This window comes from Fusarium phalaenopsidis (genome assembly GCF_050370095.1).
Source record: "Fusarium phalaenopsidis strain FUZ10S chromosome Unknown contig_32302, whole genome shotgun sequence".
In the NCBI taxonomy this organism is placed as follows: Eukaryota; Fungi; Ascomycota; class Sordariomycetes; order Hypocreales; family Nectriaceae; genus Fusarium; species Fusarium phalaenopsidis.
The window spans coordinates 5,391,200-5,923,759 of record NW_028145405.1 but is presented as its reverse complement, the minus strand read 5'-3'; the positions used below and the strand labels follow the sequence as shown (position 1 = coordinate 5,923,759).

The 532,560-nt window shown below is 52.7% G+C and overlaps 171 protein-coding genes and 6 non-coding genes across 177 annotated transcripts in view; 80 read left to right on the top strand and 97 right to left on the bottom strand.

Moving 5' to 3' along the window:
- Positions 1–2,341, bottom strand: part of LRP88_09198 (uncharacterized protein) — a gene marked incomplete at both ends in the record, with an annotated part of 5,765 nt that extends 3,424 nt beyond the window's left edge. Inside the window, 3 exons of the mRNA XM_083245688.1 lie at positions 1–1,204; positions 1,254–2,091; positions 2,148–2,341. The exon at positions 1–1,204 is cut by the window's left edge and continues 502 nt beyond it. Of these exons, the coding sequence (XP_083100182.1) occupies positions 1–1,204; positions 1,254–2,091; positions 2,148–2,341 (2,236 nt within the window). The remainder of the gene's footprint in view (positions 1,205–1,253; positions 2,092–2,147) is intronic.
- Positions 2,342–3,163: 822 nt separating this feature from the next.
- Positions 3,164–4,066, bottom strand: LRP88_09197 (uncharacterized protein; the record flags this gene model as incomplete). The annotated part of the gene is made up of 2 exons (XM_083245687.1): positions 3,164–3,399; positions 3,460–4,066. The coding sequence occupies 2 exons, from the start codon at positions 4,064–4,066 to the stop codon at positions 3,164–3,166; spliced, it is 843 nt and encodes a 280-aa protein (XP_083100181.1).
- Positions 4,067–4,622: 556 nt separating this feature from the next.
- Positions 4,623–6,349, bottom strand: LRP88_09196 (uncharacterized protein; the record flags this gene model as incomplete). Its single annotated transcript, XM_083245686.1, has 3 exons — positions 4,623–5,073; positions 5,127–5,343; positions 5,392–6,349. 3 exons carry the CDS (start codon positions 6,347–6,349, stop codon positions 4,623–4,625), a joined length of 1,626 nt encoding a protein of 541 aa, XP_083100180.1.
- A 3,418-nt stretch (positions 6,350–9,767) lies between these two features.
- LRP88_09195 (and other transporter-domain-containing protein) lies at positions 9,768–11,923 on the top strand (the record flags this gene model as incomplete). Its single annotated transcript, XM_083245685.1, has 5 exons — positions 9,768–10,208; positions 10,259–10,455; positions 10,506–10,548; positions 10,688–11,062; positions 11,120–11,923. The coding sequence occupies 5 exons, from the start codon at positions 9,768–9,770 to the stop codon at positions 11,921–11,923; spliced, it is 1,860 nt and encodes a 619-aa protein (XP_083100179.1).
- Positions 11,924–15,635: 3,712 nt separating this feature from the next.
- On the top strand, positions 15,636–16,977 carry LRP88_09194 (NADH:flavin oxidoreductase/NADH oxidase family protein; the record flags this gene model as incomplete). The annotated part of the gene is made up of 3 exons (XM_083245684.1): positions 15,636–16,484; positions 16,543–16,887; positions 16,936–16,977. 3 exons carry the CDS (start codon positions 15,636–15,638, stop codon positions 16,975–16,977), a joined length of 1,236 nt encoding a protein of 411 aa, XP_083100178.1.
- Positions 16,978–17,216: 239 nt separating this feature from the next.
- LRP88_09193 (major facilitator superfamily domain-containing protein) lies at positions 17,217–18,814 on the bottom strand (the record flags this gene model as incomplete). The annotated part of the gene is made up of 4 exons (XM_083245683.1): positions 17,217–17,387; positions 17,473–17,687; positions 17,739–18,428; positions 18,478–18,814. 4 exons carry the CDS (start codon positions 18,812–18,814, stop codon positions 17,217–17,219), a joined length of 1,413 nt encoding a protein of 470 aa, XP_083100177.1.
- An 842-nt stretch (positions 18,815–19,656) lies between these two features.
- LRP88_09192 (uncharacterized protein) lies at positions 19,657–20,187 on the bottom strand (the record flags this gene model as incomplete). Its single annotated transcript, XM_083245682.1, has 1 exon — positions 19,657–20,187. One exon carries the CDS (start codon positions 20,185–20,187, stop codon positions 19,657–19,659), a length of 531 nt encoding a protein of 176 aa, XP_083100176.1.
- A 239-nt stretch (positions 20,188–20,426) lies between these two features.
- LRP88_09191 (Zn(II)2Cys6 transcription factor domain-containing protein) lies at positions 20,427–22,029 on the bottom strand (the record flags this gene model as incomplete). Its single annotated transcript, XM_083245681.1, has 3 exons — positions 20,427–21,341; positions 21,407–21,465; positions 21,540–22,029. The coding sequence occupies 3 exons, from the start codon at positions 22,027–22,029 to the stop codon at positions 20,427–20,429; spliced, it is 1,464 nt and encodes a 487-aa protein (XP_083100175.1).
- A 417-nt stretch (positions 22,030–22,446) lies between these two features.
- Positions 22,447–23,595, top strand: LRP88_09190 (Pyruvate/Phosphoenolpyruvate kinase-like domain-containing protein; the record flags this gene model as incomplete). The annotated part of the gene is made up of 3 exons (XM_083245680.1): positions 22,447–22,880; positions 22,938–22,993; positions 23,045–23,595. The coding sequence occupies 3 exons, from the start codon at positions 22,447–22,449 to the stop codon at positions 23,593–23,595; spliced, it is 1,041 nt and encodes a 346-aa protein (XP_083100174.1).
- A 610-nt stretch (positions 23,596–24,205) lies between these two features.
- Positions 24,206–26,827, bottom strand: LRP88_09189 (amidophosphoribosyltransferase; the record flags this gene model as incomplete). The annotated part of the gene is made up of 16 exons (XM_083245679.1): positions 24,206–24,233; positions 24,285–24,583; positions 24,631–24,689; positions 24,743–24,770; positions 24,857–24,934; positions 25,038–25,163; positions 25,221–25,245; positions 25,298–25,371; positions 25,434–25,450; positions 25,511–25,872; positions 25,922–26,074; positions 26,134–26,254; positions 26,378–26,400; positions 26,455–26,627; positions 26,682–26,747; positions 26,804–26,827. The coding sequence occupies 16 exons, from the start codon at positions 26,825–26,827 to the stop codon at positions 24,206–24,208; spliced, it is 1,656 nt and encodes a 551-aa protein (XP_083100173.1).
- A 2,123-nt stretch (positions 26,828–28,950) lies between these two features.
- Positions 28,951–30,016, top strand: LRP88_09188 (uncharacterized protein; the record flags this gene model as incomplete). Its single annotated transcript, XM_083245678.1, has 3 exons — positions 28,951–28,966; positions 29,020–29,132; positions 29,189–30,016. 3 exons carry the CDS (start codon positions 28,951–28,953, stop codon positions 30,014–30,016), a joined length of 957 nt encoding a protein of 318 aa, XP_083100172.1.
- A 2,046-nt stretch (positions 30,017–32,062) lies between these two features.
- LRP88_09187 (uncharacterized protein) lies at positions 32,063–34,673 on the bottom strand (the record flags this gene model as incomplete). The annotated part of the gene is made up of 2 exons (XM_083245677.1): positions 32,063–32,077; positions 32,244–34,673. The coding sequence occupies 2 exons, from the start codon at positions 34,671–34,673 to the stop codon at positions 32,063–32,065; spliced, it is 2,445 nt and encodes an 814-aa protein (XP_083100171.1).
- Positions 34,674–35,567: 894 nt separating this feature from the next.
- On the top strand, positions 35,568–37,775 carry LRP88_09186 (aspartate--tRNA ligase MSD1; the record flags this gene model as incomplete). Its single annotated transcript, XM_083245676.1, has 3 exons — positions 35,568–35,763; positions 35,811–36,754; positions 36,804–37,775. The coding sequence occupies 3 exons, from the start codon at positions 35,568–35,570 to the stop codon at positions 37,773–37,775; spliced, it is 2,112 nt and encodes a 703-aa protein (XP_083100170.1).
- Positions 37,776–38,201: 426 nt separating this feature from the next.
- Positions 38,202–38,684, bottom strand: LRP88_09185 (uncharacterized protein; the record flags this gene model as incomplete). The annotated part of the gene is made up of 1 exon (XM_083245675.1): positions 38,202–38,684. One exon carries the CDS (start codon positions 38,682–38,684, stop codon positions 38,202–38,204), a length of 483 nt encoding a protein of 160 aa, XP_083100169.1.
- A 1,099-nt stretch (positions 38,685–39,783) lies between these two features.
- On the bottom strand, positions 39,784–42,519 carry LRP88_09184 (ATP-binding protein; the record flags this gene model as incomplete). Its single annotated transcript, XM_083245674.1, has 7 exons — positions 39,784–39,993; positions 40,059–40,294; positions 40,368–40,571; positions 40,624–40,655; positions 40,706–41,325; positions 41,395–42,339; positions 42,406–42,519. 7 exons carry the CDS (start codon positions 42,517–42,519, stop codon positions 39,784–39,786), a joined length of 2,361 nt encoding a protein of 786 aa, XP_083100168.1.
- Positions 42,520–43,158: 639 nt separating this feature from the next.
- Positions 43,159–45,654, top strand: LRP88_09183 (uncharacterized protein; the record flags this gene model as incomplete). The annotated part of the gene is made up of 1 exon (XM_083245673.1): positions 43,159–45,654. The coding sequence occupies one exon, from the start codon at positions 43,159–43,161 to the stop codon at positions 45,652–45,654; it is 2,496 nt and encodes an 831-aa protein (XP_083100167.1).
- A 756-nt stretch (positions 45,655–46,410) lies between these two features.
- LRP88_09182 (uncharacterized protein) lies at positions 46,411–48,174 on the bottom strand (the record flags this gene model as incomplete). The annotated part of the gene is made up of 2 exons (XM_083245672.1): positions 46,411–46,470; positions 46,528–48,174. 2 exons carry the CDS (start codon positions 48,172–48,174, stop codon positions 46,411–46,413), a joined length of 1,707 nt encoding a protein of 568 aa, XP_083100166.1.
- Positions 48,175–49,617: 1,443 nt separating this feature from the next.
- On the bottom strand, positions 49,618–50,826 carry LRP88_09181 (uncharacterized protein; the record flags this gene model as incomplete). The annotated part of the gene is made up of 1 exon (XM_083245671.1): positions 49,618–50,826. The coding sequence occupies one exon, from the start codon at positions 50,824–50,826 to the stop codon at positions 49,618–49,620; it is 1,209 nt and encodes a 402-aa protein (XP_083100165.1).
- A 906-nt stretch (positions 50,827–51,732) lies between these two features.
- On the bottom strand, positions 51,733–53,436 carry LRP88_09180 (glycoside hydrolase; the record flags this gene model as incomplete). Its single annotated transcript, XM_083245670.1, has 1 exon — positions 51,733–53,436. The coding sequence occupies one exon, from the start codon at positions 53,434–53,436 to the stop codon at positions 51,733–51,735; it is 1,704 nt and encodes a 567-aa protein (XP_083100164.1).
- A 930-nt stretch (positions 53,437–54,366) lies between these two features.
- Positions 54,367–55,231, top strand: LRP88_09179 (rRNA-processing protein UTP11; the record flags this gene model as incomplete). The annotated part of the gene is made up of 2 exons (XM_083245669.1): positions 54,367–54,462; positions 54,512–55,231. The coding sequence occupies 2 exons, from the start codon at positions 54,367–54,369 to the stop codon at positions 55,229–55,231; spliced, it is 816 nt and encodes a 271-aa protein (XP_083100163.1).
- Positions 55,232–55,466: 235 nt separating this feature from the next.
- On the bottom strand, positions 55,467–57,275 carry LRP88_09178 (uncharacterized protein; the record flags this gene model as incomplete). The annotated part of the gene is made up of 1 exon (XM_083245668.1): positions 55,467–57,275. The coding sequence occupies one exon, from the start codon at positions 57,273–57,275 to the stop codon at positions 55,467–55,469; it is 1,809 nt and encodes a 602-aa protein (XP_083100162.1).
- Positions 57,276–58,583: 1,308 nt separating this feature from the next.
- LRP88_09177 (cytochrome c oxidase biogenesis protein Cmc1 like-domain-containing protein) lies at positions 58,584–59,104 on the bottom strand (the record flags this gene model as incomplete). Its single annotated transcript, XM_083245667.1, has 2 exons — positions 58,584–58,900; positions 58,960–59,104. 2 exons carry the CDS (start codon positions 59,102–59,104, stop codon positions 58,584–58,586), a joined length of 462 nt encoding a protein of 153 aa, XP_083100161.1.
- Positions 59,105–60,637: 1,533 nt separating this feature from the next.
- LRP88_09176 (fatty acid desaturase) lies at positions 60,638–62,089 on the bottom strand (the record flags this gene model as incomplete). Its single annotated transcript, XM_083245666.1, has 3 exons — positions 60,638–60,973; positions 61,034–61,863; positions 61,924–62,089. 3 exons carry the CDS (start codon positions 62,087–62,089, stop codon positions 60,638–60,640), a joined length of 1,332 nt encoding a protein of 443 aa, XP_083100160.1.
- A 557-nt stretch (positions 62,090–62,646) lies between these two features.
- Positions 62,647–64,329, top strand: LRP88_09175 (uncharacterized protein; the record flags this gene model as incomplete). The annotated part of the gene is made up of 2 exons (XM_083245665.1): positions 62,647–63,444; positions 63,499–64,329. 2 exons carry the CDS (start codon positions 62,647–62,649, stop codon positions 64,327–64,329), a joined length of 1,629 nt encoding a protein of 542 aa, XP_083100159.1.
- A 579-nt stretch (positions 64,330–64,908) lies between these two features.
- On the top strand, positions 64,909–66,054 carry LRP88_09174 (uncharacterized protein; the record flags this gene model as incomplete). Its single annotated transcript, XM_083245664.1, has 5 exons — positions 64,909–65,070; positions 65,121–65,179; positions 65,232–65,667; positions 65,729–65,929; positions 66,049–66,054. 5 exons carry the CDS (start codon positions 64,909–64,911, stop codon positions 66,052–66,054), a joined length of 864 nt encoding a protein of 287 aa, XP_083100158.1.
- A 4,106-nt stretch (positions 66,055–70,160) lies between these two features.
- LRP88_09173 (uncharacterized protein) lies at positions 70,161–70,789 on the top strand (the record flags this gene model as incomplete). Its single annotated transcript, XM_083245663.1, has 3 exons — positions 70,161–70,175; positions 70,227–70,447; positions 70,507–70,789. 3 exons carry the CDS (start codon positions 70,161–70,163, stop codon positions 70,787–70,789), a joined length of 519 nt encoding a protein of 172 aa, XP_083100157.1.
- A 406-nt stretch (positions 70,790–71,195) lies between these two features.
- Positions 71,196–73,648, top strand: LRP88_09172 (uncharacterized protein; the record flags this gene model as incomplete). Its single annotated transcript, XM_083245662.1, has 6 exons — positions 71,196–71,217; positions 71,269–71,511; positions 71,570–72,090; positions 72,141–72,373; positions 72,482–73,265; positions 73,634–73,648. 6 exons carry the CDS (start codon positions 71,196–71,198, stop codon positions 73,646–73,648), a joined length of 1,818 nt encoding a protein of 605 aa, XP_083100156.1.
- A 160-nt stretch (positions 73,649–73,808) lies between these two features.
- Positions 73,809–74,168, top strand: LRP88_09171 (uncharacterized protein; the record flags this gene model as incomplete). Its single annotated transcript, XM_083245661.1, has 1 exon — positions 73,809–74,168. The coding sequence occupies one exon, from the start codon at positions 73,809–73,811 to the stop codon at positions 74,166–74,168; it is 360 nt and encodes a 119-aa protein (XP_083100155.1).
- A 463-nt stretch (positions 74,169–74,631) lies between these two features.
- On the top strand, positions 74,632–75,118 carry LRP88_09170 (uncharacterized protein; the record flags this gene model as incomplete). The annotated part of the gene is made up of 2 exons (XM_083245660.1): positions 74,632–74,985; positions 75,038–75,118. The coding sequence occupies 2 exons, from the start codon at positions 74,632–74,634 to the stop codon at positions 75,116–75,118; spliced, it is 435 nt and encodes a 144-aa protein (XP_083100154.1).
- A 355-nt stretch (positions 75,119–75,473) lies between these two features.
- Positions 75,474–76,636, bottom strand: LRP88_09169 (MARVEL domain-containing protein; the record flags this gene model as incomplete). The annotated part of the gene is made up of 3 exons (XM_083245659.1): positions 75,474–76,041; positions 76,091–76,419; positions 76,469–76,636. 3 exons carry the CDS (start codon positions 76,634–76,636, stop codon positions 75,474–75,476), a joined length of 1,065 nt encoding a protein of 354 aa, XP_083100153.1.
- A 1,911-nt stretch (positions 76,637–78,547) lies between these two features.
- On the bottom strand, positions 78,548–79,658 carry LRP88_09168 (chaperonin 10-like protein; the record flags this gene model as incomplete). Its single annotated transcript, XM_083245658.1, has 2 exons — positions 78,548–79,600; positions 79,650–79,658. The coding sequence occupies 2 exons, from the start codon at positions 79,656–79,658 to the stop codon at positions 78,548–78,550; spliced, it is 1,062 nt and encodes a 353-aa protein (XP_083100152.1).
- Positions 79,659–81,656: 1,998 nt separating this feature from the next.
- On the bottom strand, positions 81,657–82,145 carry LRP88_09167 (uncharacterized protein; the record flags this gene model as incomplete). The annotated part of the gene is made up of 2 exons (XM_083245657.1): positions 81,657–81,843; positions 81,895–82,145. The coding sequence occupies 2 exons, from the start codon at positions 82,143–82,145 to the stop codon at positions 81,657–81,659; spliced, it is 438 nt and encodes a 145-aa protein (XP_083100151.1).
- Positions 82,146–83,307: 1,162 nt separating this feature from the next.
- On the bottom strand, positions 83,308–85,173 carry LRP88_09166 (uncharacterized protein; the record flags this gene model as incomplete). The annotated part of the gene is made up of 4 exons (XM_083245656.1): positions 83,308–84,172; positions 84,467–84,632; positions 85,004–85,072; positions 85,125–85,173. 4 exons carry the CDS (start codon positions 85,171–85,173, stop codon positions 83,308–83,310), a joined length of 1,149 nt encoding a protein of 382 aa, XP_083100150.1.
- A 1,208-nt stretch (positions 85,174–86,381) lies between these two features.
- LRP88_09165 (cation-translocating P-type ATPase) lies at positions 86,382–89,961 on the bottom strand (the record flags this gene model as incomplete). The annotated part of the gene is made up of 4 exons (XM_083245655.1): positions 86,382–87,449; positions 87,502–89,185; positions 89,243–89,508; positions 89,710–89,961. The coding sequence occupies 4 exons, from the start codon at positions 89,959–89,961 to the stop codon at positions 86,382–86,384; spliced, it is 3,270 nt and encodes a 1,089-aa protein (XP_083100149.1).
- A 6,813-nt stretch (positions 89,962–96,774) lies between these two features.
- On the bottom strand, positions 96,775–97,188 carry LRP88_09164 (nuclear transport factor 2 family protein; the record flags this gene model as incomplete). Its single annotated transcript, XM_083245654.1, has 1 exon — positions 96,775–97,188. One exon carries the CDS (start codon positions 97,186–97,188, stop codon positions 96,775–96,777), a length of 414 nt encoding a protein of 137 aa, XP_083100148.1.
- A 1,203-nt stretch (positions 97,189–98,391) lies between these two features.
- On the bottom strand, positions 98,392–101,339 carry LRP88_09163 (uncharacterized protein; the record flags this gene model as incomplete). The annotated part of the gene is made up of 2 exons (XM_083245653.1): positions 98,392–101,205; positions 101,259–101,339. The coding sequence occupies 2 exons, from the start codon at positions 101,337–101,339 to the stop codon at positions 98,392–98,394; spliced, it is 2,895 nt and encodes a 964-aa protein (XP_083100147.1).
- A 5,223-nt stretch (positions 101,340–106,562) lies between these two features.
- LRP88_09162 (RBM8 family RNA-binding protein) lies at positions 106,563–107,084 on the top strand (the record flags this gene model as incomplete). Its single annotated transcript, XM_083245652.1, has 2 exons — positions 106,563–106,805; positions 106,866–107,084. The coding sequence occupies 2 exons, from the start codon at positions 106,563–106,565 to the stop codon at positions 107,082–107,084; spliced, it is 462 nt and encodes a 153-aa protein (XP_083100146.1).
- Positions 107,085–107,825: 741 nt separating this feature from the next.
- LRP88_09161 (glycoside hydrolase superfamily) lies at positions 107,826–110,143 on the bottom strand (the record flags this gene model as incomplete). Its single annotated transcript, XM_083245651.1, has 4 exons — positions 107,826–108,305; positions 108,367–109,669; positions 109,723–109,942; positions 109,993–110,143. 4 exons carry the CDS (start codon positions 110,141–110,143, stop codon positions 107,826–107,828), a joined length of 2,154 nt encoding a protein of 717 aa, XP_083100145.1.
- Positions 110,144–114,474: 4,331 nt separating this feature from the next.
- LRP88_09160 (uncharacterized protein) lies at positions 114,475–115,411 on the bottom strand (the record flags this gene model as incomplete). Its single annotated transcript, XM_083245650.1, has 3 exons — positions 114,475–114,577; positions 114,634–115,242; positions 115,299–115,411. The coding sequence occupies 3 exons, from the start codon at positions 115,409–115,411 to the stop codon at positions 114,475–114,477; spliced, it is 825 nt and encodes a 274-aa protein (XP_083100144.1).
- A 2,338-nt stretch (positions 115,412–117,749) lies between these two features.
- Positions 117,750–119,660, bottom strand: LRP88_09159 (ER oxidoreductin; the record flags this gene model as incomplete). The annotated part of the gene is made up of 3 exons (XM_083245649.1): positions 117,750–117,864; positions 117,916–119,498; positions 119,571–119,660. 3 exons carry the CDS (start codon positions 119,658–119,660, stop codon positions 117,750–117,752), a joined length of 1,788 nt encoding a protein of 595 aa, XP_083100143.1.
- Positions 119,661–122,041: 2,381 nt separating this feature from the next.
- Positions 122,042–122,555, bottom strand: LRP88_09158 (cyclin-dependent protein kinase regulatory subunit CKS1; the record flags this gene model as incomplete). The annotated part of the gene is made up of 3 exons (XM_083245648.1): positions 122,042–122,072; positions 122,151–122,209; positions 122,301–122,555. The coding sequence occupies 3 exons, from the start codon at positions 122,553–122,555 to the stop codon at positions 122,042–122,044; spliced, it is 345 nt and encodes a 114-aa protein (XP_083100142.1).
- A 2,416-nt stretch (positions 122,556–124,971) lies between these two features.
- Positions 124,972–126,056, bottom strand: LRP88_09157 (phosphoric diester hydrolase; the record flags this gene model as incomplete). Its single annotated transcript, XM_083245647.1, has 2 exons — positions 124,972–125,663; positions 125,714–126,056. The coding sequence occupies 2 exons, from the start codon at positions 126,054–126,056 to the stop codon at positions 124,972–124,974; spliced, it is 1,035 nt and encodes a 344-aa protein (XP_083100141.1).
- A 2,295-nt stretch (positions 126,057–128,351) lies between these two features.
- On the top strand, positions 128,352–129,752 carry LRP88_09156 (uncharacterized protein; the record flags this gene model as incomplete). Its single annotated transcript, XM_083245646.1, has 3 exons — positions 128,352–128,423; positions 128,476–129,378; positions 129,435–129,752. The coding sequence occupies 3 exons, from the start codon at positions 128,352–128,354 to the stop codon at positions 129,750–129,752; spliced, it is 1,293 nt and encodes a 430-aa protein (XP_083100140.1).
- Positions 129,753–130,247: 495 nt separating this feature from the next.
- On the bottom strand, positions 130,248–134,739 carry LRP88_09155 (cleavage/polyadenylation factor CFT1; the record flags this gene model as incomplete). The annotated part of the gene is made up of 5 exons (XM_083245645.1): positions 130,248–130,726; positions 130,784–132,029; positions 132,078–132,251; positions 132,299–132,612; positions 132,660–134,739. 5 exons carry the CDS (start codon positions 134,737–134,739, stop codon positions 130,248–130,250), a joined length of 4,293 nt encoding a protein of 1,430 aa, XP_083100139.1.
- Positions 134,740–135,554: 815 nt separating this feature from the next.
- On the top strand, positions 135,555–137,348 carry LRP88_09154 (uncharacterized protein; the record flags this gene model as incomplete). Its single annotated transcript, XM_083245644.1, has 1 exon — positions 135,555–137,348. One exon carries the CDS (start codon positions 135,555–135,557, stop codon positions 137,346–137,348), a length of 1,794 nt encoding a protein of 597 aa, XP_083100138.1.
- Positions 137,349–137,555: 207 nt separating this feature from the next.
- On the bottom strand, positions 137,556–138,697 carry LRP88_09153 (B-box zinc finger protein; the record flags this gene model as incomplete). The annotated part of the gene is made up of 2 exons (XM_083245643.1): positions 137,556–138,558; positions 138,609–138,697. The coding sequence occupies 2 exons, from the start codon at positions 138,695–138,697 to the stop codon at positions 137,556–137,558; spliced, it is 1,092 nt and encodes a 363-aa protein (XP_083100137.1).
- Positions 138,698–139,840: 1,143 nt separating this feature from the next.
- Positions 139,841–141,397, top strand: LRP88_09152 (mannosyltransferase putative-domain-containing protein; the record flags this gene model as incomplete). Its single annotated transcript, XM_083245642.1, has 1 exon — positions 139,841–141,397. One exon carries the CDS (start codon positions 139,841–139,843, stop codon positions 141,395–141,397), a length of 1,557 nt encoding a protein of 518 aa, XP_083100136.1.
- A 716-nt stretch (positions 141,398–142,113) lies between these two features.
- LRP88_09151 (cytochrome b5 reductase family protein) lies at positions 142,114–143,110 on the top strand (the record flags this gene model as incomplete). Its single annotated transcript, XM_083245641.1, has 3 exons — positions 142,114–142,378; positions 142,429–142,506; positions 142,563–143,110. The coding sequence occupies 3 exons, from the start codon at positions 142,114–142,116 to the stop codon at positions 143,108–143,110; spliced, it is 891 nt and encodes a 296-aa protein (XP_083100135.1).
- Positions 143,111–143,295: 185 nt separating this feature from the next.
- LRP88_09150 (DUF3176 domain-containing protein) lies at positions 143,296–144,951 on the bottom strand (the record flags this gene model as incomplete). The annotated part of the gene is made up of 1 exon (XM_083245640.1): positions 143,296–144,951. One exon carries the CDS (start codon positions 144,949–144,951, stop codon positions 143,296–143,298), a length of 1,656 nt encoding a protein of 551 aa, XP_083100134.1.
- Positions 144,952–147,745: 2,794 nt separating this feature from the next.
- LRP88_09149 (uncharacterized protein) lies at positions 147,746–148,726 on the top strand (the record flags this gene model as incomplete). Its single annotated transcript, XM_083245639.1, has 1 exon — positions 147,746–148,726. One exon carries the CDS (start codon positions 147,746–147,748, stop codon positions 148,724–148,726), a length of 981 nt encoding a protein of 326 aa, XP_083100133.1.
- Positions 148,727–149,450: 724 nt separating this feature from the next.
- On the top strand, positions 149,451–151,011 carry LRP88_09148 (fungal specific transcription factor domain-containing protein; the record flags this gene model as incomplete). The annotated part of the gene is made up of 2 exons (XM_083245638.1): positions 149,451–150,791; positions 150,841–151,011. The coding sequence occupies 2 exons, from the start codon at positions 149,451–149,453 to the stop codon at positions 151,009–151,011; spliced, it is 1,512 nt and encodes a 503-aa protein (XP_083100132.1).
- A 235-nt stretch (positions 151,012–151,246) lies between these two features.
- Positions 151,247–152,899, top strand: LRP88_09147 (glycoside hydrolase family 43 protein; the record flags this gene model as incomplete). Its single annotated transcript, XM_083245637.1, has 2 exons — positions 151,247–151,409; positions 151,461–152,899. The coding sequence occupies 2 exons, from the start codon at positions 151,247–151,249 to the stop codon at positions 152,897–152,899; spliced, it is 1,602 nt and encodes a 533-aa protein (XP_083100131.1).
- Positions 152,900–153,432: 533 nt separating this feature from the next.
- On the top strand, positions 153,433–154,352 carry LRP88_09146 (Threonyl/alanyl tRNA synthetase; the record flags this gene model as incomplete). The annotated part of the gene is made up of 2 exons (XM_083245636.1): positions 153,433–153,522; positions 153,573–154,352. The coding sequence occupies 2 exons, from the start codon at positions 153,433–153,435 to the stop codon at positions 154,350–154,352; spliced, it is 870 nt and encodes a 289-aa protein (XP_083100130.1).
- A 135-nt stretch (positions 154,353–154,487) lies between these two features.
- Positions 154,488–155,513, bottom strand: LRP88_09145 (threonine aldolase family protein; the record flags this gene model as incomplete). The annotated part of the gene is made up of 1 exon (XM_083245635.1): positions 154,488–155,513. One exon carries the CDS (start codon positions 155,511–155,513, stop codon positions 154,488–154,490), a length of 1,026 nt encoding a protein of 341 aa, XP_083100129.1.
- Positions 155,514–157,169: 1,656 nt separating this feature from the next.
- LRP88_09144 (alpha/beta hydrolase) lies at positions 157,170–157,883 on the top strand (the record flags this gene model as incomplete). Its single annotated transcript, XM_083245634.1, has 1 exon — positions 157,170–157,883. The coding sequence occupies one exon, from the start codon at positions 157,170–157,172 to the stop codon at positions 157,881–157,883; it is 714 nt and encodes a 237-aa protein (XP_083100128.1).
- Positions 157,884–157,978: 95 nt separating this feature from the next.
- LRP88_09143 (uncharacterized protein) lies at positions 157,979–159,393 on the bottom strand (the record flags this gene model as incomplete). Its single annotated transcript, XM_083245633.1, has 3 exons — positions 157,979–158,615; positions 158,666–159,251; positions 159,306–159,393. 3 exons carry the CDS (start codon positions 159,391–159,393, stop codon positions 157,979–157,981), a joined length of 1,311 nt encoding a protein of 436 aa, XP_083100127.1.
- A 2,688-nt stretch (positions 159,394–162,081) lies between these two features.
- Positions 162,082–162,701, bottom strand: LRP88_09142 (fumarylacetoacetate hydrolase family protein; the record flags this gene model as incomplete). Its single annotated transcript, XM_083245632.1, has 2 exons — positions 162,082–162,432; positions 162,498–162,701. The coding sequence occupies 2 exons, from the start codon at positions 162,699–162,701 to the stop codon at positions 162,082–162,084; spliced, it is 555 nt and encodes a 184-aa protein (XP_083100126.1).
- Positions 162,702–163,297: 596 nt separating this feature from the next.
- Positions 163,298–163,823, bottom strand: LRP88_09141 (uncharacterized protein; the record flags this gene model as incomplete). The annotated part of the gene is made up of 3 exons (XM_083245631.1): positions 163,298–163,372; positions 163,426–163,575; positions 163,650–163,823. 3 exons carry the CDS (start codon positions 163,821–163,823, stop codon positions 163,298–163,300), a joined length of 399 nt encoding a protein of 132 aa, XP_083100125.1.
- A 526-nt stretch (positions 163,824–164,349) lies between these two features.
- On the top strand, positions 164,350–164,930 carry LRP88_09140 (uncharacterized protein; the record flags this gene model as incomplete). The annotated part of the gene is made up of 2 exons (XM_083245630.1): positions 164,350–164,736; positions 164,793–164,930. 2 exons carry the CDS (start codon positions 164,350–164,352, stop codon positions 164,928–164,930), a joined length of 525 nt encoding a protein of 174 aa, XP_083100124.1.
- Positions 164,931–165,487: 557 nt separating this feature from the next.
- Positions 165,488–166,723, top strand: LRP88_09139 (uncharacterized protein; the record flags this gene model as incomplete). Its single annotated transcript, XM_083245629.1, has 2 exons — positions 165,488–166,498; positions 166,553–166,723. 2 exons carry the CDS (start codon positions 165,488–165,490, stop codon positions 166,721–166,723), a joined length of 1,182 nt encoding a protein of 393 aa, XP_083100123.1.
- A 446-nt stretch (positions 166,724–167,169) lies between these two features.
- On the top strand, positions 167,170–167,262 carry LRP88_09138. Its single transcript has one exon. It is a non-coding gene; the product is annotated as a tRNA-Phe (tRNA).
- Positions 167,263–167,383: 121 nt separating this feature from the next.
- Positions 167,384–167,478, top strand: LRP88_09137. Its single transcript has one exon. It is a non-coding gene; the product is annotated as a tRNA-Phe (tRNA).
- A 124-nt stretch (positions 167,479–167,602) lies between these two features.
- On the top strand, positions 167,603–167,705 carry LRP88_09136. Its single transcript has one exon. It is a non-coding gene; the product is annotated as a tRNA-Phe (tRNA).
- Positions 167,706–172,963: 5,258 nt separating this feature from the next.
- On the bottom strand, positions 172,964–174,088 carry LRP88_09135 (uncharacterized protein; the record flags this gene model as incomplete). Its single annotated transcript, XM_083245628.1, has 2 exons — positions 172,964–173,864; positions 173,919–174,088. The coding sequence occupies 2 exons, from the start codon at positions 174,086–174,088 to the stop codon at positions 172,964–172,966; spliced, it is 1,071 nt and encodes a 356-aa protein (XP_083100122.1).
- Positions 174,089–175,424: 1,336 nt separating this feature from the next.
- On the top strand, positions 175,425–176,396 carry LRP88_09134 (uncharacterized protein; the record flags this gene model as incomplete). The annotated part of the gene is made up of 2 exons (XM_083245627.1): positions 175,425–176,078; positions 176,154–176,396. The coding sequence occupies 2 exons, from the start codon at positions 175,425–175,427 to the stop codon at positions 176,394–176,396; spliced, it is 897 nt and encodes a 298-aa protein (XP_083100121.1).
- A 654-nt stretch (positions 176,397–177,050) lies between these two features.
- Positions 177,051–178,442, top strand: LRP88_09133 (uncharacterized protein; the record flags this gene model as incomplete). Its single annotated transcript, XM_083245626.1, has 3 exons — positions 177,051–177,347; positions 177,424–177,642; positions 177,696–178,442. The coding sequence occupies 3 exons, from the start codon at positions 177,051–177,053 to the stop codon at positions 178,440–178,442; spliced, it is 1,263 nt and encodes a 420-aa protein (XP_083100120.1).
- Positions 178,443–178,860: 418 nt separating this feature from the next.
- On the bottom strand, positions 178,861–181,360 carry LRP88_09132 (Zn(II)2Cys6 transcription factor; the record flags this gene model as incomplete). The annotated part of the gene is made up of 8 exons (XM_083245625.1): positions 178,861–179,288; positions 179,366–179,525; positions 179,578–179,710; positions 179,789–180,075; positions 180,131–180,672; positions 180,729–181,054; positions 181,111–181,233; positions 181,308–181,360. 8 exons carry the CDS (start codon positions 181,358–181,360, stop codon positions 178,861–178,863), a joined length of 2,052 nt encoding a protein of 683 aa, XP_083100119.1.
- A 630-nt stretch (positions 181,361–181,990) lies between these two features.
- LRP88_09131 (flavin reductase family protein) lies at positions 181,991–182,893 on the top strand (the record flags this gene model as incomplete). Its single annotated transcript, XM_083245624.1, has 1 exon — positions 181,991–182,893. The coding sequence occupies one exon, from the start codon at positions 181,991–181,993 to the stop codon at positions 182,891–182,893; it is 903 nt and encodes a 300-aa protein (XP_083100118.1).
- A 360-nt stretch (positions 182,894–183,253) lies between these two features.
- On the bottom strand, positions 183,254–184,684 carry LRP88_09130 (FAD-linked oxidoreductase-like protein; the record flags this gene model as incomplete). The annotated part of the gene is made up of 2 exons (XM_083245623.1): positions 183,254–184,064; positions 184,113–184,684. 2 exons carry the CDS (start codon positions 184,682–184,684, stop codon positions 183,254–183,256), a joined length of 1,383 nt encoding a protein of 460 aa, XP_083100117.1.
- Positions 184,685–185,300: 616 nt separating this feature from the next.
- On the top strand, positions 185,301–187,129 carry LRP88_09129 (Aldehyde/histidinol dehydrogenase; the record flags this gene model as incomplete). The annotated part of the gene is made up of 3 exons (XM_083245622.1): positions 185,301–185,435; positions 185,490–185,597; positions 185,648–187,129. 3 exons carry the CDS (start codon positions 185,301–185,303, stop codon positions 187,127–187,129), a joined length of 1,725 nt encoding a protein of 574 aa, XP_083100116.1.
- Positions 187,130–187,563: 434 nt separating this feature from the next.
- Positions 187,564–190,803, top strand: LRP88_09128 (uncharacterized protein; the record flags this gene model as incomplete). The annotated part of the gene is made up of 3 exons (XM_083245621.1): positions 187,564–188,012; positions 188,065–190,600; positions 190,789–190,803. The coding sequence occupies 3 exons, from the start codon at positions 187,564–187,566 to the stop codon at positions 190,801–190,803; spliced, it is 3,000 nt and encodes a 999-aa protein (XP_083100115.1).
- Positions 190,804–195,454: 4,651 nt separating this feature from the next.
- Positions 195,455–196,428, top strand: LRP88_09127 (uncharacterized protein; the record flags this gene model as incomplete). The annotated part of the gene is made up of 2 exons (XM_083245620.1): positions 195,455–196,219; positions 196,279–196,428. 2 exons carry the CDS (start codon positions 195,455–195,457, stop codon positions 196,426–196,428), a joined length of 915 nt encoding a protein of 304 aa, XP_083100114.1.
- A 1,240-nt stretch (positions 196,429–197,668) lies between these two features.
- LRP88_09126 (uncharacterized protein) lies at positions 197,669–199,460 on the bottom strand (the record flags this gene model as incomplete). The annotated part of the gene is made up of 4 exons (XM_083245619.1): positions 197,669–198,465; positions 198,546–198,987; positions 199,036–199,077; positions 199,137–199,460. The coding sequence occupies 4 exons, from the start codon at positions 199,458–199,460 to the stop codon at positions 197,669–197,671; spliced, it is 1,605 nt and encodes a 534-aa protein (XP_083100113.1).
- Positions 199,461–203,914: 4,454 nt separating this feature from the next.
- On the top strand, positions 203,915–205,633 carry LRP88_09125 (tetratricopeptide repeat protein; the record flags this gene model as incomplete). Its single annotated transcript, XM_083245618.1, has 1 exon — positions 203,915–205,633. The coding sequence occupies one exon, from the start codon at positions 203,915–203,917 to the stop codon at positions 205,631–205,633; it is 1,719 nt and encodes a 572-aa protein (XP_083100112.1).
- Positions 205,634–206,114: 481 nt separating this feature from the next.
- On the bottom strand, positions 206,115–206,804 carry LRP88_09124 (glutathione S-transferase family protein; the record flags this gene model as incomplete). The annotated part of the gene is made up of 1 exon (XM_083245617.1): positions 206,115–206,804. The coding sequence occupies one exon, from the start codon at positions 206,802–206,804 to the stop codon at positions 206,115–206,117; it is 690 nt and encodes a 229-aa protein (XP_083100111.1).
- Positions 206,805–210,445: 3,641 nt separating this feature from the next.
- On the bottom strand, positions 210,446–211,659 carry LRP88_09123 (uncharacterized protein; the record flags this gene model as incomplete). Its single annotated transcript, XM_083245616.1, has 2 exons — positions 210,446–211,348; positions 211,471–211,659. The coding sequence occupies 2 exons, from the start codon at positions 211,657–211,659 to the stop codon at positions 210,446–210,448; spliced, it is 1,092 nt and encodes a 363-aa protein (XP_083100110.1).
- A 3,712-nt stretch (positions 211,660–215,371) lies between these two features.
- LRP88_09122 (uncharacterized protein) lies at positions 215,372–217,420 on the top strand (the record flags this gene model as incomplete). The annotated part of the gene is made up of 2 exons (XM_083245615.1): positions 215,372–215,639; positions 215,709–217,420. The coding sequence occupies 2 exons, from the start codon at positions 215,372–215,374 to the stop codon at positions 217,418–217,420; spliced, it is 1,980 nt and encodes a 659-aa protein (XP_083100109.1).
- A 2,185-nt stretch (positions 217,421–219,605) lies between these two features.
- LRP88_09121 (WD40 repeat domain-containing protein) lies at positions 219,606–221,288 on the bottom strand (the record flags this gene model as incomplete). The annotated part of the gene is made up of 1 exon (XM_083245614.1): positions 219,606–221,288. The coding sequence occupies one exon, from the start codon at positions 221,286–221,288 to the stop codon at positions 219,606–219,608; it is 1,683 nt and encodes a 560-aa protein (XP_083100108.1).
- Positions 221,289–221,977: 689 nt separating this feature from the next.
- On the bottom strand, positions 221,978–223,342 carry LRP88_09120 (major facilitator superfamily domain-containing protein; the record flags this gene model as incomplete). Its single annotated transcript, XM_083245613.1, has 1 exon — positions 221,978–223,342. The coding sequence occupies one exon, from the start codon at positions 223,340–223,342 to the stop codon at positions 221,978–221,980; it is 1,365 nt and encodes a 454-aa protein (XP_083100107.1).
- A 2,001-nt stretch (positions 223,343–225,343) lies between these two features.
- Positions 225,344–226,081, bottom strand: LRP88_09119 (ribosomal protein L24e-domain-containing protein; the record flags this gene model as incomplete). The annotated part of the gene is made up of 3 exons (XM_083245612.1): positions 225,344–225,891; positions 225,948–226,018; positions 226,077–226,081. 3 exons carry the CDS (start codon positions 226,079–226,081, stop codon positions 225,344–225,346), a joined length of 624 nt encoding a protein of 207 aa, XP_083100106.1.
- Positions 226,082–228,768: 2,687 nt separating this feature from the next.
- On the top strand, positions 228,769–230,102 carry LRP88_09118 (uncharacterized protein; the record flags this gene model as incomplete). Its single annotated transcript, XM_083245611.1, has 2 exons — positions 228,769–228,988; positions 229,039–230,102. The coding sequence occupies 2 exons, from the start codon at positions 228,769–228,771 to the stop codon at positions 230,100–230,102; spliced, it is 1,284 nt and encodes a 427-aa protein (XP_083100105.1).
- A 1,382-nt stretch (positions 230,103–231,484) lies between these two features.
- On the top strand, positions 231,485–233,752 carry LRP88_09117 (transcription factor domain-containing protein; the record flags this gene model as incomplete). The annotated part of the gene is made up of 2 exons (XM_083245610.1): positions 231,485–233,004; positions 233,056–233,752. 2 exons carry the CDS (start codon positions 231,485–231,487, stop codon positions 233,750–233,752), a joined length of 2,217 nt encoding a protein of 738 aa, XP_083100104.1.
- A 516-nt stretch (positions 233,753–234,268) lies between these two features.
- LRP88_09116 (major facilitator superfamily domain-containing protein) lies at positions 234,269–235,835 on the bottom strand (the record flags this gene model as incomplete). The annotated part of the gene is made up of 3 exons (XM_083245609.1): positions 234,269–235,418; positions 235,468–235,571; positions 235,623–235,835. The coding sequence occupies 3 exons, from the start codon at positions 235,833–235,835 to the stop codon at positions 234,269–234,271; spliced, it is 1,467 nt and encodes a 488-aa protein (XP_083100103.1).
- Positions 235,836–236,347: 512 nt separating this feature from the next.
- On the bottom strand, positions 236,348–237,262 carry LRP88_09115 (P-loop containing nucleoside triphosphate hydrolase protein; the record flags this gene model as incomplete). The annotated part of the gene is made up of 1 exon (XM_083245608.1): positions 236,348–237,262. The coding sequence occupies one exon, from the start codon at positions 237,260–237,262 to the stop codon at positions 236,348–236,350; it is 915 nt and encodes a 304-aa protein (XP_083100102.1).
- Positions 237,263–237,723: 461 nt separating this feature from the next.
- On the top strand, positions 237,724–238,932 carry LRP88_09114 (uncharacterized protein; the record flags this gene model as incomplete). The annotated part of the gene is made up of 3 exons (XM_083245607.1): positions 237,724–237,985; positions 238,033–238,523; positions 238,576–238,932. 3 exons carry the CDS (start codon positions 237,724–237,726, stop codon positions 238,930–238,932), a joined length of 1,110 nt encoding a protein of 369 aa, XP_083100101.1.
- Positions 238,933–239,431: 499 nt separating this feature from the next.
- Positions 239,432–239,674, top strand: LRP88_09113 (uncharacterized protein; the record flags this gene model as incomplete). Its single annotated transcript, XM_083245606.1, has 1 exon — positions 239,432–239,674. The coding sequence occupies one exon, from the start codon at positions 239,432–239,434 to the stop codon at positions 239,672–239,674; it is 243 nt and encodes an 80-aa protein (XP_083100100.1).
- Positions 239,675–241,037: 1,363 nt separating this feature from the next.
- LRP88_09112 (uncharacterized protein) lies at positions 241,038–242,069 on the bottom strand (the record flags this gene model as incomplete). The annotated part of the gene is made up of 2 exons (XM_083245605.1): positions 241,038–241,213; positions 241,718–242,069. The coding sequence occupies 2 exons, from the start codon at positions 242,067–242,069 to the stop codon at positions 241,038–241,040; spliced, it is 528 nt and encodes a 175-aa protein (XP_083100099.1).
- Positions 242,070–243,038: 969 nt separating this feature from the next.
- LRP88_09111 (and other transporter-domain-containing protein) lies at positions 243,039–245,268 on the bottom strand (the record flags this gene model as incomplete). Its single annotated transcript, XM_083245604.1, has 3 exons — positions 243,039–244,377; positions 244,426–244,704; positions 245,153–245,268. The coding sequence occupies 3 exons, from the start codon at positions 245,266–245,268 to the stop codon at positions 243,039–243,041; spliced, it is 1,734 nt and encodes a 577-aa protein (XP_083100098.1).
- A 4,035-nt stretch (positions 245,269–249,303) lies between these two features.
- On the bottom strand, positions 249,304–251,460 carry LRP88_09110 (FAD binding domain-containing protein; the record flags this gene model as incomplete). The annotated part of the gene is made up of 4 exons (XM_083245603.1): positions 249,304–250,855; positions 250,912–251,149; positions 251,287–251,355; positions 251,427–251,460. The coding sequence occupies 4 exons, from the start codon at positions 251,458–251,460 to the stop codon at positions 249,304–249,306; spliced, it is 1,893 nt and encodes a 630-aa protein (XP_083100097.1).
- Positions 251,461–255,185: 3,725 nt separating this feature from the next.
- On the top strand, positions 255,186–255,822 carry LRP88_09109 (uncharacterized protein; the record flags this gene model as incomplete). Its single annotated transcript, XM_083245602.1, has 2 exons — positions 255,186–255,740; positions 255,790–255,822. The coding sequence occupies 2 exons, from the start codon at positions 255,186–255,188 to the stop codon at positions 255,820–255,822; spliced, it is 588 nt and encodes a 195-aa protein (XP_083100096.1).
- A 658-nt stretch (positions 255,823–256,480) lies between these two features.
- On the bottom strand, positions 256,481–258,618 carry LRP88_09108 (MEF2 family transcription factor; the record flags this gene model as incomplete). Its single annotated transcript, XM_083245601.1, has 3 exons — positions 256,481–258,226; positions 258,320–258,476; positions 258,563–258,618. The coding sequence occupies 3 exons, from the start codon at positions 258,616–258,618 to the stop codon at positions 256,481–256,483; spliced, it is 1,959 nt and encodes a 652-aa protein (XP_083100095.1).
- A 3,224-nt stretch (positions 258,619–261,842) lies between these two features.
- Positions 261,843–265,942, bottom strand: LRP88_09107 (histone acetyltransferase; the record flags this gene model as incomplete). The annotated part of the gene is made up of 4 exons (XM_083245600.1): positions 261,843–261,951; positions 262,493–262,687; positions 262,738–262,794; positions 262,959–265,942. 4 exons carry the CDS (start codon positions 265,940–265,942, stop codon positions 261,843–261,845), a joined length of 3,345 nt encoding a protein of 1,114 aa, XP_083100094.1.
- A 2,389-nt stretch (positions 265,943–268,331) lies between these two features.
- LRP88_09106 (uncharacterized protein) lies at positions 268,332–269,342 on the bottom strand (the record flags this gene model as incomplete). Its single annotated transcript, XM_083245599.1, has 2 exons — positions 268,332–268,890; positions 268,945–269,342. 2 exons carry the CDS (start codon positions 269,340–269,342, stop codon positions 268,332–268,334), a joined length of 957 nt encoding a protein of 318 aa, XP_083100093.1.
- Positions 269,343–273,263: 3,921 nt separating this feature from the next.
- Positions 273,264–273,749, top strand: LRP88_09105 (uncharacterized protein; the record flags this gene model as incomplete). The annotated part of the gene is made up of 1 exon (XM_083245598.1): positions 273,264–273,749. One exon carries the CDS (start codon positions 273,264–273,266, stop codon positions 273,747–273,749), a length of 486 nt encoding a protein of 161 aa, XP_083100092.1.
- A 403-nt stretch (positions 273,750–274,152) lies between these two features.
- Positions 274,153–275,563, bottom strand: LRP88_09104 (uncharacterized protein; the record flags this gene model as incomplete). The annotated part of the gene is made up of 3 exons (XM_083245597.1): positions 274,153–274,281; positions 274,330–274,941; positions 274,991–275,563. 3 exons carry the CDS (start codon positions 275,561–275,563, stop codon positions 274,153–274,155), a joined length of 1,314 nt encoding a protein of 437 aa, XP_083100091.1.
- A 993-nt stretch (positions 275,564–276,556) lies between these two features.
- Positions 276,557–278,282, top strand: LRP88_09103 (uncharacterized protein; the record flags this gene model as incomplete). Its single annotated transcript, XM_083245596.1, has 4 exons — positions 276,557–276,582; positions 276,636–276,676; positions 276,734–276,832; positions 276,901–278,282. The coding sequence occupies 4 exons, from the start codon at positions 276,557–276,559 to the stop codon at positions 278,280–278,282; spliced, it is 1,548 nt and encodes a 515-aa protein (XP_083100090.1).
- A 1,535-nt stretch (positions 278,283–279,817) lies between these two features.
- Positions 279,818–280,731, bottom strand: LRP88_09102 (uncharacterized protein; the record flags this gene model as incomplete). The annotated part of the gene is made up of 2 exons (XM_083245595.1): positions 279,818–279,838; positions 280,075–280,731. 2 exons carry the CDS (start codon positions 280,729–280,731, stop codon positions 279,818–279,820), a joined length of 678 nt encoding a protein of 225 aa, XP_083100089.1.
- A 680-nt stretch (positions 280,732–281,411) lies between these two features.
- On the bottom strand, positions 281,412–282,787 carry LRP88_09101 (FAD-dependent oxidoreductase; the record flags this gene model as incomplete). The annotated part of the gene is made up of 3 exons (XM_083245594.1): positions 281,412–281,834; positions 281,885–282,091; positions 282,143–282,787. 3 exons carry the CDS (start codon positions 282,785–282,787, stop codon positions 281,412–281,414), a joined length of 1,275 nt encoding a protein of 424 aa, XP_083100088.1.
- A 1,130-nt stretch (positions 282,788–283,917) lies between these two features.
- Positions 283,918–284,438, bottom strand: LRP88_09100 (uncharacterized protein; the record flags this gene model as incomplete). Its single annotated transcript, XM_083245593.1, has 3 exons — positions 283,918–283,938; positions 283,986–284,215; positions 284,264–284,438. 3 exons carry the CDS (start codon positions 284,436–284,438, stop codon positions 283,918–283,920), a joined length of 426 nt encoding a protein of 141 aa, XP_083100087.1.
- Positions 284,439–285,192: 754 nt separating this feature from the next.
- On the top strand, positions 285,193–286,802 carry LRP88_09099 (uncharacterized protein; the record flags this gene model as incomplete). The annotated part of the gene is made up of 3 exons (XM_083245592.1): positions 285,193–285,287; positions 285,335–285,462; positions 285,511–286,802. The coding sequence occupies 3 exons, from the start codon at positions 285,193–285,195 to the stop codon at positions 286,800–286,802; spliced, it is 1,515 nt and encodes a 504-aa protein (XP_083100086.1).
- A 1,408-nt stretch (positions 286,803–288,210) lies between these two features.
- On the top strand, positions 288,211–292,086 carry LRP88_09098 (ankyrin repeat domain-containing protein; the record flags this gene model as incomplete). The annotated part of the gene is made up of 4 exons (XM_083245591.1): positions 288,211–290,632; positions 290,881–291,302; positions 291,356–291,716; positions 291,779–292,086. The coding sequence occupies 4 exons, from the start codon at positions 288,211–288,213 to the stop codon at positions 292,084–292,086; spliced, it is 3,513 nt and encodes a 1,170-aa protein (XP_083100085.1).
- A 6,336-nt stretch (positions 292,087–298,422) lies between these two features.
- On the top strand, positions 298,423–299,198 carry LRP88_09097 (NuoB/complex I 20 kDa subunit family protein; the record flags this gene model as incomplete). The annotated part of the gene is made up of 3 exons (XM_083245590.1): positions 298,423–298,447; positions 298,500–298,686; positions 298,745–299,198. The coding sequence occupies 3 exons, from the start codon at positions 298,423–298,425 to the stop codon at positions 299,196–299,198; spliced, it is 666 nt and encodes a 221-aa protein (XP_083100084.1).
- Positions 299,199–301,718: 2,520 nt separating this feature from the next.
- Positions 301,719–302,213, top strand: LRP88_09096 (uncharacterized protein; the record flags this gene model as incomplete). Its single annotated transcript, XM_083245589.1, has 1 exon — positions 301,719–302,213. The coding sequence occupies one exon, from the start codon at positions 301,719–301,721 to the stop codon at positions 302,211–302,213; it is 495 nt and encodes a 164-aa protein (XP_083100083.1).
- Positions 302,214–302,417: 204 nt separating this feature from the next.
- LRP88_09095 (uncharacterized protein) lies at positions 302,418–304,037 on the bottom strand (the record flags this gene model as incomplete). Its single annotated transcript, XM_083245588.1, has 1 exon — positions 302,418–304,037. The coding sequence occupies one exon, from the start codon at positions 304,035–304,037 to the stop codon at positions 302,418–302,420; it is 1,620 nt and encodes a 539-aa protein (XP_083100082.1).
- A 291-nt stretch (positions 304,038–304,328) lies between these two features.
- LRP88_09094 (major facilitator superfamily domain-containing protein) lies at positions 304,329–305,590 on the top strand (the record flags this gene model as incomplete). The annotated part of the gene is made up of 2 exons (XM_083245587.1): positions 304,329–304,353; positions 304,407–305,590. 2 exons carry the CDS (start codon positions 304,329–304,331, stop codon positions 305,588–305,590), a joined length of 1,209 nt encoding a protein of 402 aa, XP_083100081.1.
- Positions 305,591–308,204: 2,614 nt separating this feature from the next.
- On the bottom strand, positions 308,205–310,066 carry LRP88_09093 (amidase signature domain-containing protein; the record flags this gene model as incomplete). The annotated part of the gene is made up of 4 exons (XM_083245586.1): positions 308,205–308,927; positions 309,148–309,342; positions 309,392–309,656; positions 309,834–310,066. The coding sequence occupies 4 exons, from the start codon at positions 310,064–310,066 to the stop codon at positions 308,205–308,207; spliced, it is 1,416 nt and encodes a 471-aa protein (XP_083100080.1).
- Positions 310,067–310,923: 857 nt separating this feature from the next.
- Positions 310,924–311,039, top strand: LRP88_09092. Its single transcript, XR_014475186.1, has one exon. It is a non-coding gene; the product is annotated as a 5S ribosomal RNA (ribosomal RNA).
- A 652-nt stretch (positions 311,040–311,691) lies between these two features.
- Positions 311,692–312,918, top strand: LRP88_09091 (uncharacterized protein; the record flags this gene model as incomplete). Its single annotated transcript, XM_083245585.1, has 1 exon — positions 311,692–312,918. The coding sequence occupies one exon, from the start codon at positions 311,692–311,694 to the stop codon at positions 312,916–312,918; it is 1,227 nt and encodes a 408-aa protein (XP_083100079.1).
- Positions 312,919–313,367: 449 nt separating this feature from the next.
- LRP88_09090 (putative quinol monooxygenase) lies at positions 313,368–313,747 on the bottom strand (the record flags this gene model as incomplete). Its single annotated transcript, XM_083245584.1, has 2 exons — positions 313,368–313,502; positions 313,559–313,747. The coding sequence occupies 2 exons, from the start codon at positions 313,745–313,747 to the stop codon at positions 313,368–313,370; spliced, it is 324 nt and encodes a 107-aa protein (XP_083100078.1).
- Positions 313,748–314,875: 1,128 nt separating this feature from the next.
- Positions 314,876–314,949, bottom strand: LRP88_09089. Its single transcript has one exon. It is a non-coding gene; the product is annotated as a tRNA-Lys (tRNA).
- Positions 314,950–316,064: 1,115 nt separating this feature from the next.
- LRP88_09088 (uncharacterized protein) lies at positions 316,065–317,625 on the top strand (the record flags this gene model as incomplete). The annotated part of the gene is made up of 5 exons (XM_083245583.1): positions 316,065–316,604; positions 316,653–316,775; positions 316,865–316,901; positions 316,954–317,075; positions 317,125–317,625. 5 exons carry the CDS (start codon positions 316,065–316,067, stop codon positions 317,623–317,625), a joined length of 1,323 nt encoding a protein of 440 aa, XP_083100077.1.
- A 421-nt stretch (positions 317,626–318,046) lies between these two features.
- On the top strand, positions 318,047–319,660 carry LRP88_09087 (F-box protein; the record flags this gene model as incomplete). Its single annotated transcript, XM_083245582.1, has 1 exon — positions 318,047–319,660. The coding sequence occupies one exon, from the start codon at positions 318,047–318,049 to the stop codon at positions 319,658–319,660; it is 1,614 nt and encodes a 537-aa protein (XP_083100076.1).
- Positions 319,661–323,571: 3,911 nt separating this feature from the next.
- Positions 323,572–325,344, top strand: LRP88_09086 (amino acid permease/ SLC12A domain-containing protein; the record flags this gene model as incomplete). The annotated part of the gene is made up of 3 exons (XM_083245581.1): positions 323,572–324,059; positions 324,111–324,247; positions 324,299–325,344. 3 exons carry the CDS (start codon positions 323,572–323,574, stop codon positions 325,342–325,344), a joined length of 1,671 nt encoding a protein of 556 aa, XP_083100075.1.
- Positions 325,345–325,481: 137 nt separating this feature from the next.
- Positions 325,482–327,588, bottom strand: LRP88_09085 (uncharacterized protein; the record flags this gene model as incomplete). Its single annotated transcript, XM_083245580.1, has 9 exons — positions 325,482–325,814; positions 325,877–325,917; positions 325,983–326,402; positions 326,456–326,523; positions 326,592–326,685; positions 326,738–326,901; positions 327,005–327,093; positions 327,149–327,250; positions 327,325–327,588. 9 exons carry the CDS (start codon positions 327,586–327,588, stop codon positions 325,482–325,484), a joined length of 1,575 nt encoding a protein of 524 aa, XP_083100074.1.
- Positions 327,589–328,851: 1,263 nt separating this feature from the next.
- LRP88_09084 (FAD-dependent oxidoreductase) lies at positions 328,852–330,237 on the bottom strand (the record flags this gene model as incomplete). The annotated part of the gene is made up of 2 exons (XM_083245579.1): positions 328,852–329,887; positions 329,942–330,237. The coding sequence occupies 2 exons, from the start codon at positions 330,235–330,237 to the stop codon at positions 328,852–328,854; spliced, it is 1,332 nt and encodes a 443-aa protein (XP_083100073.1).
- Positions 330,238–331,190: 953 nt separating this feature from the next.
- Positions 331,191–331,630, bottom strand: LRP88_09083 (uncharacterized protein; the record flags this gene model as incomplete). The annotated part of the gene is made up of 4 exons (XM_083245578.1): positions 331,191–331,233; positions 331,334–331,401; positions 331,454–331,489; positions 331,541–331,630. The coding sequence occupies 4 exons, from the start codon at positions 331,628–331,630 to the stop codon at positions 331,191–331,193; spliced, it is 237 nt and encodes a 78-aa protein (XP_083100072.1).
- A 737-nt stretch (positions 331,631–332,367) lies between these two features.
- LRP88_09082 (uncharacterized protein) lies at positions 332,368–332,958 on the bottom strand (the record flags this gene model as incomplete). Its single annotated transcript, XM_083245577.1, has 1 exon — positions 332,368–332,958. One exon carries the CDS (start codon positions 332,956–332,958, stop codon positions 332,368–332,370), a length of 591 nt encoding a protein of 196 aa, XP_083100071.1.
- Positions 332,959–334,022: 1,064 nt separating this feature from the next.
- Positions 334,023–335,274, top strand: LRP88_09081 (uncharacterized protein; the record flags this gene model as incomplete). The annotated part of the gene is made up of 4 exons (XM_083245576.1): positions 334,023–334,631; positions 334,680–334,862; positions 334,923–334,997; positions 335,074–335,274. The coding sequence occupies 4 exons, from the start codon at positions 334,023–334,025 to the stop codon at positions 335,272–335,274; spliced, it is 1,068 nt and encodes a 355-aa protein (XP_083100070.1).
- Positions 335,275–335,829: 555 nt separating this feature from the next.
- LRP88_09080 (ABC-2 type transporter-domain-containing protein) lies at positions 335,830–340,516 on the bottom strand (the record flags this gene model as incomplete). The annotated part of the gene is made up of 6 exons (XM_083245575.1): positions 335,830–336,253; positions 336,303–336,532; positions 336,583–336,816; positions 336,871–337,812; positions 337,863–339,392; positions 339,443–340,516. 6 exons carry the CDS (start codon positions 340,514–340,516, stop codon positions 335,830–335,832), a joined length of 4,434 nt encoding a protein of 1,477 aa, XP_083100069.1.
- Positions 340,517–341,642: 1,126 nt separating this feature from the next.
- On the top strand, positions 341,643–343,264 carry LRP88_09079 (uncharacterized protein; the record flags this gene model as incomplete). The annotated part of the gene is made up of 4 exons (XM_083245574.1): positions 341,643–341,703; positions 341,962–342,251; positions 342,299–342,745; positions 342,797–343,264. 4 exons carry the CDS (start codon positions 341,643–341,645, stop codon positions 343,262–343,264), a joined length of 1,266 nt encoding a protein of 421 aa, XP_083100068.1.
- Positions 343,265–343,849: 585 nt separating this feature from the next.
- LRP88_09078 (uncharacterized protein) lies at positions 343,850–344,206 on the bottom strand (the record flags this gene model as incomplete). The annotated part of the gene is made up of 1 exon (XM_083245573.1): positions 343,850–344,206. The coding sequence occupies one exon, from the start codon at positions 344,204–344,206 to the stop codon at positions 343,850–343,852; it is 357 nt and encodes a 118-aa protein (XP_083100067.1).
- A 960-nt stretch (positions 344,207–345,166) lies between these two features.
- On the top strand, positions 345,167–347,193 carry LRP88_09077 (MBOAT, membrane-bound O-acyltransferase family-domain-containing protein; the record flags this gene model as incomplete). Its single annotated transcript, XM_083245572.1, has 4 exons — positions 345,167–345,422; positions 345,472–346,112; positions 346,174–347,035; positions 347,087–347,193. 4 exons carry the CDS (start codon positions 345,167–345,169, stop codon positions 347,191–347,193), a joined length of 1,866 nt encoding a protein of 621 aa, XP_083100066.1.
- Positions 347,194–347,586: 393 nt separating this feature from the next.
- LRP88_09076 (uncharacterized protein) lies at positions 347,587–348,456 on the bottom strand (the record flags this gene model as incomplete). Its single annotated transcript, XM_083245571.1, has 1 exon — positions 347,587–348,456. One exon carries the CDS (start codon positions 348,454–348,456, stop codon positions 347,587–347,589), a length of 870 nt encoding a protein of 289 aa, XP_083100065.1.
- Positions 348,457–352,053: 3,597 nt separating this feature from the next.
- Positions 352,054–354,351, top strand: LRP88_09075 (uncharacterized protein; the record flags this gene model as incomplete). Its single annotated transcript, XM_083245570.1, has 2 exons — positions 352,054–353,070; positions 353,119–354,351. 2 exons carry the CDS (start codon positions 352,054–352,056, stop codon positions 354,349–354,351), a joined length of 2,250 nt encoding a protein of 749 aa, XP_083100064.1.
- A 713-nt stretch (positions 354,352–355,064) lies between these two features.
- On the bottom strand, positions 355,065–356,709 carry LRP88_09074 (SCF ubiquitin ligase complex subunit HRT3; the record flags this gene model as incomplete). The annotated part of the gene is made up of 2 exons (XM_083245569.1): positions 355,065–356,147; positions 356,311–356,709. The coding sequence occupies 2 exons, from the start codon at positions 356,707–356,709 to the stop codon at positions 355,065–355,067; spliced, it is 1,482 nt and encodes a 493-aa protein (XP_083100063.1).
- Positions 356,710–359,195: 2,486 nt separating this feature from the next.
- LRP88_09073 (mitochondrial carrier domain-containing protein) lies at positions 359,196–360,665 on the top strand (the record flags this gene model as incomplete). The annotated part of the gene is made up of 2 exons (XM_083245568.1): positions 359,196–359,463; positions 359,515–360,665. The coding sequence occupies 2 exons, from the start codon at positions 359,196–359,198 to the stop codon at positions 360,663–360,665; spliced, it is 1,419 nt and encodes a 472-aa protein (XP_083100062.1).
- Positions 360,666–361,380: 715 nt separating this feature from the next.
- On the top strand, positions 361,381–362,530 carry LRP88_09072 (WD40-repeat-containing domain protein; the record flags this gene model as incomplete). The annotated part of the gene is made up of 5 exons (XM_083245567.1): positions 361,381–361,672; positions 361,725–361,824; positions 361,875–362,282; positions 362,336–362,350; positions 362,407–362,530. 5 exons carry the CDS (start codon positions 361,381–361,383, stop codon positions 362,528–362,530), a joined length of 939 nt encoding a protein of 312 aa, XP_083100061.1.
- A 571-nt stretch (positions 362,531–363,101) lies between these two features.
- Positions 363,102–363,984, bottom strand: LRP88_09071 (FRG1-like family-domain-containing protein; the record flags this gene model as incomplete). The annotated part of the gene is made up of 2 exons (XM_083245566.1): positions 363,102–363,549; positions 363,605–363,984. 2 exons carry the CDS (start codon positions 363,982–363,984, stop codon positions 363,102–363,104), a joined length of 828 nt encoding a protein of 275 aa, XP_083100060.1.
- Positions 363,985–364,540: 556 nt separating this feature from the next.
- LRP88_09070 (uncharacterized protein) lies at positions 364,541–365,488 on the top strand (the record flags this gene model as incomplete). Its single annotated transcript, XM_083245565.1, has 2 exons — positions 364,541–364,549; positions 364,601–365,488. The coding sequence occupies 2 exons, from the start codon at positions 364,541–364,543 to the stop codon at positions 365,486–365,488; spliced, it is 897 nt and encodes a 298-aa protein (XP_083100059.1).
- Positions 365,489–366,005: 517 nt separating this feature from the next.
- LRP88_09069 (ZIP zinc transporter-domain-containing protein) lies at positions 366,006–367,748 on the bottom strand (the record flags this gene model as incomplete). The annotated part of the gene is made up of 2 exons (XM_083245564.1): positions 366,006–367,390; positions 367,475–367,748. The coding sequence occupies 2 exons, from the start codon at positions 367,746–367,748 to the stop codon at positions 366,006–366,008; spliced, it is 1,659 nt and encodes a 552-aa protein (XP_083100058.1).
- A 1,497-nt stretch (positions 367,749–369,245) lies between these two features.
- On the top strand, positions 369,246–369,896 carry LRP88_09068 (thioredoxin-like protein; the record flags this gene model as incomplete). The annotated part of the gene is made up of 1 exon (XM_083245563.1): positions 369,246–369,896. The coding sequence occupies one exon, from the start codon at positions 369,246–369,248 to the stop codon at positions 369,894–369,896; it is 651 nt and encodes a 216-aa protein (XP_083100057.1).
- Positions 369,897–370,136: 240 nt separating this feature from the next.
- On the top strand, positions 370,137–371,086 carry LRP88_09067 (uncharacterized protein; the record flags this gene model as incomplete). The annotated part of the gene is made up of 3 exons (XM_083245562.1): positions 370,137–370,383; positions 370,436–370,594; positions 370,653–371,086. The coding sequence occupies 3 exons, from the start codon at positions 370,137–370,139 to the stop codon at positions 371,084–371,086; spliced, it is 840 nt and encodes a 279-aa protein (XP_083100056.1).
- An 80-nt stretch (positions 371,087–371,166) lies between these two features.
- Positions 371,167–372,839, bottom strand: LRP88_09066 (chromate transporter; the record flags this gene model as incomplete). The annotated part of the gene is made up of 4 exons (XM_083245561.1): positions 371,167–372,376; positions 372,447–372,568; positions 372,625–372,672; positions 372,726–372,839. 4 exons carry the CDS (start codon positions 372,837–372,839, stop codon positions 371,167–371,169), a joined length of 1,494 nt encoding a protein of 497 aa, XP_083100055.1.
- A 1,293-nt stretch (positions 372,840–374,132) lies between these two features.
- LRP88_09065 (uncharacterized protein) lies at positions 374,133–377,185 on the bottom strand (the record flags this gene model as incomplete). Its single annotated transcript, XM_083245560.1, has 8 exons — positions 374,133–374,436; positions 374,499–374,986; positions 375,038–375,539; positions 375,635–375,926; positions 375,985–376,332; positions 376,393–376,902; positions 376,972–377,016; positions 377,080–377,185. The coding sequence occupies 8 exons, from the start codon at positions 377,183–377,185 to the stop codon at positions 374,133–374,135; spliced, it is 2,595 nt and encodes an 864-aa protein (XP_083100054.1).
- A 6,311-nt stretch (positions 377,186–383,496) lies between these two features.
- LRP88_09064 (iron-sulfur cluster assembly protein CIA2) lies at positions 383,497–384,310 on the top strand (the record flags this gene model as incomplete). The annotated part of the gene is made up of 2 exons (XM_083245559.1): positions 383,497–383,647; positions 383,931–384,310. 2 exons carry the CDS (start codon positions 383,497–383,499, stop codon positions 384,308–384,310), a joined length of 531 nt encoding a protein of 176 aa, XP_083100053.1.
- A 2,791-nt stretch (positions 384,311–387,101) lies between these two features.
- LRP88_09063 (P-loop containing nucleoside triphosphate hydrolase protein) lies at positions 387,102–390,826 on the bottom strand (the record flags this gene model as incomplete). Its single annotated transcript, XM_083245558.1, has 5 exons — positions 387,102–387,667; positions 388,261–388,348; positions 388,408–390,548; positions 390,606–390,742; positions 390,807–390,826. The coding sequence occupies 5 exons, from the start codon at positions 390,824–390,826 to the stop codon at positions 387,102–387,104; spliced, it is 2,952 nt and encodes a 983-aa protein (XP_083100052.1).
- A 666-nt stretch (positions 390,827–391,492) lies between these two features.
- LRP88_09062 (acetyl-CoA C-acetyltransferase) lies at positions 391,493–392,898 on the top strand (the record flags this gene model as incomplete). Its single annotated transcript, XM_083245557.1, has 4 exons — positions 391,493–391,557; positions 391,630–391,679; positions 391,728–391,800; positions 391,896–392,898. 4 exons carry the CDS (start codon positions 391,493–391,495, stop codon positions 392,896–392,898), a joined length of 1,191 nt encoding a protein of 396 aa, XP_083100051.1.
- A 2,849-nt stretch (positions 392,899–395,747) lies between these two features.
- Positions 395,748–398,510, top strand: LRP88_09061 (homocitrate synthase; the record flags this gene model as incomplete). Its single annotated transcript, XM_083245556.1, has 14 exons — positions 395,748–395,938; positions 395,995–396,103; positions 396,164–396,179; positions 396,246–396,265; positions 396,323–396,465; positions 396,564–396,607; positions 397,104–397,232; positions 397,287–397,317; positions 397,395–397,456; positions 397,509–397,555; positions 397,608–397,724; positions 397,783–397,810; positions 398,210–398,357; positions 398,414–398,510. The coding sequence occupies 14 exons, from the start codon at positions 395,748–395,750 to the stop codon at positions 398,508–398,510; spliced, it is 1,182 nt and encodes a 393-aa protein (XP_083100050.1).
- Positions 398,511–399,390: 880 nt separating this feature from the next.
- Positions 399,391–404,379, bottom strand: LRP88_09060 (transcriptional regulator SIN3; the record flags this gene model as incomplete). The annotated part of the gene is made up of 5 exons (XM_083245555.1): positions 399,391–399,930; positions 399,988–402,537; positions 402,600–403,170; positions 403,224–403,324; positions 403,756–404,379. 5 exons carry the CDS (start codon positions 404,377–404,379, stop codon positions 399,391–399,393), a joined length of 4,386 nt encoding a protein of 1,461 aa, XP_083100049.1.
- Positions 404,380–405,664: 1,285 nt separating this feature from the next.
- Positions 405,665–410,179, bottom strand: LRP88_09059 (transcription initiation factor TFIID subunit TAF2; the record flags this gene model as incomplete). The annotated part of the gene is made up of 2 exons (XM_083245554.1): positions 405,665–406,498; positions 406,553–410,179. The coding sequence occupies 2 exons, from the start codon at positions 410,177–410,179 to the stop codon at positions 405,665–405,667; spliced, it is 4,461 nt and encodes a 1,486-aa protein (XP_083100048.1).
- Positions 410,180–411,150: 971 nt separating this feature from the next.
- LRP88_09058 (something about silencing, SAS, complex subunit 4-domain-containing protein) lies at positions 411,151–412,781 on the bottom strand (the record flags this gene model as incomplete). Its single annotated transcript, XM_083245553.1, has 2 exons — positions 411,151–412,121; positions 412,196–412,781. The coding sequence occupies 2 exons, from the start codon at positions 412,779–412,781 to the stop codon at positions 411,151–411,153; spliced, it is 1,557 nt and encodes a 518-aa protein (XP_083100047.1).
- Positions 412,782–413,589: 808 nt separating this feature from the next.
- Positions 413,590–414,567, bottom strand: LRP88_09057 (zinc finger MYND domain-containing protein; the record flags this gene model as incomplete). Its single annotated transcript, XM_083245552.1, has 2 exons — positions 413,590–414,068; positions 414,126–414,567. The coding sequence occupies 2 exons, from the start codon at positions 414,565–414,567 to the stop codon at positions 413,590–413,592; spliced, it is 921 nt and encodes a 306-aa protein (XP_083100046.1).
- A 577-nt stretch (positions 414,568–415,144) lies between these two features.
- Positions 415,145–416,670, bottom strand: LRP88_09056 (beclin 1; the record flags this gene model as incomplete). The annotated part of the gene is made up of 2 exons (XM_083245551.1): positions 415,145–416,523; positions 416,586–416,670. 2 exons carry the CDS (start codon positions 416,668–416,670, stop codon positions 415,145–415,147), a joined length of 1,464 nt encoding a protein of 487 aa, XP_083100045.1.
- A 683-nt stretch (positions 416,671–417,353) lies between these two features.
- Positions 417,354–419,887, top strand: LRP88_09055 (uncharacterized protein; the record flags this gene model as incomplete). The annotated part of the gene is made up of 3 exons (XM_083245550.1): positions 417,354–418,553; positions 418,929–419,794; positions 419,854–419,887. The coding sequence occupies 3 exons, from the start codon at positions 417,354–417,356 to the stop codon at positions 419,885–419,887; spliced, it is 2,100 nt and encodes a 699-aa protein (XP_083100044.1).
- Positions 419,888–421,304: 1,417 nt separating this feature from the next.
- Positions 421,305–422,618, bottom strand: LRP88_09054 (kinase-like domain-containing protein; the record flags this gene model as incomplete). The annotated part of the gene is made up of 6 exons (XM_083245549.1): positions 421,305–421,418; positions 421,469–421,888; positions 421,941–422,135; positions 422,195–422,373; positions 422,445–422,486; positions 422,546–422,618. 6 exons carry the CDS (start codon positions 422,616–422,618, stop codon positions 421,305–421,307), a joined length of 1,023 nt encoding a protein of 340 aa, XP_083100043.1.
- Positions 422,619–423,815: 1,197 nt separating this feature from the next.
- Positions 423,816–425,288, bottom strand: LRP88_09053 (uncharacterized protein; the record flags this gene model as incomplete). The annotated part of the gene is made up of 5 exons (XM_083245548.1): positions 423,816–424,295; positions 424,345–424,429; positions 424,708–424,759; positions 424,812–424,935; positions 424,986–425,288. 5 exons carry the CDS (start codon positions 425,286–425,288, stop codon positions 423,816–423,818), a joined length of 1,044 nt encoding a protein of 347 aa, XP_083100042.1.
- Positions 425,289–425,928: 640 nt separating this feature from the next.
- LRP88_09052 (Atg4 domain-containing protein) lies at positions 425,929–427,308 on the top strand (the record flags this gene model as incomplete). The annotated part of the gene is made up of 1 exon (XM_083245547.1): positions 425,929–427,308. One exon carries the CDS (start codon positions 425,929–425,931, stop codon positions 427,306–427,308), a length of 1,380 nt encoding a protein of 459 aa, XP_083100041.1.
- Positions 427,309–427,630: 322 nt separating this feature from the next.
- On the bottom strand, positions 427,631–431,221 carry LRP88_09051 (uncharacterized protein; the record flags this gene model as incomplete). The annotated part of the gene is made up of 1 exon (XM_083245546.1): positions 427,631–431,221. The coding sequence occupies one exon, from the start codon at positions 431,219–431,221 to the stop codon at positions 427,631–427,633; it is 3,591 nt and encodes a 1,196-aa protein (XP_083100040.1).
- Positions 431,222–431,995: 774 nt separating this feature from the next.
- LRP88_09050 (uncharacterized protein) lies at positions 431,996–436,479 on the bottom strand (the record flags this gene model as incomplete). Its single annotated transcript, XM_083245545.1, has 3 exons — positions 431,996–432,642; positions 432,700–436,216; positions 436,267–436,479. 3 exons carry the CDS (start codon positions 436,477–436,479, stop codon positions 431,996–431,998), a joined length of 4,377 nt encoding a protein of 1,458 aa, XP_083100039.1.
- A 533-nt stretch (positions 436,480–437,012) lies between these two features.
- Positions 437,013–437,708, top strand: LRP88_09049 (40S ribosomal protein uS17; the record flags this gene model as incomplete). Its single annotated transcript, XM_083245544.1, has 3 exons — positions 437,013–437,178; positions 437,342–437,580; positions 437,640–437,708. 3 exons carry the CDS (start codon positions 437,013–437,015, stop codon positions 437,706–437,708), a joined length of 474 nt encoding a protein of 157 aa, XP_083100038.1.
- Positions 437,709–438,366: 658 nt separating this feature from the next.
- Positions 438,367–439,341, top strand: LRP88_09048 (uncharacterized protein; the record flags this gene model as incomplete). The annotated part of the gene is made up of 2 exons (XM_083245543.1): positions 438,367–438,855; positions 438,910–439,341. The coding sequence occupies 2 exons, from the start codon at positions 438,367–438,369 to the stop codon at positions 439,339–439,341; spliced, it is 921 nt and encodes a 306-aa protein (XP_083100037.1).
- Positions 439,342–439,842: 501 nt separating this feature from the next.
- LRP88_09047 lies at positions 439,843–439,916 on the top strand. Its single transcript has one exon. It is a non-coding gene; the product is annotated as a tRNA-Val (tRNA).
- A 1,820-nt stretch (positions 439,917–441,736) lies between these two features.
- LRP88_09046 (Prefoldin subunit-domain-containing protein) lies at positions 441,737–443,518 on the bottom strand (the record flags this gene model as incomplete). The annotated part of the gene is made up of 1 exon (XM_083245542.1): positions 441,737–443,518. One exon carries the CDS (start codon positions 443,516–443,518, stop codon positions 441,737–441,739), a length of 1,782 nt encoding a protein of 593 aa, XP_083100036.1.
- A 393-nt stretch (positions 443,519–443,911) lies between these two features.
- On the top strand, positions 443,912–444,982 carry LRP88_09045 (Mss4-like protein; the record flags this gene model as incomplete). The annotated part of the gene is made up of 1 exon (XM_083245541.1): positions 443,912–444,982. One exon carries the CDS (start codon positions 443,912–443,914, stop codon positions 444,980–444,982), a length of 1,071 nt encoding a protein of 356 aa, XP_083100035.1.
- Positions 444,983–445,590: 608 nt separating this feature from the next.
- On the top strand, positions 445,591–447,214 carry LRP88_09044 (Mur ligase; the record flags this gene model as incomplete). The annotated part of the gene is made up of 4 exons (XM_083245540.1): positions 445,591–445,617; positions 445,668–445,799; positions 445,850–446,748; positions 446,800–447,214. The coding sequence occupies 4 exons, from the start codon at positions 445,591–445,593 to the stop codon at positions 447,212–447,214; spliced, it is 1,473 nt and encodes a 490-aa protein (XP_083100034.1).
- A 370-nt stretch (positions 447,215–447,584) lies between these two features.
- LRP88_09043 (Mur ligase) lies at positions 447,585–448,761 on the bottom strand (the record flags this gene model as incomplete). The annotated part of the gene is made up of 2 exons (XM_083245539.1): positions 447,585–447,609; positions 447,665–448,761. 2 exons carry the CDS (start codon positions 448,759–448,761, stop codon positions 447,585–447,587), a joined length of 1,122 nt encoding a protein of 373 aa, XP_083100033.1.
- A 479-nt stretch (positions 448,762–449,240) lies between these two features.
- LRP88_09042 (uncharacterized protein) lies at positions 449,241–449,954 on the bottom strand (the record flags this gene model as incomplete). The annotated part of the gene is made up of 2 exons (XM_083245538.1): positions 449,241–449,867; positions 449,922–449,954. 2 exons carry the CDS (start codon positions 449,952–449,954, stop codon positions 449,241–449,243), a joined length of 660 nt encoding a protein of 219 aa, XP_083100032.1.
- A 752-nt stretch (positions 449,955–450,706) lies between these two features.
- Positions 450,707–452,719, bottom strand: LRP88_09041 (mitochondrial inner membrane protein Mitofilin; the record flags this gene model as incomplete). The annotated part of the gene is made up of 3 exons (XM_083245537.1): positions 450,707–450,751; positions 450,802–452,544; positions 452,606–452,719. The coding sequence occupies 3 exons, from the start codon at positions 452,717–452,719 to the stop codon at positions 450,707–450,709; spliced, it is 1,902 nt and encodes a 633-aa protein (XP_083100031.1).
- A 985-nt stretch (positions 452,720–453,704) lies between these two features.
- LRP88_09040 (ras family-domain-containing protein) lies at positions 453,705–454,603 on the bottom strand (the record flags this gene model as incomplete). Its single annotated transcript, XM_083245536.1, has 5 exons — positions 453,705–454,052; positions 454,110–454,301; positions 454,360–454,386; positions 454,440–454,459; positions 454,528–454,603. 5 exons carry the CDS (start codon positions 454,601–454,603, stop codon positions 453,705–453,707), a joined length of 663 nt encoding a protein of 220 aa, XP_083100030.1.
- A 979-nt stretch (positions 454,604–455,582) lies between these two features.
- On the top strand, positions 455,583–457,841 carry LRP88_09039 (SacI homology domain-containing protein; the record flags this gene model as incomplete). Its single annotated transcript, XM_083245535.1, has 3 exons — positions 455,583–455,808; positions 455,885–457,617; positions 457,671–457,841. The coding sequence occupies 3 exons, from the start codon at positions 455,583–455,585 to the stop codon at positions 457,839–457,841; spliced, it is 2,130 nt and encodes a 709-aa protein (XP_083100029.1).
- A 791-nt stretch (positions 457,842–458,632) lies between these two features.
- LRP88_09038 (uncharacterized protein) lies at positions 458,633–462,307 on the bottom strand (the record flags this gene model as incomplete). The annotated part of the gene is made up of 1 exon (XM_083245534.1): positions 458,633–462,307. The coding sequence occupies one exon, from the start codon at positions 462,305–462,307 to the stop codon at positions 458,633–458,635; it is 3,675 nt and encodes a 1,224-aa protein (XP_083100028.1).
- Positions 462,308–463,405: 1,098 nt separating this feature from the next.
- LRP88_09037 (isoleucine--tRNA ligase ISM1) lies at positions 463,406–466,372 on the bottom strand (the record flags this gene model as incomplete). The annotated part of the gene is made up of 3 exons (XM_083245533.1): positions 463,406–463,880; positions 463,935–466,262; positions 466,323–466,372. 3 exons carry the CDS (start codon positions 466,370–466,372, stop codon positions 463,406–463,408), a joined length of 2,853 nt encoding a protein of 950 aa, XP_083100027.1.
- A 346-nt stretch (positions 466,373–466,718) lies between these two features.
- Positions 466,719–467,640, top strand: LRP88_09036 (uncharacterized protein; the record flags this gene model as incomplete). The annotated part of the gene is made up of 2 exons (XM_083245532.1): positions 466,719–466,956; positions 467,012–467,640. The coding sequence occupies 2 exons, from the start codon at positions 466,719–466,721 to the stop codon at positions 467,638–467,640; spliced, it is 867 nt and encodes a 288-aa protein (XP_083100026.1).
- Positions 467,641–483,722: 16,082 nt separating this feature from the next.
- Positions 483,723–485,083, top strand: LRP88_09035 (SAM complex subunit SAM37; the record flags this gene model as incomplete). The annotated part of the gene is made up of 2 exons (XM_083245531.1): positions 483,723–483,870; positions 483,948–485,083. 2 exons carry the CDS (start codon positions 483,723–483,725, stop codon positions 485,081–485,083), a joined length of 1,284 nt encoding a protein of 427 aa, XP_083100025.1.
- Positions 485,084–485,289: 206 nt separating this feature from the next.
- LRP88_09034 (GPI-anchor transamidase subunit GAB1) lies at positions 485,290–486,665 on the bottom strand (the record flags this gene model as incomplete). Its single annotated transcript, XM_083245530.1, has 3 exons — positions 485,290–486,148; positions 486,203–486,470; positions 486,527–486,665. The coding sequence occupies 3 exons, from the start codon at positions 486,663–486,665 to the stop codon at positions 485,290–485,292; spliced, it is 1,266 nt and encodes a 421-aa protein (XP_083100024.1).
- Positions 486,666–487,101: 436 nt separating this feature from the next.
- LRP88_09033 (mRNA-binding ribosome synthesis protein NOP7) lies at positions 487,102–489,081 on the top strand (the record flags this gene model as incomplete). Its single annotated transcript, XM_083245529.1, has 1 exon — positions 487,102–489,081. One exon carries the CDS (start codon positions 487,102–487,104, stop codon positions 489,079–489,081), a length of 1,980 nt encoding a protein of 659 aa, XP_083100023.1.
- A 352-nt stretch (positions 489,082–489,433) lies between these two features.
- On the top strand, positions 489,434–491,325 carry LRP88_09032 (uncharacterized protein; the record flags this gene model as incomplete). The annotated part of the gene is made up of 2 exons (XM_083245528.1): positions 489,434–489,694; positions 489,745–491,325. The coding sequence occupies 2 exons, from the start codon at positions 489,434–489,436 to the stop codon at positions 491,323–491,325; spliced, it is 1,842 nt and encodes a 613-aa protein (XP_083100022.1).
- A 316-nt stretch (positions 491,326–491,641) lies between these two features.
- On the bottom strand, positions 491,642–495,205 carry LRP88_09031 (P-loop containing nucleoside triphosphate hydrolase protein; the record flags this gene model as incomplete). Its single annotated transcript, XM_083245527.1, has 3 exons — positions 491,642–492,961; positions 493,009–494,715; positions 494,765–495,205. The coding sequence occupies 3 exons, from the start codon at positions 495,203–495,205 to the stop codon at positions 491,642–491,644; spliced, it is 3,468 nt and encodes a 1,155-aa protein (XP_083100021.1).
- A 730-nt stretch (positions 495,206–495,935) lies between these two features.
- On the bottom strand, positions 495,936–497,456 carry LRP88_09030 (uncharacterized protein; the record flags this gene model as incomplete). The annotated part of the gene is made up of 3 exons (XM_083245526.1): positions 495,936–497,228; positions 497,289–497,337; positions 497,395–497,456. The coding sequence occupies 3 exons, from the start codon at positions 497,454–497,456 to the stop codon at positions 495,936–495,938; spliced, it is 1,404 nt and encodes a 467-aa protein (XP_083100020.1).
- A 464-nt stretch (positions 497,457–497,920) lies between these two features.
- LRP88_09029 (SSH4 family protein) lies at positions 497,921–499,060 on the bottom strand (the record flags this gene model as incomplete). Its single annotated transcript, XM_083245525.1, has 1 exon — positions 497,921–499,060. One exon carries the CDS (start codon positions 499,058–499,060, stop codon positions 497,921–497,923), a length of 1,140 nt encoding a protein of 379 aa, XP_083100019.1.
- A 753-nt stretch (positions 499,061–499,813) lies between these two features.
- Positions 499,814–503,708, bottom strand: LRP88_09028 (uncharacterized protein; the record flags this gene model as incomplete). Its single annotated transcript, XM_083245524.1, has 8 exons — positions 499,814–501,202; positions 501,253–501,330; positions 501,388–501,459; positions 501,513–501,620; positions 501,674–501,689; positions 501,866–502,263; positions 502,327–502,563; positions 503,616–503,708. The coding sequence occupies 8 exons, from the start codon at positions 503,706–503,708 to the stop codon at positions 499,814–499,816; spliced, it is 2,391 nt and encodes a 796-aa protein (XP_083100018.1).
- A 66-nt stretch (positions 503,709–503,774) lies between these two features.
- Positions 503,775–505,446, top strand: LRP88_09027 (Zn(II)2Cys6 transcription factor; the record flags this gene model as incomplete). Its single annotated transcript, XM_083245523.1, has 3 exons — positions 503,775–503,806; positions 503,863–504,425; positions 504,485–505,446. The coding sequence occupies 3 exons, from the start codon at positions 503,775–503,777 to the stop codon at positions 505,444–505,446; spliced, it is 1,557 nt and encodes a 518-aa protein (XP_083100017.1).
- Positions 505,447–505,725: 279 nt separating this feature from the next.
- On the top strand, positions 505,726–506,439 carry LRP88_09026 (uncharacterized protein; the record flags this gene model as incomplete). Its single annotated transcript, XM_083245522.1, has 1 exon — positions 505,726–506,439. The coding sequence occupies one exon, from the start codon at positions 505,726–505,728 to the stop codon at positions 506,437–506,439; it is 714 nt and encodes a 237-aa protein (XP_083100016.1).
- Positions 506,440–507,486: 1,047 nt separating this feature from the next.
- Positions 507,487–510,921, bottom strand: LRP88_09025 (uncharacterized protein; the record flags this gene model as incomplete). Its single annotated transcript, XM_083245521.1, has 3 exons — positions 507,487–509,358; positions 509,412–510,005; positions 510,064–510,921. The coding sequence occupies 3 exons, from the start codon at positions 510,919–510,921 to the stop codon at positions 507,487–507,489; spliced, it is 3,324 nt and encodes a 1,107-aa protein (XP_083100015.1).
- A 5,363-nt stretch (positions 510,922–516,284) lies between these two features.
- On the bottom strand, positions 516,285–517,843 carry LRP88_09024 (glucosaminyl-phosphotidylinositol O-acyltransferase; the record flags this gene model as incomplete). Its single annotated transcript, XM_083245520.1, has 2 exons — positions 516,285–517,682; positions 517,742–517,843. The coding sequence occupies 2 exons, from the start codon at positions 517,841–517,843 to the stop codon at positions 516,285–516,287; spliced, it is 1,500 nt and encodes a 499-aa protein (XP_083100014.1).
- An 816-nt stretch (positions 517,844–518,659) lies between these two features.
- On the top strand, positions 518,660–519,913 carry LRP88_09023 (uncharacterized protein; the record flags this gene model as incomplete). Its single annotated transcript, XM_083245519.1, has 2 exons — positions 518,660–519,212; positions 519,714–519,913. The coding sequence occupies 2 exons, from the start codon at positions 518,660–518,662 to the stop codon at positions 519,911–519,913; spliced, it is 753 nt and encodes a 250-aa protein (XP_083100013.1).
- Positions 519,914–525,879: 5,966 nt separating this feature from the next.
- On the bottom strand, positions 525,880–527,725 carry LRP88_09022 (nucleotide-diphospho-sugar transferase; the record flags this gene model as incomplete). The annotated part of the gene is made up of 4 exons (XM_083245518.1): positions 525,880–526,194; positions 526,250–526,544; positions 526,599–527,453; positions 527,595–527,725. 4 exons carry the CDS (start codon positions 527,723–527,725, stop codon positions 525,880–525,882), a joined length of 1,596 nt encoding a protein of 531 aa, XP_083100012.1.
- Positions 527,726–532,560: the final 4,835 nt, after the last annotated feature.

Here is a 532,560-nt window from a genome sequence, read left to right as displayed (position 1 = left end):
ACTTCCGCCCGGCTCCCATCTGGGTGAGCCTAAGATGTCGACGTAGGAAGAGCCGGTTTTCCATCCACGCTACCCACGACCATCTAGAACCTGGAGGTGTCGCTGGTTCTTCGTCAAAGTATTTTTCGTGCAGGAAGGGTGCTGTGAAGCCTGTCGACTCTGCGCTTGGCTTGAGGAGCTTGCTTGGGCCATATTCGTCGTCGGTCGCGAGGTAGACGTCCTGTCTGGAAGGTGAGCACGCTTTCATGTCCTGATCATATAGGTAGTAGCCATCTAGCCTCATTTGAGACTCGTCTCCATCCAACAAGCCTTCTGAAAGGTACAGGAACTTCAAGTGGCTGATGGAAGCTGAGAGTGCCGCCTCATCTGCCACGGCAACGGCTGGCTTCTTTAGGATCAGACCCCGAACATCCTTCACCAGCGCCTCGATGACGCCGAACTTGTCGAATAGCGCTCGTCGGTCGGGATTGCCAGCGGCATTTGGGTCGACTAGACTCAAGTTGAGGTCGTCGGGGATGGCCAACTGCCCAGGGCAGTGTGAATAGTATAGCGGGCCACTGCCGGCAGAAACCCACTCGCCGTTCTCCAAGGGAATGAATTTGAGACCTTTGATCCGATCTTGTGACGTTTTCAGGGTCGCGGTGTCTTTGAGTAGAACGAGGGCTCTTGCTGCGAGTGAATGCCACTCATTATCCGTCTCTGGGTTCTTCATCCGTGATGCCTCCGGTTGCTTTTGGAGGTCCTTTTCCACACGGACGATCATATCCCAAGCAGAGACATTCTCCAGCCCGTACGGCTTCAGCAAAGCTAGGTCTTCCGTCGCATAGTCTTTGGAGAGGTAAATTTCCTCGTCCATATCCATAAACAAGGGGTCTCCCTGCTTATCGCGCAACCAAGGCTGCAGCCGGCACAGCTTGTGAATGTAGTCGAGCTTCCCTGTGCCCAGTGTGCGGAGTATCTTGACCTCTTGAATCCGCTCCTCGATCCTGTCCAGAAGGCCGGACCAGAAGCTATCCCAAGGATACGAATCGCGCTGGGGAAGCCATCGCATCCACTGGTATTGAAGCGTGGGGTGGTCGCAGAACTCTTGGATGGCTTTGATGAAACAGTCTGCGATTCCGGTCAAAAGCGCGCGGTTCCTGAGAGATGTAACGACTAGGCCTTGTCGACTTGCTTCGGTGACGAAATCGGTGTGAATGAGGAACTGTGACCATGTCAGCTTACGGGTGGCCCTCAAGTGCCTTACTGCTCACCTTGAAGCCCATTGGGCGCATCGGCAAAAAGGCAAAGACGTCCTGGCTTTCAACAATGGGCGTTGCAGACTCTGTCAACGGGAACGCTAGAACAACCTCTGCTGATGAATCGGCGCGATCTCTTTCTTCCGAGTAGGTCCTGTTTTCGCTCTTGGGAATGTTCTCGGCCATGTGCTTTGTAACGTGATACCGTCGCTCCTCCACACCTTCAGAGGTCATCTTTCGAACTGTTGCTGGGTTGCTGCCGTGGAGTGAGTAGGTCGTTGCTGAGGTGAAGCTTTCATCTTCATCGAAAAAGGAGACCTGTACTCTGCGTAGCTTTCGGAGGAAGAGAAGGATGGTGTGCTGAAGGTCTTGAAACTGAAGTTTGATCGTCTCCAGTTGCCGGGCATCTTCCTCAGGGTCGTCGCTCGTGTGAAGGAACAAAGTAATCCGCGTTAGAGTCTCTCCAAGAACTTCATCCGTCTCCTCCCACACAGGTGTGACCATGCCCAGCCCAGAGTCTCCCTTTCGATGCGTGAAGGAGAAGGAAAAGTCGTTTGACTGAATGTGAACCTTCCAGGCAGCCATAAATACAGACTTGAAACCGATGCCCTTCTCACCGATGTAGCCTGCGGCGCCGACTTTGGAGCTCTTGCCGATGGCGCAGATGGCTCTCAGGTTTTCATGCGTGAAGCCATTCTCGTTGCACTCAATCGACACCTTGTCGGGCCAAATCTTGAACGAAACATAAGGATCCTCGCCTTGCGATATAGCGGTACTGTAATTGTTGTCGTCGGCATTCTGCAACAGCTCAAAGACGAATCTTGCATTGCTTGTGTAGAGGTTTCTCGCTAATCTGGCTGGTATGTGAGCATTTACCTCCGAAAAGCGGCCTCGGCCTGTCATACGTACGTCAAAACAGCCGAACCGATCATCTCATCCTTCCGGAGGAGAGCTTCTTCAACCTCACGCCTGAGGTTGGGGTTGATGGCTCCGATGGCGGCGAGCTGGTCTTCGCCTAGATAGCCGCGATCTTTGGCAATCTCCCTCACCAGATCCCGAGCCGTGGTGCCCGGCCCGTCCGAGGCGCCCTCGGAGGTGGACATGGTGGAGAACCCTTGAGAAACGAACCCTGTAATATGTGTGAAGCGCGTACGTGGGGGAAAATCGAGATCTGGCTGCAGAGCGAGATAGCAAAGGATGAAGGGTTTCCAGGGAACAATCACCTTATGACCTGCGGGTTTATCAGGCCCTCCAAAGGAACAAGCTGCGACAATTTGCCGAACTGGCCTCGAGACACATTCCCTCCCTGTGTCGTGACTCGTACGAGGCGAAAAACAACACATCGGACGCGCCTAATCTCATGCAGGGGCCTTCAGCTTTGGGTCCAGCAGAGCCCATGATTGGCTCCGCCCATCGCCAAGGTGTCAGATTCCCGCGATGATCCCAGTTGCATGGCGATTCTCGACACTTTTCTTCTGCGACAAGACGCGTTTTGTTGTCGCCAGAAGGGCCCATTTCTTCCAATGACGAGCGTTAGATGCCATGGACTCACCTGTGATCAGCAAGCTGAGCAGCCAGTATGTTTCTTCAGCAGGAGGAGCAGCTCGGCAGTCGAACACTTGGTCTGCGGGAGGATGAAACAGTCTGGGGTAGATCCCGTTCAGCTGCCGTAGTGCCCGCAATCCCTGTTCACCTGGTTAGCGACGGTTAACTGCCAAGGATGATTGGTGGTCTGTTCTGCAGTTGTTCAGCTCGAGCAATGTCACGAATGTCACCTCTCATCCTCATGTTCTATCACAAGACTACGCAAGTTGTCGAAATCAGGTGTCTTGATTCACTACCTAACTCCTCCACTATACATCACATCACTTCCAAGATACTATCACACCTCTGTCGAAACCAGTCTCCAACCATGCTGCTGAAGATCAAAGCATGCGGGTACCACTCAGAAATGCCTTGACATTAGCCATCGTCTTGGTAGCATGGCGAACCTTGGAAGCATTGCCAGGGTCGGCGACGAAGACCGGAGCCGGAGCTGGGACAATTCGCTTCTGTGAGGGAGAAGGTTGCGTCTTGACGGAACGTTCGACTGACTCCTCGGGGGTCTTTGGAGCCCATCGGCTCGACTTCAGTCCGACGACTGAGTCTACACTGGCGATTCCTGGGCGAGGAATGTTAGTTAACCGGAACACTGTTAGTATGGCGTGTTGGGTGTCCTTACCAGTAGGGGACGCACTGGACTTGCGTGAGACCCTGTCCTTGGGGCTGTTGGTCGCAACCTGGGAGGTCCATCCGTTGTCGACAGTGTCGTGGCTCATGGAGTGAGACTTGCTGACAGACTCATCGTTGGTCTTGGGCGTGACGGGTCGCTCGTCGGTGTGCTTGGCCTGGACGTTGACAGCGGAGATGGAGGGTTGGCGAGGCATTTCTGGTTGAAGGTGGAAGGGACAGGTGCTCGCACCGCCCCAAAGGTCTTGCAGCATAGCCGAGTGTTTCTTGCTGACAAAATCATCCGTGGGATCGATGGGAATGCGCTGCAGGAGGGGTGACTCGATGATTTGTTTGGCACCTCGTCGGTCGCCAACGTTGTCTTCGCGAGTAGTACACTCGGCGCAGCGGATCTTTTCGACGGCAGAAAGGTCAACACCGCAGGTACTGATGTTCTTCTCGATGGTGCCACAAGTGCCAAAAAAGCACACACAAGCACCTCGAGCGCGGTCGCAAACATGGCGACGCTCCGCGACCATGTGTAGTTGCCCACAGGTAAAGGAGAGCGAGGGTGCCTTGGAGGGGGCGCAGAGAGCGATGGTGATGAATTCTTGACACATCTTGACGACGATGATGGGAGATGTCTGATGTGATCTGTTGGGGAAGGGAAGACAAGAGGGTAGAGGGATGGGAAGGGATAGGTGCTTGGGGCGCAAGATCTTTTGATGGTTGGTTGTGAGTGTGAAGATGAAAGGATATCGTGTTGGTGAAGGAAGAAGGAAGGAAAGAGGGAGAAGAGGCGGGAAGAGAGGTGAATATATAGCTGAGGGGGATCCTAAGGCTTAGGGGCAAGGAGTGGATGCAGAGGAGCAACTGGCAAACACCGGCACCCCCGCGGCGATGACGAAAATACCCTAATCGGGAAGACAGTAGGGAAGTCAATAGGCTTGATGAATAGATAGAGTGAATTCACCTATTTGGGCGTGCCCTGTCAACCGAAAAATCACCTAATCGGGGAGTGTCGCCGCAACTTGGGGAGATGCCGCCTGGAGTTGAGTCGCCTCACAACAACCTCAGAATGTAAATATCACTATTGTTTGTAGGCCCCGCTAAGCCATGTTGGGAGAATTTCCAACGACAATAGAAGTCCATGCCCATTCTTCTCTACCTAGGTACCTAACCAAGAAGTATCACCTTGCCCTCCGATCGGATGCACGATTTGGTGAGCACCGAATCCAACACTTGGCCAACACCTCGCCGTTCATAAATGCCATCCTTCTCCACTACATGCATGATCCAGAAGATATTCCAATCATCGTCGTCATCTACTGGCGCTTGTGGCTTGGGGAGAGCCGACCCTGCTATGGGTTCTTTGGAGTATGCGATGATGAGGCACTCCACCTCGACGCCGGCCGTGTGCAAGGCGATGTTATCTACATGTAGGGAGCCTACGAGCTCGCCATCCGAGGCGAAGAGAGATGACCCTTTCACCCACTGTAGCGGACGCTTATGACGAGGCAGCGCCTTCGATGAGGGATCCTGCCTCAGCTCCAAAGCAGGTGGAGGACCAGTGATGAGGCGAATGGATAAGGCCCTGAACAGGATGACAGGATATATGGGAAATGCTCTGTTTTCGGTCAGCACCTTTCGAGTAGCTCAAGTCAGTGGGGAGATTCTAACGGAAGTTTAGGGATTGGCACTTTATGCTCTTCTCGGATCGATTCCATCGCCCTCTTTACATCGCGAACTCGAGCGTCAAAAGGTTCGTCATCGCCATCGGCCACAATCTCTCGTACCTCAGAAGCAGGTGTATCCCTAAACTCGTAATCCAGTTCGTCTCCCTCGCGCCTCACAGTCGTAGGCCCAGACAGCTCTCGTGCCTTGCAGTTGCGCGATTCTGCAGTGACGGTTAGCAGGGTACAGCCACTGAGGAGTCTGCACTTACTGGATGCGCGATAGGTGACCCAAGAGATCAAGGCCAGCCAAACTAGATCATGCTTGACGTGGTAAGCCCACCAGTCGACCTCGGCTTGGCTGTTGATCACGTCGTCCGAGTAGATGCCTCCGCCTCCAATCTTTTGACCGTATCGCTTACCCTGGGTGAAGCACGGGAGGGGAAATAATAGAGACCAGGCTGAACGTCTGGCCAGAAGAAATGAATTCTGGAGATATCGCGACTGTTTGAGAAATCCCACGGTCTCGTCGGTGAGCGCGTGCGCGTATCGGTCGGTGAATCGCTCCATTCGGCTCGGCTCGTCATATTCATCAATGCTATCGACCTCGTTTACAGATCCCTTTCTCGTCCAAACATGCCACTGGATGAAAGTTCTTTTCTGAATCCAGTGGAAAAGCCTTTCGGCTGCCTGGCTGTTATGTTCTGGCCCTTGACGAGTTTCGGGCGCCCAGGCAATCGGGCCCGACCAGCCTGCCCAAGAGTAACTTGCAAATCCAGGTCGTCGTCGTAATGTGCCGTCCATGGATAGAAAGAGAAGCGCTGAATTGAGATAGTTTGCGGGAAGCCCGTCGGCATACCACGATGTCAATTCGCCTCCGAGCTGTCGTAGAATGCCAGAGAGCGCCCGAAGAGCGTCACCGTCATGTTCAGGTGTACGGTCCGAGTAATCTTCACACAACTTTTGATAGACATCCCACGCAGCCAGATTACCAGCTCCAGGGCTTGCGACCCGCAAGATACAGTCATCATCCGGGTCTAGCCATTTCTCTTGAAGATCGGCGGCAGTCTCCTCGCACCAGTTGGCTTGCGTACATCGGAAATACACCTGGTTGTTGACGAAGATGAGGGTTCGCCGAGGAAGAACGAGCTCTTGCAGTCTCCACCCCTGGTGACTGTATGCGCTATTTTGCAGATACCAGTACATGCTGTGGGTGACGGCGATCTTCATCTTCGAATTGAGCTGAGCAATGTGCTGGGAGGGTTGCCTTGAGCCAGGCCTGACTCCAGGAATGCCTGATTGCACATCTGTTCCTGATGCAACCACAATCGCAAAATGTGATCCTCGAAGAATCGAGTTCATTATTTCGATCCCACCTTTCATGTCCCGTGGGTGGTCCTGAATGAGGCAGAGTGCGTCCACCCACAGGTACCTTTCGCCCAGCGATCGCACAAGCTCCATGGCATCGGTTATTGCCCGCGGGAGCTCTGGGCCAATTTTATCCAAGGCACCGGGTGTCTGGAGAAAGTCGAGATTGCATTGGAGGAGCTCGAAGACGGGCGCTTGATCCCGGACGCAACTCAACGTCACGTATCGGGTACCAAGTGGCATGTACCTGACGCACTTGGTTTCAAGGTCCAGCAGTCGAAAGTTGGATGTTTTCTCCTCATTTATTGATAAAGTTTTGTACTCTATGTCCTTCTGATCTGCGCGTTAGACGAAGTGTGTCGAATCGGGGTGTATCTTGTTGCTTACTACTTCGGTGGGCACCACTTGGCTTGGGATCGGCGTGAACTCGATGTCTCTCTGAAAGAGATTTCTATGAGTCTAAATGATATGAAAGTGTTTGGAAATTGGAGTGCTTACCAGGAACAGAGGGAGGTGGAAGCAAGAGTCTCCGTGCTTCTCCTCACATTGCCGCAGCCATGAACGAACAAGCGATGTTGAAACCTGTTCTTCTTTAACCATTCTCGCGACATAAGGGCCCTGTTCCGGTCCGATTTCCCCAGTGCCATTTTCAGCGAACAATATTCTTGTTCCGTACAGCGAAGGATGTGAAACTCGAAGGCAGTGTTCTCTTGGGCGAATGGTGATCCGGACTTGCTCAACTTGGGGGGTCTCGAGTCCTAATTCCTCAGCAGCAGGGGTAACAACTACCTTGTTAAACACTTTCAGTATTATCTGACAGAAATAACAACCTTTCCTCTGCTGGATCTCATCAAGTGTGCCTAGCAGGTAGCCATTGGCATCAATACCAAGCGCACTTTTCAATTCATCATGAGTGGGCACCTTGCCATCGGAGGCACCAATTTCCCGAAGAGCCTGACAGAAATCCGTGCACTGAACCATGGAAATATCATTTTCACAGGCTCCCATCGTGTTGCGAATTCCCATGGTTTCGTTCTGGGTTGGTAGAGTGAGGATGTGAGGTCAGATTTGTCGTCTGACTTGCTGACAGCATTTGTGAGCGGGGAACCAAGCTTCAGAGAACGCTGGTCCACCTGTGCTGACAACAGACCGAAGCGATCCTACCTAGGCAGACCGAAAATGCTGTTCTGGTCCAGGTTACCGCGTTTTACGGCATTGGGCATTAAGATAATTAGATGTTGAACTATGTTCTTTGTCAGTGTGGCTGATACTCTCGTCAAGAGGCTGTTCTGTGCTGTAAAGCTCCGAACACGACAGGACCACCACATTGTAAAAGGAACGGAAACGGCAGAGGCCTTTGTCTCATGGTGAGAAGATCGACACCTCCACGCGTGTGGGAGCTGAGATGAATGCTAGTAGTTTAAGGGGCGGTTCATCTCGCTTGGACAAAGTCAATGTCTGTGAGAGCTAAGCTTAGGAAAATACACTGCAGCCTCCTGGATATTGGATCTTCTATGGAAACTATGGTATATCTGGGCACTGGGATGGGGATAGCTTAAGGGACGTCGACTCTTCAATCCAGAAGTCCAGGTTAGATACGACCACCCAAACCTCATCCTTGAGACGGCGTCTGCTTTTTCAACAGCGGCATAAGCCCCGAAAGAGTTCAAATTATAAACCTAGTTATTACACAGGCAAGAGTGCGAAGACTTACTTTGAAAATCTTTGCTTTAACGGAAAAGAGCAAGATGAGAGTCTCAGGGGGCTTACTCACGGAAGTAGTTAAACCAAATACCCAGTAATCCAAGACCCGTGTTCATCTTTCGGCACGTTTCATTCACGTGCAAGTGCTCTGAGACAATCGCGGCACATCCTTCCAGAAACGGGCGCATCCGCCGCCGCTCAAAGTGTCGTTAGTCCTCAACGTGTGGTGTGACAGTGGCAGTTCCAAGACGTCACAGTATGACTTACTATGGAGAATATTTTTTCGAAAGGGTCAAAGAACACACCGATCAACAACTCGCGCCTTGGCTACTTGGCAAAGTGGCTAAACAAACAGGCAGCAAAATTAAATCTGTAGACCAAGACACGCTCGCATGAGCCAAGTCGGGGTAAACTGGAGTTGATCCACTGTTGGTTCTGGGCATAAAATTTTTGCAGGTCAGGCGTGCTTCTCTGTGCTGGGCAATTATGGTGGTATATCTAGACTCTGCTGAATTGGCATTTGCAATGAGACCATCCGCTTTGTTCTGGTTGCCCAATTCAAGCGTAGGTGGTGTTCACACGCATCAATCTGATGCCAGCCCGGCAATGAAACAAGAAAGAAGAAAAGGTTCGGCATCTCCGCGATCATCCTTATTCCCTCCCAAGCCCGTTCACACCAGAAACCACCGTTTGACGTCAGGCTCATGAAGGCGGTTGTGAGATGGTGACGCACGCCCAGGCAACGCCAAGAGGGCAGTCCTCGCGTGAGTGCTAACCATTTAAGCTTAACTGGCTTGGCGGATAGGTTGCGGGCGCCACTCCCGGCTAACCGACGTGGTAGATCTTCTTGTCGATCATTTGCTGGTGGGCGATCTGACGTCGTTGGATCTACGGGTGAGGGTGAGGCTCTTTTTCTCAGCTGGGAGTCTGAATTGAGTTTTGAGAGTCGGAAATATTTAATTTGTGTCTATCATGGCGGGAAACACGTAAGAGGATGGCTATATTCGAAGGTAGGATATTTTGATTGACTTTACGACAACTAGACAGCCAAGATGTTCAATGTTTTACTTGCATGAGCCTGCCGCGTAATTATCACAGTCGGGCAACTCACCTCACACAACAAACCCACAAATCCAAGGCAACAGAATTAAACCAACAACTCCTGCAGTTCATCACATCTTGGAACAACGTCATACCTCGGATTGCCCAGACTGGGATTCACCGAAGTTTCAGCCGTCGACAGCCAAAGAGAGCGACGCTCGTACTCGACGATCAATCTTGGCGGGAATCCACCAACCCTTTTTTCTCCACACGAGCCAACATCCCTTCCAAACGCCCGATTTATGTGAAGGGGAGGCGGTTCTTTTTGTTGATGGGCGATGGGATTGCGTATAATAACTGGGTCGTGTCCATCATTTTTTGACTTGACAGAGATTCTGGAGTTGGCTGCTCATCATCTTGTTACGCCTGGGGCCCCAGATTTACCCCAGACTCCTTGTGTCATTGGTATAAAGGTCAAAGCCCTTACCAAGTCTTTACTTCAAGTCTTTATTGTCATCATTGTTCCGCCGGCACAATGCCGCCTCCACGAGTAGATGATGAAGCTCCCTTCCAGGAGTACGGGGACAACAGTCACCGAAACTCCAGCAGCAATGGCACCCACGACGAAAAGATGGCGACCGGCGAGCGCCGGGCGTCTACAGCTGCCCTCCTGCGCAATCCTTTGGTAGGGTTGAGCCGAGACCAGGTCCTAGCTGATGTTGATGCCTTTGTTGAGGAGAAGGGTCTCCAGGAGCACCGCGAGGATTTCCGCAAGGGAGCTCTCGTCGCGCAGGTTAACAACCAGGCTGGCGCCTTTGAGCAGATTGATATGCTCACCGAAGAAGAGAAGGCGGTCCTTCGAAAAGAAGAGACTCACCGTTGGCACCAGCCTTTTGCACTTTATTTTCTCTGTACTCTCTGTGCGGGATCAGCTATTGTGCAAGGTATGGATCAGACGACCGTAAACGGAGCCCAGGTATGTTCCTCCCACGCATCCATTCATCGTAATGGTCTAACAAAACAAAGGAATTCTACTTTATAGAGTTCGACATCAATAATGTTTGGATGAAGGGATTCACTAATGGAGCTCCCTACCTCTGCTCTGCCCTCATCGGATGCTGGACCAGTCCCATCCTCAACAAGTGGACTGGACGTCGGGGAACAATTTTCATCTCGTGCCTCATGTCTACTGTTACCGGCTTCTGGATGGCTGCTTCTACATCGTAAGTTGTCTTTGTCTTGGTCAGAGGGCTATTCTCTAACCGGTTACTAGACTTGGAAACTTTCTTGCTGCTCGCTTCATGCTCGGTTTTGCCGTTGGTGCCAAGTCTAGCACTACCCCCGTGTACTCGGCAGAGTCTACGCCCAAGAACATCCGCGGCGCACTCACAATGATGTGGCAGGCAAGTTTAATCCCGCCCAGTATCAATTACTCCCACTAACTCGTATCTACAGATGTGGACTGCTTTTGGTATTGCGCTCGGCTTCATCGTCTGCGTCGCATTCCAAAACGTCACAATCATCGGCGGTGAAACATCACCCTGGCGCTGGATGATGGCATCAACCTCAGTCCCCCCTCTCATCGTAATGCTTCAAGTCTACTTCTGCCCCGAGAGTCCCCGCTGGTACATGGAAAAGGGTCGCTTTGACAAGGCCTACCGGTCAGTGAGGCGACTGCGCTTCTCTGGTGTGCAGGCTGCACGAGACATGTACTATGCCTACAAGCTGCTTGAGATTGAGCGTGGTGAGCGAGAGGGACGAAATTTGCTCAAGGAGTTCTTTACTGTTCGTCGTAACCGACGCGCTGCTCAGAGTGCGTGGTTCACAATGGTAGGTTTACTGAACAAGCTTCCTTTGTTCGACATTTTCTAACATTACTCGCTCCAGTTTATGCAGCAGTTCTGTGGTGTGAACGTCATTGCATACTACTCAACTAGAATCTTCCAAAACGCCAGCTACACTCTGTCCGAGGCTCTCCTCGTGTCTATGGGCGGCGGTATCATCAACTTCCTCTTTGCTATTCCTGCAATCTACACGATTGATACCTTTGGCCGTCGCAACCTGCTACTGGTCACTTTCCCTCTCATGGCAGCCTGCCTCTTCTTCACCGCCGGGACATTCAAGATCGACGAGGGCAACGACTACAGTCAAGCCCGAATTGGTTGCATCACCACGGGACTGTATCTATTCATGGCTGTCTACTCGCCCGGTCTAGGCCCAGTACCCTTCACGTACAGTGCCGAAGCATTCCCTCTTCACGTACGAGACATTGGCATGGCCTCTAGCACCGCGATAACTTGGGGATTCAACTTCATCATCAGCCTCACATGGCCACCCCTGACGGAGAAAATCACAGACACGGGGGGTTTCTGTTGGTACGGAGCGTGGAACGTCTTTGGCTGGGTCTTCTGCTACTTCTTCCTCCCAGAGACAAAGAACCTGACTCTGGAAGAACTCGACAACGTGTTCAATGTCACCAACCGAGAACATGCCAGGTACTACACCAGGAAGCTTCCCTGGTATTTGAAAAAGTACCTCCTCCGCCAAGATGTCCCACCTTTCCCTCCCCTGTACGAGTTTGCGGCCAACGATGGGTATTATCCTAATGAGAAGCCGTCTACACGCCACACAGAGAACTACACCGCCAGGACAAACTCTGAGGATGATCAGGTCCTGGCTGGGCGCAAGTAGATGCCGTCCGGGGCTCAAAGGCTGGCCACCAGCAATGTGTTCTCGCATGAGTTCTGACATGTATTTGTATCAATGAGGGCCGGTGGGTTAAAATGCCCCGGCCAGGAGGATCGTCCTTTGGACTGACGCTTTCTCGAGGTTGGTTCATTGACTCACGGAGTTATTGCATGTACTCTGGGATAAATAATTATGATATTGAATGAGACAAGTCATTACGACTTCTACCGCTCCTTATTTCAGTTGATCAATCATCGTAAAATCAAAGCTGGCTTCGTAAAGATTGATTGCAATTCCGTTGGTCACGCCTGCGTCTGGAATTTTGTATAGCACTAAAATGAGAAGAGCGCACACACCTGAAAAGTCCAGCAGGGTTTGAATAATTCCATTTTCCACAGTTCTTTGTTACCTGTGCTTGTTGGACCACCGTTGAAGGCTGTGTTGGGAAGGATGAGGCTATGCAAGAGGGTACATGGCGGAGCAAGCGGTGGAACAACGTACAAGAGCTACGATTTTTGTAGAGGTAAATGATATGAATTAAATGACAGCCTTTTATCTAAACTGCCTAAACAAATAATTGGTCCATCGATTGTCAGTGTACGCTGATGCATCATAGAGCTAAGTGGGCTCACAGCGTCGGCTCATGAATCTCCCGAGATCGCTAAACCTGGGCGCTTACTACTCAAGGGACTGTATCGTGAAATGCCACTTGGGGGCGAATCAAGGTGATTGATCTGCTGTAGCGTGAAACCAGGCGGCTGCAGGTTGGCCGAGGGCAGCAGTAGCAGGGATCTTTCAGCTGCGTGAATCCTTCAACAGCACTGCCTGTCAGACATGTCGTACAACCTTGAGAACCGACTCAGAGAACTTCTGGTCTTAAAATACTCTATCTAGCTCCTGCAAATTGCACACGATTGTACAAGAATCTCTCAGCTCCCGTGTGTGAGATCCACCACCATCCACCACCTCATCTCAGCGTCTGAGACCTGCGTCGTCTCATGGCTCAACTAATCCGAAAACCCAGCTGATGAATAACCAACCTCCTCAAATTTCATCAATGGCACCTCTTAAAGTGTCGGTCGACATTGCCGAATCTGAGAGAGCTCCGGAGGTTTCAACTCCATTTCTACCTGATGGGGAGACCAAGCAAAACACAACATTAATACGAATTTGCGACTGGCCTCGAAATACCGTACACCTCGTCAAGCAGGCATTTCAGCAAGCATGGCGCGATCTTCGAGATGCGAAACCGGAAAATTGGTACGCTCTGCGGTGGCTAGCATTTCTCTCTGTCTTGTGGAGTTGCGCGTTGATTGTCCTCATCGTTTGCTTTGCTCTGCTCTCTGCTGGCAAGTTTGGCTTCGAGGACAGCTCATGCCATCTAGATGGCGAGTTTAGTCCTTTTCGCAATAGCTTCAACTGGTGGGCGCTTAAGGGGACGTTTCAGATCACGTTGAAGGTCGGGAATTTTGATTTTGCGACGGCAAAGATTATCGACGTAATATGGGATCTCGTGAGTCTTGGACTGAAATTTGGGCTTGAGAACGGCTGATAGCTGATATTCTGTAGGTGGTTGGTCGAGGAGGGCAGACAATGCTGGCTTTGATATCATGGCGGGCATTCTCCGACTACCTTGCCGTTTCCATCATAACCAAGCCTGCTACCTACACAACTGTGTGGCTTTTGAGATTTCAGACAGACCCATCCTTTGTCTCCATAATGAGCCTCCTACATCAATTTGTCTTCCGGCGGGGCTTGGCTTCGAGAACTGCCATGTCCTCCATGGTCGCAGCAGCTCTGCTGATTCTAGCTTTTCCCACCGTTGCCAGTTCGATGACCGGATACACGACCGTTAATAAAGCTTACATAGAGGTACCGGAGACAGGACTCATTGAGTTTTCAGCAACGTATCCAGCGGCATATGTCATCCACGACGGTTCAAGGATCGGCCTGCAGGACGAATACCTAGTGCGTCTGGGGGACTGTATGCGACCCCTGTGGATAGTCCAAAAGATATAAGCTGACCCTGAATAGATTCTTCTGGGGACCCGATGATAGATGACGATTCATACCTTCCAGAATCCTATTGTCGGGACTGGGAAACAAAAGAAAAAGCAGGACGGGGATGCTCACTGCAATACGACGTTGCAAACCGTAAGACTCGCCAGCAAGATCATTCCTCCCAATCTGACCCGAGAGAATAGATGTTCAAGAATATGGATGGTCTGCAACGAGGAATAAAGATGACCGCAGTAACGTCACCTTCAACAGCACATTGCAACTTCGAGGCGGGCCACTCAACATATCGCCTTATTTCATACCTTATTCGCTCATGTTTTACTACAACTGGTCTGACCCAGACTCGAAGGCATCAATTAGCCAGGCAAAGGACAAGAAGAGGCTTGTGTACGACGTTTCTGGGAAACCGTTTAATCTCACGGCATTAGAGAAAGCAGGCAACTGTTCACCAGTTCCAGATGTAAGTTCTCCAGCCAAACGATGACTGTCAAAGCTCATGTGCTGTGCCACAGAGATTTCAATGGGGCTTCTCGTTCCTTCAAGTTCTTGCTCTATCGATATTTCTCCTACTCTGGACCTTTGGCATCGCCATCATGTGGACGAAAGCCCACATGACGCTGAAGTTGAACGGGTGCTCTACACATTCAGCAGGATGGAAGTCGCTTCTCGAATATGCGAGCGCCATAGAAGCCGAACTCAAAGAAGCTGGTATCGACTACCGGAGTCTCGACGATGACCAACTTGACGAGAAGATTCAATCCGTCCTTCATGGTGGATCGATCTCGTCTTCGGATATCTTACCCAAAGGGATCTATAGCCTACGGCATGACGCGGGCCAGGACATACTTGCCTTCTTGCCTCATGTTACGCAATGGATAGGCAGAGAAAAGTGGTGGTTTCTCGCCCTCATCTTTTGGCTACCGGCCTGCCTCGTCAGGACCAAGTACAAGTCCTCTCTTGATGAGGCGGCGTCGATGGGCATCTACGGAGCGTTCATGGCTGCGTTTGGGGCAGTGGTTGCGTCCAGTGCAGGCGTTAACGCGAAGCAGAGATTAGTACTGTTCTTGTGTTTTGGACTTATTTCTGTCTTGTTTTATGTCGCTGTTTACTTGCTTTGCATGATACCTGGTATTCTGGTCGGGGTTCGAGCGGCGCAGTTTGGATCAAAGACGGGGAGCAAGATTGTCTTGTTCTCTTTGCCCTTCATTATCAACCTTATCGTAGTTCTAGTGTGTTTTCTTCGATAAGTTGAACAAAATTGTCAAGATGGTTGTCGATCGCACCATCCGAGCCTCGGTCTTGATTACACCATGTTTCGAGGACCTTCCCCCATCGGTCTTTTTTAACACCCATCAAAACCCCTGCTCGGACAGGTGAATAATCTAAAAACTCGGATTTTGCTGAGGCATGTTTAACTTGAATTCCGACTATCGATGTCGAAAACCGGTGCGGAGGAACTCATCTCCGGCGGACGAGGCGACGGACGAGGCAGCGGAGCAATAACCCGCCGACTCATGGTCGCTGCTTTGGGTAAATAGTACCTTCGGGGACGGGCCTCGGCACGATTTTAATGGTCGGAACGTGTCTTTTGATCCGTAATTCCATCTTAAATATCAATAAATATTGTCTCAGGTTTTCGGTTTCGAACAAGGCCTCGTCATTTGTGATCTAGCTTCTATACCAACGCACAATCGTCATGGCGCAATCACCACTCTCCCAGCCCCTAACGCTGCCCTGCGGCTTGACCTTGCCAAATCGACTAATTAAGGCAGCCCTCGCCGAGCAAATGGCCGACTCTCAAACGCTTCCCACAACGGCTCAATTCTCTCGAACGTACAACACATGGGCAGAAGGCGGTTGGGGCATGATCATGACGGGCAACGTCCACGTCGACGAAAAGTTCCTCGGAGACCCCAATGGCACGGCTATGAACGGAAGCATCGCAGAGGAAAAGGTAATTGCGGCGTATAAGGGGTTGGCTGATACTTGTCGTCGGGCAGGGACACCGGCCCTCTTGCAGATCAATCACCCTGGTCGACAGTCGCCGCTAGGAGCTGGAACAAAGTCATTTTGGACCAAGAATCTTGCTCCGAGTGCTGTGCCTTTGGACCTGGGTTCAGATTTGCTGTCGAGGTTGGCGAGCTGTGTCGTCTTTGGCACGCCCAAGGAGATGACCCTCGAAGACATCGAAACAGTCATCCAGCGATTCGCCAACGCTGCAAGGATTGCCGCTGCCGCTGGCTTCGACGGAGTGGAAATCCATGCTGCCCATGGATACCTGCTTGCACAGTTCCTATCAGCCAAGACTAACATCCGAACCGATGCTTATGGCGGATCAGCGATAGCCAGAGCAAAGATTGCCGTCGACATCATCAAGGCTGTTCGGGCCGTCGTCCCTGCAAACTTTTGCGTTGGCCTCAAGTTTAACTCTGCGGATCATCAGTCACCCGCTGAGCTGGAAGAATGTCTTGAGCAGACTGCTTTCATCGCCGAAGCTGGCCTGGACTTTTTGGAGGTCAGCGGAGGAAGTTACGAGAACCCAACAGTAAGATTCACTCTTCCGAGTCTAGAACAAACGAGTTTGAAGCTGACACATATCGCAGATGATTATGGGAACCGAGGAAGTTGCCAAGTCAGAAAAGACAGCGGCACGGGAGTCCTTCTTCCTAGAGTTTGCCCGCGAGATGAGAGCTAAGCTTCCAGACATGCCACTCATGGTAACAGGAGGCTTCCGCACTCGCTTGGGCATGGAAGCAGCTCTGAAAGAAGGGGTCTGCGACCTCATCGGCATCGGAAGACCATCGGTGCTAAACCCTTCCCTTCCAGTCAACACCATCTTGAATGCCGAGGTCAGCGACGAGGACGCCAAGGTGTACGCGCGCAGAGTACATGCCCCTAAGCTTCTGAAGAAATTTGCACCAAGATCAGTTGGTGCAGGCGTTGAAAGCGTAAGTTGATAAGTCCTTAAGTTGGGAGTAGTGCTGACTCTGGTTTAGGCTTGGTATAATAAGCAGATGCAACAGATGGGGAGAAAGTGAGGGAGAGGTTGAGCCCTATTAAGAAGTAACCATTTCATATGTCCTGCAATATTAGAACTATATAATTAGAAGCTGGAGCCTAAATTCGTTTACAAATGAGCACGAGGAATTCAAACGATTGCTGAGTTATGTTCGCAATGAAGTTGCACTCAATATGTACCTATTTAGTCATGTTTGGCCTTTGTCGCGAGATGTCTCCTGAGTGGCAACAGAAGTCGTACTCTTCCTGTTGACTAACTTCAGTAGGCGTAAAAGAGCCTCTCCTCATTGTTCTCCCGTCTGATCTTGCGATTCTCACGAATCAACATCCACCTCATAAGCCAAGCCAACAACGCCGAAGCAGCGGAAAACGCGGCACTACTCGACATGGCAATGGTATACCTAGGTTCATCCGACTTGGGCCACAGGTACTGCAAGAGTTAGCCTCGGCTCTGTAAATGCAACTTTGAAACTTACAGGCGTGTAAATGGGACTCAGCGAGGCGATGGTGTTAACTATAGCTAATGAGATGGCCTTCTTTTCCTTGGTTTGGCCGCATGTGCTAGAGACCCAACCGAGGATAACGCTGTTGCAGGCGTAGACGCCGCTTGCAAAGGCGCACATTGCAAAGTAGCGAGCGCCTACGTTCATGGTGGTGCAAGCAAGGATGAAGCCAAAGACAGCAATGACTTTGGCCACAGTGATGTGCCAAGTTCTCTCGTTCATTCGACCTATTCAACCGTTAGCGTGATGGCCTCTTGCGTCGGATCGTCAAAACCTACCAGAGTTGGCAGCCCACGCAATGCACACAATTCCCGAGATGATGTACGGCGGGCATGTCAAAGCAAGAGTAACATTCCGACCAAATCCCAACGTGCCCACAATAGTTGGAAAAAAGTTCTTGAAATTGCTGGCAGCCATATGAAAATGTTGCATGAAGATGAGAACCCAGAGCCGAGGATCTCGACAGGCGTCGATGAGGCCAGCCCAAGTTGTCGTGTTTGTCTTGATCTGCACCGTGTCGGCCGCGACTCGTGAGTGGGCTAGTTCTCTTTCCTCCTCGGAGAGCCAGCGTGTATTGATAGGTTCGTCTGGGAGGATCCACGCCGACATGACCGAGATGACAAAGGTGATTATGCCCTGAAGGATGAAGAGCCATCGCCAGCCAGAAAGGCCAGCTACGCCGCTCATCTCAAAGACTCCTATGGCAATGAGCCCGGCAAATGCCGTTCCGCAGATGTTGGCGGTGAAGAGGATCGAGATTCGGGTGGCAATTTCCTTGCGTGTATAGAAAATCGAGAGCATGTAGAGGGCGCCGGGGTAAAAGGGGGCTTCGGTGATGCCGAGGAAGAAACGCGTGAGGAGGAGACCCTTGAAGTCCTTTGCGATGGCGGTGAGGGTGCTGACGACAGCCCAGAGTGCCATGGCTCCGGACATGAAGAGGGAAGGTCGAAGACGGGTCATGAGCATGTCTGAGATAGGTCAACGAGGGTACGGTTATGGGAAGAACGGGTGACGAACTGGATGGAATCTGTCCGAGGATATATCCCACAAAGAGGATAGAAACACACGTCTGATACTCTGTGGAAGAGAGGTTGAGCTCTTCCTCAAGGTTATCCAGCCGAGCGACGGTGATGGCATTCCGGTCGAGGTAGTTGAACCAATACATGATCCAGAGCATGGGGAGGATGACCCAATCCAGCTTTCGAACAAGTCTAATCTCGGCAGGATTAGTCTTGCTGCGAGCGCCTGTGCCATCTCTCGCTGCAGAAGCATGACTCTCATGCTTCTCCAGATGATGACACTGGCCCTTCTCCTCGTCACGGGCCATTTTGTCAGCGCGTGGAGCCTCAGACATGTTGATGTGTGTTTGTGATGCAATAGAGGGTGTAGAAGAAGTGGTGAGCTTGATGAGAAACTCTCCATGATGGAGAGGCGAGTCGTCTTGATATAAGCCTCGAGAAGCAGCCAGTGGCCATATCCAGAGTCCAGATTACCCCGGACTACCCCGCGTTGCGCTAGCGATGCCGGCTGGGCCAAGATGGTCCCCGACTGGGAACAAGGTTTACGCACTTTGGCTTGCTAGTCACGCTCCATGTAGGTTGCCCAGAGCTTGGCTCGGTTTTGAGGCGTTGGGAGGGATTGCCTGAGCCAAAGCACCAGGCTATCTGCTCAATAAACCAAATAGAATGGCCTTGAAGGCTCCAAAGGACAGATTGAATATCTTGTGCGAACATGCCGAGGGAGCTTACTGTCTAAGCAGCATACGAAAGGGGTTTCAAGACATGGACAACGTCACGCAGATCAGTCCCATCTCCTCGCCCATGAATCTAGACTAGACTGTAGCCCCTGCAATATTACCCCCTTCCGACAAGAATCCAATTAAGCGCCATCGTATGAGCCGTGGTTGCCGTTGGAGCTGTTCCGGCTAAGGGCGGGCTCATCCGGACCGGGGTGGATATGGATGGCCCGAAGAGCATACCGGCTGAGAGAGGTGTGTTGACCAAGCCATTTCCCCGAACTTGCCATTGGATACTATCTGCTAGCTCAGTTATCTCATCGAGGGCCAGGCTTCGACTATAACAAAGAACACATCATTGGCATTGGATACGTAGTTCATGGGTCATGAGCATGAGGTGGATTGGATGAATTATCCCAAGACGGCTAAGAGAAGCTCTCTCCCTGCCGCCCAAAGTCAAACTACTCCGGGCCCAGACCAGGGAGGCTCCAGAGGAAGTTGAGAGAATCAATGTCCAACCCCAGGGACAGCTGATCACACCCTCCTCCAAATGGTGCGATGCTAGAATCAAACGGAAGCGAGACCCAAGTGTCCCCCGCGTCAAAGCCCACGAAGCCGAGGTCATCTTCAGATGTGCTCATGGTTGCCATGTACCCTTCTGCCCCCTCCGTTTCGTTCTCTCCAGCACCGTTGGAAAGCAGAGTCCGAGCATGTTGCTCACCAGCACCTTGTCCTCGGCTCGCAGTAAGATGAGCCCGGAACTGGGCGGTATGCTTCTCTATCAGGGCTGCATATCTCAATGCAAAATCCATGTCATCGGGAGGGGATGAATTCAGCGTAGAAGTGCACTGATCCAAGACATACAAAGCATCGTTCACATCAGTGTGTGTAGAGCCGACACTTAACGCCTTGAGGAGAAACACAGACGAGCTAATGACGCTGATCTTTACGCGGGCAGGCGCGTAGGGAAGCTGGGTCTTGAAATCACTCATGGTTGCGATACGGAGGACTTTTTTGCTGTCCGAGATGACTTCCTGCAGGAACCTGGCATCCCTGGGAGTTATAAACGCGGATAGAACCTCGTCTGGGTCTGTGTTGGCGGTTGCGAAGCCGGCGGATGAAGCTCGTGCGACTACTGCTTGAATCGAAATGGCGCCTGTGCAAGCCTTGAGGTGATGGTACTCGATCAGAAGGGAGTCTCTAAGGGGTTCCTTGATATCTACCCGCTTGATTAGCTAATGGAGCAGTGTCGACACGAACCACTCCTACCTTTGCACAGAGAATCATATTTCTGTTGCCACTTTGACAAGGATGCCGCAAAGTGCTCCAGTAGGTCTGCGTAATGGTCGCCAAGAACCTGGCTCTGGAGATGTGCTGCGGACTGAAAGAACATGGACGAAGCCGTACGCGACAGTTGAGTCAGCTCTACGCTCAAATCCATGTAGGCTGTCCAGGACCGATGAGCGGGCTCATCCGAGTTCTGCAATAGCAGCCGCGAAGCAGTAACGGCTATGCTCTCTGGGAACACTGAGGGATAGCCCAACCTCGTGGCCGTCTGTGTCAAGTAGACGTATAGAAGCTTTTGTGCCCTGAGACTGCGGATTACTTGCAGTTCTGTTGACCTCGAAGCTTCGGGTCTTTGACTTGAAATAACCCCGAGCTCGTACGCAAGGTTATTGGCCATGCCCAAGAGCATCCAAGACATTCTATTTGCCCGCTTGGCGGGCTCAAAGACGTCGTCCTTCCACCTAATAAGAGGAGCCTCATCGTTCATCCTCCTACGGTTCACAGGATCATAACCAGGTGATATGAGTAAAGCATCCCAGCCATCGGTTTCCGGAGGGAAATGCAGGGCTCGGGGGTGCCAGTCCGAGATCAGCATCAGGCTCTCAACGGTCCCGATCGCTCTCGTCTTGGCTGTTGAGGTCTTTTCCTGGCCGAGCAGAATCCGTTTGATGAGCATCTCGCAGTGACTCCAGAGGCGTTGGTGGATATTATGACTTCGTGAAGTGCCGCCGGCTCCGGGGAGCATGAAGAATCGTGAGGCTATGGTGAGGATGGTGCAGCATAGCATGGCCTCTTCATGAATCAGGTGTGTATGAGCTGAGTGGCTTCGAAACTGGTCGACGATGACGGGCGAAAGAGGCTGTAGTTTCTCAAAGAAGCTGTCACTGTCAATTGAAGCCAAGAGGAAGGGAAACTGGGACTTACAGATCCATGTACGTGACAGCCTCTTGAGCTGTGAACAAGCCCTGACGCACGAAGCGACACTTATCCCACAGGTCCAAGGTGGAATCTTCGGGCTCTGACAAGGCGGTGATCGTGAAGCCCACCCCATTGAAACCTCCAGGTGTAATTTTTGGGCCATTGGTCGGCTGGGATGGCGTTGACGCGGCGACACTGCGTTGTCGATCGACTGCATCCGACAGGATATCTAGGGCATCGTTGGTGCCCGTCACAATGCTAGATCTCACTCGGTCGTAGAGAGAATGTCCTGTGTTGTTAGGCGATTGCGAGAACCCTAAAGCATCTCCCTGGTAACCGCCTAGCGACACGTCCAGCTGCTTCGGCGACGCGCCGGGCAGCTGGACTTCAGGAAGGGGATGCTGACGAGACGTCGTCGCCGTCTCCTGCTGTGTCCATTTGGGAGGCTCACGGTGCTTAGGACCTCTCTGGCGATGATCAAAACGACACTCTCGATGCTCCCTCTCACACTTGTTGCACGGGGGCTTGTCCTTGACGATGCACCTCGACTTGCGAGTTCGGCACGAGACGCATGCGACATAGCTCCGCTTGAAGGAGCGCTGACTGTTAGAGGGACCAGGACTCTCCATTGTGCGGGAACAAGAAATTCTGCCAGAAAGATCGGACCTTGCCAATTCGTTGTCGGGGTCAAGATCGCAGGGGAAGAAGTTGAGGGGTCGTATCCGGGGCCGCGAGTATCCGCGTCGGTCCGGCCCCATCCGGTGGGGTCCGGTCGACATGGGAATCTCAGGAGAGGAGGAGACGCCACGACCAGTCAATCATGTCTTTGAGACATTCATGTACAATCATGACGTCTAAAAAGTAAGCACAGGAGATGCGGAGAAAGGACCAGGAGGCGCCGATCGTCGGAGGGTCTCTCGAGCATGACGACAGCATCTCTGGTATAAAGTTGGCGACATGTGAACCTCCTACAAAGCTTCAATCGGATATCATCCAACGAAACACCACACCTCTTACAAACTTTACTCAGAAACAACATCGCCAACATGTCCAAGTCCATCGTCAACACCAACCCCTACCCCTTCCACTTCGAGGCAAGCCAATACCCAGCCGTCCAACCCAGCGGCAAGGGCGTTAAGGTCGACTACTCCAACTGCCGCGGAGCCACACCTTCTATCCAGGCTTCGAGGCTTCGCGCAATGATGCGCGAGGCCCACGACGACCCCTCCAAGATTGTCGCGCACGTCTGCAGCTACGATGCCCTAAGCTCGCGACTTTGTGAGGAGGCAGGGTTCCCGGTTCTCTTCCTCGCTGGATATGCCATGGCTTCGGCATTTGCGCTGCCGGATACTGGGTACATTGCTTATGGGGAGGTTGTAAATAAGATTCAGGAGGTTGCCAGAGCGACGACTATTCCTATTATCGCAGACGGTGACACAGGCTATGGAGGCCCTATGAACGTCCGTCGAACTGTTCAGGGGTGAGTTGAGACTGCGAAGCCGCGTCTAGTATCAGTGATGTTGACGGTTTGTGATAGGTTCGCGCTGGCGGGAGCGGCAGGCATCATGATTGAGGACCAGACTTGGCCAAAGCGTAAGACATTCCATCAAACCCAGCCCTCCATCATCTAACCCCTTATTCCAGGCTGTGGCCACACCGCTGGCAAGAGTGTCGTCTCCAGAAGCGAAGCCTACGCAAGATGGCAAGCCGCCGTCGACGCCCGAAACGAAGGCCAAGACATCTGGATCCTAGCCAGAACCGACAGCCTCATCCACGGCTATGAAGAGGCCGTAACCAGAGCCCGAAAGGCCATCGAGATTGGCGTCGACGCCGTCTTCGTAGAGGCCCTCCCCGACCGAGAGTCTATGGCCCAACTTCGCAAGGATCTCAACTTTCCCGTCTTCGCCAACATTATCGAGGGAGGAAAGACGGAGAACTTGTCGGCCAAGGATCTTGCGGAACTTGGATACTGCGGAGTTGCTTACCCTTGGACTCTGGTGGCTGCCAAGTTGAAGAGCATTCGCGAGACACTTGAGGGTGTCAAGGGGTCACTGCTCGTCGGAAAGCCCCCGGTTGTCCTGTCTTACGGGGAAGTGTGCGAGGGAGTCGGGTTCAATAAGTATTATGAGCAGGAGGAGAAGTATCAGTATGAGGGACGAACGAATGGCGCCAACGGTCACCAGTGGAAGTATTAAATGAGGTATCAAAGGAACAAAGGCTTGGAAGGGGGAATTGTTGAAAGAAATTTTGCGGGTTAAAGGGAACATGTAGAAATATCAAAGAAACGTCATGGTCAGTCTCACAGATTGCAGTGTTCAGGCCAGAGGTTGTTCAGGTCAAAGTCGATGGAACAACCCAGGAAGCTTTAAGAGTAAACTTGATCTGAAGAATAAATTACGACCCTTTTCTGCTCGAATGAATACAAGTAGTTCACTCCGCGTCTGTGTGAAACAGATGTGTAGGTTTCAACCACAGGTACATCAGACAGCCAGGGTGCGCGGCCAGAGCAAGCAAAGAACTTGCGTTGCAGAAACAGTCTATCTTCTATTCTTGAGGCCGACATAACTTTTACGATAAAACTATCATTTGCTTCATAAAGCAAGTTTCACGAAGTGCCCGTATGGGCTACACTCATGACTTTGGTTGTTGCAGAGGGCCAGTGCCGACTTGTACAAGAACCTGACCAGAGGTCTATCTTCCATGCCGACCCTCGCATGTAGCTTTCCCGATCAGTTTCAAAACTTGGACACCTGAAATGGTGACATACCCAGCCTCGAAGCTTCTGCAAACTCGCATTTGCGCCGTCTACCGCTCAGTGGCAGAGTTGTGAAGGCTGCAGTAATGTTAGTAATAGAGCACGCCTGGGACTCTTGGGCACACATACCTGATATCATCTTGGTCGATGACAGGCTTGTCCTCTTCTTCTTCTTGAACCTTGCGCACATTCACTGGGCCACTGTTGGAAACCAGTGTGAGCTTCTTTGCGTCCGAGCCCTCCTCCTCTACGTTCTTTCTCTTCTTGCCCTTGGCGCGGATCTCGCTGAGGTGCTCAAAGTAGCTCTCCGGCACATCTGTCTGGTACTTTCCACAAAAGACTCCAACTTCAAAGTCCTTGATCTGAGTCTCGCCATCGATGGCGTCGAGACAGGCGGCCTTGAGGTCATCCAGTGACTGGTAGATCAACTAAAGACTTGTCAGAGATGCACACTAGTAGATGAGAGGCGGGTTACCTCATCGGCGCCAATCTCCTTGGCGATCTCCTTCACAGTCCTATTGTGAGCAACGAGCTCTGCGTTGTTCGGTTAATAACCTTCCAGAAGCACATCTACGCGGTATACTTACGTGCGGGGTCGGCAAGATCAATGCCATACTGCAAGGAATTGTGTTAGCCACAGTTCTTCAAGGGTTGCTACTCGCTAAATTGAGAAGAAACTGTGCGGGTGCAGTCTGACTTACCACGTGGGGATGTGTGATTTCGGGAGAGCATGAAGCCAGGATGACCTTCTTGGCACCAGCTTCTCTGCTCATCAACACCTAAAAGTCAAGTTAGCCACTTATCTTATCGGATAAGATGCTCCCGCCAGTCCCAGAAGAGCATATCTGGGTACTTCGTGACTACCAGAGACAAGGTACGTACAATTTCGCGCGATGTGTTGCCACGGACGATGGAATCGTCAACCAGGAGGACAACCTTGTCCTTGAATTCGGACGCGATGGGCGACAGCTTTCGTCGAATGCCCTGTTGTCGTGCCTTTTGGCCCGGCTGTACCATTGTTAGTATTACCGACATAACCCCGAGAAGGGTAAGAGATCAACAAACCATGATGAATGTTCGGAACGTGTATCTGAGCAATTGATCAGCTCCTGATTTAATATTCAAGTTTTGGAGCTTCTTACCTGTTCCTGACAAAAGCATTGGAGAGTGGCTTCTGCAGGCGGCTGGCCAGGGCAGCTGCGGATGTGTTGCTAGTCTTGTTGACGGAGATTCGTCAGTTTACCCGCTTGCGTATGGAAACCCAACACGAGTGCTTACCTCGGGAATTGGAATAACTGTTCAACGCCGGTCAGCCAATCTGCCAGGGTAGACTTGTCAAGAAAGGAATTACTAACCAACATCGATCTCTTGGACACCCTTCTCGCCCAGCACATCCTTGACCCTCTCTGCGAGTCTTTCTCCCATGTTCTGTCGACTGCGGTAGATGGAGATTCCATCTTGGGAGGAGTCAGGCCTAGAGAAGTAGACCATTTCGAAAATGTCGGGGGTGTACGACTTCATCTCGACAATTTGTCGGAATTGGGGGTGGCCTCCCTTCTGGATGAAAACGGCTTGTCCAGGCAGAATGTCGACAATGTTAGTAAAGCCGAGCTGGGTCAAAGCAACAGACTCGGAGGCCATGAAGTAATCCATGGTTCCATCAAGAGTGGCAGAAGGTCGGGATCCAAGGCACAGGGGGCGGATTCCGTTCTCATCTCTGAAGGACATTAGTGACAACTCCAGAACACGCACGCAGATGGAATTACCTGAAACCGAGGACACCAAAACCGGTGATCATGGCAACACAAGCAAAGCCACCCTTGCACCTCGAGTACACTTCACGGAGGCCGGCGAAAATGTCGTCCACATTGGCTCGAGCCTTACCGAGCTCGTGCAGAGCGTGTGCGTAGACATTGAGGCTATCAAATCAAGGTTATCAGATGTCCAATGCAAGTTTACCGGGAAATAATGAGCTTACAGAAGTTCTGAGTCGGAGTCGGTGTTGACATGACGGTGGGCCTCAAGATCCAAGAAGCTACGGAGTTCCGTGCTGTTGACCAGGTTGCCGTTGACAGCCAAACTCAAACCGAAGGGGCTGTCTGTTGGAAGGGAGTGTTGTCAGTACACTGAATATGCGTCTGAGGTTGTTCCTGAGGTGGTATAACTTACTGACTACAACATGTTAGCTTCCATTTTTCAGCGATAGGTTGTCGGTCACTCACCATAGAATGGCTGGGCTTCAGAACTACAGCAGGAGCCGTCAGCAGATACTCCTTGAACAGCAACAGGAGACGCTTACGCAGAGGAAGTACCAGCAGTAGGGTACCGGACGTGAGAGATACCGGCATATCCGGGCAGGGTCTCGGGGATACGGGCTGGTTCCTGGAAAACCTTGGAGGCGAGGCCGTTGCCCTTCATCTGATACAGTCTTCCTCCCTGACAGACCGTGATACCAGCAGCATCTTGTCCACGCTAGTACGACCATCAGCACCATGATGAGAGTGACGGAAAATTGTGGGTACTCACATGTTGAAGATAGTAGATGCTCTCGTGGAGCTCGATACCAGCCGTGGTGGCTTTGGGATCGCCGAGCTGGGTTGAGGTGAGCCAAGGGTCTCATCAGCACGAGGATGGGGGTGGGGACTAACAAGAATGGCACTGATACCACACATTGTCGCGCAGGTGTATCGACTGTAACTCGAAAGAGGGTATTACCCAAGTGGTTGCGCAAACAATGACGCCCTTGTTGATGTTGCTCAACGCAGTGACCTTTTGTTCTTGAGGCGAGATTGAGATTTTAGTGGGCACTGAAAAAAGCTGCAAGCACCGGACACCGGAGGAGGGTGGGGCGGATGGGATGCCTCAGGCCCGAACCTTTCCACTGGTTCGGCGGGTAGTCATGATTGCCTTCACCAAAACTCTTTCGACACCAAAAGTATTAAAATTGGGAGTTAAATGGTTGTCCACCCGTGGCCTATCAATATCTAGTTGATTGTTGAACAAAGACAATGGCCCGAGAATGCGAAACCGGCAATTGGGGAATTTGTGTAGGTACGCCGATGCAAGCACCCCAATTGGGTCCCTGCCGCAGGGCAAGGGCCTATCGCGCACGGTGAACAAGATGGGAACCAGGATCAGAGATAGATAGCCCGAGGTCATGGACCGAAGGCGGGGTTGTCTCGGGCCAAGTTGGTTGGGGCGCGTGATTAAAGATTAGAGAGTCATGACAGCAACCCTCCAGCTTCCAATGTGCGATATCCCATTAGCAATCACATACCTGCCTAATTTTCTCGGTATTATCAGTGACTTCAGTGAGCTCCGGCTCCGCTTCTTACTTACAATACCCGAATTATCCTTCCGGCACACCCGTGATGCTCAATGGATGAGGACCTGTTGGAGAGGCTAGAACTGACTCGCGATCTCAACGGCCTCCGTTCGGGGGCGATTGGCCAAGGCGGGCCGGAGAATGATCCGCAGCCACCCGAGAGTGGAACACCAAAACTTGGCTAAACTCTGTCACCGCTATGGGAAAGAGGATATGAGGGTGTTCTACCATTGAGATCCATGACAAAGACGCCAAGAACATGGCCCAACAGACCTCCCAGAGTTGAATCTTTTAACCCATTGCCAGGGACGTTTTCTACCTACTTTTACATCCCGAGGACACACCGCAATCGAACACACGTTGCGATCTTTGTTGTAATGCGAGACCTCGTTTCAGTCAATGTTTCAACCCTTAGACATGGCTGAATCCCTTCTATTCTTCCAAAGTAGACATGCTGCATCAAGGTGAGAAAAGGAGGAGTGGTAACTCCGTCACTCTTCTGCCTGCCAACACCAACGAACTTTACTGGATGTGAGTCGGCCGAATTTTGACCCTTGGAAAACGTTTACCCGAGATGTAACAAGGCTTATGGTCCCTGAAGAGTACATGTGAACTTCTGTGTATCTTCAGTCGAACATCGCACATGACACAGCCTCTGAAAGCCAGGACTTTTCCGAGCCCTCGATTCTAGTTCGAGGCGATGCTAATGAGCCCGTGCCATGGTCGGATGCCTCGCAAAGCCATAGATTTGATTCGACCGTCCAAATCGGCGTCGGGATGCTCAGCCTTCTGCGGTCCGCAAGCAATGATCATGTCGTAACGCCTTTACGTTGATTCTTGTTCCACCTGATTGCACTGTGGCACGTCTCTTGGTGGCTGTACTTTCGGGGACTTTTTGTCGCCATGTTCCATTGGTGAGTTGGTTTGCGTCTTGGAATCTTGGTGGGCCCTTTTCCCTCTGTCCTTTGATGCCATCTGAGGGTTTGTTTGTTGCTTTTGTTGAGAATGGTGGCCTCGTGCTGTAAGGAAAGACTATTGCGGACTTGATTGTGACCAGAGAGGCTCGTTGCAGTTGTTGTGGACGGATATATAAGCCCCCGTAGGCTTCTCATTGAAACTTGAAAGTGACCAAGACATGTACAGCTATTCAGTCTTCGAAATTCTATACCCTCTTGTCATTACCATCGTGAGCAAACCTCATCACAAAGATGTCCGATCACCCCCCATTACCCACGCCGGAGGCACCTATCGGCACGCCATTGAGGATTCCTATGCACCCTCCTCCAGAAACCAACACCCAGCCCCTCATAAACAGTGCCGCCCCTTAGGTGCCGCCTGACAAGCTCAACTGCAGCAAGCGAGGGAAAATCCCCAGCGCGAAATGGGAGGAACACAAGGACACCCTTTATAACCTTTACATTGTGGAAGGGTTGACATTGGAGAAAACCATGGCCTTCATGGATAAGCACCATGGCTTTCAAGCCTCGTGAGTTGTTCTCTATAGATATTTGACTTTGGGTACTAAGACTTGCCAGAAAGACAATGTACAGACACCGTTTCAAGTCCTGGGGGAGTTCAAGAAGTTGAGGAAGGGCGACGTTCATAAAGATGTCGCTCGGCACCCGGGAGAGCTGCAGAACAGCGACAGCGAGGTCTTAGTTTCTGCCAACAGGGTCTCTGGAACGCGAGTGCAACGCTATCTAACCAGCACGGAGTGTCCATTCCGGAGAACACCACCAGTGCCGTACCGGCTTCCGACGCCAATGATGTGGGCTCGCCCATGGCCATGGGAACTCCAGCGAAGGCCCCAGCAGAGAAGGCACCTTGCGCGCTCCTTCTCCCGGTTGGCTTCAAAAGTCCCCTTGATGCACACCATTTTCTTCCTGGTGGGAGAATAATCGTTACCGATGGGCTTCGCGCCCTGCAAGCCGAAGTCATCCAGAAGATTTCAGATGGGCAGCTCAACGACGCAATCTTGAGACTTCGCAGTGCATTAATCAAGCTGCAAGACGTCTACACACTAACCCATCCCAATGTAGTAGGAACAGCTTGGCATCTAGTTGATGTCTATGCCCTGAATCAAGATATCCAGGGTGCAGACAAAGTCATCGACTGGATCTCCAGTGGCTACAGCCAAGAGCTGAGCCTCTTACACCCTCGAACCTTGTACCACTACCAGCGTGTCGTCGGAAAGCTTGAGGCCTCTGAACGAAGCAATGACGCCAGGTCATTGGGATTCCGTCTCTTCACTGCGATCCGGGACAACGCCCCGCCCACCAAAATTATCTCGGTCCTCCAACCCGTGGTATCTGACGACGAGCTCTCTGGTATCACTGATAGCCCCGAATTTCGGCTCATCTTCAGTGAGCCCTCGGACGTGGACCAAATGGACCAGCAGCTGAGGCTTGCTACTATCTGGTCTCTGGCCAGGCTTCCTGGAATGCAGCTGGTGGCGCAGAAGCTGATTTCGGAGTTTAAATCTCTTCCTTTGGACCTGCGAGGCCGAGAAGTAGAGGCCAGGTGCATCTACATCTGAGCTTTGGTCGATGAAAAGGCTCTCGAGACTGCCAGGTCGGAATGCCTCATCGCACGGAACATACTGACTCATCTGGTCCTCCACGCTAGTCCCCTGCGTTTAACAGAGCTCATCCCGCTTGCCAAAGAACTGCAGTACATGCACCGTATTGCGGAAGACACTTCTGGGGCCAAGGCGATGGGAAAATGGATACTGGACATGGTTCGAAACCGGATCTTGAAGCGGTTCTGGGGGGTTTACAGCCAAAGTAGAAATGTCAAACTAATAGATCACTTCCCAGGCATTGGATTGAGCTGCCAATACCGATTTAAGCAAATGGAGGCACTGCTTTGGTTTACTTTCGCCTACAAGGCCTCAATCAAGGTATTGGGGAATGACCACCCTACCTCGCTACGGCTTGAAAGGGCGATCAAGGACCTATATTACGATGATGGCAGAGATTTTTAAAGGGTTTAAGCTGTCCCGATAGTTGTCAAGTGTTACTGCAAGACAAGAAGAGAGAAATTAACATCTACAACGTCGTTTCCACTGTGAACCAAGAGTTGACTGGGAAACCAAACCACTGACTCTAATAATCATCTCCGCCAGAACATAACATTCCACTTGCTTATATGAGCATCGGCCCGTTATAACTGACAGGGAAAGTCCCATGCCTTGGCTTAAAGATGATGCTCCGGGTCCCACAGTTCGCCTCGAGAATCGTTCGACAAACGGAGACACAACACCTGAGACTTGGCACGGTTGGAACTATATTAATATGCTACTTGTTGCGATGTGGAATCCGCAAAGTACCACCGACCTCCTGGTTAAAATTTGGCCTAATACTTAATCAAATCTGATTTCTGTAGCTTTTCCGCTGCATCCATTTGAATACTTTGGGGTCTAGCGCTTGGTACTTTGAAGAGTTCAAGCGTCACCAGTGTTTGAGTAGCTTCGCAACCCTGCGAGTACAAACGCCAGACCAGGTACTCTATGTAGACACACCTGGCTGTACGGGCTAGCTAGAGGGTTCAAACTTCTCATTTACTATGTCTAGGCCCGTGCCGTTACGAAGAAATCCTGACAAATACCCAGCCGGGCTTCTGTATTGGCCGCGCGTTCCGCGGACGGAAAATCAAGGGGCTGGCCGCTACCTATGTAGACCCAGGTACCTGTGGACTACTTACACTGAATTGAATTTGACTTGACGGTCTGCCGGTAATTTTGAGCGCCATTGCTGGACAATACCTGATGAAAATAGTATGGACAATGTCGGAGTGTCTTCAGTTCTTCTTTTCATCAATGACGTCTGCGGGAGAAGCCATCGCCACACCAGCAAAAGACATTGTTATCACTTCATGGACGTCGTCAAAACTCAATGCCATGACGTAACAGCAAAAACCATGACTAGGTTAGAAAATGAATTCTATTCAGTCCCGCCAGCCAATAACTTTGGAGCATGAGGGAGGTTCCCTATCTTCAAGAACTCTGGCACTTTAAGTTTATCGATTGGCTCACTCCGGCCACGCATCTCTAACGCCATGCTCTGGAGTTCCTTCATCGCTTCTTCCCGATCTCCACTTGAAGCTCTAACAGAGCTTCTCAAGAGGGAAACGATCTTATCGGCAATTTTGGGAGCATCCTCATCCGGTATTAGCCAACATCGATGGCAGCCCCCCGCTCCCTCTGCTTTGTACGCCGCCATTACTCCTTTGGCATATGGCGGTACTCTTTCATGTCCCATGCCAGCCACGCTGGCCTCTGGATCAAGTTGCTCGAGAATTCCGTTGATCAGCCATGCGTGATTGACAACGAGAACGACCGCCACCACATTGACAAAGACCTGTCGTGGACAAGGCCTGACGCACTCGTAGCTAAGCTGAGGACTGTCGAGCATGATGGCCACCGGAATGTTGTCTGAGAGGGAAGCGCCAGCTTCAAGAAACAGCCTCAAGGTCTGTGAAATTTCTTCAGAGATTGTCCGGCTGAAGTTTAAGTTCATATCCCGCTGCCTGTACCACGAGACTCTCTGGAAAATTGTCCTGAGGTAGTGAATCCACGGGCTGTTCAAGGCATGGCCGTCTAAATTGGGAGCAGCACCCTGCTGTAATAGGCACCGAATCAGCGGGCCTCGCTCTTCCATCTTCTTATACCTAGCGTCGCCACCCCCTTGGCAGAATTGGTGTAGGAGCATATTCAAGATCACATCGAGGTCTTCCCTCGGCTGCATCCGAGGTATTCGACTGACAGTGTAGCTCACGAATCCTGTCAAGCCTGCACAGAGGAGAAACATGGCCTCTATGTCATTTAGCTCCTCATAGGCAAGTCCGCACCACAGCTTTCCGCTCTCGTAGGTCCTCTCGACGGCTGAAAGGAGAGCTGTTGGAGGAGAGCCATCCTTGTCTACAGTATGGTTGGCTGGAAGTAGGAACGAGCCAAGCTCGGCGGATCCGGTGGAAGTCGGCCAAATGTGACACCGCAGGAGACAAGCCCTGACGAGTCTCGCCCGGGCCTCGGTTGTTGATATCTCGCTCGTCTGCCAGAGATTCCGCCCGTCCTCACTATCAAGGAGATAGTCACGAGCTGTCCGGTGGATGAATCTGACCGTCATGTCTGCGTGGTTCTCCAGGGTGACATCGTCCCCGGAGCTCGCCCTGGAAAATTGGTCTGAGATTTCAAGAAGCCCGGCTGATCTGGTCTCGACCATTTTGGAGATTTGAGAGCACTTCATATTTAGGTCGGTGACAGGAAAGTTACTGCCGGAGTCCAGCAATTGATCCAAGGCAGTCGGATTCATGGTGGCAGCCATTAGCTCAAAGATGGACACTGACAAGTGCCTTGTGCAAGGAAGGAACTCGGAGTGTTCAAGCCCTTCTGGCCCGTATTCTGCCGCAAAGATAATGTTAAAGAACCACGAAGTGGACTTCTGGTAAATCTCACGGTCATCATCTGACCTCAACCACATGTCCTTGTAGAGTGCTTCCAGATCTCTTGGCATCGATTCCAGTCTCTGCGTGAGCTCCAAATCAGAATCGCCATTCTCAATTCCTCTCACAAGGCTCTTGGAAACGAGAACAACCCAGAGGAACACCCCATCAGCTTTGTAGATGATCGAATATGCCAAAGCGTTGATGTGTAGTTCTTGGTCTGTCGGTGAGATAGCTCGGCCTAGACATCCCGCAGCATACTTTCTCATGTCACTTTCCGTCAAGTCCTGCATTCGCAAGTTTGCGTGAACCTGTAGGTGGTTCTGCAAGACCTGTTCTGGACGGCTCGAAAGACAGAGTTTGACCCGTGGTCCCGAGAGCCTATCCAGGAGGAAGAGAAGGTCGTGGTAATCCCGCTGAGGTGTGAATTCGTCCAGACCATCGATGAAAATGCAAATTCCGCCTGTGAACTCGGACATGTAGCTTTCAAGAAGACACTCCAGTTTCTTCGTGTCCCAGTCCGCGATTGATGACGGCTTCTGGCGGATTTCGCGTGTCTCATGAAGGTAGTCCATAGCCACTTGCCGGTTCTCACAATACATCTGGTACATCAAGGAGCATAGTAGGCCTTTTAGGTTTTGTTGCATCTCTGATCCAGCTTTCCAGAAGTAATGCGAGAATATCTGGACTTCGGGTTGCCACTTCCTCAAAAGTCTCTTCGTCTTGGGACTGGATGAGACGAACTTCATCAGAGTGCTCTTCCCTGAACCTGGTTTACCAGAGATCCAATAAATGGGCTCATTCGATTCCAACCAGCCCACAAAACTATCCCAGGGTTTTTTCCTCCATTCAGAGCGAGGGCTCGGCGAGAAGCCAGCTGCGGGATTGCCGCCATTATCCGTTTCATCTGGCGTCCACTTCGAAAGGAGAGATTCCTTATCAGGCTCCTCGAAAATCCAGCGGCACGTTTGAGGATAATTTCGATTGATCTGGTTCTTTCGTTCCTCCATGTTTTCGAACTTGAGGCTTTGCAGCAGGCACTGATAGGCAAATTCCTCATTTTGCTGGTCCATCCATTCCTGGAACTCATCAACTTGTCGTTGTGCGTTGCTTTCGACAGCAGCAATGTGTGTTTGTAACAGTTGGGCGTTCTTGGACGATTCAGATTTTATGCATTCTTCCACCCGGGTTTGCGCGTTGTTCATTGCCTGCAATAGTTGATCTCGTGTTTCCACATTTTCCTGGGCGATCATATTGAGCTTGCTTTCGTTTTTTGAAGAACACTGCTGGATTGTGTGTTCCAGGAGGCGGCGTGAATCAGCCAAAGCGCCTTCCTGCTGGATCGTAGAGGCATCGACTCCATCAAGCGTCCTCACAAGAAGCTGGGTGTTCATGGTGGATTGGACGTTTCTGAGGCTCGTATCCAATTGTTCCAGGCGCGACTTTCGAAAGAGTGTCTTGAATCCGAGCAGAATGCTAGCTCGGACTCCCTTCTGGCCATCTAGAGACGAAAGATTCTGCATCTCTCGGGCCAACTTGTTTGCGACCTCGAGGCACTTTTCTGCTGTGTCCCGGAGAGCTAGATCATCACTTGCAAGAACGCCACTGCCTCTGTTCAGATTATTTTTCAGCGTCTCGGAGATTTTTGACAGTTCCAGACTGTAGTCGCTAAGGGTAGGGTCTGGCTGTCCGTCTTTGTAGATCTTCCTGCAGAGCGAGAGGGTCTGTCCAGCGAACGTTGTCGTTTGCATGATGCTGCACGCAAGCCCAAGGGCTGCCAGAGGCTCGAGGCCAGACATTAAAGGGGCTCCGAGGAAGACAAAGGATGCTGCCGTTCAGATTGTTTTGACTGAAGTTGAAAGAAGGGTCGTGATGTGAGAGAAAAAGAGAGCGAATATGAAAATAAGGCTCTCAGCTGTACAGCTGTGAGCTGGCTCATCTTGCAGGAGCAGGGGTGTCTGTCGTTGACCAATGACAATGAACTCTTGGCTTTGGCTTTCTAAGAGGACATGCCGAGTCCCCAAGTACGGCTACCCAGAGCATCTTTCCGCGAATTCCATGCATCTTTGCAACAGTAACAGACAGTCCGGCTAGATCTGGAGGCAGAATATGTTGCTCGCAGTAGCAGTAGCGCGCCATAAATACCAGACCACGGATGATAAGACAGGCGTGAAGGTTATGAAAGTCCAGGTAAGATCGAAAGTTCGAAATTTCGAACGAGAGATCGAATAATGTGAGCGTGAAATTTTTTCGCGGGTCGGTCAGCCCATATGCCGTGGCACAGAGTGGTGTAGGTCAAGAGTCGGGTATAATTCCCTCAAAATCCATCAGAGTAGAAGAAGGTTCGACGTGCCCTATGAGCTTCCCTATGGCAAAGAGTAGAAGAAGAAGCACAACTATATTGCCGGCCTTTCTACCAAGAGCTCGCAATAAGAAAGTCGTGGTGAAGCTATCACGGCGGAAGCCGTTGAAGCACCACCAATCGCCGATCGGAGCGGAAAGTGGGGCCGCTCGCCGAGCCCGCCGGACGGATTTTCTCTTCTCCCTCTGAATTTTGGCGATAGCCATCGGCCCACCACGGACGACCCCTCGAACAATGACTCAATTCGCACGAGTATAGCTTCCCCGCCCTTTCTTTTGCGATCATGGTGCTCCCTCTTGGTCGCGGAAGCTTCGCTCTGCGCCGCGGGGCATGCGCAAGCTCCCTGACGCTACTGCGGGCACGCCAATGCCTGCCCCAGCGCTGCTATTCCCAGAGCTCCGACCCAGAGGCTAAAGCTACAGCTGATGGGGCGATCAACGAGACCTACAAGAAGGATATTCTGGGCCTCTGGGAGAAGTGTATGGCTCCCGCATACTCTCTGCGCTCAATGGCTAACACGCGTCAGACAGCAATGCCGATCTACCCCTCAAGAACGCCAGGCCTGGCAAATACTCCGGGTTGCTAGGCAAGAAGAGGGCCGTATCCAAGAGCCTCATCTTTGCCGACCTCACGACCTCATCGGGGGAAGTGATTCAGCTCTGCGCCGACGCCGCGAACGACCCTGAAGCCCACGCCCTCTTGCGTGACGTCCCCGCCTTTAGCCCCGTCCTCGTCGATGTGATAAACGAGACCCCGAAGAATGAAAGTGTCGGGGAGCCTTCGTCCGCTTCTTCCAAGCCTACCGTCTCCCTCACGAACCTCCGAACCCTCAACAGTGTCCCGAAGGACCTCATCGTTACGAAAGAAGTCAACTTCCCACCGCACAAGCGACACTACCAGATCAAATTCCACCCAGAGCTTCAGGCACGTCTCAAGTTCCGGTCATGGCTCAAGGCAGAGCTTACCAAGGGGCTGCTGAACAAGGGATTCATCGACGTTGAGACACCGACACTGTTCAAGTCAACACCCGAGGGCGCCAGGGAATTTCTCGTGCCGACTCGCCGGCGCGGCATGGCGTACGCCCTGAACCAGAGCCCCCAGCAGTACAAGCAGATCCTCATGGCGAGCGGCATCGGGCAGTATATGCAGTGGGCTCGCTGCTACCGTGATGAGGACTCACGAGCGGATCGCCAGCCAGAGTTTACACAGCTGGATATGGAGTGGTCCTTTGCTGGCGCGGCAAAAGTGAGGCAAGACGTCAACGACATTGTTCTAGATGCTCTGGAGGCTCTACGGCCAGCGCATAGCTATAAAGAGATTCGGAAGCAGCGAGTTCCCGTATTGACGGAGATTCCTGATGGCCCGCAGCCATCAGATGAGCCTCTCGCCCACGAGTTCACGACGATCAAGTTTCAGGACAGTATCGCTTCTTATGGAACCGACAAGCCTGATCTGCGCATCCCTAACAAGGTACAGTTTTTGCATGTGTCATGTCAATACCTGCCGCTGACAATTTCAGGTCCATGCTATTCCAGACCTCGAGCCTTATCGTCAGTTCGTCAGCATGATCACTGATCTAGAAGACCCGCTGGTCGAAGCCTTCACGTTTCCACTAGAAAATTGTTCTCCACAGGAGGCGCGTGAGTTCGTCATCAAGTTTATGGATGATCTGCCTACGGGACTGGCAAACAACCCCAATGGACAGCCTTCAGTGCTAGTCTACGACTCGAGTAAACCACTCATGGGCTTGAGCTCCGTCGGCTTCGAATTTGACGCCATCTTGGACCTTGTGTCTGAGGGCAAGGAACTCAACGACGGTGACCTTATCGTCTTCCAGGCCAGGGAGAAGCCCCAGGGTCAGTACTGCAAGGGCTCCACCAAGATTGGCGAGATGCGCAGTGCGCTCTGGAAGGCCCTGGTTGAAGCAGAGTACATGTCGACGCCGAAACTGGGCACCCCTGGCTCACTGCAGTTTGTGTGGGTGACCGAGTTCCCCATGTTTAAGCCCGTCGAGGAGGGTGAGCCAGGTCAGGAGGGCAGCGCCGGCATCGCAGCATCCCACCACCCCTTTACCGCGCCCCTTTCCCAGGCCGACCTCGAACTCCTCTTCACAAACCCCCTCGATGCCAAGAGCGCAGCCTACGATCTCGTGCTCAACGGTGTCGAGGTCGGCGGCGGCAGCGAGCGTATCCACGTAGCCGAAGTTCAAAAGTTCATCATGCAAGATATCCTAAAGGTGCCCAAGAAGCGCATCGCCGATTTTGCTCACCTATTTGAGGCCCTGCAGTCAGGGTGTCCTCCTCACGCCGGTTTCGCCCTTGGCTTTGACCGACTCGTCGCGCTCATGACGGATACGTCGACGGTGCGGGATGCCATGGCGTTCCCCAAGACGATGAAGGGAGAGGATCCGCTCGTCAAGTCGCCGAGCAAGCTGACAAAAGAGCAGCTTGAACCTTATGGGTTGTACCTCCGGGGTCAGAAGGATTCATGAGGAACCTTCCAAGACGGGAGGATTTGGATAGCGCCTTGGCCTCCAGTAGCTGAGGGTGTAACATCGCAACTCACTAGAAATGTTTCATGTTTAGGCTGGGAGGCGAAGTATATACTGTATTATAAGTGTAGACAAGTGTACCATAGAGGCGGTGTTATAGAACATGTCACTCAATAGTAGATGGTCAAAAGATGAAGTAAATATGTTAATGAATTGATGCTTGTCTAAAAAACAGTTCTGTGCTTCGCGCGTCGTTAAACCGTTGCATTATGCCCTATGCCCAGCCAGTTCCGGCAACGACCTTCTATCGTGTTGCTCGTACTCTAATGCCCTTGGGTCCCCAAACTCCGATAATCATGAAAAAAATGTGTACGCCTTTTCGCGCGAGGGGGTATCTCGAAGGTCGTGATGTTTGTTGTGTTAAGCTTAGGCCATGATGAAGCCGAAAGCAGTGGCGCCGAGGGCAACCAGGGCAGCGACGGCACCAGCCTGACCGCGCAGGCTCACGGCAGCGTTGTCGTCGTCATTGTCGGTGCTGGTAGCAGCCTCGTTCACAGCGCTGCTGACACGGGAAGCAACGCTGCCAGCCTTGGTGGAAACCCAGGTCTCAGCGGCGTCGATGGCGGTGCTGATGTGGGAAGCCTTATCCTTGGCCCAAGACTCGGCCTCGGAAGCGTGCTCCTGACCCCAGCTCTTGACATCAGAAGCCTTGTCCTTAGCCCAGGACTCGGCTTCAGAGGCGTGACCCTCGGCCCAGGTCTGGGCGTCGTTGGCCTTGTCCTTAGCCCAGGTCTCAATGTCGTCGCCAATGTCGCGGCGGACCTCGGGGGCCTGGGTGATGGCGGGAGCGGCGTTGTTGGCGGCGACGAGGCCGGCAGCGGCGAGAACAGCGATCTTGGTGAAGAGCATGTTGATGGTGTTGTGTGGTTGGTGGTGTAGAAGATGGAGGAGAGTGTTGGTTGTTGTTGAATAAGGTTAAAGTAGAAAACCTGGGGTATTTGACTGTTGTGTTGCAATGAACTGAGATGAAATCAAGATTAGAAGGGGCATAATCTCCCTTCATATATACCTGCGCGGCGGCGTGTTTCAATTTTGTTTGCTTTCCCTGGTCATCTCATTTCGCAATGTGGCGGGGACACAAGTTGCGTCAATGCCTCCACTAATTTTCAGCTACCGTTGTCACAGCCATTAGACACAGCCAATCACGGCTTCTCCCTTTTGCAGGGGATCTCCAGCTTTGTTCGTCCCTGCCGTCGATCGGCTGTGGCTCCGCCTAGACTGCGCCATGCCAGGCCATGTCATCACCGCCTGCAAGAGTCCGACTGTCAACTGCCGTCTTATTTTCCCTGCCAGACAAAAAGATCCACAGATTTACCTGATTTGTCTCGGTGAGTGCGCGGCGAGAGTGGCAAGGAACATGCCACGAAAGGGCAATAGACATTCCCGATCTGGAAGACTGCTGCACAGCCAGCCACGGTAATGCATCAACGGTTCGGTTAAACTGTTGAGTTAGAGTTTTTGGTCGTTGCTATTTTGGTTGCAACGCGTGGCTGGCAGCCACACTGGGGCGCAGGGAGACGTGGCGACGCCATTTATTGATTGGGCTGGTGATTCCCTGCCTTGGGACGGGACGCGTTGCCCCGTGCAGAGGGAGAGGCCTCCTAGACAGCCCGAGAGAAATGATTGCGTGGCGCCAAGAATTCAGTGGTTTCAATTGAATTGCTTCGCAAACTTAGTTTTTTTAGTTATGCATAATGTGAATAAGGTATGTAGGTGTCTCCATTTGCGCACCTATCGTGTGGTCGACAAGAATCTAATCTGCCATGACAAGGGCCATGGTTTTGCGCTAAGGCTCTTGCGATAGGGCAGTAACAATGTCGCACTAAGCTAGTTCGCATCTCAGATAGTGCTCTAGCAATTGGCCAGGGTGGGACCCATGGAGCAATGTATAATAACCTTGCCAAAGGATCTCAAGCATGAACTCTCATTCTCTTGGCTACGTAGGTTCCTAGCTCGATAACCGCTGCAAATCATCCAAAGCAGTTTTGACCTGAGCCTTCCGGGAGCTCTCCAGGCTGTCTGCGTTCGCTGACGGTTCCTCATCGACATCTTTCAGTTCAGTTTGCACAATAGCCAGAACATGGCGAAGGCCAAGTGCTTCCTCGTCAGCGTTAGCGTATGCAACAGCAGTCCGTAAGATGTTCTTAATTGTCCGACCCTACACAGACGTCGTCGGTCAGAAATGTTAAATTGTCTTAGAGAAAGACAGAGACCTTGACTCACGTTGAGCTTCAACTTTCCAAGAGCTTCAAAGGCAGCAGCCGTCCAGGAACCGTCCACCTGCACATCTTTATTTTTGACAATCAGTCGCTCCCAGATCTTGGCCTGGGCCTCGTCTGACAGCTCACCGTAGGAAATTGTGACATGGATTCGACTTTTGAATGCTTCATCAAAGTCTTGCTTGCGGTTAGTGGTGAGGAACAAAACACCCTGGAAGTATTCCATCTTTCTGAGAAACACTGACTCCCTCGCATATTAGCTTCAATCACGTAATTCAAAGGGACTTAAGGCAAGCTCGAGAGCCGTGCGTACCTGCGACGATGGCATTCCTGTCCATCTCAGCCGAGTTTCGTTTGCACAGGAGCACGTCAGCTTCGTCAAGCAGACAGACGGCATCCCATCTCTTCGTCAGACGGAAAATTTCATCCAGCCTCTTCTCCAACTTTGTGACCTCAGTGCTCAGTTCTCCACCTGATATGGAATACAGGGGACGCTCAAGGTAGTCGGCTACGCCTTCTAAAAGATCCTGTAAGCATTACTGGACCACATTCGACACACAACCACTCACCAGCTGTCAGGGTCTTTCCCAGTCCGGGATTTCTATGGCTTCGTTAGCCTATGTGCATCTGATCCATGAGCGAACAACGTACCCGTGCAGAAGGAAAACCAGCCCTTGGCCCTTGCCAGGGACCACATCGTCAAATGCAGTTGAGTTGGCCTTGTGACCCTTCACCAGAGCTTGGACGAGATGCTTCGTAGTTGCCTCCAGCTGCAAGGATTCAAAAGCGACCATGTTCCAAGCAACTTCCTGAAGTTGATCGCTGAGTACCCAAACCCATTCCTTTTTATTGAACCCAAAGGCAGGAACTAGGGCCGGGAACAAGAGATTGAAATCTGCCTTCGAGACGTTGAAGATTTCTCCTACCGCCTCGGACAATCCAGCTAAATCGTCGAGGCTGGGCTGAGGTGGGTCATGAGACTCCTGTGAATTCCCAGCACTCTTGAACTCCATGAGATCCACATTATCGTCAGAATCATCCTCGGGGGCATCAGAATCGGAACTGGGTTCCCTAGGGTCCCCGACCCTAGGTGGCCTGGTCCAGGGTCGAGGGGGAATTGGTGGTTTCTGTTCCGTTCTAGTAAGCACACCCCTTGCCTTTACCTTTGATTTGGATTGCTTGTGCCTGCTGTGGAAACCCACGAGTTCAGTGGGAACCACTTGGCGCTCACTCAGAAACGACTTGTAGTCAACGACCACGCGGTCATCAAGCTGTAATGCACATTAGCTACCGACCGGACCTGCTGCTAATACTCTCCCTCTCTGCCATATTTAGGAAACAATAGAACTTGCCTGGTTGGCATGCAACATAAGGTTCTGTTCTGTATCGTAGTCGCAGAACTCACTGTCCCATCCAAGGTTGGCATATGTCTGTGAGGCGAATAACGACAGGTCCTTTCCAAGAACCTTTTGCAGCCTCGTTGCCCTGGCGTGCAATGCCTTCTTCAACAAGGGTAGATCCTGGTAGTTCCTGATTGGGATCAAGAGCAGATCTGAGATCTTGCACACCTCCATTCCCATGACTGGGATACGGCAAGTCTGTCGAGTAAGTCCAGGGGAGGAGCCGTCATACCCGATTCTGAAGCCAGTCACCTCCCAAAAATATCCCTTCCAGTCCTGCTTACTCGACACGTTGCGGCAAATCCAACATTCACGAAGTTTCCCAGCACTGAGGACCACAAGACTGTTCGGGGGGTAAATCGTCCAGAGGATGCCGCCGACAACGTGGCCTTCCTTGGAGTACCTCTCGTGATCCGCGACTGTACTTGCCATGAGTCCATTCTTCAGTATGAAATCATGCAAAGCCCCAGCCGCTTGGCGGATATCCTCGCTTGTGTTCTTATCTTCCACTAGGGACCTTATCTCGTCGCGGTAGAAGAATAGCTCAGAGAAGGGGCTTGGAAGCTTGATCGGAAAGGCCTGAAGATTAGTGTCCTCGTAAGAGTCGACAGCGATCTTCCGGAATGCTTGACAGAGGACCTCGGACTGGATTTCCAGCTCAATTCGGACCAAAACGGAACTCTTTTTGTTCTGTTTCCATGTCCGGCGAAGAACGACCGCGTAGTCTCGATACGTTTGGTGCTTCTTGGTGCTTCTGCGCTTGTTGGGAAGAAATCGCTCGGTGGGAATGATTTCAACGTCACGGCCATTGAGATCTTCGGTGTGGTACTCCACGATATCCACAAAGCCCTTGGTTGGAGCAGATTTAGTTGGCTTGGGCTGGGTCTGTATTTCGGTCAACGGTTTCAGATTCGCATCTTTACTAAATGTTGGTACTTGTTTGGATCATACCATAGCCACTGTTTCTTCAATCACAGGCTGGGTGGTTTGAGGGGAAGCAGGCTGAGTGGTCTCTGGGTCGCTGAACAAACCAGGCAGAGCAGCCTGGTAGTCCCCGAGCGACATGGTTACAGAAGGTTCTCGGATAAACAAACCATTCAGTTTGTGCGTGTAAACAGGTCGTAAAGAGTATATGCTTAAAATTGAGACGATGGGCTAATTGTGAGGTTTCTTCAGCTTAGGTAGGTAGGCCCAGTTTGCGAACTTGACCAGGCGTGGATGCGATCTTGCGTCTTGAGGCCACACCCACACGAAAAGTGCAATGATGCGCATTTTTGAGGCCTCCCAATATTTTGATATATAATGGTTGACTAATAAGAAGGGGTTGCAGCTGTTCTGCGGTTGATTTGCACTTTCAACATGTCCACCCAATCTCCCGTCAAGGAATGACATGGATGGATGCCCAGACAGCACTCGGTTGCGCAGCCTGCAGTCCTGGGCAAAACCAGGTCCAATGGCAGTGCAAGGTTAGAGAGTATATCACTCACAGTGAAATTCGCCTTACGCCCGAGTTGTTGCGCCTGAGTTGTTGACTGCAGAAAGCGGCCCAGAGCCTCATTCAGCTCCAAGCGAGCCCCGCTCATCCCTTCGACGCCCCTTTCAACTCACGCGCAATACGTCTGCTCTCGATATTTTCAGAATTCCTTCTCTATTGTAGTACTCTCAAATTTGTCTAGCACCCAGTTTGTAGGACGACATCTCACCATGGATCCCGAGTCTAACACGCAAACCTTGACCCCCTCGAACAACAACGAGGCTCAGTCTGAGCAGGACCCTCTCGCAAGCATCACCAAAGATGAGGTGATGGAAGCTGTAAACAGGCACAAGAGCTTCTGCACGCCTTCAATTGCACTGGGGGTTGAGGTTACTGATCTGCCGAACTTTGACGACATCACGCAGTATGAAGTGAGCGAGGAGGCCCAGGAGCAACTCTGGGCCAATGAGGTCGCTCGGCTTCTCGATGTGATCACCAGCCCTGCGCCTTTGGCTTTCGAAGGAAGTTCGGCCTTCGCTACCGACTCGAAAAGATCGTATGAGGTGCTCACCGCCATGGCAGACCATGTCTGGCAAGCTGTGCACATTGCCATTTATGACGGCGAGAGCCTCTTCGCATTGCACTGCAAAGATCTTTGCAGGCTCGAAGACCTGAGAAGTAGCCGACTTATCCTTGACCACATTTGCGACAAGGAGGAAGAAGACGGTGCCTTCGGCGACTCCGGCCAGGCGACACTGCCCCATAGCCGTGAGGACTTCTTCAACTTCGTTAACTACTGTACAGCCGTATTGGCTCGAGTGCTGTGCGCCGCGGTTGACGGAAAGTCCTTTCACATCAATATTGTTGCTCACTTGGCCAAGATGTCCACTAAGGTCAAGGTTGTGTCAACAAGGTTGCAGGAATGCGCCCAGACCGCCATTGATTATGGTATTCCTGATCGAAAGATTCCTGTGCCGAACCAGTACGATATCCGTGGACGACAAGGCAACAATCCAATGATGGGAATGGGTCTCGGAGACATCAATCTTGACTTCGAGCCACTACTTGAAAGTGTAGGAGGCTTACGAGGTGAGATTGCGGCAGGGGAGTCTCCCAGCAAGAAGGATTCCATCAGGCACGTTTACTTCTTACAATGTAACAAGTATCGAACTGGCATTCTTGGCGCCCTCCGCTTCCTTCTCGTTTCTCTACGCGGAACAAACAACCTGATGAGCAAGTCGGTCACGTCGTACGAACTCTGCTCAATGGTCTATGGCACGGGTTTCGAGCGCTTTCGGACACTGGTCTACCAAGATCGCGAAAACAATTTCTCTGGAACCTCCGACGTGTCGATGATCAACTGCGCTAGAAATTCGTTTGACCTACTCGATAAGACCATTCGGCATGTTCAAGGCTCAGCATCTCCATGCGGCCTTCCGCGAGCAACCACACTAGGCGGCTTGAGTGGCATGGACACTCAGCTCAAGAGTTTCGACTCCAGGAACAGTTCGGTTGGCACTCGGATCTCCTGGAGTTACGGAACTGATGGGAATAGTAGCGGGAGTCTGCAGACGCGCTACCCCGTTATGCTCATGTCCATGAGCCAAGTCATCACTGTCATGATTCCATTGATCATGACAAGACCGTCGATGGTGTGCTTTGTGAGCGAGTTCATAACCATAGCCATTTTCGCCGAGTTTTTGGATGAGCGGGAGAAGAACCCAATCAAACCGCGCGTGGTCGGCATGTACACAGCCTTCTTTTGCCTGACGACGGCCGAATATGATGCTGCGCAGCGGAGTCGGGGACCGGAAGAGCCTGGGTCCCTTTCAAAAGCGTTGATGCGGCGCAACAACTTGCTCGCCGGAAGGCAACTTGCCGACATCGGGCGTGAGAAGAGCTTTGCTTTTGATCCAAACAGCGTGACGTGGCAAGCGCCGCCAGATGGTGACGACCAGACAACGCCAGAACGAATTCAACGTCACCAACGGGAGCTCGACAGCTTTAGCAACAAGATGAAAGCTTGGGTCTTCGAGGAAAAGGGCGTCATGGTACGCTGCAGGCTCTATGTCTGGACGCTCATGCTCCTCTGTGCCGTGCTCGTTGCCGGCGGAGTGTCCATTGGCGTGGCTGTCGGGGAGCGAATTACCGGCGTGGACCCCTTCAACATCACCACGTACTGCTGGGTACTGGCCGCCTTTGTACTACTCGTGGCAAAGAGCGTCCGCGTTCAAAACTGGCCGTGGAATGACTTCCTCCACGGGCGCGTCTTGTGCAAGAGCGTATCGGAGCTATCTTCGGTAACAGGTGTCAATGAGCAGCTCATCCTTGCCAAGCTACTACAGGATGAGTCCATCTCTGTCCTCCAGACGCGGGGCCCATTCAACATAGTGTTCACCCGCAAATCGGAAGACGGTTTCTCGATTGACAGGCCGCTGAGCACGTGGACAATGTTGCTAAGCGGGCTGATCATGATCGAGGTTGAAGTCGCACGTGGGAGAGGTCTCATCTGCCTCGACCTTCGCAGGGGAACTAAGTTTAGGATTATCCAAAATATGTGCATTTACGAACCCGAGGGCAATGAGTCTATTCACTGCCCTCGTCTGCCTGATGAGAAGGATCAAGAGACCCACGGAGACCCAAACAGGATCCGACTTGACAAAGGCAACATGGTTTGGCTGCGCGCTCTTGGGTTTTATGGGAACAAGCATGCCAAGTTCGTCTGATTGGTTGCGTCGATTGGGGAGTTGGAGCTTGATGTTGGTGAAAGTCGACAGGGATGGCGGAGGCCGTTTGCCTCTCGGGTCAGGCCCGGTCCGCGGTCCACAGGCTTGATAAGATGAACAGTGGTCAAGGTTTGTCGGCTCTAGACAGCTCTGAGAGAAGTGTTGACAATGGTCACCTAGGAACGCCAACAGTGATGCAATGCTAGCTAATGGAGCTACAACATACCTTCTCCTGACTAAAAGTACACACCAGAGCCAGCAGAGGGGGGTAGGACTGCGAGCGTGTGCAAAGTAGTATCTGAATGTCATTGCGATAATAAAGTGAGACCGCGTGACAGCCAAGTCTCAAGACCAATTTCACAGGTTCGAGTTCAATGAACTTGCGCTTAGGATGCATGGAAGTTAATTGCAAGGTCAAAGCTAACCTCCGTCCTTGTTTCTGCTGCTAGGTACAAGCAGAAGTCATCCTGGCTTTTCTCACCCACATCGTCAACCCACGGAAGACTCACCATCATACAACCCTCCTGTAAGGACTGTCCCTCGCGCACTTCGGTCCCTTCTCCCTCCTCTTCTGCTCCCCCTCCTTCTTTACCTTCTGGTCGTGAACGTTCTCGCAGTGCCGCTCCATGTTCCACTTCCGACTGAACACCTTAGGGCAGTTTGGGCATGAAACGCTCTCCTTTGAGACGCCCTCCTTGGTGCAGGGCTGGCTAGAAGACACATCAATGCCAGGCGGGGGATGCGGAGAGGGTTGGCTCACTTGGGGGAAATCCACGCAAGAAACTTGTCAAACGCTCCATCATCGCTGAACAGTGACTAGAGGTCGAGAGTGTCAGTTCGAGGTAGACAGCTAGGGCTGCCAAGTCGCCTTACCTTGCCAATCGCAGTCATGTAGTTCTTGACCTCCTCGACGCTTTGCAAATATCCCAAGCCCACAAATGTCTCAACCACAGAGACTATCCCACGAGACGGGGCGTCTTTGTTCTTTTTCTCGAACACTAGTTGCCCTAGATACTGCTCATGGATCCGTTCCTTCTCTCTTGTCCGCTCCAGGTTCCAGGAGAAAAGCGACCGTATGTCTTTGGATATGGCTCCACGGCCGGATAGGTCGTACCAGAAGTCCCCGTTATCCCGACAGTACTGGAGTACGGCGGCAAAGATTGGCGTGTCATCAAGTTCCGTGGGGCTTGTCAGATCAGTCGGGGCAGCCACAGGGGCGCTGCTCGCAGCTGGTAGCTCAAGGGCATCGGGCTGGGGGGCGGACAGTGTATCCAGGCTTGGGTCGGGGAAGCAATAGCTTGGGTCAGAGAACTGGCTATAACTGGTGTCGGGGAATGGCAAATAGCTTGGGTCGGGGAATTGGCGATAGTTGGAATCATTGGCTTGGCTATAGCTGGTGTCAAGGAATTTGGTGTGGCTGGCATCCGGGTATTGGCCTTGGCCGGTGTCGTGGTACGGTTGAGCGATGGCTGCCGAGGACGAATTGACTGGCGGAAATTGGCAACGGTGCAATTGCATGGTTTCATATGTGGCGTCTGTGACTTTGTGAGTGTTGTGTAGGTATCCCTCTCGAGCAAGACTGTCCCAGGTAAAAGAGTCTTGAGTCGCAGGTCCAACTGTTGGAAATCCGGGAACCTCGAGGCTGGAGTCATCGAGTGCGGAAAAGGACGACGGCGCGGGGCCACCTGGAATAGGAATTGAAGTTGGTGCGTAGTCGTTGCGCAGCAAGGTGGCCACGGCCTGCTGGGCCGCAGGGCTGAGGTCCAGCTCCAAGAAGTGAAGGTGATAGTGTGCCTCGGGCCAGAGCTTTTCGGCGAGGTTCTTGAATGCCTCCCGTTCCTCTGGAGTCTTAAGAGCGTTTAGCCAGAGGGTGATGCCGGCCAGGATTTCCGTCTTCTCGAATCTGCCTCTCGCGTGTAGGAGGCGAGAGACAACATACGAGAGGCTGCAAAAGGCAAAGACCTGTCTGAGGCTGTTGGGCGCAGGGCCCGTCAGGGTGTGTCGGAAGGCAAAGACGCCAGCTTCTCGAAGGCCTTTGGCGTCCTCGTACATCTCACGAAGCTCGTTGATAATGGGCATGTTCAGATCCTGCGACACCTGGACAAAATGCCGCCAATGACATTGCATGCCATCTCGAACATCTCGAACAGAGGACCAGGCTGTCTCATCGGCCGACTGGGGGTTTGGTGGCTGCGGCGACACATCCCTACAAAGAGCCTCTAGCTCAAGAGCAAGGTCATCGAGTTCACTGCCAGGCTGAGAGGTCGCGTCGAGGGGCTGTGTCTCGTCAACATACTTCATGCCGGCAAAGAGTCCATCAATCTCCCCTAGGGCTCGAGAAATATGTCCTCTGACTGGAGCACGTCCGGAAGTCTCTCGGTCCGGAAAAAGTTCATCAATCTCCCCTAGAGCTCGAGAAAGATGCTCCTGAGCTCTAGCGCCCCCAACATGTGCACGGGTGGCACCGCTGGCGAAGGAGAAGGCAGGTGAGTAAGTCGACAAATAAGGCGTCTGCTGCATCGTGGCGGATGTGGATGGTATGGATCGTATTGCCGGTCAGGTCTAGTCACACCAGAATAGTGGTTCGCAGGTTTACCCTGCGCCGCATCTGAGATTTTATTTATTAGCAGTGAGGCTCTGCTTCCATTATTCTCATTCGCTCCTCCAAGCGCATCGCAAATGCGAAAGGAAACAAGACCACCCTGGCAACTGACGAAATGCCCTACAGGGGTGACCCTGACCTCCCCGATGCCGGGAGCAGTCCGGGAGAGTACTCCATACTCGAGGAGTAACTCATCCTTGACTCGGGAGTAAATTAAGATTTGGCTACGTCCAATACTTATGGGGCTTTAAATAGACCTTCCTCGTCTGTCGTTCCACTACTGCCTCGGTAAGTTGGTGGCTGGCTGCTCATGAGCAAATCTGGAAACCCGGAGTAAGCTGCGAGTAAATGACACTCAACAACTTTACTCTCCGAGCATTCTCTCTACTCATGGGTCGGAGAAGGCCACGCATACGGTGTAGAACATGATCATCTATTTACAAGCCTTTGGGCTCCTCATCTATCGTGAATCTTGTTGACAATGCCAATGCGACAACTGGACACCTCTTTCGACTCGTTGACAAGGGCCAATGATGACATGCCGACATGAGCACTCCCAGTGATAAGATGAACAACAATGAGGGTTAGTCAATTCAATACAAAATCCACGACGCACTCACTAACCGTTGGAACTCAGAAGCATCAATCATGCTTCAACTGTGGCTGATGGAGCCAGAACACGCCGTCTTTGCGACTGACGTTTGGTCTTCAGAGCGAGCCATCTCCCGACCGACAGGCCACATCGCAGCTGACAGCGGGGAAATAAAAAGCAAGCCGATGATGAGCATGTCGCAGGGGCAATCCAAAGCTGAGCTGTAAGAGCTTGTCATTTACAAATATTGAACGTCATTTGCGATAAGATGAAGAGAGCCTCCCGGACACCACCATAGCCTGGCGTCGTGTGACGCTGTTGGATCGAGGCTTGGCCTATTGCCCCCCTCTAAGCGCAAGAAAGAAGAGAATAAAATAACAATTGCCACCTTTTACTTGTGCACCTTTGCCTGTGAACCCATGCCCTGCACCTGCCACCCATCCTGCAGCGTCACCCACCACTCCCACTCATCACGCAGCTGTCAACCCATCGCCCTGGCTGTCGGGGCGATGGTATTTTTTCTGGTGTCTTACCATGTTGGACTTTTTGCTGAATCTCTTTCTGCAGTCTGGACACCTGACAGTGCCTCTGTGTATAATCGTCAGCAAAATTGTCGCTTGTATCAGGCCTGTAGGAACTCACGGTTTAGCAGACGCCAGGCATCGACACTCTTGTACAGACAGTTCAGCTTCTGTCGGGGGAGTTTGGATGCTTTGGAGGAACAATTCCTGCGCTGCATCGTCGTAGAAAAGCTCCTGCAGTTGACGCTTTAGGGCGTTGCTGGGTATTGGGGGCCAAATCTGCTCACCTCTGCGACCGCCTTCATGTAGGACTGCACCTCTTCAACACTTTGTAAACAGCCGTAGGCGACAAACTTCTTGGAAATTGAGAGGATGGTCGAGTATGGGGCCTGCAAGAGCTCTTGCCTTTTGATCAAGGGCTCCACGTACGAGTATTGCAGCTGTTCCTTGTCCTTCAGCCGTTCCTGGCTGGAGGAGAGACATGCGGCCAGGTTCTTGGCGGTTATCCCATTCCCAGAAAGTTGGGACAAGAAATTGGAGGAGCCATCCAGAAACGCCCCAATGGCCTCGAATAGTCCTGTATCTTGGACGTGCTGCGGACCACTGGGCGAGGAAGACACTGCTGTTGGTTCGCTTGCAGCTTCTAATTGACCATAGGACCCAACCTGGAGCCCGACCTGGCCCGAGCCCGACCATGGTGTAGTAGGCATTGGAAGTAAGCTGAGGGCTAGATAATCAGCAGTGTCAACTGTCGCATCGAACTGCTCGAAAGGACGCTGAGTAGTTTGAGCCCAGTTGGCGGACACAGGCAGACCACCTGCTAGGCCACCAAACCCAGAGGTCGTTGAACTGTATGGCAGGCAAGAGGTGCCCTGGATCTGCCATGGCTCAGAAGACGTGGCACTAGGGTAAACCGATGCTTGACTGCTTGGATAGTAGGTCCAGCCTTGGTCCTGATGAGTAACCACCGAGTCGCTTCCCATATGAGAGGCCTGGCTAACTTGCACGGTCGGAGGCCAGAGCTTTGCCATGACACCCTCAATCATCTGACGGTCCTCTTGCCTTTCCAGAGGCTGCAGGCAGACCTGAACATCGTCTAGGAAATTCTCCGATGACGGCGTTCCTTCGCGCTCAAGAATGCGTGACACGGCGTATGACAGGCTGCAAAGCCCAGCAACCTTGGGAAGATCAGTCGGCACAAGACCAGCCAAGGCGTTCCGATACGCAAAAAGCGCAGTGTCACAGAAGCCTTCTAGATCATTCACAGCCAGGGGCACATCTCTGAGGCCTTCCCATTGGCGCTGCATCTCACCACGAAGCGCTTCCAGACGATCCCATTGTTGCTTTTGCCTGTCAATAGGGCAATCTGACGCAAGAACGTTGAAGCCGGCGAGCAACCCGTCGATATGTGACAGCCTTCTCGACGTCGGGCCTTCCGGATTCGGTCGAGCCTGCATTGGGGCCCGTTACTTTGTGTGTGGCACTCGACTCGGTCAGAGATGCAATGTTCCAGAGCGAGGATGCGAGATCATCCTTGCTTCGAGGCGTGGGTGTAGTGAGCGTCAATAGATTAAGTATAAGAGAAAAAGATCGCAAGAGCAGTGATGAAAAGGCATTGTAAAAAAGCCTGCTTCATCAAGGGAGGGAAGGACGCTTTTAATAAGCAGCGACGGCTACGTGCAGCTCGGTTTGCATCTCCCACCGCCGACCACGTCTCATCATTCTAGGGCGTTGCTCGATTCATGGCCGTAGCACACATTCTTTCCTCGTACAAGGGCCTGCAGAATGCACACTCCCGGGCGAGGAGACAAGGCATCCGCCTCAAGGGCTACAAATTCTTGCGGGTGTGGCCTGAAAATGGGAGCCCGGCACGCGTATGTACGCTCAGTTAAGTCAATAAAGAGTATTCACTTTATAGCCTAATTATGAGCTAAATAAGAGATAATAATAAGAATTAGTATCATAAATCTTTGAATAAATTATTTATTATATTCGAGGGCCTTTTTTTGCATTAGAAACTAGAGATCATTGACCCAGTGTCTCATGTTTTATTTTTACGACTACATCCTCGAGAGCTGGCGAACTACATTGAGGCGAACGAGGCGCATCGAGATGCCTCGCGCTACTGCAGCCCACGGCAGTGCGTAACAGATTCCTTGACGAATTAGAAGGACGAGATGCGTTCTGGGCAAGGGTTTTTAATTAATGCTGCCAGAGCTGCATAGTTGCACAACCTCGGAGCTCCTGGGAGCTATGGCGGTGTGATTCAGTCCAAGTTGTGTGTGTGGACTCTTTTACCTGGGGCGAGAATATTCCAATTTTCCCCCAACACCGCGGTATCCAAGCTATATCATATCATGGTCTTATCTTGACCTTCTAGAATTCCCAACAGCCGTCCTCATCAGCGGGTGAGCCTCCGTGTTAAAAACCCACTCATCCAAACTGATAACATCCTCGTCGGAAAAGATGAGGAAGAAGTACTTGAGCGTCTCGGCCAGCCAGAAGCTCTCCATGTAATCCTTGAGCTTCACATCCTCCCTCGTCACGTCCTCAACCGCCGCAAACGCCTCGCTCGTCTCTGCCGCCTGCCGGATCGCCGTCCACATGGTCCACGCGATGTCGCGGAACTCTTGGTTTCCAGTGATGCGGTAGAGGATAAAGATGCTCTCGATGGCTTCCGGGCGGAGGAGGTATGCCCTATCGCGGGCTTGGAAGCCTAGGGGCTCCTTTTTCGATCGGGGTGCGAATTCGCAGGGTTCCCAGCTTGGGCAGGCTTGGAGGTTGACGATTTCGGGCATGAGACCGGAGGGATATGCAGCATATGCGCGTGCGCACCCGCGAGCTAGCTTTTCACCGACGATGACGTGGTCATCACGTCCAAGGACCTTGCCTCCGAGGGCATACATACCTCCAGCGAAACAAGTGAGGTGCTCAACATCCGTCTTCAACCTCACCTTCTCCCTGAACAAGCTGGCCTCTCCCAGCATGAGAATGTCGTCCTTGTCTGGCAACATTGGTCGGAATATTAAATGCTTCATGCCTGCATCGGCAGCATCGAGGTACATGTCTTTGTACTTGGGCTCCAGTCCCTGCAACAAGACATATTCTTTGATGAGATACTCGTACAGAGAATCTCCATTCGCACCAAACCCAAACGTGTCGTCGTTCACCTTGAATCCATTCCACGCATCGATCCGAAGAGGCCAAAGGCCAGGGAGAGACGTCTCGTTCTGTGTCCGCTTAAAAGCCTGGGTAATCCGATCGATGGCATCATAGTACCGGGCATCGCCAGTCCGCTGCGCAAGACGAGTAAACTCCAAACTCATGCTGCCCAGACTTGCAGTGCTTTGCCTGGGCTCCGGGTGGCCTTCGCCTTTCTTGAGATGGCGAAATTTGATGGTGTGTGGTGGCATATGCTCGGAATTGTCGAATGTTGCGTACAACAGATCGCCCAGCTCAACTGCCTTTCTCAGCAAGACGCTCTCCCCGCTGAGCTCGTATGCTGACAGCAAACCACCGAGATGCCTAATCGTGGTCTCAAAGACGTTGAATCCGTCGCTGGTAGGTTGATCCCAGTCCATCTGTGCAACATAACCGACAGCCTTGTAAAACTCTCGCTTCATACCCATGATCCACAAGGTATCGAGGTTGTCGACGATGGTGGCAGCCCATCCACTAAAGGTATCGCGCCCGTCCAAAGTAAGCGGCGCCAACTCATCCCGACCCCATGCGTACTTTTCATACGCAGTCCAAGTCTTTCGGAAAGCTCGCTTGATCTCGTCTCGCCGTTGCTTGGCCGTGTCGAGATCTCGTTTCCTAAGGTCGCCGGCCGAGAAATCATGCTGAATCCGGGGTAGTTCGAGGGGGATGCCACGGGGTAGGCCCACTCGCCCAGAGGGGCTCACGGGCTGCTTGTGGACGTGCTGGCTCCAGTCATAGCTGCTGGGAACATATGGGATGTTACGGCGACCGTATGATGGGCTGCTCCAAAGGCAGTAAAAGACCAAAAAGGTAATAAGGAGCGAAAGAATGGCCCTAGATGGGGTAAACGGTAATCCCACGCCCATGATCTCACGAGGGCGGCCAGAACATTAAAAAGGAAAGAAGAAAAAAGGTTAAAGGAAAAAATAAGGAACGAAAGCCTTGTTCAGCTCAGGTAACCATTGGGATTCGGCACAATGAAACGCTGACGGGTGTCAATGTCAAAGCGGAGAGGTCTCAACGCCAGAGAAAGTAATCATGACGGCAGCGAGCGATCGGGGGCCGGGAGCAGCAGATCTTATACGGAGGCCAAAACAACCTTGCCTTGGACACCAGGGGCCCGGGATAAGGATGCCGCTCCTGTAAGGAGACGAGATGAATTCTCCTGATTCTCGTTCCCCCACAAGCTTGGCAGCTCGACACGCGTCTCGGTCGTCAGGGAGAATATTCTAATAATAACCGCGAGATCCGCCGTCATCCTGTACGAGCGAGCCAAGGAAGATAAGAGGGGAAGATGCACGGTGCTTGGCAGGGCAAACAAGGCGGCTCACAATGGATCGCCAGGGGTTTCAGTGACTGAGACTTGCACTGTGTCTGTGTCTCAAGGGATGCGCATGGCTGACTTTTGCACCTGGGATGCTTGCCGATCAGGCATCCTAAGCCAGCCACTCGGCAACTCGGCGCATGGTTTCAGTGTCAAGCTCCATAAAATGTCTTGAGTGTGTGAATCTCTGGTGAAACTTGAAGTGTTCAAGAGGACGCCAAGAAATGGTAAAAGCTAAACCATTCCTCCTTTGGGCAGCTCCGTACGGGAGGGAAATCTCGATCAACCACTTTAAACACACATCAAGTGTGGCGTTGGCCGAGGGGTCAAGCCACACACACTGTGCTGTGCCTCACCGCCAAAAATTCAAAAATTCTGCCGCTTTTCCAGCTCCAACGACCAGGCCAGACGGAAGCCATTGATTCTTCACTCTACCAGCCTTTTTCGACGTCTTAACCCCCACACGCTCAAAATGTCGTCTATGCGAAATGCCGTCGCGCGGCGACCTCATCGTGAGCGAGCGCAACCGCTAGAACGCCAGCGCCTTGGTCTTCTCGAGAAGCACAAGGTTTGTCCAGCCTCGCCCCGCGCAACATTCGGCAAACTGACAATAGCAGGATTACTCTCTTCGAGCCAAGGACTTCAATAAGAAGAAGGCGCAGCTCAAGGCCCTTCGCGACAAGGCGGCCGAACGAAACGAGGATGAATTCTACTTTGGCATGCTGTCCCGCAAGGGACCTGGAAACCGCGTCAAGGATGGCAAGAAATGGTCTGGAACTGTCCAGGGCGATCGAGGAAACAAGGTGCTGGATGTCGATACCGTGCGCCTACTCAAGACGCAGGACATTGGCTACATTCGGACGATGCGCCAGGTTGTGTCGAAGGAAGTAGCCAAGCTGGAGGAGCAGGTAGTTCTCACACGAGGCTTCGACAAGCTCGACGAGGATGAGGAGGAAGAGCAAGATGACGACGACAGCGAGTTCGACTTTGCCACAGCCCCCTCGAAACCGAAAGCGCCCCGCAAGATTGTGTTTATGGACGACGAAGAGCAGCGGGAGGAGGTAATACAGCAACAGATGGACGAGGACGACCAAGACGCCGCGGACAAGACGTTTGAAGGATTTGACGACGAAGAAAAGGATGATGCAAAGCTTGAGCGCGCCAAGTCTCTCCGCCGTCTACGGCTACAACTCGAAAACGCCCGCAAGAAGCTCCAGACCCTGAAAACCGCCGAGGAGGAACTCGAGATTCAGCGCGCAAAGATGGCAAAGACGGCGACGTCGGGAGGAACCACACGCAAGGGCAAGAAGATTATGGTTCGGACACGAAAGCGATAAACTGGACACATCTTCTTAAGGCAATTCTTCTTTTTTGGCATCATCATTCTTCGTGTTTGTTCGTTACTGGCTCGCTCTGCTGTGCATAGCTCCCCTAAAAAAAAGCTAATCGATACCCTTTAACGCCCGTGTTATGAATGGATATCTACATGGTACAAAGATGGATTTCCCCCAAATTCTTTCCCTCCGAGAGTCCCTCTCAATTATGCCCCCGCCTGTCCCTTTGGTATTGTCATTAATACTTTGACCCAACGCATTTATACATGCCCTTGAAAACACCACCAAAACATTTGAACCCAAGCGTCAGCACCCAGATGAAGCAGGCAAACAAGCCTTTTATGATCTTGACGACGACCCGGATCAGGAAAGGCAACTTGTCCTCGAATTCCTTGGACTTGCCCTTGCCTAGGCTTTCGTCTTGGCTTTCGACGTCAATCTCGAATGACTCCATCTTGCGACGCTTCTTCTCTTCGCGTTGCTTCCTTTCCTCACGCTTGCTCATCTTGCTAAGACGGCGCTCTTGCTTGGGTGTGAGGATCAGCGGAGGCGGAGGCTCAAAAGCCTCGACGGCGGGTGTGTTCTTTTCGTCGGCCGCGGCGACGAGCATCAGCGCTGCAACGGCAACATCGATGATGTAGTACGACTCAATCTTGGAGGCGATGCCAGTGTCGACCTCAAGCCAACCGCCGCCAGTGCCATCACGGGTCAGCTTGGCAAGATGCTGTGGTGACTCATGGTGCTCAAGAGTGTACTCGACTCGAGACCAGGCTGGTGACCGCTCAATCGTGACGCAGAAAGGAGCAGCAAGGGCAGGATGAACGAGGAAGTGGTTTGAGCTGTCATCATCCCACACAAGACGAGCACACTCTCGCTCAGCCATCATGACAGTGGTGGGGTCAGCAGACCGCTCAATGGCCACCTTTGTTGCCGGGGTAGGCATGAGAAGAGCGACGAGGCCATCGTTGGGGGGATGCTTTCGGGACTCCTCCTCGAGGGTGGTGTTCAAGGCTTCCTGCCAGTGCTTGCCATCGGTAATCTTGGGGCTGCTTGTGCTGCTACTGCTAGGACGAATGATGCTACTAGCCGGTGAGCTAGTGTCGGGCTTGGGGCCCTTGTAGGGCTTGTTGGGGTCGTGTCGTGTAAGAGTGACATAGGCGGAGGCTGATGTCGGGTCGAGGCGGAGGTTGTAAAAGGGTTGTGAGGCGGATGAGAGGTTATAGACGGGAGCGTCCTTTTCCTGGCTCAATTTCAAGCAGTACACTCTTCCCTCTGAAGCGGAGGCTTGCCATCCGTTGGCAACCTTCCACAGATTCTTGAGCTGCTCAGTCGAGCTGATTGTGGGCACGAGAGGAGGTTCCTGCTGAAGTCTCTGAGGTCGGGGCCATGCTGACTTTATGGACTGGATGCTGGAAGGGCTGACAATGGGACTCCGAACAGGGCCGTTTGGCGAGTTGAAATCAGACGGCGTCTCGTAGTATGTCTGTCTGCTGAGGACAGCCCGAGGCATCGGAGCGGGCCTGTTTTCTGTGGGGGCATAGACCTGCTGGCCGAGGGGTACATCGTGGTTGTAAGTCGGAAAGATGGAGCGCAGCGGCTGTTCGGGGGATAGCTCGCCCAACGGCGGCTTGGCTATTGAGCTTCTGAAACGGTCACTGCTAGGCCCAGCAATGACATCTGGATCGGTGTGTCTTGGGATCTCAGCCGCTGGTTGAGGTCTCTGAACATGAAACTGTGCCTCCTCATGCTGTTGTCGGTAGATGGCCTCAAACTCAATTGGCGTTTGCGAGAAATTCTGAGGTGACTGGCGTCCGTTTTGAGGAGGCGACGCCGGCTGCTGAGTTATCTCTGGAGACATGGCTTGTGGTGTAGCGGCCCTCCTATCATGAGGCGTGGGTGCTCTACGCTCGCGGGACTCTGAGCGACGAGATGACCGGGAGCGGCGGGACTCGGAACGGCGGTGTCGAGTCTTCGAGGTCGACGGCGGCTTGGAAGAGTTGGGACTCGGGAATAGAGAGAACCCTCCTGGGGTCGGGGTCGACGACATTCTGTCTCGGACAGACGAAGGCTTCTTCTCAGAAGAAGAGAGGTATTATTGAAAAGGTATCGAGGGAGGGGGGTATCAATAAAGAGTCGAGACTAGCAAGACGTAAAGAATAAACAATGTCGACAAAGATGTAAGTCTCTTTCTCTACCGGCTCATGGTTCAATGGTTCTCTCTGCAAAATGGATTCAGACCCAACAGATGCAAAAGACACGAGGCAGCAGCAGCTGTTCCCAAACAAGAGGAACAATAACAAGACAACAAGAAACGACCATCCATTTGTTATATCTTCTCCTGCACTGCACCCAAGTTTCACCCGCAGGGTCGCGTTTTTAAGCGCTCGCATACTCGAGCATTGCAGCAACTCCAACCTTTTCTCGCTTCCCCGCCAAAAATAGAAGACCAATCACGTCGCGCATCACACTGCAGCGAGTCTCTAAGCGCGCAGAGGTGAGGGGGACGCGGGGCGCCATTGGCCGGAGGGGCAAGATGAGGGTGCGCTTGCGATGGGTTTTTACTGGGAGGGCGGTGGGTGATTGATGTGACGGGCTGTAGGATGGACGGAGAAGAACGGGGAGGTTGGGGCCCAATTGGTGAGGTTACTGGGGGATTCATCTGCCGGGAGCAGACCATATTCCGCCATGGTTCAGAGAGTGCAGTCTAGAGAACAAATAGAGGGCCGTGAATTTAGACCTGTAATGCGGCCCCTAGAGCAGTTCACCGCCAGAAGCATGGCATAAGTACATTTGCAGCTGTCAAGTCATGTGCTTGAGTAAAGAGAACGGGCGCTACTGGATGGCGATCCCGAACCCTCGGACCCGGAGATCAGAGCCTGCCCCGGGCGCTACATGGGCAAGGCTCCGGAGACTGCCGGACTGGGTATTTTGAAGTTGGTTCAAGACAAGTCAGGCTATTTTCCATGTTGTTTATCCTTTCCATCGGGTATTGTCCTATTTATATCACCCAGATACCAGATTCCCGGGTTGACTGAACCAGGCTGGCGGATACAAGATGTTGGTTGTCCATCAGTTCGCAGCCAATTTTCGCTGTCCGTTGACAACCATTGTGACTACACCACCTACAAATACCATCCTTATCTTAATACTTTTGTATTCTTATGCTTGGTTCTTGTCTTGTATTCTTACATTCACCACCATAAACCCATCGTCCTCAACTGTACAGTTAAACCCCTCGTGTCAGAGCGGCGTAGATGTCAATATCCTCCCAAACGCCACAGATGCAACACTAGCTCTCCCAGCCAAACTCTTTACTTGTCCTCGTCTCTTTGCACGTCCTCCCAGCCCGAGTCTTTTATTTCTCTGGTCTGTCCTTGGCCGTGAGCCCGTGTATCCTCTCCCCCCTCTGTTCCATCTCCTTCTGCCTCGACAGCCGGACGTGCTCGGGCAATCCCCACCACTCGCGCATAAATTCCTCCTGCGCAGCCGCCATCTTGGCCTTGCGCTCTCGCTCCCTCTGTCTCTCGATCCGCAGCGCGAACCACTCCTCACGCGCGGCGTCGTGTTCGGCCTGCGTTGCGTGAAGCTTCATGCAGCTGTTCATGACGCGGTGCTCGGGGCGGCAGGCGAACGAGACGGTGAATGTACGGCCGAGGGCGCAGGCGGCAAAAGCTGGGAGATCAAAAGTCAGTTGTTGAACATGGCCTGATCATATGACCAGAGAGGCTCACCCTTAATCTCCTCTGCACACTCCTTCCGGACCCGCTGGTAAAAGATATCTCTAACCTGAGCCTCCTGCGATGCCGAAAGCGGTAGCGGATTCCTCGAAGGCACCCCCAGCCTCTCCTCCGGCGCCGACGGGTTCTGGGCGGCCATTGCGGCCATGAATCGAGCTCGCGGAGCTCGGACCTGGGCGGATCGTAGAGTGTTCACCCGGGAGATTCGGGTCCCGTACGTGAGAATCGGTGCGTAACGTCGTGGGTGTCGTCGTCGTCGTCGGGTCTGGTCGCTGAAGCTATATCGGACGAGGAGCTTGCGGGCCGCAGCAAGTGTGAGCCCATGGGTGGCAGAATTTGTTGACCGCCTTCTTGTTTGGTCAGTGGGGAGCGCTTTTGACGCCTACCCCGTACCAGAGCTGTTTCATAGAAACAATTGCGACAGAGGAATTGTCGTCAAGTGACTCTTTCCAGGCTGGAAAATGCGCCTGGAATGTTTTCTGACGAGTCCATTGAAAACCCTGGGGAATGTGTTAATTGGCGCAGCATCTTGTTCGTTTAGCAGGTTCTGCCTCTTACACCAGTGTTTCTCGCTTAACCCGCACGAGTTGTGTCTGGGCGTTGGCCATTTACTCAAATACCCGACACTTCGATCGAGGCACCTTACCAACAGCGGGCCAAATGGCTGGACAAGGATTCACTTCACTGTCAGCTCCAACGGCTTCATTCCGCGTGGAAAATCCAGTGATTTAATGCGGAGACGAGAGTGATTGAGAGGCTTGAGTTTCTACAACAATAACCCACTTTATTCCCCTTCAGCTCAGCACATTGGGGAGGGGGCCTTCTTGACCGAGTTTCGGCTGCTCCGACACATATGCAATTGTTTGATCAGTTATTGCATAACAAGGAAATAAGAGCCCCAAGATCAAAACAGGATCAGGAGGGAGATAAGCAAGAGAAGAGGGTGGCTTGGTAAAAAGCAGCCAAGGCTCCGAGACTGTGATGTGTAGAAGCAGGCTGTGAGCCTGAAGGCAGTAGACTTTAAAGATTGGACAGAGTAGCAGTGCGTAAGTGGTCAGACGATGCCGGGGTTTATTTGTCTGGCATTTTATCCAGAAGCCTCGTCTTCACCGGCGTCCCACTTGAAATGTCGGGCAGGGGTTGTTGGATGTGTTGTACCATGCGGCCGAGGGCCATCAAGTTGCAATTATCAATAACCCCCTTTCCGTTGGCTGCGTTGCAGTTGTGCAACCCCAAGGACACGGAGTTGGTTGATGACTGAGTGTTTATTGGTGTTTAACTACTCAGGATTCTTCAGCTGGGCGTTGAGCCGTCTTGGCTTACAGGCTTGGATTGGCCACGGCGAATTACCGACATGATATGAGTGGATAGGGTAAATGGGGTTGCTGACCTGGTTGCCGGGTGTGTCCCGTTGCCATGAAAAGTGTTGCGTCGGGATGGTTGGCAAGGCTGGTTGGGTTGATTCGCAAGTCAGAGTTGTGAACGAGTTACAAGGGATTGATTGTACTTTAGAGGAACACAATTGAGAGTAATGGTAACAACATGAATTTTCTGTTAGAGCGACAAAAATCAAAGAATGATACAGGCGACAGAGTATGAACACGAGCGTAAGATACCTAACCGACGGCGACAATGAAGGCAAGGGGGAGTATCTAGGTACCTTCAACAACTTCTACAGGCCAGTTGCCGAGGTTTCCTTTCCAAACTTTTCCCGTATCTCCTCCTCTGTAAACCGTTGCACATGAGATTCAAGCAGAGCCATCCGGTCCTCTAGAGTCATGGATATTTGATCACCAATCGGCACCATGCACTCGGCAAGGGCCCGGTAATCCTTCATCATCAGCCGCACCGTGATCATGATGTAGTCAATGTTGTGGAAAACTAGGGCGTGCTGAGAGGCATACTTCTCCTTGCCCCTGAGGAACGACACGGGATGCTCGCGCCAGTGTCTCAGGGGGTTGAGATGATGGGAGGTGTGGTAGCCATCGTTGAAACAGTGGCGGTTGCTCTTGATAAATGGGTCAGCTCGCGTACAAGAGAATCAATTGTCAGAGTTGTTGGGACTTACCGCGACGTCAATCAGAGTTATGCTTGACCGATAGTCAGAGTCAGGCTCTTCGTGATCCACAAACGCATGTTGACCCCAGTTTCCCACCATTAGCCCTGCCCGAAGCAGCAACAAGGGCAGAAGAAAGACGACAAAAGTAGCGCTCGGGTTGAATCGGTACAGAAGTATGAGTGCTGCATAGTAGCTCAACTCCCAGAAAGCAGCCTTGAAGGCAAGAGCGAGTTTTCCCGTCCGGATAAAGTAGGCGGGCAAGTCGAACCAAATGAAAAAGTAGAACCGTCCAACGTAGTGTAGAAAGTGCCATATGTTGTCACGCTGATATCGGATCGTGGATGAGAGGTCATTGGGTCCGTTTCCTTCGACGTGATGATGCTTGACGTGGTGGTAAAAGTAGGAATTCCAAGAGTGTCCCATGAGCGGATCAAGGACGTAGGGGAACAGCGTGTCGAAGATGACGAACTTCTTGCTGAGGATGCCTCGCATGTGAATATGCTGATGCATCATGAGGGTATACGTGCCCACATAACTGATTTGCACAAGGCAGTGAACGAGAGCGTGAATCCACCAGAACCGGCAAAAGAGGAGGGCAGCGCTTGGGACAGACGTGGTAAAGTACAGCAGAAGGTGCGTGACCATCACAACGTCCGTCTCAACCCGAACTATGGAGCGTGCAACGCGGATGTAGGGTTGCAGAACCCATTGATCGAGAATATGGGGCAGTTTGAGTTGACTGAGTTCTGTCCCGTTGAACACTGTGGGTTCAAAGTTTGGATCTTTTGGGTCGTTGAGGGCGGCGAGTTTGGCGATGGTGCCATCGTCACGGTGCCAAGCTGCTAAAACGATCAGCAATGGCACTGATGAAGCATTGGGAAATAAAGGTGAATACATACCGGAGCCATTTGCTGGGGATTCTCGGTTGGAGTGCCCATTTGCAACTCGTTTCGTCAGGCCTTGATGCTTCTCCTCAGTTGTTTCAGCGCGAATGTCAGCGGCAAGGCTCTCGAGAACCAAAGCATCAGGCTTGGTCAGCAACGGGTCAAACACAAGACGGTCCATGATTCCTGGTGGTAATTGGAGTCGTAACTCCTCGGCGCTTGTAGAGGTAAGCAGCGAGGCTGTATGCGTGTCTAATTCCGAGACTTTTTTAACCACCGTCAACTCTGGGGAGGTGAATCAAGAGCTGAAAAGAAAAAGGAGAAGAAAAAAAAACCTCGAGCAGAAAGAGGCGCCTTTTGTGCAACCCCAACATTACGCCCTGGTTTGATGAATTTACAGGGTTCTTTTTTTTTTCTTCGGCAGGCTCCCGTGCAACCATCCATCACCACGGCGCGTAGTCGCTATTCCTGGTTTGATGAATATGGGTGCCTGCACCCTTTTTCCTTTTGGTTTTTTACGCAGCCTGCTTCGCCTTTGGATGACTGTGTGGTTATCATACAGGTCAGCGAGATGTGAGGAGATGTACCGATTTGTAATGCTGGTGTTGTACTTGGGGTGCTGTCGTGTTTCTGCTTGCTCAGAGATAAAACCCCCTTGTTGGTCTCGCGATATCCATCTTGCTGTTCCTGCGTTTCCTGCATCTATCAGTCGACTCGCAGTCAACTGCCGAAGCCAGTATGAACTATCACAAACACATCGTCCAAGATGCCATCAGGCGTTTCACGTACCTAACATCCTTCTTCCCTCCCGCTCCGCTGTTCCTGGCCGGCCTACTGCCCCGTCCCGCTCACGCCGCCTATACAGTTCCCTTTACACCAGCCCATACCCTCAGCCCAGAGCAGTCAGAATCTGTCGACCAGGCGGGCGGCAGTCTCGACTTTAACAACTGGGTCCACCGCGGCATGGTGATTCGCAAGGGCTCTAACGTCTACGAGTGTCTCGCCAACCTCACCGCCGCCCTCGACCTCGTCGGCTCGCTCAGCGCCGGCGAGTACAATGGCGCCGCCGGAGCTCTGAGCCTGTTGCCTACTGCCGGTGCCCTCCTCGGCGCCCCGACTCGAGAGATGTGGATCGTGTACAAGCTTGTCCCGTTGGCGGGTTTGCTGAGCATGTTTCTGAGTCTCGGGGGTTCCATCACGCCGTCCAACGTCGGAGAGTATGATCCTGCTGAGCCCTTCTCCTACGGCGGCTTCATGCCCACGACTCGTGTCAGGGCGGCCAAGAGGAGGCCGACGACCCCGGCGAGCTCTGCCCCTGGCAACCACGATGCGGCAAATACCTTTGAAGCCGAGAACGAGCAAACCGAGGCGCAGGCCTTTGCCCAGGAGGTCCTCCAAAGAGCTGAGGATGACAGCGGAGGTGGGATCAAGTTTGGAATCTTCCTAGCCATGGCTCTACAGTTCATCCTCATCATCGCGACGCTTATACCCATGTGGTATGCACAAAGGGGCGCAGTGGTCTCATGGTGGTGTCGTGTATGTCCTTTCTTTGAGTGTCCTCGTCAACTCTTGGCTCACATTGTTCAACAGGTCTGGGGTTGGATGTACTTCTGGTACTTTCTGGTCACTGGAGTATCCATCTTTGACAACCTCGTCGCCGCCCCATTCACAACCAGCTGGACCATCCGCGTGTCCAGGAAGCCAACGGGAATCCTGCTGGACGACACCGTCTCCAAGATCACTGACCGGCGCAAGTACGACAATGCCCTCGAGGCCATCAAGGCTGGGCCAAACACGAACCAGCGGATCCGGATCGCCACCGACAAGGGCTCGGGCTATTCGCGGACGTGCTTCTACGTTGTCGTCTCAGTCCAGGGCATATCGCGCATGCACGCAATCGCCCAGATCATCTCCAAGGCGTCGAGCGTGGCAGTGTACGCCTTTGGAACTGCACTGTTTGCGTCGGCGAGTCTCATGTCAATCTCCATCGCGCTGATGGTACTCTGCCTCTTGTTGCCGGCCGGAGTGGCGGGACGGGTGATCGCCATGTGGATCGTGTCTCAGATCGGTCGCGAGAATAAGCCGATACTTCACAAGCTGGTCAAGTCGGAGAACGAGGCTGGCGAGTACATCCACGCCATCGCCGAGCTGGACCTGCAGCTCGAGATCCGCGGTCATGTCATCATGAGCGGGTGGTGCATCAGGTCGCGCAACAGGCTGTTCTCCCCGGCCACGTACATCGGGCTGCTGGCGAAGCCGTTTGACGCCATCGCGTTGGCGGAGAAGGCTATGCGGGGGACGCCACCTGCAAAGGGTTCACCGGTAATGCAGTCTAATGGCTTCATGCTGCAGGAAATGTCAAGCCCTGCGAGAACTGATGAGATGCCGCTGTATCGTGGCCCGAGATTGAGTGGGGAGTAGGGTTCCCGCCCGGGCTGAGAGAAGGTAATTGAAGTGGTTGGTTGGAGTCAAGGGTGGATGATTTCTTGCCTGTGGAATGTAACTTGTTTCGACTTTGATGAATTGCTTGAACTCGTTAATTCTTAGACTTGGAGTGGTCTCTTGTTCTAGGTAGTCAACCAGGGCCCTTGGACACCACATTTCCCAGGCTTCCATGAACCTTGGTCCAACTTCATGCTTCTGACTCGCGACAACTCAATTAGCCCATTTGTGACCTCCAATGAGCCGAGCCACTAGCCTAGTTTCCCCAGATTCTGGGGGAATTGACTTTCTCTCCCCAACCGTCGGGCGACGCTCCCCGCGTCCGGCCCCTGCCCCCATTGATCCTCGTCCATGCATGCCCACCATCTTCCTCAGGCAGTCGAATTCTCCACCTTCTGATTCGACCTCGAGGGCCAAGCTGCCAAGGATGACGTTCCATGGCCTGTCAGCCTTGACAGGTTGTACCTCGATCCATATAACCTGTCGCCTCCCTTTGTAAATCTGTCTTGCTTGTCATCTTTGTCAATCCCACTCTTTTGCTGTACAAAATGTCTAATCATGGCGCCGACGCAGCCAAGCCCGGAAAGTAGCACGCGCGAGCAGATCATTGTCGAGGCGTGGGCTCAAGGTCTCAATGTCGGTGCCATTGTGATCCTCATTCTGCTGGTTTTGTGCAATTATCGCCACAAGGCTCTGCTGCATAAACTGATTCTCAGCGAAGTTGGTCATTACGCCGTCATTTCCTTTGTCTTGCTAACTGTTGACTCTAGCTACTACTTGCTCTTGGACATGGGTTCTTTGCATTCTTTCAAGAACCCGAGTTTGGCTGGTAAGAAGGAGCCTGAGCTAACAATTTGACGCAACTAGCTGACCATTTAAAGGGTCCTCAGCAGCACAGCAGCTCTACTATACATTTCCTATTTTGTACACAATGTCATCGCCTGGCTCAAGATCAAACCATTCCTCCCAAAATGGGGCTCCCGAGTCTTTATAATCTCCCTCCTCGCCGTACAACCGTTCTGGGTTCTCGAAACATGGGCCAACTTTCAGTACCACAACAACCTCGGAAGCAGAATGTTGGACACGTCAAGGCTATTCGAGCCACTAGCAAGAGACCCCTGGTGGGTATTCACCACTATCAAGCTCGTCCTGGCCATCAACGACAACTACGAATTCACGATACCAAAGCTCGTTCGGATAAGTCCGCGGTTCGGCGTCATGCTTCTTTGTCTTTTTGTTTCCATCGTGTTTGTGGTTGTCGATGTTGTTTTTATGATTCTGGTTTCGAAAAGAGGCGGGTTAAACCCATTCTGGCGGGTGAGTAATGTCTCCCACTTCACACGCTTCTGGGGATGATTCTTTCTAAACAACCCATTAGCTCGCCCTTGTGTTCAAGTGCGCATCCGATGTCATATTCCTAGACGACTTCAAGAGCGTTCTGGATCGTATCTCGGAGTCCGCCATGAGGAAGATTGCCACTTTCAGCTATCGAGATGATGACAATTCACAACCTACGAATCCGAACCGCTCAACACCTGGCTTTTCTGGTATCGAGTTCCGTCGAAAGAGCTCAAGGCCAGTAGCATATGGAAATGGGAATGGTTGCTTACAGGGACGCTCGGGGTCCTGTGTGAGCGCCGAGGATGGCCATTACGAATATGCAACCAGCTACGACCATTTTCTCGCAGACGATAGTAGCCCTAGTAGCCATCGGGGGCAGAGGAAGGCTTCAGAACATGGAGATACACATTCAAGAGGTGAGTAAACGCTTGAAGAGTCCGTTTTCTCGAGCTCGGCTAATGTAATGTCAAGATATTGAACTCGGGGAACGAGAGGATGGCATTCTCATGGAGCCAGTGCGAGCGCAAACAAGGAATAGCCTATTTAGTTCCAGCTTCCCACAATCAAGATAGCGGTGTCCAGATCAGACCCCCGGGCATGGTTAAATACTGGCTGCTGCGAGTTTCATTACATCCCTCTAGTCCAACAATTGCGATGATCTGTACGTGTAGATCCATACTCGTTTACTGATTTTTCACGATATCCTCTGTTGGCTCCCCTATACTGCCATTGATTGATAGGGAAATCGTGCCGCTTGGATATCCACATTCAAACTCATCTTCAACCTTTTGGCCAACCTTGTCCGAATCCTTAAATACATTCTAGTCACATTGAAGTGGGTCTACTATTGTCCAATGCCATGATGATGGAGAGTCTTAAGCGCCGTGAACCCCCTCCTTCATCCCGGGCGCTTACATTCTGACCGCTCGACAGGTTTCACGAATGGGATCACTATGAGGTCTATATACTGAGCCAATCATTCTTAAGCGAAATCACAACGCGGTTACTGCGACGGCTTCTTATCATATCAACATCTTGTCTCGGTGTGGGATTCATGTGCCTAATACAACGTTAGGCACAGTGATGGCTCATCTTCCACAACTATAAAGCACATAATATCTCTGCACTGGAAACTATAGGAGTTCTTTTCATTTTTTATTTGTCTATGGGTTGAGGTCTTTCTACAATATAGATACCTCCTGTTTTCGTGGTAAGCATCTGTTACCCACCACCACCTTGTTGCTAACTGAGGCCTTCTCAAGCAACGGGCATGGCACGACTAGTGGCTCTGGCTTTGAACCATCGGGATAACCTTTCTCATGGAAGATCTCGGCAAGTCTTTGGCTGCGAGGCTTACCACTGGGCCATTATGATCATGCCCGAGCCTAGTCAAGGGCAGGACTGCTCTGCCTATGATGCCACCGACTCATCCGAGATCGACCCCGTCACTTTCCGAATGAATAATCCAAGTATGGACTGGTGGTTTCGGGTCCAGGAAAATATCGATCCTACTCTGAGTGAAAAGCTCATCGGGCGTATTGTTATTGGAAAGGTGCCAGACGAAGTGTCGAGCGCTGATCTTCGGAGCCTTTTTGAGAGAGTTGAACTACCTGTTAAGAACAGGCATCCCCAGCAGAGCTGTGTGACTTGGGTGTTGAATGCCTTTCGGGCTCTTCAGAAACAGGGCTGGGCCTGGGAATTCGAAGTTGATAAGTTTAAAGATATGGCGCTCTCTTATGCTGATGAAAGAATGAAAGGAAGGGACTCGAGCGAGCCGAGCTTAAAGTATTACAATGTATAGCATTCAATGGGGAGGTGTAGAAGAATTCGAGCCTTTGATGCATGTGGAATGATGTAAGTAGTGCTTGAATAGGTCAATATGGATATATTTCTTTACTTGTCGAGTTAAATAATTTAATCGACCTCGTGGGTGGTTTGATGACGAGCTTTTACCTTGAAGCTCATACCAGACTGCCCACGGGTATTATAACTATCCGCTTGCGTTTCCCTGACTTGAGGCTAACCACCCTGTAAGCCCGGGTGTTGACAACATGAGGGGACAAGTGGGCGCCGAGTATGGCGGAAAATAACGTATTGTTGAACCGTGCTACACTCAAATTATTAGCTAGGTCAATAAAAGTGGACTCTTGGAACTAACGTTAAGTCTTTGCAATCAACTCCAGCTTCATCAACTCAACCTTGCTTGTCAAGTCTCAGATCAGAGTCTCAATAGCATCTTATCAATACCACCCAGGGATACCCAAGGTAGCATTATTAATAAGAAGCCTGTCTTACGCGTCTGGAAAAGATGTGATACGCGTCAGAGATTATCTTCGTATTAGCGTTTGAAACAGTGTCTGTGTAATCAATGCGCCCGCTTCGGTCTCGCTTTCGGTCCCGGTCTCTTAGCGTGCTGCCATGGTATCTAAGCCCAACCCGCTCCCTCCGTAGTCTTTCCAGGTCTCCTGCATCTCTTGGATGTTTTTTCTTTTACTCAGCTGAGATCAAAAGAGGGAATCTGAGATCCGATACCGCCACTTGAAGTCTTCCAAGATGTCTGTCACATCGACTGCGGACCTCCCCCCTCCTCCATCAAGCGACAAAATCAACATTGCCATAGCTGACCTTGTCATTTACATACTTCTACTGTTTCCGGTTATCCGGATCACTTGGAGGCATGGCAAGTCCGGCATGGTCTGTTGGCCCATCTTTCTTTCATACTTCCCTCTTCGATTCGTCTCGGATGCCTATCAGATCGCCAACCGGGACGAGCCTGAAATTCCCAATGCGGTTGCCATTATGACTAATGCCGGGAGCATTGCTTGTTTATCTTTGACCATAATTGGATTGATCTATGAAGTGTAGGTTCTATTGTGATCCAATGGCAGAAGAAGTGTTGCTAACTCGTGGCTTTTATAGGAACGTGATCCTTCCGCTACCTCCGAAACGCTGGACCGAAAGAATAATGCTAGCTGTTACTCACCTTGCCATCACGGCAGGGATTGCACTAGCTACATACGGAGGAGCCCCTAAAGCCGGAGCCAAAGGGGGAGTTGTGGCCGAGAACTTGAACCAGACTGGCAACTGCTTGATGATGTTCACCATGATATTCGGCCTCGGCTGGTGGTTGTGGCAGACTAAGAAGCGTGTCATGTCCCTCAAGTCCCATCCCAACTTTGAACCTGGAAAGTACCTGCTGCTGGCAGCATGTGCAGCACTCCCCTTTCAGCTGATTCGGATTGGCTACAACCTCACCATGGCCTTTACTCCGTATGCCGTCATAGATCCATTCTCGGGATCTTTTGCTTCGAGGCTTTTATTGATGTTTGGGACGCAGCTTTGTGTAGCTATTGCTGTTACTGTGGGTGGGTGGATGAGTGTTGGGCTTGTGCCGGCACATGCTCTGGGGCAGGAGAACCAGGGGTTTTCACGATTTAGGACCCCACGACCTTGGGTCTGATACTATGAAGCTGTTTTCTGCACCAATGAGAAATAAAATGGCATTGGGATAACTAGGGTTGGGATGGTTAGAAACTTTTAGAATGTTATGGGATTGGTTGGCTTTCGGACTTGGCTCGGTATGGAAACGGGGTTACCGTTGATTTTTGAGTTGGAGTTAACTGAAACTACTTGAAATCGAATAGACATGGCTTCAAAAAAGAAGAAAGAAAAAAAAACTCGGTTTCGGTTTTAGGGCGTTGGGTATTGATGCCGTCATGTATTGATTGCTGTGTGTTCCATTATCGTGGCTGATGGACTCTTTGGAGACATCAATAATGACAAGAAAGACCGTGATTGAGCCGCAAATACGTGTATTTACAACCCTTGATGCTGAAACCCTGCCACACGAGTGAATGGTGGAACTGTCTCGACTGACGGATCTGCCCAGGGATCTCCCATCTTACGTCGGCCATGACGACGCCCCCTTATAAATCCCACGTTCCAGCCGCCCTTTAAGGCTGGTCTAGGCCCTATTTGGATCCGGAATCTCGGTCTCGGCTTGAGCCTCAGGGCTTAGATGGCCATGGCAGGCCAATGAGATTGAAATGCGAGACCGAGACCAAAATAGGACTGATACAACATGGGGTTGCTTTGATTTAGGCTTATTCTTAAGGTAAATTGTCAAAAACAGCGATGGAAGAGAGTTTGAGGAATTGTATATAAAGATTGGCAATGCCTTGGGATGTGTCTGTCTTGATCCATCAACACCATCCAGTCCCGCAATCTCCTAGTTTCTACAGTTTCCTAGCCTTTGCACACATTCACCTTTCTTTGCATCTTTATTTCTTATACAATCTCAATTTCAGCGTTCCTTATCTTTCTTTTTAAAAATGTCTGGCTTTTTCTCTAACCGGGTGAAACTCCCCATCCACCTTCTCCAACTCGTCCTCGTCGTTGGGGTCCTGGTCGTCTCAGTCGTACGAATGCTGAACCAGCCGAAAAACGCCCCTCGAGGCCGTTCGAACACCATGGCACTTGGAATGGTATGTATTCACTCTGATGAAAACTGGGGTCGGTCACTAACAATGTCTCAGGCTGCCAAGTCGCTTATCATTATCCTCTATCAAGTCTTGTCCGATCATGTGCGAGCATTCAAGAAATGGTCAAGCCTCAAGGCCTATGTTATTCTCAACGCATTGGAGATCGTCTTTTGGGGCGCAGTGGTGTTCATGATGATTCAAGCAAACCTAAAGTTTTGTGAGGGCATGAGTTGCACGCTCAGCTGGATTGTTGTGGTTCTTGGCATTGTCATGAGGTATGCTCCAAACATGAACAAACAGTAAGGAAACTCGACTAACAATGGTTTCTATGTAGCTCTCTCGCCTTTTACATGACTATTGTCACTTGGCTCGACTTCCGGCACTTCCGCACATACGGAACCCACCGTGGCCGCCATTACCATGGCAAGCACCTCGAAGTGCAGTCATCCGAGAGCATCAACATGGACACTGCTCCGATGACTGGACGACACCCAGGCGACGAAGGACAGGAGCGACTTGATATTCCTAAGCCAGTTCAGGCTGACTACGCGTATTATTCGCCAAACGCGAGACGCGAGATGATGAACCATTATCACCACAGTAATGGACGGTACTAAGCATGTTGCTTTTTCTGACAAAGCAAAACTGGATCATAGAACACGGGTATGGCGGTGATTTCTTTCATGGAGAAGACAAGAGAGATGGAAAATAGAGGGGGATACAGCGAGCATATCTCCACTTGGGCAATGCGATTGAGCGGCACATAGAATTTGATTGAAATAAGTATTCACCACTAAATAGCAAGACGATACCACCTCGTGGAGTACTGTAACATGTTAAGGTGAAAGTTAAATCAACAGCCACCAATTGATTGCAATACAACCTGGTTAGTGCCAGCCTCACCCTGGCCACCCCTTGTTATGGACAACGGAATCTTGATCCAGTTCTGGTGTTTTAAACCCCGAGCACCAGACCACGTAAACCGGACCCCCCCACGGCAATCCGCCGACATCGCTACCTACAATGCTTCCTTCATCCCTCAAGAGTATCTATCGCCAGTACAAGGCCGACACGGACTCTGTGGTCATATGATTAGCGACGACTGCAAAGGCTAATGGATACGTCGACGACACCGGCAATGCACTAGTTGCTGCTGGGTCGGCGGGTAAGAAGAAGAAGAAGAAGAAGAAGAAGAAGAAGGCCAACGCCAACTCGGCACCCAAGCCTAGATACGTCCTGAGGATCAGAGACTTTGAGCCCATGGCGAGATTCATCGCCAAGCTCGAGTCCATCAGCATTCCTGAACATTTCGCCATTGCCCTTGAGCAAGTCATTTGGGGTACGAACTTCAACTTCACATGGACCTCATCGCGTGAGACTGACCTTGATGCACACAGTTCGCAAGACCTTTGTCGACTTGCTTGTCGCTAATGGGATCCCTACAAGGGGTGATTCAGATGCAACTCATTCGTACTTTGCCGATGTGCTCGAAAAAGTTGGCAGGTGTCTGCAGCCGCTCATGGAAGGGCCAGCTTTCAAGGCTCCTGAACCAAAGACTACTGCCACGGCTGAGGATCCTCTCAGGAAAATTTTTGACGTTCTCGAGGTGTACACACCTTCAGAAGAGTTCTTGAACGCTCCAGCGACTGCTGTTCCCAAGACTACGCCTGAGGTCGAGTACACCGTCGAGGAGGACGACACCTTGGGAGATGCACTCTTTGCTTTCATCTCTCTCCTGAACGGCTTTACCCGTCTGCGCGAGGAGGTCAGGTCGCTGTGGAAGCGCCACCTGGAAGGATCTCTTGATCTCGCTGCTGCCGCCGTCGCGACAAACACGGCGTTTGAGCTCGCTCGCAGCATGGAGGATGAAGTGAAGCCACTACTTGACAAGCACGACGGCGTGGATCAGCTCATAACGGTGTACTTTACGAAAATCTGCGAAGCGTGTGGTGTTGACGCGGAGATGAGGGGTCAGGGGAGCCTTACAACTTGGTGGCGTACGATTTGGCCAAGGCCTGCTTCGCGAACGGCATGAGCATGCTCAGAAGTTATGCGGTGGGCAACGCTGGTGACCATATCATCAGCAAGTACAACGGCAAGTTTGGATGGTATGACGAGCCCCTAGCGGGCTCTTCCTCGACGAACCGCGGAAAATGGGATCAGGACTTTACGGCGTTCAACGGCGTCATCACAGAGCTACAGTTCCTCTCCTCTAACATGGGACAGGGGGCGAGGATCGAAGACGAATTGATCTGTAGTGTGGGAGCGCTGATGAACAGCACTGAACAAGGTGGCTAGCCTGGTATGAGTTTCTGGCTGTCGTTTGCCATGCAAACGTACATCGAGGTGTTGCAGTCTTTCGGGAAGAACTGCCGCGATGCCTATGAACAGATGCAGCAGGAATGGCGCAGGATCAAAAAGACCATGCTCCACGTCCCTCGCACGTCGAAAGATCGAGACAGCGTCCTCAACTCCGTCACCAAATGGGACAAGGACCCGATCTGGCATTGCCGCCACAAGATGATTAGGCTAGGCGCCATGCCCAAGCCCAACCCCCCTCAGTTCCAGTTCCTGCGTCGAAACCCGATCCACTGTGGTCTCCTCCACGAAATACGCACCAGTTTCCACCTCTCTGGCGTGCGGTATGCGGCGTACAGCGGAGGGTTAATGGTGACTACCCAGCTGTATCATGCTCTCCACAATGAGAAGCTGCTTCCGGAAGAGGTCGTGTGGGAAGACCTCGACGAGTTTTGGAAAAGACAGGGAAACTTGGCCTTCTTTGTCGGCGATCCCCCCACGGATCGTGAGGGCTACTTTAGGAACTACTGTCTCAGCATTGGCCTGTCGGCCAGCAACTGGGCGCCTACCAAGAGACAGGGCAAGGTCAATGTCAATACGGCAAACCGGCGCAACCTTAAGTTCAACAGATGGGTGCCTCTGACGATGAAGAACCAACTTGTCCCTACTAGAGAGCGTCCCCCTCTGTCGGCCGACATGATTGAAGGGATCCTGCTCGACGGTCGCCGACATGAGATCATGGACGGCAAGGGACATGTCCGACCAGAGCTCAAAGAAAAGATCGAGGAGGACAAGGTAAGCCTAACTTGTATCAGGGGTTCACTCACATGTTGGTATGGATCTAGCCGTGCCACACACAAGGGGACTTGGTCTGACTTTGCATGATAATTTAAGCCAGTGATTTTTACCACATGAGCGAGTGAGGCCCATACAAATGTTAATTCTGGATAAGTTTGAGATGAAACCTGGTGTCGCACAGAGAGTCCAAGTCAACGAGTGAAACTTGAAGCGCCGCCAAGCGCAAACAAATTCACATTCCGACAAACGGCATTCACGCTCCCCCTCGGGCTTTCGGGCAGCACCGAGCTCTGATTGGAAGTGCTTCAGGCTAAAACGAGACGGCTACAACCTTGATTTCCGACTAATAACTTGCTATCGCACAGTACCCGAAGCACTGACTCTATCCGTGCAAGTATCATCGTGAATGCAAACAAAGGATTCGACATGACGGCAATCAAACGGAAGCTGCGTTTGAATGCTTTGATACGTCGATAGGTACATAACTTCGACTTGCATCTCCTTCTAAAACACAATCTCTCTTCCTCGCACACAACCAAGATGAGTTCATCCGACGAAAACGATCGCGTCGTCAAGAACCTGCTCGACGCAGTGTGGACAACCCTCAACCGCCCAGATCTCGCCGTATTTGCCATCGGAGGCGACGTCCAAAAGCCAGATCCGGCTCCAGAGAAGACATCTTCGCTGGCGATTCGTTGGGACCGCGATGATCAAGGCCAATGTCGCAAGCTGCTCCTTCCCGTGGGCGATGACTCTGCTTCGAAAGAGTCGTTTGACATGATTCTCGGGGATTGCCAACCAGCGACGTTTGGGGTTGGAAGCAAAGAGGTTCTTGATGAGGAGTATCGGAAAGCTGGAAAGCTGGATGATACTGCTTTCAGTACCAGCTTTAACCCTTAAGAGCATGGTATCATGGATACCATCAATCAGGTTCTGGCTCAAGGAGCACATCGAGAAGGTCTCGGTGTGAAGGCAGAGATGTACAAGCTCAATGTAATGTCTTTGCTGTGCTGCATCGATCGCGTTCTCACATGGCATAGGTTTACTCTGGTCCTTCTGGAAAGTTCAAGGCACACGTCGACACTCCACGATCAGATCGTCAGATGGGCTCACTCGTCGTCTGTCTCCCAGTTGCGCACAAAGGTATGTTCCACCCCCGGAAACGCTTCACATCCGTTGACTGGCAATCAGGTGGCCAACTCGTTGTACGACACAGAGGCAATCAAGTCAAATTTGACTGGGGACCCAAGAGTCCCGACACCATTCAATGGGGGGCTTTCTTCTCTGACTGCGAGCATGAAGTCCTCCAGGCCTTGTGGGCTTCGCTTGCGCCCACGCCTACCCTCACACTTCCCATTCCTCAATGGACGATCTCCACCACATGCTCAAAGGCATCGACATGGTCGTCTACCAAGCCTTAAAACGTCTCCTAGGCTCAGCCTGCGTCACAGCCGTGCTAGACGACACGGAGTACAATCAGAACAGACGAGAACGGATGATGGACTACTCAGACGATGAGGAGGGCAACTACGACTGTGTCAGCGCTTCTCTGCAGCCAGTGCTCACCTGTGAAGACTACAACGAAGAGGAAGCGCCTGATCCGGGCACCATTGCAGACTTCGGTTCAGGGCCGGCTTTCCCTCGTCGGGGTGTTACGTGGTTGAACCATGGGCCGAATAGTCGGACAGCCAGCGAACTCGCTGTTGCGTTCATCACGGTGAGTTTGATCTATATGATGAATGGGAGTTTGGTCTAACATGACTCTGTAGTACGGTAATCGGCCTGGAATTGATGCTTATTATTCTACGGCCGTCATCCTAGCCAAGGCCAATGCGTTTGGGAAAACGTGAGCTAGGTTTGGAATCGGGAGGTATTTTGTTAGAGGACTGAACGAGCGGCATACGAACCGTTTCAGAAGAGGCGCGGTGTTCTATCTGTCGCTCGGTTCGTGACATCATGGAATAATAGGCCGCTAGAGGCTGTAATCGTGTGCAATACATCCAATTAGTTCGCTCTTCGCGGTCTTCCATGTGAGTATGAGATGTGTGTGTATTATGAATAGCAAAATATACAACGAATACACCATATCCAAAGCCATTCACTCCGACCATTTTACCACGGGATATCAAGCAAGCAAACAAACTCCACGCGCCGCCTTCAATTGCCGGTTTCTTTCTTCCAAGTTGTCATCTACCGTTGAGGACATCACTGAGGAGCGTAAGGCTGTTGCTGGTACTGCTGAGGAGGCGGCGACACGGCAGGAGGAGGAGCAGTATACTGGTTCTGGCCATCGAGCTCACTTCCATAGGTCTGAGGCGGCGCGGGCTGTTGGTAGGGAGCCTGCTGCTGGGGCTGTTGTTGAGGGAACTGTCCATATGTCGGCTGACCCTGGAACTGCTGTTGTTGTTGCTGATCTTGGGGAGAGTAAGGAGCTTGAGGAGGAGGATAAGCACCCTGCTGCTGGTAGGGGCTCTGGGGCGGTTGGAAGGGAGGCTGTTGGTAGGCCGGAGCGGGGGTAGGCTGGGGAGAGAACTGCGGCTGCTGGGGAGCAAACTGGCCGTTGGGAGCAGGCTGCTGGAACTGTTGAGGCTGAGGCTGGCCCTGGAACTGCTGGGGAGGAGCGTTCATGGGCTGGGCTTCGGAGATCTTGGCCTCCATCTGGTAGTTGTCGGAGGGAGTTCCGGTGCCGGAGCTACCCACGGCGAAGCGGCCTTCCTTGCGACCGCGAAGGAACATGAGAAGGGTCCAGACAAAGGTGGCGATGAAGAGAACCCTACCAAAGTTAGTCAACGTCTTCACAATATGCGCCAACAAAGACTTACCAGACGAGAGCGCCCAGACCAGCGATGGAAGACAACATAGCAAGACCAATCTTTGTAAGGATGACATCGCGCTTAGTGTGAACAGCCCGCTTAAAGATGACATCGCAGCTCTTGCTGTTGACGACACTTCCATCATCATAGCAGTCGCCCACAGTGACGGGCACGACATACTTGGACCGACGCGAAGCAGTAGCAGCCCAAGCAGCAAGCCAAAGAACAATAAGAAGCCCATCAACGATGAGAACAGCGAGGATGTGGTATGCGCCGCGAAGGCTAGGGATCTTTTCGGTGAAGACGACGTAGGCGACTGCAAGCCAAGTAAGGATAGACTAGATGTGTTAGTTCGAGATTGATAGGAAGGATGTGGAGAGAACGTACAACGGCGAGGGAGAAGCCTTCTTCGTCGAGGTAGGCGTCGTGAATCATGCGACCACAGAGACCGACGATGATGAGGGAGATGAGGAATTGGAAACCGCGGATGATCATGATCCAGAGGGGAGTGTGAAGGACGTGATCGCCCCGGGGCTTTTCCACGGGTTGCTCCATTGTAAGTGAGTGCTCGAGTGTAGGTAAAGTCGTGTAAGTGAAGCCGTATGAGTCGCAACAGCTCTCGAGATACTAAGGACAGTAGATCTTGAGCCAAAAGAAGGAGGCGCACCCATAACATCGAGGACGGCGCAAACCGCCTTATACGTCTGGCGCGTCTCCTACAGAAACACACAAATCTCTAATCTGCTGTGCATCTACCGCGCAGCCCAAGGCAGATTCAAGAAGGCCCTGTCGGATAGCTGCGTTAGCGTCCCTCAGCCGCACGCACGCCGGTCCCATGAATGGGCTCCGTCGGGCGCTTTTCACGGAGTGGAGCGTTATTTCGATGAGGCGTCAAAGGAAGGGCGTCTTGTTCCTTTTGGGACGAGAATCTTTTTAAGCCTCTTGTACAAGTATCTCTTCTTTCTCTTCTCCCTCTTTTCGTGTCGTATGTGATTAGTGTGACTCTTTTACGAGAGACAAGAACGTGGTACAAAGTGGTTGACGCTCTGATATCCAACTTTGATAGTCAAGACGAGAAGACATGGACCGGGATGCCCCCTTGCTAGGCTACGACAACTCCACACCCCTTGCTCTTCCGTGCCTTGAAACACTCCGGCAAGTCGGCATGGGGGAGAGACAAGTACCGTTGAGCGGAGCAGGGCAGGCAAATCGGTAGTGTTTTGATGACCGCTTCTAGCATGTTTCTTTCTACGAGATGATGACTTTACACCCAACAGAGTTTTTACACAGGTTATCAATAATAGAAGACATCGTATATCCATATCAATGTGTGCTTGTGAGGTGTCATTGTCCCCCATTGATCGACGCCAGGTCACTCCAAGAAGGAATGCCTGGCACCCAATGTCTCGCGAATTCGACGCATATGATTTGCCAGATGAAGCCAATATACAGGTGGGACTCGCACACGAAGGATCCGACCCCGGAGAGGGGGGCGATCCGGCTGGGGATGCGTGACCCATGTCCGTCTCTCTGTCAAAGCCTTGCTTACAATTCACTGCCTCTCCCTCATCATCAAAATCCGATGCTATTACCAAACAAGGACAAACCTCTTGTACGTTTTAAGAAATCTCAACGCCTCGTCTCGAACTAGCCTCATCGCCAAGATGACTGGAACGTGACAGAAGGGGGCTGAATCGGGAAGCAGGGGTTAGGCCAAGCCCATTTAAAAAAGAAAGCCTTGTGGGCGGGTCCTTGCAGGGCCGGCCGTTGAGTTGAGGTGTGCCTGGGGCGGAATATGCAGGGCAGAGCGCGGAATGAAGTCGAGATTAATCAACGAGAGTGTCGGACACGGCGTTGCTAAGTCCGATTGCTGCCCTTTTTGATGGATAGGCTATCTATGAATAGAATCCGGAGACTAGGAGCTGATATCACCGATATTCCTACTCGCTGTTTGTTAATCTCCCAGTTCAAGTCTGGAGGTTTACACCATTCCTTGCCTGCTCACCTCTCAGCCCTGCGTCTACTCTTCTGTTCACTCTCACCATGTCATCTCACATCACAAGGTCACAAACACCAACTTCTGAAACAGAACCATCTATTTAGGCGCCTGTCTCGCCGGAAACGACCAAGGCGACATCCGTGCCTTGTGCTAGACCAAGACTAGACCTTAACTAGAAACCAAAAACTAGGGCGCGGCCGTTGAGGCGTCAAGTCATGACTGTCATGTTCGGAAACCTTGACGCCTCGACTCTTTCTCCCGCCCTGCCGCCGCTGCCGCCTCGTTCTTTGGCTCATTCCCCTGAGCTTCCATAATGTGAGCCCTTTCTAACCAAGGGAAACGCTCTGTCTTTTGAGTGTTTTTTTCGTTTTACTGTGTTTTTTGTCCTTTCTTCTGCTGACTGCTCTGTCCGATCCGTCTTTTTACTATTCCACGTCTCATTCATCTCAGTCGCTTAGAGGTTGACTTTACTCCTCGTTGGGACCCTTGATCAGCACCTTGATCGCCTCACCCTCCTTAACCTTCTTGAAGGCCTCCTCAGCCTGCTGGAAGTCGACAATGCCCGTCACGAGCTTCTTGACGTCGACCTTGCCAGTGGCAACCAGCTCAATGGCCAGAGGGTAGTCACCGGGGCCGTAGCGGAACGAACCGCTGACGGTGGCCTCCTTGATGCACATGGCCATGATGGGGAAGGTAATGTCAGACTTGCCCATGCCGCCCTGCACGTAGCTGCCACCGACCTTGAGGACGTGGATACTGGCCTGGATCGAGGGCTCGGCACCGCTGGCATCAATGACAACGTCGGCGCCCTCAGGGAGGTCGGCGAGCTCGAGGATGTTCTTGGCGTTCTCCTCGGGGGAGATGCGCTGAGAGGCGTAGGTGTGGGTAGCAGCAAAGTCCTTGGCAAAGTCGAGCTTGGACTGGACAATGTCGACGCTGACAATCTTGGAGGCACCGTAGGCGCGGGCGACAGCGGCGCAGAGGAGACCGACGGGACCGGCACCCATGACGACGACAGAGTCACCAGGCTTGACATTGGCCTGCTTGACGATGTGGACACCGACGGCGAGGGGCTCAATCAGGGCACCCTCCTGCTGGGACACGTTCTCGGGCAGCTTGAAGCAGAAGTCGGCCGGGGCGCGCCAGTAGCCGGTGAGGGTACCGTGGTAGGGAGGGGTGGCGGCAAAGACCATGTCGGGGCAGAGGTTGTACTTGCCAGCGAGGCAGTTGGCGCAGCGGCGGCAAGGGTATCCGGGCTCGAGGGCGACGCGGTCGCCGACCTTGAGGGTCTTCACCTTCTCGCCGACCTCGACGATGGTACCGGCCGACTCGTGGCCCAGGACCATGGGGTCTGTGACGACAAACTTGCCAATGGAGCCATGGACCCAGTAGTGGACGTCGGAGCCACAGATACCAGTGTAGTTGATGGCGACGATGACATCGTGGGGATCCTCGAGGGTGGGCTTGGGGCGCTCCTCGAAGGTGACGTCGCCGGGCTTGTTAAGGACGAAAGACAGGTTCTAGAGGGTGTCAGCTAGAGTCTGGGGAGGGGACCAGTCAAAGACGTACGCTGGCCATTGTTGCTGTGGTCTGAGTCTGTGATGGATGAGGGGTTGAGAGAGAAGAGGAGGGACGAGGTTCGGTGTGGGATGTCGGTCTTCTTATACCGGATCGATATGGACGGTGGGTTGTTGAGTGTGGAGCGAGCTACCAGCTATTCTCGCGTCAATGCTGTTCAAGGAAGAATTGTTTCAAAAGACACGTCTTCTTTTTTTTTTCCATCCGGCCGGGAAAACGGGGGAGGCAGGAATCTGCTGATGAGGGCGACATGTGCAGGTCAAATAGACTGATGGGGGAGAATCAGTCCATGCCATGATTCCCGTCCTTTGCCCATGATGGATGCTGCAATCACCCCCCACGTCACCGTGTAGGTATACAAAGCAAAGACCCCGCGATCAAGAGCAAGGCCAAGCTCTTCCTCACCAATCAAGTACCCGTCATGCTCGCTGCAACCCTCGACCGAGCTGTCTGCTGGCACAGGGGTGCCGGGTGCGTGGTGGTGGGTAAAAAGAGGTGGCTTCCACAAGTGCCGCACAACGGAGGTCGGCGAGAGCCCCTCTCGGGGTGTTTCTCTTGTCATGACGGGAGCGCTTCGAAGCTTCGTTTCTCCTTTGCGAGACTTGGGTAAATTTTGCTTGGAGCTCATGATCGCATTGGAATCAATTTAGCCAGAAAGACTTTACCCGCCCCAATCGAAGTACAGAAGGGAGATGGTCTGGTGGATCCCGCGACACGCCGGCTGTCAATCCGTCGGTGAGGGAAGGAAGCTCCAGCGGAGCGGCCACCTTAGGCAGGCACCAAAGATAGGTACTGTACGATAACTGAGAGCTCGTGTTAGTGGTATTAGTCGAATTGTTATGGATGGCAACACATAATGCTCTCACTTACTCAATCGCTCGTTGTCACAAGTCAAACGTGGCCTGTGGAACCAACTGATTCGTCCTCACATGCGAGAGAGACTCCTGTGGCTGCTGATGCCGAGCGGTTATCTCTCAGATCATGATGCGCACTGCGCTCTCTGCTTCATCCCACGCATCCTTCACCTCTTTCCCCTGTGCCTGTGTCTCGCCTCGCCATTCTTACGTATGCACGAGATAGCAATGCCGTGACATTTCCACCTCCGTTGAGCCGCATGCCATGATCATCTTCCCGCTTGAACACTCTGCGTTCAATGCTTCCCTCTTCCCTTCGGAGCGAGCGGATCTCCAACGGCCTCGGAGCGGGCTCCGGCGCGGAGCTGCGACAATGGGTATAGCGCTCGGGGGTGTGCGGGGATGGGACGCGGCCTTCGGAGAGGAGGGGGGAAGCATTGGCATTAGCGGATCCGCTTCACCTACAGCTGCTGGGAATCGGATGATTCTGGGGGAAGTGGATCTCTCTCTCTAGAGATCCGACTCTGTTTGTGTAAAGCTGCGAACTTGAGAGTCATGTCCGAGGGGGGAATGGATAGTTTATATATTCATCCGTCGTATGATGCAACTCCATTCACCCTGATGGCCATGCCCGTTTCCGCTCTCTACAGACTCCAAGCAGACCTTGCTGGGCACCTAAACGCTCCGCTGGGGTGAGATACACACACGCACACGCCTCTTGCTTCATCCTACATGAGCCTCAACCGAAATGGCCTGAGATGAAGAGATGCCAATGCCCACCAACGGTTCCAAGATGCAGCATCCGCTCGCCAGAAAAACAGGGACAAGGTGGACAATCTGCCGCACGCCTCTTCAATCTCACGGTTCCTCGAGTTCGGATCAACGGGAATCAAAATCTCGCATATGGCCTGAGTATGTGCCGGGATCACATCGGCACTGAGCACATGTTTCGAATCGTACCTAGGTAGCTCAAACATCATGCGTACCACAGAACGTGGAATATCTCGATTCGTTGCTCTCGGGTTACATTCTCGTAAAGTAACAATAAAACGCCAGCTTTAACCCCCCGTCCTCCGCATCCCCGGATCCTCCCCCAGTCTGGGGCCCATGCATAACATAAACACTAGTGTGGATCTCCATTAAATCACCCCAGGTTGTAGTGCGCCTCCTGGTGGCTCACGGAAGAGTGCCGTCGCGTTGTGCTGTCCTCGGGGTAGTCGTGCTCGATACTCGGGTCGCCGACGTGCTGCCTCAGGGCCGAGGGGGGGGCCTGGGCCGCGTCACATGGGTCTCGAGGGGCCTGGTGGATTTCTTCTCGGCGAGTGTCAGTTCTTTTGTGGCATGTTAGTTCTGTCTTTGACAAAAGCACTCATCTTTCTTACTCTGGCTTTGCTTGGGTGGAAGGGACACCAGGCACATTCTCAACAAGCGACTGGATCTTGTCTCCTGTCCGAACACCTTCAGTTTGGTGCGTTTGTTCAACCCCCCTCGACTCGAGATTCTCAGTACGGGTGTTGCTTGGAACAGACTCTCGTTGTTCGGTCTGCTGGCTGGTTCCAAAGTGTACTCCGTGAGACTCCTCGCCTGTGGGCTGGAGCGTCTCCTTGAGCTTGTCCATGAGATCAGAAGCCATTGTAAGTTATTGATTTGTGATGATTGATGCTAATTGACAAGCAGAGTTGTGTAGATGTCTTGAAGGGTCTGGAGAGCTCATTCCTCAGCTCCATTGCATCCCTTTTATAAGCTCCTCCGAATTCAATCCACGGCCACTTCCATCATCCTTCTCTAATCGATCTCGCTCAGCCACGTCAATCCCCTCGAAAAACCAGGAATAGCTCGTCACCCAAGCATCCTCATTCGACGACCAGAGCCCCCAGATGCCGTCATCCTCTCCAAGCCAGAAGCTTCTGACAATGACGTCGATCAAGAGGCGTCATGATTGCTTGGCGTCGGCGGCGCAGGGGGCGGCAAGCTCGATAAGCATAATTCCAAACCTAATTTGCTGTTACCGATCTCTTGGGCGAACCATTCGTCTGTTCCTGTTTTTTGTGTGCAAGGGCCCTTGTTTACCGTCAGGAACCACAATGATATAATGCCAGGTCGAATCGGAGATCTACCGTGACATTGGCTAGCCTGGACGGTAAATAATCCCGGCTAAAGTCGACGTCGTCGGTGGGCCGATATGTTTAAATACCCGGATCTCGACGAGACTATGGGTCTTAGAGGCTCCAACAAGGTCTTGGGGTCAGTCCGTTGCATTACGTGGTTTCCTATCAAGAGCAGCCGTGGATGTTCTCGGGGCTTTGCTCGGGGACGGTGAAGAAAAGATACCAAACCGAAGTGATAGCGATTTCCGTCGAGGTACAGCTGATCCCGGAATAGCCTCTCTTGGCATTGACGCCACCACCTCTACCAAGGCAGCTCAGCCTCTTGACATCACTCATAGCTTAACATTTGCGGCTCTGTCAAAAAGAGAGGATATCACTCACCTATTACCTCAGAAAATACGACATTCCCCATGGGTAAAAACTAATCCGGGATGCAGCATCCTCGATGGGATCTTGGATTGCCCTCTCAACATGGGCTTTTGTAACTCAACATCGCGGTCAAGTCCCTTTCGGAAACGCATCAGGCTATAAATTCGGGGCACTATCTATTATAGTCTGGCTGTATCAATAACATCTAGTCAAAACGCCCTCCCTCAACATTTGCCCTTCACACTTCAATCTCGGTTGCGTGCCTAAAGGAGCGAAACCAGCCCATCCTCAAAATTCCACACCCTAATGGAATCGCCATTAAAGAACTCTGCGCTCTGCCGCAACACTATTCCTTGAATCCGCACTCTTGCGCTCCTCATCACTGTCCGTAGCGATCTCAGTCGAAGACCCCCTGGTAGAAGCAGCCTCGATCACCGGTAACCCCTCCTCTTCCATGACCGGTCTACTAAACCGATTGAACAAAAGAAAAGAGTCTCGTCCGAGTGGTGTCCCATTCACCGGTGTTGCGGACAGACGAGAGCACCTCCTAATCTCGACCGCATCATCGTGAATGGGCTTGACTCCGCAAAAGGTGTAAATGGCATCGAGAGCAGGGATAGACAGTCCGTGAACGACAATGGAGAAAAATACGAGCCAGTAGACGACAGGGCCAATTGCCAGCACGAGGTCGGTCTCTTCTGTGTTCCCCTCGCCAAATTCAGGCAGGACTTCTCGAGCGTATTCGATGTAGAAGACAGCGCCAGCTCCGATCGGTCCAAAATAGCCCATGAATAACGCTTCCTTGTAGTTCTTACAAACTTTTGGCATTAGCTTGTACGCCACGAGCATGGCTGGGATCCGACGTAGAAAGAGCACCATAAAGCCAAGGCAGAAGAGCCGGCCATAGGTGAGCCCCGTGCCACTAGGGTCTTGGAAGGCAGGCCAGGGTAACACCGTGCCGATATAGAAGAAGCCTCCAAAGTTGAGAAGCATCTGTATACTTGTGTTGACTTCGTCGTAACGCCGTTGAGATTCGGTGAGATAATGCCCGTCCCAGTTGAGGGCGCAGCCTGCCACGAAACAGGCTAACGAGTCATCTGTGCCAATGGCTCCGCATGTTCCGACGATGAACAGGCCTATGGCGGTAGGTAGGAGGAGAAAAGATTCGTTGTCGATCCATTTGCTGTGCTTTGTTAGCAGGGCTCTGGATAAATGACACAAGATGACTTGCCGTTTCAAACAGAAGCCAATACTCTTCCGAGAGAGATATCCAACCACGGCTCCATATACCACAGATAGAATCATCATGTATAGCCAGGTTTCGAGAAGCCAATCTTTGAGGGCCACTCCGATGCCCATATCCGATTCCTTTGTCCGAGAGAGCAACACCTCCGTGTGGTTAGCCCGTTCTTCTACTCTTCCCCCTCCTGTGCAGCGCATGATGTACACTGCTAGCATCAAGAACGGGAACCCGAACCCATCGTTCGCTCCGGCCTCTGCCGAGATGATCTCTCTCAGGGGGCGCGCCACAAACTTGTCCGCAAATGGACCCTTGGCAATGGCCTGCGAAAGAACCGGATCGGTACACGCAACGCAGGATGCAATAACCAATGCTGATAGGACCGTAACTTTAGGCACAGTTGCTATAACACAGAGTGTCGTGCAGATCCACATCATGGTCATTATCGGTAGCAGACAGAGTGCCATCTCCCGCCAGCGGGTGAGGCAGTATCGAGCGGGGAGTTGATAGCCTGCCATGACAAGTTGGAGACCGATCATGACTCTAGTAACGCCCTATGGCGGTCAGTTCGCTGTAGCCTTCCAGACACCAGAGTGGAAAACTTGCCAGTGTGATGCTCCGCGTTTGACCCTCATGACCGGCACCCCATTTATCGGCTTCGATGAACTTGGCAGCCACAGGCCCTAGTATGATCCCGACTATCACTGCTGGGACTGATATGAGTTGAACGTTAACGCGCTATTTCCTACTTCTAGTTAGAATAAATAGACTCACGGGCAATGCCCAGATACCATGACTGTCTGATCTTGACCGATATGATGCCATACAGAATGACGAAGGCGCCTCGGAGTAAGCGTCAGCTTCAGGATCACGATAATCTAGAGTAGTAACTCACCCAGCGCCGCAAGCACAATGTTGAGTTCACTGACATCGAGAGTCGGCATGTCGACGATGACCTTTGAGAAGCTCCAAGGACTAGTGCCAAGCCAAGAGAAGCTGAGGCAAAGACCTTCAGGATCTAGGCCCAATTCTAGAAGATAGACGTGCAGGAGATTAAGCAGCCCAGCATTCGTCACCCAATGACGGGAGCATTTCTCCCTCTCCCTTGATCTACATCCTTATAAGAAAAGATCCCCTTCCCTAACAAGCTTTTTGCCCGTGAGACAGAATCTCATAGATAAGAGCGTGCCGACAGCCGACCAGAAGGATACAGGGAGATCAAACTGAGGGATGCGAGGTTCAGTGTAATCATTCGCCCCCTGTTTCACCGCGGAGAGGCCGATGAAGCATTGCTGATGCTGGCGTTGTACAGAGGCGGCACGAGGATTCCAGACGGGTCGGCCCTGTTTCACTGCTATCGCGGCAGATGGAAGAGGAAAACGAGTAATACATGAAGAATAGTAGCAATGACGATGATTAGGCATGCGTTAACATCGACCTGTAATAGGCCAGTCGATTTTATACACTATCCTTTGGCGCATTGCGTAATTCACAGTCAAGACGAAAGGCCCGACGATCGCAATTGGTCTTGAAATAGCAATGTCTCACTCTCAACAGAAACACATAGTACGTAGCAGTCCAAAGATAAAGCAATCATATTTGTCAATCTCAAAGCCCTTTGAGTTGCCGCCTCCCATGTGTGATCCGCCTGCGTTGCCGCGGTAGGGCTTCATCACGACACCGTCTGTAGCCGCACACGAACAGATCTCATACAACCAACTTTAACCTCGACAATTCAAGTCACAACACGATGGAATCAACACATGTATATGATTTTACTTTATTCAAGGGAATATTTTGGGCTACTTGGGTAGGTACTCGGCAGGAACTGGAACTTCCATGATCCTCATTACAAGTCCTCCTCAATCCTTTCCTCCTCTTCCACACTCTCTCGGCCAGCCCATGTCCTCGGAGGGACCTTTTGTGGCATTTTTTGGGTCTTTCTGGTAGAGAGCATGTGTTTTGCTCTCCTCCTCCACCTTTTGGAACCCTTCCACTGTCTCTCCGTTTTGTCCAATTTGGCACCTCATTCTTTCTGAGCTGCTTTCCTTGTGGTTCTTGTGCTTTCCTTTTTATTTCCAGCCCAAGGGGGTCATGCATTCATATTGACCCCCAGAATTCCATTCGAGACTTTCTCATCTCGGTTGTTCGTTCACGCCTTCTTCTCCTCGTCGCGCTTCTTGGCCATGGGAGGGGGAACCTGCACCTTCTCAAGGCCGTGGCGAACGCTAGCCTCACTCGAGTCAGGAGTGAGGTACTCGCCAAAGGTTCGCTGCTCGAGGTCCATGTCCTTCCAGTCGATGCCATCTCGGCTGCGGGCAACGTGGCGGTAGTAGACGCGCTTACCAAACTTCCAGAGCTCAATACCACCAAAGAAGAGACCGGCGGCGATGAAGACGATGCCCCACTCCCAGGTGATACCCTTGTGCTTGAAGACAGTGTCGCTGATGACGGGGATGTACTGGAGAGGGAAGAGGGTGACGAATCCGAGCATGATAGCCCAGAAGAGGAACTGGTTGCGCCACACATCGTGCATCCACTGAGTGAAGTACTTCTTGGAGCCAGGCTGCATGCGGAAGAAGGATCGTCGCTTGTCAATCATCTCCCAGGCGAGGAACAGAGAGAACCAGGTCAGGCAGGCAAAGGTGGTGGCACGGGCCTTGAAGACGGTCTTGCAGCTCTCACTGTACTTGTCGTTGCAGTCAATACCGAGCTCACCGTCACCAAAGGCGTACAGGCGGAGCACGAAAGCGCTAAGGCACAGGCCGGCGATCCAGACACCATAGACGATCATGTCAACGATGAACTCGAGAGTGAAGACACCAGTCTTGAGGGGCTGAGGAGGTCGGCGGAGGATACCAGCGACGGCACGCTCGAAACCGAGACCCATGTCGGGAAGACCAGAGGTAGCCATGATGATCCACATGATCTGGACGGGGGCGATGGGAAAGACGGAGAGGCCGGTGCGGTCCTTGAAGACGAGACCGACGAGAAGGACGAGAGCCTGGGCGACGTTGGTGGCGAGCACGTGGAGGATGAACTTCTGGATGTTGTCAAAGATACGGCGACCCTCCTCGATGGCGGCGACGATGGAGGCAAAGTTGTCATCACTGAGAACGATATCCGAGGCATCCTTGGCGACATCAGAACCGGCTTGGCCCATGGCAATACCAACATCGGCACGGCGGAGCGAGGGAGAATCGTTGACACCATCACCAGTCTGTTGCAGTCAGTACATCGTGTTATCAGGTATACAAGGAACCGGTACATACCATAGCGCAGAACTTGTCGCGGCGGTGCAGGGCCTCAATCATTCGGACCTTAGTTTGAGGAGCACATCGGGCAATAACAAGAGGGAGGAAAGGCAGCTGGTCAACCTCATCATCGGTAAGACCATCGAACTGGGTAGCAGTCATAACCATAGTGGCAGCAGTCTCAACAGCAACGAGATCCATGCGGGTGGGCAGGATGCCGACCTCGATGGCGATTGCCTTGGCAGTCTCGGGGTGGTCACCAGTAAGCATGTGGACCGAGATACCGGCCTCGTGGCATTCTCGCACAGCGGGTGCAGACTCGGGACGGGGAGGGTCGTAGAGACCGACGAGACCACGGAAGACAAGGTCGCACTCAACGGAAGGACGGTCAATTTCGTCACCCTTCTTCATCGGGACGTTGTAGGGCTTGGAAGCGAGAGCCAGGACACGGAGACCCATACCGGCGAAAGCCTCCATGTTGCGGAGGATCTGTTCGGTGAACTCCTCAGTGATGGGGACCTGCTCCTCGTTGTCCTCAGGGCAGTAGGTAGTGCAGGCACCAATGACACGCTCGACGGCACCCTTGGTGAAGGCATAGAGCTGCTCGGTGCGATTATCCTTCATGATCACAGACATGCGCTTGACATCGGAATCGAAAGGCAGCTCGGCAATCTCGCTGAACTGGTTGGCGGCATCGTGGCTGGTGAGTCGGAGACGGTTCCAGTCGAAGCGGGAGGCAAACACCTGGATGGCAATCTCGGTAGGATCACCACGAGCGTGCCACTCACCGTTCTTCTCGTTGACAGTGGCAAGGTTGGCAAGGGAAGCGACCTCGAGGAAGGCAGTAAGAGCAGACTTGCTCTGGCCAAGGAGCTCGTTGATGGAAGCAACAACACCGCAGGCCTCGCCACCCTGCTTGAGGGGAAGCTCATGGGGCTGGCTTCGAGACCATCGGATATCGCCAGTGGTGGGGTTGAAAGGCTCGGTGGTGTTCTCAACGAGGTAGGTTCCCTTACCAGGAGTCCAGGCTCCACGAGCAACCATCTTACCCTGGGTAAGAGTTCCGGTCTTGTCGGAGCAAATATCGGTAACGGCACCAAGAGCCTCGAGGGACTTGAGGTTTCGGACAATGACGTTTCGCTCAACCATGCGCTTAGTACCGGCGGCCATGGTGATGGTCAAGACAACGACCAGACTGGCGGGAATCATGGACAGACCAGTGGCGACGGCATAGATGATGACCTGTTGGGAAGCATCGAAATCGTTGGCAGCAAGGACAATGATGGCGCAGATGATGGCAGTGCCGAACAGGAGAAGTGCCAGTCGAGACAGCTTCTTCTGGAGAGGAGTTCCGACGTTAACACCGAGGAAACGACCAATGGCATCAGTAAGAGTAAGAGTGTAAGCCTCGAGGTATCGGTGGGGCTTGGCAGAGCCATCAGCCTTTCGCTTGACGGGACGGACACGGCTGTCCTTCTTTCGGAGAGCAGCAGCAATGGCACCAATCTCAGTGCAGGTACCAGTAGCGAAAACGATACCCTTGGCGCGGCCCTTGGTGACGGTCGAAGAGCTGTAGGCGACGTTGATACGGTCACCGGGACCAGTGTTGTCTTCGAAAACCTCATCTTCGTTCTTTCGGACAGGGAGGGACTCGCCAGTCAACATGGCCTCATCGGTCTCAAAGTTGATGGCCTCGATCAGTCTGTGGGGATTCAGTCAGCGCCATGCCAAGAAGCATCTGCAGGTATACACAACTTACCGGACGTCAGCAGGGATCGTGTCGCCGACCTTGATTTCCACAAGATCACCGGGAACGACCTGCACAGAGGGGATAACCTTGGAGTCGCCATCTCGGACGACACTGGCGGTAGGAGACGACATGGATCGGAGCGAGTCCATGGTCTTCTCGGCAGAATACTCCTGGAAAAAACCAACTGTGACGTTGAGACCAATGATGAAGGCGACGACGCCGCCCTCAATCCAAGACTTGATACCGAAAGAAACGGCCATAGCCAGGATCAGCACCTTGGCAAACGTCAGTCAAGATTTCACGGCATCCGTCGGGTAAACAGGGGTGAGGAGGTTGGGGTAACTATCGACACGAGGCCGAATGCCAAACTAGGCAGTTCGCAAGCTGAAGGTCAGGTGGCAACAAGCATCGAGATATGCTTAACAGGACTTTGGAGAAGTGTGGGGGTTATCCAATAATGGTTGAAAGAAACTCACCATTGTCATGGCGTTGGCAACCTGGGCAATGATGATCTTGAGGGGTTGCACACCCTCAGCATCTCCGAGATCATTGTTACCAAAGGTCTCGAATCGTTGCTTGGCCTCGGCTTCAGTCAAGCCGCTGAGTGTGTCTGTCTTCAGCTCCTGGACAACCTGGTCGAAGGAGAGGGCATGAGCAGGCCGGGTCATGGGCTGGTTGCTCTGGCCAGAGACATGCTCAGTCTCGGACGCCTGGTCCTTTTTAGCCATGGTGTAAGTCGGGGCTGGTAAGAGGCTCCAGCGTGGTGGTTTCTCGGAGGTAGGTTTGGTTCGGTCGAGGGAGGAGGTTGTTATTATATCTCTTGTTGAAGAGACTTGAAGGGGTGTTTGTGCTGGGTGACCCTCAAGCCTATGTCTGGGGATTCCTGGGAGGAGGATTCAGGAAGCCTTTCGTCTGGCGTCGAAGGGGTCGAGCAAGCAAAAGAACCTTGGGGAGGGAGATATCCGAGGAACAGAACAGCATCATGGGGTGGGGATGAGGCAGTCTTATAGACAGAGCATCGAGGAGACTGGGGCATCTTCGACGAGGACGGACATCCATCTCCCACCCCGTCTTGCCATCTCTCTGACTCTAGTTCCCAGGTCGCTATCGTCTTGGACAGCCACTCGTCCAAGGAAAGGTGGGTTCCATCATCCTTCTCCAGCGAGCCCCCACAATGCCAAGATTGATCCAATTTTTCCTTCTCTACTGCTGCTTCTCTTCGAAAAGGCGGGGTTTGCGCTGGAGCGAGCGCCTTGGCGATAAGACGGAACCTTGGTTGTTGTTGTTCAACACCCGGCCCTTCCACCTCCGGGCTTGTCCGATGGGCGGCGCCGGTGGATTGCCCCGGGCCCCAGTCCTGCACCCTGGAGCCTGTGACGCTGATTGGCGTTGGGCCGTGCCGTTCTGGACGGTGTTGGGGTTTTTGGACCGTCCTCGACGGTCGGGCACCTCGCCGTCCGCACGTCATCCCACCGGTGGAAAGCACCTGTGACGCGGCGTGGCGGGCTCGGCATCAATTGGCCTCTGTGAGTGGACGGCGGAGGCCTTGGCCGGGTCTTGGTATTTCTTGGGCGACCGGGGTGAAGGCCTCACGAGAGCCTGCGTTTGCTTTTGGGCCACCGAGTCCGAGGCCGAGCCCTGAGAGACGCCCATGCGCGCCCACGAGCGTATCATCAGCCCTCCCCGGCGCCTTGCTTGACGCCTTGCTTGACGCCCTCACGAGGCTTCTGAGAGGCTACTCAGCACTTCCCATATCGTCACCGGTGGTGGGCCCCTTGCTACTGCATTGGCACCCCATCGTGAACCGACGTTAGACGGGAGAAGAGAATCTCTCGATGTTAGTGATGTGAGATAGTGCTGCAACGACACCCCCCTCCCTTCCCTTCCTCTCTCAGCACCACACACACCACAGATTTTTTCTTGTGCATTCTGGTGTTCTGACCTCTGGGGCGAGGGATTGGTATTGGCATTTCTGGGCATACGGTGCTCCGACAGGAAGGTGTCGAATCATTGGACACTTGGTCGTCATGACCGACTCTCTTGTTGCTTCGTCCTTCTTGCCATGGTCGCCGCCGTCGCACCACCTTGTCCTGCAGGAAGGACTTGCCTGCTCTCTCGCCTTTTAGGCGTCAATCAAGTAATTTCTGAAGCAACCCATGATGAGCCAATCTCCAAGAGGTTCTGGACCCAATATCTGCGACCAAGTCGTTAGGGCCAATTTCTCATTGTGATGTTGCAACGGGACCGGGAACAGAGCCGCTTCTTCGTCAAGGAGGGTCTCCCTCACCCCTCCCGATGTCGACCGGCCGGATAGGACGGAGCACCGAGTCGCAGGACGGCACGGAGCATCCACTTTGTCACTGAGACCGTCGTCGGCTGTCACTGGTCATCACAGGGGCGCCCGAGTTGGTCGGGCGTCAGGTCTCGTCTCGTGACCTCTGCCGTGGAGATCTCGGGATCCCGATGAGATCTCGAGGGTGGTTGGATGGCACATCGGTTCGCTCGTTTCCTGTGCCTCGTTCGCGCTGCAACGCACGACAGCGGCTTCCCATGCCATCGAGTACCTTGCCTTGCTGCGATCCTGTGCAATCCTTGCCAAGTATGAGGTGCAGGCACTGCCACACTGGACGAGACCTGAGGCTGTTAGCAAGCAAGTCTTATCTTTGCCCAGAGTCCTAGGACGCCTTAGCTAGGCAAAGTACCTCGTCGTTAGCGGCTGCAAGTGTGCAGGGGTGTGTTTCCGGTGAAAGAATATCGATATGCTACTGCACTAACTGCCAAGCCGCCGAGATCCAGAAGTTTGCAGCATTCTCCCACACAGTCTCGCCAAGCCTCGTGGTGTTCTGTCAGGACACTATCTCTCACGTGACCTTCGGGGACTCTTTCTAGAAGACGGCCCCTCATGCGAGATACTTGATACGTAAGCAGACCTCCACCAAGATTCCCCTGGATCTCATCCAACGTGACAATAAGCTTAAAATCGCCGACATCTTGTCGTGGGTGGCCCACCCTTGGTCACAATGGTACCCATCTCGCGCAGAGCTATCAACGCCGTCGCCCTTGGCCGCGTCCGAGGCTTGCTATTCAGGTCTCCAAGGCCCGTCGGGGCGTCTCAGGCGGCGATCACGCAAAGGCAAGGTTTCCTCATTACGGTTGCATTGCAATGGGATGCGTCTGGTCTGTCTTGTCTTGTCCGCGATCTGCGACTCGTGCGCATCCGCTAGCTTCCCACCGAGACGCGACGTTGTCTCGCCTGTTGGATCCAGAAGCAGAAACTGCAAACGTGCAACTGGAGACGAGGTGACGATCCCTGCCGCCCATTGAGAAAAGAGACGCCAGACGCTGACGCTGACGCCTAAACGGTCGAAAAAATGAGACGCGCTGTATGCCTATGCCGCTGCGCTGCCGCATGCAGGACGGAGGATTTGGTCTCCACTCACGACGGCACTTTCACCTCTCACTCACACACGAGGCGCTTACTGGTGCTTGCTTGTACATGATTAGCACGCCTATACCGTCCTCTCACAGGCTGTCGGATGGTCCTCTACTGCGCAATACATGCTTGGTACATAACGAGGCTCTCACAGGTCAGCGTTGGGTCACTCGTTGCCCGCAATTGGCCAGCTCGCCCGCTCCGCTCTCCGGGATGCGGCCTTCGGGGCGGACACAGCGGGCTCCTCCCCACGGAGGTCCCACGGCACAGAGGACGCAGAGTCCAGTCGAGGCTCTCCGTGGCGGAGATAGGACTCTTGCTGCGGGGGATAGCCCGGGTATGTCGGCGTCACGATAACACAATCACTTACCTACTCACGGCTGCCGTTGTGTACGGACACGGCGGAATGCAGCGGGTGGGGTGTGTGGCAGCAATGGCACTCACCACGATGGGGCATCGGCACACCCTGACTCCATTCGGAGGGGGGACAAAGAAGAAAATCTGCGCTGCAGGTCCCAAGGTGAGGTTTCAACTTGCTCAGCATCCCAGTCCAATCTATTCGGTGGCTTGCGATTGCCGTCGTTGCCGGGTGATGGTATCAAAGGCCGTTCCCATCCAGCACCGAGGCGTTCGAAAGGATCCTCTCGGGCAGCCACGGACGGCAGTTCGGCACCGACCACGAAGCTTCGAATGGTTTCCGCGCGGGAACGGCGGCCAACGTGAGGAAACTGGGGGAAGCTGGGGAAACCGGGGGCGGAGGGGCAGACGGAGGTCCTTGAGCTTGAATCGCGCAAACCCCTGGACTGAATACGGGCTGGCACCGGCGCGGGAGTTGGAATCGGATCGGGGAGGTGAGAGCGCCGCCGTTCTGATACCACTCGGGGCTCGGAGATGAGACGGCAAGGAGTATCTGCCCACCAATCTATTCCTGGACCCAGACCAGACCTCTTGGGCAATCTTAGACCAGCCACCGTTGTGACAGTTGCGGCTCTAGTTGTCAATTGTCGCATATTTGTCAACACAGCTAGGCAGCTGGCTAGATGCGAGCCATTCAGAGCAATCCGGGGGGCATATCTTGGGACAGGATCATGAGATTGACTCACATCCAACCGCAGCTCAGGTTCGGGCCTCAAAATATGCCGCCGACGATGTTCGGGTGGCATTGAAAGGTAACGACCAAGATGGAAGTTGACCGAATGCCGACATCTCTCTCTCGCTTCGAGTTTATTCGCACCAGCCTCGCCAGCTTTGCTGCTTGGCTTCCTTGAGACTCCTCGCGGACGGACGCCACAGCTCAGATTTCCCCAAGCTTTCGCCCCTTCTGCATTGAGCAGAATCCTGGGGTGAATCATCCTGTCCAGCATCAGGCCCTCATCTTTCGATGCAGCCAAGCCCTCAGGCTACGTGGTCTAGGCCTCGACAGCTGGAGAACCTCAGTCTTCAGCCGCACAGATGCATCTACCTCGATGGATGAATGAAATCATTGCGGGGTTGCAGATGCCGTTAGATAACGGCGACTGCACGGAAACTCGGCGTCTCTGCCATTGTGTCGGGTCTTCTCGGTTGGTCTCGATCAAGTCGTGTGTAGCATCTCATTTCCCTCGACAGTGCCACGGCAGGCAGACGGCGTGCATGCTTTTTGCGCGTATGAGTGTATCTGGAACGTAAGGCAGAATCCTCGATAAACTGCTGCTGCAAGGCAATCCTATCTGGTCGAGATACCTTGGATCAAGGCCCAACCAGGCCTCTCGAGGGTCCAGCCTCCCCCACGATCGTCCACCGAGACCATTTTGAGAAGCCAAGCACTTGCAAGGCCTTGGGGGTCTTCGACAAGCTTTTCAACACGTGTCATGATATGTCGGATTCAACCACCATCACCACCCATGGCCCTTGGGTGACAATCTCTGTCGAGAGGGACTCGATCAACGCAAGACGCCCACAACTCGACGCGGCGGAAATGTCCACCCCCGTCGGAGGCTGCGTCGAGAGCGGAACGCCCAGCGGCCCCACGTTCTCTCCGCCAAGCGGCGTGGGTGGGCTCGCGAAGACAGTGCTGCAGGGATGAAGGATAGGACCCCAGCAGCGGAGGGGCGGCGGAGCCACTCGCAACACTTCGTAACAAGGCCGAGAACGAGGCGGGGCACGTGCCCTCCGCTGACACCCTCGGAGCGGAGATGTCAGAGGCAGAGGAGAAGAGACCAGGATCTGTTGGGGAGGGGTCTGGGGGAGAGAAACTTGTTGGCTGTGGTCAGGGAAGAGGAAGAGACAGTCGAGGACGACAAAGAGAAGCAATCCCGGGAAAGGCGATGTCACCACGCAGGTGCACCCGCAGACCGGCAGTTCACATTATTTGCCTCGTTCCCGCCAAGAGCACATGGGCTTGTCTTGTCGGGGATGAAGAAGCATTTGACAAGGCCTTGGCTTGAGCTTGATGGAGGAACAGAGACATTGACAGCGGTGGTGGCACAATGACCGGCATGCTGGGGACAGACAGAGAACCGGTCAGTCGGCGCTCGCCGGGGACGGGCCATCAGCACTGATTCTATCACCGAGTGCAGACGAAAAGGGACGTTGCCAAGGACGCCTTTTTTGGTGGCCAGGCCAATTGGCACGTTTGTCATTGAGGCCGACGTTCTCTCCAGCAGCGCAGCATTTCCCGATAGTCGAGGCCGCAGCACTACCGTCTTTGACACTGGGTAGACGTGTCGACGCTTAGTTAGCCAATGTCCGTCCGAGTCTGAATCATGATAACCTCGGATCGTGAGAATGCCCAGAAAGTTGGCTGGGCCGGATGGAAGGGAAGGAGGCGAAAAAAAAACGCAGGGGGGAAGCCAAGCATCGAAGGCAGCAGCAGTAGCAGCAAAGCCAAGAGGAAGACAAGACACTCGAGGCACGCCCAGGAAACGCTCGTTCCCCCTCAAAAGGCTTGACGATGTTGTGCAGGCGAATGGCAAAAGCGCCCAGCTTGTGCCAAGAGAAAACAAGAAGGAGGGGAGATGGGAGGCAGATGCCCAGCCTTTTGTCGAAATGGCCCCCCCGCGCAGGAATCCTTGCCTGTCCAGAATGGTCAAGTTGCAGGACGAAGGCTGGTGAGTGGTCAATTGAGTTTCGGTCCAGGTCCGTCAAAAGCTGCTTGTTTCTTTTGGCGCTGTTCGTTAATAATGCCTCTTCCCACTGGATGAGACAGATTGTATAGCCGACGGGCTTGGTATTAAGCTAACATTAGCCTCAACTGTTTCTTCTCGCCAATAGTCATGCTTCGATAACTATACTGCGCAGATAACACGCACGAGACCATATCAAGAAACAGCCTCTTCTTTTTTGCCACTTTCACAACCCCTGCGCTGGCTTCCACGCGAAGAAAGGGCCCCTCCCCCTCGTTTTGGACGACGACCGAGCAGTGTAGTCTTGGCATTGACGAGCGGGGAAACGAGATGAACTGCATTCAATCGCATCAATTCGTTTTTCCTTTTCCTTTTCTCCTCTCTCTCTCTCCAACCGAGGGAGTTCGCATCACCGGGGGTCGTCCGGGGGCATGGAGTTTACGCGGAACAAGGGGGGGTCTTACATAACAGCGGACATGTAAGCCCGTGTTGGGCTGGGGTAAGGATGATACACATTGTGACAAGGGTGGTTACGTTGAAGAAGCAAAGTCACGAGGACAGCTGAAGGTGTTGATATTAACAATTGAAACTGCGTAGATATCCACAAAAAATAAGGTCGACATCTTGGCAATCCTCGCCCAGGAGATCGAGACTCCAGCATTGCAACCCATAGACGGGCGTCTGCTGACATGCTCAGGTGGGAAGATCCTACACAACGACAATATGTGCGAGGTTGAATACGGAAGCTGGTTGTTTCATTTAATAGGTGAGATAACATCATCGCACATGAATTCATTACAGTACAAGAAAAAATGCCCAATATTCGCCTCCTCAAGAACCCCCAACCCACTGCAACCCACAACCAACAAGACCCCATGTCGACTGGTGCCTCGAGGCCCTTGCGGCCAAGAGTGACCGTCTTTCACATCCTTTCCCTTGCAAGATTACACTTTCCACACTCGTTAAATCTTTCACCACATCTCATCCAACAACAAACGACTCGCTCAAATCTTGGCCATATGGTGACAGCAGCACCTCCAATCTCCCCCAGGACCTTGCCTAAACACACTCGAGCACCACCCCTCAGTAGCGACCATCTCGCCTCCCTTGAGCTTCCAAGCGGTGACGCGATAGGTGAGCGCCGAGGCCATCATGTCGATCTCGACAAACTCTGGCTCCCCGTGGATCTTGTACGCGGTCCAGGGCTCGTAGTCTTCCTCGATGTACTCGTCGAGCGTGGGCTCCGTCTTTGGCGAGTAGACCCTCCTGTCGGGCTCTGCGAGCACCGCATCCTTTGTGATGTACTTGCGCATCGTCTCTGGCTTGTCAGAGGTCAGGGCGCGCCAGAGGAGGGCTGAGGCTTCGAGGGTGCCCTCCTTGTTGCGGGCGAGGATTGTTCCCTTTTTCGGTTCACCCATTGTGAGGTTTGTTTTGTGATTTGATGGTAAGTTGAAAGACGAGTTTACTTGGGGTATCGTGGTGATGCTATTGCAAGATGCTCTAAACAACTTCGAAATCGTAAAGCAGGGGAAACGACGGCAAGAAATCTTATCTCCCCCAAAGCCTGACGTATGTCTTGATATCATTGTCTTCCAACCCTTTCCCACAGACGTTGCTTGCTCCCAAAAACCTGGCAATTGACCTGTCTCCAATCCCTGTTTTTGCCTGACGTCAGCGCTGCGCAACGTCAACCAAGACGTATTGTCACAAGGAAATCGCCCAATGGACAGTAATTGCAAGGCAACAGGATTCTTGTTCCAGGTCAATCATGACCTGATTATCCAAAATATTCTTTTCGTCTGCCAATTCTCCCCTCATCGGGGGACATTCCTATCATTGATCTCAACGAATCCCGGCCCACAAGTTGATCTTGTTCGCACACCACCACGTTTTCATTATCCCATCCTCATTCACCAACACAACCATTTTAGATTCGTAGATTCCCCATACCTCTAGATCTTGCTACACCGATAACGGAAGGTCCGTGAAACTGTTGGCTCCTTGACCCATCGACGGTGCCCATGACGATGAGAAATGCCAAGATGACTATCGAGTTCTAGGGTAAATGCTAAATTCTTCGATACGACCGTGAGGGGTTATGGAGTTAAACCTGAAGAGGAAAGTCGGAGGTGACGTCAACCTCCGCCTCTCAAACTCCCCGAGCCCATGGAGACCAAACCCCATCTTCATCATGGGACCCTTGAAGCAGGGTCCAGCAAGTCGATGGGTCCTTGAAAATACACGTAACAGTTACTTCACAAGATAAATACGGTGAAAACGGAGTTCTTGATCCTTTTTTGATTCAATTCATCATGTCGTTAGGTCATCATATTAGGTCATCAGGCTTAGATACATGAATCCCTTCAATCTCTTCCGCCAAACAAAAAAGTATACCTAGGTATTGTCAGATAGGCTGCGTTTAGCCAAGCAGTGTGCAATTATATCCCACTGATACAGAAAATGAAAAACCAGATAGTCAAGGGATTGTCGTTTCTCCCAGACATTCTTCCTGAGCGCCAATAGAGGGTTTCAAGGAAACGGTTGCGTCGTGCTGTCGTCTAGTTGTAAAAAAGGCAGAAATAAACAATTCAAAAAGGATTGAACTCGTCAAGTAGACGATATCAGTGGAATCTCTCCTTGATATACACCATGGCCGCGAATCCTGCGCAGCACTTGGTGCTCATCTCGTGCTTGCACCACGGGCACCGCACCGTCATGGAAACGCTGCCCGCGAAGCCGAGCTGGTCCGTCGACGAGAGCACAGCGTCCGGGTTGGACATGGCCTCGTAGAGCTTGCTCGGCATATCGTGGTAGTACTTGCACTCGCAGCACTCGACAAACATCTTGGCCACGGGTTCGCCTGGCTGCTGGTGCTCCAGGTTGGTCCTGTGACGGAGCGTCTTGATCGATGCCTCGGGGTCCGAGAGGGTCGGCCTATGACCTCGCAGCGGACTGCCCACGCGATCGAAACGCGGGGATTGAGGGTTAACGGGGGATCGGATTCGAGCCTTGCTCCTGTCCTTGTGCTTCAGAGGGGGGTGCAGCTGCGTCGGGGATGAAGCAAAGCTGGTCTCGGCTGAAGAGTTGAGGCCCGACCCCTTGCGTGGGAAGGTTGGGCTTCGGAGATTGGCATTCGAGAATGCTTCCATCACCCTGTTTGCGGCCTCCTGGATAGGGTCGGCTTCTGCCTCTGAACTGCTGAGATCAGAAGGCTCGAAGCGGTCGGTGGGGAGGAGTTGCGGCGAGTTGGTGTATGACCAGTATGGGCTGACCTGTTCGTACCCGTGGTTTGCTGGTGGTGGTAGCACGGGCTTGATAGTCGCCAGACTGGGGGAATGGCCCATCTCAGACTGAGGAGGAGTGGTGTGTGGTGTGCTGAGGGGGGATACAGATTGAATGGCGTCCGAGTAGGACGAATCTGAAGAGCTCGTCGTGGGTCGACAAGTTGGAGAAGACATTGCCGGAGAAAGATGCTTGTTCGCATGTCGAGTGCTGTGAGTAGTATCCAGAGGAACGCCGCCACTGATGTTCAGCCCCCTATACGGCTGGCTATTCGACATGATGGGTGTTGACGAGTCGGCTGGAGGTTCAGGCGAGACGTTCGCCGTCGAAGGACGGGAGACGGATCCATGCGACGAGTGGCCACGGCTGAAAGCACTCTTGGCGGCCTCTCTAAGGGTCCATTTCGTGCTCACAGCCGGCGAAGACTCCGCAGTGATGGGCTTGGGGCGCTCGCCGGCTGAAGTGTGCTCATACCGGATGCTAGGCGGGTTGTGCTTGGATGACTTGGACGACCTGCTCGACTCCATAGACTTCTTATCCTTGGGCGAGCCAAAGCTGCTCTTGGAGCTCGAGGGGTCATCTTGTGGCGAGTGCGATTGGAGTCGTGTCAGGAAGATCAGAGAATTCCTCTTGGAGCTCTTTCGCGGAGGCTCAGGTGCAGTTGACGTGGAAGCGGCGGATGCCCGTCGAGGATGGGGAATTGCCAGGGGCACAATCGGAGGCTTTGAGACGGTCGTCTTTTCCTCCGGAGCTGGTTTCTCGGGGACCTTGGGGGTCTTGATCCTTAGGGGTGGGATCTCCTTCATCTTCTGGCTCTGGCTGCTCTCGGCGCTCACTGGCCTAGCCTGACTGCTTTCACTCTGAGTACGAGCCTTGAGATCCTCATGGCTCTTTACTGACTTCTGGTCAGACACGGTGTGTGAGCCATTCTTGATGTGAACGCATCCCCTCCTTGTAAGGCCCTGAGCCTTGTTGTATAAGACTTCGCTGTCCGGCGTGTGCACCTGGTTCTGCTCCTCTTCATCTTCAGTATCATCAGCCACAGCACACTCGGATGCAGCAGAGTTTCGCTTAGCGCGCGCACTCCATAGGTAAATGTTGACGGAGCCTCTTCGCTGAGGCGACTTGGCGGGCTTCATCGAGTGACCTCTCGCGGCGGCCGTGTTGATCGAGATGGGCGGGTACGCCCTGCGCTGGGCGTCTGCCTCTTTGGTCTGCTGGGGGTTGGTCTTGAGAGGTGTGAATGAGCCGTGGCCAAGGAACGATTTTCGCAGAGCGGGATGCACCTTGCTGTTGCCCTTTGCCTGGTCCTCGAGGACCTTTTGATGAAAGTCCTCCTTCTTCTTCTCCAGCTTGACGCCTCCGAGGAAGCCGGTGGAGCTGGTCTCGTCGAATGAAGCTCGTCGGATCTCGAATGAGTTGCGGAAGAGGGATGTGAGCGAGTTGGAGCGGCGATGGCTCCGGGGCTCTTCAGGCTCGTCGTTGTTCCTCCCGATGGAGAAGCCCAACAAGCTGGAGGATCGAGATCGCCGCTTCTGAGTCGCGGGCCGGGTCGGTTCGGTCATGCTTCGACTTTGAGCCGCAAAGACGGCGGGAGAGGGCGGAGGAGCGTGCTTGGTCAGCTTTCTACCACGAGGCTTGGGAGCATTCTTCCAGGCCTCCTCAAGGGCCTCGTTCATGGCCTGCTCCTTTTCTTGTTCCTTTTTCTTATCATCTTCCTTCTTCTTCTTCTCACTCTCCTTCTTTTTCTCTTCCTTCTTCTCCTTCTTTCGTCGGTCATAGGCCTCCCATGTGGGGGACTGACAGACGGAGCGCTGCTCCTCAACGTCTGGGGGGAACATGAAAGCCACCGTCTTTTGTGTGTGCTTGTCTGCTGTGAGGTCGGTTGTGGAGGCTTCCCTCGACACGGAGCGAGAGGCACCTTGTCCGACTGGTTTTCGCTGTATCACATTGGGTGATTCAGCTCGCGCGGGAGCTGTGTGGGAGGAGAAGAGTGGCGGAGGCACGGCATTGTAGTTTCGGACTGGAGGAGGGACTTTCTTGTCCTTTGGCACCAATTCAAAGCGGCGAGGAGCGAAACCGGGGCTTGGAGGAACAGAGCTATCTGTAACGGTGGGAGATGGAGGCACGGAGCCTTGGTGGGTTCGTTGGAACTGCAATTGCGGTCAGTCTTACATGATGCTTCCACGGTGGTTCTGGGACCTACATTGAGCTTCTTCTCCAGGTCCAGCATGCGCTGTAAGCTGTTGGAGCGCCCTCGCGCCTGAGGTTGGATAATCTCTTGCATGATGAAGGTGTTGTAAGTCTAGGCGAGTCGACCCGAAGCTGGCGACACGCAAAAACGCCTCAGAACATGCGAGATCTGTGAGGAAAGATCGGGAGAAAATGTGAGCGCAAAGAAATGGGCAGGGAGCAGCTCTTGTCGGACAAGATGGCGTAAGGTGGGGGTTTGCTGCAGATAAGCGCAACAATTGAATGAGTAGTAGCTGGCGGGATTGAACTGCTGCGGGTGTTTGCAGGCAAAGAGCTAGCTGAAAGCACCAAAAGAGAATCGCTCGGGTGCCGGGTTCGGCGAGAGAATCAACTCTGGTGATGGCGGATGTGGGCGAAGGTGTTTGTTGTTGTTGCCGTTGCTATGAGCTTTCTAGACTCATGCCCCGCCTTCTTTTCCTGCTCTAGAAAACGAGGGAAACTGCTCAAGAATTGAGTTTCTGGGGGAAACGACGAAAGCGGCGACAAGCAAAAAAAGAATATATTGTCGAGAAGCGACGAAAGCGGTCGTGTCTCAAGATGTGGGCGGGTAAGTAGAAGCGGTGGGACAAGGCGTTGCTGTCTCGTGATTTGGAAGTTTGTATGCAAAGAGGTTGGTTTTGAGAGGTTGGATTCGACCAGACCAGAGGGGAGGAGGGGGGCAAAAAGGCAATGGGAAGAGGGAGGAGCGGGAACGGATTCAAGATGAAAATAGGAATTCCCGATGCAACGTAGGACTGGGATATTGAGGGTTTGTAAGAGATAGAGGAGGGAGAAGCAGGGGGGTCGTCTTAAGATGAAGGACGATGATGGGATGAGACAGTGGACATGGGGATGGGGAAACATGAGGAAGAGCATAAAATAGAAAAGTCCCGAAAATTCCTGACGCTCGCCCTGGTGAGACATTCTTTGTCCAGAAGCCAAATTGCAGGGCCAAGCCCAAGCAAGGCAAGCGAGCAAGCAAGCAAGATCCCGATATCCCGGATGGTCTCTTGTTCTGCAGCAGCGCAGCTTGTCTTCCATGTCTGCGGTACTGTTACTCTATGGCTGGACCAATCCGAATTGCCCATGACGCCCGTCGACCCAACGACACCAGCTGAGCAGCGGTCTTCCCGGATGCGATGCGATAGGATGGGTCCTCCGCATCATGGGTGCGTGATTGCGGGATGGCGGCATCGGGTTTGGCCTGGCCTGGCATGGCCCAGCCCTAGTTAGTGTAGGTAGTCGACCCAGAAAAGCCACTGACTGTAAGCTGCCCTGGTTATTGACGTGGATGACGGCCTATTACGGGGGTTTCTGAGCTAAACTGGAACCACCTAGAGCTGAGCTCAGGTATGAGAGCTGTCTCGGTAATGTTTGATAGCTCTTCGAGCTGCCCTGATAAGCTGATTCTCTCCTCATCTCCCTTGAATAATCGGATCGTCGTCCCCCTCATGTCTCTTTCTGCAATCACATTCGTTAGATCGAACTTTCAGCAGTAGAAAGCACCATCCAACACCCGCATCCTGCAGTTGCTCGTAAAGACCTAAAATCAAGGTCGTCGTCTATCCATTGTGGGTTTGGGTCGGCCGAGAATACGAACTGACGAGGTGGGCACCACAGAATCAGTGTGGCTGTCATCGGCGGACCGCATCACCCTATTGGCCGGCGACAAGCTCCCAACGCCATAATCGGCCGATCCACAGCTATGGCCTTGCAGTGGCCCTACAGCGCTCTACAGTGGGAGGGGCCGAAGCCCGGCACTGCTGAGGATGCACATGGATCCAAAAATAGCCCGCATTCCCAAGGGCCTGATCTGACTGACGTCTGCACACCAAAATGCGAGCGTACACGAATAGAACGGGACCACTTCCCCAAAAAGATCGATCAAGAGCCGTCTGCCTCTGGAAAACACACGAGTGGTGGCTGCTTGGAGCTTGGGGCTCTGGGGTTTAGCCTCATGATGGGGACAGCTCGTTTATGTCCCGTCGTTTACAGTGCTCGAGGTGAAGCCGGCGGCAGCGATGCGAGGGGACGCCATCCCAGGTTAAGCTTACAATGTTTATGGCTTGTACAATTGAGGTGGTTGGCTTCCAATGGCCTTCGAATAGGTGCGTTGAGCGACTCTATCTAATGTAGGATGGAGGTTGGATGAGGAGGTTGAGGTTATTATGGAGTACAAAGGATGAAGTGCAGCACAACGTGGCAGGCTCATCTCCTGCCATCCAAACTTCTTCCCGTCCGTCCATCCAACCTTTTTTCATGTCGATCACAGCGGAATAAGAACCGATAACAACAAGAGTCATGCCATGCCGTGCCGTGCCATGCCCCCAAACCTAAACATACACAAGAGAAGCAGGCGGCTGGGAGCGTTGCTCGGCTAACCACGAAGAAGGGCGCCTAGCGCCTGCAAGAGCCTGCAGGACAGCTGCGCGGTGATGTGATGCCTGACGCATGGGTGGTGTTGTACTGTTCGTGTTGTGGTACCGCCCAGACCTCGTGCTAATCTATCCGGGGCAGTCCGTGCATCACGTTTTTTCTCCCGGCGGCGGTGTGCTCATGGGTGAAAGCGGGAAACATCACCGGACACGAGAAAGAGGGCCAATATTGAAAATCCTCATAAGAGCGGCGTATGATCTTGTTTACCTCGGTAAGCTAACTGCCATGATACCACGAGAATCAACCGTTGTGCTATTACAAACAAGAAATTTGAGTCTTTTCGTCCTTGCTCTCCTCCCTAGAACCATGAGTTGGGCACCATCAATATATTAAACGGCATCCATCGCGAAATAACAAATCCATCAACTTACAGCATCCCCCTCTCTTGATCTGGATATGATCGACATCCAGCCCGCGGTGGATCACGCAGAATTCCTTGCTGCAAAATGCGCCCTTGTTCTTGGGCCTCAGTGGCCCTTTACCCTCGTATTGTTTGCAGCAGCAAGGACCCTGCTCCACGTAAATATAGTAAAAAAAACAACCCCGCTTGAGGCCGAGATTCTGCGAGGCAATGCAGATGACTGACCTCTTCTGGCCTGGATGGGCCTTGTAAGTGAATGCGATTGCTCGGCGTTTTTTTTTTATCTGTGTGAGGGGAGAGGATTCTGTGGGTTGAAGGATTGGATTATTGGTCTACCCTACACAGTGACGCAAAAAATTCACAACCATTGATCTTTATTGTTTCTATAAAAAGAAACCAGCTCAACTTGCCATCTATGTCTAGAGGCTTTTACTTTTGCTTCGATTGACATGGAGATAGAGTGCCGTTAGTAGTCGGCCGACCGGCCGCAAAGATGAGCTTGTCTCCAAATACGAAACCAATGTTGTAAGTGGATAGCAGGCTCACCCAACAGAAGAGTCCCGACGTCGATAAAACACCCGACATCGTATTCCCAAGATCCCTTGCTCCAAGCTTCACCCGCAACCCGTATAGCCCATGCTCCAGTTTCAAGTCCAGGAACGCCAAACACGACGTGATTCAATCTCTACAATACGAACTCACTAAACTCAGGAACATACAACCTGACGTTCCTGCAGAAAAAGCTCCCGAGATTGCTCAGAACTGTGTTCCTGCATGTGCCAAATTACTTGATCTGCTGCTTTTCAGGGTCTGGTTCCCGGGATGGCAGGGCAAGAGGCTAGAGTTGCACATCCATCTTGGCGACACTGCCCCGGGAGGCGATGTAACGCCTGCCAGGAACCATCTTCTGTGGCACGAGGAGTGAGATGGTACCTGAATGTATGAGAATAGGCTTACGGAAGCCCTTCGAGTTCGTCTTATGTCTTGACTGCTCAGCTTGCTTCAACATACAGTCAGACCTCTCCCAGCAACTTTGCTTGGTTGGGAATATCACCAATGACGTCATCTTAGAGGAGCTCAATCTCTCAACCCATGGATTGAGAGCAATTTATACTGAGGGGATCAAAAACAAAAGGTCAACTCTGTAAGAAATATCGAGAGTAAAAGCACATCAAATTTCTCATTGATTTCGGGGCCTCTAGACCATCGGCCGCCTGGTGAGGGAGGCACAGAGGCTCGCTGCTGCTGGGAGATGCATTACACAAGCCTCGAATTGAGCCACACCTACAGCCACACTCGGCTCAAGTTTATCCGACAGGGCATCTTTTCCCCGCTCACGTGAGGGTCGCCTCCCGCCCACAATCATTTGCCAAATTCCCAAAAAATCGATCTTACCGCGCCTCCAGTCGACGACACACCATCCACATCACCACCAAGCAAATCATTCACCATGGGTAAAGTTCACGGATCTCTTGCCCGTGCCGGTACGTTGCGCCCGCCGCATCTCTTCGCGATGATGCTTTGATGATTAGAACGTCGCTGACAATAACGCAGGCAAGGTCAAGTCTCAGACTCCTAAGGTACGACGGCGCCGCGAATAATTTCCATCGATCCCGACGACTCCGATCACTAACCATCCGGTCCTACAGGTTGAGAAGCAGGAGAAGACCAAGGTCCCCAAGGGCCGTGCTCTTAAGCGCCTCAAGTACACCCGACGATTCGTCAACGTTACCATGACTGGTGGCAAGCGGAAGGTGAGCAGACTCGACAGGACTACAAGACCACGGGCGCTGACGATGCCGACAGATGAACCCCAACCCCGGCGCTTAAACGACTGGTTACCTAGGACAGGATTTGCGGTATTGGGAGGTTGGCTTGCAGAAACCGTTCACCGATGGTTGCTTCACTCAGCAATGGGAAGATGGATTAGGTCGGGTCGCACGATATAGGCTGAGCCCCTTGCACAAAATCAAAAAGGAATGGCGAAGAAGCACTACGACTCTACTCGGCGTCCGGTGTCGGTTGTCAATACAACAAACATTTGTTCGCGCCCAGACGAATTATCTGCTATGGATTGTGAATGCTACGGCGCTCCATGATGAGGAACCTCGACAGGCGGAAATGGATGATGACAGCGAACTTCGTAGACCCTGTGAACCCCGCTGCCATTTCGGCGAGTGACTCACGCCGATAACATCCATGTCAGAATGAATGCCTGAGGATGCTCTTGATGAATAGCCCCTAGTTGCCTTTGTGAATGCGACAATGCGTGCCTCAACGATCGACTAATGATGCATTTTCGATTACTGTGCAGTTCGTGATGAATTGAACCATTACGGCGCCATGTCCAGAATCACGTGATATCAATTTCATTCTCCCGCCTGAACTCTACCCGAGCTCCTCCATCACAACAGCAATAACACACCTCAACGCGTGCTCAATTCCTCCTACAGACCGACAACCCAAAATCACACCCTCAAAATGGCCGACGTGGAAATGGATGTCGACGTCGACGCGGCGTCCCCCCCGCCCCCCGCGCGCAACGAGTCCGACATGCAGACCCATGCCAAAGCCACAGCCGTCCGCTCCATCGAGGGTTGGATCATTGTCGTCACCAACGTCCACGAGGAGGCCGATGAGGAATCTCTGCAGGATATTTTTGGAGAGTACGGCGAGATCAAGAACATGCACTTGAACCTGGACCGACGAAGCGGTTACGTCAAGGTGAGCCTGCGCCAGGACACGTTGCGATGAAATGGATTGCTGATGTTGAGATGCGTCTAGGGATACGCGCTGATCGAGTACACGACCCTTGAGGAGGCACGCGCGGCCATTGACGGCGCGCACGAGACAAAGCTCCTCGAGCAGACCATCCAGGTGGACTTTGCATTCGTCCGACCCCCGCCTGGTAAGCCAGGACGCGGACGGGGCGCGGGCGGCAGGAGGACAGGCCGGAGCAGGAGTCGAAGTCCCGAGGGCAAGGAGCGCGAGGAACGCGACTGAAAGATGCTTCGAGAGCCGGAGAGACAAAGAATGCGCGGTTACGACATGCAAGGGCGCATGAACAAACAAGGCTGGAGCATCGCCGATGTGTATGACCCGTGAAGGGTCGAGAGCACGTCGGCACGTGTAATGTCTATATATGAGGTATGTTTTTACGTGACTTTTTTTACTTTGAGAGCTTCATCTAACGTGGTTTAGATCAACAAAGGATTGGACTACGTTCGCATGGCTATTGCATTCAGAATGACGGACGAAAAAAGTGCTTGGATTGTATGAGCAAGAGATGCGTCAAGAGATGCACCTTGTGCTGGCTGGTTCGCATAGCTACAGTATGTCTCGCTGGCTTGACTGGAAAATCTGGTCATGGCTACACTGATGAGGTTCTTTGGAATAGGTATTCATACTATCCGAAATGCTATTGCGAGAGGCACATCAGCCCGTCAGTTTGTATCGCTGAAGCCTGGGTTACAGGTCGTGTTTCGTTGTGCACCTCGTGGGATTATGTCCCGACCTATCCAATCTCTGAAGAAAGCCAGGAAGCAACCGATGCTTGTTGCAAATGCGAAGAATGAGAAAGAAACAAGGCAGGTTAGGGGTATGCCTTGGAGTACGCCGTCTAATGGACGCTTGTGAAGGTTTACTTGGGCTCCTTAGAATACCCAGGTAAACGACTCCTTGACGGAAAAATTCGTTGATTGCCTGTTCAGATTAGCCCCTGTCTTCGATATTGACTGTACCAACTCACCTGATATCAGCGCTCGACGCACCGATGAGCACCTTGAAGGCACCCTCCTCGGCGATCCATCCAGGAACAGTCTCGTCATAGTACCCGACAGCGTACTTGTCCAGGCTGATGGTAATATGTCTCGTCTCATCCGCTTCGAGGAACACCTTTTCAAACGCCACGAGCTCCTTCTCCGGCCTTGGCAGTCGACTCTTCTCATCATGAATATATAGCTGCACCGTTTCTGCACCGGCGCGATTGCCAATGTTTGAGATAGCGAGTGTAATGTTTATAACGCCGTCGGGTGTCAGCGTGCGTGTCGAGATCTCGGGACGGCCGTACTCGAAGGTCGTGTAGGAGAGGCCGTGGCCAAAGGGGAAGAGCGGGGTTATCTTGGCGTGGTCGTAGTGTCTGTAGCCGATGTAGAGACCTTCGCCGTAGAGGACTTTGTGGTTCTCGCCGGGCCAGGTGTGCCAGGCTGGAGTGTGTTCGATGCGCTTGGGGAAGGTTGCCTGTGGTGGTGTTAGCATGGTGTTGGGTTCAAGAGAGTAGACTTACTGGGAGTTTGCCGCTGGGGTTTTGAATGCCAAAGAGGACATCAGCGAGTGCGTTTCCTGCTTCTTGTCCTTGGTACCATCCCTGGATGATGACGGGAACATGGTCTGCCCAGGGCATATGAACCGGGCTGCCAGATTGGTTGACGACAATGGTTCGTGGGTTCGCTTTCACCACAGCCTCAATGAGCCTATCCTGACTCCCATCAACTGGCAGATCCATCGTCTGGCGATCATAACCCTCTGATTCCCACTCGGCATCCACTCCAACAACCACCACAGCCACATCCGCCGCCCGAGCCGTCTCGACCGCTTCCTGGATGTAGTTGACTCGGTCTTGTTCCTTGAATCCGATGCGACAGCCGCCGTACTTGTGCGTGATGCCAAATTGCTTCTGCTTCGAGATGGGACGGAGTTCGTTGGTCATTTCCACGCGAAGTTCGACTGCCTTGTCTGCTTCCATGTCGACGTCGACGAGGTAGTCTACCGAGCCGTCAAACATTGCCTCTCCCTCCTCAGTCCACTCCCACAGATCTAGGACCAACTGCCCGTTGACGTATAGCTTCCCAGGACCTACACTCATGAAGCTGATGGTATGTTTGCCGGTAGTCTTTGGCGTGAGGTACGTCGTAGCAATGGCAGACCACTCGGGACCAACCTGCTGGAGGGGCGCCGAATCCCACAGGAAGAGATCCGTGTTCGTCCTTCGCTGTATCACCACAGGACTACCCTCGAACTTGTCGCCCGCGAACCAGTCAATGTTGACGCCAGGCTTACCAGACTTGTCGGTGCAATAGTCGGACGCAACGGGAAGCCACTTGTGGATATAACACCCCTGAGCAAAAGTGACCTTTTTCTGAGATACCTTGCGGATGCTGTCGAGAGGAATCGTGTTGTAGTACGGGTTCAGGCTGGCACTTCCACCACCGCCGGCGATGGCTCTGTTGGCGTTTGGTCCGATGACAGCAACATTGGTTGACTTGGGACACAGCGGAAGAACGCCATCATCGTTTTTGAGGAGTGTGAGTCCTTCATGTCCAGCAGCTCGAATGAGTTCGCGCGTCTCTTTTCGATCGTCTTCTCGCTCAGGTTCCTCTGGTGACATGTCGCTTCCCTTGAGTCGTTCTATCAAAGTGAGCATGTTCTCTGCAGCTTGATCGATATCCTCCATGCTGATAAGGCCTTCGTTAGCTGCGGTGATGAGCTTGTCTAATCGCCACTTTGCTGAATAGGGGAACTCGATATCGCATCCGGCCTGTACAGATTCAACAGACGAGTTGATACCACCCCAATCCGAAACCACAGTTCTGACAACAGTTAGTATGTTCGATGAATCAAGATAGGGGCAGTTGTCAGTAACCCATCATAACCCCACTCTCCTCGCAAAATATCCTTGAGTGTATGCTTATTCAAGTCCGCGTGGACGCCGTTGATGAGATTATACGAAGACATGACGGCCCAAGGATTCGCCTCCCGGATCGCAATCTCAAACGGACGGAGGTAGAGCTCTCGGAGAGGCCTCTCAGTAATGAGCGAGTCTATCGTCAGCCTATTCGTCTCCTGCTCATTCCCGACGAAATCTATTCACCCTTAGCATGCTGAAAATGTTGATTACCAGTGTACTATTTACGCTTGATGGTTGCCGCTACGCCTCTGTCTTGTAGACCCTTGATGTATTGGGCCGCGAGCTTTCCCGTGAGGAGGGGGTCTTCGGAGAAGGACTCAAAGTTGCGGCCGCCTAGGGGGTGACGGTGCATGCAGACTGTAGGAGCAAGGAGCATCTCAGCAGATCTTGCTTTTGCTTCGAGAGCTAGGTGTTGGCCGACTTGGTAGAGGAGGTCCTTGTTCCAGGTGGCTGCGAGTGAGATGCCACATGGGAATAGGGCAGCCTGACCTATTCAGTCATTGACCATGGTGTATACTTGGTAACTGACCTTTGTGCCGCCAACAAATATCCCTCCTCTCGCTCCATTTGGTCCATCAGTCGTCTTGATAGCCGGGATGCCCTTCTCGGGTATGGCTCTTGTCCGCCAAAAGTCGGCAGCGGTAAGAAGAGAGACCTATAAAGTTTAGAATGCATAATCTGATATAGTCAACGTCCCTCCAATCATGCCTTTTCCTTCAAGCTTAGTGTCGCCAGCTTCTCCTTTGCGGCGGACCGAGTGTCCCGGAGGTGCTGGTTCTTCTGTGGGGGACTGCAGGGCGGAGAGTACTCCGTGTCAGGAGTGGAAGGGGTATTTGACTCGTTCATGTCGACAAATGTAATGGGGCTTAAAATGACAGGGAGTTTGATGTATCCAGAGCTTGATCCCCTTGTTCAAACACCCAACTGGAACTTGAAGGATGCGAGTTGAGCCTGGATAAAACAGCAACCAGTCATGTGTATTTCTACAGAAATAAGAATGCAGCCGGAGAAATAAGAGGTGGGCAACCAACTTATACAGCCGGCAGACGAGTGAGGCGTCATGAGGGATTCACAAGGTCATCCGTTTATTGCACCGACATGAGGCGAGGCAATTGGCCGAGAATCCCTCAGTAGGAAGGTACAAGATAGGCGGAATCACCTCCAACCACAGAGAGACAGGGATATGGGTTGTTTGAGGTCTTCCACGACTGAGGCTGGACCAGGCTGGGGGAGTGGGGAAAAATGCAACCGCAGCTGAGAGGCGATGCTAGTTGCAGATCGATTGGGATAGCAAACGTCCCGGTATAGACGGACCGTGAGAGCGGCCGAGCGTCGGGACGATTACGGGAGGCTCGGGGGTAGTGGGTGGTGGTGGTGAGCACTTGTCCAAGGAGAGAGGTATAAGCCGAGATTGGAAAGGAGAAGGGGTTCTTTTCTCTTGTATGCATAGCAGAGGCAAAGACTCTGTGGGCTCATAATCATCAACAGTTGCGAAATGCTAAAAAAGCCCCATTTGACAAGTAAAACTCCCATGTTTTGGGGTGAGTGAGCGCATGCCACGTTGCACAAGGCAGCGCCTTATCGGCGGTCAGCTAAGAGCGAGACATCTTTGCACTAACGAATTGGGAAAGATGCTTGCTTGGCATCGGTGCCAGAAAATAAGATGATGTTTTATTTTGTTTTCGCTTGGATAATAAAACATTCAAGCGAAGTAACTCGGCACCGAGAGACTGGGTGAAGCGTGCGTCTTGGTGTGTGTTACGACAATTACCCTATCAAGATACGAAACCCACGTAACCAGGCACCCAGCGGTTGTCGGGATCCCAGTCTAAAAGAAGGTGTGCGGCCCTTCGGCCCGGGAATTCCACCTTTGAGGTGCCCGACGGAGCCGGGGCAAGCGAGAGCCGGGGATGGGGCTCCGGGGGTTTTCTTTTTTGCTGGGGGTGCGTGTGGGGTGGCCCGGGGGTTGAGTTGAGAAATGTCGGCATCGCCGGACGGGAATGTCGACATGGCATCAGACGCTTTTTTTTTTTTTTCATTGTTGATAAGTTGTTCTTGTTCTGTGAAGATGGGTTGAGTTGTGGTTCTGTGTATGGCGTCAGTGTCACCACTAACATGACCAGGTGGTGATATTCAAACAACAGCAACCCAAGTAAGAGACAATACCATGATCCTATTAGAAATCTCCCAGATAACCATAATCTCATAGACTCGGCAGTTGCCAGAGTCGTAGCACATCCGAGCGCAGGTAGCAGCAAGAGTGGTCCTACACCTTGCCGGCCTTTGTCTCAACGGAGCGAAAAGAGACAACGTCGGCAGCTCTCCCGAACATGTAACATCCTATACGTGCGGATATATGTATGTCGGAAGAGCCAGATTGATCGACCTGCACAAAAGAAATGACCCTCGGCATGGATACGACGTCTCTTGCCTTGTCCATGTACCGAGTTGACGTGGAACCTTCGCCGAGGCACCTTCAGGGGGTGATACACTCGCATGCCGAGGCTGCAACTGAAGCTTTTCAGCTAAGCAGTTACAGATCAAACATTCGGAAGCCAATTTCACAAGTTATTACCCCTTTAGGTGTCGTGATCCACTCATCACTATCAACCATCACCCGAGTTGCATCTCAACACTGCCAAACCACCGGCATAGCCTATACCCTTATCATCCGAGAAAACGCAGCCTGAAGTAAAGACGGGCACTGAGAGTGGCCGAACGGTCAGCGTCTTCGTTCCTGACGGGGGCCAACACGGGGAAGAGAGCCGCACGACGGATGGTGCGTTGTTGTGTTGGGGCTGCGATCGGGAGGTTGCTGTAGGTGCTTGTCCAGCGCGTACTTTTTTTGCATTTTCTGCAGCACCACTGAAGTGGAGAATTAAAATGAAAGTTGATATGTGAGAATCTTCTCGCTTTTCTCTTTTACGAGGAACTTTTGTTTTTCTTGCGTTATTGAAGTTGATGGAGATGGTTGGGTTGACAAGAGACCATGTTGGACAAGAGGTTGAGTGCACCGCATCGCGATAAACACAAGATTTCTTCGACTATTGCTTATCTCTGAGATACCAATGATGGCACTAACGCAGCAAGGTATAATGCTATTGAGCGATGGAAGTTGAGAGTCAATCGCTGACACTCCCATTGCACAGCCAACTCCAACGACGCTAGAACGCCGTAAAGAATGTGGCTAAAAACGTTTCACAAACATCGGATATACACCAAAAAACGACTCATTAAAAATAGAAACATCCCGGTTGTCGGATATTACTAAAACGCCGTGTTAAAACATCAACACCAAAAGAACAAGTTCCCCTGTCAATATCTCGATCGGCGGGTCGGCGGCGTTGCTCCCCTTCCCGCTTTCGTCACCTTCCCGAGATCCGCATTTAGTTCCCGAAGCCTTGGATCGACCCGGGCCCAAAAGTTCATCGAGAAACGGGCGGGAAAGCACCTTTTCTTTCTCTTTTGCATCATCGTGCAGATGTTTGACATGAACTTGTGCCTCTTAGCTAACGGTTTTGGTGATACCTGCGTTTCCTAATCGAACCTAATACTGTTAGTTGTCACTCGCCACTTCAACACCACACGATGCCTCCGTCAGCCAGAAGCCGCTCACCCTCGGTATACTCTCTCCACGACCTCTCCCCGCGCATCACACAATCTTTATCAACATCATCATCATCCCCGCAGTCGCAGCCGGACCAAGAACCGGAGCCGCGTGGGGAAGGGTCCGCCGTCCCGCCGGCCGAATCGGCCAAGACGCCGCTCGCCAGGTTCTGGTCTTCGCAGGTGAGCTGCGAGGTTGACTTTTCAGCCGCGCGTGACCACCTCGGTATGTCTTGTCTCTGTGTAACTGGAGGAATAATATATGTCCTTCCTTGTAACAAGCACGTCAACCGTGCGGTTGATGCTCTTCGTTTCATGTGGAAGCATCCCCATTCTAGAAAACCCCCCGTCACAAGACCTTGCTCGGCTATACAACCTGGGCTATATAGAACCCTTATATAGAACGCCATCTGCTAACATGATATTCCCCCATTTAGCCAACGAGCGTACCTTTCTCGGATACCTGCGTACATCCATGATGATGTCCATGGTGGGGACCCTGGTAGCCCAGCTCTTCACAATCAACCACGAGACCAACCACGGCTCCGGTTTTGGCTACTTTGCTGCCGGGAAACCCCTGGCCATAACCTGCTACGCCTTCTCGATAGGCACTATCCTACTTGGGGCCGTTCGGAGCTGGAGACATCAGCATGCCATGTTGAGCGGCAAGGCCTTGTCAGGTGGCTTTGAGATTCACTGCCTCGGTATTTGTTCTGTTCTTGTGGGTTGAGCTTGTGATTGTTAGAGAGTAGGACTGACATGTGGTAGCTGCTGTTTGTCTTTTTTGGGTTTCTTCTGGCTATTGATGTCGTCAAGGCGGTTTCTCCCCTTCCCAAGCCAACATGAATCCAGGTTACACTGTCATGCGAGAAACGAATAGTTATGCGAGGAACGAAATACGAACCGCAGTCACTTTAGACTGATTCGTGTCTCTGGGTTTGGTTCAATATGGCCTGATGCTCAGGTAACTCGAGTATTCATCGCGCACAGTAAGTAGAGACGACAGCCTATATTATCGAAACCCAAACACGAAGACATGTGAACACAAAGACATGTAAACACAAAGACATGTAACAACTTGCATCCAGACTAACCCTCACATCAGGGCTTCTTCTCCCGCTTCTCCTTTAAGTCCTTCTTCAACTTCCTCTGTCTGGTCCTTCCACGGACCCGCGCCAGCACCGGATCATGTCGCCTGCCACTCCTGCGTGGCTGTCAGCCTGGGTGTTGTCGTCATGGGTTAGCAGAGAGTCATCATACCTATACTGGCGTTGAGTGCCACTGCCATCTATGCCGTTGGATGCTTCCAGGTGTTTAAGAGTCTTGGATGGAGGCATGGTCGGGATGTTGACATCGTACATTGATGGATCATCTTCTGGTTCAATGAGCTCGCATGGGATCAGGTCCACCATGACATAGGACGAATCAGTCATTGCTCGGCCAGCCACGGGCTGTAGTACCGGAGTACGAGGCATCGTGTCATGGTTACGGAGCCTGGCCTCATCACTTTGGGATGGATCGACATCTTCATCGTCACTGGGATGTTGCCAACTGAAAGCCCCAAGAGATGAGGTAGCAGGCTCCGAACTCAGCTGCTTAACCTGAGCAGCCGCCTTGACCGGAGTAACACCACCAGCTCGCATCTTCTCATGGCTATCCTCATACCCAAGAAACACATCCATCGGCGCCGTCACCGTAGGCGAGGATGGAAGGCTTGGCTCTGAAGGAAGCAGCGGACAGCCATCCTCCGGGCTCACCTCACGGATCGTGGTGGGAGTTTGGAGTTCATGAGGACGAATGAGGAGAAGAGGTGGCTTGGCAGAATCGAAGACGCCCTTGTCTCCCGAGTGATGAGTCTGAGGAGTGTGTCTGACAACATCAAGAGTTAGCATTCAGCTTGAAGACACTGGGTTAGGGAACGGTACCTCTCTACAGGGACAGGGCCTTCTTCAAGGCTGATGCTGCTATCCCGTCTAGCCATCTTCCTAGACCGAGGAGGCGACGGACGAGAGCCATCAATACCACAAAGAGGGTCCATGCTTGGTGGCAAAAGCTGGGGGAGAATATTGCTTGTTCTCGAAAAGAAGAAAGTGACAGGACACGGGGGCTAGTTATAGGGCCCTCTCATCATACAAGCCATGTCCCCGGACATAGACGACGCCAGGTTACCGACAGAAAGGAACCGGGGCCCTCCCTAAAAGAATCCTCCCGTCCGCGACAAGCCCACGACAGGCCCGAGCATCTGGGTCGCGCTGCGAACCATCTTCCCGTCCTGCCCCTGTCCCGTCATCTCTTTCCTCGACAAGGCAACCAAACCAATGCACCCAGGACCCAGTATACCGGGTGACCCCCCGTGTCTGTCGTGTCGGATGCATCCCCGGGCCTGTCTGCTGTGGGGGAAGCCGTCAAGCGGATGGCTTCGCCTGGTGGTTCGCCAACCCAGTCCGCCGGGTCGTGCCTACGACGGGTGATCTGCAGGAAGCGAGACACAAGAAAAAAAGCCATGCTGGCGTGGATTAGAGACAAAGAGGCTTTTTGGATTGATGACAGGCAAACTGCAAGGAGAAGAAGAAGAAAGTCCTAGCTGAGAAAGCAGAATTCAGTTATTCCCACCCTCGAGAAACTCAAATCCCATGAGCCATGTCAAATCTCCCTTGACAGACCCAGACACACACTCGTCAGACCCAGGCCAGTGGGCGGGGACACACTCGGCCAACCGTCCTGCCGGTAAAAGGGGTGGTGTGGTGTGTGCTGCAATACCCGATGGCCTGGTAAGGCACATCTCATCTTACCCACGTCGGCGGTAAAAGAGGCTGGCGATCGTCTCTCTCGCTGGCCACCGCTTTGTTTTTGTTGTGCAGGACAAAAGAACCCTGTTGGAATCAGCTGTTTTGCAGCCGAGGTTTCCTTGCTTTTTCCTCGTTATCTGTCTGGGTGTGTGTCTCGGCTTCGCGCTGCAATTTTCCTCGTGAGGATAATGGTTCCCGGCAGTTGGGTAGTCTCGGTTAAGGCTGTGCAAGCAGGGCGCTAGAGTTGCAAGGCAAACATGAATTGGCATTACGTCTATTTGGACAGAAGCAGTTAAGAATATGAAGCTGGACGAAGATCACTTCCAATTGAGCTCCAACAATGGACCGACATTCCAACAAGTATCCTGCAAAAGTCTGACAACCTGTGACAGGGCGAAACACCACCGTAAAAACCAACAATTGTCCAACAATTGACAGGGTATAATACTACGAGAAATCCGCTGAATCCAACAATCGACCAACAAGTATCCAACAAATGGCCTACAAAAGACCAGCAATCAACCTACAAATGCAACAAAAACCCTGTAATCTCCCTCAATTGACCTCTCATCACTCCTTTTCCATACATACAACTCTCCCAACCCCTCCCCCTCCTGATGCCCCCCTGTCAAAAGTGGCAGGCCTCAAAAAAATCTCATGGACCCCCTGTTCATGCTCTACCTCTACCTCAAGCCACCCGTCCCTCGTTGTCGGGCCCGTGGGAAGTCCTGAGTCAGGTTACGTTTGTGCACGACCGGGGTTTGACTCTATGCATGAGTACTTGTAAGCATATTTTGTTGTGCATGTTTCTTTTGCATAGCACTAACAGCCCGATGTCTATCGGGCAAGGCATATATAGCATAAGCATGGAACATGCATTGGAAGGTACACACACGAGCTGACGAGATGTTAGGAAGCGTGGGGGTAGGGATGTGGTCTCGATGCTATCGAGAGAGGACAACAGCTGAAACTGAGCACAATCAACAGACGAATAACTAGTAATACTTCAATCGATAGTTTATAGATCGCCATTGTCTTATTAATGCCAAGCATATTGTGCTCTTGTTCTTGATTCTCCTTGGTTATAGAGCTTTGCACTTACATCCTGTCATCTGGCTACCCGAGCTACACGCCACTCTGGCGAGACTGATCACATTTCCGCAATATAATAGTTCAGTAATCCATAATACTCTCCTTACATCACTTAGAGTAGCCCGTTCAAGTAAACCGATGTACTTACCCAGCCCTTCAGCACAAAGCAATAAGGTACTGCACAGCAAATAGCCCAAACCGACCTTCCGGACAAGGCACACCACTCTGAAAGAGAACAAAGTTCGCCCAATTTCTCGTCTATAGCATATTCGCTACCACACAAATCCTGCGGTATAAAAAAAAAAAAAAAAAAAAAAAAAAGCCCGAAACCCAACCGCTCAATGCAAACGCCCAGTAAAATGCCCTAGTATCCATACTTCTGTTGAGAGCAAAAACAAGATATATCCCTTGTTGTCGAAGCTTGAAAGAAGAAAACGCCCAGTGATGCCATAGTCACACTCTGTTTTATATGCCTGACCCAGCCAGTCCATTCATCTACAGCTCGTCTCGGTCAATGTTGGGGAGCTGAAACTTCCACCATCGAGGTCCGACGGGAAGACCGACCCAGACGCGGTAAAGGCGGTGGAATTCATAAGTAACGACGTTCCAGCTGCGAAATGTCAGTATCTGTCTCATGATAATCTCAAAGATCAAAACTTACAGTGCCCTGGGAGTGCGCATCCAGCCCGAAATGACCACCTTCATGGCAGCACGGACGTGAGCGAGCTCATAAGCGATATGACCGCCAAGCGAGTCGTCCGTAGGTCCCCTTTGTCGCAGCTCAATAAACTCCCGCATAGCGTCATCCATCTGCGCGTTCGTCTCAGCCTCTGCCTCTACCTTGGCCTTGACGGCATCCTCCTCGATCATCCTGTCAAGCTCATCCTCGCCTGAATTCCTCGCCTCCAAAAGGTGGCGGAACTCGTTAACGGCGTTGACGGAGCTGCTGATACGGGCGTATGTGTTGAACAGGGCCACAAGCTCGGTGCGCTTGAGGACAGGGATGTCTTCGCTGTTGTTGTCGAACTCGAATAGAACCTTGAGGGCAGTGCCATAGCCGGCAGCCTGGAGCTTGCCCCAGAGACGGCACTTGTCACAGCCAACACAGTCCATCAGACGACTAACGTTGCGGAAGCGGTTACGGAAGTCCTCCTTCAGGGAAGGTCCCTCGCCGTTGACAAACATGAGGGTCTCGTCAAAGATCTGGGGCACACTGGCAGCTCGCTGGGTGACCTCGAGAACCTTGGCACGGGTGGCAGCGTCTCCTGAGGGGTCGCCAGTGCAGAAGGTGTAGTCGTCGGTCTGAAGGTAGGGGCCGATCTTGGCAATAGCGCGGGTCATGAGCGCATAGTTAAAGTAGATGTTGCCAATACGATCGGGGAACTTGTGAAGACGGTGTTCGTAGCAGGCAACGTTGGGGTGCCAGTCGCCTGTGGTCTGGTTCAGGAAGTTGTAGCACAGGTGAGCGCTGATACTGGCGTGCATTCCCGACATGACACGGTAAAAGACACGCTTCTCAAGACACTCATCGTCGACCTCGAAGCCAGTGTTGGCGACGAATGGAGTGTTGGGGTTCTGCTGGCGCCTCTCCTCGAGCTGGGCCTGACGTCCAGCTGCATCGAGAATCTGCTTGAAGTCCTGGGCGGCAGGGCCCGGCTTCCACTGGGAGGTGCCGAGATTGGCAGACTTGGGGAACGAGCTCTTCTGGAAGCAGTTCTCACGGTAGACGGCATTCCAGACCTGCGCGGCGCCGGCGCCAGCATATCCAGTGAATCGTTCGGGGTTTCGGACCAGGCTCACGTAGTCGCCCTTGGAGCTTGCGCTCTCATCCTCGGGGACGCAAAAGTCTCGCTCGTCGCATTCGTCATCGTATTCGAAAACGCAGCTCTCACCAACGTCCTCGCCAAGTTTTCCCTGAAGAGGTCGCTCAGGGTGCTGGTGATGGGCCTTCTTGCCAGGGTGCTTGGCGCGAGGACCCTCAAGCTTGCCCAGCGCGTGGGCGCGCCAGACCTCAGGGATATCCTCCTCGTTGTCCAGGGTCTCGACGGCGCATCCAATGTTTCCGCACATTCCATTTTCGTCGTTCCAAAAGGGACACTTCTTGTGGAAGAGGTTTACTCGGTAGTGGGAGAAGAAGTCGGTGTTGTGGGTGAGGTCGTCGATGGCGGGCTTGACCCCGGCATTGAGCTTGTCGAGAGTCGCAAACGAGGCGCAGGCATCGCTAACGATGGACTTGGGCGAGATCTTTCAGAGAACAAAGTTAGCAAGCCCAGGACAAAAGGGTGGGCTTTGCGCGGGTGGCAAGCAATGACTTACATGGCAGTCGTCCGAGGAACTCTCGCAAGAGCCTGGAGCGCCCCAAAGGGCAAACACAGAAAGATAGAATAACCTGCTTGCAGACTTCATGACTGCTCAGCGACGGGCGAATTCAGAGTTTCGAGTCGATGCAGGCTGCAGAAGCGACAGCGCGGGAACGAAGCGACGGGCCGACGTGCAGCAGGCAGTTGACCGCAAACGTCAAAGAAAAGACGGTATATGTTTCTCCCCAGGATAGACTTGGAATCGCCAGCGAGTGAAAGGCGACGTAAAAAAGAAAGACACAGTCGTTTTTGTCTATAAAGTGCTTTGTTGTAAGAGAGAGGAAGAAGAAGCGACGTATGAAGTAAGGCAAGTGGGTTGACAGGACCCTCAGCGGTCGGCGGGCAGCGATGGACACCTTTCCTATTCTGTACAAGCGCCGTTGAGTCTCGAACGGTCAAATGTACCTTTAATTCTAGCACGAGTCTCGAACAAACAAGAGATGAAGAATAAGAGATAATGGTATGTAAGAAGGAACAGGAAGAAGTTATAGGGCGAGTTACAAAAAGGCATCAAGCCACGTACGAAATATCCTAAAAAAGATGCCACGCTGGCTGTTGTTGATCAATAGGTACGCCATGCTTCCCTCCGAGATCCGTTCCCGGACGAATTTGAGGCGAAGCCGCCGCAATTCGTGCGTCGTGGACCCCGACACTCCGTCAGCCTCGTCCTCCAATTGACACGATGCAAGCATTCAAGGAAGCCATTCAAGGGTGTTCTTACATCCTAGAAAGGGAATCAATAAAACATTCAGTTCTACCAAAACCACAAAGAAACATATAAATCTGAGGTCCTCCTTCTTTGTCTCTTGCAAGTCCGGATTTGCAGGTGCTGTACTCTTCAGCTGCAATCTGTCCACAACACAGAGTGGCAATTACAAAGCAACTATTGATTTACAAGCAACCATTTTCCTCCGCTGCACTCGGAGAGTTTTGACGTAAAATCAGGTGATCATCCAGGCACCGCAGGCAATCAGCCCAGCAGTAAACCGCGTATGTCTTCTCACAGCAGGGATTCACGGCATACAACCGAGAAACCTTATGTGGCATCTATCATCAAGGTGAATGAATTACTCCGTACTCTGCAAATAATTCATCCTTCGTGTTTAAACTTTTTATACAAAACTACTACCCTCGCGCATGTGAATTGCTATTTTCAGAAAGAATGCTCACAAGAACCTTTCCTCATCTCCCCCTCCATCCTGCGGAATGCTCCATCCAACCACCACTCCCAAATGACATGTCTCTCCAGTGTTTCCTCTTCCCTCACCATGGATCTGAGTCAGCAGTCTCAGAGTCGAAAAATGTGGCACTTTTCTACCCATGGACCTGGAACCAGCCACAACTTGGATAGCTTCCCCCGTGGCTCAAAGCCACACCTTTTTGTTTCTGGTTCTCGACTTGAACGTGGTGTGATGTTCAAGTATTCAAGTGGATCTCTTTCTCCAGGGACGCAGGCACAGCTCATTAATGGTAGGGGTCTTTCTTGTGCCTAATCTAAGAGCTTATCGAGGCCCAAGTTGTAGACCTGCGCAGTCGCAATCTGTCAAGCTTCTTGTGCTATCAATACAAGACTCATTATAGATGCTCGCACACGTCTCTGCCTCATCCCAGCTATGCAGTATGCGATCCTACATCCAGCCATCCCATCCTATCCCTCCAATATCCCGGTCTCGCTTCCATGTCACCTATGTAACTCCGGAACCTTCCCGCCCACTCAAGACCAATCCTTCTCTCCTCGCGCCTGTACACCATGTCACCAATGGATACTTCCCAGCTCCACTCCCCAAGGGGAGTCGGCTATAAGCCGCATGCCTGCCTGCTTTCTGTAACCTGGCCCATTCAAGATATAACCATGACTGCCTGGCCCCAAATCAGAGACGATAGAAAGGATGATTAGAAAACCAGTAAACACTCTCTTGAAACCCATACAAACGCCAATCGCGTTTCCGGACCATTCCAGATCCAATTCCGTATTAGACTGCACCCATGTCTTGTTGCCGTTGCGGCGGAGCGGATCCAACTCGCGACTTCATCAGCAGTGATCCATCCTCCCCGCTCTTCCATGCCAACCAGACAACCAACTCGTGGTCCATGCGTCATACACACAGGCACGCCCGACAGACTGGTTGGGGAGCCGCTCGTTGAATCTCGAGGATGAACGGTGCGGTGTTAGGACGGCATTGATAATCAAGGCCAGGGTGAGCATCGAGCACTGAGATATGGGACGTTGCGCGCGTTTTTGAACCAACAAAGTCTCTTTTTGCTTCTCTTCTCTTCTTATATCTTAACGTGTAGACCGTGAAATCGTGAGACGACGTCGGAATCTCCGTCCGAGCTCTGCGTTTGGCGCCGACCGAAGGCGCTGTAAAGTAGATATGTATGATAGGTAATTGAAGGGGAAATCTGAGTCGTGTGGAGATGGGCTGATTACTGAGGTGGTTGGAAGTTGAGTTCTCGCCTGGTGAGCACATGTTAGCCACCAAGGGCACGCACGCGGGGGGCATCAAAGCTCGATAGAGCAGACTCAGCAACTTACTTGAACAAGAGGATGTGTGGCTCTGGCTCATGAACTTCGTAATGCTCCCATCCTAGACTCTGTAGGTGCTCGTTAGTCTCGCAGTCCTCCATCATGCCCGCATCATTCCCCAGTCGAAGCGCGGGGATGGCGAGGGCGCGGGTGCCATACCTGAGTGATGCCAAGAGCTCGCCATTCCTCCTCCCACAAGAGCTTAAGGGTACCCTTGGCGGTGTCGTGGTAATCCTTGGGGATGGCCTTGAGCATGGCTTTGGGAAGCTGGACATGGCGGTATTCGAATTCACTGTCCGAGTATCGGGCCGAGTAGTGGATGGAGTCGATGTACTCTTCTAATCGTGCGCGCTCAGAGTCTGAAAGAGGCCGGGGCGACTTATTCCGGCGGGAGGTGTCAATGTCCATGGGCATTTTGGCGGGTTTGTTGTTTGTTGGTGGTGGTGAAGGCGGGGGAGGAGGATATAGCTCGAGGTTTCGAGAATGCGGGGAGGGGGGCTTCTGGAGCTCGGTTGATCGATCGGTGAAGGCGGGTCAAAACCAAGGCTCGTTTGGACGGAACGACTCCCAATGCTCCGTGTGCGTCTTGAAGGGGGGTTATCCCGCGTTGTTTTTGTATTTCGCTCCGGTTTCGTGGGACGAGGCGGAGAAGAAGGCTGGGGCTTTTTGAGAAGCTTTTATAAAAAGTCACGCGAGATCGGCAGTTGGGGTCTCTGGCAGCACGAGGCCGGGTTTTTCTCTCAAGGCGGTCAGAGGACCTTCCCGGGGTAAGGACTTGGACGGGGATGAGGGTTGTTTCTTGGGCCGGGTCGGTCTCGGTCGCGGAAACAGGCGTGAGCAGGGAGCTCGTCGGTGGAGAGCTTGTGCACGCGCGCTTGGGGGCACGACGAGAACGAATATAACAAGAGCCGATCGAAAAGCGTGAAAGCCGTGAAAAAAGCAGTAATAGCAGTCGAGTGGTGACGAGCAAGGAGGATGCGATGGTGGATGTAAAAGAGAAGAGCGGGACGGAGGAGGTAGAGAGCAAGGGAGGAAGGAGAAGAGTTGAGGAGGGAGAAAAATAAGGATTTTGGTGTTGATGGTGTTGCGGCGGGTTTTTCGAGCCAGCGATGGAAAATGGCAGCAACGGCGCGGTACGGTACCTAGGTGTGTACCTTCCGTGAGCGGGGGTGGCCAGTCAGTGTGTGTGGACGGTGCTTGTGCGTGTGCGTGTGCGTGTGCGTCGTGTGTGGAAAGATGGAGAAGAAAAGTAAACAAACGGGTGCCATAGTAATTTCCATCCATCACACACACCTACATACAAGTTCCCACTTTCCCAGCCATTCATTCAACAGTTTTTTTCTTCTCTGCCTGTTACAAAATAGTAAACAGAGTGCCTTTTGAGGTAGTCCGTAGTGGCCACAATACCCATGCCTCGTCACCTTGTTTTTGCTCTGTTTGGTTAATGACGAAAGCCACAGCCCATATTGGATGCCCAAGCATAGCCTCCACAGTGTCTTACTTTTGACATCTCTCTTCAGCCGTTGCTCATACTCGTTACTCATGGAAGACTTTGGAAGTAAGAAAAACATCCCATGTCGATTCTCTAGCTGTCACCCTTTCTAGGCGTGACAATGATCGACAGTTTCTGCGTCGGTTGGTTGGGCGAGCAAGTGCAGAATCGTCCCTGGTCACAACGGCCAAGCATGCTTCTTCTGTTGACAGGGATCCGGGGACTAGACGGCCGTTGGAACTTTTCTGGTCTCTTTTGGTTTCGACCGGTGATAACAAAACAGAGCTTCGGAGGTCCGTGCTCGTGGGGTGTAGTTAATGTCTTGAAAATCTTGAAGCTATACCGAGTTCACGTCTGATTACAACTCTTAGCGAGGCAAGGCAGACGCGAGACCTCATCCTCATTTGCGTCCATTCTTCCGCCATTGCTTTTCGCTCCCCTCAACCTGGATGACACAGGTCGCTGAAACCCCAGCACGTGGCGCCCACACCGTCATATCTCAAATCCCTCCCCTGCTGGCATCCCATCAGTGATAGCTTCATTACCGTGGAGGACAACATGGGTAATACACACAACCAGGACTTCTGCATTTCACACTCCCATCTTTCCGACTTGATCCCGTACAGAAGCACACATCACGTCATGAACCAGAAATGATGTCACAGCCTTTCATTTCAGCCTGCAAGCCCTCGGGCAAGGATCCTCCTCGTTCGATTTGCCCTTTCTTTTTTGTCTAGCCCTGTTTTTTTCTTTTCCCAACCCCCAAAGCTGAACCCGCCAGCATCTAGATGCCTGACTGTACCTGGATCTGCCTGGCATCTCGCGGCGCTGCCCGGCCCCTCATGATAACCCACAGAAACCCGAATTGCATTTCTGTCAACTGATGCATCTCTGCATTTTTGTTCCGAATGAGCTCGGTCAACTCCGCCCTGCTCCCCCTGCAGTCCTTCGGTAGCCTGTGGCAACCCGGGAAACCAGGCCCCCCATCTTCTTCTCGAACGATAACCGAAGCTCTCCATGCCGAAGCAAACCCACCGAGTCCCCCGATTCTCGTCGGTCATCCACAGGTCTGGTAGGCTCACGCACCACTCGGCCGGCTGGAATGAAATTATGGACCCTGCGTAGAGTTTCGGCTCCAACATTGAACTGGTTCCTTGTTAGACCCTGGAGGTTGAGGTTGCCTGGTCCTAGCAGGCTTCATTGGGGTAAACGCATGTCAATCCGAGCCGAGATGACGGCATGTATGAGCTCGGAGACTTCCTAAGACCGTGCATGATGAGAGCTGCCCTGAATCACTCATTATCGAATGAAATGAGTTGATATTCGTCATCGTCGTGACTATAGGAATGGCACAGAGCCCAACGGTGGAGCAGTACCTCGCCCGGTCTCCTTCAACGCAATATGGTTGACAACGTTTCCAATCTTGGCCTTGATGCCTGTGACGCTGATCTCCCAATCCTGGATGTCAGCAAACTTGCTCTGCTTGAATAACCTCAACGTTTCGAGGGATAATTCGTCCCCGGGAAGATGAAATGTCCATCCAATGGATATGTGAAAGGCAGTGCCCACAGCATCTCTTGTATCCACGTCATTTGTATTGCGCTGGTACAGAGTCGGTTGGCTAAACTGGGTCGCGATGGTGTTGCTCTTTGCCAGGAGAGCCGTGAGCTCTGGGTTCGGGGTCCGTACTGCCTCTTCGTTGTCGGATCCTGCCTTACTCACACCACTAGCAACGCGAAGAATGAGAAATGTACGATCCGAGTCAGGTGACCTATACCAGGCAAGTCCTCGAGGCCTAACGACGAATGGAGAAATGCCGCTGCTGGTGAACGTTTGTGTGATCCTGTCTAGAAACCCGTCCTTGTTGCCCGTACTGAGAGATAATGGACGCGACAGGCTGATGTGCAGTGGCAGAGGAGATCCCAGGTCGCTGGTCAAAAAGTTGAAGAGCTCAATCTCACCCGATGTCTGCTTCTCAATGTCGGCCAACAGTTCCGTCAAGAGGGCATGCTGTGTCGTGGAAGGATGCCCTAGACGATATCAATTATGCACATGATGGCCTAAAAGCCTTGATACTTACACTCGACGTAGAGATGACTCGGCCAGTTTCCAACCACATGGGGAACTTGGCGCTTCCGTCCCTGATGGAGGCTCGGGTCATCCACGACACTCTGGCGAACAGTAGAAGCATATAGATCGTGGAAGGTGTCGGGCAACGGGGGCATGGATGAAGCTTCGGCATCCTTGACTTGAGGCCGAGCGCCGGCATCGGCAGCTGGGTTACTCGGAGTCCTAATGGTGTCCGACGTTCGGGAGGAGTGGGCCGCCGTGCCATCAGCACCCTTCCGGCGCTTGATGCGGCGAGAGTCGGGGCCGGAGTCTTCGTCCGCGGAGTCGGAGGAAGAATAGTCAACAAGAGCCATGGCTATGGCTTGTGATTGGTACCGTCGCGCTAGCTGTCGGTATCAAGAGATGGACGCGTACTCCTCGTATTGATTCTGAAAGTGCCTAGATTGCGGAACTACCGATGCCGAGGCTTTACAGGAATGATTCTTGTGTTTGCGCGGTCTGAAGAGTCTGGAAGCAGCTGGTTGAACCTAGGCAAAGGGAAGTGTGGGGCGGTGAGGAGGGTGGGTAAGTTAGCAAAGGGCTTGTTTGAAGCATCCATATGAACACCAAGACCTGGGGACCATTGTCGGCTCAAGTCTGTGATTCTTGGGGACTAGAAGCTGTAGAAAACTGGACAAGATATTCTATCACTCCCGTTCAGAAAAGAAGATTTTCGAACACGTAGAGCATTGCTACAGTGGTAGCATAGATCTTATCGACATGCATCGGCGATCCAACATTCGTCGTAGGGTAGCATTCACGCATATTGCTGATCAATTGCGTTGTCAAGACGTCGCTAAGCATGGGTTTATTTCCCAACAAGAATCATGCCCAGAGCTTGGATGCAGAATTAAGCAGCTTTTGACTACTTAATGCCGCGATGGATGACTTGTCCCTGAGTCCCTGCATTCGCTCGAGACAGACTCTGGACAGGCTAGCAGGGCAGCAAATGTGATACTACTGCAAAGTGCTTGCATCGGCGGTGTGTGATATTCGTGTCCGTGTCTTGGTCTGGGTCGGGTCATGGCCTGAGTGTCAAGTGTCCGGGTCCCCCGGCCCCGAGCTAAAGCCTTGGACGCCCGGGACGCCGGGGCACCACCACCATTGGAGTAGCAAGGCCTGGGCCTGTTCAGCGGCCGGCCTAAGAGGTCCCTTCCAGCAGTAGCGGGCAGCAGGCGAGTCCCTTTGGCGACCAGGGTTGAGATCCATCCCAAGTGCTATGCTATTTTTTTGCGATATCAGGTGACAGCTTAACCGATGGGTTTCCTTCCCTTGCAACGTCGACCTGTGACCTGTGAGTCGATTCAAAGTTATCCCGGTTTATAAACTTTGGATGACATTTTCTAGGGACGCGCGTTGAGGGTCTAGTTAGTTCGTGTAGCTGACGTCGTTCTCAACCGTTTGATCCGGGCAGTGCCGCGATCCGAAAGACAAAAAGGAGGGCGAGCGATCGTTCGTTCCAGGACATCCGGAGCAGTGCAGGTGAAGAAAGATGGATGGGCGACATGGGGGTCGGTGGTGAATGTGCAAGGGGCACTCGTCACTCCAGTAGTGACGGGAGCTGCCCCTCCCCCTCACCCCGCGGAATGTCTTGAAGACAATGGATGAATGGCACACCGGACGCGGAGTGATTAGACGGTGCCTGGGCGGCGTCGATGGCGTCGAGCCATAGCCGGAAGAAGCTTGCCAGGTGTGGACGGCACGGACAAAGGTTGCGAAGGAAGCTCGAATTGAGTCACGAGGAGCTTCAGCTTGACCCCGCTGATGGACACTATGGGGGGTCCCTGAGGTGGTAGTGGACGCATGATGGACGACCAAAGGAGGGGGACAAGGGACGAGACCACGCCGAGATCTGTAGGTAGGGTGCTTTGCCTCACCTCGCCTCGCTCGTACCTGCCGCACCTTTGAGCTTCTTTTTTTTCTTGTCTCCATCTGTGCTTTGCCTATTTTAAAAAGGGGACCTGCATCTCCTCCGTCCCGTTTTGTTTCGTTTCTCTCTTCATCCTGTCTCTCTTAACATCCCGGGAAGTGCCAATACCCTAGACTGCCGACCTTTGCATGGTCTCATTCGCCGACCGATACGAGATCCCAAGACTCGACGACGTTGCCTTTACCGCTGTCGTAAACTTAAAAGGCCCCTTTGGCCCGTCACTGCCATCAGCTACTCTCAGGTGTCTACTTAAATCACCTCTTTCAACTGATCACGACTCCGACCTGTCAGCGACCTACCGAGCACACGACACGCACGTCCCTCGATCAGATACACACCGAGGCGAATCTCTCTTGTTCAAAGCTCAGATTCTTCTATCGCCACTATGGAAGAATCCAGAGATAAGCAGTGGGTGAGTTTGACAGAGTCCTTTGCGCAGTACGACCCAGTCTTTTTTCCCCGTTTCCGTTCCTTGGTCTTTCGTCAAAATGTTCCGTGCGCTTCTCTGCCCAACGTCATCTCACCAGGCCCAATCGAGAGCAAACGTCAGGGACCCAGCAGGAAGGACCCTTTTCTGATTGTCTCTTGTTGCGTCAATGCCGATCCCCGTCGTTCCGGGATCCGTCGTCTTGATGCTCCTCTTGGTGGACGCCAGCGCAACAGCCAAGACCGGTACACGATGATTCAGCCCCATCCACGCAAGCTGGATGACGTTTCTCATGAACCATGCTCGCCCTGCATCAGTCGCGTCGTGTCGCATGTTTCTTGTTGTATTTATACTCTATTCTAACAATTATCCATAGGCGAAAGCTTACATTCTCGATCCTTTGACTGCTCCTGAACCAAACCAAGAAACTGGAATTGGAGCATCTCACAACCTTTCAGCGCAACTACGCAACATATCTCTTGAGAGCTCAAGCCCAAGCCCGAGCCAAGACCACAGGGAAGATCGCAAGCACAAGCATAGATCATCATCTCATAGCCATCGACACCGCAGCTATCCTACTCCTCCTACTTCAGCCAGCCCAACTCGTTCCGACTTTCATCCCTCGAACCCATTCTCGGACTCTGCGGCTTCACGACGAGCTCACTCTTCCAAGTCGCTGTCTCCCCCAAATTCACCCCCAGCCGACTCTCGCCGTTATCCACCCAATTCTGCAGTCACCCGTTCATCCAGCGCCCGGGTTCCCCAGCAATCAAGCCTTCGACCTCCGCCTGTTCACCACCGTAGCTTCAGCACCGGCAATTGTGACATCTCACGCAAGCCCTCGCTAAACCAGCGATTCCCAGGCGACATGTCTCACAGACCACTCGAAATTCTCAGAAAGGAGGCCCGCGCGGCTGATCGCGCACCTCATCTGCGACGAAAGCAATTGCCTGTTACCGACACCATTGATGCTCTTGACACCATCGGCGGGACATACCATCACGGTGGCCCTTATGACGCCACTCTTGCCAGCCGCAACCGAAACAAGCTCTACTCGCCCGTTGCCGCCGTTCAGGATTCTAACAACGAGGCTATCCGTGCCACCCCCAGAGAATACATTGAGGACTCTCTTAGACGGCATATTCCACTTCAAGGGACTGCTACAATTCCCAGCGGCGAGCAGGATTTTCGTGGTGACAGAATTGAATATGAAGAAGGTGCCGATCTCATGAGAGAACCCGATGCGGTCGGCGGCGCATACAAGCGTTGGGACGGTATTGTATGTACCCTCGTTGATGTACCCTCTTGCTCTGAGCCACCTACTAACGGAAGCAGAAATACCATCCTGATGATCTCAAGGGAAAGGGAGAGCCTTCCTATACCTACGAAAAGGACCTGAAGGAAAAGAAGCGTCTACGCCGTGGGGAACCAGTCGAGTACGAATTGTCATCAGGCATGAAGAGTAGCAAGCGCCCTCCCTTCAGCCACCACCGAAGCTTCAGTGAGAATCCTCGATCGGCACCTTCTCAAGACGGCGCTTCAGATGGAAACGGGCTTCGCCGCAACAACTCTACAGGCCGACATCGCCTGAGCGATGGTCTTCGACGACGCTTTGGTAGCATGAGGCGCAAGAAGGTCGATGAGGTCCGATAAGTTTCCTAAAGGCTAGACGTTGTGTTTCTTTATCTCTTTGTGTATGAATTTTGGCGTTATCATGCTGGCGATTGATAAGGAGAAACTCTTTGTTGGGACTATGACGTGTATACAATGGCGAGATGCTACCGATGACGACACGGGCGCGATTAGGATTTTGTGTTTTACTGGGCAGCGCCTGTCCTTGGCAGTGGCAGTGGCAGAGATATCTTGAGAGAAAAAAGAAAAGCGCCAAGTATGGTTACTGTGTGCTACGAGCGAGTAGAGCTATGAATTATATCCGATACAGTCGAGTTTGTGTCTTGTGCATCATGTTTGAGGGATTGAGACAGCTTGGATGATGGATGACTAGAGAATCCTTTTAGAATGTATTGTTCTACCTGTGCCCAACTGTTTATGAGGCAACTAAACAATGGCAGCCATGTAGCTGCGCAAACTATATATCCGATACACGACCTCTTCCCATAACAATACACCTCCTGCCAGGCTAGAACCTTAGAAATACGCCAGACCACTCCATCCCAGCACACCCTCAAGCTCATCCCTCAGCTCCGCAACACCATCATACCCACCCTTGCCTGCAATCTCTGCCCTCTTTGCAGCGCCCAGCTCAGCCCACCTCGCCAGGATAGCACCGTCGACGACGGTTCGTCCCGCAGCAGCTTCGACGCCCACAGGTCGCGTACCGCTTGGAAGACGGTATGCCTTTGCATTGAGACCTCCGTAGGGTGTCAGCGCTGGGAGAAGCTGGTTCGTTACGGACAGGAGGCGACGGTATGTCGTCTCTGGGAGGGGCACGAGGGTTGAGAGTTGACCTGATGGGGAGGCGAGGAGGAGGATGTGGGAGGGGTCTGAGGGGGATGGATGGGCTGGGGGGGTTGTTCGTGGGAGGAGAAGCATGGAGGTTGGGGGATTGGGGGAGACGGAGAAGGTTGTTCGGTGGAGGAGGAGGTGTCCCTGAAGAGATTTGGGATCTGGAGATGGTCAGCTTTGTTTGAGTGGTTTGTGGTATGGTAGGTATATGGACTTACGCTCGGGGTTAAACTCGAGGATGTGCAAATCACCATCAGCGTCCGCCGCAACGATGGCAAGATCCTCGCCATCAGGGAGGAAATCTGCTACTAGGAGCGGTAGCCGGCCATGACTCTTGCCCAGTATCTTAAACGTGTAAGGCTCCTCCGTGTATCCTGCGAACCAGACACCCTTAAAGGCATCAGCCATGACACACAAACCCGTTCTGGGAAGCTCGCGAGCGCTCGAAACGTGACAGCTCATATCAAGGAAAGCCACAGGCAGCAGGGAGCCATCCTCCTTGAGGCCTCGTACCATACACTTCTGGCCTTGAGCGACGAGCATAAGACCCTGCGTGCCAATCTCCGAGATGGCAGTGACACCACCTCGGGGAATGTCCTCGCGGGCGATGGCCTTGAGACGCTTGTTGGTTTCGGGCTTGCCAGGCTCGGGGATGACGGTCACAATGTCGAAGACGTGGACGCGGCCGCGGATGGGAAGGTCCTCGCCCTTAGAGAGGGCGGTTCCCACCGTGAGGAGGAAGCGGCGCTCCTTTGTCTCCTCCGAGACTTCGAGCTGCAGTGTCTTCATACACTCGATGGATTCACATGACTCGAGCTCCTGATCGTGGATGACGGTGAGGCTGACGGGACTGATAAGCTTGAGAACACCACGAGGCATGGTTGGTGCAAAAGTGAGTGTTTCCTTGGCCCATTCTTTGTGGTAGTCGTCATCCCTCGGTAGCTCAAACGGCTCATTTGTAGTGCATCCCGCAATATATGTGCCAGTCGGCTGATGGTACGCGATGCCGCAAACATCACTATCCAAAGGTACCTTCTTGACAGATATGCCAAGGTCGGTAAAGTTGGTCTCCGAGGGAAGCTGCGTGACACGTGCAATACCTTCGTCGTCGGCATAGATGAAACCTCGATCGCAGCCCTCGGTATGGAATGTGCTCATGCCACGAACACCAAGGCCCTGGAGACCGATGACGCGAGGGACACTCTTGCTGGATTTGAGGATGAAGCTTGGTGAGGGACCCGGAAGGAAGACGGTGCTGTAGCCGTTGACGTTGGCGCATGGTCTTAGGGGCACGAAACGCGGTTGCTGGACGGCATCGTCCTGTGATGTCTCTACGGGACTCGTGGCGAGTGCCGCATTGGAAGCCTTCTTGAAAGTAAGGGTAGCGGATAGCGTGGGTTCAGCACCCTCTACTTGGTAGCGAAGGGGCTCGTAAATGGTGAGATCGTCGGTTTGGTTTCGAAGCTGAGGGGGTCAGTATTCATCTGGCAGAAGTATATCGAGTCGACTTACGATGAGATATGGAGATTGGGATACAGTATCTCCGAGGTCTGCCACTAACAGCTCGCGGAGATTCTCTCGAGCCAGGCCTCGGCGGAGAGTATAGTCTGCCGAGAGGTAAGGAGGAACATAACACAAGCCTTCAGCGACGTAGACTGGTTTTGAGAGATCGGGAAGCGCGTAGACCTACTGAACTTAGCTAAATGAACATGTAATATGAGCTTGCAACTTACATGTAGCGCTCCTGTTGAGCTAAGGAGGAACATCATAATCTTGGAAGTGTCGGCACCCTTGTCACCGACACTTGGCTGGAAGACGCCCTTTGTATCAGTGTACAAGCAACCGGCGTGCCACTTTGTGCTTTGGAGCGTGCTGTCCGTCTTCTCAACCTCTTCGAGCTCGTTGTTGCTGTCAATCTGCGCAATCAAGACACTGCTGTCGTCACGGATGAGCAGCAGGTAGGGGTCTGCGATACTGGCGCTGACAACTCTGGGTTCCGCGCCAGTTTCCTCATCAAGCATTGGCAGGATCTGAGTGAGACCAAGGTCTGTACCTGTTAGCATATACACGAACGATTTCATCACAGTTACGTACCTCCATCGTAGGATCGAACCTCAGATTTCAGAACCTGAATGACCCTCATTTGCTTGCCCATCGTTCCAGCCTCAACAGTGAAGCCAGCCGCAGGGTCAAACTCGGTCTCTTTCAGAGTCTCAAACCCGGCAGCAGTGAGAGCATACACATCTGATGTTTCATACCCGTCGAGGTCGACCTTGGCCACAATCATGTACTTATCATGCTGCCCGAACGTCTCATAGTCGTTCCCAACAGTGACGTTGCCTCCTAGAGACTTGGGAACAGGCTTCTTGACACACATGGTCCAGAACCCACGTGCTTCTGGAAACTCGAATCTTCCGATAATCTTGGGTTGAATATGTCGGTTGAGGATGGCGAGAGATCCTGAGTTGCCGCGACCAACAACGCAGGCAAGTTGTAGGTCAGAAACAACGCCCTTTGACAAGGTCGCCTCTTCGCTATCTGGCAGGAAAGCTGCCTTACCAGATGTCAAGTCCCTGATAGGAGCGATGCTGAGCAGGGTATCGTGAATGCGGAAGCTCAGTTCACCCGATTTGCCCGCTCCGTTGAGAGCCTGGGCTGGCTTTGCAGCTGTGGATTCAGTGCCGTACAGATCATCGTCTTCGTCGTCATCATCCTCAAGATCGAGTTCGTCAACATCAAGCCCAAGGTCAGCGTCGACGAGGCGTGTCTTGCGCCGCTTTTCTTGGCTCATCTTCCTCGACCAACCTAACACAACAGAGTCGCCAGTCTCGCTACCAATAAAGAAGGTGTTTTTACCCAGTTTCGAGGCAGTGGAGGCGCGGCTCTTGATTAAACTGCCTCCGTTTTCCTCTGGAATCATCTTAAGGCTGATACCAGATACTGTGCGGCCGTCAATTCGGAATGACACTATGCCGAGCCGCCCGTCATTGAGAATCAAGAGTAGTTCCCCATTCTCAATGTACAGCTGTTCAATAATGCAACCCTCTAACCGAAGGTTCAAATCCGCCTGGTCGGACAAACTGAAGGAGGTAATCTGTCGAGCCATTGAGTTGACAGCCACGCCATTGGCCTTGCCCGACTGATCAATATGAATGAGCTCGTTCTCTCCGACCAACAACGCGCCGCCAACAGGTGCTGGCAGAGCAATCATCTTGTATAGATCTCGCGGGAGGTCGGTGACTGAGAGAATGGTCGTTGAAGCGCGCTGCTGCAGGTCGAGCGTAAAGACCTTGTATGTGAGGTGATCTTTCTGGCCAAGAGAGTGCGCCCGCTCTTGGCTGGACGACAGGATGCCAAAAGTCGGCTCTCTATACTCATGCAGGAAGGCCAAGTGCACGGGATGAAGCAGACTGGGATCAAGCAGTGGGAGACGGAGGACAAAAGACGGTGTATAGGCTGCTTCTAGAGTGTCGCTATCTCCATTGGCGACTGCGGTGGGCTCCTTGACGGGCCGCGGTCCGTCGAGATCCTCATCCCAATCATCCATCTCCAAGTCCTCTTCCGCTTGTCGGAACGGGAGGATAGCGATGTTGCGCGAGCCGAACTGGAAGGCGGCGCATCTGCTGCCCGGGTCGGCCTCGAGGAAATTCACGTATTCGTCAAAGGCGACCTCCCAGGGAGCGCCCTGAAGCTCGTCCTTCTCATAGTAGTGGATTGAGAGGGTCTCGAGGGTGTTCTTTTTGGGATCCCACTCGCATAGGCACATCTTGGCCGCTTTGTATGCTAGCAGGAGAGCCTCGCCCCCGGATTTTGTATGTTTGGTCTTGATCTTGGCAAGACCTATGACGGTTCCAGCGAGCGGCAGCTCTGCGACGAGTACTAGCTTGGTGTTGTTTGTGCGATCGGTGCGGACCAGCATTGACTCGCCGCCGCCGAGGAACGAAGATTCGAGGCCATCGTCGTCATGTGCGCGGTGATCAAACTCGGGCTCGGCCTTGGGAGGCTGTGCAGGCTGGTTCTGGGCGTCGAATTCGGCTGAGATGGCCTTGGTTGTAAAGATCTGGAGCAGGGAGCCCTTTGCGACAACGAGGTTCGAGGCCGTGGCGGACGTGAGGGCGATGGTCAAGGAGTGTGTGACGGCTGAAGGAGCCGCAAGCTCTGTATAGGCCTGCATCTCCGCAAGACCATTCTTTCGTGGTCAAGTGAGACCGTTTTGAAGCTCTGGCGGTTGTCGCGACGATGTTGGACCTTTGTTGAATGTTTGCCCAAAAGAGATAGAGCTCAAGCTCAAGCTCGGAAAACCGTTATGCCGTGGTCCGGTTTCGATGTGGTAGGAGCCACCCCTCCAACAGGAAGGGGTGCGACGGGCAAAAGTCCACTTCTGGCCTGCATGGGAGCATAATAAAACTTGACAAGGTAAAGAGACTTCTATTGAATAGCTTTCTATGCTATTGGATTGCTATCGAATTCATGCGCAATGCTTCAAGGCCTGTAATCCGTCGCTTCGTTGGCTGGCCAGGGGTGTAGTATAGACACACTCCTCAAATATTGTGCTTACAGCGAATCAGCGCTCGCTCGTTGGAATGCAAGTATCAAAATCCGGGGTGGCTCCAGGGCATCACGGGTTGTCCCCTTCGGCAACGCTAGCGTATCAATTGCGTCACAAAAACAACCGCGCCTCGAGCTTCAGGTCAAGCCCAGGAATCCATGGAAATCTTGCTTTTTGAGTGAAGCTTTCCCTTGCCTTTATCAAAGCGCGACCCTCGCTACACAAGTTATCATTTCGAGTTTCGCTTGATTCTTAAAGACGTCACCATTGGCTTTGATTTGATCTCTGTCTTCGGATCCTCGGATCTGCCAAACAAAGCAGCGCCAGCAAAACAAGCCACGCTGCGAAGCTCTTTTTAGCGGCTTCATTTCTTCTGCCAACTTTACTCGTTGATCCTCATTTGCTCTAGCAGCTTGAAATACCCCGACGATACCCTCACAATGGCCCACGCTGGCCTCGTGCAGACCAGTCTCATCTGGGTCGCCTACGCCGTCGCTGTCGCCCTCTGTCTCATCGCCGCTCTCATCACCACCTTCACGTGGCAGACTCCTCGAGAACGATCCGCCGTCGTTAGCATCGTCGCCATCGTTAGCTTGACATCTCTACTCGCTACCGTCTTGCTCCTCCCCGTCGATATCGCCCTCATCTCCGCGACTAGCTCTGCCACCCTCGGCGCCAAGAAAGACTGGGCCACCCCCGAACGCATCGACAGCATCCTCCTCACCCTTAAGATCGTCTACTACAGCTTGTACAGCTTCGATGCTTTGCTGTGCCTGATTGTGATTCCCTTCGCCTATTTCTGGCACGAAGAATATGATGAGATCGAGGTCGAGGAGGAGGGACGCACCCTGACCAGCCGCTTCTGGGCGTCGCTCAAGTACACCCTCTTCTTCGTCGCTTTCGTCGTCGTTCTCTTCCTGCTCGGATTCTTTGTCCCTGCTGCTGGCGACAGCTCTCAGGACCATTGGGATCTCGACTACTTCAAGAAGCTGATTGCCCAGAACCATGGCGAAAAGGCGCTGACCTTTGCCCTGGGTCTGTTGCTTACCCTCGGCACCTTGCTCTACGTCGTCTACACCGGCGCCGGTCTTGCCTTGCTTCCGATCTCCTTTATCAAGGCTGCCCCTTCGATCTCGGCACCGCAGCTCTCCGAAACCACTGCCTCGCAGCTCGAGCAAAACCGCGAACGACAGCGACAGATCGAGATGCGCAACGCTGGTCGACAGGAGGGCATGTCCCGAAAGGATCGCCGAGAGCTGGATGCCTTGGTTCGGGAGGAACAGACGCTTGTTCGACGAGAGAGACTGGCAGCTGAGGCTCAGGGAGAGGGCCACAGCCGAATCTACCGGGCTTGGCTCAAGGTCTGTGCCGTCTTCCGTCCTATCAAGCTGATCGGTGGAATTTTGCTGCTTCTCCTCTCCGTCTTCATCTGGGTCTCCATGCTCATCACGGGCATCGACAAGGCGAAGAACTCGATCTGCAAGCAAAAGTGCGGTTACATTCTGGGCCAGATTCACGTCTTCCAGCCCATCAACTTTATCTTTGTCAAGGCTGCCAAGGCTTTCCCCGTCGACTACATCCTCATGGCTCTGCTGGTTTTGTTCTTCTTCAGCAGCTCCATCTCAGGCGTCGCAAGCGTTGGCATTCGCTTTCTTTGGGTGCGCATCTTCCAGATTCGCAAGGGCCGAACTGCCCCCCAGGCTCTTCTGATTGCTACGGTTATGCTGGCCCTCATCATTCTCGCCTCCAACTATGGAATCGCAATGATGGTTGCACCTCAGTATTCCATCTATGGCACTCAGACGATCTGCACCAACGAGCCCGCTTATCCTGGAGCGCAGCCAGACTGCAGGAACCACACGGACATGATCCGACCCTGCTCTGAGGCTCTCAAGTTGAGGCACGCCAAGGACGTCTGCACGCCCTCAATCATGTCGACATTCTTGAACCGAATCACCATCACTTGGCCCTTTTTCGGTCTCGTCGACTTCTGGGCGCAGTTTGCTTTCCTGGCTGTCTTCCTTGTCGTGTTTGTCACAGCCATCTTCCGTACTCCCCGGGTCAATCTCTCCCAGATTGACGAGGAGGCTGAGGCTGACGAGGAAGAGAGCTTGCTTGCGACGACTGGCAGACGATTTGGCGCAACATGGCAAGATGTCAGAGGTAAGACTGGCAACTCAGGGAACAACTCGACAAACAGCGCTGGCAATGGATCAAATTCCGCGGCAGCGTAGTTATGTCTGGCACGGTGGGTTTTCAGTGCGAGATGACTCAAGGTATTTTCGGGTTGGGCAAAGGCGCAGTAACATCAGGTATGAATTGGAGTTTGACAAGGTCCATGGAACGTTTGGGTATCTGTCTTTACATCGCACATGATTGCAGGGTCGGGATTGATTTTGTTTGAGTAACAGGGGCTTCGCAGAATGCTTTGAAATGAAACACTATGCCCCTAGTGCAACCTTTCTCCTCTCCTTCTTCCTATCCTTTGTGAACTGTACGGCCTTGTGACTACGCTCGTCAAACCCAGCGTTGGGTCCGATATGCATCTCCCGCCAGCACCGGGTGCAGTAGACGTCGTCGTCGCAGCCTGGGCAGCGTAGTGTGGCGTCTTCGAGGCATACGGTGCACCAGCTGTCCATGTCATCGTCGGTGTAGTTTGTGCGCGTTGTGAGGCGGTTGATGGGTTTACCTGAAGGCTTGGACGTAGGGACTGAGGGAAGGGAGAGGGAGTCTGAAGCTGATGGGGAGGGAGCGCGAAGAGCGGCGAGACGGGCGGTGATGTCGTCGATGTCTGCACTGCCGGCACGGGCTGATGATGAAGGCGCGGTTGGAAGGGTGTCGAGGTTTGAAGGGAGGTCGGGGAGGGCGAGGTCAGCGTCCTTAGATATTGTGTCCTTTCCTTGTCCCTCGTCCTCGGACTCAGACTCTGGCTCTGGGGTCTTGTCCTTATTGAGGGCAGCTTCGAGTTCTACCTCGTCGCGGAAGCGGGCGATGACATCGTCGACCTCCTTGTTCATGGCCTCACCATCAGAGTCATCAGAATCACCCTTCTCTTTGGAAGTGTCTTTGGTCCCATCCTCTGTGTCCTGTGGTATCGAACTTGCAAGTTCTTCCAATAGAGCCTTGACTTGTTCATCATCTGGCTCGACCTGAAAGCCTTCACCAGGCTTTACATCGCCCAGGAGCTCCTCCAAGGTTTGGTCATCTGTCTGGAACATGGCGTCGACATCCTCATCATCCAGTTTTTGAGGCTCATCTTTTGAAGCCTTTTTTATAAGAGGACTTGAACTGGATGATGGCGCGGGTGCTGGACGCGATACCTGGGGTGAGGTCTTAGGAGCTGAAGGTGAGGCTTCGTCTTGGCTCCGCAAAGACTTTAGGCGTGCAGCAAGGGCATCTTCGCGAGTGGGAGTTTTTCTCCTCTCGATTAAATCAACATTTATACTGGGTGGAGTGTTAGTACATGTTCCTATTCGAAGTTAAAGTGACTTTACTGTGTTGCTCCGTGTTTCTCGGGCGTTGCGCTACCACCCCTCAAGGCCTGAAGACGATCGAGGAGTGATTTGTCGACATCGTTGGGCATGGTAAATACGCGACCAATATTATGGAGTGCGTAAGTATAAGTGCGGTTATATACTATTAGATGGCGGACGCGACGTGCTGTGTTTGATGGACGAGCTCAGTTGGATGTTGGGTTGAAGTGAGACGATGGAATGCGGTCATAACGACTGAGGCGTTGAGATACAGCGGGGGCGGGGCTTCTGGGCGCCCAGTCCTTGGCTTGATCAGTTGGACACGAGATCTTGATTTACGGATCTAGAAGATGCACGTGGGAATAATCACATGTTTTCAAGGTATAAGATACAATGCATTTAATTTATGCTATATGATAGGGCTGGGGATATAGTAGAGAGTTCTCGTAGATGTCTTGGCGTGGGGATTGAGTTGGGCAGGGGCCAAGTAGACCTCAAACTATGGGTGCGTACTGGATGGCAACACAGTGACCACGATATACACTGTGAAACCGGTAAACAAACATACGGGTCGTCTTTGATACAAAGGTAGTATGCTTCACTGCCTCACGTGCATGGGGTAGCTTGTGGCACCTCGGTTGACTGAAGTTTGTGAATGGATACTTCGTGCATGCCAATGGCGGGATATCTGGCTCGTTTAAGAGCGCAAGCCCATAGCCGTTCTGACAATCAGAAATAGATTCTTAGCAATTCCTTTGGCCTGGTCGAGACTGCATCTGTGGATGCGTGACGCGCGTCTGATCGCGTGGAATCTCAAGATCAACCTCGCAAGCACTCGGGTTGTGGTGGTTCTAACTTGTCGGAATGTGGGAGGCCCCAACCCCTACCCTGGCCGCGACGATTCAGCCTTAGACATCTGCTTCGACAGAGAGCTGAAAAGGAGGGTTGTCTGGCTGCAGAACACTATTGATTCCTTTACAGGAGACGCTCTGCCCTAGCGTAAGCTGCATGATCCTGGTACCTGTTGATTGCAGGGGCTGCCAAACTCTTGTTTGCTTCGTCATTCAAAGGGGTCTTGATTGTATGCACCATTACGCCACCCGTTGCGTTTGCATGCTTACTACAATGGATCCCAGGAGAGATGGAAAACAAGTAGATCTGCGCCGTTTGCATGGGGTTAAGTATTCCCTAGCCCCAGGTCTGTCGCCTTTGCTGTCGCGTGCCGACATGTTCCCTCTTCAACCTTCATCGCCATGTTCAGCAAGGCGGGCGTGTTGCGCCTGAATACCCACGCATTACAGATCACAGCTGCAGTTGCATTTATCTGGCTCTTTGTCGTCCTCGTCTACTGCTATCGAGATCTATCGTTTTCGACACCATCCCCTGATGTCACTTCGAGCCGACCCAGCAGCAGACCTAACCGACCCAGCGCACCAGGTTCGCAGACGTATGGACCGATTAAGCTGGGCGCGCAGTACTTTCTCGACTATCCGCTGAGGGAACCGTACAAGGACATCTTTGGAGAGCTGGGGCAGCGCGCACAGTTCCTTCGGTTATGGATTGAGCAGTTGGAGGGTGTGGATGAGAGTTCTGAGGAACGTGGGGAGGTGGTGGAACTTGTTGAACGACTGACCAAATCACTATTCCCATATCTCAAGCAGAAGGAGGGTGTTTCTCCTCCCCTTGCAGAGATTCAACAGCGACTCGGCATTTCGCCGAGTGAGGCGGGCAATCTGACAGCTGTGAGGAAACCTGCTGGCATCGTCATCCCCACCGGCGAGAATACGCTTCGGTTCGCATGCCATCTTGTCGCATCCCTGAGGAGAGTTCACAAAACCGCCCTACCGATTCAGATTGTATATGCCGGAGATGACGACCTATCTCCAGCTGGAAGGAAGAAGATACAAGAGGCGGCTGGCGGCCTTGACGTTGACATGCTGGACATTCTCACCGTTTTCGACGACAAGATGTTGAAGCTCGCTGAAGGAGGATGGGCGATTAAACCCTTTGCTGCACTCGCGAGCCATTTCGAAAAGGTCATCCTCCTCGACGCCGACGCAGTGTTTCTTCAAGATCCCGAGCAACTGCTTCGCCAAGACCGATTTCAGGAGACTGGCGTCCTCCTTTTTCATGACCGGCTGCTTTGGAAGGGAATGTTTGCCGATCGCCACAACTGGTGGCACGAACAACTCAAACATCCCAGCCCAGAGACGGAAAAGTCACTCGTGTGGACCGAACACTATTCGGAGGAAGGCGACTCGGGCATCGTGGTGGTTGACAAGACACGGCTCGACGTCTTGATCGGTCTTTTGCACGTCGGCTGGCAAAACTCGGAGGCGGTGCGAAATGAGGTGACGTACAAGATCACGTACGGAGACAAGGAGAGTTGGTGGATTGGCTTCGAGGCTACAGGGTCCAAGTACTCCTTCTCGCCGCATTATGGTGGGATTGTTGGATGGTTGGAACAGACTGAGGAAGACAACGAGGAGAAGGACAATGCAGACCAAGAGAAGTCGAAGCGAGAAGAGGTCCGCGTCTGCAGTTTCGTCATCGCCCATGTCGACCAAACCGACAAGCTCCTGTGGTATAATGGCGGCCTGCTCAAGAACAAGATCGTCAACCAGACCGATTTCGAGGTTCCGACGCACTGGATGATTGATCAGACGTGGTACAAGGGAGCTGCGAAGAAGGACATGAGTTGTATGGCCGGGGGAAAGGCGACTGAGCTGTCGGAGGATGAGCGACGTGTGTTAGCCCGATCTATTGAAGTTGCTAAGGATGTAGATAAGCGGTTAGGATTGTTGTCATGATCGTCAAGGGGCGTATGGCGTCGGGGGTAGTTAAGAGTAGATCCGGACATGATCTGGTATTGCATCAACATAGCAGCCTTTGTCTTATCCAATCCTCGGTTTTGTACCTTGTCAAGCGCATCAACCAATCCAACCGACGTTGGTCTCCACGTTGCCCTGAATTTTGTTTGCGCTGGATGCCTTTGCCTCAACCGTCAATGGCAAGAACACTGGTTCACGTGGTTGGCGTTGATGAAGCCAATCGCCCCCAATGCGCGTCTTCGACAAAGCCACATTAATGCCCTTCCCGAGAGTTCCTCTACAGCCGTTAATACCGAAGCCATTGAAGCGCATAATCGTAATCAACTGCATGGGAAGTGGCGTCTCGCCTATGTAAGTGAGATCCATCGCGACAAGACGACGTCAGCAGTCGGCGTGGCCAACCTCCGACCACCGATGATAATCAGCGAAATTGAGCACTTTAAACGAAAAAAGCCATGAAACGCGAGCTCGTTTCCGGTCATCGTGGACTGATTCTCCACGCGTTCCCGGTATTTCACGGCGGCTGAGGCCGTGTCCCGGGTTCGTGGCCACATTTTCGGTCCCGGACATTTGGCACTTGTCCGGAATACCGGGGATCAGACGACACCCGACGAAGCAACCAAGTAAATAAATACAGAGAAAAATCCCCGACTGTAGCATCACTAGAGAGTAATTCACTTATCAGAATATTAAACATGTCTTTTCCTGTTGCTCTACGATCTGCCCGCCCTACGCCCGTCATAGCCACCCTGGCCGCGGGTGGCATTGGAGCTGGAATCCTTGCCAAACTCTTGCTTGGGAACGCCTCTGCGGAATCTGATGCTCCGACAAAGGTTTTCAAGGGAGGGCCTGCTTTTGTTTCTTTGCCGCTTGAGAGTGCTGAGCTGGTCAACCACAACACCAAGCGATTGCGCTTCAAGCTTCCCCAGGAGGACGCTGTTAGCGGACTTCCTCTAACATGTAAGCATGGTGGTTAGAATACTCAATGGGTGTTTGCTAAAATTTTGCAGCTGCCTTGTTGACGCTATCCTGGCCCAAGGGACAATGGGTGCCCGTCCCCCGACCTTATACTCCAGTCTCTGCCTCAAGTAAACAGCCACTTCCTTTGTCCTTCAATTAGTCCAAATTAACTGACCCCCAACAGATGAAACAGGATACCTAGAACTTCTTGTAAAGAAGTACCCCAATGGAAGGGCCAGCAGCCATCTTCACTCCCTCAACCCTGGAGACAAGCTACTCTTTGCCGCCGCTCTCAAGGGTTACAGCTGGAAGCCCAACAGCTACTCCCACATCACTCTCATCGCCGGCGGTGCTGGAATTACACCGATCTACCAACTCGCGCAAGGAATTCTGAAGAACCCAAACGACAAAACTTCGATGACCCTGGTCTTTGGTGTCAACAGCGACGAAGACGTGCTACTCAAGCAAGAGTTTGAGCAGTTCTCAAAAGAATACCCGGATCGGTTCAAGGCCATCTACACTGTCAGCCACCCCAAGGATGGATCACCATTCCGAAAAGGCTACGTGACCAAGGAACTCCTCAAAGAAGTTGTGCCTTCGCCCTCACAACAGGAGACCAAGGTCTTTGTATGTGGTCCTCCAGCTATGGAGGATTCTCTGGTTGGGAAGTGGAACTCGTCTGGAATCTTGAGCCAACTGGGTTTCAGGAAAGACCAAATTCACAAGTTTTAGAGGAAGAGAATGTGCATAGGATATGATGTATTGATATTGTGTTTTTTAATCTAGTTGAAGCCCGGCCCTCGATGGGATAACTGAGCCAGAAGGCCCCTTCGAGGGGGGTATTATCTTGGAGATCGAGCCATGTTAATAATAGTGCTCGTTTCTTCATATTGTGTCTTTTCCTTATCGACCTATGTTCATTGCCCCCTGGCTATTATCTTCCCTTGTCCAATCTCATATCTAACCACTGTATTTTTCAAGTGCTTTGCGAGATCATCAGCAGTCTTGAGCCCATCCACGCTATGCATCGCTGGTGCATTGAATGCATTGGCTGTCTCTATAGGACTCATAGTTACGGGTCGACCGAGGCGCCAAAAGCCATGATATAGAAACGTGACGGCCAGGGCGCCAGCAAAGGTAGTAGCTAATGACGCAGCAAGATATTCCTTATTGGTAGCGTACTTGGTCGTAGTGCGTATCTGTGACCCTTGAACCGTCTGCTTAAAGGTCGAGTTGGAGAAGGCTATAGCTGTACGGAAGGCCAGGTCACGGAAGGTTTCGAGGATGGATGGCGTCGGATCAGACCAAGTCATGTTTGTTGTTCCCATTTCAGCGTCGCTCGAGTTCATGTAAGTATAGCCCATGGATCCTTTACCTTGCAGGGCTAGGATACCCGTAAAGTAAAGAGTCACGTTGCTACTGAACATGGAGGAAAGGGCGAATGAAAAGCCTCCGAGTAACGACGGCCATGTTCCCAAACCCGAAGTCTCCATATTGGGATACATCAGCTTCTCGGTCCGATTGACTATCCCGTCCACGGTTGGACTGGACCCTCGGAGAGTAACAGTGCCATTGGCGTAGCTGAAAGGATACCGGACTATTGCGCTGTGTAGGATACAGGTTGTCACGGTGAGGTCTCCTTCGTCGCCGATCGCTCCCTTGTAAGTAGTGTCGAGATGCAACATGGTTGGGACGTTAAGGCCGTTGTCGGTAATCTGAATGCCGCCAACCACCCACGACTCGCCAGGCTCTTTATCGATGAAATACCTCTGACTGCTGCGAGTGCAGTTGATATCGAAGCCTGCACCGATGAGAACGCCCGAGCAAGTGCCTTCGCAGCCCTCAAGGTCGAGCTTGATAGGATCCCGGTTGGTGTAGGCGCGTAAGATACGTGAGAAGTTGGTTGTCAGAGTACTAAGGGCTTTTGCCCGGGTCATATAGAGTCCTGTTGGCTGACTGAACTGGCCTGTCGAAAGAGCAGCATGGAAGGTTGCCGGCTGCGTGCGAGTGTCAGGCATGATGCGAGCTGCTCGTTGAATCAGAGGTCCATTGGCAATGGTGACTGCCATCAGAATTGACACGAGTGTGATCTTGCTGACATTTAGGCGCAATAGTCCCAGGACTGACTGAAAGGCACTCGAACCGTGTTCCCAATAGCGATGACTTTCTGCGAGCGTTGCGCCTTGAGACATTTTGATCCACCAGGTGAGTGCTCTGCCTTCATGGAAAGCGACACCAAGCCCGATGTTGGCGATGGCGATAAGGACGGCGAGTGCCACCGCCAGTTGGATTGGTCTATCTTGAGTCGGCCATGAATCGACTTCCTTTCCACTGGCCGAAGACAAAGCGGCGATAATGCCTGCAGCAGAGACAATGGCAACGACAATCCCAGCAAGGCCGGACCACGGAATACTCTTGAAGAAGCTAGGCTTCCATTGTTGATTCGAGGGGTAAGGACTGATAAGTTGGTAGGTTGACTCGAAGCCGTACTTGTTGCCCACGTTTTGCTGCATCTCGTAGCTGTTGTTCGGTGATTCATGTTGAGGCCAATTCAAGAGATTGTGATCAGACATGGCGTTGACACGGACGCTTTCACCGCGGGCCATCACTATTGCAGGGTTGAGACAAGACAAGATGACAAGGAAGAACCATAACAGAGCCGCGTTATGATCCTCGGTAGAAAGGCACGTCGAGAGCGTGCGGGGTACTGCAGGGATCCATTCAGAAGTTGTCTCTAGAGAAGAGAAAGGAGGCAACATGGAGAGCCAATCGATCTCATGCACAAGACTGTCGTGCATATTGGTCATGAGTTTGTAATCAACCAGCTGAAAGGGGTTTACTTATGTCTCGCGCTTTATCTCTTATCTTACCTTGTAGTTAAGCCCAGTTCTCTTAGACTGCGCGAAGGTATTATTTAATCCACACGTGCTTGCTTTTTATGTTAGAAGCTCGGGAGGTAATAGTCCTGGAGAAGCTGGTGGAAGCCTGGTAGGACGCAGCTCGGTCACCGATAAGCCTCCGAGCAAAGGCATGAAGCCAGCGGGCGAGCGGAAGACCTTTTGGAGCCTGGTAAAAGGTCGAATAAGAAGCTTTTCGGAAGTCGTTCGCATAGTCATAATTGAAGTTTGTGGAGGGTATCGGGTCTTAGAGATGCTTCCCTCTGCGGCCTCTGCTTATAAGTAAATACCCATTTTATCTTAACTTTACGGTCCGAATCAATTGAAACATCAAAATAAAAAGTATAGCGTAATAACTCTATGCCGCCAGATCCAACATCAATATGGAAGCTCACCTTCTTTAACCGTATGTCTTTAAGCTGAGCCATTCGCTTGCCCAAAGAGCAAAGGATCCCAGTACATTGGGATTCTGTCGCAAATAGAGTAGGTTTAGAGTCTGAATTGGCTACCAAAGTCTTTTCAATATGATATTCCGAAGGCCTCATGAAAATTGATGCTTCTTGTCGGTGCACCAACCCAAGCTTCATCTCCCCCATCATGTGGGGGGAACCCGTATTTGGCTAATGTGTTTATCACCGGAAAGTCCAGAACTGGTCCTTGTCAACCTAATGATGGTGGCTTCGAAAGTTTGAATCAAGTGGAATGGAGTCATTAGGCCGTGTGAGGTGCTGATATAGGGCAATGACGAGATATGAGCCAGCTCTAGGACTTGATGCATGCAGCTATTTTGGGGGAGAGAACTTTTGTCTTGGAAAGGTGGAAAGGACCACTAATAGCTATTCCGAGGGGCCAAATTCCGACGATCAAGGTTGAAGCCTATGGCATGTGTTTATCGTCTTACATACTGACGCGTGTCGGGTTATTCAGCCTCATCCTTCAGAGACAACAAATATTGACGTCACTTGCAATAAATCGTAACCAAATATAGTTCAATTACAAAGATCGATGATCAATGGTCTATCTTGAAGGATCTGACATGCTGGCAAATTCAGTTGCTCAGGTGGAAAGCGAGGCTAGGTGGATCAAGAGATGAACTAGAGAAAAACAGAATTACAACGCTTCGTACGGTATTCCGTTTGGCCGGAGATAAAAGTCATCGGCATGTAACATTGATCGGAGAATATACGAATAGTCAGTGCAGCGTCCGCTTACTGAGACGGTCTCAGTAGCTAAGCTGAGTTGAGGCTACCCTGTCATGAGAACAGCCATAGCGTTGATCTTGTGGTCCCCGCTGACCGCAACCTTCCTCTCACAAAGCATTCGGCGAGCGGGGAAAGAGAAGATGCTTTCCTAGAATGGTGGTTATGGGCCGACAGCCCGATCTGCCGGCGAGGGACCGGGGCGTCATGCTGTGCCCCGATGATGTGTGCGCAGTCCAATGGAATTTTTCAGCTCCGCCACTTTGAGCTGTAGCTCTGAGACTAGTGAGATGGGTAGATGCAGAGTATGGGAATACCGAAGTTTTCAAGAAATATCATTCGTGCGAGTTTAGTAATGATAATGTCCTTGTTGCATCGATGAGGCCTCTGACTCGGCTCTTCCTTGTAGCAATCGACCTTGGAATTCCTGCCTGGACCTGAATGGCAATTGACAATTCGGAACCCGTGGGAATCTACTGTGGGTTTTGTGATTATATGGAGACAGTCAGATTACGAGCTTAGTGAGAATGCACGTACAATCCCATGTTGCGCTCCGGCTTTGCGAAGAGCATTGACGCAACTCTGGGATATCCCGGCCGTCAACTGCCGAGTACTTGAAGCTTTCCATCCCAGCCCAGCTTCATCCATCTTGTGTAGAATTGGACAGTGAAAAAGCCACTGGAAAGGTCCAGATTCCCAAAAGGTCCGGCACGATGCTTCCCCGAGGACTAGTTCGACGCCGTAGGGCTGGGGGCTAAGAGGGCGCAGCTGTCCTGCTGGCTTAGCCTTGAAGCCTTAAGTTTAAAGCTGGAGCTAGGGCGAGCTCTTGTGCTGTGGAGGCGGTGCGGACGCTATTCTTAGTGGTTTGGCGTTGACGGCTGACATAGTAAGCGGCATCCTGGGCGTTTTTGCACCACCAGCGGGGGAGCCATAGCCTCCTCCGCTAGCAGGCGGGCGGAGGCATCGTGGCTCTGGGCTTGAGGATAGAGGTTGTCTGCTTGAGATGTGTGAGATCGAGATGTATAAGAAGATGCCATCCCTCCAAGATATTCGGACCTTTCCTTCTCATCATCACAACAGCATCAATCCAAAGCCACAAAAAACCAATTTCTCTTTTTCTTTTTTCTCTTTTTTCCTTATTTCCTTATTTCCTTTGTAGGGTCTTCTCTATTTCCTTCCGACTCTCACTTATCAACCACATCTCCCGTTGCTTGATAATAACAATTCTTCTTTGGTTCCTCATACCAAAGACAAAAACATCCAACATCAAAATGCAGTCCGTCTTCGTCGCCCTTTTTGCCATTGCCGGCCTTGCCAGTGCTGGACCAGCCGTTGAGAAGCGAGCTGAGTGCCCTGGCACTGGAGCCTACTACGTCTGCGGTAACAACAACTTTCGCGGTTACTGCAGTGTCGACCCCTGCGCTATTCCTTGGTGCCCCGACTTTAAGCTCAAGACCTGCGAGCCTGCCACCGCCGAGAAGCCGGCCGGTGAGAGCTCCACCACCACCGTCATCGCCGAGGTCCCGGCCCCCACCGCCGCGGTCAAGAACCCCGGTGCTTTCCCTCCCGGTGACGTCTGCCCCCCCGGCCTGGGCCGACTCCAGGTCTGTGCCAACAACGGTTTCCGCGGCTGCTGCAAGGCCGAGGCGTGCGGCGCCGCCTGGTGCCCCGACTACAAGCCCGGCACCTACGAGCCCGTCAAGACCATGAAGGTCAAGGTCCGACAGTCTGATCCCACCGTCTGCGCTCCCGGCACTGGCTTCTTCCAATCGTGCTCCAACGGCTTCCGGGGCTGCTGCAAGACTGACGCCTGCGCCGGCAAGGCTCCCATCTGTCCTTCCGCGCATGTCAAGGCCCGTCAGGCCGACCCTACCGTCTGCGCTCCTGGCACCGGTTTCTTCCAGTCTTGTTCCAACGGTTTCCGTGGCTGCTGCAAGCAGGACGCCTGTGCTGGAAAGACTCCTGTCTGCCCCCAGCCCAAGATCAAGGCCCGCCAGTCCGACCCCACTGTGTGCGCTCCCGGTACTGGCTTCTTCCAGTCGTGCTCTAACGGCTTCCGGGGCTGCTGTAAGACTGACGCCTGCGCCGGTAAGACTCCTGTCTGCCCTCAGTCTGTGAACGTCAAGGCCCGCCAGTCTGACCCCACCGTCTGCGCCCCCGGCACTGGTTTCTTCCAGTCTTGCTCCAACGGCTTCCGGGGTTGCTGCAAGAAGGACGCTTGCGCCGGCAAGGCCCCCATCTGCCCCCAGTAAGGCGGCTTCTCAAACTTGAACGATATAGAGGTTCGGCATCATCGGTTTTAGAGGGATAGACTTGGGATTGCATGGATATTATGAGGACATTTAGTACATACTTTTGCATTCATTTGGGAGTTATTCTATTCGGGATTCATGTGGCTTTCACAACTCATAAGGCTTTGGGTAGCGTTTTAACTGTAAATATGTTAGAAACTAACTAATACATTCCTTCAAATAACTCAAGAGCCTCACGAAGTGTCAATTGTCTACTCCCTGTGCGCTTCCTCTCCTCTGTCCTCTAAGCTTCTCTTGGATTCACCTGACTCTGCTCGGAGTAATTCCTTCCATCCAGTGGAGGCTATAGCACGAAGTGGTCGGGTGACAGTGGTGTGGAGACGTAATTACTCCGGCCAACAACGGAAACTCCGAAAAGCCCGCGGAGAATTTCACCTCCTTCACCATCACATCCACCCACTTCCCCCACAGAATGCGACTCCGACAGGCCGGTCGACAGGCCAGGCAAGGACTGGTCAGTCAAGCATGTGAGCTATGCAGGCGACGCAAGGTCAAATGCGATGCCGATAGGCCAGAGTGTGGGAACTGTCGCGCATTGAAGCTGCCATGCGAGTACAGCGCCCAGAGGAAGAAGCGTGGGCCAAAGCCAAGGACTTCATCAACTATCGAGAACAGAGACGATGGCGAACAGGCACAACCTTCAACAATTATCTTATCTCCATCTATGCCGCAGGCTCCCGTGCCTGTCATTGGCTCTTCACCACTATCGTCAGCCGTAACGCCGACTACCATCATCGCATACTCCCCCCAAACTGACGCCGGCTCGCCATGCATTGCATTGGCACCTCAAAAGGAGAGCCCGGCCGGAAAAGCCCATCGAACCCTTACAAGGATACTGGAAGGTCTGGCGCAATCTCCCGACGGCATCATCGAGGAGTGTATCGACATGAGTATGCCGTTGCGTTTCCCTCCAGTTCCAGTTGTGCAACAAGAGACACTCAGGCAAAAGAGCCAACTATTGCTACCGGCTTCACGACATCTTTTCGAGGCCATTCCTGACACCACTCAAATATCCTCGTCGCAGGGCAGTCTTATGCGAAACTTTGCCCTCTTGGCAATGACGTTCGCTGGCGTCTGTTGTCGTATGCCTCACAACTGGAGCCCAACTCTTCGAGAAGCCTTGATCACGGCATTTCTGGAAGCAGCCCGTGGAATGATGGCCTGCTATGAGGATTGGGATGTTGGTCATGCCAACTCGGCGTCCCTCGTGATTCTCACGTTCCAGTCGTCGGTACTACATCATCTGGGAAAGACACGTGCGTCATGGCTCGTGATGGGACAAGCTATTCGCCTGGCCATAGACATGCGTGTATATGACGAAGCCTCATATCAAGGCCTCGACCCTTTGGAGGACAAGTTGCGGCGGAACATCTATGGGCTACTTTATGTCAGTGACATGTCGGCTTCGATCTTGAACAACAAGCCCTTGTCGTTTCACGAGATATGCCTAGATGAAACCTACACCCCGGTTGAGCTCTACAGCGATTTCAGCCTATTTCCTACCGGGAACAGCCTTTTTGAGCCTCTGTATGAGCAGCAGCTTCATCAAGGCTTTTACCTCTGCCACGGACTCTGGAAGTCGGCAACAAATATCCTCCTTGACATGAAACTTCTCTCCCAAACACTCGCTACTTCCAGGCTCCAGCTCTGTGCCCGGGACCCCAGTCAACAGCGGATCATGCAGGCATACATGTCCTTCTGCGGCATTCTCGATTCACTTCCAGCTTGGCTCCGCGATCCTGGAACGCATCTTGTCGCAGACGAGGCAGCCACAGCTTTTCAACAACGGACCTTTTGGTACCAGAGGGCAGACATTGTGGTTACTTTCCATTGTCTTCGGCTTGCTCTTCTTCAACGGGCTGCGCAGAAAGGCCTATGCGCATTGCTTGGGCTGACGGATGACCTGGATATGCTTGCTCTTCGCAAGATCGAAATTGCCAGCGACCTTGCTTCGGCTGTTGCAGGTATTCCATTCGAGGCGTTACAGGCGAATGGAGAACCACTGGTAATTTTCTTCACAACTCCTATGACAACAGTATCACTGACATTAGCAGGTTGAGAAACTCCGTCAGATCGGGGTCAGCCTATTGGAAATTGCGCACCAGAACGAGAACACGGCTATTTCTGGGCGAGCCCAGTCACTTCTGTCGCCCATAATCGATACCATTGCGCGGCTGGACTCTCGAGTATCGGATGAGCTGAGCGCGTATCCAGGCTTGGCGTGACTGCCATCAAGCCGGGTCCTATTTGTCCGCGGAGAATTCCACCCCTCACACCATCACTCCACGATCCACCTCTAATGAACCAAGGGTGATTCGAGAGGAGAATAAGAAGTGGACCATTGAAACCCATGTCCCTGGTCACGGTTCTTAGGTGCATGCTATAAACTCGACATCTCAGTGCTCTCGTTCTTCCCTGCTTGCATCTCATTCAGAATCCAGTCTTCGTCACACCGTTACAATGAAGCTAGTCGAGTATCGCAACCCTATTGTGCCAGGGTTCTCGCCAGACCCGTCAGTTGTCTTTGTTGACGGCGTCTTTTATCTTGCCAACTCGTCCTTTCACGTCTTCCCAGGCATTCCTATCTACGCATCGCGAGACTTGAGGACATGGACACACATTGGTAAGGACTAGAAGAGGACACAACCATCTCAAAATTCTCACAACTGCCTAGGCAATGCTATCAATCGGCCAGAACAGCTCAGTCTTGATGGAGCTAGCACGGCCAAGATGCCCCTTGATACCGGACATTTCATGTATGCGTCAGGGGGCCTGTTTGCCCCAACAATTCGCTATCATCAAGGAAAATTCTACGTTATCTGCACAAACTTCCCGGCGTTTGGAACGTCTACAAAAGCACAGAACTTCATCATTACCTGCACAGATATCTGGGCTGGCAACTGGAGTGACCCAGTCTATATCCCTTTCTATGGCATCGACCCATCTCTTTTCTTCGAGGATGATGGCCGTGTTTACTTCCAAGGATGTTATTCCATCGGTAACCGAATGAAGCAGCCGACCTGCACTATCAAACAGTTCGAGATTGACGTCGAAACTGGAAAGCAACTCTCAGAAGAGCGGGATATTTGGGGAGGCCATGCGAAATACGACACTGAAGGACCGCATATCTACAAGATTGGCAAATGGTACTATTTGCTGGTAGCAGAGGGTGGAACCTTTGAACATCACATGCTTTCCATTAGCAGGTCAGAGAGCATCTGGGGGCCGTATGAGGATTACGCACAGAACCCAATCATGACCGCAGATGGCAAGGATGAATATATTCAAAATCTTGGCCATGGCGAATTATTCCAGGACGGCGAGGGCAGGTGGTGGGTGAGCGGGCTAGGCGTCCGGAACGAGAACGAAGGCGAGCCCCTTGGCAAGGATAACTTTGTGGCTCCTCTCGGAAGAGAGAGCTTCCTGGCCCCTGTTGAGTGGCCTGAAGGCGGCTGGCCAAAGATCACCCAACCGACCATGAAGTTCCTGGCGAGGCCTGTCAAGGTTCCGGAAGGTCTTCCGGAAATTGTTGCTCCTCGCAACGTGAGCAACCTTTATATCCGAACGCCCGACCTCTCTAAGTATCGCATTCCCGAGGATGATGCTAGCCCTTGGGTTCTATACCCCAGCCGCACCAATCTCTCGACTCCATCAGGCACTTCCACGTTCGTGGGTCCAAGACAGATGTCTTTGAACTCTGTTTCAACTGCAACTCTTGATATTTCGAAGCTGGAGAAGGGAGTTGAAGCAGGGCTGGCTGTGTACAAGGACCACCCTCGACACGTCTCTATCGTTTACAACTCGGATTCTCGAAAGGTCACTTGTCGGGCCGTGAGCATGGATATCGATAACGTGTTGCTTGGTGAGACCTCTGTCGGCGCCGAGGTTTCCCAGGTGCAGTTACGGATCGTTGCAGACCCCAAGAAGTGGACTTTCTTTGCTCGGGGTGGTGAGCAAGAGTGGACTCAGGTTGGAACTCTAGAGGCCTGGAAGTTTGTGGCTCGGGAGATGACTGGTCCCATCTTTGGTATCTTTGCTCATGCCTTGAGCGAGCGGGCTGAATCTGTGGCTGTTTCTTTCAAGGAGTTTACTGTGGATGATAACCGAGACTAGAGGAAGGTTTAAGAGAACCAGCAATGATGATGGCGTCGGGGAGAGCCAGGTTGATAGATTAAGTTGATTAACCTTCTACATTAAAAAAAAACAGAGATTTCAAGGCTCTCAATGAAATGAAGAATTAAAGCCGTCAAAATAGTTGTCTATCCAATGTTTCTTTATTCCAATCGTTACGTTGCATTCACAGCGGTTGTGACTAGAGTCTAGTTTTGTGAACCGCAGCTGGCCATCTTACCAATAATGTGTTTTACGTATATGCCAGCCATAGAGTCAGACGTATCCACAGAGAAAGGGCGCAGATTACAAGATCCATACCGGGCCACTGACCCGAAGGGCGAAAATTACAAGCTCCATGTCGGTTCGTCGACCCGAAGGGCGTCATGATCAATCAATAGGGGGAAGAAATTCGGTAATGGTCTGAAAAGATTTATTTACATTTGTAGGAACTCCAGACCTCCCCGTCAAGTTACTAGACATTTGTGACACTGAACCGAGCAATACGGTTTTTGTTGACGGTTCACTACTCGCTTATGAGACAGGCGATTCGAGCCATTTCCTCGCTTCACCTATCTACCTTTGCGAAATACCAGTTGACGGGAGTCTTCAAAGTCATGGAAAAGGTTTGTTTTTTCACCTTTCGGGACAATATATGTTATTGACTCGCTGTCAGTTCGGGCCCACGGAGGCGATCTATCACCATGATGAGAATAAGCACACGAACAACGTGACTGTCCTAGCCAGTATCCCGTTTTCTAGCGGGGACGACACTGTCAAGCAGACGTTCAAAGGCGTTTCGGATGATGGCCATCTTGTCATCACCGATTCCACCATTTTCTATGCCAAAGGGGGTGGCCAGCCGAGCGATACTGGCACAATGATCTCTCCCGACCAGATGTCGACTTTCGTCGTGAATTCCGTACAAAAGCTCCCTTCCGGCACTATCATCCATTTTGGGACATATTCAGGCGACCCTTTTACGGATCAGACCTCGGTGACTCAGGAGATCAACAAGGAGACACGGATCTTGCACTCACGAGTCCATGATGGCGGCCATATCCTCGCTTCTGCAGTACGAAGGCTGGGAATTCCAGGCCTGCGGGAGATCAAAGCCCAGCATTACCCCGGTGTTGCATTTGTCGAGTTTCAGGGGACAATTCCCGGCGACAAGAAGGAAGAGATTGAGCGGATCGCGAACGAAATAGTAGACGACGACCGCTCGATTGTCGTGCATTGGTGGTCTAGGGATGAACTGAAAGAAAAGTCTTGGACAATGCCAGAGGAGGAGGATGGGAAGGATGAACTTGTTAGAGCTGTTGAGATTGAGGGCGAGGGTGCTTACATGTGTGGCGGAACCCATGTTCAGAGTACAGCTGCAGTTGGGAAGATTCGGGTGCGGAAGCTGAAGAGGCAACAAGGAGTAACAAGGGTGTCTTATGAGATGGTGTCATAGGTCAAGCTACAAAGAGTGATTCTTAACTGACTGACAACTGTTGACGCTACAAAGTAATGGTGAGATGATATTCATTTCGGTTTCGGCTTGGAGATATCTTTCTTGAGCAAAATGGCATATATTTTACTCTATATTTTACAGTCTATTCGCAAACGCCTCTACTTGCTGCTCCTTCGTCGTCGCCCAGGAAGTAACAAGACGAATCATGGTGCGCTCATCATCCACCTTCTCCCAGACATAGAACTGAAACTCTTCTTGCAAGCTTGACACGAGAGAATCCGGCAGTATTGCAAATACTTGGTTCGTCTCCGTTTCGGCAGCCAACTTGTTCCCTGCCTCCTGTATCCTCGAGGAAAGAAGCTGCGCCATCTCGTTGGTGTGCCGCGCGAGGTCGAAGAAGAGGTTGGTGCTGAACATCTCGAGGAACTGGACGCCCAGTGTTCGACCTTTGGCTAAGAGCCCTCCGCGCTGCTTTACGTGGAAGGAAAAATCCTCGGCGAGGAGTGGGTTGCTGATGACGATGGCCTCACCAAGTAGCATGCCTACTTTTGTCCCACCGATCCAGAAGATATCGGTTAGGCGGACGAGATCTGGCAACGTCAGGTCGTTTTTAGTGGCTGATAGTGCGGCTCCGAGACGGGCGCCGTCGAGGTAGAGTAAGAGGCCGCGTTGCTTGCACAGGTCCGAGATGGCGCTCAGTTCGGCCTTTGTGTAGAGAGTTCCCATCTCAGTCGCGTTGGAGATATATACAAGCCGGGGCTTCGCCATGTGAGGAAAGTGGGCGTTGTTGGCCATTGCATTGGAGATGCTTTCGGGGGTCAACTTCCCATCGAGAAAGGGTACGGCAATGATCTTGTGTCCAATCGCCTCGATGGCGCCCGTCTCCCTCACCGTGATATGGCCAGTGCTCGCGGCGATGACGGCCTCGTGTGGGCGCAAGCAGCTGCCTATGGCGATGATGTTGGCGAGGGTGCCACCCGCGACGAAATGCACGGCTAGTGTTGAGTCGCCTAGTTTCTCTCGGAGACAGTCCCTGGCCATGTTGCAGTATTGGTCATCGCCGTAGGCTTTCTGCTGTGAAAGGTTTGTCTCCAACAGTCTTTGTAAGATTCTGGGATGTGCTCCTTCGCTGTAGTCGTCCAAGAAGCTGGTTTGGGTCATGGTGATGGCGTGGGATGATGCCGAGTAGCGTGAGAGACCTTCTGAACTGGATCTAAACGAGGTAAAAGCGACTCAAAAGCTCCAGTAATAGATCTCTAGGAGACAGTGAGGAGGAGTTCAGTGTCGGAAATATGCGATTCTTTGCATAATCCAAGTTGGTAAATGACCAATAAGTTGACGAATAAAAGGCTTTTATGGAAATAACTCGGGCGCGATAGTTCTAGGGAAGAAAACAAAAAGAGTTTTCCGGAGGACTCCGAGGTTGATACTATGCGTGGAAGGATTTGGTAAGCTTCCCGAGTCATGATGCCCTCGACGCCCTTCTTTCGACACGTCGAGTGAGGCAACTTGTCAATTTCGCCCTCGGAGTGCTCCGAGTGGGGACGGCGAGGATAAGCCCCTCGCCTCTCTTGACTCGGGAGCGTGCCCGTAGAGCAACATCCCTTGGAATAGAGTACGATTGGTAATATATCAAAAGAAGCCTCTGGAGCTTTCTACACCCTCTCAATAGATGTCTCTTCATTCATTGCCCTAGGCCGCCAGGGTCGACTTTGTTCGTTCAGTCGTCCAATACGACGAGCTCATCATGTTAATGACAAGCCGCAAGGTCTAAGCTTGAAAAACATGTTGAGTTATAGGGATTAAATTTCTAACAGTGCCTCTTCCCTTTCTTATCGAGATAACCTCAAGCATAGCTGCCTTGTTGGTGGAGAATGAATGAGTGGAATGTGAGGAATAACAACGGATGGGGGATCGTGGGAGACAATTTAGGACAAAGCAATAACCCAAGCCCAACGCAAAGACGTGCTCCTTGATTGTCCAGCTTCTGGCATTCGGCTCCCGCGGACTCCTAGCTCCGTGCATGGTATAGGACCCCTTGAGAAGAATGCTTGCTAGGTTTGCCAGGGGCTGCTCTGCATGTCCAGGCACATACGACAAAGTGTAGAAGGTATTTGAGTTTGCAGTTCCACATCTAATATTCCATAAACGCTCTACTGCGCTCTGGTAACGTAATGGACAGGCTGGCGCGGCAGCGCTGGTGATAGTGAAGCCGCCCCTGACGCTTTCCGCGGAGCCCGGACGGGTCTCTATCAACGACGGTAGTACTAACAGTTGGACACTTTATATATACCTTTTCTTGTTTGTATCACATCATGATCAATAAAAACATTTGTTATCAATGGCGGTATCCTTCTCCAAGACAGACAAGCTACGCTTGGCGCTGCGATTCTGTGGAGGTATGTTGCGGTTGCAGACTTGTGATCTCTGTCTCGACGCTAACCGCTGCTCGTAGCACCCTTTCAGATTTTCGCGTACGTTGTACGTGGCCTTGCCATTGCATCCGCTCGACGGCTCCCTCTCAGGATATATGCTATTTGTGCAGTCGCCAAGGCCCTCCCGGACGTTTTTGATGCCCGTGACACTCAGTATTTGTGTCCACCGACAAGACAAGCATATGAATCATGGATTCACAAAAGACTCTTGAAGTCTAGTAAAAAAGAGCACTCAGACGTGACTGGACGGCTGCGATGTGACATCCAGCCACTGAGCGACGGCCGTTCCTCAATTCTCTGGTTTGGAGACCGCAGCAGGGCGAAGAAAGTGGTGCTGTTCTTCCATGGCGGAGGCTACAACACCCCTTTGCTAAATGCATACATGGAGTTTCTTTGGAGAACGTACATCACAGCCGGCATCGAGGCAGACACCGAAGTTGCAGTGGCAATCCTTGAGTACTCGCTCTCTCCTGGTGCACAGTATCCCACTCAGCTATGCCAGGCTAGCGATGCCCTTGCGCACCTACTGTCATCTGGATTTTCGCCACGGAACATCATTATCGGCGGAGATTCTGCTGGGGGCAATTTGACGGCAGAGTTGCTCTGCCACATGGCCTGGCCTCACCCTGAAGCTGTGCCTATCAAGCTGTCTGAGCCTCTTGCTGGAGTATTTCTCATCTCTCCATGGCTCAGCACACGTACAACTGATAGATCCTTTGCGGAAAATGGGTCGATTGACATGGTTTCGGCTTCTTATGTGCGAGTTGTCACGGCCGAGTTTCTGAGACCTGACTGGGAAGAGGCGAGTGACCACTTCAGTCATGCCTTCCCATTGGACACGCAACACCCTTGGATGGATAAGCTAGCCACACTGACAAACAAAATGTATCTCTCGGTAGGATACCACGAGGCGTTTCGAGATCAGTGTGTGGAGTTTGTGGACAAGGTACGAGAAGCCAATCCAAGCATGGAGCTTCAATTTGATCTTCAAGAGAAGCTGGCGCATGACTTTATAATCCTGGAGGCCGAGGAGAAGCGCAACGGGGAGTGTATTGAAGCCATGAAGAAATGGGTGAAGAGCATGTTAGCAGATTAAAGACGGTTGCATCGGTAGTCATTTTTATAGAATTGGGTTGAGGAGCACGGGCGACAATCTATGTCCTGTTGCTACAAATATATTAAATAGGTATCTTATGCTTCCCGAGTTAGGTACTCGCCCTTATCTATCCTCTGACAGAGCTTTTTCAGGACCATACCACCGTACTTGAAATCGTCCAAGTCCAGATAGACGGTAGCAGACAACCTTGCCCACAGCGCACCAGAGAAGTACAAGACGTTGATGAAAGTGTAGTAATCCTCCGTAAACTTCCGGAACATGAAATTGATGACAGCGTCGACGTCCTTAGCCGGGATGCCTTCCACTGAAGTAGCATGACTCTGAACTGCCAGGGGCAGACGAACGTTGGCAAATCCAACATGTCTCCCGGTGGGAGCTGGCAAGGTCTCTGTGCCTAGTATCTCGGCAACGGTGCGTCCGCCGGTACGGGCTAGGTCGACGCAGTACTCTCTAATAGCTGCTTCACCTCCGCAGGCCCTGCTTCGAAACTCGAGAGCTGCTGGTATACAGAGAATCGGGGCCGTATCGATCGTGCCGGTGTACTCGAACTGGGCCACAAACGCGTTTTGGGCTTTGGATTGGTTGGGGTTGAAATGATTGTTGGCTCCCAGGGGCACGAAGCCGTGAGAGGTCGGTAAAGACGAACGCATCAGGTGCTGGTTTCGAGGCGCAACGTAGAAGACCGCGCATGCCCGAGGGATGAACAGCCACCTGAGACGATTGTCAGTTTTGGGGGAGTCGGTTGGTTTTCGTAGGCTCACTTGTGGCAGTTTGTGACTAGAAAATCCGGATTTAATTCTTTAAGGTTCAGATCAATGAAGCCAATGCCGTGGGCGCCGTCAATGACACTGAAGATACCATGTTGCCTACAGATCTTGGTCAGTTTCTCGAACGGCATCCTCACACCGGGCATGCTCATGACGGTGTCGAATATGGCCACCTTGACCTTGTCGCCATGTTCCTTGATGCTGCTTGTGAAGCGTTCCAGGATTGACTCCTCGGTGTCTCGAGTAGGGTCGAATTCGACCTCAAGACTCGTAACCGGGGTGGTCTCAATTAGATAATCTACTGTCTTGCCGATGGCACCATATACCCCTCTAAAGTAGGCGATCCTGTCTCCAGGCTGGAACCTTAGGTTGCGGAGAACTGTATTCAGACCTGTAGTTGCGTTAGGTACGAGGACGGTGCCCTCGACATCAGCGTTGAGAAAGGAGGCGATTTGGTGTCGAATCTCGTCGAGCTTCTTGGGGAAGGTGTAACGAATGAACTTGTCGGGCTGAGACTCGGCAGCATCTTGCCAGTGACGCAATGCATCTCTCACATGGCGGGGATAAGATCCGTAGGCACCTTGAAAAAGGAGTCAGTCTTGTGAAACACAAGCATTGATTGGCTTGCTTTCACCTTGATTGAGATTCACTTGCTCTTTTCCGAACAGGAAGTGTTTCTCCCGCATCTCTTTGCCAAACGGAGTTATGGTCAAGGTGTCCATGATCAATCAAGAGGGGCTAATGTCGGTAGGATAGAGACTTCGTAGCAAGCTGTAAAGCTACTCGAAGGATAGAGGTTGGGAGGCAGGATCTCAGCGAGACGTAAAGTAGGAAAAATAGAGAAGTGATAAAATTGGTAATTATCCAGGGTCAGTTGTACAACTGACCAAAAGTGAACGATCTTCAAGAGCCACACTGGTATTTGATACCTCATTACCTTGACGGTAATCTCCGCCAACCGAAGGACATCTAGACACCCTTCTTGATGACAAATTTTCCCACAGTGAAGGGCAAAGGCCAGATGCTAGACTTCAACAAGGCGCAAAACAGGAGATGCAGAAAGGGATAGTGAAACTTGCACTCTCGTCAACCGAAGGGCGTATGAAGGCCCCCTTGATGACAAATTTGCTCTCAGGAGAGAGTTTGGTAGCAAGCGTCTCTCAGCGATATCGGCAACAAGATGCGGACGCTTCCGCAAGTAGATAAGATGACAAATTAGATGAGATGGTGGATCCAGTAGAGTAATGGCGCAGGGTGAAATTGACATGCTTTGGCCGCTATCTCAGGATGGCGTTGACATATGGATGCGATGTTAGGCCGGACATGGGGGTCACAATTTGTCATCACCATGCTCCGAAGGTCGTGATAGCTATCTAAGGCGTGGGAAACAACTAATAATATCATCATTCCGGGTCAAGGGAAAAAACTTTGTCGCCTGATCATGCATCTGACGACGGGGCTACCTCTACCCCCCTTGTTCCAGGTCTCGTACTCTGTGCCCGACTTGGCTCCGTTCCAGTTTCCTTGTCGGCAGACCTTGTTCTTGAGATCAATGTGTTAGTCTACCGAGGCTAGGAGACTGCAGGGTCACAGAAAAAATTGTTTAGTTTTAACAAGCCTGTCTTGGCCTGGATGTTGATCTCCTGGGAGATGGTGCTCACGGCGCTCTATCCCCTATCAGAGCCGTCAACTGCTGCTTCCATTCCAGCAGCGTCTTGTTGGCCACTTCCAGTTGCTGCCGCGTATCTGTAACCTCCAGCTCCAGTTCCTTGTTTCTGGCCTCAAGTCTCTGCTTCTCATCAAAATCTGCATGCCTGTCTGCCGCTTCACGACGGACAGTTTCCAACTCCGCTCTTAACTTCCGGATTACGCCACCCGCTGCAAGCGTCTCGTTCTTGTGCATCTGGACCACCTGGTTTAGGCGACTGACGTCTCTCTCCAAATTTGCGACTTTTGTTTGTAGAATGGTGCCGTTCTCAAGTTCCCGATACACGGTCCAGAGCGCAGAATCTACTTCTGTTGGTAAGGTATTAAAGCGAGACTTTCTAGCCGCGGATGTCCTCGCCTCGGTTCTTGATGCTGTCGCTTGTTGAAATGGTTCAAAGGCATCATGATCGCTAGACGGAGGAGGTGATCCTGGGGGCATAATCATTGGCGGCTCCATGTGCCAGCCCCGATCGACGCATATGAAGCAATACCATACTGACTTATTCTCTCGAACGACGGCGACACTGTTTTGTTGGCATGCCAGGTGAAATGACTTTCGGCAGGTATCACAGGGTTTTAAATCTCCTGGTGTGCCGCATTCTGAGCAGAGTGATTCATGCGGACTTCCAGATGCTTGAAATCGGTCCCATTAGTAGCTGAGCAGAATCGACCCATAATTGTTCAACATACCTCTCCAAGCTTTGTGTCGCGCAAGAATCTCGGCGCGTGTCTCTTGAAGAGTCAGAGATATGGCAGGTGGTGATTGTGGTCGCTCTGGTTGTGACAATTCCATCTGTCTCGGCTGTTGCGCTTTCGAGGTTGAAGTTTGAGCGCGTCGAGATGATGATCGTGCAAGCCGCCGGCGTTTTGGAGTTCTATCGCCCCCAGCGGGGTTCTCGTGCTCAAGGGGTGTCTCCATATCAGCTTTTCAGGCCAAGGTCAAAGGGACGGGAGATGCCTGAGCCGTGAGAAGAAATACGGCTTTAGTGACGGTTAGCGAAGGTCGGTCCAGATTTATAAGCAGGTTTGCATGCCAGAAAATCTAATTGCCGCCTAGCGGCTGTTCAAGCAGCCATTTTCCTCCTTTCTTTGCGATTTCCGGTGCCTAGGATTTTGCAGAATTCTTTTCTAACAGGATCTTGGTGATCATGTGGGCTGCACGGCGTGTCGAGATTTTCTCACGTCTCTCCTAAGATACATCACCCTCTGAGAGCTCTGATACAGACAGATTCTCATTCAAAGGCCACCTGGTTGACCAAAGTCCCAATATTCTCAATAAAAATCCTGACATCATCCCCATTCTGCAGCGACAGCTTGGGATCTCTCATCGCTCCTACTCCGGGCCCTGTCCCTGTCAAAATCACAGTACCCTTCTCGATCGTTGTTCCCTGGGAAAGGTGGGATATGATCTTGGACACGCGGAATATCATCTCGCTAGAGAACCCGAAGGATTGGTCAGCACAGCCCATCTCTTTTGCGATAGCCATGATTAGACTGGTGAAAACAAAGCGGGCAGACTTGCCTCGTATTCGAATCCTGAACGACTTGACCGTTAAGAGTCGCTTTGATGGAGAGATTGTGAGGGTCTCTTATGGCCGAAGGGGAAACAAGAACTGGTCCGATAGGGGCAGACCCATCAAAGCCTAGTTGAAGCATCTCTTGTCAGCCCAGTTCCTTGCAAACACAGTATCTTCCATTGGCGACTAGCCTTTTGAGAAACACCACTGGCCGTTGGTGAATTGCAACTTCCTGGCACTCACATCGTTGGCGCATGTAAAGCCGAGAACGAAGTTCATGGCATCTTCCAACGAGATATCCTTTCCCGTCATTCCCATGACAATTGCGAGCTCTGCTTCGTAATCGCTGGTGCCGTCTTGAGCGATCCTTGGGATGAGGATGGGCTCGGGGAAAGGGCCAGAGATGGCGCTTCGTGGCTTGATAAAGAGGATTGGAGTCTCTGGAACAGGCATCTTGGCCTCAGCAGCATGATCTCGGTAGTTTAAACCCATACAGAGTACGATTGGCACTTGGGTGCTCGGAATGGGTGATAGAAGCTGGTTTCACAGAAGTCAGCATACTGTTCATTATCAACAGCATGGAATGAATATATGGGCAGTACCTTGGACACATGCAGGATCTGGTCCGTGACAACGCCGTCTTCCCAAGAACCAGACAAGACGTTAGCAGCTATCTTTTCACCTTTCCAGGCTGCCAATCCAACATCGGGATAGGCTTCAGAGCCCACCTGGCCAAAGTAGGTGTTGCCATCTTCCACAGCAAGAAATCTCACCAGGTGTGTCCATCTCTGTCCAGTCGCAGGCATCTTGTTGCTTGGGGATTGATCGATCAGCTGATAGGACTTGAGCTGCTTCTGTATGCCATCCTTCTGTTGGTTTATCGACCGAGAGGGGCCCATTAGCCCAGTAATGCGCGCTCTTGTCTAATGCGCCCATGCCTCCTGCCCCCACCCCCCTTTCCCGCCGCGCCCTTGTTTGTTATGTACGCCCTTGAATGCAATTTCTGCTGACAAATTAGCGGATAACTTCCGATGAATCGACAGAGATAAGGCGAAGCGCCGATTTGTCATGATGTGACGAGCTAATGTGTATCTACTGATGTGGCATGCTTCGACAAAGAATCCTACCCGTGCTGGAGGGGTTATGGCGGCGTGTTACCCCTGAACAGGCAAGTGGCATAAAACAGAAAATTGGATGGATCACGGGTGGAAGGAGAGGCACTGCATGGCGAATCATTACGGTGTTATTAGATTGCCGTCATGAGTCAAGGGCTGTGTTCCTTGTTTTCGTGCTAATGGTTTCTTTTACAAGCATCACCAAGGTCACCACCACAAATTCGGCAAGAGTCGATTTAGCACTACTTATTGACCCTAGCTTTACATCTAGCCCACCCATCCTCTATTCACAGAAGTGCCTGGCACTCCATCTCCACCTCAGCTTCAAATGGAAGCGCAGAGACCTGGACACAAGTACGGACCTGTGGATGTCGATGTTAGCCACGGGCCTGTCCTGCATGATGCTACAACTTACAGGCTGAGGTTCCTCGAAAACTCCCAAATAAGCCTTGTTCAACTCGGCGAACTTGCCCATGTCTGTAATAAAAACATTGACCTTGATGACTTTATCCAGACCGGATCCGGCCTCTTCAAGAATAGCCTTCAGGTTCTTTAAGATCTGCGTCTGAGTGCCGAGAATAAGAGTAGTCAGATCCCCGTTTTCATATCCTCTACATGTACGGATGGCTCGTTACTCACAGTCTGGGCAGCGACTCCTTCTTGGAGCTTTCCGGTGGCCGGGTCGATGCCAACGTTGCCGGAGACATATACCATGTTGTTGGCCTTGATAGCCTGGGAGAAGGCAGGCAGAGGTGCCGGAGCCTTGTTCGTGAACACGACAGCAGCGCGACGAAAGGTACTCTGAGAGCTCATGTTGGTTGGAAACTGGTAGGGATGTATTAACAAGTGGATGTGTAGAGAAATGTGATCAGTTCTATAGATCAGGAGCCCGTGAGAGGATGGAGCATATATGGACCGCTCTGCTCTGTAGTTGCCCGATCCGAAGCCGGAGTAGTCTGGTACAAGCGGTGACGCAGGCATGATGATGGTGCCTCCACCCGCAAGATGACAAATTGGCTTTCCGTTTTGACATGCGGCATTTCGATGAAGGGCGCAGTGATGCGAGTCAATTTCATGCAGCAAGGTGCATGGTTAGTTGATTACCAATTAGTGGTGACCTCGGTGTCATGATGGGCTTCGACCCTTCTCTTGCCCAGGTACTACCGCTGATGTTTCCAGAGCACTGAGCCGAAGAAATGGCGATAAGAATACAGTCTCCCCATCTCAAACGAGTTACGAGTCAAGATTAGAGATTCTTCTTGATAGCTATATCCTGCTTTCTTCTAGGTCAAACCTTCTTTCTCACTCTCAGAGTACTCTTCTACGCAAACGACCAGTCATGCCTCTCTACGAGTTCCATCACATCCTCCCCCTCACTGGCGCCGAGAAGTCCCGTCTTGCACGTCTCATTACTGACTGGCATGCCACAACCTTCAAGGCTCCTCGTTTCATCGTAAACTGCCGCTTCGTCGACATTCGCGCCTCCAACACTGAGGACTTTTGGGTTGGCGGTAGACAGCTCAAGACCAACAAGCTCATGATCATGCTGCGCAGCGGAACAGGAAGGACGGCCGAACAATATGTGGGCATTACCACCAAGCTGATCTCGTTCTGGAACGACTCCATCCAGGAGGTTCAGGCCACTCGGAAGGAGAAGGAGCTGAAGGATGTCTTCATCATGGGCTCGTACGACTCGGCCTTTGAGAGAGGCTTCTTCTTGCCAATGGTAAGTTGTTTTCGAGGTTTGGTTCTACTCCATATACTGACGTGGCCTTCTTTCAGCCCGGAAAGTTTGAGGAATGGGTCGCTGGGAACGAAGCTGAGTTTCGAGAGTTGGCATCTGGTGGAGACGAGATTTTCCAGGACTTGGTGGAAGAACTCGAGACGCGCCCCGAGTTCAAGGTCGCCAACAAGGCTTAATTGGGTAGATTAGAGATATTAGCAGGAGAGCTTTGTAGACGATAGGTCGTTACGTGTTGTTGTTACAATGACCTCTCCAGTAGGAGCAAGGGGCTGTTATGATGATGCCCCCGTAGGAACGGCTATGCTAGGTGCAGTCGCTGCCATGTTAGACAAATAACTCAGATCAGACTCAGAAGCCAAACTTGACAAACTCGCCTTGACTGAATCATCCAGATGGTGACAGTAACACTCCGCCCAGCATCCTAGGTCCGGTTGGCCATCAGTTAGGGTCCAGCGAGCGGCCAAGATGGGACTGACTATGAAGGGGGCGGCAGGGGGGCCCCATCATGTTATCTGCTCCTTACGGCCGATTGCACCGGTTCGTTGTTGTAAGTTTTACAAGGGAGTTATTGACAAGGCGGCATGCAAGGTGCCGAAGCCGGCTTTCTTCTGTAAGAGAGTGGAACCTAATGTCAGTTCCTATAAAGCAAACGACCATGGCCCCTTTGTTGAAGGTTTACAGCTGCAAACACCAACAAACATCGATCAGGAAGAAACTTAAAAGAAATCTCAACATGGATTCTTCTGACAGACAAGACGCTGCTAGGCCGACCTCTAAAGCGGAGCTTGATGCCTCCAAGCTGGTTTACCATCTCACTACACCTGAGGGCCCGCCAAAGGTACCCAACTCTGCCTGCACCGATCACATGCTCATCTGCAATTGGGATGAGGCCACAGGGTGGGAAAGCCCCGTAATCCAGCCATTTGGTCCTTTATCCCTCATCCCGAGCGCCAACGTTCTCCAGTACGCTACCGGGTGCTTCGAGGGCATCAAAGCCTACCGCGGCTACGACGGCCAGCTACGACTATTCCGTCTCAGACTCAACTGTGAACGGATGGTCAAGTCTTCTGTTCGCGTTGGTCTCCCGCAATTCGATCCTGCGGCCCTGGAACAGCTCATTCACAGCTTTGTTGCCCTGGAAGCTGAGCGTGGGCTACCCAAGGATCGGGTAGGGCAGACGCTGTATCTCCGGCCAACTCACATTGGAACCACGCCCGGGCTTGGCCTTCAGAAGCCTCGCCAATCTTCACTCTACATCATCGCCACGCTCGCCTCTGGCTTCTCCACTAATGGTGGCATGACTCTGGTTACATCTCCTGCTGACACCATCCGAGCGTGGCCAGGAGGATTTGGAAACGCCAAGCTGAGCGCCAACTACGGGCCTACCTTGTCTGCCCATGCGGACGCAATCGCTCAAGGTTTCGACCAGGTCCTGTGGCTATTCGGTGACGAGAAGTATACCACAGAGGCTGGTGCGAGCAATTTCTTTGTCATTTGGAGAACAAAGCAAGGCGGCCTTGAGCTTGTCACAGCAGGCTTGGAAAGCAAGACCATCTTGGAAGGCATCACCCGGAGAAGTATCATTGAGCTGGTACATGCCCGACGAGATGACCCTCAGAGCTGGTCAGTCGATGGTACGACTTTGGAGTCACTTACAGTCGTCGAGAGAGACTTTTCGATCAACGAAGTCAGTGAGGCTGTTGCTGAAGGCCGGTTGGTAGAAGCTTTTGCCTCTGGCACTGCGGTAAGTATATCGTCCCTTCGTGGCAACAAAGGAAGACTCTAACGGCTTGATTAGTACTTTATCGCTCCTGTCAGACATATTCGGCATAGGGATGAGGATGTTGTCATTCCTCGTGAGAAGGGTGACTCTGGACATTACGCCGCACTAATCAAAGGTTGGCTTAGTGATATAGTCTATGGCCACTCTACCTTTTCCGACTGGATCAAGGTTGTGAAGGAGACTTAGTAGCTGCAGTATATGTAGTGCTATAGGTTAGCAACAGAAAGGTTAAGGACGGCCCTGTGAGAGCATGGGTTTACATGTCGGGTATCTCGAAAGACTAGTTGAATTGTCAGGATTGTCAGTCTCCTTTTCTGGAAGTCCTGACTGAGCAGTTCCTGGGTGATTGATATGTTTTTAAAGACGACACAACTTCAAGTCCATGAGTTTTGCGTAGTCATGTCTTACATGGTCTGAGACATACGGTTTTGATTGAAGTCTTTGTTGAAGCAATTCCGTCAACAGGCTTCACTGGCAACTAGGAGGCATTCTTGAGCTTTGGCAATACAATGAACTGCAGCAACTCAACCCAACTACCCTCAACTCCACAACTGCCTATTCCACTGTTGAACTCGCAACTCTGTCCTCCCCTCGAGTTGGGGCATGATAGAGACGCCCGTCCTCCATCCAATGGGGCGGTGGCGTAGTTGGGAGCGCGTCAGACTGAAGCTACAACTTCAATCATTAATATCTGAAGGTCACCGGTTCGATCCCGGTTCACCCCACAACAGTCCTAGGACGATTCCTTTTTGCCGAGGATAAGTCCTTTTTGTTCGCTTAACTATCTCCACCCCGTTCCCCTCAGCTGAGACGGAATAGGAAGCCGTCGCCTCCATCAAATCCCTCGGGGCGGTGGCGTAGTTGGGAGCGCGTCAGACTGAAGTCAAAACTTCAATCACCCGTTAATCTGAAGGTCACCGGTTCGATCCCGGTCCACCCCAGCGTACTAGCTAGTTGACCCAGTCAACTTACTCTTTTTGTCAGTTGTGGCTCTTGTTTTCAGCTTCTATGTGGTTGCGCTGGAATATGAGGCGGATGGCTTCGTGATTAAGTAATCAAGTCACAGGGGCGGTGGCGTAGTTGGGAGCGCGTCAGACTGAAGCTATAACTTCATTCTAGCAACTTGGTTGTGATCTGAAGGTCACCGGTTCGATCCCGGTTCACCCCATGGACTCTTCTTTTTGACCTTCTCAGGGTCCCTCTTTATCTTTTTGGGTGAGGAGAGTTATCTCGACCTGCCCTGAGTTATCATGAGTTGTCACCGCTGAGTGTGCTACCCGCCGTCCTAGTCCCTTACCGAGGCAAGAGAGCAGAGAGACGGGTCGCTAGGCCCGTGGCTTTGTCAGATCCCTTCGTCCCAGTTTCGCGATTATAACCACCTCCGCTTGCCTAAACGGCTCGAGGCGGCGGCCTATAGTAAGGCATCCTTCAAATAGGCGGCGAATATGTGTCCCTATGATATGCCACATGGCTTCGAGAATTTTGACCGTGGTATTATCTGATCCTAGGGAAGTATTCCCTATATGAAAGGTCATATACCGTGCCTTATCTAGGGATATTTTAAGTAGGAATAGTATTATTCTAGGATGAGAGACTTGAGCCTAAGTGTCCTAGATATTATCCTCTGCGGTCTGTCGTTCTAGCGTGGCTCGTCGAAGTACGTTTGCCTTGTCCATCTGGGTTTTATGAACAACTTCGACGACCTGCAAGGGTGGCGGCTGGAAGGCCCCTGGGGATCTCAACCGCCGGACGGCTTTGAAAATAGCGCTGCTGTCGGAGAAGCTGTCGATGAGGTTCCGCCAGTAGTCTTTTAGCCCGACGGACCACGCGATGGAAGTCCCTTTTGGCGATTTGGACCCCCTGATTGAAGCCGAGAGGGTAGAGCCGTCTCATTGCACGAGGTGCGGCAGCGGCGCCGGTTCCCGGCAGCCAATGATGATCATGAATGGCTACCGCAGGGTGAGCATGATCTTCACAACCTCATAAAACAACTGCGTTAGTAAATCTAGCCGTATGCTTTAAGTAACTGCGGGATGGAGTACCCCGCACCAGAGACAACCTCAGACAACAATCAATTAACACACTGCTGCTGCTCATTATCGTTTACCTGGCCCTTGATTCTTTTAGCATGCTCAGTACGACAGTGGCGGTTTGTGTATCACAGCGATCGTGTTTTTAATGACTGCACCCCCTTAACGACAATTGTCGGCAAACTGCATATATGCTTAAGGGTCCATATCAGCTCCGTAAGCACTAATCTTAGCAAACATCAGCTGTGCAGCTGTCCATGCGTAACTCAAACTTAATCCAATATAACTCTGATCTCACAGGTCTCTCTATCGTCACCCTTTAATCACAGACTAGGTAGTCGTAACGGATAATTCCGATATCGACAAACGTCAAATGAGCAAAGGAATGCAAGTCAAACCAAAGAGAAGGAAACAGGAACCGCGCAATATTGTTCAATGTTCTTAAGGTTCGAATCCAACTTGATTGCTATTCGTCACTCTATTCGTTTAGGCATCTGCAGTGGCTGCCTTGATGGCTCGGATCCCATGCGTGACGCGGCGCTTAGCTCATCATGACTGATAGCATGATCTTGGTGAAGAAGCAGCTTCGACAGGTCGTTTTGATCCGAGCGATTTGGTATGCGACTCTGACCTCAAGATGAGAACTGTGCCGCGAGGAGGCGCTGTGGCTCGACCCTGACCTCTGCCCCGGACTACCAAGGAGAATGGGAATACATTCAAAATAATCCTCCGCACTCTGTTTTTAGACTTTTCGCTATTCGCTCGCTCAGCTGCGGCAGTTGAATTAAGTTTTTGTTGAGAGCTGTGGCAAAAGATATACACTTACGAACCACCCTGCATATTGTTGCGGACACGTACACCGTTACGCCAACGGGACAAAAGATTAGGCATTGACCGCAATCGTTGCCATCAGCTAGGTGCACCAGCCGCTTATCAATTTATCGAGCCATACGGTGGACCAAGCCGTAACACACATTGTTCGTAAAGTGCATAAAATAGGCTCCTCAAGCTCCACTTGTTAATTAGTCCAAATGGCGTCTCCCTTATCTACTACTCCGAGCACGGCTAAGAGACCTCGGCAAAGTGGCTGTAATTGGCTTCCAGTGTAGAACAGGAACCTTGTATCCTACCCTCTGACCAAGAGATGCACTGTAACATCGTATAACCTTAATCCCTCTCTCGTCTTGGCGCGGCGCCACATTAATATGTTTTCCGAATTGCAGCTGCGCCAGGAGACTCCTACATCAGTCATCTGCATCATCTGCGCTAGCGAACTGTAGTTGCAGACGGCTATGTAAGTCTTAAGGTTGGTGTGTCGAATGAAGGCTGCTGGTCTTCGTCGGAGGGCTGCCCCGTGCAAACTGCCATATAAGAAGTTGTTGGGCCAACCAACTCGCAACTGTGTGCTGCTTCTTTTGGATGAGACGCAACGAACGTCCAGTATCGTCAACCTCGCCACTAATCTCGGGCATCAATCGATACTTTTTTATTTTGACACTGTCCTGGGAGACGGTATGAACGAGAGACTTAAAAGACTTACCGAACTGCCTGTGGTTCGGGGAGCGATTGGTGCTGCTGGATATGCATTTCGTCAGGCGTCCAGAGCTGCTACCGCGATCGTTGGCACCGCCTTTGCAAAGTTGTCTGATCCGGACAAGAACTTGGCAACCACCGAAGAAATCCTCCGCAGGGCGGGCGGTGGCAGTTTTAGAAGCTTGCTGTCTCGAGTGACGCAGCGCACTGAGCAAGAAGTTAGCCAGACAGAGGCGAACACCATCTTGAACGCGGCAAGGACCGTCTTCTGCAGAGGCGCCGGGGGTGTTGTGAAGGATGTGGTCTTCCAAGTCACGAGGTGCACCCTCGTGGCGATTGGCCAGACGGACTTTGCGGAGGCGCTCCGTATATGGAGAGAAATATTCACCAATGACGCAAATAAACAGACCCTAGCGTTCATACTAGAACACAAATCCGATTTGGCCTCATTTCTGATCGACCTAATAGAGCCAACAAAGCTCTATGCTACGGCACTTTCGAGGGATGGCATCCCGAACGGCCAAAATTCACACGGGCGATATAACCCCTACAACGAATTGAACCTGGAGGTGGCGATGAACAAGCATACTGTGATCTGTCAGCTACAACGACTAGCTAAATCACTCTCCCATGTCTTCTTGATGGGCCAGCAAGGCATGTCTCTCGACCAGCTCCGAATGAACACAACTCTGAGGAGCGACTTTGACGACAATGGAATCGTTATACTTCCACCAGCACTCACGATCAGAGCTCCTGACAACCAGCACGGCGAGCAATGGCTTTTTGTTAATGGTATTTGTGGAGAATACTTCTGGCTCCAATTGTACTGCGAAAAGTTACGAGACACATTCAGGAGGGATATCCGGGGTGTCTTCAACAGGAGCGACGGTATCCTTTGGGACTTGATCGAGTGTGCGGGAGAGAGAGACACCGATGAACGGCAAAACACTCTCATTCAAAGGACACCGAGCAGCATGGCCGCCCAGAGGGTTCTGAGCCGTGAGTTGTCAGCCGCGCTTCAAAATGAGAGCTCCAATGGCTATATCGTGATGATCGCCTACTCCCAGGGGTGTCTCTTGTTAAGGCTTGTTTTGCAAGATTTTGTAAGGAACAATGCGCATCAGAATGCAATGAGGGAGCGACTAATGGTCTTCACGTTCGGGAATCCGAGCATCGACTGGATGGGTACGCATGGGGGAGAGAGGATCCGTCTCTGCGAATATGTCAAACACACCGAGCATTTCGCAAATGAGAGGGATTTCGTGGCACGGCTTGGAGTGCTGAACAGCACTGAGGAGGGGCACCTACGGGGTCTCGGCTATCTGGACGAAAACGAAAATTCGTTGCTCTTTATCAACCGCAGCAATGACTGGATCGGCCACCTGTTTGGGGCCCAGTATAGCCTCAGAGCACAAGAGTATGTGGATGGAAACGCTTCGAGGTTGCTCGCATGTGCTGGCGGCCAAGCAATGGCTGGATAAGAGAATGATCTGTGAAATTGTATCTCAAGGCTTACAAGTAGGCATACGTTTTATTACGGAGTATAAGCAATCTGGTTTGCCATTGAATAACCCAAGAAAGTGTCGCATTGTTTGTGATCCTGCTAGCCTTTCCTGTGCTTCGCATTCAGAACGAGCCATGAGTGACTTGTAGGACGCAGGTAGGTGGCTGATACATGGGCACCCGGACGTGATTTGCTGTATTTACTAATACTTCGGAGATATGATTGATAATTATTCTTAATAGACTTCTCGAAAGCACCAGAATGCCGTCACAGCCTGTGTATTTCCATCTCAGGTTGATTCACTCATCCAAGGCGCCTCATTCCCTCCTAATTGCATGTCATCTGATTCGACTCTCTCTCTCTCGCCTTATGATTCTCACCGATAGTCTGCAGAGACACCCGCCACTGCGGTCTCGCAAGAGATGTAATCGATGTAATTGGGGGGGAGAGCACCAGAAAGCTGACTGGAAGGTTCACAAGGGTTGTATCTTCAAGGACAGTGAATATGCATGCTGAAGTGCCTTGATAATCACTCTTGTTGGTTTTAGAGTCTCACTAGCGTGTACTTATGCCGTGGCTGTGCGTGATACGAGTTGCGTAACCGTCGGCAGCACTTCATGGGCATGAAAGAACTCGGTCTGGTGCACCGTAATGCGGGTTAATATTATCAACTTGCTCGATAGAGTGTAGGGGTACAGTAGTTGCGCTCGAAAGCCGCCCTCAAGCTGTTTTGGCAAGCTTCCCTCACCGCGCCAATCAGTCGCATTTTCTGGCCAATTCTCGTGACCCGAAGGCACTTTGCAGCGTTAGCAAAGCCATCCCCCCTGGTTATGTGGGCGGATGAAGGAACTCTTCTAGTGGTCATTAAAGAAATAGTAACTAGGGCCACTCGTTGCGAATCTGCTTGAACGTTATCTACCACTCGGATGAGCTCATCAATTTCATGCTTGCATAACATGTAAGTTCAAGTCCTAGTCTAGTGCAACGCCATTCATCCTCTGTGCACCACATTGCCCTTGATCTCGTAAGATGAACCGAACCTAACCACCGAAGGTGGACCATTGGGTAACAAACGCGATAGTCCTTGCCTGCGCTCAAAGTTGTTGCACATATTGGTCAATCTCCGCTGGTCCACGTTGGAGACCCCGCAGGGACCGAGGTATGGTAAGGGTTCCCCGTTACATCGGGGCTTGGATCCGGAGCCTGTACCCGGACTAGGACCCCGCTGGCTCAGGACAAGATAATTGAGAGACGAGAGAAGATAATCAAGTATGGCTGCTATTCAAGAATAAGTGTATTATTTACAGAGAACATATCAATCCATCGCATGCTTCTATTTCACAATTAAACAAACATTATTCATGCACCACCATCCACGTCTAGATACACTCCTGTAGACTCCTTGTTTGTCCGCCAGTCAAGGGTAGTTTCGTAAGTCTTCTCGACCTTGGTAGCATGGAAGCTGGAAACCGTCATGTTGGATACGGACATGGCGGCCCTCATCGTCCTGGAATCGAAGTCGAAACAACCAGTTTGAACACTTGGACTGCACAAGGGGTACAACTGCTTCTCATCCATGTCACAAAAGAGTCCTTCTTTGAGGTTAACCAAGTCGGGTCCGACTGAAGTTTCGGACTCGCAGAGGAAGCGTGCTGATAGTCCCTCGGCGTCGCCGATGATGAGTTGTGAAGCCATGGCCGCGTTACGGCGGCGATGGCGGTGTCTTGGACGCTCGGGGGTACCCGGAAGGGCGCGCCTCTTGTTGTTTGTCCAGTACCTGATGGATCTGGGGTCTTCCTCTTTCCTTATACCAAAGGAGATGTTGTCACACTTCTTCCTTGGGTCACGTTCCTCGGGAGGGGCATCGGGATCGAGTTCACCCGTGGAGAAGGCGGGCCAGCGGACCTGGAAGCCCGTTGTGTCATGATCACCATCCTTGTCAATCCAGAAGCACTTGGGCTGGTTTTCTGGTTCCTTGCGTCCATGATCCTCCTGGGAGTTGTAGTACATGCCACTGTAGTACCAGGTGGCACCACAGTAGTAGCCCATGTCTCCTTGTACAGCATAGTGGTTGCCACCTCGGTCCTCACTCCAGGAAGTAGTGACCCAGGCAATACATATAGCATCGTTGTTGGCAGAGAATAGGGTATAGACGCCTTGGTTATCGTGGTCAACGTGGATCTCGCCGAGGTTTCCGCTTTTGACCTTGCCCGGGTCGGCTTCCATGCCGACAAATTCTCCGTTCTGGTTCCAGACGCGACTGGGAAAGAGAGTCAGCTAGGTGCTACAGACGGAAAGGATGATGGATACTTACACATCGGGAAGATGACCACCTGCTTCCCGGAGACCCTTGGTGCCATCAAGGCCGACGGCAATCTTGAAGGTTGATCCGTCACCGGGTTCTTCAACGAAGTTGTCTATGCCGAACTGAAGAATACCCAGAAGGCCAGAGATCACGCCGATGACTTCAATAACACCAGCCATTTTGATGTGTGAGGTAGAAGAGACTAAAGCGGAAAAGAGTGATAGTAGTTGAAATAGGGAGGTATCCGTGTAACGAAAGGCAGATCAATGAGAGTGAGTGGGAGGTAAAGATCGAATGGGGCAAGGTGCTTGTGCTTGGGCGGTGAAAGGGCTCTGCAGAACTCGAACAGAACTCACGGCGGGAGCTAGCATTTTATGCCTTTCCGAGCCATGGACATGACTGGCCGAGGGAGATGGCTTGCCCATTGACGTGACTGGCTCATGGACGTGACTGAACCAAGGGGAAGCCCATCGGTGTGAGGCATTGAGCAACCCGCCGTCAGCAGTGACAACTCATGGTCAGCAAAAGCATCCAAATTTGGACAATAACAGAAGCAGGCTGAGATACCAGAAATGATCCCTACTCCATGTTTGGAGTTGCAAGATGTAGGATAGGCTGGGTCGTGCTTTGCCGCCTTGCTGCGACCCCACGGCCGCAGGGAGTGCCTTCTACTGTACCCGATAGTCCGGATGGGATGAGGGATAAAAGGCAGGGGGCTGCATAGGGCCAATGGTCACATGAATAGTGGACATGCCCAACAACATCGACCAGCATCAGCTTCACCGACTTCAACTCCCTCTGGCCTATTAGAAGTTGCGTTTGCCTGAGAATAAAAGCTAGGCCCGGAGTCGTTGTGATTTGAGGAACCTCAGAGTTGTAACTAAGGCAAGGGATTCTTATTAGAGTAGAGTCTGCTAGCTTGTTGACACTGTAGCTGACAGTTTGATTGTTGACATCATGTTGTGGATTGCAACCTGATCAAGGCAAAAGTTGTTGGTTGAGTCTCTTGTTGGCTTGGCATATCATGCAGGGATTAAAGCGAAACCTCGCTTACACAGTCTCGCTTGGGTCCCATAAACGACCCGACTACTCGGACCAGCCTTCTTATCGACTCTGGTTAAGCTTAGTGGTGATCTTTTTCCAGCATCATGGATGCTGGCGCTTATATGACAGGCGGGCGTTTATATCACTTGGCGCAGGATCGCGCTGCCGCTTATTGGTCCCGACTGGCCGGTTAGCGCCCAGTTTCATGCGCCACATGACTTGGCCCACCGTGATTGGCTGGGAAACCCACAGGCCAGTTTTCCCCTGTCTCATCTGGCGCTCTATCCAGAGCATCGATAACTGTTTTGCCGCCTGTTGGGTGCATATCAGGGTCTCGTGTTCCGAGATGGCCAGTTTCCAGTTTCTAACTTTTTCAGTTAACTACCTATCCCCTTCCCCACGCATTATCTGCTTGACAAAGTTCCTCAAACACTCTCGTTCTGCGTCACCTTTGTTTTGAACTCCTTCACCATGCAGCACCCTATATATTTCATCATCCTTTCATCCTTGGCCTTGCTAGGAAATGCCCAAGATCTGGATGAGACGATTGTCGGTTGTGAAGCGGTCTCATGTCCCATGGACAACTTTGACCCTCACTGCACCCTCACCAACATAACATTTGAGAACATCGGTCTGACCCGTATTCCCGATGTCCCAGAGTCCCTTGACTACTTCTCTATCGTCAAGGGCGTCAATATTTCTGGCCGTGGTGCCGATGACTTCACCTCAGTCTACTACCTCGGCACACCGGAGGACGTACCGCTCGATGAGGTGCAAGGCTGTGCCGTCATCTTCCATGACCCTCCCCAAGACACATTTGACGAATTCGGCTCGCACAACTGTGCCGAAGTCATGGGCCAGCGGTGCGTCGATGCCATTCAAGATCGCGCATCCAAGGTTGCCGAAGGGAAGTCAAAGGATCTTTGTAAGGCCCTGCAGGAGGACCTGCAAAAAGCCGACATTGATGCCTGCGACAACCTCACCGGAGGAGGCAAGGGCATCGGTAAAATCTCTGTAAAGGACCTCTCCAAGCTAGAAAACATTGAGGTCTCTCGCAACTCATCCAGCGACTGCTGGCCCATCCTGCCAAAGTCGGCCAATCTAGCCGAAATGTTTACCGAATTCGTTGAATTCGAGGTAAGTGACCATGCTTCTCCCCTGGAATGCACCAAGAAACCAGCTGACTCTTTGTAAAAACAGGGAGGTCTCAACGCCTCGACTGCCTATCCTGAGCTGAACAGGATCACCCCGCTGCTGACCCTGTTCGTCAAGGGCAACGGTAAAGACAGCATCGTGAATGAGACTGTCTCACGCCTGAGCTGCATCAAGATCAACAGCACTCAAAACATAGGCCCAGAAGAGGGCGAAAACGCTGCATCTTTGTCCAGGATCAATGCTTTGGCTGCCGCTGGTGCATTTGCTTTGTTCATGTTGATGCTGTAGATTGGTTTACGATAGCATTGGGCGGCGAACTGGTGATGCCATTTTCGTTAGATATCATTGTATCATTATTATCCTGTAGCATTCTTTTCTTTGTCATAGAGCGATTCACAATACAATATGTGTCATAACTGGGTTGGCGATAAAGACGACCCTGTAGGGTGCGAGGTCATAACATGCTAAAAATCCCAGAATGAGGGGGTCTACGAAATTGCGAATGACTCGATGCTCGATTAGTTAGTTATCAGAGGGGGGGCTGTTTCATTGCGGCCTATCTGTGTTATCTATGGGGCCAGGCGTCATGCTGGCAATAATGTTTGACCGCGACGTGTGTAAACAAAGCACATTTCACCGACCCTTTGAAAGGTCGGCTTCCGTTTAATCAAAGGCATAACTAAGCGCCCATTACAAAGCCTTATTTCTTCTCAAAGAAGAGTCAACCGACAAGATGACGAAATGATATAGTCTGACGGAAGCCCAAGAGGTATGGCACGGGAGCCGACAGCTATGACAAAGAGGGTGACGACTCAGAGAGTCAATGTGGAATATTTAAACGGTTGAATGAGCACATTGAGGTGATAATTCAACTCTTGCATCTTCCAACCCCCTCTTCCTTCAACCTTCCTTCTACGTAGAAACACACAGAAGAAGTTCGACATGGGCAAGGACTTCCACAAAAGAGTCTCAGACCTTGAGTCCCGACTCACTTCCATCAGAGAGGACTCCGACACTTGTTCATCCAGCGCCCAGAACGATCACTTTCTCGCTCAAAGAAACCTCGCTCGCGCCACTGGGCCTGCCATGTCGACTCTGAAGGCCCTCATTCAACACCTGGGCAGCTCTCAACCTTCTTCAATGACCAACTTGGTCCTTGACGACATGAAGTCAACCTGGTCCAACGTGTATTCTTGCGGTGAGGCTTGCTGCAGCTGTGCTAGAGAGCACCGAGACTCGGTAAGTTGAAGAGGTTCAATAGCCAAGACTTGTTGGCATGGGGTATCAACCAGCTGACGCTCATTCCGCCCCTTAGTTACTCTCCCATGGAGACTACTTGAGAAAGTGGTCAAAGGAAGCGAAACTCGTCGAAGCAGAGCTGCATCTGAGTCTTCGCACAGTCCAGAATGAAGTCGCATCCGAGACGACATCTCTTCAGCGGTATCACGAAGAGATGGAAGTCGCCAAGAATGCCTTAGACGAGGCCGACAGAGACAACATGGAGGTGAAGCGCAAGTACTTGGAAGTCCACGAGGTCAGTCTCTTCCATAGCTCCAACCACTCCCCTGCTGACGTTTCGCATCAAAGTGGACACCATCTTTCCCAACTGTCTGGAATTTCGAACAGAAGCTCCAGATAGCCATGCAAGCCCGTGGGAGAAGCCTCAAACAAGCCGAATCCAACCTTGAGAAGAGTAGGATGCGAGTAAACAAGGCAGAGACCAAACTAGACGGCCACAAGTCGCGCGTCGAAACGCTCAGCACCCTGGCTCAGAAGGTGGCTGGGATCCAGGCCAAGGGGCATGCCCTTTCGCGCCGCTACAGAGCGATCGCCGAAGACGCTGCGGATACTTCGAGCGCTATGAACTTGCTCAAGGCGTCCTACAGGCAGGCCGTTGATCTTGCCAACATGATGAGCATCGATATGTACAAGGTGGAGAGTGCCAAGTACCTCCTGGGAATCATTGATGCAGCACTAGACGACAGCACACTCGTCAGCGAACTGGCCGATCTCATTCACTATATGGGGTACCGCTACGACACCTCCGGCAGAATCCACGGAATCATGACTCCGGAGCACCCGTATGGCCTTCTTAACGGAGTGCAAAAGAAGCTACGAAGCCAGCAGCTCCGGATCGATCCGCCCCGCGGCTTCGATATGTACCCGATTAGAGACATGAGCACCAAGTCTCTGGCCGCTCTGCATGTCGATATGATGCGTTCCATTCTGGTCGCTCTTGACAGAGACGAGCATCGGCTTGTACGTGTCAGTCCCTGCATGATTGGCCGGGGTGAACTGACCAACATGCTCCGGCACAATATTCGCATGACGTAGGGGGACACACTCGAGGGGGATTACTAGACTGGACTGGTTATCAGCAGCAGTTTACTGGTATGCCGAAACAGGGCCCTCACATTTGGATGTTGATCGAGTTGGAGATTATGGCCGGGGTAACTTAGACGGATGAATGAATCGTGGCACCAGGGATCAAGGATGCCCATTGATGATGATAGTTTGGAATTACTGCTGTTTTGTATTTACGCAGATTCTCCCTCTCTTCTCGTAATCATAGATCAGAGAGTCACACAGGATACAGAAGAATGAGGTGAATTAATCTGGTCATATTCTCGGTATCATATCTCACGCAAGGAAACCTGTAAATGCCAGCCGCTAACAACAGGGCCTTGTTCTCTTGACCCAGGCTCTAGACTTTCAGTTAACTTGTCATGGATAAATATTTGCCCAGAATGTACTACAAATCAGGCTGGTAAAGAAAACTATCCACATCCAGTTGCTCCGCTAGATCCAGCAACTCCCCAGGAGTCAGACCAGCCATGGCATTAGCCGCAAAAAGATCCCATCCCATTTCGTCAGGGGCGTGCGGCTGAACATGTTCAGGGCCGCCGTGTTCTAGTTGGGGTTCGTGCACCTCGGCGGGAGGCGGAGGACTCACGACGTCGCTCGGTGGCGTCAGAGAAGACAGCTTTTGTTCTAGTTGTTCCAACTCAACCTTCCGGAGAGGTGCAGCCAGGCTTCCTTTGGCAATTAAAGTGTCAAGAACATATCGAACGTCATCCCGCCATGAATAGTCTGGGAGGAGTGATGGGCATATAATAGGGATGAGATGGAGAAGGAAGGCGGAGGACGAGGCGTATTCGATTTGGAAAGGCAAGAATGCCTCTGAGATATCATGTTAGAAGGAGTAGTTCGATAGTGTCTGGAAATCTCACCAATAAGGTCCTCATCGGCCAGGGCACGGAGTGTCTTTAGGATAGCTATGGCAGAGTCGACGCAGGATTGTATTAACGATGAGACGGGGCGAGACAGTGTCAGTTCGCGAGTGACTTGTGTCTTCGACTGCTCCATGTGCATGTGTAACGCACACATTATCTGCGGTCTAGTCGTAAGAACCACACACTGGGTGGTAGGTCAGCACCAGGCCTAGCAAGGGAGAGTTAGGGTGACTCACATGGTGATATTGTAATAGAAGTCTCGTTGCTGTTCTAGAAGCTTTACTAATAGAATCCCGGAAGTGGTTGTTAATGATGGCGTTCAAGTCCCGGTTCAGCTCGGCCAGGTTTCTCAGGATGGACTGCGTATCGCTGATGAGAGTCCCATCGTAATCTTTGCCTACGCCATAAACCGCTTCGACGAGTTAGCAACTGTGCCTGATATAGAGCTTGTGTAACATACTTCCCAGGATGCGCGCTATTAAACGAGCAAGCTGGACGTGGAGCGTGAGACTAAGGGCGTTAAGAGAGTTATCCGCTTGAGAAGGCAGCTTGTTGGTAATGTCCTCGTCACGGATAGAGCTTGTAGCGCCGATGAGAGCAGCGAACTCCTGGTCCAACATATAGACGACCCAGAAGATCTTGTGACAGCGTTTGGAATGTTGAGCGCCAACAGCCTCTTCCGGCATGTGTCTGTGGAAGCCAGACAGCACGCAGATGCGGAGGGCATGTCCTATCTACCAGTTTGTTAGTGATGTTCCCCCCAAGACAAGAAACCAGAGGGGTTCGTACATGTTGAAAGGCAGCTACTCTCATATCAATGGATTGAAAGTAGATGGCCGCCAGGGTAAGTGCCTGGGCGGACAGAACTGGATCCAGAGCAATACCCGCCAGCTCAGGCATCAATTGCATGGCTCTGGCGGCATATTGATATCCAGGTGGGCTTCCGTCGGGGCTCCTCCCACTCAGGAAGGCTTTGCCAAATGCCAGCATCAGCAAGTACTGAGCATACCACAGCTTACATGATGATGCCTTAGCTGAGGCATCCTCGTAGAGCTCCCTGATGTGGCGGATAAACTCGGTCTCATCGATGAGAGATGCCAGCGGGCCTAGGTAAAACCTTGCTGTTTGTATGAGAAAGAGGGCATAATCAGAAGGGGGGAGGTTGGACACGTCTGGCGGCTCATCGGGCATCAGAGGCTTCCATTGTAGACGGAATGCCACTCCATCAAGATGCCAAGGAAAAGACTCATTGTTGGTTTCTGGAAGATTCTTGCCAAGAAGGGCCAAGACTCGTCTACAAAACGCCCAGGATGATGCCGGGCCCATGTACCCTGGGATTTATCGTCAGCGTGCAGCCCACTTAGAGGAGAGAGGGGATCGGTATTACAGTATCGTCCAAGTGCTCGTCCAAACACATAGTCATTATCGACAAGGGGGTTCTGTCGGAAGGCTGGCTCGAGCACCTCATTACCCGATAGAGAGCCTGGCTCATGCTCATCTTCATCATGCTCGGCTTCGGGAGTCCCAAGAGTGAGACCCTCCTCTGGTTCCACCTGACCGGACACGACGGATCCGTCAGGTGGAACCACGGTCAAGGACCCATAATCGGAGACGGATGAGTGTCTAGGGCGGGGCCGGAAGGGACCGGCGTTGTCACGGAGGGAGCCGGGGGTCGGGAGCGCCTCTTGGCGGCTCTCCAAGGCACGGAGATAACTGCGGTGGAATGAGACAACAAGGCCAGGCAGCCACGCGTCATGTAAGCAACTTACCTCTCAGGAACCGATACCTTCTTCTCTTCGGCTTCGTATATGCATGTTTCGTTCTTGCGGCCACACCTAGCGCAAGGTTGAGCGCCGGAGCACTTGACCTTCATGGAGCGACATCGCTTGCATCTTGAAAGCAGGTGAGTTTGTCAGCTCGGTTGGACGCGGAAGACGTCATGTGGAGAAGGAAGGAAACAACATACGCTTTCGGACACTTCTTGACTATTCTGAACTGATGCTGAGGATTATTCGGCATTGCAACGAAACGAACGGGGGCGTGATGATTCGACGGGGCTTGGTGTGGACTCTGGATGGGAAAGTCGGGGGAGGCTTCCGACTTATGTCCTTTGCACCTGCCTCGACCCCGACTTGCCTTATCTGGCAAGGTTAGGCCAGGCTTATCAACGGTCTTGGCAGGGCGCGTTATCGGACCCGGATTTGTCAATGTCGGCGCACCGTCCCGACATTTAACGCCGCTGATAGCCTTCATTGGGGTTTTGGTACCCGCCATATAGCCGTTTTAGGGCATGTCGGTATATCAGTGCCGATCTCGCCCACAATCTTTGCCTTGCTCACAAAAGCTATCACCAGCCCGCGAAGAGTTACCAGTTCAGGGGTCGTCTGATTATTGGCTGAATTCTGGTCTCACATATCAAACTTGTTCTGGGGGCTTGCAGTAATACCTGCACAAGTTGCCATCGACGGTCCCGATTCAGTCAATCATCTGACCACACCTACCATGCTTTCCCGGGCCTGCACATCCCGCTTCATCCTTGCACGGTGAGACATGCCCTTCCAAATTTGATCATGTGGTTTGCAGCAGTGTTGACCCCCATTCAGTTCACTGCACGTGCGGCCGTTCAGGGTGTCACCTCCGGCAGTCAGGATGAACTCTTCTGCCGCTGCCGCTGCAGCCAAGCCTGCCTTCTCGGCCGTGCAGCATGTCACCAACTTTGAAGAGACGATAGCCAATCGTCCCGACTTTGACCATTCGGGCGAGCCCATCGAGATCACAAAGTCTCCCGATCCATCCTGGACGTTTGGGGAGGGTGTCCGCACCGGCCCTCCCCCTTCTCCTGAGGAGAAGATCCACCAAGAGATCGACCCCTACTCCCCGGATCGATCTGTCTCGCAAAATTACCGTCTCCTAATTTCCGGCATTGCCCCTCGCCCTATTGGTTTCATCAGCACCCTCTCGGCAGATGGCAAGACTAAGAACCTCGCCCCGTTCAGCTACTTTCAGCTAGTCGATCATGATCCCCCCATGTTCATCGTCAGCTTCTCCTCTCGCTTTGGTCCCGTCAAGGACACTTACCGGAACCTGAAAGAGACCGGAGAGTGTGTCATAAACACTGTCTCCGAGAATATGATTGAAGCTGTCAGTGCGTCGTCCATTGATGCTCCCTATGGCCTTTCTGAATGGGATGTCACTGGCTTGACAGAGGCCCAAACAACCACAGTCAAGCCATCACGTGTTAAGGAGTCTGTGTTGTCCATTGAGGGCAAGCTTGTTGACATTAAGGAGTTTGACGGCCACAAGCCGGGGATGAGCAGTGCCGCCATCTGTCTGATCAAGGCCACACGCTTCTGGGTGCAGGAGGATGCGGCCAATGAAGACTTTAGCCATATCGAGCTGGACAAGCTACGTCCCATTGCGCAGCTCGGTGGCATGTCTTATGGACGAATCTCATCGACATTTGAGCTGCCCCGATCAAGGTGGGCAGACGAGCAGCCGAAGAGTGAGCTCCTGACCACATTAGAAGAGACTCAAAAAGAAGAGTCAAGATGAGAAGGAGGATAAACTGTAGAATACTAGTATAATAAACTGTTAGAATCGGCAAATCTCCTCTTAGAGCGCTTTCCAAGATGTTATGCATTTCTCAAAGCTAGTGAACCTGCATAACAGTCGTCTCATCGTCAAATTGTAAGATAAGATTTGTTACACAATGACGCTGAAGAGTAAATTTCTTTTGTACCAGGCAGTATGTTTTCATGAAAGTGGAAGCCAATTTATGAAGCGACCGTCCATCTTGGTGACTTACAAATGGACGTTCTGTACCAAGAACGCCCCTGAAATGAGCGGACAGCTGTCACCAAGTTACCAAAGCCCAAGATTCAATAGCAAATTTATTCTTTATTCTACCATATCTTAACCGAATACCCTACGGCGGAGCTCCTTTCTCATTGCCTCAGCCATATGCTGCGTCCTCTCCACAGCACCCCGATTCTCAACCGCCCGTCGGTACAGGTATCCGATGCATTCCTGCACCGACCCCCAGGGTAGGCACTTGAAGATCCGCGGCGTCTCCGCCGTCACCTTGCCCTGGCTCGCCGCCTGCTCGTAGTCTTGGAGGAGCTTGCAGCTCAACTCGTCGGCCATGCCCATGATCTGGGCGCATTTCATCGGAACAGTGGGTTGGCCGGATGCGACTCGTTGACGGTGTGTTTGGAGGGCCTTTTGGGCGCTTTCGGCGTTGTGGGTTGCTAGCACCAAAGCGGCATCGGGGAATTTGAGGTTGGCGGCATTTTTAGGAACTCTTCGGGAGATGAACATGTCGGCAATGTCGTCATACGAGCGATCTGTGTCCTCCTTGGTGTCGTGGATCAAAGATCGGACCTCGTTCTCGATGTAAGCGCCACGGACCAGCTTGATGCCAACTGTCCAGCCCTCCTGAGCAGCAAGAGTGATGTGCCTCTCAGCGTTTGCCCTTGCACCCTTGAGGTAAGCCTGAATGGTGTTGTAGACCAATGAATTGCCGCCTCGGTTGTGCTCTCGCATCAAGACAATGGTCCAGTCGTCGAGTGTGTTCTGTAGAACTTGCTGTTCCGCGTCGATCCAGAGCTGGCATCCTCTCTTCCTCGTCTCGTTGCAGATCTCGTTGAGTGCGTCGTGTAGGTACTTAGGCATAGGCTTGCCAGCTTGCATGGCATCTACAGCGATAGGGCCAGCACCAGTCACCCTTGATAAAGTCAGTTGAGGTTCGTGTTGAAGGTATGAGTGCACTTACTTGATGGCGAGAAGATCGCCCGCTTCGATCATGTTTAGCGTCTCAATATTTCCCTTTTTCCATTCATCAATCACCCTGTAGTACTCGGCGGGGTACTCGTTCACTCCAGTCTGGGAAGCCTCGGCGTTTGTATCCAAGACGATTTCCTTGGAGTATCCGAGAATGATGCCATGATAGCCCAGGTTCTTGATGTATTTGACGGTACTGGAAACTTCAGGAACGCTGTTGCCAGCACAAAAGTGGTCGTAAATGGTCCATTGGAGTACCCTGTTGAGAATGGGGTTCTTATCAGGGTTCAGAATGGCGGCGTTTGTCTGTGTGATCAAGGCGAGAAAGGCGAGGGATGGTTTCAGCAGCCAACTCGTTGCCATGACAGTAGTCAAAGCAACGGAACGAAGGAGGACCCCTGTAGGGAGTTTTGAGAGAGCTGAAGGCTCCTCCGCGGGAGCCGGAGCTGACTTGACGGATGGCTTGATAGTGACATTAGTGAGGAGGCGTCTTGGCTGATAAAGGAAGCGAGATGATAGTGGCAGCAATTGCCTGCGGCTGTACACGGCACTTCTGGAAAACATGATGGGCTTATCGAGATAGATTCAATGAGCTTGACTCGAGTGACACACTTCCTGCTTTAAGACTTTATTCACACGAATATAACCATGACACTATTGCCATTCCACCCGCACCAATGCGGCCCTCTCCGTCCAACCTCCTCACGAAACTCTCCTCCCTCCATCAAACATCCCGCGAATAGATGAAGCCGGGATGATTTCCCGACGTTCCTATCTCGGAGCGAACTTGGCCTAGAACCACCTTAGTTCCCCTCTGTGGCTGGATGCGGGGGTGGGCAACAACAGGAGGGTGGTCACGGGGTCTACATGATCATGCATCCACGGTGATCTATCAAAGGAGATAAGCGACAAAACCTCTGCAGGCCAATCGGTTCAGGAAAAGAAACGAGTAGGCTTCTTCATCTAATAGGCTAGCGTCGGCGTCGTTACTTTGGTCGGCTGAGTTGTCGGCGATGACCGTCGGGGTGGTGTATATCGTCGGGATGGCCTTCCGACACTCTCGCTAAACTCTATGATAAGAAGTGACGAGTAATCTTACAAGATCTGTTGGAAGAAGCACCATAGATCTCTATACCAGCATTTTTCTATCTTTGTGTGGCATCTCGAGAAATCATCCAATATGCAGAGATCTTTGTTGGCTCAACGACAGCCCCTGGCTGGCCTGCGTGCTGCTCGTCGATGCACTGCTACCACACTCTCGATCAAGAGGTCTCTGAGTCTTTGGAGCCCTCCCAAGTTTGAGAATGAGAAGATGGTATGAACTTCTCTTGTGTGATTTCATTGGACTCTCAACTAATATCAATCTCAGTTCGACTATGCCAAGGGCTCCCCTGAGAGAGCGGAGCTCACTGAGAGCATCAAGAAGCTCAAGAACAAGCTCCCCGTCAACATCCCCATTCAAATCAGCGGTGCAACTGTAAGTTATCCCGTTAACTCTGATTAAGTCAACTGTCTAATTCATTTCAGGTTGCCAGCAACAAGATTCTCAAGCAAAAGAACCCCTCCAACCACCAGGAGATTGTTGCAGAGTATGGAGCCGCCACCCCTGACCAGGTCAACGCCGCTATCGATGCTGCCCTGAAGGCTAAGCCCGCCTGGGAGGCTCTTCCCTTTGAGGACCGAGCGGCTATTTTCCTTCGCGCTTCTGAGCTGGTGACCGGCAAGTACCGCTCTGAAATCGTCGCCGCTACTATGCTCGGCATGGGCAAGAACATCTGGCAGGCTGAGATCGATGCCCCAGCCGAGACAGCAGACTTTTTTCGTCACTACATCAGCGAGGCGTGGAAGCTGTACGCCCAACAACCCACGGTTCAGACTCCCGGTGTGTGGAACAAGATGGAGTACCGGCCCCTGGAAGGCTTCGTTTACGCCATTTCTCCTTTCAACTTCACGGCTCTTGGCGCCACTCTGGTCGGACCGGCTGCTCTGCTGGGCAACGTGGTTGTGTGGAAGCCCTCTGATTCTGCTCTCCACGCTAGTTGGCTTCTGCATCAGATCCTTCTGGAAGCTGGTCTTCCCAAGGACGTTATCCAATTCCTTCCTGGTAACCCCGAGGAAGTCACCGACGCTGTGTTGAAGCGACCCGAGTTTGGTGCTCTTACCTTTATTGGCTCAACAAAGGTTTTCAAGGGTCTACAGAAGAAGATCGGCAACGGCATTGGTGATGAGATCTACAACTCGTATCCCCGTGTTGTCGGAGAAACCGGTGGAAAGAACTGGGGCGTCGTCCACCCCTCCGCCGACATCAAGAGCGCCGCTCTCAACACTGTTCGAGCTGCCTTCGAATATCAAGGCCAGAAGTGCTCGGCCAACTCGCGAGTTTATGTTGCTGAGTCAGTCTGGCCCGAGTTCAAGAAGCACCTTCAAGAGCAAGTCTCCGCCCTCAAGATCGGAGACGTCGAGCAGTTCGAAAACTTTATCAACCCCGTCATCCACGAAGCCTCCTTTGACAAGCTTAACAAGGTCATCGAGGACGCTAAGAACGACCCCGAGCTTGAGCTTATCGTGGGCGGCAAGGCCTCCAAGGAAAAGGGCTACTATGTCCACCCTACCATCTACCAAACCAAGAACCCTCGCCACAACATCATGAGCCAGGAATTTTTCGGCCCCATCCTGGGAGTCTACGTCTTTCCCGACAACGCCTGGGAGGAGACCCTCAAGACTGTTGACACCACATCTCGATATGCCCTCACCGGCAGCATCTTTGCTCTAGACCCTTATGCCCTGCGCAAGGCCCAGGATGTACTGAAGCACGCCGCCGGTATGCTGTACCTCAACACCAAGTGCACCGGTGCCGTTGTGGCGCAGCAGCCCTTCGGTGGTTCTCGTGACTCGGGCACCAACGATAAGACTGGAACAATGGCTCACTTGCAGCGCTTTGTTAGCGCGAGGACCATCAAGGAGGAGTTTGTGCCGCTAGAGAAGGTCACATATCCTTCCAACGAGTAAAAAATGAGTTTTAAGTATAGCCAAAATAAATATTTCTAGTTCATATTTCTCCAATGAGGTGTTGACAATGTGAGAAACGCCGACAATTCAAGTCGAGCTGAACAAGCCAGCTCAGACCACTAACTTGATATTTAAAGGGAAGAGGTTGCAAGTGAAATTACCGAGCCCCCGAGCCGAGATCTGCTCAAGCCAATAGGCATTTCCTTTCCCCCTCCTCCTGACGTCAAACCCCCGTCGTTTGTGAAACATACGACCGCCCGAGGCAATGAGTCTTTCCACGAGGCAACCATGGCGAACCAGGTGGGCGGACAATGACATGTCGCTCAGCCACTCCGTGCGGGATGAAGAAAGCGCGCAGGTCTCACCATGCCTCACCTACTTTCCTCTTTCCACTTTCTTCCGCCAGTTAACACGGGGCTACACACTCTCCAAAGATGGAACCGCTTAGCGCCCTGGGCATCGCGGCTGCGGTCGCCCAATTCCTTGACTTTGGATGCAAAATTGCATCCGGAACTATTGAGCGATACACATCTGCTACTGGTGCCCTTGCGGAACACGACGAACTTGAGAGCCTAACCACAAGGCTTGAAGCTCTGACAGAAACACTCGACGACTCTTCAACTTTCTGGAATAACTCGACGACTGGACCAGATGAGCCAGGATACACAAAGTCACTGCGGGATGTGGTTAACAACAGCCGGCATGTCGCCTCACATCTCCTGGCAGTCCTCGTTCAGGTCCGAGCAACTGGAAAGCACAACCTCGCTGAAAGCCTTGCGGCGACGTTTAAGAGCCGGAGGAAAGAGAAAGAGATCAAGCAGCTCGAGATGCGGTTCAGAAACCTTCAGAAGGAGTTGAAAATCTGCATTTCTCTTATTGTCGGGTAGGCATATTGCTCTAGTGTGACCGCGCAGTCGTGCTAACAGTACTGGTAGGTCTCGGCAGTCCACAACCTTGTCCAGCCTAGGAGACATGGATATTCAATTGAAAGCACTCCGACATTACGTCGGAGAGATTGTAGCCAGACAAGATGATGCAGCAAACGAATCTGGCAAGATTCAAGACGGGGTGAATCTAGGCAACATCGTTCTCGCAAACATGAGCACTCTGCAATCCCAGCTCAGAATACTTGACAGCCTGCGGCAATCGGCGACAGAAATCCGCGGCAGGAATGTGCTCGAAGCTTACCCCGGCACCTTTGAATGGATGCTCAATCCCAATGCAGCGGGTTTTTACCAGTGGTTAACAAGCATGAATGGATTATTTTGGGTGGCCGGTAAGCCTGGATCTGGAAAAACAACATTGATGAAATTCATCTCCAGTCATCCTCTGACAAGGGAAGCTCTCCAGCAATGGGCCGGCGGGAATGCCTGCGTTGTGGTTGACCACTTCTTCGGTGCGACTGGTGGTGAGACTCGGCAATCCCTTGATGGGCTCTTGGTGTCACTACTGGAAAGGGTCATCGTTGAAGTCCCTCAGCTAACTCCCATTATCTGCCCTCGCCACTGGGAGAGGCCATTGTTACAGGGCCGACCATGGACTCGATCGGAACTACTTGCTTGTGTTCAAGCACTGGCAAGCCAAACGACAGTTCCGACAAACATTTGTCTCTTTGTCGATGCTCTGGACGAATTCGAGGGAGACTTGGACGGGTTGTTTTGCCTGTTGAAACTCTTGGGCGCGTCTCCAAGAATAAAAATCTGCGTCTCGAGCCGGGAATGGCTGAGCTTCAAGCAGTTCTTCCTCACATGGACAAGGGAGAGGCGAGGGCTGCAGCTTCAGCACCACACCGAAGAGGATATCAAGCGTTATGTTCAGCAACGACTTCAGCGCCCTGGCTACCTTGAGAGTATACAAGGAAGTTCCAGCTGCCTCAGTAATAGCCTCAACACCCACCTCGTCGACCAAGTCATCTCCAAGGCGAATGGAGTGTTCCTCTGGGTTTGCCTTGTATGCGACCAACTAGCCAGGGGTACAGCAAACCAGGACTCGACCTCTATGCTACAAAGCAGACTCGAAGCACTCCCCTTGACCTTGGAGAAGTATTTCCTCGAAACACTTCAACGGCTGGACCGCACCTACCGTCAAGAATGCGCAAGGATCCTACTCATGATGCTAGCCGCCCGGCGACCCCTTGAACTACTCGAGCTTCAGTTCTTAGAGGGAATAGATCAGATTCAAATTGAGGACTTGGCGGTACAGACAGTCTTTTCAGAAGACTCGAACCAACTAAGAATACAAGAGGTCCTTCGAACTCGACTCCAGGCTTACGCAGTGGACATGATAGACGTCCTCCCCCTAGATCCCCACCAACCTGAGCGTCTTCACGTGGTATTCTCCCACAGCACTGTTGGGAGCTTTCTCTCCAGTTCCAATGGTCAGGATATTCTACGAAAGAATGCGGGAGAGGACTTCAGCGTGCATAGATGCTTGTGCACAAGCTTCCTCCTGCGCATGAAGCAGCTGCCTCGGCTGGAAGACGCAGGTTTTGAGCGCTGGCCACGAGCAAAGACTTTCCGCGACATCTTTCTCTCATATCTTGAGAGCTTTGCCTACCACATGCGTCTTCTTGAGGCTGAGTTGGGAGATGCGGAAGAGGACTTGATGGAGTTTTTGGATGACATTTTTCTGGGCCAGTCATCGGAAGCCTACCACTCCTGGCTATGTTGCCTTGAGTATCCGTTTTGCAATCGTCCCCTTCGAGGCCGTTACACACGTGGCTCGGTAGTGGCCTTTGCCGTCCAGTATAACCTCTACCACTTTGTCAGGCGTCAGCTGGATCGAGACCCCAGTGTAGCCAGGGGCCGAGGATTGATGTATCCTCTGCTCCGATATGCCCTCTGCCCTGTTCTGTCGCCCCAGACTGGTAGGGTTCTCTCGGCATCCATGGTTAACCTCCTACTTGCTAGAGGTGCTTTTCCTATGCAAAGGTATCTCGGCATGACTGCTTGTTCAGAATTCGCCAAGGCCGTTACAGATCCCACATTGCTGCTGGGGAGTCACGAATCGCGCAACGCCGAGAGAAGAGAACTCGTGGCCATTTCTCGCTCACTTCTTCAGGCTGGAGTACCAGCATCTACTGAGTTGGAACTCAGAACCTCACCGCACGGAGATCTTCAGGTCCAGTTGGTCAACACCATACCCGTCGAATGGTTACATATGAGGGCACCCGTGGGCCTGCGCCCAGCACAACTGGACTGCCAAGTCCTCAGGTTGCCTACGCAAACATTCTGGTACTCGATTTCGAACCTTGCTCGCTCCACCAGAATCATTGTCTGGGTCGGCTACAAACTCTGGATGAGATGGGTCTATGATGCCATCCAGCCCCATACACTCCTCGATGTGATGACCATTCTCATTTGCCTAGCACCAAACGCAGTGCTTATTGCGGTCTTGACTGGCCGAGAGGAATTGCTCTCCTGGCTTGGACTTTCATTCAGGATCGCCCATCTCACGGCCGTCTTTCGCTGCGTGAGTTATCACATGTGGGAAAAGAAGGGAACAGCAGGAGAAATTCGACCGCCTTGGGAGCTCCTTCAACACCTTCTAGTGCGTCCAAGGAGGCATTTCAGAATACGGCAAGCTCTATTCATTGATGGCGAAGATGTCGAGGGCATTGTACGACGCCGAGCTGTACCGAGACGGGTCTATGCTGACAGTCTCTCTGGGAGTAGCGACATGGTATGGGCTGCGCTCATTTCTTTTTTGAGGGGTGCTTTTGGAGGATTGTTCGCTTTCCGCAGGGGGCACATTGTCCCTCTCTGTGTTGGCGTCGTAGTGATCGGCGTTTTCTTCTCATATGTTGTCGACCCGGCTTATAAGCCCTCATTGCAGTATTGCCTTGCTCTGGGAGAGAGATTGTATATTTAGGTTAGTTGTTATGGATAGTCTTCCATGTAGTACGCAAATGAGTATTTATTACTCCGTTTACGAGATGCTCTAAGCATAAACTTGTTAGCATAGTACTTACCATCGTGAAGGGGGGCCCAGGACAGTGTGACGCATGGCTTGCTTCACTATTGGGTTAATATCCTCACTTTATGATAAAAAACCAGCATAATATCTTCTTATAATATGTCTCAATTATAACAGAGTAATAACATTATAATAAGCCCTCAACAGAGCTATATCATCATTGTAACAGGCCTGTGTATTTAGCAGATATTATTCCTTGACATAATGCTTTCTTCAACTAGCTGGCTTGATGATACAGTGCGGACAGACTGTTCTAAACCCCCCATCACACGGGTAGGTAGGTATTAGATCTGATATTCTACGCAGCTTCAACGACTAAGCAAGACCCGAGAAGCTCCAGACTTGCCCTCAAAATGTTCGGGTCTCTCAGCTTAGACAGGCTTTCATCCAGTTTCCCGCTCTTAGTCTTTGTTCCTTGCCTTTTTTATCACCTCCAAGAAAGTCTTGACCGTTTCCCTAGTATTCATCTTCTTGGCAAATATCGTCGTGGCAGATATCCTCCGCATCTCCTCCTCCAACATCTCAAATGTCACCTCCATAACGTCCATGAACTCTAGAAACCAAGAAATCCGCCTTTCAAACCAGCCAGCTTTGTGGAAATCACGAACGAGTGGTTTGTCTGCCCTCGAACGCTCATGCTGCAGCCAGAAGGCATACTCTGCCATTGGCTGAGCGATTGAGTGCGCTCGTAGCCACCCCCAGGGTTCAGCTTCTTTGTACTCGTCGGCTCTATAGTCGACTTCATACCCCTACTCCTTTTGTTAGTGTCTGTCAAAAGAAATACGAGAGATAGTGCGGAGTAAGAAGACCGTTGCTTACCCTGGGGTAGAGTTTCGAGACCTCGGCGAGTGCCTCTTCTTCCCACCTCACATTCTCTTTGTGGAGGTCATATTCTCGTTTGAAAAGAATCATGAATTCGGCACAAAGCTTTGAAAAGGGGAAAGAAGCGACTTTCCCCATATCTATGTCTAGAGCCGCGATGAAATCGCTCTCCTCGTCCAGGATCTCCTCGATGTCCTCGTCATGAAGACGTGGTGGGCGCTTGGGTCGCCAAACTTCCCGCCGGATGCCGCGACCCTTATGGCAACAAACGTGGGCTATGGAGATGTGGCGGGTGTCGCATTGAACTCTCCGATAAAGAGATAGGAGAAACCTTTCTGCTGCTTGGATGCCGCAATATTCTTCGAGGAGAGTGAGTATTTCAAAGGCCCAAACTGGGTCAGCCGGGTGAGAATGATAACGCAGGATGGGACTGAATTCGTTGCCGAAAATGGATGATATATGACAGCCATCAGGAGAACATGGGCATATGCAATCGTCCGTGATGAAGAGGTCAGCTCCAGCGCCTAGGCAAAGCTTGATGGAGTCAATGACATCCCAAGTAATCCCACCAAACGTTAATTCTGACACAAGGTGGAAAAGGATGGTCCGTCCGTTTTTGTCCACGTTTCCTACATCCGTACCCCTATCAAGGCAGAATTGGATGAGGGGTGCTTTGTAATAGTCCGCCAGGGAGTTGATTGCTAGCTTCCCCTCACTGTTCTTCTGATTGAAGCCGTTAAACCCGCATTGGACAAGAGTTGATGCCGTTTCAAGGGTGCCGGCATAATGCATCAAGTTGTTGTCTCTGACACCCCTGAGCCCGTCTTCGAATGTGAAATTGACGTTGTCGGAGAGTTGGATGAGCCTTGGGAGGAAAGCGATATCCTCTGTTAAAGCGTTACGATGGCTGAAAGCACGAACCAGGGCATACTGCACAACGTGTTGGAAAATGCTGGGTTCGGCCATGGTTTGGATAGTCAGGAGGGCGTCTAGGGCCAGGTTCCAGTGCCGACTGGAGAAAGCGTAATCCAGAAAGGTCCAGTCATCTCTCGCGTCTCTGAGACGAGGATTGGCGCCTCTTAAGATCAGTAACTTTGCGACTTCGGTTTGACCCATGGCTGCGGCGTACATTAGTGGTGTAGCTCCAAACTTGTCAGTAACGTCGATGCCGTGTCCTGCGTCTAACACTAAACGACATAGCTCTGGATGAGTAGTCACGATGTGCAAGGGAGTTTGTCCCAAGAAGTTAACATTGCTCTCTAGCGGTTTCAATTGATGCAACCAACGGGCCGCAGACTCAATTGACCCATTGAGAAGCACGTTGTGCAGGTTCGTGGACCCTGAGTAACCTGACAGTATGAGGTTCTGTCTCCTTGAAGTTATCCAGGGAATAAGAGACTTACTGGGGCTATATCTCAAAATCGTCCCAATAAATTCAATAAAGAAGGGATCGGGAACCCTTTTAGAAACTTCCCAGGTCTCAAAATGTGGTGTGGGCCAGTTTTCGGAAGGCGATGCATGAATGACGCTGGCGTCGAACCCAGATTTCAGGATAATGTTAAGTAGAGTAAGGTGGCAACCCCTTGTACTCCACTTTGCACATTGGACGAGGAAACTGTATTCGAATTAAATGTTGGCTGATTACTGAAGTCCTACTACGCGTACACTGACCTTTCAGTTTCGTCCTCAAGCGTCATCTGGCAATCGGTGACGAGTATGCGAAGCAGAGCAATCTGGTCACCTGTCGTATCGATCCAAGGATCCTGCAAAAGTGTCTTCAGTAGTCAGTGAGTTGAGCGGCGAAATAGTCGCAAGTTATAGTTCGCTTTCATGTAGCTGTTTCCAGAAGGATCCTTGTGATGTCTGAGAGAACTGTCAGATCGATATAGCTCAACAAATCTCGTGCGGGCTTCGGGAAGCGAAACTAAGCCCCTCTTTAGGCGCCATATGGTTTCGAACCCTGGGGACGTGTATTTGACGATTCTTTCCACTCGAAGAGCAGGTTGAAGGCTGAAACCTGACCCGTCAACCATGAGTCCGATTCCGGCAACAATGGCTACCGGGACGCCGTACTTTGACAGAGCTAGCCTTAGGCGCAGACCAGTACAACCGCACCCAGAGGCCCTGCCCCCGGACCTCCCCATGAACATGGAGAGCGGCGTATACTGCAGGAACCAGAAGCGGCCGGAGACGCTGGTGAGATGGCATGAGCAGTCATATCTTCGTGCCCCGCACGCATTTGAACTTGTCTTTGCCATAGATAATACGACGCCATGTTCTGGATCTGGCTTTGAGCTCGGTGGATTAGTCACCATGGTGGTGCACGTTTTCATCTCGCTCGCGTCTCCTTCATCTTCTAGACGATGAAGATCTCCCTCTTGTGTTTCCAATGGGTCGGCATGTCTGTTGTCGGTTGGTGTGAGTTCTTGGGTGCTTGGAGGCTGGCATTGTGCGGCCATAAACGCCCTGAGAGTAATCAGTTCAGTTGCGGTCAGTAATAAATTATGAGGAAAACACATACAGATTCAGAATGTTGATGATTTCATTGATGTCTTCTCGAAGATCCCTGATCTGTTGTTTTGGGTACCGAGTCAGCACCCTCTTCCATTGACGACCATAGCCCTCTCCCTTCTCTTGATATCTCCAAGATATCTTCAAGGGCCGGTTCGATCTTGTCGTATCTTTTTTGTACATGCTGGATTATGCCGTCGACAGGTTGGTATCCCTCCCAACCCTTCAACAAAGATACGGCCTGGTGGAGAATCTCGAGCATCTCGAGCAGAGTCGTCAGATCCTTGCGCGCCTCGCCGGGTTTCAGTCGCATCTGATGCAGGGCATCAATGCCTTTCGAAATCTGGAGAGCGAAGGCGGCGATGCCCACTCCAGCGGAGACGAAGCCGACAATGACTTCAGCCATGACCGACTCCGAAACTTGGTCGATATGAAGTTGTTGAGATGGAAATGAGACACGAATTTTTAACCCTCTGAGCTCCAGGTTTTGGGCATCAACGTTGCAAGCACAATTCTGCCTTGCCCATCTTCTGTTTGCCTTGCAGTACCATCGCTACCAATGAGGTGCGATTTTCAACCGCTGCGGACGTTGAGAACTCGGCCTGCAGGACGGATTGCGTCACATGCATTGACCGCTCCCTTGTCGACCCGGACACACGGTCTAAGAAAAAGATGAGACAACAAAAGGGCAAAGTTCTTCTAACTCTTAGGAAAGACTCCGCGTTTATAAGGAAAAAATCTACCTAGAATATAAAAAGAATTTAATAAGACTATAATTATAATAAATAATACTTTATAAATACTTTATAGATTATTTTAGAATTGTTATTATGTTAATTGGGCATATCGAAGGCAGATATAAGGTGATGCCTTTGTCCTAGCGTCTTACTTCTTTCTTACACCGCGTGCCGGATCAACTTGTCTCCACTGTAGTATTGATTTGCTTGAAAAAGACGACGCTGTCTCTGGGGGTGACGATTGAAAACATCACAACCTTTTGTCTACCTTCAAGGCAACATGCGGCTCATCAATACCACAACTCTAGAGATCGAAGAGTTCTTTGACATCTCCATACCTGAATATGCCATCCTGTCACATACTTGGGGCGACGGCGAAGTATCGCTGCAGGACTGGGCCGACCGCAAAAACCGCCGCTTCAAACCTGGTTTCCAAAAGATCATGTGGGCTTGCACACAGGCTGCCAAGGACCAGCTCGACTACGTCTGGGTGGATACCAACTGCATCGACAAGAGCAGCTCGGCAGAACTCTCAGAAGCCATCAACTCCATGTTCAAGTGGTATCGGAGGTCCACTATCTGCTACGTATACCTGGAGGACGTGCCAGCCATGACCTTAGACCAATGTATTGAACAGGATAGTGTGTTCAGAAGCGCAAGATGGTTTACTAGAGGCTGGACCCTTCAGGAGCTAATCGCATCTCCAAACATCAACTTCTTCTCCAACGACTGGACGCCGATAGCGACAAAGCCAGAACTGGCGCTCTGCATCTCCGAGATCACAGGAATCGCGTGGGCATGCCTCCTCAAAGGCAGGCTCTCCAAGCCCAACCCACTCAGGAGATACAGTGTGGCCCAGAGGCTAGCATGGGCATCTCGCCGCTCGACGACGCGCATCGAGGACCAGGCCTACTCACTGCTTGGACTCTTTGACATCACAATGCCTCTCGTTTATGGAGAGGGCCATGAAGCTTTCACCAGACTTCTTGGAGAAATTATCCACAAATACGCAGACCACAGCTTCTTCGCCTCTCAGCTACGATACGTTGACTTTCTCCCTCGGTCACCTATGGAGTTCTGCGACTCGCAGTCTGTGGTCGTCAGCAGCTCCCCGCGGCTACGGAAGCATTACATCCCTGCAGATCACTCGTATCCGTTCCATATGACCAACACGGGCTTACAGATCACTCTGCCCATTGTCACCACCTTGGTGCCGCACTTTGTGTTTGGTGTTCTCGATTGCTGGGACCTTGAGACGGCTAGCACCAAAGCCACCCGCTCTATCTCTCGCATATGGATACCGTTGCTTCAGAAGGGTCCTGAGCGGCTGCAGCAGTATTCGCGCTTGCTTTGGCCTCAAACTTTCTTCCCCGTGAAGCTGGCTCGGAAGCAGAGTATAACGGGGGTGATGCACCAGAACGAGGACACCCCAGAAAGATCACATATTCATCCGTTAGAGCATTCTCTCTTCTGGGCAAGGGAGGGATCATATACAGAATTCGCTGCGATACCGATTTCAAAGTATATCGATCCCCTCTCAACGGGTTTGCAAAGAAGCATTCTTGTCAAAAAGCCGTATGCGACTATGATAGCTGTTCCGTCGTGGGACCCTCGCGAGGCTCGAAGTCCGTTTCTTTTATGCTTTCCTCGGGGGACTTCTACCTATCGTCTCTACGGCATCTTTCCTAGCGACAACATTTTAGACGCCGCATGGTCAGCAGAAAAGCCGCCTCTCCTACCACTGGTGCTGCCACGCCGAATACAGGGCAACGGGGAGAACCACAGCGACCTCCACGGCGCAGTGGTTGTCTTCAAGAAACGTCAAGTACGGCCCCCAAGGTTTGTCGCCATATGCTTGGCCAATATTGGACAGCCCGGTGAGGATGACAAAAGCCGGATGAAGTTCATCCCCAAGTGTAAGGTTATCCAGGATTGGGAGTTGTCGAAAGCCCAAGATATGCAAAATTTTGAGTTTGGTGAACTCTCTGATGTTGATGCCGAGGGCGATGTGTTTGTCAGTGTGCAGAAGGTGTCAAGTAATTCCAGGTCGGTGGCCCAGGGCCCTGAGCCCCGTTTCGTTGGCCTGACCCAGGTGGTCTTCGATAGAAGGCAGATGATAGATGAGTTGCATCTATCGCCTAACCAAGTCCCAAAGGCGCCGGAGGGCATCCTGCAGCACTATGGCCAAGAGTGTTCTGATGAAGATATAGGCGATTTGATATAGTGGGCAGCTGAGGATAAATTCATTAGGGCACAGAAGTTCAGTGGGCGTAAAAGCTAATGTTGCTCATGCTTGGTGCCGCGATGCGATCGATCTCAAACGCCCCAATGAAGGCAAGGCTGTTTACGCTACATTCACTGTCTGTCATTGCGGTCAGTTCTCTCTGTCTTCCAGATCACTCTAATCACAGGGTTTTCAACAGTAGAAGTCAGAGTGGCATTCTAAATAGCCTCGTCGACCAAACATAACCCAAGAAGAATCTCCAACACCCTTCTAACCTCCCCGGCTCAGCGTCTCAAACTGCTCATTAGTGAGGAAGTGGCCGCCGCCTGAGCATCGCCAGCCGTCGTTGGTCCTGAGCCAGTCGTACCCGGCGTTGCACCTAGTCGCCTCTTTGAAGATCTTGTCCATCTCCGGGTTGTCTCTCAAACTGACCTTGCCACCCACCGGAATGCTTCTGTATTGCTGTAGCTCCTCCTGCACTTTCTTCTGCACTTCCTCTTTCTCGGCTTGCTTCCGTGCCTCTTCGGCTTCTACCTTTCTACGCTCCTCCTCTTCTTCTGCCTTCTTCTTGGCTTCCTCCTCCTCCGCTTTCTTTCTCGCTTCTTCCTCGGCTCTCTTCTTGGCTTCCTCTTCAGCCCTCTTGCGCTCCTCCTCCTCAGCGATCTTCAGCCGCGTCTCTCCTTCGATCGCGCGCTTGAGCTCGCCCTCCTGGCTTGGCTTGTAAATGCCCACACTTGGAGGTGCCTTGGCGCAGACGTCCCATTCGAGGATCGTGCGACGTGGATGAAAGTAGACCTTTGTCTTCCACTCGCCATCAACGAGCACGGCAGCAACAGCTGACAAAGCGGCAGATCCCTGAAAACCAACGTGTAAGCCCCCGGGGTTGGATTTATTCACAGACTGCGAGTCTGCGGCCCAACCGCCCGAGTTGCGGTCGTAGGAGAATTCGTGTAGTTCGTCACGATCGTCCGTGGTGTAGACGCGGATCCCGAAGAAGGGGGATGCATAGTTCCAAGCAACCACAGCGAGCATGGCGGTGGGAGGGAGCTTGTAGGCTGGAAGCTCCTCTGTGAACGGACCAATGTTAGCATTTGTCCGTTCATGAAGCAACGACAAAGATTAGCATATGGAGGGTGGTTGTACTAACGTTGAACCCAGCCAGTGTGATCATCTGTGTAGACATACGACAGCACGTCGTTCGTATCGACGAAAAACAGCCTCACTTCAGCCCAACCTCCCGAGATGGCCGTCAAAGGAGTGCCAACTTTGGCTCCGGAGGCGACTACAACACTTTTCTCGGCGATCCAGCCCTTCCCAGGGTTGAAGATAGCCTCAAGAATAGAGTTGTCGACAGCTTGGTAGAAGATGTGAATCTTTCCGTCTTCTGAACGAACGACGGCCAGCTTCGTCTCAGGGAGGGGCTGAATGTTAGGGAACCCGGTCTTGTCACTTGTCTCGGTTCCGTTCTCAGTGGCGAGAATCGGCGTCAACTTCCATCCTGGCGTGGGCGGAATCAGCTCTTCAGGCTTTGGAAGTGGAGCGTCAAAGTCGTCTTTGACCGCGGGCGAGAAGGAACTGTGGTTGATGCGCTATGATAGCGTCAGTGTTTGCCATAATGAAGGGTATTATCGCTTCACCTCCTGAAGGTTTCCACCGTTGGCCACATAGTAGACTCTGGTCTGTTGACAGTTAGTCCAACTTCATGTGAGAACTCAACATTGCTAGGTACTATGCATACCTCCCACACTTCGTTCGCTAGGTCCGCCCACCATCCAACGGATGCAACAGGGCTCCCAGGAGCGGCGTCATCTGCGACAAGGTCGTCCGAAGGCCCATGCCACTGCTGCGAAGTGCTATACCTAGACTCCCTCACTAGAGAGCAGCCCGCGTTGTACCCATAGATGGATGGCTCAGTGTGGTAGACGCGGATGAAGGTGTTCTGCTCAGAGGCTGGCTTTGGCTCAGGTTTGGCATCACATGGGCACTGCTTGATATTCACAAGGCTTGGTGGGTGCAAGAATGTGATGGCTGATAGGTGGGACTTGGTATAGTTGGACGACATGTTGGCTGATATCGACTTCTGTGGTTGGGGGAGGTGTCAAGGCTGGGATGGGATGTTGCTCAAGGCTTGTGTTTGAAGAGCTAGCTTGATAGCTAAGAAGATTCATGTTGGCTGTAGACATCTTATATATTCATGAAGAATGAGTTTCTAGAGCACTGCCCTCCCTATTCCCTCCGGAATTGCCGGATATTGTCGTAATCCGATTGTTTTCAATTCTACTATCTTGTCGAGCTTTGGTCCTAGTCAGCCAGCCATGATACTGTACGTTTCCAATAGTCTCTAGAGGTTCCATGTAGTTTGTGCGTTTTGAAATAGGGATTGAAGAGTGATCGACAAGGCCGCCTCACTGGCCGCATAGGGAGTCACGAGGCCTAAGCTCAACGTAACCTATCAGCAAGGGTTAAATGGCTCGAGTCTGATGACAGCATATGCAACCTGGCCGACGGCATATGCAAGACGCTCACCACTGCCTAGTTAGATGCTTACCGCATGATTTCTTGTCTGGCAGCCCCTGAGAACGGTCGTTAATAGTTAGACTCATTGGATTTATACGACCTTTGGCTGGCTGAATAGAGGCCAACTTTATCTTTCTAGGACTTGGGCTTTGCGAGAGACCATACCGATGCAACTCAAAGGGTCCTAACACTGACGGGGTGAACTCATATTATGTGGTCTTGCCAATCTTTTCTATCCCGCCCCTTGCCCTCCCCTTAATTATGATAGATAGGTACATACTGAGTGACTATTTGTACTGTCCTAGGGGATATGAAACATCGTTCTGTTCTCACAGGTGTGGAAGGCTATAGAAGATCCACAGTGTGGCGCCTAAATTATCTGACATTTGTGAGCTGAGCATCCTTTATGTGCGGGGTGAGAAGCCTCTTCGTTTTCAAGCCCCTTGTCAAGATGTCGATACGTCTTATGCATTGGTCTTACTCGGTTTATATTTCTCATCTACGTATTCATCCGGCGCCGGCGGGGCAATATGGCGAAGAGGGTATGGTCATGCCTTGACGATTCTTCCCTGGGCTCGCGGGAGTGACTTGACGACACGCCTTTGGACGGGGCCTCGGACAACAACAAATCCCTATCTTTTGGCGACCAGTGGCTACCTGATGACTCGGTCAGACCATTCTTTTCTGGTACTTGGCATGTCGTGACGTGTTCATTGGGTGAGGTGCATTCTCACCCCGCGCTGCAAGCTGCAGCCATGCTTACCATTCATCTCTAGTCACGGCTGGCCTCACTACTGGGACACTGATAACCTCTCCGCCTCGTATTTACCCGAGTGTGACTGCTTACGAGGTTGATAGGCTTAAGCCAGTCGGTTTCGGTTTATTACGCTTGGAGTTGCATCTTCACTCCCCTCATCTCGCATAACACTGTCCTCCAATTGCTGGGGTTTCTGGTAAGTTTTCTTTGTCTAGGCTGCCTATTCTTCCCTCTTGGAATGTGATTCATGAGGACTAGGTGGTCTAGGTCTAGTCCTGGGCCTGGTGGCAGTGGGGAAGATAGCTCCTTCTACTTATATAGCGGCAAAAGTGTCTCAACCACCTAGATAGCCGTCCACTGGATGAGAAAGGCTTTTTTTTTCAACTCGATCCAGTATATTGTAATTTGCCGTGCTCTACGGCCTATTGCCGTTATGTCACGTCTTAGGCCTGGATGACACCTCCATGGAAAGGTGGTGGGAGATGTGCTATGTTCTAAACGAGGTCGTTATTTAGCAAGCTGTAGTCTCTTCAATTATATCCATATTTTTCGACAATCTATATCTTCAATAATAAACTCTTGTATATATAACTCTACCTACGTGAGAATAGGGATGAATGCCTTGGCACCTTACATCGGACGAAAGATGATCCGTGTGAGCGGTTGGTTGAGCAGCCTGATTACTGCCTGCTTTATCTTCTTTTTCGTCACTTTGACGAGGATTCAGCACTGCTCTTATGAGTCACGCCCAACCACACTGGGCCCAAGAACCCACAGCGATGGTTTAAGCGATGCGCCAGAATCACAAAAAATCTCATGGCAATGGAAGCAGACAAGAAGCTCTTCAAGAGCTTGGCCATCTCCAATTCCGAGCTGACCAATGAGATCCAACAACTAGCTCGTTCAAGGAGCCAACAAAATGGCGATCATGTCGCCATCAAAGCCCTACTTCTGAGGTTGTATAATTCAATCGTCCGGCTCGCAGGACGCCGAGGACACCCGCCGGCCCCGAACAAGACCATTATTGAGGTCTATCACAGCTTCTTCGAGCCCATAGAGGCACTCGCTGGACTTCCCATGGGCGACTTCCTAACTGCACGCATGTTTATGTACCTTTCAAGTGCATTGATTCACGATAAATCTCTCAATTTGAGGTTTATCGAGAGCAAGGCCGCAGCCGCCTCGGCATTCTTACATGAGTTTTGCATAGAGCTGGACGATGGGTTGCTCAAGCCCTTGAAGAGGATATGGATCAAGGATAACCAGGAGCAGTTCCACTGGGTCTTTTCCGAGTGTCCAGTTCAGCCCTCAGAAGAGTCGGCTATTGATCCTATCAGATATCCAGACCTTGCACAAGCGCTGTCGCCGGAGGAACTCAAAGCAGCAGGAGGGAAAGGACGGCAATGGTTTCGTTCAGAGCCTAAGAATGAACCGGGCTGGAAAGTCTTCTCCACAAGGCTTCCTGATATTGATGACGAAGACACTGAAAATCTTGTTTGGAAATGCATAGGAACCGACGGTCCTATCTGCTCAGGTCGGATGTACCGCACCCTTAACAAAGACGCTGGCGAAGAATCTCTTCACTCGGTTCCTGTTCTTCGACGATCACGACAGTTCATCCTTGATGCGCGGCAAATCTCAAAGCACCTGATAACTAAACAGGGGCGGCATCTGCTGGCGGGGATCCTCTTTAGGGCAGAGATACCTACCGAGATCCGAGAAATGATTTGGGCGTATATGAGAGAGCCGCCTCCGCCTAGACAAACCAACTACCTCGAAGGGCTCGACATTGCTTCAGCCTACGCCCCTTTTCCCAAAGTTCCCGAGCCTTGCCAGGAATGCAAGGGGAGAAAAGTAAGACGGCGAGACAAGAGCATAAAGGAAACTTGCCCAGAGCACACCATTTATGTTTGGAATCTCCCTCTGCGCATGTTCCACGTTCTTCACCCGGAGGGCAACTCAGGATGGTGGCCCTGCGCGGAGGGCCTAGAATGTTCTGGGCACCATGATGATGAAGAATGGCGCGTAAAGGATCAAGACGAACTTCTAGGGTGGATTGATGCCGTCATTCTTGAACGCAACTATGAATGTTCTGAGCTCTACGATACAGGCTACGGCCCGCATGAATCCATCACCCGAAGCCAGAAAGAAGATGAGACGAGACGAGAGAGGTTATTTTCAGAAAATGGTCCTTTTGTGGACGTAACGGAGCAGCGCAAGATAGAAGGTGGTCTCTGTGGTCCCCTGAGCGTGATGGCGCACAAAGCAGCGGTAGTCCAAGCGTGGAATGATGGAGGAGAAAGGAGAATAGAAACAGCGGAGGTTCAATGGGCGTTGGGACGCAACTTGGTCGAGCAGGGGAGGGCTGAAGATTCAATGAGGAACCTATGGCATGGCACTACCCGTTCCTGTTGGTTTTGTCGAAGGTAAGCAATCAAGATGTCGTTTGTGAATGAGTCTGCTAACTCTGTAGACGTCCGCCGGATTATTTTAGTAGGCCACGTCACTTCCCACCCTTGATGGCTGACTCGTCAGACTCGGAAACGGACTGGTAATAAATACCATCATGAGACATGATAGAACTACAATGCACAAAAGTCTCTTCATTTCTTTGTCACTTAGATCAGAAGTGAGCGTACCTAGTGCTCTAACGAATGCAAACACCAGGACGTAAGGATCCCTTTGGAGCTCTACGGATCAACTTCCGGCTGAGATCATGCTGGGTGACTTTGGAAATCATTCTCTCCCGCAAGGCGAGGGCATTCCGACTCTCGCCGACCCCATCAGAAGGGAAGCTGAATCATCAACAATGAGCGAGGACCCAGGAAGAATAAAATTTGCCAGCTCCTCAAGATTCTTTTTATCCCATGCCTAATGTTACTCGCAGCCAGTCAGTCTAATAAAAAAAGAAGAAGATAAACTCCACCCATCGACGGAACCTGTCCCGATCGGAACCGGGCTACTTTGTAATTCCCCCGAGTCGCCACCTGGGCGCGTCAATGCATGAAGCACCTCTCCACATACTGAAACAGGTCTAGATTTATCATGATTCTTGAGTCAGCGAGTCGGCTGCGAAGACAAAGACGCCCGAGTTTTGCGGGACATGCTCTGCCGATGGTCCTGGATCTAGATATAAATAAACTCCAACATCACCACTAGAACTTTCGAGAAGCGCTAAAATCAAAGCCAGAGGCAGAGTTCTTTGTGATTTGTTATGCTTTCATTGCGGCTTAGAATACACCATGGCCCTCACTTTGGAAACGGCCGGAAAGATTCCCGCCAGCGCCCCCTACTATGACCTCGGCCATCATAAGAGGATAATCACCACCAAAAGCCAAGACGCCCAAGAATGGTTTAACCGAGGACTCATTTGGGTGTATTCCTTCAACCACAGAGAGGCAGCTGCCTGCTTCGAGCAGGTCATCAAGCATGATCCCGAATGCGCCATGGGCTATTGGGGTGCCGCTTTTGCCTCGGGACCCAACTACAACAAGGTCTGGATGGCCTTTGACGAGAGGGATCTAAAGGTTTCCCTCAAAAAGTGCTACGACTATTCTCGAAAGGCCAAGGAACTTTCTTCCGCCGCTACTCCCGCGGAACAGGGTCTTATCGAGGCCCTTCAACATCGCTTTCCGAGCACCGAGCCGCCCGAAGATTTCACCCCTGCTGTTCTGGCATACGCCGACGCTATGAGACAGGTTCATCGTCGACTTGGCAAGGATGACTTGGACGTCATTACACTCACGGCTGACGCGTTGATGAACACCGCGCCCTGGAAGCTCTACGAGGCCATGACAGGAAAGCCCAACCTGGAAACCCCCGTTCTCGAGGTTCATGACGTGCTCGAGCGTGGTCTGGAGCTTCCTGATGCAAAGAAGCACCCTGGAATCCTTCACATGTACATCCATCTGGTCGAGATGTCCAACACTCCAGAGAGGGGCATCCGGGCAGCTGATTACCTACGCAATCTTGTCCCTGATGGTGGTCACATGGCCCACATGCCAAGTCACATTGACGTGCTCGTGGGAGACTATCGCCGAGCCCTGTACACCAACCTCGCTGCCACAATTGCTGACGACAAGTACTACGCCCGAGAGGGCGGCAAGAACTTTTACTCATTTTACCGCATGCACAACTATCACTCGCTAATCAATGGCGCAATGATGGCGGGCCAAGCTCGTGAAGCCCTGGAGGCAACTGCACGCATGGAGGCCACCATCACTGAGGACATGCTCTTGGTTGAGTCTCCCCCGCTTGCGGATTGGCTCGAGTACTTCAAGTCAGTCAGGGTGCACGTTCTCATCCGCTTTGGAATGTGGGAGGAGCTCAAGAAGCTTCCCCTCCCAGAGAACAAGGATCTCTACTGTGTCATGGAGGCTTCGGCTCATTACGGAAAGGGCATCGCGTGGGCTGCCACCGGAAACGTTGAGGAGGCCGACAAGGAGCGGGAGCTCTTTCATGAAGCCCTCAAGCGTGTTCCTGAGACACGGCTCATCTTCCCCAACAAGGTTCTCGATGTGTTCCAGGTCGCCGTGGCGATGCTTGACGGAGAGATCGAGTACCGACGCGGCGACTACAAGCGAGCTTTCGAGAGCCTGCGTCTAGCGATTGAGAGAGACGACTCACTAGTGTATGCGGAGCCTTGGCCCTGGATGCTCCCGGCCCGTCACCCTTACGCAGCCCTCCTCCTCGAACAAGGGCACGTCGAGGAAGCAGCGCAGATTTACGCCGAAGACTTGGGCCTGGATGACAAGCTGGTTCGAGCTCTGCGACACCAGAACAACATCTGGGCACTCCACGGATACCACGAGTGTCTGGTCCGTCTCGGACGCACAGACGAGGCCCGCATCATACAGACGCAGCTCGCCATAGCTGCTGCTGGAGCAGACACCGAAATCAAGTCGTCTTGCTTCTGTCGACTGGAGACGATGGAGAATGGAAAGCAGAGTTGCTTCAAGTAGATTTGGTCTGGTGGGAGAACAAAACGCCGTTCTGATTCGTACATCAAACTATGATTTTCGTTGTGCGGTCAAGGAGGATCTTCTTGTTAGACAGCCGCTAGAAAATTATGGAAACTAGGGGGAAAGCATACCAACAAATCGATCGAGTCTTTGAAACCCAGCTCCATCTCAGAAGGTGATGTCTTGTAGCTACTAAAACATTTAACTATCCAACCCTTCCTTTTACTTAGTATATATATGGAGATCGTGACTGACCAAATAACCAGCTTCCATAAACACAACTAATGCGTTCTGAACTGCCTCCTTCATTCCTTATTCATCATCTCCCTGCCGTTCGCCGATGGTGGACGAGTGACGAATCGGCCTGGAGTTTTGTGCAACGGAAAAGACACCTTGGTCAAAAAGAGGCAATTCGACTATTCTATATGCAAAATAAAGCAAGTCTATATCTGTACCTCTATTCTTCTCCGCCCATAGCTATTTATTGCTCCTTGCGAGGCTCAGGACCGGGGTTGACCTTTGCCGCCTCCACCGCCGCCGCAGCCTTGTTCTGGTCTTCGTAGACCTTCTGAACCGTGGGTCGAGCCTCCATGCGCTTCATCCAAGCTCCAACCTTGGGGAAATTCTCATAAAGATCCTCTCCTCCAAATCTGGGAGCCCAGCGCTGCCAGGCCACAAACGAAAGATCGGCGAGAGTGCACTTGTCACCGACGAGCCACTCTTTGTCGCCCAACGCTCTCTCTAGAACGCTGTTGACTCTGTGAATCTCCTTGACGTAGCGTTCGATGGCGCTCTGCACCTTCTCGGGGTGGAATTTAGTGAACCAGGAGGCTTGCCCATAGTAAGGGGCCTGACCCGAGACTTGAAAGAAGAGCCACTGCTGGATTTCATGCTTCTGCTGAATGTCGGTGTAGCCAAGCTTATGATCCTTGTCGTATTGCTCAATGATGTAGTTGACGATAGCTCCAGACTCCCAAAGAGTCAGACCAGTGTTTGGGTCCTCAATCGTGGGCAGGCGTCCGTTGGGACAGAGGGACAGGTATGGCTCCTTCTTGACGTCGGTGAAGTTGACGAATCTGGTCTCATAGGGGATTTCTAGTTCCTCCATGACGAGGGCGACCTTCCAAGGGTTGGGCCCATATTGGTGCGAGTAAAGAATAATGGGGTGCATTGTGAGAAATGACTGACGTTGAATAGCGTGAAATGTGTACCCTGACCCGAGACATCTTTAGCACGAACAGTCATGTCTTATACTCTTTCGACGTGTTGCTTAGTACAAGACACGGATCAATTAAGTCATTATCCCGAGCTCGCTTCACCTCCTATTACATTTCCCTGTCCATTACTCACATCGGGGATCTCTACATGGGTCGTGGGGACGTCGGTGACCAGGACCCCTGAATTAAGACCCCGAAAAGTGCCCGAGGGTCTCGGCGGCGACAGTATCATCCATAATGACTACAGAGCTTTCTAACTACTTTGAAAATTCTAGAATAATATGGATATACGCTTGGCTCGCCAAACCAATATGTTGCCCCTCGACGTTTAGCAACGCCAGCTTACCCTGCCCTGCTCGCGTGTAGTTGTGGGTATATTTTTCATTCAAGCAGGAAATCGAACACCCTAACTTCTTAACTTAGCTTCTATACCTTTCTAAGCTATCTGTTCCTCTCAACTTTCACTTATCTTCCCAGTAGGTTTGCTTCTCAACCAACCAAATATCTGGCAACTCATATTCAACCAACCTATTAGCAAATAATCACGACGCTAAAAGTGCAGTGTGCACTACGGAAGCTCATAGTGTAATTGTAATTGCCAGTTATCACCTGCCAAGTCAACGCCATCATGCAAGCCTGGAGTTCCACAGCATCAGACTGGCCAGCCTGAGGTTGAAAATAACCCGCTCGGCCGCCGACTTGATCCGGACCAATCGTCTGTGGCCGGCTTCTCTCGGCAGGCGGCATCAGAGAGATAAGTCATCATCAGCTTAGGCTGCCAGGTGCCCAAATGTGCACATTTATCGACTGCTCACGTCGAATCATCTATTAAACACTGCCACCACCATCCGCCTCGGTTTCCTGCGCGCGTTGACTACCTTGTCGATCCGACCATGGGTGCGAGAAAGGTTGAAAAGCGGTCGCCCTCCTGTGACCTAAGCCCAGGTTCTGCGTTGCTCCCTCAAACCTCTGTTGTCTCCCCAGACGACGTGGTTTCTGCTATGGTTGGTCTCGAGATTTCGCCGTTCCTGTCTGGTGAGCGTCCTTTCAAGCACTCCATACTGATGGGAGTTAAGTTCCCCGCCCCTCCACCGCTTGAACCGGCAAGTCCAAGAGTTTGGCAGTGTGTGAGTTTTCCGGAGCAGCTTTCTACTTTTCGCGCTGACCGACGTTTGGGAGTGCAACTGTGCAATGGGATGGTTCAACATTCAGCTCAACTCAACCTGTCCTAGCTGCCTTCACCGACGCTGCGGGTCCTGCACTTACGCGGCCTATTAGACTTCCCTCGACTCGAAAGGCCTGCCCTGTCCTCTTTTCTGCTGGGGCATGCAAGGCTTGGCCAAGATGACTACGTCAATTCAATCTTCCAGCTTGGTCATTCTCGATTCGTCCGCATACGAATGGAATGAGGAATTCATTAGCGGCCGACCCCAAACCTATGATTCACAAAATATTCCATATGTCGTGGGCAGATCCGAAATAACGTCGAGCCATGTGCCTACCACCGCCGACGAACTCATCGACTGTTTTTTGACCGTACTGGATGATCGTGATGTACCACATGGACCCAGTACTTATCAATATTTGGATATTCGAGCTTTGTGTGCCGGATGCAACATGAAAACAGTGGAAGATGGCCTGGAAGACAACGTCAAGAGGCCAGTCGCGCTGCTGGATGACAGGTCTCGCCTGGCCAACAAGCAACTAGCTGTCGCGGGATACAGGCGCTCAAATCCTGGGATATTGAACGCGAGCCAACTGTTGGTCGAGCTGAAAAAGGCGGTATGTTGAAAAACGGAGAATTGGTGTGTACTCGGTTGCTAATTACCTGATCGATTAGAGATACAATTGCCATGGCCAACCTGATGCTGAAAGAAGGCTTTTGTACGAGGCCCATGTGTGAGATATAATATCAGAACCTCACTAACCTACTTTCTAGATATGTGATGAACCCAGACTGTTGGATAATCATGGTCTTACTGTCCACTGCATCTCCTGAGCAAGCACTGTACCTCACCGAGTTTTTGTACAAGTACCTTGGCTCTAAAACTTCCCTCAGCATACATCGCCCGGTTCGTTCAGCTTCCTGAGATGCTTACTGGATAGCCACTTGCTAATAATGTTGCTAGCCACGGGGAGTTCTTTCTTTTGCACTGGAGTTCCATTTACAATTCTATGTTTGGCGCGAAGAAGATATCTTGCGGCAAGATCCAAGGAAGAAGAAGAATAAGCCCCTACGAAGATCATTTCGACTCAACTACATTGATGAAGAAAGACCCGAAGGGATTTCTCGGGTCTGCATTTATGAGGCGCAGATCTCGTGTCTAGTAGCAGGTCTAGACAACCATTCCTGGATGGCATATCTATTCATCGATACATACTATCAGGAAGACTCCTCCTCTGAGAGTGTGGAGTATTATCACTCCCAGGAAGACCTCAGAACAGATCCTCTTGCAGCTGGAACAGTTGACTCGGATCTTCCCATATGGACTCCAAGAGAGTACTTCCTCGTCGTCTATGAGTGCCGGTTGAAGCAAGTCAAGCACGCTCTTCAGAACCTAGTCTCAAGACTTTTGCTGAAGTTAGAGCCCTATGTAAGCGTTCGGTTCTCATTTAAGCCATTTCCACAGAACTCATATTGTGGTCCAAACTATAGATCCAGGATTCCATGACCCTCGTACCTCGCCCGACAGACGACGGCTTCTCACCAGCCCAAAAGAAAAGGATTCAGCAAATGCTAAACGAAGCCAGCAGGGTGCTACGACAGACCATTCACTCGATCTGTAAGTCAGTCGAGGTCTGGGACAGATTCAGCAGCCGAGATGCAGCGTACTTATCAGATATCCTCCGACCTAGAAGCAGCAGGCCGGACCCAATCCCCCCGTTTAGGGTTGTTGCAAGGATAGGGGAGCACATTGATGGACTGAGAGATCTTCAGCGCCTCGCCGAGCAGCAGCAAGAACTTTGCGCGGGCCTTGCCCGTGAGGTATGTCGACTATTTAGGGGACGACGAGGAGTGGCCGATTGTCCATCTAAGAGACTTACAACGTCAGCTGGAAATGGAGCTCGTCATGGAAGACAACGAGATCACTGTCCAGCAACAGGCAACGGGCGAACTGTTAAAGACCTTGACAGCAATCAGTGTAGTAAGTAATAAGTGAACAGTCCTTTACTGTTGGCTAACTCTGGTGCTTACTACTCGAAGCTATTCTTACCCCTGATGGCCACGGCTGCTCTGTTCAGCATGCAACCCGGTGTTCTACCCCCCAGCTTCTACACCGGAAAGTCATTTCTCCTCTGCTGGCTCCTACCCACCTTTGTTGCAGTAGTAGCTGGTGTATACTACAACCGAAAGTCATTCCGGTTGACCCGTTCTCGAAGAGGGGCCTCGCTCCAGGATCACATCTACTCACTACAAATGCGAGGCCGGTATACCGAGTCGGCAAGATCTTTGCTCTCAAGGGGAGCAGATATCTCATACATGGACGATATTGAACTTGGGCCTGTTTCACGTGTGGCGAGCTTTCTTGATTAGAGTGAGGGTGATGATATATGGAACTTTTCGAGTGAGACCTAGACAAGCCATACCAATTGACTACACCAGGACTGAAGAAAACAGACATTCCAAGTCCTCAACTTCATCTGTAGTCCTCTGGGACCTCTCCCTTTCCCTGAGCTCTTGTTTCTCCCTCCGGTCCCTATTCTCGGGATTAATTCTCCCATTCTCCCGAGAATAGTCCTTGACCCTCAGTGTTCCGCCCATGGGCAAGGCAATTCTATGCGTAGAATTGATGAAATGGTCCAGTTGCTCTTTATCTCTGAACGCGATGTAACCCATGTACTCTGACATTAATCCGATAGACTGGGGTGAGTAGTTAAAGAACCGACGGGCCAGTTTCATCGCTGAATTGAGAGAGCGTGGAAGTGGTCCTTGGGTACGGATCGTTGCGGTGAAAAGATGCTCCTTGCTGTTAGGAACCTGGAAACCCTTCTTCTTGGTGAAAATTCCAGCGATACGGCCACATTCTTGTCGAAGCCTGAGCTTCTGCTGGTTTTCTGGAAGGAGAAGTGCACCAGCCAGAGCGCAAGTGGCTACGGCATCATCTCCGGCGTTGTCAGCAACGCCACCGCCGAGATCCCCCCTGCCAGGCTTAAGATCTTGCCAGTGGTACCTGAAGATTTTGAGTAGAGATGTAAGCGCGGCGACATTCCCAACTGGCGCTATATCTTTGGCAATGTCACGAAGATCCGCCCAGGCTGAAAAGAAGCGCATCGCTTGCGGGAAATATGTGGACAAGTATTCCCACTCGGCTGCCATCCCAAACCCAATCATCACGAGGTTTGCCTTCTTGTCGCAGCTCTGGATGAAATCCAGAATGGCAGCCTCGAGGCCTTCGAGGTCAACTTGTCGCTCCTGGCCAAAGCGATGAGCGCGGCGAACTGGCATGCCGATATGCCCCCCAGCGCGAACAAGACCGTCTTGTCTGTCTTGGTCTATCTTGATGTTGAGAGTTAGGCCCTTAAGTTGCTTCGCTGCGCAAAAGTCTTGAGATTCGGGCGGTCGGTATTGGGTGACGTCGGTGAATCTGGTGCCGGTGCTGGGAAATATGCGAGACCGACTTGATGGAGGATGCGGTCCTTTTCGCTCGTGATGGCGACGTGCTCTGTATCTATCGCGAGGAAAGCCGAGTCCTTGAGCGCATTGCGTAGACCTTGTAGTCGTGTGATCCTGTTGCTGAAGAGGTCCCTGGAAGCCGGCTCGCGTTGGAGTTGCTCGTAGGTAGCCATGTTGTTGGAGGGACCGGGCATTGGTTCAGTCATTGGACTTCTTGACTGGCCTTGCTGGTCTCTGGGGGGATACGATGCCGGTGTTCAAAATGCCCCAAAGGGATACGTCTTCGATGGAGCCGAGGGATAGAGTAGAAGAGTGAAGTGTTCTTAGATGAGTGGCGGTAGGGCTTGGGGCGGAGTCAAAGGACAAGCGCCGGGTCAGAAGCTAAGAAACAAGAAAAGAGCGGTGCACAGTCAGGTATTTATTATTTCCATTGCCTTGCAGAAGGTTTTACAACTCAGCTATGTAGGTAGATAAAGTTACGCCATGCACGTACTGCAGTCAGTTATAAGAGAGTTTACCTTGGGTTTCGCCTCTCATTGTGCGTTTCCGACTCGTCATCGAGTATCCCTGTCGCCTACCGATGAAAAGGGGGAGAAGCCAAAGAGCCGGCAGGTTTCTTTAGAGAGACCCAGAAATCTTCCCGATTGCCCTCCTCGACTATCTTGCTGGGCCCAGTTGAGATGTGGCCTCTGAGCCAGCTTCGTCGATGGCATCTGTTAGTCTTCATCGCTGATCCTCCTCTATCAATTCATAATCGATTCGGTCATTAAGTCGCCCTTGAGCACTCGGCGAGACACCGCGGGCGTTGTATGGGCCAACCACCTGATAATTGAACAGAGGAGATCAGGGAACTCCTTGTTGGCATCCCGGGCGCGGAAACAGCGCTGGACACTGCAGTTGGCAATAAATACTTCTGGATTGAGTATAATGCAACTTGCAGTGCGCACAGTCAATGCTGTGGGCTGGGGTAGAGGCAAAGTAGGGCCTTGAGTCGTCGCCATGTTTCCCTCGTGATTGGCGTCCTCTTTCATCACTAGCTGTCGCATCGCCACAATCCCGACATGACTCGCCTCCTTGGAGCTTTGAAGTTCGTATATTGTTACAACTCCACTCGGTCGTCCGTGTAGTACGAATCGATAGGCGCCGGGCTCGGTCGTGAGGTTGCGACTGCGAGGTTTCATTTCAACCCCCTTCCACACCCGTCATTTCCGACAAGGGATTGAAGTATCTGCGATGTGTCAAGAAACCCAGTGCCGTACAGCATGCTTGTTGAAGGGTAAAGGAAAATGAAGATGCCTGAGTTGCGCCAGATTCCATCTGCAATGGTTGTGTCACTTGAGGGAAGACAGCCTGCCCCTTGATTGGGACATCCAGGTCCAAGGGCTTCTAGGCTGTACCTACGGTCCGCGTCGTACTTGGCATGCCGGTCGCTTGCAGGGCCGCTTAATTCAGCTTCAGGTTTCGAGACCAAGTGGGTGTCGGTCGAGTCCGAAGCAGCGACAGCCTTGTTGACCTTTGGAAGGCCGATGCTGGCGACGCGAGGTTCTTGGGGTCTATTGAGACTCAGCTCGACTCAGCCGTCTCAGGTCGGTGTCCCATGGGCTCAATCATCTGTTTGGACGTCGATTCGTGGGTTCTGCGTAAACGAATGCGCTGTGACGGCGTTCGGTCTTGAGTCGAGCTGGGCTGAATTTGTCGCTGTGACGTCCTTAGCTGATGCCGCGATGGGATCACTCGGGAGCACGACGAGAGGTGTCGAAAAAACAGCTGACGCTAGAATGGTGAAAATTTTTCGGTACTTCAACAACACCATGGAGAGGAACAGAAGCGGATGGAATCGAAAGAATAAAGGCTTCGGGGGCGAGCCTGATTTTCTGTTTCTGCCCAAGGGACTCGACCACGTCGCTGCTGACGGGCGGCGGAATGGAGGGGGAGTGATCGCAGTGATGGATGCTTCGAGACCGTATGTTTACCTGCTCTGTAAGTACGAGGGAGTACAGTAACCGACATGATTATTTTTAGTCGACGCAAAATGTGCAATGGATGCATTCGTGGGTTGAAAATGCAATCAGGGCCAGAAGGGAAGTGCAGGTTGATAAGCGTGTCAGAGCCACCAGCATGTCGCGTCGATTCTTGGCGCGTTGAGGGAGGCCTCCCCACACAAAGAAGAGAAACGGGAAAACATCTTCATCACACCTTGACCGGATATTCAGTGCGCATTTCGGTCGTTTCGCGCACGAGGCTGAGCAGGTGCGCTCCGTCGTAGGAGGCAGATTGCGAGGCACCTCCGACCTGGGCATTGTCGAGACGTTCCACCAGCGGCGGACCGTCGATGATGGGGTCCGGGGCAGTGACAAACAGGAGTCATCCACGGGAAATCTTGACGAAAACGCCACCCCGTTGGCGGCGTGTTTCAAGATCTTTGCAACCCCTGGATGGAGGCAATGATTGGATGTCAGGAGTTGTAGGACAATGAAGACTCGTGTCACAGTACAGTACCCGTCTTTGTTTCTGGCACTCTTTGTCTCCCACAGGTGAAATCTGCTAGCCCGTATTGATACAGCACTGAATGGAGAGACGACGTCACGGCCCGCCACAGTACGACAGGCCTGGGCGTTTTTGGAGTCGACGTTTCCTGGGTACAGTAGAACCTGTGTGCGGTCGACCATGTCAAGGCGTTTATGGAGGCCCACGTTAAAGACAACTGGAACCTATCAACCTCCGAAACATCGGAGTCTGGACGGGCAGTCAACCTGTCTGCGGTCCCCAGCTTCATCCGCTATGCGTGAGAGCTCACGGGGCCTTGTGGCGATCATGTGGGACGCAACCAGGGCCCATCCTGTCCGCCCATCCCTGGCGGATCGCCAAGCTGCCAAGTCGCCAAGCTAAGAGCCCGCCACTGAGACCCTTTTTGAAGATGGCCAAGATGGAATCTTTACTCAGAGCAAATCAATCGCAACTCCAAAGATCATAAAAAGAAAGGTTGAAAAATACCTTTTCGGTGCCGTGATTCCCGTCTGGACTTGTCCTCGACCCTTGGCGGCCTCGCTCCCAAGACTTGGATTCGGGTTTTGGCTGTCTTCACGTCTGTGTTTGGCAACGTCATCTTCGATGGCTCCAGAGCCTAGTTGAGGATGGGGAAGCTCTTGAATGGCTGGATCCATCTTCCAGCCAGGGGGGCGTCCTCAGCACTAAGCCCCAGGAGGCCAGGGCCAACTTTAACGTGAAAGCCCTCCCTGCGCGCTGCTCCCACTGGCTGCCCGACCCAACCCATCTAACACTGGGCTTTCGACGTTGCCCCACGGCATCGAGAAGAATAAAAACGCTAGAGGTACAGGAGACATGTTTGTCTTGTCATAAGGATGGGGAGAAACGCAATATAAGAGGAAGAATATAACATATAGAAGACGGTTGGAGCATTAGCTACTATTATTGAATCAGCTCTAATTTTTTATTAATTGTAGAAAAATCCTTCTCCGCCAAAACAGTAGCAGTTGAAAAGGGTTAGAGGTACCTTATTTCTTCACCTAGCGCACGCCAACGACCTGACGTTCGCTGCGCCATCTGACAGCTGGGCCAAGTTCCCAGTCCCAGTACAACAACCGTACGCCGGAGAGGACCAGAACTGGCGGCCAGAGTTGTCTGGTCTGTCGCCTTTTTCTGCCTTTTAGCGGGTCCCCATCCTTTTGTCTACGCACCTGTGATGGGCTCCGATATTGATATGGGCTGCCGATGCCCCCTTTCTCCTTGATCTCTGTTTCTTCATTCTCCTTCCCTCTTTTCAAGTCGCAGCGTTCAGTCTCTTCCTCATTCATTTGGCTGTTGCTGCAACCATCAAGAGGTTGTGATTCTCCAAACAACTATTACAACGATTCCCCAAATTACGTACCGTCGCATTTCTCCACGATGGGTATCTGCGCCGTTCAGAGCAAGCCACATGTGGCTACCCTCCCCAGACCCAGTCTTATCCGAATGAACCTCGCCAGCGTTATCGGCAAGAGCAATGATCACCAGCAGATCCCGCCTGTCGGCCTCGAACAGATCGAGTGGCGAGACGAGGTGGAAAAGAAGGACATTGCCCCGTCCAGCATCACTTTTGGGAATGCAGTGACCAAACCAACCAACAAGGCTTTCGTCCCAAGCTACACCGGGACCATTGTTCTTGACGAGAATGGTGAGTGGCTGCCGTCGCGCAGGGGCATTGTGGCAATTGAACCATGCTAACAGCTACCGGGATGTCTAGGCTACAAGCTTTACTACAATGTCATTGCTTTCAGTTTTGTCGCCATCCGGCTGTTCGAATGCATGTCGGCAGCTTATTCCGAGGCATTCGAACATCCCAAGCCCTCGGCCGATTCCCCTTGCCAAAACGATGGCACCGATGTCGACGTCAACAGACAAGTCTCATCTTGTGCTGGGTACGACCCACATGTCTACGGCGGCGGTCACAAGCGACAGAGCACTGGCGGCGGAAGTGGAGGATCCGAGCCTAAGAAGCATCGGTCGAACAACCAGGGCGATGGCCACTACAACAATGCCCCTCCCGGCGATAATGGAGCCAGCAGCGGCAGCGGCCACGGCGGTCACGGCGATAATGGTGGAGGTTCCAACCAAAATAACGACACCCAGAATTCCAATGTATCCACCGAAAAGAGATTCGCATGTCCTTTTCATAAGTTGGATCCTGTGCTCCACGCAGCCTGCGAACCCATCAAGCTGACCACTTGGGATCGCGTCCTCCAACATATCCTTCGAGCCCACGTTCTTCAAAAGCACTACTGCCCCAACTGTCGCACCCAGTTCAAGGGGGCCACGGCGGAAAGCGAGAAGAATAAGCACATCAGAGACGGATGCCAGTTTGTCGACATGATGGAAGCCGGATACATTTTTCTCCAAATCGACCCCGCGAATCTCTGTTTCGAGACCGACTATGAGAATCTCAAGGGGCTTCCACGCGGTTCTGACGAGGAGAAGTGGTTCAAGGCATGGGACAAGTTGTTCCCTGGGGTGCCACGTCCTGCATCCCCTTTCTTTGAGAGCATCGTCGATATCCTCCGCCGCAATGCGCGCCGTGCCCTTGCTGGGGTACCAGAGCCGCTCAGGAGCATGTTTAACAATGCCATCTTTAATCTCCCCACCGTGGCTTCGCGGCTTGCTTCGCGGGATCTGGCCCCGCCAAATTCCGCCCCGACTTCCACCCCGGCGGCCATGGCGATCCCGACCATGACCCCACTGGCTCCCGGCTTGTCCCCGGGCCAGATCGCCGCTCAGGCTCCGGCTCCGGCCCCGCCCTCGGCGCCAACTACCAGGCGACCTCAAGTTCCGCCTGGCATGCGCGCCAACTCGGTTGCTGGCCAGGGAATCAATAACCCGACCATGCAGCGCATGCAGGCCCAGGCTCGGATGAACCAGTCCAACCTGCCTTATGGCTCCAACCCGACTGCTGGAGGAGGGGCGCTACCGGCCCAGGTTCAGACGAATCCCCAAGTCGGACATGGTCAGGCCTCCAGTGGCTGGGCGATGAACGCTCCAGCCAGGCCCCACCCGCTGGCTCAGGCTCGCATGAGTCCCTCCGCCGGGCACGGCCCACACGGGGCGACTGGCCGGTCGATTCCTGCCCTGCCAGATCAGGTTCTACTCTACCCAGAGAGTCCCGTTGGCCAGAGTTCTATCGGCCAGCAAAACCCTATCGGCCAGCAGAACCCTATTGCTCAGCAGAATTCCTTGGGCGAGTTGAACAACCTCGACCCGCTTCTACAGGCGTGGCCCGGCTCGATGCAGGACATGTTGGGCAATCCGATTTGGGACTTGGGCAATGAAAACATTTTTGCTAATCCCGGGATGGGTCCTGACGCGGGCGTTGATGGGGATGACGATGACGATGAGCTGAGCTCGGCCTTGGGTAACGGCTCTGGCTTCGGCTATACAGACCCAGGATCGGGGTACATGGAATGACGCCGTCGCATTGACGGGGCATTTTTACCCTAGGCTGTGACTTGGAGGAGCAATATTTCGGATATTTCCTAGAGTATATTTGGACGTTTGAACTTGTCTATTAGTTATGCTATTTACATCTTGTTGTTCTATCTTTTGCCCACAACATGCTCGTGAAGCCATCCCGACCCAGGGTAGAGAAAAGGTATTGGCCAAAACTACCTAGTACTTGGTCGCTACATCCTTTGCCCAACACAACCACAATTTGAGCCTCTCTCACACGCTATTGTGTTCCTTCACCATCTTCCCTACGAGATTCTCCAATGTCAACTTGCACAACGCTGCTTGGGCCATCTCATCATCCTGCCCAGCCTCCTCTAGCATCCCTTGTTTCTTCAAGAAGTCGGAAACGACTGTTTGGCCGTGCTGCTTCCAGTAATCCCGGGCCATGGAAACTTCTAGTCCCAATCCTTTGCTCAGGTACGGTGAAGAAACCGACTCTTCGTTGGGGAAAACCGTGGCATTGATCTGCTCCCAACGCCGTTTGTTGCTGAGATGCGGCTTGTCGTCCCTTGCCAGCCTGGCTTTCTGATAGTAATTGATGCCTTCAGGTAGCACCAATTCCTGTAGCTCGCAGCCTCTCTTGAGGATGTGGCTGTCGCACTGACTTGCAGAGTCGAACACCCGAGAGCATATAGGGCAGTAGGGAGGCCTCATGTGATGTCGCTGCACGTGTCTGATGACATTTTCAGGCATCACCAGGTGGTGCTTTTTGAGGCACTGTTGATGCTTTTGGGGATCTGATGCGTAAAAGGGGCAGGAGAAGTGAAAGGTTCCCCTTGGTGGCGAAACAACGACGAATTCATCGTCGCTGCTTTCTTGATGGTTTGAGGTTGTGGGCTCTGACTGCCAGTCCGATGGCCGTGAACGTTTCCGAGGCGGCTCTTGTTTTTCTGGTGGCGCAGTGTACTGCGCAATGTCTATAAACTCCTGGACTCTCTTGAAGGAGATGTCCAAGAGTGGTTGCACTGCCTGTTGGAACTTGTGGTCTTCAGGTAATACCAGAATGTTGGCATCGGATTGGTCTCCACAGCACGACTCGACATCAGATTCATCACTGTCAGAGTCTTCAAAACTGTCATCCAACCCATCATCTGATGAAGCTGGAGTGATGTAGCTGTGCACGCCAGAGCTCTCTTGGCGGGAGCGAGATGGCAATTGACGATAGACAGGGGTCCCCGGCCTGCTCCGTTTGGTACCAGTCAAACCCGCCGCTGTGGACGAGCTATATGATCCGGCCGAAACATGCCTGTATGGGAGGCTCTTTGTGGTATGTCTGGTTGGGGGTGTAGAGTGCCGTGAAGATGGAGAGTGAGGAATGGCCATCGTGGATATCAATGCTTTTTACGGCACAAGAAAGTGAAATGAATTGAGTAGATCAACCATGAGAGGGAGGATGAAGAATGAAAACATCGCAAATGTAAAGGAAGAAAGATCCGGTATTATATAGCTACTCAAAAACTCCCTACCAACATTGAGATGAAGTTTGACCTTACCGCCTGGTCGCCTTGGCAGAGGACCACAAAGTCTCAGCCTTGGAACACAGTCGTGCTGTGGCTTCCAGCCCATGTCCGCTCTAAGGCCGGTGATTGGAGCGATCTCATGCACCCCCCCACACTCGTCCTCACAGTTGTGTAGAGAATGCCCCTTGGATTGCTCTCGCTTTAACGAAAGACGACGTATGACGGGGCGAAATTCCCATGCATCGTTGGCTCGATTATGCACCAACTGCCGCTTTCCTTTATTCTAATTGCTTGCTTACAGTACCTTGACCGAAGATCCAACGCGATTGAGTTGAACGCCTCCTAGGAGAGACTGACGTGGTTCGCCCTCCGCTAACACCCATGCCCAGGCGGCCGCGCACCATTGAGAACCAATCCATTAAACTCGATTGAAAGCATCACTGTCACAGGCATGGACTATCTATGCTGTGTAGTAGGCAGGAGGCAATTGGATTATCTACCCAGCTGCACTGCTGCCTGCTCAAGTAAAAAGGTATATCGATATAACCGAAGAACCCTCTTCACACCGTCATCAGCCAAATTAGCATCCCACTTCCCGCCGCCGAGTCATCTGCACCAGGGGTTGCATCCTCTCTCACAGTACCCATCCCTCAGCCTCACACTTGCGCCCTCGATGTTAGGGATTAGTCTTCCTCCGCCTCCCATACACGTACATTCTTATCTTTAGAAGCTGACGCAAGCCGATACGCAGAGGGTGAAAAAGCCACAGAAAAGACGGCATCTTCATGGCCCCGGAGAACATGTATCTTCTCGCCAGTCCCTACGTGCCATATCATGATGGTCTTGTCGGCCGAACCAGATGCTAAACGCTCACCGTCGTGAGTAAAGGCAACGGACCACACAAAGTCGGTGTGGCCGCGCAGGCAGAGAAGTTGCTTGATCTGTTTGCCAGGTCTCGTGTCCCAGAGGATGACTCTCTTGTCGGATGAGCCGGATGCCAGGCGTGAGTTGTTCGGCGAGAAAGCCACGGCATGAACACAGCCGATATGGTCGTCGAGAGTTTCGACAAGGTTTCCTTTCAGATCCCAGAGGCGTATTGTCATGTCAAGAGACCCCGAGGCCAGGTATCGATCATCAGGTGACAGGGCAACCGAGGCGATTGAAGAGCCATGACCTGATAGCTCCAGACTTAGGTCACCACTCTCGAGATCCCACACCCGGACGAGGTTATCGTGCGCACCCGATGCGAGGTAACGGCCATCTATTGAGATGGCCACCGACATGATATTCGCATGGGCGAGGAAGGTCTTGGATGGAGAAGTAGGTGAAGCCAGCTCCCACAATCGGATCGTTTGATCCAACGACCCCGAAGCCAATGTGTCGTCCTTTGCAGATACTGCAACACTTCGAACAGCACCAAAGTGTAGTTTGATGGTCTTCTGGAGGCTTTTGTTGGACAGGTCCCAGATGCGAACACTCTTATCCTCAGATCCCGACACGAGCTGATTCCCATCGGCAGAGAAGGCCACCGAGAAGACAGTATCCTCATGACCCGAAAACACATTGCTCCTAAGTAGGGGTTTACGGGATCGAGTGCTGTTTGCCTTGACACGCGGAGTATTGACCGACGAAGCATTTCTTGACGGAGTATTTCCTGACGGAACATTTCTTGACGATGCATTTCTCGATGGTGCATTTCCTGAATGGAAATTCCCTACTGCTTCATCCCATCCTAGTGAGGAAGAAACGTATCGCTTTTTCTCTCCGGGAGATGACTCAACCGGCGACGATGGCAACTCTTGGTAAGGCCGTGAAAAGGAATCCGATCTTGCTTGGCTCTCTGTCTTCGGTGTTGATGCTGAAGCCGTAGGTGTAGGTGCAGGCGCGGGTGTAGGCACAGAACTGCCAACGGTTCCCTCTTGCTTAGCTCCTGTCGACTTCCAAGGCTCTGGTCTCGGTCCGAACATGGGATGACTGGTCCGCGACGAGGTTGGCGATCGTGAAACCTCTGCATGACTCCTCCGAGTTGTGGCTCGTCGGGTGGTCCCAACATCGTTGGTTGGCTCATCGACTATGACCTGGCGGGTGCCAACAGTGTTGGACACGTTGGTGAAGTCAACTGACCCTGCCATGAGTCCATCTGATATGACGTCGGCTTGAAGACGTGACATCCTGATGGTTCCCCGAGCTGTAGGTTGTGGTTGCGACGGCAGCTCGGGAGCCGCAACAGGAGCCGCATTGGGCGACGCATCAACTGGAACCACGATGGGTGGAGGATCAATGCGAACGACCTTCGGATCCGTGGAGACAGACACCGCGACCGCGACGGTCTCGGTAACCCTTTGCGTAGCCCTCCTCTCCAACATCTCCGTAGTCTGAGCGGCCACATCCGCCGCACTCACGGCCCGCGCCGGGCGCGGCGCCAGCTCGTTGTCGTCCCTATCGTGCTTGCTGCATAGAGATCCCATACCTTTTCATGGCCTTGCGGATGCAGCCTCGAGGACTTGCTGGCCTCAGTTAGTGAGTTGTCGATGCGAGCTGAGGTCCAGCGAGTCAGACCACGAGCTGGTCGCGAGACCTGACCGGGATAACATTATCCTGGACGAGTAAAAATTGCCGCCTGGTTTATTGCACTTGTTCTAGAAATTGAGCCTAGCCACTTTCATCAGAGGGCCTTTTGTCTCAACACAGGTGTGAGAGCTGCAGGAATAACGCACAGCTGCGCTGCGAGATTCACGGAAATGCTTCGGGCCTGAAAGGACGAAGTACTCTTCAATTACATTATACTTTTCAATTGTATGTCCAACTGCCTGATGGTCTTTTTCTTCATTTCATCCACAGCTGTGGTAGCTGTAGGCGCCAGCTCTGCAGGGTTGTAGCCTGTAACTTCTTCACGGACCTCGTCAATCAATACCATGTTGCATATCTGTACCAGACTTTGTGGTCTTTTTATTCAGTATGGGATGCCTTAACCTCTATAATACAGGTATTCATTTACGTCCGAACCCAAATCCCTTTTCTTAATTACATGTTGAAGTAAAGCGTCGCTGGCCATTTACACCTTTTCCCACTTGAAGCACTTGAGCAACGACACCGTCTTCTGCCCAGCTTCTTTCCTTTCGCCATGATGTTCCTCAAAGCATGTAAATGTCCCGTCGTCATTTCTTCTCCCTCTATTCATCTGCCATCCGCGCAAGACCAACATGCACAGAGACGCAGCTACAAACATGAAGCCCGTAAACAGCTGCGCTCCAAGGTAACTTCCCGTGCCTAGATAAATCTCCACAGCAATCGGCTCGCTGAATGTTGAAGGGACAACCATCGCTACCCAGAGGATGCTCAATCCTGAAGCTAGATTCTCGATTCCCATTACCTCGACGATGACGGGCGCTGCGTTGACCCAGAATATACCAGCCGAGAGTCCTCCGACGAGGGCGAACGTGATGAGTACCCCGAACGTTTTGGCGTTTACCCAGATTGCGAGTGAGAAGACACCCGTCATAAAAGTCATGAGGGTCGTGATGTTGAGACGACCGTATCGATCGCTGAGCCATCCCAAGCAAGGTCGACCGATAGCCTGGCCCAGCATGAAGAAGGCGGGAATCATGGAAGCCTTGGAAGAGTTGAGTCCTATCACGTTGGCGTAGTTTGCGAGCGTAAAGATGAGGACGAAATATCCGAGCATGCTAAATGCACCGAATCCCAGGATCCAGAGATACTCTTTTTTCTTGAGGAGGGAGGTGTCGAAGGCCAGTTGCCGTGCCCCCGTAGCACCGTATCGAGTCTTGATGAGGAGCGAGCAGACGATGTTTACCACAGCAGAGACGATGGCGAGGATTCGGTACGCCCACTCCAAACTCAATGTGCGAATCATTGCCCCGACCGCAAGCGAATACGTGAGACCTCCCAGTCCTGCACCTGCGATGGCGATACCGTTGGCCAAGGCGCGTCGTTTCGTGAACCATTGAGAGATGATGCCGTAAGAAGGTAGGAAGAGCAGCCCCATACCAATGCCGAATAAAACGCCCTGAGATAAGAATAGATGCCAGATTTTCGTCGAAAGACTCGCGCAGACGAGACTGAGAGCTTGAAGAACGGCACCAATGGCCATAGTCGGTCTTGTCCCTATCTCCCGAACGAAGATGGTGACGAGCGGCGAGATGAGCATCGTGACGCCAATGCTGAGAGAACCGACGGTTGCGTACATGAGCGCCGTTGCGCCAGGAAAGGTGCCTTCTTTCAGGTAGTGAGCCAAAAAGACCGAGTAGGCTGCACTGATGCCCCATGAATGACCATTGACGATGGCCACCGAGGTCGTGACGACCCATCCATAACCTCCATCAGGGGCTTCGGCGGATGGTGATGCGTTTCGTTGAGATTCTGCCTCTGGAGAAGGCGAATGCTCCTCTTGGCGCCTCATAACTGTGTGAGAAGGTTGATTTAGAATGAATGGTGATGCTGCTATACTGTCGAGACCTCTACTGATACGCTACCGTAATGCAAGGCCAGATACTGATGCCGGGCCAGGCCATCTATAAGAAATCTAACGGACTACCGGGTCAAGATCCCGAGAAGGTTGCTTTGGAGATTAGCATTTGTCACCCATTGCCTGACCCAATAGCAACAAACAGGGTCTTTGTTGCCCTGTGACGACGGCTATTCGGCTGGGGAGGGCGCACAAAAGGATTTTGCCAAGAGGGCTGTTCTAGTCTCCGATCTCAGGCATGCAAGATCGGATCTTTTACGTGATGCTGGGGTCGGCTCTTTATGTCACTGACCCGTAGCATCTTTCGGCTCACCAACCTTGACCATATGATGTTGGTATTTGATATCAATAACAATGCAAGGTTTATACGAGGTGATATTCCCTGTTTCTGAGACATCAAGGCCATTGTCCTTAGATTCCCCTTGTTCTATTGGAGAAGGAGTTGTGAAGGTTCCAGGTTGAGTGGACCGATAGCCGTGCAACCTTGCGAGAACCGAACCTACAAGACCCGCCACATCGGCTTGGCCGACACAGTAGGAAAGATCCAGACTAGATATTAGCCAAAGGGGTTCTTTAGATCCATCTTCCATGACTCCGTAGCCCATGAGCCCAGTCATGACGCATGATGCCGTTGAAGAAGAAGCAATGAGTTGTTCATCACGTAAAAGCACCGAGGGGTTACTTAAAAAGACTCTTGCAAGTTGCAGCCATTATTCAGCCTTCAGTTTGTGACTGGAAATCATACGTTAGGTTGTTGATGACCCCTTATTTTGCCACCAATGCTCCATTCCGGTTTTCTTTTCCATGTTGGTTTGTCTGGTTTCATCTCAGGACGAGGCCTGAATCATAATGAATCATCTAGGTTTTCTGGACAAATTTTCATCAGCCTTTGCTACAACATGATATTGGGAACAAGAAAATGTGATCCGTTCAAAGCTGTGCTTCGAGGGGGTTTGATGTCTTTATCATCTCTAGGCCAACAGCTCTCAAGTCAACCCTGTTTCTTTTATCCCGGTCTCCAATATCTGGACTAAGGCTTTCTGTCAAAACATTCATGGTACTCGCATATCTGAGGTCTGATTATGTTCATTTAGCAGAAGAGTTCCTGTTGAAAGGTTCATTGATCATTTGCAGGACTCAACATTCAGAAAGTCTTGCAAGCCAGCTAACCACACTGCTGGTGAATTGGAATACGGACTGGTCTTGAAAGTGTTCTCAATTCGGTTAAATACTTCTCATAACCAGGGCCTACCAAATGTAAGAGAACAACGATTGGATAGTAGTCTTTCACAAGATTTCCAACACTCAATATCATTCTAGCTCCCGAACGATGTCTCGGTCTTCAGAACACCACCCATGGGACCATGATGACCATACGCTGTGTTTTTAACCATTTCAGTTTTCCTCTCATGTTCTGGATGATCCTAGATGTCAATCTGGATAGGTTGATGGTGGTTCAACGGCTACTATGGTGTGCTACCCGGGACTGACAATAAGCTCTCTTTGGGACCAGGACATGCAGTTCGAAGCACTCTTAGAGATGCCGTAGGAAAACCGATCCGAAGAGCAGTTGAAGCAGTTGAAGAAGAAATACCAAGGTTCACTGATGCTTTCTTGACAGATATATACCAGGCTCCTAGAGTGGGTTCCAAGGTTGCCATGTGTTTGCGATCATACACCGCCTTCTCGACATCGTCAATCACCACTCAAGACAATATTTCCATCATCAGGAGCATATATGTCGTAGCAAGGGAATTGCACCCAAGCTGTTGCGTTTGACTCTTTTATTCCAGGCGCCTCTAAAATCTTCCCAGATACGCAAAGGACCAGAAAACATGCATGTGGATTTTTTGAACACCCAGACCATTCCTGCAAGAAAAGACAACATGCTGCTCAAAGAAAGAACCCCAGCCCCCGACCAGATGCGCCAAGGCATTAATACACCTCCATTTCCTCGTCTTGGATCTCGTCCTGTCCGTCGTCGTCTTCGCCATCGTCGGAGGATTCGTCGGGGACCTGGATCTTGACCCTGCGCGCCTCGCCACCAAAGACCTTGACCTCGTGCTTCTTGGCGACCAGCTCCTCCTCCTCCACCTCCATACCGGCCTCGGCGTTGGCCTCCTTGAGCCTCTTGATCTCGCTGCCGCGGAGGCGGGGGAGCAGGTGCTCGTTCTCGGAGACGAGCTTGCGTGCCTGGGCGAGCTCGCGGGCGCGCTTGCCGGCCATGCGCTTCTTGTAAAAGACGCGCTCCCTGCGGGCGCGGATCTCGCTGATGCGCTTCATGGCGACGATGGTCTTCTCCACCAGGTCGCGGTTGTAGCGCTCGGGGACGTTGCGGCGGGCGCCGAAGAGGAGGGTGCTGTCGCAGACCATCTCCTTGCCAGCCTTGACGCGAGAGGCCTTTGTCCATCGGAGGGAGCGGGGGTTACGCTTCATCTTGAAGTTGCGGTGGCATTTTGATCGGCAGAATCGAAAGGATTTTCCTGTTGCAGCGGTGTGAGCGAGTCGACATAGTTGAGAGATCCCGAGAGGCACGTACCATCGTTTCTGACAAAGGTGATACCCTTGGAAGGGTATGATGGGCGACCACAGAAGAAACACGGGTCAACTCTAGGATCGAATAGTCAGCATCACATTTACTCCCATGGGAGCGCTTCAAAAAACGTACCTCATCTTGGCGACTTGGTGATGGTTTACTTGCTATCGCGAAATTTTGCAGACCAAAAAATCTGGTCTGCAAGGTGGGGTGTCGGCGCCACTCTTTTCCGCTCCGGATAACGATAAGATAACGTTGGTGCAGGGGTTAGCATGTGTGGATTCACGCGTTTTGGCGCTACGGCTCAAGCTCTCAAGGACATGATCCATCTCATTTCACCGCCAAGCGCATATGAGATGTCTCCATCTCGTACAGGATTTTCGTGGTTTCTCCACGTTTCCAGCGATGGCAATGCTTCATTTAGATCTCTATGTGATCATCTCCAAAACTATCCTTGTCCAAGCACGTCAGGCATGGATGTTTCCACTTCCACCATCAGCGTTCCACGCCTCTTAGGGAGCATTGACTCATGTCGGTCTGATCCGAGGACGCCTTATCCACTGTAGCGGCTGTGTAGTTTGTAAAGACTGTCCTACATTCGTGCTCAATGGATGCCGAAACGCCAGAGCGCAGAATACACGAGGTCGCACTTGCGAGCTCAGCTGAGCTGACATGTACATTCAAACAATAAACATGACGTTTTCGCAACGCTAAACCTCTAAGCAACACATCATGTCAATTCCTCTAGAAGATGTCAGCTCAAGCAAGCCAATGCCTTAGAACCACCCGCCCACTTTCTCAAAATTTATTCACACCAAGCTCAAAGACCCCCAGAAAGAAATCAGATTGTTTGAGCTACTCCCAGGCTCCTTCGAAGTTGATATCAAGCTTCGAATCTTCCATGCTGCTCTTCCTGCGCCGAAAAGTGAAAGGAAGAGACCAATCATGCATGATGAGCTGAAGAACACGCTTCCACTGGGCTGGAAAATGTTTCAAACTTCAACGGGGAGTTACATCTTTAGCTTCGCTGGGACCAACGGGCTCAAAGCGGCGTGGACACATCCTGATCCGACCTATCAATACTTGGCAGAAGACACTCGGTCTGACAACAACGACCAATATTCTCTAAGTTTTGAGGCTATATCGTATGCCCGGGGATCGACATAGGATCCCTTACAAGCACTTATTGAGTGTCCCTCCCAGCCTCAAGGTTTTTCATACCTCGACATCGATCAGGATCTGGCCAGCGCTCTGCGGCATCTCAGCCGCGAGAAAACGGTCAGGACCCTCTGGGTAGATGCCCTCTGCGTCGATAGATCTAACCCCGATGAAAAACACGTTCATATCTTTAGACTAGCCGACATCTTTTCACGGGCTCCTCGAATTGTTGCCTGGCTTGGTCCTGCTTCCGAAGACAGCAGTGAAGCATTCGATACGCCCCGGCATCTCGGTGAGCAGGTAGTGTCAGTGGAGGACAACTGGGTCCCATCCCCGGATGCGACCGAGTCTGACTGGTATCGCCCTGACCACAAGCTGCCATTCTCCAGGGAGACAATCTCCGCGATTGAAAAGTTGTTACGGCGGGACTGGTTCCGGCGCACGTGGGTTCTGCAAGAGATCATCGTGGCAAGCTCGCGGAGTATAATTTAGTGCGGGCATAGTTAGATGCCATGGCACATTTTCAGCAGCGCAGTACGCAGTCTCGATCTTCTGGCTCAGTTAACCCATCAAGGGCTAGGCTTCAACTATAATAAAGAACACATTGTCAACGCATCATAACATCATATCCCAATGCTAACACAGTGGCTGTGCATCTTTGTTTCCCGGATGGAAGTATACCATGTTTGAAAGGAGAATAGTAACATGGTGCATCGGGAATATGCGTTATAGGTCCGAACGCTACTGACATATTCATCAACATTGAAGACAATAGTGTGCTACCACGGCTGTTGGACTGGGGTGTGTATGTGAATTCGTTCGGACCGAGTTTCAGGCAGGTCCTTGTCATGGTGCGTATTTTTGATAATCCGGCGTGTGCTGGTTCTAGAATATCCTTCTCGCTCCTCTCTTGTCGTGGGGACCTGACGAAACCAAAAATATACACATCCAATCAGACCCATCAGAGAATTCGGGCTCGTGATTTAAATTAGCCCTTGCAGATTGTCATGATAAGCTTATCCATCGCTTGCATTGCCGCTGGAGTAGTGACAGTCACCGACATGATATCCCAAATCTAGGTGATATAATGCAGATCTTGGATGTGGCCTTCCTCATTCACCTAGTTGATCCGTGTGGTTTTGTATGCTTTTTGACAAGGCCACGGCCAAACTTCCGAACTCAGCGACGACCCGAGGATGAATACGACGGCACTCCGAGCGGGGCGGGGCGGGGAGGGACCTTTGAAGATCGGTCTCTATCTAGATCAGGGAGGTGATTTTACCGAGTGTAACACAATAAACTAGTGATATAGGCCAAGAGTTTAAGTAGATACCCGGCTGGCATGATTGGCTGAACCACGATAACTCAGGTCCTCCCTCGGAGGCAGCGTGAATGGCATCCATTTCCTGAATTGGAAAGTCGTTGATAAGAGTTGTTCACCTGCCTCATTGAAATCCTCGAGAGCTGGATAATAATAACACTCGAAAGGCTGGGACAGAAGACTCGGCGTCTATATTAGAAGACAACCCATCCTTCTGGAGGGTTATCTTCATCCACCGCTTCATAGACCCTTCTCTTGCTTCCTCTCCTCAAACCCGTCACCATGAGGTTTTCTGCTGTTTCCGGACTCGCACTGGCGACTGTTGCTGCCACTGGCGCCAGCGCCATGTCGGCCAAGATGGAAACCCTCAGGAGCGTCAAGCAAGATCAATGGGCGCAAATGCGTGACGAAGGTGCCTTTGACGAAGATCAGTACCGGGCCATGGCTGTGACCAAGTGCGTCAACGGAAAGGCCGGAGAGTATTCTTGTAACAACGTCGACATGATGGCCTTCTTGAGCCACCAGGACATGGGCAGCCGAACCCGCATGGGCAATGACATCTGGGGTATGTGTTTCGACGATTCGAGGTCCATGTGCTGACAAAAACTCTAATAGGATGGACATCCGCGACTGGTAGGGAGTTTGCCATCGTCGGCCAGAGCGACGGCACAGCCTTTGCCGAGATCAAGTCGGACGGCAGCATCGTCTACCTCGGCCGTCTGCCAACCCAGACTGTCAACTCGGACTGGAGAGACATGAAAGTCATCGGCGACCACGTCTACATTGGCGCCGAGGCCAGCCGCCACGGCATCCAAGTCTTTGATCTGAAGAAGCTCCTCAGCATCAACCCCAGCAGCCCCAAGACCTTCAGTATCACCTCTGACTTGACCGCCTTCTTCAACGGAGTCGGCAACTCGCACAACATCGTGGCCAACCCGGACACCAACATGATCTACGCGGTGGGCACGGGCTCGGCTGCCAACTGCCGAGGTGGCCTCTACATGATCGACGTGTCCAACCCGGCCAAGCCAGTCAATGTTGGATGCGAGTCCCGTGACGGGTACGTCCACGACGCACAATGTGTCGTGTACGATGGTGTTGACACAGCCTTTAACGGCCACGAGATATGCTTCAACTACAACGAGGACTCACTCACCATCGTCGACGTGACAGACAAGGCTAAGCCTGTCCAACTGTCTCGCGTGGGCTACTCTTGGAGCGCCTATACCCACCAGGGCTGGCTCGCCACGAGCGACATGCGCTATCTCCTTCTCGACGACGAGCTCGATGAGATGGACGGCACGACGCCCGACTCAAAGACAAAGACATATGTTTGGGACGTCAAGGACCTCAGGGCCCCCAAGATGACGGGAGTGTACTCTGCTCCCGTCACCACCATCGACCACAATCAGTATGTGCTGGACGGCCTGTCATACCAGTCCAACTACGCCTCGGGCCTGCGCATCCTCGACGTCAGTTCCATCGCCGAAGATCCCACCGGTTCCAAGTTCGAGCAGGTTGGTTTCTTTGACTGCGATCCTTTCGACGATAACACCTCCGGGTCAGTGACGTTCCGTGGTGCGTGGAGCGTCTACCCCTACTTCAAGTCGGGCTATATCGTCCTGAATAGCATTGAACGCGGACTGTTTTCTCTCAAGTATACTGGACCCAAGCCTTAATTAGACAGTTATTAGCAGAAGAGCCTTGAATGTAACAGAGGTCTATAACTAAGTTACTTATATGGGACATGATGTTATCAATTTCCAGCTGTTTATCACATAGACTCACAGAGCATCAGAAATTTTCAAGACGCCATCAAGCTCTAAAGCGGGAGCCCGAACCACAGTGGCCTGAGCAAGTTCAACACTAAAGGTAGGATTCCACGAGTGGTGAGAGACTCATACGAGCCGGGTTCTGTATTGATGAGAACGGCCCCTGCAAGAAGCAGAATAAAAAATCCGGATGGTGTATTAGTTGTTTCTTAAGACACTGTGGATTTGGAAACTAAAAGTATATGTTGGGGTGTCTCTGCTCGAGGCTCTTCGCCTTGCTCATGGTCGTATCTGATGAACCTTCCCAGGTGGTATCCAACAGACTCTCGCTGCCCATATCCTGTAAAGGCGACGTCGTCCTCTCAGAGCTTTGGGGATCTGTAACGGATGCCGAGAGCTCAGGGGTAGCTACCGTTCTCTGTGTGGGCAAGTTGAGTTCCGTCTGGGCAACTCTCAAAGGTACTGCCATGGAGTTGCCGGGCTCTGACTTGCTCTGGAACCAGGTCTTTATATCATCCAGGGACTTGAGCGGTAGAGTATCCCACTCTCTTATCCGATCAGCCTTCCGCTGTGAGGGGGGTTTGAGAGAAAGCTGAGCATTTTCTGGGCTGTTTTCAAGTGACTGGAGAACTTGAAAGAGGGCCTCTTCCGTCTCGGCAAGACGAGCTTCTAACCGGGTGATGAATCCAATGGGAATGCCTCTGTTGAGTGTAATTAGCCTTGCCAACTCTCATTTGTGCTTGGGTTGTACCTCTTGTTTTGTTCAGGGTAGTGACAGTTGGAGGGATCATGACTACATTGTAGGCAGTGTGGTCTAGGATGATTCAAAGTGTTAGCAACAGTACCCAATGCCAGAGTAACAACACTTACAGTTGTCGGTCACACTGGGATAATCATCGTTAGCAGGGATGAAGTCGATCTCTTGACATATCAGTATTGGATCTCACCTTGCGCTTCCTCTGCCGACAGTGGCCACAGGCAATGGGATTCAGCAGCCTCTCAGCCTCTCCACCCGTAGCTTCACTATCGGTCATATGCAATCGCGCAATAAGTGATGCTCTTTATCCGGATTCTATGGTGAGTGGTGGTTTAGTTGACGGAGGTGACCCCACAGCGAAGCACCTTCTTGACCCCGCCTCGGAGGTTTCTTTGTCCGACGGAGCGCTAACACTTTCGCGTCTCACAACCTCGAACCTTGTTCAACCTCACTTGTTACATCTCTTTTCATACTTGGAAGTTGGAAGCGATTACTTCGAGGATTCGGAATGGATCCGTCTTGACCTGGGGCAATGGCTTCCCAGCAGTCACCTCACAACACTTCCGAGACAGCCTCTTGCTCAACCCCAGGATATCCCATCGAGCCACGGAAACGAAAGCGATCTGCCTCGGGATCACAGCTAGCCCGCGAACATGGATTGATGCGAGATACAGGAGAGCACGACGCTGCTCGGTTCGTCGGTAGCGGAAGCGGCATACACTACATCCGCGCGGTGCACCTGAGACTTGCCAGGAGATCTGCTTCCAGGACGAACGATTCATCGGCCATCACCACTCTTATTCCCGGTGAAGACGACCAGCTTCGACAAGCATCTTCGGCTAGAAGGAATCGCGAGCAAGTACTTTGGAAGAGCAATGAAGTTTCTTCGAACCCAGAGAACGCTTCACCATGTTTCGAGGACTTTGTTGAATGGTCAAAGAGCTATTTCGAATCATGGCACCCTGTTCTTCCCTTTCTCCACGGCCCCGAGATTCTTCGACTATTCGAAGAGGCCTCAAAGAATGGAATTTCATCATTAAGCTCCATGGATCAGGTCATTCTCAAGTCTGTTCTCTCCATATCCTTGGCCGATAGCCGCCAAGGCGCCCCGGTCCATAAACCGATCCCGAAGCAGCTCGTCTTTGAAAGCGTCGACGATGCAGTGGCAAGTTCACAGTTTGCCCTGAGTCAGCCAGCGTCAATCCGGTCGACCCAGGCAGCTTTGGCCATTCAGCTGTTTCTCACTTCCATGCTCTGTCTCAATGCCGCATCTCGTCTAGGTGGGTTGATTGTTCGCATGGCTTTTCACATGGGCCTTCATCGCTGTCCGATAAGGTTTCCCTTCTTCACCGCCGAGGAAGCTTCTGTTCGGCGCCGGGTTTTCTGGTGTATATACAGTCTTGAGAGACTTCTTTGTCAGTCCCTCGGATTACCTCTTGATATCCAGGATGACGACCTGGACGTTTGCTACCCGGGTGAAGAACGACATCCTACGACAGGTTCCACTGAAGATGCAGGAAAGCTGCAATTACTCACATTTGTGGCGAAACACGCGCGAATACGGGGCCTTATTCTTGAACTACGCAACAAATCAATTATGCAGCGGCAAGAGACAGCAGATCGAACGGCGTTTGTGCAAACTGAGCTTGCAAAGTGGTCGAACGAGATACAAGATGCTGTGGAAGAGGATGAGATAGCTGATCATGCCTCGGATGTGGGAGAGGCCTCGCCAAGCATCTCTCCAAACCACAAGCTGATGGTCCTAATCCTGAAGCATGAGGCGGCAATCTGTCTAAACCGGCCAGGTCTAGCATCAGAATACCCATCCTCGGCTTACTCTTCTGCGTTTCAAGCCTGCATCTCTGCCGCCAAGTCCATCTTGATACTCTTGAAGAAGCACGGAAACCGTAATCGCCTAGCAACAGACTCGACTGGCCGACGACTACAAACTCCGCTTCTCTGGCCCTCGTTTACTTGGGCTGTGTGGATCAGTGCTTTTGTTCTCATACACGCGGCATTTGAGAATCAAGTTCCGCTGGACAGCGCAATGAGGTATTGTACCTTATCCTCGTTCTTATTGTTCTCACGTTGACTTGCATCTAGACATGTCATGGCTGGAAAAGGCATTCTCAGTCATTTGGCAGCAAGAGACACATCATGGCCAGAGTATTGTCTCGGTGCCATTGATGAACTTATCTCTGCTGTACAAGAACTTTCCCAAGCTCGAGTTCCACCTCTAGAATCTCCTACCGATGATTCTGTCACCTCGCATTCCCGAACACTAGCAGCTCGGCAACAGGACGAAAACACTTCTGCGCGTACGAGACGAAGAGAAACAGTCACGGGATGGGAACAATCAGCGACTGGTAGGTCCAACGACCCCAGTGGCAACGTATCAAGAGACTTGTCTACACTGCCGGAACATGAGGCAAACTTTGATACCACATCGCAGCATTATCCCGCAGGTTCGTCTGGAGCTCCTTTGCAGGGACACATGCCTTGGCAACAGAGACACCCACAGCCACATCACTTGGCGCATGCAAACGCCCAAAATGGATCCGACTCGCAACTGGGTGCACCAGGTGTTTCACGCATGAATAACGGCCACGATGGACCATCTTTCACGGCCTCTCTAGGTCAAGCCGACTCCAATCTAGACACGGTGCCAGTCGAAGGCCAGGAGTCAATCATGTGGTATGACCAACTGTTTGCGAGTTCTTTCAGCGCCATTGACAACCCGTTCCTTGTGGCTGCTGAGTTTGATGCGTCGATTGACCCAACTTGGAACTACCTACGGTAGTCTTGGAAGTTCAAGCATGTACTCTAGTAACTACCGTAATGTGTAAATTAGTTTCCCCTGACAAGATGAGGCTCGCATGGCTACGCCTTTGAAATCGAGCAGGTAAAAAAGTAGCTTCAAGTTTCTAGTCCCGCCAATAGTAGCTATCGACAAGTCATAAAGACGGACATGGTTTTGGTCCATTCAACACCTGGGAGTGATAAAACTTGTGGCCTTCGCCAAGATACTTGGCAAGATAAGAACCGCAACTAACTTCTTGGCTATGTAGGCTATAGCTCAGGCAGTGGACAGCTCAAGCAGGAGAACAAGCGACTTATCCTAGCACAGTTCCAAGTCAGAAGAGGGTTTTGCATTTTATACTTCTGACTGATTACTTTGCCGCTAAAGGAGCGTGATATTCACAAATCCACCAGCTTTCTTCACCCAAAACTTTCAACTAACTATTCATAACTCTTACAAACCGAAGTAAACCATCCAAGCTATCAGTTTTCCTAACTTCAGATCTTCCCTTCGTCCTTAGTAGGCATACCTGGTTGCGTCCACGTTACCGTCCCGATCAAGCTTCTTGTTGGTACGAACAAGCCAAGTCCTCATGACCCAAGTCGAAGCAATGCACATGACAGCAAACGCAGCGTTACTAGCCATACCAGTAAGGTAGCGAGGTCCGTCGCTCTTGGGGTACAGGTACGCCGTGTAGATGTAGGAAGCGTTCGCGATGACGTTGACGATGGACAAGCTCACGGACTTCTTCTCTGGAGTTGAACCGAGAGTTGCCGACACCCATCCTAGGATCATCGAGTTGACTGCGTACGCGCCGCTGGCGAACAGGAAGCAGGCGATGTAGCGGGCTGGAGTATTGAGTGTTGCGCAGGAGATGATGTAGCCGACAAGAGCGATACCCATGCAAACTGTAATGTGCCAGGTTCGCTCATTGTATCTTCCAGAAGAGAGACCGGCCAAGTAACCGAAGAAGCCGGAAACGAGGTAGGGAGGGCAGGTGAGAACCAGGGTGATGGTGCTGTTGAAGCCAAGAGATCCAACGACGGTAGGGAAGAAGTTGTTGAACGAACAAGCAGAAAGATGCATATTCTGGATAAAGCAGAACAGCCACAGACGAGGGTCTCGGATAGCCTGGGAGAAACCGGCTCGAGCTCCTTTGCTCTCTTCGAATCCAACAGTATCACGGACCATTCTGTCATGAGCAAGCTGTCGCTCCTCGGGCTTCAGCCATCGTGTAGTCAGAGGACTATCAGCAAGGGTAAAAATGCCAATGATTCCAACCGCAAAAGTCAAAACACCTTCGATGATGAAAAGCCACTGCCATCCCTTGAGTCCATGGTGCCCATCAATAGTGCTAAAAGTAGCAGCGGCAATAAGACCAGAGAATGAAGTAGCAAAGATATTTCCCGAGTATAGAATCGATAGTCTCGTGGCAATCTCCTTTCGAGTGTAAAAGATCGAAAGAAGATACAGAGCACCGGGATAGAAGGGGGCTTCTGCGACACCGAGGAAGAATCGGAGGAGTACGAGGCCAGTGTAGTTCTTTGCGAGGGCGGTGCAGGCGGATACGATGGCCCAGCCCATCATGCAGATGGACATGTAGATGGAGGGTCGGACGCGTTTCGACGAGATTAACATGTTGGAGGGGATTTGCATGAGGAGGTAGCTATTGGGGATTAGCAGAGGGAGAGAGGAGTTTGGTTGTGCTGACTTACCCGACAAACAAGATGGAGATACACGTGTTGTACTGGGTTCCCCTGAGACCAAGATCATCCTCCAACCCGTTCAATCTTGCCTGAGCAATGGCATTGCGATCCAACTACAAACTCCAGTCAGCAGAATAAACAACCATTTCGAGCATCAAACTCACATAGTTGAGAAAGTACATGGCCCACAGAGTAGGCATGATGCGATAGTCAAGCTTCCTCACGAGACGAATCTCTGCAGGATCAGTCTTCTTGACAGCACCAGAGTAATCTGCCTCAGCATCACCAAGAACGCCGCCTTTCTCGGCAGGAGACATCTCGACAAAGTTGTCTTCAGGCTTGCGCTCGATGCTCTCACGCTTTGAATCAGCCGTCATGATGAAAAGAGTTGAGTTGAAGTTGAAAGGGGAGCTTTGGAAAGTGAAGAAGCCTCTTGTCTGATCAACTTTTCCATCGTGGCCAAGACCGGCGTCTTATATCAAGGAGATCCAACCCCCCCTGCTCCAAAACCATCCCCTTGGGGCCCCAGGTTTTCCTTCCCCCAGATCACCGCCCTTAGACCGAAGCCTAGGCCCTCGTGGTCTGAACCTTTTTTTTCCTTTGCTAGCGGCGGACATTGAATTGGCCGCTTATTTGGAGCGGAAAATGCTGCGGGGATGGCCGCGGAGGGGAGGGCTGTAATGGGAAGGGCGTCGATCTTTTGGTGTCGTTAGTTTGCGGGGTTAAAGGCCTCGGTCTGGGGGACTGGGGAGTAGGTGGCGAGGATTTCATTGAGAACAAAAGAGTTTATTCGAGTCTACTGGGTTATTATTCGAGAGGAGTTGGGCATCTTGTGTGTACTACAGTATCTATGTATCTCCTATCGTTGGGAATAGTGGCAGAGTCGAGTCTACTTCACCTCCTTCACCTCAACCACATCCCGATCTCTATTCAAAACAACCTGCACATGCTTCTTCTCCCCATCCCCAAAGAAATTCTCACCCTGCAAACGCTCAAGGAACAGCTCATAAGCCGGCATGTAACCCCGCACAAACCGCGTCACCTGCTCATCCGTCATGCCCGTTTTGTGCCTCCTGAGCGCCTTCTCCTGATCCAGCCTCCACTCGTAAACATGAACAAGCTTGTCAGTACTCAGATGAAAAAAACCGTCAAAGTGCTGCGGTCCGGTGAAGGAGTTACAGTATCTTGAGAGGTTTTCATTGATGAGGAGGAGGTGGGAGAGGTCGTGGTCCGCGAGTGTGTTGGTGAGTGAAGAGTTGGGGGATGCCTTTGCTTGCTCCCATTTCTTGGTTGTTTCTTCTTTGGTTAGGGGCTTGAAGCCGAGACACCAGCCTTCGAAGATGAGGACGTCGAGGCCTTGGTCCAGGGGTACTTGCTCCCACTTCTCCACAGGAACCCTCCCTCCCTGGCCGCTATGAAGACTCTTGTCATATGCAGGCCAAGCAACAGAGCCTCCATTATTAGTGTTAAAGTCTCCAAGCTTGCTGAAGAACTCCTTGGCCAAGACCTCATCGTGAGTCCCAGGTTGTCCTCGACTCTGAAGAACTCCATTATCCGGATTCGCCTCTCGGATAGCCACGAGGTCGGCATGGTCGAGGTAGAGATCATCCAGTGACAGAATCCTGGTCTTGAGGTTGTGCTGAGTGGTCAGGGCCTGGGAGAGAGCCTCAGCCCATGTCGACTTGCCACTCCCCTGCAGGCCAGACAGGCCCAGGACGAACGGCTTTGAGGTCTTTTGCCGGTGGGCGTGGATTAAGGGGAGAAAGATGGCCAGGACGGTCTCGATTGCTTTGGCGTCAATCATGTTTGCGAGGGTAGAGTTAAGAGTTGTGAGTTGCAGTCTTTGGAAGTCAGCTGGTCAAAATGTTACAGACTTGTAATGTGAAGCACTGATGTCAAAACAGAGTTGAGTCACAGCGTTATCTCGTCTACTACCGAGGTTGTGAACAAGTGCCTCACTCCTCCAACTTTTCCTAGCTGACATCTCAGATCTTTCCCCGCATCATGGGATAAATTACTGGAAAGCAAGGTTCTTTGCTCATGAGTCGTGGGGGAAGATTCAGGCGGACATTTCTTTGTCCGCGGGTCCTTGATGGTCCGCTCCACTTGATGCAGCACCTCCACAACCAACTGATGCGCAGCATGAATCGACCGATACAAGTCCGCGCTCGGAGAAGAGATGCAGCTACAAAAGAGATCATCTTGAAGCTTCAAAGTGTCTTGCTTTATCATCATCTCAGATCAATCCAGTCACAGTAACACATCATGTCTCCCAGCGCCGTCGTCGCCAAAAAGGCTTACAGCATCGCCTCCATCCCCGCTGATGGCATCGGCCCCGAAGTCATCGAGGCTGGCATTGAGGCATTGAACGCTCTTGCCGATGCTCTTCAGACTTTTGAGCTCAATTTTACTCACTATGACTGGAGCTCCGATACTTACAAGAAGACTGGAAAGTATATCCCAGATGGTGGTCTGGAGCAGCTCAAGAAGCATGACGCCATTCTCTTTGGTGCCGTAGGAGCGCCTGGTAAGTTAACACCTCTTCTTCACATGAACTAAGCTTACATGTCTCAGATGTCCCTGATCACATCTCTCTCTGGGGTCTTCGCCTCGCCATCTGCCAGCCCTTCCAGCAGTACGCCAACGTGCGACCAACACGCGTCCTCAAGGGTACCCAGTCCCCTCTTCGCAACTGCAAGACGGGCGATCTCGACTGGGTCATCATCCGCGAGAACAGCGAAGGAGAGTATGCCGGCCAAGGTGGCCGCTCCCACCGCGGTCAGCCCTGGGAGACAGCCACCGAAGTCGCCATCTTTACCCGACACGGCGTGTCGAGACTGATGCGCTTCGCCTTTGAGACGGCGCAGAAGAGGCCTCGCAAGCTTTTGACTGTTGTTACTAAGAGTAACGCTCAGAGGAATGGCATGGTTCTGTGGGATGAGGTTGCTGCTGATGTCGGAAAAGAGTTTCCTGATGTCACGGTGGACAAGATGTTGGTGGATGCCATGACGACGAGGATGGTGCTGAAGCCCGAGAGCTTGGACACGATTGTAGCATCCAACCTGGTGAGCATATCTCTATGATGCATTCTCCCGCACAGAACTAACAACTATGCAGCACGCCGATATCCTCTCAGACTTGGCCGCCGCCCTCGCCGGCTCAATTGGCATCGCCCCAACCAGCAATCTCGACCCAACCCGTGAAAACCCCTCCATGTTCGAGCCCATCCACGGCTCTGCATTTGACATTACCGGCAAGGGCGTCGCCAACCCCGTAGCAACCTTCTGGACGGCCGCTGAAATGCTGGCCTGGCTCGGTGAGGAAGAGGCGTCCACCAAGTTGATGGAGGTCGTCGAGACTGTATGCGCCTCGGGAGTCGTGACGCAGGACCTTGGTGGAAAGTCGACGACTAAGGAGGTTACGGAGGCTGTGGTGGCGGAGATTAAGAAGAGCCTGGGTAAGGTGTCCAAGTAGTGGATGAGTACCTGTGTGAAAATAGATTATTGCTTGCTTTTGGATGTATTCAAGATTCTCAAATAAGGAGCCCTTTAGAGGAATAAACTATGGGTAACATATTTACACTGCAGTGGTTCATTGATCAATTCGTACACGGTGGTGATCAACGGTCCACGACTGCTTCAATGTCGTGAGCGTTGGTGAAGCTGACTTCATAGGTAACGCACCACCGAGACAGCCACTCCAGAATCACCGGAAGAGTAGATTAATCATTGAAATGATGTTCTAAACAATGCTTCTTTGTCCATTTACAGAATTCCCACCTCTTCATATACAAGACGTCATTGTGTTCTGTGTATTTATACATTGCCCTCCTTTGTCTTCATCCACACTCTGAACAAAACATACCAAAGATCAAAGACTCTTGTTCAAACCATGTAATTATATAGCAACACAGATCCTCATCTCATCATATCCCAGGTAAATCACCCACAACAACTACTAACAAACAATCACAATGTGTCAAGTCACCATCTTCAGCTGTCGCCACGCCGACTGCCCCCTCTTCACAACCGCCCACATCATCTTCTGCGAGGGCGCCCGGAGCAACCGCACCTTCACGCGCTGCCTCACGGAGCACGTCACCAAGTTCGACCAGAGGAAGGGCATCTTTCTTTCTGCCAACGAGGGATGTACCGGGCTCGAGATTAACCCTTATGCTGGCGTAAAGGGGGTCTGCACTATTCATGTTATGGATTAGTGTTCTGAGTCGACTTGTCGGGAGCAAGTCCATTCCCTTGAGGTTGGGTCTTGGAGTAGCTACTGTTTCGAGGTCAATCAGCATAGCAGAAAATACATAGACTTTGGTCATCCTTAATATCATTTTCTTTTGTTATAACTTCGTAGAGTTTTCGCTCCCCCCCTCTCTCGTGACTGTCATCAAGCGCACCAACAAGCTCATCCCTCCCCAACCCCCTCCTCCAACAAACAACACATAGGGCATCAACTCATTGCGCAATCCTCCGTCTAATATTCCAAAGCCTCTCACCAACCAAAAGCCATCTATTCTGCCTCCACTCCAAAGCCTCCTGCGCAGCTCTCACAGCCTCATCGTTCGGCTGGGGCAACCTCCTTGCATCTCTCACCCCATGAATCGCAATCTCCAAAAGGCGGTTGTTGCGCAGGACGAAGACCTCCCAGTGCGGTCGTGGCTATATACAAATGATCAGCTTACCTATTACCCCACAGTCTTTCTAGGTAGAGATTGCCGACTGTGACTCGAGGGCCGCGGTAGTAGGGCGTTCCCTGCCCAGGCGAGGTCCGCGCCCACTGTTGTATCCTCTCCACGCGGCCCAACGCCTCAGCCTGAGCAAATCTCCAGTCCCAGATTGGATACGCTTGATGCTGTGCAAAATCCACAAGAGGACCTACATCTTCCCTATTCCTAAAAATATCCCACCGTTGACGCTCCCTCGGTACATGAAGGTGCTGCCCTTCCGGTATGTACGCCTCGTGTAAGAGGTCAGCAACGTCCTCCATCCTCGCATATACATGGTCGTGGTCAGGCGGAGGCAATTCGTCAAAATTGACCACGTCGCGGAGTCTCACTATCCGCTCTTCTTGTTGGTGCTGCTCTAGTGCATCCAGAGCCGGGGGCGGTAGGTCCAGGTCAGGCATCGGCTCAGGCTCAGCCAGCTCTGGCTGAGGTCTTTCATACACCTGAGCCCAACGGTCCTGCCAACGGTTCTGCCTATAAAAAGGACCTGCCTGATCTTCCTCTCTTTCTCGATGTTGGTGATGCCGTCCATAGGGAGGACCCGCTTCCTCGTCGTCTCTCTCTCGATGTCGGCGGTGATGATGTCTATGAGCAGGACCAGCCCCTTCGTCCTCTCTTTCTCGGTGTCCACGGTGCGGTCTAAAAGCAGGGCCAGCCTCCTCTTCTTCTCGATGCCCATGATGTCGACGGTGATGTCCATAGGCAGGGCCCGCCTGCTCACCATCTCTCTCTCGACGCTCATATCCCCGCATGGGAAGTCTCTGCAGACGTCTCGTCCGTCTTCTCACCTCCGTGACTCTCGGGCCACGATCCTCCTCTCCATGACGAGGCCGCAATTGCGGAATTCTTAAGCCAGGTTCGACAGCTTCCACATTTCGTGGAGCTCGACGATACCGGTCTGGCTTTCGACCAGGCCGACGTCGCATCGGCACCATGTGATTATGTCCTCCGTATAGTTCGCAGTCGCACGTCTTCCAACGCTCCCCACAAATGAGACAGAACTCTGCTCGACAAGTAACACACCTACTCTCAGTTAACAAAACAAGACCAAGGCGTACGCAAGGGAAAATACTTGCGTTATGTGGTTGCAGGCTTCTGCCAGCTGAATCATGATCCCACAACCAGGACAGTTGACGATACGTCTCCGATCCATCATCTCCCACACATCCTCCAGAATCTCCCCCTCATCACATCTCCTTCTACCATGATCTCGCCCTCCGCATCGCTGGCAAGTCAACTGCTCGCATATAAGACACTCCCCGTCACAGTCCAGGGGAATAAATGCTGCGCAGTGGGGATCGTGGCAGTATAATCGGTCCGGCATGGGGACTTCGCTCTCCTCCTGTAGCTGACGGAAAAGATGTACCAGGGCTGGACGCTGGGCAAGTTGAATCGTCTCCTCCCTAAAATGCACACAGCATCTTGGAGGAAACTCGGTAAGGCCAGTCAGGCCTCGTCGAATCAACTCTCGGAGACAAGGATAGCAGTATACGCAATTACAGGGGACTCTGACATGTCCCCCCTCACCACAGATGATGCACTCTCCAAAGTTACCACCCCATCGCTCAACTTGTCTGTCAGGCTCAGGTGTCGCTCGAAGAGCCGCAAGTCTCTCTGCCTCATCGAGCGTAATCCGGTGATCGAGATTGCGAAAGTCTCCCTCTGCAAGTCGCTCAGCTGCTAGCTCCTCCTCCGGGACGATCCTCGATACCAACTCAGCCTGCTCAAACTCATCTGCCATTTGAATAGCCAGATATATACTCCGAGCCATAGCATCCTCAGAGGGGGGGTTTATAGACGGGTCGATACCGACTCGAAGCATGAGATCGACAAAGTCCGGATGGACACGATCAAAAGCGTCGCCATCGCGGTGGTTCATGACGGGCGACTATTCTCGATATCTAGCTGTTGACGTGATATTGATTCAGTAAGATCCAAAAGTAAACACAAGGGGATAATCGGGCGAGTAAGTAAATAAGAGACTTTGGTGTCTACGCGGGCCGGTAACCCTGATAACAAAACTGTTGTGAAAGGGGCGATGCTGGCCTCTTTTACAGAAGGATCTGGATGCTGTATACAGTCAAAGTCTCTCCAGCATCACAAAGAAGAAAAGAACCCATCTTTATAGTTGAAGTGCAAGGGGCCCTTCTTCACAGAGTTATGACGATGGCAGTGATGATAGATCAAAAACTTAATGGGATGGGTTCCTTTAGTGACTCAACAGGTCAAAAAACCCTTTTGAGTGACCCTCATGCCCTGCAGCGTGCGGCCATACATGAGTCTAATGCTTCACAGACAAGAGTCAGGCCTCATACCCAGTGACCAACAACAAAGAAACATCACAGCACCTCCCACCTTCACCTGATACATCACATTTACTATGCAATCGCTTGTATTTTGACAGGTAATCAGACCGAATAATCCACTGTCTTGTCTGTAACCCAAGAGTCCGTGGCCATGCGCCGTCACCTCCCCGCGCTTCTCTCGACAATTAGTCGCTGCCCACAGGGTATCCGGGCTCCCATCCCATTCATCGACGGCATAACCCCTAAAAAAACGATAGTAACCCGAAAGCCGAATAGGCGAGTTTGGTATCCAACCCCCTTTGCCCAAGTTCCCATGTTCCTTGACTGACCCTGAACCCCAGCTGGGGGTGATATAAATCCCATAAGTTGAAAAAAGACACAAATGACAAAAAGAAACAAGTAGGCAGACACATAAAAGACACGTGAACCCCGCATAACTCCACCTCGTCGAACTCCATCGCTGATTCCCTATGTGACGTTGAGGACGAAAGACACGTAATATACCCAGACAAACAACTCCGACCGACACACACTGAGTAAGCCTAGTAGCTAAAGTCGACGTTGGCCATGGCCATGGCCGGCGGTCCCTTGTTCTGCCCGTCGTCGTTGTTGCGTGATGTGTTGGTGTTGTTATTCACCGTTATTGAAGATGTGTCACCGTCGCCGAGCGTCGTATCCGCGCTCGAGGCGGTCGTCGTCACTTGTAGTTCGTGATCAGCGGGCGGTTGGGCGCTTGGAGACCAGCCGTCGTTGAGCATCTGCTGGAAGCTCCAGCTTGGCTGGAACGACTTGCTGTTCCACGCGTGATTAACCCGCTCGTACATTTCGTCGATCTGTTCCAGGCTGATTTTGCTTGTCTCGTATACCATACACCACACAAAGAAGACGGCGATGATGCAAAAGGCGCCCCAAATAAAAAAGATCTTAGGGCCAAAGGCGGCATTGCCTGGGCCAGTGCCAACCATGAAAGGAGCGCTGTACGCAATGCCGAAGTTGAGAATCCAGTTCGAAGCTGTCGATACAGACATGGCCTTGGCTCGTACTTTGAGGGGGTATATCTCGGAGGTGACGACCCAGACGACTGGGCCCCAGGACGCGGCGAAGAAGGCGATGTTGACGGCGCAAAAGGTAACCAGGATAGTCTGTGATGCCTTTTCGAAGTTGGGCCCTGTGGCGGTATTGAAAGAGGCCATGAGGAGTTGGCAAGCAGCCATACCGATGGCCCCGATCATCAAGAGTTTTCGCCGACCCCAGTGCTCAATGACTAATAGGCCTGGAATAGTTGATACGACGTTGATAATGTTGATGATTAGTGACTTGGTGTACGGGCTTTCGACACCAGCACCGCCAAAGAAGGTGGTGCTGTAATACATGATAAAGTTTATACCAGTGAGCTGCTGTAGCATCTGCAGGCCACAGCCGGTAAGCGTGCGTCGTCCGAGGTGTGGCGATCCAACAAAGATATCCTTGTAGGTGTCAGGGCCTAATGTCAGCTCGTATTGGTGGTTGGCAACGATTTCCTGAAGTTCGTCAACCAGTGCTGGATGGGTAATGTCAAGTCGTCGAAGTCGACTGAGTGAAAGACCAGCGGCATCGATGAGACCCTTCTTTACTAGGAAACGTGGGGTCTCTGGTAATAGTAGTAGGCCGACAGTGAGGATGACAGCGGGTACGATTTGGAGGCCGAGGGGAATACGGTAAGCTGATGCGTCTTTGAGACGTGAGGTGAGAATGTTGACAATGGAAGCAGCAAGAAGGCCGCAAGTGATGGAGAGTTGATATGCGCAAACGAGAGTACCTCGTATCCATTTGGGAGCCATTTCGGACTGATACAAAGGAACAAGGACAGAGATGGCTCCTACGCCAACGCCGGCAAGAAATCTGATATGTCAGCAATATAATTCTCGCAGCCGAGGAACGACCGCATACCTTCCAGCCAGCAGCATATCAATATCCTGAGCGCAAACCTGAAAGATGGAGCCGAGGCAAAAGATACCAACGGCAACCATCAGAGTCTTTCGGCGTCCGAGGGAGTCGCCTGTGGGCGCAGCAATCAGAGCACCCAGGGCGGTTCCGGCGCTGAGGATGGCGACGATGATGGAAGAGTCTTTGGTGCATATATCAATGTTTCCGTCATCGTCTGTACAATTTGTGTGTTTTCCGAACTGCTGTTTAAACTCTGTCATGGCAAGGATGCCGTTTATGGCCCTGTAGGACAAGAGTGGTCAGTCTCTTGGACTTCAAACAGGTGAGGTGACGCGATGGGATGGTTTTGGCATGGATGAGGCGAGGGCGAATTCGGAGGATAAATCGATCGACAACGGTTCGTATGCGTTCGGCGCTTGTATCCAACATGTCTCCCTGTTGTTTCGACAATCCTCAACTCTTTCAATATTTTTTTTCTCTTCGTGATCCCTTCAGCGGTGGATGTGGTGATGGAGGCGTCGTCATCGTCGTCACACCAGGCTCCGCCGCACTCTCGCATCGTCGGAAAAATATAATCGTAGCAATCGTCCCTTCATCCAAGCGCATCCTCCTCATTCCTCCTCAGTCGCCGTCGTCGTCGTCGATGCCGTGTCGCGTCGTGTGGTGGTGATCGTGGTCCCGTGATGCATCCATGTCCAGAGGCCATCCCGCGTGAAAATGGTGGTCTTACCCAGTATCGTAGCCGAACAGCAACCCGCCCGAGGCCACAAACAGGCCGACCATGATGGCCGGCGCCGACGAGCCCGCGACATTGTCGGGTTTCTGCCAGCCCATGGCAATGGCCATGGTGTCGGTGTTGAAGACGTCAATCCAGGGCCAGAGGGAGTCGAGAGCAAAAGGCTCCGGGTCGGCGAGATTTTGGTGGAGGTTGAAGGGGTTGAGATCAACGGGGGGGCATTGGGCGATTCCGTGTGGATAATATGGATGGATTGGGGGAGGGACGGACGGGCGCTGGCTGGCCGCTGGCTTGGCCCCAGGCGCCTGGGTGCGTTTGTCTTATTCGCACTGTCCCACTAAGGTAACTGTACCTGGCCAGGAACGGCACAGTGGATGGGAGGGCACAGGCTGGTGGAAGTCAGTGCTTCGCTAGTCCTCAACAGGAGAAAGCGGAGCACGTCGCACAGGTCCAGAGCAGGGTGTTTGATGAGTAACACAAGCGGTCTCTATGAGGTATTATACACTCAACACGTATCCAAATGAACAAGCCAAATACGCAACTCAACTCAAAGCCAAGAGACGGCTCGAGTTAAAGAGAGAAGCGCAAGAGAGGGGCGAGCAAATGGTGAGAGTGACGAGGCAAAAGCGGCAGGGATCGTCGCCGGGGGTGGTCGCTAGCCCACTTTTGATGACTCGCCCCCATTGGACGGATGCAGCCACTAAAACCTGGACAAGTCCAGGGAGCCTTTAGCGGGTTTCCGTCTGTGATAAAGCCCCGCTAGAAGTTGAGGGGGACTGGCTGAGCTAAGCGAGGCACAGTGCGTGCTTTTACTAGGTCTCAAGATGGACAACTCGATCAATGCGATGCCATCAACTCATTTCCTCTCAAAGATGCACCGCCGTCATTGCACAAAAGCAATCTCCCCATGGATTTCCACATCGCTCACATGCCACGGCAGACAGCCTCCGTCGAGGATTATTCGACGGAGCCTCGAGCGTCTGAGCGCCCCGAATCTGAAACTGAGTCACCTCGACACGGCCCCCATCCGACAGACAGAGTAAAAGAAAGACACGGAAAACCTCTCAGACAAAAACCACCGCTCAGACCGGTCCGCAAAAAAAAAGAGCCCACATTTTGAAAGATGCTCCCTAGGTTGTTGGTATCTGTCAAGGAACTGAACTCCCCCAAAGAGAAGGTGATCTTCACAAGGCCGAAACTCGACGGACCCAAGGGAGAGGATCAAAAGTCGGCAGATGTCGCGGGTCGAGAGAGAGATATGAGACTGCATTACCCAGGAACCCGGGAAATCGGATATACAGGGGCGACGTTTCCGATGTCTTTCAAAGGTAGGCAAGATCCAAGGTATCACGCAACTGTTTTTGGTGACATTGAACGGTTCTCGTTTAAACAATTGCATTGCATTGCTTCTCATCAAGAAAAAAACGGCTGCTAGCCACAGCACCGCCAAGAGACAGACAGTCCGAACACTGTATGCCGCACTCAGCCCAGACCAAGCCCGCAACGGTGCCTCCGTCCTTGCAGCGGGTATGCCGGGGTACCCGCCCTGCCACAGTGCATCATGCCGGCACACGGCCCATTTGCAAGTCGTTCCCGGCTGCGGCTGAGGCGGGAGGAATACCTCATCCAAAGGGTGCGGGCTTTGCATTTCCCGCACAGTCCCCAGGGCCTCCCCCAGACAAATGACCTGCCAGGGAGTGGAGGGGGAGCAGGCATCCTTCGGTACCGGTACTTGCAGCCCATGATTTGATTTTGGTGATCTGACAAGAGGGAAAAAGAGAAGAGTCTGAAACTATGGAATATGACAAGTGACATGACCCAAGGAGGGCGAGGCAACTGATCTGGCCGTCATTCCTGCTAGTGAGCTACCTTACATTACGGCTCAAGGGAAACCATCACCAGCTTTGCTGCAAGCCTCTTCGCTTCTTGACACGCATTAGCACCGTCCGTTTTCTTTGTTACTTGCTGCAAGACGAACAAGACCTGGACTAACTTCAAAGGCCACTTTGCCTTTACCAAAGCCATCGCCAAAAGCCACTCAGGCCATTTCATCAAAAGAAACATGAGCTGAGAGTGAGCCCGCTTAGTGAGCATCGCATCGCCTTTACGCAATACGCTCTGGCCTACTGTTTGCGCGCTCGGGACCCGAAAAAATGGATGTCATGGTACGCTCCTTGGGAAAACTCCATTTCCAAGGGCACGTTGGAGACTCCGCAAAGATGTTGGCTGTCAAAGGGAAATATCACGAGGATCCATGTCATTAAAAAGGGCCTTGGCATAACTCATAAATCATTCACTACCAAAAACGAACAGGAACTTTGTCCCGTCGAAGGAATCAGTTGTTCTGTCATGCGACAAAACAAAGGGCGCGCTGCGTTTTTCCTTGGCTGGGGGCAGACAGAGTTCCCAAAACCGGACGGCCTCACAGTGCGAGTAGCTACCTATTCCAAAAACCGCATTTGCGGGGTGCATCAAGCCAGGGTTGTTTTACTGAGTGTACAGTTACTTTTAGTGTGCTGTTGGTTTCGATAAAACTTGACAGCTAACGAACGGAGGAAACGGGACTTCAAGATCCCGACCCGGCAGGGTGGGCATCAAGAGCAGCCCACACAACACACAACAACACGCCAACTGAGACCCTGCCTCTCTTGTGACTGTTGGTTCTGTCTCATGTTGCTTTTTTGCTCGTTTCCTTTCTTCTTTGTCTTCTTGTCTTTTTTAGCGTTTATGCGTCTTGACGTAGCCATTCATGCCATGCCCGTGTGTTAACTAATAAACAACCTACCTTGAAGCCCAAAACTCCAGGCCCAACACATCAGACCATGATAGCCACGGCACTATACCGAACCTCCTTCACCCGCGCATTCCTCCTCCACCGGGCGGTTTAGGACCAAGGCACACATGTCTCACAGCTTCTCCCAAGTTCGAGACTCTCAGCCCAACCGTATTTGCAGGGCTATTCCCGCCTCGTCCAAGAACACACATCGACTCGTCATCCCAAGGGCATGGAATGAATTACAATAGTGGCCATAGGATTACAACCACAAATTAGACTCTTTTGTTGTAATAACTAACCGAGGCACGCATATTGCGGCATCGTCAGCTATCACATCGAGGACCGAGCCCGTCAAGCTGTCGTCAATGGCGATGCCCGCAATCTCGCGAGCCTGGATCGATCGAGTCCGGCTCGTCGCGCACGCTTTCTTTTGCTCCCTCAACTCCAGCCGCGTTTTGCCATAGTCCGCACTAGATTTCAATGGTTCCCAGCCATGAAGGTCACTGTGCTCCAGACATATCCCTGCGTCTTTTTTTTCCCGTCGTCGTTTTCCTTCTGCCGTGCTCTCAGCAACTCTCACGGCAGGCAAGGCCATCACCATCTCTTTTACTGTCAGACAAATGACAATCCCAGAAGAAACCATCAACGGATCGACCCTGCCACCCATGCTTTGCAACAAGTTGAAACACTTTTGATAAAGACTCGACGCCATCTCGATCATCAGAACACAATTAACACGCTTGCAGCTCAGGGTCCAGGAGACGCCAGCTGAAGTGACACAGGCGCATCCACAACCCTCATCATAGTGCACCGTGCCGAGATGAGATGATGCGATCAATAGACAACTCATTGCTTGCCGAGGACAAAGCTCAAGTCAATCCACTCCCCTTCAGACCATCATACTCCATCATCTCTTTACTTCTGGAAGCCCCATAACTTCCTCCTGTCCTACCATCCGTAATGTCCTACCGTCTGTAACTCGTATCACATACAGCTCCGCCTTGTCCACGTCAAAGCCACTCTCCCATAGCCCAGCATGTAATTATACATCTCCCCGATTGTTCCACTCGTGACACCAAGCCAAAGCATCGCAAAGGTATGCGCCCAGCCACGAACGACTCCTTCATTCACATTGCCAAGTCACCATCATGCGCACGAGACCAAGTTTTCAAATCTAAATGGTGTCTTCATAAATAGTATCAAAGTAGATTGCAACAAATCTGCATGAATCCCGCCATATCAATACAAAATCCTTGACGCCTAATGCCATAGCCCCTTTTCAGCATGAGCTACAGACTCTCGCACAGAACTCAAGTCATTACGGCTGCTTGCCGCGTCACCATTGTTACACAGGGTAATCACCTCTCTCTCAAGGCTCCAGAGTCACGTCCTGGCCCTTGACGCGGCCAATCACCTGCTGAGGAGCGTACTTGGGGATCACCTCGTCGTCGTGCAGCATCTCAAACTCCTCGGTGGCATCGCGACCCATGAAGTTCAGGATAGCCTGGACACCGCCAGGGTGCTCCTCGAGCCAGTCGCTGAGGTCCATCACGACACCCTTGACAACAACCCACACGCTCTCCTTGGTGTTGTGCTTGGCAATCTCCTCCATAGTGAACTCCTTCTCGGGGACCTTGAACGACTTGGGGTCGTTGGGCTTAGATGCCTTGGCACCATCCTCCTTGACGGGAGCAGGGCCGGCAGCAGCCGTAGCCTGCTCGGCGATTGCCGAGGGTGCACCGGAGCCGGAAGGAGCAGCACCGCCTGCGCCCCACGAGACTGTGACCTGGTTGGGGACCGAAGGGTCAAGGTGCAGCGAGATCTGACCAACACGCTGAGCGGCGCCGGCACTGCCCTGGAGAGCCTTTCGGAAGAGGTAGTTGCTGGCAGTGTCACCAGCGACACGGCCATACACGACACAGCCGAGAAGAGACGAGCCACCCAGGCGGTTGGCACCGTGGACACCACCAGCCAGCTCACCACAGGCGTAGAGACCCTCGAAGGGCTGCTTGTCCTGGTTCAGGACCTCGGCCTTGTCGTTGATCTCGATACCACCCATGGTGAAGTGCAGAACGGGCTCCATGACGGCAACGTGGAAGTCGTCATCGATGTCGAGGGGCAGGTTGTGGAAGAATCTCTTGCCCCAGGGGTCCTTCTGCTTGCCATCGGCAATGGAGTTGTAGGTCTTGAAGGTCTTCTGGAGGTGGTCAGGGGTGCAGCCAATCTCCTTGGCGAGCTCCTTGCCGGTCATCTTCTTCATGAGGCCACGGCCAGAGTAGTGGCGGGTGTGGAAGTCAAGGACCTTGGAGGCCTTGGAGTTGAGCACAAGTCGGATGGGGAACTTGTTCTTGTCCTTCTCCTCCCACATCTTGCCAGAGACGTAGTCACGGTGGCCGAGCTCATCGCAGAATCGGTCACCGTCGGCGTTCAGGAGCAGACCACCCTCACCACGGAGAGCCTCAGCGGCAAGGAACTTCCACTTGGAGCCAGGGTCCTTGGGGTCAACGAGACCAGTGGGGTGGACCTGGACCTTGTCCATGTCGATACCGTTACCGCCAATGGCCATGACCATCTTCTGACCATCACCAGTAGCGTGTGTGCCGTTGGTGGTGGCAAGGCCATAGGTATCGGGGCGGTGCTTCTTGAGCAGAGAGGAATCGGAGAAATCGGCAGCGTAACCACCGGTAGCAAGAACGACGGGGCCGTCAATGGAGACGATCTCGCCATCATGCTCGTACTTGACACCAGTGACATGGTTGCCCTCCTTGTTCAGCTCGGTGACACGGGCCTTCTTGATAATCTGGACACGCTCGGGCTCGTTCTCGGCAAGCTCCTCGAGGCGCTGCATGAGGGCGTATGTGATGGCCATACCGGGGAACTTGGCATCGTGTCCTCGGTGGGTTCGGGGCTGGGAGTGACCACTGTAACAATTGTCAGATCCAACTCTCAAATGGCAGCGCATGGGACTTGAACTTACCCCAGACGAGAGACGAGGGTGAGGTCGAGGTTGAACTCATCCTGAAGCCACTCGACGGCAGCGGCGGACTTGTAGGTGAGGACCTTGATCAAGTCGGGACGGGCCTTGTCACGGGCTGACTTGAGGGTATCATCGTAGAACTGCTTGACGCTGTCGGGAATACCGGCCTCGACCTGTGTCCGGGTGAGGGCACCGTTGATACCGGAAGTAGCCTTGGTAGAGTTGCCGCCGAAGAAGCCTGCGCGGGGAAGCACATGTCAGCAGAGGTCACACGGGAGCGAGCGCAAGTGCCAAGTGGTGGAGGGAATAGTCCAGGTCAAGGCGCGCAGAATGCGCCAAGAGCCTGCAGTGTGAGATCATGTGAAAGCGACTTACTCTGCTTGTCGAGGACAACGACGTTGCCGCCAGCCAGGTAAATGGTGTGCGCAGCAGACAGACCAGAAACTGAGAATCAAGTTAGCCAGGGAACTGTCAGAGTCGCGAATGGCGACTCAGGACAATGCGCAAGAACTTACGGCCGCCGCCCACGACAATTACTCTAGGAGCCATTGTTGTGTGTGTATGTGGTGGTGATGGGGAATGAGGATGGCGGTGATGACGTGATGAAGAATAGGGATGAAAGCAACAAAGCAGTCGCACGTCAAGCAAGAGGGAAAGGAAGGGTGAGGATGGAGAAGTAAAAAAGAAGTCAAAGTTTGGACGAGAGGATCAAGGTCGAGTCTTAAGTCTCTGCCGGAATGGGGTGCGACGCCAACAAGGCCGAGGAGGCGAAGTGAGCGAGCCGAGGTCGAGGGATGGGGGAAGGTACGAGTGTGAGTGTGAGCGTGTGCGCGCGACAGACACTGGCAACTGCGACAGCGGTAAACACCTGGAAGGCGCGGACCACCCAAGGGTTTATGGGGAAACTGCGTCAACGACCAGGAGTGGGCCTGGGCCGGGCTGGTCAAGGTTCGAAGGTTATACCAGAGGTACAGTTACGTCGGAGACCCTGGAGAAGCGCGTGCTTTGAAGACAGCACAAGTATCTATACCCTATTCTTGACAAATGACAAACACGTTAGCCAATGTCCTCCTCATGAACTTCTGCAGCAAAGCCTGATGTCACGGCGCAAAGAAAGACATCCCCAGGATGGGCCGTCTCCGTAACGTTCGTTTGCGGGGAGGTCGCAAATCAGCTGCCGGCGTTTTCTCAGCAGCCCAGGCTTAGTCCCCGGAAGCGGATGTTCTGCCCGCTGAGCTCTAGCGTCTCAGGTCCGCCAGTATCCGACCCCGCCACTACCCAATTTTGGGGGAACAGCCAAGTTGGAGGATCTCAAAACTCACCTTGAATTGGATGGGATGGGATGTGATGCACGCAAGAACAGGTTGGTTGGAGGAGGTTGGACCATTAAAGGGTCAAGACTACGGAGAATACAAATACAAGCTCTCCGACTGGATCACCAACCTTCTCTCTTTCCCTCCGATCCTCTCGCCGCAAGCTACGCCGAAAGGCCGTACTCCCTCTCTCCGGCCACCGTTCTGCGCCGGGCAACCCACCGATGACCTCTTCCTCCGCTGTTCGCTGCGACCTCAACTCCCCTGACTGGCCACACGGTCCGCTCTCTCTCGCGTGCGGTGTGCCGAGGTCCCCGCTTTTGGCGACGAGGAGAAGGAGATGGGGGATTGGAAATTGTGGGGGGAGCTAAGGATATCCCTGGTTTGGAGGCCCAGCTCGCTGTTCTCATTCCCGAGCTTGGGGGAGCTGTTTGAAGTGAGACGAGGTTGATTGTGAGAGTTGCACGTGGTGTGTTGCTGTTGACCATGGCAAGTTCATCTCTTCTATTCTCCAATTTCCACATCAAAGCATGTGAAGAGAGCCTCTCCACGTTCATCTCCTCATGCAGCTCTCCATCTTCTCTCGACTGACATCAAAAAACTTTGACCAATGATGGTTCCCTCCCCCAAACCCCACAAGCCCCGGACTTGTCACCGAGGTCTCGGCCATGTGACCGGACCGCCACGGTCCGCTCTGGAAGGACTTGCTCCAACTGGTCACATGACTACAGTCCAGCCGCAAACCCGAAGGACTCCAAGTTGCTGACCATTCTCCTCGCTTTCACTCGACTTTCACATGCCAATGGCTCTCCAACAAGAGGCACATGAGTCGTTGGAACGCGTCCCTAAGCCTCGATCAACGCTTATCCATGACGCCCATGACCCTTTGAGCCCTTCGATGCATTAGGGTCCTCGTCCCGTTTGTTCCTGACGTTATTGGATCGTCTTCTCATTCGTCACGCCTGGATGGAAGGCCCTTGGAGCCGCCGCCATCCCCACGCCCACGAGTAAGGTAGCATGGTGAGGCTTGCGACAAGTTGATCATCTGGCCCTTGAAACTTTGCACGTCGAGAGCCCAAAAAAAAAAAAAAAAAAAAAGCACGTGAAAGTGCTCTTCCGCCGTCTGGGGCACCAAGCGAGACAGTTGACTTTCCCCAGATTCTGCACGTGCATCATCTGACCCCGGAAATGAGACTGAGCCTCCGCCACTGAGGTCGTCCGTTTGTCTAGATTGCCATCGCTTACCTCCGTTGCCGTGAGCTGATTGCCTCTTCTCCGCAGAGTGCCAAGTCTGGGGATGCTGACTCAGCTGTCACTTTCACGTGTCTGAGACGGGACTTCACTTGGTGTGCCGAGTCAGGGAAGCGAGCAGGTTTGTTCAAGGAGAATCGAATGAGTGAAACGAATGGACCTGCCAGGGGGGATGATGTTGCACTGAGGCCGTTGCTTGATCCTTGCCATCATCATCCTGAGAACATTTGCAGCATCCAGCTCGTAGCTGGCTACCCTAAACATGCCAGTTTCAACCTCAACGACAACTTGTTCCCCAGAACCACTCCCCTGAAGCCCAAAGAACAGAGGGAAGAAGGATCCTGCTTTGAAGTAGAACGATTCCATGTCTGGGATGCTTCGTTACTGGTTTGCTTTCTTAATTAAGCAGTCTTTCCTTCTTGGGTCGGTTCCTGGTTAAGATGGCTTATGCTTTGAACTTCACGCTGAACACCCGACAACGGACTGCTGGAGTGCCACTCACTGAACACAGTCGCTCTTAACGGTAGCCAAAAAGAGTCAGAATAATCGAGAACGATGTAGGGAACGGGACGTTGCAATGCTGTTGTCCTCCCTAAACAACTAACGGCGTTCCCGAGTGCGGGACATGGTGATATGACGTGACTTTCTTCGTTGGAGAGACTTGGCCAAGAAGAATCGGCCTTCGTAGCCCACTCTGACGTACTGTGATAATGTTGAATCATGACAATGACCCTCTACCCTAGTTGATACACAGTGCTCTAGTCACATCAACCTCAGTTAACAACTACTCGACAATAGACGGAAGCTTAGCCCCTTCCTACCCAGATGCCACTATAGGAGTTTGAACAAATCGTGTTATTCTATTGGTCATCTCGCCATCACCGCTGGATCCGTTCGGGCCTCCCTTTTGCTAAGCGCCCTTGTGCCCTCTTGCTCGGGCTATAGCAGCAACATGGTCAACAAATAAACACAATCGCTGATTACACTAGCCGAACCTCGCCAAGTGATGAAGGATCCCATAATCTGACGCGGTTTAAAATTTGTGATTAGAGCATAAAACCGGACTATCGACGGAAGTTGTCTAGGATGCCTTGAGTTTACTCGGACAGGTCAACACAGTGGGCAACTCAAATGCATTCAAGCAATACAGTCCTACTAAACTGCCGGAGACATAAACTGACAGCGGCGTTAGCGTCTGGATCACTCTATGCCAAAGTAATCGCCTTTCCCGTTTTCTTCAGTCTTTACTCACATAACAAGTTTTTGTTCTAATAGTGACACTCGTCAACCTTGTGGACCACTTTCTTATTTTCCACAACCCCTGTTGACTTCGTTCAGAAGCGAAAAAGTCCAATATGCACTGACAACCCCTATTGGACTTTGGTATTTCAAGTAGAAAAGAGCCAGACCTTCTCCATGACTGCCTACAGGGTGGGCGACTCAAACCAAGACGACAGTTCATATCAATAAAGCCACCAGGCTGGTTCTACTCGACTACCATGGGCATGACTAAACAGTACCAAAATTATGAAAGCTGACCATATTTCATCTCATCGAGAACAGAAGAGTTCGCTGGGTTGATGTGATGGTCAAGTGTAAGTTCCACGTCCCGTGATTAGTCACGTTATCCCCTCCTCAAATCCCGCTCCTTCCCAACCCGCATCATGACGTACCACCCGCAGCAATCATCACCAAAGTCCAACCATCACCATGAAACCTCTCCTCGCGTTATCAACCCTCCTCACCCTCTCCACATCCTCTCAAGTCCCCCTCGGCGACGTAAAACCAGACCTCCACCGTCTACACCTCCCCGTCATGCCTGCAGCACCGCTCAACCAACCCTCGGTCGCCCTCGCCGACATCCTGGGTACTCAGCGCTCGCTGACGTCGTTTTCCTCGTTTGCGCGGATGGATCCTTCGACTGACGAGCGGCTCTCCGACCTTGGGACGAATACTACTGTTCTTGCGCCGCTCAACTCGGCTGTGGACGCGCTCCCGCGGAAGCCATGGGAGCAGCCGGGGGATTACGCTGCGTTGGGGGCGGATGCGTATGAGGGAGACAAGGGGCAGGATCGCGCGCGGACGAATATGAGGAAGTTTGTGGAGGCGCATCTTGTGCCGGAGAGCCCGTGGGGGGAGAATGACAAGGTCAAGACTGTTGGGGGTAAGGAGGTTTGGTGGGTTGAGAAGGATGGCAAGAAGGTGGTTATGCCGGATGAGATCGAAGTTGAGCATGTGGTCGGCCAGGTCGGTAATGGAGAATTGGTAAGTTGCACATGTCGATGCTGGTGATGAACATACTAACGACGAGTAGTGGATTCTCAAGGGAGTATTGAACTACGCCTAACTTTTCGCACTCGAAGGCAACAGGATACACGAATAATGACACTTGATGATTTTGCGCACATTATTTGCTAGACACTACACTGCTTTCAATCACTATCTCAGTCTTTGTTCATCCAGTATATAGAATTGACTTGATAAACGTGTTCACGTCGCCGGTATCATCTATGAACTCCAGATCAAAAGAAACCCGGACAGAAAAAGGAATAAAATAACAAAAACACCATTGTCGAACCCTTAGAGTGGTGATACCCACGTCTCTCATAACATAAAGTTTGTAACCATTGTCCGCCCCAAGCCTACCGTCCAGCAGAAAACCCCAGAGACAAAGTCAGGGCTACAAGCCCATAGGTATAAAAAGAATTGAAGTGTCAAGAAGTGAACTTGAGAAGTTACCCGTCTGTGAAGAACGCCTCCCAATGTGTCAAGAAAAAAGTGCCGCAAGTAAGAAAAGAACGGCGTGCATCGAATGAATGATGCGAGAAGTGAGAAAAGGCCGGAAATGTTGGCATGATACTCATAACGAGATTAAAATGCATGGTCCACGCTATCATGAATGACACGCAGAGTCCAGCCCATTATGTCGTTGATCGTGGAATACATCAATAAGAACTTTTGAATGATGAAGAATCGGGCAAGAATCAAGAGTCAAGTAGTCGAAATCACTCAACCTTGAGCCTTTTGGGGTCCGTCGACTCCTCTGCCTCGCTCTGGGCTGTGGCACCCAACTCGGGCGTTTTACGCTTCGTCGCCGTTGAATTGCTTGTATTGACATGCAAACTCGAATTGTAGGTGCCGTTGGAGGTGGATGTAGCGTTATTCGAGTTGCTATTGATACTGGAATTCAAGTTGTCATCTCTTAGGAAGCTGGGCCCTGACCCAACTACAGGAGTGGCAAAGTTGAGTGGGCTGGGAAGCGTATTGCTGTCGCCTCCCCTGAAGTTCCAATCTGGGTAGAAACTACTTGGGCTTGGCAACAACTCATTTGTCAGGAATCGAGATGGTAATGCTGATACTGGAGTGTCTCCGTTCACGTTCTGCTGAGGAGGCGGCCGAGCAAAGGGATTTGGCGGTCCGGTGGCGCCGGCTGACAGTAATGTTTGGGCAGAAGGTGATGGAGGCGGTAAGACGAGCGATGACTGAGAGTTGTGGCGTTGAGGCGCCTGCGTTGTGCTCTCAGTAGGATTCCGCGGTGAATTAGAGTCAGCTGTGCGCGCGCTGCCGCCAGCCTCTGAACCGCCATCGGGAATCTGCACCGTCAAACGGGGCCCCCTAGGCCGCGCTCCGCCGGGACCACCGCCAACCTTGACGCTGTTGGACCGTGAGGGCGGCGTCAATGTGGTCTCTGGTATTGATGACAATGAGACAGTTCGGGACTTGTCATCAGCTTGTGTGCTGGCGCGCTGTGGCAAGTGAGGCGATTTTGAGGTGTCACCCACTCGGTTGAGCGCACCCACATCGACCGACTGTGAGCGATTGGCGGCACTGGCCGCATTAGCTGCCGCTGCTGCAGCCGCTGATTCCGATTTCATGGGTTCATTTGCGAAAGAGGCAAGATGCTGGGACAGAATAGAACGGTTCTCCTCGATGGGCGTAAAGATGCTGTGAGATTTCCGTTGGGGCAATTTCTTGATGGCTGTATCCGTGTTGAGCAGGGGCGGCTGGGGGCGTTCTTGGGATTCCGTCTTGGGTTCCACGGGAGGAGGAGGTGGAGGGTCCTGCAGACGACGCTCGACCTGCTGCGGCTGAGGTGGAGGCGGCGAGATTTGCGGTATAGGGTTCGGTGGCAGTTGCTGGTGGTTTGGCTGAGGAGACGGGGTTGGACGCGCTGGGGCCTGGAGCCCTTGTGAAGGCGGTTGCGACGAGTAGGCAGGAGGCATAGGTGATGGCATGGGGGATCTTCGGTCGTCCATGTAGGGACTGTGCTGCGGCATTGGACTCGGCTGTGGGTGGTAGGTAGCATACTGAGGGGTAGGGCCCTGCTGGGGCATCAAACCAGAGGGATGAGGAGGGTTGTAGATAGGAGGCGTAGGCATATAGCTAATCCCGGCATGCGGAGGTCCGGTAGGAGGCGGAGGTTGAGAGACCATGGCGGGGCCCATCCGGCGGATGTCATTTCGAGATCCCGGCCGTGAGCCGATCGAAGGCTGTGGGGTATGCGTGCGCTGAATAGGATGACCCGGGTGCCCTTGGAAGGGGCCGTTGCCAATGGGCGGCGATGCTGAAGGCGTGTGGTGTCGGATCTGGGGGAACGGGGGTTGAGCCTGTCCGTGAAAATGGGGAGGCATCATCTGGTTCTCGACACCTTCGGGCGCGTGGGGAGGAGTGCCATCACCCTCCTCTTCCTCCTCCTCGTCGTTACCACCGTTGAAATCGGATGGGCCTTTGTGTTCGTTGGGACCGCCATGCTGTAGTCCGGTTAGCATGCCATGACGCGCCGAGGTTGCGACCGCAGATGCTGATGCTGCATCATATGCGCCTGCGGGCGGGGAGACACTCACATATTGGTATCGTGTGATGAGCTGTCGCATATCTGAAGATGAATATTCATAAAGCTTCTTGTTATTGCCAAAGATGAATACGGCGACATCGACGGAGCACAGGACGGAGAGCTCGTGGGCCTTCTTGAAAAGGCCGCCCTTTCGCTTCAGAAAGGTACTATTCGCGGCAGTCAGTCGCAAGATTCGAGGGGCACCTCGGATCGGATTCTCGCGCCGGTGGTGCAAGAATCTGGGAAAACTTACACAGAGCGATTCCTGTCATCCTTGATCGCTTTGATCTCAATCTTTCTTCGTCCCATCTTGATCAGTTGTGTGTCTGAGCTGGAGGGAAATGGATCGCGTTTCCACGCGGGGCGATCGAACGTTGGTGGCGGAGGGACGCGGCGTGATGGTCGTCAGTAGCGCCAGAGCCGTCGAGTCGATCGCAATACGTGACGACGGCGCGTCGATGGTCGTGAATAAGAAAATTCGGGGAGTTGAAGCTCAAAAGTCGTGCCACCAGAGTCGAATCGAGTCGGGCCAAGGTCAAGTGGGTGGTGGTAAGCGAGAACAAAGGGTCGTTATGGCGTCGAGCAGGAAGGGTATCGAGGAATGCTTCGGAACGAACGAAATACCACGAAGAAGATGGAGAGAAAAGGTGACAGAAAGTGGATCGAAGAGAGATGTAGAGAGAGAAAAGACGCTGGTGAGATGACGGAGGCGGCTGTGAAATGGCCGTCGAGAGTTGAAGGACGGACAAGAGAAGAAAGTGTGGAGCGGGAGGATTTGAGAAATGTGAACGAAGGGGATGGGAATAGCCGATAGATGAGGACCCCGAGGCCGTTGCGACCTTTGTAGCTTAGTGGGCGCGAACTGGTGATGGGGTACCTGTGCAGTAGCGCGTGGGCGGTATCTGTGTCGACAGAGCCAAGCTCGGCTGGGTACCTTTTTTAGCTCTGAGGGGATGGAGAAGGGTCCGTGGGAGAGCGTTGATTGATGACGACGGCATGCGATTCGCGATAATCTCTTTGTATCGGGGAGCAAGTTCACAGGGACAATATGTGCGATGGAGGGTGACAGCGGATGGTTGCCGCAAGTGCGCAGCGCGACGCGAAGAGAGTCAGAGAGAGGGGACAGCTTCAGAAGTGAACAGAGTGCGCTCTCGCTTCCCTTGGAGGCGATGCGATGCGCCAGAATGCGACGATTCGACCAGGGATAATGCGACAGACAAGCGACGCACCCGCTGCGGTAAAGGCCTTGTCGACAGCGGTCGAGGATCGATAGACGTTTCGATGGGGCTGAATCTGGCGTTTGTGGATGTGGTTGGGATGGCTTCTAATAATAGACGGATCGTGTTCACTCGGGGGGCCGCGGGATGATGGGAGAAAAAAGAAGGCAGCATGGAAGGCGGGAAAAAAGATGATGCCTGCTTAGCTAAGGTGGACGTGAGTGGACGGACCTCACCGACGGGGTGGATGTGGACGCGGTTTGGGATCCTGGTGGAGATTCACGGCACTGTCGAAGGGGTCCGGGTGTGCCCTAGGACTCTTCTTGTCTGGCAGGGGTGATGTGATCCCTAGAAACGGGCGTCAACCTTCAGGGCCGTCGGCTGTCCCAGCCACCAACCTCATCACACATCTTGGAGCTCCTCTCTTCATCTTGATGAGCCGTACCACGTTTCATTCTGAGCAGAATCGAGCTTGCTCCGCCTAGCCACCCGGGATGTTTCTCTTGGCGCGCGCTGTGACAACGCAAACCGTGACAGGGAGCGTCCCTGGAACCGACGGTTCTTGGTGCCTGGGTTGCGTCACTCTGGTGCTGTCTTTCTGCAGCTAACTTGGGGGATAGATGGGGTTTCAGCAGAGCATGCATCATTGTATGCTCGTATTCCGTCGACAACATGATGCGTGAACCTCTTGTCATGCATCTGATATTGGCATTGCAACTAGGTTCAAAATCTGAAACGCGCACTTGGGGAAATTCAAGCTTCCAAGCGCAAAAAACGTTCCGAGAGCGAGGGCCAATTTCTGGCACTTCCCCTCTAACCGACGCTATCACCTCTCCGAGCTAGGGCGTCGTCCATCATCACCAACAACGGGATTGACAGCACAGCACACACAACTTTGACGGCGCGCCCCGTGACGATTCACCCTGCATACCTTAAAACCTGCCCGTTCCTGCTGATCACTTTGCTGTCTACGCTATCTATGTTTCAAAACGGACAACTAAACTGCCCCACGACAGCTGAGCCTCCCCTCCCACCCTTTCTTGCTGCATCGACTTTCGTATTCACCATGCGCGCTCTTCTGTAGCTTCCTTCCTGTTTATCCGGGGATGCCGTTCCCGTGCCGTGCCGTGTGTTTGCTCGTTTTAGTTTCTGATGCACGCACTCTCTCTCAAGGTTCGCAGCCTTTGTTGTGTTCCTGCGTTTCTGACTCCATCACTTAATCCTCTCCCCGGAACATATCTCAGAAAAAAAGTCAATGACTTGGGACTTCATGATCATCAGCTATCAGATAGACACCCCGCCGCAGAAGCTGCTCAGCCTCCTTCCCAAGCCCCCAAGCCCGATCCCAACCTCTCACGTCCACGTTCTCTCATCAACTCCCGCCTCCCCGGCCGAGTGAGTGCAGTGCCGCACGCAATAGGGATCTCATGCTCCATCCAAACCGGGTCCGGTGCGCTTCTAAAAATACAATTATGCATGGCAGCCTCACGCGGGTTCCAGGTCATGCAAGACCCGACCAACTTTCCAGACCAATTAGCCCGTTTTCATCGGCTTTTCTGTGGAGACGCAACGGGGCTAATTTGGTGGGCTACGCTTGACGAGAGAGACTTCTCGATGCTGAGAGGTCCGAGGATCGATGCAGATGCCTTTGCACCACCAACTTGTTGGCTGTTTGTGTCTTCACCGCATCGAGATTCTCACATCACATCACTTCACTTTGAGGGCACAGCCTCTTTCTCCAACCTCGTAGCCGAAGAGCTTGTAGACAGTGCTATCAACGCTCCGAGGTGCTGTCAGTACCCTCCCCCAATCAATGACCAACTTCCGGCTCAACTCGGACACACAGATTCAGGCCCCAGAGAACAACATTGCAAGAAATTAAAAGTTTTAATTGACGACCGCAATCACAGTCTCATAGTCCGCTTGTAAGGCCTGTCTTGCCTGGCCTTCCCTCATCGCCCTTTTCCTCTCGAGCAGCAAGTATCGTAGCCCCAACTCCAGTAAATGCAGTAAACCATCGCAGTCGGCAATCTCGATGCCTTGATGTGCTTTTCGCAAAAAGAAATGAAAAATCCGTACCCTTCCATACCCTCCGTCCGAGTAACCCAAAAATTTTGAGGACTGCATGTCTCCCTGAGCACCTCCACTGAGTGACTCGTTTCTCACTCTCTCAACATCTGACTCTTGTCGGTCCAGTCATTTCGCTCGTTGTCGCAGTCGCGTTGCCTACAAAGACCAACCAGGACGTTCGTGCGTCATCTTTATCTCTGTTCGCTCGAGAATTGGGCCAATTGTGGCCGGCAAAGCAAAGCGGTGCTAACTTGGTGACCCAGCAGTGCCCGTTGGGGCGTTGTAGTTACCAAAGCCTCCATGCTCGGCAGCACCGTTGTCCGCCTTCATCGTACCGTTGAGCAGAGGACATAACCTTGAGCCACAAGTTAGTAAGAGGTTTTGCAAAGATGTCTCAAGTACAAAAGAAATGAGAAATGCAGTCAAGATGTCGCAGGTTGTCGCCAGAGTCGAGCCGAGTCAGCGCCAGCCAGTCCCAGATCGCCATCTGGGCATCGCCCGTTCCCGTCGGATGCGTTTTAGCTCCCGTCGGTCGCGATCCAGTTGCTGTGCCCTGGCTTTCTGCTCTTGGGCCTGTCGTTGCAGCTCTTCTTTGAGCTTTTTTTGCGCTGCTCTCTCTTCTTGTAGCCGCTTGGCTTCGGCTTGGCGGCGCTTCAGCTCTCCCTGCTTCTTCGCGGCTTTGTCGACCTTCTCTTGTTCATGTGCGGTGATCCTGTCTCGCCGGGCCTCCAACTCGGCCTTTCGACTTGCTTCACGATCACACTTTTCCATCAAGATTTGCAAGCGAGGCTTGCTGACTTTTGCTCGCTTGGACTTGGCTCGGTGGAAAGATCCCCACCCATCAAACGGCGATGGGGAAGGGGATGAAACTGGGGGTGTAATTGGGGGAGTCATACTTCTTATTGGTCTTGATGTGACCGACCTGGCCACAATTGGCACACTTGCGAGTTGTTCCAGTGGGGATCTTATCCCCATTAACGCTCGGTGATGCGGCATCACCAGCGCTGGCTTTCTGGTGTAGCTCTTTCTGCTGCTCTCGAGCTTGTCGTCGGGCCTTGTTCTTCTCGAGTCGCTCAAGTTCCTTCTTGATTCTAATCATAGTTAGTGAGACCGCTCCCTCTTCACTGCCAGAATAACATACCTAATGCCTGCAAGACGGTCATGGTCGGCATTGCCCGTAGGCCTTGAACTGTAGATGCTGTTGAAAGATATACGTAAGCCGCTGCACGAAACGAAAGTCCAACAATATCCCTCTGCGAGCCAGGGATGCCGACTCCATATGATCGTTTTGGCTTGGTCGACAAGTGTCCCCTGCATGGCCTTCTCTGGATTGCGTTGTTGAAAAAGGGTGTGGGCACGTACTCTCTCATTTCAAGGTCCGCCTCAGTTCGTCGCTTCATATATTGCGAAATCACAACCGGATCGTGAACAACTTCGGTTCGCTGTTGGATCGTGCCGTCGGGCATCCGGACGTCTCGTGTGATGCGGATCGCGCGTCGTGGGTGTCGGCTGGATGAAGTCAAACCACTAATTTGGCTGGTACCGTCGTCGAACTGCGCTGGGGTCATCGCAGACTGCACGTTAAATCTGTCATCCTCATCTTCTGTCACTGCAACATCTTTGTCGTCATGTTCCTGAGCATCTGAGAGTGTCGCCTTCTGCTTCTCCCAGATCTCACGGATGCCCTCCTCATACATGGCCTGCTGCTTCTTGACGTTGTAAGCATGCCCACCGTTTGCTCGCTTTTCCCGTTCCATGGCATCTGCCGACGTGGCAAGGGGTCCTTGGACGGCTTCGATATAGCCACCCTTCATAGACGTACGAATGAAACTGAAACCGAGACCATGGCCTGTCGGGTCGCCTTCGCCGTGAAGTTGCAACATGGCCTTTTGAGCACATGCATCGATGAAGGCCTTTGTCGTCTTCCACGGCGCCATCTTGTCGGCGAGGGTCTCTTCTTGCTTCTCTGGCTGTTTCTTCGTGCCCTTGGCCACTCTGCTACCATCCTCATCAGCATCTTCATCGTCTCCGTCTGCGTCTTGCATCTGAACATCGTCCTCGATAGTGGCGTTTCGGGGGTCATATCCGGCATCTTCCAGCTCCTTGATGCCGAGTTGCATTGCATCAAGCAAACAAACCTCCTCAGGCTTGATCATGGACCGGATCGCGCTCTCATCTGGTAGAATCTCTCCAGGCTTCAGACGCCACATGCCCTTTTCACCACTCTCTCGGTCATACTGAAGGAATTCCTTGAGCTTTTGACGGTTCTGAGTATCAGTTGACTCAGCAATGTGTTTGGTGATGTCAGACAGCTGGCAATTGTCCGTATCGCTATGCCTAATCATACGGAAAGCCAGCATCTTCATCCGGTTCTTGGAAGCATTCGTAACCTTGCGACTGTGAGGTCCCGGAACCTCCACCGAAGGGAATTGTTGGCCAACGACGTAGAGATGGTCAATCTTGTGCAGGAACCATTTGGACCCGTGCTCTCCAGTGGTGCTGCGAACAACGAGAAAATCGTTGCCTCGGGGGTTGTGCTTGAAAACGGGAGCACGGTACATTTCGTTGTGCAAGGTGGGAACTGTTTCGCCAGCGTCAACAGTACCGAAGAGGGAGAATGGTGATCGATCTTCAGGAAGAAGCATGCGATACTCGCCGAGCTCTTGCTTGGGCAGCTGTTCGTCATCATTGTTGTCCTTTCGTCGATAATAATTGATGAGACGGTTACCCATGCCAAAGTTGCTAAGGACTCGGGGGCGTTGTTCGCAGTATTCGTAAAGAACGGCGACGGAGTTATCGTTGATGCTCAGGTCCTTGGACTTCAGGAAGACTTCGTGTGCCTTGCCCTTCATCTGCTTTCGCTTGTGGTGGTTGGGCTTGTCAAACTTGATAGTGTGGCCAGCAAACTTCTTGTACCTGAAGCGAGGGCGATGATACTCATCAGTCGTACCACTGAGCTTAACCTTGTAGTAAGGCCACGACAGCTTGATAGCAGGCATACTGTGCTCGACAGAGATGTTGCCGAGAGTGGCGCGGACCTTGCTTTGGTGGTTCTCCTTGAGCGCCTCGTATGCCTCGTCGTTGGAAATGTTGAATCGCTGGGAGACATCGCGGCCGAGATTGCCATTGGCCATGCGCTTGAGTTTGTTGTCTTGGCGTGGTCGCTTTGCGCTTCTCTGGAGGTCTTGGGTGTCGAGAAGGAGATAAGGGTCGCCCATGTCGAGATGAACGCGCTTAGCGCCTCGGCGCGTCGTGTCTTCAAAGTTGTCAAACGATGGAGCCGAGTATCGGGGAATCTCAGGCAGGCCAAGCTGGACGGTCTTGCGCTTCTTGGGACGTTGTGGCGCATCATCTCCAAGATCCATCAAAAACTCGGCATCCCACTCATCATCCTGCTCCTCAAATGCGCGTTTCCGTGCTTGCTGCTGTTCCTGCTCGGCAACTTGCTTCGCCTTGAAATTCGCCTCCACAGTGTTAATGTGGACACTCCAGTCCTCGCAGGCAAGTTCGATGTCGCGGAGGGTAAAGCCGGCAACGGTTTCCGAGTCGGATTCTTGGTCGAGGTCGAATTGTACAGCATCGTGGGCTTGGTTCCCGTCGTCTTGGCCACACACTACGAGGCCTCTTTCTTCATTCTGCTTCGCCTTACGAGTAATGGTCGCAGTGCCGGGGATGCGGAAGAGCTTTTCCTGGTCGGGGGCGAGATCCAATGTCAGTTTGCTGGTGACAAGTGGCTTCGGCTTCTTGACAGGCTTCTTCTCCTTCCATGTAGCCTTCTTGGCTGGAAGAAGTTCACTCCAAGTCAGAATATGTCCCTTCTTGAACGCAGGCCAGGTAGCCTTGAGGAGATCTTCGACGGTTTCGGCCGGGGCAGGGATATCGGGGTCTTGGTTCGCGCCGTTGAGATGGGGTTCGGGGTCGAAGTTGATGCCTGGGAAGCTGAGACCAGTATCCATAGGCTGAGTATCGTCACCAGTGTCGGCATCGCGAACGTGAGGCGCGGGGGAGGAAGGGCCGAGAATCGGGTCGGGTGAGGATGGTCCTTCGCCAAACAGGTCGTCGGCATCATTGCTAGTTCCGCCATCATCTGTTAGACCGGGCATCTCCATGGAAACGCCAGCGCTTGGCTCCTCCTCCTCTGGGAGATCATCGTCGCTGATGTCCTCAAAATCCTCGGCGTCGTCGGCCTTGCCGGTTTGATCGAAGGGTGTATCGTCGAGCTTGAGGCCACCATTACCGCCCTCCTGGCTCTGCTCGAGCAGCTTCGCAATCTCTCGGTCGTCGGCAGCATTCTGGGCCTTCCAGGCACTCTCGTCAAATGACGAGAACTCGGTATCGGTAGCCATGGTCGCGGCGTCGCAATCTCCCCTCTCGACAGCTTGGAAGCCGCAGCAAGTTGGCGGCGCTTATACCATGCTTCTCGTGCGAAATATATGTTTGCGCGCCGATCGATCGACGGTGGGCGGCGCGTAGGAATGTCGTTTTCGGGCGAAAAGTCGTTGATTTGAGTTCGGTGGTTCACGTTGTTCACGATCACGGTTGGAGCTGGGGCGAGATGAACGACGGCCTGAATGCTGAGTCAGCCAATAGAATTCGCGACAGGATGGAAGGGGGGGTGTGGTCCGTGCACGGCGGGGCGGCAATTAGAAGTGGCGTTTCTCGTCTTCAACACCAAAACAGGGACAATAGGAGCATCAATCAACTCACCTCGGCATTGTTCTCTGCAAAGCTTGGTACAAAAAGGGTTATTTTTTACCGCACGCTGTTGGCGCGCTTGGTGGAAACTTCCCTTTCTAGGCCGCTGATGATTGATGCGATCTGCAGGTAGTTGTTGAAAGACTCTGTGGAGCCCCTTCGAAGAACCCAAATGATGATGGCATCAACCCAGGTTTGTGAGTTGGCTCAAGGATGCAGGTACAAAATGACACAACCTGTTTGGTGGTGTTTGAAGGGGAGATGAGGGTTGTTATATATTCAAAGCGGCGTGATTCACTGTCGTGCTCCCAACTTTGTGAATAATGCTCGCTGAGGTTAGGCTACCGTAACTCCCGTAGGTGGTAAACATTTAACACTCGGTAGGGTCAAGGATGAAATCACGGAAGGTAATTTCTGTGATATTGAGCCGTTAGACCATTCTTGAATGGACTGTCTCATTGCCTTGATCCTTCAATTGCCCTCCGGTTGAAGTTCCGATCGCCCCATTCATAAGTCTAATTCCTCGTTGCAATGAGTCAAACAATCACGCCTCACAATAGCGATTCTCCTTGGCAATCAATCGCACTATTGGATTCTCCCAATATTACATTTTATCCGAATCCAATCTGTGTTTAAAGACTATCCCTCCGCTCCCATCATTTGAAGACCTCAACACTCTCATGCTGGGTACCGGGTAGCGGCCAGGTCAACAGTGAAGTAGCCGAAGTCACTACTTTTCTGTTGACGGGCAAGGCCAATTCTCATATTGAGACAGTGACGATCTTAATCACACTTCGGGATGGCTTCGGTGCATGAAAGCTTTTGTCCAAACGAAGGGCTCACCTAACACTCACCTAGAAAACCGCAGTTGGAAGCACAAACGCCTGGACTTTCCGGAGTAAACGAAATATCTGGCCGTATCCTATGTTTTTTTTCATACAGTTCTATTCATCCTTATCTGATGTAGACAAATATTGTAGGGTCGAGGCACAGGTATGATGGAGGTTGTTCAACCAAATGACTTACACTTGGACAACCGTAAATGGTTTCATGGTCCGCCAGCCAGGCATATTGCATAATAAAGTCAGATCTGGACTAGACACCACGATGTGTTGTCCCCCGCGCTGACATGGCTTAGCTCCGTTGTAAGCGGACGAATCCTCCACCGACCAATGCCTCTCACTTAGAGCTTGAGGCCTCACCGCCAACTTACGGAGCTGGAATCAATATTGTCAATTCTCATCTTGAAGCGGCCCGTACATCCATTTCATCAATGGTTTGGGCGTCTGTAACCGAGCAAGACCTCATATGACGCAGTGGGCGCAGTCCTTCGGCCAGTTCCTGTTTGGGTCCCAACCATGCAAGAGAGCGTATCGGAAAATGTGACCTCAGCATCTGTTGATCCCTGGCGTATTGCTGCTGCCTGCCCTGTTGCGTATCCCGGTTGGGGAGTCCGTGGCACCATACGAGTGTTGAAGCCAGTGTGCCTTGGTTCTAGACCAGCGATTTGCATTGATTAAGTTGTGACTTGGAGATGGTGGGCGGTTAGCATTATGCCTTGGGGGATTTACAACCTTGCGCCCGAAGGGAAATACGCCGCGAGGAAATTGAGGTCGGCTCGGGTGTAAACGAGTCGGGAATTGGCCGAGCTGGTGTAAATGACAGCCATTGTGTCTGCGCGGTGTTGTGATACACAGCCTGCGATTGTGCATGAGTCCGTATGTTGGTGATGTTGGAAATGTCACACTTGGGTTTGGAACCACGCTTGATATCAGAAATAGGTAGTTGTATTCAATGCAAATTCGACAAGGTTTTGCTAATTTTGTAGCACTGAGCCGCCGTTCTATGTAAAAACGCCAGCAGAAGGTGTGAGGATAGCTTCCCAACCCATCATCATCAACGCCATAATCCCAACGCCGTAGAACATAACAATCCATCAATCCTGGCTGGCTTTGCTACCAGCCATCCCGAGAAGTCGTGAATAGGTCATTATATCAGAAAAGACAGAATATGTACGTAGAAAGAAGGAGTAGACGGAAACTAGACGAGGAAGACGGTCGCAGCGACTGCGGCCACGGCGGGCCAGTAGCCGAGGGCCTCGATCATGCCCCTCATGCCAAGGCCAGCGGGACTGTCCTGCTCGGGGACGGTAGTGCCGTTGGGGAGGGTTCCGTTGATGAGGATGGTGATGTTTCCCTTGTACTCGGCGACGGTGACGATGGACTTGTTGAGGGCCTCCCAGCTGCCGTTGCCGATGAGCTGGTCGTAGTAAGCGGTATCGTTGTTGTCGTCGCATCCGCAAACCTCGTATCGGCCGCAACCGCAAATAACGTCGCGGACTTCATCCTCGTCGCTCGTGTCGTTGTGGAAGTGGTACTGGTGGGTGTAGGGGTACATGTAGGCGCCGTACAGCCAGACGCCGGGCCAGAAGGCGAGAGCGCTGCCTACCAGGACGAAGGGGAGGATGCCGGCGCCGGGGCTTCGGTTTCCGGATCGGTAGGGAGCGACGGCACCACCGGGGTAGTATCGACCGCCGGCGAAGTTGGGCTGGGGGCCGGAGCCGCCTCGGGAGCCACCGCCCACGTTCGAAGTTCGGGAGCTGCAGGTGAAGGGTTAGTAAAATGTTGGGCAAAGGATGTTTGGGAGTACTCACGATCCGCCGTTGTTCTTAAAGCTGCTGCTTGAACCTGAACGATATGAGCTTCTAGAACTTCCTGAACGGCTGCTTCCGCTTCCAGAGCTCGAACCTCCAGAGCGACTGCTGCCACTGCCACTGCTGCTACTACCTCCTGAGCTTGATCCGGATCCACTGCCGCCGGAGCTTGAACCGGAGCTGCTGCTTCCACCTCGGCTTCCACCAGAGCTGCTGCTACCGCCACCGCCACCACCGCCGCGTCCTCCGCCGCCGCCTCCGCCACGACGCTTGAACAGCTCGTGCTCGTTGGCGCTGGGTTCGGACTCGATGCGCTTGATGCGACGGGGCGGTTCAATGACGGATGCGGCCGCTGATGTGACCAGGGTGAGGTACAGGAAAGCCAAGTCGAATCTCATTGCGAATAGGTCTTTGTAGGACGAAGGATGGGTAGGTAGGTAAAAGGTGCGCGTTGTGTCGCAAGAATCAATGCAAGAAGCGCGTGTAACAAAGAAACGCGAAACAGTAGCTGATGTTGACTCTAGATTTGCCGATAGCAGGTTCTGGAGTTTCGGGGGAGGTTGCAGGCCCTTTTAATATGGGAAGGGTCGTTTGATGTGACGCTAGGTGCTTTGCTGACGGGCCGGGATCCTTTGTTCCACTAAGGCACAAAGCAAAGTGCTGGGGTGCCCTGGACGGTGTGGGTGGTGTGCAAGTGTGCCTTTGGATGATCGGACCGTGAGATGATCTCAGAGCGAGAGGCGATAAAACAGTGATGATGTCGTGGAGACGGTAAGGGTTGTGATCGACCACTAGCAGCAGGGTCGAGCTGTGGCTATGAGGTCACGGAGCAGTGCGTTTTGATGCTCTGATGGAACGGGAATTGATCGCTGTTGAGTGCTCGTGTAATGATGGGAAGAGCAGGGTCAAGTTCTTTGTTTCAAGAAAATGTGCACGATGGCTTCTTTTTAAAAGGGAGAGAGGTCTAGGCAATTGGTGGCTGAATGAGCTGAAAGGCATCCAATTTCTCACAAAAACAAAGCTAATCTCCAAATGACCTCTTTTTTTCACTCTCGGACCACAGGGAGCGAGCTAAAGTCACGGCGTCGGGTCGTTTCTGGCAGTGCAACAGTGAGAAAAAAGCACACTAACGAAGCGGCCGCCTGTGGCGTAGAGACGCTCATTTCTTGCAGGACATGTCGCTCGCATTCGACGTGTTGTTCCGTGGAAATGGACCTGGCTTCTGTTGGCTGTCATAACAAACATGCTATTGGCCCAGTTTGTTTCTTTGCTTTCGATTTCTTCCAGGCCCTGGCTGCCTTCAAAAAGAACCCCGGTTGCCTTGTGATGAAATTGCATGGGTTCCGTTTTTGTGGCACAAGACAAGCTTGTTGGTATTAAGCTTGCAGGGAAAATGCAGCGTGAGTGCATCATCCCGGGCTTGTGATTGGTTGCTGCTATGGCTCGTGCGACAAGGCTTTTTCTAGGCTGACTTGCAAATCCCTGCGGTAACAGACGCCAAACACCGCCATGTTGGGCTTGGTGGCTGAAAGAGTTGATCTTTTTGGGTTTTGGAGAGGCGTTTGTTGCCCCGGATCTGGTTGCCTTGTGATCGTAGGGCTGGCTGACCGGCTGCCTCATCTTGGCTTTTGGAGGTGGACATGATGACAATTGCAACAGAGTTGGCCGCAGCAAGAGGAAGCACAGCAAAGACTAAGTTCTTACTCTGCACTGCAGTGTCTGTTCCGCATAACAACCAACACGTGTAAGGTCGGTCACCTTGCAGGATGCAAGCCAGTGTAGCAGGTTTACTCCAATGGATGACCTCCCTCAAGGTTCTGGCTTGCTCCGCGGGCTGCCTCATGCTGCTGTCAAAAAGAATGCCCATCTTGCAGAAGCGAGATGGTCAAGCGACTGCCTTGCCCCTCTTGTCGGGCAAAAAGACCTCCCATAGCCACAAACTAACTCCTCAATAGGCATCTCGCGAATTCCGAGGAGATGGCAGCAGAGCATCTGGAGGCTGTGCTGAAAGACCACCTTCTAGAAGCATGGACTAGCAGTTCGGCCAGTTCCCATCATGGATGTCAAAATGTCTGGGCTTGGCCACAATCATGCAGCCCATGTCCCCGCCCAGGAGCTTGGCATCGATCCCCGTCGATGAAGGCATGTGGGCTGACGAAACGATCTTCGCTAACGATTAACGTTTGAATTCGGGATAGCGTCACTGATCTGCCAAAACATCTCAGCCTTGCTGCAGATGAATCCTTCTACTGTCATGGGGCAAATAACCTTGATTGAAGTAGCATTTAATTCTCAAGCTACAGTAGATCAATGCATGATTGCTTTGGCTGCCTCCTTGTGTCGACTAATGGTATTGCATCAATCTGTAGTAGATCATGCTGAAACTAGGCGTCAAACACGAGATACCAGACACAATCTGCCTCGAACAAGGCTCATCTTGTAAGAGTCTAAGCATCTTGAAACTCATTCCGTGTAGCAGGCAGAATCCAAACTAAGCCCAGGTGCACAGTGACTATTGACATCATGTTTGGGTTAGCCTACATGAAAATATTCGCTGGTGCCTTGATGTATGCAACACCCAACAAGACGATCGAGATTGCATGATTAATATCACATTTCTGGCAACATGGTGCGCTCCGCTTCCACTGTCCGGGCATCATCACATTCAACGAATGACCTGCTTGAACTCCGGTGACTGGTAGCGATTATAGAGTGATGGGTAATTAATAGAAAAAGAAGGGTACTGCTATCGAAAGACTAGACATTTCTAACGGAAGACCAACTATGAATGGATTCACAAGGTCAAGCACGACTGGTACTTGATGGCCGAGGTAGGCCCGTGGATTGCCGTGCCGTAGGGAGCCCCGTTGAGGCCAAAGGCGAAGAAGATTGCAGGTGCCCCCATTGAAGCCAACGCGGTGTGCCATGGCGTACTTGACCGGTGTGATGTAGCACCCTGCCGTACTCAATCCCTTTATGGACTGGGTGATTGAGAAAACGCCTCGTGTGCTGATGTAGCCCTTGCTGCAGGACGGGTTAGTATTGTCAGAAGAGTGCTTGGCGCAAATGTGATTGCAGACAGGGTAATGGCTACCAGAAGCGGTGAGCTTCGCGTTTTCCTCAAAAGTGAAGCGGTTCATGGTCCAAGGAGCGCTGCCGTACCCGATGTTGACCTTGCCCCGGAGCCCAGCCAGACTTCAATGCTGATTTGCTCTTTGAGTTCATGTCTGATGCCAGTGGCTTGTGTGTCATTGGTAGCTTTACAAGGTCGGTCGGACTTTGGCTCCTTGGGTAGCTGACTGGAGCCCCCTTGAGCTTCGTAACCAGCTTCAACGCCGGCTTCAAGTCAACACTGTTTCTGCTGCCTGGTCACATTTTGCAGCAGACCGACCTGTTAGAGTGATGATATTGTCCCCATTGGGATCCATCATTAAGCTGTGATTTGGGTGGAGATATTGGAGACAGAGGAGGCACCCTTGACTCGATTACGAAAGTTGTATGTTGGAAGGCTAGAGCCGAAACTCACAAAGGATCCTGAAACGTTGTCAGTCTTTAGCATATGAAATCCATGTCACCTCTTATGGAATATCATTTTCAATATCTTGGGCATTGTGTGTGCGAATATGAATGAGTGATCGGTGCGCGAACACGCGCGCCTTGTTCTTGTCCAGATATTGTTTTTGGCTGATCTCTCAACTGCAATACTATGGACACCATGACATAAGAGACCATAGTTATATCTAGTATCTCTTTCCTAATTTGAGCGAGTCACCAGAGGACAAATATACAAGCCGTATTCTCGTCCAGGCTTGTTCTTGATTGATCTGTCAATCCTAATACTTTTCACGCTGCGTGACATAGGAGACCATGGTTATGCCCGATATCACTTGCATAACTTGAAGAGCGCAATTCTTGGACAGAAACCCCAAGAGAACAGCACCATAAGCATATATATGGCGAGATGGTTTCTTCTCTGTTCCAGCTATTTCCACACCACACGCTTACTCTGACGAGTTGACAACCTCCCTTCTTCTGATCAAGCAAGACCTGTCGCCCTCTCGAGTGAGCTATACGACTTGAATTATTATATACACTTACCATAGACATCCTGTAAGATGTTGGAAGACTTTTGAGCTCCTGCGCTGGACTTTTCCCAAGACACAAATATCGTTCCGCGCCGTCGTGCAAGGAAGGTCATTTACTCGCCTAGTGACCTCACTGCAGCTGAGAAAACTGCGCTCCTCGACTTGGTGCAGGCTGGAGTTGATGTGCGGGCCGGAGAACGAGTGGTAGTCACCCCTGCCGATTTTGACAACTTGATGTCGCTTGTTTTCAGCAACGACTGGAACACAAGCATCGAGATTAGCAACCTCGCCAAGTTTCCTCCAAGGGAGTTTGAAGACGAGACCATTCAGGTAGGGACATTCTCACGAACCCAGCACGAGCCTAGAAGCGCGGAGGAAACCCCCCTAGAGCGACGCGACGACGCCCCCGTCTTTCTCCATATTAAACCTAGATTCACACGACAAGATTTCTGGTTTTCCTTCGTCGATGCTGCCAAGAAGAAAGTTAGCGAACGCTACGTTGACCTGCGCCCTGGGGCCACACTGACGGACCTCAAGGCTGAGCTTATGCAGAATCTTGACGAGCGCGAGTCAGAGCGAGTGCGAGCGTTCAACTCGGCCTCCCTCCTCATCATTGGGCGACGAAGAATCGCCAGATTTGCAAGAGTGGGGACTTTCAACCCCCCTAATGTCCTTACCAGAGATCTTCCTAAGCGACTTGTTAGGGTGATGCGCACCTAGGAGCACATTGCAGCCGTCGGGGACTCTTACAAGAACGAGGCAAAGCTTGAAAGTGAGGAGGGGGAGGTACCCGTGGAGCCGCTGGCGAAACTGATCGTATCTGAAGAGCCGTGAGATCGTTAATCTTGCGTTGGCTTTCCCAAAGAGTTCGGTAAGTCATGAATGGTTGAGCAGCATTGGGTTTTAATGCTGCCTTGTGTCTCTTCGTGTGTTCTTTGATCTTATGAACGCCCAAGACGTCACTGAAAAAGAAGAATGAATGGTTGAGAACTATTGATGCCACGAGTCTAGAATAGTTTCTTTATTGATTTTCTTTCGAATATGCTTTGTCCTGACGCGTAATGTGAAATCCCTACCTACAAGTAGTTCGTACCTCTGAGGATGAACAAACGAATACCCCTTTCTAAGCATCCACACAACCAACTCCATTCAAATCAAGCAACTCCTCATCCATGTTCCTACACGCCCACTTGGCATCCTTGCCACTAGGAGGTGTGACGATGACGTTCTCAGCACGGATGTTGTCGCAGGACTAGCTTCATTAGTGCATGTACAGGTGAGTGTGAGAACAGAAACTTACGTCTTCGGAACTGCAGATGAGAGATCCAACAACAGGGTCATTCTTCTTTGATACTGTACCCCAAAAGTCCTTGAACAGAATGTCTGTGAGAATCACCTTTGAAGGATCGGCTTCGCACTCGGCGGCGCTGACGGCACCGTAGCACTGGTCAATCTTGATGGCACCATCATTGTTGTTGTTGAAGAAACGCTCGTAAGTGACGTTTCGGACGCGGCCTTCACCACCACCGCCGATCCATCCCTCAGGCTTCTGGACATCAGCACCGGGCCAGACTTTGAGGCGAGCACCGTCTGTTGCGTTGCTCATAGAAATGTTGTAGATGTACAGGTTCTCTATATTGTCAAAGACTCCTGGGTATTGTCCGAGAGAGCCTACAGAGATACCGTGGGATGAGTTGCAGACAAGTCCTTGGACGATGATGTTGGTGCTGTTGGGCTTGAATGATACGCAATCATCATCGTGGTCAATGTAGGAATTCTGGATGACGATGTTGTCTGATCGGTATGTATCCCATCCGTCAAGGTTCTTGGCAAAATTCTTTGATGTTGAGCGTGAGAAAATATCAATGTCAGAGATGAGAATGTCCGAGCTATTGGCGATGAGGTTGTGCCACTGGTCAAACATCAGTACATCATCATGTCAAGGTAAAAAATCAACTCACATTGGGAGACTGCCGAAGCTTGAGACCAGTGATTGAACCTCCCTTCCAACCGTCTGTCACAAAGAGAAGCGGGCGTTTGACTTTGCTGTCTGCGGCGTGGGCATCGTACCAAGCTTGGCCGTTGCCATCAATTGTTCCTGTGCCAGCTCCATAGAGGTTGATGTCCTCGCCACCAAACAGCCACCAAGAGGACCCATCCTGAAATGGAAACTGAAAAGTCCTGGGAAGCCAATGTTCAACGTCGTCACAGAATTTGACAGTTCCAGTCAAGGCAATGTCAATATGCTTGAGGAATCTCAAGTCCAGCTGAGTGCAGATGGTGTACTCCTGATCAAGGACTACAGTACCACCGTTGTTGCACTTCTTAAAGGCACGGAGAATCTTGGATGCATCGTCACCGCCCTTCTTGCCAGGCTTGACAAAGCACGTCTTTCTGCGAGGGGATGAGGTTGGGAATGCCTTGTATGGTTGGAGGGGAGTTGGTTCGTAGTGGGGACGCTTTGGGGCATGGCCAGCATCGATGAGTTCGGCCAACGCCAGAAAGGCGAGCACGATTGTAGGTCTCAGCAGCATATCAGGTATAATTTCTTTTGACGGGTCAGATGATCTTGGCTTTCGGTACAGTTCTTCACCGAGCTCTTTGCGTAAACGTCCCGAGCTCTTATAATAGCACACTCGTGGGTGACCTTCGGGATAGTTTTCCCCGTCGAACGCGGTCTGACTTCAGCCGATAACACTATCAGAAACTCAATCTCTCGGCAGTCCCACTCTCCTCCACAAAGTCGTCCCATCTCCATGCCATCCCCGTATTCCCCAGGTGCTTAATGAGGAGCTTCAAGCTTCCCCGCGTCCACTGTCGATCCCCCAACGCGAGGCTGAGCAAAGCTCAGTAGAGTTGTTCCACCAATAGTCTGCGGAACTCGCTTACATCCGAGGCCAAGATGAACATCATTGCCGGTTTGCGACTCGGAAGATGCCCATGATTCGTGGCATAAGCAGGCCTAGCTGGACAACAGCAAGGTAATATGGAAGGATTCAGGCTAAACTTGACTGATTATCACCAACTTAACCTTAAGGTTGCATGTGATCTTTGTGCGGGGGAATCAATTATGCTTATTGACTGATTGATGGAGGATCTCGAGATGGAGAGAATGAGCCGATCTGGGCAGCCTGCAGCCCGGGTAATTCCCGTGCCAGTTAAACCAAGACCCGCCGGCAAAGGCATTCCGCGCGCCAAGAGGAGCCATGACTGGGCCCGAGTCCTTGAATGTCGTATTGGGCGTCATGTTGAACGACATCGGAGCTCCTCTGTCTAAACACCATTGGTGGCTGACCTTGGTTTGTGTGCCCCCCTGCGAGACCCGTCTACCCGAGTCCAGACTCTGCTAGCGAAGTCGCAGATCTGTGGATAAAAAGGTCCATTCTTAATGGGCTTTGTCCACTTTTCAAAGTGGTCTTATCAATCTCGACTTCTCAGGGTTCTCCCCATTCTTTTTTTTCTCATCTGCACTGATCAGGAGATCTCCCTTTGCTGCAGAGGACGGACAAGTGAGCTTCTAATCAAAGATGGCTTCGAAAAAGCTGTACAACTGGTGGGTCATAGCTTGACGGCTTCTAAATGACGATGACTGACTCGGGAAATTAGGTATTGTGCCATGGTGGCGGCACTTTGCATGGTGCTTTACGGTAAGAGCATTTATCTTTCTGCGTCTCGTCAAGGTTCATACTGAGTATGGCACATAGGGTACGATGCTTCAGTTTTCAACTCCCTCCAGGGTTCAGATAACTGGTTCGAGTGGGTTGACATGGACCCGGTGGAGGATACCTACATGCTTGGGTTGAGTGAGTTCACGCCCCAAAGCCGCTGGCGGCGTCTGTGGAGATTTGATAGCTAACACTCTACTTTCAAGTCAACACGAGCTACACAATCGGAGCTATCATCTCTGGCTTCTTCATGGGCGGTCCGCTCGCAGACTACATGGGACGTCGCTGGGGCATGTTCATCGGCTGCTTTATCACCATAATAGCGACCTTTATGCAGACCTTTACTCCCCACCACCAGATTGGAGTCTTTATTGCCGGCCGCGTTCTCATCGGTATCGGCCAGGGTCTTGCTCTCACGGCGGCGCCTGTCTACATTGGAGAAGTCGCCCCGGCCAACATTCGAGGAAAGGTCATGACGATCTGGCAGATGAACTACTCAGTTGGGTCCTTCATCGCTTACTGGATCAACTATGCGTGTTCCAACAACCGTGAGAGTATGGGTCAGTGGGATTGGAAGATGGTTGTTATCTTCCAGATTCTCGTCCCTGCTATTGTCTGCCTTTCTGTCCTCTGGATCCCTGAGACTCCCCGATGGCATATCCAGAAGAATGGCAACGTGGAGGCTGCCAGAGCTGCGCTGGCTAGAATTCGAGAGACTGAGCAAGAGGTTGAGGAGGAGCTGCTCGCTATCCGTGGTGCTATCGAGTACGAGAAGGAGGCCATCAGTGGAGTCTCGTATTCTGCTCTGTTCCGGGATCCTTCAGTCCGAAAGCGAATCATCCTCGCCTTTCTCCTCAACATTGGTCAGCAACTGTCTGGACAAGGCACTCTCAACTCGTACTCTACGACCATTTACAAGAACGTGTGGTCAGACAAGAAGAAGATCAACCTCATCAACGCCCTCAACGCCACCTTTGGAATCATCTTCACCCTCAACGCCATGTGGACCTCTGACCGCTACGGCCGCCGCTGGCTGCTCATGGTCGGTGCCGTGGGCATGGGAGTCTGCATGCTCATCGTTGCGGTCGTGGGTCTAGAGACACCGACATTCGAGGGCAACGTCAAATCAGAGTCTGTGGGCATCGCTATCGTCTTCCTTTTCTTCCTTTTCGCCTTCTTCTACAAGCCCTCATGGGGAGCTACGGTGTGGATGTGGACTGCCGAAGTGTTTTCCATGAACATTCGAGCCCAGGCTGTGGGCATGTGTTCTCAGATGCAGAACGTAGCCAACACCATCTTCCAGCAGTTTTTCCCTACCTTTTTCCGTCGCGAGGGTCTCAAGTGTCTCTTCTTCTTCATGGCCATCAACTTCTGCCTCGCGGCTTACGTCTACTTCTTCATCCCGGAGACGAAGCAGGTCCCTCTGGAGGAGATTGATACCCTGTTTGGTGGTGCTTCTCATGCCGCCAAGGGTGGTGATATGCTGGAGGAAAAGGCTGCTGTTGAAAGCACGGCTCAGCCATCGGGCTTCGAGATTGAGAATACTTCTCAAGCAAAGCAGGCCAACACCAAGGAGCAGACTGTCTAATATTGAAGCCAGTGGACAAGGAGACTGGACTGAGCTGGATTAGAATAGGTAAGAACTAGGAAATTAGTATACTACTGGTCCTAGGTGCCAGCTGTTACAGCCTTTCGAGCACTAAGGAGCTAAAGGTAGCTCTCATATGCATTATCCTGAGCCACCTGACTATCTGGGTCCCGCACAAGCTCGAATGTCTACGTGATAGCGGTTTCGAAGAGTAGGCAAGGCAATCTCTTTTCGGTGGAGGATGATGCTGGGCTGGCATGCTGGGCTGGCCAGATGGGGCGAGAAAAAGGACATGCACATAACTAAAATGGTTCATTCGGCTGACTGCTATGACTACCTACACTCCCCCCTTAGCCCCCTATTTGTAGACACAGATTGCCCCTTATCGCAGCTTAAGCCACTCCAGACCGGATGGGTTATCCCGTATCCATTCGCCCGGGTTCAGATCAACAACAAACACGGTTCCCACAAAGGTATAATGATCTCCCAGTTTGCGGAGTAACACAGGTTGGTCATAGTCCTTGAGAATGCAGAGTCGGTCGCCTTCTCGTACATCTAGGGGTCCTCGTCCAAGGTATCCCCTCTTGGTCTCGAAAATTGAACGATCCGCCATCCTCAAACACAGGGGTATTAAATGTCGAAGAGCTTCGTCTTTCTGAGATTCTTTATCTGCGAATGGATTATCACTGAACCCTAGCTTCTTTAGATCTTCGTCTGGGAAGGCCCGCTGGTAAAGTTGAGTCTCCCAATCGGTAGGAAAAAGGGAAGAGTCTGGGGAGTCCCAGCTGCCCAAACCGTCGGGGTGATTCATTCTCACGTATTCACTTGATCCGCTAGCTAGAACAAAAAGAAAAAACACCATAGCTCTTGTCACAGTTTTTGAAGCCTTCTTGAAGAGTAGGCAAGCAATATCTTGCCAGGATGTGGCGCCGGAGATGGAGCGCGGATGCCGAGATGTGTAGCGGCGAAAAGAGTGTCCAATGTCAAAGACGAATTTTTGAAGTGTTCCACCGTCGAAACAAGCAGGTCTTGCGAAATTGGATACATGGAGAACTGGTTCGATCTCAGCTCCCAAAACGACAAGGCTTCCAGTGTCTCTGACTAGATACGGATACCTCTCTGGATCCTCTTGAGATAGACTCTGGGAAGCTGCAAGGTTCAAGAGCCTGGTTTCGTTCTGCAGAGCATTTTGAGGGAAATGCGGAGCCCAGCTTGGAAAGTCGTCCGAGGATCCAAAATACCCAACACCCGCGAGCGACAAGAAGCCAAGGGGTAGGATCGGCGACAGTTCAAGTAGCATGATTGGCTTACCCCTAGCTTCCAAGGAAGCCTCTATCCAGCACTCGACGAACTCGGTATACACTTCAGTGACGCTTTTGGTGTAGTCTGGCTTCATAGGGATTTTAGAGATTGCCAGAAGCCCATAAATGTAGTCCCTTGGATCTGTGGCGACAAGCCGTGCCGCAGCGATTGATTCCTTCCAACTGGGGCGGAAAAGCCATTTTGCCCAAGATCCTCTGGTTGATTTCACGGCATCATTGGTTGTTGTGATGCACCTGGCATTGCGGATTGCGTCGATCCCATGATGGGGCGGAAACCGAATAAGACCATCCCAGACGGTTTGGCAAAGAAATTCCGGCCTTTGAACCTCACCCTTATCAACTTTGGACTCGAGCTCAAGTTCTGTATAACTTTGTGCAAACATAAAAAGGTCTTGCCGACTTAGAGTCATGCCACCCAAGCTGAATAGATGGAGTTGACGAGCAAGCACGACTTCTTGGTAGATCCATACTCGCTTCCAGTATTGGTCCAGAAAAAGATCCATGACGGAGTTCCATGCATCATTTTTGAAGGGAAACTCGGCGTCCGATGTCTCATCACAAAGACTGGGGTATTGTTGAAGCCACTCGAGCTTGAATGGGGGCATGTCGAAGATACCGAATATGTCCAGCTCATCACGGTCGTCAGGGATGGTGCCACTCGGATAATGCCGAGCCGCCTCGTCAGCGAGTGTCTTGATGGTTTGAAACGCCAGCGAGTAATCTTTCTGGCCAACCCATGCGTAGACAGCTTCAGCGCATATGAATATGTGGTGCATGAACTGGACTTGTTTCGAACGCTCTTCGTTGTCTTCCTGGTTGATACAGATGGCATCTACCCATAGATATTTAATGGGAGTGGAAGCTCTTCCAAGGTTCCCACTCCGGATGCGAGACAAGGCAGAGGCCAGGTTTGGAGTGACCTTTACGTCTTGACCCTGGAGGATAATCTTGTCGAGATCTTTCTTCTCGCCCCAGACGTACGAGAGCGCAAAGTATTTTGGGTTGTCGTTAAGCGAGACTGTGATGAGTCCCCAGTCCTCGGAGCCATCTGAGGGAACCTCCAAGAGCCGAATCTCGGAGGTGCTCGGATCGAGACGTCTGTAGAGAAGGGGGGCTGCTGTCTCCATGGTGAATGAAGAAAGGCATGGGAGTAAGATGTTTGATGGAGAATGTGAGAGCTGAGTGCCGGTGCAAGGGTGATGGTAATCAGCATTGTTTGGGGAAAGGATGAAAATGGAGGAGGACGGGGTTGTGGGGTTGAAAGAGAGATAACGGACAGAAATTCAAGAGGAAAAGCACGCAACTCAAACTAGGTGTGAGTGACCAACCGCCTTATCGCTTACGAAGATGGCATAGGTAGTTTCATTGGTCGTAACATACATGCAGAGATGCATGGCTACGTGTACGTGGGTAGGAGGTTGCCGTTGATAGGCCGAACCCGCATGATGACTGCCTCTCGTCAGCCGCGGCTGAGTATAGTCACCTATCAGAAGTCTCCATTGGGGTGCACAATAGAGAAATATCGATGCTTGGGGGCTCCCGGATGAATTCTTCGACTGGATCTTCGATTGGATCATCTTTGTTCTCGCCGAGTGAGAACAGTTGCTCGTTTAGTTGTGTTACTGTTAGACTTGACAATCAAACTGCACCTGACCGTTCATTGTCAGTAGTATTTTCAGTAGTGAAGGCTCGGAGCATCGGCAATGCCCTATTGGAACAAAATGAATAGTTTGAACTCAGTTGTGTAAATATACAATTTGCCTCACTATGTAAACTTTATAGGACCCCCTGATCTGATGCACAGCACTCATAGCTTGTAACAATGATCCAACCTCTTTTGAAGATCCACTTTGGCTTGTGCAACCTCCCCTTCAAGGTCAAAATTCGCAATAATACCATTTCTCTCGTTAATCTCACTCTCGATCTTGGCCATGTCGCTACCAATGCCATCTGCCAGCCACTCATAGCAGTCTCCGATCCATCTGCTGCTCTGCACAAGCCACTGGGACCGTTCCCTGCGACACTCGTCGAATGTTTCGAACACGGAGGGAAGATCTCGGGAGCTGTCGACGCTGGAGAGTAGCTCGGCCAGGAATGCGCTGTCTTCGATGCAGAATCCTGCTCCGGCGCCGTGATGGGGTGATGTTGCGTGGGCGGCGTCTCCAGCGATGCACACCCGACCTTTGTGGAAGGTCGGGGCCGGATGGTCTCCGAGGTCAAAGATGGCCCACTGTTAACTGGTAAGTCTATGCACAAGACAAGTGTTATAAAAGCACTTACGACTTTAAGCTGTTCCTCGGTCAGGCTCAGCAGCCCAGTCACAGCTGACCCGTATCCAGCGAAGTCCTTCAGAGCATCTTGGCGGCTTGCAACACTGGTCGTTCTGCTGTAGTCTTCCCAGTCTGTTGGAGATGTGTGAAAGGCTACGATGTTGAGCTTTCGGCCATTGTCGACAGGAAATGTGAGAACATGGCCACCTTTGCCCAACTGAAGAGGTTAGTCTTTGAACTGGCGGATGAGAGGGCTTGCAAAACTTACGTGCATTGTGGCATTGCGTGCCCTTTCCTCTCCGACGGCTTCAACCGCCCTTTCCATAGGGACCATGCCTCGGTAAGCATACTTGTAAGAGTATGTTGGGTGCGCTGAAGGGTGATCGAGGCCAACGACTAATTGTCGTACACGAGACTTGATCCCATCACAGCCAATGACGGCATCAGCAGAGGCGGTAGTTCCGTCGGCAAAAGACATTGTGACCTTTCCATCGCTCTCAGTGATGCTGTCTAGGCATTTGCCAAACACAGCTTGGTCTTCTGGGAATAGCTTGGCCAACTCGTCGAGGTAATGAGCTCTGTGAACGCCGTTCTGCCCCAAGCTGCTGTTGATGGTAAATCCAGCGCCCTCATCCTTGGTACCGTCGACAAAGTCGAACCAGACTTTCTGCTTCGATGGCCAGCTGTTGCGGGTGCACACCTTCTCGAAAGCCTCGTGTACGCCCGGGTGGCAGAACTCCATAGCCCGGACTGCATTTGGTGTGAATGATACACCGGCACCAATCTCTTCGAACCGTGATGCCCTTTCGTATAGTTTCACTGGAATGCCGCGATGGTGCAGAGCAATGGCAAGGGTTAGGCCGGCGATGCCGCCGCCGACCACTGCGATGTTGAAGTCTTTTGTTGGAGCCATTGCGGATATGAGTTTTGTTGGAGGTTGTCTTGCATGGACTTAGCTCAAGCCAAGGACTGATGTCTAATTATAAACCTAACTGGGTGGCCCTGTGGAGCGCGGGGAATGCCATCGGTTAAGGTGACATTCATCCGGAATTGTTCTTGGCCCTATGAAATGGAGATCCTCCATCCTGTTAGTCCCCGGGAATGCCGTCATAACCGAGAGTTACGGGGAAGAGGTGTTGTTGTCGCAGGGCGAGTTATCGGAATTCCCGATGGCCCCTCAGGAGGTTAGTGTTAAGTCCGTTCATCTCCCCGACGCCACCAACCCCGGGCCTTACTGCCGCGTCATGGCATGCCGAGTCCCGATGCATTCGAGTAAAGCGCCTGGATAAATCATGAGCGGGTCGGAGACCTTCAGATTAATTGATCGTACGACTGGGTCACTGCGAACTGTTGTCCGTGACTATAAGAACCTCCCCGATTCCTCCGGTCTAGTGTGCCGTGATGACTTGACACAACGGTAATGCCTAGCATTCTGTAAATTGTCTAGAGTCTATGGCAGTTCAGTAGAGTGCATGCTATACTACCGGCGGACAACTCTACGAACGGACGAACTCCGAGGAGACCAATTTGTGTCCTCTACAACCGATACATGCCTACATGGGATGGCTCTACGTCTGCGTCCGGGCGTGAGGCTTGAGCAATGGCGTCCCAATAACAAACATTCTACCAAGGCCTGGACTCAATGCCAGCTGAATTCACATGGCATAGAACTTGCATCGTCTTGATACGTGGTGTTCTGGCCCATGCTAGTCTTGGCACTATTACTTGCTTCCTCGGAGTCTTGTTCCTCGGAGCTGACCCCTGGCGCGGGCATGTTTTCGGCAAGTCTGCCAGCCAATGCGGTTTCACAGCAAACCCCCAACATGCAGTCACATCATGGTTAAAAAGTTGGAGATAACCGAGACACAAGCCGGACTCGTCTCGGGGTCCGAGAGTCGAGGGGAAGTTGGAGGGTATGTCTCGAATCTTGGAGGAGCGTCGTCATTGACGATGGAACTAGGTGGCGAGCATTGCACAATATGTCTTGGCTTTCTCTTATGTGTGATGATAGATCGACTGTCTCTCTCAGTAGTTACCAGTTCGCTAAGCCAGAGCGGCCAGGTCCTACAAACGTTAGTCAACTCGATATGTCCATCATTTGTCAAACTCACAATAAAGACCTGATAAGAATCCCACTTGTATCCCCACTCAGACTCGACCGGAGTCAGATGTCCTCTAGAGGAAAAGGCAAGAGTCTTGGTTTGTCCGTCCAGTAGCCCTAGATCTACGGACCCGTGGATCTCGACCTGGTCGGGGTTGTTACCGTATGGGGATGCGTCGCGTATCGTGTGCTTACGCCACGAAATAGTCGCCCACAGGGCTTCCATTGCGGCAGTGATTTCTTTCTTAGTTAGTTTCTACCAAGGTATCCCGGGTTGGACATTCTCACCTGCTGTGCCCTTGCACGGCTGCGAGTCTAGGATAAAGGCCGCATCCTCGGTGAACATGTTGACGTATTCCGTGGTACGTTCCCGGATATCGGACAACTTGAAGTACTCGTCCAAGAATCGATGCACCCCATCATCAAGCTTGGGCTTGGCCTCTGAAGATCTCTGCGGCTCCATAGTTACGTCGAGGATGGAGGACAATGGGGGTTATTGGTGGTACAAGGAAAAGCAGGCTGGGCTGGAATCTGCGCTGTTGAGACCCCTCATTCACGACTCCACACGGCTTGCATTGGACACGCCTTATTCACGCAATTATGCTTGATCATGTCTTATCATACTTGTGCATTATTGAGGGTGATGAAGGCATAGTCTGTTAAGCCCCTAACACGGAAATTGGAGTCCGCTCAAAGCTTGAATTCCTTTGACGCGATCCAAACGTTGGCTCAACGACCAGACTCGCCACCCCGCAGCCGACACATTCGGCAGCCGGGTCTCAGACAAGGGCCACACCAAAAGGGGACTACTTTGCAATGCAGGCCATACAATTGGATAAGCTTATCTTTTGGGCCCATGGCTCACACCGCGCGAAGGATCTCGGGGAGATATTGTTGGCCAGCTCGGTTGCTTGTGAACCAATAGCTCCGCACCAAACCTTGGTTCTTTGCGGTCTGGATGCAACCCCACGGGGGAGTCTAGCCAAAGCCAGACCATGCTTTCCCCCGCTTCCCCAGATCCTTACTCGGACCCCGGGGAATCCGGGGTTTGAAGCATAAAGGGATGCCGTGGGTGGATGCCGACATGGATGTTCCGAGGAGTAAGGTCTTGGAGGAGAAAGGGTTTATATCTGTCGTGGTCTTCCTTGTAACGAGTCAAGATCATCAGGGCTCTTGCTCGATTCATCCTCACCCATCGCTCTTGAACTTCACTCATCATGAAGCCGTCTACGGAGCATCGCGATACCATTGAGACACACAATGACTCGGCCTTGCAGCATGCTGCCGAGAAGGGTCAGGTCGCTACAGACAAGTACGCATTCTTCTCAATCTCACATCTTCATTTCTGACGCGTCGCAGATATGGCCAGCCTCTAGTCGAATATGACCCCGCCGCAGAGCGTCGTCTGTGCCTCAAGATCGACCTCCACATTGTCCCTACGGTTGCAATTCTTTACCTGTTTTGCTTCATCGATCGAGCCAATATTGGTGAGTAAAATCAAGCCATGAGAAAGATGTCAGCCTGACATCTTCTAGGCAATGCAAAGATTGCCGGCTTCGAGAAGGATCTTGGAATGACAGGATACGACTATAACATCCTCATCACCACCTTTTACATCTCCTACATCGTCTTCGAGATCCCCTCCAACATCCTCTGCAAGTGGCTCAGCCCCGGCTGGTTCCTCCCCATCATCACGCTGCTCTTCGGCATCGCATCTCTGGGCACGGCATTCGTCAACAACATGTCCCAGGCCGCTGTTGTGCGCTTCCTGTTGGGTATTTTCGAAGCGGGAATGATGCCAGGTATCGCTTACTATCTTTCTCGATGGTATCGTCGTGCTGAGCTTGTTTTCCGTCTTTCGCTGTATATCGTCATGGCACCGCTTGCTGGAGCTTTTGGCGGTCTTTTGGCTTCGGCGATCCTCAGTCTCGACCATTTTGCCGGTCTTCATCGATGGAGAATGATTTTCGCCATTGAAGGAATCATCACGATCGGTCTCGCTGTGATCGGTTTCTTAACCCTTACTGATCGCCCAGCCACGGCTCGTTGGCTGACACAGGAAGAAAAGGACCTTGCGATTGCCAGAGTCAAGTCTGAACGCGTTGGAAGCACGGCAGTTCTCGACAAGATAGACAAGACCAAGCTTCATCGTGGACTTTGGTCTCCCGTCACGCTCAGCACTTCCATCATCTTTCTGTTCACCAATATTACGGTTCAGGGCCTTTCGTTCTTTTTGCCAACGATTATCAAGACAATCTACGAGGACAAGACGACGATTCAACAGCAACTTTATACCGTTCCTCCGTATGCTGTCGGTGCATTCTTCACGCTTTTCTTCCCCTACCTGAGCTGGAGGATGGATAAGCGACAAATCTTCTTCATCATTACTGCTCCGATATGCATGGTCGGCTATGCCATGTTTCTGGGATCAAAGGACCAGATGGTCCGCTACGGCGCAACCTTCCTCATCGCTTCATCCGTCTTCTCGCATGGAGCCCTTAGCAACGCTCAAGTTTCGGCAAACGTGGTCAGCGATACAGCCCGCAGCGCAGCTATTGGTATGAACGTCATGTTGGGTAATGTGGGTGGTTTGGTTTCCAGCTGGTCATTCCTCCCATGGGATGCACCCGATTTCCACATCGGAAACGGCCTGAACCTGGCTACGTCTGGTACTATTCTTGTTCTTAGCACGGCGACTCTTTGGTGGATGATGAGAGATAATAAGAAGAGAGAGGGGTGGAATATTGAGGAGGAACTTCAGGGCTTGTCTCAGGAGGAGATTGAGGATTTGGACTGGAAGCATCCCGCATTCCGCTGGAAGCCTTAAGTTTCGCTTTTAGCATGTGCTACATGAAGGCACCTTTCTTTCTGGCCGATTTTAATCAGCCAACCGATTCACTGGAGGCTGGGTCTGATGTTCAGATGCCAACACAATACGACGTCCTTACAGTATGCCTCATGCATGTTAACGCCTGTGACTATTGTATTCATGTTGGCTATAAGTACCTAACCCGGAAGATCAAACCACCAGAAAGATCAAGTGCATCAAAAGGTCATTGGGTGCTATTGAAGTCGCTATCCATAAGCCTAGGAGTGTAATCCACCCCAGCCTCGCTGAGAACGAGCTGTGTTTAGTTCTACATAAATCAATTATTGGATAGGGTGGAGACTATTACAACGTGGCTACTTAATGCTGACCTAAGGACAAACCCGTGGTGATAGAAGTCAGCTAACTGACACCTTTTACTTTACGCCATACCCTCCTACCGAGGGGCAAAGAAACCTATATAGGATCACATACGAGCATAAATCATAATATTGGGAGGGATTCTCAAACCTGGATAAAGTTTCCGTGACTTCTTTGAGAGCACGTGGGATGTTCTTAAGGAGGGCTTGGACTGGCTGGAGAGTATCATTGCCTCTATCACCGCGGGGACTCTCCCAACGCTGCGTATGATGGCGCTCTCAAGCTAGGAATGGTCGTTTTTGTTTGCAACTATATCAACAAGAAAGGTGGATCGCAACGGATAAACTCGGAACATCAAGTCTTGATAACTGAAGCCGCACCGAGGTTGTATCCAATTTTCAGTACAAGGACGCGCTTCTGAACTGAGACTGCTCTTGGGTGGAAAGATTTCTGACCCCCCTGTCCTGACTAATGACTTCTTTTGGAGGCGTCATTAATGACAAGAAGCAGGCAGTTTCTGGTGACATGGGGCTTGAAAGTGACTCTAAGCAGGCTGCTCGAGTAACCTGCACTGGGTTGCGCCATTCGCGCCAATGATGGCCATGCGGCCGAAAGTCCGGTTCGGAGGCGGAATCGGTGGGCATGACAGTTATTATCATTGGGTCAAAATAATAATTTTGGGGGGATGCCGAAATAGCCAAGCGAGACTGGGCTCAGCTTCTGCGGATATCCCCAGCTCTCTCCTCTTGCCAAGACCAGGCTGTGAAGAGATCCGATATCACAGGTTGCTTCTAACCACAATCCCATATCGTATGGTGACATTGCAGTTCAGCTTCTGCACAAAGGCGGGGGAATACGATGAACAATCCAATTGCAGACATCAAAAGAACAGAGAAAGCGAGTTGTCAAATTTGTGATGGCAACGTGGCGGGCTGAACTGTCCGATGGCTGGGATCGGCCAGCCATGTAATAAGACGGTCCTGGGTCGCCATCTCGTGAGATTTGTTTCTTTGCTGCCAGGCTTGACATTTGGTTCAAGCTGGATACTATGGCAGAAGAAACGAACTTTGTCAAAGAAGCTCCGGACGAGTCCACCCTCGAGACAAGCCTGTTGGGCGTCTACAAGCCGATCCCGGAGGCGTCTTCCGATGAACCAGCCACTGATGATTCCGCCAAGGCCAAGGATACGGGAGGCGAGACACCCTTGCATGAGCTGCTTTTGACAATGGCCAAAGATGATGAAGAGCACAAGAAAAAGACCGATCTTGACGAGCTCAGCCACTTGTTGGATGTCGGGGCTCGAGTCAATGCCAAAGACGCCGCTGGTGGAACGGCCTTGCATCTTGCAGCCGCGAAGGGGCTTGTTGAGGCAGCTACGAAACTCATCGATGCCAAGGCGAACCTCTCGGAACTAGACAACGAGGGCCGACAGCCTCTACACAAAGCCTGTTCGGAGGGGCATCTCGACGTTGTCAATCTACTTCTCAAAAATGGCGCCGACACCCAGATCACCGAGGAAGGCGGTTGGTCTCCTCTGCACTTGGCAAGTGGATACGGCTACACAAAAGTAATTCAAGCTCTTCTTGAGAAAAACAATACAAACCTCGACGACACTGAGTCGCTGGAAGGCTGGACCGCTCTGCATGCGGCCATCTACAATGGCCGAGGTGATGCTGTTTCGGTTCTACTGAAAGAAAAGGCGAATGTTGGCAAACAAGACAACGGCGGCTGGACACCATTAATGACAGCAATAAAACAGAAACATGAAGAAATTGTGAAAAAGCTGCTCGGTCTGGGAGGAGACCTTCAACTGGAGATACGCGACGAGTTAGGACACACACCTCTCCTGGCGGCAAGCATCAATGGTTTCTCGGCGGGTGCGGGTCTGCTGGTCGATAAGGGTGCAAACTGCAACGTTCAGTCAACCAATTCCGAATGCACGCCTCTGATAACTGCTGGTGACTGGGGTCATAGCGGTGTAGTCAAAGTTCTCCTTGGGGCCAGGCGGACAAACGTCAACGCTCAGGATAAGGATAAGTGGACTGCTTTGCATGAGGCTAGCGACAAGGGTAACAGCAAGGTCGTTGGGATTCTTCTACAGCATCAGCCTGATGTCGATCGACCTAACGATGAGGAACGGACAGCCTTGCATTTGGCAAGTGAGAAGGGAAACGAGAACATTGTCAAGCAGCTTCTGAAGGCCAAAGCGAAAGTGGATGCAGAAGACAAGGACGGCAAGACAGCGTTGCATCTCGCCAGTGGTGCCGGACCTGAGGACTACAGCAAGCAGAAAGATGAGCTAGGTCCTGATGACCTCAGTCCTGACGAGAAGGGGATGATGGAGTTCCGCTCCGGCCGGCATGCTGCCGTAGTGGAGCTCCTTCTGAAGTACAAGGCGAAGCCAGGCGCCAAAACCAAGAAGAATGAGACGGCGCTGCATCTTGCTGCCGCCCGTGGCGACCCAGCCAGGCTGGGACCTATTCTCGACAATATGGAGCAAGAACTCATGGCGACCAGAAACGACCAGGGCAGGACCGCTCTTTACTTGGCTTGTACTGGAGACAGCCCGGAAAGTGCTGTGGAGAGTCTTCTCAAATCGGACAAGTTGAAGACTGCAGAGTTTGGTACAAGCAACGTGAAGGATGATGAAATAAAACGGGCCGTGGACAATCCGGGCACTCATGAACTCGCGAAAGGGCTCATGAAGGAGAGGTCAAAAAGAAAAGAGACGGTACAGCCTGCAGGATCTGACAAATGGAGTATGATCGAGTGGGCGGCATACAGCCTGCTCCCCGAGGTACTCTCGCCACTCATTGCCCAATCTCCTGGGAGGTCGGATATCCAGACGGCGCTGAAATTCGCGCTGAAGTCGGGGCTGGAGTCAGCCTTGCAGTCTGGACGTGAGCAGAGCAAGCTCCCAGAGGTACTCTCGCTGCTCATTGCCAAAGTTCCTCTGATGCCTGACCTTAAGACAGCACTGAAATTTGTGCTGGGTTTGACTTTGGATTTGACCCGGGGGATGAGGGTAAAACAAGGGGCGGGGCATAGGCAGCTCCTCCGGGTACTCTCGTTACTCACTGACACTTTTTCTGGCACTCCTGAGATTCAGGCAACACTGAAGTCGGCCTTGAAGCAAGCGGAGAGGGCAGAAAACCAGCCACCTGAACCCGAGCTGGTATCGATACCGCCGACTCAGGCCTCAACATCCTCGCACAAAGGCAAGAAGAAGGAGCCAGAGAAGGCCGAGAATCGGCGTGCGAAGACCTCCCTGGAGTCAACGGCGCCGATCACACGGACGGCCAAAGACGTCGAACCCGACTACTTCAGTGCCCTCGTGGATATTCTGCGAGACCCTTCCTTCTCGCAAACGCACAAAGACATCAGCATGGATGGGCCAAAACTTAATCCTAAACTATGGGAGATACTGGAAAGCGTTGAAGCCACCCTCGTGCAGTTCTACAAGCGTGAGGGTGAGTCGGGAACATTCCGAAGATATCGGTCATTGAAAGAGGTAATTTACGGCGATGGACCAGAAAAGATCATGAAAAAAACCGTCTCGGACCTGATGATGGTCCTTGGGGGTAAGCCTGAGCTTCCAGACCCCCTAACATATCTCAACACTAAGCCCAAGTTTACGTGGATTCATCTACCGGCAACAAACGTGTGTGGTCCTTGGCTAGTCTATGCTTGAGTGAGTTGTTGCTGATTTTTGGAATAGATGGTTTGGATGAATGTAAGAAACCTTGCATCAACAACTGGTGTCTTTGGCACGCTACCGCGAAAATGAAAGAGTACAATATTTACTGGCCAACGACGCAGGACATGTTGTCGAGGATCATGAATGACGAGAAATTTGAAGCCCGACAGTATCATGAACTCAAGACATTTTCCCGAGACAGTTGGGTTCAGGTGCCGGATAGGACATCTTCATCGAGGAGCATGAGGCCGCGTACTGTGGTAAGGCGTCAACAGAACAAGGTCGGCAGAAAACGTGGCAACATCAAGAAGGAAGAAGAGGAGAAGAAGGAAGAGGAGGAGGATAGAGGAGAAGAATCTGGCAAAGCGAAGAATGAGACAGATTCCAAGGAGGATCGACGAGAGAAGAACAAGACTAAGTTTGTAGTCGCATCAGCCACTTACGTGAGTTTTGAACGGCACCAGTTTTGTTTGTCGATTCTAATCCATGATGGCAGATGCCTTACTTTTGCTTCTCAACCTACTACCCGGACGATGCCAGCTTGTGCGGAAAGCAGACGAAGTTCAAGGACATGAAAACGGCCTACGAGGACCTGAAGGGTGCTCAAAACCCCGTCATTCACGAATCGCCAACCCTCGATGAATGGTACTATCAATTTGCAACTGATGATGAATCCCAGAAAGACAGACGTCGTCGCAACAAATCACAGGTTGTCACCAAGGCCATAGAAGGGAACAAAAGCACCAAGGACGGCGACAAGACCTCGAAGAAAAGTGATGAGGAAGGTGAAAAGAATGAGGCCAGAAAATTGAAATTGGTCCGAGTCAACCAGCTATGGGCCTGGACGATTGCAAACAGTACGTTGTATCCCCTTCTGGTTTATCCTTGTCCTGCCCACTTAAACAAATCGAACCTCTAGAATGGCTCATAACCGCCACCTCTTGCTTGTTCGACGATAGCAACGGTACGCTGGTGGAAGGAATTCTTGAGCAGCTGGGCAAAGAGGTTGAGGCTGGGGGGAGCGCGTCCCAGCCAGAGTCGGCAGCTGATATGTGCAGAATCATCGTTGACTACTGCATCGGCACTTATGAGAGACCCCCGAAGCTTGAGGAGCCAAATTTTGAGCAGTCGAAGTCCGAGAAGGCGAGGCCTCAAGGTCAAGGTTCTATCCGGCAACTGTTTTCCAAGGCCACTGACCAAATTGTTCGTCATGGCCCACGAGTGTAGTAATTGGCAACTAACGAGTTGATAGGGAAGAGCTGAAGCAACCCTGTTTGATAAATTCAGGAAACAAACGGAAAACTGGCGTCGAAGTGAACCAGAGAAAACGACAGAAGATCCCTCCCCCCTGGGGGACGAAACCTCGCGTCTTAGCTCACTCAAAGGCTCACCCAGAGGCTCATCCAACGACACATCTAAAACATCATCCCGGAACTCAGTATACAACGATATCAGAAAGTCTATCATAGAAGCAGAGGAGATGTGTTGCGACATCAAAGACATCCGTGATGAGCTCGACATTCTCAGATCAGCCGCCCAGCACCAAAAGACTGTTGAAGAAGGGTTGAAGAAGGAGCCCCAGGGTGTAGATCTCGCAGCGGCGTACATTTTGAAAGATCTCGAAGAGATGGATACCAGTGCCTCGAGGATATAGTCTGCTGTAAGTCTGCCCCTGGTTCCCTTGATTAATGACGTAAGTGCGTACTGATCTTTGCGGGAATAGATCAACACGACCCTTTCGCTTCTGCAAAGTGAGAGTGCGAACCTCCAGGCCACACTTTCGCTCGAGCAAAGCGAGATTTCCAATAACCTAGCAACCCTCGCGAGGCGACAGGGAAAAACTCTCATGGTCTTCACTGTTGTTACTATTCTCTTTGTGAGTCTCACGCCATCCCAAAGAATATTGTTCGTTCGTACACTAACAAGGTTGTCTAGCTCCCACTATCCTTTCTCTCCTCCCTATTCGCGTTGGATGTCGCTTCTTTTCTCCAGGCTCCTGGCTGGGCTTTTACTATAATTTGTGAGTTTCCAAAAACGCTGCGTTGTATTACTGCCTGAGGGACCTATTATTGACCATGCACACTCAAGTCGTTGTGTCTGTTATATTTTCTGTCATCGTAGGGTTGGTTGCTCAGCACTGGGAGAAGATATGTAAATGTATCAGAAAGCTCATGCCGCAAGATGAGAAGTCTCCCAGGGAAAAGAGCGTCGACAAAGTTGAGGACAAGAGCGTTGTGGGGAGAAGTCTTGAACCGCGTAGCGAATCAACGACAGACGACACTAACAGCCACAAGCAGCCATTCATTTCTCGTTTAAGGGGACATCTGGGGAGAAAAAAGTCGGATGAAGAAGTGGCTACAAGGAGGGGCACTACTCGTGGAGGATAAGATGGCATTCCTAATTTCTTACGTAGCTTGCATATTGCCCTGCAAGGCAATTTCTTGGATCTGACAGATTTGTCCGTCATACCTGCACGATCGTCATCTAGGTGTTAAATCTCAAGGTTTCATGGCCTCCGATAGCTGAAGGGCTAGTTGAAGGTGGGGTTAACCACCACCGTCAGGTGTGATCCTTCGGATCAGGGGTAGCCATAAAGTTGGGTTGCTAACAGCCTTATGTTCGCCTCCGCTTTTCTTTCTTTCTTTCTTTCTTTCTTTTTTTTTTTTTTTTTTTTAAAAAAAAAAAAAACCTCTTAACTGCTCCCCCGTTAACAAAGAAACAGATGCCCAAATAAGAGCGTCTTGATTAATAATTCCTGGAATGGTTACCCTGGAGCTCCACGCCCCAGGTTTCGGCGTTGGCCCGAGGACCAAGCTAATGCATCTAAAATGCGGGGGCAGCATCCATCGGATCCGGGGTAGTCATAAAGTCGGATTGCCGACGGTCTTAAAAAGCTCAGGTCCGCTCCTCTTCAAAACACGCCAACTATTGCCCCTTCGCCATGGAAGCAGAAACCCCGACGCTGATATTACCAACCACCCCTCCAAGAAGTCAGAGAGGCTCAAAGAGGGTTCAAAGAAGACGCCGGAGAATACAGACGGCTTGCAAGAGCTGTCAGGACCGCAAGACGAGATGTGACGGGAGTCGGCCGGCTTGTTCGGCTTGTCACAGACGAGGAGTCGCGGTCGAGTGCATCTACGAGAATTCGCCTGCTTCTGCAAGGTATTTTTGATTTACTATCTTTCCTACCCCGCTAACCTGTTTCCAGCTATCTCTCTGCCCTGGAGCAGCGGCTGCAAAGGCTTGAACAGAGACAGGATGTGGAGTCTCAACCACCACAGCCAGGTCCGTATTCCGGCTACGAATGAGCTCCTAGTATTTAATTCTTCTTAGTTGAACGTCGAGTCTCTCGAAATGACTCTATTCGTGATACCAGTGTCGCATCTCGAGAAATGCAGGCTTCTCCAGGAACACAAGGGCCGTACTCGCCAAACACATCTCGCTACGCCAGCAACGTCGATGGATTAGCCACGGTGTCGACAACCACCGAGAGCGAATGCATGTACGGCCCGTCATCTACAATTGCATTCGTACAGTTTTGCAACGAGGCAAATCGTCAAGGATCAATCCCAGAGGCAGAGCAACAGGTTGATGAACAACCATCCGCAGCCGTCCCAGAGGCTATTCGCGAGAAGGATCCTTTTGCTGCCGTGTATCCACCTCGAAAGACTGCCGACGACTTTGTTAGGTGCTTTTGGGAATTCGTGCACCCAGTCTTTCCGGTATTGCACAAAACGTCTTTTATGAACAGATACAACCTCCTGTGGTCGGCGGAGGCAAACGAGACAAGTAGCGATACAATGTCAGAAATGGACGAAGTAATCTTCTCATCCACGCTTAACATCGTTTTTGCCATCGGATGCAGGTTTAGCGAGTCTGTACCGGCTGCAAGCAGAGCGTCACTTGCTCAAACTTTTTATCAACGATCTAGGTCGATATACCGCTTCGAGATTCTGGATTCCATGTCTCTTTCAGCAGTCCAGATGCTGCTCTTGACAGGAGTTTATCTACAGTCCACTCAGCAAGCAACCCGTTGCTGGAATGCTGTGGGTCTAGCAATCAGAGCTGCGCAATCCTTGGGATTACACGTCGAGTCGCCGAATCAGCCCCGGAGTCAATTAAGCCGAGAGATGAGGCGGAGGGTCTGGCATACCTGCTTAGTATTGGATAAGTAAGATTGAAGCGAACGGCCCTTCTACAACCAGAGAACGGTGGCCTAACACTGCTAGACTTCTGAGCATGACTTTTGGGAGACCTGCCATGATATCGACGAGCTGGCACGTCCCGCTGCCATCGCTGATTGATGACGAATACTTATCGGCCGATGGTCAAGGAGAGCAGCCTCAGGACAGGCCTTCAAGACTGGGATTGCTTATCTGGTCGTCAAAATTATTTCTCATCTTGGATGAAATCCTTCTCAGCTTCTACGCTCCACATCCACAAAAGAGTGTCGACACCATGTCTGAGGGCGACTTGAACGTTCAGCAAATAATCTCGGACGTTATGGTACTTGATAGGCGTATCGAAGAATTCTTTGATTCGGTTCCTGAATACCTTCGTTTTGAGACTGGGTCTGAGGTAATACCCGAGCAGCAGGAGGTGAGCGTTACGATTCAAAAACAGATCCTGAATTGCCGGTAAGATTATTTCTCCCTGGATAAAGACGCGGTTTTCTAATCCATTGGGTAGATATCTATACACCCGCGTCCTCTTGCTGAGGCCTCTACTACTCTTGACAACAAAATTCCCATCAAAATTTCTGTCCCCAACTCGATCCACAGAAAGCGTGGATATGAGTCTAGTCAGGAGATTTTGCAGCCTCTGCGTCACGACGGCTTTTCAACTCATTGAAAACATTCATCACAATCTCGACACCAGCTACAGAAGTTCCGCATGGCACTCGGTATACTGTGGGTCTCCTTACTGTGTCGAAGCCCTGGATAGTTGCTAAGGATTTTCTAGTTACGTTTGCCTCCGCCATCACTCTTCTTGCTGCTAGAACCTGCCCTGCTGTGGACGCTGAAACTCTGGCTGCGTTCGAGCTCGCCTGGAGCCACTGTCTTGTAATCTTGGAGTATTACAAGGAACACATTCAAGCAGCAAGACGTGGTATATCAACACTTCAAGAGCTGAGAAGTCGCATGGACTTGTCACGCAGTCAAGGTACGCTGGTCATCTTACCAAGTAACAGATACTCAGTCTCTGACTCTGAACACAGGCCTCTCCGGTCCTTCGCAAATAGAAGCGCCGGCAGGAGCAGAAAACCAGCAGATGAATTCATTCGATCTGTCACAGTTTGACGCAATGGGGATTGACTCTGCGCTTGGGCTATGGTTGAGCCAGGACATGGACAGCTTGGGCTGGTTAGAGTTCCAATAACGCTGCATCTCTATTGTCATATAAATACAGTCCTCGCCGTCTCCTCAAGTACCTGGTTTTAGGCAATCTTCATCCATCCCTCTTCCCAGCGCCCGCCGGGCCCTCCAACCCGTATTTACGGATAAACTGGTGAAAAGCGACCATGTCATATGTCCCAACACACTGAAGATAGGGTGAGTTCTTCCCCTCCTCAGTCCCGCCCACCTCTATGATCCTCTTAGATATGGTAGCCACTTCAGGAGAGTATCTCGAAACACCCAGCCACTTCCTATCATCAACGGGGATTTGCTGCATAGCTGCATCCCAGATTGGGGTCCACCGATTTAACGCCCTGAGAAGGATGTCGGATGAACTAGCTGGTAGCATGGATGTGCGGTGGTTGAAAATTAAAGACTGGAAGGCTGTCCTCCATAGTATCAGTGTCGGTCCAGCCTAGGTTAGTTGGGGTACTTACCTAGCATGATGTGATGGAGGTTAGGAGGACCCAGCTGTTGAAACGAGGCGGCGATGGAATCTGTCCACTCTTCACTGAGAAGGGCCGAGACAGCATGACTGAAGGAGGAAGGGGAGGCGGGGTTGGTTTGGATGCCGCCCTGTAGCTCTTCAAAAGCAGTTTGAGATGTCGCCTCCCAGAACTTGTTCGGACAGGGGAGACTCCCGCACATCTCTTTGACGGTTATAGACGGAGGATGGCTACAGAACAACGTGAGAAGGGAGTCATTGATAAACGCCCATGTCACGAGCCTGATGCGAGTTTCATGTTCAATAAACTGAGACCAAGTGGCTTTCGAGGGCGGCACGTCGTGTCTGAAGCCGACTAGCCTTCCCCTTCTTATCATGGCCGCGATCACTGGACTCCTCAAAGTGGCGGTCCTCTCGCGGGCCCCTCCTTGGTGGGTGCTCTGCAATGATACGATGAGAACGGCGGCTTGGCAGATCTGGACCCCTTGGCTCGAGGTGGTCAAGTCGGTACTGGAATCCACCATCTTTTGCAACTCGTCAAAGATGTACAACTCGGATAACTCGAGCAGCGCTGCCGAGAGAGTGAATGTCGAACCGACACGGTAGTGCAAGTACGAGGTCCCAACCAGCGACACGGCTAGTAAGAGGTGAGGCACGACCTTGTCAGGGCTGAAGGTCGGCCAGTGGATGAAGGTGGCATAATAATGCCGCCGACGGATGTAAGCATCCAGCGTGTTTTGAAAATGGTCGGGGCTGAAGAAGCCTCTCATACAAAATTGATCGAATTCGTCTTTGAGATGTGGCTTCGTTGCTGCCAGAGCATGCAGCTCGGCCGCAATGGAGCTCACTCTGGCGGCAAAGACATCGGCTGAAACACTGAGGCTCAGGTCGGGGGGGATTTTGATGGTGTCGTCATACGTGCCTTGAGAGCCTGGGGCATCATAAAGAAGTATGCTGGAAAAGTCTAATAGGAGGAATCTCGGATCAATGGTCCCAGAGAGACAGTCGGTGGTAGGTAGATCTGGTCTCCACTCCGTGGATGATGCCAGATCCCGTTCAAGATCAGCAGCGACCGTGTCAAACATGGAGTCTCTGCTGGGATCGGTGGACCGGAGGAGAAAAGAGAGACTTAGGCGGTCATCTCGAACAGGTTCTACCTCGTTATTGGCTTGTGCCTGGGGTCGATGTGACGGGTCGTGGCAGAGAGAGGTGTATCTGCAAGCAATGCCGCGGGAGGAGCACCGCGCGCACGGCAGCTCAGAGTCGCACGACACCTTTAGCCGGGAGCAGCTATCACAGGCCCGAAGCTTCCTCCCGCGCCGGGCCTTGGGCGGCAGAGGTCGGTCCCCCCGGGCAGGACAGGTCCGGGCATGACGGCGGGCGACGTCGACTCTGCCAAAGGTCCGCTCACAGAAGGGACAGGCGTGCTGACGGGCCGAGCGGGAATCGGCCACAGGCCGCTGACAGACTGGACAATTGAACAGCATCTGATTTGCGGAAAGAGATTAAGGAGAGAGGTTGCAAAAGTGGCATGTGTGAATTCTCCGAGGCCTTCACCCCAAAAGTGGGTCCATGTGGCTATTTCCCGGCCGGCGACCGCGGACCCGATACGGAACCCGAAGATATATAACCAGAAGTGGAATGTTGTGGCCCCGAGCTCGAGCGTTCTTCTCTCCTTCTATTTTAGCCTTGTGAAGCTTCTGGGAGTGCAATTGGCCCATCATGGTTCGGTTACAGGTGGCAAGATGTGAGTGACTGACCTGGCTGTCTTCTACACTGACTTACACGATGAACTACAGCTGCCCTTCGGCCATTGGCCTCGACGACATCCTTGATCAGCTCCCGGCGGCCGCTACAACTGCAGCCAGCTTCGATTAGCCTCCCAATTGACCAGAAGCGAAGGACCTCCAACAAGGACAGCTCCCACCCTCACCCCGCCGCCTTGACCGCGGATGTGAAGCCGAGAGATGTCATGGAATATGCCTTGTTCGTACTCAATGCTGCCGCTTTATCCCATGCGTGTCTAACAAGCTCCCCTCTGTAGGACAACCCTCGACAAGATCGCCGCCTGGGCTCGCAATGGCTCCTTCTGGCCATTGACCTTTGGCCTAGCCTGCTGCGGCATCGAAATGATGCACGTCTCGATGCCACGGTACGACCAAGATCGCCTGGGCATCATCTTCCGAGCCTCCCCTCGACAATCCGACGTCATGATTGTCGCCGGTACAGTCACCAACAAGATGGCGACGGCCGTCCGACTCTGCTACGATCAGATGCCCGAGCCCCGCTGGGTCATCAGCATGGGGTCATGTGCCAACGGTGGAGGATACTATCACTATAGCTACAGCGTCCTCAGAGGTGTTGATAGGATCCTCCCAGTCGACATCTACGTGCCAGGATGCCCGCCGACGGCTGAGGCGTTGATGTATGGCGTGTTTCAGTTGCAGAGGAAGATTCGGAACACGAGGCAGTCGCGCATCTGGTACCGGAAGAGGTGAGCGACGAGGCATTCGTGTAGGGAATTGGTATAGAAGGATGCATATAGTTATATATGCATGCAAGTCATCTACAGGTCGAAGAAGAAAGACTCCAGTGAACAAGAGTAGTCAAGAACGTGAATGTTCCTGAAGGCACCACCCGGAAACAAACCGCGAACTGTACCAATTGAGTGCTCCAGATGTCTTGCAAGTAGCTATCGACCTGTTCATACTCTAGAAAAGTTGAGCTAGCCATACACCAGGAGCAAGGGGGCAGCGTCGTCCTGGCTTGGCTGGACTCGACCCTCAAAACAGCAAGCTTTGGTCCTTCTTTCTCATGGCCCTGACGTCGACGTTCTTCCAGAGGACAACCGAAATGAACAACATGGGCATGATGCAGACAGATGTGATGACTATACGCATGGTCAATGTACACTTGCTTGGGTGAAAATGTAGGCAAAAAGGCCATAAAAATCACCTTAATCTTCAATACCAAAGTTTCGAACGTATCTAGACCAAACTTACCAGACGTTCCCCCATTCGTCGTGATCAAGTCGGTCGCTCAGCATGATAAACTCTCATGTTCCAATAGACGTCAGCAAAAGACCCATCATCCACACATGCGCCACCAAAAGTTATACCCTTCTCAGCCGTATCGCAGTCCTTGAACCTGGAGAGCGACTTACTTTCCTGTCCAGATTATAACCGCAATTCTGCCTTCGTGAGCCCCATCTCCTGGTCCCTGCCTCGACTTGCAAACGGATTTCGGGAGTGGGGCATTTCCGGAGCCAACCTCCGGAGCTCCATAAAAAGCCTCAACACCACAGCTCAAGGCTCAACTCCCCACTCCATGCCCCGCTTCTGTTAACGGCCATGGCTACAGCCCCCAAAGCCCCCATCTGCACCATCTGCGGTGTAAAACTCGGGCACACCTCCCTCGAGTCAGAAGATATCACCCCAGGCTGGTATTCCAAAATATCGGCACAAGGCTCAGTGCTTCTCTCAGGCCCCCATTGGCCCTACTACGGCCATGGACCCATATCGTTGATACCAGACAGTACAGTTGTTCGACATGCTGCTGATCTGACCGATCCCCCGCCAAAGATGCGGATTCTCTCCACTGACGAGTCACTGTTTCCACAAGAGGAGATGGACGTTATTGAGGCAGATCGGCGTTATCCATCTGCAAGCCAGATATTGTATGTTGGGATACACCGTTCCTGCGAAGATATGGCAAACCGGGCCATGCGATCCTCGCCGGTATGCGAGATTCGATCTCTTGGCGATCTCTGGATGACACTTGAACGCCGATGTACAAGAACAATACAAAGCAGGCGTCTCACTCTGAGCTTCCTGCCAATCATTCTCAAGAATCGCACATGGCAAGGCCTGGAGCTGGGCCTTGAGCGCTATTTCATTCCTCCCGAGTTCTTTGACCAGTCTGAAGAGAATTGCCCTGTCGCTGAACAAGAATGGGTGCGTACTCCAGTTTGAGATCTGGATGTTTACTAATTTCATAGTGGGAGGCTGATCCCATCTCCATTCCCGGGTTGACGGTTGACTTGATGTGTAATCTGCGACCGGCTCTCCAAACCAGCCCCTTTCCCCGGTTCACGCGGCATTTCACGGCCTTGCCACAAGAAATCAGGGATAACATTATGTCGTTTCTTCTCGTCGAGTCTGTCGCTCTAGATTGCAACTACCTGGCCCCGCAATCGTACTGGAAGCAGCTGTTTCTCAACATTCCATTTCTATGGGACCTTGACTTGACAGTCATTGATCGAAAGCCATCTCCCATTGAGAAAGGAGTTGGTTGGGATTGGGAAAGGCTCACACGTCAGATGCTGGCTCCCGTGCGAGTTGCGTTTATGGAGGAAGGGAAGAACGCCCACACCGCCTGGGATTATCACCAAGTTGGGCTTGTCGTTCCTCCTGGACTCAAGAATCGTCGGAGGATCTGGCAAATCTTGGAGGAGATGTTCCCAGACGACGTGGAAATGTATCATTCTAAAGATGATCCTAGTGAGTTGGAATCTTTGGACTATTAATGTGACATAGCATGGCCTCTCTGCTTCTTGTCGCCAGAACAAATAGAACGCAATCATGTGGGCGCGCCTTGGCAACTGCCGTGTTATGGGTGCAGGTCAAACCAACTTGGAAGCAGTCACCCGGTGCGCGATATCCGTCAAGGGAACTATGGCAGGCGCGAACTGTCAACTGCAAATCTTATCCTTTGCTCTTCCTTTCTTCCTGAGACATCAGTCTTCAGCGATTGACCAGATACACACCATCCAGCATTAACTCTCCAGACCATCATCTTTCTCGCATCATTATCACGGTACAATACCCTCGTCCCCTTTTTGGCGTCTACTAACAACAATTCAGATGTCTGTCTACGATCGCGATGGTCTCGCCGCTCTCGCAGCTATCGCATCCCAAGCACATGCGCGAATCGACAGTTTTGCACGCCAATACCTCGAGTTGCATCCAAACTAGGAGAAACTGCCAGCGCGTCAATCCAAATCGATCTTATCCAGCTTCATGGACCTGGTTCGCCGAGGCTGGGACGGAAAAACCCTGGGCCATCCTCCTACTCTTGCGTACCACAACCCAGTAGAGAAGGCCGCTGTCATTGGTGTCTTTTCTGCCCGTCATCCGGACAAGGATGTGCGCGGCAAAGAGGCTCTACTCGGGATCCAGTCCTTTGACCCCCAGCGACACAGGATCTACTGGGCGTGGATGAACGATCAGGGCACATACCAACCACAATCAACTGTCGAATTTGGTGATGGGCATACCCTGGCAACGGTGCGCAAAGCCGCGGCGGCGGCCTACGACAAGGCCGAGCACGAAGCAGTCCGGCAACACAACATCAATGTGCTCTTTTATCTGGCCAGACGAGAGATACTGGTCGCCGAGGACAAACTTGATCCAATGGACTATGGCTCTCCGCTTGTGACGGAGATCTATGTATCGTGGATGCTCTCGTTGGGTCAGGACTTTTTGACGCACATCACGGCAAGGTCCGGTGAGTAGCTTGGGTGATTATTTTTCCTTGTTCAAGACGAGGCTGTGTTGGGGTTTGACATCGAGGGCTATTCACGGGATGGATATGGCGCACTTTGGGCAGGTTTCAAAGGAGTTGATAGGTTAATAGAGACTGTTGACCTTCAAGTATCTCAGCCTTGGCCAGTCTTAAATAAGTAACCGTTCTGTTATCAATCGAAGGAACCAACGTGATTAGAACATGGCTGGGAAAAGGAACCGGTCAAAATCAGAGTAATCTAGACTTGACAAGTCCCCTGCTAAACTATTCAGCCACCTCATGTCGTCCATCTGCTGCGGTGGCAACTCGGCCTGCGCCTCTTGAAGCGGAGCGACAGGGAAGAGCTTGAGAATGTCGTTGAGGTCCGAGGCGCACTTTTCCTTGCGCTTCTGATGCATAAGTATGAGGAGCGACGCCGTGTTGAGTGCTTCTCTCGTCGCATCCGTGTTGTAGACTGTCGCCACATTGCTGAGACACTGCATTGCGTCTTTGAGCTGGGCTATTGAGGAGACGGTGTCGATGGCTAAGAGGACGCAGACGACTTGGAAGGGCACGTTGGCCATGTGGTGCCATGGGGAGCGGGCGTTGAGGATGGTTTGAGCGGCTTCTATGCCTTTGGCGGTGATGGAGAGGATTTGATCGAGCATGGTGCCTGTGAAGGAGGTGTTCATGGATTGTAGTCGACGACAGAGACATAGTGTGAGGTTGCACTGGGCGAGGATCGATGGAGGGACTGAGTGAACTCGGCTTAATACAGCCGTTAGGGATGATTCCAGATCAGAGGCTGCGGGTGCCTTTTGAGGATCGAGGTCTGCCGACAGAGGGAGCAGCTCCATCAGCTCGACCGTGAAGTCGCCTGGTCTCACAGACGGCATCTCCATGGTCGCGTTGCAGAGCGCCACTCTTGATCGTCCCATGTCATATGAGATCCAGATGTTGAGGTGCTGCGCGACGGCCAGCAACCTTCTTCGCATTTCTGCGTCGACCTCGGGCGCTGGTGATGGGAGGACGGATTCATCTGATGGATCCCAGTGCAGACCAGCTGCTTCGGCGAGGTGCATGAGGGTGCAGCTAGCCATCCAGGCTGTGTGGGGGGTTCCCACTGCGCGGAGGTACACGACACGGAGGATCCACGCTGTGACGTCGATCGCGGAGGGGATGTCGGACATTGTCTGCTCGAGTAGGAAGCGTGCTGACTCTACCAGGTCGAGCTCCACGGGCATGGGCTCTACTTGGGAGTGTAGACAGCCGAGAGCAGCCATACCGCAGAGGACAGCATCATAAGACTGACCCTCACCGACGGTCCATCTGCTCTCGATATGTTGCTGGATATCTTGACGGTCGATGAAACCATAGATCGTGTCCACCTTTTCATAGTAGACGGCCGCCAAGCTCTGCATGTCCGCCTGGGATAACATGTCGGTGATTGGCCGACAAACAGGAGGAACCCCCGTCTTCCGAGCCCCGAGAAAGGCATTCCAAGCGAACGTGTGCATCCGAGGCGCATTCTTGGGATCCAACCTTAGAGCCAACCTCCGCAAGAACGCGGCCCCCGAGTTTGCCTCTAGAGACCGGAGATGATTAGGTGACGAGGTTGTGTGCGGACTACGCAAAGGTTGAACCTCTTGAGCCGGTGAAGACTGCACCGGATCGTGACTCTGCTCGGTCCTCCTCTTCCTAGGCCCTTTGTATACACATTCATACTCGAAGCGCACACAGGCCGCACACGGCTGAGCACCATCGCACTTGCGTTTGAGATCCCTACACGTTTCGCACGCGAGCTTTGAGCGTTTGCGACCCTGCAGCGGAGGCATTGTTCTTTTTCGTTCGGTAGTTGGAGAAAAGTTGAAGTGACGTTTGCCTGGGGGGGCTGGGTTGCTGACCAAGGGCGGGTATGTCGGAAATAACGGGTATCACGGGAATAGAGGCGCCATCGGCAGAAACGGGATAGACGCCCCGAGGCCAAGAGTGATGAAGGGCGTGGGTGACTTATAAGAAGAGGGGAAGCCAATCTGATCTTTGTCATGTTAATTCAATTGAAATCAGAAACATTGATGCAGTATCATTTACTATGAAACGTCAAGAAAAGGAACCATCATCTGGCGATGACCTCTCCACAGACCTGGAACAGTCACTCCAAGACACAACCCCAACTCCAGATCCCAATCCTCCTCCCGACGGAGGCTTTAAAGCATGGCTACACGCAGGACTCCTACATATTGTCTTCTTCAACACATGGGGCGTCGCGAATGGCTATGGCATCTTTCAGCAATACTACTCCCAGACACTCGATGAATCCGCCTCGTCGATTTCGTGGATCGGTGGTCTTCAGATCTTTTTGCTATTCTCTGTTGGGGTCATTACAGGCCGTTTGACCGATGCCGGCTACTTTCGTCCCGTCTTTGCCTTTGGCGTGTTTCTACAGGTGCTGGCCCTGTTTATGACCTCTCTCTGTACCACGTACTGGCAGATATTCCTGGCGCAGTCTGTATGTCTGGGTCTTGGAAACGGCTGCACATTTTGTCCGGCTCTGGCTATTCTATCTCAATACTTCAAAAAGTACCGAGCCTTTGCTGTCGGTCTCGCTGCCGCTGGCGCGGCAGTCGGCGGCCTCGTCTACCCCGTCCTCATCAACTGGCTCATCTTTTACGACAACGTCGGATTTCCCTGGACTCTACGAACCATGGGCTTTGTCATGCTCGCAACATACATACCCTGTCTTATTTGGTTTGAGCCACGCTTGCCACCACGGAAGAGCGGGCCTTGGATTGACAAGTCGGCTTTTACTGAGCTGCCCTTTATCTTCTTCTCCATGAGCATGTTCTTCAACTTTTGGGGCCTCTACTTTGCATTCTTCTACCTTGGTACATATGCCCGCGATCAAGTCGGCATCTCGGAACCAATCTATCTGCTAATGATTCTCAACGGCGTTGGCATCTTTGGGCGCATCGCACCTAGTCTTATTGCCGATAAGTGGACTGGAATGCTCAACGCACTCATTCCATTGAGCTTCTGCTCGAGTTTACTCGTGTACTGCTGGGCCGCAGTAAAATCCACCGGTGGACTGTACGTATTTGCAGTCATCTACGGCTTCATCGCCGCGGCTCTCCAGGCCCTTTTCCCAGCTGTGGCCACAACCATGACGCCGGATCCGAGCAGAACAGGAACGCGCGTGGGAATGATTCTGGGGATTGTTAGTTTTGCGAATCTCACTGGTCCGGCTATCTGCGGTGCAATCATCAACAAGTCGGATGGGAGGTATCTGGAGGCTGAGATGTTCGCTGCCTCTTCCATTCTCCTCGGCGCTTTTATGGCGTTGGCGGCTAGGATTTCAAAGACGGGCTTCGTGTTGAAAGTAAAAGTTTAAAAGTTGATTGATAAAAGTAAATAGACCGGAATTCTTTGTAGTTTAGATATAAAGCATTCGATATTATTCGCATTCTTCCTGTAATGAACTATCTCGGTAGTCTAGAAATGAAGCCTCGCCGTTATGACAGACAGTGAGGCGACTCTACCACACTAATCAGACACTGCCTTGGACTGATATGGGATCATATTGGACTTTGTTCTGTGGCTGCATGCGATTACTATTTTAATCGTCAGTTGACGTCAGCGTAAGCGCAACATGTTTCTTCACTGGGATGAAGTATCTCGTATCCACCCCTTCAATCATCAAGCCATGAACCAACAAGGCAGCAGAATATTCTACTGACTCCAAGCCCAATTCCTGGAGATGTAGCTATTTGTAGAATTTTCAGACCCCTCTTGATGCCTACAGTCGGTAGGTATATATATTACCTACAGGAGTTGGACCTCGGAGCCCAGCATGCCGTTTTCAATATTGTCACGTCTATGTACAATTGAGCGAAAGTAGATTCTACTAACTCCAACGCGAGGCCAACGTCTCCTCGTATCCCGACATGGCTTGGTCCAAAAGCGAAATTGCCTGCATGGTGCTCGCAGGCCCCATCATCGGCCCCATCTATGCTATTTGTTGGATTATCATGAGATCCAAGGATCTTGCAGAAGCGACTTTAACTTACCTCTTCTATCCTGCCTGGGGAGACCTTGTTCACTTCATCGCCACAAGTTGGGTTCGATTTGGTCCTCAGAGGCAATCGAGAAACGAGATCCTTCGAAAGCAAAATGCCGGGGTATTCGCACCTCTGTTCCCGGGCGAGACAAGATTATTGAAGCTATTCCCTCGTCAACATTGGCCAGACTCGAGCATCTACTGCGAGGTGGTCTCAGTACCAGGACGAGAGCTCCAGTACGAAGTCCTTTCGTATGACTCCAGTGACAGGGAATTGTGTCGCACTATCAAGGTTGATGGCCATCATGTCATGGTCACAGATCATCTCTACATGGCCTTACGCCACCTCCGAGCCAACGACATACGCAACCTATGGATGGAAGACTTGTCCACTGATGGACCTAATAGTACAAGAAAAGGCAATGAACAGGATAGGGAGTCTATCCTCAGAGAGGTTTTCCAAGTCGTTGTTTGGCTCGGCGCCGCGCCGAGAAAACTAAAACGCCTTATCCCCCTGTTCGACGAGTCACCCGGCGTCTGTTTCGAAGATGACTCGGGATGTACGGCACACATCTTTTCAGAACTCCTCACACGTCCTTGGTGGAATAGCCTATGGTCAGTTCAAGAACTTGCCTTGCCACCAAAAATCATTGTCCAGTGTGGCCGACATCGCATCCCCTGGGCCAACTTTGCCCAAACAATTGAGCTCTCATATATCGATTCCAATCACTCGACTGAAACTGCCCGCGCGAGAACTATGGCTCTAACGCGCTCCAAGTACCAGTCAGAAATCGCTTACGAATATGGCCTTTTAAACCTGGCGTGGGAATTTCGCAACAGCCGGGTAGACGACAATCGAGATAAACTCTTCGCTTTGCTGGGGCTATTACCCGAAGAGGAGCAAATTATCAAAGTCGATTATTCCAAGAATGTCGATCAAGTGTATATGGAATTTGTTCAGGTTTGGATCAATCATTATGGGAGTCTGTTGATCCTTAACCTGACCCAGCGACAACAGAGAGGACAACAATCTACATGGTATCCAAGATGGTCTGAGCCTTTCGGGGACTACCCTCAGTTCTTTTGCGGCTCTACTTTTAGCTCACATTCCCATAACTTCTGGGAAGGTAAATTCTCTGCTGATGGAGGTCGCCGCGCTCCTAACTGCGTTCATCCCAAGAATGGACGCTTGCTGTGGCTGCAGGGGTTTTCTCATGATACCATCGCCGCGGTGGCACCCTCTGCGTATGAGCCTCAAGGCGTAACTCATACGGACTGGGAGGAGTGCAGAAGTTCGTGGTGGGAGTTTACTAAAACTTGGTCACCAGATGACCGAGAAGGAATCATTCAGGAGTTTTGGCTTGCTATAACGGCCGGTCTGGTTGATTCAGAGTCTAGCACTATCAACTATGAATCAGTCCAGCGGGCGACTTGTGAACAAAGGCGGCTTTTCATAACACAGAATGGTCAACTTGGCGTTGGGCCAAGTGCGGTGGCTCCAGGAGATAGGGTTTGTGTCGTCTTTGGATCACCAGCCCCTTTTGTGCTTTCCGAGTGCACGACCTGCAACAACGATACAGACGGCAATCAGGGTTTGGACCCCATGTCGTCTCGGATATGGCGATATGTGGGCGATGCATACGTGCATAGCATTATGCACTATGCAGAAGATGTCGACGAGGATGTTAAGACGGGAAGGCTATATGTTGAAGATTTCTTGTTGTGTGGATAATGAGCAACGTCTCGCTATGCAATGTTCTTGCCTTAATCTAACCATACGAATGAGCGCTGTTTCGCGTGCAACTTGAAGGTGCTTATAACTGGGTAATTTCTAGACCCATCATATATCATCCAGGCTTCTGTGGTGTTATCAAAGCGCAGACGGTACAGTAACAACCGTAGCATATTCTAATTGGAATACAGCTTCTCACTTGGCCGCATGGATCCTTCACTGCAACATATCGTCCAATACTTTCCCAATAGCCAGAACCTTCTCCTCATCCAAGTTCCGTCCCACCAGCTGAACACCGATAGGAAGTTCCTTCTCGGCCATGTCTTGCTTATTCTCCTCCCAAATCTTGGCATTCCACTCATCCATCTCGTTCCTCGGCGTATGATCCGAAGCCTCTTTGCAGTCTTCCGCTTTGACCTTGCCAGCGGGAATCACCAAAGCAGTGTAATCGACAAAGTTCCAAACTTTGGTGTATCCCACCCACCTCGTCGCTCGGTGAGGAACTGCTGGGTGCGGCATGGGGGGCATGAGGAGCACGTCAACAGGTTTACCAGTTCGGGGAGAGAGGATGCTGTTCCACTTTTCAAGGTATGCCTGCTGCAGAGCTCGCTTCCGCCTGTTGAGCTGCCAGTATTCAAAGACCGAGATGGGTTTGCCGCGGTTGATCAGCTTGTCGACATGTGGGATGAAGGGCTCTCCACCTGCTTCCACCTCTCGACGGATGTCCTCTCCTCCATCGACAGTATAGAAGAGATCCATGACTTCGATACACTCTGCGTGAAGCTTGTCGTTCCATTCTATCACCTCGTGGCCCTCTGCGGTTAAGGCAGCTACAGTTTCTTCAAGGACTCGTGAAATAGGCGGATGAGGCTTTACGACACCATCATCGTACAAGACGCCAATGGTTAACTTTCGCTGCGACGCGCTTTCGTAGACATCCTGCCGCCATGGAATTGGTGTGCATCGGCTATCTTTAGTCCAAGGCTCCTGAAGTATTGTTTCTTTCATCATATCATGAATAGATGAGAGGGAACGAGAAAGAGGGCCGATTGATGAGGGTACATGCTCCTGGCCTTCGGTAGAGACCGGTACTCCAGTGTAGGGGAGGCGGGAACTCTGTTTGTTGTCAGTCAAGCTTCATCAACAAGAGATCACTTACACTTGGCTTGAATCCATAGAGACCCATCATATGGGCAGGAATACGAATGCTGCCACCGATATCGGTTCCGAGCCCTATCATACTTCCATGCATGTAAAGCAGAGCGGACTCGCCGCCCGTAGAGCCTCCGGGCGTGTACCCAGGCATCATAGGATTGGTCGTCAAACCCCAGAGCGGGTTCTCAGTCTCACACCACTACGGGGGGTCAGTATTGTTACTAAAGCCAGCACTCCCTTGAACTGACCATGATGCTTTGTGGAAGATTGGTCTTGGCGATTATGATGGCACCGAGTTGCTTCAACATGCTGACTAGTATGGCATCTTCAGAAGCAGGTTTAAGGGCTCGGCTGGTATAGCCCAGTGTCGTGTCATGGCCTTTGACGTTGAATTGGTCTTTGAGGGTAACTGGGACGCCGTGTAAAGGTCCTACTGTCTTGCCTTCTTTGGCATAAAATTCATCGAGCTTCTTTGCCTGTTCCAATGCTTCTTGAAACAAAACTTCGGTAAGACTGGACGATGTCAGTATTCTTCCAGCTGGCTTTTAAGGCAACATTGCTTGCCAATTTGTCTATCATCATATCAACTAGCTGTCTTTTGCGTTGAAAGTCGCCTTACCATCTTGTGTGCTTCAATCGCCCTAATATGAGTCAGCGCCAATTCCTTGTCCTCAAACCTGGGAAGCATACTGTGCAATGTAGGCACTCGTCACAGCCTCACTCGTAACCTCACCACGGGCAATTTTGCCAGTCAGAGTCGCTGCATCGCTGATATCTGTGATTGAGTAAAACCCATTCTGCCCATTCGCGGCGTGCTCAAGGTTGGGCCCCTTCAAAGGCGCTTGCGTTTCCGCTGCAGCAATGGCCTCAGATTGCTGCAGTCGCTTCTCAGCGACAATCGTTTTCCAATCGCGTGTCGACATGGTAATAAATAAGTTGAAGAGTTCTAGAAGGTAACAGTTATTTGTCGCAGACTTTGAGGCTCGCAGAGAATCTGTGAAGATGTTAAAGAATAAACCGGCACGAGTACATGCCAGCCCGAGAGTTTTGCTTTCAATCGGCGTATCGAAGCCGAGTTAACCCCGCTCAGTTGGTTCCTCTTATCTTGCTTCAGCCATTTGTCTCCTACATCGGCTGGCTTGGCCGACAAAGATGGGGGGGATTCGGCCAAGAGTGGGGGACAACGGTTGGAACCGGGACTTGAGGTGACACTCTTATATATCTTTCTACCAGTCCCCCAGGTTCCAGATGGGGACAAAGTTACGTAATTCATGGAATTCAAGTTCATCAGTACGTTGCCATTATGTTGGAACAAGAGACACGACCCCAAGCAGATCTGCTCCGTCGCAAAAGAGGAGTCCTTTTTTACAGACCATCTGACTTGACAAACCTGTCGGCTGCTTACAAAAGATCGGATACCCGAAACCCTTTTGTACCAATATTTCAAACCATAATTCGATAAGGCCATAGTTGGCAACCATTCCCGATTATCACCAACAAGCATCCGTAGCGAAGATGGGGTTGTTGGACCAATCAGGGGTGGGGGCCAAAGCCGTGATATGTAGACGAAGTGAAGGGCATTTCGATCTTTTAGTTAATAAAAAGCAGCAGAATTGCAAACTCAGAAAACGAGAAGAGCCACGGCTAGGTGTGTCGAGACCAGTGGTCCATGCCTACCCCTTATACACATGCTCATTGCAACCCTTGTGCCGGGGATCAGGGGCACTCACGCATCGCTACAGAAGCATTGATGAAGCCATCCAGACTGTGTCTCAAGCACATACGACCATACCCACTGGAAAATACGGGATCCCGTCCGCTCTCCCATAGTCAAGCCAGTGAGGGGCGGATTAGTAGTTGAGTCGGTGACGATCAGCGAATCCCCGCTGTTGTATGTTTTTTTTGTCTTTGCTCTTATTTCCTTTCAGAGTCTTTGGTTTAATGTATTCTACTCCAAATGATTTGGGTACTAATTGGTTGAAGGATAGCCTGGAGTTATTGACCTGGAAGGTGGACCTAAAGCCACTGAGCGATCTGGTACGTTTCCAAGAGTTCAAGATGAGCTAATCACTCATGAACAAAGGCGATAGATGGGTGATATATGCGCTATATCCTAATGCGCCGCGTATAATCCCAAGTTATCTCAGTCACAAAACGCGCAGCGGAAGGGCTGACAACAAGGGTTGTTGAGTCATCTCTCTGAACCCATGACATTCCCTGTAAGCTTCGGAGGAATGTTGTAAACGCAAGTAGCAATGAAGCTGTAATTCATGAGCTGTCTATGATGTCATTGGTTCTCTCTGCCGCGTGGCTTGGTGGGAATTTCCCCTTTACGTCTAGCTGGGCGCCGTCTTACACCGTGACGAAGCCGATTATCCGACAATGTCACCTCACCGGCTTCACTATTATTGACATCTTTGCCCGCTTCACTCGATCAGACACGTAGTTCTGAACACAATCCAAGACCTCTTCTACGGTTATCCTTAAAGTTGCCTTGATTCTGAACTGCAATACACCTCTACCCTCCATCCCAGAAACACCACACGGCATGGCTCCCCTCAGAGTCCTCATATGTGGCGGTGGCTGCGCCGGACCAGCTCTAGCCTTTTGGCTCGCTCGCGACGGCCATCATGTCACCGTTGTGGAGAGATTTCCCGCACTCAGAGCAACAGGCGCACAAATCGACCTTCGCGAACAAGGCATCGAGGTCGTCAAACGCATGGGTCTCCTTGATGCCGTCCGGTCAAAGCTAGTGGATGAAGCCGGTGTGTCATTCGTTGACTCGAATGGCAAAGTCATCGGGACGATCATGGCCAACACGTCGGGGAAGGGCGCTCAGTCTCTGACATCCGAGTACGAGATTATGCGAGGGGATCTTGTTCGGTTATTGTACGACGAAACGAAGGACAACGTCAACTACGTGTTTAACAAGACTGTCGAGAGCTTCGAGCAGGATGAGAAGGAAGTTCTTGCTCACTTCTCCGATGGCACATCCGACACTTTCGATCTCTTGGTTGGAGCTGACGGCCAAGGGTCAAGAATCCGGAAGGCAATTCACCCCGGAGTGCAAGATCCTTACCGTCATCTGGGCCTTCACATGGCTTATTACTTCATCCCGCGTGAGGAGGCAGACAACAACATCCGCAGGACATATCTTGCTGCTGGTGGCCGAATGATTATGCGCAGAAGTCACAACCCAACGGAAACCCAAGTCTACTTCGTTCTCAAAGACGATACTCCTGAAACAGCCAGTATACACAGGGCATCGGTTGAGCAACAAAAAGAGTTCTGGGCCCAAAAGTTTCGGGGTTGCGGTTGGCAGTCAGATCGGTTTCTTGAGGGAATGAAGACGACAGACAACTTTTACAGCCAAGAGGTGGTTCAAGTCTGTGTCGACACATGGCACAAAGGCCGGGTGGTACTATTAGGAGACGCAGCACACTGCCCATCCCCCTTCAGCGGCATGGGAACCACGGGCAGCTTTGTCGGAGCATACGTGCTGGCGGGTGAACTGAGTCGAAACCCCGACGACCTATATCTGGCCTTGGCAAACTACGACAAAACACTTCGCCCATTCGTCAATGAGATCCAGAATGTGAACGCAACTGCTATTCGGATGACGATTCCCAACTCGCACTGGGGCGTTGCTATTATTCACTGGGTTGCCTGGTTGGTTTGTCTTCTTCGTATTCCTGCATTATTCTCGAGGTTTTCGAGCGAAGAGAAGGGCGGCTGGCCATTGCCAGACTATCCAGAGCTCAAATACAGCCATTAGGAGCAGGATTCATAGGTCAGGTTACATCATGTGCTTTCGGATGGCGATTGGGTATAGTATGGACACTCCACTTATTACAGGTCAGCTTAAAAGAGGAACCCTAGGGGTTCGTTCAGGAACGGCGTTTTTGTGCCATTCGAATTTCTTATTAGATCATCTAGTTGTTGTAATACAACTATCTCTTCGCTCAGTTATGCCATCAAGGACCGGGCTTCAACTGTATTAAAAAAACACAATTTTTATTGCACTCATCAGAGACTTATACCTAGCTGCATCATGAGAGGACATTATTATCTGCAATGATGACAGGATATTATCAATGCAGATAATAATTATAACCTTTGATGATGCAGCTAGGTATAAGTCTTCTAATGCATGCAATATACAAGACTAAAAAGAAGCCCCTATGAGAGGTTATTTGTATATGACAGCTCTATTCAGCCAAGGTTTTACTCCGGGACGACAACATCCTTGCTGGTATCAAGCTCCTCCAGTCTCCTGAGGTCCATGGGCTTCTCCAACAGGGGAATGACGTAAGGATCAAAGGTCTTCCAGTAGGGGTTCTCGAGGTGATATTTCTGGCTCTGAATCGCTCCAAGTCAGTAATCACACTAGAAGCTTGCCACAGTAAGATACGTACGCTCTCTTGCTCATATCGCTCAACAATTGTGAAGGCACGGGGATCCTTGATGTCCTGCATCACAAACCAGGAAATGGTTTCCTGGTCCTTGGAGTAGACCCGGCTAGCCTCGATGAGCTTGGCCGAAAGCTTATCGATGCACTCCTGGTCATCCTTGGCGTAGAGGTGAACGACAATTGTGTAGACCATGATGAATAAATTGCCGAGATATGAGTTCTATAGTAGATCCTGTGAGCTTCTTATGTCAGGATCTGCTCCAAGTTGTCTCACAATTTGTTGATGGGAGAATATCACTCGGTGGATCTTGTTGAATTGTTGTTGGGAATGGAGACCTGAGAGGAGGGGTTTGCATCTCCCTTGGTGGTTTTATTTGTCTATACCAAGTCATGTGATCACCCCACCCATCATCCGATGCCAGCAATCATGCAGGGTTGAGTTGTCCATTTCACCGCAATATCTGCGTATCATCTCGGTGAGATCCATACAACCGAAACAAGAGCACGGACTTTTACTTCAGAGGCCTCGGCTACGAAGAGTCGTAAGGTTGAGGAGTTTCTCTGGAGCAGGTTCACGGCTAGTTGCAATATGGTTCTGATGTCATCAGTGGATAATCCAACTATACATAGAGCTCGTGGCGATAGAAAAGAGTCCATGTATTCAACTTCCACTTATAGTCACGCCGATTGCTTAGGCAAAGCTCTCACAGAGACACGCTGTTATAATTAATTCTGATTCTGCTCCATGATACTGTTGCTCAAGCCCGAGCCCTTCGCCATGATGTTCTCATCGCGGACGTAACTCTCACTTCTTTAAGTTCACTATTTCCGATAAGAGCCAAGTCTATGCTTCACAATTAGATCGAATCTACACATGAGTCTTTCGAATAAAGTATTCACCGTACATAGAAGAAGTCTTGATGTGTGGGATTTTGCCAAATGCTAGGTCTAAGAAGCATAAGGCTAGTGAGCATGTGTGGTATTTAGTCGGATGAAGGGTCCGTACCGCCACGGGATCATCGCCGGAACGCAACCAAACAGGAAGACCAGTTGATTGAAGAATACCTTAATCCTCCAGAAGGTTAGATTGACAAGAATCAAGTACTGTCCCAATACCTCCCGTTGAAGAGTGCTCAATCCAAGATAGTTGCAAGTTGCTGAAGTACGTCTGCATGTGGGTCCGCCGCACGGACCAAGAACGCAGCATCCAACGGATTTCCCTCCACGAAGACATCGTAATCAGAAATATCGCTGTCAAGCTATCACAGGGTAGAAGAGATCAAATAAAAAGTAAGAATAGCAAAAATGTGAAAAAAAAAAACACCCGTGCGCGGACTCGAACCACGAACTTTCAGATTAAAAGTCTGACACGCTAACCAATTGCGTCACACGGGTTTGACTGAGACGTGCCAATTTTCACGTTATCACGTGAGTATGTCTCAACCTTACGAGCTGTTATTGAGGTATCTGGTACAACCACGAACGCTGCCGTTCAACCCGGACTCGCGAGTTAGGCTTTCACTGACCTCTACGTCCGTTTACTCCCTAGGGCGTCGTTTCTACCCTGAGGGCGAGGCTCTGATGAGACGCTTGGGTGCCATTTATTTGAGCGCCGGTCCAGGTCGGTAGAGTCCAAGCCTCTGAAATAGTGTTGAGGGTATCACGACTTTATTCTTTCTTCTCTCTTTACTATCCTTCAAGGCTATCACACCGTCATTTATTGCGGTTACAGACCATATTGACTTGTTATTGTGTCATTGAAACTGGGGCACAAGCTTCAGTTCTGTTACAGCTGGCTTATCTTTGTTGAGTCGCCCTGAAGCCCCTGACCCTGAAGGAGAAGCAGACAGCCAAGAAGCATCTCGGCCTCATCCATTGACGTAAGAAGACGGCTATCTCCCTAGAGGCGAAGCTCGAGTATAAGAACGCCATTGAGTTTCTTCTCCGACTGCCCACCTCAGCCAAAAACTACAGCAATCTTGGACCATCGTTTCCTAACGGCGACTGGCTAAGACTTTGGGATCAACCTCGAGATACTACCATTTGCCGGCCATGAGAGGTTTTAGGTCAACCTCAACACGAAAACGCTCTCGCCAAACCATCACGTACGTCTCAAAGGCCGAAAGTCCATACCGGTGTTAACTCAGTGTTAAGCGCGACAGCTCATGATACAAGCACCAGTCGTGATTCGTGGATTGACAACAGCAGCATGTCCTGCGATTTCGGTCTTCACCATCGGCTGCGCTGATGGCATCATTGCCTATAGCACCGAAACCTCTTGTCTGTATTGGCTATCTACGCCGAGAACTAGGCGCGCGTGGGGAATAGGCGGGGATTACGGATGGCGTGCTCGAGATAGCATCGCAGTGCAACCTGCGTCTTCGGCTCCGGGTTTGTAATACACCGACCGTTATCATATAGGTACTCAAATTCGCCATACTCCCCTACTTCTTGAATCTTGATATGCTGACCGGCAAAGAGGAGCAGAGTTGACTACAAGCACACTCATCATGGCCACCACAACCAACACCGGCGAGCAAGCCGCGTCTACATCTCCCAAGCTCGAGATCGCTATCGCCGGAGGAGGAATTGCCGGGCTTATTACCGCAATCGCCCTCCTCAAGCATCCCCAAGTCAGCGTCCAGGTATACGAGCGCGCCCCAGAGTTCAAGGAGATTGGCGCCAGCATTGCCCTGGGTCCTAACGGCCTAAGGACTCTGGAGAAGCTCGGGGTTGAGAATGCCCTCGCCGAGGGTGTATCTCAGCGGCAAAAGTCAGACTTTCCCATGATCTACCGACACTGGAAGACTGAAGAAGTCATCGATCGCGATGTGCACAAGACAGTCACTACCAAGAAGCATTTTACCGCGCGTTTCCACCGAGCCCATCTTCACCAAGCTCTGCTCGAGAATCTCCCACAAGAGATCATTCACTTGAACAAGACGACTGTCGACGTCAAGGCTGATCCCGATACTGGTGCCACGCTCTACTTTGAGGATGGCTCAACTGCCAAGGCGGATATTGTCATTGGAGCGGATGGAATTCGTTCGGTGCGTGAAGCCTCAATAATAACTGTCCCATTACTGATCAAAATACAGGCCGTACGCAAGTCATTTGTCCCAAACCATGAGCTGCACTGGAGTGGTTGGGTTGCACTCCGCGCAAGCTTTGAAGCCTCTCGTTTGGGAGACCTCGATTTCCCTCAGGATGCAACGCATTGGGTAAGTGCTTGACGTTTCTCAGCCAGCTCCGAGTTTCAAACTCATCATTTTGCCCAAACTTTTGATCAGTTAACTCACTTCTGAATTAGATTGGTCATGGCAACACCTTCTTTCACTCGCACCTGGGTAAGATAACACTCCATACCTGTCGTACCTTGGCTCATGTTCATACCTCTAGGCAAGGGCCTTTTCACCACTGTCGGAGGATTCCACGCAGATCCTTCAGACCCCAATGCTCCAGGAAAGGACGCAAAATGGGACGAACTCGGAAACCTTGAGCAGTTCAAGGACATCTACAAGGTGGGTAAAACGTGGTTCTATGATGTAACGTTCACTGATTGTGCTTCAGGACTGGAACCCAACTATCCGCGCCTTCATTGATGCAGCTCCATATGTCAGACTGTTCCCAAATTATGCAGGCGCTGCCCTTGATACGTGGTCGTTTGCCAACCGAGTAACGCTTGTCGGTGATGCCGCGCACACCCACGGCGGTGCCTTTGCTGCTGGAGGCTCCCTGGCTATTGATGACGCCTACGCCCTTTCCAGCGCTCTCAACCACGTCTGGCCAGCATCTTCTACTCACACAGAAAAGCCCACCAAGGCAGATATTGCCGAGATCTTCAGGATATACGAGGCCACCCGCCAACCCCACGTCAACAGGCTTTTGGGCGTCGTCCACAAGAACCTAGCTGGGCAAAAGACGAACATCGAGCGGGCCAAGATTGAGACGGATGAGCAGCTTCGACAGCGGGTATCTCAGAGGATGGATCCTTCGTGGATCAGCGAGCATGATGTTGAAAAGGCATTTAAGCAGGTGGTTGAGAAGGAGGAACCACGGGCAAAACTGTGATTTGAGAGATGGGTACTTAGAGCGCATAGACAAGAAGAGCCGAAGACGGTACTTGGGCGCACAAGGTGTTGCGACAAAAGGCTGGCCGATTTGGGAGAAGGACAGGTAGATATTCGAAAGAGCACTTCAGAGGTATTGATACAATACCATGATATCCTCTATCCTCCTAGATGAGCATTTCCCTCTGTAATTTTTGTTGTTTCATCCTCTGTTCAGTCTATCGAACCATTTCTTCAGCTCGGAACACGGCATCTCACGGCCCACCAGATAAACGCCTCAAAAGGTCAATGAGTCACCCCGACTGGCTCAAGTTTGAGTTTAACGGTTAATAGATTATGTACAAGAACTCATTGTAGCTCTTTTCTTAGCTCCCCACTTCTTCTATTTCTAGTTACCACTATCTCAGACTACAGCAAGCGCGATGGAGCAACAAGTGTCGCCTCTTCCCAACCTACAACCCGCCAACCTGGCCTCCCTCCCTATAGACATTCTCGTCCAAATTCTGGATTACTTCCGAAATGATGAATTTGTAGATGAAGATCGTGTCCAGTGGGAGAATTGTTGGGGCCAAAGTCCCGACCAAACTATCTGCAATTTGCGTTTGACGTGTCGTCGCTTACACGATCTGGCTTCACCACTTCTTTTCCCGGTCGTGGAAGCTGATCTTGAAGGAAAATCGCTACGCCGTGTTGAGGAACTGTTGAGTAATCGACAGATTGCTAGTGGAGTCATTGGCCTCGGCGTCACTCTCGAGTACCGCCCCGCTGAGCTCGCCGCCGACTTGGCCAAGTTCGTCAAGATCAAGGATGACGCCTTGGTTGGCATTCTTGAGAGTCAAGATCGCCTAGATGAACTAGCTATGTGTTTTGGATACGGTTCACCTAACTTCGAAAGAGCCTCTGCCGAGCAGATGCACAACCGAACGGCCATGAGGCGAGCTTGGGATAATGTCATCGAAGGTAAAGATGGCGATGAGCCGGATGAACAAGTCCTGGATTATCAGAGGATTTTACTCGAAAGCCACAAAGAATACGCCAGATTACACGAGGAGCAGCTTCAACTGATTGAGAAGGGGACATTTGTCAACACCCTCGCATCCTTACTGCCCAAAGGCCAGCAGCCGTTGTCTCTAAGTATCCAAGGTACCAGCCACGACAATGGGGACGACTACATTGGCAATTACTGGGAGGTCTTCGAGGACACAGATGGGCTTTGCAATTTTCTGACAGATCCACACGCCTGGGCCTCGCTGGATCATATGGACGGCGAGGTCAGCCTCCCGCAGGCCAAGATCGTCTCCGAGCTCCCCATCGCCCTGCACAAAGCAGGTGTATCACTCAAGTACTTTCACCTCTCCTGCCTCCCATTTCGGAGCAACTTTTCACACATCTGTCCTGGCCTTGACATCTCGCCAGACGCTGCTGCGTGGCGTGACTTACAGGCGGCGTACCAGCAGCTGAAGCAGTTTCAGCTCGTAGGCGCGGGGTGGGAGTATCACAAGAAAGCCCAGACGGTTTACATACCATCTGAAGGCAGAGCTTTTATCGAGGCCTACCTCAGCGCCGTTCTCTCCGGCCAGTGCCTCGAAAATGTCGAGGTTGACCTAAGTGGCTTCGGTCTGGTAGACCGGGATAGCGGATGGACAGAGCCCTGCCACCTAACCGGTGTCTTTGCATCGATCAACTGGCCGTGTATCAAGTACCTCGACATCAAAGGCATGGTCTTCACTCAAGAGGAGCTGGAACGTTTCTGCCTTGATCTGAGCCCGTCATTGGGTGACCTTTTCCTGGACATGATCAACCTGTGGGACGGAAGCTGGGCTCGCACATTGGACATACTCCGTGAAAAGGTCGTGGCTAATCCTGAGCTTCTGATCCTGTTGGGAGACTGGAGGGGAGGGGAGCTCGGGCAGAAGACCAAAGTATCCAGGGACACCAGCTCGCGGCAGTGGGAACTGAGAGATGAAGGGCTGGTTGAGAAGTTTAGACAATATGTCCAAGGGAAAGAAGGGATGGAAAACCCAGCGAAGGCGTGAGCGGAGTGCTCTTTGTCTAGCTGGTTTGATGCATGCCAATAAGATGGGCTGGGGGAGGGGGAGACCGGAGGTTGAGCAGCCATCCCATGACAAGGAGAAATGCGGAATATGTTTCGTGAAGAGGACCGAGTGCAGTGAAAGGAATGGTTTGCTTCATCTTGTACATGGCTGCACCAAGACTGAAGCGAGCTCGAATGTTGTCGACACCAAATTAGTCAAGGTAGAAAGGGGCGCAGCCATCGCCAAGGCCCTCGCCTCCTGCGATGATTGCCCGTCTTCTTGGCTAATCCCACGTCTCAATGTGCCATAGAGGTAGAGAATATTCGCGCGGATAGAGAAGCCAGTGTTGACGCAAGGGACAAGAGTTCGGTGAAGCGGATTAGGAAACCGTCCTAGACCAACACCGAGTCTTGTCCGAGCGTCCGAGCGTCTGAGAGTGTAGACGAGGGCATCGAGTGTGAACCGGAATCCGGACTCCATCGCCGTCCTCAAACACGTACCGTAAGATCTCGCGAAATTCGAACAAAACTAAGTGCAACTAATGCAAGTTAATGCAGGCTAATGCAAGCCAGCTAGCCATGCTATCGAATCAGCTTACAGTAATTGATGAGTCAGATCTTTTAGAAATAACCGGAAAGAAGTTAGCCAATTAGATTAAGAGGTAAGGCGGCTAAGAGTGGAAATATAAGGACGCCACTTTGTTCGAATTTCGCGAGATCTTACGGTAGCACGTCTTGGGAGACCAGGCTTGATGACCGAGGTGGTGGTCAACCTATCACACCAATGCTGCTGCCTAGCGCAACCCCGACTCAGAAACGAAAGGGGCAGCGAGGTCATTGTTGGAGACAGAACCAATGACGCCCGAGCGGTGACCAAAGCCGATGATGGTGTACAACCACGGAGTGTCATGCCAGTAAACGCTAGCAAAGTGATTCTAGAAGCCTGTTGTACACTCACCACTTTTACTGCTTCAAGTTAGCTGCATAAGCTTCAGCCGCGCCCTCCTTGTGTGGTCGACCGCGCACATGATTGTCGCCTTGCTGGACTTGAGGCGAGGTCAGCTCTGTACATGTCATCTCTTGCTGATATCAGGATGCTATTCATCGTCCAAGGGATGCGGTCTAAGCAGGGGATGTTTCGACACCTTCTGATTTGGGTAATGACGCTTACGACGTAACAGGGGATGTCTACGGAGAATCGGTTTCAATGCCGATCACGTGGTCTGGATTCTTATCAGCCAAGAGAACATCAACATGTATCGTTTATACTGGCATGTCAAATCGCTTTCACCTTGATGGCATTGGGTCAGTTGTTTCTTCCTTTCAATCGTTGAGTTGAATTTAGTGAATGGTCTAGGGATCGATCGTCATCATGATCTTTCGACATCCCGTTATTGGCCTGCGATAAGGATGAGATGACCATCTTTCAAAGCTGTGGGAAATCGCGATATGGTATGTTGAGTTGTCTCGGAATTGAAACCTTCCCTTTATCATTGTGAGCGCTTAAGCTAACCACGGCTGAACAGGAATTAGCCAGGGGCAACGCTGGTCCAAGCCACCTCGTTGGTGACGATCGACCCCCTCCAGAGGTCCTAGCTTCATATGTCAGTAGTAGGTGATCGAGTATTCCTGATCGATCTAGGCTCCCTTTATAGCAAAGAGAGATGCATATCTGGCACTGGCAGGCACTATGCGAACTTCAAAAGCGATTCGAGTCCGGACGATATGACGATGCCGTAGAGGTAATGAAGACGGCCTGGGTGACGGAGAAATGCAAGCCTGAGATGCATAGTGATTTCCAGAAAACGGTACAACTCATGCAATGCCCCCGGAAAACTACACAACTTGTGTGCCGCAAGCTAGAACTTGGGCTCTCAAAGTATACACTTTGAAATCAGGGTGAGAGTCGGCGGCAAATTCTAGGCGAGACTAAGAGCCTGACATCTGAAGGAGGTCAGATTCGCGAACCTCCGTATGGTCTCCAAAATAGTTCGGAGGAGCCTTTCAACCCCATCTAAGATTTGTTTGCATCTATGCACCTTGGAATGATGCGGCCTCGCATCAAACGGAGCCTTGGTGTTGTTCCGCATTATTCGGCAGCACAACATCCCAAAAGTGATCAAAAGGCATCACCAAAGACAGCTCGAATCGCGCGTAGTGATTTTCGTATCTTGAAATCTTGGCTGAATCCAGATTCTTGGCATCTTCCGACATTCGACCCAGACCGTCGGTGATCCTGATCACCCGACTGCGGCAATAGCATGGGTGGCCAGAACCCCACGAACCACCGGGGATGCTGCCAATAGAAACCAGGATATTGTGTATCTCGGCTATTGTTGCTTACCCTTCCCAGGGTCTCGTTATCGTCACCGCATGATCACCTTGGCCCCTGCTTTGCCCCCCTTTTGATAGCTTCGGTTGTAGAGGATAGGTAACTTGAACTCCCCGTACCTAGGTATATGGGTGGGCTGGAAGATGATGGTCTGAAGTGTTAGTAGAGGTTGACAAATATCCCGCTTCTCGTAGGCTACTGCAAAGCATACATAATTGTTGGCAGCCTTGGCAGATTAGCTTCGGGGCTAGGCTACGATAATACGTTGCCACAGCCAGTAGAAGGCTCCGCGGTGATCTTTTTTCAAGCCCGGGTAAGGCGGTAAGTGGTCCTGCTTACTGACTTGTCCGGTTGTACGGGAGAGCATCGTCTACGGGGAAGCTTATTTATGCTTCGGGTTCGGAACCCGAGGAGCCAGTCAACGGGCTAGAGGCTCTCATTTGTGGCGTCAATCCGCAGAACGGACCAACAGGGAGGCCCATGCAGCTGAACTAGAACCATGGGGGGCTGATTGGAGAAAGGTGGAGGGATTGCGGCTAGGCTGCGGAGATTCCGTGAGGAGGAGGAGGGATGGTGCGGAGGCAAAGGCCAACAGGTTACAGCACGTCTCACTAGGGAGGGCAGGGATCGGTATCTGGTTCCGAGGGCCTGGTGTTGTTTAGTGGGATCAGCACGGTCTTGAATCAGAGGTATCAGAGGAGGTGGATCGTACGTAGATAAGGAATTTGATATCAGATATGGCTCGGGACTTGCTCGGAGAGTCTCCAAATCGCGTAGAATCCTGAGAAGCCAGTGGCATCTCCGTCGATGTTTTCTGTGGCGAGCTGTGTGTGTGTCCCAACGGCGTCGTTGGGCCTGTAAGGTATTCCCGCAGGACTCTTCTTCCCTTGCATGGGTGCCATCACATGTAACCCGCCAAGGCCTGCTTTCGGAGAAGCCCTTGAGCTCGACCTCCCCCAACTTCCCCGGATTCCCATAGCGTCGGGCTAACGAGGGCTGATGGCTGGAGGCTAGGCCTGAAGGAGGCATGATTGCCTGACCATGTGGCGATGGGAATGGCTCGAGGTTTTGGAGTCGGGCAAAGGTGGTACCCGTACGAGACCCTCCATCTTCGACTGGGGGCATCGGCTTCCCCAGACTGTCGCTTCCCCAGAGAACAACCCTAGTCCCGCCGGTGGAACCGAACAAAGCAAAGAGTCTGGGGAAGAAGAAAGGCGTACGTCTGTCAGACTTGAAAGTCATGGAGATGCTAATGCACCGGATCGTGTTCAAGGGCCTGGAACCACCCTTGGCAGAAAGTGTCCGGCAGGCGTTTCCCCATCCATCGCTAGCAGCGCGGGGGGATGGTCGCTATCTCCTGGGAGGGTGTAATCATGGGTTCGAGATAAGCAGGGCAAGGGTTCAGCTCAACGCCAATTGAGTGCGACGTCGCCCAGGATTTTTGGAGTTTGCTATCTCTGAGAACCTGGTCTATTTAATGGCCTTGTGTTCCTGTCTATCCTTTCCTTTTTTCCCGCCTCTCTGTCCCTCACAAACTCCCCCTCTCCAATTGTCTTTTTTCCCTCCATCTACTCGCAGCCATGAACGCAGAAGAGGAGAAGCACCCCAAGGCTGACTTTGCCGACGTCGGCAGCCTTCAGCATGGCGACACGGACAATATGGGCCATCTCCACCGGCGCCTCAATAACCGGCAGATCCAGCTCATCGCCGCCGGTGGCTCCATCGGCACGGCCCTCTTCATCTCCATCGGAGGCGGCCTCGCCAAGGGCGGCCCCGGCAGCCTCTTGATCGCCTACACCCTCTACTCGCTCGTCCTCGCCCTCGTCAACAACTCGGTCGCCGAGATGAATACGTACATGCCCGTCGCGGGTGGCTTTGTCCGCCTGGCGGGATACTGGGTCGATGATGCCCTGGGCTTCGTCGCTGGCTGGAACTTCTTCCTCTACGAGGCTCTGCTTATTCCGTTTGAGATTACTGCATTGACCTTTGTCATTTCCTTCTGGAGCACAAATGTCACAAACCCTGGACCTACGGCTGGTATTTGCGCCGCTGTTATTGTGTGCTACGGGTAAGTTTGTGCTCTTACTAGCTACATCTCGTTACTGACATTCGTCAACAGACTTCTCAACATCCTCGCGGTTCGCTTCTACGGCGAGGCTGAATTCTGGCTTTCGGGAGGCAAACTCATCCTCATCTTTATCCTCTTTGCCTTTACCTTTGTCACCATGTGCGGAGGCAACCCGCAGCATGATGCTTGTAAGCGCAGACATCTTCCTACTTTACTGACCATTGCTGACCACCACGTAGACGGCTTTAGGCATTTCTCAAATCCCGGGTCGTTTGCGACATATCTAAGTGGAGGCGACAAAGGCCGGTTCGAAGGCTTCCTCGCCGCCCTCTGGAGCGCTTCCTTCACCGTCGTCGGCCCCGAGTACATCTCCATGGTCGCTGCCGAGGCCCAGCGCCCCACATACTACATCAAGTCGGCCTTCAAGACCGTGTACTACCGATTCTGCATCTTCTTCATTGTCGGTGCCCTGGCCATCGGAGTCGTGTGCGCCTACAACGACCCTGCTCTCGTCGAGATCTACTTTGGAGCCGGTGGCTCTGGCAACGCGGCTGCGTCTCCCTACGTCATTGCCATGACCAACCTTGGTGTCAAGGGTCTGCCTCACCTAGTCAACTTCCTGATCCTCACCTCCATCTTCTCCGCCGGAAACACCTACACCTACTGTGCTACTCGAGCCCTCTATTCGTTGGCTCTTGAAGGCCGTGCCCCTCGATTCCTCCGATACTGCAACAAGGCCGGTGTCCCTGTCTACTGCTTCTTCATCGTCATGTGCTTCCCCTTCCTCTCGTTCCTCCAGGTCGGCAGCGACTCTGCCAAGGTCCTGGGCTGGTTCGTGAGCATCATCACCGGTGGCGGTCTGATCACCTTTGTCATCATGTCCATCACCTACATCAACTACCACAAGGCCTGTGTTGCCCAGGGCGTCGACCGAAAGACAGAGCGACCGTACTACGGATACTTCCAGCCTTACGGGGCCTACATCGCCCTGGTCATTCAGTTTGTCATCCTCCTCACATACGGATACTACGCCTTCCGACCCAAGTTTGACGTCGAGGTCTTTTTCCAGAACTACTCGATGCAGATCCTTGCTGTTCTTCTTTATGCGGGATGGAAGCTCTTTAAGCGCACGCGTTATATTAAGCCCAGCGAGGTTGACCTGGTCTGGGAGCGACCCCAGATTGAAGCTTACGAGAACACTTTCACTGAGCCACCGGTTGGCTTCTGGACCGAGATGATCCAGATTGTGGGTTTCCGAAGGAATAAGAAGACTTCTGAAGCTTGAGCATAGAGTTAGATACAGGTAGAGCGGGCTAGAGATAGTCACGCTAGATTCTTGGCAATATTACTGTTGATACCATCAAGCCTCCCAGAGCTGTCTCAAAGTCGGCGAATTCCCCCAGCTTTAACAGCGACGGCGTACTAGTCCCTGCGACCACCGTCGAGATCATGATCGGTGACATCGTCTAGAATAGCCTCGTTGTTGCGTTTGGCCTCTAGTCTTGCACGTTTGTGCCTGCGGGTATCTCGCTCAGTCTGCCGGGTAACCCACCATGTGTAGCTGTTGGTAAGGCCACAAGCCGCGATGAGAGACATGGCTAGGGCAAAAGGTAACCGGTATCGTGGCTCGTACTTGTCTTGGAACATCTGTGGCCCAACGGCGTCGCCAATCTGCCCATAACTATTGACAAATCCAATGGCAAACGCTGAGCCTGTAGCACCGCTAACAGTCTGGGAACGCCATGACCACATCATCTTAAGAAATAGGGTTAGCAGTGATATCTGGTACTAGACATAGGTGCTCGAGATAGACTTACCGGGAACCAGGCAATGCTAAAGCTATTTCCGATCAACATTCCTGCGGTTCGTTAGTATCCAAGGTATAAGGCGGGAAGCTAACGACGCATATCTAGGACTACATACCGATATAGACGGCAATGTCGTTAGGATATGCGACTAGGATGCCGTAAGAAGCGATGACGATGACGGTACTAGTGATGGGGAAGAGTGGCAGCGGGAATTTGGCTCTGTCTGAGACGTAGCCAGCGGTGAGGATGATGATAATAGTCAAGACGGACATGGGGATATTGAGGATCTGGGCGGTTGCGATGCTGCTGAAGCCCATGTTGGCGATGATGGACGGCTGGTAGAACTTGACGCCGCTGGCACCACAAGTCTGGAGAGCCCAGCTGAGGGTGAAGAGCCAGAGTCTCTTGTCGCGGAGCGTCTTGATAACCTCCCTCATATCAAAGTCCTTCTCGGAAGATCTAGGTGAAGCCACGGGTAGGCGGGCCTGGAGAAAGGCGCGCTCTTTGGGCGTGAGCCACTCCGATGTGCCGGGAACTTGATGCATGGTCAGCGTCTAAGGAGTGCCGGAGCAATTCATCTCAACTTACAATCAGGCAGGCGGAACCAGATAACGAGTGCGAGCAGGACAGTGACAATACCCTCAATGATGAAGAGCCTGCCGAAGGAATACGTGTCAGCAACTGCGTTTCAGGGCGTCGACTCCAGGGAAGCAAGCAGCATTACCATCGCCAACCGGATATACCCGTAGCGCCCGACATTTCATGGAATCCGTAGGCAAGAAGACCGCTGATGATGCCGCTAATGTTGCCGACGGTAACTAAGGGCGTTGTGTTAGCGGCCGGGTAAATCGTGCGGATCTGGGCACCCACAGATCCAGACGAGCCTGACAGCAATCTCATCAGGGCGGTACCAGTATGTTAGGTGGAGGATGACGCCCGGGAACATCCCAGCCTCTGTCAAGCCCAGCATGAAACGAACGGCGTACAAGCCGCCAAGATTCGAGACTGCAGCCGTGCAGGCCGTCACAATGCCCCTGTATAATGAGAGTGTCGCGTAAGTGATGTTTCTGCTCTAAACGGCTCAACAGACGGGCGACCAGAATACCCGAGCCGTCTGTCTCCATGGAGGAAACTTACCAGCTGATCATGATCCGGGATTGCCAACGAGAGGGCCTGATCCACTTTAGGACCAAGTTTGACGGGACTTCAGCCAGGATATAAGGGACCTATGCACGTTGTTCAGTAGATGACGGGGAACAGAGATACTGACAGACTACCCACAGTATACAGGATGGTGATCAGGCTATACTGATTGCTAGTAATATCTAGCTCGGTCAAGATGTTCGCATCGGTGCCTTTGTTCATGATCCGGGCGTTTGAGGCCTAGGTAGTTTGTCAAGGTGACGCGTCAGTCATTAACTCCAAGGGTGCATGTTGTAGAGATCAAGCTAGCCTACATTGTTCTCGTCAATCTTTTTCATAAGATAGAGCAAACAGAGAAGAGGAACCAGGCGCCAGTCGACCCTGCGGATGAGACGCTTTTCCTCCTCGGCGGTCAGCGCGGTGAGCGCCGTCTCACGGTCGGCCTCGTAGTCGACCATGGGAGCAGCGTCGAGGATCTCATGGTGCTTTCCACCTCGCTTGGCGGTTTTGAAGTTGAATTGCGATGACGACTCCTCTGCGGACACGGGGGTCACCTCGTTGTCCCTGGTTTGTGTCATGATTGATGGGATAAACGACTGGTTTCAGGACCAGAAGCGTAGGGGGTAAAGACTATTCCGGTGAGTTGCTTTAGCATAGTATATCGGGGAAGCCAAACTTATAACTCCACCACTATCTCAATGACGTGCTCACGCTCATCATCCCCCGGTTCATAGTTGCAGTGCAGAAGGATCAGGGACCTAGTTCTTTAGGCGCCGAACGCGAAGACGCCATCGCTGGCAGAAAGCACAAATTCGGCCCTTGTATAAGCTATTAGGACGAACAAGCCCTTACTACCTATGTAATAATGCTACGCTGCCATTTATCCGGGCGTGACCTAGTTTGAAAATCTTCTATCTTGTGTCTTGGGGTGAATGTCGTGATTGATATCGCGGGGACCTGTGGATTTAAATCCCTGGTAAGCGCCAGGGCTGCGCCCCTGTTCCTATCTACCTAGGCTAATTAGGTGTCGACAAAGTCAAGCTCGCTTCAGTCTAAGCCATGAACAAAATGAATCAAATCCTTTCTTTCACTGCACTCAGTTGGCTTTGATAGCTGCAGCCCCCGTGCCATAACATGTCCCTATGACAAGAACCTGAGGGATAGCGAGAGGGGGCTCCAGGGGTCGTGCAACTCGACGACAGGGACATTATATACAACTATCCCATGCCTCAAACAACTTGCCGGCAGATGGTTGGATACAGCTCTGCTGGTTAAACACTCGCTTAGATCTCAGGCCAGATGTCAGAGGCCACCCTAATAAGCCAGGTATGATCTATCATAGTTTTCCTATTAGCGAAACGGGTAAGTTGAACCGCATTCCGGTGCAAGCTGCAGTGCCAGGAGCAACTGGGTCTCATCGGCAAGCATGGACTAATCCACCTCACCAAGGTATTTAAGCACCAAGTCATCAGAAGTCATTGATTGGTAAAGAGGCCTTGTAGGGTGTCATCGTGCTGGAGCATTTTGTCACCAATCTCCACGTTGTTGAGAGTCCCAACTGGCGACTAATTCAAACCCCTCCAAGGCCGATTGAGAGAGCGAATATCGGAGATACCAAAGGCACTTATCTGTAAATTTTTGTGAGTTTTTTCTATTATCTAACCGTAATCCTAAACATAGGAAACGTAGTATGGAAATGAGTCTTCTAAGTTGTCCTTACAAGCAGCCCTCTATCATTCATTAACTCGACCCCTTTTCCAACGTCATATTAGATGAATCCTCCTGGCACTAACTCCATTGATTCGATGTCAAGAACCCAACTCTCTCCTGCATTCCCCTTGTTAACCAATCTTGACAGGCTCAGGCATCGCATGTCTCCAGGGCACTTTTCCTCGCATGGGCTCCTCGCACGGGACATAGTCCAATACGAGAGACTCGCGCATCCCTCTTGCTCCAAGAATGTTGATCAAGAGGTGCTCAACCAGCGGCGATGACATGATATACCTCGACAGGAGATAGTACTTCGTGTTCTCCCACGCATGCATGCGCGTCATGCCAGCTGAACGAGACGCGTCAGACTGGAGCGCCTGCGTCCGAACCTTTTGATACTCGTCGAATATCTCGGTCAGAGTACTCTGACTTGGTCCATCGGAGCTATCACACACGACCTTCCGCAAGCCATTGCACAGCATCACCACATCCTGGATACCGTTGTTCAAACCCAGGCCAGCGTTGGGAGTAAACTTGTGACACGCATCACCCACAAGCACAATCCGGTTCCAACTCCAATGCTCAGCAACTCCTTCTTCCAGATTCGCCATGCCAGCCGTGAGTCTCTTGTCCCATAGGTCTTTGACCTTGAGTGTCCCGGTCAGCGGAAAGTCCATGAACCCCTCGGAGAATTCCTCAATGTCCTTCTGGGAGTACGAAGTCCTGTTGGTCGTTGGCTCCGGGAGTTTTTCGTAAAGAAAGATCCAGCTTCGCTCGCGACCTGATATATACATGGCACTCTTGTTTTGATGTTGGGTGTCGTAATTCTGGCCGCTTTCCTCCGAGGGTCGCATAAAGCTTGCCCACATGCACTTATAGGACGATACAAACGGCTCCTCGGGCTCCCAGTCTCGAGAAGGGTCGTCTTTCAAGGCAAGTTGGCGCATCAGGTGGCGGGTTTTGCTGTGTACGCCATCAGCTCCGATCACGACAGAGCCCTCGTACACGCTGCCATCATTGCATGTAACAGTGACGCCACTTTCCTTGGGCTCGATGCTGGCGGCCTTTTTCCCCAGGTGGACTTTGTCCTTGGCCTCTGTTGGGAGGCGATCGTAAAGAACCTGGATAAGCTGAGCTCGATGAAAGGCAACAGGACATGAGCCGTGGCTACAAGTCAAAGGGTTAGTGTTGGCAGTTCACAGATCTTCAAGAGCAACTCACTTTTTGCGCAAAAGCTGGACCTTGGTGCTGTTCTTGAACTCCCGCCCTTGCAGATCAAACGATTTGCCAAACTCTACCTCCCTGCCGATGGCCAATAGGTCTTCAAGGATACCGAACTGGTGCATGACTCGTAGACTTGGGGGTGCCAACACCAAGCTTGCGCCGACGTCCTCGACAACGTTTTCTCTCCTCTCGAGAACGACAAAGTCGATGCCGGCTAGATGGAGGGCGTGAGCGGCAGTCAGACCAGAAGGCCCACCGCCAACAACGATGACTTTGAATGTGTTGGTGCTCATAGCTCAGGATGTGGGTCTGAAGTGATTCAATGGAATATTTCGCGAAAAGAGTAGTTTTGAGTCTAATTGAAGCCTAAAATGATTGTCAAAAGGACGCTGTGGTGATATCTGGTGACATATATAGTACTCTCGATCGGCGAATGGGCTTCAGGGAACCGACCGAGCTTGATCAACCCCAGCCTCGGAGGTGACGAATGGATGGGGCTAATGCTTGATATCATTTCCCTAAATCTTGGTAGGGAGTTAAACGACAACGTTCAAAACCAAGTGTCCCTATCATTTCCCGGCAAAGTGTTTTTACCTTGGGTGTTGAGCCTGCCTTCAAAACACCGAAGTGCCGCTTAGTCACCGGCAGAGGCCGCAAACAAAGTTTAGTACAGGCAGGGATTGCAATATCTATCCAATAAGATCAATGATATGAGCTTCGTGTATCTCAAAAGAGTGATGTGGTCGATAATAATTGCATATTATTTCTTCCCGTCACATCGATTTGTATGACGGAGGTCGGAGGTGTAGCGCGCCGACGACGGAACTTTCATATTACCGAGATAGCATAGCCTCATGGTTAGAATAAAGACTAATTAGAATCCCGGGGGTTTACTATCTGAATACAGTTTTCGAAGATGGAAACAACTCGGACAGACCTGGATGTTTTGTCCCCTTCCACAGCCAGCTGTTAAACAACGGAGTGACGGACATGCGCAACAGCCCGGCAACGGATGAATGCCAAGCAATGCTACCCCTAGTATCCACCAACTTAAATAGAGGCAATCTATCCTACCAGACTTGGAAAAAGATCTCGAGTTCCTTGTACTCACAGGCATAATCATTCACCTGCACGGCCGTCTTGGATTCAGAATAGAAGCGTGAAAATGGTGACACAGTTGGCTCGGGCCATCCACAATTGATGGGACTTTTGCTAGTGTAGGAGCTTTGGTATGGCTTGGCTTGAATTATGCAGCTACCGTATAGTCATGATCGGGCTCATCGAGGAGGCTGTTTACAACGGTCAGACAGCATCAGCCATCAACCCCTCCTATTCGTATGCCCCAATCGACCTCAAGTTGTCCTCAACTACAGAAGGTCCTCAGCATACCTTTCGCAATCCTCCTTGGTGACGCCGCATCTCTTCATGTTCTCCTCGTTTTCACACCAAAATGAGGGCTGTACTCAAGATTAGTAAATGGCCTGCTCACTCCGGGTGAGATCTACTTACTCCCCAAGTACAAGGGTCAGCACCAAGAGGAGGCAGCTACAAGAACAGTTAATAGTGTCATCGAGATAGATACGAGTTGTGACTTACGACAATGTCATACGATGAGGCCTCGGCAATATTGATTGCTGAGAACACCGCGATGGCAAGCAATGTAGAGATGGCGTTGAGACCAAACATGTTTGTGAAGGTGATTGAAGAATATATAAACTAAAAAGAGAATCACGTTGAGAAACTGATAACACGGGATGGATGGCTCTTATCCTTTCTGGCTTCCCCCAAGTGGCAAATTTAAGCGTCATCCGATCGTATACGGATGAACTAACCCGACAACAAGAAAGATTAACAAAGGTCCAGTTAACGGTGGAGAAAGTACGGTATTGCAGTCCCGAAGCTACAAGGAGTGTTCCCACTGGCCACTTCGTATTTCAACAACACAGCCACTTGTATCAATCGAAGCGATACGGTCACCATTCATTCGCAGTTAGTTTTTTAAGGCTGTCTACACTTTGACCAAAAAGACCCAGCGTTCTTTAGCATAGCCATGGTCAAGATTATGTCAAGGTGGCCGAGTTCCACTTGACTCGGAGACGAAACTTGAGCATACAAATCTGTTTCTATTTCTAGAGTCAAGGTCCTGCTTCAACGATACTTGACAAGCACTTGTAATGATACTTCGTGAAAACTGAAGAGTCAAGAGACCTAAAGGCAGACCTGCCGCAGAGTGAACTCCCCTTACCTGCCTCATCTTTCTCACTGGCATCTGCCCTGTAGTCGCTCAGGGGCGTGTGGAACAAACAAAGTGGCATTACAGAGAAGACAGGAGTGCGTGGGTGATCTTAGTGGGCTATGTAAAGAAAGTTTTAATGCTGTCTGTCTCATCTAGTAGCCAATTCTTGGGCTAGGTAATAGGTTCATTACACGAGTGGGTTTATATCTAGGAATACTGCAGGTGCAATCCCATACACAATGTCCCGATTATCTTCTTCACTTGCCGCGATATTACGCGTCACTCCGTACTGTGGGATGTAGTCGATGACCTTGGTGAGCCCCACCTTAGGTAGGTTTCCATTCTCGTCAGGCCTCAACGTGTAGAACATCTTAGTAGAGTTAATGTTGGATTCCTGCATCTCAGGCGGCTCGGGAGCGTATGCCATGACCGACTTGGGGTCTCGAGCGCCCAGCTGCACACCACCCTGCCCCTCTGCCTCGATATTAGAGATGGGGAGGCCTCCGATGGCAAATTCGTGCCTGGGGCCCAGGAGGTGACCAAACTCGTGCGTAAAGATCTTCCACATGTAGGGGTTCCAATCCGGGGCGAAGGCGCCCGAGAAGACAAGTATGGAGTTCAGGTCGGCTGAGCTGGGGAAGAAGGCCATAGCCAGGATGCGACCGCCTTTTCCAGCACGGGAGAGGGCAATGATGGCATCGGTAGCTATGTGCACCCACTCAAAGGTGACGCCGACTTCAGCTTTGTTCCACACCTTGGTCGCGGTGGCGAGCTGCATTGTTGTCGTTATCACTGACATCTCCGTCGGCCGCAATATCAAAGTACACAATAATAACCACATGACAGCATTAAAACCCAATCCTGTAAAACACCGCAACCCAGATAAAATTAAGCTTCTACGGCGGCGTTGCTGAAATATCAAAATCAATAGTTGCTGTGGCCAAGAAGCTGAGCGGCAGCCATGCCTGTGCACTCCGTGTGACAGTAGACAGAACTGAGTGTGTGATTGGCCCTGGAACCCGCCACAACTCGTATCACACCGTGACACTCAAGCCCCAAAAAGCACATAGCCGAGGAGTTCCCATCTAGACCGCAGTCGATGCGCTCTGAAGAACAAGCGGTGGGCTCGTAGCTAGCCATGTTTTCTTGAATTAGTCCTTAAGAACGGATCGAGGCAATAAAAGCCGCTGATGTCTCAGCCATGAAGTAACTTCCTACGGACTTGGGAAAGCTGCCAAGCTGCTAGTGTCACGCCGTGGCTAGCTGTGTATGGGTTCTGGCCAAAGTGCAGACTCGGTAGTTGGCCGACCAATGGAGGCGAGGGATCACGGCTGGAGTTGATTCAGCCATAGCAAAACCTATTACACATGGTAGCGTGATATGTGTTGTTGCACCGAGATGGGCATGGACATTCTATTGTGGCTAGCTGGATATTTGGTCTCGGTCTGCTCTTGATCATATGATCCCTGCAAAGTCGAAATCGGTGGGCAGCGAGGCGGCAACTAGATACCCATGATTGGTCCCTTTAGGCACGGGATAACAGTGGTTTGCGAGGGTCAGGGAGGGCATCGGCCTGCGCATTTGTTGACCAGTCACACGATACATTCGCTTGTGAAGAGTCTAGAAGCAAATGGATCCGCCAAGCTCAATAGACCGATTGCTTTGCATAGTACCAAGGACTGTCTGTTTGCGCAGGCTTTCCAAGAAGAGGGCATTCGAGGGTTGCAGCAGTTAAGGCGGAATCCAATATCAAGACTATAATTATGGGAGCATTCTCTGTCGAAATCACTCTAATTCAAAGACCACGCAGTCATCTCTGAGCTCAATCACCCCCCAGTCAACATGGTCAAGGCTTCTATCGATTATCTTTTCACTGACAGGAGGTCTGTCAAACCCACACGAGAATGGGCAGAATTGCTGCGGGCCAGCAAGGACAAGTACGCCAACTGCCGTGTCGTGTCCTTGACACGCGTCAAAGATCTGAACTCTAAGTGGAAGCACGAGTATGTCCAGTTCGTCGTGGAAGAGGCCGGCAGCAAAGAGCGCGCAAGAGTCTACGCTGAACGAGGCAATGAAATCGACCTTGACTGGGTCACCTTTGGCCCAATTGAGACCAAGGTGACCGGTAGCAAGCACGATAAGGACTTGCCTCTTCCCCTGACCTCGCTGATCTTTGGAGGCGAGTCCGGGGTGGATGTCGACAAGAGACCAACTGTACTGGAGATTGCCGAGATCTTGGCCGCTACTACTCTTGTGGGTGGCGCGTATTCGAAACTCGGTCACCACTGCTTTTGGTACGCATACACTGCCTACGATGCTACAAAGAGGCAGTTTGGTAAATGGGCCAAGGAGAAGAGGTGGCGATGGGGCGACATTGGAGGTGCCGGAAACGCTAGCATCAAGGATGCCATCGGCTTGGGATGGTCCACCCTCTTCAAGTTTTTCTATGTGGTACGTCTTTCATTGAGGGGTATTGAAAGCCAGCTCACACTCGAAAAGGGCCACGCCAAGAAGTTCAAGGAGGAGAGGGAGACAGGCATGGTCTTGTTCGGGGATATGCGCCCCATCATCGACGACTTGTACCTGGTCGAGCAGGTCACGTCCTTTTTGGAGCAGCCCGGGAACCAGGATGAATTCATCTCGGCAATGAAGGCCGAGGGCTTCGAATTGACCGAGGCCGAGGTAAGATTTCCCACCGTTTCATGGATCTCCAAAGACAAATACTGATGGTTGCTTGCATAGATCAAGGAACGTCTGCAGGTGAGCTACAGCCTCGCCGAGCAACATGCCGAAAGTGACGCAAACTGGACAAATGAGGTTAGTATTATTGTTCTTCTCACGTCTCGCCTGTTAATGAACGTGAAAAATGGCTAACAAGACTCGATCTCATCAGCTTTACGAACTCAACAAGGACTTGGTTGAACGTACCAACAATGATGCCGATGCTCAGAAGTATCTGGAGCTATATCAGAGCTTCGAGGTACCCTTTGATATGAATGAAGTGACGGCAGAAGGCGCGGGGAACTATGAGACCAAGAAGGCTCTCGAGATTGCTGTGGGACACATTTTGGAGAAGGCTCTGAAGCACCAGTAGCATATTGCTACATCACACTGTTATATCAGCACATCACGTTATTTAAAGTTTGGTTACACCTCATTAACTTCTATGCCATCAAATCCCCGGGCGTCTCGGTACGCTCTCATGTTGGCCAAGTCTCCCTGGAAGATCGAGATAGTTGTCAAGCTATCTCATCAATACTAACATGTAGGGCTCGGCCAAGGATTGGAGAAGAATCAAGCACGCTGCAAGATCTACAAAGGCCCCGCTAGCTTATCTACCCTATCTCAGATGTTAGATTACCGAGACAAGATTAGGTTTCAGTCTCAGGCATGGGTACTGCACCTGTGCCTGGCTCTGGGATCCCTTGACTTCCGGACACAACGTTTCTTCACAGTAGACTATGATTGTGTGTTATTTTCTTTCATTATGTGAGAAGCAGAACTTGATGCCGTTCTCAGCATTGTATTTTCATTATTATGCGCGCCTCCTATGTGTCACCGCAAGGTAACAAGTTGCCACGTAAGACAACAGTCTATACCAAGTCTACTTTTCCCCATCTATCCCATCAACATTACCCAGCACTCTATTCTATTCCTTCTTCGCCTTTTTGTTCTTCGGAACTCTAGCAAGCCAATAAATGCCCAACGCCGCCGCAATGTTGAAAATGCAATAACCCCACATGATGCCAAAATTCCTCCACCGATGATCAAAGCTCATGCTCATGCCCTCCAAGAACGTGTTTGTGTCAGAAATAGTGCAGTACTCGCAAGCAGCACCGTCGCCTGCCTGAGGATTTGTAACGTAGCCGCCCACGTCTGAGAGGTATGTCTTCAGGTAGTCGCCGCACGTGGTGCCGTTAGGGGCGTCAAACTTGATCAGCTCGTTTGGCTCGCAACTTGCTTCTGCGTTGGCCATTGACGTTCCCAGGAGACCTTCCACTACGTAGGTGAAGGGTGAAAGTCGGTACATGAAGATCCAGAAACCGGGCAGGTCCTCTGGCGATGCCAAAATACTATTAAGGGTCAGCAACTATCCAATCCATGAATACCAGGGATACATACCCGCAAAAGGAGAAAATCATGATCATGATCAGAGTCACGAGTCCACCTGCAACCTCTGCAGTCTCGAAACCCGCAATGATCATATGCGCAAAGGTGCTCGTAAACATGAAGAACATCCAGACATGCAGAAACATGGTCACGTTTCGAGCATCAACCGCATCAGTCGCGTAACCATTGCGATACATCCCAGTTGGGAAGTACCAACAAACGAAAGAAAGCACAGCCATCAACTACACTCGGTCAGTACTTTGTAACTCATATGAAAGCGGCTCTTTCTTACCGAGTTCCAAGCGGCTTCAACCAGGATTGTCGACACCAAGAAAGCCTTCCAAGAATACGTCTTTGAAGGACGCTCACGAGCTTCGTACATTGTACGCTGAGCCACAAAATCGGGAAGCATCTGCTGAACGATCTGGGTAAAGATGGTGAGGAAGATCATGACGCCAAACATCTGATTCTGAAGACCACGCTCCGTGTTCTTGCCGTTCAGGAACGACAGTCCAATGAAGAGAGACTGGAAACGGTTAGTCTGTTGCAGGAGGTAAAATCGTGAATCGGGAATACTTACTGCACCAGCTGACAAGATGACCTTGGAGTAAATGTACCCAGGACTGCGCCAGTACTGCTGGAACAACCTCTTGGTGACCTCGAGATACTGCACCTTGGAAGGCGCAGCAAACTCGTTGTACTCTGTCACATCCTGGGCCGCGCTTCCAAGAACGTGCGAGCTTCCTTCGGCAACAAGGTGACTAAGCTCCTCCTGAACCTGTGTATGCTCTGGCGAGTTCCTCCAAACTTCAGGCCAGTCAATGTCTGTGTGAGCTCCTGGTGCAGCACCGATAACCTCAAGCATATACTCGGCCGGGTTCGCTCCAGCTGGACACTTCGGTCCCCCGTTGCGGACAAAGTAGTCGACAAGGACCTTGGAATTTCTTCCAACGTCTCCAAAGTAGATGGTCTTTCCACGAGACAGAAGCAGCAAGCGGTCGAACCGTTGGAAAAGCATAGCCGACGGTTGATGGATCGTACACAAGATGGCCTGGCCGTTCTTGGTCAACTTTTCCATCAGGTTGCAGATAGACCACGACGTTTGACTATCAAGGCCAGAAGTCGGTTCGTCCAGAAACAAGAGCAATTGTGGTCGTGCAGCAAGTTCAACACCAATAGTAAGCCGCTTGCGTTGTTCAACGTTGAGACCCTCACCCGGCACGCCAATGATGGCGTCCGAGTACTCTTGCATGTCGAGGAGACTGATGACAGTGTCCACATAGTCTAGCTTCTCCTTTCGGGTGTATCTCGCGGGTTGACGAAGAAGGGCGCTGAAGTTGAGGGCTTCCCTGACGGTCTGGGTGTGGACGTGAAGATCTTGCTGCTGGACGTAGCCCGTCTTGCGTTGAAACGATTCATCGCGTAGCTTCCCGTCAACGAGCATGTCTCCAGTGACGACACCCATTGTGACCCGGCTGGCGAGAACATCGAGCAGAGTGGTTTTGCCGGCTCCTGAGGCTCCCTATCACACCACGTTAGTTGTAAGAATCTCCATCTCGACTTGTTGCTTACCATCAAGGCAGTAAGGGTTCCGGGCTTAACCCAGCCATCGACGTGATCCAGAATCCTCCGTGGCTCGCCCTTAATCTTGATATCGTAACACACATCCCTCCAGTGAAAGACGGACGTCTGCTTCTCAACATCTGTGACCTCCCCAGAGTCGTCGTTGTGGTTCTGCTGCGGCTTTCCATGGTAGCCTGCTTCCTCGTCTTCGCAAATCTTGGGAGAGTGCTTCTTGATCCCCTTTCGCGTAAACACCAGGACTTCGCCCTTAGACCTCTCTGAGGCAATCGTCTCAGTGGCCAACAAGTGAAGACCCATGAACAGGACGGTAAAAGCAATGACGACGGCAAAGTTGCGCCACTTGTGAGAGTCATTGTAACCGTACGTCGAGGAGATATAATCAGATCCACGGACAAAGCTCTCTCCCGGCACCGATCCTTGGACATTACAGGCTCGCGACAGTGGTGAAACATCCCCATACTCAGGTCCATCCGGCACAAAGTTTGAACAAGGATACTCTCTCCCACCGTACTCGTTGATGAAGAGGCTCTCGAGACCGTAAAATGTCGGGTTCACCCAGCGAATCCATCCGATCCAAACCGGCATGTACTGCGGTGGGATAGCAAATCCAGTGTACAGAGCAATAACCAAGAGTAGGATAGAAGCTCGAGCCAGTGCCGCTGCGATGGTCTTTGTGAGAGACGCAATCAGTCGAAATAGCATCGAGAAGCTCATCGTGATGGTAAAGGAGAACAAGAGAAAGAAGAAGAAATGTCCCGGATCTCGACGAAGGTTACCCATGAAGTACATGGTTGTGTTCATCATGATGGTGTTGAAGATCTTATACGGTAAATCCACCACCATGGACGACAGAGCCTCGGCGCTTGGATGGTACAGGGCATAGCGGGCGTGTTTTTCGACAATGTTTCTCTTTGCGTAGAGGGTCATGATCTCGAGGATGTTGTTGTACGCGTTCATCAGGAGGATGAAGAAGATGAGCAGTCCACGTTTGAAGAAAGCCCCCGTGTTCTCAGGAAGGTTGTAAAAGATGCTGGAAATGACGAGAGACTCAACGAGGTTGCAGCACAGAAGCGTTATCGTCACGCTGGGATCGGCCTTGAGCATCACCCAGCTACGACCAAGCGTGAGGCGCATCTGCTCCATGTATGACAACGTAAAGGGCGAGTTGAGCCGCTGGGCCTTGGACTGGTCCATCTTTCGGGACATGACAAACTTTTCGTAGTGCTCGCCTCCAAAGGGGTGCTGCTCGAGATAGTCGTCCATCTCGGCCAGGAGACGTCGTCTGTGGGCGCTGTTCTTCCAAGCTTGGGCAAATTCGTCGGGCGATCTTGGGGCTTTCCCTTCACAGCCGGGTCGGATGACTCGTTCTTGATGGCTTGTCATCGAGGTCAAGAAATCGGCTGTGGTTTGCTGTTCAGGACAGACAAAGCCCAGGCCTTCGAAGTAGGCCTTTGCTTCAGTCGTCTTGCCAAAGAAAATTTGCCGTCCCTGATACAAGACGAGAACTTTATCAAAGACCTAGCACATCTATTAGCAAAGAAACAACACCAGCAGATCTATTAACTCACACCATAAGCATCCTGAGAAGCCTGGTAGATAGCAACAGCAGAAGTGCACCCAATCACATCAGCCTGCGTCCTCAAAGTCCGACAAAACTCGAGTGCATTAGCACTATCGAGTCCTCTCGTGCTGTTATCCCAGCACTGAAGCGGCGAGTAGCTCAGCGCCGCCTCGGCGATGGTCACGCGCTTCCTCTCGCCGCCGCTGACGCCCCGGACAAAGTCGTCGCCCACCCGCGTGTTCTTGGTGTGCGAGATGCCAAACATGGCCATGGTGACGTCTCGTAGGTGCTCGGCGTATTCGTTGCGTGTGATGCCTTCGGGGATGTTCTTGGGGCATCGGGCTCGAGCAGCGAAGTAGAGCGTGTCGCCGACTGTGAGGTGCGCAAAGTGATGGTCGACTTCAGCCGTGTAGATGGCTTCACCTCGGAAAGCCGACCTCATTTCTTCCGGCCGGATACCAGAATAGTTAATCTCAGAACCATCGTCGATATGGAAACCGTGTGTGTCGCCAGCAATCGTCTTAAGAAAGGTTGAACAGCCAGAACCAGGGGGTCCCAGCACAGCAAGCATCTCGCCACTATGCAGCAACCCCTCCAGATCCTGCAAGATATCCACCCGCCTCTGCTTGTCGTGTAGAAGCTTCTTGGCTATCGTGCCAGCTTCAAGAAAGATGTTGCCCACGCTCTTTTGAAAATCCGTATCTGTGCCAAACCCAAACACATTCAGGTTCCTAAACGCTACACCAGTCGTCCTTGGTGGGTTTCCCTCTGAAGTGTCGGTCCGCAGCTCGTAGAACGCCTTGGCCCATTTCTTTGCGTTAAAGCCTGGGCTCTTGGGGTTCAGCGGTCCGTCCAATTGAGGGAAGAGAGTTCCAGGGGCTGCTTGAGACTGGGTGGTGAGGCGACGTGCTAACTCCAGCATTTCTTCGTTAATGTTTTCTTCCAGATCCTCGTTTTCAGTGTCAGAGGCTGTCTTTTCGTTGCAAACTTCGGTGCATGCAGACGTCGAGTCATCGTGAGAGGCGCGGATAGGGGAGTTCATGGGACCGACCCCGTGTTCCAATTGGGCACCGGATCCCATAGCGGTTGGTGTTTGGAGTTGTCAATTGACCAAGACTAGGAGTGATGATTAGATTGAAGATAAGATTCGATGCAATTGAGGAAGTCTCTTATATATAATGGAATGAAGCAATATCAATTGCGTAAACTACACAACTAAGTGGATTTGTCAACCATAGCCCCTTCGAATAAACTCAATTGATTACTCTAGCGAAATATGAAAATTCTCAAGACAAAATCCACAATACCCCATGTCAAGATTTACCACGGGACATTCTTGTGGATATGGTGGATACAAGTGAGGGTATTCGGACATTCAAAGACCGAATGTCCGGGCCAACATGCCACCCTCTGCACGGACTTTCGGACTTTGCCAAGACTCTGGCCTCTCGACGAATTACCCGATCAAGTAGTAACCCCAGCAGGCTTGCTACTAGTGGCGTCGATGGCTTCTCCCCCGTATCCATAGAGTCATACCTTGGATCCCCAAACTCCTTCATCAACCCCCAGAACCGCCCGCGGCCAACCTCCATCTCCATTCGTGACTGTGCTCATCTCTCGGCGCCGCCTTGGAGATTTGTTTGCCGCCTGTAAGCCAGTGAGATCCTCGTATTAAACCTGCCCTGCCGTACATACCTACAGTACCGGCCGCCTGCGGGAATTTCCCGACGCCGAATCTCCGGTTCGCCCTCGCCTCGTCCGTCACCCGCCAAGGTCCATTGTTCTCCCCGTCTCTTATCAGATCGGTAGATCTCAAATGTCAAACTCAGCCATGGCGGGCCCGGACGAGCTCAACCGTCTTTCGGTGAGCTGCTCCCCCAAGGATCATCCCCTGATGACTCTCCCCTCCCCGCATTCGGACTATTCGCTGACCTAGCCTCCGAGTGTATGAGATGCAAAGAACGCAAGGTCCGCTGTAATCGTGTTATGCCCCAGTGTGGTCGGTGCAGTTTACAGGACTTGGAATGCGTCTACCCTGTCCGGGCCAAAAGGAGGACCACGCGTTGTCTAATTGACCCTGCCTTGTAAGTATCTCATCTTGCACACTCAATTACTCTTTGTTGATGTTTCTGTATCCCCAAGATCACCCAGTTCCGGTCCTGCACTCACCGCCATCCTCGATCGTCTACAGCGCCTTGAAGCCCAGAATGCCTCCTCAACTTCAGCCATCAATCCCTGTACACCAGCATCAATTCCTGGGAATGCCTCGTCAAGCTCGTCGCCATGTGCGTCCACCACCATCAATGGTCGCGACTCATGCGTCACAACGCCTCATAACCCTCGCCAGGAGATGGATGCCATGACCGTCTTGAAGGATGCTGTCGATCAGGTCCAGGAAAGGCGAAGACGGGCCTTTGGGTCGGCTGTAATCACAGATTCCATCGCCATCCCAACAGACCTGGCCAAGACCTGGGTTGAGAGTAGGCGACCTTGCACCGACTCACTGCTTATCGCTAACACTTGCAGATTACTTTGAACATATGCCGGCATGCATGTTCCTCGGCTTATTCGAGCGACGGGTGATTCAGATGATACCCGACATTATCGACCTCCCCCATATCCATGTCGACCCCGTCATCCTTGTCATCTACTACACCGTCATGTACCATGGCTGCAGTCTAAAAGCCAGTAACATCTCCTCAGTCGTCGGCATTGACTACATGAACGCCAGTTACCTAGGATGTCTTCGTGCCATCCCCCTCTGGGAGCGAGAAGCGTCAGGGTCAATAACCGACCTACTCGCAGCCCTCTGTGTGGTACGCTACCTATGTTCACCATCAGTCCTGATGAACTAACCGTATAGACCCGTGTGGCTGCCGAGTTCTTCGATTACGATCTGGCTTGGAGAATGTTCAAGCACGCTTGCGAGTCTTGCCAGGCTCTCAACTTGCACAACCTTGACGGCGACGATGCCGACGCCACTTTTCTCGGGGACAAATGTGACGATGAAAGAAGAGGTTTCTGGGAGGTTATCCAAATCGACCTATTCTTCCGACTAGTCCTCAACACACCGCCTGCCATTACAAACAATCCTTGGAAGGTCAACTTGCCATGGCTGGATGCTGATTCGGGGCCTCCTCTCCAAGGGATACAGTCCACAGCGTTCCTCGCTAGCTCTCGGGTCAGTCTGGTTATTGCTCGATTCTTTGCCATGCTGGACGACCCAAAGAATACCACCAAATCCGAGATAATGGCCAAGACTGAGGAGCTCTGTCTTGAAATGCAACAGATTTTTGACGAGTGGCAATTAGTGAGTTTACAGTCACATTCTTATCACTGCCAACAACTAACATTATGGCAGAATGAATGGATGGCAGATGCTCCTGAAAAGGAGCAGGATATATGGGTGGTGGTCGATGTCCTCTTCACAGGTTACACCTCCATCATCTACATGTTCCGCAAGATGTCCCTCCTCGACTCAACCTCCCCAAGGCCACCAACAACAGACTTAGATATCCCCGAATCACCCATCGTCGAAGACGCTTGTCGACACATTATCAATCTCCTGAGCCAACTACTAGTCATATATCCCTACGTGGAAACGATGACGACCCTCTTCGGGGCGTACCGATGCTTCGTCGCTTACGCCTATCTCGCAAACAGTATTCTACAAGCCGAGGATCCTCAAAGCTACATGAAGGATGCTGAGTCACTAGAGCGGTTAGGAAATCAGTCAGCCTTGTTGGCCAGGGGACAGAAGGATATTGTGCCTTTAGTCCGGGCAATGCAGACGATTAATGAAGAGATACGAAAAAAGATAGGGAAGTAGCCTTGAGCAAATAAATACCCACGCCAAGGACATAGTAATCTTTAATACCTCTCAACGATTTCTATCAGGCTGGTGTTTGGTTCAGCTTGTTCCCAGAGCTGCTTGACAGTGAGTGAAAACACATTTGCATGTATCCTGAAAGGTGAGGATGGAAATCAAGTTGACTTCCTTTCATCTATTCAGACCTAGAAGCTTCTGCCAAAAGGCCTGGCTGGATGGTCTAGAATGGACGGAATCATGAATTTCAGACATTCCAGGTACAAAACAACTGTCAGGAACCCCAGTCAAGGTGCCCATGAACCCAAGAGGCAGCGACAGCAAGCACGGATCAAACTCATCCACTATCAGATTAGATGATAGCTATTGATATTCTCACGGCAAATGGAGCAAAGTAGTTAATGTATTGGACAGCGTGCCCCTAAAACCTCGTCAGTCAACAGTCGTAACCAGTTCGATGGCCTCAACTCACATATCAGCCGGATTTTGTCTCATCGCATCGTTCTTTCCCGCATTCATGCCTCGAAGCATATCCCCATAAGCATCCTGAGAGCCTGGGTCACGAGAAAGCCTCACAAGTCTCCCGTGTCACTCAAAGTACCCCATATTCGCCCGATCCTTGGCAACCTGATACGCCGCCCTCTGCAGATCCTTCCACGCGGGCAGCTCGTCCGAGACCCCGTATCCCTCATCCTGCAGGTTTTTGCATCTGTCGCAGAGACGACCCTGGCAGTAGACCCATTCCTTGCGGATCTGCTGGATCTGGACGCAGTTTAGGTGGTACCTGTGTCGGCGGTCGTGGCATGGGTCCTTGAGCTGCACCACGAAGCAGCCGCAGTTGAAGAGGAAGATGTCCCACTTGCACATCTTGCTGTAGTTTGGTTTGCTGGGTGTTTGGAAGGCTCTTCTGGGTGATGAAGCCGAGGATTCTTGAGACTCGTCCAAGGTGGGGGGAGTTTGGATGAAGAGGTTTGGTCTGTCCGTTCCAAGTTTGTCGACCTAGATTTGTTCAGCTCTTTAATAGTTTTCTGAGTACTAAAATCCTATGAATCACTCACTTTTTGTGTATTTCATAAGAACACCGGAAGAGATTCACCCTTTGCCAGGATAAGATGTAAGTGAATCAGTGTCGGCAGGCGCTACGTAATCTTTTGATAGTGTGAGCTCTTGGGCACAAATTTACAGGGCTTGACCTATCATCTGATCCTGGCTGTGTTTGTGTAACGTGAAGTGAATTACAGGGCATTTGTATTGGCTGTGATTCACAGCCTGCTCAAGGTCTGTTGAGCAGTCGAACTACCCGTAAACCTGAACACTACCGAAGGTACCTAGAGAAAGATAAAGTCTCATCCATACGACCGCGGATAAATGAGACGGCACTCTCTTGACTGTTCTAATATTCTCTCAATGAGTAGCAATTATAGATTATTTTTAGTATCAAAATACAAAGAACACCTTCAAGATCCATCTCACTATCAATAGCACGGCCTCGTTGGTTCCCTTCTCCAGGGTAGCCAAGACAGTCTAAAAATGAACATCACAGCTCTCCACACTGTCCAAACTAGCGCACGCGCGGCAACTCGTGAACGAGTGACACGCCCCCTAACTCAGCTTTGCTTTCAGGGGTTCCCGCCCGCTAAACCCCTGCAGCCCGCCCACTACCCCATCCATGCCTCGGATCCCTTTTTCTGCCCGTGCAGCCTCAACACCATCCCCCCCGCGAAGGCCACGACATCGTCTTTTCCCTTCGAATAAGCGGCTCCTTTTTACCCTCCATTGCCTCGCCGCCTCTCCTTTTGCATATCCTCTTTATCCTGCAGCTTCTCGCATTCGCTTCCTTCTCTTCTTGCTCCTCGAAACCGCCATGAGCTGAACCCTTGGGTCGCATTCAGCAGAACCGCCACCATGGCTCTCCTATCATTTATCCGCAGCGTCTACGACCACGACACCCTAGACACTCGCTTTCTCACACCGTCGTCCACTCCCTATCAGACTGTTATCGATGCGCGAAGCGATCCTACCTTGAAAAAAGATCTCGCATCCAAGGAACGAAGCCGCGCGCAGCCCTCGAAATGGAAGACTCCCGAGTTCTTCCTATACTATCTCGTCATTATCGTGGCCCTTCCATATATGTTCTGGATTGCATACGATGTTTCGAAGCGTACGCGATTTTCCCCGCAACTACTCTAGCCGAGCTAACATTCTACTAGCAACCGACCCTCGATATTCCAAGTTTAGCAGGTTCTTGTCCCCTGGCTGGATCCCTGGGCGACAAATCGACGTCTCCGATGCGCAATACCACGTCTTCCGAACGAACCTCCCGTACATGGGCGCTCTCCTATTGTTTCACCCGTTGCTGAGGAAGCTCTGGAACAAGATAAACCCTCTGCCGGAGCGAAGCCAGGGTGGGCGCAGTAGATTGGACCAGCGAGCGTCGTTCGATTTCACATTCGCAATCTTCTTCCTTTTCGTTCTTCATGGGCTTTCAGCGTTCAAGATCTTCTTCATCCTCTGGACCAACTATCAGCTGGCCACCAAGCTTCCTCGAAAATATGTTCCTGCCGCGACATGGATCTTTAATGTCGGAATTCTCTTTGCAAACGAGTTGACCCAGGGCTACCGGCTTAGAATTCTGGCCAGCTTCATTTCACCTCCTACCATGGGCGTTGTGGGGAACAGGGTGAGACCGATCGACTCGGATTTGATGAGCCTCGGAGCCAGCATCGACAATACATTTAGGGGCCTTTTGGCGAGATGGGAGGTTCTCTTCAACCTGACAATCTTGCGTCTTATCAGTTTCAACCTGGACTACTACTGGAGTGTTGACCGCAGCAACTCTAATGCTCTTGAGGTGAGTGAACACAATGATTTTCAGTTGGAGCTGGAATCTGATCTCGTTCTGATGCTTAAAGAAGAAGCAATTGGACCCAGCAAACCTTTCAGAGAGAGACCGTGTCTCCATCTCGGCCGATCCCAGAGACTTTAGTTTCCGCAACTACGTGGGCTACGCGATTTATGCGCCGCTCTATCTGACGGGACCTATTGTGACTTTTAACGACTTTATTTGTCAGTCCAAGTACCGCGCTGCCAGCATCGAGACGAACCGGACGATTCGATACGGTGTCCGCTTCCTGCTCGTGCTGCTCTCGATGGAGGTGATTTTGCATTACGACTACGTTGGTGCTATCAGCAAGGGCAGGCCGGAATGGGGCTCATACACGGCTGCTCAGTTGAGCTTGCTGTCATTCTTCAACCTCCACATCATCTGGCTGAAGCTGCTCATTCCTTGGCGAATGTTCCGACTCTGGGCGCTCATTGACGGAATCGATCCTCCCGAGAACATGGTCCGCTGCGTGAGCAACAACTACAGCACGCAGCGTTTCTGGCGAGCATGGCACCGCTCGTACAACCGATGGCTGATCCGGTACATCTATGTGCCTCTGGGTGGCTCATCGTTCCGCACTTGGCAGAGCACGGCTCGTTCTATCATGACGTACCTCCTCTCTTTCACATTTGTGGCACTGTGGCACGATATTCAGCTGCGGCTGCTGATCTGGGGATGGTTGATTGTGCTATTCATGCTCCCCGAATGGATCGCTGCCTACTTCTTCCCGCCGCGCAAATGGGAGAACAGACCGACAGAGTATCGCATGCTCTGCTGTGTGGGAAGCGTGGGCAACGTACTTATGATGATCTCGGCGAACCTAGTGGGCTTCGCTGTTGGCGTTGAAGGCTTGCAGAGCATTATCCAGAGCATTTTGCATGACTGGTCAGGTATGTTAAACCGATTCCCGACTAGCTGACAAGCATTACTAACTGGAGTAGGCCTTTTGTTCCTAGTTACGGCATGCTCATGCCTTTTCGTGGGCATCCAAATCATGTTTGAGATTCGAGAGTCTGAGAAGAGACGAGGAGTCTTGTTGAAATGTTAGACGAGGCGTAGATATATACGGTGCCGTGATTTCGTTAGAAGGGATATTGTACATGTATTGTAACTGTAATACCGACGGAGCTCTGGTGGGTTAAACATGGGACGACAATGAACGACACGGAGGAATATGCTTCTATTCCGGGACACAAGCATGCACAGGTGTAACTATTCAATTGTCGAGTGAGATTTTCATTATTAGAGATTATCCAATACGTGTCAGCCTCGTTGCTGTCTAATGCCAAACAAAGGGGTATCCTTGACCATCACATAGCCCAACCAGGAGAGGCCTGTATACATTCGTCGAGGCTCACACCAAAGCCAACCAACCCAAGGCACAACGCCATCGCATATCAATCAACACCATAAATGAAACACCCGTGACGAGGGTAATAAATCAGTACATCCTATCCGGCGCCTCGGGAGCGCTGCCAATGGCATACTTGTTGGCGGCAGACGTCATCTCGATATCGTCGTGGTTGTCGGGCTGCTTAGCGAACTTGCCGTCCTTGCCCAGCTTGGTCTCGGTCACCCAGCGGCGGAGCCAGATGATGCACCAGACGATGCAGAAGATGACGACGATGCCGACAGCGATGCCAATGATGTACGCGGCGACAATGCCCCTTCCGCCCACGTCGTTGTGGTCGAGGAAGCTGTAGACGTAGAAGCCCTCGGTGGCCTTGGTGATGTACGCCAGGGCGAGGTACAGGGCGAGGATGAGGATCAGCCAGGGAATGTGCACCCACTCCGGGGGGTTCGTTCGGGGGATAAAGATTTCGAAGAGCGCAAACAAGCTGTTGAGGCCATGCTGACTGACGTTTGACCACGCGCTAAAGGTAACCGTGAACCAGTCACCCTTGTACAGAACAACCCAGTACACGATGGTGACGAGGAACGGGTATGTGACGATGGTCGAGTAGAAGAGCGCGTGTAGCGCTTGAAGAGGACGGGGAAGAGTGTCGAGTAGCGGCCGGCCGCGCAGCGCGTAGGTGAATGTGTGTATGGCGGCGACAGCAAAGTAGAAGGCGATGCCCCAGTATGTGAGGATGGTGAAGTAGCTAAACGAGTGTCGAACCTCTTCGCAGCCGCCGACCGAGCTATGGGTGCATGTCCATCCGATGATGAAGAAGCGCGTGACAAAGGCGTAGATGGAGATGAGGGCGCGAAAGGCAAAGAGAAGCCACGGGTTCAGCAGCCAAGACGTCTCGAAGCGGTTTGAGGGATCCCAGAGGCCGTCGCCGAACCTGAAAGGGTTCTTGGGCGCCATCTCGTTGGTGCTTTTCGTGTATAGTTGTGGTGTTGAAGTTGACAGAAATGCGAAAAAAAGCTGGGGGTTTAATTTCCCAACCCCAGAGCGGAGGCGGTCCCTTAAACAGAAGCGCCAACCTCAAACTACTGGATCGTGGGCGTTTTTATTTTTGGGGTTTGGCGTTTTTCAACGGAGGGCTGAGCTCAGATGATGATGACGGGTTCCCCCCCGCCAGATCTTGGTCAAAACTTCCAATGAAGGACATCGACGTGGCTATTATAGATGCACAAGGCAAGGTTGTTTTCAGGGTTTTTTGCGGGCATTGAAATCAAGGTTGGGTGCAAGCATCTGACCTTGGATGCGGCAGTTCTCAAAAAGGTAACTCTACCTATGGATCATGAAGATGACGCCGCAGGGCTGACGCGTGGCTGAGCCAACAGCCAAGAGAACGAGCGTCTGCGGCTTGTTGATAATCGCCGAAGAACGACAATGAGGAACAGTTCTAGCTTTATCAGTATCCGGATAGAAGGACACCATTCATCTAGAATATTTCCTTTTGAAAGCCGTCTGGTATCGGGCTTGATCCACTCGACCACCGCAAATCTCTTGATACCCTTTGATAGACGCCAAGAACCACCTCAAGCCAGGCTGAGGAAATAGCGGGAGAAGCAATAAATCAGCTTCGACAAGCCAAGAACAACACGTGCTCGTACTCAGTGCCAATGCTACACCGCACAGAAAAGCCGTGGCGTAGAATCTAGGCCGTGCCCTCTCAAGACTGGCCCAACACTATCGAAATGACCATCAACACTGGTTGCAGAGCCATCCTTTGTGCGACTGTCATCAACCTCAAGCCTGGTTCTTTCCCTCTGGCAACGAGAACAACTCACCAGAAGGTTCAGCCCAACAGAGAGTTTTCGGAAGCTCCCGCAGGATCAACGGCCTTGACAAACTTGGCGCCACCGAAACGTCGCTACTGAACCTTACTGGCGGTCCTGAAAGATGATCTGTAAATTGCAGTCAATAAACCGGCAAGCCCCTGAGTGGCCGAGCTACGCAGCTCGTCAACAAGGCAGGCTGCCGTCGCAAGAGAGGCGATACAGAGTGTCGGTCAGGGCCCCATCAACACGCGACACCTTCATCAATCCCAAGCATGAGTTTTGGATACAGACGGCGGCAGAACAAAATAAGCAGGATCAACCCGACACCACGGACCACGGAGGGCCCCCTGGAGGTGTCTGGGTCCTCCCGACTGCTGGTCGGTCGACGGAATGAACAGTGCGTCAGCCCCCTGCTGTCAGCTGGGACCCATGGCACTTCGCTGGGCGAGGGCAGCTCTTCGCGGCTCTTGTTGTCGAGAGGCGTCTGCCGTACCCGTCGATAGCTGTAGTTATCAACGATTCGCAGGACCCAGACGCAGGCTGAAATGACAGCTCCCAAGTCCCGATCTGATCGCAAGCCCCCTTTTGGCACGACCTGAGCGGAACCCTTTCGAATCCATCCTGGGCTATTGCTTTGTTCGGAAGACTCGAGCGCTGGGCATTGGCTGGAGCGGCGCCTGCAGTCCAGCGTGCCATGGGACATGGGGTCTCTTGATTGTTTGTGCACCACCAGATGCGTCCCCCTGAGCTAGGCCGCGCCAGATGTCGTGAGAATAATTTCGTCGGGCGCTTGCTCGTCAATAGACAAGAAATTAGCTTGGATCGGCTTGGAGACGATGCGGGATGGCGACATGCCGACGGTGCGAAGCGCGGCAAGCCATGGGATATTCGGCTGATGGCAAACTGTCCACCTCGAGGGTGGGATTGGTGTTTGACGTGGACTAGCAGACTCTTGGGCATCGAGAGGGTCTGTCCATGATTGGCTTGCAATTGGAGTTGAACCGCCACCAGTTGAAAGGGCCTCTCCACCATTGAGGGACTTGATTTGAACCCAGCCATGAATTGCATCGAGAACCCAGAGCCTCGGCAGATCTAGAACCATTGATCGCCGCTTACTCGGGACTGCTAAAGGCCAGGCTTTGTTGACTCATGCCCAATCAAGGACTGATACCTGCTCTCGGTTATCAAAGGCAGTCGTCCTCATTCCACCCACATATCTGGGCATCCATCCATATTGCAATCATCTGGAGTGCTTTGCCGTGTGGTGGCATTAAGCATTTGCTAGGCTGCGGTTGGGCCCGCCAAGCCTCGTCAACCACCCATTTAACCGACACAAGCTGCAATTTCCTTTCATTCTTGTTGTTGAACCTCGGGGGCCTCATCCATTGGGTACGAGATAGATGGAACTGCATTAGCAGGATGCAATCCCATCACGCATGGTAACCCGTTGGATGGCGAAGAAATCGAAGACTCAGCTCCACCATCGGGGAACTGCAGTGAATGAGTGGACTGCCCTGGCGGTGGGGTTGCGCGTCCAAGCCAAGGGGCCCTCTCAGGGGCACTGGGGCACTGGGGCCTCAAGGGGCGTCCAGATGGTACCTGCGTTTAGCGGCTGTTAGTGGTTGCGCCGCCCGCCAAGACCGCCGTTGGTGGATGGCCACTTGCTGGCGTGGTTCAGGCTCAGGGGATGAACGAGAAGAGTGCGAGAACGAGAGAGAAGCACGCACAGTCTAGCTAGCACCTTGAGCCCAGCCCAGCCCATCCCATCCATCCCAGTCCAGTCCAGTCCAGCCCGTGATTAAGGTGCGTGACTGAGTGACTGACGGGCAAGAACAACAGGCAAGCAAAGGTAGGAAGGAGGCGAAGCCCCCGGGCATGGGCGTGTACGCGTCAAGGATTCAAGGGACAGAGCAACCAACCAACCTTGCTTGCCAGTATCAATTCATCACTTCCATCCCATCCCAACTCTCGGGCTTCTCCTTTTTTTTCTTCCTCTTCACCAGCAGCTTGGAACCTTCATCCTTGCTTCTCGGCCTGCGCGTCTTTTCCTTACAAACCCTACTTCTTTTTAAGGGTTCGTATTTTCACGCTGCGAATTAGCAGGCGGATCCTTCATTTTCTTGCCTTTTTGTGGGCTGCGGCTACCCCGGATTGTCGACCCGAACCCCTCGACAGCCAAACAGTTGCTTGCTTGCTTGGTTGCTTGGCTTGGGCGGCCTGCCGACCTACACACCTATTTGTGGCCTCCTGGGTCCCTGATCAGCTGATGATCCATCCCCTTTGCAGACCAACGCTACAGATAGAGCTGCGACCTCTTCCCAGCTTCCCACGTTCCCGCCGATCTCTCCCAAGCTTTTGCGCCTCAACGAACCTCGACTTTTTGGATAACCTCGCACCGCGCACCCGTTGCTGAAACCGACCTGTCTCTTGCCGTGCTCTACTCCCGTTGTACCATGGCTCTCTCCGTTGCTTGAATCTTGGCTCCCGGCGGCGCTTTCACGATGCGATAGACTCCCCCTCCTTTGTCTCCAACTGCTTCCGCTCGTTCGCTCGATACGCTGTACGACGCCGCCTCAGCACAAAGATTCGCCCGACGCTCTGCACAACATCTGCACAACCGTTTCCGTTGCCGCTTCGATAACACCTTTGTGTTGCCGCATTTAACGGCTAGACGGCTTCCTGCAGTTTCTCGATTTCACACACCCTCGACGCAACCACTCCCCGCGCCGACCCCATGATGTCCTCGGCCGTCAGGCCCGCTTCAGAAGTGTCTATCTCGGCCGTCGGCACCGCCACCATGGCTCCCACTACGCTGCCGCCGTTGACATTCAATGACCCTGGCGACCTTCGAATCGTCCTCGTACCAACCTCTGACGATGGCGACACCGTTTCAGAACACCCACCTTCGGTGGTTAACCACCGATTTTCGACCGATAGCTACAGGTCCTACAAGGCACCAAACCAAGACATCCCGACACACCCCGTCCCGGCCATGCAAGAAGCCTTTGCCGAGTCTTTGGACGAAGTCACCAGTGGTGGCGATGGGCCCGGTAAACCCAAACTAAGAGACCTCGACGCAATGGGGCGTCGAGCGAGGCTACTTGAGCAAGACGCCGAGGATGAGCCTTACGATACGACATGGCGTTATCGGCCGGGTCAGCAGCAGCACGAAATGTACAAGCTCATTTCGCAAATCACGTTTGGCGTCTACCTCCTTCTCAACAGCCTGGCTGCCGACAATGGACAGGTCGTGACGATTCTTCAGGGGCATATCGATGAGGTGGACGAGTTTCTTGAGGTGATGCTTGAGGACTTTGCCCAGGCTCACAAGGACCTCACAGAGCGTATTGCTCATCTCCAACTCCCCATGGCCAACAGGCAGGCTTTTGAGGGTATGCTTGAGGATCGCAACTTTCGAGCCCAGATTCTGTCAGGGAACGAGAAGATTGACCACATTCTTGCCCGGACCAACGCCGCCATGAAGCAGTGGGACGACGATATCGATGCTGGCCTCCGATCGAGCGAGGCATTCATGGAATGGCTCAATGAGCAGAAGGACACCAAGTGGCCAGACTCTGAACCAGATCTGAACAGCATTTTTCTAGCCATGAAGGGCAATGCTGACGGCTGGCTCAACGCCTTTGACGAATTGAACAATCAAGCGCAGGATCTAAACGGCCTGATCATTAAACTCATGACCATTGTGGCCGAGATGGAAAAGACGGCCGGCGAGGTTAGCCGTAAAACTTGGGTATGTTGGTCGTTGAGATTCGCCAGCACCAAGGCTAACAATCTACAGGCAACCATTCCTCCCTTTTCCTTGCCTGTGAATGCACCTCGCGAATCAACAGCAAGCTCCTCCTCACCGTCGATCAAGTCGGATCCCAAGTCCACACCTGTGGCTAGCATTCGCAGCTCCAAGTCGACTACAACCCTCCCGGCTGCCAGCCTCAAACCTAAAGACCCCGAAGTCAATACTCTTAACGACGTCAGCACTCTTAGCGATTTCCCTCTGCCAGGGGCAGCTCCTTTGCTGCCACCAACTCGGTTCACCCCTCGTCCGTCACCGAACCTCAGTACCTCATCCTCATCTTCCGGGCCCAATCTCAGCGCTTCGTCACCCGCATCGTATGGTGCTACCACCCCCAAGGCGTCTGTCACAGAGGAAAAGCAGGAGGAACCCGAAACTGGTGATGGTCTTGGCGGACTTGACGATGGACCGTTGTTCATCCTTCAGCCACGAACCTACACGCCGCAACCGCCTGCCTCACCCGTGGCTAAGAGCCCTGAATCACCCAAAATCGAAGAACAAATCCAAAGGCACACTCTTACACAGTCTGTCCGGGAATCAGTAGGATTGGAGAAGAGGACATCTTTGCGGCAGCGTGTGTCTCAGAAAACAACACCGCCCGTCTCTATCCAAATTCCTCCAAGGAACACTATCGAGATACAATCGTCGCTGCGGCCATCTCCTGGAGGCATAACGCCACGAACCTCGAAATCGCAAGCTCCCGACTACTCACATGCCTCAGATCTTGAAGCTTACCAGCCTCACCGTCTTCCTCGAGCCACCTCACACGCAGACTTTGGGGCTCCTGTGCGTCCTCTCATGCCCTCGCCTCATTCTGAACACCACCAATTTTATCACAACACGATTCCTGTCCGTGCATCACCCCACTCTCCCCTGCAGCAGAGGCCGCATACTGCAGGTCCGGCCGATCAGTACCATCAATCGGGATATTTCCCTGGCCACCAACGCAACCAGCCATCTCGAATGGGTGCCATGAGCACGCTAAGCAGTGTGACAACAGCGACTTATGACGATGCTGCTACCGTGACATCGCGGGCTACAACCCAAGCTGGAGGCAAGCGGGTCAAGAAGAAGAAGAGTGCCTTTGGGTGGCTCAAGAAAGCGTTTAGCATGGACGAGGACGAAAAGGCAGAGTATGAGGCACGCAGAGCCATGCAGTACCGCGACAACTACTATGATGGGCACAGCCCCAAGTTCTTGGACGGAAGGAGAATTCGATAACTCGCTGAGAGCGAGTGTCTCTTGGAAACCTACCTATACTTACCTACCTATTGGGCCTAACATGGCGCCCGTTTCACGCAAAGTCGTTTTTGCGAATTGATACCCGGCGACAGCCATCGCCTGATTTTGCCACATCAGTCATCATCTCATTATCATCATCTTGGATCTACACTCCATCACATTTACAAATCACATCTCAACATGCCTGACGGCATAGGATACTTGGCCTTCTTAGGCATTCACTCATGGATGCCACGAGTTCTGGGAACAGTCATTGTTCTTCCTTCCCCATCTACCTAGCATATCATCTTGGTCAGCTGGCACTGGAGGCGTTTCTGGCTTGGGTTCTGCGGTAGCCGACGTTGTTAATCTACTATGGCAATCTTGTTTGTATGGACTGGATTAGCTGAATACTCTTTGGATTGGACACTGGGGGCGATGCTGGACAGTAGGCAGCTATGTAGTGAAGCCCCAAAACGGCGAAATTATGACATTGAATGCAGGGAATGCCTGCGAAAGTATGTAATGAGTGCGACCATGACGGCCTGGCCATGGCTGGAAAGAGTGATATCCGATGTCTAAAGATGCACCCGGCTTGCTTCATTTCTGTCGTCTTGTAAGTGTGGTTGAGGGTGGAAATATGTACATGAAATGCACGCCTTGAATATGGACCAACGGACATATATACAAGGCAAGGCATGTAAGTTATACCATCACTCGCTGAATCCATAGCTCTTAACCCGGCTAAAGAAGAAGGGCTTATCGTTCTTCAAGCCAAACTCGCCCCAATCATCCGTCAACTTGTTATAACTGTAGAAACCGCGCCAGATGAGCTTGTTGTTGCGGGCGCCTTTACCGGCGCTCCGCATCGACAGGTCCATGCGGTACATGTACTTGGAGCCAACACCCTCGGTCTCGACAAAGACGTCACCCTCCGGGTCGCGGTCCCGGTCATGCGGGCCGGCGGCGATGGTGGGGCGATCCATGACGGAGGGGTCGTCCCGGTCCGCGGCGGAGGATAAACGCCACCTGCCGCGCAAGGCGAGAGCCATGACGGCTGAGGGGAGGTGGGGGTGCGCGACGTCGCGGTGCAGGTGCAGGTCCTCACGGGTGAGGTGGTGGACGACATCGGAGGGCTCGGCGGTGGTGAGCAGGCTGATGAGGGTGCCGTCGCGGAAGAAGCGGAGGTAGCGGTAGTAGGTGACGATGTGGATGGGACTGCCCCAGTATGTCTGGTTGGTAGAAATTTGACCGGTACGGACGTAGTTGACGGTGCTGATGTAGCAGCCGTTGAAGCGGATGCGTGGTCGTGAGTGGAAGAGGTTCTTCCAGGTTGGGTAGACAGAAGGTGTGAGGGACTCTGTCAGGGCAAGGTTGTCGGCATGTCGTCGTTGAGCTATCTCGGCGGGGCTGATAATGACACCGTCGACAATCTCAATGTCGTCTTGCTCCTCCTCTGGGAGGTCATCCCATTCAATGCCCCTTTCGAAGCGGTACAGCATGGCGCTGAAGCCAACCTCCGAACCCATAGCAACTCGACGCCAGATGCGCTGCTCAGTTGCTACGAGGTAAGCCAGCCGCTTACAGACCCTAGATAAGCGGGCAAAGTCGCCAACGTCCGCGATGGCAACATCACGGAGAATGTGGACGAGGATCTCATCAGGGAGGTCAGCCAGGGGGCATGGCGGCTGGGGCATGCCCTCCACAGGAGGCGGTTGAGGCTCGATCTTGAGGCCAGAGAAGCTAGCGATGAGCTCGCCGATGGGCAATGGCTTTACTTCTTCGGCTTCGTCAGCCTTAGGTTGTGATGTAGTGGTGGTGGATGACCTGGTAGCTGTTGGTGAAGTTGGCCGTGGAGCCGCCTTTTGCGGGAAGTGCTTCTCTCGATATCTCCGATCAACACCATTGTCAAGCTATAAAAGTCAGCATTAATTCACACCATGAGAACAAGAGACAAACCCGGTAAGCCTTGCGGTACAGCTTTAGACTATCGCCCATGTTTCCCTGAGCCTCCTTGTGCATAGCTTCCTCATAATGATCAAGAGCCGAAACGAGCTTCTTCCCCGAGCGTCCATGATGCACCTCACCAACAGGACGGCTGCTCAAAGTCGGCGACTCAGGCGCAGGCTCATCAAAAGATTGACCCTGAAGATAATCATCGTCGTTATCGTCAGCCCCCGCAGGAGGAGGAGCATGCCTGTGTGACACAGGAGGTCCGTGGTGAGGCCGTCGCGAGGGTCCAGTAGTAGACTGCTGCTCGTCGTGGTGGTCCTCGTTTCTGGTCCTGAGATCAGAGATCCACTGCTGGCGGAACGACTCTAGCTCAGAATTGAGCTCTTGATCGTTGGAGGAAGTCATGATGAGGAGATGTGTTTTGTCCGATATGTCCGAAAGGTGATTTGCAAAGCGGTGTCTACAAAGTATTCATGATTACGTATACAACTTATAGATGAAGAATTTCAAGCGGTGAAGCGTTTAATTTGTTTTCAGTATGAGTTGCCGCTTGACTCAGAAGGGGAGGAATCAATTGAATGCAGGGGGTAAGAAGAGAGTAATTGCTTAGGTGTGATAACGTCTCGACGTGATGGATGATGCAAAGAGTATCGGATCGAGAGGATTGGCCAGGAGGATGAGCAGGGGTCTTGGCCGGATGCAGTTCGCCGCAAGAGTCATCAATTGACGGTGGACGGATTGGGACTAGGTCGAGTTCGAACGGAACGGAAAAAGATGGTCCGTTGGAAACGTGTTGAACGGTACGACAACCACCTCGAGGGGGGTTAAATTTGCAGTGTAATCACAGAGCCGCATCTCTTCCAGAATCGTTCCGAGGGGGGCTCAAGTTGCGTGCAGGCGAACCACGAGCGAACCACTCGACCAATGTACCTACGCAATGAAAATGGTGCGGAAAAGTACAAATGACTACCTTGTTACGCAGAGCCTCATCGAGATCAAGGGATGGCGAGTACTTAGGCAGCGAAAATAGTGCTGAAAGGTACAACAGTCGTCTCGAGGGGGATTAAAGTTGCAGTGAAAGCCGCGGGCGAACTATGGCGAACCATCGAGGGAAACCCTCTCTATATAAGACCTTCCCCTACTGTCGATGTGGCAGCCTCCACGGATAGTAAATATAGGCTGACCCGACTGAAGTCGAATAATAAGTGTCCCATCTAGACAGTTGACAAATGAGGGCATGATAGATCCCGCAACAGTCTATAAATTTGCCATTTAGTCTGCCTTGTTAATTAGCGCCATGGGTTTGCATTCCACAGTGTCTCTGCAAGGAACAAGACTGGCATCGCTCGACTGCACGGGCTGAGAAGGGCTTTGCCGCTTTCTCGCGGACACAACACTCGTCGAGAACGAGGTAGTCTAACTTTGTCGCCTGGGCTTGCGACCTTACGAAACCATCTGCTCAAAGCTCTTGGGCATCATGCCATAGTCCCAGACAGCGGCGGGGCCGATTTCTCCTACAGAAGCCCATATCGTGAACTTCTCGACCATCTCCATTGAACAGTCCCCACACAGGGTTAGCCATGATATTGGTGGCATGATGGCCTTGCCCTCGCGACGATAATCTGAGCGCACGGCTCCAGTCATCTGGGACGATTGTCCACCCTAGTACAATGACCCATGAAGGGGCATGGACAAAGAAGCGTGGGGTGTTGTATTTCCCCTTGTGGTTTCACTTTGCTTTCAACTCTAAAGCCATGGAGCCTGGAAGAGATATTCCCTTCACTAGGTACCTCAGAGTGCACTCCGCAATTTGGGCACGAATGCAGAGTACCACCCGACTTCACCAAGTGTCAAAATCCAGGAGTTACCTACGCAAGGTGGTTAATGTCCAGCGGGGGTTTCGACACGACAAGGCACAGAGGGGAACAGTGATTGGATAACTGGGGAAGAGGAGATGAGCTGAGCCATCTGGACTGATTATCTTATCCATCAAAACAGCTCGGCGACCCTTTTGACCTCTTGACCCGATGTGGGCTTCGCCAAGCCAATCAGATTGCAAAGTGACATCATGCCGGAAACCCGCGGCTCTTTGTCCAAGCGGCAGCTCAAGCAGCAGCTGGCATCGATTGGATCCAATGGAGCTCTGGCGGGCAATCGCAAGAGGGCGCGTCCACTAACTCCGTTGGTAGACGCTCACACTGTACGTACCTGCGTGCGTTGAGGGCAAAAAAAGTGTCGATTCGTCGCCGAGGCTCCGAACCCCGGCGCGTGCAAAAAGCCGGGGGGCGATGTCGCAGTTTTTTTTTCCCTCGTCGTCATTAATAAACAAAGAAGAGGAAAGAAGAAACGGTAGAAAATCGCGACAATTTTTACGGAAACAGAAGAGAAGCCAATGCGTAGATTATCTCCACCTTGAAGCTGTTTGACTTAGCTGGGGCATTCACTCAAGAGACGATACTAGCCGACAGCCCGACCGACTCTCCTCCGACCGGCCTCGGGGTTTTCCTCCGGATATTGGAGTCTTTTTCTACCTTCTCCTCACTTTTACCCCCTTGAACTCTGGCGTTCAAGGCAGAGACAAAAAGGTGACGGAAGAGGCTGCTTTTATTCCGGCTGCAGTAATTAACGGCTGGGAGCTTCGGTCTTGTTCCACCGACCGATGCCTTCGAAGCCCTTGGATCGATCGCCACTTGCTACTAAGACAAGACCTCTCCACCAAAAAAGCACTACTCAACCGAGTCATCGTCATCGACGCCTCAGGTCTTTACTCTAAACTTACTCCTTCAACTATCCATCTGATTTCTTGAACCTCTTTGTCTTTTTCATCATATTCCGGCAAACCATGAACCAGACCTTCTAAGCCTGAACAAGAGACACCCCGGCTTCCCACAATGGCCCCTGTCGGAGCAAACCGTTCCGGCGGCTTCGACCACCACCACGATAACCAGCACCACCACCATCAGAGCCCGCTCCAGGCCGACGACGACTTTTCCCTCGCACACATGATTGATACGGAGCCCAACGGCCCTGACAATGGGGGTTCGCCGTCTGCTGCTGGCGCTGGCGCTCGAGGTCCTGGCAACAACGACGTCGTCGACATTACGGCTGGGCAAAAGATGGTATCGGCCATGTCGGGAAGCCTTCTAACTTCGCTACTCGGTACGCCTCATTGTCTACAGATACAGTCGACCGCGATCTAACAATTTCTAGTCACACCCCTCGACGTCGTCCGCGTGCGCCTCCAATCCCAAAAAGCCCCCGTCTCGACCGTCGACTTCTCTAAGCTCGCCATCACAACCTCGTCCCTCACGCCCGCCCAGACCGCCGAGCTCGGAATCACATCCTGCTGCCGCGAGGTCTTCTTCTCGGGCGGCAACGCCGAGTTTTGCCTCGCCGCCCCGCGCATCGAGGGCATCGCCGCCGCTCCCCCAGCCGCAGAGTGCGCCGTCGAGGAGGTTCAGCGCCGAACTTTCAGCACAACTTTTGACGGCTTGCGCAAGATCGCCCGTAATGAGGGCATCACCACTTTGTGGAGGGGCTTGTCGCCTACGCTCGTTATGGCCATTCCCTCGAATATCATCTACTTTACTGGCTACGATTGGTTGCGGTACAACCATAGCAGTCCCTTTTCGCGATTCTCGGATGCGACCGCTCCCCTCACAGCTGGATCAGCAGCCCGTGTGCTTGCGGCGACAGCTGTCGGCCCCATCGAGCTGATACGCACGCGGATGCAGGCTGCTTCTGGAACTAGCACGACAAATCACCTGGTGGAGACGTTCCAAGGTGTCAAGGAGATGGTGGGCATGCATGGGTATACATCGCTGTGGAGGGGTCTTACTTTGACCCTCTGGCGAGATGTCCCTTTTTCAGGATTATACTGGTTCGGATACGAGTCTATTCGGTCGAGGCTGACTGACCTTCGGGAACAACGTCATGGCCATGCGCTGTCGCTCGAGGATGATCTGTCTGAGGCGCGGAGGAGGTCGCAGAGCCACGAGAACCACACCGAGACCTTTGTCGATGCCTTTACAGCTGGCGCCATGTCAGGAGCCTTCGCCTCGTTCGTGACGACGCCCTTCGACGTTGGCAAGACACGGACACAGATCTACCAGGACAGCTCCCGCAACGCCGCCAAGAGCAGCACAGCGGCCCAGGCCCCAGAGGAGCGCAATATGGTGCGCTTCCTATGGCACATCTTCAAGACCGAAGGCGCCTCTGGTCTCTGGAAGGGATGGATCCCGCGAACGCTCAAGGTTGCCCCCGCATGCGCCATCATGATCAGCAGCTACGAGGTGGGCAAGCGAGCATTCCGGGGCGTCAACGAACGAGCGCAACTCCAGAAGGAAGCAGGCCGTTCATAAAGATGAAAAAGGAGATTTGTATAGATGATTCTTTTTGGCGTTTGGAGGGGGCAGGCGATTAAAAGGGGGAGGGGGAATGGACACTCTTCTCCTGAATGCGCTTTTTTGGCTTTTTATGAGCGACAATGAATTTAGACGATGGAGTATCATGGCTATTAAATACCTCGGAGAGTTAAAGTAGATTAATTGTAAGAGTATAAGAGACATGTGTTATGTATAATCCCATGGACCAGAGTGATCCAACCCTATATCGCAAAGTCGTGTGCACCAACTTGTGCGTTGATAGACATGACGTCGGCAACTTGTGCTACAAAAGATATTTGACGTAGCTTATTCTCTTTGGCATAAGTGAATATATGTAGTGAGTTTATAGATGGATGAATAGTAAGTGATGGTTCCGGCGATCAACATGATTGTTCAACAATTCAACCGTCGCCAATTTGTGCGTGATATTCAGTTAACGAGGTCGTGATAGTTCTTGGGCGGAAAAGTGGGACTTGAAGACTTTCACCTTGACCATTTTGAAGCGATAGAACTGGGAATTTAACGGATACCGACTGGCGAGATATTGAAGGCAAGTCAGAAATTCTTATGCTTTATACCAAAGGCAATAAGAAGGGCGTATCTGGCGTCCCTTCTCTCAATACCCCATTCACTGGCTCACTCACCCAACCTCAACTCATCCTCACCTTTACTTACACTCCTCATAGACACCATGTACTCCCTCACCTGCGCCGACGGCCTCTCCTTCGGCTCCGACGTCTACGTCCTAGACATCCACCGTACATCTGCCGGCCTCGCCTCCATCGCCTCGGACCAGCACCTCTCCCTGCTGGATCCAACCCGCCTCTCTGCTGGTCCTCTGCGTCGTCTGCCAACTGAGCACGGCAACTTGAACTGCCTGCGGGTGTTTGATGCCAACGCTTCCCTTGTTTGCACGGCTGGTGAGAATGGAACTGTGGGTGTGTGGGATCTGAGGCAGGGTGCGAGGGTGGCCCAGTTTCAAGGTGAGTCTTTGGATGACTTGATACAGTGTATGCATACTAACCTTTCCCCCAGCCAGCCAAACTCCTATTCTATCCATGGCATGCAGTCAAGACACAAAGACAATCGCCGTAGGAACCGAACTACAAAACCACACCGCCTCAATCCATCTCTGGTACTATCCCCCTCAACCTCAAGTCTACCCGCAAAGCTAACACACCCCAGGGACGTCCGCTCAACCCCATCACAAAAAGCCCACTACCAAGAAGTCCACAGCGACGACGTGACAGACCTATCCTTCAACCCCTCAAACCCGGCAATCCTCCTCTCCGGCTCCACAGACGGCCTTGTCAACGTCTACGACACGCGCATCGCAGAAGAAGAGGACCTCACGCTGCAGACGTGCAACGCTGACGCTTCGGTGCACCGTGCTGCGTGGCTGTCGGCTACAGAGGTTGCAGCTCTGTCGCATGATGAGCGTTGTGCGCTGTATGACGTCAGCGAGGAGCGCACGAATGGTGATGCTGTGCAGGATTTTGGGGATATGAGGACTGTTCTTGGGTGTCAGTACGTTGCTGATATTACGCCCAAGATGGATGGAAGCGGTGCCATTCTCGGCGCCGGAGCTCAGGAGTAAGTCATCCACTACCCCCTTTCAACGATGAGTGCTAACATCATATAGTAAGCAAGCATTCGAACTTGTGTTCCTCGCTAAGAACCCAAGCGGCGAGGGCTGGGCTTTGGATCGGGATAACAGCGTCGGTCTTCCTGGTGCGCACGGCGACGAGATTGTGCGATCGTTCTGCTTCTTTGATGAGGAGCATGTGGTGTACACGGCTGGTGAAGATGGCAATGTCAAGGCTTGGAGACCGGGTAATTAATAGAATGCGGAAGACAAAATGTTGGTGAAATAAAAATAAAAAGGCTGGTTTGGGATTGTTGCGAGTATTGCGTTTTATGTACCTCAACACCAAAAATTCCCCATTGTGCATGCATCACCAGCTTCACATCCCGCCACCAACCGCCAGCCCAAAAGCGTCCCCCAACACCACCATCAAGCCTCCAAAAAACACAAAAAGATATCGTCAAAGGTCTACAGTAACATGACAATCCGGCCAAAATGGCAAAAAGGTATGTTGACCAGCGCCGCCCCCATTGGGCCCATGGGACCGGATGGACTCGAACATACCCCCCACCAGTCATTGGGAAAACCGGCGGTCTGTAGCTGCAGCTACCGCCATACCGTAAAACCTCTTGGCAGTTTACATTAGATGCGTTTGGTATTGGGGGGTATAAGGCTTTGGTCGGGAGGTGGCTAGCGGGCAGTGCCAGGGGACCGTCAGCTTTTTTCTAGACCAGTGTCAGGCGGCAGACTCACCCAATCCCTAGCAGCACAGCTCTTGAAAGGCCAATGACCTGCTTTAGAGTCTTCTGCAGTCTCCTTACACCTTCTCAGCCAAACTTGTCATGCTTGCTCTTCACCTTCAACTCCAACAACCGTTCATGATAATCACCCTCCCTCCTCGCCCTCTTCAGCTTCCGCACCTCATCCTCATCCAACCTCCTCCCAGCCGCCTCCTCCAGCTCCCGCCGACTAATCTTGGCGAGCGCCTTCTCCTCCTTTGACGCGCGCAGCTTGGGCTTGAAGCGCGCCTGCATTCTGATCCGGAAGGTTGTGTTAAACGAGATGACGTCGGCGTCTCCGCGGACCTCGGCGGCTGCAGCTTTGCCAGACTTGGATGGCTTGGTGCTGGGTTTTATGGTCAGGAGGGTATCTCGAAGTGTCTGGAGCTGAAATGTTCCGGGTGTGTCTGCCGTTGGGATGACGTTGAAGGACTCGAGGGGTGATACTGCCTCTGATGTCGCTGACAGCAATCCGATCTTGTCGCAAGAGAGATACCTATCACGCCGTGTAAGTAAAGTGCCTTCTTTGTACACTGGTAACAATAACTCACTTCCCATGATGTCCCTTGAACCGAAAGCTCTCGGTCCCAGAAACACGATTCGCGACCCAGACCTGTCGCACATCATGAGGCTCAGCCGTCGCTGGGTTCCCATCAACAATATTCTCGATCGGCAGCGTGAAAACCGTCCCCGAAGGATCGCAAGCCAGGGCAGAAGGCGTCTCCGTCGGGAGTACAATCATGACAGGCCCCACGACGTCCCCCGTGGCCTCGGCCGACACCCAGCTATCATCGCCCTCTACCTCGTCCTCAGTCTTCTTTTGTACATCCGACGGTCCGGCCTCGATGTCGTTGCGAGCGGCCTTTTCGGCATCTGTGCGCTTGCGCTTCTTCGTCTTCTTGTCGCCCTTGAAGGTCAATGGTTTGACCATGATGAGATAACGATGTCGTACTCGGCGGTTGGCGTCGGGGGTTGATTTGGGTGGTGAGGCTCTGCGATGCGATACGATGCTAGACGCGCGCTCGGGAGGCGGCGAGCTCCACACGGAGGATTGTCGCTTTGGGAAGGTGAATTTTTACGTAAGCCCACCTCCCCGCAGCTTTGCATCTGCCGGTGATTGTTTGGAGCAGGTATATATAGAAACTGGGGTATCGACATGTAAATTGGTTCTCAATTATATCTCATATCGATTTTGAGTTGGAAATTGAATATAGTCTCGTCCATCATGGCCTCTCAAGCAAAAGCTGTCACTGTCTCACTCCAGGATCTCAAGGATGGTATGTGCCCCTCCAACTCATGATGGCTCTTATCCGCCCTCATGATAAAACTGACACGAGTAAAAGGCAACATCCCCTTTGAGACCCTGCAGCAAGCTTTTGGCCCAGACTCTCTGGGAATCCTAGTCGTCAAGGATGTTCCCCAAGAATTCCCCGAACTTAGACACCAGGCCCTCTCTTACGCCTCATATCTCGGCAACCTCCCCAAGGATGAGCTCGGTAAGATAAGAACCACAACTCTTCAACCCATGCTAATTTTTCATAGAAAAGCTTGAGAACTCCCGCTCAAAGTACCTAACCGGTTGGTCCCTTGGAAAGGAGACCCTTAAGAACGGCCAGGTCGACACCTTCAAGGGCTCCTACTATGCCAACTGCGCCTTCTACGTCGACCCTACCCTCGAGTGCGCCGTCCCGACCTCCGAGTTCTCCATCGACACCTTTCCCGAATATCTTGCCCCCAATGTCTGGCCTCGAGAGGAGATCCTTCCAGGGTTTAAACCCTCCGTGACTACTCTGTGCCGTCTCATCATCGATGTTGCTGTCCTCGTCGCTCGTGCCTGTGATCGCTTCGCCCAGCAGGACATCCCCGGATATCCCAAGGGCTATCTAGAGCACGTTGTGAGCACTTCAAGCACCACCAAGGCACGTCTCCTGCATTATTACCCCCAGGAGGCAGACCCCGCCGCCAATGAAGGCGACGAGGACGACTGGTGTGCCACGCACCTCGACCACGGCTGCTTGACTGGTCTTACATCCGCCATGTTCATCGACGAGCAAAAGACCAGCCCTGCTGTTCCCAAGGGGACGAGCCTAAACGGCGCCTCTCTACCTCCCCTCGACGAACTCCCCTCATCCCCTGACCCGTCTGCTGGATTGTATATCAAGTCACGTACTGGCGAGACTGTCCAGGTCAAGATCCCGCGCGACTGTATCGCATTCCAGACCGGCGAGGCCCTCGAGCGCATCACAGTGGGCCGTTTCAAGGCTGTGCCTCACTTTGTTAGAGGTGTGAGGCCTAGTGTGAGTGATGGAAAGGTTGCGCGAAACACGCTGGCCGTCTTTACCCAGCCCAACTTGGGTGAGGAGGTGGACATCGAGCAGCACCTCACTTTTGGAGAGTTTGCTAGAGGTATTGTCAACAAGAATACCGTGTCATAGCGATGCAGTTGAGAGGAAAGAAAAGAAAACAGGCAAAACTGATTGGTCTTGGATTTAGTTTGCATTGTCTGTACGCTAGTCACTCACTGTTGGAACGCTACTGTTCAGAGTATCCTCGTTGCACACGATTGGCTCGGGATGAATGTAAAGATCGTGTTTCTAGCTATATAGATATCTATCTATAAATGCCAAGTTAAATCGTATAAATGGGCAGTACAGTGACTGCGTTAGAAGTAAACAGTGGCATATAAAATGCCAAGGTTTTCCGGGCATGTATCAGTCTGAGCAGTACCTCATCTGTTGATGAAAGGCCTTAAAATGAACGCACAAAACATGAGTCGACTAGAGCTATATCCCGACAAATTGGAGGGAGATAACTCAGGTTCGAAAGAAAGTAACCATCTTTCCCATCACAGACAACCAATCAATATCCCGACGCATCGAGCCCACTAACCTTGCGAAATTGGCTGGGAAGGGGTGGGCTGCTGGCATGCGAAGGTGCTAAGTAGGGCACTCCTTAAGCCCAAGCGCCGACGAGACTCATAAAGAAAGCCCCGAAGAACACGAGCAGGCAGGCATAGACACGCTTGCGGCCACGCAGGAAGCGCCAGCTCTCATCGCTGAGGAAATCCTCGGAAAGCAGCTCGACAAGGGACGCAAACGTGAGAAGTCCAGCTGAGATGGCATTCATGACACCGACAACAATGAGACCAACTTCGGAGTCGGGGCTGTAGAGCATGTGGGTAGCAAGACCAATGGCCTGTCCGAGGGGAGTAGTGCATCCGTATGCGAGCGCCATGAACCAGGGCTGCAGCTTGCCCTCAGGCCACTTGATGGCTGCAATTCGAGATCCGAGAGCCAGACCCTCAAAAGTCTGGTGAAACACAATGGCGATAAGCAGAATGATAAACTCGTTTCCAATCGACACGCTGAGGGCCATGCCGATAAAGACGCTGTGGAAGAGGATACCAAGTTCGAGCAGCACGCACTGGAGAAGCTCCTTGCGTTGCTGCTGCTCCTGGGACAGAGCAGGCACCTGTAGGGACTCGAGGCTCGTCTCCTCGAGATGTTTTCTTCCTGACTGAGCGTTGTCGTCGTCTTCGCAAGCCTCTTCTTCGAGGTTTTGCATCTGAACTCTCTCATCTCTGCTGTTGAGAACAGACAGGCCTTGTCCGATGCTTGAGGATCGTCCGCGGAGGGGCCCCATATCACGGATAGGAAGCATGCCTACGCTTCCCATGCACCCACGACCGGTGTGTGCCTGCTGGCCGTTGTTGGCAGACGTAATTTCAACGGGAGCAACATGTCGTGAAGGGTGAAAGACCATTTCAATCACAGTGACGAGGAAGATGGCCGCAAGAGCAATGGCGCCTGGCATAGCAGGGTAGTCCTGGTTCCAGAAGCTGCTGAGGCAAGGGTCCCCGAGAGAGATGAAGGCCGTGGGAAGCAGATGAACGAAAGCTGTAGCGATGAGAACGCCGGTACCAAAGTGGCGCACGGCAAAGAAGAAGCGGCTTGGGATTCTTAGGCCTGGGAACTTGGTGGCCAGAACAGGAAACGCGCAGCCCAACGTCGAGACAAACAGGATGATGAAGAGAGCTCCGACGTGAAGAGGAAGGTTGTAGTCTTCCTTGTCAACGCCTCCCTTGGCGCAAGTGTTTCGCTTGCGGAGTGTTGAGAAGTGGTCGACAACCAGTGACTCCCGAGGCTTGGGCGACGGGGCTTTGGCGACGGGCGAGGGCGAGGGCGAGTTCCAAGACGAGAGAATCGTAGAGACAACAAGGACAGAGAGGACCCAGATGGTCCAGCTCCAAATGTGCGAGGCACATGACGAGAGAGCGCCTCGAGGAAGACGGCTGTGGTCGTCACCACCAGCGACCGTCTTTAGACGCGAGGACAGTCCTAGGCTTGTCAATATACATGACGAGGTAGGTGGATCGAGGTTTGATGGTGTTGAAGGGAGGGACAAGGAAAAGAACTACGTACCCGAGATACGGGACAGTCGTCCCGCATCGTTGGGAGAGCCCTTCTCGGGCTCGGAAGCTTGATTCCCAGATTGATTACTGTCATCACATGCACCCAAGAGTGACCCATTACTGCCACCGCTCCCATCATCCTGGTCAGCATCGACATGCTCGCGCAAGTTGGAGATGCCATTGAGGTCCTGGCGCGTGGTATGAGATGCGGCCAGAGGCGAAGGGCTCTGGTTCCAGGTGAGGTGTCGGTAGAACGACTCGTCCGCTTTGGAGAGGCAGATCATGGTGAATGCTTCTTAAGCTATGATGCTGCCGTAGTGGAGATGTCGTCCAGTCAGGGAGAGAAGAACTCGCCGGCCTGTGCTACTTGACAAGCGGACCACGTTCAGAATCAAAAATTGAGCAGGTCAAAGTAGTTCAATGCCTATGATGAAAATAAATTGAGGGGGAGGAAAAGAAAGGTTGTAGATAAAAGACAAACAGATCTAAGCCGTTGGATCAAGCTTAAAAGACAAAAGGGTTGCGGAGGAAAAGTTAAAAACGCCGGCTTATGAGTGGGCGAGCAATCATGAACCTTACAGTTACGGGCTAGCGAAACCCGGGGGGCAGGGCGTCACCACCGCCGGCCGTACCTGCCCTTGCGCCTTGGAAGCTGGGGGCTATGAAACTAGAGGCAATCGGAAGCTGCGACCCCGGTTTTGCCCGCGTGATGATGGAGTCCACCACATGGCTCAGGGGTACACGACACGAAGTAACTGTTCTTAACTTACCTAAGGTGAACTTGATTGGTTCGCCGCCGGCGCACTCTCTGCCCGCGGGTATATACGGGAGATGGTACGAGCTGTCTTTGTACCGCCACAGTTGACCCCCTCCTCCGTAACCTACTCTCCCCCGTAAACACCCCGTCGGCTCCCGGCGGCCGGTGGTCGTCCGGGTCGAGGCACAGTCAAGGGCCCGGGCGGCGTTGGTCTCGGAGGACCTCCGTGGCTAACTCCATAAATAAACCATGTTTTTTTTACGCCCCTAGTATTTGATCACTTGATGAAAAGATGAAAAAAATTGAGGGTGGATCTAACGTCTTACGTATGAAACAAGGAGGACTCATCTAGATGCGTTCTCTCCAGCCGGGGGAAAAAGGTCACGTTGACAAGATTCCATTGAGCGAACTGAGACGGAGGGGCCACATTCCGTATCTCGTGCGGGGGAGAATACGCCGGTCGACCTTGATTGTCTTGGCTCAGCGTATTCGGTGAGCTGAGGTGAGGCCACAGTCAAGGGTCAATCGATCACATCTGCACTGCACTGCAGCTTTGATGCATTCGGCGCTTTGCATGCCACATATGCAGGAAGGCGAACTTCGGAACGCAGTTCTGTCGGTGACGATAATTCCACAATTGTTATCTTGTTGATAGACTTGAAGGTCCAGTCGATAACTGTACCCTGGTCACAGACTCATTGATGACTGCCGTGATCGGCGAGCATGTCATCCAGACACCGCGCGGACATTGTCAACTGCCGCATCTCACACACCTTGATTTTGGATTCATATTTAGCAGAAATCTTGTGTTCCATGCTTAAATAGAGTGCCAATGAGATAGGTAGCGCTGAGACAATACCCATCTCCATGAGTAAAGACTGACTGGCGCTGACTAAGGCACCTTATCTGTTTCGTGATCTCACTGAGCGCTGACATCATGTCCTCCCATTGACCTGAATATAACCTCAGCGACACCTCCAGAATCAACATCTCACACAAGTAAACTCTCTCAAGTCTGACAAAGATGGCCCTTCCTCCCAAGTTCGCCGGGCACAAGCTCCAATTCGCGGCCCCTCCTTCGGCCCCCTCTGCCGTAGCTCACACGACTCACACGCTCGAGTTCTACCTCGACTACTGCTGCCCCTTCTCCGCCAAGATCTTCCGCACCCTCCGGTCCGCCGTCATCCCGGCTATCAAGGCCAACCCGGCCTGGGCTTCAAGCCTTGTCTTTATCTTCCGACAGCAGATCCAGCCTTGGCACCCGTCCTCGACCCTCATGCACGAGGCCGGTCTCGCCGTGCAGCGCCTAGCCCCCGAGCGCTTCTGGGACTTCAGCGCCGCCCTGTTCGACGAGCAGACCTCCTTCTTCGACGTCAATGTGGTCAACGAGACGCGCAATGCCACCTACCGCCGACTCGCCAAGGTGGCCGCCAAGGTGGGCCTGGACGAGGAGGAGGTGTATAAACTGCTCGAGATCCCCTCGCAGCCGGGCGAGGACGGAGCGCTGAATGCGGGGAACCAGGTCACAAACGACCTCAAGGTCATCACCAAGATGAACCGTCTGATTGGCGTGCACGTCACACCGACCGCCGTGTATGACGGCGTGGTGCAGGACGTCAGCTCGGGATGGACCAAGGAGCAGTGGGTTGAGTGGCTGGAGAAGAATGTCGTTTGACTACCAGAGGAGAGGAGTAAGCTCTGATGATATAAATGAATTCACTGATCATGAGCAATGAATGCATTTTGAATGTCTCACGAATCACCATGTGTGTGGTGTCAATATTCAATCGCCATGTGCCAATATGTCGTAGCCCCATCACGTCCCGAGCCGCGTCTTTCCCAACCGGGATCTTTTTCGACTTCATCCGCATGAGCCTCTCATCCGGCAAAAACACCAATCACACAGTCAATCACCATGATACAGCTAAGAACAGCGCTACCAAGGCTACGGCCAAGCCAATTGGCATCTCTATCTCGCCAAACAGTGCCCTTCCAGCCCATCTCTCTCACCCGTTCCCTCCGCCGATCACTGCAGAAATCTCTCCAGCAATCTCAACGGCGATGCTACGCCAAGCCTGCCACCCCAGCTCAAAAGACCAGTCGGATAGAGGATGAGCTTAAACGACAGGCCAGAGCCGCTTCAAAGAGCAACAAGGAGTTTGGTGTGTTCAACAGAATGAGCAGTGTCGAGGAGTGTGCTAACGCCCAAGTTAGAGCTCCCTGAGAAGCTCATCATCTATCATGCCGGCACAGGACGCACAACATTTCTGGCCATGGTCAAGATCACGACCTTGTTTCTCGGAGCATTCTTTTGTTTCATAGTTGCACCGAGCTACATCAAAGCAGACAAGCCCGAGTGGGAGACTGCGAGTGGTATGTCACTCACTCACTCGTCTCATATCACGTATCACGAGACACTAACACGAACCAGTCGTCCTCTGCGGCATCATCCCCATCTTCTTTGTCGCCTACACAACGTCCCCCTTTGTCACTCATATCCACATCCACCTACCCCCGTACGCCCGTGCCTCGCGCACCATCCTTGAGCGCTTCGTCCGCGCCCTCCCGCCCTCGACACCTCTCACCCTCACCACCATGAGCGCCATCTCCAAACCCCGCTACAGTAGCATCCAGGCTGGCGATCTATCTCCCGTGCGCCGTCGCTTCGGCCTCGTCAACTACGTCCGCGACACGACCGAGGAGAACGCCAAGCGTCGCTGGTACATGTTCCGCGCTGTCGGCAAGTTTTACGTCCAGGACAAGCGGCAGAGGAAGGTGAGGTATGAGAAGAAGACGGACAAGGTCGATGGGTGGATTTGGGATGCTATCAAGGAGCGGATCGACAAGAGAGCGAACAAGGTCTAGACAAGACACCCCTTTGTACTTCACCTATTTTGTACCGCCCCGCCTCATGTATCACCACCTCAGCATATCACGTCGTGTATCTAAGACGTCACAACACCGTACCAAACCATTCCCATTGCACCGCCAGTCACGATAGCAACTGGTGGGCTCACCCCCAGCCACATGCTCCCAAAGAAGCTCGTCGCCGTCGTCACAACCCACCAAGGCTCAACCGCCAGACTGGTCCCACTGCGATAGCCCTCATCAATGTACCCAATCTGCCACAGCCTATACACAGCCGTATAAATGAGACCGACCGCAGCCGCGTTCACGCCTCGAACCGCAGCCTTGACCCATCGCCAATGTCGGATCGTGCCCCAGAGACCCATAGTCCCGTGGACGAGCACCAGCCCTGGGAAAAAGATGCCCACGAACCCAATGAGAGCACCAGCCACAGAGCTATACCCGCCGTTAATGGCCGTCAGACTTCCAAGATAGACGGCAAAGTTGAAGTTGGGACCCGGAAACGCCTGGATCAGCGCAAGGCCGATGAGGAAATCCCTAGGACTCACCCAGCCCTCAGCAACGACATACTCACGCAGCAGCGGGATGACAACAGGGCCACCGCCAAAGATTATGGTGCCTGCGAGGTACATGTTGGCAAAGAGGCTGTAGAGAAGCGGCATGTCGGGGATGGTGCCGCGCAGGACCATGACGACGATGAAACTGGTGAAGAAGAGGCCGATGATGAACAGGCCTAGCTTCCACGACATACTGAGGATTCGGCCTTGAGGAATGACCCGTGGCTCTTCGGCGGTAGACAGCATAGACGCCTCCTGGGATGTACGGTCCTGGTCTCTGGCAGAAGTGTTGCTTCTTCGTGAAGCAGCTGGCCCTCCCGCCTCCGTCGATGTTGCTTGATCGACACGAACAGACTCGCTATTTGGCATCTCGATAGCCGCCTCCTCTTCTCTCCTCCTCTGTCTCTTAACCAGGGAAACAAGCTTCTTCACAGGACCATGCAACCATCGATAATCATGAACAACAGTTGCAACTCCGCAAAGAACCATGAGCACGGGAAAGTACCAGAGCGCATTGTATAGCATGCCCGCCGAGGCACTCAAGAAGACGACAACACGCGTCATGCGGTCCGTAATGGCCTTTTGCGACAGCTGCACCGCCGCGAGCACGATAATGCCGACGGTTGCAGCGTTGAGACCGGAGAGAAGAGCGTAGACTTGACGGGGCAGGGATTCGCCAATGTTGGAGACGCCGATGGAGAGGGCGTACATGCCGATGGCTCCAGGAAGACTGTAGCAAAGAGTGAGCTTGTTGTCTCTCATTTCGAACAACAAGGAGTGCGAGTGTAGAGCAAGCATACCTCCAGATGAAGAAACCTAGTATCGCAGACCAGAACCCGTCGTGAATCAAATTGATACAATAATGCATCTTTGTGCTCGCCGGCCCGGAAAGGGCCTGGCACACGCTGAAAAGCTCCTGATACTGTCCAGCTCTGTCAACATGCACGGCTCTATACAAGACATGGTAAATCAACTCACCACCTGCTCATCCAGCCACTGCAGCTTCACGGTGAACTTGTCATAGAACTACCCAACCAAGTCAGCAACTCCCTCGCTCTCAATCCAAAGGATTGACCCACAATCTTAAAGTGCACAGGCGGACCCCCGAACGAGGTGAACCCCATGTGCCAGTTCTGCCGCACCGTGCTCCCGAGCCTCTCCACAGGCACACACCCACGATCGTGATTCGTCATGGTGTTGTAGTTTATCGACAAAAGATGCAGCTACCACTTTCAACGCATGAAAGGTTGAGAAATTGCGCAGAGACTGCCAGGCTTGGGGCAGGCGAGGTTATAGGGGACGAGATGGACGGGGGCTATTGCGTGCTCGCCAAGACTGGCTTGACACTTGGTGGGAATAGGCCGCTAGTATCATCACTATGACTCTTATTTCAACTCCTCCATTGGAAGCGAGGGTAGGGTCAAGCACGTCAAAATCCAAATACGAGGAAATCTAACAAAGTCTAGGCACCCTGTTGTGCCACCCTCTTATTTCTCAAGATCAAAGGATTAGAAAGCTCATGGTGGGAACACATGATAACGAGCACTATTCCGCAGCTGTTCTGACGTCTTCCTTCCATACCACCTCACATCTCGCGCGGGGTTTAGCGGCTCCTTGGCAGCCCTTGAATGAGTTTAATTCAACGCCATCCAGACGCCATGCCATGCGAACAAGAGCCTGACAATCGCACCTGACTTGGTGTTGCTCGGCTCTCGTGTCTGAGTCAATGTAGCTAGCTGTGTTGCCTCGGATATCTTCATCTCTCCTAACAACTCTACCATTATCCACAGTTCACAAATACATCGAACCAACTTTTCATTTACACTACAGACTCTGAATCAACACTGTCTTCATGTTTTCTTACATACATTTACCAAGTTCACACTCTGCGCAATGGCCGCTGATTACACGCAACTTTGGTATTCGTGTTGCAACCGATAATGTCAAGCCCATTGCTCCCGAGACCTTTTCCCAGCCGTCCAGGTTCCCCTCGAGCTCCCCCCCTTCACCAAAAAGACAGGTATTAATACATTGGTGTTGCGTATCCGGCCGGAAAAAAGAGCTCCCTTTTTGTTCTCGCCCATCAGGTCATCATGGTGGGTTCGAAAATCAAACGCCCCCATCATAGCTCGTTAATGCCCCCCGTCAAATCCAAACCAGCACAACTATTCACAAGTCTTTCACAATCCCAGATACAGACGCCATCTTCCACTTCTGACTCGGTACCATCCATCATCATCATACAAAAAGACACGTGTTCAGGGGACGTCTCCCAAAAGGAATGTGCCGGGGAGGTTTGAAACCCTCCCCCACTCCAACGCCAACAAAAGAAAACTGGCGGCTGCGCCAGCAAGCCCTGGCTCGCGCAATGCTCCAACATCAGGTTGCAAGAGGGGTTATTCGCCCAGTCAGGTCCAGCCTTATGGGGATATCGCCTCCGTGTATGTGTGTGTGTGGCTTAATCAGTAGCCCTTATCTTTCCTTCTTCAATGCCGCTTCAATACCGGACCGTCGTAGTCCCAGGGACGCTTGTTTATCCCTCCCTCGTAAACCGAAGCAACAGACTCCTGCCACATGGCCGGTGTGACGAAATTCGGCACAGGGGCAGTCGAATATTGTGACGGTGACAATTGCTGCGATCCACTTGGTAGAGAAGCCTGGACCGCATGGATATCCTGAATGGTAGGGACTTCCGTAGCACCTGAGGACGAAGCGTTAAGAGGGCTGGTCTGAGGTGGGGTGGTAGTGGTCTGTGAATGAGTAGGCGTACCAAAAGTCGTGTTCCATTGCCTACGGCTTGTTAGCATAATCCATACACTGGCAGAAGATCTGCCAGGGTGTCGATAACCTACTCAAAAATTCTTGACGGATTCCATCCGGGCTGATCCGTGAGGGGCATGCTTTGGGGCATGCCAGGAGCCTGGGTTCCTTGCGACATCATGACGAGCGACTGTACAGCTGGAGAGTCACTTTTGCTGTCCAAAGGGCCCGCGGAAATGGGAGGTGTGATGGGATGGCTGGTATAACTGACTTGTTGGGCACCGTGCGTATCCAGGTGCTGATCTATGGATCCTGATCGATGGATGACTGGCCGGTAAGGTTCCGAGGCTCGTGGTGGACTAGAGTGGCTGGACGGGTGAGGGCTCCCGTACGGAAACGATGGCTTCAGCACAAACGGCTTCCGGACATCTGCAGAGAACGCCTCTCGCAGGGCATTGATCTGCTTCTCCAGCTCCGGCATAGACCATGCCTCCATTACCTTCTCCAAGACTCTCATGTGTCTTGTGAAGAATTCACGCGCATCCGTGTTGAAATCGGGGTCGGGTGACACAATCGCAACCTGTCAAGATGAGTCAGTATACAGTCTGGTGCCAGTCTAGAGCTTCCATACCAGATGAATGACGATGCACGATAGACCGCTGTAGAGAGAAAAGCTGAAGCCTCTTTGCATGCACTGAAGACCAGTGAGTCCAAAGGTATTGAGGGTAGCCTCTTGCAGCCGGCAGAGAGCCTTTGCTGAGCTGTAGCAAATCATCATGTGGCGTTTCCATTGTCCATCTGGCGAGTTGGGGTCGAGGAACGACAGGATGGGTCGATGGAAAAGAATCAGTGCGAGGTAGTAATAGGCATGCATGTTTCCAAGGAAGTGCGACGGGATCCAAGGCGGCGATCCATCCTGGGGAAACGACACAGCCAGCTCTGCAGGCAATTCCGTCAACCATGTGTTGAAGCTTTGACCCAGCTGCTGGAATTCGGGGTCGATGCCCCATTCTTTGCGCCTCCGGAGTCTCTGGTAGACCTTGCTCATTGTGGATATGGTCCGTACGACTTGGGCGAAGTAGGTGAAATTGCGCGACACATGATATTCCGAGTCATCACAGCCAGGGATTGGCCTAGTAGGAGACAAGTCCACCGAGTCAACACTGACGGCGTGATCATGTCGGCCTGAAGAGCTTGTTAGCCGTCATTCTGGGCGCTTCGAATTCACCGATACTCACCCTGAGGGGCTCCGACCATCACCTCGCAAACAAAGACAACCTGCCAAATGCGAGTTCGAAGCTGACACTCTGCCGGGCCGAAATCGCAAGAGTGGCCCGCCTGATGATCTTCATAGTGTTCGTCAAGACCCAGGTCCTTGCCCATCTGCACACACTGCACAACCGTCATCCAAGAGCGATAGTAGTATCCTCGTTTGGGGGCGGCTTCGCGAGCTTTGAGAATCATCAGCAGAGCTTGGAGCGTGCTCAATCTAGGCACATCCATGAAAGAATCCGCATGTCCTAAGAGGTGTAAGCTCGTATCCATCGTTCAGAATAAGCAGGGAACGGAATCGCTTACGAGAGGCTAATGCCAGCCATTGCTGGCCTTCAGTCGGCTCCTCCGCCAATCGTCCACCAATCGCAAAGATGGCTTCGAGTATCAACGGTGATATCGCTTCTCGATCCGTGTTCCACTGCTGATAAAATATGGTTTTGCATAACACGGGCACGTATGGATGTACATGACTGAAGTAGAGGTCGAAGTAGTGCAGTGCTGTCTCCTCATCTGGCATCAACTCAGGCGGGATGCGAATCTTGAGGCCTGGCGCAGGCATCAACGGTGGTAGGGCACTGGTATAATCTTCAGAATCTTCAATGGCAGGTTGCTCTTCTCGCCGGAACGATGCCTTGTTCCTGAGATATGGCGCTGGATAATGCTGTTAGGGACATCCCAATATGTCACCCTCTCAAGATAAGCAATTCTCACCTGTTCCCGTCTCATTGACCTTGAGTGTCCCAAGCAGATCTGCGAGATCATGATGCTGATACTCTCCTGGGGAATACGCCTCTGGTGATGGCTGCTGTTGAGCCTGCTGCGGTTGCATCGGTGGCGTAGGAAACACGTTCTGGCTCGCATATGGCTGTTCCATCATAGGGGCAGGGGGCGGAACGGCTGCATAATGTAGGCTTCCCGGTTGCTGTTCATACGGAACGGCCTGGTAGGGAGCGGCGCTTGCATCGGGGTAGGCCGATTGAGTCGCGTACATGGGCTTGGGGCCTGGGTTTAACACTTGTTGCTGCATAGACATTTGCTGATATTGATCAGATGGGTTCATGGGCGTCGTGTCGTAAGTCGTCGAGTCGTTAGCACCGTCGAAACCGTTCGGGCGCACACAATGAAGCTTCAGCCTAATGCAGGCAGAGCATGGCCAAGTATTCGTCGTCGCGGCATCGCATTTGATCTTTCGTCTCCGGCAACCTTCGCAAGCTCTCATAACTACAACCAATGTTTTAGCATGCACGCAAAGACATGGGAATGTCTGAGAGGGCGCAGGATGCTGTTTACCTTTCAACCGCTTGTGGCGGTTGTGCTCGTCTACAAAGACATAGTCTGTACGCAAATGTTAGAATGACCCATGCAATAACGTCTTCCAAGTCGAGAATCGCAACGTACTCTTTTGAGTCTCGCGCTGCGTATACTGCTGAGGCGCAAACGAAAAGGAATTCATCTGGGAGTTTTGTGGTAGAATGCGGCGGACGGAGGGATCGTTGTCGGACATGGCAGACGGCGCGGTTCTGAGGTCACGGCCTCGAAGAACGTCAAATCGTAATGGCAATAGCGGCCAACATGAAATCGGCGCGCAATGCGAAGGAAGAGAAAAGCGACAGCGTCGTAAAACGAGGATCGGCCAAGTGGTAGGTACTCCTTCAAGGTCGCGCGCAATGAATGGTGGTTGAGTAGAGTAGAGTATGATCACGGCGGGGTGGAGAGGCTCGTGGGACGGACCAGTCGTGACAGTGGGTGGGCGACAAAAGCAACGGTAAGCGTAAAATGTCGGGGTCGGCTCGACGATGAAACTGCAGTCAGTCCTTGCAGAGGACACACTGGAAATGTTGAGCGCAACGATGCGAGATGCGCTGGGAGAGGATGCTGTACAGATGTGCCAAAGGTGGAAGAGAGGGAGACGTATTATCGGGCGGCCGGGGCGTGTCGGGGCAGCGAGCTGGGCGTCTTTAACTGAACCGCAGAGCCGGGTGTTTTGGGACGCCGTGTGTGGCTTTTACTTTTGACTTTGTCCGGAGCAGGGCGGCAGAGTGCGCATGGATGGGAGGTCGCTGGGGGTCGTGACCCTGGAGCTTGGAGCTTGGCCTTTTGAGACTGAGAGAGCCTTGACCTGGCTAGGTAGCTAGCAGGTCGAACACTTACCTGACCGTCAGTCCTCTAGGCTGGGAGGAGAACAGATGGTGGATGGTCTCCGGGCTGGGGTTGCTTGGGATCACGACAGGGCGACCAGCAGGGCTTGGACAGGGGCGAGACAGGGGAGGGAGATGCAGGTAAAGGAAAGCGGCGTGCGGGTGTGGGATGAAGGCCCAGAACCAACGTGGATGGTGATGGGGCGGCGAATGTCCCAGAGCCAAAGCCCCAGGGCCGGTTGTGGGCACCGGTCCGAGTGAGCGGCGTGCGTAGGTAGCCTAGGTGTCGCAGGCAACCTGACCCAGGGCAAGACAAGACCAAGCAAGACAAGACAAGACGTGAAATGTGGGCGGTGGGTTCATCTGGCGCTTCCGGGTCCTGGGCGGTGGATTGTGGAGGGCGGCGGCGTGGTGGTGGTTTAATTGTCGAGCAGAGAGACAAGACCAAGAGCCGGGGAGACTTTCGCGGAATCCACGGAGCCTAGGCTGGGTCCATGTAGTTTAAGCAGACGATGACATTCGCATTGGCCCAGCAAAAGGCACGAGATGACGAATCGAGCTCTACGGGCGCACGACGGCGACGGCGTGGGTTCCCAAGCGATGATGACACAAGTAGCACTGTCCGCCGTAATTATGGCGAGCCTGGCCGAGTAGTTCGCACCGTCAGTCCAGTCAGCGCACAAAAGCAAAAGTATTGTCCGGACGGAAGAGTCGCGTGTGTATTCCGTTACGACGGCATTTGGGCTCGGGAGGGGAGCTCCCTTCCAACTCTGGATGAAACGGGTGTCCGAGACTCTGACCAAGGGGTGTGAAGGACCGTCTATCGAGACTCGATCCAAACCGGGGTTGGACTGATCGCGTTGAGCGCAAGACCCATCAGGCTCGGAAGTTTGGGAGGTTGCAGGAGGGGAGGGGGATCATCCCGTCTGGTGTGGATGTGGGTGCGTGACAGGCATTGGCAGACAGGTACTTCCTTTGAGAGCTAGAGCTAGCTATCCAAGGCCGTTTTGGCGCGACGGTGCATGTTGCCCCTCTCTCGCACTGTCGCCATGTCGATGATGATGAATGATGGTGGTTGTATGGAGATTGTGTCTTGTGGTACGCTCTCTGGATACACCAGATAATTGTTTCCTTCCTAATTCGGCGGCGTGCCTTCCAAGGCCCTGCCTCTCTCCGCGCCTGCCCAGACCAGCTTCCTTGTGGCCGTCCAAGCATCTACCGCGTCGCTTCGCACCTTCCCGTCCTTTCCAGTCACCTTTCACGATAGGCGGACCAAAGGCAAAAGGCATGCGGATGCCGCATGGCTGGTTGCAGCATGCACCTCACCACTTGGAGAAGTCGCAATTAGGGCTGAGGGGCGGCGGCATTTTACTGACACTGTCCGTGGGTGCTCCCGTCTTCCCCTTGGGCTTGGGCTTGTGTGTACTGCATGTATGTAGGTAGTTCCGCGTCTGGGTCCTACCCATTCATATGGATGAATGTTGTTTGGCCTGGCCCAGGCTGTGAACGCGAGCGAGTTGCGGCGGCCGGCAGAAACCCTAACCTCCCGTCGAGTCAAGATGCGGACCGACTCCGCCATCGAGTTCCGGGTTCGCCGTTGTGTGCGCCCCCGGCCGTATCAGGTATCTATTGGCGCCCCCATCTCGACGACGTGGTCAATTCAAGGTGAGTGAATGAATACGCGGTAAGGCTGGCGTCTGTGCCCTGATACTGTATTCTACATACAGATTGTTGCTAAACTGCATTCGTCCATCTCTACAACACTCCCTGCTATCCCATTTAAAGTACTTCTTGATCCTGACTGGCCGGTCAGGTTCTCCCAGCTTCAAACCTGGGAAATAGTCTTGAAACCATCGTCACCGGATGGACAATTGGTGAGGCCCACAGCAGGCCTCGCAATCTACAGCACAGCTGGTGCAGCAGCGCAGCGTGCATGGTCACCAGGTAGGGCAGTGATGCATGCAGGGCAGCCCGGGGCGTATCCGGCCTGAGCTCGGGCTCTTCCGCCTGCCAGAAGGGAAGAGAAGGGAGGAGGGGGTCCTTGGCATGGAGCTTTGAATCAGGGTGATGGGTCTGTCGAGTTTGGTGGGTAAAGGGTTTCGTGCTGTGTCGGAGAATACATCTAGGACCGCTCCACCAGGGCTTGAAATGGAAGCCCTGTTAAATGACGAATGCCGTCCGTATCTCTTGGGACCCATTTGGCATATATGAATAGACGCATGATCTTCATAACAGGCGGATATGAGCTTCCATGATTGTTCCGTCTATTGTACTGCAGGGAAATAATAAATGCTCCATTATAGAAACAGCCATTATTAGAAACTACATCCCTGGCATTAGGACGTTGTGCCTCGGCTCTTTTTTTGCTGAATAATGCTGATTGCTGGGTCTGGGCTGTTGTTGTGCTCCGGAAGGAGGTATCCCGGCACCTCAATTTGGCCTGCCTGTGGCGATTGTTGACCAACTCCAGCTTCACCTTGGACATCCATGCCTTCAAACTCTGCACCAACACTCAGCATCACCATCAGCCAGCGTCTAAGCTCCGAGCCCAGAGAGCTCTCTAGATTCGCACCTGCGACGTCACCAGCTTCACCGAGCCCCCCCTCCCTCCCCTCATCGACAGGGAGCATGCCAACAAGGGTCCTACTAGCCCCTGGTCAGTCAATCATCTGCCTCTTTGGGAGTGCCCAGGGATTTCTGTTCGCCCTCTCTCCATCTTCGCACTTTCATGTCGAGATGTCCCCTGCCCCAGTTACCGACACCACGGCCAAACTAGCTCCACTCCATCCAGACGTCTTCTTCTCCTTGCTGATCTTCTTGTGAGGTCCAGTGGCCACCCTGGTTGCCTCCCCATGACCCAAGACGATGCTAACGGTTCTTATCCAGACCTGCAGTAGCTCGATCCAAACGCAGTGTCAACAATCATGTCTCTTGCTGGATCAATCCATATCCACGAGATCCCCAACGACACCAGGTCTTGGCGCAAGGGGCCTTCCGTGGCCTGCATTTGGGGCACATCTCATGGATGGATTGTCGAATGATTCTCGCCAAGCCGTTCCATTCCCGCCACTTCTCCAGGCCAGGTGGGCTGCATGATCATGGTTGAGACTTGACAAAATGAGATGTCAATCTCACTTTCTTGTCGTCTTGCAGAATGGCCGCGTGGAGATCTAGCGTGCAGGTCTTGATTTCCGCCGCAACGGTCTCACGCACCAACCACCATTGTTCTCCTCCTCCCTCGATGCGAGCTATCCACGTCAAGTTGAGAACATGGTTGTTTGCAGTTGTCAAGGAGCAATCCACACCCTGTAGCTCCAAAAACTTGATCAGTTTCATTGATGGCAACTGCTACATTCCAATCCAGCTGCCAAGTCACCAAGCTTCCAGTCGGTGAGCATACCCCAGACTCAACGCACTTACACGGCAATGCCCACAATTAACGGCTCACACTAATGCCCAATCAGGTTCCAGCCAAGCTTTGTGACTGACCCGAGAACGGGAGTTTGCGGCCCTCTCCGCCTTCCCAGGAGAAATCATGGCGAACTCCAGAGTCTTGATTGTGGGCTTACCTCCTTTCATCTTCCTCTCCACACCAATCAGACTGTGTCTGGCTCCAGGACTCACAACGGAGCCCAGGACCAGCAGCCAGCCTCAACATCGGTGGCTTCCGGCATCTGTATCGAAATACGGCTGGGCAGAGCCCTGACCTGAGTGGCTCAGGTACCCAGGCAGAGCGACGATCGATCCCTGAACCATCCCTCCCGCTCAGACCTTTCTCTGGTTAGCGGGCTTTCTGACGGTCGGTTAAGCAAGAAAGCTTTGGATGTGGCGACGGTCAGGAGCCGGCGCACTCTAACCAATCTCTAGTCCTGGAACGGAACGGAAGGGCAGGCAAGCAAGCAACCAAATCAATCTCGTGTGCCGCCCGCAACATTGAAGCGAAATGGGTCAGGGGAGTGAGTGCAGATACTTGCGCGGCTAAAACCACCTAGGTCGATGTCACATGCCGCCCACCTGTCAGAGTTGGAGCGACATGGATGTGGAAATGTGCCGAGGCTCAAGTTCCCCGATGTGTGTGTGGCCGGGCCGACAACGATTCGCCGCTCGAATCAGTTGCAGTGACCAAGATGTCGTTCACACAATGGTGGTTTCAGTGGCCTGGCGCGCGGGTGCGCCTGGGCCTGACAGACAGAGAGACAGAGACAGGCGTGAGGATGAAGCGACGCTCCACCTGCCCCTTCTCTACTGCATACAGAGCGATGAAGCCTCGCCTCCGCGGCGGCTGCTTGTGTCGGTGAAGCATTACCCCGACCGCGTCTCACTCGATCACCGTCGCCTATGTGGGCAAATGGGGAATGCTCGGCAACCATATCGCTTCAGCTTGTCATTGGCGAGCGACAACCCGTCGCTGGCTTCACCCTGTCGCTGCTAGACAGCGCGCATGAGAAAGAACTCACAATTGAGCCTTGGGGACCACTCAGAGCTGCCCTTCCAAATCTCGCCATCCATACGAACCAACATTTGCCCCATTGCGTTTGTCAGTTCTCAATACGTAATGTGAGGAAAGAATCGATCCTTTGAGGGCGTCGCCAGCGGGCATCAAAGTCAATCTGGCACGTTTTCTCGTGCCCACTCGAATCGGGCCGTGGAGCATCCGGCAGAGTCCATGATCGCCGTGTCGGCACTTGGGACGCACTGCGGCAAAACATGCTTCGGGATGCATCCGGCGTAAATCCAACAGTCCAAGATTTGTCCCGTTTGAGAAGTGTCCCCGAGGTCGCTTGCGATGGATCGCACGCCATGGTCAACCGCCACGCGTGGTGCGCCGCCCTGTCGCAACAAAGATGGGCTTCCACGCGGCTTCGGGGCGCGTTCCATGCAAGGGTGTCGGCACTCTCTTCAGCCCTTCGACGGAGATTCCAGAAGCCTTCTCGGCCGGGACACCCAACAAGGGATGATCCAAATATTGCACGAACCACCCCGCCGTCTGGTCTTGCCCCTAGAGAAGGCGGCTGGACGAAGCCTACTACTAGTTATTAGTTCCTCCGGCCAATCTAGCTCACCAATACCCAAGCAATCATTTAGAAGTCGGGAACATTGATCAACCCGAACCCGCGCATAGTTCGAATTTAGCGGTCGCCACATCACATACATTCCAGTGGCACTCACCATTTGGATCACGGTTCATGCATGCTTCGACCGTTGGATATCGCTGATGGAACGTAAAAAGTTACTATCTCTCGATGACATCCTGGGCTACAATCCTTGGAACACGAGGCATTGCCCCTGAATGCATGGCATGGCATCCATTCTTGGGACCCAACGACATGATGTTGATGGGACGCTCACGGTTCTCGCAACTTGATTGGTTGCTGGCAATTGTTGGAGAAGACTTGACCCTTGGTCCGTGCTGCGCCTCAGGCCGCTGGCTGATCAAATGTGGCGTCACCAGATCAAATCTCCCCCTCTCTGAACTTCGCTCTCCAATCCCCTTACCCATCCACATCAACGACCCTTGTCCGTCATCAACCAGATCATCAAGGCTTCAGCTAGCATCCCACGCCGCTGTCATCATCTCCACTACCTCATCTCTTCTAGACTCAGCCAACGCATCCTCCTTCGGGACCATCACGTATCCTTACCGAGTCAGTTTGTGGCCCCTGCCCTAACCATCGCGATGGCGACCTTGGACAATGCGAACCCTACCATTCTGAGCGCCTCCCAGCTCCCTACCCGTCAGAAGAAAGCTGAGCCGCGCCGGGGTCCGGAATCCAAGTACGACGAACTCATCTTTGCCAAGCCATCATACCTATCAAGCCCTTTCTGTGGTCAAGGGTTGGCGACATGGCCTCGTGGGAATGACTGGCAGGATGAGTTTGCGCCTGAGGCTATCGATGAGCAAGAGATTTATGGCAAGTCTTGAACCCTAGCCCTTTGCTTGTTTGTGTATCAACAATCGACCCTCAATCAGGCGGTGTCTCTACCCCACTCCGACAGGGGGCAACTTGTTGGGCTGTTTGAGACATGGCAGTTCAGATGACCCTCTCCTGGTTGTTTCATTGCCTTGAATATGGAGTCTGCATATGGCGAACCAGAGCTAATACTCCACAGACTTGATTTCAACAATCTCGGATCCAGAGCACCCCGTTTCCCTGGGTCAGCTGTCGGTCATCAACCTGTCTGACATTCACATCACTCCTTCTCCTTCCTTGGGTGTTCCTGATGCCAATACCATCGTCCAAGTGGCCGTTGAAATTACGCCCACAATCACACACTGCTCGCTGGCTACGGTCATCGGTCTTGGAGTGCGGGTACGACTTGAGCAGGCACTGCCGCCCAACTACCGAGTTGACGTAACCTGCAAGGAGAACAGTCATAACCAGGATGATCAAGTGAACAAGCAGCTGGGCGATAAGGAGCGAGTTGCCGCAGCTTTGGAGAACGATACGTTGAAGGGTGTTCTGGACAAAATGTTGGAAACTTGCGCCTGAGCCAAGCATCTCTCTGTCGCCATCGCAGACTGGAATGGGTGTAGAGTCGGTCATATTCCGCTGCCTGTCGTTGCTGCCACTCAGCCAATGTTGTCATTGACTGAGCTGGCATTTCAAAGTTGGCTAAACAAGCGCGCGGAATGCTATATCGAGTGGGATGCGACTGGTAAGGAGCCGGAATACTACCTTGTCTCGAATGTCGGTAGCGAACACGGAGTAGTCTATTGCGATGCGAGACCGAACCGTTGCACTGGGAGTGATGAGAAGGTCGATTGGACTGTGGGGGATCAAAGCACTTGATTGGAGGATGGGCAGATCCGCGAGGGGTCCCCAAGGATGGCTTTCATCTAATTAAGGTTCGGCCATGGACAAGCCACGCTCCTCGGTACGAGTCTTGATCCGAAGTCCACCCTACGGAGTATGCTCTGCTCCTCAGAAGCCAAACCAACATCGAGCATCGCATCTCGATAGTATCACGAGCATACGTTGGTCGGTGGTTGCTCGGGTGCGACACGGGTCTATCTCACCACCACTGGTCGACGACGGTGACCATGGAACTATCAGCTCAGGAAAGCTTAGCCATCGATACTTCGGCTTTTGTCGTTAATTCCAGCACTCAGTCATATTCACCCGCCTTGGAGATTCGTGGCTGGCTACGTGCCATGCCTTCAGACCGTTGTACTCCACCAACCATGCACGAGACGTCTCCGACCAGATTCCGCGATTTCATTTCCGTTTTGGGGCCCCCCTGTTGTATCATAACACGCCCTATATCACCCGCTCCAACGTCCCCCACTTCCGTCGCCGCAATTCCAAACAGCCCAGCCTCGAATCTGGCCCCATGGTTCACCCAGCCTTTGTCGACAGGCACGGAAGTTGCCGTCAGGAGACGTCATGCCCATCGCGTCGGCCCTTTTCAGGAGCTCCATCAGGATCCCAGGGTCGCCTTGGCATGGGACCCTGGGGAGCGTAGGGCACTGGAGCCGTGTGCTTGTGCGCTTCCCGCCCATCTGGGTCAACAGCAGACGAGGACTGTTTGGCATGTCCCGCCAAGACGAGTAGCGCCCGTGTGGTAGGCCAGAGGCCACTGGGGATTTAAACTTGCCGCCACAGATTATCATATCATGGCACTGCGTGACTCGACCCTGTCAGGTTTGTCCTACGTAGGCGCCTGCAGACTAAGAAGCCGTCTTTCGATGTCGACGCACACCAACCGTTCTCTCACCTTGCCCCTGGCACCAGGGCTGTTTGTTGTTGAGGCTATTGTCCCCTGACCCCGCTCCCCCGATGGGATGGGATGGATGGTATGGGCTGTTGGTTGTTCTGGACACCCGGGGATCATTCTCGCAGATGCCGCTCGACCGTGTCGAATGCTTGGGGAAGACGCAACCTTGCTTCTGCGTGACGATCCCCCGATCTTTGCAACTCCCGCGATGCGCCCCCGACGGTAGGCAACTCTGGATTGGTGCGCACCCAGCAGGCTCTGCAGGGCGCGAGTTGCAGAGACTCAAGCCATGCGTGCGTGTCGATCAGTCATTCCAAGGAACAGGCTCGGTTGTCATTGTCCGCGCAATCTTGGCGAGGGAGGATGAGCTTTCCAGGTCTTATTGCTCTGGTCCTATAGCTCAAGTCTGTCTTGTCTTTGCTATGGTGATCTTGATGACTCGTCACATGGCAACAGGGGATATCTAATTCCCCCGGCTCTCGTCAGCAGAGAGACGAATGTTACGTCCTCAGGTCGCCGCTCTGCTCGCTCACCGAATAGTCTGGTCTGTACTACGTACCTACCGCCCTCATGAGCCCATGGCATAGCCAGGCCTTCCGATACCCTGGCAAACCTTACTTCCCGTCAACTGCCCCTGTTGACTAGCCCATATGCTTATAAACTTCTTCGTCATTCACCCACAAGCCACGAAGATCAGGCTCGGGGCTAATCGTCTCCTCACCGAGGGCCATCAAGATCACCAGCCATGGTTCAGTCAAGGTTTCGACCATGGAGGGCATTAGGGCCATGCCTCTCTGCTAGGCCCTCCTCTATTACACCTTCCTGTCCTTTGCTGCCTTCCTAATCGGTTCACTGTTGCAATTGGCGAAGAGACCAAGACGTTGAAAGTTCTCGGAGGATGCCCGAGAGTGTCACATATTGCACATTTGGATTGCTTTGCTTTCGTTCTTCTTTTTCATGCTTATGACTTTGTATCCGACTGCATGTGTAGAGACCGCGCGGGAATAGGGCTCTCACCTCGCGATAGCCCCATGCTACGTCGCCGTTGCCCCAAGGAGACCTGTCATGAGCAGGGCCCTAGGACACGTCTTACAGGAGAGGCGGCACCAGCCGCGACCGCGTCAGAAGGCGGAACAAGAGAGACGACGGATATTCGTCATGGCAGATGAGAAGAGCACACGGAAGTCGGGGACTCTGAAGATACTGGGCCTGATTCTTCTTTGACAGCACCTGGGTAGGCAACCCCCCCTGTGCTTGTGCTGCGGCCTGGCCTCGCCGAAACCTTCTATCGTTTTCTTGGCCCCTAATATCCCTTGCAATCCAATCCTCGTCTCTAGAGCGGCCCTCTTTACTTCGATCTGGTCCTTGCTATTTGCTACATTCATCCATGTACATGTGGCCCTTGCCCTGTTCACCGTCCATCGACCATGTAAAGGTTCAAGAACTTGTGTCAACTTGAACAGAATACTCCAATTATCCCGCGTACCTCCACTCCCCCCTCTTCGAACTGGAACCCATGCCTCGTCATACCCCAGTTTACTCGCCTCAAGCCACCTGCTGGCTTGCTCACATCTCCCCCAGCATCCCACTCTCCATGAGATTCTGGTAAAACTCCGGCTCGAGGAAGGTCTTGACGCTGACGTCCTCACTGAGACCCTTGCGGCGGCGTGTCTTGAGGACAAAGTCACGGGCTGTGGCCTGTGCAGTGGCGGGCTGAAGTGGGCGGATGATCTGTTCGCGATCGAGGGGATCGCCGGGAACGATACTCCAGCTGTCAAAGACGAGACTCACCATAGAGCTGCCCTGAGTCTTGATGCGCAGGTCAGTCTCAAAGCCGAAGCTGTCAATGACGGGTAGCAGGCCGTTGACGCGGTACAGCGGCGTGCCGGCGACGGGACCGTCCGACAGCACGTGGCCGCGGCGCCGTGATAGCACGTTGTACACCTCCATGTACGAGTCCTCAGGCCCAGTCACAGAGACCGAGTAGACAGGCTCCATGAGGCGGGGCGATGCCATGAGGAAGGAGGAGTAGCAGGCTCGTCGGGAGGTGGGGATGATTTGGCCGCCTCCTCGGAAGATGGCCTCGTTGGCCAGAAGCACGTCGGTCACCTTGAATTTGGTGTTTCGGATTGCTGCGTCCATCACGTCAGTTTCTTTTCTTTTGGTCGATCACTGCATTTCTCCCTGGATGACATGTCTCTGTCTCTGCCACGGGTTACATCCATCCTGCCAGGGCCAAGTCCTGCCCAGGGTTATCTGCCGCCATGGGGGAAAGGATCTCCAGGCAGTTGAGACTGTCGTTTGCTGTACCCGAGCGGTGTGGCGGCTCTGGCCGTAGTGCCACGAACAGGTCGCAACCCCCAACCCAGCGGTGGAACCCTTCTCGTCGCGGGTGGTACGGTATCATTGACATGACCAAACGTTTACCCACACCCAAGCCAAATCTCTTGCCGGCGGCGCGACAGGCAGGATTGCGGGCTGCATGAGAGCGGGTAACGGATGGTGCAATCAACGAGTGGAGAGAGGGTTCATCCAAACCCCCACAGGGAGACTGGGAGGACGACCCCTGTTGAGAGATCCACTGCCCAATGAAGGGGTATGGCACGCCAGGAGAGGCTGGCAGCAGGGCTTCACTTGAAGTTGACGTGCTCTACCTTGACAACCTTCTCTTGGCTTGAACGTGATGGGGAAGGGAATACGAAGAAGTAAGACGAAACAAACTTACGTTCTTCACACAAGGGTCCCTCGCGGGTTGCCCAGCTGAATCCTTGTCGAATAGACTCCTTGACTGTGGTGAGGAGCTTCTTGTCCACCTGAGATTGCGTTGTCAGTATCAGTCACTAGACAGCAGACGAAATAGGCATATGCTTACCTCGGTTGGGAGAGTATCATCCTGGAGGATATTCGGGCCCGTCTCGTCGGGGCCGAATGCCCAGATACTACGAGCAGCCAGCTTATCCCAGCCGTGCTTCTCCTCGAAGAACTTGGCCACCTTGCGGATGGGATCGCGAATTCGGACAGCACCGCTCTCGATATCGTTTGAGATGCCCTTTTCAAGCTGCTCAGCAACCATGGTGATCTTGTTCTTCTTGTTGGGTGTGATAGCGTAGCACTTAGTCGCCGACGTCTCGACAACAGTCTCGCAGAATCGGGTGACGGGATCCGAGACCTTGATGTCCATGTCGGCATACAGTCGTCGCAGGTCGTGCAGCACGCAATCCATGTACAGCTCACCAGTGCCGAGGATGACATGCTCGCCAGACTCCTCGACCTTGGTGTTGATGAGGGGATATGACTTCTGGATCCTCCGCAGGCCGTCAAGCATCTTGGGTAGCTCTGAGGGGTTGATGGGCTCGGCGGCCACCTTGAGGACGGACTCGGTAAAGTGTGTGATGGGTCGGAAGATGTAAGCGTCCTCGTCATCCTCGAGCTTGGGCGGGAGGATAGTGGCCGACTTGACAATGGAGTTGTCAACGCCACTTAGCAGCACCAAGTTACCAGCGGGCACACCATCAGTGGGAATGTTGTATCTTGTCTCGCCGATAAACACTTCGCCGATGGAGGCCATGGCCATATCCTCTTCATCGTCGAGGGAGTAGCCCTCGCCCAGGACACGGACCTGCATACCCGGCCGAACTGTGCCGCTTAGCACTCGGCCGAAAGAGTGGAAGCTCTTTGCATCTGCTGTGTTGAAGAGTTTGGTGACGTGGACAACTAAGGGGCCGTCCTGGTCGCAGGTCTTCATCGAAGTAGCAACCTTGGTATCCGTAGGTCCAGTGTAGTATCTTTCGAGCAGTCGCTCAGCGGTCTCAATTGGGGAGGGGATGTGTTGGGTGATCATGTCCACGAAGCCGGTTGAGGGACCAAAGAACTGCTCACACACAAGTTTCAGGAGCACCTTTGCATCAGCCTTGTACTGGGAAGGCTTGAGCTCGATGCCCAGCGAAGCCAGAACCGGCCGTAATTGCTCGGGGCTATCGCTGATGGAGTGGGTAAAGAGCTTGTAGATGGGCTCAAGGACGAAATGAACGAATGACCGCGCCGACCGCTCATCGATGGGTTTCCGAGAGAAGGTTCGCTTCTTGGGGTTATAGTAGACATCACCCCATAACCGCTTCGCAAACTCCTCTGTGTTGATATCACCAAACGTGTCGGTGTACATCTTTGCGAAGCTCGGCAGGGTGAAGCACCAGCCCATATCTGTGCAGGAGAAGAGGACGTTGCCCTTTTCAGGGCTTATCCGCTTCGATGCCGCCTTTGTGGGTGCTGTGTTTGTAATGACTGTGTTGACCTCCTCGACAACGTGCTTGAGCTTGAAGTAGGCATCCTTGGGGGGGAGCTTCAACTCGAGGATGAGACGGTCCATCTTGTTGATGATGAGCGTCAGGGGTATGTCTTCTAGAACGGCGTGCTTGATGATCTGCTCCGTGTTGATCTGGACACCTTCCACGACATCCACTACTAGACAGACGCCGTCGACCAGCCGGAATGATGCCGCGACCTCATCGACAAAGTTTACGTGGCCGGGGGTATCAATAAGGTTGACGAGATGCGACTTGCCCTTGGTGCTGGGCAACACCAAGCTCATCGGCGCCGCCTTGATAGAAAGTCCCCTCTCTCTCTCCAGCACATGGACGTCGGTATATCTCAATTGCTCGTCGCGGTTCTTGCCAACCCTTCGCTCCAGGCGATCTGTGATGTCATGCGTCTCCAGGACGAGCATGTCCATGAAGGCCGTCTTTCCGTGGTGTAGGTGTCCAGCCAGCGCAACGTTGCGCGTCTGCTCGGGGAAGTTCATCAGGTCTGTCATGAACTCGCGGTCGAAAAAGACGGGCGGTAGGTCGGCCTCCTCGATGTTGAACTTCTTCTGCTCGACGGGCGCGATGATGGGCTGCGTCAGGGGTTGCGCATCCTCCTCCTCGACGCGGGTCTCGACATCGGCTCCGTACACCTGCTCGGCTGTTGGATAGTATTGCTTGTCTTCGTGGAGGATAATGGCGTTGGACGGTCCATCTGCGAGTCGCAAGGTTAGCATCAAGGGCCATTGAGCAGGATCATGGGAGCTCATACCATCAATCTCCATTAGCTCCTGGCCTGTCACACCAGGCGCCTCCTCTGGTTCATCGTCGTAAACATAGTCGCCAGCCTCGACACCCGCCTCAGACGCCTCCTCGGACCCGGCCTCCTCGCCAATGAAGTTACCGAACCTATTCGCGACAAGTCAGCGCGCCGCAACTGGAGATCGCGACGAGAAGGAAACAAGATACGTACTCATCATAGAGATCATCCATCTTGCCCGTTCCAGCTAAGTGAAGCGCAAGATTCTAAAACAATGTGCAAAGAGTGGAGGGGTTGGCGACGCGGAAATGCAGCTTCTCCAATCGTCAATCCTGTCACTGTCTCCCAGAGCTTCAGCTTCGTCCCTGCCTTGCGCGCGTCGCCAACTTTTTCGATGGGACCAGACGAGGCTGAATCACGTGCGTTGCTGCAAGGCTGCGACCCACTAAGCCACTAGGCCCTCATTGGCCGGAGATCGGAGGCAGGTACCGGTGGGGGTCGCGTGCGAAAACGACAGGGGACCACCTTCAGATGCCGAGTGCGGCGTATTCGCAAAAGCCGGTGCCCCTCCATTTTCCGTGTTGCGCTTGCCGTTTTTGATGGCAACCGCAGGCTGGGAGGTTTTCATCCCACCTGGAAGGAGGGGCACGATAATACCTGTACGTACTGTAACTCTCTTGGTAGGTTAGTAACTGCCCGGCCTGCACCGCACCGCGCCGCGCCTACCTTAGCCTATTTCATTAAGCAGTAGCAACCTATTTCGCTTCCTTCCTCAACAAATTTCCCGCCGATTTCCGCTCCGCTCCCGTCCTCCTCTCCTTTATCAATCTATAAACCTCCGTCCTGAACCTTCAGTTTCTCGGCAACTCCAAGACTCGCTCCAGAAACCCTTCGCCAAAATGTCTAACCTTCCCCCCGTCTACATTGTCTCTGCGGCTCGTACGCCCATTGGCTCGTTCCTCGGGTAAGTACAACGAGAGAAATATTCGCAAGAGCGGTATTTGAGTCGGAGAGTTCATGATGCTGACAATTGCAGCTCCTTGTCGAGCTTGACCGCCGTTCAGCTGGGTTCTACCGCCATCAAGGGTACGTTGGACCTCTCAATGGCCAGAAACTGGAGCTAACTCTCTATAGGTGCTGTCGAGCGAGCTGGTATCAAGCCTGAGGCTGTCGACGAGGTCTTCTTTGGCAATGTCCTCTCTGCTGGGTAAGCTCCGTTCCTCCCCTTCAACACAACTTCAGCTTGAGCAATGGCCCGAAACTTCTGCTCATGTTCTATGTAACCCATGCTAACTTTGACAGTCTCGGCCAGGGTCCTGCTCGTCAGTGTGCCATTGGCGCCGGTCTCCCCCAGAGCGTCATTGCCACGACCGTGAACAAGGTCTGCGCCTCCTCTCTCAAGGCCATCATCCTCGGTGCTCAGAACATTATGCTGGGCACCTCCGATATCGTCGTCGCCGGCGGAACCGAGTCCATGTCCAACACCCCTCACTACCTCCCCAACCTCCGAACCGGCGCCAAGTACGGCGACCAGACCCTCGTCGATGGCGTCCTCAAGGACGGTCTGACCGACTCGTACAAGAAGGAGCACATGGGTCTCGCTGGCGAGCTCTGCGCTCAGGACTACGAGCTCACCCGTGAGGCTCAGGACGAGTACGCCATCAACTCGTACAAGAAGGCTCAGGCTGCCACTGAGGCTGGCCTCTTTACCGAGATTGTCCCCGTCGAGGTCAGCGGTGGCCGTGGCAAGCCCCCTGTCAAGATCGAGCGTGATGATGAGGTCAAGAACCTGAACGTCGACAAGCTCAAGGTCATGCGCCCTGCCTTCAAGCCCGACGGAACCGTCACTGCCCCCAACGCCGCCCCCATCAACGATGGTGCCGCTGCCGTTGTCCTTGTCTCCGAGGCCAAGCTCAAGGAGCTCGGTCTCAAGCCCATTGCCAAGATCCTTGGTTGGGGTGATGCCGAGCGCGAGCCTGAGCGCTTCACCGTTGCTCCCTCGCTGGCCATCCCCAAGGCCATCAAGCACGCTGGCCTGACCCCCGAGCAGATCGAGTTCTACGAGATCAACGAGGCCTTCTCCGTTGTCGCTCTCGCCAACATCAAGATTCTCGGACTCAACCCTGACAAGGTCAACGTCTATGGTGGCTCCGTCGCCATTGGCCACCCTCTTGGCTGCTCTGGTGCCCGTATCGTCACCACCCTCACCTCCGTCCTGAAGGAGAAGAAGGCCAAGATTGGTTGCGTCGGTATCTGCAACGGTGGTGGCGGTGCCTCTGCTCTCGTTATTGAGAACCTGCAATAGAAGGGGGCGTATTGGGAAATGTGATGATTTGGAATGACATGACGAACCGCAAATTATGCGGACCGAGTAGAAAAAAGTTAGCATATATCTAATATACCTCGGCATTGGATGCCCTTACCCCTGGCAACAACCTAGTTTCAGTTCAGGTCCTTCTTGGGGTGTCTTATTATTCGAGACCCATTCGCAGTGTAAGTCAGCCTCCATGGGGTGAGTGGGATCTGAGTTGTATTGTGATTTGAACCATCCCAACACCATAGCTGTCACAAATCCAATGAGGTCGGGGCGATATGGCAAGCTTCGAATTGTCAAACAGACAAGATGTCCGTGCGGCCTAATTCATTGAGGGTCCAAATGTTACCACCTGAGCAATTGCAACCGATACTATCTCCAAAGCCGTCCCTAGTTCTTTGGTATGTCAACTTGGCATGGAAGACATCGTCTCCGTGCACTGAATTGTTCGCCCTTACCCAGCACACCGGTGTATATCAAGATGCAACAGCTTCTCGAAGACCGGGTCACACGATTCGCATTTGAGTGGATGGTGAGCCTCGCCCATGTGCTTGTCGAGGCCGCTGACGGGGATCTGGTAAAGGCGACGAGTTCGAAATTCCCTAGAGCCGCTTTGACAAATGTCGGCCCTTTAATTTCGCTTTTTGCCCTCATTCACGATGAGTCTGGTACAGGTGTGCCACACGAACGGCCTCAAGAGCTCGAAGCTCCGGTGGCAAATTGTGTCCACCAAGCGGGAGTCCACGTTTCGTTCTCGGTGATGCAGCCTCGCTCATCACTTAGACAGCGATTCCCAACCATTCTTTTGGGAGAAGGCAGAGTCAGCATTCGGCAGGTGACAAGCTTAGGGGCTGCTAACAAACCTCTAGATTCTCCTGGTCAAAATCGGCTTCGGAACCCCTTCAGGTTGCTATGAACTTCACGAGCTCATAGGCGAGTTTGACTTCGCATGATTAGCTGCCAGGAGGCAATATAAATTAGTTTAGAGCCCTACCTGTAATGCCCAACTTGCTTGCTTGGCGGGTCGCCAGGTCTCGGAGTTTCTGGTCGTGCTCCTTATTTGTCGGCTTAGCAATAGAAACCATCGACGGCCCCGTCGCGAGATGCCTGCTCTTGGCATAGAGTATGACAACACGGTAAGCATAACAAGCCTCTTGAAAGGATGAACATCTGTTGAGCAACTGATTCGCATCCGCCGAATTCGGTGGCCTGTATATCTCCTGCAGGCGGTTCGTAAAGGCTGGTGTGGGCGGCAACGACAATTCTTTTTGGGTGCAGCGAATGTCCGGCGTCCATAGTCTCATGGACCCACGCTTGTTCTCACGTTCCTTCGCCAGGCTGTAGAATCTCTGGACGTCCGATGATGTCAAGGACGGCGTCTTCAGCACCTGTCCAATTCCTGCTAAATGCATTCTCCGGTGTCCCCTAAAAGCTTTTGCTCTAAGAGGAGGAGCAAGACTCGCCTGCTTTGAGCGATAGATTGTTCTACCCCTGCTTTGCTCGTTAGGTGGATACAGCCGTGATATGGATGGTTGCACCACATCCTTTTTCCGAACATGCCGTTGATCCTGCAGCTAGCAGAGCTTGAGTGGTAGTGATTTAGCAACGCTTGTATCCTCCCGCGAGGTTCCTCGTCCCCAGAGGAGCTTCATAGCGAGCTCAAGTATCTTCAACAAGAAACTAACGACCGAAATTGTCTACTCAGGGCGAGGAACAGAGAGGTAGGAAATCTTAATAGCTTGGTTCAAAGTGCCAATAGATCATGAAGGAGGGGAGGATTTGTGGTATTTCTTGAGCTGCTGAACGTGGGTTTAGCTGCGAGCGAAGGTGACAGTAATTACGGTTACACCAGCTGAAATCTCAGGAATATTTGCTAGTCCGAATGTCGGTCCTGTTTACCAATCAGCCACTTGCTAACGAAAAACACGGCTCGACAAGCGGTTGTGTAAAAAATGAAGGCACCTTGCCTAACCTACCGAGCGAAAAGAATAAAAATGATAAACATAGCCTAATAATAAGTAAACTATGAGATTAAATTATAGAACAAGAAGGTATTTGGTTTATAATTCTACCAAGTTATTCCTAGAAACTATCTCATCTTCTTTAGGTAAGAATTTAATCTCCCCATGCGATGACAACTAGGTAGATAGGTAGGTAGAACGGCAGAAAGGATTGGCTTTATGTTTCACGGACAGGTGCTCGACCATCCTTTTTCCGCTATTCACACTCACAAAGTTCTAACCCAATCATAAAGTATATTCTTAGCCACTAGGAAAACACTGCTCTCAGTCAAACAAACTGGTAACTTTGGAAGCAAACACTCAACCTTCACTTTGCGCAATGCACCACAGGACTAGTCAAGTTGCCAATCTGTGGGGTTAGTAATCTGCCTCCTGCTATTCTTCGGTCAACCCGCCCAAGTGAATCTGTGACTGTGATAAAAATGGATCATGGGCCGAAGTACGGACCTGGGGTAACGCAGTCATTGGACGTGAGTCATGGATCCCTCCTGCAGATGGACCACACAGTCGATGCAGTGAGCAAGATACACACTGTACATATAGGTAGTTGGAAGTATCTATGTGAGCGGAAATAGACTGCCAGAGACGAGCATGCAAAACGTCACACAGTGTGTAGTGAAAAACAACCCTTAGCCTATCCCGTCCAAAGTTTTTTTTTTCCTGTCCCCCCCTCCCCCTCCATCCGACGCACAATTCCCACTAACGTAGGTATATGTGTTAGTCCCCTTCCTCTCTTCTCCTTCACTTCCATCTTCATCAAGCAAACAATCGATCTCCTACTCCAATTGACTCGAATTCCGCCAAAACAAATCTCTCATCATGTGTCCCGAGCCCGAATCCGCCCCTGCCAATGGCAACCCCAACCGCGGTGGTCACCACGCGGGATCGCCTTACCAGTCCGTCGGTGACTTCCTCTCCAACACGAACCGGTTCCAGATCATCGAGAGTACACTCCGAGAAGGCGAGCAATTCGCCAATGCCTTCTTCGACAGGGAGGCCAAGATCAAGATGTTAGCCAAGGAGAAACTCCGATTCCATCCCGACTTGACTAACGGCTCTCCTACAGCGCCACTGCTCTCTCCGACTTTGGTGTCGAGTACATCGAACTCACCTCTCCCGCTGCCTCGCCCCAATCGCGCGAGGACTGCGAGGCCATCTGCAAGCTTGGCCTCAAGGTCGGTTCTCCATTAAATTCTTAACCTGTAACTTTTGCGGAATGCTGACAACATTTACAGTCCAAGATCCTGACCCGTGAGTCCCGCGCCCACATCGGCGACGTCCCCGCTTCCGATTAACTCATAGGCTAACGACTTGCAGATGTGCGGTGTAACATGGAAGTGAGTTGGATCAGCAAGTTTTGTCCCGGGAACATGATTTTTTAACAGACCATCTAGGATGCCAAGCTTGCTTGCGACACAGGAGTCGACGGTGTCGACGTCGTCATTGGCACCTCCAAGCAGCTTCGGGAGCACTCTCATGGCAAGGACATGGACTACATCAAGAAGACTGCCCTCGAGGTTATCGCTTACATCAAGAGGTATGTGACCAGCCCATTGGAGGGAAGACACTGTTTAGCACAGACCGTCAAGGGGGCGTCAGAGTTCTCCGAGACAAGAAAGCTGACCAAGCTCGCAGCCGCGGCGTCGAGGTTCGCTTCTCAAGTGAAGACAGTTTCAGAAGTCAGTATTCCTTCTTCGGTTCATTCTTCTTCCGCCACCTTGGCTCTTTCTCTGGCCTCCATCGAAGCAATTGGGTTGTGTGTATCTGGTAGCCCTGATTGGCACGATATACTCGCCCCCGGCATTCGCAGCTGTCACGGTTTGGGCCGACTCCAACAGTTCGGTCATGATATGGGACTCCCGCTTCATCCTCACCCTTCGGTTATTAAACTCGATATGCACCAACGATTTGTTTATGCCTACCCCGCCAATATTGTCTGGTTCGCATCACGTCTTTCAAGCCCAGCAGCCGGCACATGCATATCGCGCTCAGACGCCGGAGAGGGTTCAATGTCCCTTATCACGACTGAAAGAAGAGAGCCGGGCCCAAAACCATGACAGCTCCCTGAGGCCAGTTGGGGAGGATTTCAATTGCATCAGATAGCGGCCAGCAGGATTCTCTCACACTACATTCATCCCGTCGTTATTCTACGACACGACTAACAAATTCGTCTAGGCGACCTGGTGGACCTCCTTGATCTTTACCGTGCTGTCGATCGGGCTGGCGTCAACCGCGTGGGTGTTGCAGACACTGTGGGATGTGCCACGCCCCGTCAAGTCTATGATCTCGTGCGCACTCTCCGAGGTCAGTCCATCCTCTGAGCTCGAGGTATTATGCTGCATACTAACTCGATAACAGGTGTCGTCGGCTGTGATATCGAGACTCATTTGTATGTAGTCGGACTATCCTTGGTCGCGGCGACCTTGAAGGACTTGTGATTTTCAGGACTAACGTTTCAATCAATAGCCATAACGACACCATGTGTGCCGTCGCAAACGCCCACGCCGCTCTTGAGGCGGGTGCCACACGTAAGTCGAGAACTCTAGATTCGAGGGATGAGCTCTGACAGGTCCACCACAGACATCGACACCAGTGTTCTCGGTATCGGTGAGAGAAACGGCATTACTGTATGTGCACCACGCCACCGGCATGTCCCTGACCTTTCTAACTCCGTGATAGCCCCTGGGTGGTCTCCTCGCCCGCATGATCGTTGGCAGCCACGACTACGTCACCTCCAGATATAAGTTGCACAAGCTCCTGGCGCTGGAAGACCTCGTTGCGGACCATGTCCAAATTGTAAGATTGAGCAAGCCATGAACGTCGCGGCGACAATGCGGGCTAACAATGAGGACAGAACATCCCCTTCAACAACCCCGTGACTGGTGAGTTTTTTACCCAGCGTTTGCCTGTTTTTCCTGGCGTTTTGGCGCGAATTCCAAGTGAATGAGCCAATAAGTGGGACAAAGTGGAAAGGATTGTGTCACGTGACCACCCTGGGGCCTTCCCGCGTCCTACCACTATCTTGCGACTGCGCTTTAACGACACATCAACGCCTCATGAGCACGAATTGACTTGTTAAACAGGATTTTGTGCGTTTTCTCACAAGGCCGGCATACACTCAAAGGCTATCCTCAACTGTACGTCGCCATTTTCATCTACTTTGTCTTTCTTAGCTGGACGCGATTCCCCGTCTTAATCTCCTCCCAAAATTTCGTCTCTGGAGGGAGAAGAGGGGCAATCGTGGCAGCAATCACACCTCAATCACTGCTAACATCAACCAGCGCCTTCAACATATGAGATCATCGACCCGGCCGATTTCGGCATGAGCCGATACGTCCACTTTGCCTCAAGACTCACTGGCTGGAACGCCATCAAGAGCCGTGTCGAGCAGCTTGGCCTGACCATGACTGACGATCAAATCAAGGAAGTGTAAGATCCCCTCGTGCCTAGTGGACTTGTGAACCCCTTGTTAACTTGGATTCTAGGACACAAAAGATCAAGGCCTTGGCCGACATCCGTCCTCTTGCCGTCGACGATGCCGATTCCATCATTCGATCCTACCACCTCGAACTCCAATCTTAAGTGGAAGAGAACTGGAAAAAGTGAAAGTGACGCAGAGAGTGGACGGTCAGGGATTATTACAGATAGCTTCAAGAATAATGAGCCCTTGGAAAAGCATATGAGATGAACAACAAGAAAAAAAAATGAGAAAAGATATCAAATACATTGAGATATTTCACTTGCCCTTTGCGCGTGTGGCCTTTCATCTGACGTAATAATCACCACTTACACCTGGGGTTCTGAGCGAACCCAAGCTCTGGACTTGACAGCTAGCTGGTGCGCAGTGACGACAGCAAAAATGGACCAATCAGACAAGCTATCAAATGAGACACAGCCTATAAAATAGAGTAAAAGACGTATATGAATCATGAATATGCAGTGGCTATTTAGTTCTAGAGTACAGGCCAGAGAGGGCTTCTTGTCCTCATAGTTTGGCTTCTCCTGTCAGGAGAAGCACAAACAAGGCGGAATGTTGAGACGCAACTATTCTCCTACAGTCGGTCAGGTCCGTGTCTTGATTAAAGAGACAGGGAACTGCAAAACAAAAAAAAAACATTGCATGGAATCAACCGAAGAAAATAACACGAAATGAACGCTGGTGAAATACCCGAACCTTCCTTTCTTCCTTGAATCATGCATGCCAGGCCTCACCCTCACCCTCACCCTCTCTATGACCTCCCTGCAAACCACCAGCCATATCCCGTATATGTACGACCGACCGAGCCGGGAGGGCATTTTTGTCTGGCCATGCTTATTTTTTCCCATAACTGAATCAACCCTTTCTTAACCGCCCTCTCTCTCACTCACGGTCGATGATGGTATCTCGATCTAGGTCGTCATCAACCCACCCACCGACGTGTCCCTCAGACGTCTCAGCCACTGACTGTTCCGAGGCAGAGCGCTACTCCATGTCCACGTCCTCAGCAGCACTGGGGGGCACAACGCCCTCGTCCATCCACCGGCGGAAGTTCTTGTTCTGCTCCTGCACCTCCTCGGGGCTGAGGTCCTTTGTCCACGATGGGTTGTGCACCCACTTCTCGAGCAGCTTGCTCTCGCGGTACCCCGTCAGCGCACGGAGGAACTTGTCCCGGCGGTCGCGCTGTTCCCGCGTCTTAGGAGCCTGATCATAGACAACGTACTCGGACGTGCCCGGGGCCCACGCCATCTTGGAGCTCTTGAGGCAAATGCTTATGGTCAAGTTCTCGCTGTAGGAAACAGGCTTGGGAATGGCGTCCTCATCTGCGTCGGCGTCGCCAGAGGGGAGGTTCCGTGTGAGAACCACCTTCTGGAGCTTGGACCTAGGTACCCCTTCGGTGGGCTCGACACGGATAAATGATGAGATGTAGTACTGCCAACGCTCACGGAGTTGCATCTCGTCCATGTAGAATGTTGTCTCCTCCCGTTGGAGCCATCGTACAGAGGCCTCAGCCTTGGCGGGGAACTAATCATGGTGTTAGAAAGGATCAACTTCAACCCAGTTCAGGAGAGTTCAACTTACCCAGCAAATGACAAAAATGTCTCCGTCCTTAACGCACTTCTCGGCAAATTTCCTAGCGCTGATCTCGGTTTGGTAACTAGTCTCTTCCTTCTCGCGGCTAGCAATGTACTGCTGAATCAGATCAGGAGTCTTTTCTTTCGCGTCGGTGCTGCTGCATGTAAGGGCAAGCCGGCACAGAGTCTTGAGGAGGTCCTGGATCGTATACACCTTCCACCCTGCCTTGAGGTAGTAGTGTCGCATCACATCCTGGTACCGCGTCTCGTCGACGTCGCCTGTGATGTACTCCTCGATGAGCTCCAGTGTCTTGGGCCAGTAAGTATCGGGGTCGTCGTTCCTGTCGAAGAACTTCATATGGTTCTCAGTGAAGCCAATGTCTCTAGCAGGCTTCGGTTTGCTGAGACGGTCAACCTCCTTGGCCACGGCTGCCTTGCTGTCCTTGAGGTCCTGGAGTCGCTTATATAGAGTCTGGAAGATGCTGAAGAAGACAAACAGCGTCTGGTTGCAGAAGAAGTTGTACCACGGCCGTGCAAAGAACCCATCAGCCTTCAGCTCGCCGTCCGTGCTCAAGAGAGCATCGCTCTGCCCAACCATGAACGGCTTGGGGATGCTGGGCATCCATCGCTCATTAGAAACATCTGGGTGGGCCGTGTCTTCAGAGGCATCGGGCATCTCCTCTTCGTTGGCCGAAGTGACATCGGGGGTAGTCTCTTTGCTGCCAGAGGTGCTGTCGTCCTTATCCTTATCCTTGTCCTTGTCTTTGTGTCCCCGCGACTTGCTACCATTACGGCCGGGATCGAGAACCCCTCTAAGAAGATCTCCCTTCCTGCCGTTACGGCGGCTGCGGCCGTTGGTCAGCTCAGCAGGCGTGTGGTCCTCCACTTCCTCTTCGCCAGAATCTGGAGGAATCTTAGGGAGCTTATCCTGGATGGCTTCCTCCGGGATGTCAAAGAAGGCGGGGATGAACATCTCGAAGAACTCGAGAATGCGCTCCTTCTCCTGGCTACTGTGCTGCCCGTTGTGCAAGCTGTACAACATCATCAGTCGAAGGAGGTCAATGACCGTGTTCTTGTCGGCAAAGTCCCAGACGAACTGATGGCGAGGCGCCTTGCCGTTCAATGATCGCTCACGGCGCTGCTCCTCGTGTTTTGTCTTGATCACGTCGACAAGGTGCTTAGCCGTCAGATTCCTCTTGTCGTTCTGCCTCACAAGAATGCCCATGTGATCAAGACTCTTGAGGTGCATGCTCTGGGTCTGGGCGTGCCAGACCTTCTCCCACTCGCGTTGGGAGAATCGCCATTCCTCATCCTTCTGCTTCATGCGCGCCAACAAGACTGGTACCACGTCAAAGGGATGGGTATACATGTCGTTAACAACATCGATGCCGCGGTCGCCGTAGATCTTCTTGCAGATACGCTTGAAGATGGATGTGCTCTGGCCAGCAAGCGCAGCAGGCATCTGGAATGTCTCCCTCTCAGCGGGAGACATGGCGAGCATCTGCTGCGCAATGGGCTCGAGGAGCTGGATGCACTTGAGGTTAGCCTCGATGTTGAAGTCATAGTCGTGGCGCTCCTCCTCGATACGGTGAAGACCCTCCTCGAACTGATTCTTTCTGTGAGCCACAAATCCACTATCCTCAGACGCCCAAGTGGGATGCGACGCCCACTCGTCATTGAGCACCGAGTTGCACAGCTCATCTCGCCCACTGCAGGGCTTGAGGCGCTCTCGCTTCGGAAGCAATCGATAGCTTGGACCGTAGCCACGGCAGTTGCTGAGGGACACCTTGTCTGTTGGCGGTGCCGGCCGGTTGTCAATGATGACATCCTGAGTCTCTACTCCCACAAAGCTCTTCCAAAAGTTCATCAGATCAGGGTTCGCGCCAATGAACAGGGCTCCCTTGTGAAATAATGTATTTCGGTCAATGATGTTTTGGCTGAAGAGGTTGCAGAGCTTCAGGAACTCGTTCATCGAAGATCGGTTGCTAAGGAACTTCTTGACGCGCTCAAAGAAGGCAATCTCATCCTGGTTGGACGTTGATGAGGATCGTGGCGGATAGGGTTCTGGCATGACAGGGGTGAGAGTTGGCTCGACTGCGGAGCCCTCGCCAGACGCCCTGGCGTGGTTGAGCTTGGGTCGTTTGTTGCCATTCACAGCAGCAGGGACCAGTCGAGCTGCCGCCGTCACTTCAGCGAGGACAGTTGCGGGCTGAGCTGCCTGCTTGTCCGCCCGGAGCCGCTTTTTGTTGTCCTTGCTCGCGCTTGCGGGTGGCGCAAAGCTACCCAAGGGGGGCATCTTCTGGCCATCCCTCATGGCAGGTTGCGGTGTATGGCTTGGACCGGTCGGGGTTCCATCCTCCATTCGGCCCGGTGTCTGCTTCGCCTGGCCAGCAGACTCTGGCAAGAACTGCTTAAAGTCCTCCAGCAGGTCCGGGGCCGAGTTGAACAGGGTTGTCACCTGCGCATACACGTCCTGGATGGGCTTCTGCTCCCGCTGGTATGTCTGCAAGATTTCAAGGAATTGCTTGTAAATCTCAGGCTTGTCCTGGAAGCGGTTCTTGGCCATGATTAGTATACGCTGTGCCTCGGCGGGAGCAGCAATCAGGGGGGCTGGCTTACCTTAATCTTATTCACGTAGCTGATAGCATGGTTGAATTCGACGGGGCCACGGCGCTCCATGTTTGCCTGGTTCGCAGCATTGCCATTTACTGCAGCCGGACCCGAAGGGGTGGGTGTCAATGCATGACGAGCGTTTGGCCCCCCCTCGCCGGGTCCAGAACTGCTTTGTGGCAGACCGCGTCGCTGGCCCGAGCCAGAGTTGTCGAAACTGGCCGCATTCTGAGCTGCAGCTTGAACAAAGAGGCTTGCACCATTCTGCACGGGTGTGCTAAACTGGGCCTCGGGGCTCTCAATGCTGTGCTGTGGCCTCTGCTGCCACTGGCCACCCCGCTCAGGAAAGATGGGCTGGCTCGCCGCAGCAGGCCCATGGCCGTCGCCCTGATTTCCGCGGCCTGTGATAGACTGCACTGTGGTGCCCATGGGAGTCGTAACTCTAATAGTGTTAGGATCGTTGCCAGCACCACACTCGATGCGGTAACCAGGAGGTAAGAAAGTGTTGAAGCCCTGGATCAGGTTGGGATGTCCCGCGAACAGCTCCGAAACTCTATTGATGACACCCGGAGTATCGATGCTACGCATTCCGTCAGTAATCGTCCCTCTCAGCACTTTTGGTGATTAACATACGCCTGGCTCTTGAAGTCCTTCATAATGTCAAGGAAGCGGTTGTATACGTCAGGCTGATCATGAAACTGCACCTTCACCTGGTCCAGGTAGGTGAGGGCATCCTAGGAGAAGCATTAGCAAGCAGTTCAACATGGCCACGACCGTGCAAAGAAAAGGAAACACAAGTATGAGTAGTGCTTGTAGAAGATGTCAACGGGGCTGCCTGCGTCTGCTAGGACTGTCCAGGGGTGCTTTGCGGGCGATGTTTGGTGGTGATGTTGAACAAAAGCTGCCAGGATGCAAGCGGGACAGAAGGCTGCGTGCTTGCATCGTATAGCAAGACACAAAAGGCGCCCAGAGCATCTCAGGGTAGAGACTAGCCGGGATGCAAGGAACATTGCAGAGCCATGGCTACCCGTTTGGCGGCTTGTCGCATCGCCAGCTCAAAGGCGACTGGCTGGCAACGACGCGCAAACAACAAGCAGTAATTGTTCCCTATACATGCCACCCGCCAAATAATAACAAGGCCAACAATGACATCACGTAGACTCACATTCAAAATTGGCTGCTGTCCCTGGGTGATGCCTCCAGGAATCTGGTGAGCCGCCGAGCCAGCGGCGCCTGGGAATGGCGCGCCCTGCTGAGCCCCGCGCTGACCTTCTTGCTGTAGGGGGCCACCAAACACGGCAGCGACACCGCTCGCCGCGGCCTGCGACGAGGTCGGGGGAGCGGTGGTATGTGGCATCGGCGCGAACATGGGGTGCTGGGGGTTTGCGTTGGCTTGTCCTCCGTGCTGGACTGGCCGGCCGTGCTCGTTCTGCAGCGGCCCGCCAAAGGTGGCCAGGGGACCGCCAGAGGGGGCGCCAAGAGGAATCTGGGGATTCCCGTTATGGTTCGCAAGCAATCCGCCGGGACTGTGGATTGCACCGGGGATCCGCGATGCTACCGGCTGGTGGATGGGAATGGAGCCAGCGCTGCTGTGGTGAGTTGTCGCCTGGTACCGATCGCCGGACTCCCGCTCTCGGTCGCGCTCCCGGTCGCGCTCTCGTTCTCGCTCTCGTTCTTGGTCTCGACGGGCCATCTCCTCGCGTTGTTGCAGTGCTCGGTGTCGGTCGTCCATTTCGCGCTCTCGATCGTATGCTGGAGGGCCACTACCGTGTAGCTTCTGGCTGTTCATGCTCTTCTGTTGGAGGGGACGCATCAGCAAAACAGTTCATTTGAGCTCCGGTGCGCCGTGATGGGCAGCCATTCCCAAATCATTCAGCGTTGCTGAATCACGACAGATATACCTGGAGGTGAAGGTCGAGACTAATCCTGCAGATGTGGGCGACAAGCGACACACCCACAGCTCAGGAGAGGAAGAGGCGATCGCGACATGATGGAAACAATAGAAAGACTTACACCAAATGGATAAAAGGCCAGCGCCAAGGGCACTCTACATGGAGGCGGGCATGTGCGAGACTGATGGCGAAGATGAAGCAGAGGCAGAAACCACAGGTGGGGGGGTGATGAAAGTCGGCTCGGTTTGGTTGTGCACTTGGAAATCCAGCCTTTCTTGCAAACTTGCGAAGAGCTCCCTCTGGCTCGGGTGACGAGATCTGAGCAAGGCGCGGAAGAATCCGCATCACGTGATGGCTTTTTTTTGCGTTAGCGCGGGCTTATCTCGGGGTGTTTGGGGCAATTGGAGGGCGATAATTCGCGGCTTTATCTTATCAGTTGGAGCGCCGAGGTCGGCTATGGTCGGGCAAAAGACATTGTCAGCCTCGCCATGACAACAGAGATACAGTAATAGAATCCGTCGTAATTCGCGTTTCTTTCGATATTTCCTCATATACATTATACAAGTATGCATGGAATTGGTTCCGTGATCTCTACACATCTTGTCTGGCCTCTCGTCATGTGTGCTAATTATTCTGTTCATCTACAGTTGGCGAGGCTGACAACTAGGTGGAGACGTGGCTCAGCCCGTTTCAAATCAAACCGGTCCCATAGGACAATCAATCATCCGAGGCCGGGCATGAGGATGGCCAAGTATAAGAAACGAAATGCAAAAAAAAGGGATATCTTGAATAAAGCGTTCTGTATAGTAATTTAGACCTATTCCCGTCGCTGCCGCGCTCGTTCGTTGCCTCCATAACCACATCGCAACTTGAGTACCAATCACGCGCACTCCCAACGCCAGTAAATGCAACCCTCGCAGCCACGTAGTCTACTCAAGACGCTGTATACCAGCTTCGTCGAAGAATCATAATTTCTTTTCTGTAGCACAACGGCCAACTTCGGGTTAGAAAACCTGCAATCCTTTCCTCCGCCATTGCGCATCGCTCCGTATGGACATGGCCTCCCTGGAATTTTTAGCTACTTCCCCTACCCCTCCGTCGTAAGCGCCAAACGAGGCAACCCTAAGCTCCTTGGACTTCAGCCACCCTCTCAGAAGTGCTGGATGGGTTGAGCTCCAAGCTCTAAGAGGCTGATGGTGGTGGATGTGGCTTTCGGATGATCTTGATCTTGGGTCGTGGAGGCGGCGCCCCAGTTGGTGTGTTCGAAGCAGGACTGGCAGATTTTGGCTTGGGGGTGAAATTCGAGTGCGAGTTGAGCGAAACCTTTAGACTCGATGCCGAAGCATGTGGCGAGGATGCCGGGCCTCCAGGCAGAGGCTTCCTGATTGGCTGGTCCCCAGTTGGGAGTGGCTTTCTTGCAGGTTTGGCAGTGATAGTGTCCCTCACACTGACCGGAAGACCATCCTTGGGAGCAGCTGAAGGCAGAGATGTCCTGCCATTGGTGCTCTGCTTCCTCGCGTCCCGAAGTATTACTCCGAGAAGCCCAGGAGTTTTGGTTTTCAGAGTGACAATGCGACTCTTCCTCCGTACGCTGCCCAGGTCAGGTCCCGATGGCTTCTCTGTCTTGGGGCGCTTGGGTGCCGGGGTGTGATGCTCGTCTTTCTCTGGACGCGGACGCTTGATCGAGCCTACCGATGAAGGCTCAGCGGGCCTAGCAGGCTTTGAGGTTGACGAGGAAGAGACGCTTGGTTGGCGAGAAACAACTGGTGAAGCCACGATAGTGTCCTTCTCTCCGAGTGATTGGGCTGGAACTGGACTTTGTGTTTGAGTTTGGGGTTGAGGTAAAGGCGGCGCCACTGGACGCTGGGGGGTGGTAGATCTGTGAGTGTTGATCTTGATCGATGAAGTTCTCGGAAGAGGGATAGGTCGCACGGGCTCTTGAGGTGGCGGAGGGGGCGGTTGTACGATGGGCTCCTTTGGTTTTGTCCTGTAATAGGATTTGAACAACACCAGCAACTGTCGCAAGTCAGCACATGTCAGTGATATTGTTTGGTTTGGGTGATTTCTTACTTTGTTAGAGAGCTGCTGCTCGGCCGATCGCTCAGCCTTCCAAGCCTTGGGCAGAGGGAGCGTGATGATCCACTGGGATGCCTCCTCAAACATCATCGCCGCCAGATCCAACATGCTCTCCATTTCGCATCGACCAAGACCTGGGTGATCCAGCGCCTTACGCATCGCTGTGCTGTAGTGTCGCTCGTCGCCTGCGTAGGTCTCCTCCATCTCTCGTCGCAGAGCCTTGAGAGCAGCGTCCAAGTTCTCCTTCCTTGCAAACATTTCCTTCCTGGCTTCGATCTCCTGTGCACTGTCTTGCACAAGGAGGAGGTCGCCTTCTTCGTCTTCGGGAGGAGGTTCGTTCTTAACAACCTTTGCATGCTCTCCAAAAGCGATAGCGGCAAGCCCGGAAGCCGCGGCGTCAATGAGCTTGTTGCGCACGTACGGTGATCGGTCAGTAGTCAGGGAGTATATCAGCAACGAAAACATGGTAGGGTCCATCATGGCCCCAAGATCAATCAGCGCCTCGAAGGCCTTGATTCGAATAAGATCTCTCGTTCCATCCAGTAGATATTGCCCAAAGTCGATGTACGCCTTTGGTATCACCTCAGCCTTCATTAGTCGTTGCTTCGCGTTCAGGCCCGCAATCGTCCAGACATTCTGGTACGAATTGGTCCATTCATCGCGGCGTAGGACACGTTCGATTTGTTCCATTGCCCTATCAAGGAACTGCGTCTCCTCCTCATTCGGTATCTTGTTTTGCATGGCAAACCAATCATCCTTCTTCGAGGGGATAAGGGACGTGGCAAGAGCTTCAACGAGTGTGGCGATGTAAAAGTGGTCGGAATAGGGGTTGTCCTCATTGTTGTTGAAGAGGAGTTGGTCCAGGATGAATTGTCGGGCCTCGAGCGGACATTTGTAGGTGTTAGCATCTCTGACCTGAGCGATAGCCTTGATAATGGCGCACTGGACGTTGTATTGCTTCTTGTCGGAAAAGTCATTCGGCTTCGGCTGATTTGTTCCCTTGTGGCAAAACATCTCACTGAAGGCCTTCATTAGTTGTCGGAGACCAAGCATCGAAATGTCCTTGATATTGGCCTGCCGTGGTAGTGCCTCTGCGGCCATGGTCCGAATGCCATGGAAATAGCGACGGTCCACCAACGTCCTGGTGAGGAAGCCAGAAGCGATGGGGTGCAGGGGACCATGAGTGAGGTATAGCATGGCATCTTGTTGAGCCACGACGTCCCTGTCTTGTTGCAGTTGAGACACGTACATGTACGGCTCGAGGGTCCTCTTCATATCACAGGCCCATTCGAAGTCGGCGTCCACGCGAATCCACTCGTATGACTCTTGGTCCATCTTCCTTTCGGTGTCAGGGTCCCAATCGATCAACTCCCACTGGGCCTGCTCGTCTGGGGTTTGAAGGACATCGCCCAGGCAATAGAGCAGCGTATCGTCCAAGTTTTCAGCGTCCATACTAGCGCCCACATTCTGCTTCTCCTTCATGCGACGAGTCCGCTTGAGACGTTTGTACTTGGTATTGTAGGGAATCTCAAACTTGGTTGAACGTGTCGCATCCTCCCGGATCTCCAGAATGTGTTCATAAGGTGTTCCGTCTGCTTCATGGATTCGAACTGTCATCGGTCCAGTGAATAGTGGCTGCACCTCGCCCGTCTTGACACCAGCACGACGCTCCTTGATCACACGTAGAAAGTCATCCCTCTCCAAGGCAGGCTTCTTAACCGTCTGGAACTGGATCTGATTCAAGGTCAACTCAACGCATAACCTCTTCTTATTGAACTTGGCTTTGACGTCAAATCGCGGGCATCCGGAGCCGTAGACCCATTGATTCCAAAAGCTCTCGAGTCGGTATCGCGCACCCTTCTCGCAAACTGCACGGAACTTTTCTGTTTCGAGGATCGTTGACTTGTCGGACGCTTCGATCTGAACCTTGGTCAACAATTTCTGGAGAATGCGTGTCAGACCGTGTCCTCCCGAAGCCTTGATGAGCCGCTTGTCCAAGATGAAGAAGACGACTGGAGCTTTGAGGGTCATGAAGTCCATTTCGAACTCTCCCAGGTGGAGACTGGAGCCGAGGTCATAAAGACAAGGTCGGTCAATATCAACATGTACGAGCTTGTCCGAGAGAGTTTTCATGCGGAATCTGTACTCATTGTTGCCACAGAGGCGCTTCATGAAAAGATCCGTCATGTAGTGAGCGACACCGATGATGAGCCAGAGGTCGTTTCGAGTGTTTGGGATCATGTTGATGCCGATCCACTGGCTGGCCAGAGTGTGAACAATCTTCCTGGTAACTTCGATCTCGGGGTCAATGATATCCTCTGGGAATAGCAGGCGATTGCTGACGAAGGCCATGGAGTAGAGAGGCACCGTATCCTGAACCATATCGTCGAGAAAACAGATCTTGAAGTTACCGAAGGGATACCGAGCAAAGGTGTAGGTGAAAAAGTCGGCCGCCATTGTTAGAGCGGCAGAGGTGTTTCGAACCCAGTCGGCGCGGTGTGGTAGACAGTAGGCATGGACCTTGAGCGCATTCATACCGAGCTTGACCTCATCTTCCTCTGTTCTAGATTCGGACGAGAGGTCGATATGCTCGAATGGGCCAACAGCAAAACCGAGCTTCTGAACCGATACCTTCTTCTCAGGTTCAAACGTCATGATCTTTTTGTGGTCGTCGTCTGGATCCACGGTCTCCTCCATAAGGAATCCCGAGCAGACAACCGACATTTCCCTCAGCTTGTCCTCTTCCGCAAGATTGTGAATCCGCTCCTGTCCATCGATCTGCATCTTGTCTGAGCTTGCGCCATTCTGCTGTGTAGCCAACGCTTGCTGCAGGGCATCACCCAGAGTGCGGGGATACTTGATCGAGATCTTCCAGTCGCAACGGGAACCATGGTCATCGACGCATGGAAATATGCAAGAAGCTGTTCCTGGATGGATGGAACTCCGAGTGTACATGTGCGTGAAGCGGTTATCCAGAGGATCGACACCGACGAACTGCATCCCATCTCGAGGGTTGGAATTTGTAAAGGGTATTGTAATCTTGAATTGCCTGTTGATCTTTTCGGCGGGATCGAGCCCTGTCGTAGACTTCCTAATAATCAACCTCGGACGATCAGGCTCGACCCTACCGCGCAGGCTCACCCTGAGCGACCCGTAGACCGGCGTGCAACCCTCGAACTCTCTATTCTCGGCGGGGACGTCGTTCTTTCGGCTATGAAACACTGACCGAGCGCGTCTACGCCGAATGTCGTGGTGATCGGCTCGTAGGTTCCAATTCGTCGAGTGGGAGAGCTTTTTGTACGGATCTTGGTAGACAGCCGTCGTTTTGCGTCGATGCACCTCATAAGGATCTCCGTTGGCCTCCTTAACATCAGAAACGTATATATTTTCGGTATCGATCTCGCAGTCGGCGGCATCCAGTGCCACCTCTTCGATCTTATCATTGAAGGTGACAATGAAAATGTTTGTTGTCCCGTCGATGCGCTTATCACGAAAATTCACCTCGAGATTAACCTCTTGCTTGATGACAAAGTACTCCAGAACTGGGAGGTCTTCCACGGGCGCGAGGCCATCTTCGGCGTCCAAGAGAGAGTGTTTCTCGGGCGCAAGTTCTTGCGACATCGCGACGGTGGCCACTTTGAACGGTCGAAAGCAGGGTCGAGGAAGGAAAGGCCTGAGGGCCCCTGCGAGCTGGTGCTTATGAACGCTGCATCGATGGAGAAGATGGGCCTAAACGGAGAGACAACGGAAGTCCTTGGCGTCGCCGGGCGTGGTTGTAATCGTTATCGTGCTCGTCGCGTAGTCATAGGCTTCGGTCGAGGCTTGGGCGCAATTTGAACGGGGATGGCGGAGATGGATTCGCGCAAGAAACGGGTAAGCGAGTGAGGGGGGGCGAGGAGATGGATAATAAGAGAAGAGATGAGAAATTAATTAGAAGGAGAGGAAGGTTCCATACGATGGATTTCAAAGAGCAACGAAGCGCAAGCACGCGCAAACCTCGAAGATTCTTCAGTGCCTATCACCGTACGCCGGGCCTTGCTGGAGGAAGGAGGAGCTCGCGGCGCGTTTCACGGAGCTAGGGTGCACGGGCCACTCTTTCGGCCTGCCAGAATCCCCAGGTGAGGTGAGGCTCCGAGGTACGTACCCACAGCCTTAAGTGCGCCTCTTCCGCGGCTCCAAATCCAACCGGTCGTTTACATGAAATACCCAAATCCGTCCACACGGCAAACGCGCACCGCCAAGACAGGCATATCTAGGTAGGCAAATCTGGTATGCAACGATATTTTCCTTCGACATTGATGAGTTCCCTTGATACCATTATGAGGCACGGCCAGTGGCCGAGTCAGTTAAGCTGCGTCGACAGTCATCACATCACCGAGGAATGGCCAACAAAGCCGCACATTGCATGCAACAAAGATCTTAGGATTCTGAAGCACATAAGAACTATCAACATTCGTACACACCACCTCAAACAGATAACATTTGCCTTCGCCGAGGCGAGCTGTGAGCGAACCTTCCCCAAACGCCAAACCATATAGTATAACCGAGTCTCGCAGTGTCTTCTCTGCTGTTATTACAAGCAGCCAAACGCATCACTGCTTGCTGCGTCGCCGGTCCCGGCGCTTCTTTCTCGCCCGGGCCTTGAGGGTATCTTCATCACGGTATTCTTCCGGCAAATCAAAGTCAACCTGGGGTATCTCGGGGATCGGGTGACCCCATGCCAGCACCTTCCTGCCTGTACGCCGATGCCGGTGCAGAGCGCTCTCGCGCTCGTACTTCTTGCTAAAGAACGACTTGAACTCCTTGGGAGGTTCTGGGGTTTTTGGAGCCGGAGGTGGCTTCGGTGGTCGCGGTGCTTTGGTCGACGCTGGCTGTGGAGTTGACTTGCGCTTCTTTGAGCCTTTGGCTTTCGATCTAGCCATGGCTTCATCGCGGAGCTGCTTCGCTGGTGACGCCGAGTCGCTCATGTCGCCGTTTGCACCATCATGGTCATCCGCTTCATCCTCCTCCTCAGCACTTCCAGAGTCTTCTTCGTCTTCCTTCTCGGCTCGAGCCTTGTCTTTTTCCTGTTTGCGCCGCTTTTCTTCCAAAACCCAGTTTCGGAACTTGGCAAGGATGGCTTGGCAGCCCTTGATGAAGTGGTCTCGAGCTGGCTCAAAGGTCTTCTTCTTGGTTTCCGTGACACCACTAACACCCATAACCCTCAGCCAGTCATGACCTTGGAGGCCTTCCAGCAGCCTAATGATTTGGTCCTTTTCATGCTGGGCTCGGCCCTTCTCGGTATTGCGAATTGATCGCTCCAATCTCTCAGCTCGGCGATGCACTGGCTGGAAAAGCTTATCAGGTAAAGGATCCTCAACCGTTTTATCCTTGGGTTGGACTAGAAAGTTGAGTTCTACGCGCTGCGCATCGAACACGTCGTGGAAGAGGGCATCGCCATATCCTCGCACGGGATATTCGTCAGCGAGGTGGGGTTGCTGCGGTGCTGCGCGTTGGGCACCAGAAACAGCGCGTCGTGGGTCAGAATCGACGACAACGATGGGGGTATCAACGTTGAAAAGGTCTGATGCGGGTTAGAAATCATTCGAGGTTCAAGATGGCGCTCAGGAGAGCGATGGGATTTTTTTTCGCACGTACGTTGTTCTTTGGGTTCATTCCCAATCACTTCATCGTACTCAGGAAAGTATGCAGAGAGTTCACTTTTGAACCTCGTGGCTTCTTGGGAACGGAGCTTGCGGCCCTGTTCCTGGGGGTTTGTATCCTTAGCCTGGGGCTGTAGGCGGTCGAGCTCATGTTTAATGCCGTTGATGACTTTGCTCTGGTGTTTTGTAAGGGTCGGCTCCTGCTTTGGAGCGGGTTTCGCGACTTCGGTCGGGGGAGGAGGGTTGGTCGCGGGCGTTGTCGTCGCACTCGCCACCGTGGGCGTCGCAGTTTGTCGCGGGTTGCGCGCGGGCGGCGGGACTATGTTGTCGGGGACGATATCGGACAATCCGTGAGAGCCCTTGGCCAAAATCTCGACGGTTATTCGGGCTCTCTTGGGCTTGAGGGCATCACGGTCGCGATCGTGGGAGTCGAGCACTCTCTTGCTTCGCCCTCCGCCTCCGCCAGCGCCGCCCTGTGTGTGGGCAAATACACCTGTGGAAGGCGTCAGGTGATGGTGCGCGAGATGCTGATGCGGGTGAGGACCCTCAGCGCGCCGCGAGGAACGGGTGACAGAGGCCATTGGGAGATGTCAAGAGGCCTGGCATGGTTTCTCTGCTGGCTTCTCTGGCTCCGACGACTCTGTCTCGCGATGGGAGCCGCTAGATGTTGATGTTTTTTTCGATGGGTTCGGCTTGGGGCTGCGCGCGGCTTCGTGCGACTGACTGAACACGGCCGACCTGCCTGGGCTGTAGTGCGCTCAGGTCAGTTTGCTTGCAGTCAAGTCGGGGTACCCGCGCCTGCACTGTGGGTTTTCTGCTGGTGTTTGTCTGGCGCACTCTCGTGCAGCTCCAGGGGCAAGGTAACTGCTGAGGCTGCTGAAGGGCAGTGGTGCTAGCGGGTTTCGTAGGGCAGGTGCTCGCTGAGGCCGCTGCAGGCGCACCCCGCCCGGGCTCCTGGGGCTTCCTCTGCCCGCTGCCTCTAGGTAGGCTGCCACTAAAGACGGGACGCTCCTTTCCTTCCATCCCTCGCTCAGGCGATGCCGTGTTGATGTTCTGCGAGTTTGTATCATGGCCTTGTATTGGTGAGATGAAAGAGAAAGTGTAACATCGATGAGAGGAAAGGTGCAGGAGATAACTGTACGAGTACAAAGTAATGCACGTATAAGAAAAGCCTAGGTAGTTGTGGTCCATTTGTTAGACTACCCAGGCTATGGTAACCGTTAACCGCATCCGTAAACCACCCTACAGGTACCTCGGAGCCTTGAGCCAGACCATCCGGCTAGCTGGTTTCCCCTTGAACGCCTTCAATGCTCGTTTTGATAAACCTCACCGATCAAGCTATTAATATAGCGATAGTATGTGAGTCGATAACACTCCCTTCCCTTTGCCTCAAAGCTCAAGGCTTAGCATGTGCGCACGCAGATCCTCCATGACGACAGTGAGCTTCACCTCAAACTGAGCATCAGTCCCCTTGAGCAAGTCCCGATCAATCTTCTCATCGGCAAACGCATAAAAGTGTTGTCGAATCTTGCGCTCAAGCTGGAGGTCGTCACGCTGAGCCTGGGATCGGGTCAGGCACTCAATGTTGGAGATGTGGTCGACGCCCCACTCGGCCGACAGGTCGTAGTCCCAGGCCTCTTTGAGCTGCTGGCTGTCGTGGACGCCGAGGTACTGCCAGAAGGGCATGAGAACCTCCTTGAAGCCGTACTGGGCGCCTGTCGTGTCGATGATCCAGCGTTCGTTGAGGCCCGGGCACCGCACTGCGACGACGGTGTGAGGGACGGCTATCAGGGGAGCTGGGACGAACTTGACATCGAGAAGAGGCTTTCCCATGTCCAGGTCGACGACCTCGAGAGTCGAGACAACTTCTGATCACAACATGTCAGTACTGAATCATCCTAAATGGAACACTGAGCTTCTCTTACCAGAAAGCAGCTTGCGGGTCAAGGGGCAAAGCAGAGACATGGCCATAGTGCACTGGCTGTTCAGAAGGGCTGCCTCCTTGTGCTGAACATTATCGGTGGCATCGCTAGGGAACGGGCCGCGCTTGGCTCGAGCCTCGATGTCTCGCATCTTCTGATGGATGAAAAGGGTACCATCCCGGAACTCGAGCTTGATGAGCTCCATGTCGAACACGGTCTCTCTGTACACGAGGAGGGCGGCCTTGAGGGTCGTGGCAGTTCGGAGGATGACCTTACGGTGGCGAAGGATGTTGCAGAGGGACTTGTGCACCGGCCAGTGTGCCTTCTGGCAGTCGCAGTTGCAGTAGACGGTGCCGGGAGCGTCTCCAGGGATATACTCGGGCACGTTCTGACAGCCGCTGCAAACCAGGGTTGCCTCCTTTCCGCAGTGTGCGCATGCAACCATGTTGAACGACTAGGGGAAACCCGTGTAGTCGAAAGAGGCTTTGCGAATGAAGAGGGGACGCAGATGAAGGTATCGTGCGTCTTGGGAGAAACCAAAGAAGACGGTTGAGGTGAGGGTTGACCAAGCTCGCCTGGAGGATTTCCATCTTGAGGTCCAGCCAACGATACAAAGACCTATGAATGGCATCAATAAGACCATTGAGAAGTGTTTGGTAGATGACTGGGCAAACGGGGGTCAATATCGCCCGCTATGGTGAATATCAAAAGGCCGAGACTTGGTAGACAAACACGCTGTGTTGGTAGTTAGACAACTAGCCTCGAATCGTGGGATAACGATAGAACAAACACTCGTCAAAGAATAAACAATGCCCGGGCTTGGTCGTTTCGAATAACCATTGTTAAACGCGAGATAACCATGACCATCTTACTGAGACAGATATTCATGGCAGTGACCATGCTATGATACATACTCGACGGCGCCAGTCCTGAGACTCCAAACTCCAAACTGTGTAATAACCCACCATGCCATCAAGTCTACTCCAAACAATAGCCCATCAAGTAATCATATCGCCATAGAATCATGCGCCGGCGGCCCTCGCCCTCGTCGTGACATTGCTGGCGTGTGCAAGCAGGAACTTGCAGCACGTCAATGTCAGCTTGCACGCCTTGGTCCAGCCGTCATCTTGGGCGATTCCGAGCTTGATGCTCACATCCCCAATCTTGTCGCCGTCGATCTTGTACGGCAAACTAAGCGGATTGCCGGTAGCATCCGTTTGCCTATGCACAAATGCACCCAGCTGTCGCACAAGTTCAAGAAAGGCGACCATGGCGTTATCAAATCGACGGTGCATGAACGTTAGCCCCAGAGGCATATCTCCAGAGCTGTACAGCTCGAGCACGTGCTTCTTAGGCGGCGGGTTGACTGTGCGGGTGCCCAGACGGCTGGACGCAGAGTTGGGCGTCTCGTACCGGATGATCTTTGATGTGCTTCCCATGGGTTGGGGTTCGTACCCATCGAACTTGTACCCGAGCTTGTCTGCCACCGTCACCAACAGGAGAAGCGCATGCCCCCAGGCGGCATTGATCTCTGGCCAATCCACCGGCTTATTAGACAATCGGCCAAGACGTAGACCGTTGATGGTAGCAAAGCTGCCGTCGTGGCTGATGCAAAATGTGTCGTTGTAAACGTTGGATCGCTGCAGCTTCTCCAAGAGCTGCGAGTCGTTGCTGTATTTGGCGTTGATGCTGTCCCTCTCTGACTGAAACTTGGCCATCTTGGTCGTAAAGGCATTGCGATCCCTCCAAAACTGCTTCTCCTCTTTGTCGAGCTCCCGAGCCTCCTCTTCCAGAGCAACGAGCTCCTGGTCCAATGCATCCTTTTCTGCCTCTAGCTTCTTCAGCTCCAGCATGGCACTATCCCTGTCTTGTTCAGCTTTCCGGAGAGATTCCTCTTGCGCCTTGATTTCCTCTTCAGTCGGCTGGTTCGCCTTGGCCTCTTTCAGATGCTTCACGTATCCATCTCTTTCGCGCGAAGCCGCCTCCAGCTTCTTCTGCATGCCTTCGACGAGCATATCTGCGCACTCGACGCATATTGGGTGGTCGATGTCGGATCGCCCAGATAGAATGTCGAAGAGGCGATTTATTCTGCCCATTTCGTTGCCCATGGGCGCATCCTGATCGTCCGTAGTGCCCCTGCTGGAGCTTGCGCGTCGTAGTGTGGGAGGTGTTGAGGGTCGGTCAGTTCCCTGGCTTGGCGGGTTTGCGACTTGCGACTCGGTCAAGTAGATGAAGGACATGGAGGAATCGCGAGGATGGCCACCATGACTGCGCTTGAAAGTCGGTGGCCCGGTGTTCCGCGATACCCTGTCGTAGAGGGACTTGCGCGCTTGGTCCTGTGGTTGTGTCGTCGAGGAGGAAGATGCGGTGGCCTTCTTAGGCGTTTCTGGTGAGGTGGAGGCTAAAACACAAGGTTAGGTGAGTGTCCAATATTCGCGATGAGGCGAAAGAGGCGGCACTTACAGACGAGGAGATCGTAGGCGGCAGGGTTGAGGTCTTCGAGAGAGCCATCCAGCCTGAGAGGCTGACGGCATTTCTGGCAATTCATGTCGGGCTTAACGACCGCGCATAGCTCTGAGTGCTCAAGATCCCAACTAGAAGAGGTGTAGACGATAGAAAAGGTGGATACGGCAAGTTACAGCAATACTGTAGTGACAGATATGGGTTGGGGATGATTGTGTTAATGTCAAAGTGGAGGGTCCTAGCGGTGACGTTGTGATTCAGGTAGGACGGTCAGCCAGGAGCTACCACAGATGGCACCTGACTACTTGGTACATCTCTACTGTATGAAAGACAAATGCCAAGGTAACCTGAGACAGTTTTCTACTCTCAAATATGATTAATATAAAAAGCTTTGCCGAAAATTCAGGTTAGGCAAGCAAATAAAGGCCTGTTTTGATACATTCACAGCTCCAGACGAATCTTGGTGTCGCAGCATCATGTCACCCCCCTCCATCTTCCAAGCAAAGCAACAGGGGTTAGCTCACTGAAGCCCTTAGGATGAACCCCGCCAAATGGACCTACAAAGGGCAATCAATTTACGCGCTGCAGGGGCCCAAAGCGCGTCATGGCGCGTTCGAGCCCCTCTAGTTGCTCCTCCAACCATCCATCGCTTATCCAAAGAATGCAAGTAGGAGCGAATGAGTGCATGTGCACCTTCTGTGTTGCGCTCAAAGGGAGTGACATCCACACTTACCAGAAAACGAAACACTTCACATTATCGTCGTCAAGATGGAGCCACCAGCAAAGAGACGACGTAAAGGCCCCTCACCCCCAACGCTCGGCCAAAATGACGACGAAGACGACGAACTCGCCTCCCACCCGCAGGAGATTACTGTTCGACGGGACCCCGATATCCAGTTTGCGCTGAAACGAGCCAATGCCAACCACAAGCTTCAAGCCACCATGGCGCACATCATCGAAAAGTATAGCCGCGATTTCGAGGGAGTTGGTGACGAGATCGACATGGAAACCGGGGAAATTGTGGTGAACAACGGTCACTTGCGCAACATGCGCGATGAGGGAGACGTTGAGGGGCTTTGGATGGATGGCGACAGCAATGTCGAGGAGGATGAAGGAATCTTGCTTGAGGACCTGACAGACGAATATTCCGATAACCAAGACGGAATGGACGAACCTCGAAACCCAGAAGCAAACGACAACCAGAATTCCAGGACAAGGGAAGAAAATCCAAATGTCACATCAAATCCCGGTGATATGGAAAAAGGATCAGACTCTATTCCTGCGCCAACTGGCAATGAAACAGAAAAAAGTACCGAAAACCAAGACGAGCGATTGTCCCCTGAAACCCGCAACTCTACAGACGGCGAGCCCGACGTCACCCCTCCTGGATTTCCTCCTGCACCTTTTGAGCCCGGCGCTCCTCTCGGCTATGGCGCGCCACCCGGGCCGTTTGGGCCATGGTCCATGATGCCTGGATTTCCCATGAATCCTTGGGGTCGTGATGACATCCCCCCTTATTACAACATGCCTCCAAGTATGGCCGGCCCCTGGTTCAACGGAGGAAGATATGAGTTTCCTACAAACGATGGACAGACATCTATCTGGGGACGCAACTGGGTCAAAAAGACAAAACGGGCTGGTTTCATGAAAAAGTCTTTGAAAGGCCATGCCGAGCCGAGCAAGAACCCCAGCGATAATGCGGCGGACGAGGAAACGGGGGGCGATACTGGTAATGACAAGGAGAACTTGGGAGAACAAAAGCCAGAGAACCAAGAGGCTTTGGCAAATGATCGCATCATCAATGCCAGTGACGAAGACGACGACTTGATCTTTTCCGGAACAACTAGCTCTCCTCCTGCTACGAAGCGCAGCTCTATCCCCTCAAAGGAGAAAGAAGCTGCAGAAGAACCTACTAAAACAAAACCGGTGGAAAAGGCCCTCGAGGAGACGGCAGGGAACGCTATCAAAGTACCCTCACACAACCACGAGCAAGATGACGGAAATCGCAGACGCTCTGGCCGAGCCAGGAAACAAGTGGAATACATGGGCAAAATCTCTTGGGCAGAAGCAAGAGAGTGGCGAAATTCCAGTCAGAGCTTGAGTGTTGAGCTTCACAGAGTCGATCGTGCGAGCCGGCAAGACTTTCAAAGCGTCGATAATACTGATGATGAGAGTCTTCCGACCCAAAAGGCGGCACCACAAAGTCCACTAAAGGGGGCTCCAAGAGAAATGGATAAAGCTGTTCAGAGACAAGTCATCCCGGATTCTCAAGACACGGCAACGCCATTCAACAGCAGTGCTCCTCAACCGTCACAACCAGCTTCACAACCATCAGCTTCACAGCCGCAGGTTTCCCAACCTCGAGCTTCTCAACCCGCAGAGAAAGAAGGGAATCTGGGCACTCTCAATCACAACACCATGCCCAGTATGGTTCTCTCCGATGACGAGGCACCGCTCGTGCTATCGAGGGTCATCGTGCCTAAACCACGCATCATACCTTCAAAACCTACTCCTCAGTTGGTGAGCGTCCAGGAAGAACACGAAAGCTCAACAGACAAGGACAGCGCCCCCAGGGCCGACCATGCCCAAAGGGCCAATGAGAACGAGGCCCCTCAAACTGAACCTATGGAAGTTACTCAAGACGAGGTCAAAGATACGGCCGGGCTAGACATTCCTGCCCAGCCCCTAAAACGGAAACGAGGCAGACCTAGAAAATCAGAAGTGCCAGTCGAATTCACAATCGTGGCTTCGCTGGATAGCGCCCCTGAGCCCCTGAAGCGCAAGCCCGGTAGACCTAGAAAATCGGAAGTTTCGCCAGAGAGGTCCCCTCCGCCTCCGAAGCGCAGGGTCGGCAGACCAAGAAAGTCGAGTACCGTCACGCGTGAGGTCGTCACTGAAGTGCAAACCCACAAGCCCCAGGCTCCCCGGCAGAAGATCTCGACTTGGGTTGACGTTGAGATGGAGGCAGTTGAAGAGGCTGAGAAGCCCGGCCGCATGTCTCGAGAGCTCAGATGGCTCGAAAAGAAGAAGCCGAAGGGTGTTCCCGATCTCGAAGCTCAAGGGGTGACGTCGGAAAAGCGTCTTAGGTCTCGAGGGTCAGAGGAAACACTACAACCAAACGATGTCAATGTGGAGGAATCACAAGGATCCAACAAGGAACCCGAAGCAATTCCTAGCAACAGCCCGCCTTCACCAGCAAGAGTTACCTCGTCGCCACAGACTATCCTTGCAGAAAACGCTGCACCCCCAGCCAAAACTGCCTCTTCAGCAAACCCCCCTTCTTTACCAAATGTTACCTCTAGAGTTGCCTCCCCAGCAGAGTCCACGTCTCCTCCACCAGCTGCCCCTGTGGCAAAACTTACATCTCAGACAAATCTTGTCTCCTCATCAAGGGTTGCCTCTTCTCCGAAGGCTGCTTCTAATTCGAAGACTGCCTCACCTTCTAAAGCTGTCTCGCCTCTAAACACTACCCCTCCAGCAAATAACACTGCCTCACCAAAGACTACTTTTCCACCAAAGGTTAACTTGCCTTCAAAAGCTGTCTCTCCAAGGGTTATCCAATCTTCCTCTCCTCCAAGAGCAGTTTCGCCTCCTCCGGCTGAAGCTATTCCTCCAGCCCAGGACCATCAACCTCCCTTGAGTACACCTCAGGATCCCGCCATCCAACCAGCATCAACCCCTAAGATGAACAAGGATAGAGTCGCCCATGCCGCGGGAACGCCATCCAACTCTTCTAAACCTCACACTCCCCGCCACACCTCCATCCGAACGACTCGGGCGCCCTCTTCCCGCCGCTCCCTTCTTTCCTTTGTATCCGACTCCGAGTCTGACTCTGACCGCTCTCGCGACGAGCTGGCCCGCAAAGTGAGGCTGAGTTCTCACAAAAAGAGCGCCCGTCCATCGACGCACAAGATCTGGAAGTCCACTTCCCTGACCACAGAGTTGCATCGAACGCCGAGCAGAAAACGCCGTAATGAACCACCCACCCCCGTTAAGACGCCTGGCGGCACGTTGAGAACTTGTGGAGTAGATGGATACAGATGCGGGCGTGACTTTTGCTTTACCTGCTTACCTGTATGAGACGGAACGTTATTCCTGGGGTCACTTCGGATAGCCAAGTGTAGATAGAGGCAGGCAGTGCATAAATGAACTCATCAATACAGGCACTTTGAATGCTTGCTAGATTATGACGCTACCGCATAAAGACTGACCATGATAAAAACAAATTGTTCCAAGTCGAAGCCAGTAAGGCCATGTCCGTTGACAATTAGATATGCACCAACCCTCCCTCCGTCCCAATGTGCCAGAACCGCCCAGACCCTGGAACGCCAAAACCTCGGTGTCTCGTCCACGCCCCCTTGCCAGAAAGTCATTCTTCCAAACCGAGAATTTCTCCAACCCGAGACTGCCACGGGGCAACGCAAGCCCCCCGTCCTAGACCCAACACTTTGTCACGCCAAATTGTGAGATACCACGTAGTGGGATGATACCTCGTGGACCCCGAGCCTCATCCAGGAGCCAGGCCATTCACTTTCACAGGGGGATAGGACGGAGGAACGAACGGTTGACAAGTTGTTTTTCCTAGTATGAACATCCTATCATGGGGGTGAAGGCCGACAAGGTTAAAACCGCCGGTCCGGGGTATCATGGGTGAGGGGGATTGCCGCCAGGTTGACCACCGTGAATAATGATTATCGGGGACAAAAAGAGCCAAGGCTCTCAGGGCTTGTTGGCATTGCCGTTGGCAGCCGCAAGGTGTTGCTTGAAGACCTCGGGGTCACGGACGGGGTTGAAGTAAGGGTGGGCCTGTGCCTCCTTGGCAGTGAGTCGTTCCTATATACGAGTTAGAGAATAAGATTCATAAACTGGGAATTTGGACAAACCTGGTGGTCATATCGCAGCAGCTTATCGAGGAAGTCGATAGCTTCGTTCGAGACAAAGCGCTGGTTCTCCGAGGTGACAAAACTGTGCCAGGGCTTCTTCTGGAAGCGGCCCAGGATATCATCATACTGAGTGTCGAGCTCAATCTCGTACTTGTCGATGTAGTCAAACAGATCATCGGTGCCAAGAACCTTGGCGATCTTGACGAGCTGGTCTGAGTTGCTGTTGCCGTGGAAGAATGGCTCCTTGCGGAAGATCATCGAGGCAAACATGGCTCCCAGGCTCCACATGTCGAGGCTGTAGTCGTACTCCTGGAAATCGACCAAAAGCTCGGGACCCTTGAAGTAGCGGGAGGCAACTCGGACATTGTATTCGGTACCGGGGTGGTAGAACTCGGCCAGACCCCAATCAATAAGACGTAGCTGGGACAGGTCAGCGGTGTGTTTTGGGAGGGCAGCAGGTGGCGTGACCAACTTTGCGATTCTCATGATCGATCATAACGTTATGAGGCTTTACATCTCTGTGCATGATTCCCTTGCTGTGGCAGAAGTCGAGAGCCTTGAGTAGCTCAAAGATGTAGTAACGAACATCGATGTCGTTGAACTTGGGGTACAGGCTTCGGAAATCGGTGTTGTTGACATGCTCGAAGATGAGAGACGGGGTCTTACTCTGGAGTTGCGACTGCGGTTAGTGTCTCTTCTAGATTGCTAACAACGCAGAGTACCAACCTGCGAATCCCTCACGACATCGAGAAGGGCCACGACGTTTGGGCCACCGGCAAGATTCTGCAGAATCTTGATCTCTCGCTTAATCTTCTTCTTCTTGACGGGCTTCAGAACCTTGACGACGCATTTCTGGTAGTTGACAACGTTGATGCCCTCAAAAACCTCCGAGTATTTTCCTCGGCCTGCGAACAACCCAGTGTTAATGACTCAAGGAAATCGGACGGTCGCGGACGAGGGATGGGGGGCCACATACCGATCTTGCGGACAACCTCGTAGTTCTCCAGGACACCCCAGCCTGTCGAAATTTTGTCAGCCGTGTCGTCGAGCGGGAGCGCAAGAGCAGGATGAGCATACTGATGTTAACGCCGTCGTAATCCCAGTAACTGCGGGGCATGTTCTGGTTGACATCGGCGTAGACGCGCGCCATGATGGGCAAAAGTGAGGGGGCGTCGCGAACCGACGACGCACGCAGACGGGGAAGACAGGAAAGTATGGACGAGAAGACGACGAAAGTCGAAACCCAGGGGGGGAAAGAACCTGGGTATATAATTCGAGTGGAGGAGTCAAGCCTCGGCCTTTCACCTTGTCTGGGCGAAGCGAGTGGAAAGGCTGGACTGGACTGGACTGGACGGAGCTGGAGGATGGAGTGGAGGGTTTGCAAACCTGAATCAAGGTCAAGCCCAGAAGGCAGGTGCAGGTGGGATGGTCCTGTCCCCGGCGGCTTCTGACGAGTCTAGCCCGAACCGGCCCCACACTTGGCGGGCGGGCTTGCTGGTGATTGGTCGCTGCGCTTATCGGCTGCTCCGATAAGGTATTTGTAGAGGCAACGCTCCTCCTGTTGGTGGCACGAGCACCCCCAGCCTCCAACCAAACAACCGTGCTTTGAGCATGTGCTCCCTATGAATGCAGCGACATCATGGGCATTGGAATTTAGACAATGTTCAACGGTATGCTGTCAATCAAAAGGCTGCTTTTATGCGGCGTAACAAACTAGTCACATATTACATCAGGGAGGACTTTGTAGGGCCGGATCAAGCTGTGTATTAGGTACCTAGGCACTCTGTTTGCATCTCCAGGTAGGTAGGTACTTGGTCGTCCTCACTCATTCCTTGCGCCAGTGACCAAAATAATATCATGTGTTATCTCAACGAGTCAATTCACCTAGGCATCCAGTTAAAAGTGAATCAAGACCAAGCTCATACATGAGCTCTCAGTCCTGCCGTCATTCACACCAGACTTAAAGTGAGCTAATGCGAACACCATATGGTGACATGCCTGGCCAATAACCATAGTCAGCAGCTTGAAGACACGACTCATGTTGCAAAAGCGACCAAGTAAAACATCTCGCATCTCAGAGAGAAGATTAATTGCTCGACATGTCAGGGCTGCAAAGACGTCAGCATCAGCCGAAGCTAATACTTCATACATCTCCAGCCCCGATCCGACTAAGGATGACGATACAAAGGTTTTCATCATGATGGGATTGGACAAAGTGAAAAGGGAAAGTAGTGCTTACCAGGTGTTGACAAGGTGTGCATGCATCGCACAAAGCGAGGCCTCTGGCCGTCGCTGACCCTTATCCAGGGTCTCATCCAAGAACCGTCCATGCCGTTCAAGGCTCAGTTCAGTCGTAGTCGAGTGAATCTAATCCTTTGTCGACAACATCCCAGGTGCGTTTTCGCAGATCCGGCTTTGGCTCAGGCCGCCCGCGCTTGGGTCCCTTCTTCTTCTTTTTCTTCTTATTGCTTTGGAAGGAAGTTGGCGGCGCAGACGAGGTTGCTTCAGTTTGAGTAGGTGCAGGACTGTCGTCGCTCAAGTCCATCGGCTCATCAGAGGATCCAACTGTCTTAGTGTCGGACTCCTTCGCTTGCTTCTTGCGGAGAGCTTCGAGCTCAGAATGTCGAAAGATTTCGATTTGCTCGTCCGTCAAGGTACGCTTCACGCCATCCGGATAGTAACCCAATCCATCGTCTTCCTCTTCCCAAGGATCGTAGTCCATGCCATCTTGGATGTGCTGCTGGTCTAGGGGATTTATAAACGTTGTCCCAAAAGAGGCGATAGCAGCTTGTGAGAAGTGTGCCTCATGAAAGGCAAACAAGTCATCCTAGACCTGTCAGCGAGATTCATCAAATTAATTCGAAAGAACAGCTTACCTTGGAGACACTCGGCACTCCATACTCAGCTTCTGCGCTCACATCACGTTGTTGGGTCATGTCTTTGTTTTCATGGACGCGACGCCTAAAAATGAGGTTCGCGGTTTGACGAGATTGAGGTTGGCGGAAGACGCGTCCAGACTTGGAATTACGTCACGTGCCAACCACCAAGAGCACTCATGGAGGTGAGCTCCAAGAAAGTTGCCTGGTAGGGCCATTCCTGCCTCAAAACAGGTACCAAAGTAAGGGGGTATGTGTCCTTCATGGCAGAGAAAGTCCAGAAACCGCCAGATAGGCTCAACGTGAATTGGCCACGGTCGCTTTTCGCCAAAAGTCAGAGTGCATGCACGAAGCAAAGCCTACTGTGATTTGAGGAGAGCCAAGGCATTTTCAAAGGCGCGCACAACCTGATCATCTAGAAATGTGTTAAAAACATGCAGAATTTATCAGTAACCATCGGAACTCACAGTGCTCCTGCTTCCGCTCCATCCTGTCTTCTGAAAGATTCACAAAGCGTCTTCGCGTTTGGAGACGCTTGGCCGCACGTTCATCATCATGAGCCGAAGCTGCAGCAGCCCAAACTTTGAAGTACTTTCTACGCATTAGTAACTATATGCACCACAATAGGGTAATGGAATTACCTTAGAGAGGGCCTCGGCCTCTTTCAAGATTTCGCGCTCATGCTCGTCGGCGTCGCGCAAGGCGCTCTCATAACGCGCCTCAAACTCATCCCAGTCAAAGGGGTCGAGAACGCCAGGGGTATCTGGAGGATCCGAGTTCGCTGCCTGCTGATCCCCATGAGGCTCTGGTGTCTTGTTGGCGGCGTAAGGGCGCCTCTGTGAATTGGACATGGCAGCGGCGTCCTGAGAGTCAGAAGGGCTTCTTTGTCCGTCCTCAAGGGGAGGGTTCTCGTCAACGGGCTGCGTTGGGGGAGACGAAGACATGTTGCACAAGGCTGTGTCGCGTTAAACTGTCAGGGTTGTTGTCGGCCAAGCAACCAGGATCGTGGATGGGGACGTGCAATGTCCTACATCCAATGGTTGAGTGCGTGGGTTGTAGATTCGGAACAGCGAGTCCCTGAAGGCACGTTCAACAGTGTTGCACAGCCTCGGCCAAGGTCGTGACTTGGAGTTTCAACACGTCCCAATGAAGTGATGATGTACCACTGAACATGTGTGATGATCAAGTTGATGGATGAATGAGGACCAAGACCATGTTCACGATTGGTGACTGTTGAGCCTCGCAGTGGCTGAACAACCCCCAGAGGGAAGGCGCCTGCTCACTAATATAAAAGCATCACCCCTGCAGCTCGTTGCCTCGTGGCTTGCAGCTAATGCGCCACACTCAGCACAGTACACTACTCGCCTCGCCGACGACCTCGTGACTCGGCCAGAACCTCGAGGAACTGAAGTCATCTGCCATTAACCACTGATTAACCCTCAGTTGACGTATAAATATACGCATTCGCCTTTTACTCCAGATCCGCCACCGGAAAGGTTAGGCGTGACCTTCTTCTGCAGTATCCTCAGACCAAAGGAAATCAGCCGCGACCCCCCAGCAGGTGGCGAAGCAACCAAGATCAAGATGGACTGTGATATCTGCCATCGCAAACATGACGCCAAGCGATTGCCGTTTCTCTGCACTGTCGACGCCCGGAACTCGCTATTTGAGGACCGCCTGAAGAACGTGCAGCTGCTCATTGAAAATGAAGGCCTCCAGTTGGAGATCAGCGCCTTGTTGTCGGAGCCCTCGACAACCCCAACAAAGAACCGCAAGGACTCGATGCAAGCGCAGCAGCGGATGGCCGAGGATAGGACGACCCAGATTCTAGCCGCCGCCGACAAGTTTAGGGAAGACATAAGAGCCGCCAGGGCCGAGATCGAGGCCAGGAAGGCCGCCCTATCCAGCCGCAGATCTGACTTCGCCGCTGCGTCCGATGGCCTCTCTGATCGCAGAGCGAAGCAGCAGAAGGAGGTGGAAAAGTCCATCAGCATGATTAACTACCGGTGGACCCGATCAGCCGAAGACATGGCTCGTACCCGATCCTTTCTTTGTATGGAGGCGGCCACACTGTATGGACTCGACCGAGTCGAGAATGGATCCCCCAGACGATACGAGTATCAGCTCGGTGGCATTCCCATCACCGAGCTGATCGGGATGAATTGTGAGAATACTGCCTCCTCTTCCAGAAGTAAAGCTAACACCCTCATGGCATCATCGCCGGAAATGATCTCGACCTCTCTGGGTCACATTTGCCATATCCTCATGCTTGCATCTCATTATCTCGCAGTCCGCCTCCCTGCAGCCATCACCCTTCCTCACCGCGACTATCCTCGGCCAACCATTTTCAACCTGGCTAGCTCTTATAGAAAGGGAGATCCAGTGTTCCCCAGCCAAACAGGAGCCGCCACACCTAACTCTACCGCAGGAGATGCGGATTCTCAGCATGTTTCGCGCCCGAGGCCCCTTTTCATCGACAAACCTTTGTCGCAACTAATCAAGGAGGATCCAGCCACCTACTCTTACTTCATAGAAGGTGTCACTCTTCTGGCCTACAACATCGCTTGGGCCTGTAGCACTCAAGGAGTGCCAGTCGGCGAAAAAGGCTCATTCGAGGACATCTGCAACATGGGTCGCAACTTGTACAACCTTCTGATCGACCAGCAGTCCACAGGCACCGATGGCAAACCCACTCACCTGGGGCAGTTTTCCCACGGGACAGCCTACAACTTTCTCTCGGCAGCCGAGGGGACTGAACTTGCTAAGAACTTCAAGTTGCCCAACCCGATGAAACTCGCCGACAAGCTTAAGAAGAAGCTGCTTAGCGAAGCACCTACACCTGACTGGGAGGTCCTGGATGATGACGCCTGGAAGGTTGAGGAGACCCCAGTGGGCAAGCCATCCGAGGACAAGAGTTCTCCTCGCAGAGGCTCAAGTGGATGGATGAAGGTGAAAAATAGATGAGTAGAGGTATATATATCACGGGTCGTTGCACGATCATAATCAAGACCAGCCAAAGTTGGCAACAACAACAACAATAGACTTTTAATAAACCAGACAAATCGATTGCAAACCAAACTCCTTAAACTCGAACAGGTGACATCCCACACACATTATACATGAAGACCTTTTGTCTTTTCCTTCAAAACCTGGTATTCTTTCAAAACGTCATATCCCTTCACACTTCATATCCCTTTAAAACCCTGATATCATTTCAAAACCTTGATATCATTTCTTCAATGCCCTTTTGTCAAGATTGACTTGATGCTTTCCAGCTTGTCGTTATTCATAGATCGCCGTTCCTCCTCAAAGATTCTCTCTGAGATTCGTAGTGGTCTCGTTCCTGGTCTCGCAAATGCTGTGGCACCGATGACGATTGAACAACTGTGACCTTCTTCTTGGAGTTGGACCCGCTCAGTAGTCTCTGCGCTGCGGCGTTTGAAGACTCTGCCTCCATTGCGGTGTCTGTAGATCTTTGTCTGGTGGGTGTAGTTGGAGATGAAGTCGTCGCGGATGAGGATGCGTTGCTTCTCTTGGAGTGGAACAGCTGAGGTTTCTTTCCCTTCTTTGCCTGTTGTCGTCTGATCGCCTTCTGGAGTTCTAGCTCTCCAAGGTCCTTGGGAGTTCCAGAAGGGGTCGAACCGCGTCTAACAGGTGTCTGACTTGGTGTCATCTGCTCTGGAGAATCAGTTATGAGGATGTCTGAGAGTATAGATCCCTTTCTCGGGGGACCTTGTGGAGTGGGGTTTGGCTTGGGAGCATCCTGCTGCGTAGTCGGGGTCGGCGTGGTGATGGAACTGTTGCCTCCTGGAAGGATCAAGCCGCCCATTTGGATAGATGGGACATGTGCAGGCTGGTTCATGCCGGTGGAAGTAGGTTGGGGTTGGGGAGGAGGTGTAGGGGTCGACGGGTTGGTGATATTGTTGCCTCCTGGGAGGGTCAAGCTGCCATTCTGAACAGCTGAGATATGCGCAGGCTGGTTCGCCGCGGCGGAAGTAGGTATGTTCTGTTGAGGTTGGAGAGGAGGTGTAGGGTTATTGCCACGAGTTGTTGTGGACTTGGCAGTTGTCTCTTGAACTGCGGATGGGGGTGCAACGAGAGTTGTTTGCTCAGGTTGGGTACTATCACCAACGGGAATACCTGTAAGTCCTGCCAGCAGGACGAGGTTCTGAGTGGTGTTGTCCATCACGGCTTGCTCTTGCTCCTGTTCTTTGTTTTCAGAAACTGACTGTAGTGATGTCTGTCTTGACTGAGAGGGGGCGCTGCCTGTGTCCTTGGACCTGCGAGATCTGGGCTTCAAGATGTGTCTCTTGGCCATCTCTGCCTGGCTGGCTTCCTGGGGTTCATCAGGGTTTGCAGCGGCTTGGTTGGTTGAGGACTGAGGCGCGGTCGTAACAATGCTTGCGAAGAGTGCTGGATCAACTAGAGGCGGTTGGACATCGTTGGTTGAGGGTAGAGTATGGTGAGGTGGGCTTGGGGAAACATGTAGGACTGTTTCAACGTCGCTACTATCGTTCTCTTCGAACGCTGCGATCAGGTCTCTCTCAAGTTCATCGAACTCCTCCTGAGGCTTGTCGGCCTCTTCAGCTTGGGGATCCGACTGGGCGACGCCTGTGACGTTCGCAGGTGAGATAGGGTGGAAGAAGGGGTGTTGAGGGTTGGGTTGAGGAGCAGTCGCTGGTGCTTCCTCCTGCTCGGGGCCTGTTGCCCCCATATCTTCGTCGTCGGCTTCCCAGCGCCGAGGGGCTGCTGGCGGCTGTGGTGGGCTCGCCCTCTTGTTCTTAGGAGAAGGCGTTCGCGGCAGGGCGGGAGAAGGAGTCGTGGGTGCAGCGGGAGTCGTGGATGGAGTGAGAGCGGTTGACGGAGTGAGAGCGAATGGAGCGAGAGCCGTCGGTGGTGCAGGGAGGGCTTCGACATCGCACATGGCGATGTCTGAGCCCTCCTCGCCCTCCCAGTCCATCTCAGGTGAGAGGCTGAGGAGGAGACCAGCATCTCCGGAGTCGTCGCCAACGACGATCTCCATCTCTGATGCCAGCTGCTCCTGGCCGACGGTACTCTCCTCGGGACCTTGGTTGAAGTCAAGATCCATGAGGTCGCTGGTCGAGCGAACCTCGGCGTCGTCGCGCAGGCTCATCTCTCCGAGAGCCGAACCGAGAAGGTCTCCGAGGGCCATGGTCTCGTCGTCGTCTGGCAAGCCGGGAAGGTCGTTCGAGGTGGTGGTGGTGGTGGTGGTCGGCTGAGTTGCAGCCGGAGCCACGGGCTGGGAGAACGTGTCGGTGCCATCGAGGTCGAAGGGAGGAAGGGAAGAGTTGAGCCACTCTTCGAAGTCGTCGAAGTCCTCGGGCCTCTTGAAGGACGAGCTGGTGGTGTCCGGAGCGTCCTCGGCGGCAAGGGGGCTCTGGTCGGCGGCAGCGGCGGCGGTGGTGGTGTCGGCGGCCTGCTCCTGGACTTGCTCGCCTTCTCGAGTCGAAGACTCCGATGACTTCGAAGGAGTCTCATCGACCCTTCCTCCAGCGGCAGCGGGAGAGCCAAACAGCCGTCCTGGACGACCTCGCCCCAAACGTCCCCTTGCCCTCACATGGCTACGAGGGCGACGACCTTGGAGGTTGGTCGACACCTTCGCCCCGAACAGCGTTGTCGGAGACTGGACAAGCTGCCGAGACGCCGATGATCTGGACGCGGAGGGTCTGGGGGAAGCCGATACAGGAGGCTGTGGCCTCTCGGAGGGCTCTTCGTCGGTCGGCTTGACCTTGGGAGACTCTGGAGCAGGAGTGGGAGTCGGTCTCGAAGGTTGAGGATCCCTTGCGGGAGATGAAGCGGCCTTCTCCTGTGGCTTGGAAGCAGGGGCCTTGTGCTGCTTCTCCTCGGTCATCGAGTCCGTCTGAACACCGTTTGAGGTATACCTCGATGAGGATGCCTCGCCCGATGCTCGCTCCCCGGGAAAGTCTCGAGGCTCCGTCTGGGTACCGCGGCTGTAAAACGCGATGACCTTTCGGGAACCCTTCGACCTAGGATCTTGCACCTTGACCCTGGCGAGTTCGAGTTCGGGCTCAGGTTCCGGAACTCGAGGACGCCAACGACGGTCGGTGCGACGAAAGATGGCGGCCAGACCGGAAAAGTCGGCGTCGGGGTCATAACCCCTTCGCTGCTCCTCCTGTCTGGCAGCCTCTTCGCGCCTCTCCCGCTGTCGGCGTCGATCCTCGAGCTCCTTCTGCCTTACTACCTCCCTCTCCCTCACCTCCCGTTCCCGCTCCCGCATCGCCAACTCGTGCTCTCGTGTGGCTTGCTCCTCACTCTCCTTCCTGCGACGCCTCTCCCGGTCCTCGGTGAGGAGCTTCTTAAAGAAGGCTTCCCCAGCCGTGTCCCTGGGATCAGCGTCGAGGTTCACCTCACCCGGCTCTGGAAACAGAATCTCCAGGTCCATGCAACGGTAGGCATAGTCTCTTGCGAGAACTATGCCGTCCCGGATGGTTCCGGGGAGGTGGTACGCCGTAAACAAAATGTTTGGCGAGGAGAGGAGGAACCAGAGCTGCCAACAATCGGCAAAGAAAGGCTCTGTCTGCGACCTCAGACGTGAGTAGTCGCTCTGCCAGATCCAGGGGATCAGGCAGAGGGCCGCCGCCGTAACGGCCTGCAGGAACACCACGGCCCTGGAGGTGTTGATCAGCCTCCGGAAGTGGTAGAGCATCAGCAACCACCACAGGAACCGCGGGCTCACTGCAAAGACCCAGAAAGCCAGTCGGAGAAGCACGAGTGGGAGCGTGTCGTACTCCGGGTCGAAGCACTCGTGCATGTTGAAGATCGAGTCCCATTCACACCCCTCTCGGAGGGGAAGCCACATGGGAAGATCTTCAGGGCGCATCTTGTTGTCGGACATTTTGCTGTGTATATCTAGTCAACGTCAAAGCTTGTGACAGTAGCGTCGCTATATCGTTAAAGGGGTATATAAGGGTGACTCTGTGTGTGCGAGTGTGTATATAAAGCTGCGATACTTGTCACTTACTCTGGTCTCGGGGATGCTTCGCGTTTTTAAATGTGATCGCGACTGCTGTTGATGAGAGAAGAAGAAGAAAGAAAGAGGGGAAGCCGAGATTGTTTTCATTCTTTATTGTTTGACTCGAATTATTCGTTGTGCGTGGGAAAACTAGCGGGCAGTGATTGACACTGGCAACCAAGTGCCAGGCCGGCCGTTCACTCAAAGGAGGCATCGTCGGTTGCTGCCAGTGCCAGGCCAGTTTGGAACAAAGATAACGATAAGACATTGCGTTGTTGCAGGAATTGGCCTGGCTTGATCGGTATTGATGTCAAGTTCATGTCTCCGTTGGCCATGAAGCATCGAGTCATCGTGATGCCATTTGCTAGTGGTGTTGCAACGACATGAACAGCTTCCTTTCACGCAATCAAGACTTATTGTTGGCAAATACAGATTGTTCATTCACAGCATAAACAATGTGAGATAATGTCGTGTCGAACAAAGTCTTTGTTTAACAAACACCTAACAAAGGGGTTGTGTTTGTTCCCTCAACACCCATATATCACCAAAGTCCAGCACACAAACCAAGGTATCTCTGATCCAAGCAACGCCAATGCCTCCCATCACGTGTTCCCGGTCCCGTCATCACTCATTATCCTTGACTGATTCAGCCATGATTCACTTCCTGCCCCGAGCAATCAACCTCGCATGCAGTTCGACCATTACATTGCTCCATTCCTCCCCAGCACCAACAGCCTTGCCGACCCTCGTACCAAGGAACTCAGCCACCTTTGATACATTAAAGTGTTCACCATACAAAACCTTGGCCTCAGGGGTGACAGCTACATCCAGTCCTTCAGGGCCACTTTGGCCTAGCAGGTTCAGCTTGACCTCCACCCGAGTTTCCAGCGGTACGAGCAGTAGAGAAGTCGTGATCGCCACACTTGAGTCAGATGTCTTTTGCACGGTCGTCGGGAACGAGGCATTCATACGACCAACTTGTGTCGAGACCAGGTTGGCCTTGTCCCAAGCTGCTCGCACCATATTCAAGAGATGAGAAACCTCGGTTCGGCTCTGGGGGAGAGCACGAACATGGTCTCGAATACACTGCAAGAAGAACTCCTTCTCTGCTGTCTTGGGGAGCGGGTTCTTCTCACGGTTGTCGGCAATGTACCACAGGTCGATTGTCGAGTTCGGTCGGTGCGTTTTGAACGAGGCAATGTCAAAGACAATCTCGATCTCACGCTTGTAGGCCATGGAAAGTACTGTGCCCGAGATTCCAGTCACGGCCCAGCCGTGCTCCTTCTCGATAGCGTCCACACGAGCTGATGGATGTTAGTTACTGAACAACACAACAAAGATATTGAAAGAGGGATACATACCTTTGAGGCTGTTAACCTCGGTGCTCGTCCAGCCACGGCACTCTTCCCTGATCTTCTCAGACTCTTTAATGTCCTCTAGGCACTTCTGTTTCCGTGCCACCAAATCCTCCACTTCGACTTCCGAGGCCTGGAATTGCTCCCGAAGATCCGCGATACGCTTCTTCTTAAGCTCGATATCTTGATCAAGGTCCGACAGCTCCTCACGAGCAGCCTCAAGGTCAGCTGGGTCGCAATCAGCCAGTTCTCGGGCTACTTCCTCAAGGTTACCACTCTCCTCCACGAGGGACTGGTACCGAGTCATGATGGCGGGCAGGACAGAGTCGAGAAGGCTCTTTTGCTGGTCCAAAGACTCCTCGTCCACTTCCATGCCCTCGTCGATCCTAAGCAGACCCTCCTTCAGTCCATCCTGCAGCTTCATTCGCCACTCGTACCACATGGCCTTGCTCAGAAGGCGGGCGTGGTTCTTGACGTTCATGAATTGCTTGTCCATAAGAGTCTTGATCTCGGGTGTCGCCGCCATGTACTCTTTGAATAGTGGCGGGTTCTCCTCAAACGTGTCCATCTCGATTTCTTTGACAATCCGTCGGCCTTCAGAGATGTACTTCTTCAGCTCCCGGCAAGAGTGTTGATACAACTCAAGCATTGGCACTGTACAGGCACCAGCAACAACGCAACGCTCCAGCGAAAGGTTCTCCTCGCCTTCCTGGAGGAACCCGTTGTCAAGGTTTCCGGGAGCTGTCGTGTGTCGCCTCTTGGTGGTTGTAAGCTCCATGAAGCGAATCGACGTCATGTTGAGGAAGTCCTGAAGGTGGATTCGCTCTTCGTCGTCGTCAACCTCGTTCTCGAGTTGCCCGGCATCTTTCACAGGTGATTGATCAAAGTTTACCGAGTGTCCAGTCCGATCATCATCAACATCTTTGAACCTTCCCTGGTGTCTTGGTGTCGTTGCCGGCTCCTGTCTCTCGGGTGAGGACAACGTCGGGGTGGCGCTATTGGGTTGTAGGCTCTTTCGGAATGACAGCGTGAGCTTCCCAGTCGTCTCAGCCTTGGGGGGATGTTGGAGTCGGACGTTTTTGACGGGACTGCCTTGATGACCCTTGAGTCTCTTGACACCGTCGTTCTCCTCCTCCTCGTCATCATCCAGCTCGCTAGGTCGCTTTCCAAGGAGTCCTCTGGCGCTTCCAACGGCAAGACTCTTGCGGCCCCTAAGCGGATTCCGCTTTGGGCTGAGGCTATCAATCATTTCGCGAAGATTAAGTGTAGCTTCAGCACCATCGGCTTCTCGCTCGAGAATCTTTCGGCGGTTCTCCTTGTCTTCCTCTTCTTGAGCCTCCTTATCCACTTCGCTCACCAATTCTTTCGGATCGCCGAACGTAACACCACGTTTTCCAGGCACAAACTCGGTAGCCATATCGCCAATAGAACCGCGGCGGTCAAAAAGTGCGGCAACCTGTGGAGATCCAAGTCCAGCTCGATCAGCACCGACACCCGACAGTCGACGATTCTGGGGTGTCAACACAACGGTTGGAGTTCGACTGCCTGTTCCAGTATTGGTTTGAAACAGACCCTTCTTCGGCGTAGCCTTTACCGGGGATGGGGTTCTAGAGCTGACCCTGTTGGACCTAGCAGAAGATGGTCTCTTCGGAGAGGCAGACTGTGACTTGCGTTCTGCTGTCCTGGGAGTAGTCTTTGTTGAAGATGCCGGGGCAATTTGAGGCGTGGATAGCTTCGCGGATGTCGGCGTCCTAGCCCTGGGCATCGACTGCGGTGTGGTTGATGTCTTGGCAGGAGATGGTGTCCTGCTAGACCTGCGAGCGGATTGCGGCGTCGTACTTTTGGGTCCAACGCTACGCTTCAGCCTGCTCACTTGAGATGAGGGCTCGGGGCTAGGTGTCGTAGTTGGCTTCTCGGCTGTTTGGGCTTTAGGCTTTTCAGCAGGAGTGCTCTTGCTAATCGCAGCCTGGAGAGCCTCATCAGGGTTGTCTGGTGTGTCGGCCTCCTCTTCCATAACCCGCTTGCCCAAGCTTCGTGCATTCCCTAGGGCATTATTGAGAATACCGCCAATGGCAGTTGTCATGTCCATACCCATAGTAGTATCACCATCGTCCTCGTCCTCGTCCTTGTCGTCGTTGGTGTTCGATGGTCGGGACAGAATTTGGCCAACTCCCATGGTCATGTCCATGGGTGCATCGTCTTCATCCTCGCCCTCGTCGTCTGCCTGGTTTACCGTCCTTCGCCGAGAAACTCCCAGGCTCTTCCTCTTCTTTTGTGAGAGCACTCCACCCATAACTGTGGTCAGCTCCATCGACATGTCTTCATTCCCATCTGACTCGTCCATCTCATCGGGAACGGGCCGACGGATACCGCCAATTGCCGTGGTAAACTCCATAGTAGCCTCTTCCATTGGGGCATCATCTTCATCATCCTCGTCATCCGGTGAAGGCACTGGCTTTTGTGCCTTGTTCTGGTTCATGATACCTCCAAATACACGGGTAACGTCCATAGACATGTCCTCATCTGGATCACGTTCCTGTGCAGGCCGAGGCTTGATGATGCCACCGACCGCCCGTGTGATGTCCATATCCATGTCCATATCCATATCTGAGCCATCATCGTCATCATCGGCTTGAGCTGGTTGCGCTTGTTGGGCTTGAACTGGTGGTGGTAGATTCTCTTGGTCTCGTGCAGCGACAGTCGGCTTGTTCGTATCTTTGCCCCATCCGAAGGAAGGAATGAACTCCTCGCCGTCATCAAGATCTTCATCGCTATCCTCATCGAGACGCTGAGTGCCGGCTCTTCGAGCAGCAAGTCTGAGGGCTTCGTCCAACGTTGAGGACTCTTCTTCGTCGGAATCAATCGATCGGTCTGATGCGGCTGTTGTCCCCGTCACCTCATCGATAGTGAGCATCGTTCCATCGTCAGAATCGCTGCTTGAACCGTCATCTTCGCCATCATCCTCCACGTCGGCAACTTCTTCCACCGCATCTGCTGGCTCGGAGTCTGAACTATAGACTGTCGATGTCGCCGTATCGTCTTCAGGGTTGTGAAAGTTTGCGGGTGGAAGGCCAGAGCTTCTTCGTTGCTTCTTCTCCTCTTGATCACTAGCAGCATGTGATGAGGCCCCATGCTGTGTGTCGGCATTATTCGAAAAAGCAGAGTTCCTCCTGGTTGAGTCGGTGGATGTTGTAGAGTCTTGCATGTATTCGACCTCGTGAAAGGTATGCAGGGTTGCTTCAGCCGCGAAGGAAACACGGCGGTTGGCAAGGGACTTTCGACGAGCATCACGACGCTCTCGCTCCTCGCGTTCTCGGGCGGCGGCTTGTTGCTCCTCCTCAGTTTTGACGGCAATCTTGGACCCATTGGATTCTGTGGTGGACTGATCTGCGAACGGAGATTCTCTTGTAGGTTCACCAAAGTCGATCAAATCGGGCACCTTCGGTTTCATGGGTGGGATTTCGGGTATGGGAATAGTCGGCTTGAGGATAGAGCGGGGGGCCTTGTTCGAGGCGGCAAGAGACTACATCATGTTAGATGGACATTACGTAGGTTGAGACGACATTGATTTACCAGGCGCCTGTTCCCATTTGCCTTCATGAGGGCATCTAGACCACCAGGTCCCAAACTCTTGCTTCTTGACTTCTTGCGACTCGCAGCCAACGAACTTGTGACGTCGACAGTTGCATTCTCCTTTTCCATTGCTTTACGAACATCGGTATGCGCGCCGATAGACCTGCGCGTGCGCCGCGTGGCGGGCACAGTGGCATCAGTAGCAGGCGCCATTGTCGGTGGAGTTGTCGGATCTTGTCAAGTTGAAGCCAACCCCAAACCCTGGACGCGACGGCGATAAAGTGGTAGTGGGCTGTATCTCGCGACGGACCGTGTTTGTTTACTTTGGGCAGCAGCAACAGGGGTGACGGGCTCCACTTTGCCAAGTCTTCCGCCATGCTTTGAACCAAAGCATAATCCCCCGCCTGATCACGTGAGCTCTGAAGTGTCAGCCACAGATCCCCCACTCGCTTAATTACCTAATCTGTGGCGCTCGGCTGCACAGCCAATCCCCAAATTTTACAAGCCCTAAGTCCCAAACTGCACGGAAATTTTGGTGTGTGATTTGCCCTACTTCTCCATCTGCGAAAACTGACCTCCGCAGCCACTCTCAACCTCGCCTCACCCAGCTTAATCCACGACACGCCCTCTCGTTACGGTACCTGCCCGAGAAGGATTATTCAAGATGTCAGTCAGAACCTCAGCAGCGATCGATACACGATGTCCCGAACGAACGCGTCGCTAACCTCTGCATCAGGGCGACCGAGTTGACCGTCCAGTCGGAGCGTGCTTTCCAGAAGCAGCCTCACATCTTCCAGAACTCGAAGGCCCGAACCAAGAGCACCCGACCGGGCAAGGGTGGCCGACGATGGTACAAGGACGTCGGTCTGGGTTTCCGTACCCCCAAGGCCGCCATTGAGGGCACCTACATCGGTACGTGGGATGTGGAAAATATTTGGTCTGGAGAAGCATTTCGGAGGTGGAGCGCATCCAAGGGGGCTCGCGAGAATGGAGATGCATTCGAGCGTGCCTTGCGCAATTTGGGCGACCAGACGACTCCATGTTGAATCGCATTGCTGACATTTTGACTCTCCAGACAAGAAGTGCCCCTTCACCGGTCTCGTCTCCATCCGTGGCCGTATCCTGACCGGCACCGTCGTTTCCACCAAGATGCACCGAACCATCATCATCCGAAGAGAGTACCTCCACTTTATCCCCAAGTACTCCCGTTACGAGAAGCGACACAAGAACGTTGCCGCCCACGTCTCCCCCGCTTTCCGTGTCATGGAGGGTGACCAGGTCACCGTTGGCCAGTGCCGGCCCCTGAGCAAGACTGTACGTTGGAGGATTCTGCCAGTATGCGACGGTGGAAAACGAATGCTAACTTGTCCAAGGTCCGATTCAACGTCCTGCGCGTGCTGCCCCGAACTGGCAAGGCTGTTAAGAAGTTCAGCAAGTTCTAAATTGGAACTCTTCTGGCATTGTTTTTGGCGTGATAAGCATCAGGGGGAATGGGAAGTTTCCTCTGAAGGGTCGGGCACCGGATGTTGCGTTGCAAACGGTTGTGCTATAGATGCAATCGCGAATAAAAAGGATTCACGAAGACAATTGTCTGTCTGGGGTTCATGGTTCACTTTTGGGCGTGATATGGCTAGGAAAAGGGTCGTCATGATCTCAAGATTACGTTCATACCTTTGACTATCTCGGGCCAGAAAATGCCAGTGCCTAGTGAGGACCTATTCTTTCTTGTGAGCGGTGCCAGTGTAATGGATGTTTTGAGTTGTCAAGCCAGTGTGCTCTATGTCGACTGGCGACCGGTGTATTGCCTAGTAAACAGGCAACACGGAGCATGATGCGAAGGGCCAGTCCTATGTACTTATTTCCTGGTGAACCACCGAATTGACAGCCAGAAGCATTATACAATAAATCAGTTGAAGTCATCACGGGATATTTGTATGTACCGTGTTTAGCACAGTGCATGTGCGCATTTCGCACCTCCACCCATCGCAATTGAAGGTCACTAAAAGTTCATCCTCGGACGAGACCTCTCTATTCGCACCCACGACTCGACCTCCAATCCCTATCCTTACGCCCAGTTGCCAATTAAGACCTCTAGCTGAAATGGGCTGGATCTCTTCCATCCTCGGCACCGACAAATCGGCGGATCCCCTCGGAAAACTCGATCCCAGTCTCCGCGACTTTCTCGAAAAAGAATCACCCCTCAAGTACCCGACGAAGCAGCCCGCGAACCCCCCTCCACCAGCCCAAGAACCCAGCCATGACAATTCTACGATAGCACCGGCCCAGGCGCAGAAGCCGGCTGTGCCCTCAGCGAGCTTGTACCAGGACGGACGATATGCACACCTGTGGAAGAACTACCAACCGCTGGCCGAGATCGAGGCCGAGACTGCGAGCGATCATGAGAAGCTCATGAATGTCCTCCAATCGTACAAGGAGAGGAAGGAGGCCATTGGAAAGGCTGCGCTGGAGAACTGTGCAGAGCACCAGGAGGAATGGGTGAATTGCATGAAGCATGGCACATGGGAGGATCAAATGCAAATGTGCCGGCACCAAGTACGCAGGTTTGAGCGGTGCTACATGATGCAATCGGTATGGCTACGGCTACTTGTCTCGGTCATTGACGCTGGCTAACATGATGCGCAGCGATTCCTTCGTGCGCTAGGATACGGATCAGTCGCGGGCAGGTCTGCCGTAGTGGAGGAAGACATCCAGATGCACGCCGACGCTCTCTTCCAAAGGATGATCAAGCACGAGGATGCCGTGGAAAAGGCCAAGGCCGAAGGACTCCCTATCCCAGTCTTCGAGCCCGCGATACCCAAGTCCAAGGCTCCAATGGTGACGCCCACCGAGGAGCTCCAGCAGCAATGGAAGGAGCAGCTCGAGAAGCTTCCAGAGGAGGAGCGGGCAATGGAGGAGGCTGCTTTGAGGGCCGATCTCCAGGCCAAGGCCGAGGTCGCGGGCAGCGTGCAGAAGATCTGGGACACGCAGGCGGAGCAAAGGAAACAGCGACAAGCAGAAGGAAACTCGACATTCGGGGACTATGTTGCGTCTCTGTTTGGGAAGTCTGGAAAATAGAGAAAAGGAATGTCTGTATGATTCTGTATAACATGTGGTTGTCGGTTTGGACCAATAACGTCCAATGTCACGAAGATAAAATGATGTACGCACAACTCAATGTAAAAATATTCACCCGTAAAATGCTGTGTGTACTATTATTTTGTATTAGCTGATATTATCCTGCGTCGGGCTGATTATTGTGACTGAGCAGGTAGGATATGAGTCTTGATGTTGACGACAATCCGTGAAGCACGAATTTTTACACCGAGGCCAAAGGACGGACCGCGGAAACCACACTCTACAGGGAGATGCGTATATAATACTGACACATGAAACTCAACACAAACAAAAATAGCAAGAAACAATTAACTATGGACTACCTGCTTACCTCTCCTCTAAAGTCTGGTCACAATCAATCACCTACCCTAAGGTGAAATCACCACGACGACGGAGCAACAGCAGGAAACCAAGAATCCTGGACCCAAACTGCTCATATCTCTCCCATCAAATCCAACGACCGGTTCCGTGGTCTAGTTGGTTATGGCATCTCGTTAACACCGAGAAGGTCCCCGGTTCGATCCCGGGCGGAACCACCATTTTTTTGCCGTTTGGCACGATTCTTGCCAAGACTTCGATCGCCAAGACTTCGATCTACAAGACTGTCTGTCCCTCGACTACATATCCTGTGTAACCAGAGGAATTCTCATTTTCTTTTTTAAACTACGGTCCATCTTGCTGGTCAACCCTACTCACTGCAGTAAATAACGCACCCTGGCTGCTTGCTGAAACCCAACACAAATATTAAAGGAGGGAGGATTGTTGTGAGAAATACCACTTGAGCAATGTGTTGGATAGGTAGATGACGCTCACTGAGAATTGTCTCTTCATCTAAGCGACTGACTACTTTAAAGAGCTTGATCGACTACGCAGCAATTCATTCATTAAACACTCAACAACAGTCACTGCTTGAGAGAAGATAGTATGCGCTTGGCCAACGGCATATTCATTGCTCCATTGGATATGGATATCATAAAGATGACTCCTGCTAAATCACAACAAAAGTAACCCAAACTCCCCTCTCCCCACAGCGTCTAGGCGATTTCAACACCGGCAGATGCTCTAGGTTGTATCATTTATCACCTGCCGTCTAACAGCAAGCCTCGTCACAGGCGCAGAGACCGCAGCAGATCTCGCAGCCAGCCTCCTCACCACCGCGCATGCTCATCTCGGGCTGGGGCTCGGCCGTCTTGAGAGAGTCTGTTAGCTCCAGGGGGTCGAGTGTCATTCTAGAACATAAAAACTCACGGGCTGTTGGGTGACAATGTCACCGTTATCAGTCGTCATGGGGGCTTGCTGGGTGGGCTCCATGGAGGCAGGCATGATTGCAGATGGAACAAGGTTGGAAATAAGGTAGAGCGTAGGAAAAAGACTGCAGAGTTTGGGACTTGTAACGGGTGGATGTGTGTGTGTATCTCTTTGCGTAGGTACAGCAGAACGGCAACCCATAGCCGGAGGTCGTCTCTTAAGTAGCCAGACAGTGGCGCTCTATGAGGCGTAGCTCAAGGGAGACAGCCCGAGACCCCTAATCAGAGGCCGCCAACATGTTTCCAGTTGTGCCTCCATCACAGCTCCTGATACCACTGACGTACGCTTGCGGTGCCGGTTTGCCGGGTGGCTCTCGACGTCCTCTGGCCGACTCGTAACCACGGGAGCAGCCGTGGCTGGGCCGGGCCAGGGTCTACTGTATTCAGGGACTGCGACCATGAAATGAACCCTCGAGGGACGGCAATCAGAGGCCGAGATGGAGTCGCCGTGCGTAAACCATTCGTCCAAGCCGCTGGAACCATCAGCCATCAGCGGCACTGGCTGCCGATATATGCGGTGCCGAACTTCCGGGAAGCTCCACCCCGCATTTGACCGATACGGCACATGGATAAGCCTCGCAATGATCTCACTGAAACACCACGGACCAGCTTCCAATGTCAAGCATGATGGATACCGGGCTATTATTATCCAGAGGCCAAAAGGATGACAGGTAATGAATGAGTGCTGAAATGTAAGTGGTCTAACGAAGCACCAAAACCACCAAAAAGAGCCAAAATGCTCAGGATAGTGGTGTCAGAGAACCATTCGCATTTGCTCTTGGAACCGCACAGTAATGTGGAAGCAGACCAACAGCTGCAACACATCAATTGTCAGATGAAAGCGTTCCGTCGTGATATAACCTCCTCAAACATCCTGCAGTCAGATCTGGTGCACAAGAGGCAGATGGCAGACATTGTTAGCAAGTGAATCAAGTCGGTCAGCAGGGCTCATCACGATGCCACATCACAGGGCTCAACTCGATCAGAAATATGCTAGGGGACAATCGATTCTCTCGACTATTGCCTCCAACAACCAAGACTTTTTTGCTTTAGTATTTCGAGAGTCGCGCCGCCTTGAACCGGCTGACCCTCTCTTTTCCTCCGTCTGGCTCGTCCAAGGGCTGGATTGGAGACTCATCTTCCTTGAGGAACCCACCTTCTCGCTGGATAAACTTCTTGCGCATTCTCTGATACTCATCAGCAACCTCGTGGTGGATCATTTCATCGTCAATTTCATCCGGGGGCTGTGGATCTGCCTTTGTTTCGCGCTCAACTAACGTGTCAGCTAACGTTGTTCCTTCGGGGCCCGTGGGCGCCGTTGGTCGATCTTGATCCAGGAACTTGACGGGGACATCAAGAGGTCCGGGTGGGACACCCGTATCCCTAGCCTTCTTGAAGCGAGAAGGTTTGCGATTTGACTTGACCTCGGGGGTCTTGGTAGGGCCCGATCGCTCAATAACGTCACTCAGTGGTTCCACTAGAGGCTCCTTTTCCTTAATAGGAGCCTCCCTCACCGGAAGCGCCGTGGGCTCCTTCTCGGGAGCAATGTCGAGACTTGAGGCGAAGCGAACTCCCTTCTTGCTATTGGGTGCCTCGGGTTGCTTCTCCTTGATGTTTGACTTGGTGGGTGCTGGTTTCGATGCTGACGATGATGCCTCGGCTTCTCGCTTCACAACGATGCGACCAATACCCTCATCGTCTGAACTCGACTCCGCATCTTCCTCCTCTTGCTCGGCCTTTTCAGTGAAACGCGACTTGATGCCCAGCTTCTTCTCGAGCTCGAGCATCCTTCGACGGTAGCCGTCTGTCACGACGCGACCAGTGGATCGGCCATATTTGTCCTCTTCGTCGTCATCATCCTCAAAACCTTCGTCGCTATACTCAAAATCGTAGTCGTCATCATCATCAGTGCCTCCCTCCTCCAGTTGCAACTCTGCGACAACAGCGCCGATTTCGCCCGAGTATTCCAGCATCTGTCGGCGCAACTCTGCTTCTTCCTCGTCATCGTCTTCGGGAATAATTGGTTGTTGTTTGCTGATCATTTCCTGCTCCTTTGCGTGGTTCATGATTTCTTCGACGCGCTTGGCATTCCGTGAAATCTGGGGGGTAGGTCCGTCTTGTGTTTTGGTGTCGGCGGCAAACGATACTCCTTTGCTGGCAGAGGGCAGAGGCTGCACAGGCTCTTGTGATGGTGTTGGTGCAGCTGCTGGCTCTGGAGCGCTCCTTGAAATTGTCGATTCCTTCTTCTTGGGGACTTCCTCCTTTGTGACTTCCTCCTTTGATATCGACTCATCCTCCTCGAGATCCTTCACACCAGCCTTTTCGAGGGCCTCTCGAACCTGAGGCAACGAATCGCCAGGCTTGTTCAGCCTGTAAGAGACGACATTGTCGTCGTCGTCAAGCTGCTCAATAATTTCAGTGATCGGCAGACCCTCCTCGTCGGTGGCATCTGGCTGACTGATAACTGTAGCCGCGGCAAGTTTATTCTCTGCCGCCTCAATCTGCTTCTCCAGCGACTCGATGTTCTTGGTGACATAGTCGATGCGTCGGTCAAGGACATTCAGGATCTGCTCCTTGGACTTTCGATTCTTTGAACCGAAAATCTCATCGATCTCACGTCGATTGACGAGCTCGCCCTCGAAGCCATCTTGAATTGTGGCTAGCTCCGTCTCGGTTGTCTTGCATACGGCATCGACCTCCTCCTTGAGAGCCTCATACTCGGCATCCCACGTCCTCCAATGCTGCAGGGCCTTTTGCAGCTTGCTGACGTTTTCTTCGAGCTGCTGCCGGTGCCGTTCAAGATCCTGGAGACTGTCTTTGCCTGGAGGCATTTTGCCGATCTGATGCAGCTGCCGTGAGGCCCTGGTGGCGGAAACAGAACTTTTTTTTTTTTTCGTCGGGGTGAGGTAGCGATGATGAGTGATGAGGAAAAATGGCAGGGGTGTCTGAAGCTTAACGTGACGGGTAAACACCGGCATACGATAAGCGCCAGGGACGTCATTCACGGTAGCCTCACAAACAGGCTACAGCACAAAGGCGTGTTTGACACATCAGCCATGGATCTTGGTAGATCTGACAGGCATTGGGTGAGACCTAGGGAAGGATCGTGTGTTTTAGGTGTCTTACAGTATAAAAGCCACCTAATGGTCGTGCGGGATGGACGAGAACTTGTCCTCCTACATCTTGGTCTTGATGTGCTAGGCCATCATCTATAGCATCAAGTCATGACAGAGTCCAGCAACACCAAGACCCTTGAGGCCAAGTGCTTCTGTGGATCTGTCCACTTCAAAGTCGACGTGCCTGTGTCCTCTCTGCCGTTTCTTACCCATCTTTGCCATTGCAGCCTTTGCAGATATGCCTCAGGAGCACCATGCATCTTTCATGCGGCGCTACCCCAGGGCGTCATCCCCAAGTTCGTGGCACCATCGTCGGAGAAGAACATGACGGGTTTCCTCGTCGCAAACGGGATGGGGACTTGGAACTTTTGCTCGACCTGCGGCTGCCACATTACCTGCATTACGATCGACAAGAGGACCTGGACGCTCTCCACCTCCATCTTTATCGACGGTTCTGAGTACTTTCACATCCGCAAGCACATCTTTAGCAAGTCGACAAAGGATGGTGGCATTGCGCAGGCGTTGACGCACACGAGGGGCCAAGATTTTATCGACTGGAACCCCCCTGATGACAGGCCGGAGGCAAAGATCGTCGAATCACGCCCCGAGGTTGGTGAGGATGGAAAAGAACGTCTTCGCGTCGAGTGCAAGTGCAAGGGTGTTTCCTTCACGATCCCTCGACCAAGCCAGGAGGTTATCGATGACGAGTACATGTCCCAGTTCGTATCTCACAAGGACAAATCGAAATGGCATGCCACGTTTGATGCGTGTGACGACTGCCGCCTCGTCAATGGGACTCATGTCGTGGGATGGACTTTTGTCCCCCTTTCGGTGTGTGAGCCTCCTATCAAGGATGACCTCCTCATCGGCACGGCAAAGACATTCAAGTCATCAGACGAAGCCTTGAGGTCCTTCTGCGGCACCTGCGGAGCAACAATTTTCTTCTCTCACAACGACCGAAGACCGGGAACTAAGCAGCACATCGTCGACGTGGCAACGGGTATCCTGAGAGCCCCTGAGGGCGTTATGGCAGAGAATTGGTTGACCTGGCGAGGAAGGCTGGCATGGTGCGACAGCGGCAAGAGATACGATAAAGAATTCACGGAGTCGCTGCAGGAGGGAATGAACAAGATGGTGCTGGATAGACACGGCGTGGTTGATGATTACAATATCGGTTGATGGTTCCGGAGTTTCGGAGACGGCGCCGAGAGACGATGCATGACAGGGGAGTTGGGATGGGAGCGAGCGATGCAGTATCAGTCTTTTGTTGATTTTGAAAATCTCAAAATTTTCAGGAATGGATCGAAGTATGCATTTGAATGTGCCAGAAGCCCCTGTTTATGCTCTATGCTTGACTGTGATTCTATCAGCCATGGTGGCTTTTGTGTTAGCGGACTCGCCTCCGAAAGGCCGTAGTAAAGGCGCCGGCGCCGGACAGTTACCGACGGTCTCCGGCAGGGCAGCGTCAACGAGTGAGTACAATTTTGCCTCACTAGAAGAGATAAGTATATCAAAAAAATCACAAGCTCAACTATCCAGGACTCATTAAAGCAATTTTTGACTCTTTTGAAACCTCGACCTCCAGCCTACTAAACCTGCATCACCACGGCTTCCATCACGAGTGGATTACCCGAGCTTTCAGCGACTCACTCACCCCCAAGACATTCCCCTCTCACCAACTTTTTTCCGACTCATAGACATCGCCCAATTCGATGCGTCATGTATCGTGGCGAGCTGTTAGGCAACCATTCAGATTCATAGCAGTTTCGAGAGCCTCCCTATACACCATGGCTTCCTCAAGTCGATCCTACAATGTAGAGTTCTCGCCCCCGCAGTGATAGACGTGAGGCTGACTTGGTTGTAGGACGCCATTGATGCGCTCAACTCACTTCAGACGCCTTTTGATATAATAGAGGCTCGGAGGAAGGCTGGTATTCGACCAGATGCCGTGTCTATCAAGGAGATGAGGACGTATCTTCATCGAATCGGCTATACTGTGAGGGCTTGGTAAAAAAACCGCTTGATATCATGACTAACAAGAAACAGCCCTCAGACTTGGACCGCCTCAAGATAGTTCACGTAGCAGGGACAAAAGGCAAGGGAAGCACTTGTGCCTTTGTCGACTCCATTCTCTCCCAGTACCAGAACTCGTATCCTGCCCTGCGCAAGACGGGCCTCTTCACCTCACCGCACCTCATTGCTGTGCGCGAGCGTATCCGAATCAACTCGACGCCCATCTCGGAGGAACTCTTTGCAAAGTACTTTTTCCAAGTCTGGGACCGTCTTGAGGCGGCGCCCAAGGGGGAAGGCGATGAACTCATGGCGCCCCGGCCCATCTACGCACGATACCTGACTTTGATGAGTTGGCATGTGTTCCTTCAGGAGGGCGTGGATGTTGCCGTCTATGAGACAGGCATTGGGGGCGAATATGATGCGACAAATGTCGTCGAGAGGCCTGTGGCATCAGGGATCAGCACGCTGGGCATCGATCACGTCTTTGCGCTGGGCGACACGGTTGCAAAGATTGCATGGCACAAGGCCGGCATCATGAAGACCGGTAGCGCGGCCTTTACCATTGAGCAGGTCCCTGATGCTGACGAGGTCCTGAGGAAGAGGGCGGCGGAGAAGAAAGTTGACCTCAAGGTTCTGGATATCGACCCTCGACTGGAGGCTGTCAAGATCCGACCAGACGCCGTCTTTCAGAAGCGCAATGCTACTCTGGCTGTCGCCCTAGCTGAGACTGCATTGGAAAAGATTGGAGTTCCTCTACCACCCAAGACGGAACCACTACCGAAGGAGTTTGTCGAAGGTCTCGAAAAGGTTGTGTGGAGAGGTCGATGCGAAGTCAAGAAGGAGGAAAAGGTGACTTGGCACGTCGATGGCGCTCACACATCTGACAGTCTCAAGATGTCGGCCAAGTGGTTCAAGGATGAAACCTCAGGACGGTATGTTGATCCATATTCAACCCCTATTCATATAGCTGATTCACCCCTAAGCCCTGGCCCTCGTGTCATGATCTTCAACCAGCAAGGCCGCTCCGAGGCTGTCGACTTCCTTGATTCTGTGTTCAAGGCGACGAAGCGAGATGACAAACCTGCTTTCGACCATGTCATCTTCTGCACCAACGTCACGTACGCCGCCTCGGGCTACAAGCGAGACTTTGTCAACCGACAGTACGACCCAGCTGAGATCGACAAGATGACAGTTCAGCATCGCTTCGCCGAGAAGTGGTCAGATCTGGACCCTGAAGCCACCGTCAAGGTGATGCCAACGATTGAGCAGTCCATCGACTATGCCCGGCACGTCGGCGAGGGCTTCCCTGAGGGTGAGACGGTGCAGGCCTTGATCACAGGGAGTCTGCATCTCGTTGGCGGAGCCCTGGGCATTCTGGAAAAGGCCGACGCTCTGTGACTGGCAAAAATAGAGGCGCGTATAGGTAGATGGGCATATTAGAACGAAGGCATCTATAATAGACCCTCGGGCTCCAAGGCCCGTAAGATACCCCCTGCAAGATACATGCTCCCTGTTGCTAGGACCTTTTGATGTGAACCACCTTCTTCTGCAATCTTTCTTACTTCAGCGACAGTATCCTGAATGTTGTCAAACGTCTTTGTGTGGCAGCCTGGTGCCCTTTCATCCATCGTTCGGGCTACGCGAAGCTGCACCTCCAAGTCTCTCTTCTCGCCGTCGACCGGCTTCTCCTGGTCGTTTCTTGTGAAAAAGGCATGACTAAAGATGTTTTCTCGTCCCGATGCATCTCGGATAGCGTCGAGCAGCACCGTCAAGAGTTCAGCTGCGTCTCTCTCCTGTTGGTTAAAGACGAGAACTACCGACTCATCTGGTCCAAGTGTAGCGACGAACCACTTTGCAACCTCTTGCATGCTGTCCTTGGTGTGCGCACCATCCAGGTGCCATCCGATGTGCCCCTGCTGGATGACCTCGCAACGGCCTCGAATGTTTGCCTCCTTCAGACCTTGGACCATCTTGTCTGGGAGGCTCAGAAGGGCAGTCTTGGGGTCGCTTCCCATGCCCAAATGCTCTCGTACTGCGAGCACAGCGAGTGCTTGGTTGTACTTTTGAAAGTTTCCAGGGAGTCTGCCTGGCACACCTCCCCATTGCTCAACAAGAGCGTCGTCTATCTCGACGAGCTCGGCGCCTTTCTCTACCGCTCTCTCTTGCAGGACACGCCTCACGCTGGGCTTCTCCTCTATTCTGCGGACGAAACCACGCACACCCGGCTTGAAGATGCCGGCCTTGTGCCAGGAGATTTTCTCGACCGTATCTCCTAACATGGCAACGTGATCGATACCAAGCTGCGTCAAGACGGCAACCGAGACAGCCTCGGGCGGCACCACGTTGGTAGCATCGTATTCGCCACCGATTCCACACTCGAGAACAACACTGTCGACCTTTTCCCGCAGGAAGATGTGCCATGCGAGGATGGTCATAAATCGAAAGAAGAAGGGTTTCGAGTTTGGTCCCTCGGCCTCTGCAGTGCTCATGCCTTCTTTCTTGGCCGTTTCGGAGAATCGCTCCCACAGCTCGAAGAAGGCCTCGGCGAAGAGGCCTTGAGAGACCGGCTCGCCTTGAATGGCAATGCGTTCTCGAGGGCTGACGAGATGCGGGCTCGTATATGTCCCGACCGTTTCATATTTTCGCAGTATGCCTGTTGCGAAAGCACTCACAGAGCCTTTCCCCTTTGTGCCAGCGACGTGTATGTGTCTGAGGCGGGCGAGGTCCTTGGGCTCGTAGCCTGCGCGGCGGAGCCATTGGCGCATTTCTGGGATGGCCAAGGCATTGAGATCCTGAGCTGGCTTTTTTTCAGAGCTGGAACCGGGAGTCTTTTCAAAAAGATGGGTGATTTGGCGGTTGGAGTAGAGCTGCGAGAGGAGGCCGAGAGCCTCGCTGTAGCTGCGTGATGCGGTGCTGAGGCACCGACCAGTGCTTGTCGAGCTCATGGCTAAGACGCGCACTCTGGCGTGGCTGCTGAGCAATGAGCAACAGTATCGCATTATTTTACAATCATTGATCGCACATTATAAGTGATTGATATGCTGTGCTGTGTAGAGTTGAGGTTAGAGATGAGTTTTTGCTGGTGGTGTCAATTGACGTGGGAAAAGAGACTGCCTAATTCGTCAACCAAGAGGAGCCTTGGTCTTGCATTAATCATGGTTTTTTCATCATCATCACAACCTATTCTTCCACTTACCTAACTCCCTGTTAGAGAATGATGTGGATAAACAAAGACCTAGGTAAACATGCTTATCATTTTAGTATCTTTTTTATTGATTTACGTTATTTTCAAATTTAGCAAAGACTTATCTGAATTCACCCGTTCAATCTTCCAGCGGGCCCCCCTTAAGGTTTTGAGACTTGTAAAACATCCAGTCTGAGTTGAAGCTAACAAGTAAACAACCGTTGCCTTGATTGCCACAATCTAAACTTCTGCTTCGTTGTCTGTCTCGTCTTCTGTCTCGCCCGCTGCCTCCTCCTCTTTTGGCCAGGGCCACCAGCCTTTCAACGGCATGTTGTCGTAGATGGCATTGATACAATGTTGCGGTTTACGGGCGTGATAGTAGTACACCCGGTGGCTGCGAGGGCGAAAGGCCATCGCCGAGAGGATATCCTCGACCCTGAGATCCCGTAGCCTAAACTTGGAGAGTACGTGAAGCTCGTGAGAGTGCACCGTGAGCTGGGCCATCCACTGCGGATCATCTTCCAGGTCGTCGAGGTAGTAGGTGCGGCAGAACCTTGGGAGGCTTGGGTTTTCCTCGCGGGGGTAACTCGCATACTCTCCCCTCTCCTGATCGACGTTGACCTCGCTCCAGTAGAAGCCCTCCCTCATGAGTCTCGGCACATCGTGAGCGCTAACCCGGAGGTAGGCTTTCCACTCTGGCATGGTATCATCTGGAACATCCAAATCCGAGACGAATATAATGTCTAGGGCCCAGGCCATTTCGTCCGGGAGATGGCATCTGCACGAAATGCGGGGAATGCCAACTTCGCTGCCGGGCTGCGAGGTTTCGTTTGTTGCCTGTCGGAAATTAGAAACCAGGCCTGCCAACTAAGTAAAGTCAGTATATTACAGCTGGGGTTAATACTATGGGCTACTACCTACAGGGTCGGCATCGGGGTTTGTTGGGCTGGACATCCTTCAGTTTGAAGGGCGAGATCAAGATTAGGCTCGAGAGGATGATGGAAAGACGGAAGCATCAAGAAGCATCCCCACGCGATTTAAATACTTGTCTTGATATATGCGTGTCACACCAGACGTGGATGCCATCATGGACGGCGACTTGGCCGTAAACCACACCCCTCCTGTCCTACTCAGGCTGCCTTGGACAGCTACCGGTCGCCAACCTGCCTTGACACCTGCTGGTGCCACAAGCAAGGCTTCCTGCACCTAGAGTTGACCGAAACCTTGGACACCCCTAGTTGGCTGGTGAGGCTAGACTCGAGGCTTTGGGGACTCTTTTCTTCGTCTTGGCCATCAGCTCCTAAGCAAGCAAGGAATTGCACCTAGAGAACAAGGCCGTACTTGAGTTGATATGAAGCAACACTGCAACTACTTCCCTCAGCATCCGATAACGGCCCGATGGAAGGGAACCAACCCGTGACAATATGCCAACGTTCCGAGCAACATGCGAAGAGTCCCCAAAGTTTATTGCATCCCAACATAATGCCAAGCTGCCGACAGAGGCCTCCAGATTTGATAGAGGGTGAGATGACATCTGTGGAAACACGTCGATCGACAGGAACTGGTCACCAGAGAGCAACCAAATGGTGTCACGCCCTCATCGTCTATTGCTATCTAATACACGGGCATTGAACCCCTCTAGACACGACGACACCAGGGACAAATATACAGAACAAATGAGACGGCTCCTTTTGTTTAGTTTAACCTTAATCCACACGGAGGCTCTGCAGACGGGCCTCTGTAGCAATCACCTAGTCATCGTGTTAGCAGATTGGTCAGAATCAGGAGAGAATACACTTACGTCGAGAGCCTGCTGAACCTCCAACACCTTGCGAACCTCACCCAGCCAATCCTTGCTCAACGTCTTGGCCCATCCCTCCAGGCCGTTCATCTCTCGCGCCGCCGAGTCCAGGTCACCCTCCTCAAGGTATGTCTGAGTGCGGGTCAGGACGCTCTCCACATCGTTGCCATCCGCAAGGCCCTGTTTCTTGAACATGACGTGACTGAGCACCCAGCTGGATGCGTGGCTGGCAACACCAGCCTCATCAGGCAGCAGCGAGGCCTTTCGGACCTCGTTAGCGACACGGCGGAATCGGTCAATCAGCTGAGAAGAAGTAGAGATACCGCGCTGGTAGGCGGTAGGGTTCACAGAGGCGATGGCGGCGTTGACAACGGGGTCGTCTGAGGCAATCTCTCGGAGAGCCACGAGCTCGCGGATAAAGGGGCGAGGGTGGTGGTCATCCTCTAGGCTTGCTCGCACAGCCTCGACGGCAACGTGCAGCTGCTGGGTCTGAAGGTTGCTGTCAAGGACCTCATTCCAGCCGGTTGTGAGCTTCTCAAGATCCGCGACGGCAGAGGACAGAGCAGTCAGCTTGCCTAGTCGGCTCTCACGCTCCTGCTCAACCTGGTTCTCCACATCCTTGACAAACTCCTTCTTAAGAGCAAGGGCCTGCTCGAGGAGCTGGTTCTGGAGCTTCTCCTCGTTGAGCTTCCGCTCACGCTCAAGAAGGACCTTGACTCGGTCCTCGTAGTTCTCGCGGACCTTCTTCATCTCCTCCTCAAACTCATGTCGCCATTGGCTCTCCTGGGTGATCATAGCGCTCTCGACACGGTCAATCAGGTCGGTGGCGGCCTTGTCGAACTCGTCGATCTTGTCCCGAACTTGGCCGGCAGCCTTCTTCTCAAACTCCTCCTTCATCACCTTGAGCTTGCCTCCAACCTTGGTGATCTCATTCTTGGCCTTGCTGACGGAGGATCCGTAGCGGCCGTGGGCCCCATCAGCGTTGATGACCAGGATGAGGTCATTCACCATGTGGACAAGATCCTGAATGACGGGCTCCCTGGCATCATCCAATGACAGAAGGTCAATGGGCTTCAGAGGAGGGTACCTAGAGGGTTCATTGACCTCGGGGGCCTTGAAACCGGACTCGGACCGAGGAGTAGGGGCGGGAGCGGGGGTAGGAGCGGGCTTCTCAACAACCTTAGCAGTAGGTTTCGGCTCAGCAGCCTTGGGCTTGGGGGCCTCAGCCTTGGGCTCCTCCTGCTTCGCAGGGACGGGGCCAGCGCTGGAGCGTCGAGTACCATCTGCCACCCTCCACGAGGCACCGCTCTGGGCGGGGATTCTGACGGCACCATCCGCATCTCGAGACTTGGCACTGGTGGCGCTGTTGGGGAACCTCTTCTTGTACTCCATCTCCTCGAGGTAAAGTACGGCCTGCTCGCCGAATGGGACGTATCCAGTAAAGAAGTCGTGGAAGTTGTCGCTGATACGAGAATACCAGACACCTCCGGCGAAGCCGACGGCACCGAGGACGAACAGAGTAAACACAAAGTTCCTGAGTCTGCGGAAGAAACCCTTCTTCTTGGGAGCTGGGGGAGGGGGAGGGGGCGGAGTCGTCGTCTTGGAAGCGTCTACAGTAGCGGCCTTGGTCTCTCCGACATCGTCAATGGTGGTCTCGTGGATCTTGTCAGAGGCGACAGACTGGGTGTTCGGCAGGGCGGGGGAGGATTCGGACTCGGGCTTCTTGTCGACAGCATAGTGACGCTGGAGAGATGAGGTTAGTGTTTCCCGGCATCCGTTGGTGACGTTTGAAGGGCAAGCTTACCTGGCCGACGAGGGGAGCGCGCCGCGAGGCCGCAATGGGCCATTGGCGGGCGGCAGCGGCCACGGAGGGCCTACCACCGAGCACCCTCACAGACCGAAGCGAAGTTCGCAACATGAGGGAATGCAATGGCGAACAGGGCGCGGTTCGCGATGCGGGTTGAATTCGGTTAGATGGAGTTGAGAGCAGCTTCAAAAACGCTCAGGGTAAAAGTTCGGCTAAAGCCAGCTCCGGATCCGCTAACATGCCCGAGCGGCAGGAACCGGGTGACGCAACTAGAATGATACTGATACTGATACTGATAATGGCAGTTGGATAGCGGAACATGAGAATATCATTACGATAGGAATTGGCTTAAATATGGATTATTTACATGCGGTTATGGTTCGTCTCATTTTCCGGTATTTTCCCTTAGTAATTCTTGTCTTCAAGGCTGTTATACCAACATGTAGTTGAGCTGGTAGTGACGCTATCGCATGTGAGCGAGGCCAAGATCTTGATGACCTATATCTGTGTCAACCACGTCACAATACATACTGAGATACAACCTAGTGTTTAAAGGATGTTGTTAGTCTCAACCAAGTGACGCCTGATATCAAATGCAGTTGCCTGATACTTACCCCGCGTCATGTTGTCTTGCGTTTCTCGGCACTTCATGAAGCAGTCACTCGTCATCAAATGGCTTCAGTTCACCTTGATCTAACAACAGCAGTCTATTCAGACGCTGAAAACATAATAGGGAAATGCTACAGAGTGCCTTGTACAAACTCTCCTGCTCATTCATCCAGCAAGCCACTCTATCTCTCTCCGTGGCGCCCAAAGTGCTGAACTGGGGCAGTGGTAAGCACTCGGGAACCACCCAAACCACCGCGCGACAAAATTCAAGTTCGGTATTAAAAAGTATGGACTGAACTGATTCCCTCCAAACCCAAAGACTCCAGTAAGTATGTGACGCGCCCCAGCTCATTAAGCAACTCGGATCGGAGCCTGTGAATGACACCTGCTATGCATGTACCCGCGCCGAGCTCTCTTGTGTGGTGAATTCGCGGGAGCGTAGTGAAAGGTTGCCTCTAATCTCGATGACTCAAACTCGGAATGGGATTTAGCAGGCGCAGGGTCCGCTGATGTTGGTGTTGGAATTCTCAGGAGCCAGACTGACTCCTGGTCGTTGGCCTGGTCGAGCGTGCCGGGGTCCGGCCTGGTCCAGGGGAAGCTTCTTGGCGATGGCTGTGAAGAGGTTCGCAACGTTCTCGGCTGTCTTGGCCGACGTCTCGAAGAAGAGGAGACCAGCCTCGCGGGCGTAGGCCTCGGCGTCGGCTGTGGGGATGGCACGCTTATCGGGTTGCTCCGTGACCAAATCCAGCTTGTTTCCTGCAAGAGCGATGATGATGTTCTCGTTTGCCTGGCGTTGGAGCTCCTTGACCCACGCCTTTGCCTTATCTAGTGATGCCTGGTACGAGTTTAGCATGTTGCTGAGGGGACCGGTTCAGCCTGGGGTTGGGCATACGGATTGGGTGATGTCGTAGACAACAACAGCGCAGTTGGCGTTTCGGTAGTACATGGGAGCCAGTGACTTGTAGCGCTCCTGACCGGCCGTATCCCAGATCTCGAACTTGACAGTGGTGTTCTCGTCGAGCGAAATGGTTTGGGTGAGGAAAGCAGCGCCGATAGTAGACTCGCGATAAGAATCGAATTGGTCCTAGAGGGTATATGTATGAGTCCCGAGCACAATGACGTGGGGATCAAGTCGCTTTTACCTTGACAAATCGCAAAACTATTGAGCTCTGAACAGATATGTCAGTATGGAATCATGGTGGAGGCCATCGCTGTGATATACCTTTCCAACGGCAGACTCGCCTGCAACAGTGGTTAGCGACTAATGAACCAGGCTGACGAATTAGAAGAGTGGCTGGGACGTCACATACCCAGAAGAACCAGCTTGAATTGCGCAAAACGGGTGTTGGTGCCGCGGGCGCCAGCGGGAGGTGCTCGGGAAGCCATATTGGAAGACGGGGATGCTGTGTCGAGATGAGAGTGCACGGAGGAGCTTCAGCGAAGGCCGGCGGTAGTGGCGGTATGACTGCTGGTGCTGGGGGTTGGGGCAGGCAGTCGGACGTGTCCTAGACAACGGCGTGGAGCGACGTCGGGTTGGGCAGCGTATCGAGAAATCGGCCGTGGGATGCGCAGGGACAGCGGAAGCGTCGATATAGGATGGATAACTGCAGCAGTGGACAACCGGACAAAGAGATGGAGAGAGGAAGAGTCGACGGGAGGCTGAAAGGTGAGAGGCGAGTGCGAAGAGATGGGCTCTAAGTTGGTTTGGGATGGCGACGGCCTTGAGAAGAGGGACCCGACTAGAGCGGCTGCCTTGGTCGTGACTGGCTGGAGACTCACGAGGCACACGTCAGGGTGCCAGGCAGGCCCTTTTTCTAGCGGCTGTGCCACTGGAGGATACGGCGGGACGGCCTTGACGGGGTCTTGGGGGTCCGAGAAGGGGTACGTACTCTATCACTGGAGCACCTACGCACGCAAGCACGCGCAATCTGACCTCACAGAGAGGGCGGTACCTGGATGTCTGGGGCGTCATGGCGGGACTAGCAAGTACCTCGGGCCCTCCACCCTTTTCACAGGCCATTCACAAGCCCCATCCTTGTGACGTGCATCATTAGAGCGGTGCGCCACAAGCACTCTTGGCTTCCCTTATCCATGTGGCTGTGCCCTAGCTTCGCTGGCCTCATGGCTCACGCCGTCTTGAGCTTCTGTTCTAATCAATCATCTCGGCCCATCCCTCGCGTCGAGTCCCTTTTCTCAGGCCCTTCCCTTCCTTCTTAGCCTTCAAGGGCAGACAAGTCGCCGATCTGGCCACTCCCCAGTCCCCGGCTTGTACTTTAATTTCACAAGCTTTCCGGCCGTTCCTGACCTTCAACTTAATTCAAGCTCCGTCAACCAAGCTCCCGGAAGCTTGACCACACCGCCCATGATGGCACAACTTCACGCCTCCAAACTCCCCTATCGCGACATTAATGTCAAGGTTGCCAACGACTCGTACACCTTCGCCTCGCCCTCGTCCCCCGATGCGCCCGCCCTCGTCATCGACCGTCCTACTGGCGATCTTCGTCTGAGCCCAGGCGGCGCCGCGTCGGCCAAGCGAACGACTCGTGTCTCAAGTATTGCCGGTATTCTGGGAATTATCCAGCTCCGACTTGGTTCGTCTCTGCTACGCCAACCGCTTGGATAACCCTAGCTGGTGCTGGCTGGTGCAACAACGCTGACCATATCAAGACAAATATGTCATCTTCATCACAAAGGCTCAGCCCATGGGCCGCCTCAAGGGCCACATGGTCTACAAGGTCGCTGCCACCGAGATTCTACCCATGCGCGAGCGGTTGATCCATGACCCCGACGAGGACGTCTTCATCGAGCTCCTCAAGACATTCCTTGCCTCCGGGCCCATGTACTTTTCCTACTCCATCGACCTCACCAACTCCTTCCAGCGCCAGTCCCTCGCCGACACCTCCAAGCCCTTGTGGATGCGGGCCGATGACCGCTTCTTCTTCAACAAGTATCTCCAGAGCGACCTGATCGATTTCCGTAACAATGGCGCCCGATCCCAACCCGGTGCGCAACCGGCCATCGACCCTTTCATCCTACCATGCATATTCGGCATGCTCGAGATCAAGCCCACCACGTTCAAGAACAACCCTCTGACTATGGTGCTCATCTCTCGACGCTCACGCCACCGAGGCGGTACAAGATATTTTACACGCGGTGTAGATGAGGAAGGACATGTTGCCAACTACAACGAAACGGAGCAGATTATCATTCTCAATGACAGCAACAGTGGACTGGGTGGATACGCAGGCAGCTCAGACATGCAGAGTGGCAAGTACGGTGCTGGCGCTGGCCAAGAGATGCAGATCTTCTCCTACGTCCAGACCCGCGGAAGCGTTCCGACGTTCTGGGCAGAGATCAACAGCCTGCGATACGTTCCCAAGCTCCAGATCCGTGGCATCGATGCAGCCCTCTCTGCGTCTCAGAAGCACTTTGACGAGCAGATCCGCTTGTATGGTGACAACTACCTCATCAACCTCGTCAACCAGAAGGGCCGTGAGCGTCGGGTCAAGGACTCGTACGAGAAGATGGTTGAAAAGCTCATGTCTTCGCCCAAGGAGCTACACGAGGCCGACCTCCTCAGCGAGGAGAAGTTCACCACCATACAGCCCGAGGGTAACCGCCAGGAGTTTGACCGGTTGCACTACGTCTACTTTGACTACCACAGCGAGACCAAGGGCATGAAAATGCACAAGGCATATGCCCTCATCGAGAAGTTGGCCGATGCCCTCGACAAGCAAGGCTACTTCCGGGCCGTCGACACGCCATCTAGCATCGACGGGAACCTCGATGCTCGCAAGTACCAGACCAGCGTCATGCGCACCAACTGCATGGACTGTCTCGACCGAACCAACGTGGTCCAGAGCATGTTCGCCCGCCACACCCTTGACCGCATCTTTGAGGATGTTGGCTTCATGCCTCGGGGCGCCTCGTTCCGCGACGAGGACGCTGCCTTTGAGGATATCTTCCGCAATATCTGGGCCGACAATGCCGATGTCATCTCCACCGCCTACGCCGGCACCGGCGCCATGAAGACAGACGTGACCCGAACCGGCAACCGAACCAAGGTCGGTGCCCTCCAGGATGCCCGCATCGGCATCACGCGTTACTTCCGTAACAACTTCCTCGATGGTCCTCGACAGGACTCTTTCGACCTTTTCCTCGGAGCCTACAGGCCTGGCTCCACCAACATTGGCACCACTCTTGTCTTCACTGACCGCCGTCCCATCCTGATCCAGGCAATTCCCTATATTCTTGCATTCAGTACATTTATTATTTTTGTCGGTCTCTTCACCCGCCGGGCCCCGGACGCGAGCGTCCTGCCCATGCGTATCTTCCTTTTCTTCTGGTCCATTGTCGCACTCTGGACCTTTAGCTTCGTTTGGAGCCACGGCATGCTCTATGTAAGTCTTCCCGTCCGTGATCTTTGCCAAGCAGCAACTAACTTGTTCCCAAGGTCAACTGGCCCCGTCTCAACCCCCGACCATACGCCGTGGAGGGTTACAACGAGCACTATGCCAAGGCACGCAAGGACGCTGTCATTGGACCCTATGTGGCCAAGCACGAGAGGGGTCTCAGCACGGCCCGGTACCTCAACGCGGAGGAGGGCAAGAAGAGGATCGAATAAATCAAAAAGGGGAGGTGCAAACGGTGTTTTTATCTAAGGAGTGCGTCATTTGCTGGCGAAGTGGTTCGGTTCAGTTTCAATTGTTTTTTCAAACCAGGGACTATGGAACCCTGCCATTTTTCGAGACCAGCTTCCAGAGAAGGAGAGTTTCTTAGTTGTTGTAATGATGGATTAGTTGTCGACATGGCTTTTTATCCTACACGCTTTTCTGTTGTTGTAATATGGGATGTGAATATATATAGGGATACAAGAGATAAGGAGACAAAAGAAGATAGTGTTAAAAGAGAGTGTGTAAAAGACGGTGTTTTGTCTTTGGTATTAGCTTAGGTTACATAGTTACAGAGATGATGATTAAAAGGAAGAACGAGAAACAAAACAAAGGTCGCTTAAGCACAAGAAAAGGTCGTACACTCTGAGGTTATATGCTGTCACTCGCTGCTACTGTTGTCGATCGCAACAATACCCAAAGGCATCCCCACTGCGCCGCGCCATGCTGCTGCCCTCATCGTGGAAGAAAAGGGGTATCAATATCGGACTTTGCCGTGTGTCCAAACAAGAAGGGAAAAAATGGGGGAGGCAAGGATAGGTAGTAAAAGGATAGAGTGATAATGGTAATGATGAGAATGTGTGGATGTGAAATGATGTGGTGGTAACCTCTTGTACCATCCAACGCCCCGTGTTGAAAACTCCTCTCCTGCACCGACTCCCCTCTTCCAAACTCCGGTCATTTTTTGTTGTGTCGTGTATGTGGCCCTCTCGTCTTCTCGTCTTCCCCCTTTTTCGTCCTTCGTCTATAGCCACAGGAGCCACTTGATGCCTCCCCACACGCCTTGTCCGAGGCCCAGAACGATTCTAAAGATAGTGACGACGAACCAGACGTACCACATGAAGCCGACGAGCACCCACTCGACGACGGACCACATGCCCCGGCGGAGCCATCTAAACCTTCTGCGTCTGTTGCGCATCATCTTCTCGATCAGGTCGAGGACGTGCTTGACCTTGAGGAGTTGACCCAGGGCAAGGTCCTTGCCCGTCTCGTCAGCTTGGTCCGCACCCTCGCCCGTCATGCCCGACAACTCATCTGCGATACGAGAGCGGACACACCAGATGCGCTCTTCCAACTTTGGACGAGTCTGGCCCGTAAACCGATCTGCCGAAGTCTGCCATTGCTCCATTGAGGTCTGGATGGCGACTCCCAGCGTGCGGCTCGCCAGGGGAAAGTGATCACAGTAAGGTATCGGGTCATCAGATGGCAGTGACTTCTTGGGAGTCAGCTTAGCAATCTCAACCCACGGCACGCTTGGAACATTCGACTGAGATGAGCAGCCAAGCGTCTGAAGGCTATCCTTGCCAAGGGGCCTCTTGGGCTCCTGAGCACGGCGGGAGATCTCCATAGCCTTGATGCCAGACGTGAGAATAAGCGTTCGTAGTCGGGCAATCTCTCTCTTGGAGAGCTGTCCCTCCTGGGGAAGGGCTTGGTTCGCGATGGACCACTTTCTAGCCTTGAAGTTGTCAGGCTCATCAAACCGAACCATGGGTCCAACCTCATCAGTGTTCTTCTCTGTAGCCCTGGCGCTCTCACGGCACGACTCTGCTTCCGACATCTCAGGTTCGGCAGGAATCTCTTCAACTTTTCGTGGATCCGTATCATCAGGCACATCAAGCTTTGGTGGCCTAAGCACAAGACCGCGAGGCTTAGCTTCATTCAGCTTCTTCATATCAGTCGATGATGATTTGTGGTTGTCCGGCAGTCCTGACTGGGCGCGTGTGTCTGCAATGGGTTGGAACGATGGCATTGTGTCCAAGAAGTGTTTCGGTCCCGGTTGAGATTCGGGCTTGTTTCGCCTTGAATTGGACCGGGACAGAGTGAGAGATAACCGTGCTCTTCCCTTGGACTGGTCATTATCCGATTCATCGGCAGAGAAAGCCTCGGTCGACGGATCCAATGGCATATCCCGTTTCCATAGCATATCGCCCAGCCTTGAAACGCCGCCTCGGATTACAGTATCGATCCGAGGCCCCTTGAAGATTCCTCGAAGACCAACCTGATCGTCGCCCCTTGGCCTGATACTGCCCACACTGCGCTGATACTTGTGGCCCTCATAGTTTTGTCGTGAGTTGGACGGGTGTCGCTCAAGCGGCTTTGTCTCGGTAGGTGAGGCAGGTTCAGGTATAGACGGCCGGCGGCTAGACGATTCGGTATCGACAGGTTGGTCATCGTCTTCTTCACGACTCTTGTCTCGGAATATTTGCTTGACCTTGGTAAAGGGGTTCCTTGATGGAGATGAGGATCGACTAGATGGAGCAGAGAGTTCCAACCCAGTTGGCGGCGCTGACAGACTTTGCTGCGGCATGAGTTCAGGAGACATTGGCTGAGGAGAGTCGATGTCTTCCACATGGTGTTTTCCACGCTTAGACCCTCCTCCCGTGTATCTCCCCAGATGTGGCCGAGACGAAGACTCTACCACGCCTTTGTCCTGCACAAGGCGAGGGTCCGAGTCGCTCGGCTCTGTTATAGACCACTTCCCGAGACCAGGTGATTTCAGGGGCAGGACATGCTCGGGGAATGCAGAACCGTCAGCTTGCATATGCTCTGCCTCGGTTTCCTGAACATGGGAAAGCCTCTGCTGTCTCGTTTCTCGGGCGATCATTTCCAGCATCTGCTTCTCCAAAAGTTCGTTGTCGCGACTGGATATCGTCCCCGCCCGGCGTGGCCGTCGAATCCTTCCCTCGCTCTTCACTTCGTCCTCACTACCAGAGTCCGACAAGGAACCACGCCTCCTTCGCAAGAAATCATGGTGATTGTGAGTCGAGCTCGTATGTCGATGAAATGATCCCATGTCGTGCAGCTTTTGCTTCGTACGGCCGCGGTGGCCCGTTTCGGAAGTGTCTGTATCAATCTTGAGGGGCTTGTCTGAACCCGCGTCCACATCCTCGAGTGTCTTGGTGACGAAGGGCGAGACACCAGTCCCCAGTTCGTCCGTCTGTCTTGACATTGGGCGGCTGATGTCAGCTGTTTGTGGGTATATCTTGCCCAAGAATCTGTCCTCAATGAGCTGCTTGTGATGGTCTTGTTCTAGCCAGTAAGCATCCGCAATCAAGTCGCATGGCTCAATGAACCAATCCACTCTTGGGCGTCTAACACGAAGAGCAGCCTGCGCAGCAGAGTCCGAGGCCATCTGTGGATCAATGTCCTCAGCACCTGGGAAGGGAGGCAGCGCAGGGGTGTCGCTGGAAAGGAGGTCTCTTGCTGCTCGATCTGCTGCCTCATTGACCCAATCCTTGACTGATTCAACATCGGCAAATCCCTGCTTCTCGCCATCGATGACCATCCTTTCACGCGCTCGAACTTTTCGGTTTCGAATGTACTGCAGAGGGTTGTACTCTCGCCCAAGAGGAATCATGAATTCTCTGCTGCCGAACGACATCATCTTTCTCTCAGTTGTTGGTGAACCCGGTGGGCTTGCCCCTGCAGGTCTGTCATAACCCATCTTGAGAGGAGGAAGAACAGCCAGCAAGTGCCGGTATTGGGCCATGAGCTCGAGGTGTTCCCTGGCCTTCTGCGCTCTTGCTAGTGTTGAGGTAGAGAAGTGGTAACGGTATGGGGCGTCGGTGGTGGTCTCAAAAGGAGACCGGAGAGGACTGCTAGACCTCACGCCAGCAAGTCGTGGTGTAAGAGCTTGGTTTGGTAGAGACTGGTTTGGCATCGGTGATATGCCCCGGCTTGTTTTCCGCTGTTGCTGCAGATGGGCTCTGAGATTGCTACCAGCCTGGTTGTCTTGAACGGGTGCCAAACGAGGTGGGTTCGCGCGGCTGTGGTTGCGCCGCGAAGCTATACGGCGGGATTCACTCAGATTCAAGGCCATATTGACAATCTGGGTAGAATCGACATCGAGCGCAGCACCCTGCTGCGCAGCCGCTGGTCTACGGCCTCGTCGATGGCCGTCATGTCGCTTGTTAACAAAGAGCTCCTCCTGAGATGAATCCGGTGATACAACCCGAGCTCGATTACCGCCACCGGAGCCGATGCCGAGCCCGAATTCGCGAGGGACGCTAGAGGAGTACGGCTCCAAAAGGTCCTTTCCCTTTTGCTGCGAGGTGTTTCGGGGTCCGCGCCGCTGGTTGGACGAGTCATCGTCGCCAACGACGGCATCCTGAAGTAAGAAGGCGCCGCTCGCCTGCGGCTTGTGTGTTCGCCGTGATCGGTTTCTCTTCGGCCGGCCGGCTTGGAGGGCGCTGCTCGCATTGGCGGCGCCGCGGGATCTGGGATTGAATCGGGGGAGGAGCTCGTCGTCGGAGAAGGCGAGGGGTCGTTCGGGCGATATAGGGGCGCTGAGGAGGGCACCGATGCTGGCCTCGCCCCTTTCGGCGGTGTCGTAGCTGAACCTCGTGGGATACTCTGGCGTCACCGGGCCAGATCGTCTCCCGTAGGCGCTCAGGGACGACGGAGCACGCAGGTCCGCCATTGCGATGTGCTATTACATACCACGCCGACGCTCAGCTCGGAAGAGAGGCGGGGGGTCTGTCGTCAGTGTTGATGGATAGAGCAGTGCAGCATTTTTTCCTCCAAGGGTCCTGGTCGATCGGAGTCCGAGATCCCAGTCGAAGCTGTTGTCCTTGGTGACGACGGCCTCGAGGTCGGCCCCGGGCTAGCAGTTGGAGCGACAGGTAGGCGAGAATAGCGTAGGTAGGTATGGTATTGCAGTGGATATTGTCGCCAGCCCAGCGGAAAAGACCGCCTTCAAGAGCTCATGGCGCTCCGCAGAGGATGAATGGATACAGTACACGATACGAGTGGATTTTTTGTGTAGTTGTGTCGTTGCATCTGCAGAGCATAAAGGATTGGATGTTCTCCAGTTACTCCATGCGGCGGCGACAGCGACAGCCCCTGCCTTGTTCTAAGAACTGACTTCCATTTAGGTTGGAGGGTCCCAGCACGTCACGGGAGCGCTACAGGACAGGACGGGACCCTCAACCCCCGGTTACAGGGCCTGGATGCGCCAGTTTACGCCTCTCCCACCTCTCAGCTTCTCTTCCTAGGCACGGCCGTGGCGGGCAGTGACGCATACATGTCTTTGGGTGGCAGCCACGATGTAAGGTACAACGCTTTTGGAGCTTCCGTCACGCAAATCCAAGTACCGGGAAGACTCCAGCCCGAACCCCCGATCGCCGTGGATCACATGAAAGAAACAACGCACCACCACGACACGTCCTCCAGCCTCGAGCTGAACTCCAACGTCTCAGTTGCTGAACGAGGCGGGGTTTCAGGGGCAGCCCGATGGATCTGATCAATAAAGTCATGCGACTGGGCATTTTGACTCACCTGTCGGGCTCGTGGCTGGGCCGTTGACCCGTGTTCCGATGTCTTAGTAGTAAGTGGTGTCTCGTGTAGGTCTTCGTTGTTACACTCTGTCTATCCATCCAAGCCCGCCAACTTGCGCCTCGGTTCTAGGAATAGCTATAGCTCTGTACTAGCTTACAAATAAAGTACATGTGTTCGGGAGATTGTGCGGTATACACCGCCATGGTCGTCATCATCACCGTCTATCCTTCTCTTCCTCGCTTCAGGCCGAGGCTGGCAGCCCGCCAACAACATGCTCGCATCTGCCACACAAGGCGTCTTCGGCCGGCGCCACATATCGCCAGCACCGAGAGCACTTCTCTTGCTTTGGCGGCTGCACGTGCACCTTGACTTTGGCGTCCTGGATCTCAAACTCTTGCGAGTAAGACCAGTCTGCATTCTCAGAGACGGGTTGGTTCACCTCGACGGATGACACCACAAACATGGTCTCCAGCTCATCCAGGTACCGTCCAAGAACGGCCAAGGTCTTGCCCTCCTCCACCACCAGGTTGACCGAACACTGGAGGGAACTGCCAAGTACCTTGTCGGCCCGAGCCTGTTCCAGAGTCGCCTTGACGGCGCTGTGCACCTCCGAGATGATGGCTGTATCATTGCGCAACACGTCTTGTGGAATTGTGAAGCGGAGAGGGTCAACTAGGGGAGAGCTGTACAGCTGTCGTGCCGGGTTCTCCAGGGATCTAGTCTTGTTGTCAGCATATCGGCCTTTGCATTGCCGCGCATTGACGACTTACGTGTCTTCCGCCATCCACGCTGGCCGATTCGACCACGCTTCCTCAACCAGTAGAGGAGTGATCGGTGCCAGCATGCGCAAAAATCCGATAAAGACGGGTTCCAAAATGCCACCTCCATCGCCACAGTAAAGACGGTCCTTGAGGGCCTCCAGGTAGAACGCGGACAGATCCGTCGCGACCCAGCGGTTGATCAAGCCGGTCGCTCTGTGGAACTCGTAGTTGTCGTAGGACTCCATGACCTGGGACATAGTATCCGAGAGTTGAACTAGTGCAATTTGATCTAACTTTGTCAATTGGCTCTGCCGGGCTTCTTGGTTGAGCGAACCCAGAAGCATCTTGATGATGGTTCGGTATTTGATCAACGCAGTGTGAATGGGCTGGAGGATTGTCTGTCCGATGAGTACATCCGTGGTGAAATCAGCACTTGCTGCCCACAGACGAACAGCATCAGGGCCGAGGTCATCAAATCGCTGGCCACCCTTGCCCTTGCCCTTTGCCTTGACGGGTCCAAGAAGGCTGCCATCCATAACTTGGTCAGGGACAATCATGTTTCCGAGGGACTTGGACATCTTTTTGCCCTGTCCGTCGAGAGTAAATCCATGGGTAACCAGAGTCTTGAAAGGGGACACGACTTTGCTGGTGCTATCTGTTGACTTATGTGACGCCACGTAAGTCAACAGACTTGACTGGAACCAACCGCGGTGCTGGTCAGATCCCTCAAGATAGACATCGGCAGGTCCTTCGGTTTCTGTCCAGGAGCTTCCACTATCAAACCAAACGTCCATAGTATCGGTGCCTCGTCGGTATTTGCCAGTCAATGTCGGGGGGATCCAAGCCGGGTCATCGGGACTATCAGAGAACCAAGCAGAAGAGGTACGCTCCTGCATAACAGAAATGATATGCTCGATTGTATCCGTTGTCATCACCGCATTTCCACTCTCATCGTAGAGGGCGGGAATCGGGACTCCCCAGGAGCGTTGACGAGAAATGCACCATTCACTGCGGCCCTTAACAAAGCTCTCGAGACGGACACGACCACCCTCGGGAACAAATCGAACATCCTGAAGCGCCGCAAGAGCGTCCTCCTTGATGCTACCGACATCAGCAAACCATTGGGCCGTAGCACGGATGACAACAGGTCGCTTTGTCCGCCAGTCGTAGGGGTACTTGTGTCGCAGCTTGTGTGTGTCAAGAACATCATCATTCATCAAATCCAGAACTGATTGACTTCCACCGTCAAGAATCGAAGGAGCAGAGGTGAGTTTCTCGGGATCGTCAGGGTAGGCTTCCTTGGTGAAGTGACCACTGTCGTCGATGGGAGCAAAAGCCTCGATGCCAAACTTGGCGCAAGCCTCATAATCTTCCTGTCCATGTCCAGGAGCAACATGAACAAGACCAGTTCCAGAATCGGCAGTAACAAAATCGGCATCAATGATGGACTGTGAGCCAGAAGACTGACCCCGCAGCTTGTTGTGATACTCGAGACCCTTCAAGTCAGAACCGCGGATAGAGTCAACCACGACTTCGAAAGGAGGCAGCATCTGTTTCATAGCTTCCACACGATCAGCAGCAATAAGATAGCCATCTGAGCCGACTTGAATGACCGAGTAGGTGAGATCGTTATGCACAGCAATGGCGCGATTCGCCGGGAGTGTCCAAGGAGTAGTTGTCCAGATAGCCGCATATAGTTTGCCCTTAAACTTGCCAAGTTCGGGAATCGAGGACCAGTCAGAGACAATCGGGAACCTGATATAGGCAGCCTTCGAGACGTGGTCATCCCGATATTCGAGCTCAGCCTCTGCAAGCGCAGTCTGGGATGACGCCGACCAGAACACGGGCTTGTGCTTGCGGTAGATCAGACCCCGACGAACCAGGTTCTGAAAGACGCGCAACTGTCGGATTTCAAACTCTCGGTCCATTGTCGTCCACTTCTTCTCCCAGTCGGACATGACCCCAAGGGCTCGGAATCCCTTCATCTGTTCCTTGACTGTCTTGGAGGCCAGGCGCCGCGCCGTGTCCCGAATCTGCACTGGGGTCAAGCCTTTTGTAGCACTTGACCCAAGAGCCTTCATCTCGATAGGAAGACCATGGCAGTCCCAGCCTGGACGGTATACCACCCTTCGCCCTTGCTGCACCTTGACCCGCACAATCATGTCCTTGAGGATCTTGTTCAGAGCATGCCCGACATGGAGGTTGCCATTGGCGTATGGGGGACCATCGTGGAGGACAAATGGCTTCTCATCGGAGCGGTTCTGGGCCTGCCAGACGTAAAGATCATCGGTGCATTGGCGAAGATGTTGCTGAAGGAGCGTGGGGTTCGGACGAGCACTGCGAGATCGGCTTTGTTAGCTCCACGATGGAACAGAGAGAAGCGCTCGGATAACGTACGGGAAGCTCGACCGAGGCAGCCTCAAGGTCGACTTCCAGGATTTGGACATAATCGATCGAGAACCATGTCGTGGCCCACGTATTGGGAAGTTCTGGAGTCGAGCCTCGTCGCAGAACAAGTTATTCGATGTAGTCGGCGCGGCTGAGGAAGAATTTTGGCGCTACTAACCTGAGTCAATTGACGATCCATCCATTCGCTCAAGCCAAGCTGCAAGGCTGAAGGCCCACCATCGTTCCAGTGGAAGCTTTGAGTTTTTAGCACATTGGGGCAGCGAATTATAGCAGGCTGCCGCCTATTACATCACTAAATCTATGGCCCTGCGCTTCACGTTCCCGTCATCGTCTCATTCATCCTCCACGCACGTTTCTCTTGAACCTTCACTCTTCATCTACACAATGGCGCCAGTTCGACGGTATTTGAGAATATCAAAGTTCTCAGTCCTCGAATGCCGGATTTATCTCGACAATCCCGCCCTGGCTCAGTCATGGCTTCTCAATCCTCGCAACCCAGTGCTACCCAAGGTGATTGAGAGCATCCGCCCATTGGTTCTCCCAAAGCTCCGTGAAGAGAAGGAGAGGCAAAAGAGCAAGAGCAAGAGCAAGAAGAAGGGAATCAAGGATGTCGTGGTTTCAGGTATCCCCTCACAAAGCCCACTCTATATCCTGCTCAGTCGACTAATCTCACTTAGACGATTTTGAAGTCTCCATCTTCCTGACAGAGACGAGCACACGGCATTCCTTGATTACAAAGACCAAACACTTCAGAGAGAAGCTACCTCCGAGAATGGAATCCAACTCGTCTAAGCTCATCGGTGAAACTGATAGCGTCCCTGTTGATGTCGACGCGGAGGATCAAACTGCGGTCCTGGAAGAAGATGAGAGCGAGGTCCGGCTGGCAGATATTCCCCTCGTCGAAACGGTAACAAGGCGGAGCAAGCGCCAAAGAGGGCGACCTATCCGGGACGACGACGATGAATCTGAGGCATCCGGAGATGATGAAACAGCGTCGGCTATCGAAATCGACTCTGATACGGAGGCACCCCCACACAAACGGCACAGAGCCCGGGGAGGCTCGTCTGAGGATGGTGCCGGCGAAAACGACGACAAGAAGAAGTTAGCGCTGGACGTGTCATATGACGGGTTCGCCATCTACGGTCAGGTGCTCTGCCTCGTCCTCAAGAAGAGGGAAACGGGCAAACCGGTGCAACACGCCGCAGGTGGCGGTGGTGTGAATGCAAGAGGTAGGCCAGAAGGCCAGGCCATGATGGAGAACTGGATCTCGTCGACGCAGATTCCGGTCGGGGAGGAGGCTTCATGACCGACGCCAGCTCGACGTCCATGTTGCTGTCTCGGAGGAGCAGCATCTCAGCCAGCCTGGGGTCCCGTAGTGGCGTGACAGAGGCAGCGAGGGCTTGCCCGAGAGACCCGGGGGCCGGTAGACGGGAGCTACGGATACGGCCGTCGGTTCTCCAGGATGATTCGGAGGTGCCTGCGAGGAGCCGGAAATGGACGGGTTCGCAACGCAAGCCGGGCACCTGAAGCTGCACCTGGCGTCGACCTGCCGGGCGGTGGCTGAGCTGTTCAGGTCGCCCAGATCCTTGGTCTGTGATCTTGGCCTAGCTCCAAGACACTCAATTACAAGCTACCAAGATATTTGGCGAGGACCTGTCCTGAAGGTCCACCTGTTCCGGGCCGCTCGGACACCACCGTTGACTATCGAGGCTCGAGGCGTCTTGGCATTCATCTCAGGAACGGTCGTCATTTCAGGATGCGCCCATATTTGGCACATTTCGATAATGAACCTAGGCGAGGGCTTGGCAAACGCGACAATGATCTCCAGACTGGGCTGGGCCCCTGGCTACTGTATGTAATGTACGAGCGAGGTTCCATCTGGAGAGGACACGGTTGGGGCTCTCCTGACATGGTTGACGGAGCTGTCATTGGCGCACGGCGGCCCGGACGGGCACTATCGATGCTAGGCTCTGTCTGATGTCTCAATGATATGACGGGAAAACCCTCGAGATGTGTGGGTTTTGGGGGTGGTGTTTTGTGTAGATGGCGCAATTCGTCTCCATCGTTCGTGTATCTTCGGATCTACCCTGGCCCTGCTGGACGTCATTAATATGGACACGGGCGTGTTATTGATGGGCTGGGCTTTTTCCGCTGCATCCACGCCGTCGTCGGATGTGCCTGCAAGGGCTCTCGGGATGGCTTGGCCGGGCGTCTTGGCTGTCAAAGGGAGCGCAGTGGATGTATAGGTGTTTCAAATACATGGGTTTATCAAGACTGCAGCTTGTCAGTGATCAAGGTGGTTCATTATTGGCAGAGGCAGAGGCGGTTTGATCTTATGGCCCAAGACGTCGAAATTCGTGGCCAAGACTCATTGCCCAGGAACCAAGTGGTGCCCGTCGCTATCATCCATGTAAGAAAGCAGGCTGAGTTGGAATTGGGAATCCAGCAAACGCAGTCATCATCGCTCAGCTTTCATGCCGTGTCAGCTGCTGCGGCACCAGCAGCCTCGATGTGCCAAGTGCCCGATATGGCACACTCGATGAGGCTGTGAGACCAAAGAAGAGAGAGAGCAGAGGTCGAGACCCCGTGGGCCGGCAGGGAGAGAGGTTACAATGTTTCAATGATGGCTCGCTCCGAGCATGCGATACAACGCCAGCGGACGATTAATGTAATGTAATGTATGGTCGGGTATTAGATATCGCTAGGCAAATTACAAGGCCAGAGTGGGAGTCAATGTCACCTAGCAAGTCTACGCGTGACTTGACAGCTCGACCGAGGCCTTATCACGTCGATGATATGATGAGGTGATGGGGCAGCAGTAGATGAAATGCCGTCAACTGCTGACAACATACTATGTATGCGTATGCCTATGTATCAGTGGCGGATACGGATACGCTTTGGACGGACGCGTGTCGACAACTCTGGATATCCATGACCCAACGTGTGCCGAGCCCTCCGCCGAGCTATCGGCCGTTTTGCCCAGATCCCCCATCTTCCAGACTATCGGTGAAAAGAGTCATAATCAACATCAGCATCGTCACTGCATCCATTCCCCTCCCCCTGCCCCTGGTGCCTGGCCCTGTCCGCCTGACAAGAAAGTTGCGGTATCGAGGAGGCTCAGATTTACCCAGAGATCCCGGGTTGCCGTGTCGGGAAAGCGATGACATGCCGCTCGCAGCACTAGCAACCCCGCAACCGCTCTCGACAGGCAAGGATCATGGGGAGGGGGTTTCGATTCGATCCCCTCTCTCAAACTCGGTGAGTAGGTAGCCGTGGGCTCATGGGGTGGTCCGGTACAAAGGCCGGTTGTACCTCGAGGTTGAGGGAGACAAAGGGTATGGGTGAGGCCATTCATGATGACATGGATGGTGGGTTACTGCAAGACAAGAGACACGCCTCCCCCTCCATGCCCGTCCTTTACGTTAGCAAGATGCGAATTGCATCCCCATTCAACTGAATTGCATCCACCGACCACGCAACACCGCCGCCGGTACAGCGGCACGCTACGGGCTCTGCATATTCCACTCCTGATTATCATGGCGGGCACGTTTCGTTATACTGTGCTTCCCCTCTCTTGAGACTCGACCCCTCCATCCAGCCCCTCCCTCTCGGCCGGGACGGCCGTGGACCTTGGACCACGGAATGGCATCATCCATCGCGTCGTCTTCCTTGTCGAGCTCGCTCCGAAACGTGATCCTTTCTCAGTCGAGCAAGCAGCTCACGTCTCAGCCTCGGCCGCGGCAGGCATCTCGCAGGACCACCAGGCAGGCAGACGCGCCTTGTGTCTGTCATACCTCACCTCGTTCTGCCTTATCATGATCACCGCTGCTTCAGCCTCCCCCTCACTCTAGAGAGAGCCCCGCGATTTGAAGAGAGGCTGCATAGTTATCGTAGCATATTGCTGCACCGTGTTGTCATGGTTGCTGAATGATGACTCCCCCCGCCGTCCATTCGCTGCACGCCGCGATTGAGTTATACACCGTTGATTGGGATGTTTGACAAAGGCAAAGCGCGCTTCCTCTTCTCGGAAGCCGTTGCAGATTCAAACATTGGGAACATGGCATCGATCGCCGCTAGTCGCACGGCTCACTGCAGCTCTGGATACAGTAGTCGCCGGGGTCAGCCTGACGCTGCGACAGTACAGCTCACCCCAAAGAGACGGTATGCATGTCTGGCGTATCCCCTCTTGCTTGGGCGTGCCATCTCGTGACCCTATTGCAGGTTTTAGACCTGGTCCTAGAGAGCTAGGTTTGGCCCTTTCGGCGGCCATCACCAACCACGTCACCGATACACCTCATAATTCATCGCGATCCTTTACGTAGACTGCTGACCGCCTCGTTGTCAAACATGCTAATTCCAAACTATCATGGCCCGATCGTCAACAATGACGCGGGCCGTGTTGGTTGTGGCCGGGAGTGTAGGGTAAACGTCTTGCAACGGCACTGGTCGCCCTATCTAGAGTTATCCACGACATCAATCCCTCAATGACGTGCATTTATTGGTCTTTTGCGAAAACACCTACAGTAGCCGAGCAGTAGTTGGATGCATATGCGCCCAAGGCAGCAACCGAGGTCGAGGTTGAGGCCGAGTTGTCAACTGTTACTGTTGTTATCGGCAGGCAGAACAATTGTTGCAATTACACTTGAATGACAGTGCCCCTCCCCCCCCCACGATCTACAAGGCGTCACAGACATGCAGAACTCACCATGTTGATATCCCTCCGCCTTGACACGGAGATACGCTCCTGGCAATCTCCGCGTCCAATCCCTTCCTCATCAGTCCAGCCAGCATACATCCCAAAACACCACAGCCAAGGTGACCAACCCCTCAATACCTGGACCCTGGACATCACCAGAATGCCAAACGCCAACAGGTGGTCGATCGACGCATATCTGGGACCCGCAGCGGGCCGATCTGACACAGGGCTCTCTAGGACCACAGTCCTGTCCGCCGCAAGCTCGAGTTGAGAGACATACATGTCTGTCTGTCAAGCATTCCGCGGCCAACAGAGACGCAAACTCCGTCACCTGAGCACATGCAATCTCGGAGCCGTGCCGATCGTGCAATGATCAACCAACAGACCCCTCACCAGGAAAGACCCTGATCCTTCGTAATCTGCTGTATGAGGAGGAGCAGGAGGAGGAGGAGGAGGAGGAGGAGCGCTCGTACAGACCTCGAGTCGGGAGGGACGAGGCGAGGCCAGACATTATCGTGCATCCAACCCCTCCAGCATGCCATGCACCCTGACGATTGTTTGACCATGTCGCGATAATGAATGCATATGTAAATCATGGATCGAGACGCATCAAGATAACCGCCAAGCTATCTCGGGCGTGTTTGGCCCGAGAACGGCCGCCCCCGCGAGCAAGATCCGGCGAGTTGCGCGAATAGAGCCCTGCCATTGCGAAGCAGCACAACGGATGTAGTATCAAGGCAGCCAGCCGCCGTAGCCACAGGAATACCCTCCATCGACGTGCTCTGTGGTTTGTCCGAGATCTCGAACAACCTCCTGACTGAATGCTGCATCTGGCCTCCGAACCATGACGTCTGTAACTGTCGAAAGGTGCATCCCAATATCAAGTCCTTGCTCGAATGGCGCGGTTATGCACGCTTGGATACAGTAATGTTGTCTCGGAGCCACAGATAGACCGTTACCAACGTGGAGATAGCTGCACGGTTTGATGAGCAACTCATATCAAATATGCAACTCATCACTCCATCAGGGGGCCGTGCTCTCTATAACCTTGCCAGCAAACATTACGTGCGATTGAGCCGCGATACTGATCGCCAACTTCGCCAGCAAGTTGATCTCCCGTGCAGCTCATAGAGGACCACCGCCGCCAGAAACAGGTAATGCTGAGGGTTGCAACCTGTTCTCTGCGTACCCTGCCTTGGTCAGAGCCCACACGTGGCACTTGTGGATGGATAACGGTTTCCGCAACAACTGAGGTCCATCCATGGGCCAGCCTCAACACCACGTTGCAAGATGAAGGGGACAAGTTGGCCCTTCCTCCCACAACCCGTGAGTTGCGGGTGAAAGATTCGGTAATATTCGATCCACAGGAGGGAGGCCCCAAAAAGCAAGCCCGCTCAGACAGCTGTAGGCCAGACAAAGAAATGCGAAAACCCCTTCCCATCGAACTGGGCTGGACAGGGCAGGGCAGGTTGGGGTTACATCGCTGGATCGATAAATGCTCCCCCCCAGAGATGGTAGCGATGGCGCCACGTAACCTCGCTTCTCCAATCGAGAGACCTGGAGATGATGCACCACTGAGGGAAAAAGGAGGGTAAGCGAGAGTGACCACTCACAAGAGTCCCTGAGCGAGACTCTCCAGGCCCAGGCCAAAAATATCGACGTCAGCCTCGCATCATCTTCCCCCCGGCCAGGGGGTCGGACATTACCAGCCCGCTCGCCAATTCGATAGTGATGGCCGAACCCTTGAGGACTCGAGATGATCCCCGATGAAGGCTGAGCTATCGAGTGCGTCCCGTCGCGCTCGGCAGCAGGGTTGTTCAGCTTGCTGGCATTGCTACAGGCAATACCAGGCTCCTGCAGCTGATAGTCGCCAGCCTCACGGCTCCTGTAGATGATGATCGCCTCCTGGGAACATGAGCATCGACATGTCTCACAGCACGGAACAGAGGGCGCAACTGTTCCTGATCAGCCAACACGGGCCAGGCCAGCCAAGTAAACGGCTTTCTCCAACCGTGCGCCTGCAATGTGTAGCGCTCGGATATTGTTTGATCGAAAGGGGTCTCTTGCATATGAACAAGCGCACACTCCAGCCTTTGGTCAACTTGATACATGGAGTGTTCCCACATTGTTGACACAAACGGCGATCGTCAGGGGACGCCACACTCTCTCGCGCACACCAGGGCCAATGCCCCCTGACTTCCACGTGGAGTGAATGCGAGCCCCTGGAGCTGTGGCTTGACAGGAGGCGAGCGCAACGCTGCAGGTGGGTGTGGTCCATTCTTGGTTACCGTGGCTTGCTTCATCCAATATCTCGACGTGTTCACCTCAGCCCAACGGCTGCCCTGCCCTGTGGCTTTGACCCTCCTTTTCCGTGCTGCTGCATCAAAGGTCGTCAGCCGCATTCGCATTGGTGTCGTTCTCGTATGTGCCTCTGAGGCGTTCGTCTGGACGCCTTGGCTGAGACATGGAAAGCTGACACAACGTGCAACTCGGCCCGGCTCAACGACTCAGGGCGCCTTCAGGTGTGGAAGCCGTGACACTCTTGATATGTCACTGACAAGATTGTATCACTTTGGTACGAGATTCTGCTGGGCTGGACCCCGTACTCAGCTCAGCTGCTGTGGGACGGTTTGCCTCGAGATGAATTATCTCCGATGTTTTTCTGGGGCATTCGAGACAACACCAAGAACCGATAGAATGGTTTTGACAACGGCTCCGAAGCTTGCACGGGCCAGAGCCTGGAACTACCGGCACTTGACGGTGAAGTACTGGAGACAACACAGGAGAAAGGGCCTCTTGGCAGGTCTCTTCGGCACTATTGTAGATAGACCGGCTTCTTAGAAGAGCCGGATCTTGCAACGTCGCAACGCAAGCGCCGGTTTTCAGCTCGTGCTGACCATTGTCCCCAAGCCTCGTCCGAAGTCACTGGGGTCCGAGGCCGACCGCCTGGAGAAGAAAGACACTCCAACGGTTTTGGCGTCAGGAGGCTGGCTGGGGCTGGTGGCGGAAGAGGAAGAAGAAGCAAAGTGGCCTTGGGCTAAGCCTCATCTGGGGAGGCCGAGGTACGGCGTCTCCGTGAGGCCCCCTCCCAACCCCGGTCTCAGAATCCCAAACAAGCTCGAGACGACGCTGCGCACGTCAAAGGATGCGACGGTGCCTGGGCGACCGCTTCATCTCTGCCTAGGGGTACCAGCGCAGCGGAACGGGCGCGGATGGCCGTGTTGAACTCGGAGCGAACTGCCGAGAGCGGCGTGAGACCGCAGCAGCCAACGCGTCAGATGACCACCACCAATTTGGCATCCATAGGCTCTGAGACGAGCGCTCTGTGGTGTTTGGTAGTAGCCAAGAGGTAGCATCAAGGCCAGCCCAGCTGATTGATCGCTGCAGGCATACGTTTTTTTTTTTTTTTTTCCTTTTTTCTTCTCGTCATGGGGTTGACAGCAGGGCGATTCGGAACACCGAGAACCTTTCTGTTGGTTGTCAGTGACGCCGAGGCTGCCGGTTCCTGATCAGCAATCACAAAACATTGTACCGTCCATCCATACCAGACAGGAATTTGCCACTCCGAGGACATGGATGATCTTGATCAATTAAGGGGCAGGGCGCGGAACCGACGAGAAAGCATGTTGGCGATGATCTCAAGTACAGTACCGGAGACGAGACGAGACGAAAAGCCAGTCCGCCTCCCGTCAAAATTGCCCAAAACAGTAACCACAGTCTCCATCTAGTTTCCAATCATTTGCCACAATTCCCACTTTCTGGATACCCCAGGGAGAGAAGTCGGTGAAGGGGCAGATTTCATCAGAAACCCGGCGGTCTGGAACCGGGGATCCATCTCAGACCCCGGATTGGAAGAAGGAAAAAGAAGAAGGGGAGAAGAAGGAAAGAAGGAAGGAAAAATCTCTGCTAGCTCGATCCGTGCGACTCGATCCGACACACACCCCCTTCAATAGAAGTCAATTCATCTCCAGGTTCAGGTGGTGGTGCCTCGTCATCCTGGAGATTAACCAGCAATGACCACCCGACCATCATTCAGAGTCAAAGGCAAAGGCTCTAAGAGCCGTTGGACCCCCTGTTATCCGCTAGCATCGAGTTTGCCACCACCCGAACTCTGGCGCACGCAGTAGTCAGGGGCACTGGACGGAACGGCAAAAAAAGAAAGACACTGAGTGTATGTATGGAGAAGGGGGCTGAAATTCCGCAACCGTTTTTGTCGCTATTGAGGCTGATTTTACCTTGTGTGGGGAGCAATAATGTTAAAGGGAGAGATAGTTCCAAGCATCGTCTATGCAGGGTCTAGGGCATTAATCTCCCAACAGAAGCAGCACAAAGGAGAAGGGGGGCCCGCCGTTCGTTCTGCGTGTACTGTAAATTGTAGTGCAGGAGGCTCGTGCACTTTGACGCGGGCGGTATGACGAGGGCGAAAGGGCCAGAGGAAAAAAAAAAAAGACGACATGACGAAAAAGACAAAAAAAAAAAAAAAAAAAGTAGCAGGGGTCAAACAACGCCGGCTGCGGATAAGGCAGATGGGACATGGGAAATTGAGACACACACCCCCAAGACTGGTCCCGGAAAGGAGATACTCGACAACCATGTACCGACCCTCTGTCGGTAGATGAACTCCATGCCTGTCCTGTCTGCAACCGTATGGTCTTTGCTGCGACTGGTGCAGCATGAAAGTGAAGCGCTCAAGCCCTGGGTTGGGCCGTGTAAGAGCCCAAGTCTGCTCACTGACAGCATGTTGTGCATGATGTGTTGGTGATGTTTGGTCGTCCGTGTGTTGTCCGGGGGGCACGAGACGCCGTGACCCAGTAAAGTGATTTGATTTATCATCTCAAGTCATAATACCTACAGTAACAAATAATTAAGCAATGGAGCGTTTAAACTCGGTCGTGCTTAAGCGTTGAGACAACGCAGACAAACATGTGCGCTGTCCGTGTAAGTGCGATCCATTCATCGCAGACCGCTCTCTCCATCACAATTGAGATCGCATCCCGCTGAGTCAGAAGCAAACCAAAGTGCGTTGACCCAGAGGAGCGGTAAACCGACCTTCAATGTAACGCCTCGAGCATGAAATTCAGCCCAACCACTCGCTCGCTGGACGGACTAGACAAAGCGGATGCTTGCGCCAAGGCAATATCCGTGCCGTGGCTCTAGAATCAATGTCCCGCGCTTCCATTTTGCGACGGGGCCTTTCTATTTTTCTTTAATTGACCAACCTCTTGTCGGTGTGCGCTCGGTTGTGATTTTAATCGAGGGCATGCTTGCTCGCACACCCCTGCTAGACCTCATCTCTTGCCAGATGCTGACGCCTCAGTCGCTAATTAAAGAGCCGGCTATTGGACTTGCTACTACGTAGTAAGTTAACGGAGCCTCAGAATGTTGCTGGAATATTTCCAAGCCGGCGTCGGAGGAAAGGCTTGGGCCATGATCCCGCGGACTGACGAAACACGGCACCGAGATTGGGCGTGTTATTGAGCCTCGGACACGAATAATGGACAACGCAAAATATATTGATCAGCACATGACCTGTTCATAGACCGATATCAGATCCGCATTCGGCTGTACGGGGACGGGGTGAAGGACCCCTATGACTTCATCGCATTTCCCACAAAAAAAAAAAAAAAAAAACTCCATCTTGGCGCTTGCTTCCTCGATTTTACCCAGCATTCTCCCGCTCCGCAAAGTCGCGGTGAACGTGGTTCGCAGGAGTGGGAATAATAATAAGAGAGATCTGCTAATGATGGGGTTAACCCATGATGATGATGATGATGGGGAGTGGAGGTTAGGTTGGGCTGTTGCGTTGCATTGTATCGAGCACGATGAATACGAATAAGCGCCAGTAATTGCAGTAGCAGCCGTTTGGCCGTGGGGGCACGCACGCACTCAAGCACGCTCACACACCACACCGTCATTGCTGAGCCTCGCTGCCGAGCCTTCCCCCCCTGCCAGCCAGTTGGGACCGGCAACGTCGCGCCCGGTTGGGTCGGAATCACGGGCAATGTGCAGCAGTAGCACACAGCATCACCGTCACAAGAGCATGTGTGAGTCATCGCGGACCCCAGGCTGGTCCGGGGGGTCCTTTGTTTCTGACGCCTGCGCCTGTGGAGAGGCAGCGAACGACACTGCTGGCAGGCAGGGATGTCGATCCAGAGGTCGGGCAGCGTCACCGATGAACCACTTGCGGGATGGGGTTCGGGGTTGCGAATAGAATGTAGGGCTGCAGCGGGCGAGGATGGAGCCTAGACCTGGGTAAAAGGAAGGAAAAGAAGCAGAAGAAAAAAAGAGGCGGCGGCACAGCAACACAGCGCCATGGAACATGAACACACACAATCGGGTCGGGATATTGAATCTGGCTCTGTGCCATGGCTTACAGGGCTGGCGTGCTATTTCCGTCCGGGAAAGCACCTCGTAACCCCAAACAACAAAACATGCTCGTCGAGGTCAACGGCGCCCGCTGTGGCAGAGGAACATTGATGCGATGTAATGTTACCCGGCGAGATAGGACGCTCGAAACAGGTTACGCCAGGCACAAGCTACGGTAGTACCGCGAGCATCTGTTCACTTTTCACTTTGGGCGCAGAAACCGTGACGCCTCTGCCGCGGAAAAGAGGTGAAGCGATTCTGTTGTCATCTTCTTTTCCCCTGGGCTTGGACTGCTTGGCATGCCTTCTTTGCCGTGAGGGCGGCCCGCGTGTAAGCCATCCAAGCCAATTCCGAATGGCTGCTGAAGGTTAGAGTTCTGAGCACGCCGAGGAAGCGCCTCGGTTGCGAGCTAAATCGTTTGATGGGAAGGACACGTTCTCTGCGGCGCCATCCGTCTGAAGGAGATATGATGATATGAGCTGGCGTGCAATAATAGTACCGAATACTAACAAGAGCGGTACCTGAAACGAATACGTTGCTGGCAGAGTATAGAGGCACAGCCTTGCGACAGGTGTAATTAAAGAAACCTATCCATAACTATGCACAACACACAAGACGGGACGGGATGCCTGGACTAGCGAGCGGTAGAGCGAATACGTGTTCTGAGACGCAAGGATTGGGGTATCAGCCATCTGAGACCTTCTGTCACCAACAACCGAGACAACAGATCAGTGTAAGTCAGAACAAATTGCCATGACTTGGATATCCCCGCGATCGGAATCGATATCCCACAAGTATCGACAAGGTCTGGGCCTGACGGGATCGCTCAAAACATGAGACCGCAACATGCTGCGCCAGACAGGAACGCGGGTGAAACCAACACTCACTGGCCCATCTAGCGAAACGTTTCCATATCTTGTTTGTAAGACGGGCTCAGTATTTGCTTCTGCAAGCGGTCAGCATCCATCAGCCATCACTCAGCCCTGCTGCTGCTGTCTTTTTTTTTTTTTACGAGGGGTTAGTCCTTTGTTGAGCCCGACACCTGACCTCAAATTGCGGTTGGCCGTTGTGCGACGACAAAAAATAGAGCGGTGTCAACCCCCTGGTCTCAGCTTTTCCAGGGAATCTTCTCAATGATCCTCTCGCCCACGTTCCCGGGCTTGGCCTTTTGCTCTCTTTGCCTTTGCGGAGCCCCTACATGGTCCTTGACAGGTCATGACGGGCGAAATTGGACGTCATTCAACTACGAGCGCCTAGCCTCTCTGACGCCCCCCCGGACGCTCCCCACTCCATCTCCCACTTGATGCCACCCCCAGGCTGGGCCCTCTCCAGCGCAGGCAAAGGAAAAAAAAAGGTGAGAGAGAGACCCCTTTAGCGCCACGATGGGAGGGAGCCTGGACGCTCTTTGGGCAGCCAGGATGGCCTTCTATGAGGCTTCCATGCGTTCCATACCAAGCCTGTTGTGGAACCATCTCCCTAGGCCAGGCCTTGCGAGTCCTTGCACCAGTTCTCCAGTTTCGCTTCGCAACTCTGGCTTCTTCTTGGCGTTGACGAGAGCCCAGCCCGTCCAAGCCCTTCCGGTCACTCGGTCCGACGATTAACAAGAAAGAGGATGAAATTTTAAATTTTTGTGTGCGTGCGTTTGCTCGCGAACTGATGAGAGTTTCGGTCGCTGAAAGTCAACGGTTCAGTAGCCGGGGCCGCTGGAATGGACATGTGTGTTTTTGACCACTCGGGGCTCGGCTTGGCTGGGTCTCGTTTTCCCTTCCTAGGTAGCCAGCATTTCTCCCATCGGATTTATTTCTGAATGCCTCGGCGATTGAGGGGCGGGCGGGCGTGCGTTTCGGCCGCCGGACCGGAAAGATTTAACGACCTGAGGTCTTTTTTTGTTAATTGTCTGTATGTTCTGATGGTAGCGTCGGAATGTATGCCGCCTTTTTGCAGATCGAGTTGCTTACTGATGAGCCACAAATTCGTTGGCCGGGGCCTCGCACTGCATCAGTAGTTGCTGTTTACAGAAACTTTTGCTGCTCTACCGCCTGGGCTGCCTTGCTAGGCCTGGCCAGGTGATCTCTAGAGATCCAATCGTTGGCTGTTTGGTGAGCTGTACCAAGCATGGGGTCGTCATCATGGCATCTGTACTGCGTCTACTACGACTACACAAGTCCCGAGCAACTGTTGCTTTTTTGGGCGTGTGTCCCAACAGACTGTATCCATATTGCTGGGCTTAATGAATGAGCAAGTGCCTCCTCCTGCCCTGGTAATTGATGCGCATTGCAGCAGCGCAGGCGTCAACTGGTGGCCGAGCGCGTGCAACGCTGGCGAGCGAGCGTTCGGTGCGCACAGGAAATAGAACCAAGGAAAGGCTCTGCTAGAGCGCAACGCATGTAATTACTGCAATATTGCACAGCTATTTCAGTAGAATTGCTAGGCATTCTTGTGCGACAAGGGGCCGTGGGGAACTGATCTCCCAGGGGGACCCCCATGCTCGATAGTTGGCAGACTTGTTTCAATTTCCCTTTTGTTGGTCGAGGCCCACTGCGTCACCGTCAGTTCAGAAGAGAGGCAGAGAGAGAGAGAGTCGAGGGGTGCCAAGTCGCATCTGATTCTCTTACACCGCATCAGAACTGAAAAGGTCGGCAGGTATTATTGGATCCCGGGCGGCATGGCATGGTAGAGGGAAACGTGAAAGAGAGGCGTGGCATGGGTCCCTCAGCGGACAGCCGCCCTCACCTGGGCTCAGGCAGGCCGCTCGCTTCAGGTACCTGATGCCAAAGTATCTCCACTGACGTATCTACCTCGTACGAGAGGCCTGACCTCCATTTCACAGAGCACCACGGCCAGGGGGGGCGTGTGTCTGGCCAAACACCTGGTGGGGCGCTCATCATCTCCTGGGGGTCGGGTCCATCGAGGGCGTGGATTCACTCCCCCCTTCTGCCCCTGTCAGAAGTGGTGCCCTGTGTCTTGCGCCCTGGGCGGGCTGCTTCACTTCAGATTACCTTTGACTAGGAGCTGGAGGCACAAACACCAGACTGGCCGGCCAGGAATACAAAAAGGGCAGCGACCTCCCTCTTCCCCACGAGAGAAAAAGTTGTTAATCATTCTCATCATCGACTCGATATCTAAGCAAGCAATCCATCCTATTTAGGCACTCACATTCGCCTCCAGCTTCTTCATTTGCAACACATACAATCTCGAGTCACTCAACTCTTACCAACACTCAACCACAACACCAAGAACTGAGCCAACCGTCCTCAGTTCACTCAACCTACTCGAAGCTTCTCAAGCAAACACCAAACCACAATCAACATGCCTGCTCAGCGACCTTCGCAACTTCCTCCCTGCCCCGGCCCACCTCCCAGCCGCCCTCTTCCTCCTCTGCCCAAGCGAGGCTAAACGGATCAACAACCTCATCGACGGCCTACAATGCAATCAACAATCCTCCTCTCGGCTCAACATCTCTGGGAATCCAAGGCTTCCATGGCACCCTCACCACCGGGCTCCTCTCACCCTCGGTTACACAGACAATGAACAAGGTTCACACTCGGGTCTTCCAAGGCCTTGTTCGCGATGGCGCGCGTGCGCATATGCATATGCGAGTCCCGCAACGCAACTCCAACACAACCCCAACCCGTCTCCCGCATGCACCTAATTAATCACTACCGCCAATTCTGGGTTCCCTGTGAGCTGGCCAAACGCAAAAGTCGCCTGCAACAGCAACAGCAACATCACGGATTCGGCCGTCGAATCAAACACCCTGCTTCTACCGCATCTCAACAACAACAACTCCAGCCCTGCCTGGGCCGCATTCACCCAACCCAGGCGTTCTCTTGACGACCTGGCCACACATGGCCCGGCATCGACAGCCACACTCTTCATTCGTCCCTTTTGGCTGGACCGACCGGACTCCTTCATCTTTCACTTCTGTTGCGTGCGCCTCTCTTTTACAGCGCATCACCGTTCAATACCCCTCCTATGATATTATCTAATCACCTTATTACACTCTTGCTTATTTTGCCCTTCTCTACTTCGTTTGATCAACTATTTGGGAGGATTATTTTGTTCCAAAAGGGATTTTGGGAACTGTATCATTAGACAGGCATTACCATGGGCGTCTCACACACTACACATCGCAAAGGTCTTGCTGCGTTGGGCGTGTCACGATGGGGAACGAGAGTGGACTTTTTGACACTATTATCATGATGAATACGCCGGTTGGGAACATAGATATTGTTTTTAAGGATGGGTTACTTTTACTCGCCTCTTTTCTAAGGAGCAAATGGGATCAAGTCCACTGATCACTCAGTGTTGACGGAAAGGGAACGAGATACCAGAGTTATTACGCGAACTGAATCAAACATGAAATTGCCCAAAAGAACATGGTCCCAACTGAATGTGAACAATGCCCTTGACCTGACGCCCACCGCTTCCGAGTCTTCCCTATTGCTAGCCTCAGTGCCCGAAATAGCGGATGGACTCAACCCCCGGATTGTGGATTGTCCATGGCTGTTGCCCAAATTACCATCATCCCTGTCCCGATCGAGCCTCGTGATCTCCTACATCCCTGTCCTGTCCTGCTTCTCTCCCTTGCATCGTGTCCCCTCGCTCGCACCCCAGCCTGCCCAGCCCAGCGCAGCATCATCATTCATCATTCAAGGCCGGAGTAGCTAAGAGTTGTCAAGGTGTGCCTGCTCGCTTGCAGCATCTCTTTGACTCTTGGTGCCACGCCTCTCTCTTGCACCGTCGATCCCGACCCAGCTGACGCTCTCCCAAGGACTGAAACCTGCAGGGCTCCCCTGGGCCTGACGATACCTGTATTGTGTGTGCGTGCGTGTGTGCGCGCGTATGTGTGTCCTTGTGCTGCCTCTTGATTCCCGTTCCTGCCGTGGCTTGCAGCCCGGCTCGTCTCCTATTTTCAGAGAGGAGCCCGTAATCCGGGGGCCGGGAATGGCAAGGCACATCCATCAGCGCAAGATGCCAGCGATTTCGTCTTCGTCATTTGACAATCATATTTTTTCTTTTTTGCTAACGTTAGTCGTTCAAGCCCCCTCTCTAGATCTTCAGCCCATAAGGATATCGGTTTCCGAGTGGTTTGTAAATAGCGTTTCGTTTCCTTATGCCCGGCTCTGAGCCGGCGTCGAGGCCAACGGGAGCTCTGCTCCCGCACTGGGACGGAGGGAGGCCGGCCGATACAGTTCATTGGTCCCAAACTCAGGGGAAGACGGACTAGACGCCAAGGTGAGCGACAGGATTTCCTGGCACCAACCGATCCTTGGGACAGCAGCCCAAACAAGGCTGTGGGGTTGGATAGCGCGTGTCTCATCCTGTCGTCCCACGTCGAGGACAGTCAAAGAGGTGAATCATGGAATGATGAAACAGGCGGTCACGGCTGCGAGAGCTGCAAGGCCCGCGAATCTTGGCAGTATTGGGCAAACGTTTAATTGTTGTGTGGCGAAAACGTGTCCAACCTTGATCTCCTGTGTCCCTGACTTGTCGCACAAGGCCGAGGTCAGCATCGACGCCCGCTCAAGGGGTAAGGAAACCATCTCGTAAAGTGGGCAGTGTGTGTGTCTGCTTGCTTACACGTCTGATAGCGCTATAGAATCGACTACATATATCGGCTTCCTTGTTCAGGTGGGCTGTGTTGCACACCTTTGGGTCTCACACCAAAGCGGGCGAAATAGCTTCTTTCAGACTCTGACCCCTCATTCCCCGGACCAACTCCCTTTCTGTTTCAAGCTCTGGCAGTGCTGAATATGCACCGCTCAGCCATGTAGGGCGCTGGACGGGGATTGTGATGGGCTGGTATGTAGATCACGACGTTCGAGGAACGCATGGTGGTGTAGCATCAGGAAGCATGCCATATGCGATGCTCTTTCAGGGGCGCCATGTTGCCACAGGGGGTACGGACGAACGGTGTGTTGGTCCCCTTCCCGAACAAGATCGTGACAATGAGATGCTTTCTCCAGGTCATCATGAGCTGGTTGATGATGCTTGCAACGACGCCTAATTACGAGAGGCTCAGGCTGTCAGTCACAGTCCATGGCTCCGTGACAGGTCACGTGGTTACGCGCTGTGGCTTACGCCCGGGCCGTGACATGGGGGGCGACAAGGCTGGCGTCTTGAAGCTTCAAGGATCTCGACCGACCGTTACTTACACCGGACATCCGTCTCGGCGATACGCTGCAGGATTATCTCGAGCCGTTTCCTGCATGCCCGAGCGCCTGTATCAGAAAGCTTACCGCGCCTCGTGCTTAATCGCTCAGTGTCTAAACGTATGACGTCTTTGCGATAACCTCATCGGTCCCCGTCCCGTCCCGTCAGTCATGTTGGACCTCCACGTCTGGGGCTCGGCGTTTGGCCTGCCGTCCATTGATCCGGAGTGCCTCGCTATCATCACATACCTTCACATCAGCCTCCCCGCCTCAGCCTGGCGCCTGATCCCCAGCAACGACCCGTCCATCAGCCCATCTAGTATGATTCACGATTTTCTTTCACCCCCATCATCCCTGTTCGGGTTTGAACCTTGTTTGTTAACCGTTTGACCCCAGATACTCTCCCCGCACTCCACCATGAGGGCGTCTGGACGAGCGGCTATGCGCCCATCGTCGACTACCTGGCTTCAAAGTCCCTCGGTGATAACCTGGACGCAGGCTTGACGCCTATCCAGCAGGCGGATCGCATCGCGTACGGTGCATTCTTGACCGCCCACGCTGCCCCCTTGCTGGACCTCTCGCTCTACGTCTCTGCTGCAAACTGGGCCGCTACTACTCGTCCTGCTTTTAGCTCTCTCCTGCCATTCCCGTTGACATGGACCGTTCCACCGCTGATCCGGGCAGAGGCCGTGAAGCGTGTTGAGCATCTCGGCTTCGCGGACATGGACACTGACTTTGATCCCAATGGCGGCCTGCACCTATCTTCAGGCCGGGATGCTCTCCCTGAAGCGTTTCGAAGGCACATCCCTGCGCGGACCAAGAAGACGATTCACGAGGAGATGACCCCTGAGCAAGCGGTGCTGATTCGGCTATACGGACTGGCCGAGGACTGCCTCTCGGTGCTTGATGACTACCTGAAAGGAGATTCTGAGAAGACCTTTGGCTTCTTTGAGAGTGCTAGTCCTTCATCTCTGGACTGCCTAGCATTTGGTTACCTTGCATTGATGCGTGACGCTCCGGTGCCGCGGTCTTTCCTGAAGGATTGGCTTGAGCAGAAGACACCTAGGTTGTCCAAGTTTGTGGATGACATCAAGTCAAGAGGTCTGGAGAAGCAGGGCCCTCTTCCATGGGTTGAATCTGGCCATGATACGGCCCTCCGTGTTGGTGCTCGCACTCTCGACAGTATCATGTACAACATCCCAGGCGTCGGCGACCACTACGCTACTGAAGTGAGGAGACGAGCTGAGGAGAATATCAAGGGCGTAGACGGGAGAACCCTGATGCTAGCCATGAGCCTCATTGCAACAAGTGCGGCTCTCGGATATGGTTACCACATGTACAGGGCGATGCAGCCTTTTGGATCCCGGATACAGGTGTGGCAGTCGGAGCGGAATCGCTCCAAGCTGAGTCGATTAGGAGCGGTTGGTTCGATACTGGATTCCGCCTTCGGAAGCTATCAAGCTCCACGGACCGCCCCAGCTTATCAGTCAAACAAGGCCCAATTCGTCGAGACGGACACAGAGGTGGACTAAGCTGGGCATCTTATGATATGAGTGTAATATTACTGTATCTCTATCCTGTATAAACAGCCTCCAGTGGCCTTAGTGGTACACAAAACGATCCAAGACGACATTGCTTCTTGAAGTCTAGATGTTTTAACTGCGAAAGACATTGTGCTCTCGAGTTGAGTTTAATTCTACACCAGATACTCATGTCTTCCACCTCTTGATATATCGGCTTATATCTGCCGGATCTCCTTGCCTGCCATCTCAGGTCGGTCAATCTCCCACTCGTCTCTCAACACGGCAAAAGTCAGGTCGGTCACTAGCAGGCTCTGTCCCAAGCTCCACACAAGCGTGATGGCGTAGAAGAAGTTTGCGTTGCCGCTTCCATAATAGATCCAGAGATGGTAGAAAGCCGGTCCGAGGAACGTCGCATAGAGGAGCGTTGATGTCGTGACAAAGGCATACCGCATCAGGGGGAAAACGTGTCGGAACAAAGGAACAACGGATAGGAAAAGACTCGCGTCCGCAAGCGAGGGATATGGCTTGAAGATGGAGAATGTGCCCAGCAGGATGGCTAACACGGCCAACGGCTGAGGGCGCAGACGGATAGAGAGAGCGGCGGGATAGGAGGCGAGGTGAAGCCAGAAGACACCGAGGAAGAAGGCCCGGAACGAGTCAAACATCTCGATGAAGAAGTACCACCACAAACCGACGTTAGGCGTGAGATCCGACAACGTCAATTGGATGCCGTACGTGCGGGCGAGGAAGTCCCACGAGTTGCCAGCCAAGACAAAGGACATGCCCAGCAGCGAGATGACACAGCCCACCACGATGAGAACATTGGTAGCCGCAAACTTGGCCAAGGATGCAACTCGGCGCTTCTCAGGCTGGCGATCAAAGGCGAGGAGAATCAGAGGAGGGAGAAGGAGGATGGGGTACATGGATAGGTAAGAGGCGAACGACAGGGCAATCATGGCGTTGAAGGGAGAACCCTTGATAGCCCTGGCGATAGCATATAGTATGGCGCAGTTGGTAAAGACACCGGTTGATCGTCCTATACATGTGGCGATGGTGTAGGGGTTGAACAAGAAGCTGTCGCATGATGTTAGTGTTGGTGTTGAGTACAGCTAAGAACATCTCCCTTACGCAGCAGCAACGGCGGCGCCAACAAACTTGTTTGCCCGGCGTGGCGATGTAAACAGCTTCGAACTAGCCGCCTCGCCCGAATTGGCGATCTTGTACAACGCATCGGCGCTGAGGAGGTCTACGGCGATGTAGAGCAGGTGCGTGAAGATAGGCCAGACCTTGACGTCTGGGAGCAGCGAGAACAATGGCAGCAGCAGCGGCGCCTGATGGAAGACGCCGCCATCGTAAGGAGAAACGTTATTCGTGTATAGGAACAGACCCTCTTGCACTGGAAAAACCCGTGTGAGCGCATGGACTAGAGTGCGCCGGGAGCGAGGGGCTTACATCGCTTGAAGCTTGTGACGGGGGTCGAGATCTCGACGCGGCTGGTTAAGAGGTCGGGGAGGCCGGGAAAGGCGAGGAAGAGGGCGAGCCGGAGCAGAGCAGCGCCGGCGTAGACGCTGGCTTTGCCTCGCAATGTCATGATGCCAGGCATTGCATTGCTCGAAGAGGAGCTGGTCGTGGAGGGGGGATCGCGTCAAGGTGTGGTATCGCGATCGAGGTGTCGTTGGAGGCCACTTGGCGGGTTGAGGCTTGGCGGGCCACCTCCACCGGCGGGAGAGGGGCCGCTGGAAGAGCCGCTGGGGCTTTGCTTGGCCGAGCGCTGAATGGGCGCTGCAAGGCCCTGGGATGCGCTGGAGCATGGCCCCGGGCGGTGAGAAGCAGGCTGGCCAATTGAGGACCATTATTACCGCGCTAGACCTAATCTATTTGCGCCCAGGGCGGTGCTTCTGGGCATAAAATTTCACGATGGAAAAAAAAGTTGAGAGACAGAGACAACAGGAAAAAGTGCCCCGCTGCTTTTACTGCTGCTGCGAGATACAACCATCCAGCAAAAAGAGCCATCAACAACAACCACAATGGCTCGGATAAAGAAGAAGGGCAAGGCCGGCGCGGCCAAGAACTACGTCACCCGAAACCAGGCGATTCGAAAGCTGCAGATCAGCCTGCCCGACTTCCGAAAGCTGTGCATCTGGAAGGGAATCTATCCTCGCGAGCCCCGGAGCAGGAAGAAGGTGTCCAAGTCGTCGACCAGCTCGACCACCTTTTACTACGCCAAGGATATCCAGTACCTCCTCCATGAGCCTCTTCTACAAAAGTTCCGCGACCAAAAGGTCCTCGAGAAGAAGATCTCCCGCGCCCTCGGCCGCGGCGATGTCACCGACGCCTCCCGTCTCGAGAAGAACGCTGCGCGACCTGAGAAGACTGGAAAGCCTCGATACACGCTTGACCATGTCATCCGGGAGCGCTACCCGACCTTTGTGGACGCCCTGCGAGACCTCGACGACTGCCTGTCGATGCTGTTCCTGTTCGCCAACTTGCCGTCCACCTCGTCGGTTCCCGCCAAGATGGTTGCCCGTTGCGAGCGTCTCTGCCTCGAGTTCCAACACTACCTGATCGTGTCGCAGAGCGTTACCAAGTCGTTCCTGTCCATCAAGGGAATCTACTACCAGGCCAACATCCAGGGAGAGGATGTCCTCTGGCTGGTTCCCTACAAGTTTAACCAGCGCGTCGTCGGCGATGTCGATTTCCGCATCATGGGCACCTTTATCGAGTTTTACATGACCCTGCTTGGCTTCATCAACTTCCGACTGTACACCTCCATTGGCCTCAAGTACCCTCCCAAGTTCGACCAGGTCATGGACGAGAACGCCGCCGAGCTTGGCGCCTTCACTCTCGAGGGCAAGACCCTGGTCGGCGCCGAGGAGCACCAGCAGAAGCAATTGGAGGCTGCCGAGCACAAGCCCGACCCCAAGGTCCAGGCTGCTGTTAATAAGGTTATCAAGAAGATCAAGGGTAGCGAAGCCGAAGACGATTCGATGCCAGCGACCGACAACCAGGTGGAGGGTGAGGACCAGGATGCGAGTGTGATTGACAAGTTTGAGCCGGCGGCCCCTGGCGGCGATGTGCTCCTCCAGCCTTCCAACACTGGAAACAACTCTAACAACCTCTTCTCCAACCTGACCATCTACCTCTCCCGCGAAACTCCCCGACAACCTCTCGAGTTCCTGCTCAAGTCTTTTGGCTGCAAGCGTGTTGGTTGGGATGCTGTGCTCGGCGGTGGTGCTTTCACTACTGATGAGCTTGATCCCGCCATTACCCACCAGATTGTCGACCGACCTCCCATCCAGGCTGTTACTGAGGAGGATGGCGACGACGAGGACAACCAGACTTCGCAGAAGCTTGCTGCCAACCGACGAGTCCCTGGAAGAACCTACATCCAGCCCCAATGGGTGTGGGACAGTGTCAATGACGGCGAGCTGAAGGAGCCTCATCTGTATGCTCCTGGCGCTTCTCTGCCTCCCCATCTGAGCCCCTTCGTGAAGAGCGTCCAGGGCGCCTACGACCCCACTATCCCTCTGGAGGAGCAGGAGCCTGAGGAGGAAGCCATTGAGGCTCAGAGCGACGGCGAGGATGAGGTTGACGATACTGTTGAGGGTATGGATGTGGCCAACTCAGACGAGGAAGAGGATGGTGAAGACGCAGAAGACGACGAGTTTGGCGGCTTCTCCGAAGACGAGCAAGAGGAGGATGAAGATGAGGACGATGCCGAGCAACGTCAACAAGAGCTGGAGGCTGAGCTCACTGGCGGCGCCGTCAAGTCCAAGACGCCCAACACCAAGGCCAAGGCCAAGGAGGAGGCGCGCAAGGCGCTGAACAAGAAGGCGCGCGAAGAGGCCGAGGACATTGAGCGGGCCAAGGGCATGCTCAGCAAGAAGAAGCGGAAGCTGTACGAGCAGATGGTGTACACGAATACCAAGAAGAGCGCCGAGGACCAGAAGCTGCGGGCCAAGAGGAGAAAGCTGGAAAAGGAAAAGGCAAAGGGCAAGGCGAAGTAAGGCAGGCGTACGTAATGTAAAAGGCTTCAATGTTTTATACCATTCGGATAGATTCAATTTGCATGCGAAGAAAAGAAGAGAGTTTGTTTGGTTTAGTGAAGCTATTGTGAAGTTGGTTATTGGTGAATTGTGAGGGAGTGTTTGTGTTTATGCTGGGTGGGTAAAAGAACCTTGTTATAATTTTTCTACCATGGTGAAAGAAGCCTTGTAAAACTTGAACCTGACAACAACCACAACAACAATTTTCATCTGAGAGATGAGTAATAGGCTCGACTATGTGAGAGGCCAATATCTCATCCAGTACTAATTATTATCTTAATTCTCACCATTTCGTCCCCTCGAGTTTGTCACAATGGAAGCTAGCGCTACAGCATGGGAGTTAGACAGCGACGAGATCGCATCCATCGCCTCTGAGGACCTGCGCGAGAACAGACCGAATCGCTGGACGGGACCGAAATCTACATGGCGCACCCTCACGGAAGAGGATAGACTGCTGTGGCAGTCGATGAAGCAGCTCCAAGACCAGGATCTCTCTGTGCATCTCTACAATGCCTTTGCCCTGAAGCGAAGAAGTCGGGATGCGGAATCTGCCCGGGACCTGATGGTCAAGACGGTGAGTCACACCCGATGTTTCAAGAGAACGGGACTGACAGTTTGATATAGGCAGATGGTCAGGATGCCGTTTGGGCACCGCCAAAGATGTGGACTGCGTGGCCTCTGAAGCACAAACAAGTCCCCAAGGAACGGCTCATCAACAGCCAACCCGACGAGGATGATCGCTTTACGTTTCGCAAGCAGGAAGAGATTCTGCCAAGTACTGAGCTGGAGGAGGAGGTTTCGGCAACTATTCTACGGACCGCCAAGCGGCGCTTCCGCAAGAGGATGAGCAACATGGCGCCTCGCCCTTCTATTGAAGAGAGCGGCAACGACACACCGGCCGCCCCATCGAGAGAGTCATCCATGAGGCCCGAAACAGAAGATGAGGGCGAGAAGATGGCGGTAGATGCTGAGGGAAGCAAAATGACTGGTAGAGGGGGACGCAAGACGTACGAGCCGGTAGAGTCTACCAACGACGAGCTATCCTACCAACTGTTGCGGCCATCTGTTCGCCATATCCTATCGCAACTCGACGCCACACTATCTATCCTTCACAACTCGCGGCTAGCAGGCATGAGCTACATGTCCGATTCCTCAACAGAGGAAGAATCCGACAGCCAGAGCGGACACAGGCTGTCTCGTGGCGGTCGTCGAATGCCATCCCACGACACGGACGGCTCTGCACCTCCCACGCCCGCCACACCAAGCAGACGCGGCCGTCCAAGAAAGATCCGTGTGCCTCATGAGGGAGAGACGCAAGAGGAGTTCCTCTTGCGCGTTGCTCGCGAATCTCACAGGAAGAAGCCGACGACGCCCAAGGATAAGGACGCAGCGTTTGAAGAGTGGATGCGTAAGGGCGATGAAGCCATCGAACGCGAGCGGTCTCTGTCTCTGAAGCGAGGGGCATCTGAAGGACCGGACAGTGATGTTGCCAGTTCGGCCTCTGGGACTTATATGGATCGTAAGCGCGCGAGATGGGGTCTTCGAGACTGGAGCGATGTACTTGGGGCAGCTGCCCTGGCAGGTTTCTCGAGCGAGACCATCGCTAGAACGGCACGTCGTTGTGCTGACCTCTTTGAGGAGGGTATGGTGATTAGGACGCTGAACGAGGTACCCGTCTCTCAAGGGATAGGTATCAGCGGTGTTGAGTACCGCCCAGAGCCCATCCGGCTCTCATACTCGGACGAGGATGAAGATGCTGACGATGAGAGTGACGGCGCGGCAGACCTCGTACAGCGCCGCGTTGCCTCCAGACAAGCATCCCTCGCCCGCTCAAGCCGAAGTCCAGACTCACTCGGTAGCCGACGCTCGACACGGTCACCCGTGCCGCCAAAGTCTCCGCGTTCCCGGTCAGCATCGGCAGGCGGACTCGTCTTCTGTCCCGTCGCCTCGTGTGATCGAGCTGCACAAGGGTTCACCCGCAAGGCCAATCTACGACGACACATTGAACTTGTGCACCAGGGCCAGACGGAGGAGATGGACAGCGATGAGGAGGTGGCTGGCGGCGTGCATGTCGATGGCTTCTTGAGGCCCATCGTGCCGGGTAGGGGCTGGAGGGGAGAAGACACGACGCAGAGGAGGAGGAAGAGGTTCTACGGGGATCGGAGCCGCGAGACGAGTGTAAACAATGGTGATGCATCGCCTTGATAGACTGTAGGGTGGTGGTGACGTATCCCCTTGATAGACTACAGGGTGGTTTGTGTGATATTAACACCCACTGGTTCACCTTGATCAACACGTCGATACTATAATTGACATAATGTGAATATCATTACTTGGTCATCTCAAAAGTCAAAGGGTATCAAGTACTCAAATAACCCTACAACATTCAAACCTTCAACCGCTCCAAGAACTAGACAGACGCAGAAACACAAACCCAACCACCCCCAAAACTCCAGATCCAGAAATCGGATTGCAACTATAGACAAAGGTCTTTCATTTCGAACTCTCATCTCAAACCACTCTAATTCAGCCTGGGGCTCTTTCTCCTCTGCTCAAACGTCGTTGGCAGCGCATTTTCACCGCCCTCTACGACGATGGCGTCTATGTTGATGGGCTTTTTGGCGCTCCGCGTCACTCGCGTGCTGCGCTTAAACAGCGGCATGGTGCGCTCGGGCGGCATCGACATGGTGCTCGCCCGCGGGTTGAAGTTGATGGAGCCCGTCGTGAGGTTGGGGTTGACCTCGCGGAGGCTCATGCCGAGGGTGCTGCCGTCGGGGGCGCTGGCGTTGGAGGCACGGGGTGGAGGACGGGGAGGGGACGTCATCATCTTTTGAGAGTCGAGATCAGCAAAGACGATGGTTGTGTCCTTGTCGTTGTCACGGTCCTTGGTTGGCGTGGGCATCTCGTCGATGCGAGAGATGATGAGATCGTGAGGCTCGGTGCGAGGCAGGTCAGTTGGGTAGTGGTACTGGACCTTGGCAGGTGTGTCACCGGTAGGCTGATACTCTTGAAGAGCTGTGCCCGTGATGTCTTCCCGCAGGTTGGCCAGGGGCTGGCACAGCTGATCATTCAGGGGCCCCAGACCATCCTGAAGATCACCAAGGTCGAGCTCCATCTCCTCGCCGAGGTTCTGGACACGGTCAAACGTCGACTTGAAGTGAGCAGAGATGTTGCCAAACGACTCCTCGACAGTGTTGGACAGGGCCTGGACGGACTGGCCGTGAGTCTCGTGGTGATGTCCATTCTCCGACTTGGCGCGAGTGACAAAGTCGTCGAGAGCCTCCATCTGGACGTCGAGATCTTTAATCTGCTCATCCACAACACGGACCGTCTCGGCATGGACAGACTTGGCCGTGGCCTGGATCGAGTTGCTGTGCTCATTGGCCGCAGTCCAATCATCCTTGAGCTTCGTCTTGAGCTGATCGCGAGACTTCTTGACCTCGTCCAAGAGCTCGCCCTCCTTGACATCCCAAGATGTCATGCCCTCGCCGTAGTGGGAGACGGCATTCTCAAGGTTTGTGTTGGCCTCAGCCATGCTCTTCTGAATAAGGATAGCCTTATCGTGAAGACGTGACTCCTGGGTCTCGGCTTGCGTGTTAATCAGGGCAGAGATCTGGGTCATGAGCTTCTGGCGATCGTCGACGGCTTGTCTTCGCTCCTCCTCCAGCGCGTCCTGGATACGGGTAGAAATGGTGGCATTCTGCAGCACGATGGTGTTTGTCGCAGCCTGGAGCTGTCGTCGGAGACCATCACACTCGGCTCGCTGGGCTGTGATGTGCTTAACAAGGTCTTCAAAGATGGACTTGAAGTCCTTCCCAAGCGCGCTGTACGAGTTGTGTAGCTGGTTCAAGTTAGTATATAACCTTGGTGAATAGGCAGTCAACTTACCTGGCCGTGGAAAGCCGTCATCTCATTGAGCATATCCGCAGCTATCCTCTCAGCAGAGTGAGATATAGACTGTAGGCTCTCACCCATCCGCTCCTTGACGGTATCGCGGACCACCTTGATCTCCTCCAGCACCTCATCCATGTCCTCCTTTGACTTTTGCTTTCCATCCAAGAGCTGCTTCTTGGACTCGACAAAGGTGCTAAAGTGCTCATCGAGGAACGTCTGTGTTGAAGAGAGCTTCCGCAGTTCCTCACCCACAAACTCCTCCATTCGCTTTCCAACGCTCGCGATGTGCTCCTGCTGCTCGTCCTGAAACTCCTCGATCCGTCGTTCAACCATGGAGGTGACATCGGCGACTTGGTCCTGGGATGTGCTCCACGTGTTGCGGTTGAGAGACTGCAGATCCGACTTGCGCTTGTTCTTGGCGTGAAGACCACCGACGTCGCGGACCGTCTTATGAAGCTTGTTGATGAGCTCTCCGCCAACTTGTGTCAGCTTCTCTTCTGTCTTCTGATGTGCCTTTCTGATCCTGGTCTCCTCGGCCAGCGACTTTCGTGTAGCTGAAAGAACAATCTCGGTCTGATCCAGCACCTCCTTGGTATCATCCAGCAGGGCCTTGGTGCCCTCGTGATCCTTCTTGAGACCCATGAACGTCGACTGAAGGTTGAAAAGTTCCTGGACCTTGTTGCGCAGGTTACTCTCCAGAGTCTCGAGCTTGGCGGCCTGTTCCTCGTTGACGATGCGGCGCGACTCGCTTTGAGCCGTCATCTCCTCGTATGCCTCGTTGGAGAGGTAGACACCGTTGCGCTGGCGGGTTGCGATCAGCTCGCTCTTGAGCTTCTCAATCTCCATGGTAAAGTCTTTCAGCAGCGTCTTCTTCTCCATCATGGGGTTGAGCTGTGGCTTGTTCTTGATGTTCTTGGCCCGGAAGGCGTAGTCGAGCGTCGAGATGGTCTCCTCCAGGTTGCTCTTTGCGGGAGAGATGGTGGCGATAATACAGGTCTTGGTTCTGCCTCCAAGAGAGTCTTGCAGTAGTCGAGTCAACTTGGACTCTCGATAAGGAATGTGGGAACCGCGGTCGACGAGGGCGTTGATGACTCGGCCGAGAGTCAGAAGAGACTTGTTGATAAGACCAGCCTCAGCGGCGCGCTTGTTCTCAGCTCCTGATCGCTGAATGTTCTCGCTACCAGCCAAATCGACCAGGTTCAGCTTGCCGGCGCTGACGAGGGCGTCGACGCCGTGTTCGTTGGGTTTCCTCACGTAGGTGGTGATTGTGAAGACAGTGTGACTTCGAGAACTCAGGTCGTTGCACTTTGTGGCCGCCACCTGACGCCTCAAGCTACCCTCCTGAAGCACCTTGACACCCTCGGCAGCTGTCTTGATGTGCTTCTCCTCCATGCCCTGAACCACGGTACTCGTGTGACCCCGCCGTGAGGTGTCGTCGTAGATCTTGAGCTTGGCGCTCTCGTCGGACGAGAGCAGGTCGCGGAGCTCCTCGTTGTAGAGCTCGATGAATGAGCACTTGATTGTGCTCTCGGCGTCCTCGAGTTCGAGCTTGTTGAATAGCGTCTGAAGAACACGGGGGATGATACCGGCCTCGTCTGAGAGAAGGCCCAGAGTTTCGGTCATGTCGCCCGACATTGTGTATGTCTTTCCTGTGCCAGTCTGTCCATAGGCAAAAATGGTGCAGTTATATCCGGAGAGCATCTAGTGACAATGATTAACAATTGACTTCCAAGCACAGCCAGAAGCGTACCTCGTCAAGAATCGGCTTCACTGTATCGTCAAAGACCATGTTCTGGTCAGCAGCCTGGGAAAAGACGCGGTCAAAGTTGTAGGAGCGGTTGCTCAAGGCACTGGGGCCCATTGACAGCTCAACAACCTTTCCCTTGACGGCATCAGTATCAACAACAACGTTGCTGTTCTCGCGGACCTCGCGCTCATTACGGCCTCGGCATCGCACGACGACGGTGATGTTGGTCTCCTCGACCCCCGCGTCAGCGTCAAAGTCGCGTTCCTTGCGCTTGGTGCCGACCGTATTGGCCGAGGTGACCGACTCGGAGGGCGACACGGCACCGCTGCGTTCCATGGCACGCGCCGCGATCGAGGACGAGGCGTATCTGGTTGACGAGGCCCTCGTGCCCGCTGCTCTCGCGCTGGCACGGCTGCCGGTGCCGGCTCGTAGGCTCGAGGCCATGGCGATCCGGCTATGCTCCCGGTCGGAGCGTGTTGGGCGTGGGTGAGCCACGGTGGGCAACTTCTGATGGCGAGTCGGGGTGGATGGTGATGTGCGGTGAAGAGTCGAGTGTGGTTGTGGTAATTGTTGTTGTTGCGGGAGCTTTGACGGTGCCCGCTTCATCTAGACATGTACTAGACTTTGACAAGTACGTTAATTGAAATTGAAAAAAAGAAATCCTGGATCCTAAAGTCAGTGGCACAGAGGAGGGGATGCCTGCAGAGGGTTTGTTTCAGCAACGCAAGCCTTGTCTAGTAAGTAAATGTAAATACAAAGAGGGTTATACCAACATGGTCTATAAACTACCCAAGGCCCTTGTTTAGTGGTGCGGGTCCCATGCGGCAGCTGGGGTCAACACTGGCCATGGCGTCTATCACCACGGCAACGCCCTCTTTCGGTGATACGCCCGCCCAATCGAGGCCATCCACATCTTCTGACAACGTTCCATGGCCGTTGATTGACGTTAACTCATGCAAGCCTCCAGCTGTCAGCCAAAGGACAGCCCTCTAGACTGATTTTTCAAAACTCTTGCGCCTTATGTGAAGCCCCCTGAGATACATTGTCTCAGCGGCCGAGTCTATCTTGCCAGAGACACCAAAATAGCTTGCCTCTCTGCATAACCCCCAAGACTCCAACATTAAACCCTCCTTTGACCATATGGTATCATGTCATCCGTCGTGAACCTTTTCTCTTATTCCGTATCCATCTTGTCACCGTCATCATCCTTCTTTGTCTCGTCTGTCGACGCCTTCTTCTCGTCTTCCCCGTTTGCCTCGGTAACATCCTTGTCCTTGAGTTCGCCGTCAACCCCATTCTCTTTGACCTTCTTTAGTGCGTCACCTTCGAGCTCCTGTTCAGCCTCACGTTTCGTGCCAACGCTCTCCGCGCTGGGGCTCTTGGCTTCACTCTCGCCTTCGGCATCTCCATCAGCATCCATGCTATCATCTGCCTTGTGCTCGTCTCCATCGTGTTTTCTTCCAACGGCGGCCTCAACGTCAATGCCCTGCATTTCTAGACCACCTTCGCCCACGTAGCTTGTTGTTGAAGATTGAGGGCCTGTGTCATCGACACCAATCTCCTCCGGTCCTCGTGCATGTGGTGTCTCCTCCTCTTCCTCCTGAGCTTGTTGTAGCTGCTGTTCTTGTTCTTGTCGGCGCTGCCGAAGCTGCTCCTCTTCTTCTTCCTCCTCCTCTCCCAGCGTGAGGCCTCCCTCGTGGGCAGCCTCTTGGGCTCGTGACAACTGGCTTACAGGCACCACTCCTGCTCGTTGTTCCTGTCGCAACAGCTCACCCTGCGTGACGCCACGTGCATGTCCCGTTGATGGAATGCCATTCACACTGACAGAGACGGTTTCGATACTCCCCACGCCATTGGGGCCATCGATGGTTTCTGTGCTTTCGCTGTGAATCTGCGCACCAGGCGTGTTTTGTCCGCTGTCGGGGCTGCGCCTCGTTAGCCACGGGATGGGAGTCAAAAGAGCTCCTCCCAGCGCCTCGTCTGTGCCCAAAGCTGCCGTCGTGGGATTGCTCCACGCGACCGATACAGCCGGATCGTTTGCGTCTTCGCCATTTAGGTGCATCGATGACATGTCGGGGATAGGCGGGGGCAGAGGGTAAATGTTCGTCCCCGAAGTCACCTGCACGGTGCGATCGACAGCATGTAGATAAGGCGCCAGCGCCTTGTAGTGCGCGTGAGGCTGCAAGATCAGGTCGGCCAGGCGCTGGATCGTATGAGGCGGGTAGGTGTCAAAGGTCTGAAGGTGGCTGGTGATGTCGAAGAGCATGTCGGCGAGCTGCTTTGGGAGCGTCCCTTCGATGGGCTGCGTGGCGGGGAGCGACTCGGTCGGCGCATTCTCCTTGTTGGCTTCTTGGGACGAGTCGCCGGGTGGTGATGACGGCTGCGTAGACGCGAGATTGTCCCCAGCGGCTTCGGGGGTCGGTGGCGGGGGAGGGAGCTTTGGGATCGGAAAGTCGTTGTGCGCGATCTGAGAAGGAGTCGGTCAGTACATACATAGCCGTAGACAAGTCCAGCTTTGAGGCTATACCGAGTCGAGTCTGGAGAGAATGTCGCTGCGCAAGGCGGGCCAAGCCTCCCTATCATCCAAGGTCAGACATCCAAACCTAAGAGTCGCATGCCCAGTTTGAGCTCACTTTTCGACTGAACATCCGGATGCGACCCTGCCGAGCAGGCCATTATCGCTATCGACCTCCATGGTGGTTTGAGGAAATGACCAAAAGTTTAATTGGGGTGTTTGTTACTATCACCATCAGTCTCGCCCGTCGCGCACTGAACGTTAGACTTGTAAGTATGGGGGGTTTGTCGCCCCGCTAGATGCATTTCCCCACCATACCCTCTATCAACCTCAGCAGGTTTTCGCGAATAACTTTGAGATCGGACATCTTGGAATCATTGGCTGTAAATAATGTTGAAAAAGGTCCGATGGAGGAAACAGACACAGAAGTGGAATTAAAACGATTCAACAGACATGACGCGCTCATGCTACAGCTCAAGCATCATGTCCAAGCACTGGGGAACCGCAAGAATATCAAGAAATGGGACGCGTGTCTTGGTCTGTCTACTTAATGATTAAAGGTATTCGTCCCCGTAGAGAGGCTGTGAGAAAAGTGAACAACAAGTCATCAACGGCATCAGCCCGCCATCAATCCATCGTTGACCTCACAGCTGATGAGGATTATACATCCACCCAGACGGTTCAAAGACCGCCTTGAACTTGACGGCATCATACGTCCCTATGGCGCAGCTTAGATCATGGAAGCCTTCCAAGCCCGTGACAGGCAGATCTTGCTCGGCGTCCGTCTCCTCATGCAGCGCCCACCCGCCCGTTAGAGTGCCGTTGCGGGTGAAGAAGATGTCGACCTGGGGCTTCTGCCCGCCGATGGGGCGGAAGGTCATGCCAATACCGTACGTCTCACCGCGGCGCATCGGCTCAGTGAAATCACGGCCACCCCAGCGGTCGTTGACGTACTTGTGTCCATCGTCGCCGTGAACCGCCAGACTGCCACGATGCCAACCCGGCATTCGGAAGGAAGGGTAGGGCAGCGCCGTGAAGCCGAGACCAACGTAGACCTCCGGACTATCGCGCGTGATTTGGACCTCGTAGTAAATGGTTTTAGGCTGCCCAAGGCGGATGGGATCATGCTCGGTGACAGAGTAGAGGGGCGGGTAGCCAATGATGCAACGGTCGGGCGAGTTCTTTGAGGTCCGACCTTCCCAATGACCAGGGCTGACCCAGGTGAGCTTTCCATTGAAGCCCATGGGTTCCATTAGACGGATGTTGCCCGCCTGAAGAGCCGACTTTCCAATCTGGTCCAGGTAGATGGGCTGTGTCATGGGATAGGCCTTGCACCAGTCTTCACCGGCGATAGCTTCTTCCTCGGTGGCATTGCTGGTCGGGGATCTATCGTAGCCGCTGAAGATGGCCGGTGGTGGGGGGAAAAGCGAGGTATCAGGCACAGCTACCTCCCAGTCGTGCTGGGGATGAGCAGCGAAGGCAGGCGGAGGTCCAGGAGGAGGAGCATATTGTTGACTTGGAGGTGGCCCTGGTGGAGGAGCATATTGCTGCGATGACGATTGTCCAGGTGGTGGTCCTGGAGGAGGTGCAAAGTCCGCAGCCTGCTTCTTGTCCGGGGGTGGGCCTGGAGGCGCTGTGTAACTCGGCTCTCCCAGATGATTGGGGTCGTTCTGTGGGTTATATTTGCTCTTCTTGACGTCTCCCTGGCTCTGCGACGACGCAGGTCGCTGCACCGGGCGCGGGGCCGGGTCGCTATCGCGTTCGTTCTTGCTTCCAAAGCACATGGCTAAGTGAATTTGGAGTGATGTTTTGTTGATGAATGATGAAAGGGATGAGATGATGGTATGAGCTGGGTTGTTGAGGAGGTCAAAACAAGGTTTCAGGCGCACGACTGCATGCAATGCAACCACTTGCACTTTGAGAAACAGCAACAGCGACTGATGACGAGCACCACCAACAAGAGCAGGAACAGCAATTGAGTCCTAGAACAAAGAAAAGAACAGACGCCGTCTATTTACCAATTATTTATTGCCAGCACAGCACAGCACACTTTAAAGTCGTGGCTGAGCCACCTTTATTCCACCCTCATCTTAATCCAACACCACGCCGCTTCAGGCCTGGTTCGCGGCTGGGCACCCGTGCTATTAGTGACCAGCTGACGAACGAACAACACTGCCCCCGAGAGACAAACGCAAACGAGCGGCGCATTGCATCCTCAAAGAGCCTGAGCTACCAAGAACTGCCTTGCGTATGGCGTATTAGGCAAACTTACGTATGAGGCAATTTTCCATTGACCTGATGGATGCATCTGGCCCATGTCACAGCTACTGAAATCTGAGTGGGAGGTGTACATGGCATGGGGACAGGGAACCCTCATAGCCACTTTAAATTGCCTGACAAACTATCTAACAAGGACAATCCATGTTTGTGTCCCTTGAATATCCTCCCAAATCCATAGCAGTCATATGCTACCATGTGTCTGTTGTGACTCTCAACCACTCTCACCCGTGGTAGAGCGCACCCGCTGGCGGCTTGGCTTAGCTGCCCCAAGCACTGGCCTCATTCTCATCAGGATAAAAGAATGCCACCACACTGATGATGATATACACCGCACAGAGCAGGGCACCCTCAAGGTAGTTGCTTCTGCCATCAAGAACCAGGAAGTTGACAATAAACGCCGACACAAAGAGACAAACAGTCTCAAACAGCGTAAAGTATAACGTCATCTCGCGGTCCATGATCCAGCCGAGAATAACAACCAATGGGGTGATGAAGATGGCGATCTGGATCGAGCTGCCGACAGCCACACCAATAGCCAAATCCATCTTGTTCTTCATGGCCACTGTGATGGCTGTGACGTGTTCCGCAGCATTGCCCACGATGGGTAGGATGATGAGACCGATGAAGATTTCTCCGACCGACGAGGTGCTAACGACCTCCTCAATAGAGTCAACCAGGAACTCGGCACAAACCGCAACCAGGGCCGTAGAGAGGAGGAGAAGAACAACCGAGCCGATTTGGGAAAGATGCTCTTCATCGTCATCCTCCCGATCAGCCTTCTGAGCGCCAGCGGCATTCAAGGCCATCAACGGAACCTGGGATGGCAGCATGGCACCAGGAGGGCGGAACTGCTGACCCAGGCGGTCAGGAAGTGAGTTGGTACGTCGGATACCGTAGCGAACACGGGGAACAGGACCAGAAGGGGCGGGAGGCAAAACACCTGGCTCTGGCTTCTCGGTGAAGACAGTGGGCGCCAGGTTCTTGACGGATATTCCTCTAAGGGGGAAGGGTCTTCGGTCACCAGTTGATGAGCCGGGTTCCGCCTCGTTCTGGACAGCGAAATCGACACGGCGAGGTTCACCCTCGCCGCGATTTTGTGCACCAGCCTCGGGCTGCTTGTTCCGTGATTGCGTTCCATCACCACCCTTTTCAGGGTCATGATCGTGCCTCTTGCTCTTACGGTGTCTATGTCGGCGATGGCGACGACGCCTGTGAGATCGACGTGGTTCCTCTTCTTCATCGACGGCTTGCTCACTCCCTTCATAAGAAGGGAATCGGGGGATCCGGTGCCTGGAAGCTGATGGTTCAGATACCTCTTCACCAGGGGTAGTGTTGTTGGTGGTGAAAGAAGCGGCGCGAGTGGCTCTAGTGTTGGCAGTGTCGGCGGAAGCATTGCTAGATCTTCGACGTCGTCCACCACGAAGAACCTTCTTCATCCTCTTGCGGACGGTACCGTGGGAGGAATCAGAGTCAGAAGAGTCAGAGCTCGATGATGAGCTGTCATCCGAGCTAGACGAATCCAACCAGCCAGCAGCAGGACCAGGGGTCGATTCAGCATCGACAATGTGCTGAGGCGTGGACTCATACATATAGGCGTGAGACTTGAGTTGGAACAGGAGGTAGATGATATAGACGAGAAGGAGGATCTAATGCCAGTTAGGAGAATCATCCACAGAGAAGCAAAGGCCGAACTTACCACACTGGTTCCACGACTAATCTTGAGAGATTGGGCATCAGCAAGCTTTGTGTCGCTGAAAGAGGCATGAAAAGCTGTCTGAATGATTTGTTAGCACGTTGTGACTATGTACAAGTACTCCATATCATAACTTACTGGCAAAACCAAGCTGATGACACTGAGACTGAGCAAACAAGCACTCATCTGAGTGACTGTGCTGTTGTAGATCTAAAGGATACGGTTAGTACCAAAGAGTATCAACGAGAGATGAGGCGACAAACCTGCTCTCGGTAGCGTAGGCCACCAAGGAAGAAACCCATGCCAAGGATTAGCAGTAGGTTGGCCAAGATCGAACCCAAAAGGGAAGCCTGGACAATTCGAATCTCATTCTAAGTCTAGTTAGTATTCATAGAACTTCAAGAAACTGCCAATTAACACGTACCTTAACCAGAGCAATACTATGGAAGGGAAGAAATAGATGTTAGCCGTCAGATCAACGCAAGAGCAGTTATCCCATAGCCCACTTGAGCTCTAGTAACCTTTGCCATACAATAGGAATTTGGGATATTAACGTACATACTATGATAAAGTTAGCATTCAATGTATCGAAACAGGAAGAGCAAGATAGACTCACAAGATGATCAGTTCAACAGCATTACCGAACGTAACGTTCAGCAGGGCGCCAAGAGCATCTCCCATCTTACGCGCCACAGACTCGGTTGCAAACGCAAGCAGTCCGGCGAGAGGGATGATGGCAATGGCATTCATGGCAAAGACGACACCGCCATGGATGCCGTCAACCTGGGAGACGGCAATGCCGACGGGTACAAAGATGAGCAGGACATTAAGCCAGCTGTAAGTGACGGCCAGCCAGGTATTGCGGCGGATCTCGTCGATAAAGGTGCCCTTCTTGGCGGTATTTGTGTTTTCTTCAGATGGCTCCCCGGCCTTGGATGTCGGCTCTACGACAGACCCCGGCCGTGCAGCCTGAGAAGATGTATGAGATGGGATGTGCCCAGGGGGCATCTTGAACTCGGAGGAGCCATTATGGTTCGTGGAGTGGCCGTTGACGGCAGCTTGGTCTGCGCGAGGGACGTCATGGTGGTTATCCGATCGAGTCTTTTCGTCAATGTCGTTGAGGTGAGGTTGCTGGCTCAAGCCAAACGTGTTTCCTCCTTCAGGAGCCGTGGATGAAGGAGGCAAGAATCCATGCGCTGCGGGTTGTGCACCAGAGCGACTGCCATCTATATCGGGGGATTCAGAGGAGGCTTCCTTCATCGAACAGGCTTTTATCTTGAAATGTGCACGAGAGTACAGGATCTGTCTGTCTATCTGCTTTCTTTCTTGATGGGGAGTGTCTTGAGGATCTTGGGAAGAGGTCGAGAGACGGATGTAAGTGAAAGAGAGATGAAGGGCCAAGAGGCCAAGGCCTTGGCTTTAAGGCGGGATCGGGAATGGAGCGGGCCTCACCTTCCTTGAGCTGCTCCAAATTTCCTAGATTGGGGATGACGCTCTTTCCGCAGGGAGGTGGGGTGGCGTCAGTGGAGAAGCACCCACTGAAACGGGCCCAGAGGCGCAATGATGTCGTCGACCAGCGCTGAGGGAGCCCGCTAAAACGTGGATGATTACAGTGGATTTAGCGATTGATTGGCCAGCCTGCCAGGGGAGTGATCAAGTGAGGCTGTGTGCCCCAGGCGATTCCCGAGACTCCATCTTTCAAAGAATCTGGACTCTTCTGGAGGCGAGTGGTCAAGTGACTCTTTGCACAGTCATTCAATCCTCTATTGACGTGAGCATCACGTTTTGATTATTGTTGAGAGCCCTGAAGGCAACAGAATCATCAGAATCAACAGAGTCGTAACAAAGCACAAGGCCTGTGCTCCCAAGCCCCATGTTCAATGTGGCGGTCCAGCAAACAGGCTACTGGGGGCGCTCAACGACGACGCAGCTGGCCACGCGCTACATCAACAAGCTTATCGGTGAGAATCCCCGTGCTATTCGGATCTTGCGTGCCGAGTTTGGCTTGGCATCGCCGGCTCCTCGTGGCGCTGTTGGTCACCCAGAGACGGGGATATGGCGTTGATTACGCAGTACTAGAGCCGCCTTGCTTTGCCTCGTCCGTCAGAGGCAAGGGATCGACAGGGACCTTTCCCAGCCATTATTGTTACATTCCTGTGGCTGTTGAGACCACCAACTTGGCCAAGAGTCTCCAGACCTCACGGCACAGTGACAGGAAATGTCGCTAATTACCGGGCCAGCGAGTTTCAGGCTTTGGCAAAACACCCCAAAGACTCTATTCCAACGTTGCTTCATCACCAGAGTGACGTAACCCGACCAAGTCGCAGCAGATCAACCATCATGACAACGACCAGGTGGGAACGGACTAAACGCAAATCCGAGCCGAATCTTGAATAAGCCGGCCGGATTCGAGCATGGGGCTCTGAGCGGCCCGGCGATGGGTTCGGCCCCGTCTCCATCTCGTTGTTTGAATTACCCCGAGTTCTCCACTCACTCGCCATCCATGCCTTGGATACTCTACAACGATGAGACCTCTGTCCGCCTGCATAGCCTGCCGGTACGTTTCTGGGACTTGCCGCTGTTGGACTCGAGAGCCTGACAAGACACTCCTAGTGATCGCCGCAAGAAATGTGATCGCGCTCCTCAGGCGATACGCTGTAACCTTTGCATCAAGAGAGGCCTTGAATGTAGCTTTGAGAACACCCCCGAAATACCTGACAAGCCTCTCGAGCATGCTTCACCTGCCATCTTGAACGACCCAGACTTGTCCGAGGAACTGGTTGACCTCTACTTTCGTCACGGCAACATTGCCTTTCCCTGTCTATTTCATTGGCCATCATTCAAGGCCTCTGTTAGAGATGGGTCAGTCCCTCGAATCCTCTTTCTAGGAGCCGTTGGCCTTGCGGCTCGTTTCTCATCACATCCCATGTTTGCTGGAATCAACCCCTGGGAACGAGGTCGTCCCTATGCAAAGGAGGCCGAGAAGCTTCTCGACTTGCACGACACCTCAATAACAACCATTCAAGCATGCGTGCTGTTGGCGTGCATCTGTGTGGCCGAGGGAGAGGCTGTTACAGAGTCCGTATACTACGCCATTGCCTGTCGAATGGCCATGGTGATGGATCTCCCCAATGCTCCTGTCAAGACGGCCATCGAGCGTGAAGTCAACAATAGAGGTGCGTGGGCTTTGCTGAATGTGAGTGCTGTGCCAACACGACTGAACCGTCCTTGATAGTCTGGTGGTCCCTTGTTACCAGCGATACCTGGCTGTCTGCAGCCTTTTGTCTCCCCAGAGCGATAAAACCACGCCAAGATGTCCCGTTACCGATAGGAGAGTTGACCTTTGCTCGACTTCAACTAGATGACCCGGCAGACGATGAACAGGTCTTAGCGGCTCTATCGTCTGAATCCGCAGAGCACGCCTTTCCAGTGCTCGCCCATATGATCAAACTTAACCAGATCCTATATGAGATCAACTCCTACTGTGCGACAGTAGTGGCCGAGGAGATTCAACAAGAGTCAATGTGGAACTCTATACATAGGCTGTCTGCTTCCCTGGACCGATGGTATTCGGGTTTACCAATGCAATTACGGTACAGTCAAGATAACCTCCAGCACTGGACCAGCCAGGGGCTCGGTCCCAAGTTCATATGCCTTCACATCAACTATAACAATGCCTCGCAACGCCTGTTCTACCAGTTTCTCCAACTCAGCCAAGTATCGGATGAGACGGGCAGCACAGCCATCCCGACGCAGCTATACGCCGAGAGGTGCAAGCGGCACGCCGGAGACCTGTGCGACCTCATCTCACACGCCAAGTCCCGCCCCGAGACGGACGTCTACTACTCCCTCGCGGGCCACATGCTCGTCATCGCGTCTACGGTTCAGCTCCATACCTTGCTGTTCGGTATGGACGAGAGCGAGATCCAGCTGGCCAAACGCAGGCTTGAGCGCAACTTTGAGATGCTAACCGACATTTACACGTACTGGCCCATCGTCTACACATCCTTTAGCAGACTGAAGGCGTTTCATAATGCCTGCCTGAATAGCAAGGACAGCTCGTTCCGACTCGACCGTTGGATGCTTCAGTTTATCCTCGAGTTCTCGAAGCCGGTGGACGAGAAGGACATGAGTGCCCGTGATCCTGAGAGGGATCTGTGGCCTCTAGACCAACTGAGGTATCTCTTTGAGTCGTAGCGGAGGACATTTAAAAAAGAAGATTAAGCTCATTCACTATAAGCACCAACTTGCGGTGTTGGCGGTGGTTATACGGGCAATGGAAGATGAGTTCAGAGTACGAGATACCAGACCCCAGACTGGTTTTTGGTTAAACCATCTGTTTATTTGATACACCGAGAACTATATCCCTGCTCAATCATGCCACGGTCCATCAGACTAATAAAGTCGTGAATTCATCTTTCATCCTCCGCCAAAGCTCTCCTCATCACACCCACGCAAAGTCATCATCCTCAAATCATGGAAAGCTCAGCTTCAAAACCAATTGTGCCCCAGCAACCAGGCTGCTACCAAACAATTCAAGTCCACTTCGTCGGCGCTCCCCACATCGGGCTGAGAGCGCTAGTCCACCGCATCTGCATGCAGGAGTACGTTGACGACGTCCCCTACGACCCAACGGGTGATGATAGTGGCCGCAAGATGGTGACGGCTCAGCAGGGCCCAGTGATGCTGAACTGCGATCTCATCAAATCCAACGATTCCTACACCCCCACCTTGGTCGAGAGGCTGGCTGCGCGCTCGGATGCTCTCATATGCGTGTACTCTGTCGCGGACCGCTCCAGCTTTGACTATGTAAAAGCGTTGTGCAGGGACATTCCGGTGCCTCCTCCACCAGAGGGGCCAGTCATCTTTGTGGCGGCAAGCAAGACGGATCTGTCAGATTGGGAGGTGTCACTAGATGAGGGGAGAGAGTTGAGTTCCAGAATCGGTGCCGAGTTCCTCATCACATCAGCCAAGACGGGTTCCGGTTGTGGTGATGATGACGCTGCAGCGTTGGTGCATCACATATACCTCAACAAGGTCAGAGCAGAGGAAGAAAGGAACGCGAGGGTAGCGGACCAGGCCGGTGATGAAAGAGCCAGGAGTGTTACTGATGAATCCAAAGTTCACCTGATGGTTTCGCGAGTTGTTGAGCGCTTTAAGAGGTTGAGGGATAGGCAAGATCCCAACTAAGAGACTTCAACCGAGTATGCCACTCCTCCTCCAGCCAGGTCAAGACCAAGACATGAGACCCAAGGTTAAGCAGAAACCAATAGGGGAGCTGCTTACAGATGCCATAGATATATCTCATCACACAACAAGCTCAGCAATCATTACAAAGTTATCGTGAGTGGCGTGTCAACTAGAAGCCTGTTGAGTCATATGAGCCCGAGACGAACTATCTACAACCAACAACCTTTCACCCAAACCAAAAACCAAACCAAAAACTCCCCAAGCTAATACAAAGACCTAGCCATGATTGCAATACAAAGTCGGTCTGCAAAACCACGGGCAACTCAAGCTTCCGCTACAGTTAATTTCTACATAGATCCGTCTTCTCTGATCCTTATAGCTATGTCTAGGTATGATATATGGCGACTCCATTTACCACGGCGTCTTCAAATACACCTTCCAGCTCGTGAATGCAAACCACTTCGTCGATCCATCGGGGAGATAGACCGAATCCTCCATGCCACCTCGTGCTCAAACTTCGCTCCAGCGCTAATGCCTGCAAGACAACCTTGAGATGCGTTTATAGAGACAGACAAATAAAAAAAAGCAAACCCCTTCTTCCTCTTTCTTTCTTTCTTCTTTCTTCTTTCTCGGCCGAGATCCAGGTATCACAAGGTCATCCAGCCCGCGTCCTGCTCTCATCTGCCGATCATGACCAACAGCCTTTCCGTACCAAAATGTATGTAGGAGAGTGTAACCATCCGGGACCGCCACCTGATCTCAATCAATCTCGTACGAATCCCTTTGCGCCATGATGTGAGTGCGTGAAAAGGACCAACTCCGGGCGGCCTCTGAGTTGCTAACGGGCATCATCGAGAGCCCTCGGTTTCGTCCCTCATTACTGATATGTGTGGTGATGTGCGTGTGTGCGTCCCGGCAAAAACAAATAGGTAGACAATGACAATTATAGCATCCAACAACGAACATTGGTGCGACCAACTTCCACACAAGAGATTCCCAAACTGAGACGGAACGCCGTAAACTCCGGGTGCTTATCGCATGCTTTGTTCACCGCTCTTCGCCACCTCGAGCCTTCCCGCGCCTTCTGAAGAAGTCCATGACTCGCTTCGCGGCTCCGCTGCTCCCTTCGTGTCCTCGGTAGTCGGCCCCTTCGTAGGCGTCCGCGAATCGCTTGTGGTTCTTGTGAAGTACCCCGCCACGCTCTCCACGGCTGCTACCCACGCGTCCGTCGAAGGTTTCGGATTCCGAAAAGTCGCCCTGGTAAGGTCGAGATCGCGGTTCCGTCGGTGGGCGGCGCATGTCCACTGACGAATCAGACCCCGTGTTTAGGTGAGCACCAGTCTGCATGTAGGGTGGGATGGCGCTGGGCCTTCTGGCATCCTGTGCTGTAGATCCGTAGCGGTGGTGGTAGACAGGGCTCGAGTGAGCAGTGTCCTGCGAGGGGACCTGCTCGTAAGGGGCGTCAAAGTAAGGCTCGCTGTGCCGGGGCTCGTCATGGGCGCTGTAACCACGGAGCTGCTCGTTTCGGGGGTTCTGAATGGGCAGGTCTTGCTGCGACTCAGCCTCCGAGGCTGTTACGCTTCCATGGTCCTTACCACCACCAAGACCCAGTTTGGAAGACAGAGCTGGTGGCACCAGAGAGAATCGCCGACGCTCCGGCTTCTCACCTGAACCTTGAGAGCCGTGGATGCTGCCACTGCGCTTCTTGCCGAGTCCAAGAGAAAAGGATCGTCGAGATGCCCTTGAATCAACCGAGGGTCTGGGGCCGGCTTCCTCGCCAGGCAGCATCGTGTTGGACAAGCTGACGGGAGGGTACTTTCTTGACTTGTCGGCGGGCTGTTCTGATCGCTTCTTACCACGACCTCCAAAGATAGATCCGCTGCGGCCCATAATCTTGTTGCCAAGATCGCCAAGAGTGTTGGACCGCTTGTGGCCCCTTCCTTCACGCTTCGTCTCATTCTGGAAGGCCGACATCTTCATAACCTTGGGAGGAACGCTTCCAACTGTCTTGGCCACGTTCTCCTCGTCTTCTGGGTTCGAAGGCTGCTGGATTCGGCCCTGAGCATTGGTGTCGGCAATTGTTGGGGGCACCGGTTGTCCATAGGTGGTGCGAGATTGCAGACCCATGGAAGCGGAGGACTTCATAGAGCCTCCGGTCTGTGGCCTGGCTGTGGTACTAATTCCAGTCATGAAGGCGTTGTCCGAGGTGGCGCGAGTGTCGCGGCTCGGTCTCGCGGGAGCGGCAGTAGCGTTCTTGTGAGCGCTCTGAGGCCGCCTGGACTGTGTTGTCCGGGAAGCAATCTCCTTTGCCACTGGAGGCTCTCGAGGTAGTGGCTTCTCAGTAGAGACCTCGGGTGCGGGCGCCTGTGTAAGAGATCGAGAGCTGGGTTTGGCGGCCGCGGCATCGGCGCCACGCTGTGTCTGCGTGGTGGGAGCCACGTACTCGACCTGAACAGTCCGTCGCTTGGCATCTTTGGGCGTGCGGTGCCCAGACTCGGACTCGGGGTCGATGTTTCCATGGGTCTTGGCCAGCCCTCCAACAACGGGAGGATGAGACTGCTTGTGCTTGGTGGCCTCGCGGACCGATGAGCTTCTGGCGATAGTCGGAGCCTCTGCATAATCGTCCGGTGCGGCGCCAGAATTCGGAACATCGGAAGGTAATGTCGTCGAGCTTGTTATAAACTCCACCAGGTTCGCGTATTCGCTGAGCCAGCTGTGTCGAGCCACTTCAAAGAGGTCCGCCCGCTTACGGGGGTTGGGAACGAGAATACGACGGAGGAGATCTCGAGCATGTGGGGTGACATACTCGGGGAACGTCAGAGGAGTAGTCACGATATACTTGTAGAGAAGGTTGATGTTGTCGCCTTCAGGGTTTGCGGGGTCGTCATCGAAGGGAAGGTAGCCAGCGAGCATCGCGTACTAATAACAAGTTAGCCCCAACCATCATGAGCAACAGTTCGTATTCGACGTACCAGAATGACACCACAACTCCAGACATCCACCTTGCGTCCGGTGTAGAGGGAGTCGCTGACAACGAGCTCAGGAGCTGCGTAGCAAGGGCTACCGCAACTCGTCTGCATGAGATCACCCTTCCTGGTTCCGTTGCGCTTGACGCGGTCCAGACCCATTCGTTTCACGAATTCCCTGTCGGTGAGGTTAAGCTCCTCCTCCTCGGTGAGGTCCTCATTCGCATCGAAAGTGTTGGCAAAGCCAAAGTCGGTAATGATGATGTTGCGGTTGCGATCCAGGAGCAGGTTCTCCAGTTTCAGATCTCGGTGAACGATTCCCTTCTTGTGAAGATAGCCGACACCCGATACAAGCTGGGCAAACAAACGGCGGGCCGCATTGTCCTTCAGGTATCGGTGGTTGAGAATATAGTCGAACAGCTCGCCTCCAGATGCATACTCGAGAATGATACCAATGTGTCTCTCTGTCTCGACCTTGTCGATCAGGCGCACGATATTAGGGTGCTGGACACCTCGCAGAATGGCCACTTCTCGGTAGATCTTGGCGAATCGAGACGGGTTGCTGCCAACACTGTCCCTTTTAATAAGCTTGATAGCAACCTGTGGCGAATCGTTAGTCAATTCCTAGAAAAAGCAAACCGGGAGGATGCGAGCTCACCTGAACGCTGCTGTCTTGCTTCCAGCCTAGCTTGACCTTGCCAAACTCTCCCTCGCCGATAGTGTTTCCCAGGATAAAGTCGCCAAATTTTGTAGTGCCCTTGTTGCTTCGGCTGTGATCGTGACGACTCCGTTGCCCTCGTCGTTCCTCGCCGTGGTCGCCAGTCGCGACCACAGGAGGCGGCGCAGCATCGTCGTCGTCCTGGTTTGTGGCATGATTCCGATCCCTGCCATTTGGGTCTTGGGCAGCTGCAATGGCTTTGGTTAGGTTGTCAGTGGCTTCGTGGACAGGTCTCGAGGGCGTACTGTGGGCGGATCGGATGGGAATCGCGGTCGTGGCGTTCTTGCCATCTCTGCTGGCGGCTCGGGCAGCGGCGTCAGCCTTGCTGCTTCGATGTCCATTTTCTGCGGCAGCGCCGTGATCACCATGGGAACCGGATCGAGATGCATCGTTTTGTCCTCGTCGAGGGGAGTTGGTCATCTTCTCATTGGAGTATTGTGTCCTTCGCGAACCGCCGCTCTGGTTGTTGGACGAAGTCCGTGGAGGAGCAACGGGAGGCATGTTGCCGTGCCGATCAGAGGCGGACGGCTCGTGTTCGTTGGGCGCTGAGGTAGCGGTGACGGGAGAGCCAAAACCGGGACCTAGATGGTAAGCAGGTGAAGGTGCACTGTCGCTCGTCTTGCGTGAAGGAGGTCGTCGCGAAGATGGAGAAGCGGTCGCAGTCTGCTGGGCATTGTACGCCTGGCCAGAAGGGGATGAGTGCGAGGACCTGTACTGGCGGCTGGACGGTGTGGCCAAGGGAGACGAGGCCAGAGCGGTGTGTTGATGGGGGGCCGTTTGCAGGGCAGCCGACGACATCTTCCACGCCCAAACGCGTCAAAATGTCGAGTTGGAGAAAACCGTTGAAGGTGTCGTAAGGACGGGGTCAACGGCGTAAGCGAGCAGAGAGTTTTTGGTAGTGGCGCTCGAAAAAATCCAGGCGGGCGACGCGAATATGCAGGTCGAGATACCTGGCAGTTTCAGACCACGAGTTTTCGGGGGGGAGCGCAGTGCCGGGGGTGGATTGACGCGGCTGGCGAATCGAGAAGCTCCAGGGAGCAGCAGCTGTAAGCGACCAGCACGGGGGGAACGACGTTTCAAAATTGGATTAATGAGCCCGACAGTCTCGACTATCTCATGGTGCGCGGGCAGAATCTCGGTCGACGACGTGCGATTTATCGATTCGTTCGGCTTGAACTTGGGCTGACTTGGTGCAGTCCCCGTCTGGCGTGCGTATCCGGCGGGACGAACCCAATAACAGAGGTGCAGCTTTCGGCGCAAGGGCAGATTGGGATTGGGGGGCGGCCGATGCTAGATGCGTTGGCAGTTGGGCCGGTATTGTTTTTTTGTTGTTGTTGCGGCTGCTTTTGGTACCAGGCTTGTATGGGGTTGCTGCAGCTGCTAATTAACTCCCTTTTTTTTTTTTATGGAGGCGACAGGCGACGGGAGTGGACAGGTGAAGGAGGCTGGGAGAGACCAAGATCAACACCCAACACTCAACGCGAACGCGCAACAACCGAAACGCCAAGTGAGAAAGGTGAGGATGGGAGAAAGGAGGGATCGCCAGGAACGGGCGAGGCTGAGGAAGTAGGTAGGTTAAGAGGAGATGATGGGCACGAGTCAATAAAAAACGGGCGACGCGAGAAACCTAGGCTCTGGGCGAGCCAGCTGCGGATGGGGTGAGGATCCGAGTTTGAGTTGGGGCCGCGCGCGCTCAAAGGGTGGAGGGTGGTGGTGGAGGAGGAGGAGAGTCTGATGGAGGGAAGGTGTCGAAGGGGAATGGAACCAGCCGATTGAAGGAGACGGGAAGCTGAACGACCTGGACCTGACCAGGACGGGAGGCTAAAGACAAGGTACGTACTGTCTGTCTACAAATGGATCTCAGGGACATGGTAGTGGAAGCGCAGGGCAGCAGAAACAGCCCTGGGATGGATGGATCAGTGGACAACCTACCGGGCAGAACCCAGACATGGAAGCAAGCACAGGCGCAAAGCAAGCAGCACGCAGCACATCCCCATCCCAATCCTTGAGACCAGACTCAAAGACTCGGGCGCCAGCGCGAAATTGACGAGATGAGACCCGACTTGGGCTGCAGTTGTGGAGCCCCATCCGCCAGCGTCCTGCTCGCTACATACAGCGGGCGGGTACCTCGATATCCACTCAGCGGCCCTTGACCAGACTCGGAGGCGCCTCCAAGTGACTTTCTCTTCTCTTTTTTTTCGGGGTCCTCTGTTAGCGGGTGACAATCTTTCATCGGTCAACCTGCCCTTCACGGATCACGATGCAAGGAGTGGGAGGGCGATGATGGATGAGGAAGGGGTCCCGTTCTGGCGCCGCTCTCTCTGGCTCGGGTACCGCTACCCCTGAATCTAGCGCCCTGCTCCGGCGGGTACCTGGAAGCTGTCGTTCCTGCAGGTACAGTGTACCGGGGGCGCCCGAAATGGCCTGTAAGGTCATCCATCCATCCCTCTCACGATGGATGGATGGATCCATCAGACAGACTGACACAGGCAAGATGCTGTTTGTGCAAGACGCTCAACGGGTTTGTGCACCTTGACAATGCAGATCGGAGGGTCCGAGTCGAGGTCCGAGACACACACTCTCTCAGAAAGAGCATGGATGATTCGGTTCATTCAGCACGTCCCCGGGCACATTGCGGTCGACGCATTGTTAATGGATGCATTGGATGTTGTTGTGAATGACGACGATGACTGTGGCCTTCATGATGGGCCAAGGTGATCGGGCCTCTACTGGAAATTACCCCATGCAATGCCATTCATTCATTCATCGTCCGGCGCGCCAAACTCAATGCCCTCCGTGCCAAATACATACCTCGCCAGTGCAAAGATTGGATATCATGCTCCCAACCTCCGTCACCGAGCGAGTCGCCCTAGGCCAATAATCAATGCCTGCGTCGGCCAGTGCTCGCACCATCTCGTCAGTCCTCCCTGGACTTGGATTCGGGTGGTTCTCCGCAATTTCGAGATATGTATTGGAGGCGAAGCTAGTTGATATGCCTGGAGCTAGTCCCCCATCATTCATCATACATTGTTGGTCCGACGTCTCTGGAATTGGTCTTGGGCCTATTAATACGTCGGAAGACGCCTTGAACCCAATGGCCACCCGCGACGGACTCGATATTGTGTCACGAATGCCTCCCAAGCTATCAAGGGCTTGGATATTAGGCCGCCTCTCTGAGGGAGACGACAGCCGCGCAAACACGGCTGGCCACTAGAAGCACCAGCCTGGTATCCAATGTCAAAACAACAGTCGGGCAGGCATTGACCAGTAATCTTAGAAGTGGGCTTCTCGAAGGGGTGGCTCGGCGGGTGCTCACACGGTGGTGGTCTCAGCTCTCTCTTGACCTTACGCTCTGGCCTCCGTCCATCAACACAACACAACACGGCAAAGCTTGCAGTACACGGCACGGGATAAAAATCCATCCAATGCTCGGTCACACCATAAAGGGTAGAGATGCCCTGTGCTCAACAAAAAGGAGGACGGTAGGTCAGACAAATCTGGAGGGCATTGAAGCCTCGAGGTTGCTGAGCGCGTCTGACCTGACGTGTAACGTCGCGCCGTTTCTCTGATATACCCAGCCCGCGCCTATTATTACCCTCAATTATCGCGCTCTACACCATCTTTGCTGATCTCCAATTCCATTATACGGGACTAGAAACAACGAGCGCGTCTCCCGTCCCGTCTCGCCTAAGAAGCCCGGCCGTCCTCTTGGTATCCGACCCTCGGGTTCACGAGGGGTCTCGGGCAATCTCTCTCCATTTCCGCGGCCGGGCGAACCCTCGAGCTTTCAAGACGAGAGGCGAGGGAGAAAGCATGCAGCCGGCCGTGGTGGTTCCCACTTCTTTCGAGAAGCTCGGATAGAAGAAGCAATGAAGCAAACGAACGGGGCCTTGGAGCGTGCGCGTGCACAAGCGCCGGCTGCTGGCATGATTCTTCTCCTGTGGTCAGATTCGCTCGTTGTTGGTGGTCCATCGAACCATGGGCCAAAAAGAAAGGAAATAAAAGAGATCAGTTTCTTCACCAATAGGCCCCGTGACCCAAGACAAAGACAAGTGTGATGTGATGCTTGTCCCTCTTGTCAGATCGTCGCCATCATCATTTGGCTTCCTCTACTCTAGGTTGCATTAGAACCTTGTTTCCTCCGGCCGAGATGTGAGTTGAGAGCCAGGGTTCAGGGTTGAGCACGACAACCTCATCCCTACAGGGAGGGACAACCGCGATGCCGCTTTGCTCGTTGGAGAAGCTGGCAGCTGCAGTGAGCCATTGACGGATCCTGCATTCGTGCATGTGTAATTACCACGATTGCTTTTCCTGGAAAGAGACGTGGCAGACCAGACCAACCCTCGCGCGCCATGTCATTCAAAAGGTTCAGTGATCTTCATCGCTAAACGGCCTCCATCTCGCTGCAGCATGCCCAACATCTGGTGAGCGAGCTTCTCTGCTGCCTCAAATGGTCAAATGCCCGGCCTCCCTTGCTTAGGTCCTAGGATCAGCAGTATGCGCCTCTTACATGAAGGTCTTTCATCGACAGGGTTCGGAGTCGCTTGTTTATTACCCCAGACCAGCAGCCTTGAAGTTTACGTATACGTAGTACGGTAACTATAGACAACAATTGTAGTCGTCACGACTGTCAACTCCAAGAAACTCATTTACCTTGAATACAAATGTCTCTTCCTCATGCCTGTCCTGGCTTCTAGCCATCCATCCCGAGACAGGGCTGTCCCTCTTTTTCCAGAGACTTCTGAAACACCCTAATTTCCATCTCCGATTCTCCCACACTTATAGCGGCAGCCCCACGGGCACCTTGTGCAACATCAAGATAGAATATGACGCCGTGTTGATGACCTGGAAGTGGTGTGCAGACAACATCCAAGGCACCCGTACGCAATCGTGTCCTCATGCAAGACTTCCAAGATCCTGCGCGTGTCGTGTTCGCTCTACTACGCGTCGTCGTCGCACCAAGACGATGCGCACAGCCAGCCAGCCAGCATTAAACGCCGGAGATGAGCTGCATTCCAACGAGACAGGGATCGTCCGCGGGCCTTTGAGCCTGGCAGGGTTGAGCCGTAAACTCGCCCAGTCGTTTCAGACGTCATCTCTCGGCGTCGCCGTCTCCAAGAAACAAGCACGAGCACAACCACCGCCGAGCGAGCGACCGGCCTGTCAAGGCATCTCAAGCCTCACCGGCGCGCGTCTCCTCTACCGGACGGACGCCAAGGGCTCCATTCTCACGTCCACCGGCCGCGAAGCCGGCCATCACAGATTCACCACCAACTGAGCCGCCCCCGTTGAAACGTGGCCGTGGGTTGAGCTGACACGATGGATATCTCACTTAAGAACCCGGCTTCGCCCGTCTCACCAGAAGCCATCGTTGTTTTGTTTTTTGTTGTTTTTTACTTTTCACTCAGGATTGTGACCTCCAGCTGCGCCACTCACTTACATACATGCTCGCTCAGGTTGGATTTGTTCGTGTCATAGCCCTCATAATCCAGCTGCATTGAAACGCGACACGTCCATCCCGGCCGGATGATGGACCTGAAGTCATACCGGCAACCAATGAGACCTCGCCAATATCGATTCACTCTTGCTTGCATCTTGGATCTCACTCGCGCTACGGGTGTTCCGCGATTGCGTTGCATGACATCAACCGTTCCTCTCCAGGACTCAACTGACCCCTGATCGTAGCCCTTCTCTAGCCTCCCCACCCACGATCGATGTGTCACTTGATAACACGCCCGCAATGCGAGCTGACTCCCGTCTCCCGCATCCAGAGCTCATTATCGAGCTCGCCCTCATCTGCCGAAACTCTGTGACGGATGGTCCGCGCCTGATCTCCGTTCTCTGCCGGCGAGCGCACATCCACGACAGGGGCACCTGCACAAGCCCTGGTGAACTCACTCAGTAGATGCAGCACATAACTTGTAATCGTGTTTTGCTTTTCTGGTCGAGATTGGCCTAATGCGAGCATGTACGTATGTATGCTTCGCACCAAGTTCATGCGCTGTCGACTTCGGCACTTCCATTACATTAGAGCCGCTTCCGCTATCCAACTCATACACCCAGTCGGCAGATGAGGTTACTTGGTGTCGAACTATCATTGATATGCCGCTCGTAGTTCCCTTAGCGGCAAATTAAACCAATGCGCCACCTCTATGTTATACTCAAAGCTTGATATTGATGTTGTAGGCGTCCAATGCCAAAGCAACGCCAGTGATAGTTGACATGTACGCCACCAAAATGCCAATGGTGGCAGCCGGACTAGCATCCAGCGTCTTGACAGTCATGTTGACCAAGCCAGTCAGGAGGTTAGCCAGCAAGAAAACAGCCAGGCCATTGCGGTTATAGGCTCGTATCACGCGGCTAGTGGCCTTTTCATAGGCCTCCTTCTCGGTCTTGGCATCCTGCGCATTATAGAACGCAGGGAAGAAAACGGTGTCGACAATGGCGAATCCAAGGAGTTGCAGAGTGTTGAACGCAACAACCCAAAGGACGTAGGGAAGGTTTGCCAGACGTCGTGAGACCGTTAGGCCAAATCCGTAATGGTAGTTTGTAGAAAGCAGGTAGAGTCCTGTCCAGACACCTCCCCAGACAGCCATGGTCATCAGGAGTGTGTTCCTCTGAGCCCCTGGGCTGGCGGTGCTCCTCGGGGGGATGTTTCGGGGGATGACGAACATGCCCGTATCCTGGCCGGCAAGAAAGATGGCAAGATATCCGATGAAGCTGAAGATGCCTTCCCGGTTCATGGAAATCAGGTCTGTCCTTGGCGCAGTGAGAACGTAGGCTTTCAGGTTGGTAGTTTCAAGCAAAATCTGATAAGTGATACCGACCAGCAGCGACAAGGCAGCAAAGGAAGGGACCCATCTAAGGGCTGCTTGGAAGATGGCAACAAATGGAGGCAGGAAACCAAGCGTGAAGAAGAAGTTCCAGTGCACACCATACTCTGTGACATGTTCGGCGTAGTCCAGGCCCTTGACACTGAGCAGTCGGATCACACCCAGAACCAACAGCGGGATGGAATGGCGCATCGAGTGAATGATTCGGTGGATCAGGGGCGTCGCCCGTCCTGTAGTGCGGCCTACAGCTTTCTCCCGCAGCACGGGACGAGCTGCGACGAGACCTCCTGAGAAGACAAAGGATCCAACACCCAGATCCATCAGGGATGTGCCCCACGTCTCAACTTTGGCAAACCGCCTGGGGAACAAACGGAAGTCGACAGCCAGGATTGCGACGCAGGTGACAATCATCATGCAGCCCCGGAAGTTTGTCAGGAACGGCTTGGTCGAGAGGACGTCGAGCTGTCCCGAGCTGCCCTTGAACCGCGCATTAGGCGGGACCTTGGGCTTCTTCTTTCGGTTGATCGAGTTCGGCGGGAGCGTAAAGATGAGAATCGCGGGCACAATCAGGAGGAGGTTGAGCAGAACCGGCGTGCCCGCGTATAGCGTCGTGGAGAGGAGGATGGCGCCGACATTGAGGAGGAAATCGACGGCAAAAGCGAGGACGGTATACTGTTCAAAGAAGGACTGGCGGGCTTGGAGGACGGACCAGAGGATTATGGCGACCTGAAACAACAACTTAGTTCCTTTTCCGTACGGTGGGAAATGACTGGGGAGGGACAAACAGCGGCAACGGATGTGACATAGTTGATCTCTGCGACGGAGCCGCCTGAGAGGTTGGACACAAAGTCCTCCTTTCGCTGCTTGTAGCTGGCGGAATCAGACATGACCAGCTGCAGTAACTGACAGGTCTCAATGCATGCTAATGTTTCAAGTTACTTCAAGCAAAAAGGAACAGTGTGAGTAGGAAGAAGAGTTGACGACACCTGTCAAAGTCGTCAAAGTGAAAGCTCAGCCTCGCTGGTGATACCATGACCGGGACCAGGCTGCAACTCCTATACCCGACCAATAGGATGCGACCACCTGCGCGGCTAACCTATCACGTGGTCCTAGCGTCAACCACAGAATATCAGTTATCGACAACCTCAGTTCAGCTCCCCAAACACGGCTTCGATTCATCAAGTGGCCTGGCCCAATAGTTTGGGTGCCCAAGATCCGGTTTCTCGACGCCTCATTCAGGCCTCCGTGTCTCTGAGGCCAACCAGGAGCGGGCTCGTCGCAGCGGACGCAAGCGTCTCGGCACCTAGAGCAAGCCGCATTTCTTTGTTCTCTCGCAGTGGCAAACATGCGCTTCCTACTCGTGAAAGCAATCCCACCCAGCGCCCAGAGGGGCTTTTCCCTCCTTTGTGACGAGCCGCTACCGAGCTGGAGGTTGTTGGGAGGTGTGCATCCGCCAGGGTTTTTTTCTTCTTTTTCCTTTGAGAGCCAACGCCATCAAATTCCAGTGAATAAAATGGCTGCAGTCCACGAAGAAAGGAGTCTGCTCCTGATATCTTCATCCTCCTCCCCCTTCTTGTTCTACTCTAGCATAAAGATCAAACAACTAGCCCTTTACATCTCGTCTATCCACTATCTTCAGAGCTTTCGGTCCAGACAAGCAAGCATATCGTGTGTGACCTACAACCAACCTTGACGACCTAGTCATGATGACTACCGCAACAGAGGCTAGGGCTCGTCCTGCCATAGAGCCTATACGAACCACGGGCCCTGAGCTGAACACCCGGTCATTCCGAGCACGCATGGCCCTCAAGAGCCCAGTCTGGTCCGCCTCGCCTCTCTCGCCTCGCAGTCTCCCTCTGCCAGGGTGCCAGGAGCTGAGGGATGAGCAGATGCGCCAACATGACAAGATGGCCGTTGACCGGCTGGAACCGCGAAGCCGTGACTCCTCCAAGCTGGAGCCGAGCCTTCGCAACGTCTCTCTGAGACCCATCGCAGATCTCGCCCTGCCAAGTCCCAATACTCTGCCAGCTCGTCGTTCTCCTCTATCTGCACCCCTATTCGCGCCGCCAGTCTACCGCAGACCAACTATCGTGGAAGAGACGAGAAATATGTTGCTTCAAGGACAGGATGGTGAACAAGGCGGTCATCTCTCGCAGGCATATGATGGCAGACAATCCGCGCCACCGGGTGTTCTCCATGCAAGAGCTATGCAGATCGCCCGACAGCGAGAGCATCTCCGTCGAAGAGGTTTTGTCGGTTCGTATAGACCGCGTGAGGCCGAGTTGTTGGTGATGCCGGTTGAACTACGCCGCCTCTCCACCATTACCGGCGCAGAGCCTCCCTCTCCCTGCCCTGTAGATGGGCAATTGACCACGCGTGTGGTTGTTCATTCCCGTGGAAGAAAGCCACTGGTTTTGACAAGGACATTTGATCTGGACGAGTTGCGAGCTACGCTTCCGCGCTTGAGCCCAGTTGATCAAGCTGACCAAGGCCGAAGAGCTTCAGTTGCGACTCTCCAACCACCCTCCACCGCAAACCAACAATTCTCGCCAGGTCTCATCGCTGAAAGACGCCACTCACATGGTGCTCTTCCTGCCCTTAGCCCTCAGCGTTCACCAGCCGCAGAGAGAAGAAGTTCTCGGCAAGGGTTGTCGTCGGTTGCCATTCGTGAGTTACCCTACACCACTGGCCGGAGCAACTTGGGCTATCAACCAAGAACACCAAGTGATCCATATCTGACCCACCTTACTACCATAGACCTCGAGTACGCCCGAACATATCTCCCTGTGCTTGCCGCCATCATTCTCTCCGAAATTGTTCGACCGGGGGACACCATCCAGCTCCCGCTGCCACATCCTCGTGCCTGGGAGGACACTGTCGCGTATATCTACACAGGACGAGTTGCTCTCAATGAGCCGATCCGACAAAACATTCTTTACCTGGGGGGCAAGGTCTAATTTCAGTAAAATTCATAGGACTGAGGGCATGCTGTGGAGGCTTCTATGGGCTTACTGGCGGCAACATTAGAATGACGAAGGCCAAAAACAGCGGTTTCTTCCTTCCTTATGTCTTGTAATTCTGGGGGCTGCTACAAAACTGGTGAGACGATCGGGGCATATTAATTTGTGATTATTACCTACACATGATAGTATTCTGGTTTAATCAACTGTGTTGTAAATCTATTACTTCAACACCTACCCGTGAGCATACGAGCGAGTATGCACATCCCACAACTATGCTAGCCTTTGCCGACTTATCTTTTCATTACTGCAAAGGAGCCATGCGTCATCAAAATCTGGAATTGTTTATGCGGCGTACCCCCGAGGCTTACAGTCGACGGTCATGAGTACCATGCCTCGGACACAAAGGCCCCAGCATGTCCAGCGAATGAGATTCATGGCAAACCAATATTCTCAAACCTATACGCATTCTACCAGGTACAGGATATAGGCACAGAGTGGTGGTCTGGACGAACCGTAAATTAATCAACAACAGCTATCTGTGAGTTTCGTTTAGCGACGACTTTGAATATGTGCTCTTTCATCTCGCCATATCTCAACGGGCATGGTTGATTCAAGCTCGGGATAATCCAGGCCGAGGCACGGGGAGATGAACAGCTGCCTTGGACATGCACCACATCCTTTTTGGACAAAGGGAACATATTCCTATCTGCTGGGCCGTAGGAGAGGTTCTGTATGAGATCATCGATCGGAGAGTCATGTAGTTTGTATCCGGATTTCTGCGATCTTCACATGTCTTGAGTTAACACTACTCGGACAACTCACAAGATGGACGCACGAGTTCCTTGGAAGAAGGCCTCAAGTACGAGGCCGGCGCTGCTCAAGCAAGTCCGTCCGCCAAAGTCTCCTCCCCCACAAGTGTTGTCGCATCTCCGCTACCGACACGAACACCCCCAGCACGACAACTTTGCGTGGCTGGTGGAGAGAGACGGCGTGCTGCATGCATGGCCTGCAGAATGCACGCTCGGACGAGCTGGTCTAGAGACACGCCCTGGACTATCGAGCCACCCACCCTTTAGCCCGGCCCGGCCGGTGAGGTACTTGCATAGTACAAGAGGTACAAGAGTACATATTTGGGGCTACTATATTCTCGAGTTAGCGCAGCCTGCCATGCTCAACTCTGGATGAGGGGAGGCAAGGAGCCATGTTCCAAAGCCTGCCGACAAGAAGAGGAGACCGTCGTGCCATATTGCAGCGGCTGTTTGTGACATTGACCCGTGCCGCAATGCCAACGAATGCCACGTTCTCGAGTATCGTCAGAGGTTGATGGAAACAAGCTTAAGGTAGCAGTCTAAGCGAGAATACGTAGAGTTCTGTCAAGGATCAGTGGCATAATGGTCCGGCCCGGCGGCTACTGCGGCTTGGGCAAGGCCAAGCGCGAACCTCCGAACAATGGACGATGGACGATGACCGACCGATGGTAAGCCGCCGCCGCACCTCCGCCCGCCGTCTCAGCCCTCGGGCGCACCTCAATGAAAACGGTGTTTCTGTCCGTAAGGTATCCAGCAAAACTGCGGGCGTGCGTCATATCACCACGTTCGAACGAATACTAGTCCGAGAATGAGACGTGAGAGAGTGGAGGAGAGATAACAACTGGGGAGATGAGAAAAAAAAAGAAAGAAGGCGTTCTAGAGGCGAAGAGATGAGGTGGAATTTGCTGCAGAATCTGGGTCTCGTCCCCCTGAGGAACCAAAGACGTTTCTTTGTTTCGAATAACCACAGCGAGTCTGGACGTTGAACCTGCTGCAGCCATCTCACACTTGTCGCATTATCGCATCAAGCCCTGGAGCGCAGGGACCCAGGCCCTGGTGCTGGTGCCATGGGTGTGCCTGGGAAGGATGCTCTCTCCTTGTCGATGGCGACGCCTCCGGCCGATAGCGACCTGCAGCTAAGCGCATGGTGATAGAGGCTGCGCGATGAGCGAACAGCAAAGTCGATTCAAGGGTTTCGAGGAAGGGGCGAAAATCGTGTCGGCCCGGCCAAGCCGAAATCGTTGCTAAACCAACCTGTCTATTGTTGGTTTTCCTACTTGGTGATGATGCAGGAGAGAAGATAACGTGAACTTATGAGTTGAAGTTGAAAAACTTGGCTTGCAAAATACCCGGTGCCTGCCGATTTGTGTCGATCACACCTGCCAGAGGCAAGATCCTAAGTTGCCTCATTCGGCAACCGGGACCTCCCCTACACAAGCGCAGCAAGTAACCAGGTACTGGCAGTAGTTAAGCTGGCCAACGGGGCGTAGTGCATACCTTAGCTGAGGTAGGTACTTGCGACCTGGCTAGAGCCTTCCATGGCCATTCGAGGCCTCTGCTGTGCGCACCTCCTTCATCTGCATCCATCTAGTTCTCTCATCACTCACAGCTTTCACCGAGACAGCAAATCATCAACGATCGGGCGCGGCCTCCAGCAAAAGCAATTTGGTTGCTGCTGCTGCAAGCTGAGCACAGAGGAGAAGCCAAGGCCCGTTTTTAGTGGGTGTCTCCGCAATCTCGTGGTACCTATATCCTATTGCGCATTGCAGCATGCATGAGTTCCATCCCAACAAGCTGGCCCAAACCTGTTGCAGCAAAGATGGAGGAGTTCGCCATGTTCGTCAACAAGACGAGGCATTTTCTTGCTCGTGCATTGAGTATCCTATGTACGTCCAGTCCATTGCTACTAATCTTTTAGGGACGAACAGAGTGCGTCTGTCTGCATTGCGAGACCGTTTCAACATTCAAGGGACCCTCGCACCCTAACCCTGTCGACCGTCCCGTCGTTGAGGCTTTGCCGTCCCTGGCCTCAAGCGTCCTGTGCCATCCCTGTTCTTGCCGATGGATGTCCGAGCTCCAGACCCACGGCGATATCTCTGTCAAGGAGGGGAAGGGCCGCTTTACCAGGGTCTGAGCAGGGTAGAGCCGCTGTCTCCAGCTCAAGGTGAAAGAAGGAGAGGGTTCAATTGATTGAATGCCACCCAGCTCGATATGATGCATCACAACTGTCGGCTGTGATGGCTAGGATGGCAAGCCCCATCCGCGCATCTCGTTTGCCCAGTGACTCGTCCGCAATGTGGCTAGCCGTCGTCGTGGGGCCGGTTTGCGGGCGCCGTGAATCCCAGCTTCGGAGGGGCTAGAGGGGGAGCTCTGGTAGTCCATCTCCCGCCGTCACCAAGATTGGCCGTCCTGTTGAGCCTGGGATCTGCAAATGAGCTCTCGCGGAGGATTTGCATCCAGGGACCTGCGTCAGAGATGATGCAGGCCAGAAACGGACGAGGGGGCTTGATTGTGGGGGAGCTTGTAGCTCTTTTACCTAGGTCGGTGCAACGAGCAGCATTGGCTCCTCTGTTTGGATTGCGCACGGGGAGATCGCGGCCAAGTTCAAGCCAGCACAGATGTCCTCCCGCTGTGGATATCAGAGACGGATCGAACGACAGTTCACGGGTGCACTGCTCACTAAGCTGAGATCTTGAGCTCCTCCATACGGGTGGCTTGCGAGCAGCTGAGATTGACCCGATCCTATACGGAGGAGTACCTCAACCAGCTCTGGCAACACACGATGCTCACATAGTCTCGAGCAAGCCATGGCCAATATCTCCTGCACCGCATAGGAGGAAATACGTATCAAGGCATGCAACAGCATTGATCGTGTGCCTATGGCACCCATCATGTTGAGGCGGCCCAATGGCACCCACTGAGCGTGTGCTGTCAGATGTTGCGTGCAGACGAGGAGCACCAAGGCCCGCAAAAACAAAAACAAGAACCAACATCACGACAACCTCCCGCCACCATCCCCCACGACCTACATCGTGCAGAAGCATCTCTGTTGTGGCCGCCGCCACCTCCACCACCACCACCGTCCATCCATCCACTGTCTGTCTGTGCGTGTGCAGAGGAGGGGGGATCGCGAACGGCAAGGACAACAAAGCCTTCGTACGGTCGTGTCGTGTCCACGATGCTCACGATGCTCACGATGCTCACGATGTCGGCGATGCTGACAAGGACCGCACCAATTCAATTGCCCACACCCCCAGACTTGAGGGTCAGGCTAACCGCCAGATGTATGTAGGTACCTTGCGTCGTCTGTCTCACAAGGTGATATCTGAGTGGATAGCAGAAAACCCCGCGCCAAAGAGACGAGGGTCGTCCGTCATATCGAGCCAAGCGAAGCTGCGGCCGATCCCACTCTAGAGATGCTTAGCTTGGCTTTGTGAACCCTGGTCTTGTCCACCAGCGTCTATCCTGGGAGTGCAGTGCAGCGCACACCAGCCCTCAGCGAACCTCATCAAACCCCTCCCCCCAATAGCAGCCTCATTACGTACCCGTTTTGCTGCCGACCTCAGGTCGCTTTTGCTGGAGCGAGTATTGAACGACACTAGCACACAGCCCGCTTTCCCATCAACCACAATCCTGCAGCAGCAATGGTAATCAGCCCTGTCTTGGTTTGACCAGCGAGGAGGGGAAAGCGGAGCCCACGATGCAACGATTGCGGGGGGGTTTCAAGGTCCATTGTTTATTGATGAGAGCTCCCCCTGTCTGCAACTCATAGAGGCCCGCCAGAATGCAACGGTAATCAGAGGGACCCGGAAATTGACAGAACAGGTGCAAAGCCGTGTTGATCCACGGCCACGCACGAGTCGCGCATTTGACTTTGTGACTTGGAGTCGCAATGCCTAACGGGGCAGGACCCTGGATATCTCGGGCCTCATGTGTGCACGTCGCTGTCCATACACAGTAACTTTTAGACTTTGTGGCGACCTGTATCGTCATCATCTAGCGCTTGTGAGATGTGAGACAGACTGAGCCCGAGCCAAAGAGAGTGTGGCAGGTTCAAGATTCGGCCAGGCCACCAAACACATGTTGCGCAGCAGGATAAATTCGAGGTTGGCTGGGATGGGCTGGGCTGCTTGTCGACATGACTAGCCAGGCCCTTTTCCTCTCTGGGCGGCCTCACTCCCTCAACTCGGGCGTTGTCGTCGTCGTTGTGGGCCTTGGTGCCATCCACGAGACGGGTGGTAATCACAGATCGCATCTGAAAATCCCATCTTGGCTAGGGCTGTCATCACTAACCTCTAAGCCATCGTCAACGACACCACCATCTCACCTCGTGCTTGACTAACGGGCATTTTCCTCCCCCAGGGTGGGCTGACGACCAAGACATATCCGCGTCACTATGTCCGCGTAAGGGCTGCTTCGATATGAAGCTATCAGCGAACACAAGTCACAGGCCAGACAAAGGTACCATAGTGTTGCCAAAATCAGGAGTTTCCAGTATACTCCCAAGGTTTCCATTATCAAAGTGTCTCACATGTCTTGGATGTGGCCTCTTTTGTTCCCATAGTCCGATTCCGAGTCTTTGCCCGTTGCCATCTTTCCCGCACCACACACACACACACACACACACAAATAGTTAGAAAAGAAAGACCTCCATGATTCAACCCATACCCAATTTGTTACAAGACAAGAGACGACTTGAGCCCGGGCTTGGTCAGCAAGTCAAAAGGCTAGTGGCCACCACCGCCATGACTGCTTTTCACCCTCCAAAATTAGGTCCAGAAAAGCTCGCCGTCTAGGACTTGGAGCGTCATTCATCCACCTTGGAAATATCCCATTCCAGGTGGGAGACAACTCGCTGGGTCCCTGCAGCGGCCATCGGCCGGAAAAAAGCCTCTTCATCGTCTCTCATGCAGAAAGCAGAAACTTTTTGTTCAAACCCCTGAAGATAACCCTCGCCTGATTCCTCCCCTTGACTCCGGTCCGTCCCTTGTTTTTTTTGGGGGGTGGTAGTGGTGTGATGCGGTTGTTTGAAAAAATTCGGCGGAAAAAAAAAACATCAAATTCCCAGTGACCTAATTGGTCTCGTACAAATGTCCCATGCAAATATGAAAACGTTGCTCATGGCATCATCAAAGTCGTTTCGTCGCCTGGTCACATTGCCCGACACTCTCCGCTGATCGAATTTCCGTTCGTTTGCAGCTTGGTGTCTTCGGGCGTTATTGTCAAAGGCGTATGCACTCGTATAGGCATATACGATGTGCTCGAGTCGTAGGCGGCATAGCCGCTCTTCTCCCACGCGCCACACTGCGCTCCCCGTCCTTGCGCTGGCCGTCCCTTCTGGCGAGCGTTGTAGCGGATGAGCGAACCCTTTCCAGGGGGTGTCTTGAGAACAATCGAGGGCTGCGGGGCCGGGGCCAAACGCTGCTCATCGTTGGTGTCTCCGTCGGCTCGGCTGCCCCAGGACGTCTGTATTCAACCTGGTTAGCGAGATAATTGCAATGCCGATGACTTTGCAACGTACCATATTAAGAGTGACCAAGGCGTACAGCTTGACCAGTCCATGGAAATACCCAAACAGGATTGACACTGGGAGAAAGATGACATCGCTGGGGTTTCGGAGGAACAGGCCCATAAGCTTGACCACCTTGGTAAAGGCAAACATGTAAATAAACTGAGCCCAGAAAGCGTATCGGCGGTTCTGGATATCCCAGTCGGCCGTTGCCCACCAGCACGAGGCGAGAAGAAGCGGGTCGGTGACAAAGGCCAGGGAGGTAAAAGTCGCGATGTGGAGAGCGTAGGTGCACCACCATTGCTGCCTGTTTCTTTTGTTAGAGGAATCATTCTGACCCTGAATGTTTTCTTTCACTCACTTCCAGACATATCGCTCAGTGACCAGGCTGGTCCAGTTGCTACGCCAGTTGCTGCGCGCCCAACGCGAGCACTGGTACAAAAACTTGTGGCTGTTCTCGAGGGTCGTCTCAATCTCGCACTCCTTCTCGTACTGAATCCAGGTCTTCCACTGGTGGCTGACGAGCCAACGAGTCACAAAGTTGTCATCATCAGCGTTCAGAATCCACTTCCTCCACTTCTCGTTCTTGAAGCCGTGAAGGAAGTCATGGCTCGACAGAATCTCGGAACGATAGGCGCCAGTGCGTCCAGACATGCAAGATGTGCCGCCGTCAATGTTGTGAGTAGCCGAGATCTCAAAGTTGCGACGCTCGATGTAAGCTGCGCCCAGCCAGTTCCAGGCTCGGGTTGACCAAGAAGCATCGTGCTCTCGACGAACCCGCTGGCAGGTTCCGACACCACCAATTTGGGGGTCCTCAAACGGAGCAAGGATCCAGGGCATGAGGGTGGAAGGCCAGGTCACATCGTCGTCCGCCATGATGGTGATGGGGGTCTCCACTTTGGGCAGGGCCTCGCACACCTGAAGACGCTTGTTGGCGATGGGAGTATCGAAGACGCGAACCTTGGGGTAATTTAATGAGTCAGCCAATCGCTGAAGGTCCTTTCGCTTGTCATGCGTAGTGACCATGATCAGCTCAGCCGGCTCGCAAGCCAGGATGCTCTGGAGAGAAGGGCGAAGTTCCTCAAAGGCGTTGTGGATGGTGGGAATAACCACGGTGACATCCTTGTTGGTGAAGGTAGGCTTGTTTGGAATGGGCTTGGACTTGTAGCTCCAATGGCTGACGCAATGAACCAGAAGCCGGAAATAGCGATGAATCCTAGCAAAATGTTAGATTTGGTTTTATTGGGCTGAGCCTTTCGCCGTGAGGTCGAATCTGTCTCTCCGGTACACGATATGGAGTGTTGCGAGAATCGGAGAGCGTGGACCCAGAGGCCGCGGCGTAAAAGGGTCCACTTACCAAAGTCCCCAGAACAAGAAGATCCAAAAGGTTGTCGAATACCAAAAGTCAAAGTATGGCATCGAGAATGATAGGATTCCGGTCAAGGGCAGGGGAGCTCGCCCAAAGTTTTCTGTCTCAGGCTCATACATGGTGAACTGTGAGTGAGGGGTGTTGAAAGTTCCAAGGTGCGGCGGGCGAAGGGTGCTGTTTATCCCCTCCGTGGGAAGGAGGAATATCCGTAAGACACGGTGACTGTTGGTTGAAGTCCAAGACTATGAGCAAAGGCTCTCAGGAGCACTTTTGCTTATAGCAATGGCGACGCTGCTTCTACAGCCTCGTAGGGTGGTGAAGAGGCGGAGGAGGTCCAATCGAACGAAGGTGGAGAGGATGTTGTGAGAGGATATAGTGAATTTCGGGTCTCGTGATGTGAATTGGACAGTGATTCTCTGTCCAGATGGTCGTGAAAAGGTGGAAGTGAAGAAGAGACGCTGGGAAGGACCAAGGCAAAAGACTATGCACCACAGACACACACTCGCACGGCGGCAAGACTCGAGGAACCGGACGAGGGCCAAGACAGGATAATATACAAGGACGGAAAGGGGACTATTCAGACACGGCCATGGCAGGGTGAATTGGCCGATGGGAGAAGTGCGAGGAGGAGGAAGAGAGGTAGTGGCGATGATAACGGCTGGGGTCGAGGTTGGGGGAATGGGTCTACGATATATACCTATGCCAAACCCCGTCCCCAAAACGGGCCATGCATGAACATGGAGAAGAGAGGGTCCTTGAGGCCTGCCGTGGGCCATCTCTGTGTGTACCTCGTTCTTGGTGGCACGCTGGTAGGGCAGCAACTACGTACCATAGTACAAACAAGCGCGCGAGCTCTGTCGAGATTGATCTTGGTCTGGACAACGGACAAGACGGCAGGGGTGCATTGGCTCCTGCGCTCATTGCATTAGGACCAGTGGGGAGCGAGGGGTTGGATGGAGGGTTTGGAGGGTTGGAGGGACCCATGTATTGCGGCGGCGGCTCGACTTGGGGCAGAGAGGGCACAACCTATGTAACTAGTTAGTAGCGCAATTGGGGTTGAGGTGAGGGAGGGGGTGTGCTGAGATTAGACACTGGCGCGCCGTCGAGAGAGGCGTCGCTACGAGCCAGTTGAGTCCGTTCGACGCCGACCCCGGCCGCCCGACTACCGGGACCGGTACGAGTCGTTTCTGGTTTTTCCTGCTTGCTGTCTTGTGTCCTTGTTCCTACTGCAAGCCGTCGACGAATACTGGAGCGAGCAAGTGGGGAGTCGCCTGTAGGTACGGGACACGGGCACGCAGGTTCGTCGACGCGAGCGAACCTCAGCACCCTGCCTTTGCCTTGGGCTAACCAGGTACTGTCCTGTACCGGATAGGTACTCCCAGCAAGCCTGTTCGCTTCTCCAGGGCCGATGCATCGTGGCGCCGACTCTGGGCTGGCGCATGAGGATCACGTCTCGTGCCCGCTGACGGCCCATGGCCAGTGCTGCTCGGCCCGCGGCGCACATCATGGACCTGGTCGTTGTCGTTCTTTTGCCTCCGGGGTCCTGGCGGCAGGGTTTCTCGCAACCCTCAATGGCGTCGATGGCTACGGGCGGGAGAGGAGACATGGGACCTGGCTCGTGTTAGCGTGTGGATCTCTCCTCCTCTCGCTGGCGCGAGTGAGCACAAGCCATGGCCAAGACAACCACTCAGCATGGACCTGGTGAGGCATCTTGTGGGGAGTGGATTTTGGTCGCTGGAGGCTTGTACGAAACCAGGGACCTTGGTGCTTGAGGTGGTCCTTGAGGGCTAAGGGACCTGCGACATGATGCGCAATCTCACCTGGGGACATGCCAGCCCATCCGTAGCTCATTCGTGGCAAGATGGACATGCTCGTCATGTCGGGATCTAACAAAGATGGCGTCTTGCGTCTGAGGCCCCAAGGTGAACCCTGTGGAATCCAGCAGATAAACAGCAGATGCGGGACTGGACGCAGCCCCATGTGGTTAATTCGAGATGTCGAGACAAGAGGAGACGCCAGTGGACCCATTGTCCAACCAGCAGTGGCGAAACGGGCGGTGATTGACCAAAAAGCAATTGGATATCGAATATCACGGCGTGTATTCACATCCATCCATGGATGCAGGAACTGTGCCCTGACACGCCAGGCACTGCTGTGTTGGGGCGCGGAGATAGCTTAGTACCTTGGAAGATGAGAAGTGAGAAGTCAGAGTATGGAGAAGCCCAGGGCCATGTAAGGTATCCGGGATGTAGCTTGAGGAGGGAACGATATCACCCAAGGGGGCTGAGGCATGGAGTTCAATGATCCATGGCGGGGAACCTCGATACATCCAGATGGAGGCAGGTACGACTTGTTTGTGGGTAGGTAGAGAGGAAGGTACCTCCCGACCTACTTCCAGCCTGGGCAGCCCGTGCTCCATCCCTCCAACCTACCTCCATACCAGTTTGACGCCAACTTGCTTTATTGACCTAATTATGGTATATACGCACGAGTGCTTGTTGTCGGCCAGAGATTTGACGCTGACATGTGGATTCACCAAGGTATCCTTTGGAGAGCAAGGTACGTAGATGCAAATATCCTTCCCGGAGCAACTGAACTTGATGTGGTGGGGGAAGGGCGGAGTACCTACGTAAGGAGCCGGCATAACTTGAACGCCTGGTCTCAACTTCGCGCCCGGTTAGAACTACTATACCGTTTGCATTTGCACGAACTGGATACCTCAAGCATCGTGTGCTGGGGAGGTAGGCGATCTCTTACTACCCCGATCCAACATATACCACCCTGGAGTCGCATGGCCAACCTACTCGAGTAATGGACTGACTCGGAGGACAGATGGGATTGATTGCCGTGCCTTATCCGCGCAGGATGAGAGAATTGACAAGACGCATACATAGGTGAAGTGGCCAGGCGAAATGCATCATCACATCACATCGCATAGCCTGAGCTTCCGAGTTGTTGACCTTGGGATCTGCTCCGCCCATAGACGTCCGCCGCGTTGCCATACGGTGGCGCTCGCAGGGACCAGCGGCCGATTATGCTGGAGCAGGCCCGGCCTGGAGAGAGCAGCCGACGAGCAACAGCGCAAACTGCAGATCGTCCACCGCGGGCAGCCTGGCAGGGTTGCAACAGCTGCGGGCCTGGCCCTGCCCTGGCTGGTCGATGAGATTGATGAAAGAGCTTAGAGGCTGCATCATCTCTGCCGACCCTGGCCTCTCTCTCCGGCCGCCTGTGGCCTGCATCTGCAGCATCGGAGCGTCTGGCGCACGGTGCAACGCACCAAGGGCCCATCCATGATCCGTGGGCTTTGATCCGTGGATGGATAGAGATGGGTGATATGGCTTGGGATGGGATGGGATGAGATGGGATGGGGGGCATGGGACATCCATGCCGTGCGGCTTGGCTTGGCTTGAGCGAGCGCAAATCCAGCCTGCTCCTGGTTGCTCGCGCCTGACCCTGGCGCATCTTGAATTCTGGATCTGAGATTGGACCCCCTCTCATCAACACAACAAGACAGACGCACCCTCATGCGGTTGGTTGGCTGTGGACGCACGCTTGCCAAATTTGCCTGGCTGACGAGACGATACGGACGAAGAGATGTGCTCGATTGCAGCTCGACCAAGACGCCGAAATCACACCATACCTTAATTCGCGACGCCTGCTCGACCTCGAATCCACATCGGCCGTGGTTGTCACTGCTCAGTGGCGTTTCTCTCAGAGACAGGGCCGTTGGTGTAGTCTCATGTACGACACGACACGACACGACAGTCAAGGCGGTGCCACAATGCCTGGGGCGGGATGGTCATCATCCATCGGCCGGAGCCCGTCAAGGCCAAGGCCAAGGGAAGGGAACCACCACCAAGAAGGCAGAGGCTGCCGCCATCGCCATCGTAATGCCATGCAAAAATGGCTCAGCAGCCAACCACGGATACTCGTACACCTGTGCGAAATCGATAGCGACGGAGCCCTAGCGGCATGTCAGTCATCACCTGCTCCAGTTGGTGCAATCACCCAACACCCATTGCCTAGTGACAGCCGCAAACCCTCCATCCAGTCCAGTCCCTCGCTCGCGGCCGACAGAAACGGAGCCACTCGCTCCTCGTCCTACCTCGCCTGTCCCTGCGAGGACCGTCTCCACCGTCAGCGCGCTGCCAATTGTTGCTCCGTCGACGCAGTCACCAAAGCTCGCCAGATCCCGAGTCCTTGCCGCATCTGATCTAGACTTGCTGGGGCTGGCGCGTGCGCTACAACGTGGTGGACAATTGCGCACATTCGCCCTGTCAGGATTCCGCGATCACTATCAGCCAGCATCTGTTGGTCCGAAGCCAAGTGAGAGGTCCAACGCGGCGCGACGCAGCTCGACTCTTCGGGCAGTCGCTGCGCTCTGCAGGCTACTGTAGAGCATCGGCTATGCTGTCTTGGCCGAGCTTTCGAACTTGATTCATACAAAGTCACCACCACATGGAACCGAGCGGCTCTTTACACCCCTCACTCACACAGCATCGAGTTTCTTTGGAGACAATAGTGAGACAGAGATGTCACCAGGTCTGCCGCAGTCAGGAAAAGGCCACCGCTGATCTCCCAGTTCAATGTTTTGGTGTTGAAGAAGGATGACATGCGAGGTCATGAATGAACGACCATGGCAATTTAAGCCAATCCAGACGGTTGTGGGTCCGGACCTTTGATTTGTTTCATGGGCAGTTCTTGGAGGGAGTCTCTCCATCACCAAGTCCGAAGGAATCCCCACCGCACCTCGATCCTTATGCCGCTCGTTTTCTCGCTCAACCTCCTCACTCGCATGCCGATTCGCCGCTATGGACCCATTGGCATATTGATGGGCACACGCTCGAGGTATTTCCTCCGGTTAAATATTAGCAACGTTGCCACAATGCAGTCGACCTTGGTGGCAGCCACCGATGGTGCCCATGTTCGGGATATCAAAGACCGCACTCCAGGC